Raw genomic sequence first — 576,716 nt, forward strand, 5'->3', positions numbered from 1 at the left:
CAAGCTATGTTCAGGGGTGGCCAAGGTTGTACCTCATGCTGGCAACCAAACCTGGCCATGTGTGGGAGTCTCCCAGGTAGTCACGGTTTTGATGGCGTGAAGGGGGTCATGGAGAGCAGCTAAGGCTTGGCACTGTGAGAGACCAGGAGAGGGCATTGGTGAAGGTACAGCTGGAATTGCAGTTGAAGGCCCAGGACTGAAGGGGTCATGTAGAGAAATTGAGGCTTGGCACCATGAAGAGAACCTATGAGAGGCTATTGGTGAAAATGCAGCCCAGTTGCAGCAGACCCCAGCATTTTGGAGATGCCAGTTCCATGGGATGACCACCAAGAATAGCAGCAGCAGTGGAGTGGAGCCAGCCGGAGCCTAAAAGACAAGCTGTGTGTGCTGCAGAGGGCAGTGACCCAAGAGAAGTGACCCAAGCCCCTTGGAGGAGTCTAGAAGAATGTGAGTGAGTCTCAGATATAGAATATTGAATTGTTTACATTGTTAGAGTACGGTTTTCCTTTGTTCAGATTGTGACTGTGCCCTGGTTCTCCCCTCTTGAAGTCAGAAAGTACTTGTTTTGTATTTTATAGGACCCCACAGTTGAGGGATTTTGAATTTTTAAAACAGATTTGGGATTTTAAGAGAGACTTTGGATTTTTGTGGAGACTGAACTTTTAAAGTGTTTGAATTGGTAAAGACTGTGGGACTTTAAAATTTGCAATATGTTTTATATTTATGATATTTATTTTTCTGAGATCTTGAAGATGAACCCCCCCCCCCCAAAAAAAGGGAAGGTTATGTCTTAAAATGTGTCCTGTGTCAAATTGACAAGGTTCAATTGTGCTGGCAAATTTTATGTCAACATGACACAGTGCTGGGCTACTGATCCTTTATCACCCACCCATCATGGTTGAGGTCTGTTTCCACAAGCGTGGACATTGCACTTCCCTCTTGCCTGGTATACAGGGCCTGCAGCAGGGAAAGAAAGTGCTCAGGCAGGCAGTGGCAGGAATTGGCAGTAGGCTGACTTTGGCCTACAGAGATGATGCCGGGTTTATGGACAGCGCAGCTATGCATTGTGGGTAGGAAGATAAAGGGGAACTGTGTCTGGGTGGAGAGAAAGGACCCTGAGAGGACTGCCTCAGCTAACAGCATGAGGTGGGCAAGTCCTTTCTCTTCCTCTACCTCTTCTCTCTTCCTCCTGTCCAACCCTCTCCTTCCTCCCCCTCCCCCCACCACAGACACAGGGGCTGCTGCGGTGTTCCTTGCTGTACCAACACAAATCGGGAAAAGATTTAAACCAAAGATCAATGGGCAACAGGTTTCTGTCAGAGTTAGAAGCCCCGGTTGTACTCTTGCATTGAGTGACTACGGATCTCCATATGTCTTAGTCAGGGTTATCTTTGCTATGAATGAAACACCGTGACCAAAAGCAACTCGGGAAGGAAAGGGCTTATTTGGCTTACAATTCCATATCGCTATTCATCACTGAAGCAAGTCAAAGTGGGAACTCAAACAGGGATGCAAACTGGAGGCAGGAGCTGATGCAGAGGCCATGGAGGGGTGCTGCCTACTGGCTTGCTCAGCCTGCTTTCTTATAGAACCCAGGACCACCAGCCCAGGGATGGCACCACCCATCATGGGCTGGGGCCTCCCCATTAATCCCTAAACAAGAAAATGCCCTACAGGCTTACCTGCATCCAGGTCTTCTGGAGGCATGTCCTCAATGGAGGCTCCCCTCCCTCAGATGACTCTAGCTTGTGGCAAGTTGACATAAAACAAGCCAGTCCACCACAGCAGTCTGTATCTCAACTACACTTTGAATGTTTTCACCATAAAGAGGTGATCAGTGCTTGAGAAGACAGATCTGTTTAGTTTGGTTACACAAAATGTATGTGTGTTCAAACATTCGTCTCTCAAAATGTTTGAGGTTTTTTTTTTTTGGATTTTCGAGACAGCATTTCTCTGTGTAGCTTTGCGCCTTTCCTGGAATTCATTCTGTACACCAGGCTGGCCTCGAACTCACAGAGATCCGCCTGCCTCTGCCTCCCGAGTGCTGGGATTAAAGGTGTGCACCACCGGCCAGCTTGAGTTTGTATTTATCAGCTAAACATAACCATCAAAATAAGAAACGGTGTAGTTTGTTGAAAAACAGAACTACAAGCAATTATTGAGTACTTATTCTGGGGACTGTAATATGGAATTCTGTTTATCTCTTAAGGACTTTTCCATTCAAGTAGGTAAGACAAAGCATTAAAAATTCTCAAGGTGCCAATGAGCTAACTGTTGGTTATAGTGGTAGATTTTAAGAACTAATGTTTTCTAAAGATTGCCAGAAAAGGGGTGAAGTGGGAAGAAAATTCTAGAAACAGCAAACAGATCAGTGTCTGCCGGGGGAAGGAAGTAGGAACTGGGGTGACTCTGAAGGAATGAGGTCCACAGAGTGATTTGTTTTGCACCTTGATCTTGTTTGTGGTGTTTACTTGGCTCGATGAATTTTTCAGAATTTATTCATCTGAACCTTAAAAGAGTTAATTTTCCTATAAGCGAATTACACCTCAATAAACTCGCTTTAATGAAAGATGGAGGTTTGTTGGGGGGGGCGGGCAGGAGTGGAGGATCAGACAGAGGCTCATTAAGGCAGAAAATGCCCTTCCGGACTCGCCTGCAGGCTAGTCTGGTAGAAGTCAGCTCCTAGCTGACCCTAACTTTGGTCCCCATCGACAAGAGCTAACTACACAAACATGGGCAGACATGCAGATTCGCCTCTTTGGGTTGCTCTGCACTGATTTTTGAACTGTTCCCTCCAAGTCGCTCATGTCACAGACAGAAAATAAGTGGGAGAGAAAGTCTTCTGAGTGAAGCAGAGAGTCCCAAGGGTCGTCAGATTGCTCCAGCCATTGCCATGAGTGGATATGTCCCTCAGTTCTGCCCTACCTCTGACCTAGACCTGAGGTAAGGGAGAAGTATAAAATTTTATGGCAGTCATTTCCAACAGAAGAAATGCCAAGATGAGAAAATAACACATGTAAACAGCAACCGTTTTCTCAGACTGCCATTTGGGAGAGTGTAGTGTGAATGAAAAAAAAAAAAGGAAGGAAGGAAGAAAAAGGAGACATGACAGCTCCTAGGTATGGTGGAGGAGGTTTATTGTATGTGGGAGCCCATTTTCAGGTTCCTCGTGGCTTTACCCAGCAGGTCCGCATAGAGAGGATGATTAGGACCACGGGCCTGAGTGCAGGTGTCTGAGATGGTCTGCACATGGCTGTGCTAGGGGAGGAGGTCTTTTGTTCCACCCCTTGGTGTCTCTATAAATATCCTGGGGCAGAGACATTCAGAGCCCGTTGGAATAGGTTCCAGGCCCTCTCGAGGGTATCCTGTATTTTCTGTTTATCTCCACAACCTAAATCCTTCTAACATTTCCTGATGCTCGAACTCAAGAAAACTCTGGGGAGCTGTGGGGTTGGTGGGTAAATGCCCTGCAATTGTAGACTTGAGGTAGAGCAGAGGCAGAGGCATCTGGGAGAGTCCAGAGTGAACATGGCCAGACTAAGCCGGGCCATGTGAGGAGAGAGGGGGAGGGAGAGCAAGAGAGGAGCCACCAACCAAAAGAAGTGGCCTGAGCCAAGAGACGGGTGAAAAGGGCAAGAGGCCAAAAGAGTCAAAAAAGGGCCAAGGTGGACAAAATGGCTGGATTTTATAGGGAGGGCAGCCCAGCCCCTCACCTGGAAAGGTCTGGGGTAGGGGTGGAGTATGCCAGTCTGGAGGACTTGGTAGGGACTGAGGGATGCTGGGAGAACTTGGCGGCCAGAGTCTAATTTGATATGTTAATAGGCATCTCAGCCATTTGTCCCAGGTTTGAGACCGAACATAGTGGAATTCCAGAAGGGTAATTGGATGTAGGTGTGTTTGTGACTCCGGAAGTCGCATTTCTCACCCACACTTTTGTGCTATCTTCCAGTGATAAGGAGAGATGAGGCCTGTGGCTTCCTGATGATGCACGACTCCCATGTTACTGTATCCTCTTAGTCGCTGCATCCTACCCAAGCTCAGCCTTGCTGACTCTATTGGTGGTACACTATCAATATACAGAGAGTCTTGGCCAGCTGTATAGCTGTGCATAATCACATTCTCCGTGACGTCATGGAAACCCATCTTGCATTCTATGGGATTGGAGTTGTGAACAGAAGGAACCAAGGAATTTTAAATGGGGCGTGCTGAAGATCTAAGATCACTACTCAGGCAGGAGCTCTGCCTGGCTCATTGTGTTTTCTCAGCTAACAATGACCTCACTTTGGATTAGAATGGGAACTGTATCCTTCTTAGTGAGTGACTCAGTGGAACTTCCACTAGTTCAGGAGATACAAAAGTGAGGGATTATAGCTCAGATAGAACCCTTGCCTAACATGCAAAGGTCATCAGTTCATTCCCAAGCACAGCACATAAACATACACTCCTCGTTGAGGACTGGGCTGAACCAAGGCTTCCCTGAGGCCCTGATGTTTAGGGGAAGGAACATAATCCTTCTCAAAATCAGGAATATGCTTGATAGAGCTGGTAATGGCCTGAGTCCAAGGCGTTGTAGGAGCTGTGGCTTCAGACCTTGAGAACCCACCTTGTCTCACAGTATGAGGCTATGGTTATCAGTCCCTAGGCCTCTGTGTACTCAGACTGTAATGTTCTTGAGATACCCTGTGTGTCCCTTGTGTGATATCGTTTGATTGGCTTCTTGTTGAGGTCATCCCATTGTAGGTGGCTTCTGCTGACTCTGTCCCATTTCTCCTGTGGAAATAGTGAATAAGAAATCGTGAATAAGATGCTGGACTTCTTAATGAGCTTGCCCAATATAAGACACATCTTGTGCAAGACCTCCCGATCCCAAACTTTCTCATCTTCTCTATCTTCTCTCCTCTTTATCTCTTGGTCCTCTCTCTCAGGACCCTGCCACTGAAAACAACCCACTGGTCAAGGTTAACTCCTAGCAGTGAAAGATAGAAGGGAAATGGCTCTTGTCATGGAAAAGACTTGTGACTCCTTAAATTACAATCAAGGCTCTCGACATGGAGAGGAAGAAAGAATCTAACAGAGACAGTCACTATGGGAGGGAGCATGACAGTTTATTCAAAAGTAAATTAGCAGGGCTGGAGGGGTGACAGAGGTTACGATCAGGGACTACTCTTCCAGAGGACCTGGGTTCAATTCCTAATATCCACATGTTGGTTCACAGCTTTCTGTAACTCAAGTCCCAGGGGATCCAGTGTTCTCTTCTGGCCTCTTTGAGCACAGCATGCACATGTTGCACAGGCTCAAAATACCCACACATGTAAAATAAAAGTAAAGGTTAAAGAGAAAATTAGCTACCATATGATATAGTAATTTCATTTATGGGTGCCTATTGAAAAGAATTAACTGGTCACAGAGAGACATCCGCACCCCCTGGTTCATTGCGTCGCTATTCACAAGAGCCTAGAAGTGGAAGAAATTCCCAAGTTCCTTGTAAGAAGAATGGTGGATAAAACATGTTAAATATACACAATGTACTGTTATTCTACCTTAAAAATAAACGAAGCTCTAGTATGTTGTATAACATGAGTGAACCTTGAGGGCATTATGCTAAGTGACATAAGCCAGCCGAGTATAGGCCAAAATTGTGATTCTGTTCATTTGGAATATAACAACTAAGTAAAACCATAGAGAGAATGTAAGGGAAGAAGGTGTGTGGTGATTTTTTTTTTATTTGTGCTCTAATAAACAAAGCTTTCACGGAGATCAGAGGAAAAAGCCAGGCACTATATTAAACACAGAGGCCAGGCAGTGGTAGCACATACCTTTTATCCTAGCATTCAGGAGGCAGAGATTCATCCGGATCTCTGTGAGTTCAAGGCTACACTGGAAACAGAGCCAGGTGTGGTGGCACACGCCTTTAATCCCAGCACTAGTTAACCATAGAGGTCTGGAGGTCTGTACAGACAGACAGGAAGTGATAGAGCTGAGCAGAAAGAAGAAAGTGATGTAACTAGGTGGTGAGAGGAAGTCAGATGGCAGGGCACAGAAAGGTATATATGTGTGAGTATACAGGAAGTAGCTCTCTCTTTGGCTGAGTATTCCCTAGAGGTAAGATATGGCTGTCTTGCTCTCTGATCTCTCAGTTTTCACCCCAATATCTCGCTCCCATGTTTTTAATTAACAAGACCATTTAGCAGTTTAGCAATTCATCTTACAAAGGTGTGATGGTTGGTGTTGTCAAGTTGACGGAATCACCTGGGAGAGGAGCCTCTGGGCATCTTGATTGCGGTTTAATTGAGGGAGGAAGCCCCACCCACTGTGGGTGGTACCGGCTGGAATTCTGGGCTGTATAAATGGAGAAAGGGGGCCTGAGCAAGAGCATGTGTTCAATTGTTTCTCGGCTTCCTGATTGTGGACACAGGTTGACCAGTTGCTTCAGGCTCCTGCCACAGTAATTTCCCATCAATTTCTTGAATATGAACACCCCCAAGTCCCCCCAAAATCTTTCTCCTTTACGCTGCTCTTGTCAGGGAACTTTTTATCTATAAATTGAGGTTTTTATATAATATATTTTGATCATGTTCGCCCCCACACCACTTCCCACTAACTCCTAAGATCTATCCCCCTACCAACTTTTAAAACCTTTTTAAAATTTTTTTATTTGTTTTATAACCTGTAAAGTCTAATCTGTGTCACTCTTACACTCCTGGACATGGAGTGGTCCACTGAAGCACAGTCAAGCCACCAGGTGTCACACCCCTGAGGAAAACTGACTCTTCCTCCTCCAGCCTCAAGCTGTCTATGGCTCCTCCATTAGGGGTGTGGGAGATCATGCACCTTTTTCTTCCTCCAGGCAACAATGTGCAGGTTTGGGGGCAGTCACAGGTGCTGGGCTCATGAGGACAGCTGTCGAGCCATGTCCAGAAAATAATGCTTCACTCTGGTCCTTCCTAGCCTCTGGGTCTTATAATCTTTCTGCCCCCTCATCCAAGTTGGTTCCTGAGGCTTTGAAGGACATTTTCTCACAGCAGCAGAAGTAACTGAGACAGAAGGAAATGGAGTGTGGCTCTGTAATGAGCGCAGAGATTCAACGTGGGAGACGAAATGTTATGGGTTTCTGTTTCATAGCACCATGAACATGATTACCACTTCTGAAAATAAGAATAAGATGGAAGTTTCTGTGTTTATGAGGGCTTTTAAATTGAAACTTAAAAAAAAATTAATAATGAAAGAAGAGAGGGACAAGGAGAGTGAAAGAGATGAGGTCCGTTCACAAAGAATATCCAGATAATCACATTTGAGTCCTCAGCTTTGGGGAGCGGCATTTTCTCTCTATTTTCTGCTTATGTTTTAGGACCACAGAATGACTTTTGAAATGTAGAGCTGAGATTGTAGCCCTGACTAAGGAGCATGACAGCTGGGGGATTGAAGATGAGTAATTTCCTAAAGCACGCAGTTGTTTGCTCTAATTTTTTCTTTTCTTTTCAACAGACATTGTTCTCTCACAAGACAATGAGCAATCTCAGAGAGGGGGAGAGTTTATAGTTTATGGTTCGCAGAGGTCACAGTCTGAGCACCTAACCTGGAGAGAATGTTCCAAGATGAAGCAGGGTTGCGCCGGTCAGAATGTAGGCATCTAACTTACAGGGACCGAGGATGATTTTATGGAACTCTTACAAGTAATGAAAGATATACAGAACAGGCTTGCCTTGCTCACACCACCCTTTGACTCCATGAAGGCTCTGCCTTATTTTTTGCTTATGTTTTGTTTCTACTTTCTGTTTATATTTATTTGCTAGGGTCAATTTCTTCCATGGAGGACAGACTCAGCATCCCAAGAGTTTCCTGGTCAGATTTACCTAATCCAAGTCTTCCCGTTACTCCAAATTTCAGTACATTCTTCATTCACAAATTACAAGTTCCATAGCCTGTAATAATGTAAACCATGGACTTGATTTAAAATTGAGGCATCTCCCCCCACAGAGATCCTGGGCATACTCCAAGCAGAAAGCAGAGAGAATTATGGTTGGTTTTCTCTCTTTCCCCACATCCCTTCACCCCACCTTGCCTCAACTGCTTAGTTCATCACGTGACCCGTGTTTGCTGTTGTGGATATAGAATATGAAAGCACTATTTGGTGAGGGGAAATCACTTGTTACGAGCAAGAGACTGATTTCTGGCCTGAAAAGGAGGCTGCTGTGGGATGTTCTATATGGCAAATGTGTTGCTGATTGGTCAATAAATAAAACACTGATTGGCCATTGACTAGGCAGGAAGTGTAGGCGGGACAAGGAGGAGAATAAAGGTGGGAAGTGGAAGGCTGAGTCAGAGAGACACTGCCAGCCGCCATGATGAGAAACAGCATGTGAAGATGCCAGTAAGCCACGAGCCATGTGGCAAGGTATAGATTAATGGAGATGGATTAATTTAAGCTGTAAGAAAAGTTAGCAAGAAGCCTGCCATGGCCATACAGTTTGTAACCAATATAAGTCTCTGTGTTTACTTAGTTGGGTCTGAGTGGTTGTAGGACTGGCAGGTGAGAGAGATTTGTCCTGACTGTGGGCCAGGCAGGAAAACTTAAGCTATAGGAGGCCGTAGATGAGAGTGGAGATTTGGAGCGAGGACATTTAGCTTTGGATTCTGACTCGGCGATTTAGTTGTAGGGCTCAGTCATACTGTCTGTACTTCCTCATGCCCTCTGTAAGATGAGGATGATTAGCACAGCACAGCATCTTTCAGAGCTGAGCGGGGATGGAGAACCTATAGGAGGCGTAGGTATTATGAAAGTTCTTTACCTGGAATTGGCTTATACTATCTGGTCAAGCAAGTAACATACCTATAGCTGCTGTTCTCGTGGGAGCTGCTTGCTCTCTCTCTCTCTCTCTCTCCTACCTCTTTAAACCCTTAGCCAGGCACTTAAGGCCCACCTGGAGTATCTGTTTTGGATTCTGTATGTAAATGAGATTGCATAGCTTTTCTCTTAATCTGATCACATGGCAGGCAGAGTCTCTGTGTGTTCTAGGACACAGCCAAGTGTGGTGACACATGCCTTTTATCCCAGTACCAACCACAGAGATCTGGAGGTCTGTGCAGACAGGCAGTGACAAGGAAGTGATGTGACTGGGCATAGAGCCAATGAGAAAGCAGAACAGGAAGGCAAAAAAAAATATCACATGTTAGACAGGAAGAAGCTCTCTTGGGAAGCTACTGCGAGGTGGTAAGCTAAGGCTAGTCGTGGCTCTTCGCTATTTCTCTGATCTCTTTGGCTATTACCCCTGTATTTGGCTCTGTGTTTCTTATTTAATAAGACTGTTTAGAAATTCGTCTACATCTGTCGGTCATTTATCTATTTGCTGCAAGCGCAGAAAAATGTATTGGAATCCAGCTACTATCATAAAAGCTACTACTTGGAAAGGTCAAGGACATTTCCAAAGGTCAAGCCATGGCTTAAGAAGTCTTGGTGATATTTTAGTTTTTGTATATATATTAGCCGATTCCTACAATGATTTTCTTGTATGCTATGTGTGGTTCCAAGAACTCCTAACAGTGTATTTATCTAAAATACCTATTAAGCATCCAAGGCCAAACAATCTCCTGAACTAAAGTAACACGTTGGAAACAACGCCTATCTCCTAGGTCAGGCAGATAGCTTTATTTCTTGGGCAATTTAAGCTGAGACTCTCCTTTCTTATACAACCTCACTAACATTATAGACTCCTAACTTCTTACCTAACCACTTCTAGGAATGTAGACTGAGCACATAAATCCCATTTTTTTTTTTATATACTAACCAATATTAGCTATCAATGGACCTCCTTCTTTAATCACTCCATTTTTGGATTGTAAAAGAAAGCCTGACGGTCACTGCCTGAGGAAAACTCTTATCTACCTTTGTGACCCTGTAAAAATTGAAGCCTGGTGACCTGGCTAGAGGGGGAGGATTGCTATTGCTTGGGTTTATAACTGAATACCCTAGAGAACTTGAGGACGCGATGGAAGATGAGCAAGAGCCAGATGGGGAAGAACTAGATGAGTAAGAATGAGATGAGAAGGACCTAGATGAGGCAGAACTAAGATGAGAGAATTAAGATAGAACTTAGAGGGAACAGCAGATAAAGGTAGAGAGAAATCAGACAAGAAAGGAGCTAGGCACGAGAACAGAACTGAAGCTGTGTAGATAGGATTTTATCCCAGAGGAATAGAGTAGATGGACAAAGAGCTTGGTGTACTTAGATTTATATCCTGAAAATAATTCTCGCCATTTGTAGCTTCTCTTCTGGGCCCCTGGGAAGAATATTATTAAGGCCAGTCCTTAATAATATTTGAGACCTATTATAGAAATGCCTTGCAATTTAAAAGACTAAAAGTGGCTAAATTAATTTTTTAAATCTTCTTTTCATGTTCTTTCCCCCGACTCCTAGCAGAACTTCCTCTCCCTACCCACCCAACTTTATTTTCTCTTCCTCTCTCTCTTTCAAAAGAACCCCACCAAAAAAAAGCACAGAAATAAAAATCAAAACAAGCAAGAGAGACTAATAAGGTGTAAAAAAGCTGAAACAAAAAGTCTGTAAACAAAATAAAGTATGGAGTTAATTTTGAGTTGGTGAATGACACCCAGGCATGGGGCCTGTCCTGGAGTGTGGTTGATACACCTAGTGACATTCCATTGGAGAAAACTGATTTTCCCTTTGACAGTGGGTGTCAGTTCCAAACAGCTTCTTAGATAAGGGTAAAGCCCCATGTCCACTTCCCCCCATCAGTGCTGGGGCCCTGCCTGACTTACACCTGTGTAGATCTTATGTTGTCATACTCTCTGGGAGTTCCTACGTGCATCAGTCCTGTTGTGTATGGAAGAGAGTTTCCTTGGAGTCATCCATCCCCTCTGGCTCTTAAAAATCTTTCCTTCCCCTCTTCCTCATAGCTCCCTGAACCTTTGGGGAAAGGGTTTGATAATCCATCTTCCTTAGGACTGAGTACTCCAAAATCTCTCACTCTTTGCATGTTGTCCTATTGTGGGTCTCTGTGTTAAAGATATATCTATATCTATATCTATATCTATATATTAAGAAGAAACTTCTTTGATGAGGAATGAGGGAGGCATCTATGGCTAAAGCCGTATATCCCAAGGAGTCATTTTATTGCCATGTTCTTTAGCAGAATAATAGTATAGGTTTCCCCCTAGCAACCATGACCTATCTAGTCTCAGGGTCTTGTCCACTCTAGCAGTATGGGTTTCATCTCAGGGACTGCACCTTATGTCCAATTTTAAAAGGTGGTTTTGTTTTTTTTTTTTTTTGCCCCCAGAACATTTGTGTGACTATTGCACCAATATATCTTGCAGGCAGGTCACTGGTGTAGGTCACAGGACTTGCAGCTGGGTTATATTGATGGTTACCTTCCAGCACTATGAGTGTTACTCAGTAGGTATCAAAATTCTAGTTAGGCACAAGTTTTGATGGCATAAGTAAGCGTTATCTTCTGTAGCAAAGTTGTTCTGTGTTCCAGCAGTGGCTCCCAAATAACCACAAGAGACTTAATATTAATTATTAGTTATAAATGCTCAGCTGATAGCTTAGGCTCATGTCCAGTCAGCTCTTACAACTTAATTTAACCCATTCTATTACTCTATATGCAGCACCAAGGCGTGTTTACCTCATCTATGAACTTTTCATGTTGCTTCTTCTGCCTCTGGCTGGTGACTCTTCTCACTCTGCCCTTCTTCCTAGCATTCTTTCTACCCTGAAAATCCTGCCTAGCTATTGGCCACTCAGCCTTTTATTAACAATGAGAGCAACACATTTTCACAGTGGTACAGCGGGATTATTCCACAGCATTTCCCCCTTTTTGCCTAAATAAAAAGGAAGGTTTTAACTTTAACATAGTAAAACTATATATAACAAAAACAATTATCAAATAAGAATTACAGTTACAGTATCCATTTGTATTTGGCAAAATTAGAGAAAATATTTTTATCTATCTTATCTTTGTGAGTCTAAAGTTTTATACCTAATTTACTTTTTACCATCAGCACAAGAGCCTTGCCACCAGGTTGTGGAAAGCAATGAGTAGTCTTGGCAATAGCTGTGATGTTTTGGTGGGAATGGGCGGGGGGGGGGGGGGAGATTACCACAGGACCCCCCTTTGACCAACAACTCTACAAGATGTAGTCCATTGCTGGCACTAAAGGTTTTACTTGGTGCCATAAGATGTCTAGTTGGGGCATTGTCTCCCTTATTAAGTGGTGACTCCATTTATATTCCTTTCACGTATTTATATATTTTAGGAAGCAGCTTCTACAATAGTAGGTTTCCCTAAGGTTTTTCAAATGCCTTTTAGTGTTAGTTTTTCCCTCCCTCTACTCCCTTCTTTACCATTCCCTCCTGTCCCCCCCCCCATTTAATCCCCTCTTCTAGTCTCCCCTTTGTCTCCACAGAACACGAAATTCTCTTTTCCCTTCCTTAGAAGACCCTCCCTGCCCCTCGCCTTAATGAATCATAAAAATGTGGTACATTTACACAATGTCATATTATTCAGCTGTTAAGAAGAGTGAAATTATGAAATTTGCAGGTAACTGGATGGAAATTCTAGGGGGAAAAATCCTGAGCGAGGTAGTCCAAACAGAGAGATAAATATGTTTTCTCTTATATGCAGATGTTAGCTTCAAAGCTTTTGATATGTGTGGTACAATCCGAATAACCACGGATGTCCCTTTGATGTATTGATTTTGTTTCCATTGAAAAAAAAAATATATGTGTGTGTGTGTGTGTGTGTGTGTGTGTGTGTGTGTGTGTGTGTATAATGTGATGTATATATATGTTCAGTAGTGGGATTGCTAGTTTATAAAGTGTGTTTTAAAGTCTTTTGAAGAGTGTCCGTGCTTTTTTCCATAGTGGCTATACCATTTCACATCCTGGCCTAAAGTGTACGAGGATTCACTTTTCTCCTCCCCAGCTGTCTACCCTGTTCTTGACAGTACCCATTTTAACACACGTGAGATGGGCTTGCTGGGATTTTACTTACCATTTCTTTAATGATGAGTGATGTTGAGGCATTTTTTCATACATTAAGTGATGAATTCTGAATTCTTATGAGAAATTTCTATGTCCTTTACCTAATTTTAAAAGTGAAGATGTCATGATTGGGGTGACGTGTCAATGGGTAAAATGCTTACTGTATAAATATGAGGACCCAAGTTTGGATCTCTGGCACCCATATTCAACAGCTTGGCATGGCAGCACATATCTGTAACCCCAGTACTGGTGGTGTGGAGGCAGGAGAATCCTTGTCTTCTTCTTCACTGACTGTCCAGGCTAGCCAAAACGGAGGGCTTCATATTCAGTAAGATAGTGTGCCTCAAAAAATAAAGTGGAGAGCAATAGAGAAAGACACCTAACATCTGCCACTGGCCTGCATATGCATAAGCAAGTGTCCTCTCATACCCACATGTATACTACACACACACACACACACACACACACACACACACACACACACACAAATCAGTATATTTCTACTTTCACAGTGGGTTGAGTTTCTTTACACTGAGTATTTACACTCATCAGACGTATGGTTTGTAACTGTTTTTATTTTTGTTTTTCAGTCTACCAGTTCTCTCCTTCATCCTTGTTTCCTTCACTGGGCAGACGTTTTTTACTTCATGTGATCCCTTTCATCTTTCTGCTTCTGTGCTTCTGGAGTCACAGGAGATGCATGTGTGGTTGACTCACAGCACAGCTTCCAAGGAGCACCCCTCTGCTTTCGTGCATACTTTGGGGCTTCAGGTCTTGTGGCTGAGACTGTATTTAGTGTTAACTACTACTGTGCCTAGCCTGAGACTGCGTCTAATTGCACTTGGTAATCCAGATTCCTCAAGATCATTGTTGATTAGACTGTCCTTTCCCTGTTGTGGATTCTTGGCATTGTTGAAAACCTATGGACTGTAAATGCATGGCTTAATTTCTGGGGTCTATATTCTGTTTCTTTAGCCTATGTACTTATTTTTATACCAGTACTATGCTGTTTGGATTGTTACAGGTTTTTAAAAAGTTTTGAAGTCAGACAATGGGTCACTGCCAGCTCTGTGTTTTTGGCTTAAGACTTATTTGGTTATTTGAATCTTTTTCTAGTTCCATATGAATTTTAGGATAACTTTTTATATTACTATGAGATACATTTCTGTAATTCTCATAGGGATTGCATTTATTCTATAGATCATAACATAAAAGGTCTACATACATTTTAGCAACATTAGTTTTTCTAATCTATGAACACTAGGTGTTTTAATCTTTTTATATTGTTTTAACAACACACCAGAGAATACCTACTTCATTAAAAAAAAATTTGTCTATTTAAAATTTTAAAAACTGAAAAGCCAAGACTGGTGACCCCATCTTTTCAGGCTCCACCCAGGGCCCTCTTGGCTGGGCCTCAACATGGTAGAAAAATGAAGAGAGAACTGAGCATTCACGGAAGAGTGGAAGTATGAGGGGCAGTTTTGCTGTGTAAGAATGCAGTGTTTCAAGGACTAGTCAATATCCCTCAACCTCTGCACCAATCCCTCTGCAGGAAATAGCTCTAATAATCTAATCCCTCCCACAGGGCCCTGCCCTTAAAGGACTTGCCACCTTCAACACTGCCAGACTGGGGACCAAATTTTCATCCTCTGAACCCCTTAAAAATGTACTCAAAGCACATTTAAGCTGTTCCAAGAATATATTCCCAATTACTTGTATCTTTTAAAATTCTCTTCATCAATACCTTAGTTTTCAGCCTAACACCTTGATTTTAATTACCTTGATTAAATCTGCCCCTTAGTGATTTGTTTATTTATTTATTTATTTAGTAGCTGTTGGGAGCAGATTACCTCTTTGACTTCTTTTTCAGGGAAGTTCACTGTTGCTGTGCAGAAAAGCTGTTGGTTTTTGTATGTTGACTTTGTACTCTACAATTTTACTGATCTTTTTTTTTTTATTTAGCTGTATCTTCAAGATTTCTGTATGATTATGTTATCTACAAACAAGGACAATTATTTTTTTTTCCTTTTTAATTTGAATGACTTTTTTCTCTTGTCTAATTTCTCTGGCTATGACTTCCAGTGTTTGGTGAGAAAGAAGGGACAAGTCCTTGTCTCATGCCTTGTTTTCTAATGGAAGCGTTCAACTCTTCCACTGTTGAGTATAATGTCAACCGTGGGTTGGTCACATGTGGCTGTTACCATATGACGTCAGTTCCTTCAATACCTAAATTCCTGAGTTTCTGTTTAAATCAGAGAAGTCTGAAGTTTGCCAAATGTTCCTTCCATACCATTGCTCTTTCTATGTCGTATCTTCCTTGATCTTCATTCTGCTAACTCTGCATACCACCTTTGCTGATTTGTGTCTCCAATTCCTGAATTACATCCTACCTAATACTGATGAGTGATTTTTTTTTTTTTTCTTTTGAGACAGGGTCCCTTCTGTGTAGCCCTGGCTGTCCTGGAACTCACTGTGTAGACTAGGCTGGCCTTGAACTCAGAGATCTGCCTGCCTCTGCCTCCCAAGCACTGGGACTGAATTCACACACCACCACACCCAGATGATTTTTTTTCCTTTTGTAACGTCCTGTTGAATTTGGTTTGCTAGTATTTTGCTGAGGAATTTTTTGTGTATGTTGATTGGGCCTATTAGCCTAACTTGTGTTTTCTTGTAAAGCTCCTTTTTCTTTCTTTCTTTCTTTCTTTCTTTCTTTCTTTCTTTCTTTCTTTCTTTCTTTCTTTCTTTCTTTCTTTTCTTTTTGGTTTTTTGAGACAGGGTTTCTCTGTATAGTTTTGGTACGTGTCCTGGATCTCGCTCTGTTCAACCAGGCTGGCCTCGAACTCACAGAGATCCGCCTGGCTCTGCCTTTCCAAGTGCTGGGATTAAAGGCGTGCGCCACCACCGCCCGGCTCCTGTAAAGCCCTTTTGCTGTCAGGGTGAATGCTGTCTAAATAAAATAAGTTTGAAAATATTTCCTACTGTTGAATTTTTGAGTTTGAGAATGGCGATGCTGGGTTTTACCTGTTTGGAAAAGCTTAGCTGTGAAGTCGCCAGGCCATGTTCTTTTCTTTCGAATGATGCCTCTTTCATTACTGACTTAATCCTGCTCATTATTGGCCTCTGCAGATTTTCTGCTTATTCAGAATTCTGTTTTGGAAGGTTTTTGTGTGTAGGGATTTTTGCCATTTGTTCCAGGTTACCCAATTGTTTGGTGTAGTATTTTTCACAGCAGTCAGTTACCTTCTTAGTTACATTGTACCTGCTACAATATTTCCTCCTTTATTTATGACTTTAGTTGACTCCCTTCTTTTTCCCTTAGCCTAAAGATTTTCTATTTTCTCCTTAAAACAAAACAAAAACCAATTTTTAAACTAGTTAAACATTGCAAAACTAATCAATGTTTATTGCTACCCCTAGGGTGTTAAAGCCCTTGCTTTAGAACAACTGGAGAATTGCTCCATTACAGATCTCTTCTTTTCTTCATGCTGCCTTATCTGCTTAGGTGCCGAGGTTGGATACATATCTATTAATAGTTGCTACATCTGCTTGGTGAATTGCCCTTTTATCATTGTACAATGACTGCTTTGTCTTCATGGACTTTCACCTAAAATCGATTTGTCAACATAAGTATAATCCTTTCCTGCTCTCTCTTTGTTTACATTCGCATGGAATGACTATTCCTTTTCTGTGTCTGTCTTTATGTGAAATGAACTCCTTATAGACAGCATGCATAATTGGGTTTGTGTGTGTGTGTGCATTTTAATCCATTCATCTACTCAGTGTTTAATAGAGAAGTGTATGTTTAAGGAAATCATTGGTAGAAGAACATATAACTGTCATTTTGCTAATTATTTGGTAGATCATTTTTCCTTGACTATTCTGTCTCTTTTTACACTTAAATGATTTTATTGAAAATATGGCTCAATTCCTTACTTTTTATTTGTTGTGTATCTATTTTAGGCTTTTGCCTTGTTATCACGAGGCTACATAAATAGTTGAGTGGGCTATTTTATGTTAACAACTTAACTTTGATTACACACAACTCTACATATCCACTTCATTCTCTCATACAGTCTATGTTTTGATACCACAGTTTACATATTTTTATACTGTATAATCCATGAAAACATATTCTTTTAGAAGATTTCTTAATTATTTGATATGTGTATGTCGCCTGCATGTGTGTATATGCACCACATGCATGCAGTACCCAAAGCAGTCAGAAGAGGGCATTGGATCTCCTGAAACTGGAGTTAGAGCTTGTTGTGAGCCACCATGTGGGTGCTGGTAATGGCACCTTGGTCTTCTGCAAAAGCAGCAAGTCCTCCTAACCACTGAGCCACCTCTCCAGCCCCCATAAAAAAATTATTGTATCAATCATCTTTTTGTTTTGTTTTGTTTTTCGAGACAGGGTTTCTCTGTGTAGTTTTGGTGCTTGTCCTGGATCTTGCTCTGTAGACCAGGCTGGCCTCAAACTCAGAGATCTGCCTGGCTCTACCTCCCAAGTGCTGGTATTAAAGGTGTGTGCCACCACCACCTGGCCTTATATCAATCATCTCTAATGGCTTTATGCTAAAGATGTGGGACTTGTACCATATTAGTGCTGAATTAGGGTATTCCAGCTTTGGCTGTGTACTCAGTACATGAAAGTATAAAATTCCCTTTATACATTTTCATTTTACTAATTAGTGTCCCTCTCTTTTAGCTTCTGGAATCCAAACAGCATTTCTTGAGAAACAACTTTGTTTGTTTGTCTTTAGCTGTCTGCCACTTCTGAAGGCCCAGCTTGCTGTGAGTTTCCATATTCAGCACTGTGTTAGTCACTTTCGTTGCTGTGACAAGCATAAAGGGAGAGAAGTTCATTTTTAGCTTGCTGTTTCAGTCTGTCCTTCTGGGAAGGTGTAGTGGAATGGCCTGGTCCACTAAGGTGCTGTGTGGCCGTAGCTGTTCATGTCACGATGGGACCCCCCTCACCCCGGTGATGTAATCTTCCCACCTGGCTCCCTCCTTTCCCAGATAGTGCACCTGCCTTGGAAACAAGCTTTCAAAATGCTTGCTTTGAAGGGGAACATTTCAGGTTCAAATCACAATGGACATTTCGACTATGGCATTCCGTTCTCCCCTCTAAGGACATTGCTGATATTAAGAACGTCGCGAAGCTTATGTGTCCTGCCGTACACAGGACTTAACTTTTCTCTCTTGCTTCTTTCTGGGTTTTTTCTTCGATTTTTCATAGTTTGATTACACTAAGCCTTGGTGTGGTCTCTTTTGGACTGAATCTATTTGAAGACCTTTAACCTTTTGCACATGGTTATTTATACCTTCTTACTCCCCCCCCCCCCCCCCCCCCGCCCACTCACCTATAACTTGGATATTTGTTTTTTTTGATTGGGTCCCGTAAATCTAATATGCTGATTCTCTTCACTTTTGTGTTTTATCCTATCTATGTGTATTTTCAAATAACCGTTTTGGAGTGCTCGAGTTCTATTGTGTGATGGTTAATATTGACTGTCAACTAATGAGATTTAGAGTCACCATAGAAAAGAGTTTCTGGACGAGTCCGTGAGGGATTGTTGTCTAGAGGAGTTTAACTGGGGTGGGAAGGCACCACCCCAAGTGTGGGCAGCGGCACTCTTGGGCTGCGGTCCTGGCTGAATGAAAAGGAGAACGCCCGCTGAACACCCACGTCCACTGCTCACTGCTTCCTGACTGTCGATGCAGTGTGAACAGCTGCCTCCCGCCCCTGCCGCCGTACCCCAGTGTCCAGTCGGGGTTTCTGTTGCAGCAGGGGAACAGCAGGGCCCAAAGCAAGTTGGGGAGGGAAGGGGTTTATTTGGCTCACACTTCCCTATCATTGTTCATCGTGGGAAGTCGGAACAGGAACTCAAACAGGGCAGGAACCTGGAGGCAGGAGCTAAGGCAGAGGCTATGGAGGGGTGGTGCTTACTGGCTTGCTCCCACGGCTTGCTCAGAGAACCCAGGGATGATACCACCCACAATGGGCTGGTCCCTTCCGCATCAAACACTAAGAAAATGCTCCACAGGTTTGCCTATAGCGCTCCCTTGTGGAGGCATTGTCTCAGCTGAGGGTCTCTCCTCTCGGGTGACTGTAGCTTGTGTCAATTTGTTATGACACAAGCAATTGACATCGCTTGTGCCCAATGTGTCAGCCGGCACACTCACCAAAGAGCACAGAAACATGAGTGTCACAATTTGTTTTCTGGCTGGTATGGCTGCAGAGATCTAAGTAGACAGATCTGGCGCTTGGGGCTTGCTATGCTAACTCCATGCTGGGCCAGACCTAAAGAGGAACCGTCGGGCTAAGCCGGTTGTCTTGTCGGTTGACTTGGAGCCTGGGGTCACAGGGACTTGCCTGCTGTGGGTTAGTGTGTAGTCCTTGTCCACGGAAGCAGCCTGGAGCCAGGGTGGGCAAGCGCGGGCATAATCAGGGCGCGGGGGTTTAGCCATGTGTCAGAGTGTGTCTGAAGCCTAAAGTCATTGCGCTGGGGAGAGATTGGGGTGGAAGACCACTGGATCCTGAGCTGAGTCAGAGTCTGAATTGCTGGCATTGGGGTGGCTGTGGAATAAACTCAGAGCCCAAGTCTTCCTGAGACTGTGGGGATCTAGCCAAAGAGCACAGCACCCATTGGGGTTCAGTCCTAAGCCAAGGACCTGGAACCTGGAATTGTGAGGATTAGTCTACAATCGCAGGGACTAGCCTGAAGCCTGAGTTTCTGGGCGCTGGTGTGATGCTCCCAGACAGGTTTGATGTTGTAGGCTTGGAGTCATCCTAGTTCACTAGGGATGAGCATGAGGCTGGAGAAGACCCAGGAACCAATGAGACAGATATGACTGGAGTCTGGAGAATAGTCCCGGAGCAGCAGCCTGGAGTCTGGTGTCATGGACTCCTGCCTGGTGCTGCATTTTCCTGGGGGCTGAGGAGAAGCTTGCATCAGCTTCTGCCTCCAGATTCCCAGGGATGCCCACTTCCCTCTTCCCTCCTCCCAGAAGTTCTCTCTCACAACGTGCTGCCTGGGTCTGGTTAAGGGAAGCTAGGAAACCGCCCCCTACTCTTTTCAGTGCATCTTTTCTTGTTTCTAGGTGACATGCTGCTCTCGAAATTCTCATCAAGTTCTCATTAAGGTATTTTTGTGAACCAATAGTTGTACAATTGGATGCTTTTGTGGATACATGCAAGAGAGTCCTGTTCCACCATCTTCTTGATGCCTTTATCCCACAAGGATATTTGATTGAATCATTATAGACAATGCTAGCAAGGTTGATGTAGTTAAAAAAAAAAGTTAGTACATCAGTCATTGTAAGGATTAATTGATAGGTCACTTTATCAGTATCTGGGACATAGTAAATAATGCATATTGATGTTTACAAGTATTATTTACCAATTCTGTGTGCTTGATCCAATCATGGATCTTGATTGATCTGCTTTCATTTTAATCTGTAAAATGGGGGCATTGGAGTTAGAAAGCTGCTAATTCCTCTTTGTTCTCTCAAAGCCTGTGACTTTAGTCAGGATTAGTGGAAAATTAGACTATGTGAGCAAGGCAAATTTCAGTGAAAAAACAAAACTGGAGACAGAGAAAATGAAAGAGGTCTATAAGAAGAATGCAACAATAAAAATTCCAGGCCCCCACCAAGCACCTTCCATGTCAATTGGCTGTTTCACGTATTACTGAATAGAGGAGCCTGTGTCCCTGACTTAAGTCTGGTCAGATTGTAGTAAGAGTGTATGTCACCTGCAGGTTAGAGTGACTCATGTAACAGCAGCTCTGGCCAAAGCCACACCCAGAAGCTGATCTCAATTCCTCCTTAGAAGGAAATGCTCCTCTCTGAATAGTTATCATATTTCCTCCGACTCATCTCCACGTCTTCTATACCTACCTGGGAACGGCAGACAACTAAGGACTTACATTCCCATTAAAGGTAGGGGGTGGTATCAGTCTTGAAAGACGATGTCAGTTCATATTTTAATACAAAACTTGATAGTCAGCCATGATGACAAGAGAGGAGGTATGATACCTGCCTTCTGAAGGAAGTCGCTAAAACACAGCTGAAGTGGTTAGGACTCGCCAGTTTGTTTCCTGAGCAAAGCCAAGATTACTGAGACCCCAGCAAGTCCTTGTCACAGTCCAAGATGGAGATTGTTACAGACGGCTCAGAGAAGGAAGGAACAGTCACAATCATATTTTCAACTGAAAAGTCAGTGCTCAGAAATGGAAGGAGAAGCATTTTTTTTTAAATAAAGACAACATATTCATGTATGTGTGGAAATACAACTTTGAAGCAATAGCAAACAAAACACTCTGGATTGCCTGGTCATTCTAGCAGATGTTCTGCATAGTTAGTGCTCATGACCCTGGGGCTGTAGACTGGGGCTCTTGTTCCCTCAAAGACAGACGCACTCTCCATTCAGTGAGGTACCGTCAGGAAGTTAGCCGCCACCCTCCTGCTGGCAAATGCCAGCTCCTACAGTTCCCTTTCTTGCCCCTTTATGACCTAGGGTGGTCCTAGCGTCCACTCTTGTGTCCTCTGGGGAACTGCTCCACCCACAACCCACACCTTTGTCAATAATCCTTGTCACACTGTTCCCAAAGTATCCCCGGAACATGCCAGCCATTTCTGATGGGTCTCTCTTCTAGATACCTCACGTGTCTAAATGGAAGTTTAAGTCTCAGGCAAGGATTTCCACTGGAAGGCTTACTGGAGTGTTTGGTGAAGATGATTCACATGACTGAGGAAGCTTAAATATCTGTAGACTTAATAACAGGAGTGTTAGCAACCTCGTGACATCTGAAAACCTCCAGCAGCATAGAGAGGCTGTCCATAGCCAATTCCCAGAGAAGCTGGGCCTTCACTCTGGACACAGCAGCCCCGCTGAAGTACTAGGGTCAGCAGCCAGCTGTTGCTGAAAGTTGACTCTAGGTGAGCTAACACCAAGGAGAACTTCTGGGTACAACCATGACAGGAGCTGTCAGCATCGGCTGTTGCTTGATGGGTGCCGATTCAAGGATTAGATTGTGCCTCCCCACTTTGACTGATCTCATCAAGTACCTAAAAACAGCCACATCGCCTGCACTGAGACTGTGGCCCGTGTCTGTGTGTGTGTGTGTGTGTGTGTGTGTGTGTGTGTGTGTGTGTGTGTGTGTGTGTGTTGGGGTTGGGGGGGTATATGTCTTAACATCCACTGGCCATGGAATGCTAGATTCGGTTTCTCTCGTAACATTTTATTTTGGTGTCTGAAGACACTTTTCTATTGTTCCCTGGCCTGTGTCTTCTGATAAGCAGCCAGCCAGTAATTGGGTTGTTGCTCCTCTAGATATAGCTGTCATTTTCCTCTTGACCATGTCAAGATTTGCTCTTTATCTTTGGCTTTCAACGCTTTGAAGATTTGCCTCCAGGAAGTAGCTAGACAATATAATCCCCAGCGTCGTAGTTAAGCACGAACTGCTGCTTCTTCCAGATAGGATAGACAAAAGGTCTGCCCGGCAAAGAAGTTCACAGAACACAACCATAAATCCTAGGCATATATAAAAAGGGAGCAGGTGTAGATAGCACAGGGAGTGGAAGCCGAGGGGCTCGGCAAAGGACCAGGAATCAGACAGTCTCACTATAAAAACTCAGATGAGAGTCAGTTACAGGAAGACACACAGCCCAGTGCTTAAAAATGGACGAAAGATCTGAATGGGAACCAAACTAAAGAGAATACTAAGATGGCCAATAGGTACACCAAGATGAACCACATCTCTAGTCACAGTTAGTGGCCACATCAACAGTAAAATGTCCACTTGTGGGCAGATATTAAAACCAAGTTGGTACTGTGATGTAACACATAGTTTAAATGGCGCTCAAGACATGGAACAATCCAGTTTGTATTTTTTTTGTCTGAGTTTAAAAGACAGTAAAAAGGCTACCAATACTAAATATTGGCTAGAGGGGCAACTAGTCCCCTCACAGCTGCCAGCAGGAGTGTGAATGGTGTGACTAGATCATGGCGGTATTTTACAAAGGTAAGTGAGCACTCCCCTTAGGACTCAGTAAGTCTGCCACAGTTCTCATCCAAGAGAAAGAATGTGCATCCTTTGAAGCCCTGTTTAAAAAAAATAAAAGTGTTGCTGTAGATAGCAAAAACTAGATAAAAATCTAAATAACTGTCATACAGTAAGCATATCCCTTGGCATATCCATGTTATGATATACTTCCAAGTCCTAAGAGATTAAAATATTAATACATATACTAGCTTTAATGTGTTTCGAAAGCTTGCTGAGTAAAGGAAGGCGAATATCAATTACAGACACGGGAGTCCATTTATATGAAGTCCTAGATATGGTAAAAGTGTAATGTCAGAATTAGGTCAGTGTTCGAGGTGACAGGGATAGGAGGAAGGTAATTGTCACTTGGGTGTTGGTGTACATGCGTACATACGCACAATGGGTGGAAGCCCCAGGTTGACATCTAGAATCTTCTAATTGCTTGTTTTGTCAGGCAGGGTCTCTTGAGAAACCCCAGAGCTTGCTGAGAAGACTACTTTGGTTAGCCAGTTTGTTCAAGGAGTCCCCCCCCCCCCCCCCCGCCTCCCCTTCTGCCTTATGGAACTGGAGTTACAGGGGTGCTACCCCAGCCTTTGGGCTCCGTGGATCTGAACTCCAGTTCTGCTGCTTGTATGGCAAGCCTGTTAGCCCCTGAGCCATCTCCACAACCCCCAAAGATCTTACTGGATTTCCATGGTCACCAACAAAACATTAGCTTGGCTTTAGGCTCCCCAGGCCCTGGTTTAGGTGTGGCCAGATGTGGGCACTGGCCTGCCTTGTGGCCTCTTTTAACCCATTTTTCCATCTATGAGTGAAGAGGACTTCATTGCTGAGAAGATTAAATGGGGTGATCAACAGGTGTGCTCTCTGCTTTCATTATCTCTAAGTCTTGTTTTTTCTAGGAGAAATGAATTCCAGGACCTACCTCTAGGACCCTCCCCTTGAGTGGCACCCTCTGCTTCGGCTGGATAGCTCTCTCCAAGAGTGCACTTGACTCTATCACAGGAAATTACAAGCCCTGTGAATAGCACTGAATAACTGAGCTTTGGGTCTCTGAAATATAGCCGGATAGGTGTCGATGTGGCCATCTGAAGGTTTTGTGTTTCAGCTCCTAGCCTGGGAAGCCCCAGGCACTACCATCAACATTTAGGGCAGTTCTTCTCAAAGCAGCACTACTGGCTTAGAAAAGTGGAGTCTGAAAGTCCTGTGCCTTATTCTTTGCCTATGTTCCCTTTTTATCCGTTACCTTTTATATCTACTTCCCCTTTATTATATAATACTTTCCCAGGAAGAAAATGGTCACCTAATTTTTTTTTGATGGATAACCTTTAAGGGTATGTTTATATTACTTTCAATTTGAAATGGGAATGCTAGGATGTTGTATCTGAATCCAGCTCTAACATAGTGTGCTAGTACAATAAAGGCTATAAATAAACTGAAATAAAGCCACAAAGCATTCACTATGCCAAAATAAGCCAAAGGTTGGGTCTCTGTGAGTCCACGTTTTTCGAGAGCATATTGTTTTGGGGGTTGGGCTCTTTTAGTACATCTTCCTGGATGACTTTCCTGAAGTCCAGGCAGGAATTCTGACAGTCTCTACCACCGCAGCATAACCTGTGAGGCATCTTATTTCTTATTTGCATGTGGATGTTCTTATTCCAGGCTGCAAGCCTAACGCAGCTACACACAATTTAAATTAACATCACATTCTCATATTCCCGTATACGTCACGAAATGTTGGACACACTTAATTTCTACTTAAAATTTCAGAATTGTTATTGCAAATGAATTAAATTACATTTTCTCCTTTTGCAAGGTTGAGGTGAAAACTAATGACCTAGATAACCGGTTTCCTCCCCTTTGGTAATTAGAAAGACTTCATTCTTTAATCTCTGGGGACAGGGTAAGTGATTGTGCTGTATGAGTGAATAGCAGTTTACAGGTCCATTTTAATTAAAAATTTTCACAGTCTGAATGATTTGTTAAGCAAATGTTAACAACATAAATGCTTGGGGACGAAGGAACTGTTTTCACCTTCGGCAAGATTAGTGCTGTGACACATGGAAACTCATCTTCTACCAAATCCTGACCAGGGGACATTGCTTTCTCTCTCCATGGTTATATTTTGGTGACACCTACGTTCTCATTTTACAACCCATGAGATCATTAATTGGATTTGTTAGCAAAACACCATCTGCTGGGAATCCCACTTCCGGTTTTGTCTCCAGAGAGTGAGAACTGGCAGGTAGGGGCTGATGGGGCAAATGTATGCCACTGTCGACCAAGAATTAGATGTTTAGGGGACAAGTTTATCATGGAATCCTCCAAGCACTTGGAGATGGGTGTGCACTTGAACTGCTCCACTGTTGACCTTTGTCCTGGACAATGCTCTCAGGTGTGGGACTCTTGTGACTTCTGAGGACCTTGTAGAGAGTAAGGAAATTCCATCTGGCATTGGTTTCAGCCAAGCATTTTAATCAAACCCAGGCAGATTAAATCTGTTCTGTGAGAGAGGAGGGTGCCAATTTAGCTGTTACCAGATCGATGAAGCAAGTCAGGTTTGGAAAGGTGGTGTGTCTCCGATTAGAGAGCCGGTAATTGGTAACTGTCTATGAGTAGGGACAAGCCAGAGATGTATTGATCAAGAAAGGAAAAAGTCCGATTTGATTAACCTTCGAGGTGTCAATAAACCAAGGGCTGGTTTTAAATGTAATTTCGCTTCTGCTCTTCAGCAAGAGGCCAGAAATAGCCCAGAGAGGGCCATGGTTGAAGCTATTTTTTGTAAACTTACCCTGATGCTCAGGAAAAGTATTTGGAAAAGGAGCAAGGTTTTCATCTCAGGCAAAAAGAGGTTTTCTTCTGGAAGCAAATGTGTGCAGACAGAGATGCTGGTCTCACACCAGGAAACACCTCACACAGCTCTGTCTAACTTTGCAGGGGCGGTCAGAACACTCCCTCAGCCCCAGGTCATCAGCCCCAGGCCTTCCCCCTTTGGGAAGCAGCTGAGGCTTTTACTCGGAGGTCCAGAATCAAAGTACACAGGGCCTAGCCCTGCTCTGGAGCATGCTGCCTGTCACAAAGGCCCCAGCTGGGTGCCTCTGGGTTAGAAATAACAAGTGTGCACTTTTATTTATTCGGCCTACATTTTTGTCTTTGCTATAGACTCTTTCTACATAGCTCTGGCTGTCCTGAAACTCACTCCATAGACCAGGCTAGCCTCCGACTCCCAGAGATCTGCTGCCTCTGCCTCCTGAGTGCTGGGATTAAAGGTGTGTGCACCACCACATTTGGGCCAATCTACATATTTCAACAAGAAAAGAAATTTTAACGTAGGGTTTCATATATACTTCACTTTGGTCCTTCTTACCCATGCATTCCTTCCCAGTCTTTTTACTCGCTCTTCCTTGCTGCAGGCTTGGTACCCCGACCCCTCATCCCCCTTATATTTTACTCTGTTATTTCCCCCACCTCCTCCCTTAAAAATCTTTTTTTTTTTTTCTAGCCTTGTGCTGGGAAACCGAAGTTCCCTTATGGGATTCTTAGTCTTGCTAATAAAATCAATTAGAAATGGACTCAGAAGGAAGCTTGAGTTCGTTTTACTAGAGTTTGAGAGAGAAATCATTGTACAGCTTTAGGTGAAAATCCCAGTAGGGGCCGGAAGAGATGGAGAAAACGTCACACCTTCTAAGTGAAGCATAGGAAAGAAACAGACGTCTTTATAAGAAGGAGAAAGCAGGTTACCCCAATCCATGGCCATGTGTAAACCCACAAACAAGCCTCCTTCCAGACCCGAGGCCCATGGGCCTGCTTTGTGGGCACGCCACCATTCCTGGGTGGGCCTAGCCTGTCTTCACAGCACACCGAGACCACCACAGCTAACCACAACAGGACACGATGCGGAGATCAGATCATGAGGAGCCTGGGCCGATAGAGCTGTGTGCCAGCTCTGCAGCTCTGCCTTAGGGAACACTGAGGGAGAGGGGGTGGGAAAACTGTCAGAGCCAGGATGCCAAGAAGTCTGCTGTGAAACAGTCTCTTGTGGAAATGGCCGCATGAACAAGACCGGAACAATGGCCATCTCAATGCACGTGCTGACGTGGAGGAGGAAACTACACCGGGTCTCACCCCAGATAAAGAAAGGACAGCAAAGGACCACTGGGAGAAGGAGAATTAGCCTCTCCCAGGGGTGAGCTCCCTCACTCGTCATCCCGTGCTGTGGTTAGCCTTGAAACCATATACACACAGACAACCCAAATGGACCCAGCATGCTGTCTGTCTGTCTCTCTCTCTCCATCTGTCTATCTGTGCATACATACACAAACATACATATACCTACCTGTGTGTGTATGTAACAGTAATAGTGAGAAAGAGGCTATCAACTTGAGAGTGGGGTGGGAAATGGAAGGGGTTGAGGTAGAGTGGCTGGTAGGGCCTAGAGGGAGGGGAAGGAGGGGGGAAGTGATGTAATTCCATTTCAATTGAAGACACTTGGTTGGTTTGTTGGTTTTTTAAGAAAAAGGAAGAAGTACTTCCAGGAATAGAAGTAGGTTAAGGAGCTGAGGAGACAGCCCCAGAAGCATCGGCCATACAATGTATGGTCTTTTGTGGCCTCTCACACCCTCTTCCTGTTCCTATTTGAAGGGCTTCAGGGGCATGCTCTATTTGTTAGATAGTGCCAGGGTAAGGAAACACTTCCAGTCTTCCCCTGCAAACTGGCATTGTTTGGGTTAATCTCGATGTAGCTTTCCTCAAATCTGCTGTCACAATCTCATGGGCCCCTCCAAGTCTCCTGCTCTGTACCCACATTTCACATTCACTCCTACCTAGGTACAGATATTTAACAGCTAGTGGCTAGGGACTGCACGTGAGAGGCAATACATGTATCTGTCTTTCCGAGCCTGGCTTACCTTGCTTAAGAGAATATCTTTCAGTTCGATTTTTTTTCCTGCAAATTTCATAATTCATTTTTCTTGATGGCTGAGTGGAATTCCATTGTGTATATGCATCATATTTCCATTATCTGTTCATTTGCTGGTGGACATCTTGGCTGATTCTATTTCCTTGCTGGTGTGAACATGACAGCATCTCTGACAAGCATGTGCTTTCAGATTCCTATTAAATAGCAGGGACGGTCTGTCCTTCACTGTGAGATGTAGGAGACAGAGCTGACCCTGGGCATCACCATGGACTTTTGAGACCCTCCTCCCTCTGCACGGAAACAGAGTCCATGAGATTTGCAGTGGGAAATGTGGGGATAACCTTCTGGGCCCTTCCTCACTCCTGCTCCTTTTGCAGCAGAAGCCTGGCTCTGAACTGATCAAGAATCCACCTCTTGGCAGGGAGGCAGGGGTATGGATGCTCTGTGGATGCCAGGTGCATCTGATGGGGGACACAGACCTCCAGAGCACTGTGGACACCACGCCCACACTGTGCTGCTTTCGATTGGGAATGCAGAGCACCGGAAGCCATCATGACTCTCCCTAGGTGTCTGGGACTCTTATCTCATCACAATAAAAACCAAATAGGTTTGAGAGCAGAGGCAGCTTCAAGTCTGATAAAAACCGAAAACAATAACATTTTAATCGAAAATTTCAGATAAAGGAAATGGGAAGTAAAGAGGTTAATGAGGAGCTTAACAAGGTTGTGTTTTTTTTGTGTTTTTTTTTTTAGTTTAATGCACCATAAGAAAACATGTTGCATGTTTAATATTTGGTTCTATAAATGCCCCCTTGCTTAAATGCAGCTGAGAGAGGGCAGGGATAGAGAACTTCTAGACTTGCCAAGTTGCCAGGTTATGGCTATTTATAAACCTTGAGTCGATAGTCCTACTGTTCTGTGTGAGTAAAGTAAGAGTATCTGATGCTAGGTAACTTTTGAAAGAAAATAGGTTTCTTTCCATTACAGTCCTGGAGACTCAAGGGCCTGTGCTTAACAGATGGCGTTCTTGTTGACCAAGGCTCCAAGTGGCACAGGAAATAGAGCCGTGTGCATCTCATTATACTCACTCACGAGGTTTCACCTTGGTAACTCTTCTATTCGTAAATACTTCCCAGAGGCCTTGCCTCTCAACACCATAGCGAAGCGTCCACTCTCACGGTGGGGATTAGCTTTCAATATCGGAACCCTTGGAGACTTACTAAGCCCGATGTGGACCACAGCAGCAGTTAACTGCTTTCCATCAGGCACCTTTGTTCACATTTTATTTTGACCCAAGACATAGAGACTTGGCCAGCACTTAGGGAAGGCATCTGCCTTTTGCCAGTGTACATGCTTGCACAGCTGTGTCCACAGAGACACCCTCTGGGATAGCAGCCATGCCCTTACCTCTGCTTACCATGGCCAGCCCCAAATTCACCTCAATCCCAGTGGAGAATACAGAAATAGAACTAAATGGTGACAGCCCGCACAGCACAGTCTCAAGTCCTGTGCCTTCAGAAGTGAGCCAGCTGTTCCCTGTGGATCTCCCCAGCACTGTGAGGAGCTTGGCCATAGCTCCCGACAGACACCGGTGTTAAGTGGTTTTCAGGGTTTTTTTCCTTGTGGATCTAGCCTGCGCAGCACAGAACAAGGATATTGTGTAGATGCAATTTTAAATAGTCTTATTAAATAATAAACACAGAGCCAAATAAAGAGTTAAAAGCCCAAGAGGTCAGAGCACTAGCAAATAGCCTTTAGCTTACCAGTCACTGCCGTCCTTCCCCTGAGAAAAGAGACCTACTTCCTGTGTGTCTGTCTTTTTATTGACTTTCTGTTCTGTCTTCTCATTGGTTCTAAACCCAACCACATGACCTCTTTGTCACTGACTGACTGTACAGACCTCCAGGTCTCTATGGTTGGTACTTGGATTAAAGGCATGTGTCACCAAACTGGCTGTGTCCTTGAACACACAGACTCTGCCTGCCATGTGATCGGATTAAGGGCGTGTGCTACCACTGCCAGACTTCTGCTAACTGGTTTGCTATTCGCTCTGACCCCCAGGCAACTTTATTTGTTAACATACAAATAAAATCACATTTCAGCACAAATAAAATATCACCATAATACTGAGTGTCCATACTGACACATCCTTTTGACTTATTATTTTTTCTAGAAAACCATTTTAAGTTTGTGTGTGTGCGCACATAAATTATGTAGAAAGTGACTGGATTAAAGCTAGCATGCACAACATTCTCCACTCCCTCTCCTGGATGATCCATTTCAGTTTCTGTTTATCAAACCCACTCCACACATAAGAAATGGCTCAGGAATTTCTGGTACCCATCATCATTAGGCAATGGGCTACATTAGTGCCTCTGAGACTGGGGACCTCTGACTCTCAGGAGGTCCAGCGTGCAGGAGAGGGCAGCCACAGGCAGAGGGTAGCTCCACTGACCATCTGTGCAGGGAAGGGGTGTTCAGCCCTCCCATATCTGACCAACTGTTAGGGCTCAAAACAGCACTTTCCAAGAGCCATCAGGAAGCTGGGTCTGGCTGCTGGAATATGAGGACATGGGTAAGCGACTGCTGGGGAAGGAAGGTAGCCATGGGTGCCTGTGAAGTTCACTGGGGCCCGGTTTGAGTCTGTTTAGGTGGTGGTGAATTCAGGCAAACACAATTTAGGACCAAGTCACCCACTGCCAGGGGGAGATGCTGGAGCCAGAGTTCTGTGCTCTTGGCTCAGCAATTACGGCCGAGCTGCCTAGCCAGGCCACCCCCAGCAAGATAGAGAACAGACTCCAAACCAGTTGTGTCCCCTCTTGTAGAGCAGTCCGATATGTTTGTCACCCAGCAAGGTGCTAGTACTAATGGAACTTGCAGGAAGGGCAGGGCTGACACACGTTTTATGTCGTCATCAACCAGGAAGCCGCAGCTTCCTCGGAGCCAGGTGCTCTCCCAGGTGGCGCTTACCTACAGGTGACACAGGGCACAGCAAGTGTCTCTGTGTCCTCCACTCCCCTAGCAAATGGCTTCAGCAGCCTTTGAGAGTACTGTCTCTGGTCATGCCCCCAAGGAGTTTTCCTTAGTGTGGGGGGATGACGTCTCCTGTATATGAAGAGGGGATGGCTTGCAGAAGAAGCATTTTTTTTTTTATTTTGCAATACAATTCAGTTCTACATATCAGCCACGGATTCCCTTGTTCTCCCCCCTCCCGTCCCCCTCACCTTCCCCCCAGCCCCCCCCCCATTCCCATATCCTCCAGGGCAAAGCCTTCCCCACAGACTGAGATCAACCTGGTAGACTCAGTCCAGGTAGGTCCAGTCCCCTCCTCCCAGGCCGAGCCAAGCGACCCTGCATAGGCCCCAGGTTTCAAACAGCCAACTCATGCAATGAGCACAGGACCCGGTCCCACTGCCTGGATGCCTCCCAAACAGATCAAGCCAATCAACTGTCTCACCTATTCAGAGGGCCTGATCCAGTTGGTGACCCCTCAGCCATTGGTTCATAGTTCATGTGTTTCCATTTGTTTGGCTATTTGTCCCTCTGCTTTATCCAACCTTGGTCTCAACAATTCTCGCTCATATAAACCCTCCTCTTTCTCGCTAATTGGACTCCCAGAGCTCCACCCGGGGCCTAGCCATGGATCTCTGCATCCAGATCCCTCAGTCGTTGGGTGGGGTTTCTAGCACGACAATTAGGGTGTTTGGCCATCCCATCACCAGAGTAGGTCAGTTCGGGCTGTCTCTCAACCATTGCCAGCAGTCTGTTGTGGGGTTATCTTTGTGGATTTCTGTGGGCCTCTCTAGCACTTTAGAAGAAGCATTTTTAAAGTATTTAGGAGGCAGAAAATTCTGGACGTTTTCTTACTGATGGTTATGATAAACGGCGCTGGTTACCGGCGGAAAAGTCCCGAGCCACGGCCACGACTGCCAGAGTTACAGAGAGCTTTATTAGAAAGAAGGAGGGGGATAGGAGGGAGGACAGCCAGGCCTGGAGAGAAAGAAAGATGGTGGGAACCGAGCAGAGAGCAGGGAGCAGAGAGGGAACAGAGAGAGAGCAGAGAGAGGGAGGGTGGGGTCCACATCTGGCTTTTTTAAGGGGCAGATTGCCTGACCACGTAGTCGCCAGCGCTTGCTGATGACATAAGACTCAAGACCCCGAGCTGTGCATGGACAGGATCCCAACACTTAGAGTTTCAGTAATGCAGGTTAAAGACCTTCTTAATGCCATAGGTCTCTGGAAAGGAGAGAGAAGAGCTTCGGGTTTTTCGTCAGCACGTGTCTATTCAAATCTGGCTGCGTCAGCTGCTGCTTGAGGATATACCTTAAAGACTTAACACTCTTAACTGTTCGAGCCTCAGTTTCTCCTACAGTAAAATGGGCAGAGCGAGCCCATCTATCGCGGGTTTCACCAACTACAGTTAAAGATGATGTCATATGTCACATGGCACTCACCAGGTGACAGGCACCCCGCATCTAACTCACTCAGTCTTCACATCAGTCCTAGGAAGTAGGTATCCTTGCACCCCTTCATTTACAGAATAAAAAAGCAGGGTGAAATGTAGGAAGCAGGTATTCCGTGTGTTTCTCAAATAGTTAATACACAAAGCACACAGAAGAAAATGCTGTCTTTCTTAGGATTAGAAGTTGGTCAATCTGATAACCACTGTGACTGCCACTCTCCCGGTTTTGTGAGGCAGGAGCCTGGTCCCTGCTCCCAGGTAACAATGCAGCAGGGCCAGGTCTGGAGTGGGTTGGGGTGGGAAAGGCAGGCAGGCAGCCTCGAGGTGTGGGTGTGGGTGTTTGAGCAGCTGCCTCGTGGCAAATAGGGTGCGCTCAGGCCTTGCAGTCCTTTGCTTCGGCTGGCTGGGGAGGAATCTTTCATTCTAACAGGCCATTGGCTCTGATTGATGGAGAGAGTCGCCTCCTCGAGGAGAAGCTGACAAAGGCAATTTACCAAAGGGCGCGCACAGGAGGAATTGAGCCATGCGCGCTGACAAGGCAGATGGCGGCGGGCCGCAGTCCCCGGGCCATTGCTGCGTGGCAGACACTCGTCAGCTCGTGGTGTAAATGTAGCAGCCACGTTGTTCCACTTTTCAGCTGGGCCCGAGATCGATGGTGAGCTCTGTGGAGGCCATCCATCACACAGGGAGCAGGCGATGAGTCGCTAGGCGGAAAGTCCCCCACTGATCCCTCCAACACGCACCTCCCTCGCAGAGTCAGGATGTGGGGTGTGCCTGTCAGCACTCAGACCCTGAGATGTCCTTGACTATAACCGAATGGATCTTTTCCCAGGATCCCCTGCTGTTTTTCTGAGCAGGAAATGCTAAAGAGACTGACTCACTCCTGCCAACAGGCCTTCTGGGAGCAGGGTCTGCCCTTTATTCCTTACATGGGTATGAATCTATATGATCCAACAAACTCTTAAAAGCTCACTGTCTCTCCTCCACCCCTGTGGGGTGGTTTCCATCCGTACTGCTGGGACTGTAGAAACCACAAGTCAGGGAGCCTGAGGTCTGTGGGCCACCAGGCCAGTTGAACCTTCTCGATCCTCATGTCCTCTCGGCCAGCAGACTCCAGGCTCGCTGGAAGTATCTTTCCTATAGGGAGCCAGAATTCCTCAAGCACACACCTGAACCGAATGTAGCATTAAAGCAATACCCTCCTGGTGCTGTGCCTCCAGATAGTTTTATCTAGTTCTGCTTCGTCAGAGAAATTCTAGCTATGACTCATAAAATAAAGGTTATTGTTTCTACATGATCAAGACTCATAGTTTGCAAAACGTTTTCCTAGCAACCTTTTGGATCTAGTCTACTGCCTCTGTCTCCAGTGCCACCTTGCTGACCAAGGAGCGGGTCATCTCCTACCTGGACAACCACACCACTCCCCCAGTCACTCTTTTCTCCTTCACTACATTCCCGGGGGTGACGGATGATGGTTTTTTGGGTTTTTTTGATAACCGTATACCACTAACTACACTGCTGAGATGCTCCGAACTCTCAAGTGGGTCACATGGTTTTCACAGCATCTCTAGGCCACACATGGAATGGCTTCCACTTCTCAAGCTTTGTCTCCAGCCATTTCTTTAATGTAGTCTCACTGAACTTCCATGTCCTTGAACATGTCTCACTCTGTGTTGGACCCAAGTTGCACCGCAGGTCATTCTTGCCTCTGTTTGAAGTCCCCCTTTCTTTCCTGTCCATTTAGCGAGATGTTCATGGTGAGGAGACATGAGGTATCAGAAATTCTTGGTGCCATGCGGGAAGACTTGTTGCTAATGTTTTTCTGCCTGGCCCACAGTCAGGATAAATCTCTGCCACCCGCCAGTCCCACAACCGCTCAGACCCGACCAAGTAAACACAGAGACTTATATTGGTTTCAAACTGTATGGCCGTGGCAGGCTTCTTGCTAACTGTTCTTACAGCTTAAATTAATCTATTTTTATTAATCTATACCTTGCCACGTGGCTTGTGGCTTACCGGTACTTTACATCTTCCTTGTCCTGATGGCGGCTGGCAGTGTCTCCTCCACCCAGCTTCTTGTTCTCTCAATTTTCCTCTCTGTTAGTCCCGCCTATACTTCCTGCCTGGCCACTGCCAATCAGTGATTTATTCATTGACCCATCAACAACACATTTGACATACAGACCATCCCACAGCAAAGACTCCCAAGGACTTAGTATGTAGGAAGGAATATTGGAGGGACATCTTCATGGGCTACTGACTCAAGTGCCCCACAGGCCGTAAGAGAGTTGAGAGCATCCTTCTTCACTGAAGCATGGATCTGGATGCAGATGCTTCTGCCCGGTATTAAGTCCATGACTTCATGAGGCCAGAACACCAAGCCCCTGGCCGCTGAATGCTAGCTTCGGCCATAGGACAGCCCATCACCAAGGTGGGGCATTTACCTGGAACATCCCAGCAGGTGACCACTCTCCTCAGCAGCCAGAGCCAGTGACTGACAGAGGACTTCGGATCCTGGTATCCTTGCTTCAGAGTGGGCCGTGCTGTAGGACAACCCATGCGTTAGCACGCTGGACACCAGACTCAGCCCAGGGCCCAGCCAACACCACCTTCCTCTTGGCTTTCTTCTGCTCTGTCCTCTTCCCGCATGGGGCCCTTCTCTTGCAAGCATTCCCCAGTGAGCTCGTTTCTCAAGTAAACCCACTTAGGCACTGCAGCTAGATCACTTGAACCCTGGCAGTTCACAGCTCTAAAAAGCGCAGAGGCGGCTGTCCCCTGAGGACAGGTATGTAGGTGGGAGTCCTGAACACTGAAGTGGCCTTCTTGGTATCAATGTGGATATTTACATTCCTGGATGATAGAGGACAAGGAGCTGTACTTACCCCAGGGCGGAAACCGGCATGGTTTTTTGTCATGGGCAGATAACAGATGGTCTAGCTTCATGTTAGACCGTTGGGTTCCTTGTTGGTGGCCGAGTGGTGGTAGTTTCCCAGTTCCCTGGTACTATAGTGGACAGTCAACCCACAGCAGCACTGTTTGAGTTAATTTGTTGAAAACACTCTCAACCGCCCAAACAGATGGCGGGTTTATATTATCAGATATGTGGTCAAGGACCCTCGCCGATTCCTGGATCTAAGATGGTTCATCCATCCAGGGCCTTCTAAATGAGCAGATGTGGCATCTACTGGAGCAAGGATATGATCATAAAATTAAGAGAATATCTTATACATCCAGATCCTATCCATCTCCTAAGAGCCCTGCAGCTATTCACAAGATTAACTACACTGGGAGAGGGACGTGCCCAGCCACTTAGTGAATTACTGGTCTTTGGCTCCCAGAGCGGCACTACAGTCTGTGAATCAGAATGCGGCCATCCGCAGAAAACGATGATTTGGCATAATTTCCTGTTTTGGTCCACATCCATCTCACAAAGTATATGATCACTCCATCCTGTTTGCCAGGGTCGAATCGTGTAGTTAGAATAGATGAAATTAGTCAGAATGACTACATTGGCTCTGTCTGGTCTAGCAAGCTTTATTTTTTCAGATGGGACCAGAAAAAAAAGCCCTCAGAGTGGTCCCCCATTTCACCAAAAATAAAAACGAACCAATCCGGGCATGGAGGGGCATGCCTATAACAGCACAGTGGAAGCATAAGCAGGAAGATTGTGAGTTTGAGACCACTCTGCCTGGAAACGTCAAAATGAAATAAACAAGAATAGCTAACGTGGTGATTACGAACCACCAGCCATTTATGACACCGCCTTATTCTATGTGATCACGGTTGTTTGCGTTAGCCTCATCTCGCAGACGAAAACCCCAAGTCGCAGAGAGGGTAGAGAGTGTGTTTCTGGAAAGCTCTCCAGTTCTCAGATCTATGCCTTCGTGGTCCTTCACAGATGTGCCTAGCAGTCAGGCTCGCTCTCTCTCTCTCTCTCTCCTCTCTCTCTCTCTCTCTCTCTCGTGTGTGTGTGTGTGTGTGTGTGTGTGTGTGTGTGTGTGTGTGTGTGTGTGTGTGGCCATGGAATAACTGTCTGTCAGCACCCAGCAGACAGGTTCGTCAAGTATTTCACCCCTGATTAGATCTCTAACAAGAGCGGTGCTGAGGACTCCTCCTCTTAATCGACATCATTATCGTGGGACATTCTGTTCTGCGCTTGCCTTCTGCTCGAAGACTGATTATGGAGCCTGCAATGAATTGTGGTATAATCTTCACTAATGCATAATTAATACATGCTGATTCAATTAGTCAGAACACCCCACACGCCGTTTTTTCTTGCTAAAAATTTACATTTATATTAGAAAATTTATAATACTGTGAGAAGGGAGTAAAAAGTCCCCCAGAGCTCTCGCGACCACTTGCCTTCCCTTTCCTTCCTTTTATCTGGTGTGTGTTTCTCTAGGTGCCTGGCGGGTTTGCAGCTCGAAAGTGCTGCAGGGATGGAGACAGGGAGGCACCTGCCTACCGTGGCTTGGCAAAGAGCTCTCCTCCCCCAGGTCAGAAACCAGCCTGTCCACCAGGACACACCCCTCGTTCACACCCGCACTCAAGCAACTCTCACATCATGGTTCTAATCCTTCCTGAGGGTCTCTTCGTCATAGTGTTTTCTTCTTGCACACACAGGCCACTCACCTCCTACTTACGAGTATGAGACTTTCCAATCATCTTTTAAAAATCTCTATTAGTCCCCCCCCCTCTCTCTCTCTCTCTCTCTCTCTCTCTCTCTCTCTCTCTGTGTTAAGTTCTTTGACGATTTCATACATGTATGTAACGCATTCTGTTACTCTCTCCCCATACCCTCTCATTCCCTTCCCACTGCCAACTTCTGCCTCCGAGTACCTCTTCCAGATTCATGACATTTGTTTTTATTCTGTGACTCATTTAGTTTAACCAGGTCCATCAGTGGTGACCTTTAGATTGGAGGTATCCATTGGAACCTGGTACGGTTGTTGTGCCCAGGTCGCAAGACCCCCAAGCAAGACAACCACAGGGCCAATATCTGATGCAAGCACACAGAGGTTTTTTTTAATAACAAAGCAAGCCCCGGGCTTGGTCCATATTCCAAACACTCGACATGGCAGGTGGAGGAGGATGGAAAGGCTTACATGCAGAGAGTTACATATCTTGGGATTGGATGAGGGGGTTGGGGTGAGGTAGTTCTTTGAAGTTACTGGCTGAACTATAAGCAAGAGGTTACTGATGGCTAACAGGATTCAGGGTATCTACAGAGACATAAATTTTTTACCCCCTATGTCCTGCTTTTGCTGAACCCAGGATATACACATTCAGATTTATTGTTCCAGTCCTATTTTCCCATAAGTTCAACTTCTGGTCAGTTGAGTCCATTACTCCCCAGATCCTGTTTTACCAAGTCCAGGATATATAGATTTATTGTTCCAGCCTTAGCTTCCCATGAGTTCAACTTCTGGTCAGTTCTAAAACTGCTGGGGGGGGGGGGGGCGAGGGGGGGAAGGGGGGCGGGGGGAGGGGAAGCGTCTCTCAAGATGGCTACTGATTTTTCCCTTTCAGGGTCACCAGTGGTAAACCTCTGAAGGAAACCCCTGCCCTTCTTTCCCTGCCTGGATCAGTAGCAAATAGTTCAGCACTGAGGAGTGGGACCCCAGAGACCTTTCTCCACCTTCGCCTGGCTTTCGATGGACCTATGATTGTGTGGACTCAGTATAGTCATCTGCAAATGTTGAAACTTCATGTTCGGAGCGTTTTTGTCTTGTCCAGAAGATGGGGTTCAGAGTCTGTCTCCCTGTCTTCCGGCTCTGGCATGCTTCCTGCCCTCTCTTTTACAGTGTTCTGGAGTGGCTGGTACTCATGACGAGCACTCAGCTATCACTTATTCTCAGGACCTTGTGCGACTATGAGTCTCTTCATTCAGTTCATTGGAAAGACAGGGTTCTCTGACTAACCCGGAGTGGTGACCGTCTGTGGGTATAAACGTATCTGCTCAGAAGGTGGTCTGGTGCTACATCCGTTTAGATAAGCAACAGAATTAAGTTCCCCCTTAGGGACTGTGACTTTCCACACTATGGGTTTTTTTGTTTGTTTTGTTTTGTTTTTTAGTGAGTTTACATCACCAGGTATGGATTTCCTCTTGTAGGCTCAGCCTCAAATCCCATCAGAAATCTGTCCACCCCGTCTTTCTTGTTTCTGTCTCCTTCTTCTCACTCATTTTCTCTGCTCTTGCCAGCACCCATTGTCAGTTACTAATACAGCTGTTAATAGAGAACTTGGGGTACCCCCTATCATGATAATCATAGACTCTTAACCCTTTGAAACTGTAAGCCCCTGGTAAACTTTTTCTTCTGTGAATCGCTGTGGTCGTTGCTGTCTTATCACAGCAATAGAAAAATAACAAATACAGAAATTGGGATCATGAGTGGGGGATTGTCACGACAGGCCTGACTAAGCTGTTTTTAGTGGCGGGGGGGGGGGGGACATGGAAGACTTTGGAACTTTGGTCTAGGAAAGTGGCTGAACTTTAAATGGGCTTAGTGGGCCAGCCTAGTAGGAGCTTGGAAGACAGTAGTGATGAGAGCAATATGGACTACGGAGGACCAGCTCAAGAGGTTTTAGATGGTATTAGCAACTGGGCTAGAGACTACGTTTGTGATATTTTTGGCAAATAATGTGGCTGCATTCCCCCTTTGTCCTAAAGATTTGCTTGGGGCAAAATTGAAAAACAACAGATTAATAGGTGGAATGGATTTTAAGACCGTCTAGTATTGGCTATGTTGCATGGTTACTAGTAATTAATTACCTTTTTGTAGATCTATAATGGAAAAGAGTACGTAGGGCACAAAGAAATACAAAGTGTATAGTTTGGAGCCAAAGAGAACCCTGGGAAATTTAATGTTGTAGTCAAGGCTCGTACTGAAAATATAGGAGAGACCCATGGGAAATGGAATAAAGGGAGGTGTGCCCTCAGGGTGAGACCCCACACAGCTGAACTTCTATCTTGTAAAAAGGAAGTGCCAAATGAGGAATTTGCTGGTCCTAAAAAGCAAAGGAAAGCTTATGCAGTGTGATTTGAGAACAGGGCAACTGCACTGGGCAGTTCTTTCTCGTTTTGGACTGATGAAGGATACATAAGTAAAGGGGCTGTGGAATCTTTCTCTGTGATTAAAAAGAGCTGCTGGGACCAGGGAGGTGGCAGCTGAGTCTCTACCTGCAGGCCCCGAGAGGCCATTGTGTGAAGCTGTCCAAGTGAAACCTGGCTTGCCTTGGAGACATCAGGATATTGGAGGGGCCAGAGCCGTGGACATCTGCCAAACAGAGCTGCAGATGGGGAGCGGAACCCAACCCAAGAGGGAGGAGTGTATTGTCAACAGAGCCAGAAGGTTGGAGCTATCGACATGATTGACATCAGACACGGAGCTGCGGAATTAGGAGTCCCCTGCTGGGTGTGGTCTTGGCTTTGGTCCAGTATTTTCTCACTGTGTCCCCATTCCTCCCCTTTGGGATAGTAATGTATATTCTGTGCCATTATATGTTGGAAGTACGTAATTTGTTTTTTTTTAATTTTGATTTTACAAGGGGTAACAATTAAGAGAGTGCCTTGAGTCTCAGAAGAGACTTTGGACTTTTAAATTATGTTGAGACTGAAAGACTTGTAGGACTTCTGAAGCTGGCCTAAACACATTTTGCATTATGTTATGTCCACGAGCCTTTGGGGGCCAGGGAGTGGAATGTGGTGGTTTGAATGATAATGTCCCTATAGGTTCATTTATTTGAATACTTGGTCCCTAGTTGGTGGAACTATTTGGGAAGGATTAGTAGGTGTGTCCTTGCTGGATGAGGAATGTGACTTGGAGCTTGACTTTCACCAATAGCCTCTCACAGGCTCTCTTCATGGTGCCAAGCCTCGACTTCTTTGCATGACCCCTTCAGTCCTGGGCCTTCAACTGCCACTGAGGCCTCTCCCGGCTTCTCACAGTGCCAAGCCTCAGCTGCTCTCCATGACTCCTTAATACCTTCAAAACCAGTACCAAGTTCAGTTGCCAGCACAAGGTACAGCCTTGGCTGCTTCTGGAACATAGCTTGTGTGTGCTGACCCTGAGAAGACACTTCCTAAAAGATTTCACCTCAATGCTGCTGGTCTCTTCTTAATCACTGCTAATTTCTTAGCTCCAGCTGACCAGTATCAAATGTCCCAGGAATGAAAAGATTTCACTTCAGTGTTGCTGGCCTTCTGCTAATTATGGCTGATTTTTCAGCCCCAGTGGACAGAAACAACAGACTCTTAGTTCAAAATAGCAAACAGCCCTGATAGAGTCTTTAAACTTCCCTCTGAACATCACAAGCCAGGCCTCCAACTTCTGCACTGCTCTCAACATTCTTATCTTCCAAGTTCCTACAGAATATCACTGAACTCTCAATACTTAATGGCTTTTCCAGCCCTAACTTCCAAAGCTGTTCCACAATCCATCTAAAAACATGCTCAGATCTGTCACAACAATAACCCCACTCCTGGTACAAACTTGTCTTAGTTAGGGTTTCTGTTGCTGTAACAAAACACCATAACCAAAAAACAAGTTGGGAGGAAAGAGTTGATTTGGCTTACACTTCAGCATTGCTGTTCATCTCTGAAGGAAGTCAGGACAGGAACTCAAACAGGGCAGGATCCCGGAGGCAGGAGCTGATGCAGAGGCCATGGAGGGGTGCTGCTTACTGGTTTGTTATCATGGCTTGCTCAGCCTGCTTTTTTATAGAACCAAGGACCACCAGCCAAGGGGTGTCCCCACCTACAATGGGCTGGGCCCTCCGCATCAATACTAATTAATAAAACGCCTTATAGCTGGATCTTCTGGAGGCATTTCCTCAATTGAGGTTCCTTCTTTTCAGATAACTGTAGCTTGTGTCAAGTTGACCTAAGACTAGCCAGCACAGTTATACTCTGAGGCATAAGTTACATATGATAGCATCCATGTACTAATTTTTCAGTAAGACTTTGGGTATGGTATACAGCTGGTTAGCCACCACACAGATTGAGATCTAGAACATCTCAGAAGTGCCTGGAGCATTCATTGGCCAATTCTTTCTTCTCCATGGGTAACCACTTCCTAATCTCTATCACCATAAATGGCAGTGCATGATGAAGAATAGTACTCCATCTTTGATGCATACTGTCTTTTTTTTTGAGACAGGGTTTCTCTGTGTTGCTTTGGAACCTTTCCTGGAACTCACTCTGTAGCCCAGGCTGGCCTCGAACTCACAGAGATCCGCCTGGTTCTGCCTCCAAAGGGCTGTGATTAAAGGCGTGCGCCACTACCACCCAGCATGCATACTGTCTTCTAACCAAGATATTCTGTATGCAGCATGTTGATACAAGTAGGGGGATTTCTTTGATTGTGGACCATATATTGATTTCCTATTGGAGTTACAACAATTACACATATACTCAATGGTGTGGGACAAGAAATCAGAAATATACAGTGAGTTCTAGGGCTTTGTTCCTTCCAAGAAGAATCTGTATCCTTTCCAGCTTCTAGGGTATGCTGTATGGCTTGACCCATAGCCCCTTCTGTCTTCAAGGCTTTCTGGGTCTGTGTTTTTGCCATATAACAGCTTCTATGTTTTAAGAACTCTGGGAATTATGTTGGAATCACTAGGTAATCCAAAATGATCTTTCTATCATAATGCCTTAATTCTCAATTAGAGTCCTTTTTTAATTTTTATTTTTTACTATACAAGGTAAATTCACAAGCTCTGTGAATTAAGTTGAAGACATCTTTGGAGAGCATTATTTAGCTGAACTTAGCCTTCCTCTATTCCCTGTCATAAAGCGGTCCTCCTCAACTGAGGGCAATTTTTTCCTGCAGGGGATATTTGACAATGTCTAGAGACACTTTCGATTGTCACAGTTGAAAAGGGTGTTCCTGGGGTTTGATAGGTTGAGGACAAGAATGCTGGTAAACAGTCCTCAATGGACAAGAAAGCATCACACCATGAAGGGTTATTGATCCCCAAATGCCAGTAAAGCTGAGACCAAGAAACTCTGTTAAGGGAAGGCCTGGGTCTCAAGGAGGTTTTGAATTGGCTGGTGTGGAACACAGCTTTTGGCCTTAGGTGGATGTGTTCACAAGGCTGTCTTTAGAGTCCTGAAGGGAAATGAATTTGGTCCTAGAGTTACTGCCAACTATACCAGTATGTGTGTGTGTGTGTGTGTGTGTGTGTGTGTGTGTGTGTGTGTGTGTGTGAATGCTGGGGGGTGAATGTGTGTGTGTGTGGGGGTGAATGTGGGGGGGATGAATGTGTGTATGTGTATGGATGTGGGTGTGTGTGTATGTGTGAGTGAATGTGTGTGTGGGGTGAATGTGTGTGGGTGTGGGTGGATGTGTGTGGGTGTGGGTGGATGTGAGAGGGGTGGATGTGTGTGTAGGAGTGAATGTGTATGGGTTGGATGTGGGGGGGGTGAATGTGTGTATGGGGTGAATGTGTGTGTGGGGTGAATGTGTGTATGGGGTGAATGTATGTGGGGGGTGAATGTGTGTGTAGAGTGAAGATGTGTGTGGGTGAATGTGGGGGAGTGAATGTCGGGGAGGTGAATGTGTGTGGGGGGGTAAGTGTAAGGTGGTGAATGTGTGTGGGGAGTGAATGTGGGGAGGGGTGAATGTCAGGGGGGATAAATGTATGTGTGTGGGGGGTGAATGTGTATGTGTGTGTGAGGGGGTAAATGTGTGTGTGAATATGTGTGTTTAGGGTGAATGTGTGGAGGGGATGAATGTGGGGGGGGGATAAATGGGGGGAGTGTGTGTGTCGGGAGGAAGGTGAGTGTGTGTGTGTGGTGGGGGGAGTGTGTGTGGTAGTGGTACGGGAACAATTTTGAACCTGAAAATACTTGACAAGTCTGCCTCTCCTCCTATACTCTTACTTAAAAATCCGATTTGGGGTGGGTGGAATCCAAAAGAGCATCAGGGCACCCTAAGAGCTGCATAGGATTTGGGGCATGTAAGTAAAGCTAGAGAAAGTCAATACAACAAAACCCCTAGACCTGGCCGCACAGATTCCTCACCCCACAACACAGGTCCAGGAATCATTAGCTAGAGCTGTAAATACTTGAAGCCATGTGAATATTAATTAAAGTTAGGTCAAAAGGTCACCAGAGCAATCAAAACAGCAACAGAACAAGAAAGAGAAAGCACTTCATGCCCTGGTGTGAGTCTTGTAGGTGCTTTTTATTTTGGACTGGTGAATGTATTATTTATATATTAAAATGATTTAAAACTTATTTAATATTTAAAAGATTCTGAATCCCTGTAATTGTCACGATCCAACACATCTTTATAAATGAGTTTCCTTTGCTTATAATCCTAGGAAGAGTTGGAGGCAGCCCACCCGTCCACAGAAGAGAACTTTAAGTACTTTATGCTATATCTGAGCCACAGCATAGTTATTAAAATAATGGCCTTATTGAAAACTAATGTAGAAATATGAAAAATGTTAGGAAATAATGTCAAATAAAATGTACGTAAGCTTCATAAAATTGCTGCTATTGAAAAAAAAGGCTCAAAAGGGTTGTCCCAGTGACAGTATTAGTTCAATGGGGATGTAGATGATACATCATAACTGTTTCTGTTCCCTTAGCCATCTTCCCTGAGTTCCACACATAAAGGTGCTCTTATGATCGGAAGGCAGTTTCTCTAAAAAAGAATGCCCGAGGAATGTGGAGGTGTGGAGGTGCGCAACCCTGGCTGCTCCTGTTTGGAGAGGCCTCTGCGGCTTCTGAAGCAGGAGATGAGAATTCACACAGACAGCAGCTTCTCAGCTTGTCTTACTTTCTTAATGGAAAGAAAGAGAAAAGAAAACGTAGATGCTCCTCAGTGAGTGTGTGTGTGTGTGTGTGTGTGTGTCTGTCTTTTATGTGAGTGCAGGTGTTATAAAGTAGAATGTTACCACAGATACTGAGAGAAACTTAAGACCGATGGATCTGAACAAAGACTGTGCTCTTTGACAGCCCATGGAATGGATTTGAGCTCTATAAAGATCAAAAATACTTTAAGATAAGAATGCAAAAATCTGAACGCTGACAAGAACGAACTGAAGGGCAAATAACGGACACTGATGAGCGTTCTGGAATAATCCATGCCTCCTGGAGTGTCTCTTGACTCCATCTTAGGCTCGCTTGTCTAGAGACAATGGTGAATGAGACTTGGCATCTGCCACTCTGCTTCCTGAGCACCTGGTTAAGTTATCAGTTAGGAAACCAACCTAGGTGCACAATCCAAGCTGCAAGATTTACCGAATGTAGAGTAGCCCTTGAGGAAGTCTTCAAGGGCATCACATCTTTTATCTTTGAATCTGTGCCCAAATCGTGGAGAATTCCCAAGAGGACAAGTGGACTCAGGGGCACGTATTCAAGTGGTTTCAAATGAGAGCACCCGGTGTCTCCCCTCCCGCAACAGTGGCCGTAAAGAGTGGACTGGGCCGGGCGGTGGTGGCGCACGCCTTTAATCCCAGCACTCGGGAGGCAGAGGCAGGTGGATCTCTGTGAGTTCGAGGCCAGCCTGGTTTACAGCGCGAGATCCAGGAAAGGCGCAAAGCTACACACAGAAACCCTGTCTCGAAAAACCAAAAAAAAAAAAGAGTGGACTGGATAGGGTCTGCCCTCCACTGGACAGCGGGCCTTGACTGGGACCCTCCACTTTGACAGGAGCCAAGTGGCACGGACTAGTTGTTCCACACAGTAGAGGCCCTTGGGTGCATGTGAGCTGCCTTGAAAATGTTATTTTTTCCTTCTTTTGGGCTTTGTTCAGGTTTATTCAGGGGAACTACAAAAGAAGTGGACCACAGAATTTAGTGGTAATTATATAGGCTAGAAGGTCAAGGTAAACAAACCAAAAAAAATTGTGGCAGCTGTGCACCTGGTAGAGAGAAGCTTTTCCCAACTGAGAGTCCTGTGCAGAATTCACAGAGGGACCTTAGACAGGACCCAGCAGGAAGCGTGCGTGTGCGTGTGTGTGTGTAAAAGCAGCCAACGGCAGGAGGATCCTGGGGGAATGGGGACAGTTTGGATGAAGGTGTTCTAGAGCTGGGAAGAAATTCAGCTGGAAAGCGCTGGAGAACAGCATACCCAGCTTTGCTTTGTACTGCCGAGATGCCAAGCCCCGCCTATGTGGACTGCATGTTGCTGGGTAAATTCTTTCAAAATATCACGGAATGATGCCATCCCATCCATCCTGTATTTCTTGTCATGTCTGCCCTTTCCTTCCACTCAGACAGTAACTGGACCACTTGGGAGTGTTTGTCTCAGATAGGGTTATTGCAGTAGGAAACAAAAAAAATATGGAAGAAATACGGTTCAAAAATGAAGTTTCAAACACTTGGGCCAATCAGGAACTAAAAACTAAAACTAAATGCTTGGAGAGTGAGGGCAAGACTTCTGATACCACCCCTGTATCATGAGTGGGGACAAAATACAGGTGGTCAGTGTAGGATGTTGGAGGGAGCCCTGGGCTGTTCCCCGACGCCTCTCCAAGAGTCCACATGATAGAAACCCGTATAACCTAGAACATTTGAGAAATCGGGGCCCTGCTGACCCCAGAGCAGCTACCGTGACTTGGTGTGACTCGGGAGACAAGCCAGGATAGTGAGGGGGAGCAGACCAAGAGGGAACATGGAGGTACCGTGTAATAACTGTTTCTGTTTGTTTTGTGTTGACACGTAATAGATCCCACATTTAACACCTTAAAACACCACAAGTTCACTAGCTCCCAGTTCTGTTGTTTTGAGGCCTGGCATGGCAGAGCTGGATTCCGGGCTCAGTGTCATGACGTGACAGAGAGCCAGATGGAGACTCTGGGGAGAGACATAGCCGGGTTCACTCTTGGCACATACTCATACATTGTAGCGCCTGTGGTTGTAGCAGTACGGTCCAGAATGTTCGTTCCTACTGGTGACCAGCCCGCTGCCCTCTCAGGTCAGCCTGAAGGTCATTCTTGTTCCTTACTGTGAGTTCTCTGCCCCTTTCATACTCTCAGTAGCTACTTCCTTGTCTGCGGGGGGGATGGGATTTGTCTCCGCTCTGAGGCTTCCGGTGATGAAGCTGGTGCCTGCTTGAAAGCCACCTTGTTTGGGGTGTCTGGTCCCCAGAGTGCCTTTACTGGCTTTGTTGTGAGACAGGATGTCATGTAGTCCAGGCTGTCCTTGGATTTGCCATGTATCCGAGGCTGGCCTTACCACCTGATCTTCCTGCCTCCAGCTGCCAAGTGCTGGGATTACAATCATGTGCCACTACACTGGGTTTATGAAGTGATGGGGATCAAACTCAGGGCCTAGAGATGTTAGGCAAGCACTCTACCCACTGAACTTCATCCCCTCAGCTCTTGGGGTGCCTTTACAGCAGCCCCAGGATGAGTATTTGCTTGACTAGCTAGGAGAAGGGGTGTGTGTGTGTGTGTCTGTCTGTGTCTGTGTGTTTCAGGGACTGGGTATCCTGGGGGTCCTCCTCTTTTAGAATGCTGCCTCTCAAACCTCTATCCTGTAAGACAGTGATGTCATAAGCCTAAGGACATTGCAGGACAAAGGAAGTATTCTGATCCCATTCCTTCTATGTTGTGGCCCTAGTAAGCAGGTGCAGGATATGCTAAGGTCATCTAGTCAACAGAAACTGCCCCATGAGGACCTAGAGTCTTTGGACTGTCCTCTCCGCCAGGTTCTGGGCACACTGTACCCAGTATGCAGACCCTCTCACAGTCCATCAGGGTCCTGGGGGACCTCAGGGCTGAGAGCAGTGAGAGTCGCAGCTCTCCTATGTGCATCTGAGCCCAGACCACAGGCAGAAGTCGGACGAGCTGGATATGAGTCTCCACTTCACCCAACAGGTGTACTTCAGCGCACCACGTTAAGGGAGTTCAGTTTTGCAAGGAGAGCCGTGCCAGCAGCTAAATCTTGAGTGATGCCAGTGGTGCTTATGTCTCCTCCGACTTCTACCCACTGCTCAGCTGGCAGCCGCACCAGGTCTTTCCGGGCACTGGCTGCTAGTGCCAGCGTAGGAACTTGTGGCACATCTGTGTCTTCTTACCACCTGCTGTAGGTACAGGTAGTTCAAGTACCTGCCACTCACCCTGGAGATGGCGCAGAGCTTGCTAGGGGGGAGGCGTCACTGAGACCAGAACAATGGTTTTGTACTTTATTGAGAAAACCTGTAAAGGTGTATGAAAGATTCTGAGGAGGGCCAGACTTCCGATCTAGCTTACTTTAAAAGTGAATAACAGTACACCAGGAAGCCCTGGGTCTCAGCGTCTGCTCCCCGCTTTCCACTGAGTGAGCAACACTTGGGGAGGACACTAAAGAGAGTCTCTGATCCCCAAGTATCTCTGGGTATGTGGGGATCCCTGAGCTGTGGAGGACAGCCAGGCAGTATCTATCATTATGTCTTGTCAGTTTTATCATGAGAACTGATCCCAGAGCCAGTGTCTTCCCTCCATGTTTAATGTGCCCCTCCAAAGCCAGGAGCTTCCGCAGTGTTCTGATGTGCTCCTTGCTTCCTTTCTGCTTCATATCTAATGATGCACCTCCTTGTAGCAGCTGTAAGATTCATAAAAGAGACCCAGCAGACCCGGCAGACCCCAGTAGACCCAATAGACCCAATAGACCTGATAGACCCTTGTAGCAGCTGTAAGATACATAAAACAGACCCGACAGACCCCAATAGACCCCAATAGAGGTCATTCTTGTTCCTTACTATGAGTTCACTTCCCCTTTCACACTCTCAGTAGCTACTTCCTCAGACCCGACCCTCTCCTGCCTTCTTTCCAGAGGACATAATCTGTCTCTACTGAGGAACTTTGAGCTGGGCTACACTGATTGTTCCAAACCATGGGCCTCATCTCTTTCTCACTTGCTCTGGTAGACCTTATTGTCTTTAGCCATGTTTTATGCGTGGTGGAGTGGAGTTTAACATGCAGTGAAATTATTTTCCCTTCTTAGATGGGTACTTAGATTAATTTTGACAAAGGCATAGTTACATAACCAATACTTCATGAAGTATAAAATACTCTCATTTCTTGCAAATTTCTCTCATGCCGTGCTCCTTCCTTCCTTCCTTCCTTCCTTCCTTCCTTCCTTCCTTCCTTCCTTTCTCCCTTCCTCCTTTTTTCCCTCTTTCCTTCCCTATAACAGCAAATACTTTAGCCTTAAGTGTTTTCTTTGCTTCTTTCACTTAGCACAATGCTCTAGAGAGTCATCTGTGCTTTATACGCACCCCTTTCCACTCCCTTTCAGTATGGAGTAGTATTCCCTTGCACAAGCGTCTCACCGCTCACCCATTCATCTTCAGAGGGATATTGCAGCTGCTTCTTGTTTTCATTTTTTATGAATATAAGTGTATGGCTTTTCAGTATGACTTTGAGGGAGTATACAATTTCATTTCTCTTGAGTAAAAATCTTCGGGGCGTCATTGCTGAAAATTATGATATGTGAAATTTTAACATATTTTCTTACGTGATGTGCTAATTTTCATTATTGCTAGCAATGTTCACAGTTTTCATTTGTTACAGATTCCTCCTAGTACTTTAAATTGCCTGCTGGAGTCTTAGATTTTTTTTTGTGTGTGTGTGTTTGTCTGTATGATGGGGTGGGGACATGCTGTGGCATACCTGGAGGCCAGAGGCTTTTAAGAATTGCTTATTTCCTGCTATATTTTTGTAGGTTTTATGCCAGGGTCTAGCCTCAGCTCGGGGGTTCGGGTCCTGAGGTGGGGAAGGGGCATTGGTGCAAGGAGAGCTTCTGACCACCAAGTGGGTTGCACTCAAGCAGCCCCGAATAGCTTGAGCTGTCTTTATTTATACTTAAACAGAGCTTTTCTTACTAGGGTTATGTGAACAGCTTTATTATTGGCTTCTATTTTTGACTTTAAGAAATATATCACAATGTAAGGAATACGTCGTTATGAAAGCCCATTCTGTTCCCCTTTATGCTTCCCCAAATACACCTTCCCGCCCCCTGCATAACCTTATTCTAGACATGGAGTTGAGCATTTTCCAGGCTGAACTAATTATTGAACCACACACATCCTGCTCTCACAGCGCTTAATGTCAGCTGGCGGCTACCTGTGGTTACAAAGTTTAAAAACTAATAGACATGGGCACAATGCTTTAAGGACAACAGTATTTGAACCCAGACAATTCTTTTATGTCTGCAAGATGCTCCTATACAGTTCTTTTCTACGAGAGGGTCCCATGTCTCAATCTCTCTGTAAAAGGCAGACCTTGATAAAGCACTCTTCCCCATCTCCCTGTACCATATTTCTTCCACCAATATAAGCTCCTGTGTATGGTAAAGATGGATCTCTCCATCCTGTACTTTGCATTGTGTTTTTTCCTCTTGGAGCATACCAGATCCTACCAATGAGTCTAGGCTTGGTGTCCAGGGAACTCACTCCCAACAGTTGGCACTATGTGTATTCCTGAGGCTTTTCCCCTATTCTGTATATGCATGCCTTACTCTCCTTTCCAGAACTTTGAGACAGGGTTACTGTTCCAAGTGTTGTTTTCTCAAATGTACCTAACTGTCTCTATTGAGTCAGAAAAGTTCCCAGGAATAGGAGTCGTAGTTAGTAATTCCAGATAAGAGATTTAAGAAACATTAGCCCTCTGTTGAATCTTAGGGGAAAATATTCAAGAAAGAACAGAATTTCCAGGGAAAATTACAGCTATTACATGTGTGACTGACAAAGTAACACTAAAAACCACCCAAAGAATCACCAATAAAATGAGAGAGAAAAGAGCCTGCAAGGTGCATGAATTTTGCAAATACTGGGCTATTCCATGGACTACTGGCCCTTGCCAAGTGGGAGTCCATTTCCACAGGTGTCTTGCCCTCAGGAAACTTGTTGAACAGGTAGTCACATGCTGATCTGAGATTATGCTGCACAGCTCCCAACAGTTTTAGGACTGGAATTCAGGTTGTCCTGCATTCTCAGGTTTACCTGCTGAGACATCTCATTGGCCCCAGAAGTTTTTAAATCATATTCTATAGGTGCTGTGCTAACTAGTTTTATGTCAACTTAACACAAACTAAAGTCATCTGAGAGGAGGGAACCTCAATTGAGAAAATGCCTCCAGATTGGGCTGTAGGCAGGTAATTTTCTTAATTAGAGTCATATAGGCATTTTCTTAATTAGTGATTGGAAGGGGGTGGTCCAGCCTATTGTGGGTGTGGGTACCCCTGGCCTGGTGGTCCTAGGTTCCATACAAAAAGCAGACTGAGCAAGCTATGAGGAGCAAGTCAGTAAGCAGCATTCCTCCATTGGCCTCTGCATCAGGTCCTGCTTCCAGCTTTCTTCCCTGATAAGGTTCCTGTCCTGACTTTCCTCAGTGATGGACTGTTACCTGGAAGTGTAAGCCAAATAAACCCTTTCCTCCCCAAGTTGTCTTTGGTCATATTGTTTCATCACAGCAGTAGAAACCCCAAGATGGGTGTATATTTTAATTAATTTCCTTAATGACTAAAAAAATCCATGTTTTGTGGATCTCCTCATTGGTAAATATCTCTTAAAATATTTTACTCATATTTTGTATGAGTATTGAATTGTAAGGGCTCTTTGTGTATTCTGGAATATGTCATTTATTTGGTGTTCATTTCCCGAGTATTTCTTCCTGTCTCCTATGCTATCTGCTAGGCATTTTACAGTTCAAATTTTTACATGTATATCTAGAATCCATTGTGAGTTGATCTGTATGAATGAGGTAAGAACTGCTGTTTGCAGGACTTTTATTTGTTTGCAAATGGGTGTTTAGTTGCGAGCATCATTTACTGGTAGGCTGTTGTTTCTGTAATGAGTTCATGACATCATCACTGAAAACTCAATTGAGCCCGTGCATGTGTGTGGACCTATTTCTGGCCTCTAATCAATCTGTCCCATCACATGATCATGATTAATGTGACTATGAAGCAGGACTTTGAAGCACACAATGAGGTTGGTGCAATTTGTTCTTCATTTAAAATTATTTTTACTGTTGTCAGTCCTCTGTTTTGCAGACAAATTTTATTCTCAATTTGTGAATATTTACCAAAAACATCCTGTTGAGACTGCAATTGAAGTTGTATTAAATCCATTAGGAAATGGAATCTGTAGTTAAAATCCTCCCACAAAGAAAGACTTTGGGTCTGAATGATGGTGAAGTTATCGAGCATTTAAAAAAGCTGTAACACCAATTGGAAGCAAGCTTTCTCAGAATGTAAAAGAGGAGGGAATAGGTTCAGACTCACTAGAGGAGGCCAACATGATGTTTAAAAGTGTTTAAAAACCACAATAGTATAGAAAAAAGGAGCTAGGGCTGATGGTCCTCAATCCAGGCCCAGAGATCCTAAGCAGATAGTAAATTTAATCTAGCTTTGAATCCTATTGTTTTCCCAAAGCATCCTGAAGTGGGTGCAAACACTAGGGAGGGTCATCCCAAGACAGTAGGACAGCAGGGGACCCTGGCCAGTCCCCCATGACTACAGTGGTCTCTATTCACTGCCTCCCACCTGTCAACTCTACCAAAGTCACTAGGTGCAGCGTTAGGAAACGTGACTTCAAAGGTCACAGTCTCCAGTGTTGGTGATATCCCTTCCCACCACACCCTACCTGACCTGTACCCTACCCCACCTGATTCTTTGCTTTTCATGTCAATGACCCCACAGTCCCTACCGCTTTACTTATCTTCCAACAGATCTGTTCAGCCTGCCACTTCCCATGGGGCTGCCTCTTTTAAGGTCATGGATACCAGCCTTCCTGGCTCATGTCTTAGATAACTAAAATGTACATGTGTGTGTGTATGTGTACATATATAATAATTATATTATTATATAGCCATTATATATAATGTTATAATATATAAAATAATACTTTTCTATGTTCAGTTGCCTTTTAACACTTCATCCAACACCCCTCTCAAGCGCCAGCCTCTTAGTGGTACTTGGTGCTTCCCTGAAAAGAAAAACCGAGGTTATGCTAATCTTATAAGGTCAGCTTGACACAAGCTAGAGTCACTTGAAAGGAGGGTACCTCAGTTGAGGAAATGTCTCCATAAGATGCAGCTATAAGGCATTTTATTAATTAGTGATTGATTGGGAGGAGGGCCCAGCCCACTGTGGGTGGTACCATCCCTGGGCTGGTGGTCCTGGGTTCTATAAGAAAGCAGGCTGAGCAAGCCAGGGGAAGCAAGCCAGTAAGCAGCTCCTCTCCATGGCTTCTGCATCAGCTCCTGCCTCCGGGATCCTGTCCTGTATGAGTTCCTGTCCTGACTTCCTTCAGTGATGAACAGCAATGCTGAAGTGTAAGCCAGATAAACCCTTTCCTCCCCAACTTGCTCTTTGGTCATGGCGTTTCATTGCAGCTATAGAAACCCAAACCAAGACAGAGGTTTGCTGTCATTCAGCAATCATGCTGGAGTGACTTCCTCAGCTGGCCACAAGTTCACTGATGTTGGGACACGTGATCTCTGGAGGCATTAGTTGTTGGAGCATCAATAGACATTCAGATTTGAACAATTTTCAACAGCAAAGATAGGAATCTCTCTTCCGTCATAGGCTGATAAAAACAGAGGCAAAGCAGACCGGTTTAGTTCCCCTGTGACAGAGGAAACACCTTTTCCTAGACAGGTGGGTTTTCCAGAAACGCTTCAGCGAGATCAGGGTTCCCCAATCTCAGGCCACCCTTCTCATCGTGCACTTGTCTGCATGTGCAGGCGAGATTTAGCCTTTGTTACCAGCTCTGTGGAAACAGAAGTTTGGAAAGCCTGAGCAACATCTCACTCTGCCTGCCGCTGTCGGGTATAATGAGCTAGTTCTCTTTGCTCTTGCCTCAGAAGCTTGCGTTTTCTGCCAGTGTTCAGGGAATATGAAAGCTGACTCATTAGCTCGTACACGGGGTGTGGGGAGCACAGGATGAGGCAAGTACTGCTCTCCCCTTCTCAGCCTGAGGGGGCTTCACGCTCTCTTCCCACCTCCCTTTATAGAGCTCAGCCCCACTTCCGTCCTTTTGTTCTGTGAACCCACCCTCCCTTCTTTGACGGAACCCTCATCCCTGTTCCTAGCAACACTGTAAAATCTCTCCTAGTTAAGGGGGCATTTCCCCTTTGTGGCTTCCCCCTCTCCTAACCGCACTAGCGTCTGGGAAGACAAGCCTCTCTTCCCTGTCCTAGCTTCCTTACCTCCCCCGGACCTTCAGGACCCTGTTCTTACTGACGTCACACTAATCCACTCTGGTGCTGTCCCTCAGTGCTTCCCGTTCTTCAGGTTTGGGTGATGTTCTGGTTAATTTAGTGCATTAACTGGAGCGGGCCATGGCATGCCAAGATCCCTGTTGTACGTCATTTCCGGGTGGGTAGAAGATAGAGTTTTTGGTTCCTGATGTGAGTGGGTGTCCAGTAAGCTACTGATGTCTGAATAAATAGAAGTCTAAGCAAGAAAGACATCTGCTCTAACATCATTGGGCTTGGACTCACTAGACCACACATCCCAGCTCTTCTGGGTTTCAGGGTTTGGACTCAAAGACTAACTAAGCCCATGGCTCTCCTTGATTTCCAGCTGGCTGCCTGCAGCCCTGGCACTGAGCCTTTACGTATGAGCCAGTTCTCTATTGCAAACCTCCTGCTTGCTTAATCTCTTGACTCTAGAGGGGGAGTCTCCTGTATTTCCTATGGCATACACCCAAACACAGATGTACTCAAATATACAGACAGCTATATATATATATATAAACACACACATGCACAAAACACGCATGCAGAGACACAGATACACACACATATACAGACAGGCACAAACACATACATGCAGAAAAGCACACATGCAGACAGACACACACATCACACACATACACAGACATACAGGCATATGCATATACAGACAGACACAAATGTACGTATACATACATACAAAAACATACATGTGGATAGATACACACAGCCAGACACAAACACATAGACCCCAAAACATACAAGCAGATAGACACAGACATACAAACACATACATATACAGACAGACACAACCATATACAAACACAAAAAAAACCACATGCATACAGTCACACGTAGACACACACACACACAGAATCTCTGAATTGTCCTGCTTCTCTGGAATATCTAAACTAATGTGGACAGGCTCCACATCCATCAGAGCCCTCTGTGGTTTCCCCAGGTCCTGGGGTCCCTCGGTCTCATTTTCCAGGTCCCCATCCAGATATAAGGGGTACTTTCAGCTACCGCGGTGATAAGTTTCTGTGTTATTGGACCTGATACTCTCTCCACGAAGCTGTTTCTCCATTCTTCCCTTACTCCCACAATCTGTCAAACCCCAGGTCACTGTCACTGGCAGAGGAAGGCTTCCCCAGCCTCCAGCTCAGCGGGGTTCCTTTGTTCCCCTAGTTACTGCTTCTCAGAGTCCTTGAGTATTGTTAGCTCTTTCTTGTCAGTCTCAGCATTAAAATTTTTTTAATGATGAGGATTTTTGCTGCAAGTTTTTCTATCCCTAGCATCTAGGGCAGACCTCAGCTCATGTTGGGGGGCTGCAGTTCTTGGTTTAGTGAAGGAATAGTTGGTGTTTTTTCTTAATTTCTCAATTTCAGCCATTGAGAGAATGTGGAAGCAATCTAATGCCCACATTATTATCTAATGTGGGAAGAGACTTCAAGCACCCCACATCCTCTGGCTTCCTTTTTCTAATCTACCTTTTAACCTGCCATGGGGCTGGTATTCTCAAAGAGAAAAATAGTCATCTAAATCTAAGCCCTTGAATGGGCTATATTCAGGAAAATTTGGCACCTGAAACCATTCTATCCCCTGTGCTGACTCAACTCCCTAGTCACCTAAGCCCCAGAGAGTTGTCACTTTAGCCCTGTATCTTCAGACATACCTGAATCTCCCAGAAACGCGATTCAGACTAGAGCTGATCCAACCCTCCTGGAGAAGCAGTTCAGATGCCAGCCACAGACAGATGAGATACTGGAGTTAGGAGGACCCAAGCACTTGCTTTAGCTTCCTCTCTGGGCCACCTTCTTCGTCATGCTCTGTAATATCTTTACCTGCTTTGCTACCTGCATTACCATGAAGAGTCACTGAACCGTAAGAGCAACCCATTCCCCTTATAACCGAGAATGGACAAAGCACCCAAGACGGCGGTCCTTGGGCTAACTAGATACTGGGAATCAATTCACAGGGAAATAGTTCTGTATTTCAGCAGTATTGCATTCATGGATGATGTTGCTAAGACCAATGAGCAATAATATTTTTCTTTCCCTTTCACATGGAATTTCTGGAACCCTCCCCTCTTCAATCCCAGTGGATTGCATGCAACCAACCAAGCAAATCCCTTTTGTCCTGAGCCCAACACTACACACTGAGGTGGACAGACTCAGAGGGGCACAGTGATGGTGGCAGTGGGTGTCCAGCAAGACTGTGACTTAGAATTGGTGACCACACCTCCTAGTCCTGCTGCCTCAGCTTGGTCATCCACAGTGCCTGTCTTCATTGTCTCCATCCCATAAGCTTTCATGCCCTTCTCCATTGTATTCCTGACCCTGCTTTGGTACCCACGAGTCTATGACCTGGAGGCATGGATTCATATGAAGGACATAGAAGCAGGCTGACTCTTGTAAATTGCCAGCCTTCTACCTTGAAAGCTCAAAAGCAAGGTATGTCCTTGGGTGTATCCTGTGCTGGAATTGCTTTGTTTAGACAGGATAGGGCCTTGCAATTTGCCTCAAGCTATATTGCTATAAATTATTCCAGTGATTGTTACTGGAAAGAGCATTTAAAAAATCTCAAACTCTAATCATTAAGTGAATTCATTAAAAAAACAAAACAGTGTTAGAAATTACAGCACAGGCTCCCAAGAAAAAGGTGAGACACACGCTTTCCCCCAGACTTCCTCTGTGTAAGGATTGTGTCCTTATTTACGTCACCAGCCTGTGACAGCGTCCCAGCTTAAAAAGCGGGCATGCCCTTTCTGTGCCCCTTCTTCCGTATTGCCTCTCCTTCTGTATTCTCTCTCTCTCTCTCTCTCTCTCTCTCTCTCTCTCTCTCTCTCTCTCTTTCTCTCTCCCTCCCTCCCTATCTCTCTCCCAATAAAGCTCTAAAAAGGTAACCATAGCTTGTGATTCTTCCGCCACTGTAATATCCAGTCTCTGCCATCAGCATGGCCAGCCACGAGAGCTGCCGCCTAACTAACACTCCATGCTCCTTCCTCCAGGACTCAAAGAACATTCCAGTTGTGAGCTGTGGGAGGCAGTTTTCCTCCACTTATTTCTGTTACAAGCTGCAGGATGGTAGTAGGAATTCAGCTGACTATGGTAAAGCTGTACCTGGAAAAAATCAAGGCATTCTTCCAGAGGATCCCAAATCTCAAGGAGTGTTTGGTGTTATCCGGCTTTTAATATATCAGCTGTGTCCTGCTATGAATTTCATGTGTGCTCATAACTTCCCCAAGAACTTATAACGGTGTATTTTACTTGAAATTCTCAAGCATCCTAGGCCCAAACAGCAAACAGTCGCCTGAATAGGTAAACACCTTTCCGGAGACACCGCCTAGGAGACAGGCAATGCTAGGTGCATAGCTTTGTTTCTTGTGCAAATGAAGCTGAGACCCTCCTTTCTCTTATGGCCCAAGTGGCGTTCCAGAGCACTTGACTCAGAACACAAGGCTTTTTGCATACCAGGTGCAGTGTAGCCATGAGGCAGGTTTCCTAGCTCCGAGAGAGTTATCCCTCCCTGCCAGTATATAGTGACATAGAAATAGAGAGGCAGTTACATTTTAGTGTAAGAATATATTTTGAGCACATAAATTCCCTTTCTGACTTATTCCAGGCCTTATCTGACCCCACCTCTTTTATTCACTCCTCCTTTGGGTTGTAAAAGAAAGCCTGACAGTCACTGCCTGAGGAAAACTCTTATCTGCCTTTATGTCCCTATAAGAATTCAAGCCGGGTGACCTTGCCTTAGTCACAGCATTGCTATTGCATGGGTATATAACTGTAAACCTCAGAGACTTGGGGAGGACTAGATTGGAGAACTGGATGGAGAACTAGAAGGACAAGATTGTAGATGAGGAAGAGCCTGATGGGGAAGAACTAGGTGGGTAAGAACAAGATGAGAAAGACCAAGATGGGGCAGAACTAAGATGAAGGAATTAAGATAGCATTTAGAGGGAACAGCATAAAGATGCAGAATCAGGCAAGAAAGGAGCTAAGCATGAGAGCAGAAAAGAAGCTGTGTAGAGAGAGAACTGACTCAGAAGAATAAAGTGTATGAACTAAAGAGTTTTGTGTACATAGATTTATTAGTGAACCCCTCAGATTAATCCGCCACCAGTAGCGTCTCTTCTGGAACTCTGGGTGGAGGCTATTGAAGGGCGGGACCCCAATAGCTTTCATCACATTTCCTTAGCTTCTGAGCACCCAAGAAGAGAAAAAGGGAGCCAGGAAGTTTCCAGCATATCTTCCACCACCAGAGGAGATAAAGGTCCTCACCATAGTTCAGAGCTCTAAGCTGCCTTTCCTACCACACTCTTTCCCCCTCTAACTTGGAGCATGTTTCCTTTGATACTTAAGCTAGTATTAGTTATCACAGCTTCATAAGCCATTGGCAGCCATTGAGCTATTCTGCTCAGTATCAATCTTATCTCCAGATGCTGTGCACTGAGAGCAGATTGGAGATGACAACCTTAAGCATCCCTCTCGCTCCTATTTACCTCATGCACACTTGTGTATGATGATGGTGTCACCAGACCTTTCTGGCTGTGTGAAACTATGGTTGTTTCCAAGCCTTGCACTCCTTCAGAGAAACACCGAGGTCAAAAGCAAGACCCAATGTTTTAACCTCATATTCTGAATTGCTAAAGTGTTTTCAAGTTGGGAGAAAGTATCCCATCTGTAACGGATGTAACAATACAAATTTTATCCCTTAAAATGTAAAAATAAATCAAGAGAGACATGGTTCTGTTCAGAGCCTGAGGACAGTGTTGAGTTGGCAAGAGGGACCCATGAGCATGTACAAGACATGGAGAAAGATTTGGTTTGTTGCCTGATAATGTCCAGTGTCAAGGCTCTAAGCTGACTTTGTGTTCCTTCCTACTGATTGTGTGTGTGTGTGTGTGTGTGTGTGTGTGTGTGTGTGTTGCATGTGCATGTAGCATATGGATGTGCATATGTAGAGGTCAGAGCAGAATTTTAAGGGTCTGCCCCCGCCTCCTGGCTTGTTGAGAGATAAGGTCCCTCATTGAGCTGGAGTGTCAGTTTGGCTAGGCTGTCTGGCCAACAAATCCTTGGGATCCACCTGTCTCTGCCTCCCAATGCTGGGGATACAGGCATGCTCAGCCATGGCCAGGTTTTTACATGGATGCTGGGGATTCAAGCTGAGGGTGTCTGAACCATCTTATACACGCAGCCATTTTTCAAGTCCTAAGCCTTTTAAGTTAAGTACAGTAATGTGTCATCGAATGGAGGGTCAGTTGTATCAAGGCAATATACTGTGGGTTCTTAATGTGCCTTTGAGTGACCTTGTGCTTGAGGGTTAGTGAGAAGAATATTTTTTGTTTTGTTTTGTTTTTGTTTTTCGGGACAGGGTTTCTCTGTGTAGCTTTGCGCCTTTCCTGGGACTCACTTGGTAGTCCAGGCTGGCCTCGAACTCACAGAGATCCGCCTGGCTCTGCCTCCCGAGTGCTGGGATTAAAGGCGTGCGCCACCACCGCCCGGCTGAGAAGAATATTTTTAAAAATTTAAAATTTAAACAATCTCAACATAAGGTACTCCCAGTCTTCATATTTTAATCCACAGTAGGGCTCTTGACTAAGGATGAGAAAACTAGAGCTTTTATGAAATAGCTGATCAGCAATGAAGCAGAAGGAGCAAGAATTTGGTTAAGGAGTTTGGTAGTTCTGAGAACTTTCTCCAAGTGTGTGGACTCTTCATTGTAGAAGCCAAGGTGATCTGAGGTGTGATATGTGCAGGCTGCCCCCAAAGACCAACTGCATTCATAGAGCATTCCAGAATGTGAGGATGAAAGGGAAAAGCAGGCCAGTGGTACCCAAATGACAACCATTTGCATGTGGTCCTGATGGTGTTGCCATAGTCACAGCCACTGGCTTAGTATTTATTTACCGTAAAATAGAAATTATTCTGTTAGTTTTATAGGCTAGTTGCATTTTTATTACTACATGGTAAAATAAATGCATACCTATAAGTATGATGTGCCACCTCAATGTCTATAAAGACACTAAGAGGCTCATACAGCACTGAGGGGAAATATGGAATATTCCTAGAAGGCAGCAAGAGAGCACTGGGTGGCAGCAGCTTTCAATATATATATGTATATAATATAGTATACAATATTATAAATATACTAATATATTAATACATCCTATAATTATATATTATATCATACAATATATTTATATACTATAAATATATTACTATATTATAATTAAATATTAGAATGTATTTAAATATATTTATATATTTATAATATTATATTGTACATTAACATATAAAATATTATATAAATATATTAATGTTTTATATATACAAATATAAAATATATATTATATGTCTTAGGATTTCTGTCGCTGTGAAGAGATGTTGTGCCTATGGCAACTCATAAATAAAAACATTTAACTGGGTGGCTTACAGTTTCAGAGGTTTAGTCCATTTTCATCATAGTGGGGAGCATGGCAGCAGGCAGGCAGACATGGTGCTGAAGAAGTAGCCGAGAGTCCCTACACCTTGCAGGCAACAGAAAATTGACTGAAACTTTGGGTGATATCCTGAGCATCGGAAACCTCAAAGCCCTTCCCTACAGTGGCACATTTCCTCCAACAAAATCACTCCAACAAAGCCACAGCTCCTAATAGTGCCACTCCCTGTGAGATTATGGGGCCAATTACATTCAAACTACTGCATTATACACACACACACACACACACACACACACACACACTGCATTCAATAGAATACTGTCTGGTTATCTGGGCTGTCTCAAATCATTAGCATTGCACCTGCTTGGAATGCTATCAGCTCAGGTATAATAACACCGCTGCCTTTGTGGGAAGACCAACTGAGGATTTTTTTTTTAACATATGCAGCTCATCATATGGATGATGATCTTTCAAAATATGTGTGTTCCAGACTAATGAAAGGCTGGGTTCATGTACTGGAAAGTTTAACAGTCACCTGTAGATTTTTAAAAAATGTTAGCTTTAGAGAGTTTGGTTCATGAACTCTGCCACACCCTTTCCTTGTCTGAGGACTCTGCCAGTTCCCAGTCTATTTCTCCACGGCAGGAGCACTTTTGTGTCCTGGATGGAGTCACAGGCTAGTGAATGGACTGAGTAGCCATCGCTTAATTCAAATGATGACATTTGCATCCACCGTGGGTCCTTGGGGAGTGGTGTGTATGAACCATAAGGAAGGATGTTCCTTATTCCTTGTCCCTATATGACAGAAATTGTTCAACGTGGTTTAATAAGTGAAGGGAGAATAAATGGGAAGGGGAGGTGTTTCAGATAGGCCACATGTCACTCTCCACAGGCTGATTTTCTCTATACAATAAAGCCAACAGGATAGCCCTGTCACCTTTTTCCTCAGAGCAACTGTCGTCTACGGGTGGTATAGAGGGCAGAGCTGGGAACTTGAATTTTGTCATAAAGGATACAGTGGATACCCTGAGCTTAGTCTAGAGAAGGGGATCTTAGAGGACATAGCAAATACAACCCAAGATGGCCACCACTGATCATCCCATTTTGTAATAACACCCTCTGTGATACAGCTATTGCTTGAATATGGATATGGGATGACACTCCCTTAATTAGCTTCCTATGGAAAATGCCACTCCTATTTACAATTTATCATGTAGAACTGTCCTTCCAGACTTGAGAGACACTGTCCCACTCACCAGCAGGATGCTGCCATGTGTGCCCGAGGCCCACAACCAGCAACAGAGTGGGACCTCAGCATTGGGACTCCAAGAAGATGAACTCTGCCCTCCATCTGGGGCTGCATCTTCTCCAACTGCCTCTGATCCCACAGTCCTGGCTGCCTGGATGGATTGTAACCAGACAGACATTGAGGCTCGGTCTCCTGACAGAACTTCGGGATGATCAATGTGTGCTCTGTAAAGTCTTTTAGTGTACAGTAACTTGTTAGGCAGTAATAAAAATGAATGCAAAGGCCTTTATGCCATGGCCAATGCCAGACAGTACAAATCTCATTTAATTTTCATAGGACCCATAATTGTCCCAGGTTTACAGATGTGGAAACGAATGGGAGACTTGAACCCAGTACATGTCAAATCACTAATTATGACCCGGTTGGAGGCTCTGAACTGTGTACTGTGGACCCCATGTGTCACAGAACACATATTTAGGGTTTCTTCATTTTTGAGAGACATGCTAGATATGGTGTGCACTGCTGGTGTGATGTAATTTATAGTTTCAGGTGGGATCATGCTGCAGTCTGCTTGGGGGCACATCTTTGGGAAGCTGGATGTTCAGTGGTCATTACCATGGAAGTAAATACTGAATAAGAACCTATCACTGCCATGAGGACCAGCCTCCAGCAGCTCAGGGACTGAGGGGGATCCAATGGGATTGTCCAACTAATCACTTGACTTTTCTATCTGAGGGAGTAAAAGTTAACTCTCTGAGGCCGGCAAAAAAGGGGAAAAAACATGCACACACTCTTAGGGTCCCTTCTCTGTTCTCTCTCTGTTCTTTTTCTTTTCTTACCTCTACACAGATGTATCCCTTCTGTCTCTCTTGATATCTTCCTTCTAACTTTAGTTTTTTCCTTACAGCTTATATACCCCAGCAAAATCTTTCCAGCATTATAAAAATTACGTGGTTACATTCTAATTTTCAAGTGAATGATTACAATGAATACAAATGGAAAACAGCATGTTTTCCATATCCCTTACATGATTTTATGTATTACAGGTGAAAAACATTATACATTTTATGTATTACAGGTGAAAAACAAGTTGTCCCAAGAACCCACATACATTCATGTCCAAGCAACTTGTTATAGATTAACAGAGTGTGAGCAAGCAAGGTGTTTTTCTCAGCCAGTTCTTTTGCTGGAAGGCTGCATTTTGCAGTTACAAAGAAAGGACCAATCACTATTACTTATTTCAAAAGGTAATCTTAAAAGAAATCTTAAAAGAATCACAAACCTAGACTTTTATGTATGAAAAAATAATCAGTCATCTCTACTCTAAATCTTCAGGGTGCATACCCATTCGTCAACAGTTTTTTTGTTTTGTTTTGTTTTTATATATATCAGGAAGCTAAAGGCAGAAATGGGTACAAGGAATTCATCATCATCTTTGATCATCAACCAATCCTAGCAAGAAAGGCATATCAGCTGATAATAACCAGGCCGCTTTGTTCTTGTTCCTTGACCTTGATGAGCCCCTCACTCAACTATGTGCCTTTCTAATTTAGATTGTTTCCTTGTTTTTTTCCTATCTCAAAGCTATTAACAGAAACATCGTAATCTAACACTAAGTCATTTTTAAAGCTTTGTTTTAGCTATGATGCACATCAAAACCCATGAGCACATCTCTCAACATTATGATGAAAAAAACTTGAGCTGGCTGGGCTTCTGGGACTTAATCGTTTCTCTTAATCATTAACCTAACCACAGTCTGTATGGCTCCCCAAGAGAAATTCATGTATTCCAGTTGTGTGACACTTTCTTGTTCTTGGTTTCTATCCTCTGCAGCCTCTGCTTTATCAAGGGCAGGGGCAGCATCACACCTTGCTTTGACCTATTTTAGTTTTCCCACTAAGAAACCTTTATCATAATACCTTCCGATGTTTATTAAAGACCTTCAGTCATCAATATCCTATTTAAACCAACACTATTATTGTATAAAATACAGCTGAGGAAGAAATGATCTTCATAATAATCCACAGGTAAAAATGCCCAGCAGAGCAGGGTATTTCCGTGAGATAATCACATCACATTACAGGCAGTGGGGATCTCCCCACACCTATTCACACACCATGCCAGATACCAGAGAAAAATAGCAGCGGCAAACATATAAAGACATAGCAGTAGCAAGAGACACTCTGGGGACCATGCCCTCGGGGCCTTGCCTGTCCTAGATTCACCCATCACTGCCTTGCATGCTAGTGAGCGGTCCCCTAAAGTCAGTTGCCATGTGCAGGTCCTCTGACGTGGCTATCAGTAAGAATCACTATGGACTAAGAAACGAGAATGGTCATCTTTAATTTCATTCCAAGGTTGGAGTGAATGTATCATGTCCCTCCCACTAGTTAGCAATGGTAGTGATTTAAGAACAAAATGCAAAAATCAATTGCTGTAGGATATCTTTATGTATGCTGTGAATATGTGTTGCTATGATTGGTTAATAAAGAAGCTGCTCTGGCCTATGGCAAGTCAGGTTATAGCCAGGCAGGAAAATCCAAGAGAGAGACAGGAAGAAGAAAGGCAGAGGTGGGAGAGATGCCAGCCTGCTGCCTAAGGAGCAACATGCCAGCAGACTGGTAAGCCATGGAACATGTGGCAAAACACAGATTAATAGAAATGGGTTAATTTAAAATATAAGAGCTAGCTAGCAAGAGGCCTGCAATGGACCATACAGTTTGTAAATAATATCAAGCCTCTGAGTGATTATTTTACAAGTGGCTATGGGACAGAGGAACTGGGTGGGACAGGAGAAAACTTCTGGCTACTATCAGTTGTTCTCAATAATGTGCAATGTTTCAAGTAGGCATCATGTTGTGAGGGCATAAGTACTTCTCCAGTTGGTGGACTGTAAGGACGTAACACATGGGGGTACCTGGTGCTTCTGATGGTCCCCAGGTTGCTGTGACACCAATGAGACAGATCGAAAACTCTTGGACACTGCTGTATCTGGTGCTTAAAAGGCTGACTAATTCATTTTGCTCTTAAGGGCTGGGGACAGAACCACAGGGCAGTGTTGTAGGAGGCTGACTTTAGGTCACTCAAGGACTGTCTGCTTGTTCTCCTGCCCCCATCTGTGACCACAGCCATGGAAAAATGGCCTCTCAAGTGGTGAGGTCTTTGTTGAGGGAGATGACCCAGCAGAGACTGGTCACTGTGGGCTACATGCCTTGAACAACTTCTGTGCTTGCATCAGGTGGGATCAGAAACGAAAGGGTCACCAGGACCCCTGCAGGCTCCTAGGATCCTGGGTCTCCATCTATGGTCTCTAAGAGCCTGTAGTTGAAGCTCAGAACTCTCTGTTCTTTCCACAGCACAGGTCTCTAGGGAACCTGAGAGCTGAAGACATTTTTAAAAACTTCCTTTTTATTTATTCTTTGTGTCTTTCACATCTTGCAGTTCCATCCCATTCATTTCCCTGTCCCTTCTTATCTGCCCTCTTCCCTTGCAACCTCCCCCCAAAATGAAATAAAATAAAAAAAACAAAAAGAAAAAAATCAATCTCATCATGGAAGCTGTAGTGAGTCACACAGTAAACCCTTTTGTCCATATATCTTTACTTGCAAGTGTTCATTGCAAAGAGTCATCGGTCTGATTTGAGGCCTCTGGTTTCGGCTACACCATCGATACTTGACCCTCACTGAACTCCTCTTGGATATCCTGCTGTTGCCCTGTCTCATGGAGATCCTGCAGCTTTGGGTCTGCAGAACCGGCCCCTTCACGTGCTCCAGCAGATCACAGATGGGGTGGATGCTGGGGTACGCCAACTCATAATCCTGGTTCTGGGCCTGAGTAGTGAGCTGCAGGCATTCTTTTTTTTTTTTTTTTTTTTTTTTTTTGGTTTTTTCGAGACAGGGTTTCTCTGTGTAGCTTTGCGCCTTTTCCTGGAACTCACTTGGTAGCCCAGGCTGGCCTCGAACTCACAGAGATCCGCCTGCCTCTGCCTCCCGAGTGCTGGGATTAAAGGCGTGCGCCACCACCGCCCGGCTTTTGCAGGCATTCTTAAGAGAATGGCCATGCTCACCCAAGTGCCGCCACCCCTGGGAGGACCCTACATCATGGCTTAGAGAAGGTGGAAATGCCTTTCTTCACATTATAGGACTTCATTCCTGGAACACAGAGGAAGGCCATCTGGGACTGGACAAAGGTGCAGCCATTTTCTTTCTTTGTTCTTTCAATCATTCTTTTTCTTTTCTTTTTTAGTGTGTGTGTGTGTGTGTGTGTGTGTGTGTGTGTGTGTCCCCTCACCCATGTAGGCTCATGTGGAGGCCAGAAGTTGACATGAGGTATCTTCCTCAAATCACGTTTCCACCTTACGTTTTTTAGGCAGGGTCTCTCACTGACCCTGGCTGGAACTTGCTGTTTGAGCGAGACTGGCCTTTCTCTGTCCTCCAGCGCTGGGGTTATAGATACATGTCTCCACACTCCACTTTCATGGAGGTGCTGGGGACCCACACTTAGCGCTCATGCTTGTGCAGCAAGCACGTCACCCACAGAACCATTCCTCAGCCATTTTCAGTGTCTTTCACCTCTGTCCAAGCAAGTTCTCTGTAGGCATCTCCCAGCCATAGATATGGCATCGCTCTGCTAGGGTCCCCTTAAGGAGGCTTACAGCAAGTTTGTTCTTACAGCTCTAGAAGTTCAAAATTTGGGACTAAGATGTCAGCAGGGGTTACTTTCTCCTGAGGCCATTCTTCCCCTGCAGCACTCCACCCATGACTCCTGTAGAGATATTAGTCATCGGATGAAGGCTCTCTTCCCACCTCATTTCAACTTAATTGCACTTTTAAAGCTGCTATCTCCCAAACCTCGCACATTCGAGATAATGATCACAGATCCAGTTAACACACCCCACTGTCTCCTTTTACATCCCACTCTCCCGAGGGGGCACAAGTCGCCGGCACATAGCAGATCCTGAAAAACTCTTCTTTGCCTAGGAGCCTCACATGGAGGGAAACTGAGGTAGGGCAAGACAGCGGAAGACGGAAGGTACTTCTGCCAGATGTTGGCAATCCTAAAGTCCCCCAGGTAGAGGTGCTTAAAGAAACCAGTGCTCCAGACCAGGAGGGGAGACCGGCCTGTGTTCCTCTAACTCAGAATGTAAAAACCATGTGGGCGCTGCAGAGTAGAGGCTTTCCTGAGAAGCACCCAGCACAGATCCTCGGTCTGCTGATCTCTGTGTGGCACTGCAGCATTTTGAAGGGCTGAGAACTCGCATCTCCCAGAGATGCCTGTTTATTGAACAGAAGTAAACGTATGGCATTGACTGTATTATACAGTGGAAACCGTGGGGACTTGAAGGAAATGGCTACGTTTCTAGAGTCTTGTGGGTGCTAAGTGCTCCCTCTGGGCATTTTTTACCACATCCAGTGGATCTTGCAAATGAAGGCTCCAGGACTGGAATGCTGCTGGGTTTTGTGTTCAGTGCTCCACAGAATGTGGCCGAGTTATGGTTTGAACTCAGATTCACTTGCTGTGAATGAGTAGGGACAGTGGCTGACAATTTCTGTGGTGATCTTACCCAGAGCTGCCTCTGGTGCATTAGTTGAGAGCAGAGGCCCTCACAGTACTGCTAAGTGGGGAGGCCAGGGCAGGAGGATGGATCCTTGGGCCATTGGGGAGGGCACAAACCAGAAGCTGCAGCATGCTGGCTTCTGTGGGGACAGGCTAAGCCCTGCAGTGGCTTCTGCCCCAAGGGACCTTGTGTGGTAACATGACAGCTCATGGCACACCTTATTTGCATTTGCATTTTCTTTTCCTTCCGGTGATTTCTCTCCCCGAGGAAGCAGACCCAGGACTGCAGTGTCAAGGCCTGCTGATTAATTTTAAACACCTGTTCTCCCAGGCTACCGGCTTCTAAACGCAGGCCCTCTCAACACCCCTTCTGTGTCTGAATTTTCCTCAGTTCTCTCCACGGAGATTCAGATTTCATTAGTGATGTGAGCCGATAAAGACAGACAGCCCAGCCATGATTTTAAACTCACTGCTCTAATTGAATCTCTCCTTTGATGTCTCTGGTTTCCAGGCAGGGGAATCAGCTGGGTTTTCTTGGCGGCTGTTCATAGCTCTCATTTTTAGCTCTGGGGTCAACGTCTTTGCCCTCTTCCCTAGCCTTTCCCCAGAGAAATCCATCATAACAACCATCCATCTACCTGAGACAAATGCTTCCTCCTTCTAGTCTAGATATTCTTATTTGGTAAATTCGTCAGCTTTCATTCCTGCTCTGAAACAGATCTTGCAGAGCCTGGGTGGAGGACGTGTGCAGGCTGTGAGGTGGAGGGTGTGTGTGCAGGCTGTGAGGTGGAGGGCGTGTGTGCAGGCTGTGAGGTGGAGGGCGTGTGTGCAGGCTGTGAGGTGGAGGGCGTGTGTGCAGGCTGTGAGGTGGAGGGCATGTGTGCAGGCTGTGAGGTGGAGGGTGTGTGTGCAGGCTGTGAGGTGGAGGGCGTGTGTGCAGGCTGTGAGGTGGAGGGCGTGTGTGCAGGCTGTGATGTTCCAGATGTGCACCTGCCCACCTCATACTCACTGTGTCCATGCCAGCTACAGAGCTGGGCAGCCTTTGAGGCTCTGGGTAGGTATTGGGGAAAGTTATCTGGACAAACTAGTGTTATGACATCACTTCCCCACATCACTTCCCTACATCCTGTCACTGCCTCAGTTCAGTCAAATTCTAGAAATTTTTTTTTTCTTCCCCTTGGTTTTTTGAGACAGGGTTTCTCTGTGTAACAGCCCTGGCTATCCAGGAACTTGCTCTGTAACCAGGCTACCCTCGAACTCACCGAGATCCACCTGCCTCTGCCTCCCAAGTGCTGGAGATAATGGTGTGTCAGGCATAAATTCTAGAAGTTTCTAAGCAAGGTGTTTCCTGGTAGGGCAGTCCTGGTGAGAGAAACCATTGGAGAGGTGAGGGTAGGGAGCTCCTACATGAAGGTGTGTGCACATCACCAAGCTTTTCGGTGAAGCTGCAATGATAAATGTGGAGCCTTAAATAAAAGAGGGCATGCTTGTAACACGAGCTCCTGGGAGGCTGACGCCTGAGGAGAAAGGGTTTGAAACCATGCTGGACTAGATAGCAAGACACTGTCTGAAAAATGAGAGACAGGAAGGGAGAGGAAGAGGAAATATGACGTAGGCAAAGTTCTACAGAGAGAACATGACACAGACAAAGTTCTGCGACATTTTAGAAAAGAATATTTATTACGAAAAATTCAAATGTAAAATATGAAAGCTGTTAGTAGAGGTTAGCTCTATTTCCCACTGTTTTCACTCCATTGCATTTTTTCTGTATTTGACTTATTAGATCCCAGCTCATTCTCCATCCCTCTCTCCTATCAGTTTTTTTTGGTAGGAAGTGTTTCAAAACGAATTACAGATGTCATCAGCCTTACCCCTCTGTAATTCCACATGCATGTCAGTAAAGTGCAGCTCAATATTTGTTTTTTTCTTTTGATATTGAATTTACAAATAATGAAGTATATGAAACTAAAATGTACATTCACCAGTGTGACAAGTGGATGCTGCTGAGAAACCTGTACCCTGTGGACACACAGACCATCTTTGTTTCCCTGATGGATTCACACATGCCTCTCTGTCAATCCCGAGTTCCATCTCAGAGCAGCCACTAACAACCTTTCCGACCACATGGTAGCTTTTGCTAACTCCAAAGAACAGATTCATATAGTACGGGCTTTCCATGACTTCTTTCATGTAATATAATGCTTTTGAGACTCATCTGTGTGGTCAATAATTCATCCCCTTTTATTGATGCATATACCCCCTTTTAATGTGGGGTTACCTTACCCTTCATTCATTCATTTTCATCTTGATAGACACCTGGCAGGCATCCAGTATTTGTTCAATATAACACTCTATAAACATTCGATTTTTTGGGATGGCATATATTTTCATTTGTCTTAAGCAGATACCTAGGGGTGGAATTGCTGGATTGTGCAGTTGGTGTGGTATTTACTCTTATTCAGTACAGTTCAGATGTTTTCTAAATTGGTAGCACTTTTTTACACGCCCACTGTCAAGGCCTGAGAGTTCCAGTTGCTTCACGTTCTTGCCAACATTTGATACTATCAAACAGCACTCTGGTGACTGTATGGTAGTATTTAATGATGGCTTTAATTTGTATGGCCTAATGAATAATGCTTAGGAGTATCTTTTCTCTGTTTTTGCCATTCACATTTATCATTCTATGGGAGATTTTTGGATCTTCCATTTGGATCTGACCATTTTAAAACTGGATTGTCTTGCATTGTTAGGTTATAGGGCTTTATTCCACATGTAAGTTTTTAGATGTGTGTTTTGTTGTTTTGTGGCTTTTCCTTCCACTTTAATGAGTGGGAATGGTTAACTTTGACAGAATCAAATACTCAGTTTGTTAATGTTGTATTTTCTGTCTTGAATGTTTTGACTACTCTCTGAATCACAACCTCGTGTTTTCTTTAAAAATGTCTCTGTTTTTAGCTATTGCATTAAAGTATGAATCATCTTAATTTTTGGAGCACCAAATGCAACAGCTGTCAGGTTCCCTTTGTCATCTGTGTCTCTGTTTCTCCGTCAGCAAGTCCTCCCATTTTATTATTTTGGTTCCTTGCTCTAAAATCAACTGAGTCTGTAAGCGGTGTCCATTTCTTGGCTCCATTGCTCCTGTCTGTCATTTGCCAACCTCTACTGCAGTCTGGCTTCCTGTCTTGTCTCCCACAGGGTTGCTTTGGATATTCCAGGACCTCGGAATTTTCATACATGTTTTATAATCTCCTTGTAAAAAAAATTTAAAAATGTAAAAAAGGCAGTTTTTGCACACCTTTCTCTTCTTAGGTGTCGTTTGGGCACTGAGCAGGCTTCCTGGTCTAATACTTCAGAAAAGTACAGTGAACTGAATGTAGTGGTTTGAATAAAAGTGGCCCCCATAGGCCCATAGGGAGTGGCACTATTAGGAAGCATGGCCTTATTGGAGTAGGTGTGGCTTTATTGGAGGAAGTGTGTCACTGGAGGGCAGGCTTTGAGATCTCAGATGCTCAAGCCAGGCCTAGTGTCTCACTCTTTCTTCATGCTGCCTGCAGACCCAGATGTAGAACTCTCAGCTACCTTTCCAGCACCATGTCTGCCTGCATGCTGCCATGCTTCCTGCCATGATGATAATGGACTGAACCTCTGAACTGCAAGCCAGCTGTAATTAAATGTTTCCTTTATAAAAGTTGCCATGGTCATGCTGTCTCTGCACAGCAATAGAAACCCTAACTAAGACAAGACATCAGGCCAACTCACAGGAGAAAAGTGTTCATAAAAGGTCCAGCCATTGTCTATCCACTGCTCAGCCACTGTCCAGCTGATTGAAATCAATTCAACCTTTTTTAAATTTAGCCCTAGTCAGATTCTTAGGACAGGGAAAGAGCAGCTACATTCTCTCCCCAAATATAAGAATGGTCTCTGGCTCAGTTGCTAATATTGTTCCCCTCTGAACCCTCTTGAGCTGGACCTCCACATTCCTCATTGCTCTTAACACTACCATCTTCCAGGCTCCCCGAGCTGATGGAAAACTGAGAACAGGGCTTATTTCACTTACACTTCCCCATCGTAATTCACCCCTGAGGGAAGGCAGGGCAGAAAGTCAAGGCAGGAACAGGAGGCAGGAGCAGATGCCGAGGCCATGGAGGGGTGCTGCTTACTGGTGTGCTGCTTACTGGCTTGCTCCTCATGGCCCACTCAGCCTGTCTTCTTAAAACAACTAGGACCCCCGCCCACAGTGAGCTGGGCTCTCCTGCATCTTCAATCAAGAAAGTGTGCCATAGTCCAGGCCACAGGCCAATCCAGAGGGGGACGTTGTTTCAGTTGTGACCCCCTCATCCCAAATGGCTCTAGCTTGTGTCACATTGACATCAACTAGCCAGCACAGTCCTGTTTAGGAAGTCCTCACAGATAACTGTCTTGAAGGGTGCTCCTTGCCTTGTCATCCAGCAGTTTCAGACTTGGAGGTTTTATGTTAAGGTCTCTGATCCAAATGGAGTTGAATTTTGTGCAAGGTGAGATCTTAGGACCTAGTTTAATTCTTTTAAGAATGGATATCAATGTTCCCATCTATGAAGATGCTGCTGTATTTTATTTTTATGCAGTGTATAATAAAGACCCAGGAGGCTGAAGTTGTGTGGACTTCTGTTTCTCTGGGTCTTCTATACCATTCCATTGATCCACATGCCTGTTTGTGTGCTAGTACAACACTGATTTGACAACTAGTAGAACTTGAATTCGTGTGTGACAATACGTCCAGTATTAGTCTTTTTTTGTCCCCCACCCCCTCAGGATTGTCTTGGGTATCTGGGCTTTGAACTTCAATATGCGCCTGAAAATACTATATAATGAATACGATTACAATTTATCAGGATGCTACACTTTTATCCATTTATCTGTTGGTGGAATCTTAGCTTGATTTTAAATTTTAGTTACTGTGATTGGTGCTCTAACAAACACAAGAATGCACTTACTTCTTTCACTTGCTGATTTAATTTCCTTTGCATATATATCTAGGAGTGTAGGGCGCTGAATCATACAACACAGGTGATTTTAGTTTTTGTAGACCCCCAACACTGCTCTCCATAACTGCTGTGCTTATTCACATCCTGTGAGTAATGTCAGGATCTGCTTCCCGCCACATCACCATCATCGTGTTGTGACAGTGCTACTCTAACCTGGGTGAGGTCCCATCATAGTTTTGATTTGCATTTCCCTGAGGACTAGTTACATCTTCAGATATTGGGCAATTATATGTCTTCTTTTGAAAAGTACCTACTCAAATTATTTGCCCGTTTTAAGTTGATTATTTTTTGTTGCTGCTTGAGTTTATGTGTTTGGGAATCGATCATTTGTCAGGGATTATTGCTTGGCGGCCCTGCTCATTGGTCAGGGATTATTGCTTGGTGGCCATGCCCACTCCCTGTGTGTTGTTTCTTTGTACCTCTGCCTGTTTCCTTTGTTGTTCAGAACCTTTTCAGTTCATGGTAGTCGCACTGTCTGTTTCTGCTTTTATTCCCCATGTTTTGGGGGGTTATACAAAAATCATCGACTATGCTGTTGTCTTGAAATGCTTCCCAAATTTTGTCTCCAGTAGTTTTATTGCTTCAGATCTCACTTAGGTCTTCGGTCTATTTTGAGTCAATTTTTGTACAGGGTGAGAGCTAAGTGCAACTCTGTCTTTTATATTAATGTCCCAGCATTTATTGCCAATACCAACCTCTCTCTACTGTATGCTTTGGGCACTTTAGTTTAAAAAAATTGTTTCTGGAATCTCAATTTTGTTCTATTAGTTAATGCGTCTGTTTTTATATGAGTACCATACTGTTTTGGTTACTGTGGCTCTGCAGTATGTTTTAAATCATGTATTATGATGCCTAAGGTTTTATTCATTGTCATTCTAGACTATTTCAACCATCTTGGGTGACTTGTAGATCTGTTTTAGAAATTGTTTTTCTAGTTTTGTAAAGAATTTCTTGGCATTTTACTGAGTGTGTGTTGACTCTCAAAATAACTGTTAATAGTGTGTGTATTTCATAAGATTATTCAGCAGTAATTCCTCCAATCCACTTTCCATTTTATGTATGTATGCAACATCAATCTAATTAATCATGGTTTTTTTTGTCTTTTTTTTGTAATTTTCATTGTAGATTACTTTCATTTCTTTAGTTATTTTCCTAGATTTTTTTTTTTGTAGCTACTGTAAATGGGATTGCTTTCATGATCTCTTCCTTAGAGAGTCTTTTATTCCTGTAAAGTATTTTGGTCATTTTGTATATTGATTTCAGTCTTGAAATGTGACCAAAATTGTTTGTTTATGCAGATTTTTGGTAGAGTCATTTGATTTTTCTTTATATAGAATCATGCTGTTTGTAAGCAGGGATAATTGGGATTTCTTTTATTTCTCTCTTGCCTACCTGCTCTGATTAAGACTTCCAGTAGAACGCTTAATCAAAGCAGTGAGGGCCATTCATGCCTTTGTCTTTCTTGTATTTGATTTTTGCTTTCAACTTTTCCCCATTCAGTATGATGTTGATAGAAGGACTATCACCACCAAATTTCTTCAGTTTTTTTTTTTAAGATCAAGAAAATGTTTGATTGTATCGAACATTTTTTCTGCATCTTTTGATTTTTTTCTACATGTTTTGATATGATTTTTATCCATTTTATTGGTGTCATATATTTATCTATTCATTTGAAACATCCCTGCATCCTTGGGATAGATAAAAGTTGATTATAGTGAGCATTCGGCTAGTACTTTGCTGAGGATCTTTTCATCTGTGTTCATCAAGGATATTTGTCTATGGTTTTTTTCTGTAGTTTTCCTTTGAGGGTTTTTTGTTGGAGTTGTTTGTTTGATAACTAATGACACTGGGCATTTTTGTGCTTTATTGGTAATTTGTAATTTTTTGATGCAGATTCTTTTGTTTTTAAAGAGGTCTTGTTGTTATGATTAAAGAGGTCTAAAAGTTCTCTAGATATTCTAGAATCAAGACCTATGCAAATAGGTGTTTTGTGAATGCTTCCATTTTATCACATGTATCCTTTGAAGAATAAATGTCATAAATTTCAAGAGAATCCAAATTATACTTTTCTTTATGGTTTGTAATTTTTGGTTCTAATTTTTTTTTGTCTAACAGGATTTTTTCCTATACTTTCTTTTAGAATTTTTGTGGTTTTTCTATATTATAATTCCATCTATAGTCCCATAGTCTATTTGCATTCATCTTTATTTGGTAAATTATAATGGCAAAAGTCTATGGCAAATGGCAAAGATTTTTGTATTGAGACATACACTTGTTCTGGCACAATTATCAGTTAGTTATAGTTGTACATGTTGGTCTATTTTGCTTTGTTTTTTTTTTTGAGACAGGATTTTTTTTGTGTGTAGTTTTTGGTGCCTGTCCTGGATCTCACTCTGTAGACCAGGCTAGCTTCAAACTCACAGTGATATGCCTGGCTCTGCCTCCCAAGTGCTGTGATTAAAGGTGTGCACCATCACCACCCGTCCCATGTTGGTCCATTTTGACATCAGAACTTAGGTACACTGACCTCTGTTTTTGTTTTTATGAAAATGCAGTAAAGATCAGCTGTTATCATAGGGTAAATATGTCCTTATTCCCTCTCAGAATTTTTGACTAGGCTGGGTCCGTTGACTTTACGCTGAAGATCTCAGCCTTTTATTGGAATTGCAACAATCTATAGATCATCTAAGTTGAGGTGACATCTAGATAATGAGATAGGCATCTACTTTTCTTCATCAATTTCTCTTACTGGTAGCCATAATTTTTTACTGCACCCTTTGAGTAAATTTTTTTGTTAAATCTAACTAAATAGTTCAACTTTGGGATACTATTTTAATTTAAAAAATTCTCTGTTTGTTGATAGTATACAGAATCTAGTTGATTTGTATATTGTTTTCTCATCCTGTAACCTTTTGACTGTGATGGGGGGGTTTCTTAGTGCATTTCATAGGGAAGATCAGTTGACAAGGTGATTTTACTTCATTCCCCTCTCTTTATGACATCACTGTAGGGCAATGATATATTAGAATAGTAAGGGCAGATGCCTTGTTCTTGATATTGGTTTGGGGAAAACAGTCACTTTTAGCATTAAACTGTGTAACAGTTGTTCACAGATGTGCTTTTTTAGTTGATGGCACCGCTTTCTATTACTTTTTGATGATTTTCTCATCAAGAGGTAGTAAGCTTTGCCAAATATACTTTCTGCATTAAATGAGAATATCAGATAGTCTTTATTACAATGTGATATGGAATAGTTCTAGCCTTTAAAAACTACACCTCTGTGCTTAGTGGTCTTTATTGTTTCTGAAGGCTCACTTGGTGAAGAGTTTGAACATGTGTCATGGTTTGTTTCTGGGTATCCTATGGTTTTGTTGCCATGTTTGAACATTACCACATCTTCATGCTTTGTAGTAGAAATGTGATAGTTTTATTTCATGCCAGCTTTGCATCTAAAAATTTAGCTGAATCTTCTCGTATACTAATGCGAGAAATCCACGGGAGTCTGCTTAAGGAGTATTAGGGAATTTATTAGGATATAAATTGAGGAAATACATGCATGAATACAGAACCGAGTAGACAGCTGAAGTCGTCCTCTGTTCTGACTGGGAGTGAATCCACCTGGCAGTTTGATCACACCAGGAACATTATCTGGTGCCCAGTGTGGGGCACGAACCCACAATGCTGAGATTAAGAGTCTCATGCTCTACTGACTGAGCTAGCCAGGCTAGAGGAGAGGGGTGGCTCAGTGGTTAAGAACACTGACATGTTTCAGAGGAACCAGGTTCAATTCCCAGGCTGTCAGGTGTTCAATCATACCAGGAAGCAGGAAAAAGGGAGAAGGGACCTGGTGACCCCTCTCCCTTTCCATATAAGAGGTCAAATACAATGGCAAGAAGCACTGCCTTCTTCGGGCCATATAGCCCAAGGTCATGGGCAGAGCAAATACCACTACAGTGTACTCTAATAATTTGTTACTAAGTTTGTTTGGGTTCCAAATGTGAGAATTTATCTGTGAATAGTAACTTTTACAATTAGCATTGTATATAGTTTTTCTGCCCATCTGCATTAGCTAGGACCTTCAATACAAAGGAGAACAGAGGTGGCCTTTCTTGTCCCTGGGGCAATAGGGAGTCATCTAAGGTTTACTGTTAAGTCTGAGGGTTCCTGTGGGTATCTGGAAGATTCCTTTATGGCTTTGAAGATATTGCACTTTTTCATCTTAGACTAAGTCTAATTCAAAGTTGATTATATATGGGTGTGTGTTATATATGTGAGATATATATATATATTAGGCTCAAACACATCTTTATTAATCAAAATAGGAACCATTGCAATAAACACATGTTTGTGAATGAGAAATAAATTTGTTTAGTCATGTAGTATAAAAAATCTATACTTCAAAATTTGAAAAACATTTTCTGCACCATATTGGTTGTGGGAGCATTTCTCCCCCCAAACAGTTGCTCAGACTTTTAAAGAGGTAGTGGTCTACTGGTGAGATGGCAGGAGAATGTGCTGGATGAGGCAAAGCTTCATCACCCACTTTGTCCAGCTTTGAAAGTGTTAGCTGTGTGGCTGCAGCCATTGTGGGGACCTGGGGCCTTTCTGTTGAGCAATGCAAAGTGTGGGCATTGCAGTTTATCTTACAGTTACTATTGACCATGATGAAACACCATAACCAAAGCAACTTGGGGAGGGACAGGTTTATTACGCTTACATATCCACATTACTGTTCATCACTGAGGGAAGTCAAGACAGGAACTCAAGCGGGCAGGAACCTGGAGGCAGGAGCTGATGCAGAGGCCATGGAGGGGTGATGCTTACTGGCTTGCTTTCTCTGGCTTGCTCAGCCTGCTTTCTCACAGAAGCCAGGACCATGATCCCAAGGATAGCACCACCTACTATGGGCTGGGCCCTCCCTACCAATCACTAATTAAGAAAATGCCCTATAGGCTTGCCTATAGTCCAATCTTATGGACTATTGTTCAATTAAGGCTCCCCCCTTTCCAGTGACTCTAGCTTGTGTAAAGTTGACATAAAACTAGCCAGCATAACTGACCTTTGTCAACTTGACACACAAACACATCACTATTAAGTCCCAACCTTCGCTTTCTTATTCATCCCCAAGATCTCACATTAATATGGACATTACAGTATAAAATATCCCAACATTTAAAAGTCCCACAGTATTTAAAAATTCAAACACTTAAAAGTTCAAAGCTCCTATTTCACTGGGCACAGTGGATTTTTTTTTTGTTTGTTTTTTTGAGATAGGATTTCTCTGTATACTGTCCTGGAACTCACTCTGTAGACCAGGCTGGCTTTGAACTCAAAGAGATCTGCCTGCCTCTGCCTCCCAAGTGCTGAGATTACAGTGTGCACTACCACTGCCTGGCCAGGGTGGATATTTTATATATTATCAGATTTTGTTTGTCTTTACTTTGGAAAAAGTTCATCTATATTCATTGTAAAGATGAACTTGTAATTTCTTACCATTTCCCTTCTCACTTTCATATTTTCTCATTAAATCGACTGGAGAGTCTTATATTTCTTCTCCCTGGAAGGCAAACACTGCCCCGGGAGAGCTTTGCTGTGTATTTCTGGTCTGGGAGTGTTTAGTGGAAATATGTTTACTTTCTTATATTTATCTTTTAAACTTTCTACTCTGAAAGAGATAAAGATGTACAAAAGCTTGTGAGGAGGAACTGGACAGGGCATCCTGGGTGTATTTTGGTCACTTCTCCCCAGATCGGGTGTGACACAGTCCTCAGGGTGGCTGATTCCATTACTTCCTTGTGTATTCGTATGTGTATTTTATCATGTATTCTAGTCTGCTAGAATACCGGTACAGCATTACCCGCCTCCCACACAGATCAGACCCCAGCTCCGTCATCTGTGTGACTTCAAGCAAGTGAAATCACAGTGTGCATCCATCTGACATTGGCCTTTTCACAGAACATAATTTCCTTGAGGTTTATCCCAGGTGTGTGTATCACTATTTCACTCTTTTTTGGAGGGAGGGGGTAAATGTACAATGGTTGTCTTGACTACTTATGTGTTGAACATTTACACGCTTCTAGTTTGGGGTTATGGGAGAAAAAACCTGCTTCAAAATTAGTGTAGAGTTCCTGCTTCCTGGAAAAATGCTCTAGGAAGATTGAACATTTTATTACACTTACTTCTCTCTCTGTGTGTGTGTGTGTGTGTGTGTGTGTGTGTGTGTGTGTGTGTGTGTGTGTGTGTGTGGTATCAGAGGACAACTCACAGGAGTCACAGGAATCATTTTTCTTCTTCCATCATGTGGGTCCCTGGGGTACTGGAGTTAGGCATCCATCCACCTTGCTGCCCCACCCCCCGGCCCCCATCCCACCCTGGAAGATTTTAAATGATTGGACTCAGCTCTACTCTCCTGAGGTCTACTTCTTGATTTTGCTTTGGTACATTAACATTTTTCTAGGACGCTGTCAATTCTGTTAGGTTTTCCATGTTTATCAGCATGAAGATTATAATCACTCATTTGTTCAATTGCTGCTATTTCTGTATTTGAATTGACCTTTTCATGCCTAATATGGTTCATTCTTTTTCCTTCTTAGGAAATTTCATCAGGGGATGATTTTACATGATGAGATTTTAAGTCTCATCAGGACTCGGCTTTCTTCATCCCGTAGATTGCTTCTTTGTGTAAGCTTTATGCCAATTTAAGGAAAATAGAACACATTTTTAAAACTTCTTGTCCTCCACTGTACCTTTAAAATCTGTGCAGTGAAGTCTCCCAGTGACCTTGCTCTGGGATGGATATTCAGACACAATGCAGGGCTCTCAGCAAGGGCACCACTGCCTTTTGAAGCCAGATGATTCTTTAATGGAAGGTTCTGGTATGTGCCCTGTAATCTGCTGAGCAGCATTCCTGGACTCTGTCTACTAAGATGCTAGCCAGTCATTCCCCAGTTGTGACACTGCCAAACGTCTTAGGGGAGGGAGACAAAACTCTTCACGACTCTGACATCCCGTCATAGGAGACAGTAAGCCTCAGAGTCACCGTTTTTCAAATGTGTTAATCTGAATGCTCAGCTCATGCAGTTTCAGATGTAAGCTTTTTGTTGTTGTTGTTTTATGTTTAGGATGTCAGGGGATTCGGTGAAATGTATTTCCTATATTAGCAAATTTCAGGCATCAGGTATTCTTCCCGCTGTCCTGTGCAAAGGACTCTCTCGTCTTCTTTACTTGCTGGTTGATCTTGTAAGTGATTTCTGGTCCTTCTAGCACAGAATCTGAAGAATGCACCTTTACAGCAGACACCTGAGATCATGCTCATCTTCCTGGAATGTCTGCTCTGGGTATGAAATCGTGGGGTGACTGAGGAAGGGCCACAAGAAAGGATGTGTAGGAGGGAGGGAAGGAGGGATGGGAAGAGAGCAAGGAAGAATGGGGGTCTACTGTTGTAAGTTTCAATGGCTATCAGAGCCACAGAGGGGTTTATTTTTAAAGCCCTTAGAGAGTGACCTGGCCGGGGTAGATGGCAGCCCCTTCTCTTTCTCTTGGTTGCCACTACAGTCAGTTTCAGCCTAACAATGAGTTATTCTGTGCAATTGGCATTCCTTGGGAGGCTAATGCTGTACATAGTTCTCAATTGGGGACTGCTGTGTCTCAGTCTGTTTGTCTTGTTCAAAGTCCCCAAGACTGCGACCTTCATGGGCATCATTGACCAAATGCCCTCCTGCCTACTTCCTTTCATGAGGCACCGATGTCCTAAGTGTCTTCCTCAGAGCCCACTTGGGCTACAGGACTGTCATAACCACTCTGACATTTGTTGGGGGGCACAAGGGGAAAGGTGGGCAGAGGCAACGCTATCAGGGGATGCTGAGGAGACACGTGTGCCGTGAAACCCTACAGCTGTAAAGCATTTATTGGCTTTTACTCAGTTCTGAAGGAAACATTTGGTAGGCTTCTGAGTGTGTTCAACAGGAAGGTGAAATCTTCTCTGGATGTGGGATAAGATGAGGCCCCACTGAAAGCTGGGACAGATGGGCTAGAAGAGTCACTTCTAAAGCCACTGGTGCCTCGGCTCCCTGTGACATTTATTTTTCTATTGATTCTGGTATTTATATTTCCATGGTAGATCAACTAGCCTTTGACAATGTCTAGTCTATTGACCTTATCACTTGACCACCCAATGGCACCACTAGTTACTAGAGAGAGACTACAAAAGAAACAATTACCTGAATTACCCTGAGCTGGGACCAGGGGTGGGGTGGTGGCGAAGGCTTAATGTGAGAATCAACAGCTCATGTCAAGGCATTTCTGTGTCTCATGACTCCTGAATGGCTCATGTGTGAAAGGCTGGCCTCTAGCTCTCTCACTACCCCAGGAGGTGATGCAGCTTTTGGGAAGCGAGGCTTAGTGGAAAGCAGTTAGGTCACCAGGGTGTGACTTGGAAGGAAAATGGGGACCCCAGATTATCATCTTTCTTGTTGCCATGATGTGAGCAAGCCTCCTCTGCCACACTCCTGCAATGATGTCCTGTGCCTCCACAAGGCCAAAGCACCTGAACCAAGTGACCACAGGAAAGGCCCTGAAACTGTGTGTACAATAAACCTTTTTTTAAACGTTGCAGATTCCCAGTGTTTTGTCACGGTAACGGGAAGCTGACACAGCAATAAGTGGAGGATTAGAACTCACTCTGTAGGGCAATGGCGGTGCAGGAACCCCCGCAATGACCTCAGACTTGAGAGATCATAGACTCAAAGCTAGAAGGGGCCTTTCAGATCAGTGTTGTCAGGAGGCAATAGAAATGGAATACTGTGGACTGAGGTGAAAGGAATTAGTTAGAAAGCCATGATGAGGCCATGTAGGGAGATGGGCACCCAAGTCAATGGAAGCTAGAGAACAAGGTTGTGGATGGTCCCAACCCAGGGCTGCAGGGAGCTCAGAAGTAGGAATCAGAGCAACTCTGCTCGAAGGAAGGATTCTGCTCCCAAGAATGTGCTCCGCTCCTCTTCCTGGCCTTCAAGACTCAGTCTTGGGAGAAAGGACCCAGCTTTGTACAGAAAGCTCGTGGGTGCCTGGGCTTTTGTAGTGGGCAGTGGGTGCTTGGAACTCCTTTCTGATCAGATCCGCACCAGTTACTGAAGTGGAAATTCCCAGGAGAATGAGGACGCTTTAAGGAAGCAGGCGTAGACGGTGTGAAAACACCTGCTGAGGTAGGTCCACAGAGACGTCACAGAGTTTCAGCGATGCTTGTGATAGCAACGAGTTCTCACTCCTGTATTTTCCACAAGCAACATCACACCATCTGCCTGAAAAGAAATCACCAGCCGGAGGGGGATCACAGCGATGTGTGGGGCTTCAAGTGCCACAAGAGCTCCAGGGATTTTTCAGAGACGCTGCTCTTTCATCATGGGGAATGGGATTCAGTCAGGGAGCCAGGCTTCCTGGCTGACAGATGCCCCTGGTCCTAATGGAGTCAGGAAAGGCAGGGGTTGTCCAGGATTCAGACAGATCTGCTGGGTAAGAAGCTAAACCCCCATGCAGGCAGTGAAGGGCTGTCAGAAGGTGCCCACCAATCCAGAAACACCCTGCAGGTACTAGGTGTTGTAAGATCAGTGAGGTCAGAGGACTGGATGGGTACTGGGCCTATCCTAGTATGCAGGCCTGGCTTTATGTCAACTTGACCCAAGTTAGAGTCATCTGAGAGGAGGGACCTCAACTGAGAAAACCCATCCGAAGATCAGGCTGCAGCTGGACCTGTAGGCATTTTCTTATTAGTGGTTGACGGGGGAGGGACCAGCTCATTATGGGTGGGGCCATCTCTGGGCTGGTGGTCCTAGGTTCTGTAAGAAAGCATGCTGAGCAAGTCATGGGGAACAAATCTCCATGGCCTCTGCGTCAGCTCCTGCCTCCAGGTTCCCGACTTATTTGAGTTCCTGTCCTGACTTCCTTCAATGATGAACAGCGATGCTGCAGTGTAAGCCAAACCAACCCTTTCCTCCCATGTTGCCTTTGGTCATGGTGTTTCATCCTGGGTGACAGTAACCCCGACTAAGACACCTAGGAAGCTGTGTGTGGCCCTGGGAACACAAAAGTAGTGGTTTGGGGTGACTCTTTGTTCAAGATCAGGACTTAAGAGAGAGACAGGGCTTGGCTTGACGCAGATGAAGTAAGTGATGGAGAAGATATGGGATCACCCCAAACCTAGGTAAACAACAGCATGCCGTTTCAGGATGGGCCCCTTGGCCGGGACCAGCTGAGCCCTGCACCAGAGCTAGCATGATGGACAGATACCTGAGCTCCTTCGTGTCAGTGTGTTTCCAAATATCGGCCCAAGCCACCTTTCTCCTCTAAATTCTAATGTTAAAGCTAAATAAATCATGCTGTGAAAAATCAAAACAAAAACCCCCAAATACATTCAAGAAAATCATGACAAACTCCCAAAGCACATAGAAAACTCAGACTTGAGCTACATTTCAATCTTGATATCTCAACAGAAAGAGACTCTTGGACTGGAGCAGCATAACCATCCTCATCACGACTTATGCGCTTAATTACAAAGAAACCCAAAGCTAATAATTTCATGCAGTGTTACAGCCAGAGGAGGCCGGTTACCATGGAAATCTCACTTTCATTTTCTTCTTTTTTTGAGCATATTTATGTGGTAGAGGAGGAGAAATGTAAACATGACAGAAAGATCAAACAAGACACGGCACAGTTTGCTGTAAATATTTTACATCATTACAAGAACAAGGTAAAAAGCGGCTCCGCAGACCAATGGATGGTAATTGGTCTCTGGCAAGAGAAAAGGCTGTCCAAAAAAACGGCCCAATTGTACAAAAATGATGAATTGTGTTTCTAAAAACGTAGAAGGCAATTTTCAGAACATTCGGTAATGTTAGCCATTCAAAATTCAAAGTGTATTTCATCGAATGTAAAATCTAACAAATAAATATGTGTTAAATACAGATCTGAGATACAAATGACCAAAGGTAGACAACTAACTGCTCCACACACGTAGCTGTCATCCATTTTTAGAATTGTTTACAAAGCCAGAAAAACCACCATGGACCTGGAACATATGTTTTACACTTGATATTTTCAGAAGCACCCCATTTCCAGTGTTTCTTTTATCCACTTCACAAATATATTATTTTAAAATAACAAAAGAAGATTAAAGGTGCTTTAACCTGATATTAACACGGCCATCCATTGGCACCGAAGGAAACCGTGAACCAAACACAGGGGTGCTTGTCTCACAATGCTGCTTGCAGATGGGACACTTAGACAGCAGGTGGCCGAGGGCAGCCCTGCTCCCTCAACACGAGTTCATCTCCATGTAACAAGCAGAGAAAGCAACTCAGGAAAGTGTATTTCTGTCCCTGCTCTCCGTGCTCCCGTGCCAGGAAAATGGCGGGGCTGACAGCCCACTGAAGTCACGTGGGCTGCGCACCAATTGAGTATTCTGTGTTTTTGTTTTTTGTGCTCAGTTTGCTTGGATTCCTGAAGAAGTCAGAGTAGTTTGTGGGTCTCTGATGCTAGCTTTCATTCCCTTGTATTTCTACGGATTTTTAAACCTGATGTGGTTGCATGGCTATGCTTTTGGAGAGTTCTGGAATTCTAGAGCGCTCACAAAAGCACCCAGAGCAGACTAAGAAACACAGACACCAACTATGACGCAAAGTGAACAGGATGTGCATCAGCATTCGTCCCCACTGTCCCCAGCTGCTCAATCACTCATTCACTGAAACACAAAGAAAACATAAAACCTATAGGCATTTAAACCTAGAATCTCCAGGGGTTTGTAAGGAAGCTGACTCAGCAGGCAGCCTGGGTAGCCTATGATCAAGGATGATGATGGAACTGTCCCACAAGAACTACATCCACGTGGGGACCTTGTGCATGAGATAAAGCTGGGGAGCAGACCTTGTGACAGTGAAGTGACATTCCAGCAGACAAAGGGCATCTTGTGTCTCTGGCCACTTTCGCCATGCATTTGGAACAAATGAGCTGCTTTTATGTTTGATTGGATGCTTAGAGCCACTTGACTGTGAAGAATACCCATAGTAACCTGCTGAAGCTGGAGGAAACCATCCCATTGACACTAAATAAAAAAGTGAGCTCTGCTGGGATGTGTCCACATCCTGTGCACTGTGTCTGTAAAGGACCAGGGCCTAAGGAGGGATAGGAAAGTCTCTTCTGTTGGAACCTTGCTTTTCTTAGTGTTGGTTTTCTGATTGCTGCTAAAGGAGAGCAGCTACAGCTAGCCTGGGATGGGCTAAGCACCCAGGGCTAAGTTAAACACAGCTGTCCTCTGGGTGAGGCTCAGGCTTGGTTCCTGCCACGGTGTTTGCATACACTAACTAGTCTGGCATTTCTTAGGAGTTGGCAGGCATATTTTCCCCACCAAATTCTTTGTAAGAGGAAAATCCTTAAAGAAAAGGCATGTTATGGTGAGCTACCACAGGGTATCAATGACAGCAGCTGTCTGAGTCTCTCTTGGCCCCTAAGGGTTTGAATATAGGTCACTTAGAGACCTCCCTGGGTCTCAGGGAAGACAGGGGCTCACTTTTTGTTCTATAATGATTGTCAGGCAACTCCAACACCTCAGTGATTTGACAAGTACTTCAGGAGGAACAGGAGTTTGGATTCCTATGTAGCTTCTTTTCACACTTGGGTTCTCGCTGTGCTCACAAGTGGCCATGGTGTGTCTCTTACAGGGCTCTGTTGTTTGTTCTGGTAGCTAGAGGAGGACACCTGGCTTCCTACTGGGCCAGTCTAGAATCTGCTGGGTGGCATTCGCAGCCTACTTATGTGATGCTACAGAAATTCCCAACAAACAGGGAAAGCGGTAATGTCTGGTTTTCCAGGGAGGTGCTTTGGGAAACTATGAGGAGAGCTGATGTCTTCATACAATGTTCTGGGGTGTCTATTCAGGCAGACTGGCTTACTTTGAACCCTCAGAGTGCCCTCTTAAAGTTTTAGAAGATCATTTAACATGATATAACTTGAAGAACTTAGCTATTGCTCTTAAGAAGGGTATAGAGGATACAAAGTGTATTAGCCTGCAGTAGTGTGTGGAAGAACTGGATGTCCAGGGCTTTACTGTGGAGTATTCTGTTCCACTATGTCTTTGGGGGTGGGAGGTCAGCTTACTAGCCCAAAACAATAAGGAAGCCTTCAACCTGGGCACGCCCACTCACAGTAGTCTTAATGTCCTTAGAAAAAGGTCCCCAAGCCTTTGGTGATAAGGCCGCTCACACAGCACCTAAGCATGCCATCTCCACACGTCATCTTTACTCTCAGGCTGACTGTATGCTTGGACTTCTCAGAATAGGTCTGCACATCCCTGTAAGGCAGGGAACCCCTGAGAAGAGACTCTTGGGTTAGAAGCCAATGAACACTGAAGGCTTTTCTCTTCGGGGAAAGAGAAGCACTGCAAAGCCAAAGATGAGAAAGGATGCTAGCCAGCAGTCAAAACCAAGTCTGAAGACCACACCTCTCAGCACTGCTGGACCTGGTATGGCACACTGGAGGGAAACACTCTGCGACAGGACTATTACTGTCACCCAGCACTCTGGTCCTCTGGAACACCTGCATGTTACTGGCTTAATGGATGTTAATGGGTACACAGTTCTGAAGTTCAAAAGGAGATGTTGGTGGGTATTCTTGTTTGAGAATTCTTACAAGTTTGCTAGTAAGGAAGCTAAACGTGCCGCGTTACAGTTTTCCATTAATGAAGTGAAACCCAGAGACATCCCAACAATTGCCTGTAGACCCTATGCTGAGTGTGCTGTAACTCAGTTTCCCAGTTTAGGGTGCATAGGAGATGGGCTCGACTCCCACCTCTGTAGCTTTGCAGAGAAAGAGGCTACATTCTGAAACAGTCTACTCAAGCCCTTCAAGAAACTGTTGCAGAAGCTGAAGGGGTGCTCTGTTTGGTACTGTTCAGAAGGAGGTGGGCTCCATGCTGCCAGAGCTTCAGGCTTTTCCATGGGTCTCACTGATATTCTGACTGCCCTCTGTTTTCCTGGACTCCTTTGCTGGAGGCCCACTTCCTTACCCGGCTGAACTGTGCTCTGCCTCAGAAGGTCTCTATTTTTCTCTTTCCCTTAAGCGTTACTAGTGGAAAGTCAAGAAACACAGCTACTTTCCCAACTTCCCTGATGCTTTGTTTCTCTTCATAAGAGTGTGGCACAGTAGGGCCCCTCAGCAGGAAACTCCAGGAACCATTTAGTTACTTACTAGTGGTCAAAGGTGTCACAAGATGATGCATGTTCTCATTTAGGAAACCTTAGCACAAGTTAGCTTCTACTGCATAAAAAGATTCCTAATGAGACGTGAAGAATCAGTGGCTTCAGCCTAACACGTACTGATAACTAGCGCAAATGTAAAGAGGCATTGGCTACTCTTTTAGGACTGAGCACATGGGACCAGTTTTACTGGGTGGGAAGATGGTGAGTGGAACATCTCACACAGTCAGCTCTGGATCGGGTGCCAAGTGAGCAGCTCCTGCTGCAGGGAGTGGCCCTGGCACTGGGGTGGGCTCTTTTGCAGCTTTGGGACTGATGATCTGTTCTAGGTTTTGTGGGAAGGGTTTGGCGCCTGGCAGTTTCCTTGGGCTTCCAGGCTGCGCTATCAGTCTTCTCCACTTTCTCCACCTGCTCCAGGGAACTCGTTCTTCTCCTGTTTTGCCTCCTTGCATGCTGCCTGAACAGCTCACTGGCAGTACCCACTGTGCCCCTGCTCTTGGGTACTGTAAAGGGATTAAGAATGTCACAGCACGGTGTTTTCCTACTGTCCTAGACTCTTCATGCCTGTCAGGATAGAGTGTGATTCTAAGGCTGGCCCTGAATTTAATCTTTGAATCAGTAGAGGACAGTAGGGTGGTTTGTGGGGGTGAGGGTACATTTCTTAAACTGACTTAGCGAGATGATAGTTGATTATCTGTATTAGAACGTGACTTTCAAAGGGACATTTAATGGGAGCTTAAGTCTGTATAAGTGACTCTTCTTGGGGTGATCTTGCTGGCTTTTAAATCAGGGTCTTTTTTCTTCTACAGAAATGAGTGGCATTCTGCATTCTCAGAAAAAGTACATAGTCAGACTTGACATCAAACTAATAAGCCCAGAAATATATAAAGTAAAAATCTAATTAAAATCAGTTAAAATGAGGTAATACTTTGATAGTAAACTCTCCTGCCAGTTTAATGACTGATCTCCATGTAAAATCTTTGATTCCATCTACTGAAGACAGTAACACATACAGGGAAATTTGTCTCTGCAGCTCCTTCTCGGTGGTGGTGTTTTTTTGTATGAGGGCTCTGATCTCCAAATAGAAAAGTCTGTCTTCCCATGACATTCACATCTATTGACAAGAGACATGGCGGATGTCAATGGTGTGACAAATGGAGTGTGCTGAAAGGGAGAGGGCTCAGGCAGACAGTCCCTTTCAGATGTCACTCTTGCTTCAAGGACAGAGCTGTAAGACAGTGTACACAGCATATCAGGATGATGTTCAGGTACACTTGTACAGCAACTGATAATCACAGGGATCATGAAGTGTGCCTGAGACGCCTCTGACCGTGACGCACAACACAGATCTGTGCCGCTGCAGCCGGGGTGCTCATTGGGCCCCCTCCCCCAAGTCCTGGCACGCAGCACATATTGCAACTAAAATGCTTGCTTATCAACAGTCTTGGTACCAGCACTGTGGAGTTGGTCAGTGAAGCTAGCTAACAGAAATAGTGACTAAAAAGGAAACTAATACAATCTCAGCTCTAAGAAATTCTGTTTTCTAAACAACCCTGCCTGTAGTGGATACCATCTGTGAGATACCCACAAATGGATCCAGGCTGTATGATGTCTGTGAGAAGGGGCCAGCTGTGACTGGGGAACTAACTCTACCATCCCTGCTGTCTTGGAAAAAGGAGAAAGAATCACGTGGGACATCTTCCTGTGGACCTCGGAGCAGGAGGGGGCTGAAAGGAAGCCTCATAATCCCCTTACGGTTTTCCTAAGAAAATGGCTTTGGGAAGAAAGCTTAGGTCACACGGGATACACAAGGATGCCGACTTGGCAGAGAAGTTTTCTCCCTCTGAAAAACAGTGAACTACCCATTTCTCATGAAGGCTTCTTGTGATTCAAGGTAGGAAAAGGCAGCTGTGAAGTCGGACTGCTCAGGTTTACCAGCCTCTCCTTCATGCCCAGATGGCGGAACTGAAGGAATGCCGAGTGTAGCTATGAGCAGGGCTACAGGTAACTCTCGGATAACCCATTAGGGAAATAAAGATGTGGGACCAGGCTCAAGTGCGGCCACACCAGCGGGAATTTTGGGCACCACCGTTTACTATTTATTACTTAACAAAACAAATCATAGAATTCTGTGCATTTCTGCAGCCTCTTTTCCCTAAATCAACTTGCAAATCAGAACTGTATTTATATGTGCACTTTTTGGGTATGGATTAGCCTCCTAAAGTACATAATTCCAATAATTATCAGTGACAGAAGGGATGAATAAATTATGCTTCAAGCATAACAAAATTAACAGTAAGAATGTTTTTGCATAAGCTTTTCTTAATACATGCGCCTATGTTAAATTTAATATTCTATACGACTGACATGATCCTGAAAGGCTCCCGATGAGTTAATCTTAAACTGTACCTCTGCCTGCTCTGGGACAAAGAATAAAATAGAATTTAAATGCTGCAGATGTCACGATGTTTTGAAAAGCCTTTTTAATTTAAGCAAAGAGTTTTGATGTGAATTGCAAATCCCAACAGCCGAGATGAGTGAAATTATCAATGCCATGTTCTCTTTAAAGCAGAATGCAAGGATTAAGCTTCGGGTCTTGTTCACAGAGTTAGAGCCAAGTCTCCTTTCCGTGGCCGGAGTATAGTTCTGAGAGGCTGTTCTTTCTTTCTCATGGACAAAAATTGTATTATAGACAGATTCACTTGGAAACCCTGAAAGGGAACGTCTTATCTCCTTCTGAGGGACGACAGATGCCTGGAGAGCAGCACAGCACCGAGTCTGAATTCTGGAGTCTGCACTTGGGTTTCCGTGGTGTGTGCCATGAAAAGGGAGCTAAGCTCATTTGTGGTGTCTGACCTGCGGGAGCGCCATGCCGATGACGGGGCTGCTCTGTGTGGGGCAGTGTACTGTTGTGGGCAGGCTCATAGGTCCTTTTCTTTAGTCTGCATGTATGATCATTACATGTGTATAAAATGAGCAAGGAGGCTGGAATGATAGATACCAGCCATTCTTCTCTTCAGCAGTCTCCTTTATACCCTTTAGAGTCTGGTCTATGCTCTACACAGCCCGGAAGGGAGGGACTTGCCATCGTGAGCTCTTCAACACAGACGTGAGTAGTCCCTAAAGCAATGTCTGTCTGGACACAGGTCTGAGGACTTAGTGAAGGCTTCCGGGCCACATCTTCCCCTTAGTGATACTATCCCCCAGACATACTGATCCTGAGACAACTGTGGATAGATCATGGGGAAGTTCCCTGCACACAGCTAAGATTCACTTCAACCAAATCTTAGATTGAACCGCCCTACACTTTATACACAGGAGATACCCTTTAATGATGTGTGTGCTTGCATACCCATGAGCTATCAGTAAGATTTCCGGGGACTGCCTTTAGATGAAAAGAGGAGATGGAAGTGTGGGTGCCCTAGGGTTTCTTCATTAATATTTACTTGATTTCTGGTCCATCTATTTCATTCACAGCAACTGTGCACTTCAGTAGATGTATGTGGATGTTTGTGGGTGTGAGTCATGGACTCTGAAGGTTCAGGAACTGGTATAAATGATGGTAATTCCATTCTGGGTTGTCCCCTAGGATGAAGGTACAGGATTAAAGTCATGCTGTTCCTTCTGCGGACTTCAGGATCTCTCAGAAAGTCTCCTCTGGACTCCAGGAGCTCCTGAGACATTTCCTAGGCTTCATTAGGGAATTCAGACCACAGATACAGTGTATTGTAAAGGTGCAAGTCTGGAAGGCAAGCAGGCTGCTGTTTTCTTCTCCCTGGCGAGCACCGGCTAGCCGCTACTTTCCCAGCCTGCCCTCCTGGTCACACACTGCTTGTCATCCCTGTCCTCTGCAGTGTCCTGCAGGAGCAGCTGCCTCCATACTGTGTGCTCTCTGGGAATTTTCCATGCACCCTTTTCTGCAGCCTGGACTGAGGAGGTAAAAGACAAAATAACAGGGGTGTAATGTTCTCACCGGGCTTGTTCTGACAGGAAAGAAAAGAAAAACCCTAGGAGGTCCAAGTAATTCCCAATATATGATTATATTTATAGATACAATCTCGCCTTGGCAGAGTAGAGAGCCAACTGTGGTGGGAACGCGTCCTGCGAGCATGCGCTACCAACGCTGTTTATAGCACCAACTGAGGAGGGCCTGTGGCAGAAGACAGTAGCCCACGGGCTGTGCCTCAAGTAGAAAACCTTGGCGGAGCATCAATGGTCCTAGGCATGAAAACATAGGCCTTTTATCTTCTCAGTTAGACCTGTGCTTTTCTCTTTACAGCGGCCTCACACGGTAGGGTTCTGTGGTTAGCTAATACGGCCCTGGGTAGGACTGTTTATTTCTTGAATAAATTTGCCTTTAACATATTTTTAAAGTGGAACAGACTTTAAAAAACCCGGTTAATAAAAAACATAACCTTCCAAGATGGCTGCAGTAAGGTGGTATAAGGTCGGGGTGGCTGAGGACAGAGTCCTGCAGGTGGAGTCTGGCCCTGGCCGGCACTATGTGATTTTCTTCTTGATGGCAGTGAGCTCTTTGTGAAGGTCACTGAACCGAGGGCGGTTCTCAGGCTTGTAATCCCAACACTTCATCATGATTTTAGAAATCTCTTCTGGACAGTTCTGTGGGGCGGACATCCGGTATCCTAAAGATTCAAGAGAAGAGTAGAGAGCTCAGAAGTGAGAGACACACTCACCCAGGGCATTCTGCTGCTTGTAAATGTTAGTGCCCTATGCTGGAAGTGGGATACACACTAAAGGTCTCTGTCGGTGTCAGGACCCCCCCCCCTCTCCCCCAGATGACAGCGTGCACCATTACAGAACCAGGCACGTGTTGGCAAGTCTGCAGAAAGCTGTAGCACATACAAATGCACGTTTGCGCTGCTCTGAGGACTGGCTTCCAGAAGGATCAGATGTAGAGTCTGGAGAAGGGGGTTTATACGCTCATTCAGCAGTGAGCTGAGAAAGAACAATTTCCATCCTTTACAGGCTGCTGCCTGGCTGCACTGGGGTCCTGTGCTAGGAGGTGTGTGTGCAAGGATAGAAGGCAGGCCACCCCCACACTCGGGCTACCCGAGGCAGGCAGGGGCAGTCATCTGAACAGAACACTCCTCTCATTGGAAGCTGTGTCCTACACAAGCATGTGCGGAGTATGACTGCCACCTAGTCCCTCCTGCCTCTATCAGGAGTACCACAGCATCTCTCCGGATCACAATATCTCTAAATTCCTTCTGGAAACTACAAGCATTTCCACTTGAAGTACTACAGGAACTTCTCTGGAATACAGCACCACTCTAAGGTGGTCTGCCTTCTTTCACCTCAGTGGGGCAGGATACAGTGGAGTTCTCTCTTTAAAGAGCTGAGAGCCATGCACAGGGATCCTATCTTCATGCACTGTGATACAGCAGGACTGGGATCTACACAGCTCACACTTAAGAACCGTGCGATTATGTTGCAAAAGAAGAGAGTAAGTTCACGATTGTGTTGGCCACGTTCACAGATATGCGTAGCTCCATGTCACCTATGGGCCACGGGCGGGACAGGCTTGCAAGAGTTTGCCTTTCTTCTGTAGGAGCCACAGCACCCATGGCACTGGGAAACAGACTCCTCTGACATTTTCCCTCTTTACCGCACTGTGACTCTTCCCTCCCAGTCCGGTGTGCAGACATGCCCCGGGCACCGCTGTGCTGGCGGACGTGACCATGACACACCCAGGCCTTGGCTCACCTCTTTCCACTTGCTCCCGGGCCTGCTGGTTCGTCATTCCAGGGTACGGACAGACTCCCAGGCTGAAGGTCTCCCAGAGGAGGATGCCAAAGCTCCACACGTCACTTTCAGAGCTGTATCTCCCTGAAAGGGAGAAAACAGTCATAACCAGTGAGTCAGTGGAACAAGGCTCTGGCTGAGTGTCAGCCGCATGCTAGCATGGCTGGGCCTCCAAAGGAATGCCAGAACTACATCCCGTTCTGGGTGCTTGTGTTAATTCCAGGCCTAGTAATGTTAAGAATTAAATGGAGTCTTCAGGAAGCTAGTTTAATCAAGTGAGCTATAAAATGACTCTCCCCTCTCCCAATAACAAACATTCAGCCAGCATGCAGGCTTACTTCCCTGTGGTATCTGAAGGAGACGGTTGGTTTTTATATAAAAACATAAATTTGCGCACATCAGTGCCTAGGAGATTAAATAAGCTGGATTCCTACAGTCGTCTTCTGCCTGCATCGCTTTCTTCCCAGTAAAATTACAAACAAACTCAAAGCAATAAGGAAAGTTTCTGAACTTTGATTTTTTTACTCATCACTGTTTACAGATATTCTTACATGCTTAAAGGTCTCATTTTCGCCACTGATAGAGAAATGTATTTTCTGCAAATGAAACTATATGGTTTGAATAGAGTGGAAATTAACAGAGCTGGCTGATAAAAACAACTTCTTCAAATTACATAGTGCCTTGCTTTGTCAAGATATCTCGGTGCACCTGTTTTACTGAGCCGCAGGAGCTGAACTCTTAGGGTTTTTTGTTTTGTTTTATGTTTGTTTGTTTTGGTAGCCTTTAGCAGAAGCACAGAGATAAAATTCTACCAAAGATGCCTTCTGGAGATGGATATGAAATCAGGGAGGAGCAGCAGAAACATCCCTCCCAGTCTCCAAGGCAATATGCACTTCTGAGACTTGTCCAGCACATGGCATATGCATCCTGTCACAACTAAACGCCACCTGCAGAAATGTTAAGGCCTTTTCTGTCTGCTTTTTGAGACAAGGTCACATGTAGCCTAGCTTGTCATGTAGCCCAGGCTGGCCTTCAACTACCGATCTCCTGCCTCTACCTCTCTGTGATGGGATTACAGGCATGTGTCACCATGCACAGCTTGAAGGTTTCTGAATCATAGCATTTTCTCTCCATCTGCTATCCCAGGATTTATAAATGCCACTCCTAGAAAATTGTCTTGTTCCTCTAAAAGAGAACGGCCTCTTCCCTTCTTGAAGAAAGGACAATGGCCAGAGAGTTTGCCTGTGTCTCTGGTCCTGTGTCAGTCTGGAGCACTCACTGATCACCAGCCCCAGCTGTGGAGATTAGCTTCCCACTACCGAGAAGGTCATTATGGATATTCCCTGTGCTGTTGGGTAGGAAAAGTACTTTGTTTCTCTACACAGCAAGTCTTTTCATGAAACTTGTTCAGTGGCTATAGGTTGAGGCTAATTTGTAAAGAAGTTCAGTTCTGTAGACACATCTCTTAGGCTGTAAAGCACTGTTTGGTGGAGATCAAGAAAACTGTTCTGTATGTAAACCGATTACACTTCAGAAAGCTACAAAACCTGCCCGACCTCTGAACCTGGTTTTGGTGGATCATTTTGACACCACGGAGTAAGTCAGGGCAGCATTTTGCTGCTCTTTTGCTGAGCTGACCCTCTGAGTACCCTTCTGGAGGAAAGGCACTACAATTTGCATAACCATAGAGCAGGGGCCCTCTTGCCCAGGTCCTGTGGCTGACAACATAACTCAGCAGAAAATGTTGTCTCCCTCTCATTCCAGAGGCTCAGGAGTCACAGCACACTGAGAGGAGTTTCTGCTTAGTTATGTTGTGAGCACCACCATCATCCCTAAACACTCAGGTGGGAAATGGTTAAGTTTTTAAATAATTTTTGAGATTATTACTACAGCATTTCTCCCTTCTGTTCCTCCACCCAAACCCTCTCATAAGCCCCTTCCCTTCAGACTCATGGCCTCTTTTTCTACTTAGTGTTATTGCATGCGTGTGTGCATATACATATATGTTCCTAAGTATGTTATTATGTTATGTGTATGTATGTTTTTAGGGCTGACCATTTCACACCGGACAATGAAGTGATGCGCTCTTCCTGGGGAGGACCTCCTCTCCCACTCTCTGCTGGGAAAACTTCCAATAACCGATAAATAGGTGACTTTATTTTTTAGTTGGATCAGTATACTACCTTTCTTTATAAACCGAGTACTTCCGTTGAAAACTGGACTGAAAGTGAAGGGATACAGTCTGAGTACGCTCTCATTTAGTCGCTGGGGAGTGTTACGGTTTAAGTGTGAGATGTCCCCGTAGGCTTGTGTGTGATCCATTAGTCCCTGAGTGGTGGGGCTGTTTGGGAAGGTAATGAAGTAATGAAGTCTTGCTGGAGGAAGTAGGTCATCACGGGCAGGTGTTGATGCTCTAGAGTCTGGCCCTACTTCCTGTTCATTCTGTTTCCTGACGCAATGTGACTAGCCAGCTGCCATGGCTTCCCTGACATGAGAGACTCTGTCCCTCTAGAAGAACGAGCCAGAAGGAAACGCCTTCCCCCATCAGCTGCTGTTGTCAGGGTATCTTAGCAGAGCAGTGAGGAAGACACTGAGCTGGATAATCCCAAATACAGGGCTGAGAAGTGTTCGAGGACAAGATGAGAGCGTGGCACGGGGGACAGGTGTGGGTGAGGGGCCCTTAACATTGCCTGATTCTTAAAAATGTTTTCCATCAAGTAACACTAATGACACAGCTTAATCCAACAGACCTAAGCCAGAGCTTTAAGGGGGTCCTTGGACAGTGGATCGTTTATCTATCTCCCTGACCTCTTCATGAGACATCTGGGCACTATTTCAGCAGCCTGAGGCAAGAGTAAAGGAAGGGATCAGTGGAGAAGAAAGGGCTCCTGGATAGGAAGTCAGTAAAAACTTGAAGTATAACAAGAAATAAGGACTTTCATGAGATAACACCCACCTCCCACCCCCTGGTGTTTCAAAAAGCAAAAAAAAAAAAAACAAAAAAAGCAAAAAACAAAAATTGCAGGGCTCTGGAGCCAGTGTAAGTCTGTGAGAGCTACCATGGCAATCTGGGTGCCCCTGAGGCTGTCTTTCTAGGCACTTCCTCCTGGACTGGACACTAACTACTGCACCGCACTGTCGTTTACCTGTACAGTAGTGTCCTCCTCCTCCTCCCTCGACTGCATCTTACAAAGTCTGTGTCAAAGGCAGCTAAAGAAATGTCCCTCAGTGTCAACCGGAAAGCTTCCTCCATGTCCTTTTCACTTAAAACACATCTGTCCGGTCCATGTATCTGGAGTTAGTCCTTAGGTTCCTAAATACTTTAGTGAGGTTAGTATTCACTGTGATTAAGAGGTAGATTTTTACTAGCTATGAGCACTTATACACAAGAAGAAAATCTAGTCACAAAGGTTTTTTACAAACGTTTTCATCTAAAGAAACACTCTGTACAAATTTAAGTGTTACAGTCTTATCTTTCATCCCGTGATTTTTCCTTTACTAACATAGCCCACGAGGAATAGCACCCAACTCAGAAGAATCTTGTGGGAATTGACAGGGATTCCACTCCACTGAACCCCAGGTTGGTCTACAATGACTGGAAAGCTCACAAAAGCCCCTCTTGCTGGCATGAGGCACTTGACTCAGCCTGACAAGTTTCCAAGCCAATTACACTCAAATCTTTACCTAGAAAGAAATTTGGTGGTTCCTCAAGAAGGTAAACTAGTGTATACTCACATAATGGGCTATCGGGTACAGAAAACACCATTGTATGAAGTTCAGTACCAACCACAACAGACACACAGACAACTCTGTGATAACATGGACCGACGCCCATGTGTTGTCCTCTGCCCTCCACATGTTCACCATGGCATGTGTGCACTTCTCACAAGAGAGATACGTAAAATTTACAGTGAACAAAAAATAAATAAAAACAAATCCTTGGTCTTATAAAAGATGACACCCACCTCTTTCTTTGCTCAAGATTGATCTAAGCTCCAGAGAAGAGGCTGAGAGCAGGCTCCTGAAGAGGGAGGAACTGAAGACTTGACTGACACTATTTACTTTAGATATGATGACTGGACCAATTATAAGACATTCAGACTAATGGTCCTGACCCCCAGCAACACCTGATGTATAGTCAAGTATCCATGTACAATATGAAGTATTCTCAAGAATGATGTCTGTGGTGATATATTGTGTACCCTAATAAAGCTTGTCTGAGGATCAGAGGACAGAGCCAGCCACTAGATTAGACATAGAGGCCAGACAGTGGTGGCACACACTCTTAATCCTATCACTCGGGAGGCAGAGATCCATCTGGATCTCTGAGTTCAAGGCCACACTGGAAATAGAGCCAGGTAGTGGTGGCACACACTTTTAATCCCAGTTCTGGGAAGCACACAGGCCTTTAATCCCAGGAAGTAACCGCAGGGCAGAGAATGGTATATAAGGCCTGAGGAAACAGGAACTAAAGCAGTTCAGCAGAGACCCTTGGGGTGAGGACTCAGAGGCTTTCAGTCTGAGTATTCTTGGAAACAGGACCGGCTGAGGAGTTGGTGAGGTGAAGCTGGCTGTGGCTTGCTCTGCTTCTGTGATCTTCCAGCTTTCACCCCAATATCTGGTAACAGGTTTTAAAAGACCCACTAAGATTCGAACAACAGATGTCTAATATGAAGGTAATCATTCTCTGGACACTAGGAATTCTCAGATGTCTAGTCACGCTCATTGACTATTTTAACTGAGCAGTCTCACATGTCTAAACACTTAGTCTGTGACTAAGAGCAAGGGAAGAACATTTACACTCGATTCGTGTTGCCCTTCAAGTAGTTCCAGTCTGGATTCTGCTCTACCCCAACCAAGCCTCTGAGTGCTTTGTGCTGATGTAGGCCACTTTTACTACCAAAAGGAAAAACAGGGTCCATTCATACCGTAATTAAGAGCTTCTGGTGCTGTCCATTTAATGGGAATCTGCTTTAACCCAGAGGATGAATATATTCCGCCGTCTTCTTGCCGAGACATTCCAAAATCACTGATTTTCAGCATATTATTTTCACCTACCAGGCAGTTTCTTGCAGCCAGGTCCCTGGGTTATAACAAGATACAGAGAACACCCATTAAAACCAGTTGAAAGTCGCTTTCACATTTATGACTTCCACACTTTGCATTTTCACATCTGCAGTGTATTTATAATGAGGTTAAGAATGTTTGTGATTTACCAGGCTTCCCATCAATTCTGTCATAGGTAAAAATCACCCAGGAGAACATTTGCATATGGAGCAGGCCACATGCTAGTTTTCTCAGCACCAGCTAGATTTCCATTTAAATAGAAAAATCCAGAGTCTCCGTTAAAAGAGAAAGTCACAGAGGAGAGGCTAAGAGAGTTTGACATTGTTTCTATGTTGACTAGCTCCCCCAGGGCAGCCCTGCCCAAGAGCTGCTGGGATAATGGACTGTTATCTGCACTCCACAAAAGTGACTTGGTCACGTGTGCTGCTGAATCCGTGCAGTGTGGCTATAGGAAAAGGCCGTCTCTAGAGCTTCCCAAAGAAGGAGAAAAGGCTGAGGTGATGAGGAAGTGGGCAAACTCTTCTGCTGCACCCGGGACAGACAAAAGTACATGGTGACTTGGGTGTCTCCCTCCTTCCCTGTTCTGCTCATGACTCATCATGGCCTGGATCGTAGTTAACAGAGCAGGGTGCCTTCCCTAAGTCCAGTGAGGAAGGAGTGCATGCAGCTACCAGATCCATATATATATATATAAAGTCATGAGTGCGGGTATCATCATATGATGGGAGCTATGCTGTACGGATATAAACATATGTAAAGGGACGGACTCACAAGAGGGAAACCAAGGCTAGATAGGCTTGTGGGAAGGCCTCTTAGATAACTGGTATTTAATCAAAGACCTGAAGGAAGGACATGTGTCAGTCATGTGTGGCAGAGCTGGTTTCCTCCTAACATCCCTTTTCCGCTTTAGTAAAAGAACCCGGAGTTTAGCTGAATGTTTTGCCATATGGTTTAAACATGAAGCAGTTAGGTGTGGCTGTGCTGTAAGTGCTGACCAATGAAATAGCAGCATAAGAATTAGCTATGGTGTCCAAGCAGTTGTTCTGAAAGCAAGGAGAGATGGACTGTAGCTCTCTTTCCCTCCCTTCTGCTAGCCTGAACACCGACATGAAGGAAGGCGTGAACAGAGAGGACCTTGCACAAAGAGGAACCATGGCAACCATTAGAATAGCAGGCAACCAGGAGCCTGGATACTTAGGAGTTCTGGGGAGTTGGTAGGCATGTTCTATGCTTGGATTTGTTATATATGAGAATTCTTATGCTATTTAAGTGGTTTTCACTTCTTAACTTTTCTGTGTATGTGGTAATAAGCAGTAAACACAGTGGTAAACTTGGATTTAGAGCGCTCAAACTCAAAGTATCTATCAGATGTCTCAGGCCAAGTCATAAGAGAGATCTAAGAGAGAGCTATAGCTTTTAGATGGCATTTGAAGGTACGGGATTGGAAAATGCACACACTGCCAGTGTGTAGAGGCGGAAGGTGGCATTCAAAGATGAGGCACCATGCCACACTGTGGTCTAGGGAAGGGGCAAAGAAAGACCACTGTGGCAGCACAGAGGGAGCCCTACCTCCGTGTTAAGTGAAGACAGCATGTCAAGGAGGACCACCGATCCATGAGCTACTGTGGAGAAGACAAGGTCAGATTGTGAGCTGGCCCCTGCCAGCATGGGCTAGGGCAACTTTAGAGAAGTGGTGGCCACAATAAAAGCATGACCACAGTGGACAAAGAGGGAGAGAGAGGAGCTGAGACCTCTGCTGAGCACATTTTCTGGAAAGAGACAGAAGGGCTTCAGCACTAAGGGATGCCCCCACCCTGGTCAATGCAGAAGCCGGGGTGTGTGTGTAGGCTGGGACATGATGGAAGGAAAAGTGACATCACGGATGTGAGCTCTTTAAAAGCACACATGACTCCTGCCACCTCTTGCAATCTTTAGATTCCTGATGTTCAGACACGCATGTGCTACACAGCAGGTGCTCAAAACCACTTCATGAATGGATACCATCTGATAGAAATGGTCCAGGCTGAAGGCATCCATTCTGGTTTTTCATTTTAAATGATTTTTCCTGAGTAAATAGTTGGTTTCCTTTTCAACTGGTTCTTATATATTTGTTTTTTGGAACACATGAATTAATTTTTGGAAGTTTTGAATCATATTTAAAGGTGTCTTTTGAAATGTGGTCTCACTGGGCCCTGGTTGGTTTTGAACTCATTTTGATCTCCTGTCCCAGTGGTTCCAGGCATCCACTATCATGCCAGGTAAGTCTAATTTGTATCTTTAGCAACAGACACAAACATCCTATTGGTGATGCTGTTTCCTAACAGTATTCTATTAACCTTACAATTATGATCAGAGAAATAATATTTTCCCTTTTTAGTAGGGAACTTGGCTGGTTGTCCCCACAGCCATTCACAAAGAAATGTGAAGCACTTTGCTTTGCTGATTGGCTGGGACTAGTTTTATTCATCGGATCAAGACTCACAATGGAGAGCCATGGAGGGAGCCCAAGTTAAAAACTGAATCTGACTCACTGCCCAGCTTTTCAATGTGGCAGCTCACCATGCACTCCCACGGGGGGAGTTGACTGCCAAAGTAGGTGACAGTGAATGGCTGCTTTATAATTCACTTCATCTGTAGGAAACTGCTACCCATGTTGTCTTGGGAACTCCAGGTCTTACCCATGGTTGGCCATAATACATCCCCGTTCCACTACCTATTTGTGTGGCCTTGTCATACTTGGCCACGTTTCCCTTATCTAACAAATATGACGTGGCAGGGTTAGGAGGGGTAATGCTTATAAAGTAGCAGCAATACAGGAAGCACAGCAGCAACTTCCAATAAGCTACCGTTGTTATTTTCCTTGTTTATGGGTTAGTAGTGTTGCTGTTACAAGAAGCCCTGGAACCACATACGGAGATCATTTTGCAAAGCAGGTCAATATCAGAGTATGTCATGATCACAGAGGCAAAGGGGCAGCCCCTGAAGCACGACTGTCTGGAAGACTGTAAGGCAGTCTTGCCGAGATCTAATCAATGATGTCTACACGCTTTCACATGGTTGACATTCTCTTGAATTATTGAAAGAATAAAAATGTTGACTCTCTCATCTGGTGCAGACCTGGTTCATCTGGTTTTGGGGTGACATTGCGGGTGCATCGTTTCTGCAACACTTCCTGGCTGTACTGTAACATGGCATACGAAGCAGGATCTAGAAAGGGGCTGGCACTTAGGTACTAACCAGGTTCAAATCAGGCCATGTGATATCACTGCATTAGATTTCACGACTCCCCTCCTTCCCCTTTACCTTCTGGGGACGAGCAGGACATTTTTCTAGTACCTTCCTAAGTGTCATCAGATACAAATCTGTTGTTAGTAACAGGAGATGGTCTGTTGGCGATTTCTGAAAGCTGTGGCTATATTTAGTTCAGAGGATCTACTTCTAATGTTACTCTTTTCTTGTTGTTGTTTTTTAGACAGTCTTCAATGAAAACCCACATCTTGTGGCTTTGGTTCTATCGTGGCAGTAAGCCCATAATGCATCTACCTGCTGATTATACTAAAGCGTCCAGGTGAGCTAGGCAAACAAACACAAAGATTTCTCAAGATTCATGCATATGGATTCCAGAGTGCGATAAAAACTCGGGAAGGCAACACAGGAGTTGCCTCTCCCTTCTGCTGCTCTCTGGTTCTTTGGCAGTTTCCCCCAAAGCAGGCACAGATAGTCACCTGAACTAGCAATGGAAATTCCAACAGAAGCTCCGTCCTTCTAACTCGAGAAACCTACAAGATGATACCTACAAGCCAGAGTGTCAGGAAAATGAGTGAAGAACCAGAGGAGAGGCTCACATGCTTCACATGAACCATGTGTGAGCGTGCATGCCTCAGTTGAAGCCCTGAGTTATTGTTTTGTGGGACATACCCACACTCACTTAAACTAAGGCTAATGGACCTGGCTGCCTTAACAGCAATCAAAGGCAGAATTTTAGACTGGACTAAACATTTTGTGGTAATAATTTTGTTCTGTAGCATGCTATATGGCAGAGACTTCCAGTGTACACACTCACAGTATCAAGACTCAATTCAGATTGCTTATTGGTCAATTTTTTTTTTTTTTTTAAGAGATGGGGTTTCTGTGTAGCCCTGGCTGTTCTGGCACTCACTCTGTAGACAGGCTGGCCTTGAACTCAGAGATCTACCGGCCTCTGCCTCCTGAATGCTGGGATTAAAGGTGTGCACCACCACCGACTGGCCAATAGTCAAAACTTCTAAGTGTGGGTAGGGTTGTAATTCACTTGGTGGCTTGTAAAAACTGCAAGCTATGAAGGTAGCACCCTACCCAAGGTCAAGTGACTGATTCTAGCTTCTAAAGGTAAAGGGGAAATAAATTCAACACATACCAATCCTGTGACAACCAGAAATTGCAATCAGACAGAAAAACACTTGTATGGAAAGGCAGGAATTCAGATCAGAAATTTAGAAATATTACAACTTGAACATACAATATCTGAAAACAAACAAACCCAAACCAAAGGCTTGACAGGTCAGGAGTGACCAGTCACAACATGCAATACGCTCCAGATAAACAAACACGGAGCAGCAGAATGGAGAAAACAGGAAAATGTGGACAAGGTTTCAGGGAATTGCAAGATAACAACCAAAACGTGTAAGTAGAGAGAGAGGAATGACAAAATAATATCCAACGGTCAAAAACATGTAAGTAGATAAACACAAGAATGAAGCAGAAATTTTGTTTGAAGAAATATGTGTACATATTCAACAATGTTTGTGATATCCTATGAGATGAACTCCATACCTGGCCCATTATTAGGCCAAGAACTTGGGGCTAGACAGGTCACAGGAGAGCCAAATCCTAACCATTTATCATCTTGCTCATAAATTAGTACATCTTTCAGTCCTCAGCAGAGTCGTCTTTTTGTAGCAGATGGCAATCAACACAAAGACCCACAACTGGCCAAGGTGCAGAGAAAAAGAGATTGTGGAATGCTCAGCCACAAATGGGACATCTTTATCACACCCCTACCCACAAACCTTGGGATCTTTGGAGAGAGGAGCAGAAAGAGTGTAAATCCAGAGGCAGTGACTGACTACAGGAAACAGTGCCCTCTGGACACAGGAGGACAGCTGCACACATGAGCTCACAGCAGTTATGACAATGCACAAGACCTCCACAAGTTACAGACATTGAGATGGCAGCAAATTTGATGGCATACATAAAATGAGTGTATTTCTTAAAAACACAACTTGCCATAATCAACGTATGAAAATCCCAATAACTTTATCCCTGCCAATAAAAATCAACTTGCTATCAAAACCTTCCCCAAATTATGCTCCAATGGTTCCATTAGTAATTTCTATTTCTTCCATGAGATAGAACATTAGCTTAACTTTGGAAAAACATAGAAGATCATTGCCTAAATCATTTTATGGGGTCAACAAAACTTGAAAATAAGATCCAATATTATAAAAAATTTCCCACCTGAACATACAAAGCCAGATATTATACATCCACAAATCTTACCACTCACAGACCCACACACAATATCATCCATAACCAAGTAGGGATTATCCTCACAATGCAAGGTTGGTTGAATATTTGAATGTAATCAAACGTTACTAGGTTAACAGAATCTAGCAGGGAAAGTGGTGATTCCGTCTGATACTGAAGCAGCAGTGAACCAAACTCTACATTCACTTAGGATAAAATGCTCAGCAAAATAAAAATATTATCAAAGCTAACAAGGGGCTGAAGAGAAAACTGGCCTAAGAGGAGACATCACAGTATGGTGATATTTTATTTGTATTAAAATGTTATTTGTATGTTAATAAATAAAGTTGCCTGGGGGTCAGAGCTATTACAAGCCATAGGAAAGCAGGGCAGTGGTGGCATACGCTTGTAATTCCAGCACTTGGTAGGCAGAGCTGGGTAAGTCTCTGTGTGTTCAGGGATACAGCCATTATTGGATACACATGCCTTTAATCTTAATACCAATCATGGAAAACCTGGAGGCCTATACAGACAGGCCGTGAGGAGGCGGTCATGTGGTTGGGTTTACAACCAATGAGAAGGCAGGACAGGAACTCTATATAAAGACTTTAACACAGGGGTAGCTCTGGTTCGGAGAGGTAGGACCACCGCAGGAGGAAGGGTAAGGTTTTAGCTCTTAGTTATGACCTCTTGGCTTTCTTCTTTGCATTGGTTCTGTGTTTCTTATTTAATAAGAAGGTTGGATACATCTACATCACAGCTGTTGGGAAATGTACCCAAGTCCCTTCCTTCCATAGGAAGGTGATGGAAAACCACGGCTGGACAGGAGGACTTCTAGTTGGACAAGCACAACTGTGAACTCCATGTATTCTTTTCTATTCTTAGAAAACCGTATTCTTGCTGGGTGGTGGTGGTGTGCACCTTTAATCCCAAAACTCAGGAGGCAGGTGGTCTCTGGGAGTTCGAGGCCAGTCTGCTCTACAAAACAAGTTCCAGGACAGCCAGAGCTGTTACACAGAGAAACAAAACAAGAAAACCACATTCTTTAGTAGTTAAGAAATGAAGATTGATTCTGATACTTTTTTAGCATCTAACACATCACTGCTAACTTATCCCACAAGGGCAGACCGGCCTGCCCTGGCATTGGCTACTGTCGTCAATCTGGGTGGCTCAAAGCTTTATGAAATGGGCTCTTTTTTTGTAGAGGCAGAGAAAACTCCCTGTCAGTGTGAGCTGTTTCCACCATCTGTGCACTGCACTGTGAAAGGAAATACTGACTCTAGAGGTTATCTCTGGCGTAAGGTTTAAACAAACCCTGATTTATGGTTAAACCCCTTAACAGTCTAGTCCAGATGAAGAGGGGAAGTATTAAAAGGCACTGGTGAGGAGAAAATGTTTAAATCCCTCTAGTTCACAGATTTGCCAGATTTCAAAGGATAATACCACAAAAGTATTTTAAACACATGTGCTAGAGGCCAGTGACTATGGGAGGCTCCAATGCACAGCCCTGTGAGGGCCATCTCCCCAGGTCACTCAGTACACACGGCTCCAATGCACAGCCCTGTGAGGGCCATCTCCCCAGGTCACTCAGTACACACGGCTCCAATGCACAGCCCTGTGAGGGCCATCTCCCCAGGTCACTCGGTACACACGGGAAGGACTGCTATTCCTAAAAGATGCCTGGGAAGGCCCCTTCTGAGAGGGTAGGGAGAAACAGAACTTACTTTCCTAGGCAACAAAACCACAAATATCAGAATCAAGTACACAGTGTTAATCATTCACTAACAACAGAATTTAAAATGCTACCCAGAGCAGCACTGAAAAAAGTGAACGGTGTCATGGCAGTCATTTATTTAGTGCTTTGTAACTTGCCAGGTACCTCTGTCAACATGCAACTTCATGCATACGATGCTACATGTTAAACTCATTTTACAGACTTTTCCCCAAAGCAATGATTTACTGGTAGGACTTCTGGACTAGGAACTTGGAGAGTGGACATTTCATCCAGTGTTTTCCTTAATAAGCTGTTTAAGCTTCTCTGTTACACATTATTTCCCTGGACTTTGTAGATGAAAGCACCATTCTTTTCTGAGCATGAAGACTGCTGTATAGTGCAAAATAATTTTATAATTCTTTTTCACAACATCCATGCAGGCCCAAGAGCCATGTATTTTATGATGGTTGATGGAAAGAACGTAACATGGTGATCCAACAGTATTTTAAAACTGGTGTGTAATCCAACAGTGACAGCAATAAAATAGAACTGCATTTAGATGTATGTAAGACATGCCATCTCAGCTGCTGCCTCATGTCCTCATGAAGATACGCAGTAACTGGAGAAATCGGGTGCTGACGGTCCATTAGCTTGGACCAGGTTAGAGGCACTGGGGTGGGTATCACCACCACAGAGAAGTAGCAAACAGAAATGAGGTTTTCTGGTGACCAGTGCAGTAAGTATCACAATCTAGTGAGTGCCAGTCACCCTGGAGAGGCTGAGTGGCAAGAATGTCAGTCCCCATGGCAAACAGCCGCACTCACCCAGGAGTCCAGCTGTCACAAAGCAAGCATCCTATTTCGTAACTGGGGTCTGAGATCAAGGAGACAGTCTGCTTCACTCTGTAACACTAGCAGCAAACACCTGCTACGTGTCAATCATGACACCAGGACATTGACCCATGATTCCTAATTCTATCTAACAATGCTCAGAAGCATAGATATCTCGTTACCCAGATAAAGAAACTGAGGGTCTGAGATGACATCTTTCCCCAACATCACATAACTGGTTGTTACTGTGTATGGAATCGTGTGCTCCAAAGCTTGCTCTTGTGGTTTTCCACGGTCCTACATGTCCTCTTGGTTTCTTCTGTTCATCTGCCTTCCTGTCACCCATTAGGATTTCTCCAGGCTCACCTTTAGCACTGTAGCAGCCTGCTGGCAGGTGCCCCTCCTTGCACACTGCCTCCATTCTTGCCTCTTGGTGTGGACCCAGCTTAGCTCTTCATACCCAACCCTCACAGCCTTCCCTCTGAGTCCATCGACATTCCTCGTGTCACTTCCTCCTGTCACTTCTGCTATGCAGAAACACCTTCCGCCAGAGTCCCGCAGTGGACAGCCGTGCTGGGACTCAGGGAGGTGACTGTTCACTTCCGCTATGCAGAAACACCTTCCGCCAGAGTCCTGCAGTGGACACACGGTGCTGGAACTCAGTGAGGTGATTTTTCACTATCTTTCCTGTCCCCCATTAAGCTCTGTCCAGACTTTAAGTCCTGCAGTTCCTCCTTTTACCCCAACTCCATTCACAGGAGGCTCCACTTCTTGGTACAGGCCCAGGGTCCTCCTACCCCTTTCATCTGTTTCTAGAGACTCATTCTTGGTCCTACTGCATCATCCACTCCCTAGGGACACTGAGTCCCTAGTTTTCCCCACAGCCTCTCTCAGCCTTTCCTCCATGCCCATGTCCATTCCTTTTCTGTCACCTGCCTACCTGACCTGCAACACCACCCTCTGCCAGGGGTTTACAACCTCTATACTTGCCTCGGCTCCAGAGGGAAAGAGCACCTAAGCAATGGGACATCCAGCCAACCTAGACAAGACCAGATAGCAAAATCCAAAAACATCTCAATCTTCATAACTACAGATGCCTAGACCATAGGGCCAAACCAAAACATGAACAGCCAAGACACCATGGTTCTACCAGAACCCAGTGACAAGGACTTCAAAATAACAATTATGAGTATGTTGAAGGAGCTTAGAGAGGATATGAACAAACCACTTAAGACCATGAAAACACAAAGAAATAGCTCAATGAAATAATGAAAACAGAAATGAAATCACTACAGAAAACCAAAACTGAAATAAAACTGAAAATGAGAAATTTAGAAAGTCAAACAAAAACCTCAGAGGTTAACCCGTCCAGGAGCAGAAGACATGGAAGAGAGAGGTTCAGTGCTGGAAACAAGTAGAAGAAAAGGATACCTCCATCATAGGAAACACTAAATCTAAAAAACACCAGGCCTAAAACAGCCAGCAAATCTAGGACAGCATGAAAAGACCAAATCTACTAAAAATGGGGATACAGGAAGGAGAAGAAACCCAGGCCAAAAGCACAGAAAACAGTTTTAACAAAACCATAAAGAACAAGATGCTTATCAAGGTTCAAGAAGCATACAGAACACCAAAAAGACAAGAGCAAAAAAATTCCCCATGATACATAATAACCAAAACACTAAATGTACACAATAAAGAAAAATATTAAAAGTCACAAGGGAAAAAGACCAAGTAACATATAAAGGCAGACCCACTAGGCTAATCTGACTCTTCAATGGAGACTCTGAAAGCCAAAAGGGCTTGGACAGAGGTTCTGTCAACTGTGAGAGAGCACAGACGCCAGTCCAGACTACTAGACCTAGCAAACCATTCCATGATAAAATCAAATCTAAGCAATTTGTATCCTTTGGTCTTTCAATGAAATTGACTTTTGCCAACTTGGAGGTGACAGTTATATAAAGTGTTGAAAAGGCTTAAGGTGGACAATGTGATTTTATGTTGCCTAAAGGATTTCCAAGAATTAGGAAGAGTAATGACATCCAAACTACAAAGTAAAATATGATGATTTCATGGTAGTATTCCACACAAGTGCAGGGCTACGGAGGGCAACTACACATCCACCACGGTGGCCAGGCAGATTTGGGAATAACTCCCTACGTGAGAACTCAGTAAGAATATAGAATACCAAATCATTTGAAACTATCAGCTAGCATTAGGTTATTATTTAAAGGTGATGATATTTTCAACAAAGCAATCAAGGTACATTTGCAAGGAGACTTCTATTCTTGTGAACTTATTTTGGAATATATGTTCACAAGTCTGACATCATAGATGCATGACACAAGACAACCTGTAACAGACTATGAAGCTAGATGCTAGATGATGATGAGAGAAAGAAGAAATCATTTCTGGCTATGTGGTTTGGGAATTCAAGAAGGAAACACTGGTTCATCTCTGTTAGTCTGTAGGCTCTAAGAATACTGAACACCATGGTTTATTTGATATACACTAGAACCAAAATGTACATATTTCCAGTTTACTTTGTACTATTTCTAATAACCGTATAATCTTAGAATTTAATCTCTATGTACACAACATGTGTGTGTGTGAACACATCAACAGATTCCCCCTCACTTGTGTGCTAGGGCCTTTGCTATACATTGCTCACAAAGATAACCTACTTCATTCTTTCAAGGAGTTTGCTTCTGTAAGAGAAAGCAACATGACTGCATACATTACAACCCTAGAAATCACACATTTGAAGGTAATGTTGACAGGTAGACCCTTAAAGAAAGGTACAGTATGGGAACTATGGCCAAAGTGATTTGTAAAGAATGTGACAAGAGCAGTATTTCAAAGTTCTGGAGTAGAAATGCCAGGGGACCTTGTAGCTTTCACTTTTGTCTTCCTGAACACACAGATACCACACAGTGAAGTCTGGGGCGTTGCATGCGTGCGTGCGTGCGTGCGATCCCTAACCTTCAGCCAGCATCAAGGCTCCAAGCAGCTGAATAAGCCTTTATTATACTCTCTAGTCCAAGGGAGCCATGTTGACCCTAAGGAGAACAGGAAAAAATATTCAGCTAGGCCGAGCTAAGTTGTTGTCCCCAGTTGGCAGAATAATAAGCAATGAAAAGTCACTGTGATGAACAGAAGTGTTCTGGGGTGACAGGTCACATGGTAATAAAGAATGAGAACATCTACTAGTTAATAGCAACAAGAACTACAGCTCACCAGTAACAGGTATGGCAGAGAGGGCAGTCAGAAATACCACCACTCAGGAGGGGCCTTACTTCTTTCTCAGCCTCACTAACAGCAAGGGGCTCAGACACCTTTCAATGGTGCTATACTTGTTTTCTTATCTGCTTTCAATATGGGGTACCAACCCAAACTGGCCCTCTCTCAAGGCTTTCTTTGAACTAAAATCTGCCAGCTCTTTAAGCGTAACGTTTTTTCTGGACATATTGGCAGGAGCAACTCGGTCCCAGCAAGCCTGCCTCACAATCCTCCAGCACCTCTTAAAGCATGGCATAAAGAAAAAGAGAATATGGTAAGTGTTTATACTTACCAGAGTGAAGCTAGTTAATTTAGAAGTAAACCCCTTAGAGGGAACTTTGGAGAACTTTGTTATCAGAGTAAAACATATCACAATAAGGGATATAAAAACAACCCAAGTCATCAATAAATGTTAACTATGGTGTGCATATAGTTGGTATCAAAACAGGAAAACAATTTATAATCATTTCATAAAGTGATTTAAAGTTTCCAGGGGGTAGCGACCGAGAAATAAATTGAGTGCATTCCTTCAAAAACTTGCATTTATTTGCTAGGCAAGGCAGGGAATGAAAACAGACTGGAGTTCTGTTCCTCATCTGTGAGTTGGTGAAAGAAGCACCATTACATAGTACACAAAGGAGGAGTTATTCAAGGACATGCTCCTTCCAGTGTGAGGAGGGCTCTGAAACAGGACAAGAGCAGCGAAGCAAGGACCAGGAGCAAACCAGTGGATAGACAGTCCTGCCCATACCATTTGCTGACTTAAGAAAATGGAGACAGTTCTGCGCTAGATGACCTCAACAGTAGGAATGTGCAAGGCGTTATGGACTACGATGAACATGTCAAGCTTGTTACCCTACTCACACAGAAGAGACAAAATTGGTACAGATTGTGGCAATACTGCTTTCAGACAACAGAATTTGAGGAAACAGAATCAATTGAAATAAAAGGTTTCTAAAACATGGAATTCACTACAAAGGATATGCTAATGAATTTAAGTACAAATGCAGCAAAGAGTGAGAGCAAGACCCAGACGCATTTGCAGGAAGGGAGACAGGGAAGCAGTGCAGTCGTCGCATGCATGCGATGCATATGGCTGCTTCTGGAGGGGGCACACACAGGCCATGGAATTGCTATGTCAGCAATAGCATACAGATGAAGACGGTCTCAGGAGCAGACAGCAGTGACCAGAGGCTTGCTTACAAGCAAACAGCAACTCAAATATCAGCAGTGACGAAGGCACATGGAGGCCGCCTTTGAGTACATTTACAATAAAATCACTAATGGAAGAGAGGGCCATTCAAATTCGGTCAGTGTTGAAACAATTATATAATTATAGAACCACACTACACCAGTGTGTCGTCTGATTATTCAACAACAGGCAGCAGCATCATTTTGAGTGGAAGTTCGGTCTACTTCAGTGCTCAACTTATGTGAAACAAGGGCCTTCTGGGAACGCTCTCGGGAGCAAATGTGTCTTCGTGAAAGAATGGGAGAGTTCTAGCCTTTTCAGCTATAATCTCAGAACCAATTATCTTTTTAAGGCTAACTTGTTTGGGTTTAATGCAGTGTAGATACACTGTGACTGACTTAATACAAGGACAAGCCAAGCAACTGGCATGCAGATAAGGCCCTGGCTTTATTGCAGAGTGCTCCTGTAACCCATTCTGTTAGCTATACAGCATATGCAAATATTACCACACTACCACAAAATTATTCTCTAATACCATATCAGGCATCTGGAACAGGATGCAGAGGTTTTCCTTAAATTCGGAGCCACATTTATGAAAGGATGTAAAAAAAATAAATACTAACTGCTGTGGGATGGTCTGTATGTCAAGTGTGTTGCTGATTGGTCAATAAATAAAACAGTGATTGGCCAGTGGCTAGGCAGGAAGCATAGGCGGGACAAGGAGGAGAATAGAGCTGGGAAGTGGAAGGCTGAGTCAGAGAGACACTGCCAGTCGCCACGATGACAAACAGCATGTGAAGATGCCGGTAAGCCACGAGCCACGTGGCAAGGTATAGATTAATAGAAATTGATTAATTTAAGCTGTAAGAACAGTTAGCAAGAAGCCTGCCACAGCCATACAGTTTGTAACCAATATAAGTCTCTGTGTTTACTTGGTTGGGTCTGAGCGGCTGTGGGACTGGCAGGTGAGAGAGATTTGCCCTGACCGTGGGCCAGGCAGGAAAACTCTAGCTACAACTAACTGAAGTTAACATTTGAAAATAATTCATTGGTTAAAATAAAAATTAATTATATACACCCAAACTTTATTCTTTCTTCTGATAATGAGAGTAGATGCTTATTTTTATCTAACATCTCTCTAAAAATCATCTTCCAAAAAAACAACAAAGACTTCCACCTATGGTAACTAGTAATAACTCTGGAAGAGGAGTAATGCTGGAAGAGAAGTAATGCTTTTGTTTTTCATGAAAATAAAAGACTTCCTATTCCTAAGGTACTGTGACAAAGAAAAACCCCATACTCCAAAGAATCACTCTTGCTAAAAAGTGAAAAGGAAGAACTGGGTGTATACATGCCCATAGTGTTGAAGAGTTCCAGCTGATAATTAAATATTTTAGTTAGTATGCTTATCACTGCTGTGGACTGATGTGTCTCCTACCCATGTATAAACGTTGACTTCCTAGTCCCTGACTGTGACAGAATTAGGAGGACAGTCTTTGAGACACAATTGGGTCACAACTGTGGAACCCTCATGAATAGAGTCAGTGCCCTTACAGACGGGAGCTAGTTTCTTCTTCTCTCTGCTCTCTACCTGAGAAGATGGCTACTTGGAAAACAGGAAGTGGGTCCTCTCAGAGAGCAGACTTGCTGGGCACCTTGATCTCTGAATACTCACCTTCTAAATGTGAGAAATTAATTTCTGTGGTTTGTAAACCACCCAAGTCCATGTTCTTTGTTTCTGGCAGCCCAAACTAAGTCAGTGATTACGAAAAACAAGACAATTCTGAAAAAAGTCACAAAATGAAGCAAGACGACATGAAAAGGGGGACAGGACATATATGGGAAGAGGAAGGGTTAAAAAAAATGCTGGGGTGTAGGCCGGGTAGGGGTGGCGCATGCCTTTAATCCCAGCACTCGGGAGGCAGAGCCAGGCAGATCTCTGTGAGTTCGAGGCTAGCCTGGGCTACAGAGTGAGATCCAGGACAGTCACCAAAACTACACAGAGAAACCCTGTCTCAAAAAAAAAAAAAAAAACAACCAATAAAATAAAATAAAAAAATGCTGGGGTGTAGTTCAGAGAGAGTGGGGTGATAATAATCAGAATGTATTATGTAAATGTGCTGTGGGATGTTCTGTATGGCAAATGTGTTGCTGATTAGTCAATAAATAAAACACTGATTGGCCATTGGCTAGGCAGGAAGTGTAGGCGGGACAAGGAGGAGAATAAAGCTGGGAAGTGGAAGGCTGAGTCAGAGAGACACTGCCAGCCACCACGATGACAAACAGCATGTGAAGATGCCGGTAAGCCACGAGCCATGTGGCAAGGTATAGATTAATGGAAATGGATTAATTTAAGCTGTAAGAACAGTTAGCAAGAAGCCTGCCATGGCCATACAGTTTGTAACCAATATAAGTCTGTGTTTACTTGGTCAGGTTTGAGCGGCTGTGGGACTGGCAAGTGAGAGAGATTTGTCCTGACTGTGGGCCAGGCAGGAAAACTCTAGCTACATAAATGTATAAAACCATCAAAGAATAAATTAATAAAAGCTTTAAAAACCCTGGGTCTAAGCTATACAGCAGACAAGGGCAGAATTCTCACCCATAGGACATGACAGTGAGGGTAAGATCCCAGACCCAGCAGGAGTCCCTGGGCTTGCAATATGCAGAGGAACACATCAGTTCGAACAGGGAAGCCCTTGAGTGGCTTACCCACTCCAGGGGAAAAAATCAGTCTTGCAGAAAAGATAACATGAGTCCACAGAGGGCCCAGCCAAGGGCGTGAGAGGAGGGGGCAAAAGACAGGGAAACTTCCTGCTTGAGAAGAACTTCCTGGCCTTAGTATTTCAAACAGTTAACCCCAGAAGCAGCCTACAGACATGAGTAGAAGGCTGCAACCAAGCAAACAGTTAATTCCTCATAAATAACAGCGCTGAAGCAGAACCCAGGCCCAGTCAGCATCATGAACACTAGGTAACTGCTCCTATTAGAAACTTACAAATTAGGTCACTTTTTATCTGTGCATTTGCTGTTTGGTGCTTATGAGTTACAGATACCCCAAAGTCTCTAGCAGACTCTAAAGAGACAGAAATTGAAAAGCATCAGTATGCACATAAGGCAAGGATAAGAGACCTCGATGGGGTTTGCCCAGCTTCCACACATGGTCTTTTATCAGTTTGAGCCCATGCCTAAAAAGAAGTTCAGGTACTGCAGGCTTATTTTTATTAGTAGTTTAAACTCAGTGCATTCAGAAAAATTTTCAGTGCTTTTACCACAACTGGTCTGCTCACAAACATTTCTCTCTGTTTTCCTCTATGGTACAGACAGGTGACAGTCTGGTTACAAAGACACTTTCAGAGGAGTGCGGTGTGATCAAGAGCAACCAACCTTTGTCTACACTGGCATTTTTTTTTTTTTTTTTTTGGTTTTTCGAGACAGGGTTTCTCTGTGTAGCTTTGCACCTTTCCTGGGACTCACTTGGTAGCCCAGGCTGGCCTCGAACTCATAGAGATCCGCCTGGCTCCGCCTCCCGAGTGCTGGGATTAAAGGCGTGCGCCACCACCACCCGGCTACACTGGCATTTTAAACTGAGATAAACAACAAAGATGAGTATAGACTGTCAAGACACAGAGATGGTGGGAAGGATAGCTTAAGCCAGGATTGTGTTGAATTCATTTCATACGGAGAAGCAAGACTGAGCAGCTCCGGTCACGACCAGCTGAATGAGAGAAGGATTTTGTACAGTGGCTGGGACTGTGCCTAGCAAGTTACGATTGCATATTTCCAGAAGAGCTCTCGTCTCTTGAAACATTTACAGAAAATGTTGGAAATTATGCACACGATGTTCCTTTAACTGGAGTTACTTAGATCCCAAAATGGAAAGGAGGGGAAAGGGGACTGAACCAGTTATGTTAATCCCCAGCGGGCTCACAAATTCCTTTTCTGTCATTTGATTCTCCTCCTCTTCCCATCGCGAAGCGGAACCTGAATGTCTGAGAGGCACTTTACAGCTCCACGGCTAACCTTTAATTTTAGGGGAAGAGTCTACCCAGGATGCCTTACTTCCAGTTTATCACATGTGACAGTAATAACTAGATTCCATCCCAACTAATCATTAAATGTTTGATTTGAGACAGAAAGATGTCATTCCTCCATTTCTTCCCGCTCGTGCTGGAATAAAGGAAAAATACTCACACCTTTTTGTCACATTAATAACCACCATGAGAAAACAGAAAGGCAGGGGAACTAAAAGAAGCCAATGGGCTGCTAAGGTGCAGATGGTCTGTTCTGTGGATTACTGTAACATGTACTTCTGTGCAGAGCCAATCAAGGGAATTGGGGGTGGGGGGAGAGGCCTGGGTTACTCATTGTAGCTACAATTTTGACCTTCAAATGCCACTGAAGTTTGTATCTAAGTAGAAGTGTTACTTTCAACAGCTCCCATTTCAGCCATAATCCTTGCATTGCAAGGATTTGGGAAAGAGGACACTATGGCCAGGTTTTAGAATCTCTCTAGTGTTGACTAGACTGCCAACTACGCACTCACTTCTTGACAATTATTCTCCATTTTTTCCTTGACATCCTGTCTCCCTAAGATGATGCTAAGCTCTTTAAAGAGAACAACTATGTACTCTGAGAATTACCAACTGCATTCACTCCTCCACTCACTCACCCCAAACCACTGCGATCTCTGTGTACACACGAGCTGGTCACTGTGGGGTTTGATGTATGTGACTCAAGAGTAAGGGAGAATGTGACAATGTGTTATAAAAGAAGCACACAAATGTCCTGGCAGCTGGGCACATTGAGATTAGTCCCGAAGCTTACTGTGGTTCACACCTGCAATCCCAACATTGGAGGCTGAAGCAAGAGGATCGTCAGGAGTTTAAGCCAGCCTGGGCTATGCAGTGGGTCCCAGGTCAGCTTGTGCTACAGTGTGCAGCTTTGTCTCAAACATACAAACACACAGCCCAGAATTATTTCTGGTTGGTGAGTTGCAAACAATGTATGAAGCAAGGAATAAGTTCACATCTTGAAGGAAGAATATAATTTAAAAAAATTACTTAAGAAGTTGAAAAATTTTAAAAAGGTTCAAAGTGATATCAACGACTTTTTTTTATGCCATAGAAGTACCACATGTCTACTGTGAGAAGACTTGTAAATACAACACAGGGCAAGAAGGAAGGACAGACGGCAGCGATCATGTGACCAGCTAGAAATAATGACCATCAATACCGAGATGGATATGCCTGAGTTGTTTTTTCTGTAGTTCATCTTTTAAATGCTTTTAAAACAAGCATTCAGCACTGTCTACTTGTTTACCCAGCGATATATTAACTCATATTTTCATAATAGCCACTCGCCCAATAGTTATTGCTAATGGCATTTTGGGGTTATCTTAATATCGTAACTAATCTATAGTGAGTATATTGGAATTCATGGACATATCCACGTTTATTACAGGTATTTCCATGGTAGCGTTAAAGAATCTGAATACAGCTAAAGGATTCTTTACCCTACAGAAATGCATTCATGTTTAATTCTACTATGTTCACAATATCAAAGAAATAGAATCAGCTTAGATATCTATCAATAGATGAATGGATAATGAAATTGTGGTACATACATACAATGAAATTTTATTTAGCTAAAAAGCAGTGTTCTCAACCTGTGTGTCTTACCTCTTGGGGGGGGGGGGTTGAACAACCCTTTCACAGGGGTCCCATATCAGATATTCTGCATATTAGATATTTACAGTATGATTCGTAACAGTAACAAGATTACAGTTCTGAAGTAGTAATGGAATAATTTTATGGTTGGGGGTCCCTGCAACATGAGGAGCTGCACTAGGAAAGTTGAGAACCACTGCTGAGTCATGAAACTTGCAGGAAATGGATGGAAGTGGGAGATACTATATTCAGTGAAGTAACTCAGGATCAGAGAGAAAAGTGCTATGTGTTCTCTCTCACAAGCAGATCGGATCCTCGGATTTTTATACACGTGTATTTATGGCGGAGTCAGCGTGGGTATAGGTCACAAACTAGAAAGGGGCCCATGAGAGGGGAACAGGGTTAAAGGAAGGAGAGCATGAAACACACATGGTATGAAGTGGAAGGAGGAATACTGAGTACAGCAAGGAGTGAGGCAGGGAGGCGGGAGAGGAGATCAGCAGGAGGAGCGACCGAGACCAAGTCTGCACGAAGCTGTCAGAGGAACACAGAGCAGGCAGGGAGGGGTTACCCAGGGAAGGAAGAGATGGACAGTGGGTTGTGAGCATCAGAAGCTGAGGATACATGTATACAGACAGAAAGTGGGGCCTCAGGCACAGCGGGAACTCCAGTTTTGAGGGGACCAGTGAATGCTCAAGCTGACTGGAGACGGTTGAATGCCAGCTGTTGTCAGAGGCAAGACAGTTGAGTATTATATTATGATAGAGGTATTAGAAACAGAGCTGAGACTGAAAAAATACTGAAATGCAAGAACACAGTAGATTGGAAGATGAACAGAGGGCATATTTCTACAAGTCTAGAGATCTTCAGTGAAGTATTCTCCCTGCCAACAATCTTGTTTTCCAGTCTGTTTCACAGATTCACCTGAGTCTTTCTGTAAAATAGACTATTTGCACAAAGAAGTCTTTTAACTTTACTTCCCTTCTTCATCTAGCTAAACTGTGCTTACTCTCCAAAGACTGGTTCAAGCATGACTGCTTTTGTGAGGCCTCCAAGCTGGATTACCACTACACACTGCAGCATTTTCTCTCAGCGGGAAGCATAGATTTTCCTGTCTGTCCCTATGTGTCATGATTCTTTTGAGTCTAGAACCCCAAGGCCTAAGCACATGCCACACAGTAGTTCTTAATTCATGCTTCATGAATAAATGCATGAGTTCCCAAATTCCCAGGTTCCAAATGCCATCCAAATCAGGAACTAAAGGGAAACTAACCTTCCAGGAGAAAAATTCTGGGTAGGCAAACTAAAACCCATAATTTTAGAAATAGTGAAATTCCACAGAAACAAAGCGTCACTAAGGAAAACAAGTCAATTATTTCTGAAGCCCCGTCTCACGGTGGAAATCTATCAAGTTAAGGGCACTGGGACTCGGTGGAGGCTCATTAGGGAGCTGTGTGAGATGCGCAGTATCAGAAAAAGAGTATCAGCACTCACTGCCTATGCAAATAAAACCACCCACATTGTCCACTGCAGCAGGAGATTCCAGCGAGAAGATAAATGGTTTGCAGAATTCCAGTACAGACACGACAGATCAGGGGAACAGAACTGAAAACAGTGGAAACCTTACAGCCTCCCGCTACTGCTGATCACAGCAGTAAACCACATTTTAAAGTGTTTTCACAGAAATGGTACTAAGAAAATCTATTTAATACTGAACTGGCAGTAGATTTAAAAACATAACAGAACATCTCAAATGATAATGAAGACCTGATTTAATATAACTGCGTATCTATTTTCAAATGATTGAGAAATAGGAGGTCTACCGTACTGACTGGCCTGCACATGGAGTCAGTCTACTCCATTATGACATAAACAGTGTGCATCTGCACAGCTTAGAAGTCCTATGGAAAAAAAAATAATGGGCTGCATCTCAGTTCAGTGTAATTTACTTATCTCATGTGCAGCCTAGTCTTTTCAACTGACATTTTCTATCATCAGCTAAGCTGAGAGCTGATTCCACCCCAGAGACCACTCTTTTCCCTCCTCTCCTGCTGTACTGTAATTTGATTTTGCCTGTCACTTTACCGAAGGATTCTTGCCTCCCCGTTACACACACTTGCTGGCCTTCAGGTAGCACTTGGCTCTGCTGACCACCACGGCCTCTCCGAAACCCTTTCTTTAGCTTCTAAGGCACCAGTCTGCGTTGACAATGCACTTTTGGTCTTTTTCTGCTCTCAGGTTTCTTGAACACTAATGTTCCATGAATCTTGGTCATGCTCTTTCCTCTGACTGTAGGGTCTCCTTGGGTGATCCTGTATAGCAGTGGTCCTCAACCTTCCTAATGCTGCGACCCTTTAATACAGCTTCTCCGATTGTGGTGACCCCCAACCATAAAATTATTTCATGCTACTTCCTAACTGTAATTCTGCTACTGTTGTGGATCATAATGTAAATTGTTTTTGCAGACAGAGATTTGCCAATGGGGTCATGACCCACAGGTCCAGAGCCACTGATGGACACCTTTATGGCTCTATCAGCAACATGCTCATGTCCCCTAACTCTCTCTAGCTCTCTGCATGTGTTTCTTTTATTCCATTCAACCTCACTCTGTGCCTTCTGGCTTAATCCTAAAGGGAGCTCCCTTCAGTCTGTGTCCATATTATAGGAAAAAGTGACACTTCTAAAATGTGAATAACTCGGTTATTTCTAACTATGTTTAATAGGTTCAGGGTGTCCTTAAAAATCTTAAATCCCTTAAAATGTTTACAGGAATTTTCATCATTTGGTTCAGTTTTTAATTATTTGTTTTTTTAAATGTTATTATTCTGTTTTGTGTGTGTGTGTGTGTGTGTGTGTGTGTGTGTGTGTGTGTGTGTGTGTATATGTACAGGCATGCACATGCCATGGAAGTCAGAGAATAACTGTCAGGAGTCACTCCTCCCATGGTTGGGCTCCAAGGTTGAACTCAGACCATCAGACTTGCCCATCTTTCCAGCTTACTGGCTCTAGTTTATTTCCCCATTTCATTCATTTTTTAAAACTTTCTTCTGCCCTCCACTCATTATAAATCCTATTAACTGGATTGTCAACTAGAGTCTCTTTCATTATCAGGGACAGAAGATTACAATGAGAAATGTCTTCAAACACTTAGGCAAATCTGGAACAGGCTCTCTCTAATCTAACCACACACATGTACTCCCTCTCAAAATAGCGCACCACCGAATTCACAAAGGCCTTCCTTGACAATCACTTTCCCTTCTGTGGATTCCCACTCTATGAACAGTCCTTTTGGTGTTTTCTAAGAATATCCTCAAGTCCAAGTTTTCAGGATCTATCTCCTCACTCTCGTGACAAATCAAGACGTTATTTGCAGACTCCCATCCTCCATAAGTCTTTTGATCTCTTCAGAAGTTACTTACAATACAGTACTATCTGAGTTTTTCATTCCACAGGACAGTGGCCGTCCTTCTGAGCCTCTGCAGTCAGGTGGCCGCAGGACAAGGGGTGTGACTGTGCGAAAGGCATCACTTTTGAGCAAGGAGTTGGAAAGCTCACCATTCTCTGAGCACATATGGAGATGGCAGACACATACGCTGAAACCACCCGCTCCCTGCCAGTCACTGTCTGCACTGATACAGATCTGTAGCTCACTCCTAAGAATTCCTGTTTTCTACACAAAGCCACTGAACTTCATCCTTGTGACCTCAGCCTTTCTGAGTCAAGGAAGATTTTTTAATCACTGTTTTATAATTTCACTTTTGAAGGGTTCCCCATCCAAATTTAGTCCTCTCCCCCCTCTGTGTGTGGTTTTTAAGATGCTGTGGTAGGCTGACTATTTATTTTCACCAAGTCACTTCCTATCTTTCCACCAAAGATGTTATGCTCTAATCCCTGAAACCAATGAAATGGTACTTTAAGTGACAAGAAGGACTCGGGGTTCGGGGATGGGAAGACCATCCTGATTATCTGGGCAGATCCAGTGTGACCAGAAGTGTCCTCATGTGACAGAGCAATGGGACTGATGTCATACAAAGGAAATCTGACAAGAAAGAGTTTGAACTGGTGTACCATGATGATGAGGGAGGAGCCGATGAAGGAAGAATGACGGCAGCATTAAGAGCAGAGGCTCTCAACCTTCCTGATGCTGTGACCCTCACGTTGTGGTGAGCCCCGACCATAAAATCATTTCATTGTTACTTCATAATTGTAATTCATAATTGCTACAGTTATGAATCATAATGTATATATTTTTGGAGATGAAGGTTTGTCAACAGTGTTGCTGCCCACAAGTTGAGAACCAATGCTCTAGAAGGATTATAGCACTCCTGACACCTGAGTCAGAGATCCCTGAGACCCATGTAGGTTCCTTGAACTTAAGAGAAAAAACAAAACAAAATTGTGTTGTTTTAAGTCACTATGTTTGTGGCAATTTGTTATGGCAGAAATGGAAAATACAGATATGAAAAAGTGTTTGTGTTCTTGGAACATTCTGCAGTCATTTTCTAAGGTATACGTATTTAAAAACACACTCCTCTCTCTCTTTTCATCTCTATCCCAGATATGTCAGTGGTTAAGGCTATTGGATGAATTCCTTGTCTCTGTATTCTTAGTCTTCTAGACTCTTAGCCCAGTCATCAGCTCCCAATGTGCCTTCTCTCCGTCTCTCATATCTGAATTATCTACTTCTTTCTTACCAATCAATCAGTCCACGAGGCTTCCCGTTTTACACCGTGAGAAGCAGCCTCCCTATAACACCTCAGGCAGAGCTGGAGATCTGCACTGTCAACAGGAGGAAGAAAAGCATGACCTCAGGAGTTTCCTCGTGTTCTTCAGTGTTCAACATTTGCGTTAGTTCACAAACATTATAGCTGCCCCTGATACCTGCTGTGAAGGATCATGACAAGCCATGTTTGTAGTTCCAACAGGGGACATCTCAGGAAACTCAACTCTGACACAGATGACCCATTCTTGCAGGAGTATGTCTTAATTCTGATCAAGAAGAACCCACTCTCATAGGGTGTTGGCATTTTCCCCAAATGTACATGTTTGTGTTCAACTGTGCTTGTCCGAGTGTCTCAGACAATTGTTTTGAGAAAACATTTGTCGAAGTCATCAAGAAAGATCCCAGAGAGGAATATTCACTGCTCCCCTGCCTCTTGATTCTAGTGTTTCCAGGTAAACCTTCCAAAACATTGAAAATGGGGGAGGGGAGCTGTGAGAGCAAAAGCAAGTGTCCCAAGCCAAGAGCAGCAGCTAACAGTTAAAGCAGACACTGATTGGGGGTGGATACGCTTTCTTACTCAGGGGGCCATCTTGAGCCTCACTTTCCTTGTCTGTAACATGGGGACAACAGTGATAACCTGCCGCAGAGGGAACACTAAGGGGCTGTAATTCAGAGCCACGCTGGTAGATGGTGATTCTGGAGTGTCTAAGGCTTTGCATGATGCAATGCACTGATGATGCAGTTAGGATTACATGGGAACCTGGTGCTCTCTCCACTACCAACCCTGGGTCTTCAAGCAGATATTGTATCCTTGACTGCCTAGCATATTTTATCACCATAAATCCAAACTTCTTTCTTATATTTGGAAAGGCATATTTGTTTTTATAAAAATAAGGCATATTTAAGATAAAAAAATCCCATGAAATCCTCTCCCATTCCAACTGGAATACTTCCCTACGTATATACACCCAGAAAATGTAACTAAATCAACAGATAATAAATAAATTAAAGTTTTCCTATAATGGGATGATTAATATTATTATTTTTGAGACAGTATCTCTCTGTATAGTCTTGACTGCCCTGGAACTCGCTCTGTAGACCAAGCTGGCCTCAAACTCACAGAGATCCACCTGCCTCTTCCCCCCAAGAGCTGGGATTAAAGAAGCATGCCATCATGACTAGTTAGGCAAATGTTTTCAATGAAATCTCAAATGGATGCCAGAATTTATGTTTTTACTATAAAAATCTGATTTAATAGTTTAGTTGAGAAAAACAGCAACACAGTTTAATGAAATTTTCTTTGCTTCAGAAGATCACAAGGAGTGCTGTATGTTCATCTTCATTTTGACTTATGGCTAGTTAATAACTTTTAATTCTGAAGAACAAACCATTTGAATCTACCATGTACCCATAGAAAGCTATGGTCCCTTCTTGTACTTTGGTATTTTTTCTGGTCTACAACCTGTTACTCCACTGTTACCTGTTTTTATGATATTCTTAAAACTGAAAATTATAAAATATAATTTTACCAGCTGTACATTATAATAACTTACTTTAGAATGTAAATTTTACTAAAATAGTGGTAACAAGGCAAGTGGTGCACAACGCTGCAGGCTCCATATGTCCTTGACACAGAGCTAAAAGGGCTTCAAATGCCTCGGGACAGCTGCAGTAGAAGACAGAGGACTAAGTATAGCATGTGCATACATATACAGATAGTACAACAGTGAGCGTAGACGCTTGAGTGCAGGATGTACTCAGTTACACTGGCATTTTCTTCTGACAGCGTTAATCATTTAATCCTTCTGTAGAGGGTTGCGTGAGTCGTGCATAGGATATCTGTATTTACTAATGACATGACTAATTCTAATGGGCTTGTGGTATTGGAAGAACCTCTAGCCTCATGTTTATTAACATTTGAAAGGGTGTTCCCTGTGGGTGGGTAAAAGGAATGTGGAGTACATTTATTTCTCATATTTATGGAACTAAAATGACTACAGTCCATTTGACTTTTGGCTTTTCAGTTAATCATGGGACAAGAGTCAGAAAACCTTCTTGAATGGCTGTAAACATGTCTGTTAGACCCAGGGGAAACCAAATACTACTGTTCTGCTAGAGGAAAGTAGCTATAACATGACTCCCAATGACACTCCGCTATAGTCACAGATCAGTTTTTACTCAGCCATCATTAGAGAGGATTCCCCCGCAGTTGATAGGAAAAGACAGAGACACATAGTGTGGTGATATTTTGTTGTAACCCAATAAAATTTGCCTGAAGATCAGAGAACAGAACAAGCCACTAGATAGATGTCAGGCAGTGGTGGCACACATCTTTAATCCTAGAACTCGGGAGGCAGAGATCCGTCTAGATCTCTGTGAGTTCAAAACCACCCTGGACTACAAGAGATTGATTCAGTCTAGGAGAGAAACAGAGTCAGGCAGTGGTGGCGTACACCTTTAATCCCAGCACTTGAGATCGCATGCCTTTGCTACCAGTATTTGGGAAGCACACAGGCCTTTAATCCCAGCACTGGGAAGGAAGTGGTATGGCTGGGCAGAGACAGACATATAAGGTGTAAAGGGGACAGGAACTAAGGCTTTTTGGCTGAAGCCCTTTTCATCTGGACCCCTTTTGGCTGAGGACTCAGAGACATTCAGTCAGAGGATTTGTGGAAGTGGTGAGGTTGTGGCTTGTTCCTTTGTCTCTCTGATTTTCTAGCATTTACCCCAGTATCTGGCTCCGGGTTTTTTTTTTTTTTTTTTTTTTTTTTATTATAAGACCATTTTAGAATTCGTGCAACACTGCAGTTGGACTCTGTGTAGAGAGTGAACTCTCAGTCCTAACGGGGATGTCTCATCAAATCCTCTCCTTAGGACTCAGGGAAACTGGCAGAAGAGGAGGCAGACAGAAGATCCAGAGGGATGGAGGACACCAAGGAAACAAGGTCTTCTATCCACAGCAGGACTGATGCACAGATGAGCTCTCAGAGACTGTGACAGCATGCATGTGAGTCTGCACCAGACGAGGTCCCTGCACTGAGAAGTGGCCATAAACCCCAACCCCTAATCCAGAAGCTATGTCCAACTGATAACCACTCGCAAAAGAAAAACAAAATCGGCTCTCTCCAATGGAGCCTCACTGGGGAAACAGACCACTCTTAAAGGCAGGCCCCGTGCCCAGCAGTAGATGGCAAAGTAATCTCAGTGGTGTCTTTGGAAGCTGCCTAGTAAGGCTGACAGGGCTTTTTTTTTTTTTTTTTAAACCTTACAGAGTGTATATAATATGGCTTCCAGTTTTGTGCTTTTAAGGGAATTCCTGTGTATAAGGAATGTAGCATGAATTGTTCGAAGATCTTATTAATAAAATCAAACCTGGAGCCAGGTATTGTGGTGAATGCTTGAAGATCAGAGAGGCAGAACAAGCCACAGCTACCTCACCTTGCCAATTCCTCAGGTGATCCTGTTTCTTCAGATTGGAAGCTTCTGAATCTTCATCCAAATGGATCTCAGCTGAACTGCTGCTCAAAAGCCTAAAAGTTTAACCAGGCTCTAGTTCCTGGTCCTCACGCCTTATATACCTTTCTACTTTCTGCCATCACTTCCTGGGATTAAAGGCTCACTTCCTGGGATTAAAGCCATGCCTGGCTGTTTCCAGTGTGGCTTTAAACTCACAGAGATCTGGATGGATCTCTGCCTCCCAAGTGATAGGATTAAAGGCGTGTGTGCCACCATTTTCTGGCCTCTCTATCTAGTGGCTGTTCTGTTCTCTGACCCCAGATAAATTTATTAGGGTGCACAATATTTTGGGGAACACAATACCACCACATATGAACATGTGTATCTATATGAACATGTGTGTATGAACATGTGTATCTACATCTACATGTGTATCTATATGAACATGTGTGTATGAACATGTGTATCTACATCTACATGTGTATCTATATGAACATGTGTGTATGAACATGTGTATCTACATCTACATGTGTATCTATATGAACGTGTGTGTATGAACATGTGTATCTACATCTACATGTGTGTCTATATGAACGTGTGTGTATGAACATGTGTATCTACATCTACATGTGTGTCTATATGAACGTGTGTGTATGAACATGTGTATCTACATCTACATGTGTGTCTATATGAACGTGTGTGTATGAACATGTGTATCTACATCTACATGTGTATCTATATGAACGTGTGTGTATGAACATGTGTATCTACATCTACATGTGTATCTATATGAACGTGTGTGTATGAACATGTGTATCTACATCTACATGTGTGTCTATATGAACGTGTGTGTATGAACATGTGTATCTACATCTACATGTGTGTCTATATGAACGTGTGTGTATGAACATGTGTATCTACATCTACATGTGTGTCTATATGAACGTGTGTGTATGAACATGTGTATCTACATCTACATGTGTATCTATATGAACGTGTGTGTATGAACATGTGTATCTACATCTACATGTGTGTCTATATGAACGTGTGTGTATGAACATGTGTATCTACATCTACATGTGTGTCTATATGAACGTGTGTGTATGAACATGTGTATCTACATCTACATGTGTATCTATATGAACATGTATGTATGAACATGTGTATCTACATCTACATGTGTGTCTATATGAACGTGTGTGTATGAACATGTGTATCTACATCTACATGTGTATCTATATGAACGTGTGTGTATGAACATGTGTATCTACATGTGTATCTATATGAACGTGTGTGTATGAACATGTGTATCTACATCTACATGTGTATCTATATGAACGTGTGTGTATGAACATGTGTATCTACATCTACATGTGTATCTATATGAACGTGTGTGTATGAACATGTGTATCTACATCTACATGTGTATCTATATGAACGTGTGTGTATGAACATGTGTATCTACATCTACATGTGTATCTATATGAACGTGTGTGTATGAACATGTGTATCTACATCTACATGTGTGTCTATATGAACGTGTGTGTATGAACATGTGTATCTACATCTACATGTGTGTCTATATGAACGTGTGTGTATGAACATGTGTATCTACATCTACATGTGTGTCTATATGAACGTGTGTGTATGAACATGTGTATCTACATCTACATGTGTGTCTATATGAACGTGTGTGTATGAACATGTGTATCTACATCTACATGTGTATCTATATGAACGTGTGTGTATGAACATGTGTATCTACATCTACATGTGTATCTATATGAACGTGTGTGTATGAACATGTGTATCTACATCTACATGTGTATCTATATGAACGTGTGTGTATGAACATGTGTATCTACATCTACATGTGTATCTATATGAACGTGTGTGTATGAACATGTGTATCTACATCTACATGTGTATCTATATGAACGTGTGTGTATGAACATGTGTATCTACATCTACATGTGTATCTATATGAACGTGTGTGTATGAACATGTGTATCTACATCTACATGTGTATCTATATGAACGTGTGTGTATGAACATGTGTATCTACATCTACATGTGTGTCTATATGAACGTGTGTGTATGAACATGTGTATCTACATCTACATGTGTGTCTATATGAACGTGTGTGTATGAACATGTGTATCTACATCTACATGTGTATCTATATGAACGTGTGTGTATGAACATGTGTATCTACATCTACATGTGTATCTATATGAACGTGTATGTATGAACATGTGTATCTACATCTACATGTGTGTCTATATGAACGTGTGTGTATGAACATGTGTATCTACATCTACATGTGTATCTATATGAACGTGTGTGTATGAACATGTGTATCTACATGTGTATCTATATGAACGTGTGTGTATGAACATGTGTATCTACATGTGTATCTATATGAACGTGTGTGTATGAACATGTGTATCTACATCTACATGTGTGTCTATATGAACGTGTGTGTATGAACATGTGTATCTACATCTACATGTGTATCTATATGAACGTGTGTGTATGAACATGTGTATCTACATCTACATGTGTATCTATATGAACGTGTGTGTATGAACATGTGTATCTACATCTACATGTGTATCTATATGAACGTGTGTGTATGAACATGTGTATCTACATCTACATGTGTATCTATATGAACGTGTGTGTATGAACATGTGTATCTACATCTACATGTGTGTCTATATGAACGTGTGTGTATGAACATGTGTATCTACATCTACATGTGTGTCTATATGAACGTGTGTGTATGAACATGTGTATCTACATCTACATGTGTGTCTATATGAACGTGTGTGTATGAACATGTGTATCTACATCTACATGTGTGTCTATATGAACGTGTGTGTATGAACATGTGTATCTACATCTACATGTGTGTCTATATGAACGTGTGTGTATGAACATGTGTATCTACATCTACATGTGTATCTATATGAACGTGTGTGTATGAACATGTGTATCTACATCTACATGTGTATCTATATGAACGTGTGTGTATGAACATGTGTATCTACATCTACATGTGTATCTACATCTACATGTGTATCTATATGAACGTGTGTGTATGAACATGTGTATCTACATCTACATGTGTATCTATATGAACGTGTGTGTATGAACATGTGTATCTACATCTACATGTGTATCTATATGAACGTGTGTGTATGAACATGTGTATCTACATCTACATGTGTATCTATATGAACGTGTGTGTATGAACATGTGTATCTACATCTACATGTGTATCTATATGAACGTGTGTGTATGAACATGTGTATCTACATCTACATGTGTGTCTATATGAACGTGTGTGTATGAACATGTGTATCTACATCTACATGTGTGTCTATATGAACGTGTGTGTATGAACATGTGTATCTACATCTACATGTGTGTCTATATGAACGTGTGTGTATGAACATGTGTATCTACATCTACATGTGTGTCTATATGAACGTGTGTGTATGAACATGTGTATCTACATCTACATGTGTGTCTATATGAACGTGTGTGTATGAACATGTGTATCTACATCTACATGTGTATCTATATGAACGTGTGTGTATGAACATGTGTATCTACATCTACATGTGTATCTATATGAACGTGTGTGTATGAACATGTGTATCTACATCTACATGTGTATCTATATGAACGTGTGTGTATGAACATGTGTATCTACATCTACATGTGTATCTATATGAACGTGTGTGTATGAACATGTGTATCTACATCTACATGTGTGTCTATATGAACGTGTGTGTATGAACATGTGTATCTACATCTACATGTGTGTCTATATGAACATGTATGTATGAACATGTGTATCTACATCTACATGTGTGTCTATATGAACGTGTGTGTATGAACATGTGTATCTACATCTACATGTGTATCTATATGAACGTGTGTGTATGAACATGTGTATCTACATCTACATGTGTATCTATATGAACGTGTGTGTATGAACATGTGTATCTACATCTACATGTGTGTCTATATGAACGTGTGTGTATGAACATGTGTATCTACATCTACATGTGTGTCTATATGAACGTGTGTGTATGAACATGTGTATCTACATCTACATGTGTGTCTATATGAACGTGTGTGTATGAACATGTGTATCTACATCTACATGTGTGTCTATATGAACGTGTGTGTATGAACATGTGTATCTACATCTACATGTGTATCTATATGAACGTGTGTGTATGAACATGTGTATCTACATCTACATGTGTATCTATATGAACGTGCGTGTATGAACATGTGTATCTACATCTACATGTGTGTCTATATGAACGTGCGTGTATGAACATGTGTATCTACATCTACATGTGTGTCTATATGAACATGCGTGTATGAACATGTGTATCTACATCTACATGTGTGTCTATATGAACGTGTGTGTATGAACATGTGTATCTACATCTACATGTGTGTCTATATGAACGTGTGTGTATGAACATGTGTATCTACATCTACATGTGTATCTATATGAACGTGTGTGTATGAACATGTGTATCTACATCTACATGTGTATCTATATGAACGTGTGTGTATGAACATGTGTATCTACATCTACATGTGTATCTATATGAACATGCGTGTATGAACATGTGTATCTACATCTACATGTGTATCTATATGAACGTGTGTGTATGAACATGTGTATCTACATCTACATGTGTGTCTATATGAACATGTGTGTATGAACATGTGTATCTACATCTACATGTGTGTCTATATGAACATGTGTGTATGAACATGTGTATCTACATCTACATGTGTATCTATATGAACGTGTGTGTATGAACATGTGTATCTACATCTACATGTGTGTCTATATGAACGTGTGTGTATGAACATGTGTATCTACATCTACATGTGTGTCTATATGAACATGTGTGTATGAACATGTGTATCTACATCTACATGTGTATCTATATGAACATGTGTGTATGAACATGTGTATCTACATCTACATGTGTGTCTATATGAACGTGTGTGTATGAACATGTGTATCCACATCTACATGTGTATCTATATGAACATGTGTATCCACATCTACATGTGTATCTATATGAACACGTGTGTATGGACATGTGTATCCACATCTACATGTGTGTCTCATGCTTTTTCTCTGGCTCTTTTCCTTCTGTGTTTTTGTTTTGTCCTATTCTAGTCTGTTTTGTTCAATTTCAGTTTTTTTAAAGATTCTTTTCGATGCCTGTTTGTTTTCTAATGAGAGAGACAGAAAGGGTGTGGATTCTGATGAGAGGGAAGGCGGAGGGGATCTCAGAGGAGTTGGAAGAGGGGAAACCATAATCAGAATACATTGTATGAGAACAATCAAATTTCAATAAGAGAAAGAAAGCAGCCATGCCTCCTGGCCCTTCTCTAAAGCATGAAGGAGGACCACGTGAGCAGGCATCAGGCTGCTGCGGATGACGCAGCAGCAGCTCTTGAGACCACAATCTAGTCCTACTTTCTTTACTGGAGCCATCTTTTCGGGAGTCAAGCTCCTCAGTGATCTCTGCCAAGGCAAATGTTGGAATTTGTCAATGAAGGGAAACAGGACCCATTAATAAAAGCAAGAGAGAAATCCTTCACCTGTCTACACTTGCTAACTTAAATTAACCCTTTTCTTATCTTTTACCTTGGGTGGGTATCTGTAGTTTTTGTAGCAGTTTCCAGATTTACTAATCTACGTATTTTCTTATTAAGCAGACATTTTTTCATGGTTTCTGGAGTGACAGAGTTCAGTATACCAATCTATAAAACAGATACCCAAACTTTACATTTGAATTTAGTTGTTTTGCAGCTGACTGAGTATAACCTTCTTCTATTTGACAGTAATATGAGAAAAATGTTACCTTGACACTGAAAACACACATGACAAATTCAGATACATGATTTTTAAAAAATATCTAAAACTTACATTGAAAAGTATCACACAGCAGAAAATAATTATTTGGCAAGTTACCATAATTTTCTGTTTGGCAAGACTATTTCAAACTATTTCGGACTATGTCCATCCTCAAAGAGACAAAGAACTGGTTGAAGATAAATTCTTCAAAATATTTATCTAGAATTCATCATTTTAGAATCCATTACTTTGCATATACAACTATAGTCTATAAAATGCCATTCTGGTTACTGAGTAACAATGCACACCGTGAGGCTGGAGAAAACTTACCTGTACCAGAGAAATTTTCAACGAGCTCTACTTTCAGTCATTTTAAAATAGCACACACAAATGACTACTCCAACACTAGTAAACCAGGACACTTCATTTTTAATAACTTCTCAGGTAATTTACACACCATGAGAATGCTGATGCTGAGTGTGTGGACTGGGGGAGCAATCACTTTCAGGACATACTGGCTTCTCGGACCTTAAAATATATACTTATTGTTTAAGAATTAGCCAGCAGACATTAAGAAAGTCTATGCATTTGTTTGCTTGTTTTCTACTTCACAAACCAGGGTTCATTTAGGTTAGTATTCATTCATATTCTACAGAGTGCTGTAAGTCTTTGGGGGGGGGGGAGGTCACCAAACAACCATAACTTAGTGTCATGAGGTGATAAGATAATGAGAGGGCTAATCAAGGTTAGCTCAGAGACAGGGTTCACAGAAGGAAACGTGACTGGAGGGTAGGCTGCAGCGAGGCCAGCACACGTGAAGATACACGTAAGGACAAAGGGATGAGGGAGAGAAACGTGACCCTGGGAGACAAAGGAGGGGCTGAGTCACTGAACACAGGGCCAAGCTGGTCAGTCTCTTAGGTTCAGGGACTGTCTCAGACACTCTGCCGCAGGGACAGACTTCAGGCATTTGTCTCATGCCCTAGATTTTTCATTATCGGAAATATTTCTAGTATTGTTTGCTACCGGGGGTAGAGGTGGGGGAGAAGAGTAGAGGGGCCACTGGCTGAGCCCTGACATTTGGGAAAGGCCTCAAATGTAGACACTTATTAATGAGGTTATACATATGGTTGCAGATAGCCTGCTGAGATTAAAGAATAAAAATGTCACAACACTTCTGCCCTTCCTTTCCTTTAAATACACCAGTAAAAAAGAGTGACCTACTTCCTTAACTGTGTTGATCTTGCTTAGGTGGCATTATTAACGATGGGTAAAACAGGCACCCCCAGGTATTGTCTTGTCTCCTAGGTCATATAACTTACTTGGTAAACTTGATCTTTCTCGTCTTTAGCATCTCAGGGCTGTCTCTCATGGCTGCTGCTTCTCTGGTGCTGACACTTCTGCCTACCAGAGCACAGGAAGCTGAGGCCTCACTCCATGACAAATTACAGAAGCAGCACAGATTCACTTTCACTGTTTTGGCCAAGATAAAGGTGTTGTACAAAGGAAATTACCCTAGTACCTCGTCACCCTAGTGAAAAGCTTGCTGAAACTGTCACCCTTTCTCATGCTGTGAAGCGCAGGGAAAGTGAGGTCCCATGTTCTCCATGATTTAAGGAAACAACAGTAGTGACAACAGGGTGGTGTAGGAGTGTGATGCCTGAGGGGCTGTCTCAGCAGATTCTGCTCACACTTATCTTTAGACTTGTGCCTCTTTCCTTTACTGCTGCATCGATTTCAAAGTCTCCCGTCTCCTCTCCTCGGTCTAGACCTTCACCTTCTTCTCATTTTCTAATTCAAATCTGAGAACCTAAAAACCCAACTTATGAGACTTAGGCTTGACGTCAAAATAAAAATGCCTAAATGTTTCTTTACCTAAAATGTCAGGGTTTCACTGAGTGGGTTTTACGGTATTTAGGTTTTAGAGATCTTTCATACATATTTCCTATTTGTGTGGGGTGTGTGTGTGTGTGTGTGTGTGTGTGTGTGTGTGTGAGAGAGAGAGAGAGAGAGAGAGAGAGAGAGAGAGAGAGAGGTTACGAGCACACGTGTAGAAGTCAGAGGACAAGCTCAGGTACCAGCCTTGTCTTCCACCCTGCCTGTGACAGGGCCTCCTTGTTATTGTTTGTTGCTGTGCATGTCAAGTCAGCTGAGCCCTGAGTTTCTGGAGCGTCTCCTGCCTCCAACTCCCATCTTGCTGAAGGAACACCGGAACTGTGGATGTGTTCAATTGCATCTGGCTTTATGTGGGTTCTAGGGTCTCTCCTCAGGTCCTCATGCTTGGGTGGCAAGCGCTTTACCCATTCACTGGGCCATATCCCCAGCCCTGATTTCTTCATTACTCTCTGGAGAGCTGGAGCTACTGGATTCTTCATTATTCTCCGGAGAGCTGGAGTTACTGGATAATTACATTCCAGGCAAATGAACTATATATATATAAATTCTAAAACCTAAGTGCACCTAGCTATGACAGATTTCTCTATCATGCATCTAACCATACATATGCACAACATGAAACCCTTCTGATACATGATTAAAGAAGGATGGCTTTGTAATTAAAGATTTTCTTTTCTTTTGTAGCACCAGAAATCAAACATCAGGTCCTGTGCATGCTAGGCAAGTATTCTATCACTGAGCTACATCTCTAGACAGCAAATAAATATATCTGAGTGTCAAAAAAATTAATTTTTTCTACTTAAGAAAATGATTGATTATAGAAAAATTGGAAATTTATGTAACTATTTACCTGGAATCTAAAAAAAGATATCACATTTAATATTTTAGAGTTTTAAAATTTTCTCTCTAAAATCACATAAATTCTCTATGTAGAATATATATCATTATGTGTACAAATTTATAGGATACAAATTTTTAAGAAAGTGGTATCTTATAAATTCTGAAAATTGGCTTGTCTTTTTCAGTTAAGATTAAAGTATGAACGTTTATCTTGCCAACAAATATTTTTACATTACAGGACTTCTAACAGTAGTATTTATACTTCATGACTGAACAGACCATAATTTAAATAAAAGACTTAATTTTAACGTATTTTTCTTTTATTTTTACTGTCTTTTTTCATGGCTGTAGTTATGAGTTTCATAAAATAGACCCTAGAAATGAAACAATTGCAACAGTGTGGACATGACTTGCATGGGTTCTGAGAATTCCAGTGTTCTTAAATCACTGCCAAAGGCTGTGTGCTACCACTGCCAATGCTGGCATGTATGTGTGGCGACTCTCCTTCTCATCCACATGGATTCACGGTATTCTTTTTAATTTTTACCATCTGCAGTTTAAAAAAAAAAGATACCCATTTTTTTTTTAATTCACATTTCTCTTATGGCTTTTGGACTTAGCATGTTTCAAATATGCTGTTATCTGTATTAAATTCAAGTTTAGAAAGTTATATAATTGTTTGTTCATGCACTAAGCTTACTGATTTAGAAGCAATCCTTATGAATGATAATTGTCACTTGCCATATACATTGTATAATTCTCCAATATTTTTCTGAATTTATTCATGGTGCTGGAAATCCTCTTTAATTCATCCTTTACCACATTGCTGAGTCTTCCAGCCAACTTCCTACAGGTGTCTTTTTCTTTTGAAATCTCGTTTGGCTCTCCCCCTGATTCACCCGCTCTGAGGTAATGATGCATACAGCATGGCAGAGCCTTCTTGCCACTGTCCCACCTGCTACATGGGCCAGCACTGCATATGCATGGCTCCCTCTGTCAATCCTGCATCTACCTCGTGTAGTCATTTAAATCAATGTGTCACTTTTGGGAAAGACTCTGTGGCTCTTGTTAGGCATAGGTAATTGTATGACACATATAATGTCTCACAAATCATAACTTCATATATGTACAATATCTGAGAAAATACATAAATTCAGACTTTAGAGATTGTGAAAGGCAATGAAATTTACTGTTTATATAAAGAAAGAACAAGGCAGCTAAAATGATTATCATCTAACAGAAATTCGTAGTCAACAATAAAAGATTAGTAGTCCACACTATTATAGAAGTCAGTGACCTGGAATTAAGGTACTTATTAGTTCTGATGGCAGCTGGATTAGATCAGCATTTCTCACTGTGCTCCTGTGTGAGAAAGGTCTACACTCCAGTCTTAACTCATTGCTAAGAAATGTTTGGAAACCATTAAAAGATATTGAATTGGAAACCAGTAAGAGATATTAAAAACAAAATTTATTTTGCTATAAAATTCCATCAACCTATCAGTTTTCTTCTGTTGTTTAAACTCAAATAAGGCAGAAAATTATGATTTACATTTTCATAATTTTATTAAAAAACTATTTTTAGTTCTGGTTAGCTAGTATGTCAACTGTGCATGGCCTAAAACACACACACACACACACACACACATATATATATATATATATAGGCAAACTTACATCTTGGTATATATATATATACCAAGATGTAAGTTTGCCTAAGTTTCACTGTTATTTATACCAAGTTCTGAGAGATAACTTTTTTTAAAATAATAATATGCAGTTTATAAAGTGCAGGGTCTATTTTCTAGCAACCAAATAGCTTTAATATTCAGCCCATTCAACTCCAGGCCTTAAAAAGCAAGTAGAAATATATTAGCATACATTTTCTGAGAAATGCAGCATCAATGTGACAATAATAAAGTCCAGTAATAACATTCTCTACGTACACAGTCTTCCCTCCACATGTCTCACCCTCCTGAGTAATCTCAGAAGATGTCTACCTCATTGAGTAGACATCCTAAGACATCCCCAGGGTCAATGTTAGAATCTCAGAAGATGTCTACCTCACTGAATAGACCTCCTAAGACATCCCCAGGGTCAATGTCAGAATCTCAGAAAATGGCTACCTCACTGAGTAGACCTCCTAAGACATCCCCAGGGTCAATATCAGAATCTCAGAAAATGTCTACCTTATTGAAGAGACCTAAGACATCCTCAGGGTCAATGTTAGATGCCGCTGCTGACTGGATGCCTCCTTTCTGCCTTCATGGAGAGAGAGGCAAAGTGCATAGGGGTGGCTTAATCAGGAGGCTGCCGTGTCAGGGGGGCCGGAGGGTGGGACAAGTTCCTTCCAACTGATGCAAGGAAAACTACTGAGAACACAAGGCACTAAAGCACACGACTGAAAGGTAAATTGAACTTCCAGAAACAAGGTCATGAAGTTCATTTAATCTTTTCTTTTTCATGCTACTGCTACAGAACTCTGCAAAGAGAAGGAGGTTTTCACAGTTTTTAAGCTTCGAGATTTCAGTTGGTTTCCTCTGGAACACACTGAATACTGAGTTACTTCATACATAGTCAACCCTGGAGTAGTTAGAAAGCTTGCACATAGGCAAAGGAGGGATGGAACTGTGTAATAGTTTCCTAGAGCTGAGTCTGTGACATATCTTTCCAATATGTATCTAGGGGCTGGAGAGATGGCAGTGGTTAAGAACATGTACCATTCCTGCACCCATGGCAGGTGGCTCACAACTGCTGAAACTGTAGCTCTAAGAGGGACCCAGTGCCTCTGGCCTCCATGGCCACCTGCACTTCTGTGCACATTTCCCTCCACAAAGATGGTACCCCACATCCTTTCTTACAACTGCTACTTCTGAAAAGATGATCTGAATCTAGAAGAGTGATCACTAGAGGCTGATCAGAGCATAGACAAGAGGGGGCGGAGGAGGTTAGCTCAGGAAGAACCAAGTACAGGCAGACGGAAGAGGAAGTTCTGGTGTTTTCCGGTGAGGAGAGGAAATCAGCTGCTCCACACAAAGGAGTGATGGGGACAGGAAATGCTCGTCACTCATCTGACCAATGCATGTTATATGCATGTACTGAATTACACTACTCCATAAATATGCATAACTATACATTTTAACAGGGCTTAAGGGAGTGACGATGCTAACCCTTGTTTCAATCTGGATGCACTGTGTACATTCACTGTACACTATGATGAAAACAAAACAGCTCTTGTTCTGGTTAGTGCTACAGGGAAGAACAGACAAACCCTCCAACTGGTGTTGTATTGGACACATTCTTACTTTAGGGGTCTGACCATGAGGGTCTATGTACATACTCAGAATGAGCATGGCACAGGAGCAAGCTCGCGGAGGACTCATCCACCTTCTGTATTTCCACGGGAAGACAAGGTCACAAGGAAGTCAGGATTCAGCCACTGCCACAGGGCATGTTTGCTAACCAACAGTGGCACCTGTACTTGTTACCGAGCCCCCCTCCACCAGCCTCTGACACATAAGAGCTACTTTGATATTCAGTGTATGAACTCATCAATTTTCGAAATGAGTTACTTTTTATAAAAGTAGTTATCAGAAAAAAGAAGGTGTTAGGACAAAAAAAAAGGAGAAAATATCTTCACCAGGAAAAAATACCTTCAATCCATGCCTATGTGCTGGATAATAGCTTTGATGTTTATTTTGGCAAATATTTACTCAACTACAGTAAACAGAATGAATTCCTTCCTCAGGGAGCCAAGAGGCACACACATTTAATAAACAAATAAACAATAGAGGCTCTGAAACTTAGAGGTATTGTTAGGAACAACAGAAGAGGTCCAAGTCTAGAGCAAGGCAGGCAGGATGGAGACTACCTGGATGATGGACAGATAGATAGGCTGTGGATGGAGTGAACTCTGGGCTGAGGAAAAGGTCTTTGAATGGACATGTAAATTACAGTTAGGAAGGCAGAAAGTTCTGGGATGAAATATAGGTCAAATTAAAAAGAAATGTTTTTATACTAGATATTTGTTAGGCTGATTTCAAGTGTTTTGTCTATCGTAACTTGATACTCATAGGTTCATTAGACAACCCATCTCCATCCCCTAGGTTGGCATAATAGAATTACATTTCTCTGTCTATACTGGGGTTTTTTGTTGCACAGGATAAACTTTATTATTTTTCCATGGCAGTGGGTGGTTTTAGCTATAGCAGCCCAACATCTCATTCTTTAATGTAACTCTTCCTGATGCCCTAAGATGGCTGCAAGTGCTGACTCTGGCTGTGGGAGTGATTTAGTGGAACGGCAGAGCTGCTAGCATTTGTCACTGACTGGGACCTCAGTCGTAATGAAAGGGAGCACATATCTCAACACAGGCAGATGGATTCCTGCCTAAAGCAGAGTGGTCAGAAGTAATGCAGTGTCACTGATTCAAAGCTATCACAATCACATTCCATCTTCAGTGACAGAACAACCCCACCCCCAAAACAAACAAATAACAAATAAACAAACAAAACACCTCAAAAATCCATTTCATTATCTGGCAATCAACTTACATAACATTAAAAAGGCAAAATTTTTAGGGTCTCTCAGTATCTGGTACTAGACTACAATCTACAATTCTAATATACTCTATTTTTTTGCTTAAAAACAAACAAACAAACCTGAAACCCAATACAAGATTTCACAACAGAGGCCAAGTAGAAAGCATAAAAGGAAGCCATGGCTGAAGAACACAGTTACAAAAGAAGCTTGCTTCCCCTCTCTTCTCCACCCCCTCCACTTTCACTAACTGAATCTGCCTTCTGCATTAGCCTGAATCTTCCTCAAGCTCCCCATGCCCCCAGCCCCCCAAATACCTGTAACATAGCATGTGTGCTCGTCTGAAGTATTCAGTGCAGTCTGCTGCATAGCATTAACTCAATAAACACTCATAAAGGCAAGCCATTCTTTTCAGAATCCTCAAGCATGGCTCTTTTAATTTCTTAAATACATTTATCCCTAAAACCAAATTTCTTCTATCAAAACATCCTAGATCAGAGCCTGCTTCTTTATGTAATTCCTACACATATTGCTCAGTGACTCACCAGTCAAGCAATATATTCATCCTTGCCATTCACTGATGTCATAAAGAGAAAAGAGCTGGGTCAGATTCTTAGGCAAGCAGATGTAAATGGGTCTTTCAAATGCTCTAACATTTGTGATGCTCTTAGCAGTGTTTAATCTGTTGGTAATGCCAGTGTAAAGCATGAATTCCAGGACCACTCAAAACCAAACCAAACCTGATTATGTAAATGACAGACTGCAAACAGACTTCATAGCCGCTGCTAGCATTCTATCTTCAATCTCCTGAAAGAGATCAAGAATGCTCTTTCTAAAATTATGTAAAATCCACGGAGGAGGTGATCATTTTTAGCAGTAACAAATCAAGAAAAAGAACCTTGGCATCCACCCACTGGTTGCTATACTGAAGAGACGGCCATGAAGTCCAAGTCTCTTCAGCTGATGTGCTTGGAGACATTTATGGTTTTAAAACCATTAGAAAAACTAAGGACGTAACTAAGAAAGCATCACACACATCATTGGAGTAGCACCTAAAGAGATCAGTGTGGTAGCTACACCACAGGTCTGCATACACGGCGCCTTTCCTTGCAGAAGATTCGTCCTTATCACCCTACACACTGTAGGCTGTGGGACTCGATTTGGTCAGTCAAATGAGAGCTGTCATGATTTTCACTTCTAGAAAGCAGTTTTTAAGAGCCAGCACGTAGAGTGGCAAGTTCTCTACCTCTGTTTATGGGAGAGATGGACAGCAGTTTTTCTGTGTTCCTAAATGAGTTCTGTGAAAGATGGGCTTGGGAACCACACCCATAACTCCAGCACCCAAGAGCTGGAGACGGATCCAGAGTTCAAGGCCATTTTTTCATATTGCAGCCCACTAGCGAGGAGCTGAGTGACATGAGACCCTGTTTCAACAAAGAAACAAGTACTACTGTGAGCAAAGCATCCTTGCCAGCACATGGAATAACAAGGGTCAACTCCAAAGGTTTTCAACTCTAAAGATTTGCATGCTGTTTACTAATGAGTAAAAAATTTATGTTATCCTGACACCAAAGTCGAAAATTTTCTACCCTCTGGTATGGCTGGAGAATGGTGACATTTCCTGTTAGTCTATAGTACCAATCATGGTTGTTCAGTTTTGTGACCATCAAGTGCAATACAAAGGAAAAAAAAACTTCAACTTTTGCATTACTTGAAACTCTTGTGAGATTTTCTCATTCCTAATAAACACTTCTAACACATGAAAAAGGGCATCACTAATATGGCTTATGAAAACTAAGAAAAGAAGATAAATTTGTATCATAAAAATATAAATCGCTTACTCCTCCCCGGTATTATGGAGAATTCTCCATGATTCCTCTACAAAGGCCATCACCCTTCTGTCCTTGGGAGACACTGTCCTAGTCAGGCTCCCTCCATCCGGTGTCATCTTTGAACAGACTTTTAGGCTGCTCATAGCAACCATCAGACCCTATAACTTTTCCAAGTCAGGAGAGGTGACATCACAGAACATGGGTCCAGGGGTCCACTTTGCTTTCTTTGCAAGCTGGAGGGCAAAGACGCGTTTTGAGAAGGCCGCTTTACCCTCAAGTCTCCACTTACTACAGCATACGGGACTTTTATGTTGGCTACATGAAAATGTCTTCCCCTCCCATTGATTCTGATGAAAGCACACTGTTCGATCAGCGGAGGACTCGGATTCAAAGAGGCACTGTTGGACTATTATCCAATGTCTTATGTTTTAAGATGCATCTGAACTAGAAGACTGCCAGAGGGACAGCACTCGACACAAAAATCATTTGAACAGGTTTTAGTATTTACAGTTTCTTTCTGCTTGCTCAAAAACCATTAGTAATTTTCTGATGAAAAATTAAAGGACTATGTTTGGTGTTTGGTAGTTGCATGTTTTTTTGTTTTGTTTTGTTTTTTGTTTTTTTGTTTTTGTTTTTACTTAAAAAACTGTCCAGGCTCTTAGTCTATACTTTTACAAAGTCTTTCCCATGTAATTTGAATAACACATTTGGCCAAATTAAGCACAAGAAGGGTGTCCTTCCTAGTGACAGCCTAGTTAGTTCTGCTCAAGATGCCACAATGTTGCTTCAGACAATATATTTTCTTTTCTATGTCTTTTTGTATTTGTGTAATTATTCAACATAATGGGAAGGCATACATAATTTTAGTTTATTACAAGTAAAAAGTCTGCTGTATTTCAGCCTATCCACTCTTTTCTGTCTAAAGCTTTACAGACAACATTAAGAGCCACTAAAATAATTCACTGCTTTTTAATGTAATGTGCATATGGTTCTTTTGTGTGCACGAAAGAAAATATAGGCTTAATATGTTCGGAACAAAGCCCAGGCACTTTCACTGTCTACCATAACATTTCACATTTATATACAGTAGAAAAGGCCTGCTTACTATGCACTTCAGGTATGTGCAACTTGAGCTTTTGCAGGGAGTAAGGGAAAAATGATTTGGCCTTTATTTCTGATGCAATTCGATTACACACTCACCAGCAAGCTAGTAACGGACAGCTCCTTTCTCTCTTTAATTCAGTTTGTGTACTGCAATCTGCCCAGCACCGTGGAGACCCTGTGCATGAACTGGCTGCCCATCATCCTAACTGATACTCACTCTAACCATTGTAAAATGGAGAAGTTTTCCATCGATTCCTATCCCCAGGTCAATTCATCAGAATACTAAGCTTCAGAACACGTCAGCAAAATGTGTGTTCCCATGACAACCCAGCACACCAGAAGAACACTGGAGGTCTGCTTTCATAACAGGGCATAGAGTTACTACAATTTTTATGCTGACTTACCAGAAAACCTCTAAATTGTAATAGGAGAAAAAAGTGAAATAAAAACCAGTTCTGACATCTGAAAATAAAGTAACAGTCAAACTATATTTTCTTAAAAATGCTACCTTGGTGATGTCCAATAGGACAGTTTCTCTCTCTTTTAGCAAGCTTTCTAACTATGAAGAATGAGAAGCTTCTGGAATGCAGGTTGTGGTGAGACCCTTCTGCAGGGTTGAGTGCAAGACAGAGACTCAGAAAATAACCCAAAAGGGCCTGAAAGAGGTTGTTATAGTCATGTTGAGGGAAAGCCTGGGCTCACCTGGCCCCTTTAAATCCAATCTTTCAATGGCTCACCCTTCTACTTCCTAGATGCTGCTCTGGCCTCAGTCCACATCCACTCACACCTATACATCTTATCCTTTCCAGTGGCTTCAATGACCACATAAGTACTGGTCCATTTCACCTTTATAGATTTCACACCAATATTTCAGCTGGATTCCACTAGGCTTCTTTTTCCTAGATGTTCTAGCAGGCACCCCAACTCAGTCCTGCTCCTGACCCTTTCTGAGCTCCTGTAACATCCTGGGTCCCTGAGTCATGTTAACAAGATCTCCCCGCCCCCCATGTCTGTGTGCACCCCTCCCTCTCCTTCACCCCATTTTCCTAGTAACCTGCATTCACTTCCATAAAGTCCTTGAGTTCAACCATTTAGTCCTTCCTGGAACTCACAATGTACCTGTCATAGTTCAGGCACTCCTACCTTTCCAGGACAACTCTAACGGCTGACTAACTGCTCAGAGAGGGCATATGATTCCACAGTTCCCAGTCTGAGAAACATCAGGTGGAGACTCCATAGGAAATACCAACCAGAGAAATGAGTCATTTTGAGGCAGCAATGTCACTTTAAACAAAAAGAATGAGGTTAAGAGAGAATAACTAAGTCTATGGCTTAGAGTCGACACCAAGGTCTTACATGAATGTTTCCTTTTCTTTCATTTAAAAACTAACTGACAGAACTGGCACATAGTGACATAATTTAACATGCAGTGTGTAAGGATTATCACACAGTCATTACATGTTCATCATCTTCCATGCCGCACCTTAGATACTCAGAGTTTTTATCTTGTAACTGAAGGTTGTGCACTCTGAACACACCTCCACTTCCCTAACATCTTTTTTATTCTCTTTGATAATGTTTACAGCAAGAAACATAAAACTAATAACAAATAATATGGATATAGAGGTCGTGAAGAGCTACAAGTGCCTCATAGTAACTCAGAGAGTATTTCCCTTCCTCACTGAACAGAAGTAGTCACTCCCCATCTCTCACTCCCTCCTTTTCCTGTGCAAGATTTGTGCTAGCTCCTTACCAGACACGCTTCCCTATACTCCCTCAGTTTCCAGGTGGCAGTGAGGACGTAGAGAATTAGTAAGGGTGAACATCAGTTAGGGTCTAGAGTTAAGGATACTCAGTTTGTCTTCGGAAGGATGCTAGGCCACATCCTTTCCAAGTTAAACAATTCATTGGCTACTAGAGCACAGCCAAGTCCACACAGGAAAGAAAACCATGCCTGGAGCAGCCTTGAGTCCCCTTAACTGCAGTGGGATTAAAAACGGGTTTTGCTTATCATCTTCTGGGGCACAGTCACAGAGCAGCTCTACACCCTGCCTTCTATGGGTCTCCACCCTCTCTACCACTCATCTTTCTATTTCTGTCTGTGGCTCTTTTCTATCAGATATGGGTTCTTCACTACACTTGTGATCCATGAGCTAGATTTCACCCCAGACAGTTTGGAGGTTCACCCAGAGCTCTATTCTTTCCTGTTAGAAGTCAGCCTTGTCTTACCTCTGACCCTTTCCCAAAAGCTAGGCCAAGGGTGACAACTTAGGCTTTAGACATGCACAGAGAAAGGCCTGACAGGTGGACTCATCAGGACAACTCCAGTATCCTAGGGAGAGCATCTACTGAGAGGTGCATGGGTGTGGAGCAGTATTTGTACACTGTGTGATGTGTAGTAGGTAGCCATTCCAGCTTTGACCTGGAAGTTCCAACCCCCATTGAGGCTTCGGTAACTGTCACGCCTACAAGGCGGGGCCAAGAGAGGACCATGAAGACCTGAGATCCAGATGCGCCGACTCTCTTGGTTCCTGGACCCTGGACGCTGGAGGTAGACCAAGCAGAGTTCTCCAGAGAACACCGCTGGACTGCGCCACCCCTTTCCCAGACTCTGTAAACTATCCATTCACTTGTAAGTTACCCCACAAAATAAACCTCCCTTTTAACTACGTGGAGTGGCCTTAATAATTTCACCAACAATGACGTGTTGCTGTGATTGGTGAAATAAAACCTGAATGGCCAACAGCTACATAGGGAGGATAGGCGGGATTTCTAGGGAGAGAGTAGAGGAGGAGGAGGAATCTAGGTGGATGAACTATGCCAGAAAGATGCCAACAGGACACAGAGCGAGTCGGACATACAAAATGAAAGAAAGGTAAAAAGCCACATGGTAAAACATAAATTAACAGAAACAGGCTAATTTAAATCATAAGAGCTAGTGGGACAAGCCTAAGCTAAGGCTTTCATAATTAATAATAAGTCTGTATTGTTATTTGTGAGCTGCTGGCCCAAAGTAAAATCTGACTACATACGGGCACACTGGTGCATAGCCACAGAATGAGAGATCAGCATTTGATGCATTTCCTTTCCTTCTTCCAGACCCCTCCCCCCCACATAAGTGTGCATGTACTTATGCACAAAAGACATATACACACACATGAGTGTGCATGGATTAACACACACACACACACACACACACACACACACACACTCATACGCACAAAAGTCTTAACATTAGCATGTACAATTCTGTGTAGAAAACATCTCTGCATGACATAGTCTGGGTTGGAGGCTTCATTCCCCGTGTTTCTGTCCTTTGCAAAGCCTCAAGAGAGGCCTAGTGAGCAGACTAGGCAATCTGGGTATAGAAGACACAATTAAAACAACCTAACAATTTACTTTCAAGGAAACGAAGACTTTGGAAACAGCAGTTTTAAATAGACAGCCTGCACTACCTAATATTATATTAGGATTCCTTTTTGCTTCATATTGATGTCAAAATTATTTTACAATGATGACAAGTTCTTGAGGATGTAACATCTATACAAGTACCACAGAGGTAACTGAGTTAAAGCTTGGACTAAAGACCTATGTGTTTCCAGTATTACCGAAATACAATTTGATATATGAAATGCATAAACACGATTGAAATGGGGAAAAGAAAGGATCAGACTTGAAGGTAGAAAACCAAGGCCAAAGCCCTGGCACACACGTATTCTCACTCAAATTGTATTCTTTCACTTATGAAACAGTGATAATTGATTCCCTTGACCGCTGTCAGAATCAGATGACAATCTACATATGAAAATAAACTGCAAGCTATAACCAGCTAAATTCAACTGTATCGTTATTCTCAACATTATTTTCCTAAAGAAAATGTCTCAGACAATAATGAAATGAAACATTCCTGCTTTACATGTGATATGCATGTGTTACTGTCTTGCCACACGTTTCCAAAACACAGGAGGAAAGAGAATTAGAATACCCTTAAAAATGTATATAACTTCTAAAACACTCTCTTATAAAGTTAGCCTGTTCCCAGTTTCACCTCAGCGTGGGTTGACAGGGATGGCCCAGGCCACACAGCAAAGCTTCAGAGTTTCGAATCCTTTTCCATGTTTGAGTTCAGTGGCAGAGAAAACCAGGAGGGAAAGGCAGGATCGGAAATCCAGGGGACACCTGAAGCCACCTGAAGCCAAAGGAATGAGTCCCAGTGGAGAAGAATCAGGCCCGTTTATAGACATGGGTTAAGCCAGGCTTGCAGCAGAACTGTCCTGAGTTAAGTCTGGAGAGCAGCTCTAGAGTGTCCTTCTCAGAGTTTTAAAGGAATTATGAAGATTCTGTAGCTCGTTGGCCCGGCAGTCTTTGTTTCCATCGCTCCGATCCCTTCCGAGATCCCACCTCCACAATGCCATCCATGAGCTCTCACATGCTGTAAGTCTGAGCACTGCAAATTACCAAGACCCAACCCTTTTGGACTTAGCCACTGTGATAACAATACAAACGACGCTGTCACTTGCTGTTGCTGTGGCTGAGGGCAACTTTCATAATTAAGATGGAAGCTCTGTGAACCACACTATCCAATCCCAAGCACTGTTTATATATGTGCCTAGTAATACTGTTCTACTCCAAGGGGAATATTCTGAAACGAAGACCAGGCAAGTATGGACTTCTCTTTTACTGTCAACTGTAAATGAACAATTTACTTGCAGGGTAAAGAACCCTTTCCCAATGACAGAGCTATTTCCTTTTCAGCAAAATCAGAAGTTACAGTAAAACTTACACACTGTCCATGTCCTATGCAACTGAGTTAGATTGAAGTCATTTTACAGATTATGTAATGAGCACGGAAAATCGATGGACAGCTCTCCCCTAGGCTGTGTTCCATGTCATTGTTCTTTTTCAGTCATGTCCCTTGGCACCATGTGCTACCTGAGGCTGCTGGACTACAATGTCACCTGAGTTGGACTTGAGGGACCCACCTCCTAAGAATTGGGCCAACAGGGTTTTGGCCTCATGCTCTTGTCTTGGGGTTTGGTGTTTTAACAGGTCTAAGGAGATCTGACTCTCTTTCGGGCTCCATGAGCTTCAGTAACTCTTCCAACCTGTCCTTGCCATCTGCTGGGGTTAAGGCCAAGAACGTGAATTCCACTGGAATAAAAAGAATGTAAGCAGGAATTTTGCTCTGTTAGTGTCCAATCTCCCACCTACTAGAAGAGCAACTGCTATGTGATGAGCATGCAGGAGCCGAAGCATGCATAGCTTAAGGAAATGAACCATAAATGTATTCCCATGGTAGCAACTTATTTATTTACTTTAGTTGTCTCCTTTACAAAAAGTTTTCCCACTTTGTTCTATCTTTTCTTTTGCAGCATTTGAGTTGGTATCAGTTGATAACTTTGATTTCTGGGTCTTTGCTATTTTTTATGTTTCTAAAGTGCACAGCCCTTGGTTCTCAATGTTGACGGCAGCATGCTGGGTTCATTCTTCAGAGAAGACTTTAATAATAGCAACGATAATGGCAACAACAACTCCACTAACTTCCATATGCTCACTGTGGACAAACACTTTAGTCACATTTGTTTCAAGTAATTCTTGAAACTATTTTATGACATTGGTAACACACTGAAATCTGAAGACGCCGGACAAGAAACAAACCCTGAATTCTAACTGGCTCTGTGGCTCTGTCTTTCAGCAAAGTTGTCTAGGTTTATACAACCGGTCACTTTACTATGCAGTACCCACAATGCTGTCAGCTCAACAAGTTCTTCAGCACTGACTAAAATCAAACTAAACAAAGAGAATATCAGTTGCTTTTAGCAACTAAGACTACACCATCACATGGCTGCTCATATATTACTAACAAACCAAAAGTACCCTTTACACTTGTTTATAACATTATATATGCAGGGGAACATCTCACAAGCCCAAAGAGCAAACACAGTACTGACCTCTTATTTTCTATTATAAAGAAACTTTAAATATCCCATGATGTAGAAGTGTAAATGTCATTATATAATTCAGTCAAAGAAAGTATAGGAAAAACTATAGTTAGTAATATTACTGCTAATGCACACGGTTTGATTAATGCTGACAACTGTTGTCTGTCTCCATTGAGGTCACAGAGGAGAACTCTTATGTTACAGCAAGGGATTATTAAGACTGGCAGGGAAGGAATCTGTAGCTGTGGGATTTATTCAGCACAGGACATGGTTGTGTTAAGTCAGGCTCCTGAATTCACAGCCCTCAGCGATCTTTAAAAAGCAAGCCAGCAGTCAGCCATTGCGGACAGCTGATCTAAGTACAGAGAGACATGAGGGTTTCCACTTAGATTCTAAATGCTATAGAAATACAAAGCCTGGTATTGTGAGATTTAACGGGTCATGTTTCAAGAAACTAATTTAGTTAAAAAAATGTTTTTTTTGTAACTTAGCTTCTTCTTTCCTAAGTTCCTCTCAATAAACCTGCATTGGTTATCTAATCACAAAGCAGAATAAACAGGCAGTGTTGTGGGCAGTGTGCCAGTGAAGGCAGGAGACAGATGTGCAGGTGGATAGGACGGCAGAGTAAGTGAGATAGTGTAAGAGAAACAGACTCCACTGGGGAGGCAGAGCCACATGCTCATTAAACCCACGCCACCGTACTGGGGGTGAGGGGGGTGAGAGTAAATAGGTCCCCTGGCCCTCCAAGAGCCTACATTCTAATATCCTCTGTGGTATGGCTGCCACTAGCCTCATTCATTGGAAAGATGGCCCATTCAAACTAAGATGTACCCCAATTTAGGAAATTGTATTATAAAAGAATACAAGACCAGAAAGTTCATACAAGTTGGAATCTAATAAAAGAATCATACACTGACAGTGAACTATTAAAATTATCTGCTTATTTGTCCATTTAAGGTGGCTTACTTGTAAAATTTTAAATTATGGACATGATTCATATTGTTTTAGCTACTGGATGTGGTTAATAGGAGTTACTGAGCGATTAGAGAGGGGGATGCGATGCTGTTTTGTTCTGCTTTGAGGAAGAATTCCTGCGGTGGTTTGGATAAGACGGCCCCCACAGGCTCATGTGTTTGAGTGCTTAGTCACAGGGAGGGGAACGTTTCCACAGGATGAGATGGATGAGGAGGTAGAGCCTTGTTGGAGAAGGTGTGTCACCGGGGGCAGGCTTTGAGGCTTCCAAAGCCCACACCAGGCCCACTCTCCTCTCTGCTTGCAGATCAGGATGTAGCTCTTAACTACTTCTCTGCCACCATGCTCCCACCACTGCGATAATGGACTACGCCTGAAACTGTAAGCAAACGCCCAATAAAATGCTTTCTTTTCTAAGAGTTACCATGGTCACGGTGTCCCTTCTCAGCAATAGAACAATGACTAAAACACCAAAAAGCCTTCTTGAGGGGAAAACATTTATCTTAACAATCAAAGTGTGTGAAAAAAATCAGTTAAAACCCATGAAGTAGAATGACGGCTCATTAAATACCAAACTCTATTAAGCTGCATTTCTCATCCACTTGACACAGAGTCCCACTAGGCTGTTCAAGCTGGACTTAGTCTCTGTTACTCCTGCATTAGCCTCCCAGGTCATGGAATTCCAGGCATGTGCCACCATGACCAGATAGCAGATACGTCTTAGCTGTGATTTTTACCATGGTGTCGTCTTTATCCATTTTCTCAATTATTTCTGATATATAAGCATTTTTATTATTATGTGCACTGAAGCTCTAATACGCAATTTTAATATTAGGAAGAATAAGAAAAGCTACATGTAGACATTTTTTAAAAATGAGAATATTAAAGAACATATTAGAGGCATTGAATTTTAAAATTTTTCACACTTTAATAATGTACTTTTTGCACTGAGTAGCATAGAAGCTACTGTTGAAAAAGACTGAACTGATGTTGTTAAGTGACCTTCTTTATTCTTCTGCCCTGACTCCAGCCCTACCACAAGCAGCTACCTGCTTAAACATCATATATCAGTTACGTTCCCACTTATTTAACCAACCACTTTTACTGTATCCTAAATCTTTATGTATATGCTTGTCTACTTTTTTACATTATATTCTATTTCCTATTATTTTTGCACATACATAATCTATATATTATTATCCTAATAATTATATTTTCATATATATAAATTTGAAAATTATTCTTTATATCTCTATTTTTGTTTATGTTGTGGCATATTTATTTTTTCATATACGTGTAAGATCATTTTGTGAAATGCTCAATCCAAATCTTTCTTTGAATTTTGATAGAAAGTTTATTAAGTATGTGATACATGTGCTAATACAAATAGTATAGATCATTTAAACTTGTATAATGTGAATTTATTTTAAGGACATTGGTATGTACATACTCTGGTAGTTTACACTTAATTAGCCTATGGAAACTGCTTAATATTAACATGGGCACCTCATCACTCACAGTCCCAACTCTGTAATACTCCGCTGGAGCCTGAACAGTGTAAAATGGATGCTAGACATATAGAAGGGCAGACACAGTGTGACAATGATTACACCTGCTTTTTTTTTCCTTGATTTTAATTCAGTAATTCTCAAATAGAAATTAGAAAAAAAAATCACATTATTAATGAAACAAGGAGGGTTTAAAGACAACAGATATGATTACTTCCAAGAGCATAAAGGCAGTTTTCCATAGAGAATCCACTAAAGGTCAAGGAGTATGACCTGAAGTATGGTTTTTGGAACCAACCCAATTACTGGAGGCAACAGGAAAGAAAAACCACAGAGGTATAAATTCAGAACCCTGAAAAGTCAAGAGCTCTCCCTGAGTGTAGTGGTTTCAGCCCTGACTGTTGTCGGTCCTTTCCGGTGAGTCAGGAGTCCTGGAGAAGCCAGGCAACACCTCAGAAAAGGGCCTGACTTAGGAGCAAAGCTATGATGCATTGAGAATGCCATTGCTCTGAAATTCCTACCCCTCAAGTAACAGAGCCATACAAGAGAAGATTTACATATGAAACATCAGAGCATTTGAGAAGGATTAGAGAAAAAAAGTCCAGTCTTCTGTTACTTACACATCTTAGAACCACTGTCATTGCTGCTGCTGTGACCGGCCTGAATTTACGGACAGAGGCTGGCTCGGTAAGTCAGTTGGTACAGTGCTTTCGAGCCAGACGTGAAGACCTGAACTTGATTCCCAAAACTCACTTGAGAAAGTGAGACAAGTGGTGTGCACCTCTAATCCAAGTGCTGGGGCAGTGGAGATGGCAGATCCGGGAACTCTCTGGCCGGCAGCACAGCCTAACCAGTAAGGCCCAGGTCCCAGTGGACACCCGTCTCAGAACAAGGCGGATGGTGCCCGGGGGGAAAAATGAGTCTGTCTTCTGGCCTCCACATGGATACACACACACTTTCATGTACATATTGACACCAACACGCCCCCCAACACACACACACACACACACACACACACACACACACACACACACACACACACACACAGTTTGTAGAGTGATTTTCAGAGAGGTTAACATGTTCTAGCCACTGTACCGAGCACTTTACTTTTAATTTTCACCAATATTCTCTTGTTATCCTAGTTACGCATTAGTTTGAGAAAGGGGAGGAAATGGGCTGAAATTATTACTAAAAGTACAACTACCATCGGACGGGAGTAAACTCAGTCCCTCAGGAAAATTTAGTAAACAGGGCTGGAGGGGAGGCTCGGGAACCAAGAGCATGTGATGCTCTCTCAGGAGATTCAGGTTCAGTTCCCAGCACCCATGTCAGGTGACTGATAACTCTAACTCCAGTCCAGGGGATCCAATGCCTCTGGCCTCAGTGAGCACATAACTCACGTGCACATGACCCGCTCCCCACCACGCACACATAATTAAAAATAAAAATACATCTTTAAGAGTTCTAGTAGACATACTTATGTCTATATGGATATAAGCTGACTTTTTAAAATCACAATTTTTACAGTGACTACATTATGACTGTATAATTATCCAGAAAATAGCTCTTAATACACTTGAGTCCACTCTCTTATGTAAAAAGCTCTAACAGTATGTAAGAGAAAAAGCACAGCTGACACAGATTTCCAATCCTCGAGTTCCTGGAGGCTGGGTCTTCAGGGTAAGAGAGGAATCAGTTGATATTGTGCAGGCCTGCTACAGGAACACTTGGGAGGAGGAGATAGGAGGATCAGGAGTTCAAGGTCCTCCTTGGATACCTAGCAGGCCTGGGTTACAGGAGAATTTTTATACAAACAACAGCAGCAGCAGCAGCAACAACAAAACTCAAAACACAATGCAGGCTTTTTATGATGATTAGCACTCAACCTCTAAAAAGAGGAAACATTCACATTTTCTTTCTCTTTTTATTATTCCTTTGTTTGAGACAGGATCTCACGTAGTTTGGACACACTATGCAGCTGAACTCCTGACTCTGCCAAGGGCTGGGATTACAGGATGTGTGACCACGCTCAGTGAAACACCTGTAGTTTCGGTATCACATTCCCTAATTAAGAGGTTTTCTTCTACGTGCCTTTGAATAATGGGTTTAAAGCATCAGGGTTTTTTTTTAAAAGACAATTTTAATGCTCTCCAATTTCTCATAGTGTATTTGTGTGCCTGAGAACACCTGAGTGTAGATGTGTGTGGAGCCAGAGGTCACCCTTAGGTGTCATTCCTCAGCAGCCATCCACCGAGTTTTTTGAAACAGGGTCTCTCCCTGGCCCCTGGACTTGCTGGTTAGCTTTGGGGACCTCCCTGACCCTGCCTCTCCAGCCCTGAGTTTTCTGTGTGGGTGCTGGTGAGTGAGCACAGACTTCCGTGCTTGTGTGGCTAGCATCTTCCTGAATGTCCTGTCCCTAGAATCAGAGTGTGAAATCCCAGGTTAAGGCTATTCTCCATCACTGAAAACAGCAAAGGAAACAAAAATAATATTCTTCCAAGAAATAACAAAGAGTTTGGAAGTTACATTTCTAAGAACAGCTAATATTTCCTGAGTATAGCTGGAGGGGTCCTCACAAGGAAATTTGGGGGTTTACACACAGGCTGAATGAAGAACTTCTCCCACCCCACCAGTGCACAAGGCTGTCCTTAACAAATGAATCACTGGCCCAAACTCCAGCCACTTTATGGGAAAATACTAATGATAACCACCCAGTGCATTCTGACTATCTAAACCTCCCAGCTGAGAACTGCAGCTAGCAGCTTTTTATCTTTCAAGGTTTTTAGAATTACTTTTTAACTATGTGCATGTGGATTTGTGCAGGTGACTATAGTGGTTACAGAGCATGTGGGTTTATTCATGGAAGTGTAGGGCCTACAGAGTGTGTGGGTTTGTGCATGAGAGTGTACTATCTACAGTGTGTAAGCTTGTGCATGAGAGTGTACTGTCTAACAGTGTGTGGATTTGTGCACGAGAGTGTACCGTCTACAGTGTGTGGGCTTGTGCATGAGAGTGTACTGTCTACAGTGTGTGGGTTTGTGCATGAGAGTCTACTGTCTACAGTGTGTGGGTTTGTGCATGCGAGTGCACTGTCTCCAAAGTATGTAGTTTTATTCATGGATGTGTAGTGCTTACAGTGTGTGGGTTTGTGCATGAGAGTGTACTGTCTACAGTGTGTGGGTTTGTGCATGAGAGTGTACTGTCTACAGTGTGTGGGTTTGTGCACGAGAGTGTACTGTCTACAGTGTGTGGGTTTCTGCACCAGAGTGTACTGTCTACAGTGTGCGGGTTTGTGCATGAGAGTGCACCGTCTCCAAAGTATGTAGTTTTATGCATGGATGTGTAGTGCTTACAGTGTGTGTGGGTTTGTGCATGTGAGTGCACCGTCTCCAAAGTATGTAGTTTTATGCATGGATGTGTAGTGCCTACAGTGTGTGTGGGTTTGTGCATACGAGTGTGGCGCCTCTAAGAAGCCGCAGTCATAAGATCCCCTGAAGCTGGAGTTACAGGCAGTGGTGAGTCGCCTGACATGGGTGCTGGGAACTGAATGCAAATCCTCTGGAAGAGCAGTGCTCATTAATAGCTACTGAATAAGGCATCTCTCCAGGCCCTTGTTTCTGTTCTTCTTGCTGTATCTTTGCTAACACTGGGTATCAAGGACCCACAGACACTGGGATGTTTAATAAACAGGTTAAAACGTCCAGCTCAAACCAGCAGCGATGAGAATGAGAATTCAGCTCTCCCCTCCAATCCTCAGGTATTAGAACTTTCGTCTCTACATGATGGAGCTCCACCGTGAGCTGGGAAGAATCAGTAATGCTCACAGTCCTTCAAATAAAGGTAAAAACCCCATCTGTTAAGATGAAATGAAAGCTGAACGCTAGGACAAATCATCTCACAATAGGTCCCCTTCCAAGAGCTCTGGTATTAATGACAGAAAGTAGCAAAACCTTTTATCATAAACCTCCAAATTCCACTCTTCTGTTCTTTGACCTTTGAAAAGAAAGCGTAACAACCCACAGGGGTTTTATTGTTATTCACTCTGCTTTAGTACTTTGACCTAATGAATAGTTTTCACACACATGAAGTAGAAAATGACATTATCCTTAAAAATTCCATTTGTCTGCATTCAAACTACGCATTTGTCTTTACTTACGAAGAGTGACATCTCAAAGGAAAATGCAGTGTAAGCGCTCTCCCCGTCTCCCCCTCTCCCCCTCTCCCTCTCAGCCACATGGGTAGCCATGATCACAAAAGGCTGGCAGCCTGCAGTCATGGCCATCAGCAGAGCAGGAGACACACAACTGCTTCTCCCAGTAAGGCAGGGCAGCAGCATTTAAACACAGGATGACGCTGATGGGCTTCATTCATCAGGAAGTCTTAGAACTACAAGTCCAACGCATCTATGAACCTTTAAATGACATACTGTCAAGCTCTGTTCACAGACAGAAGTAATGTCACCCATAGACGTCATGATTTTGTTTTGATATTCTCACAGCATTTCCCTTAAAAAGGGAAAACTGAAAACTCTGTGAAGCAACAGGAACAGTCAATCCGTCCACCAAGGCTGCAGATAAAACAATTCTGCTATGGCTGTAAGTGGACTCAGTAAGATGCTACTTATCAGCATCTATTAGTAAAGAAACTGGAAAAAATAATTACACAGGTTTCCATCTCCCTAGCGTGAAGACCTCCCCAGAATACAGCTGCAGTCAGATTGAAGGGTCAGGGGACGCCCTGTAACTTCTACAGGCCCAGACAGACTCTATTCTCATTTATTGGACCATCTCAAAGTCCTGTTTCCCTAACCTAAACCACTGCCTCTAACTTCTCTGGCTTCTCATTATGTTCCATGTCATATTCTGGTTGTCTAGGTGTGTCTCATACCTTCTTTTGTATGAAAACCCTCCTAATGGAATTTTTTTTAAAGCCAGAAATAAAATATGCTAAGCACAAAGATGCTTAACATGGCTTGAAAAAGGAAAGGTGTGGGTAAAATAAAGGAAAAGATTTCACAAAAAAAGTCTTAAAGTATCAGAAACCAGTCATCGGAAGCTGACAATTCTGATTTTCCAAAAAGAGCAGAGAATCTTTCCTGGAAGAAGAATCTTGTAAAATCTGTGTGGTCGAGCCCTGACATGAAACTTACGGATAGAAATGTCCAAAGGGCCAGTAGGACGGCTCACTAGGTAGAAGAGCTTGCTGCCAACACTGATAACTGAGTTCAATCCCTGGATTCCACAGTGGAAGAAGACGAGAAGACCGGCGCTTGACAGTTGTTCTGTGATCTCCAGACATTCTGTGTCACACATGTGCCATATCCATCACACAAGCACACAAATTATAATTAAAATTTTAAAAAGAAATTCCTTCAAATCAATGTAATCTGACAATTTTAAATAGAATAACCCAAGGATTAAAAAACAAACAAACATTCTAACAAGTCTCAAAGAGCTCACAGCCTTAGGAATATGTCACTCATTTTGTTAACTCACTTTGATTAACATATGTTAATCATATGTCACTCACTTTGCCATGTCCAGACAAGTCCTCTTCCACTCACAACTATTTCGCACAGTTCATTTTGAATCTCAGGAGCCCAGGAGTCACCCTCACTTACTTTGGACAACTGAGCTGATTCCACCAACCAACTTTTAACTTCCTCTTTGCCTCCCTGATCCATGTCTTCACAGAGATTTTCACAACAATGTGTTAGAAAAATGCAAAACCTTAATTAGCATTCATAATCTCTAATGGATGGATGCTGTGATAGAACCCAGAAAGGAAAATAATTTCCTTCATAGCAGATTTGATACTTACAGTTAAGACTTAAATCTATTTGAAATTTATACTTGAAATTATACCTCCTGGTTCCTCTATTAAGCATTAGAGTGAACGAAGAGAAGGGAAGAGGGAAGGAAGGAGTGAAGGAGGCCACTGAGCCTAATCTAATTACGTAGCTAGATGAGCATGACCCCCATTTGAGACAATGCTAGCTTACATATGGACTGCCTCACAACGGCCCACTGGTAAACAGAGGTTTGTTCCTTAGGGAGGCATTACTGGCACTGAACTTTAAGGGGTAGGGCCTATGGGGCTTTGAGACCACTGTGGTATGTCCTTACAAGAGGCAGTAGGATCCCACCACTTCCCCTCTTTTCACTGTGGAGCAGCCATGAAGTGAGCAGTTAGATCCCACACATGCCACCGGACATAAGGTGGCACCTGCCACAGGCCAAGTGCAACAGTGTCAACCAGTCACGGGCCAGAACCTCACACTGTGAGCTAGAAATACTTCCTTCTTTCTAGGCAGACTATGTCAGGTTCTTATTATGGTTATGAGAGCTGACTAATACCAGAGATACAGACCATAGAAGCAAAGGGAAATGGAGGCAGTGGAGTAGGACTTGAGCATGGTCTCAAAGAGAAATTAGACCCAGTGCTGGAGAAGGAGACGTAATGCTCTAGTTCTCTTTCAGAGCTTGTCATCTGAAGTGCTTCAGTATTTCAGACCATGGACCGCAAGCCATCGGCCCCCACTATTGCTCTGATGGGGCACTCTACAGGAATCCAGCCCACTTTTCTCCCATCTGTCAATCCGAGCCATTTTCCAGGCATCACAACAGCACGCTGAGCAGCAGGGTGAAGACCTGGTGCACCACAGACCTGGAACAGCTAAACTGTGGCCCTGAAGATAAAGTTCTAGAGGAGGGATTCGGATGCCCACCCATTCTCTCCAAAGGTTTCAAGGTAAGATCCATTGTCACTGCTGAGTATGTCCTCAGAAGCCATCAAGTCTTGACATTCCCACATGAAAAATGGGACGCCAGTATCTGCAGTGGGTGGCTGTTTGAGCCATGTCCTAGTAAGGCAGCAGGTAGCTGTTACACCTGCCCGTGACCTTGAGGTACATGCCCCTGGGGTGTGGCCACGCGGACTCTTAAGACCTGGGATGCACTTACAGGGCTCTCTCTTCACTTCATTACCTCCTGATTTTGGATGCGGGCAGAGCTCGCCAGAGGGCTGTGTTGGACTGTGCCTCACCCTTCCAGGATCCTCAGAGAAATTCCTTTATTCTGTCTTGTGAGATAATCCCCAAATACATTCCTTTGATCATTAAATAGACTCCATGGATTAATCCCAATATTTGGCGCTCACGTGGGGCAAACTCCAAAGGCCCGGTGGCCATGCCCCAGGGGCATGTGTTTATTAAATGTTGTCATTTTAATAAAGTTTATTTTTATATGCTGATGTATTTGCAGTGCCATAATGATTCAAACAGGATAAATGGAAACCAGTAAATGATAATACTGGGAAACCCAGAAAAATTACTCATATCAGTCTTAGTCTTCTGTATCCTAAGTGGCTTCTCAAAAATTTTTTAAGATGAGTGTTTTGCCTGTATGTGTGTCTATGCACCATGTGTGTGTCTGGAACCCGTGGAGTTCAGAAGAGGAATTCAGATACCCTGGAATTGGGTTCATAGATGATTGTGAGCTGCCATGTGTGTGCTGGGAACTGAACCAGGGTCTTCTGCAAAAGCAGCAACTGCTTTAACTGCTGAGCCACCTCTCCAAGCTGCCCACTGGCTTCTTCTCACTTGCATTCATGGTGAATTACACAAGACAAGGCTTGCAATGGTCCACTGCACAGCAAGCTTCTGAGTATCAGAGAGGGTGAGAGGTAACACGTGGAGAACGACACTCATGATCTATGCACATACAGATCACTGTGTGGAGAGTAACAGACCTTCATTCTAAGAATGTCACCTTCACTTAGACACCACAAGGTGCCATTCTTAGGACTCTGAACATATATATTATATATATATATATATATATATATTATATATATATATTCATTTTTATTTTGGTATCCTGTTTTCCTCTTGCATATTAAAACATCCATTGCTTTAATAGGAGATCTTTTTTGAGTACATTCCTGGAGCAAATCAGGGAGATTTATTTTTCTGACCATGTATCATAAAGCATAAATATTAAGATCAAGAATAATTTGTGCTGTAAAAAATCAAGACTCCTTTACACTTAACCTGTATTTAATTGTCTTATGCATGAATCACGTGGTCGTACTACATGCTTGGCTCTGTGCCTGGCAACATGGATGGGCTTCAACGTGAATATAGCATGGCTCCTCCTTAAGAGGCTCCCAGGACGGATACATAAAACCACAATTTGGATACCTTAAAAGCAGTCCAGAGACAAGAGTCTCAGTAACATTCTTGGGTACATCTGTGCTGCACCCAGAGGTGAGAACAGAATTTCCTTTAACACTATTGGGAAATAGTTAAGTTCTCAGACTCTTTTGTTACAGACTATAAGAGCTTCCTAAACTATCCAGAGTTTCTCTTGCCTTTTTATTGTTGTTGTTAGAAAATGAGACAAAGACATATTTTGATAGGTTTCTGTAATCCATACTTGCTGGGGATGCTGTGAATGTGTTGCTCTGATTGATTGATAAATAAAACGCTGATTGGCTAGTATCCAGGCAGGAAGTATAGTATAGGCAGGACAAGCAGAGAAGAGAATTCTAGGAACAGGAAGGCTGAGTCAGGAGTTAGCAGCCTGACACAGAGGAAGCGAGATGAAAAAGTACCAGTAAGCCACAAGCCATGTGGCAACTTATAGATGAATAGAAATGGGTTAATTTAAGATATAAGAATGAGATAGCAAGAAGCCAGCCACAGCCACACATACAGTTTATAAGTAATATAAGTCTCTGTGTGTTCATTTGGGTCTGAGCGGCTGTGGCTCGGGCAGGACTGGAGAAAACTCCAACTACACACACTTTTTCTATCTCCACTCTACCTGACTGAAGGTCTCCTGATATTCTCATATGATAATTCACAGCCAGGGAACTTAGAACTGATCAAGACAAACAGAAGACCAGGACTGACGCTAGCAGAGGACAAACAATCCTCCTCATCTGTGGATTCCGTAGCTGTTAACTATGGAAGATGTGTACTGGAGGTCTGGAGTGTTGGAGGTCTATTCACATCTCTCAGCAAAATATAGAAGGTTCTAGATCATGGCCATATTTTTTTACACTGGCAGAGACAGCAGGAAAGGCAGGTGAATCAAATGAGTGTGGGTATATGAAAATGTGAAATGCTTCATGCTGTGGTGAGGGGCGATGTATCAGAAACCTGGCTGTGTCCTCTTCTCAGTGAGATAGACAGCATCACTACAGAGCACTGCAGTGACCCTCTTCCCTCCCTAGATATCCTCCCATGCCTTTGAATGTTTGATCAGAGGACTTCAGGTTAGCTCTGAAACAGGCGTTTAACAAAAATGCTCTGGGGAAAAGTGAATTCTCCCTTCCTATAAAGAAATCTAGCAGGCACAGACATGTCTGAAAAGGCTTTCTCAGCATCATAGTCTGTTTCTTCTAAGTAAATAAAGCCCTGCAAATGGAGATACGGAAATGTAAAAGTGAAAGTACATGCAGCCAAAAAGCTCTGGCTCTGGTATACAATCGGTCTGTGTGGTGGGGGAGGCTGCAGCCAAGGAAGGCCCTGAGATGGCTGGTGTTGCTGCCAACCCAAGTTTCTTCCACAGGGACTGAGGGGTGGGTGTCTGGAGTGGATACAGTAGGGGCCACACTCTTGTTACTTAAGCATGGTTCTCATCTACATTTATGCTATTCAAGTTTTTTTTTTTTTTTAAACTGGAACATCTTTAGCCAATTTCTTTCTTGATCAAAATGCTTTCATTTTCCATCTTCTAGGATGCCCTGGCATCCAACTCCTTCCTCGAAACCTGGATAGTGACTGAATGTTAGAATCACTTAGATTTTGGAAAGGCTTTTATGCCTCTTATTCTGATTAAACCTCACAATGGACTACAAGGTAGGTATTAGTAAACCTCTTAACAGATCAGTGGAAAAGTCTATGGAAGTAAGAAATACACTTTTTTGTTTCCTGAGATGTTTGTTTTTAAATTTGTTCTGTTATTAGAAAAAAAGGGGAAAATGTTTCTACTTTAGACAAACCAATATATGTGTCTCAAGATGTGAAAAAAAACAACCAGATATTGCACTGTTTTCCAGCGCTTGGTGCTGGAGAGCAGAATCGAGCTGTTCACTTATTCAATGTCACCTCCTTTCAAATGTCACTGGGAGTTCTGATGAAGTACAACAAAAGGTTCAAGGAGAATGATGTGAGTCTCTAGATTTTTCTCTCCTAATTTCCCCCAATTCAATGGATTTCCGTGTCTGGAACTTTTACAAGTCTGTTTTTCTTATATAATTCACTGGAATGGAATCTGAGAAATTTCTGAAGGCCATAAAATACATTTCCCTTTTGTTATCTAGTTGTTGTTATTGTGGGACTGGAAATGTACCAATGCTGATATAATTTCTTTTCAGGCTTTAAAGGAAGCACTAAGTCATCCGAATGGTGATTTAAATAAGTTACATAAACATCATTATTTTGTTATCTGTAGACCAGCGGTACCCTTAAAAGTAATTTTTGATGTTGCTTATTTTTTTTTTTAAATCTAGAGGCAAAATTAGCAAAAGGTGAATTACAAAAAAGTCTGCTAGCTTCGTATGGATTATCCTAGCATGTGCTTTTCTTGTCTTTATATTTTTCTTTCATTGACTCACGGACGAACTCGAAGCTTTGCTGGCTCAGTCCGTCATGTTTCCCACTGTGTTGACATTGCTACATCTAAGTCAGACCTTTCCCCTGAGGTCTAGCTCTATACAGTCATTTGCCCAATTAATAGCTTCGAAAGTATTTTTGGGGCACTCCAGGTTCAACGTGTTACGAGCTAGACCTTAAACACGATGCCCTCTTGCCTGTAAACAAAACATTATTGTCTTCGAGAATTTCTAGTAGAGCCCCAGCTCCTCAGCTGTGCAAGTCAGGGTATTGATTCCACTGTCCCTGTGTCCGTAAAAGCTTCCCTCCCAGTCACATCTCCTTTCAGTGTGGTCTTGGTTCTTCCAGGCCACAGTGATTTACAATAAACATGAATTTGAACTCTTCTTCTTGGAACACTACAGTCACTTCCCCTAGCTCTAAGGGTCAAGACCAACCCCATGAGCCTGCTCCATTTCATAGTCTGATGCCTGCAAAACTGTCAGATCAAATCTCAAGTCAATATTCAATTCAGTTCAATCTGATCCCTTTCACTACCTTGAAGTATTTTTCTCGCCCACTCCCATGCCTGTATGTCTTCTTCCTTCTTTTCTCCTGATTGTCTTCCTCTCTTCCACTTTCCCTTAGTTACTTCTTAACCTTCAGTTGAAATGCCCCCTCTTTAAGGATGCTGTCCATGTTTTCATTATGGAATGGTATCTGTTTTACATCCTATCTTGTATGAATTAATGTGTCTGCTAGTAGATTTTATGCTTCAGAGAAACACATCCTAGCTGATGTGCTCAGCATCTCCCATCCGTCCCGCACATGAAGAGTGCTCAGCTGCATCCTGTGACGTCAGTAGACTAGGAAGCATCTGTCATGTGGCTGCTTTTCAACCTAACTGCTTGCAAAATAAGTAGATAAAGCATTCCTCAGTTCAGTGGGGCGGGGGGTGGAGGAGTGAAGACTTTAAAACGTTTTGCTAAGTACTGTAAAAGGTTACCTCAGAAATTCCTTACGAAGTTTTAATGAAGGTGATCATGTAAAATTTAATAAGTCATTGATGTCCACTGGCCATTCTTAGACCTTAGACGGCTGCATGTGACCTTTTCCTTCAGAAATCTTACCCCTTTTCTTCTTCCCTCCCCTCCCCACAGTGCACTGTGGACTAAGTTATCAGTACATTCAGAAGGGAGCATGTCTTTGACAAGTAAGGCATTCAAAACATGAGCAGGGCTAAAGAGATGGATCAGTGATTAAGAGGCCTTGCTGTTCTTGAAGACGACTTTGGAACCTGATGCTATTCTGACATGCAGGGGCAGCAAGTATAGATGTGGTGTGTACATACCTACGCGCAGGCAAAACACTCATATACATAAATTAGATAAATCTAAAAATTATAATTAAAAACACATGGGTTTTTACTAGTATCATATATGGGAAATTTTAGAAATGACAGAGAAGAGAAGAAAGAATTTTGTCAGTAAGAGTATATGATATCAAAAAAGAAGAAATACAGAAACTTCAACATTCTGTTTGCACTAGGATATGTATTTAAGTATATATTTTTCATGAAAATCTTAATTTTCTTTATTTCACATGGTGTACATTTGAGAAAACTCTATCTTATAATATGGGGGACTGGAGAGATGGCTCCCTCAGTAAACTATCTGCCATGAGGACCTGAGTTTGGATTGCCAGCACCCACTGAAAGCCAGGCACTGTGGTGCCCATCTGTACTCAGCAGAATGGGGATGGAGACTGGAGGATACCTGGGGAATCTGACCAGCCAGTCTAGCCAATCAGTGAGCTCTGGGTTCCCTGTCTCAAAAAGCAATAGAGGAAGATATTCAAACACTGACCTCTGGTCTCCACATGTATCTACACCTACAGGAAAACAACGCACGCACACCTACATCCCAACACCACACATTCCAAGTTTTTATAATTAAAAAAATCAAAAGATAGCACAAGGCCATTTTTAAAAAGGAGCAAGTCTTAACTTTCCCATGAAGTATGTTTCATTTAGTTATAAAGATGTTTATAGATTATTTATATATCACACCATATGTTAATGTGTTGCCTGTGATTTTTAATGGTCTTAAAAATCACAGGTACAATTATTTTATCCATTCATTAAATTATATAAGTAAGTAGAAGTCTAATTTTAAAGAGGCAAAATATAAAACTTAAAAACTTTACCCATTGTGGATTAACATTCCCTGAATGCTTTCTTTCATTGGTAAGGAACTAAGTTCTCTGTCAAAGCCATGGCTGCCTCTATAAGGAATAGACTGGGCTCACAGGGTCACAGAGGCTCAATGATGGTGCCTCCCATACCACTCTATACAACAATACCCCTCCTCCTTAATTCTTTCAAAACACATGTCAAACATGAATACTCTCTGGAAAGCTATGAGCTGCTGCTGCTTTTTTCAGTGTGCAGTGACCGTGGTCCCAGAGCACAGAGGCAACAGCACAAGCTGCCCACCGCTAGAGTCTACAGGCTGGTGTGCGCCTTCGGGATGACAGGATCCCGAGGAAAGCACAGACACTGTCGCCTTGTAGTAAAAACATTAAAAAAAAAACACGCCTTTAATCCCAGCACTCGGGAGGCAGAGCCAGGTGGATCTCTGTGAGTTCGAGGCCAGCCTGGGCTACCAAGTGAGTCCCAGGAAAGGCACAAAGCTACACAGAGAAACCCTGTCTCGAAAAGCCAAAAAAATAAAAAATAAAAAATAAAATAAATAAAAATTAAAAAAAACAAATGTCACAGGCATTCCATAAAGAACTTTGGACTGTGTATGTATAATCTATACAGGTTGCCACTGGATAAGGTTAATTCTTCCATCATCTACACAGTGTAAAGAATGAAAAAGTACAAATGGCAGATTAACATTTATGAGCTAAACAATTATTTTATAGAGTCCCCAGTCATCTGATATCAGTACTTTGGAACTTTCATTGACCAATTCATCCATCATATGTCAAAGTTCACTCCTATTCTGCTACATGAAAAGTGCTCATTTAAAATGTGCAGAGAACAAAAAATCTAATAACACAACATAATATATTTAAAATTGTCATCAAATGTCATAAGTAGATAAGATAGTCATAAATGCATAGTCAGCTAGTGTGTATCACACATCTCTTGTCAATCCTGTCTTTTAAGTTAACAGGAACAGCAGAAGAAGGCCTCTAAACAACAGAATGAAAAGATTCAAGTTCTAGCTACACAGAGCTGCAGGAACGAAGTCCCTGGTCCTGAGCATCTCTCTAAGATCCCACTGCACAGGCTCCTGCTGCTCCTGCTCTGACTTATGAAAATGAAACAACAGCATGTGTAAGTCAGATCATCCTACAAAGCACCATTCGGCCTTTGGCCTCACATCTCCTGTTGATCAAAGATCCCTTTACCAGGGAAGCCAGTAAAGTCTCACCCAGACCCTCTGTGTGACCTAGGACAGAACCAGAGCTGAGAGTTACTCTGAATCATTCTTTAACCTTTAAGTGCCAGATGCTGTTGCAGGGTTTTTTTTTTCCTTTTCAGTCAGCCAAGAACACAAGTATAAAACAAGGAAGTTTTCACCAATACCCTTATTACAGAGGCTGTTACTTAGCAGACACTCAATACATGTTTGTTGTTAGCACTATAGGCCAAACATTTCAAATTCCACACATGACCTCATGTGACAGGCTGCCATCAAAGCAAGGTGTGTTAAAAGCATTGTATGAAATACCTCAGGTGACACATTTAAGTGTATATGAGATGAGAAAATCCTGTGCTTAGTTAGACATGGGTCTTATCCTTAAGATATCTCAGCATGTACACGCACATATTACAAGGTCTGCGGTACTCAGAACATGTATGTGCACCTGGTACAAAGACTGCAGTACTCAGGACATGTATATGCACATACTACAAGGTCTGTAGTACTCAGAACATGTCTGGTGCCCAGCCTTCCAAAGGATATTCAACTTGTCCTAAATTCGGCGAAGAAACACAGGGACTGGAGTGATGGGGAGAGTGTCCAACGGAGTCTGTCTACATCTCTAACACTGACAGTGTAGACTGGGGCTTCTGACACTGTTTCCACACACTTAGGGCATGTTTAAATGATTCTGGTGATAAACATACTGTATATCAATATAATTAACATAATATATGTTACACATACATATATCAAATAATTACTGATAGTTCATACAGAAATTTCTTTTTAAACACTTAGTATATAAAATGTTATGATTTTTAAAAATTAAGTCAAAATTTTGTACTAATGAGATGAATATTCTTGTTTCTTTTTATTTTTAAGAATTAAATTTAATTAAGCTTTGTTAAGAATTGTATCTTTGCTGGGCAGCGGTGGCGCACGCCTTTAATCCTAGCACTCAGGAGGCAGAGGTAGGTGGAGCTCTATGAATTCAAGGCCAGCCTGGTCAACAGAGTGAGTTCTAGGACAGCCAGGAATACACACAGAGAAACCCTGCCTTGAAAACCAAACCAAACCAAAACAAAACAAAAAAGAATTGAATCTTGGTTGAAGGTTTGATACTACAGGACACACATTTTCAGTATTTTCCAGAGTTCATTGATGCTGTGATTTTTGCCAATGATGAAAATATTGTTTCAAATAGATATAAAACGGCAGAAATATGTTTAGAATCACTTCAAATATTCCTGGAAGTTCTAACTCCAAGCAAAAATTCACTTAATGAATTTAAAATGCTACTCAAGCCAGCAAATCAAATAGCAGTTTTTAAAAATCAAATATTCTAATTCAATACAATCCAAAGATGGACTAATTTGATCCTTCTGTACTGAGAATGATAGTAAGAAAAATCACCGTCTTTGTTTTCTGTAATTCAACCATTATGTCTCTATGTATATGTACAGTAAGTACAGGGTATCCACGACACAACAGTCTAGAATCTGAGTCAAGGTGCTTCACACTTTGTTGTTGGGGTGTGCTGTGGTGATGTGTGCAGTGCCAAGTGTGCACGTTGTGTGTTGAAGTCGCACTATGCACCACAGGCGAGAGGCAGCAGAGACGATGTTCCCTCGCACATCTGATTTTGAATGAAGTTTGGCTGGTCCCCACTCAGTGTCCCCCACTACTGTCACACCCTCACAGTCCCACCTCAGTCGCATCTGCGATGAGGTCAGGATGACCGTTAGCTACTCTTTCCTGGACTCAGTTACAGTCTTAGAGTACAGAGCAAAAAGGGGGCGTGAAGGGGCAGGCACAATGCTGTGTGTGCAGTGCTTATGGAAGCCAGAAGAGAGCATCCGATCCCCTGGAACTGGAGTTACAGAGTTGTGAGCTGGGTGCTGGGAACTCAACCCAGGCCCTCTGAAGAGCAGCAAGCAAGTCCTCGTAACCACTGAGCCATCTCCCCAGCCTCCGAGCTCTTCTTCAGGTAGAAAACTCTCCCTCTTTCTATCCAACAACAGACATCACACCTCAGTGAGGTAGGAGACTGTGCAAATCTTCCCTGGTTATTGCAGTACCATACGGCGCCCCGACTAACACCAGCATCCTATCCATTCTCCATATTCCTTTCAAAGAGCCTTGTTCCTGTCATCACAAAGTTGACTTTCTCTTCCCATCACTGTTTTGTTGCTACAGCCATCCAGTCAGGGACAACAACTGTCCCATTGGCACCACAGCACAGGTTAAGGGACTCCATTTGTGAAGTACATACTGCATCATCTTCCTCATTGAAAATTGGATCAGGGTATTTCAGATTTCAGATTTTTAGCATCTGTATATACATAGTGGGGTATCTTGGGGACAGAATCCAAATCTAAACACAGTATTTTTTGTTTCACATATACCTTAACGTTACAGCATGATGGTAATTTTATAAAATAGTTTCAATCACTTAATACATGAAACAATGTTTTTCCCACTGTGTCGTTATGATGGTGCTCAAAGTTGTCCTAATTTGGAGCATTTTAGATTTCAGGTCTCCAGAGTAAGAACATTTAGCCTGCACTGGAGATAAAGGATATGTGAAGCCCTTCAGGAGTCCCAAGCATGGCCTGTCAGATTTTAATTTATAAAATTGTTACTTCATAACAGAAACCTTATCTCAAAAAAACAAAAAGACTCATTCTTTTTTAATCACCTTTTTTGTTATTGATGATGATGAAATGTAATATTCTCATACCTCTATGTAGATTATGATTTTTAACTAAAGCATGTAACAATAAAGGTTTATACTTTTTAAATGTTCATAAATATCCAAGAATGGTAATGTTTAACCAACTTTTAGAAATAAATGGAAATAAAATCTTACAGTGAGATCCGTCGGAAATAAAATCATACAGTTCATTGCTTTTTATATCTATTATGTCTAACGACTTAACTTCTGAATTAGTCAGGTTTAATGCCCTTTATGGCATGCACAATGATCTGATAGCACATCACTATGAAAATTGCCACAGAACAACTTCTCAGGGTATTTCAGATAAAGTAGAAAAGAATTTCACATTGGCTTATGGAGTTATTATAAAGAGAGTTGAGAGATTAAAATTATGCCCAAACAAAAATATTCAAGTTCCTATCTAGGAGCAGAAACTGTTACAGCTAAAAACAGACATCAGGAGAACTGTAGAAGTTAATGGAAGCCAAAACAAACACATTCCAAAGGCAGGTCATTTCTGAATGCTTTCCTTACTTTTGCCATTGAACTTTCACACTTCTTCCTTCATGAAACATTGCTCGGGTTTTTATAGTAACACACACACACACACACACACACACACACACACACACACACACATACACACACACACACAAAGAAAGAAAGAAAACGTGTCACTCAAATGTTAAAGAGAATCATTTAGCAGAGAGACAAGTTCACGTTCTGAATCAGTGAACAGATAAACATTCACAAGTCATACAATTTGAAGCAGATTATAAATTGTTGCTTGGATTTTACAATCTTCAATATGCATTGATTTTAGTAATTTTGGGGATGTCAAAAATGGGGCTCAGTGATATACTCATTATCTGAATAATAATTATAAAATTTCACCATGGTTTATATTGTTTAAATTAATTTTTAAAATATTCCCATCAGATATTATTACAAAAAAAACGCTTCACTCAAGTAAGTACAACATATTTAGGGTATTTTTTGATAATATGCACTGACTGCATTTGTAACTATAAAGCAAGTTGATTCCACTGTAATTACTGCTTCTCCCAGAGAAATAGCTCCTCAGCCTGGTACACGAGAACAATCTCAACAGCACAATTCATGACTATTAAAAATGCAACACAAAGAATGATTTATTCTCTCAATATAATGCCATATATTCCTGTAGTAAAATGAAAAGAAAAAGGAATCCATCTACATTTAAAGAGGAACAGAAACCATCTGATGTAGACATGAAATTCATGTAGTTCTCATGATTAGCAAGGGAAATAAGAGATATATTAGAAGAATTCAATGGATGTGATCACAGAAAAATAGTACACTTACTATATTATGACTAGTAAAATCATATCAAAGACTAAGCATTAGAAATGCATTTATGAATAAAGACAGCAGGTTACTGAATGCCAAGAATGGCAAAATTGGGGTTTTTATGTTAGTGATTATCAGACATGACTAATCAATTACCAAATCTCTGTAGCAGATCCTGGATTTCTTTTTAACACATACCACAGAGAGCCAATACCAATCCCTGAAGGATGGCATTAACCCTGAGGCCTATTTATTACTCCTGCTCTCAGTGACATTGTTCAAGATGCTCAACTGTGAAATCTTGCCAGCTAGCAAATACACATTACTACTACTAGTCAAGCAAAGGATGGCTTTCAAAACCATGCAAAAATGTGAAACATATTACAAAGGAAAATGAAAAAATTACAATATATAACATTATTATTTAGAGGAACAAAATCAAATGCCATTGCTATCTGTAGTCTAGAATGGTTTTGATTCTGATCATTAACAGCTCATTCTCTTTCAGGGTAAGTCTTCACTGCAAAAAGTATGAAATTAAAGCAATTGTTCCCCCAAATACAGCACACCAAAAATTAAAGATCATTATAGGGCTGAGAGATTATAAATTTACTGCCTGCTTGAATAACATGGTTAACTCAAGGCTACCCTGGAAAACAGTCAGACCCTGTCTCAAAATAAAAACTAAAAAGAGGGCTTGGGATTTAACTCAGTGGTAGAGCACATGGGAGGCCTAAGTTTTAATCCCCAGGACCTGTGGTGGGAGAAGGAGGACACAGTATATTACAGATAACTCACAAATTATTAAAGTAATTTAATGATGTGCATTACTTAAGACTTACAGCCACAGATGCCTAACAGAAAAAGCCCTAAGAGCAGATACTATAGAGAATTTGATGAAATGTGCGATACATAAAATATCTTAAAATCTCAGAAGAAATTGTAAATTTTCTCAAAATATAAGAGCAAGACTTTTTATGTTTTTAGACTTATAGTTGGTTTAGCTGTAGCTTGTCTAAACAGAAATGTTCATTAAGGTTTACAAATTTCTACAGTATGACTTGGTACATATTTATACAAAGTTAGGCAGAAGTATAGTGGTATGGCTTAGTCATAGTCATCTTAATTTCTAGGAAAATAGTATCCATCCTGACATTTCTAAAAAGTAAATGCAATTGTTGAACAATATTAAAACAGTACTGCAGAGGTGAACTGGCTGTAATTCTGTATTTTACAACCTCCCCACAATTCGGAATCAATACTCTCAACACGGTATCACATCAAATGCCGAGTAATGAGAAACCTCAGTCAAAAGCGCAGAGCAATAATGAAACCAGCAGGTAAGGACTATGGCACCTAGGCGTGACAATGAACCCTCCTCTAGGATACGCAGTGTGACACACTGCTTCCAGCAAACGAAATCTGCACCAGCTTTCCACATCATTTCCTCATGCCCACTTAGCCACATCTGAGATATGGCACAAATTCTTCAACAGATCTCAAAGTGCACTACATTCCACATTCAACGTCACCCTCAGCTACGAACAATTAAAACCACAACCTAGGGGCAGGAGAGGTGGCTCAGGGGCTAAGGGCTCTTACTGCTTTTGTAGAGTTCCCAGCACACATGATGGCTCACAACATTGGTAATGCATTCATAGGGGACTGGACACCCTCTCCATTCATAGAAAATAAAAAAAGAAATCTTAAAGAAATACAATAAAACCATCATCTGTGGCGCAGGATGACCAGGCCCCTATGCAAAAACCAGAGAGACGTCTTCTAACATCTCCTTTGAAATAACAATTATAAATCTTTTACCCGTGGCCAACTTCACAGTTAAGAATTATTGCAATAGCTGGGTGTGGTGGCACACCCCTTAATCCAGCACTCAGGAGGCAGAAGCTGGTGGATCTCTGTGACTTGGAGCTTAACCTGGTCTACAAAGTGAGTTCCAGGACACCCAGGGTTACAGAGAGACCATGTCTCAAACAAACAAATAGGAACAGGAAAACAACAACAAGAAAGAGAGAATTACTCTCCTGGTATGATTTTAGAAAATGACAGCAACCCATGAAGCCATTTTCTGACTTCAGTGCAGGCCATGTCAGGCTATTCAGGATTACAATAAAGCAAATTCTAATCACAAGGTTAAACCAGCTTCTAATTCGGTACTTACCTCTAGTAAAGGATGAATCAAGTGTTTCTGGAAAACTATCAAAGAATGCTTTCACACAAAACATAAAAACCAATATACAAGCTTTAAGGAATCTACTGTAGTATTACAGAAAACATGTTAGTTTTCTAGGGTTGTAGCAATAAAGTGAAAATGTCTAACAACTTCTTACCTGTGTATACAGTTCTTGCTCTCGAGATACAACATGCCAGCTGCAACATCCAAGGAAAACCTGACTAGCTGCTTGAGCTTTAGTTCATCCTTCCTCTTCCTCAGAAAGGACAGGAAATCACCTCCTAGAGGAATTGATGAAGAGAAATGAGATGAATCCTGACAGGAGTCATATGTCACATTTCTAGCCCGTTAGGATGCCTGACAGAATGAGCAGCCTTTGCCCCAGTTTCTTATGCTGAGGACAAAAGAAACATGGAAACAGCACATCCTGGGAAGCAGGCGCCATCACTTTTCTAGACACGTCAAGTATGTTGAGTGTCTCAGCCATGAACTGCCAAACACTTAAACACAGTCAAAGACAAACTTGTCCCTTTGCTTCTGTGTGCACTGATTTATTTTATTGACATTTTCTAAGAAACTTTATTTTCTCTAATGACAAAATACAACTTAAACAAAAAAGTCAAATGATATTAATTTGTAAATTTAGTGACCGACTAAAAATTAAACTATTTAAACTAAACCATGTTGTGGAATATTCCTTTACATTGTGTGAATATATGTCGCTGTGACTGGTTTAATAAAGAAGCTGACTAACCAATAGCTGGACAGGATAAGGTCAGGCAGGAAAGCCAAACTGAGAATGATAGGAGGAAGAAGAATGGAGAGGAGTCACAAGCAGATGCAAAGAGAAGCAAGATGGGCATGCTGTAATGAAAACAGGTATCAAGCCACATGGCAAAGCACAGATAAGAAATATGGATTAATTTAAATGTAAGAGTTAGCAAGTAACAAGCCCGAGCTATCGGCCAAGCATTTATAATTAACATTAAGCCTCTGAGAGGTTACTTGGGAGTGACAAGAGGGACAGAAACTTCCGCCAACAAATGGCGTTCCAACGTGGAGCCAGAATTTCCACATAAGACCTGACAAAGATTAAAAAAGGACTCTAAACACACAAAAATGGAGTCAAACTCAGCTTCTTGCTAATGCCTTTTCTTGGGAAGACTGTTTGCTAGCAGCAAGCAGAGGCGCAGCTCCTGTAAGAGAGGGCTTCCTGTCTCAGTGCTAGCGGCGAAATCACACAGCTCTTTTCAGAGGCCCTGCTACCAAACACTTAAATGGGGTTTATGACTCAGTGACAACACAGACCCAAAAACTCTCCAGAGCTGGGACAGTAAACGTGGCTCTCGCAGGTACCTCTGTCATGAAGCCTGGCTCTCAGAGAACCAACTGGGGCAGAGCCAACCCCCAATACAGAGGTTCTAGCCATGCCTCTTACAGTTTAAAGGCTCATACAGTCAGAAAAAGATTACAGATATGCAGTAAAGACAGAATCAGACAAAACAAAAACAAAACAACAACAACAAAAAACACTTCTGAATGGGTTACAGTGTGTTTGAAAATATACATAGGCTTGGGAGAAAAAAGAGAAAGAGTGTATTCTTAGATTAAAAAATATAGTTTTAAAATAATAAAGTCCTTAAAAAAGGAATAGAGAAAAAAATATAATAAGCCATGTAATGATGAAAATACAGAGTCTGAATTCTGTATGTTACTGTGCTGTCTTTAGATTTTCTGACTGCTGATGAAGGAACAACAGCTGCTAAGACACATTGGATTAGACCAACCTATATATTTAAAAAATGTGTTGACTTTAAAATGGAACTCAAAAGATATGTTACTTTGGGGAAGAGGTTACGCTTTTATTTACACAGAAAATGGACAGAAACTTCCGCCAACACCATGTCTTTAAAGACAGGCAGATACACACACACACACACACACACACACACACACACACACGTACACATGCACATACACACACAGCAGGCTATGATTCTGATACAATTTTTTTATTCATCTACTATGCATGTTTGCATATCAAGCAGATCCCACTGATGTCTTTCTGGCTGTTGGCCCAGCCTCCAACAGCTGAGCCATCTCTGAGCTTTTTAACCACCACAGTCCAAGACAAACATACTATGATCCACACAGTAATTTAAAACTTACAATTAGTCTTATTTTATGAATTAAAAAAAAGTTAAAGTGATTTTCAGAATATATTTCTCTTATCTCAATAAATCTCAAATCTTAGAAATATGTTAGTTTATAAGCAAATTTTTATTTTAAATATTTAGTCGATATTTAGATTTAATAAAACTTAGAACTAAAAAATAGACGCATATGTTTAAGTTATCCCAAATATTCCCTTATTCATTTATTTATTTGTTTGTTTGTTTATATTTTATGTGTAAGTGTTCTACATGTATGCCTGCATGCCAGAAGAGGGCATTAGATCCTATTGTAGATGGTTGTGAGCCACCATGTGGTTGCTGGGAATTGAACTCAGGACCTCCCAGAAGAGCAGCCAGTGCTCTTAACTGCTGAACCATCTCTCTAGCCCCTATCCAAAAAATTCCTAAAAAGTTCCTGACAATTAAGTCAAGCATAAAAATGTAAACTTAAATCAATTAAAATTAAATGAAATGAAAGTTCAGTATTTAGAAGCACTGACTACATTTCAAGAGCTATATACGGGCAGGGTTAAGCGGAGCACTTAGAGCAGCCTCATTTACATCATGCACGCACTGTACTGCTTGGGAGCTTTTCTAGACATGCTGGGCCTCACACAACACTAAGTCAGAGCGGCAGCAACTGCATCTGCTGAAGCAGAGCCAGGCTAGTTTTCTTTCCTCTCCTCCTTCTGCTCCACCTAACAAGCCCTTTCCCTGCAGACAAACCTGGTGCCTTGCACACGCCAGGCAAACTCTCAGTCTCCATTCATTCTCAGAGACTGTTAGCATCTGTGGTTTTCTTTCTTTTCTTTTTTTTGAGGATCATTTATAGTTTATGGCATTAAAGAGAAAGAAAAATATGTTTGAACACATGACCTTAAAAACGACCATTCACTTTCTATCAGGCCTCCTCTGTATTAAACTACAAATCGTCAAGAAGGATTACCCGCTAGTCGCCATTCCCTGCACCCCTTTCACACTCTGCTAAAGACTCAGGTATTTAAACAAAAAACTCTAGAAGAGACGAGTTAATGGTTTTTTCCTTTGGTGAGAACAACTGGAAAATAAACACCCACCTAAATCTACTTAAAATTCCCCTTTTCTCACCTTAGTCACAAATTAAGTGTTACATATGTTTTGTGGGCCATTTAGAAAATCAATAGGATTTTACCTTTCTAAAAACAAACTTAAAAGGCAGGTCATTCACCTTTTCTGTTCATTTTAAAGATTTATTTGTATTAAGTATATATACATAATATATAATATTAAGTAAGATGCAGGTTTGGTGAGGCCGTGAGTTTGGGATCAGCAGTGGAGAGGAATCCCATGTTGTCACTCTGTTTGGGTTAAGGATAGGCTTAGGGCAGGAGCTTGGCACCATCTAGGGAGAACCTATTATTTCAAACTGAGCTGCTCTGGAGGCCTGGGAACTGGGAACCACCCCAAGACAGGAGTCTTAATTTTATCTGCAGCAGTGTCGGAGGAACCTGAGGAGCGTGGGAGGAGCAGACATTAGCTTTACAGCTGAGAAGTGCAGGCTACAGGAAGCAAGCTCTACTCAGGCCCGGAAACAAGGGGAGGGAGCCCCACTGGAGCTGCCAAGAGTGAATCTCAGCAACTGAGAACAGGCTTGGGCGAGGGGGTGGACGACTCTGAGGACACCTATCTGCCACCTACTGCTGCAGGGCCCTAAACTCTACTTCACACCCGCAGATGCATCCCTTCAGCAGGGCAGCTCATACTGGGGAGATCTTGAAATAACAGACCTCAGTGCTGTGGCTGCTTCTCACACACTCACCTACCTGGGAGAGACCCTAACCTACAAATGACCTACCGCAAAGATGCAAGCTGGCCACGCTGTTCTAACGGTCTGCTTTCCCCTGAGAGGGTAGTGAAGCTGGCCACGCTGTTCTAATGGTCTGGTTTCTCCTGAGAGGGTAGTGAAGCTGGCCACGCTGTTCTAATGGTCTGGTTTCCCATGAGAGGGTAGTGAAGCTGGCCACGCTGTTCTAACAGTCTGCTTTCCCCTAAGAGGGTAGTGAAGCTGGCCATGCTGTTCTAATGGTCTGGTTTCTCCTGAGAGGGTAGTGAAGCTGGCCACGCTGTTCTAACGGTCTGCTTTCCCTTGAGAGGGTAGTGAAGCTGGCCACGCTGTTCTAATGGTCTGGTTTCCCATGAGAGGGTAGTGAAGCTGGCCACGCTGTTCTAACAGTCTGCTTTCCCCTAAGAGGGTAGTGAAGCTGGCCACGCTGTTCTAATGGTCTGGTTTCTCCTGAGAGGGTAGTGAAGCTGGCCACACTGTTCTAATGGTCTGGTTTCTCCTGAGAGGGTAGTGAAGCTGGCCACACTGTTCTAATGGTCTGGTTTCTCCTGAGAGGGTAGTGAAGCTGGCCATGCTGTTCTAATGGTCTGGTTTCTCCTGAGAGGGTAGTACTACAGAACGGGCTCCCAAGAGAAGACTGACCACTAAGGAGATCCTCATTAAAACCCACTAGGAATGTCCAAACAGCAGATACGAGACAGTAAAAAGAACAATAACAACAACAAAAAAGCAAGGCAACATGTCTCCTCTGCTACTGATTCACAAATATGGAAATAGATATAAAGCCAAGTGAAGGTTTTGAAAGTTTACTAATAAAATTCATCAAAGACCCAAAAGAGGATACAAACAAACGAAAAATTAATCTAATTCAGTCATGACATGGTGAGGAACACTGGCAACATAGAGAAAAAAGTTAGAAAAAATGGCTAAGAAAATCAGCAATATTAATGAAAAAGGCAGCAACATAAAAGAAAAATTCAAGTAAGAAAATCCAGATTTGGAGAAAAAAAGCATAAAAAGACATGAACTGGGAGGACAATCTGTAATCAGGATGTATTGTATGAGAGAAGAACCGATTTTCAATAAAAACAAAACAAAACAAAAAAACTCAATAAACCAAATAAAAAACCCACAATATTATAAATAGACTTGACTAAGTAGAAGAGATATGAGGAATGGAAGATAATGGCGAGTGAATTCTGTACTTAGATATCAGCAACAGGGAGGGAAAACTCAACATTTCACCACCACCCATGAATTCTTGCCACATGATCAACCTAAAACAATCAACTAGCTAACAGAAGGAGCTGAGATAAAAACTAAAGACATAGAGGATCTAGCCAGTGAAATTACAGCAGAAAAATCCCCAAACTTAGAGAAAGAAATGATACCCCATAAACAAATACTACTTACAAGGCCATTTGGAAAGAACCTTAAATAGACATGACTAGAGGATCCCTCCATATGACAAATTATAGTTAAGATAGCAACACTACAAAGCAAAGAACCAACATCAGAAGCTGTAAGGGGGAAACACCAACTTATTCCCAAAGGTGACTGAGTCAAAATAACATCTCATCAGCACTCTAAAACTCCAGAGGAGCACAGTACAATGCATTTCAAGCCCTGAAAGTAACAGAGAGGGGTGAATACCACAAAGACTTCTTGCAAAAGTCACATGGAAACCTACTACTGTAAAAGCTTCCTAATATATACCTATATACATACATAGAGTTAAAATGGAGTTATCATATAACAATAACATCTGTACTAGATATCAGAAGTTAGTAAATAAAAAGGACATGTCTGTAGGTCATGAATACAGAAAGGTGACTAGGAGATGGGGGAAAGATCTCAGGGGATGGGAGAGGGAGGGGGAAAAGTAACGCAGTAATTGTAATAAAAGAGATGGGAATAATTAAGAGGTAGAGATGGGACCAACAAGAGAGAGGTAGGAAGGATGGGGACACGTGGAGAGGGTGATGGATTAAAACTAAGTAAAATGATGAGTACGCGTGAAAATGCCACAAGGAAACCCATTACTTGGTATGTTCTTAAGGAGAGAAAGAGGAGGGGGGTCGCAGAAATGGCACCAGCTGCTCTTCCAGAGGGCCTGGGTTCAGTTCCCAGAACCCAAATGAAGCTCACAACTCCAGTTCCAGAGGATCCAACACCTTCACACAGAAATAAACACAGGCAAAACACCAAGGCACAGGGGGAAGGAAGGAGAGGAGACAAGAAGGAAGGAAAGGAAAGGAAAGGAAAGGGAAGGGGAAAGGAAAAGGAAAAGGGAAAGGGAAAGGGAAAGGGAAAGGGAAAGGGAAAGGGAAAGGGAAAGGGAAAGGGAAAGGAAAGGAAAGGAAAGGAAAGGAAAGGAAAGGAAAGGAAAGGAAAGGAAAGGAAAGGAAAGGAAAGGAAAGGAAAGGGCACACAGGAAGAAAAAAAGAACCTTGAATTAGGAAGTAAACTCCCATGGAGCAGAGCATGGTATTGACGTTAGGATAACCAGAAAGCAATTCAGCCTTGGGCCAATAAAGTTCTTCTTACAGACTACTTACTTCTACTAGCAAGAAACTAGATACTTTTACAGTTTTTAGCTTTTACTGTGAGCTTAGTACAGTAGGTGGAGTTGCTTCCTCTCAACCTAATTTATTATCATTTTCATTGAGTATCAAGTTCCAAAAACCCTTAGACTTTGTGATGCATATATACAATATTCATATATATATCATGTGGCATACAGTATGTGACATGTGTGTACATGTATCTCTACATGTATACCTGCTTTCCCCATGCACATGGCACAGAGTAGCATACTTAATTGTTGCAGTAAACATCTGGTGCTCAAAGTGGGCAAAAGAAGGTAAGTAACTTCCGTTTTACACTTCTGTCACAGGAAGCCTTGTGACTGTACTGCACATTAAAGCAAGATAGGATGGTCTTCCTGAATTATACAGTGATAATGAACTTAGAAGAATATTTAATGAGTTTTCATTAGCAACTGTTGTTTTTTACTCTGGAGGTATCATGGCATGATGAAATGTATGGATACTTAAATCACACTGTCTAGGCTTCATTAACCCATACAGCCTTGAGCACTCCTATGATCTCTCTAAACGTCAACCAAGAGGCATCTAATACCATCTATTAATGAAAATGAACCTACAGCACCAAGCATGTCCTCGGATGCAGAACACACTTATTGTGGCTTAACATTATTTTGATAAAGGAGCACAGAGCCACAGCAGCCACACTGTCTGTTATGCATCACCTGCGTTCCCCATTCACTGACACTTCCTTCCGTGGACTGTGCCATCCTGGTTTTTTTTTTTTTGTTTTTTTTTTTAAGATTTATTTATTATGTATACAGTGTTCTGCCTGCATGTATCCCTGCAGGCCAGAAGAGGGCACCTGATCTCATTACAGATGGTTGTGAGCCACCATGTGGTTGCTGGGATTTGAACTCAGGACCTCTGGAAGACCAGTCAGTGCTTCTAACCTCTGAGCCATCTCTCCATCCTGTTTTAGATGGACTTAACCTCATCTTCAGCCACGATGGTAGTCTTGGATTGTAACCCAACCAATGATGTCCGTGTGTCTGCCCAAGTGACTGGTTCAGAGATTGGTGCACAGATTCATCCAGCCCACTGAGAATCCAGACTGCTTAGAAGACAGAAACTGGTTCTTGTTTATTTCTAAAGAACTATCAGAAAGAAGTTTCAATAAATACAGTAGTACATAAACCAAAATTTTAGGATGAATCATCTGGCATCTAAAACATGTCACAGGAGCCAGGTGTATCAGCACACACATGTGAATCTAGCATTCAGGAAACGAGGATAAGAAGCCCAAGTATGAGGCCCAACTTGGGACACACAGTGGCAGCCTGTCTCGAAAAGGAAAGGAAAGAAAAAAAGAAGGGAAGGGAGGGGGAAGGGGGGAGGGGGAATGAGAGAGGGAAGGAAGGGGGAAGGGAATGGGAAAGCTAACGAAAGAAAGAGGAAAAAGGAAAGAAGAGAAGGAAAGGAAAGACCCAACCCATCAACCACACAAACAATCACAACTCAGAGTTCAGCGAAGAGAGACTTCCTGACAAACTGGAGTCACTGGATCACACACTGCCTGAGACTCTCCCCCTGACCCCCCAGGTTTTACAATAAGGGGATCTAAAAGATAGAGTTCTATAGCTACATTCTGTACTATTAATTTAGAGTGTTTAATGGGTACAATGACTTCATATTAGAAGTGTAGCAAGAATCTTAAAAGTTCTTATTAATAAAAAGAAACCTGAGCCAGGTATTGGGGTGAACACTGGAAGATCAGAGAGACAGAACAAGCCACAGCTAACCTCACCTGGCCAACCTCTCAGCTGATCTTGTTTCCTCAGACTGGACATCTCTGTGTCCTCATATCCGAATGGCTCTCAGCTGAACTGCTGCTCCAAAGTCTGAAACCTTAACCAGCTAAAGGCTTCTAGTTTCTGGTCCTTACGCCTTATATACCTTTCTGCTTTCTCCCACCACTCCCTGGGATTAAAGGCGTGAGTCACCAAGCTTGGCTGTATCCTTGAACAGATGGATTTCTGCCTCTGGAATGCTAGGATTAAAGGCGTGTGCTACCACTACCTATTCTCTATGTTTAATATTGTGGCTGTTCTGTCTCTGACCCCAGATAAGTTTATTAGAGTGCACAATATTTTGGGGAACACAATACCACCATATAGAAGGGTAATTTGACGATTAATGACAGATAAAATCTTCGACACTTTGGACAAGTAGAGCGCTCAATCAAGAGAGCGGGTCAAACTTAGCAACTGCACACAGAGAATACAAGGCTAGCATTTTCAGCTTTATCCCCCAGTATTTCTAATACTCCCTGACACAAAACTTGGATCTTACTGTTTTTCTGTTTTGATGGAGCTCTGAGAAACTGACCATATTTAACCTAAACTCAGATCATATCAACAAGAATAACTTATTAGCCCGGCATAGTGGCATACAACTTTAATCTCAGCAGAGGCAAGGGGATCTCTGAGTTCAAGGCCAGTCTGGTCTACAAAGAGAGTGTCAGGATAGTCAGGGCTATACAGACAAACCCTGTCTCCAACTTCCCTCCGCAAATAATAACTTATTAATTTGTAATTGGAGAGAAAGGATTATCAAGGCAATACCACTAATGACTTGTCAGTGAATCACAGAGTGATCTTAAATTTTTTTTTTTCAGGACAGGGTTTCTCTGTGTAGCTTTGTGCCTTTCCTGGAATTCAATCTACAGCCCGGGCTGGCCTTGAACTCACAGCAATCTGCCTGCCTCTGCCTCTGCCTCTGCCTCTACTGGGATTAAAGGTGTGCACCACTACTGCCCAGCAGAGATCTTAATTTTTATCTGTACGTAACTTCAATGGCACTCAAGGCAAACATTAAATGACAGAAGTATTTTGGGGGCTCTATTTAAGTAATTGTTTAGAATTCCTACTTATGTGTGTATATTTGTATGTGTGTGTGTGTGTGTGTGTGTGTGTGTGTGTGTGTGTGCAGGTCAGAGGTTGACATGCAGTACTTTCCTCTACTGCTTCCCACCTGACTTTTGGAGAGAGTCTTTCCCTGACCCTGGAGTTTGCTGGTTCAGCTAGACTGCCTCTGAAGTGAGTTCCAGGCATCTGCCTGTCTCCATGTCCCCAGTGCCGGGATTACGGCATGCACAACCATGTCCAGCTTTTTATACGGGTATTAGGGATCTGTACTCAGATCCTCACGTGTGCCCAGGAAGTACTTCATCCACTGAGTCATCTCCCATCTCCTAGAACTTGCTTTTAACATTTTTTTCTTTAACCATCAATGATGAGAATCACGGATTTTATAAACAAAAAAAATAAGGCAAAGCTACATAAGCATACACTGTGAATGCTAACTCAAACCTGACTTCATGGATCATAGAATGAATACATGGAACAAGTGGACCATGAGGAAGGCACCAGTGAACACACTGAAGGACATAAAGGTGGTGGTTTGACAGAAAATGGTCCCCAAAGGGAGTGGCACTATTAGGAGGTGTGGCCTTGTTGGAGTAGGTGTGGTCTTGTTGGAGGAACTGTGTCACCATGGAGGTTGGCCTTGAGGTCTCATATATGCTCAAGCCACGCCCAGTACCTCAGATCACTTTTCTGGTGCCTGCAAGACATAGGACTCTCAGCTACTTCTCCGGCACCATGTCTACCTGCACAATGCTATGTCCCACCATGATGATAATGGACTGACCCTCTGAACTGCAAGCGAGCCACCCCAATTAAATGTTTTCCCTTTTTGAGAGTTGTTGTGGTCATGGTGTCTCTTCACAGCAATAGAAACCTAACTAAGACAGTGTGGTTCAGCAGGATGGTACCTGTGAGCACACTGAAGGATGTGCTCAGGAGAGGCAGCTTGCACTGAGAGAGGCTTAGCTGGAAGTGCGTGCTGGCTGTGAAGTGAGCTGATCACAGGTTATGCTATGAACTATCCATAGAAGTGGATTAAAATGCTACATCTGCAAAGGCTCAGTATAGAAAGAGGTCTGTTTGTGGAAAAGGAAGATTAAAAACTGAACAACCAAAAGACGAGTTCATGGATCTAGCAGATTTCCTGGTTGCACATTCTTCTGTTAAAAGGATTTACTGAACAGCTTGTTACAGACGACCGAAGTCAGCTCTGAAATGCAGATCTGAGTATGTGGCTTTCCCAGTTGGAGGCAGTCTTTTTAGAGGAAGTTCCTAAAGGGCTAAGTTGTACTAGGACTGCAGAAGAGCAGGACCCTTTTCATCCTCTAGTTTGCAGATTAGCTGGGAACACACTCTGACGGTACTTAGGAGGCCGAGGCTATGAAATAATAGACTAGTACATTTCCCAGTACTTTTGAGCTACTGATTCAAGGGGCAGCTACAGTTTTGACAGGCATGACATGTTGTTTGAATCTTAGATGGTCTTATAATTAAAAAAAACCCAAAAAACCCAGAGCCAGATATCAGGGTGAAAGCTGAAAGATCAGAGAAGCAGAGCAAACCACAGTCAACCTCACCTTGCCAACTCCTCAGCCAGTCCTGTTTCCACAAATCCTCAGACTGAAAGCCTCTGAATCCTCACCCTAACGGGTCTCAGCTGAACTACTTTAGTTCCTGCTTCCTCATGCCTTATATACTTTCTTTGCTCTGTGGTTACTTCCTGGGATTAAAGGCCTGTGTGCTTCCCAGTACTGGGATTAAAAGTGTGTGCCACCACTGCCTGGCTGTTTCCAGTGTGGCCTTGAACTCACAGAGATCCACATGGATCTCTGCCTCCTGAGTGATAGAATTAAGGGTGTGTGCCACCACTATCTAGCCTCTATGTCTAATCTAGTGGCTGGCTCTGTCCTCTGATCCTCAGACAAGCTTTATTAGGGTATACAATATATTTCCATAATGACATAAACAGCCAGGGGAGATACCTTAGTCAACTGTCACAAGCCCACAGAACAGTAGGTCTTTGGGGGCCTCTGGAGGTGATGCCCTGCAGCCTACACATGCTTCTGATGAAGCATTGAATTTACTTGCCTTATATCTTCAGGTAGTGATTTGATCATAGTACTGAAATTCTAAAAAAAAAAAAAAAATCTGGGGCCAAACCCAGTATTTTGACTGTTTTTGTCAGTAAAGGTTTCTAGAAGCCTGTCCCCTTTGTCCCTTTACTGTGTGTGGATCGAGGCTTCTCTGATCCGTGGCAGAGCTGCAACACAGACTGTGTGGCTCTGATGCCTCAAAACTGACTAGCTGGCTCTTTATGGAAGAGCTTGGCCACATGTGTTCTAAAGTTATCTACTTTTCTTTTGCACCAATATGCTACAATTAAAAACCACTGGCTGGGCGGTGGTGGTGCACGCCTTTAATCCTAACACTTGGGAGGCAAAGGCAGGCCGATCTCTTTCAGTTCAGGGCCAGCCTGGTCTACAAAGTGAGTTCCAGGACAGCCAGTACTGTTACACAGAGAAAACTTGTCTTGAAAGAAAAAAATCACTTACTGACTTTCGTCTACATACATGGGCACACTCATGCTATCATGAGCACTATCAAAAATCACTTACTTGTGCATATGTGCATGGGCACACTCATACTACTCAGTGTACTATAAAACTCACGGACTTGTGCATAGGCATATGGGCACATTCATACTACCATTTCCACTACTAAGATCACTTATTGACTGGTGCATGTGTGCACGGGCACACTCATGCTACCACGTGCACTTGGAAGTCAGAGAACAACTTGCAGGAGTAGGTTCTCTCCTGCCACCATGAGGTCCTCAGAGATCAAATCAGGCCTTCAGAACTGGCAGCAGACGCCTTTACCAGATGTGTATCTCTCTGTTCTGAAAAAGCTCTTATTTTTTTCAATCTCAAAAAGAAGCAGAGAAAGAGACTGACTGGTATTGTAAGTCCCAGTGAGCATACACCAAGCCCACACACTGCCCTGCCTCTCTGTGTCATACGAGTCTCTCCTTACTTTGATGCCAAACTGCTCGCTTTGGGGTCCTATGGCTTCCTATCTTCCTGCAAGTCTTCTTTTGATAATAAAAAAGAAAATGGTACAAATTTAAACTTTCATCAATTTTTAAAGAGATATGGGATGCAAAGATAGCCAAAATTACATTTAAAAGTATTAAGGGAAAAATTAATAAGATATTAAATTAGTAAAGCTAATGATATTTTCAGGGTATCGTCACTGAACTTGTTACTAGCTGGGTATTTTAGGGGCATTAAAGTTCTCAAGTGAGTGACATCAGTGGCCACTTTACAAAATATGTCACATAACCATAATTTTGAAACAATTAGGAAAATAGTTAAGATTTTTCCTCTATGCAATTTCACTAGTTACAATTTACATAATCAGAGATATATTCAATTATCAAACTGATTTATTATAAAAATATAAACAGTCTGCTAAAATATTATATTAATATACCTGCAAAGAATAAATACTTTTCAGCCAAGAGCTGGTAATATCTGTTTTAAATAAAATTCTAAACATAGATGTCTTTTCTTAGTTTCTACTGTTTTGTTTTCACTGGGGTAAAATTCACATAATGAATTTACTCTTTTAATTTTTTAGCATACAGTTCAATATCATGAGCCCCTTTTGTGTTCAATTCTACATTTATTTGCTGATAGCCCTGTTTCCCACTTCAAGGCAAGCCTGGTAACTCATCCAACATTCCCTAGCCTTTCTGGGACACTAATGACTTGCAACATCACCGTCCGATAAGTAGATCACACCTCCTTCCCATGATTGGCTTATTTCACTTGCTGTGATGCCCTCAAGCTTACCCCTGCTGTGGATCTTCTTTGCCAGGCTGAGTAATACCCCAATTGGATGCATATACCACATTTCCTTTATCCATTTATCTGTTCCTGGGTATTAGGTTTCTCCTATATCTTGACTATTCTGAACAATGCTGAAACATACTTGCAAAACTCTCTCCCAATTCCTGTTTTCAAGCTGTACTCAGAAGGGGATGACTGGGTCACATGATAGCTCTAGTTCTAAGTTTTTCAGTAGTTTGTTTTATATAACGGCTTCAGGGTTTTTTTTCTCACTTAAAAAAAATTTTTTTTAAACAATCCCATGAACAGGACACATGGTTCTCCTTCCCCAACATCCTCTCCGACACCTGCTGTCTCCTGACAGCAGCTATTCCAACAGGTGTGAAGAGAAGAGCGTGTCAACATGATTTGATTTGCATTTCCCAGGTGATTTGTTTCATTGAGTGGCACATGTGCATGTTCACTTGTTTATCTTCTTTGAAGAAATGATTATTCAAATTCTTTGCAAATTTCTAAAAATCTGTTGTCATTCTGGTTATTGAGGATGTCCTTCTTTAAGATTTAAATCCCTTATCTGGTATGTTTTTCAAACTCTTCCTCATTTCCTAGGATGCTCGCCCCCTCTGAATTGTGTTCTGTGCTGGGCAGAATGTTCAAGTCTGACGAAGTCTCACTTGTCTGTTTGCTTACGATGTTGGTGTCACATTGAGAAACCACTGTTTACTCAGATGCCATGAAACTTTTCTCTACATTTTCAATATGTTTTATAATTTCAGGAATAATTTCACATTTGCATTTACTCTGTGTGTGCTGCTCTAACAATACTGCTCCTGCTCTGGAGGCTGAAGTCTAGGATCAGTGCTCTCACTGGATCAATATCTAAAGAGGAGGGCATGGTCTCTGCTCCTAAGACAGAGCACACTGTCCCCTCAGAATGGGAACAACAGAAGGACAAGAGGGACAAAAGAAAAACAAAACAAAACAACCAAACAAACAAACAAAACCCCCCAAAACCCGACTAATACTGAGAGAGTTTCACCTTCTTGTCACCAAATTTTTAACTTGCTCCAGTTATCAGTCAGAAAATCTATGTCCCAAATCACATCTAAATATCATGTCAATCACATGAATTGAAATCAAGGTACAACTCATCACAAGGCAGAGTCTGTGCTCAGTGTGAGACTGAACTTAGAGAATGGTTTCTACACTATGCAGGTAGTCAAGCCTGTGGCAGACATTCCCATCCTGTTCTTGGTTGTTTTTATTCTTTTGGGGGCCCACGTCCTAGCTCTCAAATAAATACACACGGAGACTCATTACTTACAAATGCCCAGCCTTATCTTGGCCTATTTCTAGCCAGGTTTTTTTAAATTATCCTGGCTACCTTTTGCCTCTGGGCTTTTATCTTTATCCTGTATACCTTTCTTTACTTCTTACTCTGTGGCTGGCTGTGTAGCTGAGTGGCTGGCCCCTGGTGTCCTCCTCTCCTTCTTTTCTTGTTCCTTGATCCTCCTCCCAGATTTCTCCTCCTATTTATTCTCTCTACCTGCCGGCCCTGCCTATCCTTTCTCCTGCCTTGCTATTGGCCATCCAGCTCTTTATTAGACCAATCAGGTGTTTTAGACAGGAAAAGTAACACAGCTTCACAGAGTTAAAAGAATGCAACACATCTTTGCATCATTCAAAGAGATTTTCCACAGCATAAACAAATGTAACACATCTTAAAATAATATTCCAAACCACCATCCCAAAGGGAGAAAGAGCCAAGAAGAAAGGGAAACCATGTGCCTGCCCAGTAAGTTCGCAACTGAACAGGGCAAATCAAAGTTAGACCCTCAGGACTCAGAAACTTCTCTAACTCTGGACACAATGAGCTGTGTCTGGCTCCTAAGGCCCCAGCAGCCCTGTCCTATGTCAGTTCTCGCAGGGTACCTAAGGCTCTCCCAGGCAGGTTCAGCACGTCAGTGGTGCTACAATTTTGTGGGTGGCCATGGTCCCATGGCTCTTCTGGCACTGCTCTACTGTGGGTTTCTGTCATGGTTCTCTTCTTGGGACAGTTGTCTGAAGGCAGCCAGCCTCCCTCACATAGGTACTCTATCTGTGAAACAAGTGACATGTTTACCAAGGTTTATGGCCTAGACCTTCCATAGGACAGCTCTCAGAGACAACGTGACACTCTTGCCCGGTGAATGAATACAGGTCTCAGGGAGACTAGGCACACTGTGCAAAGATAGATTGATTTATTCTGATGTTTTTCTTAGGACAAGTACTTTCACAAAAGTGCTTTTCACAAAAAAAAAAAAAATGTGTTAACATAGTAACATTCTAGTTAAATGTTTTTATGATTAATTGAAATAGGATTTTACTATATAATTTTACTACATAAATCCTCACTCCAATTTCATCAGTAATGTGCAAGCTGTCCAATTTCTCTGGATTTCATTCATTACTAAGGAAATGACGCTGAATGACTGACCTCTCAGATCCACTCTCTATCAGTTCAACAGAAGGCAGGAATGTGGGGGTTGACCAGATGTCTGCATTCCCAGCTCTACTTTGAGCACTTTGCATAAAGTCCCATCTTGTTGCCAGTTAAGTCTTCCATCCTCGTGGCCAGCTCTGTCTCCCACTGGAACCACAGTGTGGTTGTGCCCATCTGAGAAACTTAAGCTGTTTTCTCTAATCATTCCAGCATCTGATACTTTATTGGTCACACATTTTATTCTGTACATTCAACTCTTTGCCTCTGTTACTGGGCCTTTTCTTACCCATATACTTCAAGATCAGTAAGAGCTATAGGTCTCAAACTCTGGCAGACAAATAGAATAATCTTGTTTGACAAATTGACAGTTAACTTATTCAGGTTTCCATTTTTTTCTTCAAAAACTTTCATTACATTTTTATTTACTTATTATGTGTGTATGTGGGGTTGGGTGTACATGTGTGATGACACACAGATAGAGGTCAGAGGACAATTTATGGGAGTTGGTCCTCTCTTTCCACTACACGGGTCCCAGGGATTGAATTCAGGACACCAGGTTTGGTGGGAAGCACCTTTACTTTCTGAGCCAATTCTCTGGCCTATCAGGCTTCCATTCTTTAAGCCTCACCTCATTCCTTATTCTGCACAAACTTACAACCAACTCCCCACTCTAAAATGAGTAATGTATAATTTACCCCTTCCTCACCTATATAACTCCGTTTTCACATAGTTCATTAATCCTTCACATAAACTTTATATTAATTTATCATCTATGTGACTTCTCCACATTCACACCCACAGGGTGTTCTATTCATCTTTCATCTCAGGAATTCAGAAAGCCCAGACTAGTGAGTCACTTTGTAAAATACCACATACAAATAAGCATCTAAAACTATTTTCATTAAAGTGATATGTTAAATGCCATAGCGAGGACATCAAAAGAGGTCAGCCTATACCTTTCAAGTTACTACAGGTTTTTTCTTACTGAGTATTGATTATTTTCAAACTATGACATGACTGTAAATAGAATTAGACATCATATAAAATAATGTATCAGTAGAACTTCCCTAATTTGTTAATTACGGAGAGGAAAATAACTCAATCTTTAAAAACTTACTTTATTCATCTACTAACCGACAACTCTGAACTCAGAGCATGGGGAGGCATGATACACTTGACTGTACAGACAGGCTGGCGAAAGCACATGTGCTCTGAGCAGTTCATGCGTTGTCAGAAATAGCTCCCAGAGCAATGAAGAGAAAGGGGTCAGGACTGAGAGAGACTATGGTTGGCAGGGGTTCTGCTATGGCGCCTGACAGTCACGCTGCAGGGCAGCTTCTGCAGGGGAAGGGCTGATCTAAAACTGGGCAGAATCTAATATGACACAATACCTTTGGCCCCCCAAAGATTTCTTTCAAATAACTAACTTTTCTTGGGTACCATGTTTCCCTGTCTGACTCCAACGACCTCAAGCTGGACTTGGGCTATGGCATCTGCACTGTATTCCCTCTACAACAGGCACATTTACACGACTTCCAATTATGCAGACAGTGGAAGATACTCTGTTACTACCAGGAAGAATTAGGGCAAGCTATAATTACTTGCTATGTTCTTCAATTCATTAAATAATTACAGTGCTGTTGGGGTCCAGATGGCCTGCAGTTCCTTTTTCAAGCATGAACTCTGACCCAGATGTGGCCCCAAGACTGCAGGAAGCCTGCACACAGCAGATAAAGCCAGGAAGACTGTCCTCTGAGGTGTAACAAGGCCACCAGGACAGGGAAGCAGGAAGAAAAAAATCAGGTAAGGAGGTCATAGATACAGTTTGCTCAGGCTCTGCTTGCAATACTATCTCTAGTCGCTAGCTAAACAACATATACACAGCAGTGGGAAAAACAACAATTTCATTCTTGAAGTGAACCCTGAAACTTGTGCCTCTGTCTACCATTGCATTCTGGTTTATTGTTGCTGCTTGTTTCTCCCTGCAAATGGCCATGATTTCATTTTTTTTTTTTTGTAACCCAATACTCTAGGGAATACCCAGATCACATTTTCTTTAGTCATTTATTGATTAATGAACAACATCTTAGCTGATTACATCTCTTGGCTTGTATGAACTTTGCTTCAATAAACAAAGGAGGGCAGACATCTCCCAGAAAACAGATAGTATTTTCTCTGGACACATGCCCAGTGGTAAGATGGTTGGGCCATATGGTAGTTTTGTTTTTTTTCAGTTTTGTGAAACTTTCATACTTAATAGCTAGTTCTAACTCATGGGGTGAGACAATATCTTACTGTGTGTTTGACTTGCATTTAGTAATATTGAACATTTTTCATGGATTTGTTGGCCATTTGTACATGATCTTTGAGAAATAACAATGTCGATCTCATGTGCCCATTCTAGAGGAGATGATTTGGTTTTGTGATACTGAGTTTCTTGAGTTCCTTATACAGTCTGGATATTATCTTTTGCTGATCAACAATTTGTCAATGTATCCTATTTGATATGTTATCACTCACTCTGCTTCCTTCGCTTACTGCTCATTCTCATCCTCAAAATACATTGGTAGGGACTCCAAAGCAGAAAGAAAGATGGAGAAACAATGAGAAGTACTTAAATGCTGAACTCACATGGTGCAATTTCTTAATTATTTGAAACACTTCAAAGTATCAAAGACCTAGCAGATATACTGACTCCTTTTGCTATTAATTTCCAGTGTAAATTAAAATATACACATCATTACAAATGATCATGAACTCATAGGTCAGTTAAACTACAGGTATCTACCAGGTTGAATACCATCCCTAGAATATATACCTGTCTCAGGTTTCAGAAAATGATCTTACTTGGGAACATTATCTCTGCAGATGTAACTGTCATATAGTCATGAGGGCTTAGGGTGACTCCTACAACCAATGACTATTTTGATTTACAGGAGAAAGATTAGACTTCAGAGACAAACAGAGATTCAGAGAAGAATTAATATGACCACACAGGCAAAGCTGTACATGAAAATGACGTGGCAGCTCATTAAGAAATGTCATGGCTGAGAAGAAAAGATAGGTAGAAGTCAGGAAGGGGTCCCCTGTGGAGCTCTTAGAATCCATGCTTGACGATATCACAAGTCTACTCCCAGAACTGAGAGGGTGCATTTGTGCTGACTTATGTCAGGTAGTCTTGGTGCCTTTTTATAGCAACCTAGAAAGGTAACCCAGGCATCTGCAGCCACCTTCTCCAAGATTCCCTTACATACTCTTCTCTGAGTCAGCAGGCAGAACAAAGCAGTACTGACTACCACTGTGAGCTGGAAGGCAACACCCTGGCTCGTCTACTCTTTCCATGCTCATTTAAGAAATAAAAGACTTCATTTATGTGAATTTGCAACAACAAACACCATAAAATATGAAGGTTCAAAGTCCTGGGAACAAATCCAGAAGTGATGTTTCTGAGTTACCACTTTAGACTGTCCTCTGAAACACAGGGCAACCTGCAAGGCATTGTACAGTTTCCTTTCTCCAGTGCAGGACAGAAAGGTTTTGTTAGCTACACCTGGGGAGCAGAATACAAAGCAAGCATCCCAGAAAGCAGAGGAGGCTGTATGCATAAACATGGTTCCCGCGATATGTAGTGAGATTTAAGTTGTTAACATCAAACATTAGTAAATCTTTATATAAACCTGGGTTTAACTATACAAAAGAAGTGTGACATGAACCACAAGAATCTTCATCATTAATGTCATTCATGAAGAATTTGGTTTGTGGCACATTCAAACCTGATACTTTAGATGCTAAAAGAAGGCCAAATGATACAAGCTCAGAAGGTACAAGCCTCTCATGTATATACACACGCACACGCACACGCACACGCACATGCATGCGACTTCTATAGTTATTTTGTGTCATTAGTGGAACATAATTTAAAAAATCCTCTAATTCTCTTTCTTACTGTGGTGATATTTTATTTGTGCTGAAATGTGATATTTTATTTGTATGTTAATATAACTATGTTAAGAGGTTCTGAAAAATCCATTAATACCCAGCATGTTACTTTCTGGGTTTTTGTTTTGTTTTGTTTGTTTTTGTTTTTGTTTTTGAGACAGGGTTTCTCTGTGTAGTGGGACTTGCATTATAGCCCAGGTTGGCCTCAAACTCAGAGATCCACCTGACTCTGCCTCTGGCCAACTGGGATTAAAAGCATGTATCACCACCATCTGGCTAATTTCTGGTTTTTAATTGGAAGGAATAAAAAAGAAATCCAAGTTTTAAAAAGGCTTTAAAAAGGTAAGTCTACATATTGTTACAGACTCTAAGAAGAGGCATGGTATATGTTAAATATTTTTTGATTTATTTTACTTTATGGATATGAATGTTTTGCCTGCATATATGTATGTGCCTGGTGCCTGGAGAGTTCAGAAGAGGGTGTTGGATCCCCCGAACTGGAGCTACATATGGTTGTGAATCATCATGTTGGTGCTGGAAACTGTACCCCTGTGGGTACAACAACTGTTCTTAACCACTGAGCCATCTCTCCACTGTGTATTTTAAAATAAGTCCTTTTCTAGGATCTTAATACATTCTCAAGGACAATAGGAGTAATAAGTGAAAAAATATGACTTGTATAGAGACAGTCAGACACAAATCTGACTCAAAGCAAGGGTTACTCAAGTGTAGAATCACCAGGGATATCATGTGGCTATCACCAACTACTGCTGCCAGATGTGATACGGTTTGAATTTAACCTCTGTGATACTTTTCCATCACCTATTATCAGTTGAATCATGGGAAGAAAAGAAAATTGAACAAACCCTAGCTAGGAAAACAGTTAAGGACACCCAGGTATGTACCTTTTCTTCAAACTGTACAGATCATGAAAAACAAAACTGAGGAATTCCACCTAGAGGAGAGTAAGAAAATGCAACTAAATGCAGTGCTTCCTGCATTATAACCTGCAACAGAGAAAAGACACCAATCCAAAGATCAGTGTCGAGTTTGAAAACCAGATTTACTGATATTAAATGTATTAATGCAATATAGCCACATGAATTTAATGCATTCTAACTTATAGAAAATATACTTTAGAATTTATGGTAAACATTACCTCAAAAATGAGCCATAAACTGACTATCTAATAGGTATTTGTATATCAATAGGTAAACTATAAACATTATATAAAAATTTCAATATAAATGCTGAGCCACACTAAAAGTACATGAAACAAACTACACTCTATTTAGCTTTTCTGTCTACAGGGTCTGCATCCAAGGAGTCAATTACCTGCGGACTGAAAATATATTTAACAATATACATTTGGACAAAGATGTGAAGACTTTTTTCCATTTTTAGCCTCTAAAAATACTATAGAACTATTAAGTCTTAACATTAATCTTAAGATTGAAATTAAATGTAATTAAATTAAATTAAATGTAACTAATCTCAAGATTGAAATTAAATTGAAGGACATGCACGATGCAAATATTGCACTTTTTTTAGCCTAACTGACTAGAGCATCTGTGGACATATGGTACATGGGGAACCTGGAACCAGCTATTCATGGGTACACAGGGGGAAGTGGGACCATACTTGTACTATAAAGGAACTCTTAACCAATCGCCAAAACATCTTCCTCCTGAAAATGCTTAAAATTCTAATATACTCCTCACATTTTCAACTTTGCTTTCTTTTGTCTAAACCATACAGAAAAGAGTATCTATACTTTTAAATAACTTATTTTTTCACTATTGCCTGTCTCTTTCCAAATCATGACTCTATTCTGGGCAGTGTAACGTTGGTGGTATAGTGGTGAGCAGAGCAGCTTTCCAAATCATGACTCTAAATCACAGTAACTAAATGCTAGATCAATTCTTTTTTTCTACAATTCACCTAAGGGTAATCTTGTTTCCGTAACAGCTGTGTTTATGGCCCTTATCAGTAAAACACCTGCCTCACATAGTGCTTTTCCTCAGGGAGAACCTTAAATTTCCTAAGTTTTCTGTCACTAGTAATACCAAAGCTAACTCTCTTCTAAGGGCAGATATACATGCTTAACTCCAAAAACAGTTGGTACAACTCCTCAGTGAACTACAGAAGAAGACGAAAGCTCACTGTTCAGTAGTAAAAATGCATCACTTGGCATTTACAAAACAAAAGATGTAGATTGATTGCAAAGGTTCTACCTCACACTCAACAAATGCTTTACTGTACCTAGCACCAGCTCTTCTAAAGAGCTACTGAGGTGCTATCTTAGAATTGTTCAATAGCCATATACATACCTATAGATTAGATAGATAAAACCACCTTTATGCCTGTTCTACATTCAAAATTACAGGTAGCTTAAAAAACGTAGACATCAAATCTTTCACAAATTACATTAAATTTTACATTTTACTTCTTTGGCTAGTAGAATAATATTCAAATAGACTGCCTGTGGTTAATCTTTCTCAAAAGGGTAACTTGCAGAGCTCCATCAACCTTGTCTTGGACAAGGACATTTTGTAAGATCACTGACATCAACATCGTGTCCCTCTTCGACAATATTGCCTGTCTCTGTAATACTGCCAGAATTCTCCTAAACCAAGACTCAAATACTAGTCTTCATAGCCATTCCCACCTCAACTATTAAAATTATTGATAAATTTATCTCCGGTAACAGAGGTTGAGAGAGTTTAGCCGAACACTTTATTGTTTAACGCTGTCCTGCATACTCTAGTTTGCTATAGTCCAAACACATCTCAGGAACTGCTACTCAATTCACTCCTACTTACTCTGAGAGCTTTGAGTTTGCTTCAAACCACCTGTAACTACCTACTGATCTTCTAAACTTGATTTGACCATTTCCTACTATCAACTGAGTGTATCACCTATGATTCTGATTGGACCATCTACCTCCCAATTTCCTTCCTCTTACACATATTTTTATATTGCATTTTAAAAACACATTATCTTATATATTTCTAGCTGAATTTGATGAAATATATAGTCCATGGAAAGCTGCTGTTTGTAATTCTACTGTGTTTATGTGTATGTAGCTTTTCCGAAAGAACCTAAAATGTTCACATTTGCAAAAAGAATGATCTACGAATTAGTAGTACCCACTCAATTAAATAAAAATTTAAATGCCACTAATTCTCTAACAGGAGTATCCAACGTTTTAACACTGTGATATGACATCATCACCTACAAAGTTCAGGCTAGGGAACTGTGAAAACAAGTGACAAAAAAAAGTCACAAAATTCTCATAGTATTTTAATCAAGGTTTCCACCTTTGTGTTGGCACTGCATTCAGAGAGATCTTTGACGTCATGCGGCAGGCCTGGGTTGGATATGCCAAAGTGAGAAGAAATAAAGAACTTCAGATCATTTATAGTATTTAACATTCTGCCTCAACAATCTAAGCTCAAATGCTTTGTAAACACTGACAGATTTCAAAAGAACATGCAACATCTATCACGAATTACCTGGGCACAGGAATCTAACAGCCCAGTGAACTGAAAACATAGTCTATATTTCAGTTTGTGTGCCTTAGTTACTTTTACACTGCTACGATGAAATACTATGACCAAAGCCAACTTGGGGAGGTGTCTTAGCTAGGGTTTTACTGCTGTGAGGAAACACCAGGATCATGGCAATTCTTATAAAGGAAAACATTTAACTGGGGCTGGCTTATAATACAGAGGTCTAGTCCATTATTGTCATGGCTGGAAGCATGGCAGCATGCAGGCAGATAGGGAGCTGGAGAAGTAGTTGAGAGTTCTACTTTGGCAGGCAGCAGGAAGTGAATGCCACAATAGCCCTAGCTTGAGCATCTGAGACCTCAAAGCCTGCCCCACAGTGACACACTCCAATAATGCCACACCTCCTAATAGTGGCACTCCCCACAGGCCAATCATTCAAACACATCAGTCCATGGGGCCATTCCTATTCAAACCACCACAGGAGGAAAGGGTTATTTGACTTACATATCCCAAATCATAGTCCCCAGAAGGAAGCCAAGGCAGGAACTCAAATAGGGCAGGAACCTGGAGGCAGGGGCTGATACAGAGGCCATGGAGGGGTGCTGCTTACTGGCTTGCTCCCCATGGCTTGCTCAGCCTGCTTTCTTATAGAACCCAGGACCACAAGTCCAGAGGTGGCACCACCAACAATGGGCTGAGTTCTTCCTCATTAATCACTAATTAAGAAAATGCCCTACAGGTTTGCCTACAGCCTCATCTTCTGGAGGCATTTTCTCAAGTGAGGATGTTGTTTCCTCTCAGATGTCTACAGCTTGTGCCAAGTTGAAACTAGCCAGCCTCAGGACAGATTATTTCAGCAACAGTAACTACTGTAATAAGAATCTAGAATGTCAAGCTGATGCCGCGTTGTTTGAACATTTAACTATAAGGCTGTAAAGCTGTGAGTCGTAAAATGGGAACTAAAGCTGACATGTGGCTCCCAAGTCACAGTGGTCATGTTTCCACTGGCAAAACTCAACCACAAGCAGGGCACTTTCTAAGTGATAATGTGAGTGCATCTGAAATGCACAGAGGATTCCAGAGTCATCAACGACAGCTGAGGATGCTGAAATGCTTCCGGATGGGATGGTTCCGCCACTGGACTGCGGTTTTCTAAAGAAACCTGACTTGATAATCATATAACCTAGGATGAAACACGCCTAATCAAAGAAAAAACTACCCAGAGATAAGAAAATAGAGTTTCTGATATTATTACTCATAAAGAGTAAAACGCCCTTGTCCACCACTGTACCACCCTGAATAAGCCTGGCCATCTTAACAAAGAGTGGGGCCACTGCTTAGCTCACGACTTCATAGGGGTTTACTTGGCTACCTATGAACTCATATCTTATAGATATCTATGCTCTCTCAAAATACTGTCAAGGCTTTGAGAAGCACAGCTCATAGGTTGCCATGATGATCTATTCTAGAAATCTCTAGAGTTAGGATGTGAGAGTATTGATACTTTTCTTCTAAAGGTAAAAAAAAATTAATTCACAAATCTTTCCTATATCATATCTATTTAGATATTCAAGAGTAGAATTTAGTCACAAATATGACAGGAAATATAAATATACAAAATTTTTACTGAAGCATTCTTCATTATCAAGTAGAGCATAAACAGATATTATGTACCTGTTGAGAATAAAAGCCAACTTTCTATCATATGTATGGTCTTTCAGAGAGAACTGTGTTGCAATCAGCAAGGCTGTCAGGGCAGTCATCCTAGCCCTTTGACATGAGACACAGAATTCTAGGATTTGGAGTCTTTCCTGCAGAGTTTGCTCTTGCTTTAGATCCAGTCCTTCCCCACTAAGCCCCCTGTGCTCCCTTTAGAACGGTAATGCATGTTCTATGCCATTGCATGGTAGAAGAATGTAATTTGCTTTTGATTTTACAGGTGGTTACAATTAAGAGACTGAGTTTCAGAAGACTCAGACTGTGAAAGACTATGGGGACTTTTCATGTTGGACTAAATGCACTTTGCATTGTGATATGGCTACAAGCCTCTGAGGGCCAGGGAGTGGAATGTGGTGGTTTGAATGAGAATGGCCCTCATAGACTCATTTGAATGCTTGGTTCTCAGTTAGTGGAACTGCTTGGGAAGGATTAGGAAGTTGGTCTTGTTAGAGAAGGTGAATTGCTGGATGAGGGCTTTGAGATTTCAAAACACTCACACCATTCCCAGTTAGTTCTCTCTGCCTCATGCTGTGGATCCGATCTAAGCTCTCCAGTACTGCTCTAGCATCATGCCTACTACCCTTTGGAAGTGTAAGTCCCAAAGTAAGTGCTTTCTTTCATTTAAAAATAAAATCTCTGTGATATTTTGGCAAGTACAAAAAAAAAAAAAATACCAAATGCAAAAAAAAAAGTATATGGTAAGTGGTCATTGGCATTAAAAAAGGAGAAAGATACATATAGTTCCCATTTATACAGAAAAACAACAACAGCGAGAACATACAATCCCTTGGAAACCTTTTGAGAGTATCAGTCTCCAGGAAGAGAGATCATGCCACGAGGGAATGGCATCAGTGACGGCCAACAGGCTTCACTGTGCCCGAGTACACTGTGAATGTCAAGGCAGTCATCACTCTATTACCGAAAGCACTGCAAAGGGAAGAAAAGCCAACTGCTTCCCCACTTCCTGTCTGCCCTTCCAACCCTCTCCCCAGCAGGTCTCTCCCACTTCCTGTCTGCCCTTCCAACCCTCTCCCCAGCAGGTCTCTCCCACTTCCTGTCTGCCCTTCCAACCCTCTCCCCAGCAGGTCTCTCCCACTTCCTGTCTGTCCTTCCAACCCTCTCCCCAGCAGGTCTCTCCCACTTCCTGTCTGTCCTTCCAACCTTCTCCCCAGCAGGTCTCTGCAGCCTTACTCTGCTCAGCCACTCTACTCTTCTTCCTCTTCGTCAACACAAAAGCCTTCCATGCTCTCACACATCTGCACATGGCAGCCATGTGCTGCCCTAGCTCTGTCAAAGCTAGAGAACCTGTACCCTCCAGGTCTTAAGGTAAATGCCATCTTCTCACAGAAGTGTCTGTGGCCCTGAAACAAGGTGCCAGCAACTTTTGGCCTTTTTTCCCCTTTTACGTAAAATTTAAGTGTGACTGTTAAAGATATGTCTCTCACCTCACTACAGTTCATCAACGGAAATAGTCATAGATGTATTTTGCATGGAATGTATATGCTACTCAGTCAGTGTTTACCATTTAAGTAACTAGCTCATATCTGAGAATAAGTTTATAAAGGGTACCAAGTCTTTTTAAAAAGAGTGCATTACTGAATATCAAAGTCATTCAAATATAAGGTAAAACAAGCATTTCAATTAAAAACTATCACTGTATTTCCTGGGTTATATTTAATTAAAACTAACTAGTTTTGATTAAGTATTATATGATAAATATAGAATGTTATAAAAAGAATAAGCCCCATTGTGTTATTTCCCCACTAGTTAAAAAGAGAAATATGGTTTTGACAGAAGTAAATAATTCCAATGATTATTTGAACTATTGTCATGTTGTATATAGTCTATACAAAAGGGTTTTAAAGCATTTTTAGAGATGTAAGAAAAGCTTCACAAAGCTAAGAATTAGGATGTTTTTTCCTATCATAAAATGGCATAAGAACATTAAAGTTATTAACTGTAGGGAGGTGGGAGGATTTCTGCTTTAATTTACAATACCCAACAGGAAAACAGCAATTCACATACTTGTTAATAGCAAGTAGCACTTTAAAGGTAAAGTCATTTAAAAGTCTGTATCAACAATCTAGAGAACACAACTATACAGACACATGTAGACAAGAGAAGTCTGCAGTAGTCACTAGGCCGGCCTGTCTTAGGCATGGACCTCTTGGATTACACAAATTTTTGTTTTCACTTGAAGGTACATTCTGCCGTTTTCCAAATTTAATCTCTCTAGTAAAGACTTCACTTTCTTTTTTTTTTTTTTTTTTTTTTTTTTTTTGGTTTTTCGAGACAGGGTTTCTCTGTGTAGCTTTGCGCCTGTCCTGGAACTCACTTGGTAGCCCAGGCTGGCCTCGAACTCACGGAGACTTCACTTTCTAAGGGGTTTACTAGACACTCAATCTCTAGCCCAGCTGTGTCAGGAGTTGCTGTGAACATCTATAAATAGTAGCAATGACAATCCACTTCAGTTCTACAGGAAGGGCAAATGAAGGTCAATAAAGGCAAAGATATCTCTACACATGCAAGTGTTATCATAGTGACAGTTTCCAGTATTATTTCCTCATTTCCAATAAGAACACGTCACGTAAAGTGCAAACCTCACAATGCATTTGTAGAGATAGAGGTTTCATGTTATACAGCGTCTAAAAATCTCTAAGAAGCAACCAAATGAGGAGAGAATAAATATGATCTGAGACCTCCTGAAGAAAAGAAAGAAGAAAACATGGAATTTTCAGAAGTAATTAATCTTGCTAGGGACAAGTTAAGCAGGAAGCAACTAGAATACCAATAACATCCGTTAAGTTTTCTCAAAGCTATGAAAAAGGACACAAGAATAAGAATATGCACATGCTGTCCACCTAATACAATCAAGGGGCCTGGGGGACCTTGAGAATCTTCCACAGTATTCATATGACATGGATGAAGGTTCTATTCACATTCTTTCCCTTGGCAGCTGAAAAGGAAAGTGGGAACCTGTGTTCATTTCAAAGTAGAGCTCACAAGTAGCTCAAACTCACATACATCCTCACTCTGACCGTCAAGGTTTTGTTTATGAACCCCATTCCTTCTGCACCTCATCTCCTGACACTTTGACTTCATCCCCTCTCCTCGTCCGGATGCTCCAGGAGCCAATGATGCTCAGCTGCTGAAACCCATCGGCTTAGGCCCCTCACTGTCACCAGCTTTTACTCAACTGTCTCACCCTTACTTAGGTCTCTGAAACCTTGACAATTCTACACTTCCTATCTACTTCCATGCACTGAATCGACTGCACACTTTATCATCTCCTGTCCCAGGAGAACGAGAAAAAAGAACAACTTTTCCTTTTTGTAAAAGTCTTTTTGGTCAGTTTTGTTCTGGCCGATGTGCCTTCCACATTTGCTATACCATAGACTATAGCAAATGTGGCTGAAAGATCAACAGAGCCCCTAGTTATAACAGCATTTCAACCACATTCAACTGAAAGAATACTGGTATTTCTGAGTTCAGCAACTGACCTCCACAAATATTAATACATAAGGTCCATGTCTTTGACAAAAATTGAGAAAATTTTTCTTTAATATAGTTACTGAATACAGGTACTATTTCACAAAGGGGATATAAATTACAGATAAAGGGAAGAGTTGATGCTCCCTCTGCTTGCCAGCCCAAGCCCAGCCCAAGGCCTCAGCTCCAAGAACATGCCAGCAAAAGCATCAGTACTGGATAGGATGTATGCTGACAACTTCATGCGCGGGGGCCTATTAGGAACAGCCATCCTGAGCTCTGAGACCCGCCTTTCTCTTAGGTCACCGCTCGGTCAGCATCACAGCAGGTGAGGCTAGTCATTTCTTCAAGAACAGACTAACATAGGGACCAGAATATTCACACTCCGCTCTTGGTTGCCAAGAGCATCCTTTCAATGTCACTGCCAGGAGGCCACTTCTGCTGACAGGCAAAATGCGTGTTCCCAGGAGAATGATCAAGAAAAAGTAATTGGCTTTCACATGCAGCCTGCTGAGTGCTGGCCTCATGTGACCCCCCCACCCCCACTTTCTAACTTTGGATGAGCTCTTTCCCATCTATATAACATACCATTATTATTTTGGAGGCTCATTACCCTATACTCTTGGGTAGTGTTTGAGGCTAGATGGACAGACATGTGCTTGTTTTTACTTTTAAATAAAATGACCATATTAAAATGTAAGGAAGAACAGGACTATGATAACTTTACTGATGAAGAGAGGCTTCTGTCTGGTGTCCACATAACAGCATCTGAGTGAGTACCTACAACATGTCAGTGAAAGCAAACAAAGAAACAGCATGCATACACATTCACGTTCACCTTTCCTTGAATGCAGTGTGTATTAAAAACAACTCCTGTTCAACTAAGTTTACAGATTCTAATAGGACCAGCAGGCATTCCCAGAAGAATATGCATTGCATAGATTACTGGAGAAAACTCTTTGTTGGCAAAATAAGCCAATAAAACTTCATTTTATATGAAGGTCTTTTTTTTTTTAATTTCAGCTATTTTCACCAAAATTTATCAGTTTTTATTTACATAAAAATAAGTGGACCGTCATTAATAAAGCGATTTTTCTTATTTAAAATATCATTTGAAGGCTTATTTATCTCTGACAAGTCTCAGACTTCTCCAAGTATAATTACGAGCACATAAAATGATAAAGCTCATTAGAACACTGAGGAATGCTTATTTGTGCAGAAGGACGCATATGTAGTCATAACTCCCACACTGTCTTTTCAATCAAGGATCTTCAAGTACCATTAAGTCATTCTGAAAACAGGAGCTCGGAGCAAGAGTAGCACAGAACACATCATGCCGCTCACCACGCCAGCTGCCTCCGCAAGGGCGCTGCCTACTCACAGGCACACCCGCCTTGACAGAGCACAAAGCACATGAGTAATGCAGATGCACACAATGCTCTGCTTCCATGTTCCCAAGGCTTGGTGCTCATGGCAACACCAGCATCTGCCTCTTTAGACCTTCCCAGACTCGCAATGCTTTTCTTCTCTTGACATCTTTGGCATTTTATGCATCCTCTGGAAAACACCACCCACTGAAGAAGGGCGTGGTCACTAGGAGGGAGTAGCAGGCTCAAGAACAAGACAGAGGCAGGGGTGGGATGCCAACAGGCTATTGATTATGTCAGCATGTGTGAGAGCTGCTGATCCCTGCAAGCTGGCCACTTTCAACTACTTCATTCGGGTTTGCGTTAGGCTGCTAGGCAGCAGGCAGAGCTGCAAAGGAGCCTGGGCTAAAAGATGCCATCTGTTGAAGATGACTGCAAACATCTCAAGTTCTATCGAAAGTATCAACTGTGATATTAATAACGGCAACTGGGCACACTCACACCTGGATTTTAAAAATCAGGCAAATATGTAATTTACAGTATCAGTTAGCAAGTGAAAGAGTCATTTAGTCTCTCAAATTGAAATCTTCAGTGTACCAGTTTATATTAATATAGATCATTATTAAATTTGCTCTACCATATACAAAAAAAAGTAAAATAAATTCCACAGAGTTCGGTTTTTTGTTTACTTGTAACATTAAAAACTTCAGACTGATAGGGTATAGGTCATGCCTATAATCCCAGCACTCTAGAGGCAGAGGCTGGCACATGTTAGTGAGTATGAGGCCAGCGTGGTCTACAGAGTGAGTTCTAGGCTTGCCAGGGCTACAAGGGGGGAAACTCTATCTCAAAACAACCAGAAACTTAATGTTTTGTCTAAACATTAATTTGAGAATTCCTTTCCTGTCCTTTTTCTTGTCTACTGAGGAGTGATAGTCAACTGGCATTAGGTAACTTTATGGGAGGAACGACGCCACTTCATACTTTAGGGCTCTCCTAGTGAGCCAGGAGCCACGCCCCTTTGTCCCTGTCAGCTGGGTTTGCCCTTTCTCTACAAAGAGAGGGAGAAACAAGTATCAATCAGGCCAGCACCCAGGGCCAAATGTCGGGACCTAGTTACCAAGTAACCAGCAGTTGGAGTGCCAGTGATTTCTCAGCTAAATTCATAGCTGGGAGGGCACATGACTAAAATTGATAATGTTCCAATCAAATGAAAATATTAAATTTCAACATGAAGAAGAGTAAAATTCTTACTTTTTAAAATAATTTACTCTTTTGGCAAAAAAATGTACTGAAACTTAACTGCAGAAATGACAAAGCAGAGTAATTCAAAGGAGGGACTGTGGAACTGAAAGGTTTCTCCGGAAGCTTGACAGTGCTTATGATGAGATGGATATTGTCTGGATGCCTAACCCAAATATTCAGACAATAGAAACCGAATGAACTCGCTTTTCTCTTTTAAATCATACTATTAAGTTGAGATATATTTTCATAATGTCCAAAACCTTCATAAAACTCTACAATAATCCCAAGAGTTTTAAAGCTATAAAGCTATAACTCATCTTTTTTTTTTTTTTTTTTTTGATTTTCGAGACAGGGTTTCTCTGTGTAGCTTTGTGCCTTTCCTGAATCTTGCTCTGTAGACCAGGTTGGCCTCAAACTCACAAAGATCCACTTGCCTCTGCCTCCCGAGTGCTGGGATTAAAAAAGGCGTGCGCCACCATTGCCCGGCAACTATAACTCATCTTTAAATTCAGTTAACTCTGTGGGTTTGTCCAGGGCCATGTGTCGGTGTGACCTGAGAAGCAATATTCAATCACTTCAGGAAGACATGAATTCAAGAGAAGGGCCAGTCGCCAAATCGAGTGAGGAGGCCTTCCAGCCTTCCTAAAGTGCTGTACTTGGTGGTTCAGACTCCAGCTGCTGCCTGCTGTGCTGTCTGCGGCAGTGCGGATCTGACCACAGACATTCCAACAAGCAACAGTGGCTGGACTCTAAGCATTCCTTACGTTCATCATTTGTCAAAAACCAAAACGAAACCCTCATCTGAATTTGAATTGCGAAACAAGGGTCATCTATCCTAAGGCTTCCTACTTCTGTGATTGCTGCTCCCAAGGCCATTTAGAACTGACTTCTGGTTTTACTTCCCCAGCAAGCACAAAACAAGCAGGTGAAGGATTCATAACTCAAGAGATGATGTAAATGAATACAGGGTCATCTTGGAATATTCACTGTAAACTGGAATTCTCAAATACTTACACTCTGAAGTGTTAGTTTGGTACAAGCTGTATTTGGGATTTATGATTCCAGAGGGCTTATTTATCTGACAAGGGCCCGGACATTTAAAATCTCTGCAGACACATTTTAGAAAGCGTGCACACTGGACACCTGCAAAGCAGTTACTAAGCTTGTTTGAAATGGAGACAACAATAACATGGGTAGAACAGACAACCATGTCAATCAAAATGTCAACTGTAAAATATTAGGCAAAAGTATCACACACACACGCACACACGCACGCACGCACGCACAAAGCACGAGAAGAACTATTTGGGGGAATGAAAGGGGAAAATGAAGATAGAGAAGTCAGGGGAGAGAAAGAGGGATGAATGTAAGTAAGGTACAACAGTATCTATGCATGCAAACATCACATTATTCTGGCCGGGCGGTGGTGGCGCATGCCTTTAATCCCAGCACTCGGGAGGCAAAGGCAGGTGGATCTTTGTGAGTTCGAGGCCAGCCTGGGCTACCAAGTGAGTTCCAGGAAAGGTGCAAAGCTACACAGAGAAACTCTGTCTTGAAAAAAACCAAAAAAAAAAAAAACCCAAAAAACAAAAAAACAAACAACAACAACAAAACCATTATTCTGTATGCTAAGTAAAAATAAAACATAAAAGTGGATTAATCTCACAAAATTACACTACCTATGAGACTTTAGAAAAAACAATAAATACACACAAAAGTTTAAGAAACAGTGACTGACAGGACAGGCAGTGGCGTAGCGGCTGACTGGGGTTGAAGAAAAGCCAAGGAGGAACCACAGACAGCCATGAAAGAATAGGAAGGTGACAGATGTGTTCACTGCCGTGCTGGGGTAAAGCTTTCAAAGGCTTATATAAATGTCAGTAAATACATATTTTATGCACACTAGTCTGTATTGTGCATCAAACACCTCCCATTAAGCCAGCTTTTAAAAAGAAAGGAAAGGGAAAAATTCATGGGTATAAGTGAAGATGTTTGGCAGTTACTTTCTCAAAAGTGAAGAGAGCTTCACTCTTTAAAGAAAAAGGCTGCAATAAAAAAAATCTCTTAAATTAAAATTAAAATTTGAGGAAACATGCTTTTGCTACCATGAGCATGAGTGTCCCCATTAGTTTCCTAGTAAGATTACGTGAGACATTAATGAATGTGCTCTTTGGATACTATATAATGATTGTGTCACTATTAGAAAGATCTGTATTCCCTAATGACCCAGTGTTTTCCAAATGACTCAATCATAATGCTGCAGAGTCATGCATGAGCAAAGGGTACATTTTAATTGCATATCAACCAATGGACTTAATATAACCTTGTATGAAAAAGCTCATTAATAGAGTTTTAGTTTCCACAATTCAACTAGTCTTTAAGAAAATGTAGTAAAATCTACTGTGGTAGGCAGAACTGAAAGATGGTGTCCCAACATGTCCCACTATAACCTCAGGATACTACAGACATTAGATACCACTCTCATAAATAAGTTCAGTCATATGGCAGAGCTGACCTTCATACAGGGAGATTATCTAAGTGGACCTGATCTCATTACATCAAGTCCCCAGCTGGTAAGTGTAAACCTGTAAATCTAATACCAGTGAAGTGTCAGGCATGGCAAACATGTGCTATTGAAGATGCACAGACCTGTGAGAAGGAGCTGAGATACAGAGCTGAGAACCACTGGTAGTACAGACAGGATTCTGCCAATACCTAAGCAATCCTGATAGTAGATTAGTCTCAAAAGTCCCCAGTAAGAGCTCAGCCTCACATTTTAACATAGTCCTGCGAAAATCCAGTCGAGGTTCACCTTCTAACGGACTCTACGGTGAGGTAATGAGTGAGGTGCGTTAAGCTCCTAGACTACAGAAGTGCGTTAGGAGCTCCACACTTGTCAAGGCAAGGCAGGCATCAAGTTGAATGAGTCACACGGCTGAGTTTATCTCCAAAGAAGGTCACAAGAGTGGAAAGTGCTTGAGTACTGTTTGCAAAAACAAAGAGAAAAAAGAAAAGACAAAGCAAACAGGCACAGAAAGTCAACTCCAGTACCGGCCAGATAAACCACAGCAACTTCACAAAAAAGAAAGCTTTACAGTGACGCCAAGAGACAGGTAGAAGGGACTGGCGATTATGAAACAGTAACATCCCCACAAGTTAAGCAGACAGAAAAAGTCAAGACACGAGCAAGTGCTGCGGCCCAGGAAGACCACTGGCCCGGTGACTAGAAGACGTTCACTTTCATGATGTGTCCAAAGCAGCACATTATACCTGTCACTGCATGTATATGTGCCTGGCTACGGTACACAACTCTCTTTGGTTTTATTCAGTTCCTGTCTGCCATCTGAACTGTGCACCCATGCTAACGAGAGTCACTTCAAGTTTGGCCCACCTCCCAAACCTAAGCTTTTTAGTAGCATTTCTTACTAACCAAGAACTTCCCCTGCGCCTACACAAATGTCAGCATGTACCTGTGTAAACATCTATTCTAATAATAACTATACACCATTCAACTGTTCCTAAGTTTTCAGACTGTGCTCATTCATGTACAGGTCATGCCAGCATTCGGTACACCTAACACAGACAGTGCCGTTTCGATGAAGTTAGTGGTAATCTATGTGTGCTGCAGCTACGTTGATAGCTGGAGTATTTCAGTAGCAAGCAGAGCAGTGAGATAAGACAGGATGCTCACCCGACAGTGGGAGCATTCTACCGGCCATATTCGCCAGGGAGTCTACAACACTGGGTTTACTCTAAGGATCTGAACTACAGTTACAAATAATTTTCATATTCGTTTAACCTTCTTTTAAAGTAAGCGAGGTAGACACGACAAGGGCAAAACAAACCCTTTTTGGTTACAAAGCACTGTAAACTGTATCAAGACCAAAGTTTATCTCTGCATTTGTGCACAACAGGGAGAAAGGCAGCGAGAAAAACTTAAACACACTATGTCAGTTTGAGGTTGCCCATGCGTGTTGCTACACGTTGTTAAAGAACTCAAGGCATGAAAGTGTCCCGAGAAGACTCCCAGGGAGCTCACCCTTGTATTAGCCACACAGAAAAGCAGCACAGAACCCACAAGTGACCGTGAAGCCCAGGAGATTTTGAAACAAAAAGAGAATGTGTGGAGGTGGACCCCGACTGACACCCAAGGATGAAATGTAAGACGGTTCTTACACTGCTGTCATGTGATACTAATACTCAGTGTCTCTAAGCAGCTTTTCACACACAACCATTCTATATAGCTGAACTCCATGTGTAACTACACTCAAATAAATCTGTCTCAAAAAGTGTTGGCTGACATTTTCTAGAAAACAGAAACATGTTAAGGCCTATAAAAATATTGAGTATATATACAGGCTTTGTTATCAGGAAATAGTTATGCAAAACTCCTTGGAAACTTTATAAGGAAACATCAAAGAGACTGAACATATAAATGCAATAAACCACTATATCAAAATGTCATCAAGTAAAGCTCTAAAATATAATTACCTGGGACCAGTTCCATAATGATGTAGACAGGTTGTCTTTGGGTGCACACGCCTATAAGTTTGACAATATTGGGGTGATCGTATTGCTTGAGAATTCTAGATGAGAAAAAAGTATAAACTTATCAGTTGAATAAAAAAAGCTTTAATTTGTGATCATTATCATAACAATGTGTGCAACTAGAATATACTTTAATCATAACTCAATATAAAAAATATCAGTATGACCTGAAATTCTGGTGAGATGCATATCAACAGGTATTGATAAATATGGGCGGCATAGCACAAATGCAAATGAGCTGATCATCCTTAAATATTTATTTAAAAATTGGAACCAACTCTGATGCTTAATCATCAGGCTAATTAGGAATGACACATGAAATTCACTTCAAAACATCTAGCCATCCTCAAATCATCCCACACTGGCAAATGTTAGACATTACTTCACAACATGGTAGGTTTCCGAGGGCAGAAACAAGAGTTTTTAAAAAATGGGCTAACAGAAGTTAGAAGTTAGATCAAATGAAGGAGTTTCAACCCAGGCTGAGGCTGAATTGTTGCGGAGTTAGTTTAGATAAACACAATATTTCAGTAGAGGTTATACAGTAAGAATCAATCCTTAGCAGAACATCAGGCATGAGCTAAAAATAGAATAAATCTCTTAGACCCCTTTTTACCCTGGCATTATAACTCACTCCTATGGGAAAACTGCCACTTTCTTTCCTATGAAAATGAAAAGAATAACTGGAGAAAAAATGTATTTGTGCATACACAAATAAAGAAGGACAAACTCTAAGAAAAACATTTACATTTTAGATTTAAAATAATGATTTATAAATGAAAATCAACTAGGAATAATTCTATAGATAAAGAAGATACTGTTAATGACTTACAAAATTTCTAACAGAAATTAAAATCAAGTTCCAACAATATTTGACTTTAATACAAAATATTGCTGGGCAGTGGTGGTGCACACCTTAAATCCCAGCACTCACAAAGAAGAGGCAGGTGGATCTCTGTGAGTTTGAAGCCAGCTTGGTCTACAAAGAGAGTTTCAGGATAGTCAGGGCTATACAGAGAAACCCTGTCTCGAAAAACCAACAAATCAAAACAAACAAACAAAAAAAACCCAAACCAAAATGGCATTTGTAAAGTTGGAAGACAGCAATGAGGAAACCGCACAGAACAGCCAGCTGCACGATGTAACGGGTGTGTAAGGAGGAACGCTCAGCAGCCTGAGTGCACAGCTCCATGATGTAACGGGTGTGTAAGGAGGAACGCTCAGCAGCCTGAGTGCACAGCTCCATGATGTAACGGGTGTGTAAGGAGGAACGCTCAGCAGCCTGAGTGCACAGCTCCATGATATAACAGGTGTGTAAGGAGGAACGCTCAGCAGCCTGAGTGCACAGCTCCATGATGTAACGGGTGTGTAAGGAGGAACGCTCAGCAGCCTGAGTGCACAGCTCCATGATATAATGGGTGTGTAAGGAGGAACGCTCAGCAGCCTGAGCGCACAGCTCCATGATGTAACGGGTGTGTAAGGAGGAATGCTCAGCAGCCTGAGCGCACAGCTCCATGATATAACAGGTGTGTAAGGAGGAACGCTCAGCAGCCTGAGTGCACAGCTCCATGATGTAACGGTGTGTAAGGAGGAACGCTCAGCAGCCTGAGCGCACAGCTCCATGATGTAACGGGTGTGTAAGGAGGAACGCTCAGCAGCTTGAGTGCACAGCTCCATGATGTAACGGGTGTGTAAGGAGGAACGCTCAGCAGCCTGAGTGCACAGCTCCATGATGTAATGTGTGCGTAAGGAGGAACGCTCAGCAGCCTGAGCACACAGCTCCATGATGTAACGGGTGTGTAAGGAGGAACGCTCAGCAGCCTGAGTGCACAGCTCCATGATGTAACGGGTGTGTAAGGAGGAACGCTCAGCAGCCTGAGTGCACAGCTCCATGATGTAATGGGTGTGTAAGGAGGAATGCTCAGCAGCCTGAGTGCACAGCTCCATGATGTAATGGGTGTGTAAGGAGGAACGCTCAGCAGCCTGAGCGCACAGCTCCATGATGTAATGGTTGTGTAAGGAGGAATGCTCAGCAGCCTGAGTGCACAGCTCCATGATGCAATGGGTGTGTAAGGAGGAACGCTCAGCAGCCTGAGTGCACAGCTCCATGATGTAATGGGTGTGTAAGGAGGAACGCTCAGCAGCCTGAGTGGACAGAATCTACATTTCTAATACCAAACTTGGTAATTCCAGTTAAAAAGAAATTAAACCTTTCAGTTTACAAAACAATCACAAGTTTGTAAGTAAGAAAAATGTTTTGAGGCAATGTGAACCATCACCTTCCACCCTAAGAATGACTGCTAACTGTCCATGGAATTTCCAATGATGGACATGAAAAGACTACAACTCCTCAGACAGTATTTAAGTACTTAAGATTTACCTTTACTCCATGGCCACAGACATTTAGATTCTGACTAGAGATGTACATGAAGACATCTGTGCCATGAGCTCAGCCCCTCTCATGTCGTCTCCTCTGACCTCACCACCCACCCAACATTCTATTCAACTCCCCCATATCTGTATGTTCAAATTATATTTTCAGTTCTTAAATATGAAATTGGTATACTTAACTATCTGCAGAATGGGGATAGGTAAGATGGATCATTCAATTTTAGTTAACAATATAATACAGAGAAGACATCTTAGAAAAGAAAGGGTTTTTAACAAATGCCAGACACAAAACAGAAATCTGAGATTCTTGGGAAAGGAATCAAATTTATAATACCCAGCAAGAGTACAAGATATGTAAATATAGCTAAAGGTATACAAGATGTGTATTTAACAATGTTTTATTACAAATATAACTACAGCATTGCATATAAAAACATGTGTGGAAGATAAAAAATGCTGCAGTATTTTCAGGATCTGGAGAATAGGTACACTGTTGATGCCCCATTGCTAGCATGCCTGCTTGACTGGTCTGCAGGCTAGCTCAAACCAGAGACTGTTCCTACACCATCAGAGGGCTCACTCCGGAAGGTTCCAGAAGTGTTGACTTCTACTTCAGCAAACCACAGCTTAGGAGATGTTTTGAAACTTACCTCACAGCAAATTTCATACAGCAGAATGACAATGCTAATGGATTATAAACACACATTTTTGTATTATTTTAAAGAACTCACTTGGCTTCCTGTAAAAACTTGATTTTTAGTTCCTGAGGAAGATCTTCTTTGCATGTTTTAACAGCAACAGCAGTTTTATCCTTTAGTGTACCCTTATATACTTCACCAAAATTCCCCTGGAAATAAGAATATAAGCATTGTTTGGCATGTTTGACAGCCCATAAATCTTTGCTAAAAATTCAAGAAAGCACCAAATGAAGTACTGTGAGTTAACCAAACTACTGTACTATCCATTACCAACTCTGGGTTGTCATGAGGATGGACGTCAGTCTTCCACATTACCACAAGTTAATCTTTGGCTTCAGCAAAAGGAGAACTCGACATTAACTTAACACGGCCTTAAGTATGTAGGCTTTCTTCCACCAACTACTTTATCCCTTAAACACTGTATTTTATTAAATTAAAGATCACCGTGACTATAGATAAAGCAAAGATTCTGAGAGGAAACTGCTGGCACTGATCCTAACAACCATGTCTTCTGTAGAAATAGGTTGTCCAACAGGGTGGAAAGCGGCTTACTCAAGCATCACTATCACCAATGGTGAACCAATATTCATCATATGTACGAACACTGCTAACTTCCCTCTATGGCTAACATCTACTTTGATATATATGCCTTATAGTAAACATACTTAGGAAGAGAAGAAATCCACACTCCAGAAAAGATCAGCACGACTATCACCTTCTCAAAGAGCTAGATTTTCAGTACTCCCCAGGTTATTACTGTCCCGTGTTCTTGTAATTCTCAGTGTTGAGACCTGGTCGTTCAGCTCTTTCCACTCTCCCTCATCATGGCTGTCACCTACTGAAAATACTTTCCTTTGCTCACTGGCACTTTGAACTCAAGTGTCACTGTCTCTCTACCTACTCAAACATGGCTAAAGACCTTAGCCCTGCTGCTGAATTCACTGCAAATTCACAAACAAAACCCTTTAAGAGCCCTTACTGTGGCTTGGCTACTTTTTCTAGATCATTTGAAATCCTAGTCTTTTGGACAACACCTTCTATGCTTTTTTGAATACTCCCTTCATTCTTAGCTGATGATGTCACTTCTGAAACAAAAACAAAAAAAAAAAACCTCAAAGTAATCTCCATGGAGTTATGGACTCTCAGTTGCATATTCACCTACCATCTTTGTTCCTGAGTTACACAGGCTATGTTGCGCTTATGTGTAAACACTGTGTGTTAATGTTCCACTGTGAACATCTCATGCTGTCCTTACCTAGCTGTAGCAACTCATAACACTCAAATCCTAAAGCCTCCAATGAGCTCTTTCCCAGCTACAGACCAAGATGCCATTCTTCTACAAAGTAACTGACCATACAGCCACCATGCCTTGGCTTCCTTTGCAGCAGAGTTAGACTTACAGCCTTGCCATCCCAGGCCTCTCTTAAACCACCCTGACTAGGTTGTAACAAGGTTGCCAGCCATTACCACTGGCATCTTGCAAACCCAGTGCTTCATTCTCAGCACCCCCTGCGCGCCCCCCCTTACACACACACACACACACACACACACACACACACACACACACACACACACACACACACGGCAGGAGTCTCCACTCCCTGGCTTAGCGTCTCTGATTCTCAGCCCCTGACTCCAGGCAGCAGCCTCTACTCCCTGGCTTAGCGTGTCTTAGTCTCTAAGGTATAATAACAGTTCCTGGTTTTCTGCCTTCCTAATTGGTTACTTTCTTCAACTCCCTCTGAGGACTGCTTTTTCTTCTCCTAGCCTCTTGGTGCTGGAATGACCAGGGCTCAGTTCTTACCCTCTTCTTTATGAAGGCCCACTCCCAACTACTATTCTAGAACAGTCATCTTGTTTAACCTCAGCGCTTGTTACTCAACTGGCTTTCCTCACTGTCCTGCAGAAATCTAACAGATAAAGTTGGTGTATCACACACTTTTAATCTTGTTTCCAGAAACCTGCTACACTTAGAGCTGAGTTCTGTCTTTCAACTGCTACAACATCCATTAAGAGATACAACTGGGGGCTGGAGAGATGGCTCAGAGGTTAAGAGCACTGGCTGCTCTTCCAGAGGTCCTGAGTTCAATTCCCAGCAACCACATGGTGGCTCACAACCATCTGTAATGAGATCTGGTGCCCTCTTCTGGCCTGCAGTCATACATGCAGGCAGAACACTGTATACATAATAAATAAATAAACCTTTAAAAAAAAAGAGATACAACTGGTTCAACTTCAACATATATCTGAATTTCTTACCTCCCAGTGGCAACCCCCCGTCCTGGCATCGGTTTTCATTTATCTAACTGCACTTCTCTCCTAAGCTTTCAACTCACCACGCCCAGAACCACCTTCCCAGAGTAACTATCCTGCTCTATGGAAAATCACCCAGCAGCTCCACGCTCCCTTCACAATGAAAGTTAGAGGTGTCATGAAATCCGGTCAGGCCCCTATGATGTGCATCCTCGTCATCTCGCTGACTTCCTCCTCCTAGAAATCCCTTTACTTGTTGGATCACAACCAAACTGTCTTTTGCTTGGCAGGTGAGTTCTGCACTGGCTAATCTCTTTGCCTTATGCTCACTGTCAGCTGTCCACATGGCTCAGTGGTGTTTCCAGCAAGTTTTAATTCAAAGGTAATCCGCAGTAAGATCTGCCTGGATTTCCTTTTAAGAAGGGCAACACCCACTACCAAGCAGCCCCAGGCCCGCTCCACTTCAGGACTCAGCACCCTCTAACATAAAAGGTGTTCATTTCAGTGCCTCATGGTCACCTGTCTTTCTGCTAGTCACAGCAGAGGAATTATGGGCATGAGGGATTCTCTCTGCTTCTTCACGGACACACACCCACATCCAGGGGTGTGTGACACACACAGGCACACAGTAATTGTTGGGTGACTCCAATGTCAACTGCAGTGGAAGGCTTTGGTACTGAATGAAGATGTTAGTTTCTGCCATTACTTAACAACTACTACTAAAAAGTTTGGCTCTCTTTGAACTATTCATGCATTCTCAGTGTACAATAAATATTCAGAAAAGGTAGTAAAATATTAATGACAAATTACTTTCCAGTATTGTGAAATACTAGATAAAGTTAAGCTAAATAATATCTCTTTAAAAACATTTCTTTAAAATATTTAAATTTATTGAAACTCTCATGTCTAGTCGTTAAAAAGTAATTATTCTATGAAATAGCCTTAGTAAGAAAAAAATTCTTGAATAATCATACTTAAAGTAAACATAAAAATTATTACACACACACACACACACACACACACACACACACACACACACACACTCGCATGCACGCATGAACCCAGTTACGGCTGTGCATGCCTTCAATCCCCACCCTTGGGAGGCTGGGGCATAAGGGACTCTGGGAGTTTGAGGCTAGTCTGGTTACATAGCAAGTCCCGGGACAGCCAGGGCTATACATGAGTCTCAAAACAAACAAATAAAAAATTAGAACATATTCTCTAATTAAAAATATTTTTCTTTGTATTGAAAAAAATCTGTCCTTGTAAACACAGTCTACTTCAGTATTTTAGTTTTGAATTAAATTTATCATTTAATTGTATTTTCAAGGAAATTAGTTTCTCTGTAGTAAGTTTGAACCCAACTGCTTCTATTGGGTTACTCAAGCATTATTATTATCGTATTTAGGACTATTTCCTTCTGAATTAGGAGAGCACTCAGAGTAAAGGGAACTGCCTCTTTTAGCTTAGGTTCTTTAGAATTAACTTATAGAAATGTATCAGCAAATAAAACCTGTTTTACCATAGCAACTAGACGCTTCCACTTGGAGAAGGCATGTAAATAAACAGCAGTTGCTGAAAATCCTGCAAAGGGGACTCCAACAAGGGCCTGTGGCCTTCATAAGCTGAATGTTTTTGAAAATTGCAAGAAATGGTCACGTTCACTTTGGAATAAAGATGGATCATTTATTCCTTTACTTAAAATGCCAGACCTCAGTTGAGTCCAGCACTGATCACTCATAAGTTATATATAAACTTTCCAATAACAGTATCTGAATTTTACCTACTTTTTTCACAGTGCATCATGAAGCTAAATTCAACTCAAATTTCACACAGAAACATCCACAATTGTCACTGGCAAACTACTATGCATTCACTAGAACCTGAATAATAATGATTGGCAGATCTGTGAAGAGTCTATTTGACTAGCCTGCCTTTATTGTTGGAAATAATGCATTTTAATACAGACTACGATTTGGAGGAGACTTCCAACTAGATTACAGGAAAAGAAACTTTCACTCTATAAGACTTGTCCTTACCCACAACTAACAGAGCCAGTTACAAAACAGGTACTTGAAATGAAACACATCTTGTCCACAATATTTAAATAAATTTGTGTTTCCTGTGGGGGAGTGTGTACGTTCCACAGCACATGTAGAGGTCAGAAGCTGGTTTTCTCCTACCATGTAGGTTCCTGGTAGTGAACTCAGGTAGCCAGGCTTGGTGGTAAGCACCTCTATCCCTATACCATCTCCCCAGCCCTTGCCCACATTATATTTACATTATGATAAAGTGGTGTTATGCACTTTCCTGATATTCCAAGAAGCAACACTTCACTTTTTCTGAATTACTGAATACCAGTGGAAGAAGACTGACTGGTGAAGGTCCATTCAAACTTCACTGCCTCACAGCTTCTTTCCTTCATTCAACAGTTTTTGGTTTTAATAAAACCATGATGGCTGTGACCTTCGAGGGAAAATACACACTATTTTTAAAGATAAAATCATCCTAAGCCTTTCTAAGACCATCACACATCAATTTCAGGGAAAGTCAGAAGATTTCTAGGAGATATGATACTGCCTTCTTCTAGATTAACTAATTAAAACACATGCACCTTGACATGTGACAGAATATTAAAAAATGCTTTGAACAGCAATATGAAGTGCTCATGGTTAATATGAAAATCTCTTATTTAGCTCGGCTGATTGCATACCTTGCCCAGTAATGCTCCCAATGTAACATCTTCATGATTGAGAATCCATTTCTTATCCTACAGCAAAAAGAAAGAAAAAGATGAACTGTTAATACATGCAAGAATACAGTTATTGTAAATTCCTTTGAGGAAGTAAGTGCAGCCAATAGCACATGAAGAAGCTGTAACTTCAACCTGATACAAAATAGATCCGGGAGAGGTTACTGTACTGTCAGATAGTAAAATCAATACTGCAGCAAAACTCTTTCAGAAACTGCAGCTTCAAAACGAAGCTATACCAACCTGAGAGCAACACACAAGGTATGCTTTGCACCTACCACAAAGCCACGACTATGTTAATGTCTTTTTGAAAAAGTTGTGTTATAGTTAGTACATCAGAGTTTCACTTTACCATGAAAAATTTCCAGTTCTCACCTATCTTCAAAAACATTCTCTTCCATGAACCACATTCCTAAGAGTTAATTTTTATGCACGCAAACATTATGACTTGCAGCTTTCTGTAACATTGCTCATAGTCCTCATATCTTTCCCAGCCTTTCCTGTAGCATAACAAAGCACCAAGCATCAAGCACAATACCACCAGGATGTGCAAGACCGTGATATGAACATGCCATTGTAAAATGGTGTCTCCTCGTCTGAGTGTAGGAACCAACTACCACGAAGGGAGCACACCATGCGAAACCATGTAGGTACAAAATCACATTATAGTACAATTTTTATATTAGATAGAAACATAATTATGACCTATAGTATGAGTCATAATAGGTAATCAAATATATTGAAGTAAAAATGCAAGTGGTTGGAAAATGTCCTCTGACAGTCATATGAAGTTCTCCATCTTTAGAAATGTCATGTGACAAACATTCACCTATCACTCTCTGACAGACAAGTTACCCACAGGCCACTTTGTTTTTATTATTATTTTTTTTATTTTTTTTAGGTTTTTCGAGACAGGGTTTCTCTGTGCAGCTTTGCGCCTTTCCTGGATCTCGCTCTCTAGACCAGGCTGGCCTCGAACTCACAAAGATCCACCTGCCTCTGCCTCCCAAGTGCTGGGATTAAAGGCGTGCGCCACCACTGCCCGGCCACTTTGTTTTTAAAGTGCAACTTACATAAATAATATTTCAATCTAAATGTTAAGCTAAAGCAATGGAGATTAAGAAACATAAGGAGAACTGTCAGTGGCCATGTGTGGGGACTAACAGGCAGAACTGGAACTCATGGAACATGGCTGGGTGGTTGGCAAAGCCATGCCTGAGTGAGTCTTGGAGAGGCAAAACCCCCAAGGATTCTGTGTCCTCATTATGTTATTGACCATAGCTCTGACAGCTGCCTTCGTGGTTCCAACACCCCTCATGATCTATGGGTTGTATGCCTTTTGTTGGAGGAGATGCGTCACTGAGGGTCAGTTTCAAAAACCCACGCTAGGTCCAGGCTTGCTCTCTCTCTGCCCCATCTTGCAGATAAGATGTAAGCTCTCAGCTACTGCTCCAGTCCCATGCCTACCTGCCTACTGCCATGATGATCATGGACTAACCATCTGAAACTGTAAGCAAGCCCCCAGTTAAATGTCTTAATTGCTAAGTTGTCTTTTCACAGCAATAGAACAATAACTAAGACAGAAGACATCTTCTAACAACTAAAACAAACGTAGAAATAATTTCCAAACACACTCGGTAACTAAGCAATATATGTCTTAATAATCCATAGTGTTTTTTAAGGTTTTGGAAAATTGGGTAAAAACTAAAACAATATGAAAATTTATCAGAAATTGTAGGATACAGCTAAACAGTATTTAAAGGGAAATCTATAATATATCATAGGTATATTGAAAAACAAAAGTTCTCAAGTCAATGACTAAGATATGTATCTTAAAGATATAGCTAAAAGGAAATCTAATGCTAGAGAAGGCAATACTAAACACAACAGAAATCAGCAATAATCTTTAAAGATTCAAAGCGATAGAGAACTGACTTAATGCTTGGCTCTGTCTCTGCTCATAGTTAGGACCGAATCTGACCCATGTACAAAGTTTCCATTAGAAACCAGGAGTGACTTCTTTCCAGACTGATTTCATGGCAAGATAATGTAGTCAACAATAATTTCCAAGTCACTTAAGGATGTATTTAAATAATGTTACTGCAAAAAAAAAAAAAAAAGGTTATCACTTTCTTTCTTGGCTAAATGCAAGAAATATCCTTGAGCCTCTTGGCAGATGTCAGAGATGCCAGAAGTGTTTGAGGCTCTGATTCCCTGAACTGGATCCTAAATGATTTCAGACGTACCTCTTCAGAGTAGAGGAATGTAAGAGTACCAGCAAAGATCCATCACAAATACAATCTCTGACCTGGGTGGATACCTACCGCTCCAGTTGGTAGGGTACATCACCCAGCTAATGGATTGATCACCCCTTGGAAGGTGAGTTCACCTTCATCTATGAAAGAGATTGCTGAGATAATTTTCCCTTTGTTGAGATGCTATGATTCTTTCTTGGAAACCCCACCTGAGTGGAGTCCCTGCAAGCCGAGCAGCCATGAAGTTTCAGCTGGACCAGCCTGCCTTTCTGAATCCTAAGAAAGGTGTAACTTTTCCTTTTTGTCTGGTTCCTTCAGATGCCGGCCAGAACCTACGTGTGGTCTCTGGGCTTCCTTGCTCTTCCTCTAAAGTTTCCCTCCCTTCTATGAGCTGCCTGTCTGCCATGTGGCTGACCTCCATGCTGCCTTAAACAGCATGCCTATTTTTCCTTTCTCTTCATCCTCCTTCTCCAGAAGGTTTCTGAGATCTGTAGCTTGCTTGTCTTGGGATGTTTTTATTTTAAACTCTACTGAGTTTGTCCTCCAGATTTTTTTAAGGTAATGTGTAAGATGATAACTACACTGGTCAGCCTGATACAAGCATCCACAGTGCACCTGCAGCAAAGCACCACAATGCTTACCTTCCTTGGTGATGACCTGCTTCTTCTAAATCAACCAAGACTTAAAAAGAGAAGAGTCTGTTTTTATCAGAATTTGGTAGCTACAGTTTTTGTTAAAGTGTGGGCTGAGAGGCAAACTCTCGGTCTGTTCAATTGGACGAAGAGAGGAGCACTGAACACATACCCCCCAAAAGGGGAATTACCTAGCATCTCCCTTAGACAGTGGATGGAATATTCTTACTGAGGCTGATGAGTGGATGAGAAAGGCAAGGAACCCTGGTTATACAAAGATATTAAAATTTCCCCAAACCTGTGGAGTTTACACAGGCATACAACCCATAGATTATGAAGGATGTGGTGAGTGCATTATGAAACTCAAAAGTAAAACTATGGAACAGGAGGCTAGGTAGCATGGATAGCGAATGGACTGTTTCTGGAGGGGCAGGAATTCCTGACTTTTCTTTATTTCTGCCACCCGCTTCTATTTCTTTTTCTAATCAAAGTCATACTCTGAAGTGGTGGTCCAAAAAAAAAAAAAAAAAAAATTCTAACACATGCTCCCAAATAAAGTGACTTCCCCCTACATTTCTGCTTTCTTCCTTTGTTGCTTTCTGAAAGGGTAAGAGGGCTCGTGTAGCTTTCTTCAATCTTGAAAGCACAGAACGAATAGAAGGAGTCTGCTTCTCATCCTTCCAGACACAGGCAAAGTGGCTTTCTCTCACACTTGACGTGTATCAGTAAGGAAGGAAAATAAAGCCTGTGAGGGGCGGCTTGGCAGCTGAGAACAAGTGTTCTTGCAGAGGACCCAGGGGTGGGTCCGACCACCCCCACGCAGCTCTCAAGCCATCTACAACTCCAGGCCCCGCGGATCCAACGCCTTCTGCTGGGCTCTGCAGCACGTGTCGTGCCATGCATAGACAGACATTTAGGCAAACACCGTTCATAGGAAATAACACAACTTTATAAAAGAGTGCAATAAAATATGCCATCGACAGAGACACAGCCGTGGAAGGTGCACAACAGTGATACACAAAGCCGACACAGTTTTATTTAATGGCCATCTGTTTGCTAGTGATTTGTGACCTTATTAAAAACCCACAGACCTACGTTCAAACTCTAATGATTACGCTTGTCTGATGTTGAGCTTCAAGAGATCTGGCTTAGATATTTAATGTGTTTCTAATATTAGGATCCCATCCCTTTGGTGCGTTCATGAATACTAATGTATCATTATCATGGCAAAAGAAATCAATATCCATTTCTCTATTTATTAATTCTATCTCAACACCCAAAACTATGTTATTTTGAAACATAAGATTCTTTTGGTTTCAACTGGAGATTTCATTTTTTTAAATATATTTTTTGCTATTCTTTGAGAAATTCTCTTAAAAACCACTGGAGGTTAACTCACTTCACAGTATCCACAAATCAAAGAAATTAAGAACTGCTAGAAGATTTAAGGTTGGCCTACATAGAGATACAGGCGATCTCTTTGATTTGTCTAAATGAAAGCTTATATAAAGTTCCCCTGGACATGTTTCCACATACACTTGCTGAATCTGGGAAGAATGCCCCGTTATGTTGGAACTGCCTAGAAAGGCATTGTTTCCACATTCTCTAGATGAGAAAACAGAGGCTTGAGAGGTTAATGTTGTCCAGGGTCCAAGGCACTCAGTGACAGAGCTAAGAAGCTTGTCCTTTGTCCCTTCTCCTGTACTGCAATATGGAAGCACCACCACCACCGTGCACACGAGTCCGTCAGGGAATTCAGCGCTTCGGACTGTGTTGAGTGCAAACCACATCCCTAAGAACACTACCACGGGCTGAACTGGAGGATCAAACAACTGCCTGCAGGTGTGGACTGAACAAATGCCATGCCATTTCTCCTATCCTGGTGCCCATCCACACACACCATAGATGAGTGTCCTTTACAGAAAGTCAATTCAGGCCAACAGGTCTGAAGTCTCACTTAGACCCATGACCATTATAGCAAATGTAAAATGAATTTCAAAATGGCTTTTCGTTTTGGTAAAGAACTGGAGGGTCAAGAGGCAGCCCTGAGAATCAAATTATCCCAAGCCAACAACAGAAGATCTTGAGTCAGGCCTGGCTGGGATACACAGACATTCTGCCTAGAGCACACCGGGATGATCTTCAGAACCCATTCAACAAGCTTGGTGTCAGCATGCATTATCCCCAGGTTCTCAGTGTGTCTCTCACTATACTGGGAGGAGCTGGTCTAGTCCCAAATAGAACAGTCTCTAAGGGGAGTGCAGATTATTATCATGGGCCATTTTAAGACAAGACATAGTTGTCATGGCAAAATTCCTCAGTATCAACTTTAAGATATATTGTTATTTTGTATTAAATCCCTCAAATTTTTGTGATATCTATAAGTATGTTAGGAAGAAACTGCAGACTCCATACTATCCATTTAATGTAGAGAGATAATAGTTTAAAGAGTAGGTAAAGCTAACCATACCTACTTCCATAAGGAAAAGAAGCAACAGGAATTTCAAACTCCAAAGTTACATCAAACAAACATTGAGCTATATTTAACACACTTGACAGATATGATTTAAATTGCTACACCAGTGGGTTTTTGGGGACCGACTCTGCAGCTCTCAGAATCATCTGGAAAGCCTGTTTACTCTAAGGTGTACTGGAGTCCTTTCACTCTTCTTCTGATTATGCAGGCATACTATCTGTCCTGACTTCCGGCGTCAGGACATTCTTGCTACTGAGGGTACCACTCTTACTCTACCAGAATAAAACAGCAAAGAAACTGGAAAGAGAAAAGACCACTCTCCCATTCTCTGTTTTACAAACCATTACTGAATACTGCTTCTCTCAACAGATGACAAGAGGATTTAAGAAAAAAAAAATCACTACAATACATAGTAACACTCTACCTTACCAACCATGCAAATGTAAAATGAACTGTCCCAAAGCTTACAAATGAATTGTTCCAAATCTTACAAGACTTATTACAGGGAGTGTTTATCAATGGATTCTAATACTGGAGACACAAAGTATGTGTCTCCTGTGTCTACCACAGAACAGTGTAGCACACGTTTGAAGACAACATGGGATTTCTGGGGATTGTTAAGCATTTCTTTTTTCAATTTTCAAATACAGGGTGTTCAAAACATTTTGGAAGGATATATAGTAAACATTAAGTGTATCTCTTTATGTGTGGATATATTATATGTAATATATATATAAATATATATGATCAAATTAAAACAAGTAACAGTATGTTGTGATATTCATAACTGGCTAAAATCCACATACCACACTGCAATTTTTTGATTATATGAAAAGTCTAGAAATAGAGTTTAATTCTAAATCTTTAAATTTTACTTCATTATTAGTAACATCCAAGTACATTCACTGAAATATTAATTATAATCATGGGAACATACAGGCTTTCCTAATATGCAACATTTTACTTGGTAACTGTTAATAGGAAAGCTGATTTTCTAGGAAGAAAATGGCAGGATACCGATATCTCAACCTAAGAAAAACTGTCTTTTTTTAGTTGCATCTTTAAACGGGAAGCCTTCAGTCTCCAAGAGACATTTCAGAGATTATGGTGTCTTACGTTTCACGTTTTGATGGTGGCTTTCCTGCACCCTGTCTTTTGATGAGCCTTGCCTATGGTATCACTGCAGTCACCAACAGTGGAGCTAACAGGAACACTTGGTACGTCTGTCCAAGTTAAAGAAGCATTCGGTGACAAACTGTTCCACCCTGTAGGTCAACCACAGCGTCCCCAGACAACAGAAGAATATACACATACTAGTCCTGAGAAGGAATCGGAGTCCTTCGATTTATCCAGACCCTGACAGAATGTAACCACGGTTAACTTCCATCTGTGGAGCTGAGCAGAATGATGGCCATTAGTGGCAGAGTTGACAATAAGCAGGGATCACGATTATTACTTTAACAGCATATGCTCAGTATTTATTGAAAATAAATCAGCAAATCATATTTTGAGTGGGTTTAAGAAACAAAATATAAATGTGACTTTTCAGGTTACTTTGCTGTATCACAATTATCACACTTTTACGATCAACTCTTTGATGAAAAAAATTGTATCAAACACTTAAGAATAAAAAAAAGTGTTCCTAAATTGGCTTGGTTAATTTTTCTATTGCTGTGTATTTAATGTTTCAGAAACTACTAATTTTTCTCATCCTTCAACAGAAGGTAACTACACTGACTAAAATTCTAAGTGACTGATGATGAAATAATCTGTGGCAGGATTAATAAAAGTGTCCAAGAATGTATTTATTGTGGAAATACTTGGGAACTAGAAATTATGTGCTTCAGTAATTCTTACTTGGAAGATGAAAGCTGAAGATTAAAGACTCCAGGGGCCATCTGAACACATGAATTTATAATGTCCCTTCTAATGGCCTGGTAGTAACCATATTTAGTTGTACAACTCACTGCGAGTGAGGTGGAGAACATAAGGATGAGTTTGGATACACTCTCTCTCCTCTGACAGGCTAAGACAATTGAACACAGTTCTGTTAACCTGGATCTGAAGGAGAGATGGTTCTGTCTTTGGATTCTTCCAGAAGCGAACTCAGACAAGGATCCAAATGTAAGCTATTAATTATTTTTATATATATATATATATATATATATATATATATATATATATATAAATTTAATAAATTTATATTTTATGTAATAGTTTCATTCTGTATTAACATATAATAATAATGGCTTAATATACAGAAGCACAAATGAACAATTAAAAGTAAAATGAATTTAAATAAACCATCTAAGTATAAATATATAATATACATAAAATAAAAAATAATACAAATAATTGAGTAGTAAGTCTTAGTGATTGTCTATTCCTATGAAGAGACACCATGATCAAGGCAACTCTTATAAAAGAAAGCACATAACTGGAGGCTTGTTTACAGTTCTAGAGGGCTAGTCTCCTATCACAGAAGGAAGCCGACAAGCATGGTGCTGAAGCAGTAGCTGAGAGCTTTACATCCTAATCCACAGGCAGCAGGCGAAGAGGGAGACACCAGGCCTGGCATGACCTTTTTGAAACTTCAAATCCTCACACCTCCTCCAACAAGGTCACACTTCCTAATCCTTCCCAGATAGTTCCAGCAACTGAGGACCAAGCATTCAAACGTATGAGCCTATGGGGGCCATTCTCATTCAAACCACGACCATCCAGCAACCTGCATGGAACATACTATGGAAAATGAGATGACCCACATGCCTCAGAATTAAGCTCACCTGATGAGCATTTACACAGAACCCCCGAGAATCAATGGAGGGTAGAGGGAGAGGAATGTTACTTCTTGGCAATGCCTGTGGTGGGTTTGAGCAGAGAATCCTAAAATGGGTACAGAGGTTTTCCTATAGTCAAAGATGAAGTTCAGTGTACCTGAACAGCCAAGATACAAAGCAGTGTGCTAAGCATGATCTAGTGTGTCCTTTGTCATTGATACAGGCAAATTTTCCTGAAACCTTCCAGTTCTAATGGAGCCCCTTCCCAGATTTTCTATCCCTCATCTTTATCAAATTCCATTTTTCCACAAGTGCAAGTTGCTTCCATTTTCTACCTTCACCCCAAGCCTTCCACAAACACAGTTTTTAATCCAGAGTCAAGTGACTCACTGAATGTATAAAGATTCTTATTTTAAGTTCAAAGGCAACATCATTTAGATATACTTTAATTAGGAGAAAACGCTAATAATATGGCAATTTGAATAATAAAATATGCTAATCAATACCTCTGAAGGCAGGTAAGCTAAACAAACATGCAATTCACAGGTTTAGCATCTGACTTTTAGAAATTCTTCACTCAACACTTAGGGTGAGGCTTCTTTCAGTGACCTCATGCTCCATTTCAAGTGTGGTATTTTATAGTGTACGATTATGCACCCACTGCATCCACTGCCTTTCCTATGACGGGTCTGGCACCAGGCATGAGCCTGGCAATTTGCCCTCATTTTCAGCAGACTCAGCACTGGAAGGTGCCAAGCACTCCAATGGGCTCTAGAAGAAAGACAAGCTTTACAGTTACCATTCAGATTCTTTACTTAAACAGACTTCTGAATAAACTGGCTCTTACTATTTTTAAATCCATTGAAATGTACCTGGTAATTTCCAAACAGATAGCTCAAATCTGAGTATATGTAAAATAAAAACTAAAATTGCAAATTATGATAGAAACTGTTTCACTGCTCCAAAAACCGTCCAAAGGCAGCTTTTCTCCTCTCCTCCTTCCTTCCCTCTCTCTCCCTCAAATTGATTGATTGATTGATTGGTTGGTTGGTTGGTTGGTTGGTTGGTTGGTTAGTTGGTTGGTTGGTTGATTGGTTGGTTTTTTGAGACAGGGTTTCTCTGTGTAGTCCTGGCTGTCCTGGAACTCACTCTGTGGACCAGGCTGGCCTCAAACTCACAGAGATCTGCCTGCCTCTGCCTCCCGAGTGCTGGGATTTAAGGTGTGTGTTACCATGTCTTCCCTGACATCATATTTTCCAACAATTAATTATTTGAATATTTATGATACTGAAAAGCTGCTAACAAAGTGAAATTTCCCAGATAAAATTCAATATTCTCATTTTCTTAGAATGTGATAAATCTTTATAAAACATGTTTTTAGGAAAAACAGTAATTGAATAAGAAAATAGGAATGATTTTTTTCCTCATATTTAAAGGCAGGAAGTGAAATCAACTAGTCATATTCATTTTTCTTGTTTCAGTTAAAAATTTCTCAGTTTCAAATAAAAAAGAAAACAACTTTAAGAAAGCAACAGAAAATTAGAAGTTAACAGGTAACCTAGCTTCATCAACACAGCCCAGAGCAAAACACCATGAACATGACACTTGTCACTCAAACCTTGGTTCTTAAAGCTTTGGCGTTTACAAATTCACTAGTTAGTACGGACAAAAGAGAAAGATGCTAAAAAATAAAGCACTAATAACTGAAAAGTTTGACAAAATAAAGGGAATGTTTCCAAAAACAACAATAGATTCTACAATGTGTATCTAAGACGTGAGGTTATTTCTGAATTAATTCTTTTGCCTATCAATCTTTCTTGTAGTTTAACACCTCTCTCTCTCTCTCTCTCTCTCTCTCTCTCTCTCTCTCTCTCTCTCACACACACACACACACACACACACACACACACACACACACACACACACACACACACACTCACAGAGAGAGATGAGACAGACAGAGACAGAGACAGAGAATTGGCTGTTAGGACTTGACTCACAGAAACTGGTTTAAAAGGAAACGCCCTACAGGCTTGCCTACATGCCCAATGGAGGCATGTTCTTGATTGGGGTTCCCACTCTCAGATGACTCTAGCCCATGTCACACTGACATAAAATCAGCTGGCGCAAATGCCATGTTGCTCTGGCAGGAGAAGTACTACTATAAAATGCAGCCCAGCCTAGGAAGGCTTTGTCTCCAAGGACCCATTGTGTGCTGGAGACAACAGAACAGAGAGAGGATCACAAAGGCTCAGGAGGAGCTCTGGGCCTGCCAAATAAGTCACAGGCCCAATGCTTTCCCACAGGGGTAACACCTGGCACCCCAGCCAGGGGCAACTCCAAGCCCTGAGGCTACACCACAAAGAACAAACTAGAAGCCAAGTGGCTCCAATAAATCAGCTAAACACAACAGGACCACAAAGGCTCAGAAAGTTAAAGGTCAGTGAAACCCAAGGCCACTCAAGGAGGCCAGAGGTGAGTGCTAACCCTAAACAAGGCTGATGTTTTATAAACAGATTTCTTCAAAGGACTCAGGTCCCCTAACATGATAGAGCAAGTGCCTAGCTGGAGATTTTGAGTCAAGGAACTCAAAACCCAAGAGAATAGAGACCTGACAGCAATACTGACATGGATCTGATACTGGGATTATCTGACAGGGACTCAAAAGCAACCATAAAAATGCAGTTATTTAAACAGACTATGGAAACAACTGAGGTTATATAGGCTATCTTAACAATAGAAAGGGAAGTTATTTGAAAAGGAAACAAACAGAACCTACATTATTACAAAAAAAAAAGACTACCCAAACTTTTGAAGTGAATTAAATTGGTTCAGGAGGGAACTGAAGACAACTGAGGACAGTATTACCGAATTGGAGGACAAACAGCCAGAACTTCCCCAACTGAACAACACAGCAAACAGCGTGGCATTCAGTGAAGAGCATCAGGAGCTGTAGGGCTACAGTAATGAGAGCCAGCACTGGAGTCACCAAACCTTTAACGGGTGAAGGAAGAGCCAAGCCTAAAGAGCAGCCAGACGTGATGGCTGAACCGCCTCAATGTGGTAAAGGACCCCAACAAACCAGAGAGCTGACAGAACGTCAGATAAGACAGATCCAACTGCAGCAAGACGGATAACCAGTCTGAAAACTGAAGCACCAAGTCTTAAGAGTAGCCACAGGTAAAGGATGCTCTATCTGCAAACAGAACATTGATCAAAGTTAGGATCTCCTTCTACAGCCAGCAGGCTGAGAAGGGACAGCACAATGTACTTCAGGTGCTAACACAACAAAGCCACTCTGTCCGTTACATTCGTTACTCGTGGTAACACCACTGGTCAAGAACAGAAGGACTGGAAGGGCACTCTCAGATGGAGAAAACCTCAAAGGATGTGAACAAAACAAATCTCAGCCTAGTTCCGGTATCTTCTTCCTATGCTCCAGTTAATTATTTCTGTACCAGAGACCCCAATGCAGCACACACTGAAGACAGTTAGAAGGTTGAATGGACAGAAAAGACACAACACAAGACATTCGTGGGGTAATCTGCCCCTTGACAATTTTAAAGAAGTTTATTATTTTATTACTATTATTATTATAATTTTAAAGAATTTTATTATTTTATTACTATTATTATTATGCACGTAGTTATGTTGATGACACCTGGTCACACTGAGAATGAAACTGCTGGAATGTTCACAAGTGATGACATAATGTCTGTCCAGACACATGTTTCCAGCAAACATACATGTAGACGAAATTCTAAACATTCTTATTAAATAAGAAACACAGAGCCAAACACAAAGGTACAGCCTAAGAGATCAGAGCAAGAGCCCCGACTCCCTTTAGCTCACCACTCGCTGTCGTCCTTCCCGAGAGAGAGACCTTCTTCCTGTCTGTCTTGAGTTTTATTGCTTTCCTGTTCTGCCTTCTCATTGGCTCTAAGCCCAGCCACATGACTTCCTTGGCATTGCCTGTCTATACCGACCTCCTAGTCTCTATGGCTGATTGTAGCTAGAGTTTTCCTGCCTGGCCCACCACAGTCAGGACAAATCTCTTTCACCTGCCAGTCCCACAGCCGCTCAGACCCGACCAAGTAAACACAGACTTATATTGCTTACAAACTGTATGGCCGTGGCAGGCTTCTTGCTAACTGTTCTTACAGCTTAAATTAATCCATTTCCACAAATCTATACCCTGCCACGTGGCTCGTGGCTTACCGGAGTCTTCACATGCTGCTTGTCCTGGCGGCGGCTGGCAGTGACTCCTTCTGCCTTCTTGTTCTTTCTTTTCCTATACTTCCTGCCTAGCCACTGGCCAATCAGTGTTTTATTTATTGACCAATCAGAGCAACACATTTGCCATACAGGACATCCCACAGCACCACACAGAGACTCTGCCTGCCATGTGATCGGATTAAGGGTGTGGGCTACCACTACCTGACTTCTATTCCTGGCTCTCCGCTAATGACCTCTGATACCCAGGCAAACTTTATTTATTAACATACAAATAAAATCACATTTCAGTATAATTAAAATATCACCATACACACAGACTCAGGCTTTAGTACCTAGTAACTCACTGGGAGCCCTTACCATGCTCAGTTACACAGAAGGAATATGGTCAGCTCTGTGTAACAACTCCAGTGGAGTTTCCTGAGCAATGACATCACACAAGGCTATGTACTTCAGACACAGGATGTCTCTACAGCTGTAATGGGCTGTTATACTCTAAGGGTGTGGAGAAACAAGATTTGAACCCTTGTCTGTCTAACTAAAGCCTGTGTCCTTTCTAAGGAATTCCACCACCTCCCCGCTAAGTGTAGTCTGTTGAACAGTGAACATGACTCCTAAAGACTCAGAGGTGGTCTTGCAACTCGATTTTAATGAACCGGAGCACAATGGATTCCTCATTTCAAGTTTCAGGGTTTTCATTCTAATGGTTCATAAACTTGGTTTCAAATGAGTGCTATGTAAAGTTACCATTTCTTCTTTAGTCACTGGGTTGACTAGATTAAACTCAATTAAAAGCTTCACATTTTGCATGCAGAGTTTGTACCAAAAATAAAACTACAATAAAACTTTCAAGTTGTAATAAAAAATGCTTTATAGTGGCTGGCAGAATTGAGTCAATTCTCTATAACCTTGACAGACTCTATGGACTAAGAGGAAGAGCTCATACCTTCCCTATGACCAATCAGCATGACTGCAGATGGAATCAAGAAAGACTCGTTTATTTCACTAGGTAACACACAATAACTGTTCTTTTACCCCACAGTAACAATGCCAATTTTTCCATCAAATATAGAAAATACTTAAAATCAGGCATCAACAAAATCAAGCCATTATCATCGCATTCTCTATTCTTGTGAAAACATTATTTTCTCATTATGACGTGCCACATGAATAGGTATAATAGCAGGTATAATAAGCTATAAAAATAATTGTAAATAAAGCCAAATTACAGCTTAAAAAGTTAAAACCCAAAGCATAGAATTAATTTTGTCTCACAAAGTAGCCATTTAAATAAAGTGACTGGAGTGTCAAATAAACAGCATCCTCTGCTAAAGATGGCCAGCCCCACTCCCCCAGGCTGCAGGGGACTCATCCTGCTTCTTGGTGGACTGCCACAAGGTGCAGATGGTCGTTATTTCTTATGCCCATCAACTGCTGCCAAGTCTCATTGGAATGGTGTGTGTTTCTCCTAAAGTTTTTCTTTACGGTGCTTTCATGAGCTGGAGGGTCCTATCTGACAGAGTGCAAGGGTCTAAATAAGAGGGTTTTAAGTCGCTACCTCACTCTGATTCAGACCCAGTTCCCCAGGAGGCAAGCCCTTCCAATGCTGAGGAATGAACTTAATCCATCCATATATATCTTCCCAAACACTGATATTCAGATAAAAGGGGGTTTTGCTTTTACACAGGTAAAGTGTTATTTTTAAGCAACATTTTCATCCTTGTTTTATTACCCAGCCTTAAATATAGAAAAATTTATGAATAGAATTATATAACCTATTTCTAAGCAAAAATCAATGCAATGTAAGTCTACCTTAAGACTGTGGCTATCCCTAATAATGAATATTAAAATTTGAATAAGTCATGCCACGATCAAATGTGTGCTAACAATCACCTAGTGTAGAATGTTGGGGAGGAGAGGAGAAAGGACGGGGTGGAGGGGAAGAGTGTTTAAATACAGGCTTAAATTTTGAAAAATTACCTCATCATGTTTAACATCGGAAGCAATGAAAATTTGCAAACATCAACAACATGGCATTTAAGAGATCTTCTTTGGAAGGGATATGGCTTAAAATTGGTGCAACTCTTAGGAGAAATAATTACAAAACACGACAATACACAACGTACGATGACCGTCAGGGGCTGTAATTTTTGTCCTTTTCATATGGAGAAATAATTGCTATCCTTAATTTTGTTCTACACAGCTTTGCAGCCCACTCGCCTCACTGCCTGCTTAGCACATTTGTTGCACTCAAAGCCTCAGCCACAGCATGTGTCAGAGGGCAGGGATTACTCAAGACTTGACCAGCTGGGTCATTAAGGTGACCAGGGCTGCTTTAAAGGGGAAGTCCTTCCTGACAAGTATACAAAGCTGCTCTTCTGGCATCCAGCTGAGAAGCTTTTAGCAATGGAGCACTTGTTTACATGATCTATAAATCAATTCTGAATAACCCACAAATTCTCTCCTTCCACAATGCTCTTATTAGGAAAGACAAAGCATAATTCTTGGATGTGTGTGACTTAGTTTTATCTAACCTTCTAGAATTTTAATTGTTCTTGATTTTTAATAATGACTACTGCAATTTCCTTATGATAAACGTCTGTTCCTATTAGCACAGGGGACTTGACAACTCATACTCTTTTTCACTCATCTTAACTTTAGAATAGAACTTACTTTTTCTTATCTAAAACTCTTAGAGCTACCACATAAAAACACCACGAGAGGACTACAGTTGATAAACATGAAAACATGCTGACACAGGCCCTTTCCAGATTGTAGCAATTGAGTAACTAAAAGAAACTTGCAAGGAAACTATGCAAGTTCAAGAAACATCTTACTTGTTCATAAATACCTCAGTGTTCGTCCTGCTGGTGAACTAAGTTTAAAAACATAAATCAAAGGGGCCAAGGAGTCAAGGGAGAAAAAAATACAGTTTCTACTTCAAGAGTCAAAATGCTTGGAATTTAGATATAGCTGTGATGTCCTAGAGGTACAGCTTTCAGCAACTTAGCCTCTTCAAGCCTTAGTTTCCAAATCTGCAAATTTATGAACATCAACCATTCTGTTACTCATATATCTGAGGTTACAGGAGCTTCATTAACACCATCTGTCCCAAAAATGTCTTTCCTTCCAAGCAAATATTAATCTGCTCATTGTTCATTCCAGTTTTTATTGAATAATAAGAGATAGGCATTGTGGTAGGCATTCACTAGATAGAGTACCTGAAGCTATACTATAAAAATACTGAATGTCATTTGTATAAAATCATTAAAACATTAAGTGAAATGTAAGTGATTAGTTTTCTTAGATTCGGTTGACATTTATGAAATGTGGTCTTATGAAATGTGTGATTTACTTTTCCCAAAAGTATATTTTCAAGTTCATTATAAAAATATATGCTGACAAGTATTTATTAAATGCATACTGTTTGCAAATATTGTAAGTCATATCCTTGTGAGTATCTTAACTTACAGAGGAGGAGGAGGTTAAATGAAAAGGACAGATCATGGCGGAAAGAAAGCAGAGAGAGATCTTGCATTATTCAGGTCAGAAGGAGAGGCTCCCTCTCCGGTTCCAATTTTGCACTCTGGCATTTGCAGCCTCCCTACATGGTAAGAGTTTGGACATGTGCCTATATGCAGCTTGTGCACTCCATGACAGGGTATCTAGGACCTCAAATCCCTTGCCAGCATGATGATAAGCCTACTCATGTGACCTTGCTCCAGGTTCATCCCCTCATGGGGGCCCACATGAAGGACCTTTAATAGGTCTGCGTGCTGTGAAATAACCCTTCTGTACACTGTAAATATGTATTGCTCTCATTGTTAATAAAAAGATGATTGACTGATAGCTAGGCAGGAAGAGATTGGGCAAGACAGTCTGAGACAGAAAGAATGCTGGGATGAGAAGGGCAGAGTCAGGAGTCACCAGCCAGACACAGAATAAGTCGGACACACAAATGGGATAGAGGTAAAAGCCATGAGCCTCGGAGCAGCACATAGATTAACAGAAATGGGGTAAGATAGAAGAGTAAGCTAGTAACAAGCCTGAGCTACTGCCCAAGCATTTACAATTATTATTAAGTTTCTGAGTAATTATTTGAGGGTGAGTGGCAGCACAGGAAAACTCCACCTATATCTGAGGGACATAAGAGTTCAGTTTAATTTAAAAAGAAGAGATATCAGTGACTATAACAAATACAATTTTTACAGCATGAAGAAACTATAAAATATGTCTTTCTAGTGCTATAGATCAAATCCACGGCCCTGTCACATGCTATATAAAGACTATACCCAATCACAGTTCCTAATAGAATAATTACAAAATGCCCAAACTACTAACACAGTGACAGCAAAGAGCTTCAGGATTAAATAACCAAACTAAAAGACTCCATCAGAAGAAGGCTTTTGGTTTAGCAGAGTGGCAAATACCAATTGCAAAGTTTCTTCAGGCTTCAGGAAAGCCAGGATGCAATTTGTACTTTTGAACTTCTGGCTGTAGAAACAAAGTTACCAAGAAGAACTAAGGGATAGAATCTGGGCCAAACACAAAGGGATATTATAAAACAATTAATCTTTCTCATATATCAAGTTCTCCCTAGGAAACATTTACAGCAAGCCAAAGTTACTAACTGAAAAAATCCTCCCTTTCATTAAAAACAACCAACAAAAAACCTAATCGAACAACACAAAACAATACTATTTTTCTCTCCTTTAGCAAATTATAAATTGGATAAAATATTTATTACGTAAGAAAGAAAATCAGCCAGATGTGGTGGTGCACACCTTTAATTCTGGCACTCAGGAGGCAGAGACAGGCAGATCTCTGTGAGTTTGAGGTTAGCCTGGTCTACAGAGAGAGTTCTAGGACAGCCAGCGCTATCAAGAGAGATGTTGCCTCAAAGGGGAAAAAAAAGATAATAATGGGTTTACCTGTTCACTCCTTTTTTAACTTTGTCTTCAGACAATTAATACAGAAACATTGGCTTTATTGATGGAGACTAAAACTATGGACAACTTAAAATTACTTTATTGTGTAAAGCACAAATTCAAAGCAAACTTATCTCTAAGTGACTATCAGGCTCAGAATAACTTTGAGGATCCACACCCTCTTCCCTACTTCCCTGTGAAGTTATGGACCCAGTGGGTTTTTTTCCCCTCTCTGAAAAATACCTGCTTAATAACTAATTACATATCCTATCATCATTGTGTTGATAGGTTAAAACACTAACTAAAACCAAGCAAGAACATGGTTTATGTAGCTTACATGTCCTGATCAGTCACTGAGGGAAGTCAGTAGAAACCCCAGGAGGAGGACAGGCAAGGGACAGAGAGAAAAGAAAGCTATTTACTAACTTGTTGTTTATTCCACCCAGGACCACCTGCTCAGGGTGGCACAGCCCACAGTGGGCGGGGCCCTCTCACGTCAATCATAATCAAGAAAATGCTCCAAAATTCTCACAGGGAATATAATCCAATCTTAAGTTTAGGCCCCATGCCAAGCCGTAGATGGCCAACACAAAATGAACTCAATGATAATTTTGTAAGTTTGTCTCAGAATTCTTCGTCTGGGCATTTTTTTAAAAAAACCTTATAGGTCTTTTGTTTATATATTATGGTTTACAATTTTTGTTGTTTTATGGGATTTCTGTGTGTGTGAGTGTGTGTGTCTCTGTGTTTATATATGTTTCTTGCCCTTTTTTTCCCATGTTTATTTTTTTATTTGCTTGTTTGTTTTCTAGTGAGAGAGAAAGAAAGGGTGTAGACTTGGGTGGGTGGGTAGGGAGGATATGAGAGGAGCTGAGGGAGGGGTAACCATGATCAGAATATACTGTATGGAAAAAGTATTTTCCACATGCCCAGATGCGTTCTGATGGAGGCATTCCTTCTATTGAGGGTCCCTGTTGGCTGGTGACTCCTTCGTGTCACACTGACAAGAACTAACCAGCACATAATCAAGTACACTTCAATTAAATGTACAGTGGGAACTACATTCTACACGTTAGCACTAGCACTGTGGACAAGGGTGCTTCTTCATCACTTTAGTGTACAAAATAACATTTCATTATGACATTTTCATGCGTGTTTATTGATGTACTTTGCTTGTACCCCTGACCCCTCCTGTCTTGTCTGCCCTGCTCCCTCAAGCTGGCCCCTTTCCCCTACAAGGTAGGAATCTAAATTTTTGGAAATGAAAATCATCTAGGGGTGGGGGGAGCTTTGCAAAACAAGGTTTTAAAGATCCCAAGTCCTGAATTTCTGACCCTATAGGTCTGACATAGGGCCCAAGAATTTGCGTTTCTTTTAAGGTCTCAGGTGCTATTGATGCGTCTAGTCTGGAGAGCTTACTTAGGCAATACAAATATTCTGACATTAGGTTAGGAGAAAAGCTAGTAGGCAGGATCTATTTATAAAATGTTCTCCATCGAGACATACAAACAACTGGTTGCCTTTTGTAAATAAACCTATAAATCAAGGCTTTGTGAAGGATGCCTACACAGAGAATGTGAGGTATTCACATAACATTTTTTTCTTGATGTGATACTAATGACATAATATTGGAAAGCTTCAAAATCCAAATAATACATTGTAGTTTTCGTATTAATCCAAACCCCAAACTTCTCCAAATACAGAGAAGAGGGACAGTTTTGAAGCCATGTAAGATGGCTGGTTCATGCCTGGTTTCTGCTAGTGTCTTCTGAATAATTAGAACAGCTCGGTCTTAGAGAATATCTATGACTCACATGAATCTGCTTTGACAATTCATCCTTCATAGTAGAGAAGTAAATGCCAAAGTCATATGATTCATCAGCAGTACTGCTCACAGAAATCCAAGGTTTCACGTTCTCTCTTGCACTTACCCATTATTCATCCAACCAAGCACTACAGGGAAATAAGGAAGGAGGAAGGGAGGGAGGGAGGGAGGGAGGGAGGGAGAGAGGGAGGGAGGGAGGAGGGAAGGAGTCACCAGCCAACAGGGACCCTCAATAGAAGGAATGCCTCCATCAGAACGGCATCTGGGCATGTGGAAAATAACACAAGGGAAAAACAACTATAACTTATTCTTTCTAAAGGGAGTTCACATTTTGCTCAATGAGCACGATTAATCCTTAACAATGTTGAAGATAGTTATAGCAATGACTTTTTAAAAGGTTATCAGATGCCAGTGACATATTTGCATGTATGAGTTATATGATTCCATGTGATTCCATTAAATTCTGGAGAGTTCTACTCTATAACCACCAATTCCAGTTTACAGACGGGAAATTAAAGCTACTATACTTTCAATGTGGAATGTTCACCACAGGCTCACATGATCTCTAATTGATGGTGCTATCTGGAGGGTTCTGGAATATTTAGGAGCTGAAGCTTTAGTGAAGAAACTGGGTCACTGGTGCTGAGCCATGCGGTAGGCCCGACCTCCTGTCTGTCAATGTAGGAGATGAGAAACACACACTGCACACTCCTGCCACCACAAGCCCCTGCTGCCCCGCCTTCCCTACTGACGGACTTCATCCCCTTCCTCCTGGAAGCGACAGCAACCAAAACTGTAGCTAATACAGAGACTAGGTTGTAACCAGCCTTTGCACACATAGGCACCACTGTATGGCAAGGCAGACATTAATGGCTTTACCACCAGTATACAATGAATTATATAAACCCAAGTCAAAAAGAAAAAGTGTAGAAACATGATTATCCAATGCTCTCCATGTATGTAATGTCAGGATCAGATTAACTCCATATTAAAATCATATTAAGTACTTATTTGTTTTCCATCTTAAACCTTTCTTTATATGATCAATTGTTAAAAGGCAATAGGCTTCTAAGTTCACAATACAAAGCAAAACTAACTTTAATGATGGTTCCTAGTGTTTTCTAGTGAACATGATATATAAATATATATAAAAGGGCAATTTGTTGAAGGAAAACTTCACAATTAGAAGCTCAGAGCTCCAAATATCAAGACAGTCACCCAACATAGAAATCATCACTATGAGGAATTAACCTTTTAGACAGGCCTTTCAAAACCAGTGGGTTTGTCCATGCAAGACACCCTCTTTCCCTGCTGTTATAAAGATGTCATTAGAAAAAATAGGACTCTTATTCAGGGCCAGAAAATGAAAGCAAAGGCACCTGGCAGCGGCTCGAAAGGCCTCCCTGCAGCGCCGGTGACCACAGCAGTCGCAAGTGGAGGTTGTAGGAAGAAAAGGAGAGTGATTTTCAACCTCACTTTTGGTATTTGAGGACAATCAGTTTCATGGAATTTCTGTATAATGGCCATTCAAATATTCAAACGTCCACACAATCAGAACTTTGGCATCAATAACAGGCCCATTTCTAGAATGCTCCCATTTACTTTGTAACATTCTTTGAGCAGAATGGCTCAATCATAAAAATCTGGACTGGGCTGCACATGCATGGAGGCATTTGTCAGGAAACTCTCAGCTGGGCCTGCTGGGAGAGATCTGCAATCCCAGCTATTCAAAAAGTTGAGGCTGGAGGATTAAAAGTTCAAGGCCTACCTAAGATACAAGGCGAGTCAGGGCCAGTTTGGGAAACTTAGTGACAAACTGTTCAGAAAGCAAAAAGACACCTTAGTGAAGAACATTTGCCTGGCATGTATGAGGTCTTATGTTCAGTTCCCAGGAAGTGGGAGTTTGGGGTAAAGAAATATTTTCTTCCTCACTTCCACTGTGACATGTCTTCCAGGATCTCCCTGGCTGTTACCATCTCACCTCTACTCATTTTAATACCTTGAAATGCCCCTGAACATATCCGGTAGTCTCTGCAACCCCTCCCTCCCACAGTAAATTAAAAGATGATCAAAAGCCATGGAAGCCATTATGTCAGGTTTTTCAACCTGGTCACCATATACTAGTCTAGAAAATTCTTGGGGGCAATGGGGAACTATGCTGTGCATTGTAAGACATTCAGCTATACGTTTCCAAGACAGGCCTTAAACTCACTATCCTTGGTATCTACCCATTAGATTTCAAAAGCTCTACTTTCTCAATTGTAATAATTAAAACTAACATTCTTGTCCCTCTGGAGCAAAGCACCACCATGTAAAAAAAAAACAATGTATTACATACATGTCCACAGATCCCACTTAAATAGACAGGTCGCTTCTGGATACACGTGTGGATAGGCTGCAAGACCCACTCACATGCATGATCACATGCATTCATACTTCATGTGTTACAGGCTCTGAGCCCTGGTGACTCCTCCAGCCTGGTTCTGTGACTTTAGAGATGGCCCCCTGGCTTTAATCTAAGCATAAAAGGAAATTATGGTGAGTGGATTACATTCTGAACAATTTTCCCACCTTGTTCCAGCCTACCTGCTTATTATTGTCTTTTCCAATTATGTTTTGACATTTGTAGTCCAAGTAGAAGCTACTCTCTCCACTTCAAAAACAATTAAACAAATTTTATAAAGACATAAAGATATCTTCTCGGTCCTCCTACTATTACATTGAATGTCTTAAGAATCTGTGGCTCCTTATCTCACTGATTGGTACAAACATTTTATGTCAGGGCCTGTCCCTTGTTCTGCCAGTACAAGTCTGTACCTTTCTTCTTTCAGCATTGGGTCCCACTGAGCCTTGCAACAAGACTATTTGTGAATTATCTTGAAGGCAGCCCTAGTTCAACAATCAATCCCCTCTATCTGGGGCTTCAGAATCTTAACTAACTTGGAATTCTGCTGAGCATAACTTGGGTTACTTTGTAGACCGAGAGGGAAGACAGACCAGCTATTGCCCTATCTATAATAGCCATGGAAGAGAGGAGTTGTTCAAAACAGGTCCATTTTGGCCTTCCTTTCTGCTATCAGATTAAAGAAACATGGACCAACACCACCAAGACTTCCCCTGGAATCTCATGCTGGGCGAAAGAAAGGGCTAATGCCCTGATGCCGGCTAGAGGAAGAATTTGGCTACAGGAAGAAATTTTACACAGTTCTCACAACTTAAATTAACATATGTACATTTCTTTGCTCCTGTTTCATCTCTTCTGTAACACTGGAACAGAAAAGGTGGAGATAATTTAGAACTCTTTCTCTATCTGCTTTGACCAAATTATAAATAAATCTAATTTTCTTTGCCAACACCATTTCCTAATCTTTTAAAATACATGAGGACTATGTGGGGGCTTCAGTAGTCTACACATGGTCATGTGACCTCCTACTTGCAGTCATATTCCCAAATCAGCCTGTATCCTGGTGCTGAGCAGTTACAGTGTGCTGGGATGCCACTGAAATGCTCCCCGAGCCCAGAGGACTTTGTGACCTTCAACATCCTTCCCATTCAGTAATGAAAGGTCAGGAGGAATGTAAACTCTAACTTGGGACCTACATCAGCATTTGAAGAGCTCCATCAGCTTCTTCAGATAAGACCAAGGGATGTTATTTTTTCTTTTTCTTTTCATCATAAATATTTATATAAAGAAGAAAATAATGGATAACTATACTGAATTTAAAGTCAATTATCTATCTTTTCCACAACTGGTCAACAAAATAAATTCTATTTGTATTTAGACTAAATTAAAAGAATTAAAGTTTTCTTCATATTAATATTATCTTTTCCTATGAAATATTACTGAACTGGAAGGGGTTGAGAAACAAGTAACAAAATCTTTGTGAATACAGACTACAAAGTATGGAAATCTCATAATGTCCTTTATGTGTTTCCTTGACAATCCTAAGCAACATAGGCAATATTTTCATCAACTGTTCTAAATAATTCTTAAGAAAATGTTCTGAATTCAGAATTTCCCAAACAAATAAGCAAACAAGCAATGACACATTAAATTCCATGACTACTTTAGCTTCAGCAACAATTTTTGGGGTGTAAAACACATGTAACATCTTTTTGACAAACCAAGTTGAGGAACAGTTGTCCTTCCAATCCTTACTGGCCCTGAAATCTCAGCTCACTCCAACAGCACCTCAAATGACCCATCCCATTTCAGTTCAACCGTTAGTGTCCCTAAGTTCTAGTGACTCACAGTAGCACATGCACTCCTGCGATGCTCCATGATAAAATACAACTGACAACACAAACTTGTTTCTCACAGTTTTGGAGGCCGGCAAGTCCAAGATCAATGCACCTGCCTCTGCCTCCAGAGCCTCTACTAGATTAGAAGCTTAGTCATACAAAGTGATTTTATACTATCTCCTAAAAGCCCTACCTCCTCATACATTAACAATGGGAACCAGGACAACAATGTATGAATGGAGGGGCATACCACTAACCAAAGTGCAATTCATTTTTTTTAATGAAAAATCAGAATAAATTTGAAAAACAGATCTTTTAAAATATTTTAACTCTTCATGTACATGATATGATGTGTACAATGTATGTATATGTGTGAGTCTGCATGGACACACATACTATGGTACACAGATGAGGGTCTGAGGGCAACCTTTGGGTCTTGGTCCTCACCTTCCACCTTGTTTGAATTGGGTCTCATCATTGTGTAGGCCAAGTAAGCTGCCTCCCAGGTTTCCTGGGAATCTCCTGCTTCTGCCTCCCAAATGTCACCATAGGAACACAGGAATTCTATGTGGGTTCTGGAGATTCAAGCATAGTTCCACATGCTTGTGCAGGAAGGCACCTTACTCATCGAGATGTGGTGATATTTTATTTGTGCTGAAATGTGGTGGTATTTTATTTGTGTGTTAATAAATAAAGCTTGTCTGAGGATCAAAGGAAAAAGCAAGCCACTTTAAGAAAACAAAAAAGTCAGGGAACGGTAGCACATGCCCTTAATGCTATCACTTGATAGGCAGGGATCTGTCTGGATCTCTGTGAGTTCAAGGCCACATTGGAAACAGAGCCAGGTGTGGTAGCACACGTCTTAAATTTCAAAACTAGTTAACCAATGAGGTCTAGAGGTCTGTACAGAAAGAGGAAGTGATGTAGCTGGGCGAATTGAGCAAATCAGATGGCAGAACACAAGGCATACAGACGTGGGTAGACAGGAAGTCGCGGCATTTGGAAGCTGCAGAGTTGCTGAGGTGAGGTTAGCTGGTGGCTTTCCCTATTTCCCTGATCTCTTTAAGGCTTTCACCCCTATATTTGGCTCCGTGTTTTTTATTTAATAAGATCATTTTAGAAATTCATCTACATCAAGATATCTGGCCTTCCAGATATTTCTCAAGTATGGAGGATTGAAGGCCTTGATAACTAAGTGTACAATTACATAGATTATAGATTTACAACAATAGCTTTTTCTCTGAAATGAGGTGACCAAGGACAAAGTCATTTAATTTATATCATCAATTTTATTAGTGATTTTTTAAAAAAAGCTATCTGATATAACCAGAGAGATGAAAAGAGGAGGTGTATGGCTCAAAGTTGCCCTTGGTAACTGTAAAAAACAGTTTTCTACACACTTTGCTTTGCTTCTAGCCAGTGCTCCACCATCTTGCTATTACTCAGTCTTAGCACAAGCCCGCAAGGGAGCAGCTGATGCACAGTGAAACCATGACCCGTTAGGACAATCCTGAGCTATTCACAAGGCATTCCTCCATCGCCTTCACGTTTATTATCAGCTCACAGCATCGAGATGGGAAAAGTGGACCAAAATACACAGTATATTATATGCTTCCCTACACTGGTCACCCTGGTGTGCACAATTATCTCAAAAGTTAAATACTGACTGAGACAGTATGTTCTTTCTCTGGCCACTGAAAAGGTGAACACTTCTTGCTAGGAATAGGAAAACAACAACAAAAACCCAAATAAAGACACCTCAGAGCAAAGCTCTTCTCAGTTTCTGATGCCTCTGTTCCCCTCCTTGCTCACTTAGGGACCCTTAAACCAAGTAAAATTCAGTCCTGCAGCGCTCTCAGGAGCACTAAGCCACAGACAGGAAGTCACAGCTAAAAGAGGACAAAGTGATTCAGACACTACAGACAGGTGCAGGTAGAGAGCGGCTCTCAAGGGTATGGAGGGGAACAGGTAGGAAAAGGCATGCAACATACACCATGGAGGAAAAGAGCAATTTCTAAACAACAATGTTACTCAAAATACAAATTACAGAGAAAACTATATTTCTGTTTAAAATGCATTTTTCATGACCTTTCCTCACTTTGAAGTACTGTTTTATATATGCAGTTCCCCCAAGGCATGATGTGCTCCTAGAGTCCTGTTTATAGGAGTATTACCTTGACTGTAATAATGCATTTACCTGGCAGGCTCTACTGACATATTAGGCACTCCTGGAGGGCAGACACATGTCTGTTTCAGTGACCTGACAGCCTAAGGCTTCACCAAACAGTCCCCTGAATAAAGGGGTGAACATGTGCGTCCTGCAACTGCAATTGATTCAGGTAAATTTTTGGCTTTCTCTCCTAACCACTTAAAATTCATCTAAAAGTCGATTTTAAAAGGTAAGGTTATTTGATACCAAGAACTGATACTCCAAGTTTTACTCCAAAAGCAACTTATACAGCACAGTTTAAAAAAGCACTGAATGGCAGAGACTTATACATGGAAATGATGATACCACTGTGATGACTGTGAGGGGCCAGCAGATGTTGTTTTGATAAAAATGCTGGATTGCTATGTTCCAGAATGAATGAGCTTAAGAATTCATACATAAAAGATTTAAGATCTATACAACTGTCAAATACACAAACAACTTTTCCTGTAACTAGATAGAGTCTGACATTAATTCTGCAGACAAGAATATGCTTTTGCATTAACATGGAATACTTTGGAATGAACACCCTTTAAAACGCAATGTGTAAAAAGGTAACTTCAAGAACAATGGTAGCACCGATGTCAGAAAATGCATGCACTACACCATCATTATTCCAATGGTGAGTAATTCCACTACACATGTTCAGCAAAGAAGTATGCAATAAGAATATATTCCTGGTATCTCCTGCTCTTGTCGTTGATACATGGGAAGATGTGGGTTTTCATTTTATTTCATTTTTCATCATACTCTCTTGGTTGTTTCCAGAATTTATGCTTACTAAAGTTTTTCTATTTTCAATTTTGGTAAAACCAAAAGAAAAAATAATTCATAATTGAAAGGAAACTGTACCTGGCATCTTTTTTCAGCTACAGTCTAAAGTCAAACACGTCTCTCTGACAGTCTCGCCAGTGTCCCATGTCACAGACAACACTGATATGCAGAGAGCACCACACAAGTCACCAGAATCATGGCATAAGGATAAAATTCACAGATTTAATAAAAAAAAGTTTCAGTTTGGGAAAAAAAAACATAATGAAAAGATGGATGAGGAAAGATAAGCACCTTCCAAAACTAACTTAGCTGTGGGTTTCAGAATTAGCCTAAAACTTGTCAGTCATTTGGAGCCAATGCTACCGTCTCTACTATGATACACAAATTGTGGGAAAAACTCACTGTTCTGTAACCACACTTTACATTTAATCACTGAGTTGTTTAGTGCTTATGAACCATTGGTTGAACGTTAGTCTTACTAATTTAACTTGCAAACCATTTTTAAAGCAAATCTACAGTCTTATGATTATAGCCATCTTCACGGTAACCAATAATAAACGTTATTATGAACATGTGGAGGAGAAAATGTGATGGCAGACTGGGGACCAAAGTTGGCTGCAGAGAAGAGGAGCAGGCTAGGGGAGGGATGAAAGGACAGTGTGCAGGTGAAGAAAAAAGCCAAGAGAGTACACTTGAGTGTGACTACTCATGGGGGCTGAAGAAAGCAGTGACGCCAGGTAGGGACACAGATAACCACATTCCGCAGCCCAAGGAAATTCTGTCACCTCCTTGTTGCCATGGAAGTTGAGAGACTGCTGTCCAAACGCACATAAAGACACAACAGCACCAAATCTAAGTGCGCACATAGGTTTATTTGGTTTGACCTAATTGGAAATGAGGGAAAAGGCTTGTTGGCCTTGACTGCATATAGACATGATTCTACTCAAAGAAATAAAACCCTGCTAAGAACAGGAAAGGAGAAAAGTGCTATGCAAGCGGGGGCGCGGGGGGTGGGGGGAGATTACTAAGGGAAACAGGACTCCCTCCTTAAGTGCACTAAGGTAAATGGAAAACCAACGGGAATCATAGGCCCCTAACAAAGCCCCTACCAAAAAGGGGGCACGTCCTAGAAATGATGCTCTCTTTCTCAGCAGCCATTAATAGCCTGTAGTTCTTCATCTAGAGTCGGGGTCTTGTGAAATCTGTCCCCCAATGGGACTGCAATGACATATCAACTGGTATTGTCACTGTGTAGGTCTTGATTAGACAACTATATTGTTCAGAGATCATGGATGCAATTCCCCTTTCATATATAGAAGGCAAATATCCTGGTCCTCTGGCTCGTAATCTTTTTACCTGCTCTTGACAATGTTCCATGAGCCTTAGGTATAGAGGTTGTGTTGCAAATGTATCAACAGTTTATCCACACTCAAGTGATCATCCCTAAGAGCAACACTAAAGAGACTCAGCAGGTTTTATTTATACATACAGGTGTGTGCATGTACATATGAGCATGCCTCTGTGTGTGCGCGTGTGTGCATGCATGTGTTAACAGTCAGAATTTAAAAAGAGGTCAGGAATTTGAGAGGGTAGAACACAGAGAGAGTTGGAGAAGGAAGAGGTAGATATGATGTAAATACAGTATTCATATATGAAATTCTCAAAAAATTAAATTAAAATTTTTTTGGAAAAAGCGAAGAAAGGTTATCTGGTGCAGGTGAACTATGGATTTAAGCTAATATGCTGAAAACAAAGACAACATCAAAGCTACCTAACCTTATTAATTCTTTCCTTCTTGAATTCCTGTTTTTCTTCGGACACTAACATTAGAGGTTAATCTATTTGGAGAGTCTGGAATTCTCATGCATTACTGGTCAGAAGGAAAGTGGGATCAACACACTGGAAAATAGTTTGACATTTCTTTTCTTTCTTTCTTTTTTTAAATAATATTCTTATTTATCTTAAAATTTCATGCTTGTATGTAATGTATTTTGATCTTATCCATCCCCTACTACTTACCTTCAGCTCTCCTAGTCTCCCTTCCAACTTCACGTCCTCTTTTTTATTGTTTTTAATAACTCCCTGGGTCCATATGTGCACAGTGTGGAGCCACCCACTGAGACAAGGGAAAGCTACCAGCTGCCATGTTCCCAAAGAAGAGTGACACCCCACACAGCCGCCTCGGTAGCTATCAAGTTGGCAGTGTGTAAAGATAGACCCACACTCACTAGACAAGCCGCTAGTCAGGTCCCTATGTGTACAGCAAGAAATGAAAATCAGTGTTTACAGAAGTCCTCTAAAGAATGTTTTAGTAGATTAATTAATGCTCAACAAAATTTTTAACTATCCTTCAGTTGAGTTTTAAAAACCATTAGCTACATCTATCCATACATTGAAATGCCACTCAGAATAAAAGGAAATTACTGATTTGTGCAACAATGTGGATGTATCATAACTCACTTGGTAAATAACCAAAAGGTTCAATATGCCACATACTGTATTATTTCTTTTCCAGGACTTGCTTGGTAAGTTCCAATGTCCCTACACAGGGCATGATGGAATTTGTTTGATTTAACTGTGTTGTGCCACACAATTATATCCATTTGCCTACATTCAGCAAAACTAAGCTACAAAGGTTTAATTTTAATTTCACCATAAAAAAAATCATTCCTCCTTCAGTCTGACTGATGCAAATTTTTCCTTTTCAAAATAAAGGAAAACTACAAAAGCTGATGTCTTCTGACATTTTTGACCAAACATGGCCTCTCTTCCCAGTAATGCTCCTAGCTCATGTATTTCAGAATGAGCTACTGCTAAAGGAGAGTACAGAACCAAGTAAAAAATTGTGTCATTAAAAACGCATTTCAGATCCTACAGAGCTCAGGGTTACCTAACTAATCTATACCTCTAAACTTGGTGTGTTCCCAAACTAACAACATAAGCTCAGCATGTCAGAATATGCAAGACAGACATTGTAGAGTATTTAGAGTTTACTCAATCCCAAAGTTAGAAATTTAGTAAGCCTTTCAATCAGAGAACTAAGCTTTGCCAATGTTCTTCCTCTACAATCTTACTTTAAGAATCACTATACTGCTTTAACAACCATTTTGTTTGTTTGTTTGTTTGTTTATCCAGACAGGTTTTCTCTGTATAACAGCCCTGGCTGTCCTGGAACTTGCTTTTGTGGCAGCAAGCTGGTCTTGAACTTACAGAGATCCACCTGCCTCTGCCTCCCAAGTGCTGGGATTAAAGGTGTGCCCCAACCACCTGGCTACTTTCACAATTTTAAGCAGAAGTACAGTAGGCAAGACTTTTTCAATATAAGTGCCATAATCACTTTACTGAGGTCAATTTTGAGGACATTTGTATTGGACAGTAAAAAAAAAAAGAATTTTTTTATAAAAAAAGAAACTTTGATTATGATTTTTAACTAATCATAAATCACATATAAGAATTCCCCTTCCCAATTTCCTATTTCAATAAGAGTTCTCCCAATGACAATGCAAAAAGAACTACCCCACATAGTTAGAAAGCCCCTGATCATCATTGGTGTACATCAAAAAAAGCCTTGCTTGCAGCTTAATGGAAACTGCACAGCTGTCTACATCCTGTGTCCTTATCACAGAGAAGCGCAAAGAGAAAGTGAATAGCGTTATCTCCCTAAGATATAAAGCTACCATTTACAAATCACCTACTCCCCTCTGCTTCATGAAGCTTTTATAATAGGCATATAAGTAGTTTGAAGTCCAGAAACAAAACCGTCAGTTGTTCTTAGAACACATCCTCACTAATAACAATCTTTAAAAAGAAGAATTTTGAAATTTTATCCTTGCTCCTTAAAAGCTGATAAATTACACTATAAATCCTTAGAGTTTTATATTAAATACTATGGTTGATACAAAGAGTACTGAGTTATAGGGAAATAAATGTGGTATGCCCTATCATGAGCGGACACCTCCTGAGCATGCACACAGCGTGAGAGGGGGCAGGGCACAGCCTTGCTCTTAAGGGTATCGACTTAAAGGGTGTTTGAATTCTGTGCCTGGTGTGCCTTCATTTATATACAAGACGTCTGTAACTTTAGAAAAGCATTTCCTAAGGATTTCCAGAGAAGCCTTCAATCTTCTAAGAATTCTTTCCAGTCCACATAGCTGTCTGTAATCACTAGAATTTAAGCACCTTGTCAATGTATATTTGCTTATGTATGAGTACATACAAATATTGGAATTGTTCATAAACACATGATATAGGCTTTACATATTTACAATATTACATACATATTGTGTTCCCCAAAATATTGTGTATCCTAATAAACTTATCTGGGGTCAGAGAACAGAAAAGCCACAATATTAAACATAGAGGTTAGGCAGTGGTAGCACACGCCTTTAATCCTAGCATTCCAGAGACAGAAATCCCTCTGGATCTCTGTGAGTTCAAGGCCGCATTGGAAACAGCCAGGCATGGTGACTCACGCCTTTAATCCCAGAAAGCAGCCTTTAATCCCAGGGAGTGGTGGTAGAAAGCACAAAGGTTTATAAGGTGTGAGGACCAGAAACTAGAAGCATTTGCCTGGTTAAGCATTTGGCTGGTTAAGCGTTCAGGACTTCAAGCAGCAGTTCAGCTGAGAGCCATTGGGATGAGGACACAGAAGTTTCCAGTCTGAGGAAACAGGACCAACTGAGGAATTGGCCAGGTGAGATAGCTGTGGCTTGTTCTGTCTCTCTGACCATCCAGCATTTCACCCCAACAACTGGCCCCGGGTTTGATTTTATTAATAAGACTCTCTAAGATTCATGCTACATTTACATGTCTTTGTCACATCATTTCTAAATATATTACCAACCAGAAGTACATTAGGTGAACACCCATACACACATACATGGGTCCACGAACTGGGTTCAGGCAAAGCTCTAGCACACTTAGGCCCTCCAGTCCTTTTTTCTAGCTCTAGGGCTGGCTAGTAATGACTTCCCAGTGTGGCTTTTGCAGGGCAAGTGAATCGTCTCACATGTCAACCTTCTGTCAGCAGTTCACTCAGTTCTCTTCATTCGAGTCACATGCACTGAATTCTGTCTGCCACCACTGTCACATATTCACATTGACAAAGACATGTCAGCCACACATGTGCAATGTGGTACTACATATATAAACGTGCCAACCACCTCTGAACGTCAAATGAAACAAAAACCTTAAAATGGACACCACTGTTTTATGAGATCAAAACCAAAGATATATTATTGACTTTTAATTTCTTACGACTAATACAAATACACACAGCAGAAAATACATGGACAGGATTTTAAAGATGAATTTCAAAATATTTTTAAAACAACATTGCAACTGTATGGTATATTAGTACCCATGCTGTTTTATGGCCCATCTATTCAATTAGCAGCATATTGTATGCATATTCCCACACCATTAGTCCAAAAGTTCTTGATTAACTATATCATCTGTTCACATATAAATTGACAAACATTTCCCTGCTACTTTTTTGGACATTTGGACTACTTCCATTCTCTCACTATTATTTTAAATGCTTTGAAAGTTCTCAAGTTTATAATATCTGTTCACAAAGTGCCCCAGAATTAGGGTTATTTAAAAAAGATATGACTAGGAAATAATAATGAGTGCTATTCAGTAAAGCGTCCTAGAAGGTCAGATGTAGCAGTATACACATGTAATCCCAGTACTCAGAAAGGAGGATGTGGAGTTTGGGCCAGCGTGGTCTACACTGTGATGCCCTGTTTCAAAAGACAAAACAAAACAAAATATCCCTGGTCACAGCAGGTAGCGTGCAGTATGTAGTCACTAGTAATATGTGGTAGTAATATTTATTCAGTTGCTACTGAGCAACTGAAATATGATTAAAGAAATGGAGAAAATAAATGTTTAAGTAGCCAATAGAGCTGTGGCTATTTACTGGTGTATAGTACAGCTCTGGATTCCAGCTCACAGTTATCTCCCAGAGTGGAATATTTACATGTTCATCAGCAGAGGATAAGTGTAATTCTTCATACTGTTATTAGCAATGACATTTGTGAGTTCCTAATGTAAAATATCAGCTGGACAGGGAAAAGTGAGGTATAACTGTCCATATTTATTTTATTTTATTTCATAGGTTAGCATTTAAAGAAATGGACTTTATCATGGCATCTCCAAAGGTGTCATCAGCAAAACTATCTTTTGTAAGATGTACTTATTTTTATTTTGTATGTATGTGTGTTAACCTGTATGTACATCTGGTGCCACAATATTCTTGCAGTACCCAGAAGGCACCAAATCCCCTGAAACTGAAGTTACAGACAGATGTGAGTTACCACGTGGAGCTGGGGTCTAAACTCAGGTCCTCTGTAAGAGTATCTCATGCTCTTAACTGCTGAATCATTTCTCCAGCCACATGATAATTGTTTTTAATTTATATTTCTTTGAATACTTGAAATACCATGTGTTTTCTATACATTGTTTTTCTTTCATGACTGTTTTTTCTTTGCCCATTTTTCTATTAGACAATAAGCTTGTTCATTTTAGAATAAATGTACTATATACATTATAGAAAGTAATGCTTACTGTTTCTATGGCAGATAATTTTGAAATGGTTTGTATTATTTATTTTATGTCTAGGAAGGTTTTATCTGCATGTACCATATCTATGTACCACTTATGTGCAGTGTCCATGGAAGCCAGGAGAGGGTACCGTATCTGCTGGGGTTGAGGTTATGTGCAGTGTCCATGGAAGTCAGGAGAGGGTACCATATCTGCTGGGGTTGAGGTTATTGACCGTTGTGAGCTGCCAGGTGCTGGAAAATGAACACTGGCCCCCTCCGGAAGAGAGTACTCTTAACCACTGAGCCATCTCTCCCGCCTCTGTTAAATAATATCCAATTCTGATGCTTTTTCTTCCTTTTTCAGTGCTGAAGTTTGAACTAAGGAGCTCAGGGCATACTGGGAAAGCACTCTACTATTGAGCATTATCTGAAATGTCTTTGTATTTTTGAGACAGTCTTACTAAACTGCCCGGGCAGACCTTGAACTTGAGATCTACCTACCTCTGCCTTCCAAATAGCTGGGATTACAAGCCTGTGTCACTCAGCCTGGCTTGATCTTGCTTTTTGATAAGGAACGCTTTATTTACTTAACATAAATTTATTGATCTTAATTTATGTTTAGATGCTTATCTCAATCCAATTCTCATGAAACCCTGAAATCAACTGATATATAATTTACTCATCACTTTTATGGAAATGAAGGGTCAAGATTAAATAGTGAATTGGCAATTCAAAAGACTACCCTCTCCCCAAACATAAGGCACTGGTAGGCGAAATAAAAAGAGGAAGGGCCAAAACAATTGTCCCAGATTCAGAAATAAAGAAAATAGTAGCAGGCTTGGAGGCAGTGTGGGTGGGTCAAGACAGTTATAGTAAAGAGATTCCTTCTCCTTTCCAAGACAGACTCCAGCTTGAACCAGCATATACACGATTCATAAAGGCATATATATATATATTCAACCTCTCTAGTAACCAGGGGGATATAAAAAACTGCTGCCCTGTCAGACAGGAGTAGGAACTGTATAACTGGCCTTGGTCAGACTGTATGAACTGACACACGGGGAAACAACTTGGCAGTCGCTCACAATATTAAGGATTTGTGGCCCTTTCTTCTGGCAACTCTACTTCCAGATAAATATAACAAAAGAAGCTGTCACACATGCCTCACAGACACAAAGGTGTTCTTTATGTACTGCTTGTGTTCTCAAAAATTAAAAGCAAAGCAAACAAATGCAAATATTCAAGGAAAAGGAAACCAGCATGTCCAAAACACGCACACATGCCTGTGTTTGTTTTAGCACTACTTGTAACAGACAAGATACAAAATCAAGCTAGTATTCATCAACCAATGAATGAATAAAAACGCTTTTTATATAGTCAGAATTATTGATTGAAGAATATTAATCACCCATAAAGACAAGGAAAATCCTGTCATGTATGGCAACACAGATGAACTTGGGGGGGATACTATATTAAAATAATGAAAAACATCATATTCACTCAAATACAAAGCTAAAAAGGTTGAATTCATAGAACTAGCATAATAATTAAGAGTAGCAAAGCAAAGCTGGGAAGAGTCATGGGAAGAGGGCACAGAATGCTTACTAAGTAGAAGCCAGTTGAAAACACACACACACAGGCACACATACATGCAGACACATACACACACACTTAAATTGTGATGACCTATTAATGTCAGCATTTAAACCTCCTATCACCAGTTTTTCCTACATGTTGCTCTACTAGTCATTTTCTTGCTCTCACTTTCTCGTTACAAAGAAGGGTACCATTATATAGATACATAGCTGAATACATATGTACATACTTACGTGTTTATGTACATAAATACAAAAGATATTAAATCATAGGTAGTTTTAAAATACACACAATGTAATTCTCAACAAAGCCTTATTATTTTAACACATAAGTTATATGGCTATGTTAGTATTAAAAATTTGAGATTATTATAATGTTTTATCATAATCCCTATGCTGAAATATTAATATATGAGTCAAGATGTTATACACAATGTTAGTGTAGAAAGATGTTAGTATAGAATCCTATTTCATCTCAGCAATTTACTACAGTAGAGAATTTCTGCAGAAAGATTTCAATTAAGCTTCATTTTCCAGATGCTAATGAAGATGACTCAGTTCTGTACGTAGGAGATAATTAGCCTCTTCATTTTCCCTCTGTTCTGGATTACAGAGAAGCATCTTCTACGTCAGTCCCTTGGGACTATGACTTACCTCATCTTTTTCAAGTCCTGTAAGTATATCTAAGATATGTATGTAGTATCAAGTCTCTTCAAGCATTTCCTTTAATGTCTTCATCTATCACTTTTATAGAAACACCTTTACCTTGCTATGTTCCTTTGACCTATCTGAAGTGGCTATAGTAAAGTGAAATACATGCGTGCACATGCATGTGCACGTATTTACCAACACTATTACACACTTCCATAATGGTTCTCTAAGCTGAAATATTGATACGCATGAGATATGAGCAAAGATGAGACAGGGGTCTCGCTACATAGTTCTGCTGTTCTGGAACTCACTACATAGTCCAGGCTGACCTCAAACTCATGGAGGTCCACCTGTCTCTGCCTCCTGGCTGCTGGGAATAAAGGCCATGCCACCATGCCCAGCTGAGCTTATATATTACACACAATACATTTTATTAACTTCTAAGCCTAGTTTTTAACATTTATTATTTAACAATCCCATTTTTTAAAAGTCTCATTACAAAAGGCACACACACACACACACACACACACACACACACACACACAAAATACAGTGAGAGCCAGGCGGTGGTGGTGCACGCCTTTAATCCCAGCACTTGGGAGGCAGAGCCAGGCGGATCTCTGTGAGTTCGAGGCCAGCCTGGTCTACAGAGCAAGATCTAGGACAAGCACCAAACAACACAGAGAAACCCTGTCTCGGAAAAACAAAACAAAACAGTGAGAACCATTAGGCTTAAACAAGTGAGTAAGAACATCGTTTTCCTTATAATCAAACCTAAGTGAAATAACTCCTGTGAAATACAATATTGGCTTACTTTCAGTTTTGGCAATGTTTTATGTCAATGAATGCCAAAGCTAATTTTAATAAAAAGTTTTACTTTTTACTTTTATTATTAAGCTATTGTTAAGCAATTTGCTTGTTTTTATATGTCTATGACAGAAGAACCCACTGAATCTATAGTATGATCCAAATCACCTGTTGAATTATTCAACCATTTATTTAAAATAAGGAAAAACAAAACACTATCAGGATACAAAAATTATGGCATATTCCTTGACCTTATACTAATTACAGGGACAGTGCAAACATCTACAAATGACTAATGCGGGCATGGGTAAACGGAGTACAAGTGATCTGCAAAGCAAACAGTAAATGCCTAGTAATACCATACTAAACTCTTTCATACTAGAGCTCCCGTCTTCTCATGTTCAATCTACATATAATCATTATGATGAAAATAAAACTATATTCACAAAATCGCCTTCTCAGGCACCTTACGTATCAACACCATTGTGTTGTTTTTCCAATTTTTCTACAATTTGACTTTAAAATGAACTCTACATAAGGGACGAGGACGAGCGAGCCTGTAATTGGAGCAATGGTGAGGGCTGAGGCGGCAAGGAGGATTGCTTGTGTCAACGAGTGCACAGCCAACAAGAACAAGCGAAGCCTTGTCTCAAAAGGACATAAAGGTGAAAACAGGAGGTAGGGTTGTATGCGGGGTGACTAGTGTGCCTAGCGTGCACACAACGTGGGATTCAATAGCCAGCACCATGAAGAAAAATAGGAGACATTTGCAGCTTTGTTTCCAAATGTCGCTACACTGGCTGGGGAACCATGTTTTATAATCAACTGTGCCCTTTGTTTGTGAGCTACCAAGCTGTGAGTTCCCATTTAAGAGTTGAATTTTTAGCAAGTTTATTCCCATTTTATATGAGTTATTTCTAGCAAGAGCAGATTCCCTATTTGTTGTTTATCATATTATCTTGGATGTTTTTCCTTTCAACATTTAGTGTATAATTAATCAAGTGATCAAAATTGCTAATATCATCTTTTAACTTTTTCTGTATGTTTCTTAACTTGGAAATCTTATCTCTTTGTCCAAGAGCTTATAATGATTACTTTACTGCATATGCATGTGAAATTCTAATCGATTTCTGATGTAACAGTTGAAGTAGCATCTCAACCATTGCAATTCCATATGGCTTTCCACTGTTAACTGAGAGAGAATTCCCCTTCCAACTGATTCTGAGACTTCCTCCACTGTAGTTTCCCCACATCCTCTCAGATGAACACTAAGCTGTCACAGTTGTATGGTTTTAAGTGTAATGAAAAGATCAAGCATTTACTTATGTCTTGGGATAAAAACATTTTCAGTTCCCAGTCTTCTATACTTTCAAATGGTCAGTCAATTCTCCACTGTTTTCATTTTTTAAATTTTAATCTCAAGCACACTTGCAATTGTACACACCACTGCCTAGTTACAGTAGGGAATTTTATCTCATTTTTATACTTCTATTTTCCTAGTTGTTACCAATTCGAACAGCTGAATAGCTTCTGTAATCTAGTGAGCATACCCTCCATTCTCCATCCCACATTCTCTACACTTCTCCCTCTACTAACTAACTTTTCACAAAGAGAAGATTAAGAAAGAGATACGGTAGGATAAAGGATGGAGGAAGCCCTTCAGGGATCCTTTACCTGTGGAAAAATATTCAGAAAGTAAGGCAAGCAAAGAATTCTGAGAGCTTCTGGTGGGACTGTTAGCTTAGGAGATTTTTCTTTTTAAGTTTAAGTACCTAGACTACATGCTTTAAAAAGAACAGGTACCATGCCTGCCTTGCACTGCATTGCTAGCAGCAAGTATACAAAAGGCTATCAACAAACACTTGTAGATCACAGCAAAGAAAACAAATGAAAGTAAGAAGAGAGGAGAAAAAGGAGAAAGGGGAGGGGAGAGGAAGGATGGCTGAGGAGATAAGAGAGACAGAGAAAGAAGAGAGCATAAGAGAACCATGGAATGAAGGTGGGTGTATGCATGTGCGTGTGTGCACACACATGTGTGTCTGTGTGTGTAGGTGCTCATGCATGCATGCATGTACATGTCTGTGTGTCCATGTGTGTCAGCTTGCCTAGAGTAGGCTTTTCAAACTATGTCAAAATTATAGTGTTTTTAGAAGGATGCATTTTAGCAGATGTAGAAAGACTTGAAAACAGATTTTTATACTACCATTTGTCTCTTGGTGCTCTGTGACCTTGATTCTGCTATTAAAATTCTGGATTGTCTAAAGTCACATTTTACTGACAGGCTCCAGATGGAGAACTCCAGTGTTTCCTCTGCTCTTAACTTGCGAGTCCCAGATGGCTTTGAAAGACTACTTACTCTACCTGATGTGCTCAAGTATCCTCTGAGAATGACTGTCATGTCAAAAAATTTTCTGTCACAAAGTGACAAGAGTTAATTTACTACCTTACACATATTTCATACCTAGAATTATATGAATCAACTGTCCAGATTTCAGTCAAAACTCAACTCAATTAAAAATTAATTAGATTTTAACTTGGGCTAGAGCAAAAGCTGAGAGGCATTTTAAGGAAACAGACAGTAAAGTGATGGTAGGACCGTGGAGAAAGCTGCAACGGTGTAAGACAATATTATGTTGCAGCTTAAGAACAAATCTCCATCAGAGGCATCATCAGTGTTGAGATTAATAATTCCTTACTCAGAAAGGTGCGTTGTAATGCTCAGTTACCTTTAGCATCACTCCACAGCATCTCATCATCAATTCAATGACCTCATTCAGGAAATACTGATTGAACGGTAAATTCCAAATAATACAACGGGACCAACAATGTGCCATCCTTGCCATCACTAGACATACGAGGACATATTAACAGCAGTAGTAAACAAGTAAAGGTGGGAGCCATTGACATCTGTTCTATGCAGGTGCTCCCTCACAAAGAGTCAATGAGACAAGATTGTCACTGTTTTGAGTGAGGAAATGAGCTTCGGGAATTCAGAAAATGTATTGTTGTAAAAAGAGAAATATGTTGGGCAGGGGAGCTACAGCATGCTCAAAGTATATGCTATATAGGAATACGGAGCATTTCAATGAAGAAATAATATTTGGCTTCCTTGATCAGTCAAAAATATAACATATCAAACACGGTTTCAATTTTCTAATTCTTAAATATGTAAGCTTCTATACTGTCTGTTCTAAAACCACCTCTGAATGACTACGGCAAATATACAACTCCCAAGATGAAAACCAAAACCCACCTATAATCTTCATGCAGAAGACTATTTTAAATATCTTTCTTTTAAATTCTGATGAGACTGTGAAAATCAATTTTGGAACATCAACTTCTCCAAAAAGCCATAAAATAGGTATTTCTGCTTCACTGATTCTTATCATTAGGATACTGTGAAATGATGAAAGTTTAAAGAGGTCATCGTTTATACTTCAAATAATTACCACCCTCCTCCCTGATAAATGTGATCTCCCTCCCCACCATGTCTTTCCAAGGTTAAACGCATGCAGTTTTACTATACTCCTGCTGTCAAAATCACAGGCCTCGGTAATGAAGAGATCGCACAGGTTGGAGAGGTTTTTCCCTTGCACAGAGGTAACGTCTGCGTGGATGGCCCTTCAACATTAGGGGCATGAGGACTACTCACGGAACCCCCTGAGACAGCTCAGCCCCATCCCAAGGTGCCTCAGTCTGCAGGCCTGAGCTGGGAGCGGAAACGTAAGGTAACTGCTGTAACTGCTAAGGCTTTCACAGGTAACGAGGCTAGGGGTCCACAAATTGACAGTGTTCACTTATCTCAGTGACATCCCATCGTTATCTAAGCTCCAAGCTGATCCTCCAACATCTTATTTTGTCATTTCAATCACTTGTCGTCAATACACTAACTAGTTCCCACAATGAAGCCACAATTTCCTTTATAAAATACAAATTTGATCATAATTCTTCCCAGAATAAAACCGTTCAAAGCTTCCTATCACCCCTTTAACATAAAATAATAATTACATGGCACTTCTAAGGACCAAAGTGTGATGGCCTAAAGCAGCACATAGCAGTTAGCTTACAATTCTGCAAGTCGGCGATCCAAAAGTCAGTCTCCCAAGGCAAAAGTGAAGGGTCTGGGAGACCTCTGTTCATTGTGAATGTCCTAGGGTTAAGTGAGAGGCTCTGTCTCAAGTGAATAAGGCAGAGTAATAGAGGATTGCACCCGACATCCTCCTCTGACCTCCCCATGAGGTACATGGGTGCACATATTGCACACTTGGGTGTATATACCACACACACACATATATGTATATACCACAGGCACACAGGAAAAAGAAATGATCTCAACTAATTTTCCAAATTTCCCAACTAATGTGACTCAATGATTTCAAAGGATTTATTTAAAAAGAGAAAACATCACTATACTAGAAGTATTTGAAAATTCTACCTATTTGAGATCACCAATTAGAAATGGCCCTAGCAGTGAGACCACAGATCAAAGAGGTCCATGGTTTGTATATGAACGTCTATTACTATAAGACATGATAGAAATAATAACTGACATCGGCTGATGTTGATTCTGCTTTTCATCAATACAGCTAGTCCCCACTCATGATTCAATAATGAAATTACAGTTCCTTTTTACAGTGTTAGGAACTTTTTGTTCCATCTTTAATAAATGCAATTTGTTACATAAATAACAGAAGGAAAAATTTAAAGTTTCATTTTTCCAAGGCTTATAAACATATATGAATGAAGCCTTCCATTAAAAAAATCATTTGCAGTTATCTTTCTAATGTCCATGGCCTTTCTAATTTAAACACTCTTATTTCAATATCATTAAAATTCTTAACATGCAAATTTATCAGTCTTTGTAAAAGATGATGTGGGACAAGTCTTTGTGGTATGATTTCATTGTTCTCTTCAAGGACTGGGTATAAGGTGAACATGAATTTAGCTAGCAAGCTAAAATATCAATGGCTCTTTTCCAGGGCCTGTTTTTTGCATATCATTATCATTTCACTTCTGAAATGGGTTAATACAGGATGATATTTACACATAAGGAACACTAAATATTATATAAGATTGGTTCCACACTTTACTATCAGAGAAAAATCTCAGTTAAAGTGACAAATAAATTTTATTAAGCCAATTAAATATAGTTTACAATAGTCTAAGGTAAGAGAAGATTAATAAGAATGCACCAAACACATTTCTATCTGTACTTTAAAATGTATAATTCTAAGAGGACTGTAACTATACTATTATGAAACAATAACCTGCTATGTGAAAAAAGTTTTTTTTCTGTTGTTTTCTGCAGTTCTAGGGGCTGAACTAGGGACTGTGGGCTTGCCAGGTAACCATTTACCACTGGGCTACATGCCTGGCTCCCAAAAACTTCTATTATAAAGCAAAAAAAGAAAATGATAATATAAGAATGAAATTATTATATAAATGAAACTGAAGCTAAGCATATGTTAATTCCAAAGGGACCTCATTCATAATCTAATCAGCCCAACTTTCTGACACTGTGAAGCAACATTATCATCTCAAAGTTCATACTCAAGAACAGAGCATCAAGTTAAAACAAAAAATCCGAAATGACATGCTTTATGTAAGTTTATGACACTGTGGGATAGCTGGCATTCAGCTCTCCTCAGCCACATGCTGCAGCATGTAGCCAGCAGTTCACATACCAGACACAAACAGGGATCCACTTCGGGGGGAGGGGGAGTGAAATTTCCATGTTATATAATAATGTATACAGAAAAGGTACCTATTTGTCATTTTATTTTTTCAAGTATATCAAAATTTATTACGTTTCTCCATTATCTCAGAAAATAACCACCTTCAACTATTTACTGTCTCCTGTGCATTAAGTTCTGTGAGGATACCTAGAAATAAGTAAAAATGCCCTACTGATCTTGCATACCTTACTATCAATGGGGATGTCTGGCATGTAAAAGTATAGGTGACTGGTAATGAAAAAAGGAACCACATCATCCTCAGAAGTTTTCCACCCAAGAAGTTTTGATGAGCTGCAGCTTGTGGGGCAGAGGGAGGAGAATCGGTCTAAGAAGGAGTGTAGATCCTGTGACTTAAGAAGCCGATCTAAGATGGACAGAAATGGCCCCTCTGCTCTGTTACACTCCCATTTCTTATCAACTCATAATCCCCCCAACTACTCATCCACTCCTCATAGTGACAGCTACACCTGTATCCCTACTATTCTTCTGTTCTTTCCTTCCTGGAGAACTTTCTTCCTTTAAAAATTATTTTTTTTATTTTATGCATATGAATGTTTTGCCTGCATGTATGTATGTGCACCACATGTATGTTGCACCTACTCAGACCTGAAGAGGGCGCTGGAACCCCCACAATTGGAGTAACAAATGGTTGTGAACAACCAAGTGGGTGCTGGGAAGGGAATTCAGGTCCTGTGTAAGAGCAGAGTGCTCTTAACCACTGAGCCATCTCTCCAGCTCTCAAAAAACTCTCTTGTCTTCTACATCTTTCTTAATCCATGACACTCTGGCTTTCTTAGAATTAGTATCAAATATTTTCTAGATGTCTGCATTCACAACTTGAAAAGTGGGATAGTACAGAGATTGTTAATCTCTGAGTAATTTAGAACTAATCACTTACATGTCACAAGTGTAACCCTTTGCTATTTAGGCATTTGCTTAATTTTTTAAAAATATTTAAAGCTAACTTCTTAATATTTTGATCATAAATCTGGAGTTTTCCAATTCTTTTATTCTGTTCTATAAAAGTAAAACACAGAAAAACCACCAAGGTAAAGTAGTCTTCATGATGCTGTATTTTATATTTTGCTGTTGCCTATACTTGTCTGAGCACTAAATGCAAGCGCCTAGGAAACTATCCCTATACTTCTGCAGAATGCCACTGAGACCATTAGCAATAAAACTTGATGAGAAAAAAATTAAAAGTCTTCCTTCCTTTCCAATCTCAAAATTGGTTCTTTCCCTAGCAGCTTAAGGGAAGGTTATAGCTAAATTTCAAGCTCAGTCTACAATTTACACAGACCATCAAGCGCGTATGCTTTATAGTTTAAACTATGAATTCCCACCATTGCTTATTTCTTCATTGCACTGGTAATTTGCTCCTGCTCCTATTTAAACTTCTTGTAACCTAAGTTCAGAGTTAGACATGGCAAATGAAAATTGGGTGTTTGTTGTCTAACACGCCAATGTATTGGTTAAATTCCTCAAGCAACTAAAAGGCTGTGCTGAGTTTCAATACTTTGGTGAGTTAGGCAGTATAGTGAGGCTATGTTTAGGTTTACTCACTCCTGTTCATCCACCTGCAGCAAAATAGCATTTTTCATGTTTAATCTTGGGTTCGAGGCTCTCCAAACCTGATCAACACAGAAACACTTCATGTTGTTCAGCTTCCAAACCACCCGCTTTGCCCAACTGCTCTTGCCACCCTTAAACAAGCCTTGGAGACCCCCCGTATTCCAGATGATTCTTCTACCAATGGCATCCCTCCTCCTCTGCATCTGACCCCTTCTGTGACCTGCTTCAAGTTCATCTTCAGTGAAGGATTCACAAGCCCCGCCCCTTCTCGTCTTGATTCCTGAAATTTTAAAAGTTGTTATTTTTAAAATACTAATTAAATCTCTTATAAGTGTATCTCAAGTTAAGGTTCACAAAAAATCACACTGAGACGTTTCAAAAAAAACCACAGTTTTGTACAATTTCTTTCAATCCAGTTATATAAATATACCCCAAGACTCCTCATTTTATGTGTCCAGGGTCTCACTTCAATTTCTCCCTAAAGAAACTGAGAGTAGTCACCACACAACACTTTATAGAGTGTTCTACTAAACACTGCCATAGAATGTAGTTATGGATAAGTTTTCAAGTGATGAAAATAACGTTTAACAGAAAGAAATTAAAAACTACACTTAACCTATTTCAACCATCCATAACCTTTCCAAACACAAAGTAACATAATTTATCTTGTAGAATACTTTTAAACTTTTCACATGTATGCATTTCATCTCATGGAAATAAGATAATACTAAAATATTGTTCTGCAGATTATCTTTCCCAACTTAAGACTGTATTTCATGAGCATCTGGTACTTCTGGGTGTATGTGTGTGCAGATGAGCATGCACTTGCATACACGTATGGGAAGGACAAGAGTCCATGTTAGCTGATGACCTTCAGCACTGTCTTTTTATTCCATCTGTATTTACTTTTTAAAGCAAGTCAGGCACTATATTTACACTTACAAGCCTTGCTGAATTAATTGTAAGACCTAAGGAAGTTTAGGGTTTTGTTCTGGGTGCTTTACTGTAGAAAACAGGACACATGGGGAATTCCCATCAAGTTGTTACAGCTCACATTCTTACTTCTAGGACTAGTACACACAGAATTAACTACAGGGTATGAAAATTTTAAAAGTAGATTCTAGAAGATGAGCCTCAAGGTATCTTAACAAAATTTCCCTTTTAAACTTAAAAATATCTCAGAATACTTCAATGACAAGTGGTTTGGCCTACTAAAGAGCCAGCATGACAGTCAAACCCCTCAGATGAGGTTAACAGCTGGTCATGTGACATCCTACAATACCTGCTCTAGACCTGCTAGACAAGCCTCGGTGAACTGGAAAGTGCATGACTTAGCTTCACCTCACTGTCTACATTATCACAAGTAAAAAGAAATCTTATTTTGTCCCCTTAGTTATCATGGCATATACATTCTTTTAACTGTTAACAAAAATAAATAAAATATCTTGGAAATTATTATCAAAAGGAATGAAGGTAATTATTGTACATGTGGCCAAGCATTCTCCCTCAATTACTCTCTTATTTTTTGAGGTAAGTCTCTCACTGTCCCTGAGCTCACTGGTCACACCAGAGGGGCTAGCCAGCATGCCCTAGACACCCTCAACCTCGCCACCTCGAGCCAAGCTCAGCACTTCGCATGGATGCTGGGGATCCAAACTCAGGTCCTCAGGCTCCATGTGCCAAGAACTCACCAAATGGTCTGCCTTCTCAGTCAGATTTTGTTCTTAATACTGTTCCAAGAAAACATCTTCCTGGAGAGTTAAAATTGCTTGATAGCAAATGCCACATCACAAAACTGTTTTAGGTATTTGAACACTGGGCAAGTAATACACCAGAGGTACCAAGAATGTTAAAGATGTCAACTATGAGGCAGTGAGATGAACCAGTGGGTAGAAGTGGTTATTACCAAGCCTGACGACCTGAGTGTGAGCCCTTGGACCCACAGTGTGCAAAGACAGAATTCACTCTGGCTAGTTGTCCACATATGTACACTGAAAATGCAATTATACATTACAAAATGTAACTAAGTTCTTTTACATCTTCCCCGCCCTTCACAAACATAAAAGTTCTATCATTAGTGTGTGTGTGTGTGTGTGTGTGTGTGTGTGTGTGTGTGTGTGTGTGTGTACACACACATATATATGTTGGAGATCAAATTCATGAATGTCAAGGAAAGCTTTATACCACTGAACTACAGCCCTACTCTGTGTCTATGATCAATGTTTTTTGATCACATAGAAAATTCAGGCACAGGATCTTACAGTCCTTAATCTTCATACACGAAGGCAATGCAACAAAAAGTCTGATTTGTAGTATTCTCTTTTTAATCGATGTACCATGGAACTTTCTTTATTCAGAGCGTAGAAAGTTCCTGAAGTAACAGAACTGCTTTGGATAGAGGACCGTGAATTATTTAGTTAGCCCCAATAGTAAAATTTCCATCTGCCGATGCTATGAACGATGCTGCAGTGACCAGCTAACACAATCCCACACATAAACAAATATGACAAAGAAATAAATTATGAGTTACTGCTGAGTCCAAGCTACATATTTTATACTTTTGACAGATTCTCCAAATTACTTTGTACAGAGTTTTTCTTCAACTCTCAAAAGCAAATGATCAAGGAGACCCTTTGCCATGTGTATCAAGAAAATTAGGTATTAAAGTTTGGATTTAGATTAATATTTTAGATAGAAATGGCATTTCATTATAGATTTAATTTTTCTTGGTCTACTGACAGTGGAGAATTCTCTCTAATGCCATTAAAAGGCACTGAAAGGTATTTCCAATTTTGAACTGTCTATTCACCTCTATGGCTAATTACTCTACTTGGCTGTTTGTCTGGTTTTCTCAATAACTAGCCGCTCTCTGTACACTGACAAGATCTATCATGTTGTGGAATGAGTTTTTCTTGATTAGCAAACATTTCATATACAGCTAGATTGTTTTTCAAAGCAGCACTTTTATTTTCTTTTCTCAGTTTAGTAATTTTAAGCTTTTATTTTATTCTTTTCTTCTGCTTTCCTTTGACTTAATTGTAGGTTTGAGTTTTCCTAATTTCTTAGTTGGATGCCTGACTCAATTACTTTAGTTGTTTATTTGGAGTTTTTTTTGAGTAAATATTTACAGCTCTGAATAACCTCTTAAAATATTATGTAAATTTGTATTTCCCCCACTCATTTCCCACATCCACTGATATGAGTGAGGAATACGGCCTTGAAATTTGGGGCAAATTCCTCACTTTCAGAGGCATTTTGCCAGAGCTTGGTGAAATACATAATAATTATAACCACTAATGAAGTAATATATGATATTTCAATACATGTATATATTATGCAATGTTTAAATCAAGTTCAACATAACTCTCTTCAAATTTATAATTTATATGGTGAAAAGATTCAAAACACTTTCTCCCAACTTTATGAAACGTACAGTATACTATTATTTTTTGTTTTGGTTTTTCAAAACAGGGTTTCTCTGTATAGCCCTGGTTGGCCTTGAACTCACAGAGATCTGCCTGCCTTTGCCTTCCAAGTGCTGGGACTGCAGGCGTGTGCCACCACCATACCAGTATATTATTGTTAACATGAGTGATACTGCGGCCTAACACCGCACCAGATTTCTCCTTCCTAACTGTAACTTAGTACTCACTGGTCAGTCTTCCACACCCGAGTCGCCCCTCTCTATCTGTAGTCCTGATAAACACCACTCCATTTGCATAAAGCCAGCTCTTTGAATTTCCACATCATGTGGTACTCATCTTAACAGTATCGTATTGCACGCAGTTTCATTCATTCCTTCATCAGTTAATGGACACTCAGGCCATTTCCATTCTTTGGCAAAGTTGATTCATGCAACAGTGAACACAGGGGCAGGTATCTCTTCCATGCGCTTACTGCACGTTTTTAGTTGGTAACTAGTGGAGGGACTAATGCGGCATATGCTAGTGTACTTCTGATCTTCTGAAGATCCTTGGTAGTATTTTCCAAAATGATTTTCCTAACTTACACTCTCACCTTAAGTGTGCTTTGCACAACAGCCCTTCTGAATGAGATAACAGGCTGCTGTTACTTTTAAGATGCATCTGAACCCTGTGCATTATATACGGAGTCTAATTTTAGGAAAACTACAGCTCATGCTTGTTTTTCTTGTTCTCTTTATTACTATAGTTTCCAAAAGAACAAAGAGAAAACATGTATCATATAGCTGTATTCATATAAAAAAAATCATATGAATCTGCTTTACATTTCAACATGCCCTCCTAAGTCTACTTGTATAGATGGTTTAAAATTACTTTATAGATGATACACTCAAGGCCATATTTGTGCTAGGAATAGAAAATCTTGCCTTTCAACTTGGATAAGAATTTCCAAATGACAATCTTTTAATCTCTCTCAGGCGTCTTCTGCCTCTTTCCATCATCCTCCAAATATTGGCAGGGTAATTAAGAAATAAATAAACTCACTACTGAAAAATCATGTCCTTTCATTTACACACACACACACACACCAACAACAACAACAACAACAACAACAATAACAACAACAACAACAAATATCAACATCATTTAAGAAAGTTTTAAATAAGATTACAAGTACAATACCACTAAGAAAAATATATTAGCCACTAAGACTTGCTTTAAATTGGGGGACTAACTGGTTTTTCTCTGAGACTCGGATAGTAAAGGATAGCACCCCCATCTAGTTCTGAAGATCAAACCTAGGGCTCCACAGCAAGACAGCTATAGCAAGCTGACTTGCCTACAGTGGTGGGGCTGACAGTGATGATAACTTGAATTTACCATAAGACTCTCTATTTTCTTTGTTCAAACCTAAGGTCCACATGGAGACTTATGTATTTCTGATGTATTCCTACAGATCAGTGTGTACTTTTTGTGTGTGTTTTTATACTCTCAATAGGCTTAATTGATTGATTTTCTTTTTTTAAGGAATGGAATTGATTTTAAAGGAGCTGAGAGATCACTTAGTGGTCAAGAGTGGTTCTATACTTCCTTACAGAGGACCTCAGTTTGGTTCCCAACACTCATGTGAGGTGGGTCACAGTCACCTTTAACTCTAGCTCCAAGTGATCAGACACCTTTGTGCTCCATGGGCATTTGCATTCACAGCTCCATGGGCATTTGCATTCACATGCACCTATTCCCACACAAAGACATACACATAATTAGGAATAATAAAAATCAAACTTTAAATTAGGTAGAAGTGCTGTGGATATCGTTATATATAAATAAAACACTGATTGTCCAGTGGCCAGCAGGAAGTAGGCGAGACAAGGAGAGAGGAGAATTCTGGGAAGTGGAAGGCTGAGTCAGAGGGACACTGCCAGCCCCTGCCATGACGAACAAGATGTAAAGTACCGGTAAGCCACGAGCCACATGGCAAAGTATAGATTAATAGAAATGGGCTAAATATAAGAGTAAGAGTTAGACAATGATAGGCCTGAGCTAATGGCCAAGCAGTTTAAATAATGTAAGAGTCTGTGTGTTTATTTTATAAGTGGGCTCCGGGACTGGCGGGACTTGGCGGGAGCTGGAGAGAAATTCTCCAGCTACATAGAAGTGTAAACAGTGTGTATTCTAGTTCAGAAATTTTCCCCAAACTGGATTTTAACAACTATAAATAAAATCTGACATATTTAATTATATCATTTTTCAAGAGTTAAAAAAAAAGCTGCTTTCCTTTCAAATTTTAAACACACACCACCTTTTAAAACTCCCATCTAAATGACAGCATAAAAGAATTAACTACAAACCTACAGATAGCTTCAAAACAACAGTAGACAAGCATGGAATTTACAACTATATATTTGGATGGCTACATCAATTTTTAAAAAGCCCCTTAAAATTCATTATTATTAAAATGAATTTTCTGTTTCAAGACACTCACTATGAAACCTGCTAAATTTGATGCTCTTTCTGCTCAAAGTGAATGTCTTAAGTTATTCAACAAACAATTGGCATTTAAAAAATATATGCTTAGTTATTAAGTTAATCCATCACTGTGCATTTCCCAGACTCCTCCTTGTACAGCTATTTCCAGTACCCTGGTCCCTACAGTTTACGCTGGAGTGAACAGCATTCTTTCCCAGAGAACATAAATATATATGTTCATCCCTACATACCTACATTCATACACACATGTGCACACACACACACACACATATATACATACTGAGGATAACCATCTACAAAACATACCTGCAGACCAACCAAACACTCTCATGGGTTGGTGTCCATGCTAAATTGTTAATCATTTTACTGCTACCCCTACATAACTACCTAGTTAGCTCTTTTATTTTCACACCTATACCTGAACTATACCAAGAAACCTTATTTGATCATAATATTTAAGCCAAGTCAGGTGTGGTATTGTTGTCTTTAATCTGACACTGGGGAGGTAGAGCTATAGGACCAGGAGTTTAAGTTCATTCTCAGTCACACAGTGAGTTCAAGGCCAACATGTCTCCAATCATCAAAAATTAAAATTTAAGTATTTTTTAAAATGAAAAGCAGTAGCTATTGCTTTCCATATAACACAGAGCCCCACAGCACCACATTAGCACAGACCCCGTTACCTATTTACTCTTTGATTTTTGGAGCATTTATTCATGACATTCAGAATGCTGCTAAACATAGAGTGCATAAGAAGTAAACATCTATTAAATGAATACTGAACCATGTGCATTTTCCAGTATTCTCATTATTTAAATGAAAAATTATCTCTAAAAGCTACCCAATGGATCTTAATAAATTAAGAAATAGGGGTATAGATTTAGGGAAAAGGAAGTCCCTCTGGTTTCACAAAAAAGCTAACCTAAGAAAACCTCAACATACTAAAACCTGTGTCATAACCACTATATAAGATAATCTTAGATAGCAACATTGGGAGAGGTGGCTACCCTAACAAATAAAGCTTGGCTGAAGCTGGACGGTGGTGGCGCACGCCTTCAGTCCCAGCACTTGGGAGGCAGAGCCAGGTGGATCTCTGTGAGTTCAAGGCCAGCCTGGTCTCCAAAGCGAGTTCCAGGAAAGGCGCAAAGCTACACAGAGAAACCCTGTCTCAAAAACAAACAAACACACAAACAAAAAAGCTTGGCTGAAGATCAGAGGGCAAAGCCAGCCACTAGTTAACTAGTCATTGAGATCAGGCAGTGGTGGCACACACCTTTAATCCCAGCACTCGGGAGGCAGAGGCAGATAGATCTCTGTGAGTTCAAGGCCACTCTGAGCTACATAAGACTGATCCAGTCTAAAAGAGAAACAGAGCCAGACAGTTGTGACACACACCCCTTTAATCCTGGCACTAGGGAGGTTGAGACAAGAAGTGATATGGCTGGGCAGAGAAAGGGATATAAGGTGTGAAAAGACAACAGTCAGAGCCCTTTGAGGGTGAGGATGTCCTAGAGGTAAGAACTAGTGGCTGCTGCTCTACTTCTCTGATCTTTCAGCATTTAACCTGATATCTGGCTCTGGGTTTTATTAAGACCAATTAGAATTCATGCTACAGGCTACCTTAGCAGAGCAGACAGAAAGCCATCTGAGTTATCTGAAACAACGCAAAGCCCCCACCTTCCAGCCTTCCTCTACCCTCAGGAATGGCTCTTTACAAAGCCCCCACCTTCCAGCCTTCCTCTACCCTCAGGAATGGCTCTTTACAAAGCCCCTACCTTCCAGCCTTCCTCTGCCCTCAGGAATAACTCTTTGCTTGCATTGACCCCTCATGCTGCTGCCATAGCCTCTCTTCTGGAGACGAGGTAGTACTTTCAGTCATGAGAAATTCATTACCTTCTCAACATAGCTGCCTATAAGATTTTGGCAATCCACACTAAAGTCTGGAAAACAGTCACAGTCACCTGACTCTGCCAGGAGGCAAGCATGTACCTAAGGCCCAAGAAGCAGCTCTCTGCCTGACTGACGTGCATTTATTCATGACACTTGAGTATTGAAGACCACTGGGAGAATTTCTCCCAGTGAAAGCTATATTGGAAGAAATACTAGCTTTACTCAATAAAATAACTTCTGAAGTGCCATTTAAAGGTCAAATTAGGTGAATTCTTACTTATAATTCTTATTTATATTTTCTCAAATTCTACATTGCATCACAAATTCCAGCTCTGCGAATACTAATTTCATGATTTGCCTTTTTACAGACTTAATAGGTTTGAATATGTGGACATCTCTTTCCAATTTAGCATTTTATCAAAGGAGAAGACTTACTTTTCTTGAATCCACATTCACATTCCTTGAAATAAACAGTTCTTCTAGCTTCTACTAAAGTCTGTGCTCTAATCTGTGTGGTTAACAACATGTATTCAATTCCCAGCATTCCCTCTATCAGTTATGTTCTCTTCAGCAGGTCCTTCACCATACAAAACAATAGCTCCTCATTCATCATCCTATATGATGTTAAAAGCAACAATACTGTAGAGAACTACTAACAAAACATATCCCATAGCAATATGGGAGGGTTACAGAAGATAATGCACATGAAAACGTCAGCCAAGGCTGGGGACATGGCTGAGTGTCTGCTAGGTTCTCAGGAGGCTCTGGACTCAATCCCCAGCACTGGAAAGGAAGAGGATGAAGGTATAAGTATTCCTTGAAACTCCTAGGGATTAAGTGATGGAGTCAATCTTTTAACATTTACTGATGCTTACTCTTGTCTAGCCCTCTTCCAGATACTAGGAAGACACAGATACTGAGTCAAATACAATGTTTGTAGCCAGAAGTTTTCCTGGTCCCACCCAGCTCGCAGCTACTCAGACTCAAATAAACACATAGACGCTTATATTAATTAAGACTGTTTGGCCTAATTGCTCAGGCTTCTTGCTAGCTAGATCTTACACTTAAATTAACCCATAATTCTTATTTATGTTTAGCCACATGGCTTGGTACCTTTTTCTAGTTCTGTCTTTACATCTTGCTTCTCATGGCAGCAGCAGCTGGCAGCGTCTCCTGATTCAGCAGCCTATACATATTTTTTTGTTTAAGTCTCTATCAGTTTTCTACAGGGAATCACAACCAGGCCTAACATTGAATTTGAAGACTCCAGAAAGATGGTGGGGCCCCACGACAACAGTTACACATGGAAAATAATAATACCACTAAGCTGACAAACATCACCCACAGATCAGCTTTGGACTACTGCTCAGAACAATTTTGAGATGGCTAGCTAAGGTGATCCAGTTTCACAGACTACTTGAACAAGGACTTGAGATAAGCCCTGAACTTTGGCATTAGGCAGAGACTGGACAACAAATGATATAGCTACCTTTCCTGGAACTTGACAATTAACCCAAAATTTTTCTTTTCAGAATCCTCTAAAGATGACTTTGCCTACAACCAGCAGGAAGCAATTTTAAGAACACAATACCCACATTCCCAAAAAGGTAGTGTGAGGTGGGTGGTTTTTGGTCTTTCAATGGGTTTTGGGTTTGGGATAATTTTCATTGCTTAGGAGGGTTGGTTACAAGTTGTTGTTGTTAATGGTTAGAAAAAGAGCTAAGCAAAGGAGATTAGATTTAAGGTTCTTGTTTGAAAAAAAGATATATAGAAATGATAGAATAGAGGGTAGATTCCTGAATCTACTCTGAAAAGAAAAGATATACATAGGATATAGATAAAAAGATAATTATTGAATCCACTTTTAAAAGACAATTACTAGTTTTAAATACTTTACATTGGATTGGATTTTCGTATGTTGTATACAAACTATATATATTGAGATTGAGATAGTTAGAAAATGCTAAATGTATATTTCTAATCTTCAAGATATTGTACTTATACAGTTCGCTTAATAATGTAATGCAATTTGCTAATCCTTGAATGTTATTATTACCAACTATTAGGATATGAAGAAATGAAAGTTAGTAGTTAGACATTACAATCCAACTTGTAGTCATATTAGGTATGTTTTCAAGGTCAAGCAGATGTATTTTAGAGAGACAGGTCATCTTCAAACCTTTCAGAGATCTACAGAATATGGCATTTAAAATGTTTCAATAACTTAGAATTTTTTTCTTTTTTTATGACTATGAGACATGTCAGCTCATGGCAGCACCAATCTACTTCAGAGAAGATATGGTATTGAAGAAACTGCAATTGGAGTTAACTTTCATTGTGGCAAAAGTTAACCACTGGACAACAAAGTGTCCTTGAATCGACTGCTGACAAACAGGACAAAATGGACAGACAGGACACAAAACAAAGGACAAGTGTGGTTGTGGCTTTAGCAACAGGCATCCTCTGAGGCCAGGACAATATGGCACCATTGCTGAAGTGGCCTTTGCAATCTGGAAAAGGTACAGTGACCCTTTCTTCGAAGGCAGCTGAACAGGCAATGAACTGATGGCTTCTGATGTGCAGTGGAAGAGTAGCTGAAACAGTTAATCTCGAAAGAGTAACTAGGTTGACGGAGTCTAACCTCTCAATGGTAGACTGATATTTAATAAAAGAGATGAAGCCACCCACAAGCTGAGAAGAATGGGATGTGGAGAAGAACAGGATGCCGAGATGAAGTCACCCACAAGCCAAGAAGAATGGACAGCTGAATTCCAAAAACATCAACAATTTCCAGAATTTAAAATCCTGAATCATGACAGGACACTACTGGAATTCGGGTTTATCTGGTACATAGACAACTTGCACCGAATATGAGGTTGAACTGTAGGCCTTGTGTACATTCTACTTCACAAATGAGTCTGTCAGATACACTAAGCCTACAGACTGAAGATGACGCCCCAATGTTGTGGAGAAACCTCAGGTGACTGTCCAGGCAGCTGGCTGTTTCTGTCAACTCACATTTTTTTGGAAGTCACTTGTTTACATTTCCTGTTTTATTAGGTGATATTATTTCCTTCTTGGGTCTCTGAGGGAGTTGAAGATTAGATAGTTATGGTTATAGTTATAGTGAGTTGAAGATTAGATAGTTATAGTTAGTTGAAGATTAGATAGTTATAGTTATAGTTTTTCCTTGTTAAGAATTTCAGAAAAGAAACTCACTAGAGAGGTGTAAGTGTATAAATTTGAAAGACAGTATAAAATAGTTCTCTGTTAGTAATATAAGTTAGGATAGAAAATGATTCAGGTACATTACTTACCAAGTAGAATAGATAATGGAATATTTTCTCTGAGTCTGTCAAATACAAATGGACTAGACTTTGTTGAGGTATTTATTGCTTGCATATATTGTATATAGTTATTGTAATTATTGTATATAGTTTTTCTTATATTAGTTATATACTTTTTTCTTTTTATTAGAATAAAAGGGGGAATGTGGGGATATTTAATTGTGCTGAAATGTGATTTTATCTGTATGTTATTAAATAAAGTTTGCCTGGAGATCAGAGGTCACATAGTGAGGTCACATATTGAGGTCACATAGTGAGGTCACATAGCAAGTCATAAGCAGAAGTCTGGCGGTGGTAGCACACGCCCTTAATCCGATCACATGGCAGGCAGAGTCTCAGTGTGGTCAAAGACACAGCCAAGCGTGGTGACACAAGCCTTTAATCCTAGTACCAACCATAGAGACCTGGAGGTCTGTATAGATAGGCAGTGATGAGGAAGTCATGTGGCTGGGCTAAGAGCCAATGAGAAAGCAGAACAGAAAGGCAATAAAAACACAGGTTACACAGGAAGAAGCTCTCTCTTTGGAAGTGACAGCAGCAATGTGGTAAGATAAGGTAGTTGTGGCTCTTCCCTAGTTCTCTGATCTCTTTGGCTATTACCCCTGTAATTGGCTCTGTGTTTCTTATTTAATAAGACTGTTTAGAAATCCCTCTACAAATGCTGGCCTTACAGAACTTGCACTGCGCTTGAGGTAGAGAAAACATTTAAACTAAGAAAGAACAGGCCATGGAAGCCCACTAGGTTTGCCGCTTTAAGATAACAATTACAGGTGATCAAACAGTCCTACTTAGAACAATACTTCCCCTGTCCTAAATTCCCACACAGGGTCTGGGAGGCAGTACAGGAAAAAACAGTCAGCAGGCAAGGAGCAGATGGTTAAGGCACCCATTCAGTAATAGCATTATTAAGCTGTAAAAATCAGGCAATTCCCCCATTCTGGTTGTCTAGTTTCCCTGAACTTGTGAGTAAATACAAAGAATAAAAATTGAAAACTATTTTAGTTACTGTAGGCATTAGAGTAATAAAATTATATTTTCATGAATAAGAGAATGGGAAACAAAAATTGCTCCTAAAGCAAAATAACATTCTCTATGTAGGCTAAAAATAAAGTCTAGAAAGATGAAACTTAGATATTTTATATCTAATTTTAGATGACATATTATATGGTCAAATATATTAACTTCTTACACAATTTAAATCAAGAAATAGATTCAGTAATAAGAGTACAAATAACTTTTCAAAGGAAGATATATGGTAATAATACCACCACAACAAAATCCATATCAATTTGTTCTCCACTCAGAATTGAAAATTGTCCTTCATAACCTCTGTATTACAATTATCTTTAAAATGAATAACATGATTTTTTGAACCAAGTGTGTAACAATGTTTACAATAAACAGATACTAATGTGCATATTTCAAATACTAGGACTTTATATCAGGTTAATGGGTGGATAAGCTTTAAGTTTTTACCTCATAAAACAATCATATATAGCTCTTTAACCTTCTACGGCTTCTAGCATTCACTTATTTGCACAGCTACTGCTATAAAATGATGGGATAATCAACCCCAAAGTATTAGAGATCTGACAGAAAAATAATAATTGACCATGTAATAGTCTAGAGAACCTAATCCATTACCTAAGTTCATTTCATGGAAATTTTTATATAGTGAAGGGTGTAATTTTATTTGAAATTATATATTTCTCCTCAAGTCCAGATCTGCAAGTTAATTTCTATCACGAATTTGATCTCTAATGTGGTTCTGACTAAGCCTACAGATTGTGCAAATATTCAGTTGGTTTGTGAAGTTAAGAATCAAGATATGTAAAAGAGGTTTATTTTGTGTTCACGTGACATGGGTAACTGTATGTTACTAAAGTGATTCATAATAGGATATACTGGGAATGAAGTTCACACTATCAAGTGTATAATTAAGAACACAAAACTTGTCATCTAACTGGAGAAGCTGGGGTATAGAGGAGACACTAAAGGTAACCTCAGGCTTGTGGGTTCTGGGAAGCTGGGTGTAGGGAGGGAAGAATAAACTGGAATTAGATGTTATGAGATGAGTTTGAAGTGAAAATTGGGGGGAGGGCGACACTGTAGGGACAACACTGGATTAGAACTACAATTCACTTTTTATTAACAAATTAATGGTAAAGTCATGAGATTGACCACTCTAAACAGACATTATTTTCTAGGCTAACAAGGAAAATCACCATAACTTTTAAATTTTTCAAATTATATCAGCATTCTTGGGACTGTCACTTCAATTAGAAGCTGCCCTTAAGATCTATAAAAATCAAATGATACATGTCACCTACCAATTGTAATGTCTTTCCCATTTCGACACCATTCTTCATGTTGCACAGCCCTCAAAGGAAAGGGCTCCTGCCATCCCCAACCCAAGTGTTAAAAGGCTCAACAAGACCACTGGTGCACTGTCGTTGAGGTCCCTCAGGTGCTACCTGAACCACACCAACATGCCCATTCCTACAACAGGCCCATTCCTAACCTCGCACGTCTCTTGGCACATGAAAGAATTGTTTCGTGATAGATCTTAGGAGTAAAAATGGCCTAAAGCGACCTTTGACCTGGCTGCCCAGAAAGTTATGCTTTCTGAGAGGAGCAGCATAGCTTTAAGCTGTTCCGAACTTGCACTGCACTGCACACCTCATACTCCTACCTAAAATTCTGACTTAACTCCTAATTGCTAGACATGTTCTTTGATGTGTTCATCTTCAAATCTTTTGCTAGACCCTTTCAAAGCATGAATCTCACATCTCTCAAGATGAAGTGGGAAAGGAAGAAATGAGACCATTTGTAGCCTAGCAAATCCTCAGAAGGAAGGCAATGGATCTTAGTAAAATTAAGGAGGTCTAGAGTTCAGCTCTGCCCGGAGTTACTGGTATTCACAGAAGTGATTTGTCTCTGGCATTAACACATAACTTAAAAACTTTCTTCACTGTGAGAAACGCTAACAAGCATTCTTTAAAAAAAACAAAAAACAGCAGTGCAGCATACCTTAGGAATAGGATTCAGCAGAACCACCCCAGACTTCTTGGTGATGACCTGTTTGGTTGAGAAGTGGTGATCTATAAGTTGAGGGATGTTTGAAAACCCAGTGCCCTCAAATCGATACAGATTCTGGAGGGAGAACAACAAAACAGAATTATTAGGAGTCACTGTTTCAGAAAAAGCATCTTCATCCATGAGTTAAGTTCTATTTAAGGAGGGCTGTCAGTGCACAGTGACACAAATACATTTAACAACCCTCAACTACATACTTGTTAGATAGTGAAAATTAAAAGTAGACGGGAAAACGAGACTCTAGTCTACTGCCAAATCTTTTGACAGAAAAAATTTCAAAATACGCAGGACACATCACTATTATAGTAAGAGAAGCTAACAGAACTGCACTGCACTGTACTAACGTGATGACCAAGCCAACAAGACAGGTGCCCACTCAAGTTTAGGCACAAGAAAGATGTTGCACGTATCTCCCTGTATGCTCCATTCAATAAACTTTCAGTACCAAAAACACTGTCAAAAGTTTGAGGAAGCCTAGTAAAACAATAAATATCTTAATGTCTAAAGTCATTTCGTATTTGCTAATCTAATGGGTTTTTCTACAGCAGGACTTCAAGGTAGTATTGACTATAAAAAAAATAAAGGTCCAAACATCATTCACACAAGAAATGAAGATAAAGAAATAAAGAGTATCGGTGCTAATGCCTTCGAAATCAGCAAGCTCAGAGCTTTAGTACCTTTTTAGAAGAATTATTTTGTTATTTTAAATGTATGTGCCATGTGAGTATACGCCATGTGTGTGGATGCCCACGGAGACCAGAGCTGGCTAGATTCACAGGCGGTTGTGAGACTAACTGAACTTTGTCCTCCACAAGAACAGCACATTCTCCTAATGGCTGAGCCTTCTCTTCAGTCTCCTATCTTCGCTCATTCACATTTCCTGTCACTGGGTAAGGAACATATTCTCACACTCTGTCATGTTCTTCCTGGCTTTCCTATTTAAACAGACCAGTAGTTAGGTGTAAGAATGGGCAGCAGGAAATAGAGAAGTAGCCCACTGACCACACTTCTCAATGCCAGAAGAACTGCAATGCAATGCATTAAAAACTTCGGTGTGGTTCTTCCTTAGGCTTAACTGTAGCACATAGGACGTGTGCAGATACAAATGTAAATATGCATTTTAATATAACTATTAAGAAATACAACTTTCCAACTTTATAAAACCAGGCAGAAAAAGCAGGAGTGACTGCTATAAGCTGAGAAGGAGAACATGAGAGAAACAGCAAGAAGTTGGATAAAACAAACTAAAACCCCACTGGAGAGGGGGAATATGTTCTGCTGTTCCACAGCACAGTGCAGTAGAGATGAAAATGTAAAATGTCACAGAAGTACAGCATGCACTAATAACACCAACCCCAAAAACATTTCAGACAAATATATGATTTCTACATTTTTTCTTCCAATTTACTCTTAACACAGCAATTAGGGTCTAGTGTCCCTAAGGATCACTCCTTTGTATGCTAATTTGAGCTCACTACTGTCTGCCTACCTCATCTCCCGCCACTCCTCCTCCTTGGCTCATTAGTCTCCAAGCACTGACATTACCTTCCTGTTCTAAAACATGATATGCACTCCTTCCTCAGAGAGGTGTGTTGGTTTGCTACATGAATTAATTCATAAGACAGACAGCCCCACAGGTAATATCTCCTTTCCTGACTTCTTTTCCCAGCTTTCATTAAATATCTTTTCTGTGAAGTTAACTCTGGCCACCTACACAATATACAATCTCCACTTTCACACCCCAATTTAACTTCTCACCTCCTTTTCCTTATTGACATAATTCTCCTTACAATATATGACTATTGCCTTTCTGACCCTATCATCACATATTCTTAAAGGTGTGTGTGTATGTGTGTATGTGTGTGTGTGTGTGTGTGTGTGTGTGTATGTGTGTGTGTGTGTGTGTGTACCCACAGAGATCAGAAAAGGGTGTTGGATTCCCTCAAGCTGGAGTTACAGGTTGTGAGACATTTAGCATGGATGCTGAGAGAATCCAACTCGGATATTCTGGAAGCCATCTCTCAGCCCCAATTTTCCCTTTCTTTTTTTCTTTTTTTTAAATTATCTATCTCCCTTCTAGAGTGCAGACATATTAGGCAACACATTTGTTCATTTCCTTCTCAGCATCATAGCCCTATGGTCTAGTACAATCTGTGGCATATACAGGCTGTAGAAATAGACATCTGCGAACAACACGAAATGCAGTTAAATGTTGTAAAGGAGACAAGACAGTCTACAAACGGACAAAGGAAAGTCCACACACTCATGAGCACGAGACATTCAAGTACAATGTTTAATAATAAGTAATAAGTAATGAAGCCCACACAGAATGAAACTTGAAATCAACCCTGCTATAAACCTCAGAGTAGTTACTGCCCTGTCCTAATGATGACTTCATGATTACTATATAATGGGAAAAAATTCCAGCTACACAAGGATGAGCCACAAATTCAGAACTGTTATACAAAAAATGTGTTGGCTTTTTATTGCACATTAAGACTCAGAGCATGAATTTAAAATGTGCTTTAAAGAGCCTAGAGACTACAGCAATAAAGCTAAGTAATTCAGAGATTTAATCACCTCAAAGTGAACTTGATACATGATCAATATCTTCTCTCTCCATTTCTTAATTTAAAAAGTATGTTATTGACCAAAACTTTGTGCATATATGAACTACAATGTGATGCTTTCATTCACGGCTGTGTCAGGAAACAAATTACTCAGGAAGTAGCATAGCCACCACTCTAAACTTTGCTCATTTTGTTACGGTGAGTACGTCAAAATTCTTCTAACTATTTTGACATACATAATGTATTATTGTTAATTATGTTCTAGTGACCATGCCATGAAAACCAGGACTTATAACACTGGACCACTGGACCTGTTGACGGGCCTCTCGAGCTTTCCCTCTCCCTACTCTTTCAGCTTCTGTAGTGATGACTCAACTCTGGGCTGCCACACAGCAAGCGTCTTCTACTTGAATTGTTTCACATAATAACACGATCCCAGCACATCCATGCTGCTGGCTACGGCAGGATTTCAAAGGGTTTTGTGGCTGAACAGTATGCCATGGTGCACACGCAACGCCATCTCTTCTTTATCCAGCTCCTGGACATTTAGGTTGATTTCACACTCTGACTACTCTGAATAGCGTAGGGTAAACAATGGAGATGTATCTTTTTTACAGGTCCATTTCAGTTACTCATATGATCCTAGGAATGGGGTTTCTGGATCACATCATTCTGTGCTCAGGTTTCTGAGGAAGCTCCACACTGATCTCCATAATGGCTATGCTAATTAACATTCCCCACAAAGATACAGACGTTTCTTCATTTCCTCACAGCCTTGGCTTCATGTGTCTTCTGAAAAAACAGACGTTCTCAAAGGAACAACGGGCTGCCTCGGTGGTTTTAATTTATATGGCTAGAGATGTTGAACATCTTTCGTGAATGTCTGTCGCCATTTGTATTTCTTCTAAGAAAAAAAATCTATTGAAGAAATGCTACTGTGAAAGGGTGAGACTCGTGGGGTCACACCCCAGGACAAGGAACTCCAGGCAATGAGTGACTGGTGAGAGGGAGATCAGCTGCTCCCAGGGATGAGCCCTCTAAAAGGCCGTTCATTAGAAAGTGGTCAGCCCTCAAACCATATACACACAGACACCAAGAAGACTTAGCAGGTTGTATTTACGTACCTGTGCATACACAAAGATATATACATGTAAAATAATAACAATGGGGAAAAAGAGGCTATCGATTTGAGAATGGAGGCAACATGGAAGGAGAAGACTTGGAAGGGTCTGGATGGAAGAAAGGGAAGGGGGAAAGTGATGTGATTTTATATATATATATATATTTGGTTTTTCGAGACAGGGTTTATATTCTTAATAAATTTTATAAAAAATAGAAAATTGCTCTAAAGTCTATTCGTCTATTCAGACCATCCTTCTTTTTAATTGGTTTATTTGGTTTCTGTGCTATTGAGCCACGTGAATTCCTATGTACTGTGGAAATAACCCCTTCGGCTGTACGGTTTGCAAATGCTTTCTTGACTCTGTTAAACTGCCTCTTTACTCTGCTGATGGCTTCCTTTCAACGCAGAGGCTTTCCTAGTTTGACGTGAATGCAGCAAACAAGGTTTTGTTGGCCATATTTGGAGACGTATCAAAAAACCACTTCCCAGGTCAGTATCTTAAAGCATTTCCCCTGGTTTCCTCTGGTAGTTTCATGAGTCATGATTTCATGTGTAAGCTTTACTAGATTTTTATTTGATATCTGTAATGATGAGAGAAAGTGGTTTCACTCTTACGCATACATACGGTCATCTAATTTCCCCAACACCACTTCCCTAACAGAGCCATTGTGAATTCTTGGCTCTAACAAAAATCAGCTGGTCACAATGAGTGGGCTGGTTTCTGCCTCTCTATTCTGCTCACTGAAATACAGTTCTGTTTTTAATGTCCTTTGATGACAACTTCCTTGTATATTTCTGGGTCTGGTTATGATGCCTCCAGCTTCTTGCTCAAGATTGTTTTGGTTATTCGGGTTTATCTATAGTCTCTTATGAACTTTGAGATTATTTATTGTAATTCTTTGTTGATGAGTCTGCATACCATACAGGGACATTCGAACTATATTGACTTTTCCATACATACAGGGTATCTTTGTATTTACTTGTATGTTTTTCAGTATTCTTCATCCATGTTTTATAGTTTTCATTTCCTTTCACTTCTCTGTTAAATTTGTGGCTAGTGTTTATAGCTGTTCAAAGTGGGATTGTTATTTTCTTCTTTTTTTTTTTTTTGGTCAGGTAGCTTTCTCAGCATACAGAAATATGATCACTTGGTCTCAGCCTTTCAGCTAAGACCAAGCACATGCAGAAATACAAATGTGTTTTGAGTGCTGATTTTGGATCCTTGATTTTATAGAATTTACTGGTTCCAACAGTTTTTTGTTCTTAAGTCTTTTTAGAATTCACTGTGCATGAGACCAGTTCACCTTTTAACAAGGGCAGTTTGCTTTTTTCTTCATTATTCTGGATTCCCTTGATTTTTTTTCTCCTACCAATTGGTCTGGCAAGGACTCACAGTACTATGTTGACAAAAGGCAATGACACTGGGCATCCTTGTCTTGTTCTAGACTTCAGAAGGATGCTTTCCACTATCTCTCCATTCTGTATGGCATTAGCTGTGGGTTTGTCATAAATGACTCTCCTGAGTTACAGTAGTCTTTCCACCCTGAATTGTGTAGGGTATTATACCATGAATGAATTTTGAATTTTGTAAAATGCTTTCTAAGTGCCTACTTAAATTTCCCTATGCTTTTTGTGTTTGACTCTGTTAATTCATCAGCTATTTTATACTGAAGCATTCTTGCATCTCAGGAATGAATCATTTGATCACAGTGAATGATCTTTTATAATGTGCCATGAAATGTAGTTTCCTAGCATTTTATTTAACATTTTATATCTATGTTCATAAGCAGTATTGGTCTACAAATTTCTTCTGAGATTGTTCCTTTTCTGTTATAGGTATGCATAAGTTTTTAAGGATTCCTTCTTTTTCAATTTTTTAAAATACTTTGAGAAAACTGGTACTAGTTCTTTAAATATTTGTAGATCTTATAAGGAATGCATCAAGTGTTAGGCTTTTCTTTGATTACTTTGAAAAAGTGATACAACAGTAATTTTACTAATAAAATTTTATTGTCATTTTAATAAAAGTAATCATTTATTACTGATTCAATCTCAGAGCTCTTTATTAGTCTCTTTATATTCTAGATTTCTAGGCCAGTATGGTAGGCCACAGCTCTAATTCCAGCACTATGGAGTCGAAGACAGAAAAATCCCAAGTTCATGGCTAGCCTGAGTTACATAGTAAGACTGTCTAAAACAACTGGGGGAAAAAAGGTTTTATATGTATTATTCAAATTTGGTAACCTGCATGCCACAGAATTTATCTGCTCTTCTAGACTTTCTTTTTATTCATGTTTGGAGAAGGGCACCGTTCCGGTGTGAGGCAGAGGGCAATTTCCAGGAGTCAGTTCTCTTTCCAGCATGTGAGTCCCAAGGCTTGGTGGCAAGTGCCTTGAGCAGCTGAGCGATCTCACCAGCCCTCTGGTACTTTCCACATGTTGTTAGACTTGTTCCCAGGCCTTTCGAATGATCCGTTGTTCTCTGGTGGTGTCAGCTGCAATGTCTTACCCTCATCTCTGATACTGAGTGTTGCTCTTCATTTAGTTAAAGGCTTATTAAGTTTATCCTTTCCAAAAGCCACCACACTACATTTGTCTTTTTGTATTTCTCAAGTATTTCACGTACCCCTGCTCTGACGTGTAACATTGCCTTCTACTGATTTGGTTCTTCTTTTTCTAGTTCCTTAGGAAGCACCCCAAGGTCTCCAGCTGAATTCTTGCTATTACTTTTTGAATGTTGGCTCTGGTTGCTAGGGTTTTCCTTTGAGAATGGTGTTTGTCATAGTCTATAAGTTTTAGTGTAATGTATTTCCATTTCTATTTACCTCATGAATCTTATATTTCTCATTTAATGTTTTCAGTGATTTGTTTCTTCAAGAGTATTTGATTTTCATGTATCTAATGCTGTTTCCAGGGTTTTACCTATTGTTGATTTCTAGATTTATTCCACAGTGGTCAGAAAAGACATTTTGATTTTTTTAGTTGCTATTTTTTTTGTAGCCCAACATATAGTTTGTTCTGGAAAATGCTCAGTGTGCAGCTGAGAAGAATGCTTAAAAGATTGCTGCTAGATGCAATGCTCTAAAAATGTCTTAGGTCCATTGCTGACTCCTTTGTTCCTTTTGTTGATTTTCTAGTTAGATTATCTGGTCACTAACAAATGCTGGGTACTGAATTCTGCTCTTATTATGTTACAGTCTATCTTTCCTTTACGATTTATTAGTATCTCTTTTATGTATTTATCTACCTACTAAATTTCCCATGCTAAGTATCACCTCTAATTTTTTGTTGTTGCTAACTCATATGTTTAGGCCTCACATAATACTGAATAAATATTTCCTGAATGAATGAATAAGAGAATAAACAATGCCATTATAGGAAAACTTTTCACCAAAGTTTTATTTTAAAATATGTATCATTTTATTTTGAATTTATCATTGCCTATTAATCTAAATGGCATGGTTCAGTCAACCCTAAGTTCAAACTGATATGTATACAAGTTACTAAATCCCTAAAATCCTATAGATTCTGCTTCTGATCATGGCTTAATCTTTCTGTAAGGTAATTAATATTACTCTTGTGCCTCAACAGAAACTTAAATCCTGTGGACAGGCATTTTCAAGTGAAAGCCATTTGAAATACTGGAGTGAAAATAAGAAAAGCAGGCAACAATTCTTCCATCTGCCAAAGAAATTGCCACTATAAATTTCTCAATCAGTAAAAGCAAAAATGTCAAAATTACTATTCAGCCCTTTAGTGCTTAATAAAGACAATATTAACAGGGAGTGGTTTGCAATACTTGGAGACCTGAGTTTGATTCCCCACAACCCATGCAGAGGGAGAAGGAGAGAAATAACATCTGAGAGTTGTCATCTGACCTTCATGCATGTGTGCCCTCCCCCCTCCACATCACACAATGATCATAAACAACGTTTTAAAAGAAAGCAGCTTAACAATTCCAAATCTCAAAAAATAAATTAGCCTTAGGATAAATAATGTGAATATGCTGTTCATATTTCTTTATCATTTTCTATTTATTGCTTATTAATACCAATAGGTATTATAGAAAAAAAAAGAAAAAGATCAATAATATTGAATCATAAATTCACCACACTGAATTGAAGAATTTCATTCACACTAGTCAATAAAATAGATGACAGTTTGAAACTAGTTAAAGAGGTGCCTTCAAAAGTACACATCTCATAATCTTAAGTTTTACTACAGGAAGAAAACACACAGCATTTACATTACTTTTGTTTTAATTTAAAATATGTTAATACTCAATTTCAACATTTTAGATATTTACATTTAAATGTAATGCTATTGATTTTTAAATATGATATTATTTTAATCCGTTTTGGAGCATCATATTTATGGAACTGAGGAAAAATTCAATTGTTTATTTTTTTGTTTGTTTGGTTTTTTGTTTTGTTTGGTTTTTTGTTTTTTGAGACAGGGTTTCTCTGTGTAGCTTTGGAGCCTTTCCTGGAACTCACTCTGTAGCCCAGGCTGGCCTCAAACTCACAGAGATCCTCCTGCCTCTGTCTCCTGAGTGCTGGGATTAAGATGTTTACTTCTTATGCACTCTATGTTTAGCAGCATTCTGAATGTCATGAATAAATGCACCACCACCACCCGGCTGAAAAATTCAACTGTTAAACTTATTGTGTGTCAAGCATTTCTTATCAACCATCCACCATTACACTTCAAGCATACCAAAATGGACTCCATCAATAATCACATATGAACTAGCCTGGGAACATACATCGACAAACTGTATGATGAAGTGTCTCCTCTGTCCATCTGAGTACACAGAAAGGACATATTCACCGGGTTTCCCATGGCTCTCTCGCACCAAGAAGTCTCCTTGCTGCCTCAGTAGCTCTTGGGCCTCTATCCTGGGGATTGCGCCATGGTACCAGTCATGCTCCGCCAGGGGCTTCTCACTCATAGAGGTCACGTCAGAGAGCTGCACAAAAGTTTTAAAAACCAAGTTAGAAAAATAAAATCTTATTTTGTCCTAATAAAATTCACTGCAAGTAAAAATACTTCTTACATATGCTCTGCCTTCATCGGCCAATTAAAAATCAAATGATGAATCTGATATTTTCACAATTATTAAAGAAAATATCCCCTGGAGTACTGGGGCTGAGGTTTAGCACAAATACATAGCTTTCAATACTTTCTATCATGCACAGGAACTTTACCATTTAAGGTTAACAGTCCTATTCTTATTGCCCTTATCATAAAATAAATCTATGTAATAATATTCATCAACCAGAGGGAATATAAAAAGCATTTTCAGAGAAATTTGTCACAAACACATTAAACATGTTTCATTCATTGAATTAATTAACTCTAGACCACTCAGACTGTGCACTGTACCTAACAGGAGGTAGGGATGGGTCTCGGCTTCCGCCTGGAGCTGCCTGGCTAAGCTCTTCTCACTCACTCCTCTACCTCACCTCTGCTAAGCCATTGCTCTGTCACAGGGCTGGGCTTGGTTTTGCAAAGCTATGGCCGACAGAGCCCCGGGTGAAAGAGCATCCAAAAAAAAACAAAAGAGCAGTGTGGGAAAGCAACACATGTGGGGATGACTACAAGCTATGAAACAGAAAGGAAAGCAAGTCGTCTACTGTTTTAGGAGAACACACGCTCAAACCAAAGAGTGGAAATAAGCAAGAGCTAGCCACACTGCCCTGAAAATCCTGAAATTAGGGGTAGATGAAATCAGACACGTTATGTTCACAAGGAAGTTCTGTTGTGTTCTATTCATCCACAAGAACTAAACTGCCCTGTACTGCTGGGGTATGGTAGCATGTATGTATTTTGGAGTATGGTAGCATGTCCTTGGAAAGAACCCCACACACACATTCCTTCATGGCTGGAAAGAGCTGAGTACGTACTTCCACCAAGGAGCCCAAATTAGCCTTTCCTCCTCATAGTCATTTATCTCATGCACTTTGTCCAAGAAAAGGAAAGCTGACTAAGAAGATAAATAAAAGGCAAACATACAAATATGAGGATTTATAGGCTAATATTATAGGCTAATAAGTAGGTAGTAAGTGAAAACTAATTCTGAAGATAGGCTTCATTAATCTGTCCCACTGAAGAGGTCTAAAACTCCAACATGCTATTACCCAAAACTCATCTTATTGCTATAAAAAGAAAATGTCCCAAATAGGCCTCAAGCATGCTGTACACTTTGATGATTGTTCTTCCATTTATGTCACCTAAATTTTAAAAATATGTATATGATACGACAATTTTTATGGCAATTTTTCATAAGTATAGCAAGCTTTTATTTCTTTTAGTGCTAGCAACAATGAAAATAATAATATATAACAAATCAACCACCAGTAATCAAGTAAAGGATACTACATTTAAAAGTGAGTGTGAAAGCTGCCCAAAGCTCTTCGTGAACTGATATCAAGAGCTGGTAATTTTTAAGGAAGGTAATCAGGAAAAGTGGATATTTGTTTCCCATATTTATCACAACATATAAAAATATGGCAAATCCAACTTTGTTTTTTGCTGTAGTAGGAACCTGTTGCTCAGTCTTTCCAACAGCAGAAGTACCCAAAGACGAGGAATCCACATTATGTCATTCTCTAAGGGTCTTCCTGACAGAACGGCGGCAGAAGCAAGGATACCCAAGTCTGTTCTCTCTCCCTAGTCAGCCAGCTGCCCATCAAAACTGGCATGCACTTAGAACTGGAAGAGTCTGAAGAACCTAGCAACTCTGAAAGGGGTTTGAAATACAAGGTTCAACTAACATGGAAGGAGTTATTGGTAGATTTGAAGATGAAATATGTTGGGGGGGTGATCATCTTGAGAGAATAACTGTTTTGTACTTTGTATTTTGTGTTTAGAAAACAAATATATTTTATTTATAAAATATGCCCCACTATCAATGACAGCAAGTTTTCACCAGTAGTCACTGGCAATTTCTTATCACACATTTCAACTGAAAATGTAAGAAGATCAGTGCAATAATCACCTTGTAGGCATACTTCAGTGTAGAATACAGGAAGTGTGACAAGATCTGTTTCTTTTTTTTTTTTTTTTTTTTTTTTTTTTTTTTTGGTTTTTCGAGACAGGGTTTCTCTGTGTAGCTTTGCGCCTTTCCTGGAACTCACTTGGTAGTCCAGGCTGGCCTCGAACTCACAGAGATCCGCCTGGCTCTTCCTCCCGAGTGCTGTGATTAAAGGCGTGCGCCACCACTGCCCGGCCTGTTTCTTATTTTAAACATTTGAACTTATACATGAAAGAACAGATTGGGTTTCAGACAATAAAAACTGTACAAAATTAACCCCAATAAGCCCTTCTTGAAAATTATGTATAATACAAGTAATTCAAAACTTGCAACTCAGAGAATAACTTTGATGTTCCCGAATGTGACCGTGTGGAAGAAATTAGCATATGGCTATAATAATAATAAAAAAGTTTATATTTCCTTGTTACTTTCTAACACTTTAAAACTGAAAAAAGGAAATTAAGACCTTAAGAATAATAGAAGACAACTGGTGTTTAGAATGTATAATATTTAATTTTGTCTTGTTATGGGAATAACAAGATTAGTCTTCTAGATACAAAGATGAACACTGAAAAGTACATGAGAGCAATTAACACTCCTCAATTTTGATGGTGGGAGGCACATATCATAATACTGATATCATAACTGATAAACCCCTGAAACAGCTATAATATAGCTTTCAAGAAAAATAAAAACAAATGATTGTATATAAAAATAAGCACATTTATTGTATGTTCAAATTCTAATTCAAAGGTTCCCTCTCACCCCCTCAAGACAGGGTTTCTCTGTGTAATAGTCCTGGCTGTCCTGACATTTGCTTTGTAGACCAGGCTGGCCTCAAACTCAAGAGATTCACCTGGCTCTGCCTCCCAAGTGCTGGAATCATGCCCAGCTCAAAGGTTCTTAAAATTAAAATAATACCCATGTCAATACAGTAAATGAGTTTTAAAGAAACAGGGTAGACTAATTTAAACCTTTTGCTCTTTAAACAACGTTTTGGATTAAGTAACAGTAATTGGAACCAACACGTGGAAGAATCTGATTTTAAATAATATTTTTTCAAAGAGTCCTATAATTAGAGGGACATTATATAGACCAAAAGAATAATACCAGTTCTCAAGTGGCTATAACATGGAACAAGGGGATTGCTCAGTCATGCATTTGACCAATTCTATATAAAAGAAGCCTCGGAGAAAGGGCAATATGCCTGATATGGTTGGAATAAGTCTCAGTAATTTCAGTATGATCTGAAAGCTTTCCAACTCAAATGAAGCATTATGATTGCCAGGAGGCTGGAGGAAATGCTGCTAACACTGCCCAACACCTCTGTCTTTGGCTTCAGAAGCAGGGTCTGACAAACAGTTCTCAGTGCAAAATGACAGCCTTGTGAAGATGGGGAAGATACTGGGTGTGGAGCTGGTCCCAGGCTCTGGGATATGAATGATGTGCTACTTGGCCCCCTTCATATGCTGAAAAAAGCACCTTCTGGGAGATGATATAAGATGTTAAAATGTTGGGGTTGGGGATTCAGCTCAGTAGCAAGTGCAAGGCCCTGGGTTCGGTCCTCAGCTCCAGGAGGAAAAAAAAAAAGATGTGATAATGTGACCCTCAGCACAACAGATAGTACTATCTGACATGTCAGACACAATATACAGTTAGATCCTAGTTCATCTCAGCTCATTTTCACCTCGTGTCTTTCCTTCCACCAAGACCCAAAAGTCCCACTGGACCCTCTTAAAGGCATATTCATAATTTAATCATTCAGTTAAAAACATGAAGACTAATAGCTATGACAGTTAAAAGCACTATTATGAGTAATTTAATCATTCCCTATATATATTTGCTTTATTTTATCTAAAATTAAATTTTTTAAATTTAAACTTTAAAATTAAACTTTAAAAACACCCAGGGCTATTACACAGAGAGATCCTATCTTGAAACCTATCCCCCACCTCCTCCCCCCCAAAAAAAAAACCTTTAAAATTTTTTTTTTTTTAAACTACTTCCCACTAAACCTAGGAGGGACTGACATTTGTAGCCTCTTATACCCATTTTTCAGAGCCTGAATATTGTTTAAGATCACAGCACCACCACCACGATTCCTAATGTTCTGTACATTTGTTTTGTTTTGTTTGAGACAGCTTCATTCAGCCCAGGCAGGCCTGGAACTCACTAAGTCAAGAATAGCCTCCACCTCCCAAGTGCTGTGGTTACAAGCATGCACACCACCCTTCCTCTTCTATGCAGTGCTAAAGACTGAGGACGGTGTTGGGCGGTGCATGCCAGCTTTACACTCTGACTGAGCCCATGGAGGCAGTGTGTGACTGAACTACATCCCTAGCCTCCTAAGTTTTCCTTTTTATATAATTTATTAAGACTTATCTGCATGTACACCTGCATGCCAGAAGAGGGCATCAGATCCCATTATAGGTGGCTGTGAGCCACCATGTGGTTGCTGGGAATTGACCTCAGGACCTTTGGAAGAGCTGCCAATGCTCTTAACCACTGAGCCATCTCTCCAGCCCCCAATTTTTTTTTTTTTTAGTTTTTTTTTTATTTTTGTGTGTGTTAGTGTTTTTGCCTGCATGTATGTCTATATGAGGGTGTCGGATCCCCTGGAATTAGAGTTACGGACAGCTGTGAGCTGTTATGTGGGTCCTGGGAATTGAACCTGGGTCCTCTGGGAAAGCAGTCAGTGCTCTTAACCACTGAGCCATCTCTCCAGCCCAACCTTTAAAATTTTTAAATAAAGAAACAGTGATTCATAATTGCTGATTTCTAAATATTTTAAACAAATATGCTTTCAAAAGGAGAAAAATGAATTCAGACCTCTACCCGACTCCACACAGAAAAGCAACTCCATGTCTTAAGGCATATGTGAGGGTCTGGGAAGGAGACAGAGGTGAGCATTTGCCAGCATCATCTCATATGGGCAGTGCTTTCCACGTATGACATCAACGTCACAAAAAGGAAAAAGTGTTCATCAAAATTAAAAACCGTGTGACGCTATCAAGAAAAAACGGCAAACTGATAGGCTAAGAAAAAACATTCGTATACTACATATATGATAAAGGAACCTGTTTCCCCAAAACAACTTAAAACTCATGCAACTCAACATCTAAAAAATCCAAGCTTACAGCTGAGGGTACAGTTCACTGATAGCGTGTTTAGCATGCATACATGCAAACCTGGGTTCAATCTGCAGACTGTCAAAAAAGCAGACAAAAAATTTTAAGCATGCAAAGACTGTTAAATATAATCATCTCTAAAGAATACATAAACAGCCAATTAGCACATGAAAAATACTAATTAGTCATTAGAAAAATTCAAGTGGCTGGAGAGATGGCTCAGAGGTTAAGAGCACTGGCTGCTCTTCCAGAGGACCCAGTTCAATTCCCAGCACCCACATGGCAGCTCACAACGGTCTGTCACTCCAGTTCCAGGGGATTTGACATGCTCACACAAACATAAATGAAGGCAAAACACCAATTCATATAAAATAAAAATAAATAAATTATTTAAAAAGCGAGAGGCTGGAGAGATGGCTCATCAGTTAAGAACACTCACTGCTTTTCCACAGGACCCAGGTTCAATTCCCACCACCCACATAGCAGCTATCTTTAACTCCAGTTCTAAGGGACCCCATACCCTCATACAGCTATACATGCAGGCTAAACACTAATGCACATTAAATAAAAATAAAAATAAAAATTTTTAAATAAAAAATATCAAATAAAAAGGACAATGACAAACCACAGTCACTAGATGCCTGCAATTAAAACAAAACAATAAAATATAACAAAACCAGGAAAACAGCAAGCATTGTTAATTTTGTGAGGAAACAGTAACTTTCAGACATACATTGTTATTAGAAATGCAAATATTGCCACCAATGTGGAAAACAGACTCTTAAAAAATTAAATTTAGAATTCCTATATGCCTCAGTAATTCTACTGTTAGGTATATAGCAAAGAAAAATTAACTCATATTCACAGAAAAATGAAAAATTTCCATGGTAACATTCTTCATACAAGCCCCAAAGTAGAGTTTATCATATGATGACAAAACTATGATTTTATCAGATGATGAAGAGACAAACTATATAAATCTAAGCAATGAAATAGTAATCAGTCTTAAAAAGAATTGAAGATTGCCACATGGTACAACATGAATGAACCTTAAAAATATTATAGTAATAGAATGAAACTAAACCTAAAAAGCCTATTGCTATGACTCTGTGCATGGGAAAGGCCCTGCAAGAGGCACAGTCACAAGGATGTGAGGTTTCAGGAGATGAGGCCAGTGGGGACTGAGGCTATCTTCTAATAGGTGTGGAGTACTGTTTCGGGGGACTAAACCATTCTGGCATCCTGTGGTAATTATGGTTGCACAACACAGTGAAAACTCTGAAACCTCTTGGTGTACATATAAAAACATGAATTTTATGTTCTATTCAGTCCACCACAAGAAAACAAACCATGTGCTAATGTGGCAAGGGCTTTCCTGTATAAGAAAAAACATTTAACATAATCAAAACATTTTAAATTCTGACTAAGTAGTCTCTAAATACCTATTCCCTTTAGACTCCCAGGCTTATGGTGCAACAACCACATTCACATTCAAACTCAAGAGCTGAGTCAGCCTCGTGCTTGAGCGGAGAGAGAGGGCAGACAGCAGGTAACACTAGAGCACACTCCAAGTGCTTGTTCAGGACAGTTCTTGCTCAAACAAACATGTTAAAGACAGAACTCTAATGCTCCACCAAGACACACCAAACTGAAATTTCAATGATTAATCTATCAAACAGATTACTTTTATTATCAAATGTTCTTCACAACTAACACATTTGAAGAACCCACACACAGTAACAGCGATTATAAAAGTGTCGTTGCCCTAGACATAGTGTTTATTCTATTCCTCTAGTGAGGTCTCAAACACAGGAAAAGCCCCATAATTATATACACGCAGCACAAGAAATCTCTACCATGCTGGTTCCTTTTACCCATGTTTACCACGGCAATTCAGTTAGTACATCCCAGCATGGCCTCACATCATCCCACATCTTCATTAGAAGTTAGAGGTATATTTTGAAAAAGCCTTCACACAGCCTTGATCACACTATGCTGTGGGAATTCTTCTGCCTTTACAAATATTTCCTATAGCTAGTATCTTACTATGCATAGTAAACTATGACAGTGGACTATGTATAGAAAATGCTTGTAGAAATGGTTCAACAGTACCCAATTTCCAGCATCCAGTGTCCACAGACAATAAGGAAGGTCCATTGCAAAAAAGCGATTTCCATCCTTGTAATAAAAATTGTACTTGGGGGTCTACTATATTCAAATGTAAACAGAGTCCAATGCACAGAGAAAGTTGAATCTGCTCTGATTTTGTTGTTTGTGAGCATAAACATACAACACCCTGAAAGAAGAGAGACAGTGATCACTGGAGGAGCACAAAGTTAATCCTACTTACTGTTGATGAGCCCAGGGCCGATTTTGGAGACCTAATTATTCCAGCAATTGAATGACGAATAGATTCAAATTTGGATAGTCTCTCCTTTCGCTCCTAGAAGGAATAAGAAGCAGCCATCACCAGCAGCAAACCATTGAGTGTTTACATTTTAATATTTAGGTATTTGTTCATAGCTCAGTTTTCTAACTGTCAAATATAAACTTCCTGGCATAACCAATGCATATAAATTTATAGCATTCTGCTCTTCTGGTCCCTCAATAAATGTCTTGATTTAGGAAAAGAGCCGTATGAATCACAAAATCATGAATCCTGTGTGAGCCAAGTCTCCCAAGGCCTCATTGATCATCATGGTCATGAAGGCGGTGACCAAAGGAAGGGAGGCCAGGGAACCAGCTGTAGGGGTGGGCAGGACACTCTCAGAAGCCAGTCGATCTGCACTTCTCTCTCCAGGTGTATTTCTGAATATCACACATCACAACAGAGTAAACACAACCTTGTCAATTTTCCAATCTTCAGGTCCACTTGACCACTGCAAATGAATGGAGAGTGAGTATAGAAAACAAGACTTCAAAGGAGAAGAAAATACAGAGAAGAAGGGTTGGGAAGAGTGCATGGGTCTGTGTGGAAGAGCTGGCCTGTAGTCCAGAACCGAGTCATGTTCCAGCTGCTGGCCAGTAGCAGGCAGAGAACAGAGGACTGGCTGTATCTCTACCATTTCCTCCCAGCAGGAAGCTCAGTGTTAGTTCTTCCTCCCTCCCTGTCTGTTCCAGAACCCACTATTAGTTTCTGAACCTCAGTGTGTCCCTCTCCCCTGCACACTAACACTGTTTTTACTTTTTCTAAGAGCAGCAGGGAAATAGTTCTAACTAGTCTATGAACATGAATATTAATCACTGGAAACAACTTAGTATAATCTTCTAATAGAACAGGTAATTTCTCCTTTTTCAACAGTACTCTGTAATAACTTAGGATTCCATGTAAATCACTATTTGTACAACAATTTGATGTATAAGACTGAAAAAAAAATACAAACCTTGCTTAGACCTACAAGGGAGCAGAAGTTGGTACTTTGAGCATACACATATTTAATATAATGTACTTTTAGAGAAACACATCACTCCTACAGCACAAATGATGATCCTCTTGGGAATGTGAGGAGTTGTTCTATAGCTTTAACCCAACCATGAGATAGAGATTTAAAAGACAAGAATAAAAATCATGCTAGAAGGCCTGAGCGAAAAAGCATTGAAACACAAGAATCTAGCGACCTTTGACAACGCATATCTGTCTTCCTCATCCTCAAATGGTCTGTATGCAAATGTTTTGTTGTTGGCTTTTAAATCTATTTCTGATGCTTCAGATGTCTGCAGAAGTAAATCAGATTTCAAAAAGGAACTATGGCCAGGACATAAGGCAGACAGACTACTGGGAAGTCCAGCAGGCATGTTGCGTGCAGGACAGCACAGAGCATACGTTCTGGGGAACCCTACGGCGGCTGGTCTGCTACTCTCCAGAGAAACTCGCCTTTTCTCCTCTTCCTTTCTGGAGCTGCTCTGAGCAGCTGGAGAAGGCACCTTGTTGCTGCAGCCACTGACAGAAAGATGTCATGGAAGTGCTAAGGTCACTGTATGGCGACGACAGCGTCACAGGAAGGCAGCAGGCACTTCTCCTGCGCCTGTGCGCTCTCCCTCTGGGCAGTGCTCTTCACTCGCATACCAGAGGAAGAGTTCTTGCCGTGTGAGAGTATTAGAAGACACAACTGAAAACTACACAGAGACAGCAGAACTCAAAACTCTAATTTTTCTCGAATAAAGTTAAAAAAAATCAGGGGAGAATTTTAAGTATAGAAAGAAGCATTCTCTATATGTGAAATAACTGTATGTATTCATGTGGTAAACTGGGATGCCCAGTTAGGCTTTGGGCATCCCACCCTAGAAAAGGAAACCCTTCATTAAAACTCTTGAACATTTCCTCAAGAGGGTAATATTAGAATCACATCACAGGTTAAAATTATCTGGTAAGTAAGTACAGCTGTGAGACGAAATGGACTTCAAGACCCACTTTCCTGACAAGGTACAAGGGACAATTGGTTAAAGGCACTATTTACATAGACTGATCTGAAAACACATCAATAGTCACAGGAACCCCACCTGACCATTTAAGGATGAGTAATCAAAATGCAAATAGGACTCACAAAATATCCCAGCCAGCTTCCGCTTACTTGGTGCCCAGATTTCTAGGAGCAAAACACCAAATTCATTTGCCAAGCCCTGTCTATGTAAGACTCAATATCAGCTTTAAATTACAGTCTACCTAATAACACTGCAGACTGTCCTGAATTTATTGACAGCTGATTTCTATAGGCAAGAATTAAATGGCTATTTAAAAGAAAATAAAGATGGAAAACTCTCTTCATTTCCAGTAGATACGGTGCAGGCATGCACCACGCTGCTGCAGGGGGTAGTGGTGTGTTCATTCATCCACCTCAAGTGAGGACAAGAAACAGAGTTTGCTCCACAGAAGACACAGGGAACAGATCATCTGGCAAAGTGACAGCTCCTCCCAGTGGAGGGAGGCAGTGGAGGAAAACAGGAGAGTACGAAAAAGCACCTCATCTTATGAAGATTCTGATGAGAAAAACAACCTGGACAGCCAAGTTCCACATGCACAATGAGTTTCCCATCCCATTTAAGATAGTTTTTAATAGTGTGAAATTAAATAAATAAATTAAATCAGATCTTGATAAGACACGCCCCACCCATCCATCCACACGTTTCACTGTGACTTTATGTCAAAGAATTGAATGGTTACTCTTAAAAATTAAAACTAGAGGTTACCTTCTAAATCAATCACCATCGACACCATGCCTAACTGCATCTATACATCTGCATTCACATACATATGAAACTAGACTACTTCATATTAATTCTAAATGTACCTGCTATCACCCATTACTGATATCTTCAGCCAGTACAGGAAACAATACCTAAACTTCCTAAAGCTTAGTCGTAACTTCCTGGGTTTCAACCAACTCTCCACCGTGACTCAAGCTCTGTAGCAGGAGTGCTGCCTGTGGCCGGAATGAGGATCTGCTGAGAGCAGAGGCGGCTCCAATGGACACCTTGCTGCTTCAGAGTGATGACAACCTCACTAAAAGCACCCAGCACTTCTCCAAGCAAGGCCCTCAAGGACATGCTATGGTGGGAAAGAAAAGGCTCCTCCACCGGAAGGGACTAAGACTGGACATCTGTCCACATGACTAGTCTGTTCTCAGCCTCCCCAGCAGTTGGAGGGAAGGCTCTGGACTAGAAAAGACCCTGCTACCAAGACTCCCTCCCTCCTGCACTGCACAGGTTCCGATAATGTGCAAGAACATCGGCAGCCACAGTTACTGCCCACAAAGGCCAGTCCTATTCCATGGCCAGAGGCCCTCACACAGGTACGGGGGAGGAGTCAACTTTCAAAATGGCTATGGGAACACATTTTTATCCATAATGAATCATTAAAACAATGTTTTAATAATCCAATGTTATTTCCTGCAGACGGACTTCTGTAAACAAGCTCAATCTCATGACATTCTTTGAAGAAACAGCCTGCCCTAGAGGAACAGTCAAACCTGGAGCCTGAAGAATGGAGAAAAAGATGAAGACAGCTATTCTCAGAACGACAGGCTGAGAGCCAAATATCTTATACACTTCTTAAGCAAAGCAGCCATGAAATTTGCAGAGATGTTGCAAGGAAGATTGCCTGAGAAAGTCAATGCTGACAATGACTATGTAATGTATAGGAAATACTGTTAATATCAGCGCATCACTTTTTAAAAGGACTGCACTTATACAAAACTCAATCTTTTGCAGATGTTGATTTTTCTTGGAAGAACGAAGAATAGATGATTTTTGTTTCAACAGAGTTTAGACCTTAAATATTAAGAGAGATTCAGGATGATTTGGTTCTAACTGAAGGTGCTGAGGACTCATGCCCAGTCACCAAGTTGAGAATGCTGTGTTCTCCTCCGATGTTTGCATATTAAGGACACTTATTAAAAGAAAACACAGCCCACTTGCTAAAGTCAAGTATCTTTATACCCTGAAAACTAAATTAAGCCACAAATGTATAAAGGGAAAGTCTGATGATTTTAAAAAGACACCATTGTAAAATAACAGTGCTCGGGGCGCTGAGAGCTAAGCTGTAAAATGTTACATCATTTTTCTTGCTTTCTTAAGTCTATGCCAGCTGCACAAGATGATGCCCCTGGGTAAATCAGAGCGAAGAAGGTGGCTGTAACAAGCTCCCCTCCTATTTAACACCCAGATACAGTTCAAGCGCTACAGCATTTCCCTAAATGTGTAGCCAAAATCCCCAATCATCATCATCATCATCATCATCATCATCATCATCATCATCACAGTAAGGTAGAAACAGATGACCATATTGCTCTTTTTCCACATGCGGACTCCCCACATCAACTGACTTAGCCCAGAGGGACACAGCACTGTCACTCAGAGTCCACAGTTGGGATGAGGGTTGCTCTTGCTCTGGTAGTATCACAGAAACTTCATCTGTGCTTGGCATAGTCACTCCTCCTTCCCCCAAGACACTATCTGGAAATGACCCAGAAGTGTGAGGTGCATTGCCACCCGCCTCTTGAGGAACACCTCCCTGGTGCCACAGCAGTGCTGAGGGACTTCGTTCTGTGTGGTTTTGCTTTTTGAAAAAAATGTAATTATTATGAATTAACTTGTCTAGACTCATATAACCAAGCTTTTGTTTTGAAAACAATGAAGGGGCATAATAAAGCAGTCAGTTCTTCTACTTTCCTTACAGAAACAATGAACTGAGGAACACAGAATACTCGAGTAGCCATGTTGTGTAAATCCCACATGTGCAATCAAGTACTTTATCAACTTCACCTACTCTCTAGCATTAGCCATTTAAGAAATTGTTCCCATCAGGTTAGAATAACCTCACCAAAAAGAATTAAAGAAAAAAAATGAAATAAGTTTAGGGGGGTGGTTCAAGACAGGTTTTCTCTGTGTAGCCTTGGCTGTCCTGGAATTCACTCTGTAGACCAGGCTGGTCTTGCACTCACAGAGATCCACCTGCCTCTGCCTCCTCAGTGCTGGGATTAAAGGTGTGCGCCACTACTGCCTGGTTGAAATAAAAGTTTTAAATTAAAGATCACCACATGGAAATTCCTGCAGATGTTGCACATGTGTTTTCCCAATAGCTTCCAACCTCTTGTCCTGCCAGTCTCCTCTTTGCCTGACCATAGTGAATGAGCATAGATATCAGTGGTTATTATTTTATCTTTACTACCAAGTAAAGAGGTGTATGGTCTGTTCACATCTTTTCACTTGTGAGTGTGAATGCTTGGAACATGTGTGCACATGTACTAGTTTCAATATCAGTGTTCAACTCTCTTAAGTATATACTTAGAAATGGAATTGCAATCCCATGTTTAACTTTCAAAACTATTTTTTTTTATGTGAATGTGTATACCTGCCTGAGTTTACCTGCACCACATGCATGCAGGACCTGGGAGAACTCAGCAGGGGGTATCAATTCTTCTTGAACTTGAGTTGGAAACAGCTGTGAACTGTCATGTGGATACTGGGAACAAAACCCAGGTCCTACTCAAGACCAGTGAATGTTCTTAACTACTAAGCTATCCCTCCAGCATCCTCATCCCTCCTGTTCAACTTTTTGAGCAACTACTTTCCATAGTGACTAAGGCTGGGAATATAGCTCATGCATGAGATTCTGGGTTCACTCACGGCCCAATAAACAAGTAAGCAAACAAAACAAAACCGCTGACCACTCTAGAGGAGGGGAGACAGAGTGTGTTAAGGTCTCATGACTCAACAGGAGACTAGTTTTTCCACCAACATTAACAAATCAAAATCCATCATTCCAGTGAGTGAGGAGTCAGAGAAATCTGCGAAGAAAAAGAACCAAGAAAAGGGTTGGGGCTGAGGACTGAGGCCGGGATCAGGAGGAAGTAATCCCTTTGGGGATCTGTGTATTCACTGTAATATTGCTCTGAGAATATCAAACTTCCAACGTCTCCATATCCCCATCAATGCTCATTCTGTTTCCTGATGACAGGAATGTGGTAGAGTATTATTTTAAAGGGTGTTACTTTTGTTTATATTGCATTTGTTTAACTCTATGAAGCTGTGTTACTGTGCCTGTTTAAAACAACTAATGGTCTAATAAAGATCTAAATGGCCAATAGCAAGGCAGGAGAAAGGATAGGCGGGGCTGGCAGGCAGAGAGGATATATAGAAGAAATCTGGGAGAAAAAAAGAAGGAATGAGAGAGGAAGGAGAAGGACTTCAGGGGCCAGCCACCCAGACACCCAGCTACATAACCAGCACTGGAGTAAGAGAAAAAAAGATATACAGAAGTAAGAAAAGGAAAGTCCAGAGGCAAAATTTAAAGTTAAGAAAAGGTGGCAAGAAACAAGCCAAGCTAAGGCTGGCATTTATAATTAAGAATAAGTCTCCATGTGTGATTTATTTGGGGGCTGGGTGGCAGGTGCCCCAAAAGACCAAAGACCAAAAAACAAACAACAACACAGGAATAAGATAAGTTCACTAAATAAACTGCAATGTTAAGATGGGTTTTTACAGCACACTCTCTTCTGACTTTCATTGTTTCCAGTGAGAGGTCAGCTATAACACATACAATTTCTCCCTTACACATAACGGTTGTCTTCCCTCTTATAATAGACTATGATATGAGTATAATCATATACTTACATACAGAGAGTGAAGAATGAGATGGAAGAAAGGTGAGATGGAGAGAGGAAGGGAGGGAGGGAAAGAAGGAGGAAGGGAGGAGGGGGAGGGGGAGGGAGAGAGAGAGAGAGAGAGAGAGAGAGAGAGAGAGAGAGAGAGAGAGCGAGAGGGAGGAAGTGAGGAACAGACACAGAGACAGAGGTGAAGCTGCAGCCTGAAGCTACTGGAACACACCAGCTCACAGCTGAGATGTCCTCTGGCCTCACTGCCCCTCTTTCCCTTCTTCACCTCCAGCATTAGACCATTTGGTCTAAACTGATGATGGCAAACACTGCTCTACTTTTCCACTCGCTCCTTCTGATCCAGTCTCTGTTCCAGGCCTCCGGCAGCAGGCCTTCCTCCCCCTCATCTTCCCTTCTGTGTCTGGTCTATTATTAACAGCTCATCTAATGAATCCCATCTAATGTACTTTTCCAGAAATGCTATTTTTATAGCAACATACTGCTGCTGAAATGCTCCATCTCTTTACACCATTGTCCATCCTTTGTATTGGATCCCTTGGTCTTTTTGTAACAGCTACACTGAACGCACCATCTGGTCATTTCACTATCTGGGTCATCTCTTGTCTGTCTATGTTATAAATAATGAGCTACAAGTCTTTTTAGCACGTCAGATATTCTTGCGTTATATGCCAGGAAACTTGCATAAAAGAAAATGAGTCTGAATTCAATATTTACCTAGAAAAAAGAACACATCTGTTTACTGTTCTTGCTGTCAAACTTCTAAAAAAATAGTAATAGTTACTAAGCAGGACCTGGATTAGTTGTGATTTTAGTTTGAATCAATGACCAGTCCCTTATTCCCATCACTAAGGAGACATCTTTTAAACTCAAGTACCCAGTGAGCGAGTGGTCACAGCCCCATTCGATACAAAGTCTTAAGAGTTCATTGCAGAGAAGCAACTTTGGGGAAGGTACTGAGGCTCCCCGTGTAGCAAATGCAAGCTGCTCAGTTCCACTGCTTGAGACCAGCAGCCTCAGAGAAACATAAAAACCAACAAAAAAACCACCCTCACTTGCCTGTACCACCTCACCTTCTTAGTGTTGGGAGAAATCCATTTGGGTTGTCTCTGTGTCCTTCTCTGGTCGCATTCGTCACACAGTGAAACAAATCCCTTAAATAGGAAGTGACAGCGTGGGTATGGTGGCTGATGCATGTAATCTCAGTACATGAGGCTGAGGCAAGAGTATCACCATGAGTTTGTGGCTTTACCTGCCTTACATAGTACAGCCAGTTAGCTAGCATTACCCTGTGTGGAGGTTAGAATGATAAATGTCTACCATAGTCTCTTAGGCATCTGAACACTTGGTCCCCAGCTGGTGGCGCAGTTTGCAGAGGCTGGGGAGGTGCAGCCCTGCTGGAGGAAGTATGTCACTAGAGGTGGGCTTGGAGAATATAGAAGACCTGGGCTGTTTCTAGTTCACTCTCTGCTTCACGTTTATGCTTCAAGACATGAGCCCTCAGCTTCCTGTCACTACTGTCACACCTGCTGTCAAGGTTCTCTGCTGTCTATTTACTGAGCACATCTATTCACTGCTCTTGCTGTCAAACTTCTAGAGATATAGGAATAGTTACTGAGCAGGACCTGGATTAGTTGCAATATTAGTTTGAATCAATGACCAGTCCCTTATTCACATCACTAAGGAGACATCTTTCAAACTCAAGTACCCACTGAGTGAGGGGTCACAGCCCCATGTGCTACAAGGCTCCCAAGTTCAAATAAGTCCTTCCTTCTATTGCCTTGGTGGTGGTGTTTTATCAAAGCAACAGAAAAACAACAAAGATAAAAAAGACAGAGAAGGAAAAGAAGAAAGGAAAGAGGAGGTGAGGAGAGGTAGGGAGGGAAAGAGGGGGCACTGAGTAGATACTGTTGCCCCACTCTGAGGGCTGGGCTCTTCTACTTCTAATCTGTCACATGAGCCTAAACACTGTCCTAACAAGTTTGTCAGAACCTCGTTGGGAGCCATCTGCTCATACAGCGCCACAAGGATGGCAGTAGTCAAAGACCTGCCTTCTCTTTTAAAGGACTCCCGCTTCCTGAACGGGCTCATAGAGGTTTCTTCATTTGCTCAGCTCTCCGAGGGACTGTTAAAAGCTGTTATTCCGTAGCCCATTGCCCAATTTTTGTTATTAAGAAGAATCACCAGCAATCTCAGTAGCTTTCCATATCCAATTATATTTGCATTTTTTAAAGAGAAGTCATCCATCAGTCACCAGTTCACTCCCATTATGTATGAAGCAAAACAAGAATTATACTCAGGGTCTTCATGAAGGCAGACACTAAAAAGCATTAACTTATCAAATACAGTCTTCATTTTGAGGATATCATTTGAGGACACATAGCCAAGGGTATAGACTATATTTCTCAACTGACAGTTTAAAGGACTAAAGGCCAAGCAGGGCACAGAGGCATACTCATGTAATCCCAGTACTAGGGACACCGGAGCAGGATGAAGAGGTGGAAGCCAGCATGGTTACTTAGTAAAACCTTCATTTATAGGAAAGCTAAAGGACCAAACATCTCATAAATTTTGGTCTCTGTTATTGTGTCTTTCCCCTTTTGTTAATTGCTTTTGGGGTAGGAAGGTTCTCCTTCTCAGTGTTGTGTTCACTGCAGAGGCTCCACAAGGACATTGGGAAGACTACTAAGCACATGTTTCATTTTTGAAAAGGTTTAAGGTTCCAGTTTTCTCACAATGTCTCCCAGGTGCATTTGCTGTTTAGTATTCTGCTAGAGCCCAGGCACCAATAATCCTCTTACCCACTCAGTGCCTCTCCTGCTGTGTAACACTGGTGACTGGGAACATTTGGAACTTCAAGGCCACGGTCAAGATTTTATTCATTAGAACAGAATCAGAAAGAGGAAGACATAAAAGAAAATCCTGAGACAATGAAAACAAAAATAGTAAGTTTTAAATAAGGAAAGGTAGTGGGTTGTTGGTGTTGTTTTGTTTTCTGCCATTGCCAGCTAATAACTTCCAACCAGGAGATGTAGTTTAGAAAGAACTCAAGCCAACTCCCATCCCCAACCAAGAAGCTATTTCCAACTGACAAGTGCTTGCAATGAAAAAAATAAGTTTTTTTCCAATGGAGTTTCACTGGGCATATAAACCATACTGAAGGGCAGGTCTCATGCTCAGCAGTAGACGGCCAACAGAAAATGAACTCACTGGTGTTTTTGTAGATTTTGTTGTGGTTGTTTCATAATGCTTTGTTTGGGCACTGTTTTTATCTTATTGGCCTTTGCTTGTACATTATGGCTTCCAGGTTTGTGTTTTTATGGGAAGTGTTTGTGTGTGCATACATACACACGTCTCTGTACATGTGTTTCTTATGCTTTTTCTTATTTTTTTTTTAAATTCTGGTTTGCTTGTTTGTTTTCTAAAGAAAGAGAAAGAAGGCATGGTGTTGGGTGGGTAGGAGGCGGGGAGGACGTGGGAGGGGAATGAAGGAGGGAAACTGAGCTGCAGCAGGGAGCTGCAGAGATGGCTTTAAGAAGCAAGAACCTGCTCAAGCTCTGAATGCTCATCTCCCTCCCAGCCACCGTAAGGAACCTGGTCACACTCTGGGACAGTGTTACCTTCTGCCTGAAAACCTAAGAATCAAATCAGCCCAACCGAAGGGAGAGCTCCCAAACCAAGTCACAACAACTCCTGATGGCACAGCTGGAACTTGTGCACACCTCAGATACAAAAGTAGATGAACTCTTTCGTAACTACCTGACTTAGGGGACTATTACATCCATACAAAACTAACTCAGCGTGCTTCCTTGGAACGTGCACTCGCAATTACAGAGTTCCAATTAGCAACTACAAAGGTGTACCCTCATGTTCACTGAAGCACTATTCAAAATACCAAGAGTCAATCAAAGTGTTCACAATGGACGAGTGGATAAGGAAAACGTGTATACCCACAATGTAATAAATACTATCCAGTCTAAAGAGGAAAGTCAGATCTGGACAGAGAGCTCACTGGGTACAGCGCTTGCTACACAAGCAGGAGGCCGTGACTCCAGCTGCCCAGAACTCACATGAGAGCCAGGTGTGACATTTGCGTCTGTACACTCTGAACTGGTGGAAGCAGAGACAGGAAGGGCGGGAGCCGTGCTGGCCAACCAGCCTAGCAAAACTGGCAAGGGGTTCAAAACCAACCAAGGTAGCAGGGAGGCAGGTGACAAGGAAGACACCCGGGGTCGGGTACAGATGTCTTCTTCCACACACAAGCCTCAATATTTTCTAAAACTTTTGTTGCAATTCCTTGAGTGATAACCTAAGACTTGTAGACAATCTAAAACTCAATTTAAAATGTCTTTTTCAAAAAAGAAATGTATTGCCCCCAAAGGAAAGTTTCCTCATTTGTTATAAGAGCAATGCAAAGACCAAATGACTAATGACCAGCAGCACTACTGAGTGAGCTGGCACACTCCCAGGAAGAGGAAGGATGCTCGGCTCAGGGAACATGTGCTGTCACAACTCCTTACTTCTGCAACTGAGTACCTGCCTCCTTAGCTGGCTTACTGAGCACCGCAGCACAGAGGTACCATATAAGCAAATAGAGATGGATGGGTTCCATTAAACTTTTAGGGACACAGAAACCTGAATGTTACATAATTTTTACATGTCACCATATGGTTTTCTTTTGATTTTTATAAACATACAAAATAGTAAAAACATTTCACAACTGGTAGCCATACCTATATGTCAGGTTTGGTCCATGGGCCATGATATTCTACACAGTTATCTATCATTTAAGTTATATAATCTAACACAGAGACTATATTAAGAATGACTAACAAAGAAGATTTAGAAGTCGGTAAGTCCAAATTCTCAGCCTACCACTTCCACTTCCAATCCACATAACTTTACCCATCCTCTCTCTGCACCGATTTTCTTGTGTGTAATCTGGGAATCATACTAGTAGTGACTATTAGGAAGGTAGAGTATTGCCAAACAAGACTGCAGTCGGGTTCGAATATGACACACAAAGGAACTAGTAATGCTCTGGGCATCCAATAATTGGCAAATCCTATCTGAATATGTGTAACTACCATTCTACTGATGCCATAATCAAAACACAGGAAAAATTTCATCAGTTGAAAATATCAATTATTGCATGCAAAAATGACCTATGTCCAACTCCCCATACGCAGGATTAGAAAAAAAATACATTAAACAAAATTGGTTTAATATAATACTTCAGGCCTGAAATTCTGATATGTTTACAGTCCGCCCCTGAATTACAGCCAAAGCCAGGACTAGGATTAATTTAGACACACACACTATGGGTCTAAAATCCCACTGTTTACTGTATTACCAGAGCAATGAAGTGGGCATTTATGAACCAAACTGCAAACACAATTTCTTTCCGAATAATGGAGGATAAAGAGTTCAGAAAACATGCCAGATGGTGGTGGCGCATGCCTTTAATCCCAGCACTCGGGAGGCAGAGCCAGGCAGATCTCTGTGAGTTTTAAGCCAGCCTGGTCTACAGAGCGAGATGCAGGATGCATCAAAACTACCCGGAGAAAGCCCGTCTCGAAAACCCAAGGTGGGGAAAAGAGTTCAGGAAACACAGAGGCTAGAGTTGTCAAAAAAAATACACAAAGCACACAAAAAACAAAATTAAGAGTGAAAATTTGGCATTGAGGCTGAGTTTAAAGGTAGGCTGCTAAGTGCCAGGCAGGTATGATGGTGCCAGGAGAGGTGCAGCACTCAGGAAGTTGAGGCAGGAGAGTGAGCTTGAGGTCATACGTGAGTATATAGAAAGTACTCATAGGAGCGTGAGAAACAAAAAAACTCTCTCTCAGAGAAAGAAAAGTAAGCTGTCTACACACATGACCTTTGGGGCTCCCGGGATAAATGATCATAAAGTATCTCAAAGACAAAGTAGAAGAACCAGTTTTAAGCAAAGTTGAGGATCTTTCTTCCAACAGCCCCACATTTTAAGTTCTTTCTTGATAGTAGAAGAATAGACACAAACAACGGTGGCTTGGATGGTGTGCCCCACAAAGATGTCCACCAGGAACTTTTGGATGGGACATTACGTTTTGAGGGTGGTGGGAGTTACAGATATTATGATGAGACTATTCTAGATGATGCGGGTTTAGTCCTAACCTAATGACAAGCATCCTCAGATGATGACAGACAGAGAAGCTGGTAAGGCAATAAGAAGAAACAAACTGGTGTGTTCTGTCCAGGAGCCAAAGAACTAAGGATTCCAGGAGCTATCAGAAGCTAGGAGAGAAGTACGGACAGATTCCCTGCGGACATGTCTCAACAGTGACAGGAATTTCTGTCCTCTGTCAAGTTTGTAGTAATCTGTTATGCTGTCATGAACATTAATATAAGGTGACAAAGAATAATCATTTCACATTTGTCTTATAAAGCAATCACTGGCATTCTAACTACACACGTACAAAAAAAATCACCCATTAAAACAAATCAGAAAAACTGGTCAAATATGACATTGTTATCACAAATTCTACACAACAAAATTAAAGTACAGGTGAGTATACGTGTGTGTGTGTGCGTGTGTAACTGTTTTTCATTTCTTATCCACATTTTAAACTTACTTTAACTGAAACAACAGCTTGCCTTAAAATGTACTGTCAACAGTATGTTGCAGTCCCAAAGACAGGTTTTCTCAGCAGGAGCCCCGATCATGCCAAGAAACCATGTAGCAATATTCCCAGTCAACCCGAAGGCCACTGGGTCTTCCTATGCCTACAGCACAGGAGTGAGAAAACCAGTTCTTCTCTCCGCCTTGCTCACATCATTTTCACACAGATCAGCACAGCTTGAGGCCTCCTGCATTTCAGGGCCCAGGACTACTTCTGACAGTCTGTCATCAGGAAAGAAAAAAGACCCTGAAGGAGACCAAAGGCTAAGAAGGTGACTCTGTTAGAGCACCTGCTTAAGGTGCAAGGCTGGGCTCACTTCCCAGCAACATGGGCATGAGTGAATGAATGAATGAATGAATGAATGAATGACAAAAGTAGTCCACTCCCAAGGCAAACATAAGTAGGGCAACATTTGCATATGCAGACAGAATATTATTAAAGAGATCAACATTGAAAATGAGTACAGAAATTCCTACACAATAATTTTTCTCTTACCTGCTTATGGTGATATTTTATTTGTATTAAAATGTTATTTGTATGTTAATAAATAAAGTTGCCCGGGGGTCAGAGCTATTAGCAAGCCATAGGAAAGCAGCGCAGTGGTAGCGTACGCTTGTAATTCCAGCACTTAGTAGGCAGAGCTGGGTAAGTCTCTGTGTGTTCAGGGATACAGCCATTATTGGATACACATGCCTTTAATCTTAATACCAATCATGGAAAACCTGGAGGCCTATACAGACAGGCTGTGAGGAGGCGGTCATGTGGTTGGGTTTACAACCAATGAGAAGGCAGGACAGGAACTCTATATAAAGACTTTAACACAGGGGTAGCTCTGGTTCGGAGAGGTAGGACCACTGCAGGAGGAAGGGTAAGGTTTTGGCTCTTGGCTCTGACCTCTTGGCTTTCTTCTTTGCATTGGTTCTGTGTTTATTGTTTGATGGGAAGGTTGGATACATCTACATTTGGCGTCCAACGTGGTGGCAAAAGTTTCCACCTAAAAACCTGAGAAAAGATTCTAAAACGGAGCTAAAAACAGTTCCTAATTGTCTCTCTCAAATGAGCGGCAGCTGCTGGTTTGAGCTACTGGTGGGTTCCTAGCGTGCGTGCTCGACCTGCCTATGGCGGGAATGAGGCCTTTGCAAGTGGCACTTTGAGCTGCATAGTGGATTTAGCCTTTGCTGGTGCAGAGCAAAAGGGGAGGTTTCTGGGCTACACGCTGCTTGGCTAAAAGCATAGACCCCCGATAGCTCCCAGAGCTGGCGGTAAACCATGGCCATGTTGGGAAGCTGAGGTGGGTGGATCCAGCAGCCACAGCTGCTGCAGTTTAAGGCAATAGATTCACAATAAGACAGATTCAGATGTAATAGCTTACAATGTGTGTAAAAGATACGTAGGCTTGAAAGAGACAAAAAAGATGATATATAGAGTTATAGAAATAAATACATAGTTTTAAAAAATAAAGTCTTTAAAGAGACAGGAAAGGTAGTATAAAAAATAAGCCACGTAAAAATGGATATTACACAGAGAATCTGCATTGTGTTGTCTTTGGGACTTTTAACTGCAGAAAAACATTTGATTGTAAAAGCTGTTGAGTTATGCCAATATGTATATTTTAAAGGTACCTTGACTTCAAAATTTGGATATAAGGATATGTTACTTTGGAAAGGAGACTCTGCTTTTGTTCCCACAGAAAGCCAGAGGCTATGGATTTGTTCCAGATTAAGATACATCAGGTTTGACCAGCCAAGACCCCCTGAAAAGTCTCCGATGACACCATGGCCCAGATGATCCAACATCCAGAATGGTTTGAAGGCAACTGGCTCAGACGATACACCCTCATGGACTTTTCCATGATCCTAAAATTTTCTTTGTATCCCCATAAGATACAGCGCCCCCCTCCAGCAGGAAGTAGTAAGAGAAGCTACGCCCAAATTCCCAAATTATATGTAATTTTACTTTGTTAAGGTTAAAACCTTCCTTTTTTTTTAAAAAAAAAAAGGGGGGAAGTGCTGTGGGATGTTCTGTATGTCAAATGTGTTGCTGATTAGTCAATAATTAAAACACTGATTGGCCATTGGCTAGGCAGGAAGTGTAGGCGGGGCAAGGAGGAGAATAAAGCTGGGAAGTGGAAGGCTGAGTCAGAGAGACACTGCCCAGCCGCCACGATGAGAAACAGCATGTGAAGATGCCGGTAAGCCACGAGCCATGTGGCAAGGTATAGATTAATGGAAATGGATTAATTTAAGCTGAAAGAACAGTTAGCAAGAAGCCTGCCATGGCCATACAGTTTGAAACCAATACAAGTCTCTGTGTTTACCTTGGTCGGGTCTGACGGCTGTGGGACTGGCAGGTGAGAGAGATTTGTCCTGACTGTGGGCCAGGCAGGAAAACTCTACCTACACCTGCTGCAATGTACTCATGCAATAAAACTCCATCAAATCAGCAGCAGAAAGGACCTCCACATTTAAGCTTCTCTTCTTCAATATTTAATTACATGAAACATGGGAAACTGAGGTGAAAGATTTCCCTCAAAATGCTTGTACAGATGACAGATCTAACCTACTCTCCTCTCTACTATCATAGTGTTCAGAGTATATCTTGAGTCAATCAAATGATCAACATCAATGAGACATTCAAAAATTTAAGTGGTAGGGGAGGTAGAAGTGCTTTATTCTTACATTTGAAACATTTAATCATAACTTATATTCTGTATAAAACTATGGTTCATTTATACCTAAAATAATCTTCAATACTATAATTCAAAAATATGAGGAAAACAGAAAGAGACCAGTGAGTTTCATGATTGTAAGAAGCGGAATGCTGCCACTCTAATGAAGACACATACACACAGGAAGGGCCATTTTGTCCTGGAATGGCAAAATAATGGCTTAGCAATGACTCTAAACCAACCAATCAAACAAAAACAAACACACAAAAAATGACACCATCAAGAATGGCAGCACACATCTGCAAGGCCAACATTTGGGGGCCACACAGCGAGAGGACTGCCTGTGCATGGCCATCCCTGGCTCCATATGGAGAATCTGTCTCAAAAAGAACAACCAAAAAAGATAAAACAGTAAGAAGGGAGGTCTTTGAATATGCACCTAAAAAAACTTGGATTCACAGTTCAGAAATTTTATTCAGTGCCTTTTAAATTATCAACTCTCAAAGAAGTTCAAAAAGTCGCCAAATGACTTTAAGTACTGCCAAATGAATAAAACTGGGAGTAGCATCAACACTGCTAATGATTTAAAGGTAATGTTAAAGAGGACAGCTGTAATGTGCCACTTGAAGTCTCTCTCAAGAAAAAACAAACAACAAAAGCATTGATCTGCTTAGAAAACAGCCGCAGTGCTGAAGGGGGTTAGCATTTCCCGAGTACTGACCATGCACCAAGTACAAGTACCTTTGCCTTGTGCGTGCACTGTGCTACACGACCATGCACCAAGTACAAGTACCTTTGCCTTGTGCATGCACTGTGTTACATGCTTCAGCCTTCTACATCACCATGTATCAGGTCCTGGTAACAGCCTCTTCTCAAAGATCAGAAAACCAAAGACTGCAGAGTGCTTAAAAACTTCCCCAAGAACACAGTAATGAGTTCTTATTCAGAATACTGGTTCTCACATTCAAATCTAAAGTGTACTGTAAATCCAAAATTCCTTCCTATACTGATAGGTTGACAAGATCATTTATAGAATTGAATCTACAATTTTAAATATCAACTTCACTGATTCAGAAGTATACAAAGACTATATAGATACATAGAATATTCTTTTGAGGCCTACAAAGATATAAAATAGCTAACAGATATTTTAAAACTTGAATAGAATTTAAAAATAACTTATCTTGGAACTAAACACAACAAATTAAATGCTTCATTTGGGCATATCTTTTAACAGATTGCCTTCATAAAACAAACTGTACATTCCTGTCTTCTAAAATACTTGTAAGCAAGCATTGTTTGGTTTTCTTTGAGCCAAGGTATTAGAGACTTTGCTATGCAATTTCTTCTGTGTGTATTTTGTGCCTTTCCTAACTGCCATGATTTGAAAGTATTCCTAACTTTGAGACAAGGTACATCCTGGAAATACTTTTAGTCGATAGGTTCTCTTACTATTTTACTATTCTCTCCATTCACAGAGAACTCGTCATTAATAGCTTTTCTATGTATCAATAACAAGCATGCTGAGAAAGAGACCATGGAAACACTCCCATTCACAATAGCCTCAAAAAAATATCTAGGAATAAGCCTAAACAGGGAGGTGAAAAAAGTCTATAATGAAATTTTTGTATCTCTGAATAAGAGATTGAAAAGATATCAGAAGATAAAAACACCTCCAATGGTCATGGACTGGTACAATTAATATTGTAAAAATGACCATCCTACCAAAAGCAATTTACAGATTCAATGAAATCCCCATCAAAATAACATTCTTTACAGAAAAAGAAAAAGACTCCATAAATTCATATAGATGCACAAAAGACCCCAGATAGCCAGAACAATCCTGAGCAAAAAGTTCTATTCTGGAGGAATTAACACACCAGATTTCAAGCTATATTGCAAGGTTATGGTAATAAAAACAACACGGTACTGCCACAAAAATAGACAAGTAGATTACTGTAAACCTAGCTAACTACCCATTGCTGGAGAGGTCATTAACCTGACAGCAGAATCTACTATTGCCATGTTCCTAAGCCAATATGATTTCCAACTGTATTCTAAATAACTACCCTTCTACCCACAGATAAATATATTTCTTACCCCTCATCAAAGAGGTTTCTTTTTGTAGATGGAGACTAGTACAGAGATCCACAACTGGTCAAAACACAGAGGGCAGGTGACTGTTGAGTACTCAACACCAACTAGCACTTCTACAAAGCACCACCTGCCACATGAGGCTCAGAGAACAGTTTGGAAGACAAGGTAGAAAAAACTGCAAGAGTCTGCTGCTGGACAGTGTCTTCTAGACATGACGAAAAACTGCACTCATGAATCTCAACAATATGGTTGCCTGAAGAAGGCCTGAATAATGACAACACCAGGATCCCATCATTAGATGAAGAGCTATGGGCAATCAATCACTGCTGAGAGACACAATTTTCCTCAGGAATGAACCCCTGATAGGTTATCTGATCCTAAGTTGTCAACACTAAACCCATAAACATAGGTACAACACTAAATGGAATCAGTATGTTGTACATATACATGCATGTGTGTGTAATAATAATAATTAGATAAGAAGTCATAGATTGCCAGGTGGTGGTGGCACACACCTTTAATCCCAGCACTCAGAAGGCAGAGCCAGGCAGATCTCTGTGAGTTCGAGGCCAGCCTGGTCTGCAGAGCAAGATCCAGAACAGGCACCAGAACTACATCAGAGAAACCCTGTCTCACAAAAACAAAAAACAAACAAACAAAAAGAAGTCATAGATTCAAGAAGTAGAGAAAAACACAAAAGGAGTTGGAAGGAGAAGAGGGAGGAGTGAAAAAGATGTAAATACAGAACTCATGTATGAAGTTCTAAAAAACCCGTTTATTCCTAAAAATTTAAACTTAGCTAAACAAGTTTGTCTCATTAAGTGAAATAGCCAAAGCATACAAACTAGGGTTGATGGCATTTACCAAAGAGGAACAAGAGCCTAAGCGCTTTTTTCCACCTCTTTAAAAAGTAAAGCAGGGCTAGAGATGGCTCAGCAGTTTAGACAGCTTACTGCTCTTGCAGAGAACCAAGTTTGGTCCCACCACCAACATGGCAGCTCACAATAGTCTACAACCAGTTCCAGAGCATTCAACGCCCTCTTCTGGCCACCAAAACAACCTGCTTACACATGATACACATAAACTCATATGGACATACACACATACATATCAATAAAAATGAACGGTGAAAGAAAGGGGGAAAAGACACAGTTTAAACTTGCTTACTAAGAACATCCCTTAGTGAAAACCCTTTTCAGATCAATGAGCATAGAAATTAACATTCTTCATGGACCTTCCACATGAGTGCTTATATACTCTTAAAGAGCTATGGTGGTGGTTTGCTAAGAATGTTTCCCATTGGCCGGGCGGTGGTGGGCGCACGCCTTTAATCCCAGCACTCGGGAGGCAGAGCCAGGTGGATCTCTGTGAGTTCGAGGCCAGCCTGGGCTACCAAGCGAGTCCCAGGAAAGGCGCAAAGCTACACAGAGAAACCTTGTCTCGAAAAACGAAAAAAAAAAAAAAGAATGTTTCCCATAGTGTCATTATTTAAATGCTTAGTCATCAGGGAATGGCACTAGCTGAGAAGAATTAGGAGGACTGGGAGATGTGGCCCTGTTGGAGTAGGTGTGGCCTCGTTGGAGGAAATGTGACACTGTGACTTTGAGGTTTTGAAAGCCCACACCAAGCACAGTATCTCTCTCTCTCTCTCTCTCTCTCTCTCTCTCTCTCTCTCTCTCTCTGCCTGGGGATGAAGATGCAGCACTCAGCTATTTCTCCAGCACCACACTGCCATGCCTGCTGCCATGCTTCCCACCACAGTAATGGACTAACCTCTGAAACTGTAAGCAAGCCCCTAATTAAATGTTTTCTTTTCTAAGAGTTGCCTTGGCCATAGTGTCTAGTCACAGCAGTAGGACAGTGACTAAGACAGTTACACATGATGGAGGAGGAGGAGGAGGAGGAGGAGGAGGAGGAGGAGGAGGAGGAGGAGGAGGTGGAGGAGGAGGAGGAGGTGGAGGAGGAGGAGGAGGAGGTGGAGGAGGAGGAGGAGGTGGAGGAGGAGGTGGAGGAGGAGGTGGAGGAGGAGGAGGAGGAGGAGGTGGAGGAGGAGGAGGAGGAGGAGGAGGAGGAGGAGGAGGAGGAGGAGAAATCACCAACAGCAGTCCATTGTTTAGTGAATGAAGATGAACTAACAGAAGTTTAAAACATTTCATCTATAAGGAGGAAGTTGATGGAATACAACCCATATCTACAATCATTGTGCCAGAGTAAGGAAGGAAGCATGAAGGACCACTGTCAATGTTAAGTTACACAGAATAGGGAAGAATGAGCATTCTTCTCTTAAAAAGGAAGTTTGCTTATCAAAATGAGATTTCAGAGATCATAATTTTAAAAATGCTGAAATGGAAAACTGTATAAAGATAAGTAGTGGAGCTAAAATCCCAATCAAAAATGGATCTCAAATATGTCCCTCAGTATCAATATATTACAGTAGAAAGAAAAAGTAGATGATGAACAACAACAGTGTAATGTTCTGCTTTATCAGAAAACAAAAACAAAAACTACAGACTACTCCCACGTCCCAGGGTATCTATATTTCTGATTAACAGAACTCCTACCTAAAATTGGCGCTTGTCATCTACTATGTGTTATATGGTAATTTAAAAAAAAAATAGCTGGACACATGATAAAAATAACACCAGAGAGTAAAAACCAAAACCACACATCTCTCTGAAAAGAAAGAGGTAAATGGTGACACTATGAAAACACAAACTGTATAATGGACCCGGGGGCAGAATCAGCACAGACACAGCTGGTGTCATTCTGGACGCACGTGTCTCAGCAAGAACGGACCATGGACTTAGAGGGAGACAATGGTAAATGTTCAGAAGGGAACTTTCGGGTTGATCAAAAGCCCGAACTCTCATTATATTCAGGTCAGGGTTAGCTAATAACCACAGATAAAGCACTGTGGTTATGGATGAAATTTCACAGAGATGAGAATTCAATATGTATTTACTTTGTTGAGCTGTTGGAACATTTCATTTCAGTGTGCACTTCTATGCTTAATATCTTTCTGAAGATGGTTGTCGAACACCATTAACATGAAAACCCCTATCCTACTTTCTCTAAAAAAACACATATAGTTGTAAAATACTAATTTTTTAGTATTTTTTTAAAAACCACCATTTTTAAATGTAGTAAAATTGATTCAAAGGAAAAAGAAAATAAAAAACAATTTTAAAAAAGACACAAAGTTATACTTTAAAACCAACATACAAATGACAAAATATAAGTATAAAACATCAAAGATAAAAGAATATACAAAAATGAGGAGTAAAAAGCAAAACTTATTTTTAAAGCTAAAGAGTGAGTTATACATGTCATCAGCTAGCTATTTAAGACATTAATACCTTGGAAGTCAGAGATATTATATAATGATAGATTATACAGGACAATCTCAAAGCATTTTATATCCTCTAATATTTTTATGAATACACAAATTGAGATACCAAAAAACTCATTTACACAAAATTGATCTTTAAATTTATGAATAGTATTACCTAATGACAAGACACTTAATTAGAATATGATAACCCAAATATAACATTAAGACAGAAATTGTGTATTTCCATTCCTTTCAAAGATAATTTTAAAAAATAGGCAACTACGTGGTCATTGAACATTCTTTTTTGGTATTTCCATCCTGATTTCAAAGTCAGAATTGTTTTTCCTAACATAGAAAACGTGGACAAAAAATAGCCTAAAATATCAGGGCCTTAATTAGCAAATTCAGGAAGTTTAAGTATGAATTAAAAACAAATAAACAAAATATTTATGAAACTCCTTACAAACACAGCAGATGTGGTATAGGTATAGAACACCATTCCTATTATCCACAGAAATTATATGCTATACAATAAAAGATTAACGGTTGGTGTATTTCAGATTACTAAATTGAACTGTAAGTTCTGGTTTATAAAAACAGCACTGAGCTACAGTCATGAACTGTGAGAAGCTTCTCCATTATTGTCCCTAATTATCTAATATATTTGTTCAAGAAAAAAAATATTACTCTCCTTTAGTCACAGAAATTGAAAATGAAGTTTCTATTGAGCTCGGTAGGCAATAAAGACTGAAACTTAGAAGAGAAGTCTGAATACCATTGCGCATTCTAAACTGAATTGTGTTTCTGTTTTCTGCACAGAGTGCACTTCTCACAAATTAGAAAGCCTGTTTTCCTCTCAAACCTCAGAGGTGAAGGAGAAACAAACATAGTGAAGACTAGCACCACCACCCCCATATCCTTGGCTGGGTGTCTGAATAAGAGTACTGTTAAAAAACAAAACAAAAGCTCAAGAAAACTATTGACATTATTAACAAAGCCAATGATCTCCAGGACTATCAGGCAATAACCAAGCCCTGGTATAGGCCGGAGCCCCTTCTTCCTTACCTGGTATCTCTGGATTTCTGATGCGGAAGGTTCAGAGCTCAACTTTATAGCACAATTTTTACAGTACTTGGAGTCACAATCAGGTTCCAGCTGACCCTCACAATGGGGACACTCCACTCTCTGCTCCATCTCAAATCTTAGCTACAACTACTAACAGTGTGCCCACTGAAGTCAATGTATCCACAGATCTTCCTGTCTGAGACAAAAGCAAGATAGAAAAGACACAGCCCTTGAGCTCCCATTGCACAGTGTCTCCCTCTTTTGGCAGGGAACTGGATCAGTCAGCCCTGGATCAAATAGATCATTAAGCCAACGAATGCTGGGGGTTTTGTTTGACTTCGTTGTGTGGCGTCCATGTGCACTAAAAAAAGACCCACTATCTAAGAAATAGATCCCATTCTTCATCAATCATTTGAATAAAATAACCTATTTTCTTCCTCCACAGCATGCCACTGAATAGCTGCCATTTCAAAATCCCCGGGAACTCAGCACACTTTCATGTATGTCCAGAAACAAAGCTTCAGAGAACTGAGCAAGGAAGCTTTGCTTTAAATTGCCTCCTTCCTTTTTATTTTATTTAAGTATAGCTTGTAATACTTTGTAATTCTTCTTCTCAGATGTAGAATAATCTAAATTATGTCCAGATGATCATCAATGTCTCATCAGATTCCAAATTTCCTTAGAGCAAGAATATAGTGAGCCTATTAATACCCAGTGAGCAGCAGGGCTGGAAGAGAGGAGTGCTCGGGATACCCAAAACCATGAACATGCAGACTGTACAGAAGACTCTCTTCTGATCACCTGTTCTAGAAAGTGTTACTTGCTGTGGGGAAGCACTCCATGCAACAGTTAGACACCACATAACTGTGCTTCCAAGTTCAGTCTAGGACATTCTTCTCGTGCCTGTGATGTCTCTTCAGTCTCCCTATGGAGCCCTGACTGGCTGCATGCTTGCAACCTTACTGCTTCTGACACCAGAGCACTAAGCTTCCCTGTATGCACCACCACCCTTGGCCAGAACGTGACTGGGGGTGGAAGAAAGTTCCTAAGACTTCATGGAAACTAAGCAGGAAAACCCTTTAAAGGCAACAGAGACCTACTAGACAGGTCTTAGCTTTAAAACTTCTTTGGATCACAAGTTTGACATAAACATTTCTTCTTTAAATCAACCTATTCTTTCCAATTTAGTGCACTTGAAAGAATTAAAGACAGGCCTGGTGGCACATGCTAGCAATCCCACCATTCAGTAGGGGGCAAAAGAAATGCAAGTTCAAGGCCAGCTTGTGTTACATTGTGAGATCCAACATTAATGAAAGTAGAAAGTCTCATCTCTGTCCAATTTCCACTGACTGTCTGTGTGTCCAGTTAACTTTGCCGTACATAAAAATCCACTCATGTTTATATCATGCCTATCAGAAACTTCTCATTTTACATTCAAATAACAATTTCATAAAGTTTTCCACTGATAAATAACAGTAAGCAATATGGGATAGAATATTTCTTAGGAGCTATTACTGGCTTGGCCATTTGATAAGGATCTTTCCATTGAATCCTTCACACTGGACCTATGCCAGATCCTATTGCACACCTGAGTTCACAGATGCTCAGGCTGAGGTGCATGGAGGTTAGATAACTTCCCAATGGCATACCCTCAGTAAACAGTCAATCAGGACTGAAACCCAAAGAACTCTAGGACAGAATTGTGCAGTTCTGTAACACTCTGCCTCTTGAGTTACTCCCTTCCCCAAAGCACTCTTCCCAGGAAGGAGTCTCCAGATACGCTTTAACAAGTCACTAATTCTCTTCTGCTTAAGTGGGGGTAGGTAACAGGGAACAACACTAATGCTTCTTAATATTCTTTGTGGGTCTCACATTTCTTAGCTCATTTTAAACAAGTAATTTTGACTTCTATATCTGAATAAATTTACTTACATTTTCCTATCTTTGGCGCTTACTTACAGCTTGGTTCTATTCATTTATTCTTTCAGTATTCAGTGAGGATTTACTGGGTGCCAGGCACTCACCCAGGCTCACAAAAATCACAAAATTTTATATCTGCAAGCAATCTTGGAGATAGAAATAAATGAAAATTAATATTTACAGCCAGAAAATAAAAATCTAAAGCAGCTATATTTGATTCTTAGTTTACCCCCAAGAAATAAGCTAAATCTGGTTATTTTCCTTTGCATCATATATACCATTGGTTTTGCTTTCTGTAACTAAAAGTATTTTAAATCACTTAATGTTGCTAAGCAGACCCTCTTTCAGATCACATATAAAGACAATAATAATATGGATGATGCATTAGTTCCCAGTTTCTGAAACAAAAAACATAGGTTTAGTGAGTCAGGAATTTATAATTTTATATTTCTGAAGGTTAAACATTCTTTTCTCTTTAAATCTAAACCTGTTTGGGGGCCATGCTAAAAGTATACTTCCCATTCCAAAAGGAACTTAACACATAAAAACCTTCAATAAACATTCTTGTCAATTTCTTGTCTAAAACCCAAGGAGATTGCTCTGTAGACACTATTCCTTCACAGAGACTCTGCAAATAGTCAGACATGATTCTGCTGGTTGAAAATGTCCTCCTCTCCCTAGAAAAGTATTTTGTATAAATATCCAATGACTCTTTGTTACCAGGAATTCTAACAGCCTGTCCTACAGTTGAAAAATATTTATTTGCTGAATCTATATAGCAAACACTATGCAAGACCGAGCAAGCAAAAGTAAATACAATCAAAGTGTCTGTCTTCACAGACTGAATTTGGACATAAATAGGTATTACTGGGGAGAAAACACACACACACACACACACACACACACACACACACACACACACACACCTCTAAACAAAGGAGTTAATACATATATCAATACACATATTAATATTTAATCCATGAAATGCTGAGCTGTTGACTATTTTGTTAGCAAAAATATAGTGGTTACCATCACTGTTGTAGTAATTAATGATAAAGATATTAGGACATGGTACCATATAAAAAAAGACCAAGGGCAACAGGTTAAATGATGAGGGTAGGGTGTGAAGGGCCATAAGTGGACTCATTATAGCAATGTAGCCAGAGAAATCTCTTGAAAGAATGGCCTTTGAAATGCAAATTAAAACTATTTCGAGATCCCAGTCGGATGGCTAAGAAAAGAAAAGAAAAAAAAATGAAGACAAATGGTGGTACAGAGGAACAGAATCATGCACTGTTGGTGGGATGGCAAACTGGTGCCAATGCTAAGAAAATCAGTGTGGTGGTTCATCCAAGAACGGGAACTAAATCTGCCCTGTAACCCAGCTATACATTCCTGGGCACACACTCAAAGGACTCTGTGCTGCTATAGAGACACTAGCTCATCCATGTTCATCACTGCTCTGTTCACAACAGCCAGGAACTGGAAAGAGCCTACAACTGCTGAACAGATAATGTAGATTCCTGTGTGCTGTAGCATTTTAGTCAACTGTAGAGGAGGAGGAGATTGCAGGTAAATGGATATACCTGGGAAAAATATATATTGAGTGAGGTAATCGAGGCTCAAAGAGACAAATATCACATGTTCTCACTCATCGAATCAGTCAAATTCAGTCAAATCCTTGAATTTTGTTGTTTTTAACTTGTGATATCTGTAGAATCCAGGAAACTAGAGAAGAGTAATTGGGGAAGGGAAAAAAGATCTTAGGAGAGGGAGAAGAGTAGAGCACATGTGAAGCAGGGGAAGAGGAGGAGGAAGTTTACGTGGGGAAATGAAGAGAAGGGCAGAAATAGGGGATAACTAACACTAAAGACATTTGGAAAAATCATGTGGGAAGCTATAAGCTTTTTCCATATTATTTTTCATATAAAAAAGTTCAGTGGGAATTACCAAGATTGTAATTGATCTTCCATTACAAATTCCAAAACCATTGATCATCCAATAGAAAGCCACTGCCAAGTGTCAGATACTTCCCTCACATTGTTGGTCAGCAGTGAACTAGAGACACTCCCAATAAATAGGTTCATTGTTCTTCAATGCTCATGAGAACATGATGGTAAGACACTATTCACTTTAGTCACAGGACATGGAGACATCAAGTCCATACTGACCATGAAGCTTCCTCCCCAATGGCTAGCCTTCACAATAACTCAACATGCTTTTCAAGGCAGCTGGAGGGGAAAGGCCACCAACAGTCCTACCCAGCTTTGAACCTTCAAGGTTACAATAACCAATGGCATGGCAAGATATGCCCACGGGTGCAACAGTGGCACAAATGCCATGGGAATAACCACCTCCTTTCTAATTGGATTTAAGGTCTGGAAACACTTGTCATATACTGTAACTCTGGCTGAGAACGGCTGGGAATGCTAGGGGTGAACCAACTACCATGACCTTGTTAAGTGGAACGAGTACCAAACTGCTCTCTGTATTTGTATCTCTATACACATATGGGATGACTCATCCCTAACAGGCTTGAGGGCCAGCCAGCCCAAACAAGTGAAAAAGAGACTTTCTGAGAGCCAACCTGGGTCTGACTAAGGGCCTTAGCAATAGCAGCTGAAACATGATCTGGAGATGACCTGGACCAATGAGAGGCAGCCATGTTACACCAGCAGATGCCTATGCATCAGACTTCCCCCCAGGGTGGGGTGGAGAGTATATAAGGCTTGCCTCTTCCTGAATAAACTGAGCTTGTTGTTTTGACATTCTCCCAGAGTCTGTGTCGTTGACTCTGTGCTGACCTGCCCCCCCCCCCCCCCCCCCCGCCACAAAGGGAACAACAGCACAGGATCCTGCTACATATAGATAGATTACTACAGCATCCAGACCTCATCAGAAAAGCTGCTATGTATAGTGAACAGCAATTAATGCAGAAATTCAGAGCTGGTGCAGGTGCAGAGAATAATGTCTATGGAATACTCAGCCCTAAATGGGACATCTATATCATACCCGCTCCTGCCAAAACTCAGAGGAGAAGAGGCAGAAAGATTCTAAGAGCCAGAGGTTGGGGAAGCCTGGAAAAAAAGTGTCTCCTGGAAATGGCAGGACCGCTGCTCTCATGACCTCATGGCAGCTGTGGCTGCCTATACAGACCTGCACAAGATCAAGCCAGTCCACACCTCAGCATGGAGGGTGGGAGAGGGGGGATCCTTAGTCCCAACCCAACCTGAGGGCCCATTAACAACAGCTGATGGCTACAGAGAGAGGGAGAGTCAGGGTTTTTGTTAAGAGTGTGTCCCCTGGGTTGTGGACTGTTCTCCAGTAGATCGCCTACATCCATGACCATGCATACATAAGCAGCACAAATTAAGAAAAAAAAAGAGGACGTGAAGTTGAGTGGAGCTGGGAGGTGGGGCTATGAGGAGTTAGTGGGAGGAGTAAGGAAAACATGATCAAAATGTATTGCATGAAGGTAGGAGATTCTCAAAGACTAAAAATATATATTTGAAAAGTACACACACACACACACACACACACACACACACACACACACACACACACACGAATATCCTAAGAACTAAAATAATGGATGGTAGTTAGTCCCTTGAAAAATCTAGGCGAGAATAGTGTAGAGAAAAGACACATCAAGGCAGAAAAGTGAGAAGCTCTGTGTTTTCAAAGCCCAATAGACTAGAGTGGCTACAGTGTGGCCAGTGAGGACGAGAGGGTAGCTGCTGATGGAAGTTGGTACTCAGAGACAAAATCATATAGTTCAAGATACCATAAGGAATGTGAATTTTATACTAGTGATGGAGGTGCCACTGGAGGATCACAGGCAGAAGAATAACAGCTCATTCACACAATGAGATCACTTTAAATGGGAAATAAAATGTAGGAAGGACAAAGGAGCACACAGGTAGACTGGTAAATGGTTCAGACCAAGTTCGTAGTGAGTTTTACCTAAGTCATCATAGTGGAGATACTGACAACAGGAATGTGCAGGAAATGTAATGGGAACATACTTATGTAGTGCATGTGAGACCTGTAGAAGACTGTACAGTAGGTGATTCTTCCATTTTGATTTTGGTGTGAATAGCTGATTGAGGTATCAGGTTATCCTATTTACACAGAAATGAAAGCTTGTCTGAGTTGCAAAATCCTTGTTTGGTAACTCACATGTAAGCCCATCAGTTCAATTACGGAATAAAACTGTTCAAGTTCTAAGCCAGTGTTTGTAAATTAAGTTTAATAAAAGTGTCTTAGTCATGAAACAAACAGCCATACCTTATATATTGGCATTGGGTGAAATAAAGAATTTAAAATCAGAGGAAAGCATTTCTCTTCATACTATAAAACTACACAGCAAGGTAGTGGCCTCTGGTAGGTATGATAAAAACAGAGCCTCCATATGTGCATTTGCTTATTTCTTAAAAGGTACCAGGCTATCTCAATTACAGGTGTTGGTTTTCTGACAGTGAGCTCCCTCTGCTGGTAATTCCCTACCTTGAGTTACTGTACCTTTAAAAAGAACTAAGGTATGTTAACACAGAATGTAGTCTCCAACATTAAATATTAAAAAAACTTAGGAGATGTTACGATAACATTTTCTCTTATTTATAGTTCCTATTTAGTGAACTTACCCATATGTAAGGCACTGAATTAAGCATTTTTACATATTACTTTATTCAACTTTCTAAATAATTGTGTGATTGTTCCAAAACTTGCCCCTTCTAACAAGGAACCTTATTTCAGAGAAGTTACATACCTACCCTGTGGCCATACAGTCATAGTTTAGATGGATTTTCAAACCCTCTGAATACAAAGTTGGTCTACTGGTTTAACCTCAAAGCCCGGATAAAATGTAACCTTAATTGATGGATTTCCACTCTCCTGAGATTTAGAAGTTCTTCTCTGAACTGTAACCGCTCAGGAAGACTGTTGGAATGAAATACTGCTATCTACTCAGCAAACTGGCCATCACATGGCAAAGAATAACTAAGGATGGAAGTCTTGTTCTTAGCACTTCACTTAAATGAGTCAATACAATCTACCACAGGAGACTTGGTATTTCTCTAAGCACTAATGAAGCAAACTGTCTATCAAATACTCTTGGGAAATTTCAATTTTGAACTGTGATAGATACCAAAAAAAAATTTTTTTGTGGAACTTTTAACAGTGGGAGTGGGGTTGTCTCTGACTCATTTCCTTCTACTGGGTTGCCTCATCCAGCTTTGATATGAGGGTTTGTACCTAGTCTTATTACACTTTATTATGTCCTGCTCAACTGATACCCCTGGGAGGCCTGCTCTTTTCTTAAGGGAAATGGAGTAGTGGGTCTGGGAGTGAGGGAGGTGGGTGATCAAAAGGAGTGGAGGCTGTGGTCAGGGTATACTGTCTGAGAGAAGAATAAATTTAAAAAAAGAAAAACTTTCCCTCCAAAATGAAACATGTCTTCATTAAATATCAAAATTTTCAGTACCCTGCAATTATTTATCTTTAAAATTCTTAAAATCTATAAAGATTGACTTTCTATAAAGGCAGCAAAGAAATTTATTAGGTAAAATTAATAATAACTAGGAATAATGAGATATTAATAAGCAAAATACATCATAAAACTATAGTCCAAAGTTGAAGAATAAGACTGAAATTTTCCAGTCAATCACCATCCGTAACAATATTTTTAATCCTAAAAAAGGGAAAATTAGAATTATAGAAAACGTTTCTACAAACGTAATTATTTTAATACAAAATATTCCCAACAATTTTAAAGATAACAGAGATGTTCATTTTTTAAAAAATAAGGAATTGACTAAATGCTTTAATGTTATATAGAGAGCTAGCCTCAAACAAGTATAGAATATCTATTATCCACTGCATATTCCAACTTCAGCTAAGAGGAGTGGTACTGAAACAAAACGTTGGGGTTTGGGTTGGTTCTTGTTTAGTTTTCTTCTGAGACAAGCTTGTGTCAAGCTGTGTAGCTGGTCTTGAATTTACAATATCACCATTTCAGTCTTCAGAGTAATTGGGATTATCAGCAAGTGTACTTAGCCCAACCTAAAAGGAAAAAACTTCCAGAACATCCATGCTGTCCACTTGAAGTGAAGTCAGTCGACAGTTGTATTCTTCACCCTACAGAACTGATTCTGGTGTCATGGTCTCCTCTTCTCCTGAGGGATTCTAGATTCTGTGTTGGATGCTTTTCTAAACCGCATCCCTACATTAGCTGCTATGATGTCATCAAGGGTTACATAGTATGTGTGTGACAGTGGTCACACCATGTCAGTGTGCAAGCGTCTGGTATATATCTTATTACATCTAAATACAATAAAAATTTTTCTTTCCTGCACCATGACATGCCTTCTTTTACTTAAGATTATATGACTTCATCTTATATTTATTTTTACCTTTGAGATGCTTACAAAGTAATGGCTTAAGAGTAGTAGCCACACCTACAGGGCATGGTCTACATAGTCTTGATATCTTATTACAATTCAACTTTTCCTGGTTGTAACTTTGCATTTTGCTGAATTTTACTGTCTTTAGCTACCTTAGATGGTCTATGGAATAAGTCAGGAGGCAAGTGTTAATTAACAACAGTTCCAGCAAGACAAAAGTCTTATGGTATGATGTTTCTTATGGTCAGAGCTAGTAGACATCTTGACTAACCATCTAAGGCAAAAATCCTGGGATCTTTCAACTCCTACACAGTCATTCCACTGGGCTGCCATCCTAAGGAATAATAAAGTTCTCTGATCATCAGCACTTTCACACCTCCAGTCAATCAGCTAATGGACTCTGCAAAATGAGATGGACACTGAAATGTCCCCATGTGTTCTGATCACAAATGAAATTGTATGGCTTGCTTGGCACAAAGTCACAGCTGTTTCTGGCTCAGAGAAGTGGGAAAGGGGCAGTATTCCCACAAATCAGCCAACAAGCCCATAAGAAATGACACAATTAAATTAGGCTTTCATATTCCTATGGCAAGCAAAAGGCCAGGTTTTTTTTCATAATATGGGTAGACCATGCTTGTTTTATTCTCCATCTACCAAAAACCTTAAGTACTTGCACTCATTATCCCATCACCATAAAAGCATAGTATGACTTCCAAAATAGAAACAATTATGACTTAATTCCATAGTACAACTTTCCAAATTATAATGAGCAACCACTAAATTAAAATGAGACCTCTAAATTGTACGCTGTCATCAAATGCTAGAAAGTGCGTAGGCATTAATTTCTGTTGGTAAGTTAAACTGCCAGTGAAAAATCTGAATCAACTTGTCTGTATAACTATATCTGTATAATCTTACATTTCTTTAAAATACAGAAATACCTCATGGCTTTCACTCCTAACTCAAGAATCTTCTGATTAAATACATTTTTATCATACTAACACAGCTATACAAGTGCAAGCTGACAGTAAATATTCACTGCATCATATAGGAAAAAAAATGATCAAAAAATCTAATCCTATGTTTACTTAATCTTTTTAGATATAATACAAGAATCAAATACTTCAAAAGATCAAATAATTCTTAAACTGATTACAATTAAATAAAGTCTATATAATTCTATTATACACAAAGCCAGAATAAAAATGTGTCTCAGTGTTTTTGTGATGATCTGAATTCATCTTAAGTCATTCAAGCATTGAGAGAACAAGATAAGAGTCAACAAGAAAAGAGTCTTCTCAGCTGCACTGGGGGCCCAATCAATGTCAAAAATATTGAATGTTTTATATCTCATAAACTTGGAAAAGGCTTTTAACATCAAAATATACAGACATCTGTAATAGTTAAATACATAAGCTGTCTCTAAATACCCATGACATAATTTACAACAAATGAAGTAACTACATACAAAGCACTCCTTCACCCCATAAATGCCACAATAAACAGTTCAGATGTCTTTTTTTCTTTCTACTTTCCTTCCTGTTGCTGCAATAATAACATTGACCAAAAGCAACTTAGGGGAGGAAAATCTGCATTTGGCTTATACTTCCAAGATAAAATCCGTCACTGAGGGAAATGAAGGCAGACAGTGAGGCAGTGATTGAAGCAGAGACCATGAAGGGATGGTGTTCGATGACGCACTCCCGGAATCACATGCTCAGGTAGACTCCTTATCTAGTCCAAGCTCCCTGCCCAGTGGGCTGGGTTCACCACCATCTATTAACAATCAAGACAATCCCCCCAGACAGGACCATAGTCCCGTGTCACATAGGCAAAGCCTAACTTCAGGCTTTCCTCTTAGATGGCCCTAGATTGTATAAAGTTGATAACTAAAGCTAAGACAGGTTCCTAAATTACTGTGGATATTTTCCATTTCATTTTATCATATTAAATACTCCCCAATAAAAACTTCTGGGAAACAGACTTTCTTAAAATAGTAATTTATCTCTTGACCTAAAACTTGAACCAAACAAGACTGAATTTTCTTAAATTCATAATTCCCAAATTGCTGCCATAGGGCAGATTTTATTGAACCATAAAACAAAATTCTGACACGTGTAAGTTAACCTTTCTGTAACTTTGAACAGTTGTCACTGAGACTGTTAACCTAGTCAGTGCCTGCTGCCTACAAACGCTTACCTTCCGCACTTCCAGTTTAACAGTGTAACAGAGTCCAGGTCACAGGAGGGCTTAGTAATAAAAACCTGAGAGCAGAGCAGGGCCGACAAATGGGTCACATCACAGCGCCCTGTGTCCAGCGGGACTTGTGGGAGGACGGTGTGAGAAGAGGAGATGAAGGCCAGCGCTGCAGTCACAGCTGTCCTTGTCCCTGTTCTTCATAGCGCTTTTGTGTTTCCTTCACCCACCTCCAGTCTTGGCATTCTCTGCTTCTCTCCTTCTTAACCATGTACCTTCCTCTCCTGACTCTAGCAACCTTCTTTCCCTCACCATTTCCTGTGCAGCTACTTAGGTCTATTTTTCCTTTGTCTTCTTCCCTAGTTTCCTTTAACGGCTAGGAGACAAAGGATTGGGCTGAAAGCAGTTTCCTCCAAAGCTGAATTTTAATCTGTACAACACAATTCATCTTCCACCAAGTTTGCTGTGGAATAAGAACAGTGTTCAGTTCCACAACAAGTGTGCCTATCTTTTGTGTCTGCTTCGCTTTTATTTTTGCTTCGTTGCTGCTGTTGTTCTGCGAGAAAGGGCCTCACTATGTACGCCTGCCTTCGACTCACGGTTTTCCTGACCTAGCCTCCTAGATGATGGCATTAACTGATGTTCACCACACCTGATTTATGCCTAATGTTCTAAGAGGAAAAATGAAACAATTAACTACCACTGTTTTGAAAACTGGCTATTGGAAAGATTAAGTCTGGTGACTCACAGTAACTAAACTTCTCAAAAAACAACTAAAGTTCTGCCTTGCTCATTGTCACTGGATCCAATCTCATTTGTCCCCTTTGCCCCCTCTGATCGCTGTACAGATGCTACTTTATCAGGAGAGTCTCCCTTGGCCTCTCTACACAAACACACATTATTCACATCCCTCTTCTGCCACTAGGTGCTGCATTTTCCCAAAGAAGTTCCCACCAAACATACTCTGTGTTTAATTACTTATATGCTGTCTCCACCAATGAGAAGGAAAGACCCTGGCAGAACTTAGGCGGTTTGAATGAGAAATGTCCCCCATAGCTCATATATTTAAACACTTGGCCCCCAGGTGGTGGCACTGTTTTGAAGGTTTATACCTGGCCTCACTTCCTGTTCACTCTGTGTGCGTCCTGTGTGATGATGAAAATGTGACCAGCCAGCTTCCTGCTCCTGTCCATGTCTTCTCATCTGTTGCCATGTATTCCCTGCCAAGAAGATCTACCTCTCTTGAACTACTAGCTAAAACAAACCTTTTCTCCCAAAGTTGCTTTTCATATGGGTATTCTCTCACAGCAATGGAAAAGTAGCCAATACAGGCACAAAGAATTATGTGTCTTGCTCATGGCTGTGTTGTAAGATTCTAAAATAGTATTGAATGGCTGCTCTAGTTTCTCTTCTGTTGCTGTGAAAAAAACACCCTCACAAAAAGCAACTTTGGAGAAAGGGGGTTTATCTTAACTCACCACTTCAGGTTTCAGTCCACTACTGCAGAACACAGCAGCAGAGCTTGAGCGAACTGGTCACGCCACAACCACGGTCAGCAGAGACATGAATGCACACATGTTCACTTGTTTGCTTTCTTGGCTCAATCTTTCCATTCATATAGTTCAGGAACCCCTTCCAAGGGAATGGTGCCACCCAAAATGGGACAGATCATCCCATAACAAATATCTAAGACAATCCCCCACAGACATGCTCATTGGCCAACCCAATGAAGACAATCCTTCATTGAGAGTCTCTTTCTCAGGATTTTCTAGATAACATCAAGTTGAAAACTAAAAGTAACCATCATAACACCTGACCATCAATAAATAACCTACTTATTGAATAAGTAGAAAAAGTCACTGTATATACACTATTATAAAATGAAATCTAAGGTTCAGTTCATAAAACAAGCAAAATGCATCAGATAATATTGTATGTTCTTCCATTTATGTAAAAAACAACAGGAGGCCTATAATTTACATGCATGCTTCTATTTGCAGATAATACTTCTGGAAAATTACCTCTTAGGAAGAGAATTGGGGAGTAAGCTAGGAACACTCAGACGCATGTATGTGCCCATGTACATACACTGCTATTCAAAGGCATTACATGAGGCTTTGCTTTATCAATTAGAAACATACAGCATAATCCTTCATAAATCTATTAACTCACTCTTACAGTGAGTATATGCTGGTTAACTTATACATGAACTAAGATGTAATTATCTAAAAAAAATGTAAAGTAGAACTATTTGTTTTACAGTGCTTTCAATATATAGAATAAACGTATACTTATTACCTCTCTTCGGTATCTGTGGAATGGAAAACTCACAAATGTTTAAAAAGCCTGACTAATTACAGCACAGACAGAAAAGCTGCTCCGGTCTTCTGACTCTTGGTCTGCTACTCTGCTCAGGACAGCATTTGGTGAGCAAGGCTCACAATGGAGATTTCATGTCAGTGATGAAAGAAAACGTACCTCACAATGATAAAGATAAAACTCAACAACACTGTCAATTTGCTTTCATTTTAGAGCAGGTTAGTGTTCTTAGCATAAGACTGAACAGGAGACACTACTGTGAAGAATACTATGAGCCATAATAACAGGCAATTCTTAAAAGGTCAGATATTTCACAGGTTGAAAATGTAGCCTAACAAGACTATTACTACGGCTGTTCAACCAAGAACAGCTACTCAATATATGCAGAGAAGATAAATATATGTTGTGTCTCAGTCTATCAAAGGGTTTCACACAAAATGCTAATTTTGGAAATATCAAAGTGAAGCCTGTTCTCTTATAGGAGAGTTAAACATGTCTTAGAAGTAGGAAGGCATTCTGTGGCTAACTTCAGCTCTAGACACATAGATCTGACATACAAGCAGGCCTTTCATCAAAATCACTGTATTTGGTCCAAAGTTGTCATAAAACAAACAAGTAATTCTGGGGTGAAAAGAAAGTCTAATTCCTCAATTAACAGATACTGAGATAAAGCTTATTGTGTTCTACTACTAGACAGTTAATAAACTAAAAAAAAAAGTGTTTAATAAACGAATAGTAAAGCCAGAGCTTATGTTTCCTTGGTTACCAGAAAACCCTGATGTTTGCAGAACTACACAAGGGGAGTCTACACAGAGCCCACACTCCTAACCTGACTCAGAGGGTTCAGTGTTCTAATCTCAGGAGCTATGTAACTGATGTCCAATACACGTAAGCCCTCAGTTCCCTGAGAGGCTGCCCTTTCCTCCCTGAACACTATCCTTCTGCTTTAATGTCTCCTACTCTACAGAAGGGAGGGAGATGGACACAGAGATACAGGTAGGTAGACAGACAGACAGATGACAGGTATACTGAAATCTGGAACACATGACACTGTCTCTTCTCCCAATGTCCCTTCTTGTACTCCTGTCCCTCAGGCCCTCCTGCCTCACACACAGTCTAACTTAGTTTACAATGCTATTCATTAAACGATGCTTAAATAGTCATTTTGGGGAAAACCGTTTAAGCCTTATACTTTTTATTTTCAATGAAACTGAAAATATATATTATAAACACTAGTTGAAAAAGTCAAAGAATGCAAAATTTTCACCAATACAGTGGAAGTATTAACAACAAGAACTGTGCATCAGATATATTCCTTCCTCATAAATATACTGCAAAGCATTTAATCGACATCAGTTTGTGGGAAATCTTAAGTAATTTGTAAAATATTAGCCTATTATTTTAAACTATATATAACATACAGTGTTACTTTTGAAAACTTGGTGAATTTTTCAATGAAAGCCTTACTAAATTTTCATTTTGGTTTGCTTTGATTTGAGATGGTGTTTTCTCATATTTCCTAGGATGTCTCCATCTTGCCTAAGCCTCTCAAGCATTGGAATTAGAAGTGCATACCACCACCACATGGCAAATTTTTAATTTTTAATTAAAAACTTACTAAAGGCATTGTTTCAATGAGTAGATAAGAGATACTTATAATCACTATTTCAATTACTGAAAATAAATTGAAGACAATAAAACAGGCAGCACTATTTAAAACTAGCAAGGTAGTATCATTGGTTATAAAAATCATATAAATCATCTAAGAAAAGAGATTGATGGTATGAAAGAGCAATTTGCTTTCTTAAACTTTATTGTCTATTCTCTATGAAAATATGTTTATTCAATTGAATTGATAAACATCTTTTCTTTGATAACTTAAGAATTAAACTCTAAAGGTTCAGAAATTCTTAAAAGCCATGCTTTTAAATTATAGCTATCCATTGGGAATAGCTATTATCTGGCAACTTGAATAACTACTTTTTATTCTACCACACTAATACTAGTATAAGTTATATGCACATTAAATTACTTAAAATAAACTATGAAGTATTATAATCTAAGACTGTCAAAACATCAAGTAATTAAGTAGCCAATTCCACACTCATATGCAGGCAAAGAAATATTACAAATAATAATCAAACAAAAAATAAAAGGTTTTCAAAAGCCAAGTGAAAGAAATGAATGTGAATTCTTCTGAAAGAGTATGTATGTCCAAAAGGTATCAAGAATCATAAAGGAGAAGAAAGAATCCCATGGACCTTTGCTCAGATCCTGACAGAAAGCATGATACTGGAGAACAGACCATAATTTGCAAAGTGATGTGTATATCAGCAAAATTCAATTGATAACAAAAGCAGCAATAATTATAATATTCAAGTACTTCATATTCATTTCTATGAATATGTTGTTGCAGTTTTAAGTATGGTCTGTGGAGACATTTGGATCTACTTAACACATTATATTATTTAAAATAACAAACTGCAAAGTTACTAAAATGCTGACTATAAATTCTTTAATCAAAATACTTCCATCTATGGAATACATCGAGCTGTCCAGAGAAAACAATAAACACTTACCTCAGAATTTTTCAAGCATTGCACTCCTGAAATTTTGGCCTGGATAGTTTTCGCTGGGCATATGAATAAAAGGACTATTCTATGCATAATAGGAGGTTTAACGGGTTCTATATAGTATCTACTGGTCACTGTAACATAAAAGTCTAGAAACTCTGCCACATGTCCCCAACATGTCCCCAGTGAGCAAAATTGCTCCAACATAGATGACCGATAGATGAGGTAGGTAGGTGGGTGGGTGGTTGGATGGATGTATAGATTAGATAGACAGATTGATATATACTAGGCATTAAGCAGGTAAAACTAAAATTAAAGTGAATTTTAAGTTTGTAAATCTGAACAAATAAAGAATGAAAATTTAAGCTAAATCATTTTTTATACTGTGAAAAAAAGTAAACACACTATCAATCTAAAGCAGACAGAGTTTCATGGTTCTGAACAAACAATAACTTTCTCCTCATTCTTACTTCTATCTTGAAATGAAACCCTACCTTCCTGCTGCCTCCCAGGAATAAAAACAACTGCAGTCTGTCCTTCCAGTTTTGAAGGAAGAGAAGCGCTTTCTGTCCTCTGACTCTATGGGTGGCTCCTGAAGTGCTCTCCAGGTGACCTGAGGTGACTGACAGGTAAGTCTATTCTGTACTTACAAATAAGTTTAATAGGACCTGCATGTTAACAAGAGTAATAATTTGTTACAGCAAACCAGAATGAGTTTCGTGTTCACTTATTACCCAGACACTCTGGTCGGTGCTGGATGCTCCAGAGCTTACCATTGATGTGACTGATCGTGCATCTTCTTCGTAATTCACCACGGGAGGCGGTTCTTTCCCATCATTTTCTTGTACTTTTTGCTCCAATAATTCTTTCTGTGCTGCACACTTTGCCTCAGTGCATCTCAACTGCTGGACTGACTGTTTCAACTCTTCAAGTGCCTGTTTTTGGCCCAGAAGCAGCACAATGCTACAACAAAATACAACAAACATATATTACTTCAACTCAACAAGAAGTAAAAGCAGCAATGGAAAAGTGTGTGTGTGTGTGTGTGTGTGTGTGTGTGTGTGTATGCATGTGTGCCTGTGGGTGTATTTGTGTCTCTGTATGTATATCTGTGTCTGTGTCTCTGTGTGTGTGTGTGTATGCATGTGTGCCTGTGTGTGTATTTGTGTCTCTGTATGTATATCTGTGTCTGTGTCTGTGTGTATATCTGTGCCCATGTGTATATGTGTATCTGTGTCTATGGCTATGTGTCTTTGTGTGTGTTTAAGTGTGTACGAGTGTCTATGTGTATGTGTGCCTGTGTGTGCCTATGTGTGTCTATGATGTGTATCTATGTGTGTCTATGTGTGTGTGCCTGTCTATGTGTGTATATGTGTCTGTGTGTTTGTGTGCAGATTACGCTTTTGTAAACTTTCATTTTCCTCCACAGCACTCCTTCACAATCATACAAAATATGAAAAGAGATTTTAATAACAATGGTTACTGGATGTCAGGATTAATAAAATGGAAATAAGTCATTCAAGACACTTTAAAATAAATTATGGTCTATGGCACTTACTTTCTTTTATACATAAACTGTCTACCTCACCAGGAGCTAGGTTTAGAAGTATAGGTCCTAAACAAATTGAAAAAAATGACAAAAATCAAAATATTAAGTTAACTTCAAATCTCAAGAATTAAATACTTAAAAAATATCACATGTTCCTGGGGTAAAATTAATAAAATTAAGGAGATAGCCTGTGCACTGAGCTGTATATTATGAGGTGTGTGTTTTGAGTCAGGGAACATTAACATGGCAGGGATTCAGACTTGACGATGACCGAGTGAGCTATGAAGTCTATGAATCTTTTTCCTATGAACAAAATGGAGATTTTCCCATCCCTCCTTTAGAGAGCTGGCCCTCAGGGCTCCCCACAGTGGGAACTGCAAGCTAATTTTCCCACATAAGGCCACCAGAAAGAAAGAAAAAGTGCTGGCAGGAATGTCTACCCCATAAGTATAAGATACTAATACCTTAAAAGTAAGTGCACCATGCACTGTGGTAAGTTATTAATAGATACAGATTGGACAACAGGAAATGCTTCTGAATTAGATAGTGAGGTAACTGTCTTACAAGATCACAACATACCCAGAACAAATACACAGAGCTAACCACACTCAACTATTTAGTTGTGTCTTCTGCTGTTTGGAGAACTCCGTCCCAATCTAACTGAGCAGGGCACAACCTCAGTGATCGTAAGGAAGAATGGTGGGACCCTCAGTAACAGTTCAAGGCATTTCAGAGAACAGTGTGAAGTTGGGGAAAACAGACTTATGATAAAGAACATTTGGAGAAGACCTAGAAATGTCCAGAGGACAGACTGCTCTAAACGGCAGAATTTAATAAATGATAATTACCATGTACATCATCATCATTCAGTAAATCTGTGACCTATTTTTAAAATCTGTACAGATTTCCTGGTAAATTCATGCTGGCTTGCGTATTAGTTGGTAATTGCTTTTCTGCAATTAATTGGCACTTCTGTTTCTCAGAAAATCCATTCAGAGAATGTTAATTTTTAAGACAATCATTTTTGTGAGAAAAAATACTAGGAGACCCTGGAAAAGATTACATTACTATACTTTTTAAACTTTGTGGGGGTTTCTTTCTGACACACATTCCAAAAGCAAAGTACCACAGAAATCATGACTACAACAACAGTACAAGAAATTATTCTAAATATATCAGGTAAAATGTCATAATACATTCTCATACATATCCAGAAGATTATTCAAAAATGATTTGTCACAGATAGGCAAAATTATTTGATAGGCTTAAAAGTAATACTCTAAGTGCACTGAATCAGGAGTCTTACATAAAGGTTAACAAAAAAATGCAAGAGAAAGTAACTAAGAAGGGGTAATTGCACAGGGCAAGAGGAAGGAAAATACACTTTGCAATAATGAAATGCAAAATTATATATAAGGAATAATAGTTGCAAAAAGTCAATGTTAACCAAATAACCAAACAAAGAAAATTAACTGTGCATTTATAGGAACAAACTCACACAGACTGTGGTAGCAGGCTCAGGACTACACAGATTCAAGCTGACAGGGTCCCAGAGAGGGGGAAATGGGCACGGGTTCACCGGTAACCAAGAAGCTACCTGTAATTGGAACCCATCTGCAAAGAAAAAATTACTTTTCTCCAATAAAATCTCACTGGGTATAGTAACCACACTCCAGGGTAAAGAACCCTTGGCCTGGGTCTCTGCATTACAGCTTATAACCACGTGCTACCTGGTTGCAAAAGTAAGAAATAAATGGAATGACATAGCACTACTGCTACCTCACAGTGCCAGTATACTGGGCACTTCTGGTTCCGACATAAGCTAGGGATAAATCTTTTAAACATCCCTTCAGAAGCTGTGAATACTGGGAGTTTAAAGCACATATTAAATTCAAAGATGTAATTTAAGACCCTACTATATGCTGATAGGACAAGTAATTCTATTAAGTAAAAATTTATTAGGATTCTATTATTTAGAAATAATTTAAGAATATGAACAATAATAGAAAAATTTTAGAATTTCTGAAGAAATGTAATTTTATTGTTTTATTACTTTCAAATAACAAAGTATCTGAAGATAATAAAGTATTATAAAAATAAAGATAATACTTTTTCTAAAATAGAGTCTCACTATATAGTCCAGATTGGACATTTATGACCATACCTAGCCTTAAAAAGAATCCTAAGTTCATGTTTTTAACTACAAAATTTATTCTCATTACGTATGTGTATTTATATATAGATAGATGTCTAGACTTATATGTGGATGGATAGGTAGGTAGGTAGGTAGGTAGGTAAGTAGGTAAGTAGGTAGGTAGGTAGGTAGGTAGGTAGATATGGATGGCACAAACTAAGGACTTGCCCAGGAAATATTAAGGGAAAAAATATAAATGTATCACTGTAGAGTCCTATTCAGAACATCTCTTTAGCAAAAGATTTTAACATATAAATATGGAGGCAAAGTTCAGTCCACCAATTTCTGAATCACTGAGAGTTAGCAGTAACTGTTTAGTGACATAAATATACTCCATATTTTAACACTGTACGCTGACGCTAACAATAAGTACTCAGGATAACAAAGGCTACATGACTGGGCTCATTAGCCCTCACCCCTGAAAACCCGGCCATGCTAACCCTTCTAACTCCTAAAAATTCTATTAGCCTGCAGGGCCTCCGTGGGAGGTTGGGTGAAGTCCGAGGCCAGCTCCACCCCTACCTGTGGGTACCTCTGTTCCAGGGTGACCTGCCTGGACGAGCCTCGGTACAGGACTGGCATGTACCATGTACGTCCCCTGGGCTGAGATGCTGGAGGCCGATGCCCGAGGAGGCTGAAGGTCTCAGCTCCACAGCATCCAGCGCCGTGGGGGCCATTAACGGCACACGCCCTCACGCACGTGTGAGGCAGCATCGCGAACTGGAGGTGGAGAAATTTTCGAAGAAAAAAACAGAATAGGAGGGTGCCAAGGAGGAAAGAAGAAACACAATGCGGAAAAACCTGATCCAGGCAAAAGAAGAGAAAACTCTCACGCTCCTCCACGGTGAATAAAGACTGCAAAAGAGAACAGCCAGCCCCGCCCAAACTTTGGCAAAACTGTTATCAGGAAAGATTCAGGAGAAAGCTTGTGGAGGCGGGTATTTTTGTACAAAAAAAAAAGCCAAAACTTGGTGGCTGGGGAGACAGGGAAACGGAGTATAGATGAAGAGGTAAGAAAACTATCCAAGGCTTCTTAAGTAGTGGGGAAAGGTTTAACTATTTGGAAGCAACTTTTCTACGGTATTTTAGAAACGAACGTGGCATCACATGTCCATTGTAGAACAAGATGAATGGTGTTGACATTCACTCAAGAAAGACTACTGACTAGGAAGTTGAGGCTGCACGGGGGAGGGGGGGCATTAAGATTGATTCAGCTGTGGGCAGGGGAGATAATGAACACTTCTATGACATTCAAACAGGCACACCAAGTAGGCCAATCGTAAGTGATAATAATCAACATAAGTCATCTTCAAGCCATCTAGAGAAGAGGCACACTGCCTAGCAACATGCCTTCAGAAACTCCAGACTGGGTTGGCTGAGTGACAGAGAGGGAGCTAGCAAGAGAGACACCAACAGGGGTCATCTTGACACAGGAAAGACATCAGCAAAGTCAGATGTGATGAAGAGGTCTGGAAAGACAGCGGCCCTATTCCAGGCCATGGGTAATCTCCGAGATCCTTATTTCTACAATAATGGGGCAAAAGCTAGGTATGTGTGGGTTGAAAACTAAGTAGTAATCGAGGGAATGGGTGAGAACTACTGCTAGAATGAGTTCACACTCAGAGACGAGAAGACAGGGTAAATGGGGGATATACTGAGAATAAAGAGGGCTTCAGCAGTTGCAGGTACAGCTGAGTGGTGGTACAGCATTGCCCATCAGGTGTTGGCCTAGCCATGTACCCAGCACCTCAGAGATGGGGGGTGGGAGGGCTTTAAAGACTGGTAGTTCTGGAGTCAATACTGAAAAAGTGAGTATAAGGACCCAGTTGGGAGGGAGGAAAGGGTAAATGTAATATATAAAATAATACAAAATTTCTGGGGAAACAAAAGATGACCCTACTTTATAAAATCACAAGATATGACTTAGAACAAGTCAATTCTACTGTAAAAAGATGGGCATTAAGGGTGGGTGCTAAGGGGAAATGTGTGTAAACTCAGGGATCTAGTTCCCCCAAAACAAGGACAAAGCAATTTAATGCTTTAGAGTTTTCTGCGATACAGAGGTTCATCTGCTGATTAAAATAAAGGAAGTGAGAAGATCAGAAATTTGATAGAAATAGAGAATATTTGAGAGTTATGCCAAAAAGTAAGAGCGGGTGTAGATGAGAGAGATCTAAGACATCACAAAACCCTTGAGAGCTTTGAAATCTGAAGGCACTAATGAGAGCCTGAGAGCAAGCAGCTCATCTATTGCGCTCCGGACTGGGGAGACCATGCCCACATGCACTGTTGGAGTTTCTAGCCATCACAACGGACTATCGGGAACAAGGATAAGGCCAGGCTAAGGAGAGGGGAAGCTGTTAAAGTGCCCTCCGTACAAGCATCAGAACAAGAGTTCCAATCCCAAGCACCCACGTGAAAGCCAGCTGTGTTCCTATTCACCTGTAACTTCAGTGCTAGGTGGGAGGCAGGGAGCCAGGAGGAGTCCTGGAGCTCACTGGTCAGCCAACATACCCAAATTAATGGGTTTAGGGGTTCAGTGGAAGAGCCTGACTCAAAAAACCCACAAATGAGATGATTCAGGATAATGAACATTAAGCTTTAGTTCCACATGCATATTCATATATGTATACAGAGAGAGAGAGAGAGAACAGGATTGGGGAGATGGCTCAATTGGTAAAGTTATTGCACACAATCATGAGGACCTGAGTTCAATCCCAGCACCCATAAAAACAGGTTACTGCCATTGCTCCAGGTTACCCCACTGAAACGTGACAATATGATCCTATGGCTAAAAACACCACCGTCTTTGATCACAGAACATGGAGAAATCAAGCTGGTACTGACCCACGAGCTTCCTTCCTGCTAGCTGGGTTTTATATGCAGACTGTTGGAGAAAACCCATCAACAGTCGGACGCAGCTATGAACCTTGCAAACAACAACGACCGACCTGATGAGAGACAGCCATGTGTGCAAGAGTGGCATGAGCGCTGGGGGGCGGGGAGGTGGTCCACAGCTCTCTAATCACACTGAAGCCCTGTCCTACACAGGAGACTCATCCCTGGAACTATTATCAAGACCACGACCCTGTGCTGATGAGATCACAGGCCAGACTACTATTAGTCTGCTGAGTAGGCACAGAATTAAAGTGCCTCCTAAGTATGTCCTTATAGGCAGTATAACTCCCAACTTCACCAGAGAAGCCCCTTCATGCAGTGCATAGTGATTAATAGAGAGATGAACAACCAGTCCAAGTACGGAGAATTATGTGCCCATAGAAGGCTCTGTCCAAAACAGGACATCCAGGTCACACACTTTCCTCCACAAGGCTGGGAGAACACTGTAGAAGAAGGAGTAGAAATACTCTTAAGTCAAATGTCAGGAAAGACTACTGCAAAGGTATGTCCTTTGGACACTCATGACCGCACCGCAGCTGTGGTTGACAACACAAGACCTGCACAAGATCAAGCCAATCAATATTGCCGAGTGGAGAGCAAGGCCTCGCCCTGAGTTAAGGAGTTACTGGCAATTGATTACTGCTAGAAAGGCAGACTCAGTCTTCTGCAGCAGTGTGGTAGGGTTGTCCCTGTTCCACTGGGTGGCGCCCTACACCTATGTGCACACCAGCAGCACAGACTGAGTGAATGGGTGGAGGGGTAGAAGAAGAGGTAGAAGAGGAAGAAGAGAAAGAACAAGAAGAAGGCAGGAAGGAGGAAGGGGATAAGGTAGTGTGGAAGGAATCAAAGAGTAGGCAATGAGTGTCCATACAATCTAAATACATTGAATTCATGCACACAATTACTAAAGAATAAATTAAAATGTAAAAAGCCTCTGAAGCCAAGAACACAAGCACATATCATCCCACTGCTAGGGAGTCAAGAGAATCCCTGGGGGTTTAGTCAGCCCATCTAGTTGAGTCATCAAGTTCCAGCCCAATGAGAGACCCTGCCTCTAAAAATAAGGTGGAGAGCAATTGAGGCAGACACCTGACATCGAACTCTGGTCTCCACACAGATAGATGCACACATTCTTGTACCTACACACACGACAGAGTACACACATCTAACACATTTTCTTGTACCTGCACACATGAAAGAGTACACATACCTAACACACATTCTTGTACTTGCACACATGATTGACTATACACATCTACCAAAAGACAGAGATGCACACATTCTTTTATCTGCACACATGAGAGAGCACACACATGAGAGAGCATATACATCTAACACATATTCTTGTACCTGCACCCATGAACAAGTACACACATCTAACACAAGTTCTTGTACCTGTGCCCATGAACAAGTACACACATCTAACACACCTAACACACATTCTTGTACCTGCATGCATGAGTGAGTACACACATCTACCAAAAGACAGAAATATACTAAGACACATAAAATCAAAACAGCCAGAAAGGTATTTTCAAATCAGAAATCAGCTAAACAAACACCAGGAAAGCCAAAATAAAGTAAATCTGGAACTGATTTCTATATGCAAAGGAGATCAGCGCATTCTAATTAATTTATTTGATTCCTTTTAAAACAACAGCAGTCAGTTTCTGGATAACACTTCTCTGAATACTTTTACAAAGGGATTTACAGTAAGTCTCATAAAAAAAATTGATGTTGAGCAGCAAAGACATCTTTTAACAAAGAATTCTTCATGAAGTAGTTCAAACTGTAAAAACATAGGCATCTGATCGGAGCCTTTACAAACACAACACCATTTTCTAGGACACAGCTGTCTTAGGGTTTCTAATGCTGTGATAAAACACTATGACCTAAATCATCTTGGAGAAGAAAGGGTTTATTTTGCTTACATTTCCAGGTAACCGTCCATCACTGAGGGAAGTCAGGGAAGAAACTCAAGCAGGGCAGGAACCTGGAGGCAGGAACTGAAGCAGAGGCCATGGAGGAACACTGCTTACGGGCTTGCTCTGCATGACTTCCTTCCTCAGTTTGCTTTCTTATTGCACCCAGGCCCAGTACCCACGGGTGGCACTGTCCTCAGCAAGCTAGACCATCCCACATCAATCAAATGCACCACAGGCTTGCCCATAGACCAGCCTGGTGGGGGCATTTTCTTAGCTGAGGTTCCCTCTTCTCAGATGACTCTAGTATGTGTCAAGTGGACATGAAACTAGTCATTGAACATCACATTTTATAGAAATACAAAAAGTTTTCCAGAGTCATATGATGTAACTACACGAAATTCCACCATTTTTGGAAATGCCATATCCACAACAGCATGTAACAAGTATTTCTGTAAAAAGACATCCATGAGCCTGTATTCTTTCAGATGGTATTTCTGTTACTCACTCAGACTTCTTTTCACAGGTCTCAGAAGATTCTTCAATCCTCTTCTCCAGCTCCAGGACAGCCTCCTCCTTGTTTAAGAGCATCTGCTGTGTCTGCATGAGTTCTTCTGCTAAAGTCTTCAACCTGGAAGGAGGAGCCACCATTACCAACAACACATTAAATGTGCTGATCTGCACATACATAAACTTATGAAGTCGCAAAGTCTGAAAGAGCAGCCACCTGGAATCTACTTTAAGGTAAAATTGCAGTTTCTTGGTTACATTAGCCATGTTCCAGATGCTAAACAGAAATGTGGCTACTTTACTTTCTACTGGATGACACAGAAAAATTTCAATACTCAAAGTGAGTATTCTGGAAACTAGATAAAACTGTATGTAATGTTAAGAGTCAATGGCGTATGAGTGAAACACACATCTATGAATAGTGTCTGTAAGCTTGGATGAGGAAACTAGTGCTCTTGAAAAGTGGTATCCACAGTCTTATTCCTTTGCTTGTTTGTTTGTTTGTTTGTTTGTTTGTATACAGGGCTTCTGTAGCCCTGGCTGTCCTGGAACTCGCTGTGTGGACCAAGTCTCAAACTCAGAGATCTGCCTGCCTCTCTGGGATTAAAGGTGTGCAAGAACACAACCAGTTAGTTCTTAAAATTGAAGAGACAAAAAAAGTCAGGAAAGATTAAAAAAAAAAAAGGACTAAATATCATGTCATATCACATCCTAGGAAAAGTATGCTTTTGTGAAAAGATCACACTTTTTTGTTTTCACATTAACATATATTTGCATTCTGGCTGTGCCCATCTATCTGAGACTCAGAAAATTCTTCAGCTCACAAACTCTTCTCATCTGTAATTCTGGCACTGAAATAACTGCTTCATTAGCATTGTTTTTAGAGACAACTGAAGTAATGCATTACATACATTATAAATTAACTACATTTTGGTAGGGTAAGTGGTAATCAGTATATTTTTCATATATTACCTTTTTTACTCTTTGTAACAATCTTCTATGAGAGATATTATTACATTTATTTTATTTTAAAGAAAAGAAGTGAGAATCAGTAGTTTGGCAGTTGAAACTGATGATAAACTACTTCTATGTTCACATATTATACTGACTTAGAAGTATCCTCTATTAGATTTAAAGATAATTTAATATACAAATTTAATATGTACTCATGGGTCAAATAACTTATGGCTGCATAAAATGTATTCAATCCTTAATGGAAATATTTCTACCATACACACACACACACACACACACACACACACACACACACACACCCCTATCATATCATATTAAAACTTATCTTCAGACTTTCAAAACAAGACATTCAGGGAGGTTTGAACTCTTGGGAAGATGTGTCTGTCCCTCTCCAGGAAGGTAACAATGATTAACTACCTCCTGTGGTAATTCGGGTCAGACACTAGAGGAGAGATAAGCAAAGACTTGGTACAAGTGTACAGCATCATTGAAGTGACCGACTGGGGAAAATCCCTATTTATCATCTCATGTGTATGCGTGACTGGAAGTATATATACTAAAATTATGGGATATATAGCCCGTGCACTTGTAGTTATATGACAGTACCTACCCATTTGTCAATCAGGGTAAAGATCTATCCCAATTGTTTCCCCCGAGGAACACTCTTTCTTCGACCTACACTTATAAAATCGAACTCCTAAAACAAACTCAGACTCTTGAGTTACACACTTGCTTGGGCTAGCTCCCATTGGATGGCATGTGCTCCATACTTTTACTCTCACTTTTAATAAATGTATGCATTCACTACTACTATTCCATGTCTTTTCCAATTCATTGCTCAAGACACAAAGAACCTAGACTTCATGTCATAGAACAAGAGGAAGTCAAAAATACACAAAGAATATCAAATTACCTCATTCTAAATTTGTTTAAAGTGAAAGAGTTCAAAGTAAAAACTCTAAAGTACGAGTTATAAGTAAAAGCCTTCTTACTACAGAAATCTCCTAGATAGAAGGGAATCTATTACAGAAATAGAAAAGAACACAAGTAGAGGTCCATCAAGAAAAATACTCAGATCTGCAAGGTTCAACTGTGGACGAGGACACTTCCTGTGACTCCATGACCAGCATCTGGGCAGCAATGGAGAAATCCTATTTCAAGGACTCTAGGAATCAAGAAGAGACAGGAAAACCAAGCAGCTGGAAGAAGCAGGAAGGAAGCTTAAGTTAAAGTATTCCCCAGCTCCAACCAGACTGCCCAGCAGAGAGAGTGAGGCCCCAACGCCCTCTGCACAAGACAGTGCAAAATGTGGAATGTGGACAAACCCAACAGTAACAACAGGCTGCTGTCCCAGGAGAGGGCAAACCCACTTTTCCCATGAGTCCTAAAGGTGGTGGAGGATTCAAAGTCTCAGAAGGACTCCTGTGTGACAGGCTGGCTTTGGAGAAGAAACCCATCTCTCAGAGTGTGGCAAAGAGGTACCATAGGGAGAAGGCTCCTATCCTTAGGAACCAAACTACTCATGGCATCACAAAACTTAAGACAATCACAAGTCAGGGATCCTAGGGCCACTCTGCTACGTGGCAGGGACAAGGTGGGGGATGCCATGAGTCACAGCTGTAAAATGAGGAGAGATTCTGTTATAAACCTAACAAAAAGTTTAAACAACAGAGTGAGAACCACAGAAGGAACAGTTGTCAGGGGGTCCTGCCTTCAAAAGAAGAGACAGCAAAGGCACATGTTCAGCTTGGCCATATTTCTAAACTCTCCCCATCCCCTGCATCAGCCCCCAGCACTCCCTCCCACACTCCTTCAGGCATTCAGAAACACTCTTCAGCTTGGACATTTACCATGCCCTCCGGGACACAAATTGGGGGTCTCTGGAGTGAGTGTGCCTGCCTAGCCCATGCACATCTGAAGATAATGGGGGCTGTGGTACAAATACGACAAGCCTATGGAGTGAGTGAACACAGACAACCCTGCTAGAAGAGCATGCCCTCAGACTGCCCAGCAGAACTCACTACAGCAGGCCGGCCTGCCCCCTCCCACACCACGCGCACTCGGTTCCAGTTAGTAGATAATCCAGAAGCTTCTCCAATCCAAGGATCTTGACAACAAGGACTTCTCCAACACTTTCATTTCGTTCAGTATTTTCTTGCTTCTATCTAATTGTATTTATTTTCCATTGGTTTTCCCTCTCTGACATACTTTCTCACAAGTCATTCTTTCATTCCTTTCCTTGCTTTACCATCTTTAACATTTCAGAACCTCTATCATTTTTGCCCTTCTTCTCCATTCTCATTGGTCTGTAGTGGTTGTTCTTAACTGGCTCACACAGCATTTCCAATCTGATGTGAGCCCATGTAGTCACTGTGTCTGGTTTTCCTCTCTGGACACCTCTGGGGACTGAGGCCAGCACCTCAAAGACTTTGGGAGGGGGCTTTGTTGCTGAGCTACACACCATCCCAGCTGAGAAAAACTGTACTTTACTCTCTACCCATGACCTAATCCCAGCCAAACCTTTCCAGATAAAGGACACAACAACCCCCAGCTGACAATTCAGTCCCAAGAAGCCACAAACAGAGGGAGTCTAGAGTCCTGCTCCCAGACATTCCCCACTTAGCAAGAGCAGGGTGACAAACGATTGGAGAAATAGCACGTACGGGGAACTGAGTACGGATGGTTCCCATTCCCTAGAACACACTGCTGACTAGTGGAGAACTAGCTACAGAGTGCCCTCTCTGTACACCACTCTATAACATCACACACATAAATGAAATACCATAATGAAACTCATCAATATTATAATATATGCTAATAAAAACATTACAAAGTGTAAGAGAGACATTCTTTACATTTATACATCCCTACAGATGTATAAATCTAAGTATAGAATCACAAGAAACATGAAAAACAAGTTAACACGAGTTCCCCAAAACTCCCTAATTTCCTAGTAAATGACGCCAAAAATACCCAAATGAATGATATGCTAGACAAAGAATTCAGAAGACCGATTTTAAAAATGATCAATGAATGTAAAGAGGATACAAAAAAACAGCTGACTAAATTAAGGAACACAGATAGACTATGAAAGAGCAATTAAATAATGAGATTCTCAAAAAGAACTAAACAGTAATGCTGAAAAGTAAAGGCTCAATGAATCAAATAAAAAATCTCAGTTTAAATCTTCATCCATAGACTGCTCAAGGAGTGGAAGACTACTTAGGTTTGAAAATATATCACTATATTCAGATAATAAAAAAGGAAACAAGTAAAATAACCCAGCAAGATGGTCAGAAGGGAAAGGCACCTGAGGACCTGATTTTATCTCTAGAATCTATACCACATATCTTAGGGTTTCTACTATTGCAAAACCAAAAAAAAAAAAAAAAAAAAAAAAAAAAAAAAAAAAAAAAAAAACCACCATGATCAAAAACCAAGTTGAGGAGGAAAAGGTTTATTAGGCTTACACTACAGCATTGCTGTTCATCACTGAAGGAAGTCAGGACAGGATCCAGGAAGCAGGAGCTGATACAGAGGCCGTGGAGGGGTGCTGCTTACTGGCTTGCTCAGCCTGCTTTCTTACAGAATTCAGGACCAGCAGCCCAGGGATGGCCCCACCCACCATGGGCCGGGCCCTTCACCACTGATCACTAAATGAGAAAATGCCTTACAGCTGGATCTCATGGAGGCATTTCCTCAACTGAGGCTCCTTCCTCTGATGACTCTAGCTTGTGTCAAGTTGACACACAAAACCAGCCAATGACCACCTGTCAACTTGACACACATACATCACTTTTAAGCTACATCCCTTCATTTCTTACTTATCCCCAAGATCTCACATTAAAATCATAAGTAATTTTAAAAGTCCCACAGTCTTTAAAAATTCAGTCTTTAAGTTTTTAGTCTTTTTAAAATATCCAATCTCTTTTAAAAGTCCACCGCTTCCATCTGTGGGCTCCTTTAAAATCAAAAGTAAATACCTTCTTCAAGAGGGAAGAACCAGGGCACTGTCACAGTCTGAACCAAGTAAAACCGAACATCAACAGTGTAAATAACTCAATATCCAATTATCTGGGATCCACTCACGATCTTCTGGACTCCTCCAAAGGGCTTGGGTCACTTCTCCAGCTCTGCCCTCTGCAGCACACACAGCTTGTCTTTTAGGCTCCGGCTGGCTCCACTCAACTGCTGCTGCTGTTCTTGGTGGTCATTGCATGGAGTTGGCATCTCCAAAATGCTGGGGTCTGCTGCTCAAACTGGGCTGCACTTTCACCAATAGCCTCTCATAGGTTCTCTTCATGGTGCCAAGCCTCAATTTCTCTGCATGACCCCTTCAGTCTTAGGCCTTCAACTGCTCCTGAGGCTGCACCTTCACCAATGGCCTCTCAAAGTGCCACAGCTCAGCTGCTCTCCACGACCCCTTCATGCCTCCAAAACTAGTACCACTTGAGTGACTCTTACACATTACCAGGTCCTGCTGCCAGCATGAGGTACAACCTTGGCCACCTCTGGAACACAGCTTCTCTGTGCTCTTAGGAAACACGTCCCAGAAGATTTCACCTCAGTGATGCTGGTCTCTTCTTAATCACCACTAATTCCTTAGCTCCAGCTGACCAACATCAATTATCCCAGCAAAGCAAAATTTTCCTTTAGTAGTTCTGGTATCTTATTAATCACAGCTGATTCTTCAGCCCCAGCTAACCAGAAACACAGGATCTTAATTCAAAATAACAAATAGCCCTGGTAGATACTTTAAATTTCCCTCTAAAATGTCACAAGCCAGGCCTCCACCCTCTGCCATACTCTCAACATTCTTATCTTCCAAGTTCACACGAACATCCCACTGAGCTCTAAACACTCTAGCCCAAAGTTCCAAAGTCCTTCCACAATCCTCCCCAAAACATGGTCAGGTCTGCCACCGCAATATCCCACTCCTGGTACCAATTTGTCTTAGAGTATCTACTGCTGCAAAACAAACAAACAAACAAATAAGCAAAAAACCCACCATGACCAAAAAGCAAGTTGGGGAGGAAAGGGTTTACACTTCAGCATTGCTATTCATCAATGAAGGAAGCCAGAACAGGAACTCAAACAGGACTGAAACCTGGAGGCAGGAGCTGATGCTGAGGACATGGAGGGGTGCTGCTTGCTGGCTTGCTTTCCATGGCTTGCTCAGCCTGCTTTCTTATTGAACCCAGGACCAGCAGTCCAGGGATGGCCCCACCCACCATGGCTGGGTTCTCCACACTGATCACTAAATGAGAAAATTCCTTACAGCTGGATCTCAAAGAGGCATTTCGTCAGCTGAGGCTCCTTTCTCTGATGACTCTTAACTTGTGTCAATTTGACACACAAAACCAGCCAGCCCACCACACAAATGTAGAAAGATTAACCCGACATCATAAAGCAGTGCTCTGACCTTATACATGCTGTGGCACACAAGAACCCATACCCACAGATCACACACAAAAAAATAATAAAAATAATAATTAAAACATAAAAAACTGGACATACAAGATACATGGGGTATCATTAAGAGACCTTGAGTCTTTGAGCAGTCATTAAAAACAGAGTATAACTACCAAAGTAAGTAACAGTAATAATATGATGGGTTGGTTCCTGGAGTGATTTAAAAGGAGGGTGAGGGGTTGATCAAGGCATGAGAAATAAAGTCTTTCAAACTCTGACAGAAAATAACAGCCATCCAAGATTATTATATCCAGAATTCCACAGGACAAAGGAGAAACGAAGATTTTCCAAGATAAACATAAAGCCAAAAGAATCCAACACCAGTAAAAAAGCATCATACTGTATCCTACATAATTCAGGAAACCATAAAAACTGTAAGATGCATAATGTAAAAACTAATGAACAAGGACTATTCCAAACAACTGGGAAGAAGTCCAAAGATGACAGGAACTAATATACTACCTTTCAATAATAATCCTAAATATAAATAGACCCAATTCTTTATGAAAAGACAGGGTGTGGCCGACTAGATTATAAAACAAGAACTGCAGTTAGTTGCCTGAAAGAAACTCACTCTATCAACAAAAACGTGCAGAGTGAAAGTGAGAATTTAGAAAATGATATGGCAAGCACACAAAAGCCTCATCAAACAGAAGAGTTACACTCACATGCAACAAAAATCAACTTTAAGCCCAAGCTGATCAGAAGAGACAAAGAATATTACTACATATTTATAAAGGGAACAATGCACAGGAAAATATATATGCACTGAAAATCTGAGCCCTCGATTTTATAAAGCAAACACCCCAGGGCATAAAGGAAAAACAAGGCTTCAACACAATAATAGTGGATCCTTTAATACCACATTCTCACCAATAGACAGATCCTCTAGACCAAAACAAACAAAAACAATTACATTATATTACATATCAAATGAACTGATCAGACATGTACAGAATATTCCATCCAACGGCTGCAGAATATACATCCTTCCCATTAGCACATGGACCTTTTCCACATGGAACTTTTCCAAAACAGTTCATATTTTAGGCCATAAAACAAAGCAATAAAATTACAATTCACCTCCACAGGATATTTCAAACTATGGCTACTATATAAAGTCGGCAATACTACATTAAATTAGAGATCATTCAGGGGGAAAAAACTGTATTTCAGAAGGGAGATAAGAGGGGAAGTAAAAGGTGAGTATAATCAAAATATTTTATATATTTATGAAATTGTCAAAGAATACACATTATCTTTTAAAAATTTTGTAATATAGAAAAAAGACACCTGTATTTCAATTGAAGGCCTCAAGTTACTTATTCTTCTTCCCTTGGTTTTGTTTTTTTCTTAAATCCTGGAGTGAATGGACACTAGAGAGCTTGGAAATTGAACCCGGATCCTCTGGAACACCAATCTGTGCTCTTAACTGCTGAGCTATCTCTCTCCTCTAGTTATTTGTTAAACAACTACCTAAGTTAAGTAAGTAAGTACTATGCGGTGCTTTGTTGTTTATAAAGCTCTGCCTTGCATGGTTTACGGAGCTGCAGAACATGGCGAGTCACCTCCAACCACCCCCTCTGTGTCACAGGGTCAAGAGCCAGCTCCTTGCCACTGTTCCGGCCATGCTGCATCAGAACAGGAAAGAGCAATCCAGTAATGAGAGTCTGAAAAAGAACCCAACAGTAATGCTGACGAGTAAAGGCTCAATGAATAAAAAAAACTACAAAATCTCAGTTTAAATCTTCATCTAGAGACTGATCAAGTAGTGAAAGACTACCCAGGCTTGAAAATAAATTACTACATTCAGATAATAAAAAGAAAACCATGAAGTAAACAGAATGGGCCAGCAAAACAAAGGTCATCAAGGTAGAAGCAAACGCAGGAAAGCGAGGAAGGAAGTGGGAAGCGGAGAGCTCTACCACTTCAATGTCCTCTTTCCTGCTGTTGACCTTTCACCTCCACGACCTTCTCATCATCTCCTCTACTTCCTTCTCCTCTCCTCCCAGTCACTCACTTAGCAGTTCTTTACTGACGACGGTTCTTGCCTCAACAATTCTCTTAAACACTAGGGAAATAACAAGAAATAAATGACTTCCGGAAACTGAAGTTTTCCTAGACAGATTTCAAAGCAAGAGAGACAATGACTGAGAAGAATGAAATTATTTGAAGAAATCCCTTTCCTTTTCTTACCACTAGTCTTTAGGAAAAAAACAAAACAAACAAACAAAAAAAAAAAAAACAGTCCAGAGTAAGTGAATTAAATGAAGGAGAAATACATTTTAGTAATTACAGTTTACGTATCAATGAGATAGCAAATGGAAGAGCTACTTGCTAATTTCAAAGAGCTCTTCACCACAATGCCATGATACAGGCTTCATGTGCAAACACAACAGCTTACTCTTTTTATTTTTAAATGATGCAATATTATAAAACAAAACCAGTTAAATACTATAAATGACTATCTGAAGAAAATATACTCAGCATTTGAGTGTTTTTAATATGCACTTAAATTCATATGATCCTTACAATGAATTATTACCTTCATTTATATATGGGAAATTAACACATGGAAAGGGTGAGGATTTTGGCAATAGTCATATAGCTGATAAGATACAAAGGCTGGTATTAGTGCCCAAGCAGCACAAATCCTGAATCCCTCCTCTTAACTACTACCCTCTGTCTTAAGAAATTCTACTTAATGGCAATTATTATGTATAAATACACAAGTACATAAAGACAACAATACAAACATGTTTACTGAGGTCCTACCCATAAACACAATAACCAAAGTGGACTATACTGTGGTGCTAATGTTTTTCTGATTTTATAAGCTTCAAGCCCCACAAAAACTGGATCCAAACAACTGAAAACAACCTAAACGTCCATCAGTAGAAAGCTGGGTCAGATAGGTTATGTAACCCAGGAGTATTAGAACACTGTACAAAATCAAGAGTGGTTCGTAGCTCCGTGTGCAAGCTACCTTTCCTGCATAAGGAGTTTCTGCCCTTCCCTGACAGTCCTCCAACCCCACCACCTGCAAACCCACAAGCCTAGGTTCAGACCTGGGGCCACGAACCCTCTTCATGTGTGAACCCCCTTTGCCTGGCTGAGCTCCAGACCCACCCTTTGGGTGCCACCTTTGTCTGGTCCAACTATACAGCTGGCCCCCCAGCTTTACTTGGCCTAGCTCCCCTAGCTTTACTTGGCCTAGCTCCCCTAGCTTTACTTGGCCTAGCTCCCCTAGCTTTACTTGGCCTAGCTCCCCTAGCTTTACTTGGCCTAGCTCCCCTAGCTTTACTTGGCCTAGCTCAGGCAGAGCATTTGCACTGACCTATCTAAGGGAGGCCAAACTATAACATCTGCTCCAACCAAAGAAAGACGTGCACAGGAACAGGTCAAATCACCAAAACAAAAACAACACGAATGGCCAGAAGAGCATGTCTCCCATCAAACCCACTCGTCCTACTGATGTATTCTCTAATGAGAACTACCTATACGAACCCCGGGACACAGAACTGAAAAGAACAGCCATAAACTTCATCAAAAAAATTGAAGAAATTTAAAAATGACATGAACAAACACTTCATTGAACTCTAAGAGGATAATAATAAACACCTAAGTGATTTCCAAGAAAATACAAATACACACCTGAATGAAATAAGGAAGATAAATCAGGATTTGAAAACTGAATTCAGTGAAGAGACTGAACCATTGAAGAAAACACAAGCCGAAATGAAGGTAGAATTGAAAAACTCATTATCCCAATTAGAAGCTCCAGGGAAAGCCTTTACAAGTAGAATGAATGGAGCAGAAGTTAAAAATACCAGGATCTAAAAGAAATAAGCAAAGAAAAGGAAGAGATTTTAAAGCACAGGAGAGGAGCATAAAGGAAATGTGAGACACCATCAAAAGAGCAGATCTTTGAATTCCAGTCACAGAAGAGGGAGAAGAATCCCACGACAATGGCTTTAACAAGATCAGAGAAAATTTCCCCAAACAAAGGAAAGACATACACAGACACAAGAAGCACACAGAACCCCAACTAGACAAGACCAAAAAGGAAACACTCCATAGCGTATCAAAACACTAAATACACAAAAGAAGAACAAGTATTGAAAGTTGCAGGAGAAAATAACACAGGTCAAATATGAAGGAAAAACCATCAGAATACCATGTGATTTCTCAGTGGACACTCTTGAGAGGCAGGAGAGCCTGGAACAGTGCACTCCAGTCCTACAAGACCACAGCTGTTCACATCAACTACTGTACCCAGCCATTCACATCAACTACTGTACCCAGCAAAACTATCTACCACGGTTCAGGAGAAAGAAAACCTTTTCATGACCCCAGCAGCCTAAAAACAACTCATTTAAAAACAAACAAAGAACGGATTACTAAGAGCAATATTCTTAACTGAAGGGAGATAAGTGCAGCCAGGAGACTCTAGAAAGAAAACAAAGCCATGCATTTAATGATAACCAAACCACAAACAAGAACACAAAACTGAGGGGGAAAAAACATTAAAATGACAGCAAACTGTACACACACTCTAAATATTAATGGCCTCACAAATGACACAGGTGAAGGGCTGGAGAGATGCCTTAGAGGTCAAGAGCACTTGCTGTTTCTTGCAGAGGATCCAGGTTCAGTTCCCAGCACCCACACAGCAGCTCACAACCACCTGTAGTTCCAGCTCCAGGAGCTTCAACTCCTCTTCCTACCTCTAGTGGCTCCTGCATGCATGACTGGTGCACAGACATGCCCTCAGGGGCACGCCACGTGTGTGTCCACACACAGAGACATAAAATATCAAAAAATAATAAATATAAAAAAGATACAAGCCAACTGAATGGATTAAGAAACAAAATTACCATCTGTGCAACTGAACTGGGACCAGTCCTTTCCTGCACTACACATGGCCATTTTGAGTGTGTCCTTTAATGTGTTAATTACTATGTGTACATCATAAAGACAAATAAATTCTACTGTGCCACACACCCCCAATAATCTTTTGTCTATAAGAAACTCAGCTTTAAAGCCATGGACACCTTCAAGTGGAAGGATGGGAAAAAGCACTTGAGATCAAAAGGCAAACAGGCATTTCCATGCTACTATCCGACAAAACAGACTTTCAACTCTAACTTCGACGAGGCCAGCCTGAACTGTGCATTCAAAAGCCAGCTGGTGGTGACACACAACTTTATTCCCAGCACTCAGGAGGCAGAGGCAGGCAGATCTCAGTGAGTTTGAGGCCAGCCTGGCCTACAGAGCGAGTTCCAGGACACAGGCAGGGCTACAAGAGAAACCTGTCTCAAAAAAAAAACAAAAAACAAAAAAGAAAAAAGAAAAAGAAAGAAAGAAAGGAAGGAAGGAAGGAAGACACTTCATTCTAATCAAGAGATCAATTAATCAGGAAAATACAACAGTACTAAACATATGCACAAACTTCGGCCCGCCCAATTTCATTTTTTTTAAAAAATCACACTAATGGAATTAAATACACAGACTAACACAAACCCAGTAATAACAATGTCAAAAAGTGGATCCTTTCTCCGATACAGTCATTTCTGGAAGAGACTGCTTCAGCACAGGCTTTCTGGTGTTCTGGCTCTTAGACTCTTCCCACCTCTCCTTTCCCAGTGTTCCCTGTACTGTGGTGTTCACAGTCGCTGTGGTGTAGCTGCAGGGGCTGGGCTCAACACGATCTGCCGAATTCTATGTGTCCAGGTGTGGTGTTCTGGAATGGCCCCCATGTGCTGTGAAGAGAGGCTTCTTGGATGAAAGGTGGTAGCTATTCTTATCTGGGGTTAAAAGGATAAGATTTGGGGTACATAAGGCATTACGCTGATCTGGCAAAGTGGCTGGTGAGTAGCTTCTTTCCTCAGGTTCAGGACCTCCCCACCTCTAGGAAGTCAGCTGGGTCTCTAACACCAGGCACGACTTTTCTCTTACTGAGTGGAACCTAACCCCAGTTGGGCAGCTTTGATTGCCACCCACCTGTGACTGCCCCCTTCTGCACCTTTGTGCATTTCTTGTCACACAGGGAATTGTCCTGGAAAATGGGTGCTGCAGCTCGATGAGACTAGTGGCTTCCTGCTCATGGCAGCTTGCATAGTGTTTTCTGGAACTGTGGAAGTTAGACAGCCGGAAAGCAGCTTCCAGGTGAGACCCAGCGGTAACTACCCGAGGCCCGTGTCCTTAGTGTCCAGTGTCTCCAGCAGTAGAGGTGCACCCTGAACACGAGAGGCAGCCAAGGACCACGGTGATGATCCAGATCATTTTAGGAGTCACTTGGACTACAATGACCAACCATGAGAGGGAGGTGTTTTGTTTTTTTGTTTTTCCTGACAGGTGGGGGAATGGGGGTTTTGTCAGCACCGGGTTACATAGAAATGTGAGCTCCAGCCATCACTGTCCGTCTGAGGAGGAGCAGGTAAGGTTTAACTTCCTGAGGATAGGTAGTGGAGTTTTTGTTAGTCTGTGGCTCTTGTGTAGATTACAGTCAACCCAAGTGTTAACTTCTTTTAAGATTAAGGTGTGTGTGTGTGTGTGTGTGTGTGTGTGTGTGTGTGTGTGTGTGTGTGTGCGCGCACATTTTATATATCGTGTATAATTTTAGGTAAATATAAAATACAATCGATTCTTTGAGGCTTTTATCAAACAAGCTTGGTGTTATCTGTCCCTCAGCCTTCCTTCTCTCTCTGTACTGACTTCTCTCACTTCTTCCCAGTTGGAGTCCTCTCCTTGTTACTCTGTTTCTGACTTTCTATCACTTATCTATGGTGATATTTTATTTGTGCTGGAATGTGATTTTATTTGTATGTTAATAAATAAAGTTGCCTGGGGATCAGAACTAAAAGCAAGCCATTTAGCAGAAGTCCGAGGTGGTGGCACACGCCCTTAATCCAATCACATGGCAGGCAGAGTCTCTGGTAGTCAAGGACACAGCCAAGCGGTGACCAGAACCTTTAATCCCAGTACCAATCACAGAGACCTGGAGGTCTGTATAGACAGGCAGTGACGAGGAAATCATGTGGTTGGGTTTAGAGCCAATGAGAAGGTAGAACAGAAAGGCAATAAAAAAGACAGGTCAGGCAGGAGAAGGTCTCTCTCTCAGGGGAAGAGATGGCAGCGACTGGTAAGCTAAAGGGAGTCTTGGGCTTCGCTAGTGCTCTGATCTCTTAGGCTTTAACTCTGTATTTGGCTCTATGTTTCTTATTTACTAAGACCGTTTAGAATTTCATCTACACTTATATCCTGCTGTCCCTCCGACTTCCCCCAGCCTAGGCTTTCTACTTCACTGGTTTCTATGGTTACTCCATGTTAGATACTCACATCTGAGGGTTTGGAGCTAGGAATTGCAGATGAATTCCTATCTGATTTTCGTGTATATCCTCTTGTAAGATTTTATAAATTTTAACATCTGTATGCACTAAAATTGCATTTTTCTAGCTATGCGGGGGTTATGAAAGGAGAAATACAATTATAGTATGGTCTCAAAAATAAAATACAAAAAAATTGTGTCATAATATAAAAAAGACTCCATAAAATCCTATGGTGCTACAATTACATTTTAAAGAGATATAAGAAAATGTTACTTAAGCCAATTCAACCCTTTTCCTGTTTGAAAAAAATCACAATTAAAATATTAGTATTGGAAATTAAATGTAAGAATAAAAAAAAAATGCGTGCAAGTTCTAAAATCTTGTTATCCACAACAGGAGTTTTGGAAGTGTTTATCTTTTCAAACAGGTAAATCTTTAAACACTGTCCGGTTGGACTAGGGTATAGTGAGGTGGTGGAGAGCTTGCTTAACATGAGCCTGCTTTAACATGCACTGTATAGACATGTATTTTCTAACTACAACCTGCTCGGTTATAGTTGATAACTATAATGTTATTCATAGGCACGTTTTCAGGGCTGCCCACTGGGCCCTGGCCCACCAATAGGTGTGCTCTTCCCTGGGGAGCCCCACCCCTCCTTCTCCCAGCTTCCCCTCAGTTGCTTGTAGTTCTTTTGTAGGGTTGAAGCCTCGGGCTTTTCTATGTCCACTTTGTCATGTCCATTGGTGTCTCCTCAAGATGAACAAAAGATGGTTCCTGATTAACCAAGCAGCCAGCAGCGTCTGTTGAATGCACTCAAATAAACCTCAACTTGCTCGACTTCTAAGCCAACGAATCCAACTATTTCTTTTACACAGTGTGTTTTCCTCAAACTATCCTAATGTCTGCCTTTAATTCTTTTACGTTTTTCCAAAGCTTTCAAGTCACTAACTTCAAAAGTATTCCTCCAATACAGCCTGACAAAATTTTAGCCCTGTCCAATTAGAGACCTAACTTAATATCCTGCCATCTAAGTCACTAACAAAATAGTCCAAAGTACCGGAAGGTCAGTTATCTGAAATCCATTTTCTCTTCTTATTTTGACACACTAGGCATCAACTGACAACACAAATAAATGAAATGCTGCCATACAGCAACATGTGCGGCACTCAGAATGGCACAGAGCCATTAACTCTGTCGCTGTGACTTGTACTGTGCCAACAGCAGAAGGCCACACAAGCTTGCTGTCACAACACAACTACCTGATTCTGCTGCTGCGAAATCACCCGCAGATAAAGAGTGAGTGGACGTGGCTGTGCACCAATATAACTTTACTTGTGTACTCCGATGGTCAAGTTTCACATGGTCTTCATGTGCCACAAAATACAACACTTTTGATATTTGCAACATTTTAAAATATTAATGTCATTCTTAGTTCATGGACTTTACAAAAACAAAATGAATTTGATTTTCAAGTTCTATAATACATTGCTAACTTGGGTTCTTCAAGATCCAAAAGAATTACTTTTCTACATAGTGAATTACTATTACTCAATGACAGGAATATGTTTATAGTCCATTATAAAAGTCAAACAAGTTCTGATTCTAATTTCTCATTAAAATTTACCGGAAAACACAAAGACTTAGGATTACATTTTGTGGTGATATTTTATTTGTGCTGAAATGTGGTGATATTTTATTTGTGCTTTAATAAATAAAGCTTGCCTGGATATCAAAGGAAAAACCAAGCCATTATAAGTAAACACAAAAGTCATGCAATGTTAGCACACACCTTTAATCCTATCATTTGGCAGACAGAGATCTGTCTGGATCTCTGTGAGTTCAAGGCCACACTGGAAACAGAGTCAGGAATGGTGGTACACATCTTAAATTCCAACACTAGTTAACCTATGTGGTAATATTTTATTTGTATGTTAATAAATAAGTTTGCATGGAGATCAGAGGACATAGCCAGCCATAAACAAAAGTAAGGCAGAGCACATGCCCTTAATCCAATCACATGGCAGGCTGAGTCTCTGTGTGTTCTAGGACACAGCCAAGCATGGTGACACATGCCTTTAATCCCAGTACCAACCATAGAGACCTGGAGGTCTGTACAGACAGGCAGTGATGAGGAAGTGAGGTGGCTGGGCTAAGAGCCAATGAGAAGGCAGAACAGCAAGGCACAGGTTAGACAGGAAGAAGCTAGTTCTCTTGGGAAGCTATGATTATGTGGTGAGCTAAGGTTGGATGGTGGCTATTCCTATTTCTCTGATCTCTAAGGCTTTCACCGCTGTATTTGGCTCTGTGTTTCTTATTTAATAAGACTGTTTAGAAATTCGTCTACATCCCTATATCTGACTCTGTTTTTTTTACTTAATAATACCGTTTAGAAATTCATCTACAAGGTTTTACTTTAGATCACAAGATTCAGCATTTTACAAAATCTTGTAGAATTTTAATATGTCATATTGATAGGTGGTATGCATACTAAAGAGACTTTACTAAAGATTAGAAAATACAACCACAAGAAATGTCTTAACTATACTGCTGACATTAATCACAAATATTCTTGGATGGGTATGTGGATACTCACATTTGTCTTAGTTAGGGTTACTATTGCTGTGATGAAACACCATGACCAAAAAGCAAGTTGGGGAGGAAAGGGTTTATTCGGCTTACCCTTCCACATTGCTATTCATCACTGAAATAAGTCAGGACAGGAACTCAAACAAGGCAGGAATCTGGAGGCAGGAACTGATGCAGAGGCCATGGAGGGGTGCTGCTCACTGGCTTGCTTTCACATGGCTTGCTCAGCCTGCTTTCTTATAGAATCCAGGACCAAGCCCAGGGATGGCACCACCCACAGTGCGCTAGATCCTCCCTCATAGATCACTAAATGAAAAAAAAATGCCTTACACCTGGATCTCATGGAGGCATTTACTCAACTGAGGCTCCTTCCTCTCTGATGACTCTAGCTTGTGTTAAGTTGACACACAAATCCAGACAATACAACATTGTTTGGAAATAAGCTCTGATCTTTAATTTCCCACAAACAACTGCTTCTTACTTCCCTGGTCAGAGATAATACTATTTGAAATGGTAAGCAGGACGGCCTTCAAGTTCCTGCCTTGACTTCCCTCAATGATGGATCAGAACCTGAACGCTAAACAAGCCCTCCCTCTCTCCCTCCCTCAAAGTGGCTTTCAGTCAGGGTTTGTCACAGCTACAGAAAGTAAACTAGAATAATGGTAGAATTCTTGCCTACCACACAGGAGCCCTCGAATTGACTCTTAGCACTGCAAAAAAACACATACATAAATAAACAAACATACATACTCATGTGTGTCTATCTTCAACTCATATCCTGAGTAGATCCTATTCAATGAAATGTAGATAAAGTTTTACCTAATAAAGATATAAGCAATTGAATTTACTACATTATCACAGATTTATTATCTTTAATTTATCGGGTGTGGGGGAGTCAATGTTTCATCATCAAATTAGTAAATAGTGATGTATTGAGATAACTAATTCTATTCTCACTATACTCTGAAAACCAATAAAACAAATCATTTGGCCATAAAATCTCTGCTCACAAGCTCTTAATAGGTAGTTATTTTTAATATTACCACATCACATTCCAGTATCTATATTTTCATTCTATTTGATGTCCATTAAAATAAATGATCAATTTTAGTACTAACTTCTTGAGAGTATTAATCATATACCTTTAAATATACCATAAAACACTTTGATGAATAAAGTTACTGGGGAGAAAGGTAGTGATAATAAAAACTCAGGAGCAATGGAAGCTATTCTTTAACATGAAGCACATGAATTAAGAAACGGGATGTGCTATGGCACCTGAAGTCCTACCAATCATCCTGTGCTGTAAGCATGCTCTATCATTCACAGGGGGGTTTCTCAGTCTCAACACTACTGAAATTACTGCCAGAAATTCTTTTTCCTAAGAGGCTGCCCTGTACATGACAGAAAGCTCAGGGCATCCCTGCCTAATGTTCCCAGCTGTCAAATGTCTCCCAGAGGACAAACTCAGCCCAGATAAGAACTACTACCTTACAGATGGCTTATACTGAAAACATCCATGGCCAAATCAAGTCAGAATCCCAGGTAGAGGGCATGAAAAACCTGTAGAACCGCTCCAAGCTGCTCTTAGGAAAACCTCTCCAATGTACATGATAACATGCCTTCAACTCCCTCATCACTCTGACAGGGAACACCATGGCTTCAACTCCCCCATCACTCTGACACAGGGGACACCATGCCTTCAACTCCCCCATCACTCTGATGCATGGGACACCAAGCCTTCAACTCCCTCATCACTCTGATGCAGGGGACACCATGCCTTCAATGCTCTCATCACTCTGATGCAGGGGACACCATGCCTTCAATGCTCTCATCACGCTGACGCAGGGGACACCATGCCTTCAATGCTCTCATCACTCTGACACAGGGGACACCAAGCCTTCAACTCCCCCATCACTCTGATGCAGGGGACACCAAGCCTTCAACTCCCCCATCACTCTGATGCAGGGACATCAAGCCTTCAACTCCCTCATCACTCTGACGCAGGGGACACCATGGCTTCAACTCCCCCATCACTCTGATGCAGGGGACACCATGGCTTTAACTCCCCCATCACTCTGATGCAGGGGACACCATGGCTTCAACTCCCCCATCACTCTGATGCAGGGGACACCAAGCCTTCAACTCCCCCATCACTCTGATGCAGGGGACACCAAGCCTTCAACTCCCCCATCACTCTGATGCAGGGACATCAAGCCTTCAACTCCCTCATCACTCTGACGCAGGGGACACCATGGCTTCAACTCCCCCATCACTCTGACAGGGGACACCAAGCCTTCAACTCCCCCATCACTCTGATGCAGGGGACACCAAGCCTTCAACTCCCCCATCACTCTGATGCAGGGGACACCATGGCTTCAACTCCCCCATCACTCTGATGCAGGGGACACCATGGCTTCAACTCCCCCATCACTCTGATGCAGGGGACACCATGGCTTCAACTCCCCCATCACTCTGATGCAGGGGACACCATGCCTTCAACTCCCCCATCACTCTGATGCAGGGGACACCATGGCTTCAACTCCCCCATCACTCTGATGCAGGGGACACCATGGCTTCAACTCCCCCATCACTCTGACGCAGGGGACACCAAGCCTTCAACTCCCCCATCACTCTGATGCAGGGGACACCAAGCCTTCAACTCCCCCATCACTCTGATGCAGGGGACACCAAGCCTTCAACTCCCCCATCACTCTGATGCAGGGACACCATGCCTTCAATGCTCTCATCACTCTGATGCAGGGACATCAAGCCTTCAACTCCCCCATCACTCTGATGCAGGGGACACCATGGCTTCAACTCCCCCATCACTCTGATGCAGGGGACACCATGGCTTCAACTCCCCCATCACTCTGATGCAGGGGACACCCACACACTCATTTCCTTCAACAGTAGTCAGTCCTCTATGATTATCAAGGCTCTATTATGAACTTGTGTTTGGTGGAAGAGCATGTGTTAGTTTCCTGAATTCTATACAGCCAGCTTTAACTATTTCAGCTCCCTTCCTAAGGACTAATCCTATAATCCTCCCCAATAGATTATCTGTACAACTGTAGTATTCTGAATAAGAGATAAATTATATTCACGAGAACTTTTGTCTGAGTCATTAGAGGGAAATTTTAACAAATAAATTAATATACTATGTCCAATACTGACAAGAAATGAATATTTACTACCTTTAAATCCAACACAAGGATAAACATATATAATGTTTAGCAATAAATGTTTCTTTCTAATCCCTGAACAAAATTATGAGATAGTTTAAATATTTAACAATATAGGGTCTTAATCATGTTTTCACAATTCACAAAGTCTTTTTAATTGCCTTAAATATTTGAAAAGTATTAAAAAACAATTAGGATCTCTCAAAACTCCCACAAAGTGTACACAAAAACAACAAGGCAAAGGAGCTGATTTAATCATTTATTATTGAATATACCTTTGCTTCAAAGAGAAAAGAATTCAATCAGGAGTAAAATCCTAGGCTAACGTGATTTCAGTGACTACCTCTCACATTTAGTGTCCATATTGCCAAAAGGGCTCTGACACTAGGTATTGAGAATAAAATACAGAATATATATAAAATTTTAAAAGAATAAAGCATCATTCTAGTATACTGGCAGCAACCAGTGGAATACTTAATGCAATATCATACAAAAATCCAGATTTTTAAAATTACTAAAATTGGTAATAAAAATGAGGAAAATTAGTATGTTGCCCAAAATATGTCATCTAGAGGTTGTGCTGGCTCACTGAGTAAAAGCGAGAACACTTGCTGTGTGGTACACATAAAGACCTGAGTTCCATCCCAAGCACCACCACAGAAAAGCCTGCATGATGGTACAACTATATTCCCAGCACTGAGAGGCAGAGACAGGTGAGTTCCAAATGCTGATGTCCAGCAAGCCGGGCTAATGAGTAAGCTTCCAGTTCAGTGAGAGACTCGAGGCAGTCAGGCAGAGAGCAATAAAGGAGTACATTCAATGTCCTGCTCTGGCCTCTGCATACGAATGCACACCACACATCACACATATACAACACACAGAACATACAAACATACACACACAAGAAATACATCATTCTAACCAAACTTACTTTTTACTACTTGCAAAACATTGAGGATTTAAAGCTGATGAAATACAATAACTATAAGGCAATATAGCACTCATTTTACACTGTTACAATTTTCTAAGTACTCACATTACTTGCAAACTGTCTGCTGTTAAATTATTCCACATGATCTCATTTGCCTGAAGGTTTTCATTTTCTTCTAATAAGGAAGTATCAAATTCGATTTCTTGTTCTTTAGCAGCTGTTGTTCTAGTAAAGTATGCCAAATAATTCTAATCAATATTAATATATGATCATAATCTATCTCAGTGCATACCAAAGGCAAAATATTTAATATTATTCTAAATTATGCTAACAAAGTAAACACAATCGTATAATTTAGAGAAAACCCTAGGCATTAAAGATCTAGTCATGTAACGTGAGTCTTGGTTTCTTCATTTATAGAATATATGTACACATTAAGTCAGTTTATCCCCATCACCATTTTTTAAAGTATAAAACAAGATGCATGCAAGGGAAAGCAATTGGTGCCTCAGAAAAATTAATACACATAGAAGCTCATAGTGTCATTTATTATGTAAATGTCAAGGAAGTACAATTTCATAGGTTAAATATGGATTTAAATAATGAAATGTCAATTGAAAGTCTTAAATATAATTTTATAGATTAGTTACCAACTTTAAGACACTCTTTTAAAAAATAAAAGATAAATTCATATAAAATAAACTGCTCTAATAAGATTATTCCTTAAGTTTGTTAAATATAAGAAACAGTATCTTCATAAAGAGCTTAAAAGGAATGAAAATGCCATACCTGTGAACATCTATGAAATTATTATATTCTGTGCTAGGGTCTATCTGTTCGACGGACATCTGAATCTCTTTATGGACATTCACTATCTCCTCTGTAACAAGGCTTGTTATCTGGCTGTATTCATCAAATATACCTTTTCTGAAAGCAAAAATAAAATTGTACATGTTAATGTTTTGGCAAAAGAAACACAGACCCAGAAAGGATTCAGAGCAATAAACATAAGAAATGCAGTATCGGTGTTTTAAGCATGGTGGATTTGTGCACCACCTTATTTCCTATACATGGAACATGAAGGGGTTATGTAACTGTGCAATAATTTAAACACACTATTACCAATTCAAGTACATATCCAAGAGGCAGGGACAGTCAGTACTAATAACTTTCTATTCTTCAATATTCTATTAGAAACACTGGATTTGGGGGCACAGGGCTTCTGACCAACCTGTTCCATTGTTTCTTTCTAGTGTAAGACACTCCTCAAATGTCCCACTCCCCTCTTAATCCTGGGGATGGATGGATATATATGAGATAGATAGATAGATAGATAGATAGAAAGATATATCTTAGTTCAACTTTGGTAGCATCTGTTTCTTCTCCTGACCTCCAATCTGCAGCAAAAATTTCATCAAGTTTATTAGCTTGTTCTAATTAAAGAGAAAGGAAAAGAATTCTGTCACACAGACCAGATCCTCGACTTTTACAGGTTGGGCTTTATAAATAATGATTATTACTGGTGTAAAGGCAAGTATGGGCAAATAAGCCTATTCTGCATATATTCAGATAAACATAAAACAGGGTTTGTTTGTTTTCTAAAATAATTACTTATGAATCAAAATTACTACTTACAAACTTCCCTTGTACATTACTTCAATTACTGTTAAGGTTTTTTGTTTGTTTGTTTGGTTGGTTGGTTGGTTGGTTGGTTGGTTGGTTGGTTGTTTGGTTGGTTGCTTGGTTGCTTGGTTGGCTGGTTGGTTTTTGAGACACAGGGTTTCACTATATAGCCCTGGCTAGACAGGAACTCACTATGTAGACCAGGCTGTCTTCAAACTCAGAGAGAGAGAGATCTGTGCCTGCCAATTTCTCTGAGTGCTGGGACTAAAAGTCTGTATGACCACATCCAACTACTTGCTTTGTTTTAATAGAAAAATAGTGTTAGGGACAAAAACTTAAATTCAATCAGGAAAAAAAAAATCCCACACACATTTTCAGTCAAAGAAAACTGAATCTAAAGATTTGCAAAATGATCATGCAGAAAATAAAGGAAGAGAAGTTCATCAAAATGGTTCATCATTTTTCTGTTCCTATATACAGGACAATGTGTATGTGCATGTAACTTACTAACTATAGCACACTATTAACTCCTTAAAAGGTAAGAAACTTGGCCCACATATACATTCACTGAACACACTATTTTTCATTTAAACACAAAGCTAACTGGAACAGCAAAGTAAATAACAAATACAATGTATAAAGGTCTATCCTTTGGGCATGCTAGGTCATGAGCACAAGTGAAAGTAACATCACAAGTAAAACACAAGAAAAAAGTTCAACAAGTCTAAGAGGCCCAGTGGTCTGGGTAATAATGCAGTTTCCAGAGCAGATGTGTAACTGGGAGAAACGCTGAATCGGATTTGGAAGGGATTTCGTGATAAACAGGAAGTGTATCTTACAGTGCTTTTATCATTTCTTCTTGCATCTTTTGCACAGAGTCCAGCAGCAGAGGAAGTGTGGTATCATAATACTGACTCTGATGGAGCTGTGCCCCCTTCAGTGCCAGTACATACTGATTATGCAGCATATGAAGCTTCATTGTAGCTTTGTCATAGCGCTCCTTGGCCTTTTCTGTTTCCTTCCCTGAAGAAAACATGAAGATAGCAAAGAGATAAGTTTGATCTTCACTGTATGCATCTAGACTGCTGTTATTTCCCACATTTAATGAGAAACCAACTCTGCTGACTGTGTACTGTGTGTAGAGTGCTATGCCAAGTACTGGTCGTCAGTACTCAGCACGGAGTTCCTGTGCAGCACATGCTTGGTCAAAGTCAGAACACACAAATACAGACATACCATCCTTCTCTTCAAAGGAGCTTACAGCATGTCGGGACAGCTGCTCACATGAGAACATGTAAGCAGGAAAGCACGCAAATGTTAAGTTTAAGGCATGTCTAAGATATCAGTAGACAAGAGTAATCTAAGGAGGCTTTGTAGAAAAAACAAACTTAAAGACGCGCATGTACAGAAAAGTGTAGCAAAGATAACAAACAATACAGCCTCCCTCATGTGACTATTACCAACAGGGCACTTCTGTGCTGGATTTCAGGGGCTCCGGGTTTCAAAGAGTCCTTGATGAAGAGCATGGCAAACTGGAATACTGAGGAAGACTTGGAAAGAAGAAGCAATGTTGCAGAGGTAGGTTGAGAGAAAGTAAAGTTCAAGAAAATGAAGAATGAGCTCTTCAGAGGTAGGACAATTCAGACTTGCCAATCAATCAGACAGATAATGTCATGAATCAAAAACCTTTCGAGGTTCTTTATAATAGAAATCATTTAAAAATATTCATACATTGTCAAAATAAGTACATGAATATATCAATTAATACAATTTTAAGCAAGTCATAGATTTTTGGTACAAACTGAGTAAATATGACTTTTACCAATTTAGACTAAAGAACATTTTTAAATATTTATTAATTTCTTCCCTTCTTTGAAGGAAGTTCCACAAGTGAAATTCTACCCCCAGAGAGAGACCTTACATTATTTTTTTAAGTTTTATTTGTGTGTATGTGTGTGTGTGTGACTGCCATGTTTGGGGAATGCCTCATGGAGGTCGGAGAAGGACATCAGATCCCCTGAAGGTGGTGGTGAGCCGCCTGCTATGGGTGCTGGGAATGGAGCCCTGGCCTCCAGAAGAGCAGTAAGTACCCTTGTACTAACCACTGAGCCATCTCTGAAGCCTTGGATTGAGAATTTGTGCTGCCAATCTGCTTAGGCTCTCGGTAACTACCTGCTATTATCATCTGTTTGAGAATCGCTCTAGTTCCAGTGACAAAAGCAAAGAAAGGGTGACATTTTTTGCAGAGATTTAGACACCATCCCCTACAACTATTCCCAGGAATAGAAAAACAAAGTGAGAAATGCAACTCCCTTGCATTTCTCACACCACCTCTAACTATGAGGCAGAGGGACATAAAACGAAAGAATGTCAGGGCCAAAGGACGGGCAGAAGAAGCACTGTGAAATGCTGCCTCCTAGACACAACATGGCTGTCCGCACAGGAACCCACAGCAGCTATGGTTTCCTACACAAGATCAAGACAAGTTAAACATCCAGTGTGGATGGGGTGGCAGTCCTAAGGCCCCACCCATAGTTGAAGACCCTTTGGCAGCTGACAGCTCCTGTGGGAAGGAGTCGCTTTTTCTTGGGCATGTGACCACTAATACCTTGTCCATGCCCCAGTGGTTAATCCCACATCTATGTGTATAAGGGCATCAGAATATAAGGACATCACGCTGTACTCAGCGGGTTGTGTTCTCAAAGAAAAAGAAAAATAGGAAAGACATGAAAATGGGGTAGAAATGTGTTGGTGGACCTAGGGCGAGCTGAATGTGATGGAGAGTAGATATGATTCATGATACTTCACATACATGTATTCATTATTCAAAGAGTATATTAAATATCTAAATATCTACTAAAAATATAAAAATAAAAAGGAAATCACCCTTCCTGTAAACTAGTATGTCTCTATGACCCCCATATCTGGAATTCCCCAAATATCAGACCCACCATGGACCTCTTCTAAGAAGATGAACAGAATTATTTTACAAAAGAAGTCCTACTCCACTAATAGCTAGTTCTGACACAGAAGAATTTTAATAACTGTATAAATTATTTTATAAAATGTTACCCCTGGTGCTATATCTCTCTGAGTCGGGGGGAGGAGGGGGTTGGAGGACCAGAAAAAAGCAATTCAGTTCTGACAGAAATTAAACTACAAAGAATAGGACTTTGATATTATTTGACTATAATAGGGTATGACATTTTCTGTCATGAATTGGTACAATAATCATACAGGTTAGTAATGGTATAATTTAATATGAAAGAACTCTTATTACTATCTGGTAGCCTTTGTTTTTTTGTTTTTGGTTTTTTAATTACATCCTACTCGAAATTCAGATTTGAAGAATATTTATCAAAATCCAATGAACATTTTACCTCAGTTATACTAAATCCTCAATAGTATGTCCTTGGAATAATTTTATTACTTAGTAATGAAGTCATTTCAATATTAATTATAAATGATTTTTAACATCCCAATGAATATATTCTTCCACGGAACAATGTATAATTTTTCTAAGAATAACATATATACAGCATTTCTACCCATGAATATCATTATCACCATCTTTCCTGCAGAACTACAGTTCATTGGAAGTCCTAGGGTCAATCAACCGACACATCTTATGACTACTTGTTCCTCCCACCCACAGGAGTAAACTCCTGTAGGAAGCTGACGTCCAAACCCAGACCTACACCGCCCGGTCTTGAGTAGAAGCTAAGTGGCATTCCACCTGAGTGAGACAGAACGTATAACTGGCCTACTGCTACCCTTCCTGTGACCACTTCAAATTTGTGTTCGTTTTCTCTTTTGTTTCAATTCACTGTTTTTAAAAGCTAGTTTGTTATTTGAAATTAAACAACTTAATTCTGACAACACAATTCACAAGACCATGCACAATTATCTAGAAATAGTTCAAGTCAAAAAGATCCTGTCCACAGTCTACATGTTCATAAGAAAACAAAACAGTTTCCGATTAAGAGTAGCTGACAATTGTGGTATAATCTGATGCTTTTTTTTTTTTTACTTTAAAAATCCTGATGACTGAACTCAACTAATTCCACATTTAATGTCCCCCTTTTTGAACTATTTGTATGTTTTTTTTTTTTCACTTTAACCGTAGAATTCCTTACTCATTCTTATTTTTTTTTCTAACTTCAAAAGTCATCTCTCCACACATACATTTTCATTGGGACATTTAAACCGCCCATCTGTTTCCTATTTTCACAGATTTTAAACTGCACACTACCCATCTGCCTTTGTATCGGGTGTAGAATGACACAGTAAGTTTACCACACTCAACTCACTACGGTGTTCATAATACAAAAGAGCAGCAACCTTAATCTCACAGCCGCTGCTTCTTTCTGAAATAGGTGGACTGTGTGATCAACAACCTAAATAGGAACATTCTAGCCAAAGTCTATTTACCAACTGCTTACTGACAGTCACGAAGAAAACTCAAAACAATGCCTTTGAAAACATCCAGTAAATAATCCATTACATTAAAATAGGAATTCTTCAATAACACCTTGAGGTCTAGAACTAGATGTGAAGTTATAGTTTAGAAGGGTTTGGGGGAGAAAGTGCACTACCACTCCCCACACATCTACCTTTGGCTGTAAAGCAAGCTTGTGGCAAATACTCTACCATCAGTCTATCTACTGTGCCCTCCCTTGAGAGTTTTGAAGACCTGCTTCACTGTCATAATTTGGAAAAGAACTCTACAGCACTTCTATAGATTTGTTTTACAAATAAATACTACAGTCACATGGAGGCTATATAAATAAACCCCAAAATATCAAAAATATATACAACAAAAGATGGACACAAGAAGGGGTAATAAGATTTATGTGACATGGAAGCAGAAGGAGGGTTATTAGGGGAAATGGACAGGAAAAGAGAGACAGAGGAGATGAACAGGAAAAGAGAGACAGAGGAGATGGAGGACAGGAAGAGGGAGACAGAGGAGATGGAGGACAGGAAGAGGGAGACAGAGGAGATGGAGGACAGGAAGAGGGAGACAGAGGGGATGGAGGACAGGAAGAGGGAGACAGAGGGGATGGAGGACAGGAAGAGGGAGACAGAGGAGATGGAGGACAGGAAGAGGGAGACAGAGGGGATGGAGGACAGGAAGAGGGAGACAGAGGAGATGGAGGACAGGAAGAGGGAGACAGAGGGGATGGAGGACAGGAAGAGGGAGACAGAGGAGATGGACAAGAAGAGGGAGACAGAGGAGATGGAGGACAGGAAGAGGGAGACAGAGGAGATGGAGGACAGGAAGAGGGAGACAGAGGGGATGGAGGACAGGAAGACGGAGACAGAGGAGATGGAGGACAGGAAGAGGGAGACAGAGGAGATGGAGGACAGGAAGAGGGAGACAGAGGGGATGGAGGACAGGAAGAGGGAGACAGAGGGGATGGAGGACAGGAAGAGGGAGACAGAGGAGATGGAGGACAGGAAGAGGGAGACAGAGGAGGTGGGGCCGAGTGGGAAGCGAGAGTAAGAACAAAGTACTGTAACAAATGCACATGAAAATGTCACAGTGAAGCCCATTATTTTCATGCTAACTAGAAGTGAATGAAATAAAGAAAAAATTAAAAACTGTTAATCTTTCACTTAACAAAATTATGGTTTAAAAAGAAACACCACCTAATGCAATTCTAGCTATGTATCTATATGGTTCTGAGTAACTTGGATCACTGGTATACTTTCTAATATACCTTAAAATTAATCACATATAAGATTCCGGGTAATCTGAAGCACACAGGGTGAACAAATTGCTTTTCCCAGATCTCTGTTGCTGTCTGTGTTTCCTTAAGCTGATGAGAGGCGCTGAGGCGACACATGGAGTTATTCTGTGTGTCAATTAACAGCGAGGAAAACATCCAATTTTTCCTCCTCCACATAATGAAATTCACAGAGAGATTGAATTCTAATTCTTTCACCACTACTTGTTGATAAATCTGTCTAATGTTTTGTAATAACAGAGTGTGTATACAACATGTCATGCCATAAACAGTATTATGAAGCTAGAAAAACTCAATTATGTAAGGCTGACATTTACAAGAGACAAGCTAGACTACTCATTAAGCTCATCTAGAAAGTCAAGCATCACTACTATAAACTTCTGAAGTGATTACCATTTCTTGAATCATGGTACAAAGTCCCTGATGATAAGTAAGAAGTGATTACTTTCCCAAACAAAGCAACTATTTGCTACTTTATCTACTTTGATTGGAGTAATTATAAGCATTTTATCATCTTATATTGAAAATGGCTGTGCTGTCCCCCAACCCCGGATGGCACTGCTCAGCATTTGAGTTAAAGAAGAGAGTCATATACCTCTCCCTTATCTAAGTGCTAACTGGACCTTGAATGGCCCGAGGGTCCATATGCTAAAGACTTGGTCCTCAGTGTGTCCTGACTAAGACAGTGGTACCTGCCCCTGTAGCATCCAGTCTTTTAGTCTTTCTCTCCTTCTGGACTCATAACCTGAGAGGTTCGTTCTAACACAAACCACCCAAAGCAATGGGGATACCTGGCATTGGGCAGAGACCTCTAGGACCATGAGCTCAATAAACTTTTTCTCTTTGTAGTTATTACAATTGCCATAAAGATTATGGTGGCATATGCTTTTTTCCCCTCAGTAAAGTTATGATTTTATTTCCCTTTGTAATCACCTAGTAGAGAAAACCTTGCCATGTTAATATGGTGTCACACATCCAATTTTTACCCCCTTGTTTTCACATCTGCCTCTCGGCTAGACCTATTATTAATAATCTTCTTCACATCACTGTGTAACATGCTATCTACTGTTCCTGTGCTCAAGGCTGTAATGTGTTTTATGGAGAAACACTCACATTGGATAAGCTTTGTTTAATCACAAGTTATAGTACTACTGTTTGTAATAATGAAAAATACACACTAAACAAGGTGTCACGCAAACACACATAATAAAGATATATATTTACAGGTTATGGGAAATGTGATCTTGCTTGTATGAATTAAACCTTTTCCTCCCCTAAGAGCAACAATTCATTCAACAGCCCAATGTTTTCAATGACTTTAAAGAATATAACTACCATAAATAGCGAGAGTGAATTGTCAGGGCCAAAGAGATGGTTCAACAGTGAAGAGCATTTGCTGCTCTCCGGAGGACCTGAATTTGTTTTCCAGCACTCACAACTACCTGGAACTCCAGTTCCAGAGGATCTGATGCTCTCTTCTGATCTCAGAGAACTACTGAATATGGCATACACACACACACACACACACACACACACATAAAATTAATATTTATTTTTTCAATTAAAAAAAATAAATTGTCCAGATTTGACCACTCTTATCACTCTTCATTCCATCTAGAGACAGTCCAGGATGACCCCTGACTGGATTGCAGCATCCTTACTCCCATGCTTTCTGCATCCCCTCAGACTGGTCCCCATAAGTCTACCAGAACTATCTCGTTAATAAGCTGGTTCTCATCACTTCTCTGCTCAAAGTCCTCCACCAGCATCGCCCCTCACTTAGAGGAAAAGCCGGTGTTTAGCTGTAACGACCTGAAATAACTCACACCTCTTATGCCGCCTGCTCCTCTCTCATCGATCCATACCTTTCCTCAGCAGTCAACGCAACTGGATGCACAGGTTATTCCCTCTACCCAGAGTGCTCTGTCTAGAACAACACTCGATCAACTCCCTTTACCTCTTACTAAACGGTTACTTTTCCTAAGACTTACCTAATGATCCCCTCAACACCATATCTACCTATCTGTTTCATCTTTCCCCACCACACTAATTATCATTTAATTTTTAAAACATTTTTATCACTTTCATTTAACATGTATGAGTGTTTTCCTACATGTATATGTGTGCACTGTGTGCATGCCTGGTGCCCAGAGGCCAGAAGAGGGTGTCAGGTCTCCTGAAAGTGGAGTTAACAGACAGTTGTAAGCGGTTATGTGGGTGCTGGAAACAGAACCCGGCTCCTCTATTGGAGGGAGCAGCAAGTTCTCCTCATCACTGAGACATTTCTCCAGCCCCTTTTAGCATGTTTCAGATACCTCTAATTACCTGTCTTCTGCTTGAAAATCTAAGTCTCACGAGGATAGGTAATTCACATTATACAATCTCTCTGCTTAAAAATCCAGTACCTAGTAAATAGGAAGAAAGAAGAAATAGTTCTACTGTGTGCATACACTAATTTGTACGTATGGTATATGCAGGTGTGCATGTGTGTGTTCTCATGTGAACTTGTGTGTGCACATGTGTGTGCGTACATGTGTGTGTGCACGTGTGTATGTGTGTGTGGAAGTCAAAGGAGACAGCTGCTGTTCCCCTTTATTATTCTCCATCGTCTTCTTTTGAAACAGGGTCTCTCATTACACCTGGAGCTCACTGTTCTCAGGTAGCCTGGTTGACCAGCAAGCCTCAGCAAGGCTCCTGCCTCTGCCCACCAGTGTTAGGTTATAAAAGTCAGTAGCAGATGTTGGGATCTGAACTTAGATTCTTAATTTCTTATGTCTGGAGCCATATCTCTAGACCAAAGAGGTTGTTTTTAATGTGTGAATTCAAAAGTTCTTTTTAAAAATTAAATGTAAACCTAAATGGATTTTTTTTACTTTTTGGTTTGTTTTGTTTTGTTTTTTGAGACAGGATTTCTCTGTGTAGTTTTGGTGCCTGTCCTGGATCTCGCTCTGTAGACCAGGCTGGCCTCAAACTCACAGAGATCTGCCTGGCTCTGCCTCCCGAGTGCTGGGATTAAAGGCATGTGCCACTGCCACCCGGTGATTTTTTTTTCACTTTATAATTAAAGGAAGATTACAATTTGCCACTGCTGTTTAGTGTATACTGTTCAATATTAGTTTCTGATGTTCTCTCTCTAGTAACTCAAGTCCAAAAACTAACATTTCTAAAGAGCTTCACAAATATAGACAAAAATGAGCCAAAGAAAATAACTTCTTGATGTAGAATATTATTGTAAGATATGCTACATTTGTTTATGCTGTGGAACATCTGCTTTAATGATGTAAAGTTGTATTGCACTCTTTTATGTTGTATTTGCTTAACTCTGTGAAGCTGTGTTACTGTACCTGTCTAAAACACCTGATGGTCTAATAAAGAGCTGAACGGCCAATAGCTAAGCAGGAGAAAGGATAGGTGGGGCTGCCAGGAAGCGAGAATAAACAGAAGGAGAAATCTGGAGAAAAAGAAGGAGCCAGCCACCCAGCCACCCCACCAGCCACAGAGTAAGAGTGAAAGTAAAATATACAGAAGTAAGAAAAGGTGAAAGCCCAGAGGCAAAAGGTAGATGGGATAAGTTAAGAAAAGCTGGCAAGAAACAAGCCAAGCTAAGGATGGGCATTCACAATTAAGAATAGGCCTCTGTGTGTGATTTATTTCAGAGCTGGGTGGCAGGCTCCCCAAAGAGCTAAAATAGCAAAGAGATAAAAAAAAAAAAAACAGCCCACAACAACTTATTTTACTATTTTTCTCTGTGCCATTTAGACATACAAAAAACAAGGTAGGAACAAATTATTGTGTTTTCACTTTTTATAAATAACATAAAACACACAACGTTCCATTTCAGCCTCTAAGGAGACTATCTTAGCAATGACTGCATTGCTGCACAGTGAAGAGTGCCTTTACTCTCACTGACCTTGGGAGAGTCCCATCATCTTAAACTCCCTGCACTGAAAAGCTCATGCCATGACTTAGCTGCTAATGTGTCATCTACTGATGAGGAGGATTTTAAAAGCTCCCACTTTCAGGCATTAATAAAAGTGGGGATCAGGAAGTGCTAGTCTGGCTTTCCTCTGTGATGAAATTCAACTTCATAGAGGAAAGGATGCTTTTGCCTCACAGTTTTGTTCTGTGTTTAGCTTGCCTCATTGTTTGTGGCCTTGGCAAAACAGGACACCATGCAAAGGGGAATGTGTTACCTCCTGATGACAGGAGAGGAGGTGGGTGTGGGGGCCTGGGGACAGTCCCATGTACACATTCCCATGTACCAACTTCAACTAGGTCCCACTTCCTCGGTGCCTATCACCTCCCAATGGGTACTGAACTAGGAATCCATCAGTGAATTACTGCACTGATGAGGTCACAGTCCTCAGGATCCAATAACTTCCCAAAGCCCACTGAATGGCAACCAACCCTGAAGATCTGGAGGACATTTTGGATGGAACCCATAGTTTGAACTATACTGTGGTTTTTAGCAACTACCATATCTAAGATGCATTTCAGATATCAGGTGGGTCAAGGTGATATAAATTTGAATTCTAGAATATTTTCTGGAAGATTTTCATTCACCACTCAAACATGACTCTAATATATAATATTGTATCAGAATGATGGCTGTCGATTTTGTGAATTCTTTGATGAAATCAAGGAAGAGACCTTACAAAGTCTTGCTCATTTTCTTAAAGTATAGATTTATTTAAACATAAATTTAACCATCTGTCTCAAGGCTGGACTCATTCCAAACTGATTTTCATGATTAAAGTATTCTAAAGAAATAACTCAAAGATCTAATCAATTTTAATTGGCTATAAAATATCACAGCACTATTCATAATGCATGAAGAGGCAATTTAAGAAAATCTACTTTCCAATTACAGAAAAATTTCCTTTTGAATGAGATCTGAAGCTATTGCCTACAGTTCCAGCAATAAGACCCTCTTACTCGGTCTGCATAGGATAAGGGATGATCGTGGACATGCCAACCCCTCAGCATTCTTTTTTATCCCTCAGAGAGAATGGATAATTAGGAAGAGGGGCTGTCTCCCCAATCCTATAATAAAAGACAGTGATGAGATCCTTCCAGCCTTTCTAACGTGGTGGTACTGGGCTTGTGTGACAAAATTCTGCATCCTTTCCTTGACAAGTATGGGACATAAGCAGAAGCATTCATGCTTACACTCATTCAGAGAAGGCTTCGTGAACACTAGCATGAATATTGTGAGGCTTGGGAGACATAAAACTCTGGAGTAATTCTAGCCACACAGTCAATTAGGTAGGCTGCAACTGAATACATAATTAGTAAGCAATTTGTTTAAACATCTTTTCTCATTCTTCAATATATCCTCAAGTAAAGTATAAAACTTCCAACAAAACCATATTTAAGTTCACTTTATTTAATACCATCTGTTTCAATATGGTGTTACTTAAATTTTGTGAAATTAGCATTCATGACATTTATTCTTAAAACTACTTTTTAGGGGCTGGAGAGATGGCTCAGGGGTTAAAAGATTTTTGTTGCTCTTTCAAAGGAACTCAGGTTGGGTTCCCAACACACACACACTGTGGCTCACAACCACCCCAACCCCAGTCACACGAAATCTGGGGCCCTCTTCTGAACCCTGTGAGTACCAGACACGCAGAAGGTACGCATACCTATACACAGGCAAAACACTCATATACATAATATAAAATCTTCTTTTTTTTTTTTTTTTTTTGGCTTTTCAAGACAGGGTTTCTCTGTGTAACAGTCTAGGCTGTCCTGGAACTCACTTTGTAGAACAGGCTGGCCTTGAACTCATTGAGATCCTACCTCTGCCTCCCAAGTGCTCGGATTAAAGGCACGCACCACCACTGCCTGGCTATAATATAAAATTTTAAAACCCCTTTTTAATTAGTTTTTTAAGGGTGCTACATCTAGAACTGTAAGTGCCTAAACATAAGAATATAGGTGAAACTGATGTATATTTCCATAGCATGAACATAAGGGGAAAACAGAGGGTTCAAAATACTTGAGAACAAATAGACAGCTCTCACTACAAACAGGAGAAGAGAAGCGCTAACCCTCTAACAGTTAGGGTAAAGTGCTTTCGTCTCCCATTTTCACTAATCAAGTTTTACTAACTCTTGATCTTCATTGGAAGGAGCAATACTAACCAGACTACGGACACTGAAATCACAGGGTCCTGGTTTCAACTAGTCTCCCATCATGAACTTAAACTGTGTAAACATGTGTCCAGGAGAGTTTTCCAGGGTTTAGGGGTACAGCTCGAGGAGTGGTAAAGCGCCTATCCTAGGTTCTATCTCCAGCACAAAGGGAGAAAGAAGGAAAAGAGAAAGATGGAGAAAAAGAGAGGGAGGGACAGAGAGAGAGATGGAGGGACAGATGGACAGAGGGTGGGAGTAATGAAGGAGGGTGATGGAGAGATGAAGAGAGGGAGGGAGGGAGGGAGGGAGGGAGGGAGGGAGGGAGGCAATTAAAGGCATTGTCTTCAGACATTCTCATTGCCTTGCTACTATAGTGTTCCGCCAGACTCAAAAAGAATCACCTGTGAGCAAATTTCTATAAGGTGAGCAAGCTTTAAGTACAAAAGCTGTTTAAAACACCGCAACACTGATTTTGTGGTTAAACAAAAATAATCGACATCATTAAAGCAGATGTTAAAGACTAGTGATGAACTGCTTTTCCTTACCAGTCACTCTCACAGCCATGAAAGCCACGTATACTCTTCATATATACGTGACTCTCATGTATACCTGAACTAAGGTGCAGTCAGTCACATCACCGCAGGCTCACACGGATGTTTATTATGGAATTAACAAATTGGAGAGGCCCAGCTAAGGATAAAGCAGTCAACTTTACAAAGGTAACTATGCAGACAGATTGAAAAATAAAGTGGTGCTGGGACAAGAGAGATGGCTAAACATTCAAAAGAACGCTTTTTGAGTCCCTAAAGCATTCTTTACAGTAACAAAGAAATCATGATGACGTATATGAAACATGAGAAAAAAAAAACCCTCCAAATTGATAAGGATATGCCGATCTCAAAATAGTTACAGTGTGTGGAAATACATAAAGATAAAATGTGAACATGGATCTCGTTTCTCTATAAAGAGCTACTGAAATTGAGTAAGAAACAAAATAAGAAGTGGTGGGAATGGGATGGGGAGGAAGAGTGAGGAACAGACATGAAAGGGAGGTAAAGGAAAGGAGGGAGAGATGAGTTCTCTGCTAGTGAGAACTAACCAGAATCCCTCTGAATCTCTAAAACACAAAGTGAATCCGGAGCAGTCCAACAGCCAGTCTCTTTTGATATACTTAGAGATTTAGAATGTAAATTGCTCTAAATTAGACAATTCTACTCTTACAAAGACATCTATGAGCGGACCAGAATAGAAACCATCACAGTACACACTTTTTCTAATGCTGTCATACCTTTGGCTAGGGCTTCTTTATATTTCTCTTTGGCAGAATTCATTTCTTTTATTAACTGTCGATAGCTGGATTTTAATTTCTCCAATTCTGTCTTTGTGACCTGTCAAAGAAACAAGAAAAAGTAAAAAAAATTAAAAATTTTTTCAGTGTTACATTTAAATTGGTCAACAGTTTACATTCTAAGGCATTAGTTGATTTATATTTCATGACCCATAGGTGACAACTAATCTTTACCAAAAAAATAAATAAGACAATAAACTAAAAATCAGCTTTAAAATCCATGACAAATCCAATATGATATAAAAATACATGAACTTCTTTTCAAAGACAAATCAAGAATAACACAACACTAAGAGACACATTCTTAGAGCACACCCCCGATCCTCTGGCTCTTACAATCGTTCCTCCCCATCTTCCGCAATGAACCTTGAGCCTTAGGTTTAGGAATGCTCTGTGGAAATGAGCTGGACGCCCGGACCCCGTTAGCTGGCTTTCATACAGGAAGGTGCTGTGCAAGCAGTTGAGAGGGAAAAGTTCCTGAGGGTGTTAAGCCAGCTGTGGACCTTCCATGCCTCAGTACTGACCACCAGGCAAATATCTCCACTGCTGTGCTAGTAACATGACTGTTATGGAGAAAACCCACTCCATTCTTACGGGACCTGAGACCTTCTCCAAAGGAGAGAGTTCATGCCTCGGACTACAGACCTGGTCAAAGGCGACTCGGCCAGAAAGGTCACAGACTCTAGGAGTGAGCTCTTATACAAATATGTGTGTTTACACCCAAGGACCAATGCTGCCCTAAGTATTCGTCAGGGAAGCTTTTTTTTTTTTTTTTTTGCAGTAGATGGTAGTGAAAGCACAGACTCAAGGTGGAGAAGTGACTGTTGAGTGCTCAGCCCTCTAAGGAACATCTCCATTACACTCTCCAAGGTTTAGGGAACATCTTAGAAGACAGTATAGAAAAAAAAATGTGGGAGCCAGATGACAGGAAGAAGGGGCATAAAAGACTGTCTTCTAGGCCAGACACGGCCATTGCACACACAACTCCCAGCAGCTGTTACTTGCACAGGGCCTACACAAGGCTGGACCCGTCAACATTCAGTCATGGATGGAGGGAAGGCTCTTGGAGCCCAGCTCCTCCCAGGACAGCTACTAGAAGTTGACAGATGCTGGGAAATAGGAAGTCATTGTCTTCAGTGGTATGGCCAAGGGTAACCCATCCTCTACCTCCACGCCCATGTTGGTGCCCAGATTAAATTCACACTCAGTGGTGCACAAGGAAAAGGGAACTGAGAGTGGGAGGTGGACTTCCTGGGAAGGGAGGAGAGCTGAGGTGTTGAGTGGGACCAGACTATATTATACACAAGCATGAAAGTCTCAAAAACTACATTAAAAAAAAAACCTGCAAAAAAAGGGCACCAGCAATTTTCAAGGAAATGTCAGAATCCTTTTAAAAGAAATCACGCTCAACAATGCTCTTGATGACATTTTGTGAATAAACAAAAACAAAAATTCAACAACTAAGAGGTAAATATAAATGAATTCCAATCACTATCCTCTGTTTAATTTTTGAGGCTGTTCAAGAACTGATTCATTATTTTGAGAACTAATAAACTGATTCAAAAAAATTATTTATTTGGATTTTCCTATACATACTGAATTTTAGGGTATCCAAATAGTTGCAAAAACATTCTTCTTTTTTTCTTTGAGACAGGGTTTCTCTGTGGTAGCCCTGGCTGCCCTGGAATTCACTCTGCAGACCAGGCTGGCCTCCAACTCACAGAGATCCGCCTGCCTCTGCCTCCAAAGTGCTAGGATTAAAGGTGTGCGCCACCATACCCCCTCCCCTCCAAAAATATTCTACTTGACTGAAAATTTTTGTTCAATTGCATTAGGAAATAAAAAATGCAAAAGCCTTTCCATTGAAGAAACACCAATAAAATAACAGCCCCTGGGATTGAAAGCATGAGGACCTGAGTTCAGATCCCAGCACCCATGTAAAAGCCAGGCACGGCATCATGTGACTGTAACTCCAGACCTGGGAGGAGGGGCAGAGACAAAAGGATGCCAGAAGTACACGGGACAACTAGTGTGTCTGAAATGGCAAGCCCCGGGCTCGTTGGGAAACCCTGTCTCAAAAGTCAAGGTGGAGAATGACTGAGACAACCGCTATCTATCTCTAGCCTACCCAAAACACACACACACACACACACACACACACACACACACACACACACACACACACACACGCGCGCGCACACACTTGCTCTAAGTACGAAACATCAATCAGTGGTTTCTAAAGCCACTAGACAGAAGTGGGAAATCTGACAGATGATGACGGTAACTGTGGAACTGATTAGTAAAGTTTAATATCATAAAAAGAAAAACAAGCTTTATGTACGCCCTGATATGAAACAACAGGAAATCTACACAACACTTACAATCTATAACTTCAAATTTATAGGAAAATAAGATGAAAGGATTGGTTTTCTAAGGTGCTTATCAAAACTTCATAATTGAGAGGACATGATGGTACACATCTTTATTCCCAGCACTTGGGGCAGAGGCAGGCAGAGCTCTGTGAGTTCAAGGCCAGCCTGGTCTACGGAGGGAGTTCCAAGCCTGCTAAGGTTACACAGTGAGACTCTATCTCAAACAAACAAAAACGAAAGAAAGAAAAATTCAAAATTGAAGGAATTCAATTACACATAGCAGATTATCTAGTTCCTTTAGTTAGTAAATGGTATTTTTCAAAAATAAACAGGAACACCAACCAGGGGACCAAAAGGCAATTATTCAAACACAACTCATGTTTCAGGTCAGAGACTGACTGAAATAAACCCATAGAAACCACTTAACCTGCAAGTATCTGAACACTGGATATTTAGTAACATTAACTGTCATTTTTAAGCGGATTAATCAAAATGTTCTTATTTTCAAAAAGAATCCTTTTATTACCAACATACACTAAAACATTTTTGGACAAAATAATATTTGGGGCTTCCTTTAAATGACCCAATACTGGGAGAAAGCGTGAGACTACATTAAAAAAAAAAAAAGGGTGACTGTGGGTGATGGCTAGAGGGGCCACATTGTTCTTCTGTCCTGATAGTCAGAGCTCTGCAATAAAGTATTAAGAAATTACCCAGAAGAGACAAACTCTGAATGCAAAGAAACTCAGGAGTACACTAAATTATCACTAATACAAGGAAATATATATATATATTTCATTTTTATATAGGCCAAGTGCTGTTTCTTTTTATTTTTTAAAGTTTATTTTATTTCACGTGTGTGATTTGCTCCCATGTCTGTGTACCATGTGCTTGCAGTGCTCATAGAGGCCAGAAGAGGGCATCAGATCCCCTGGGACTGGAGTTACTGACGGTTATGAGCTGCCCTGTGGGTGCTGGGAATTGAACCTGGGTCCTCTGGAAGAGAAGTAGCCAGTGGTTTAACCGCTGAACCATCTCTCCAGCCCTAAAAACTATTTCAGTAAACAAAAAACACATATTCCAATCTCTAAGGCACAGCTTAATGGTCGGTATGTTTTCTCTTTGTTGGGAGTGAAATGAGAGCTTATAATCAGTAATATTCTGTACACGATAAAGTATTACTACAGACACCAAACAGGTCTTGTCAGGAAATGACAATTGTAAGGTCAAACGGGACAAAATACTAACATAGATTTTAAAACCGACTCAAGAGATCGTAAGTGCAGCCAGACACACCTTGATCATCTCTGCCTCTATCTGCTGGTGGATGCTCACATAGCTCTTCTTCACCTGCTGTTTGTCCTTGATCATCATGGTGAGCCTGTGCAAGGGCCCCGAGTTCAGGTCCTCCGCATGCGTCTTCATTATCCTACTAAGCTGCTCTGTCTGCTGAATCATCAGTAGCCAAGACTTAAAACAAATAGGAATAATAAAGAAAATTAGCAACTGTATTAGAAGTTTCCACTTAACTGCGATGTAAATGTTCAAAAGTTATAAATGTTTAGTTTTATAACAATCTTTACATTATAAATAGCAGATTTCTGCAAAACTGTACAATGACCTATGGATGACTGGTATCTCCAGCATCTTCAGGTACAAATGCTTCAGATGTCAATGAGAGTCTATGCAGAACACTGCAATGTACATGGAGCATGGTATGTGGCCTATGACCCCATCATGTTTGCTGTCACATCTGAAAATATGGCAGCTAACCTGCTCGGGACACCACAACATAATTTAAATCTCAGGTATTGCTTCTTTTAAGATCTAAATGTAACAAGCTGAGCATGTTAGCTCCTGTCTCTAATCTCAGCACTCAGAGGGCGAGGCATGCCAACTGTCACAGGTTTGAGGCCAGCATGAACTACAGAGTGAGTTCCAGACCAGCTTGGACTATAGTGTGGGATCCTGTCTCAAAACTTAAAAAAAAAAAAAAAAAAAAAAAAAAAAAAGATGTAATCAAGTCATTAACATCCCTTTTACTTGATTAATAAACATTTAAAGCATTAAAATCCATACATCTAATCTTTCTGTCTCTATGAATTTGTATACTCTATATATTTTATATATTTCATGTAATACAATTCTACAGTATTTGTTCTTTTTTTTTTTTTTTTAGGTTTTTTTTTAGGTTTTTTGAGACAGGGTTTCTCTGTGTAGCTTTGCGCCTTTCCTGGATCTCGCGCTGTAGACCAGGATGGCCTCAAACTTACAGAGATCCGCCTGCCTCTGCCTCCCAAGTGCTAGGATTAAAGGCGTGTGCCACCACCGCCCGGCTCTTTTTTTTTTTTCTTTTTAAATGTAAAAACATTTTATGGGCGCTCAAGCAAGGTCAGACGCAGGAAATCTTGTTCCTTACTGCTTAAGACATGGCTTCACTTTCAGAATATGCACTGCGTGTGTCTTGTGTGAGTGCCTGGATCTTTGGTGAAGTGGCCAGGCCTACTGATTCAAAGTTCATGAAAGTAGTGAATATGTTCAGTAAACAGCCCTTGGCCAAAAAGAAAGAGACTTATGACTGGTATCCAAATCACAACAAGTATTTTGCGCTCACGGGCACACTCCGTTTCCTTGGCCTTTACAGAGATGAGCATCAGGATTTTAAGGATGAGAAAAGACATCTAAAGAAGCTCCGTGGAAAGGGATGTATCTCATTAACTTTTCACATATTAGTGGAAAGTGACCTTCCTCAGTAGAGATCAACCCATGTTTGCATGCACTTCAGTTAAGCGGTGACTGGCTTCTTGAAGATACTCTAATTCTTCAAAATTACATTTACATTGGTTTTGTAATCTGAAGTTCACCAACTTCTCTAATGGAATGAATAAACTGCTGTTTAACAATTTGTTTAAAAAAAACATTTTATGTACAACTGCAGGAGAAATAATACACAGATAGCTTGAACATAAGAACAGGTTATAATTTAAAAGTCCAGGGTTATTTTAAACAGTAAAATATTTTCTCTGTAGAAAATAGTATAAATGATAACATTTCCCAATAAGCCCTTTTAAGCCAAACAATAGCTGAATTATACATATAAATATTGATTAGTTTCTGGGATACAGAAGAAACCTATCTTCATCTGTTCAGAGAGCTATGTTTTACTTAAGTTGTGTAAGTGAGATTCCTATTCATCTTCCCCTTCATTGTTTGATTTACGGTAGACATTTTTCTATAGGATAATCCATAATCTAAAAAGATTTTAGCCTCCCCTCCTGAAAGTACGGCCAGCATTTTCTTTCATCAGCTTGATACAGTACAAATTCTTATCCTAATAGTGACATTATCTCAAGATGGAGAAGAAAGGAATATAGAGCAATGATTTACTAAGTACAGAATCTCTGTTTTGTGTGATGGAAAAGCCCCACAAATGGACAGTAGTATCAGAACATAATATCATGAATGTAATAAATCAATACAATTAATGTAATTAATGAATATCATAAATACAATTATTGAATGAATACTGTGAATGTAATTAATGAATACCACAAATGTAATTAATAGCATGAGTATAATTAATGAAATATGAGTGTAATTAAAAAAATAAAATTTAAAAAAAAGAAAAAAAATCCATACAACAACAAAACATAAATATTGTCTAAAATATAAATAGAAATAATAACTTGTATGATTGTCTTTTTATCTGGTATTTTCATCCTACAAATATATTGAAAAAAAAGTCATATGGCATACATAGACTATTAAAGCAACAGTAAATAAACAAACGAAGCAGAAGTCCACGTTCTTGGCCTGCCTCCTGAAAGCAAATATTCTCTAAAGCTCTGTAAACTTTTTTTTTAATTATTTTTGTGAGTCTACTAGGAGCGCTGGCAGCCTAGGGGAGAAGCCACCTTGGAAGCCACATTAAAGACCACACAACTAGGTCAGGTTGCCCTCCTTGCCCATGAAGGCATATCCTGTGCTGCCCAATACCCCACTGCACTGCCACCTCACACGGCCCTCAACACCTCCTAATCCCCACTGCACTGCCACCTCACACGGCCCTCAACACCTCCTAATCCCCACGGCACTGCCACCTCACACGACCCTCAACACCTCCTAATCCCCACGGCACTGCCACCTCACACGGCCCTCAACACCTCCTAATCCCCACGGCACTGCCACCTCACACGACCCTCAACACCTCCTAATCTGGCCTACGCCACCATCTTCTACAGGTACCCTGCATCTTCCAAATCTTGTATCTGCAAAATTTCTGCCCTAAATGAGGAGAAAACTCCTCATAAACTCCTAATGGAACTTTGCATTTATTTCCTACTTTTAACAAAAATCTGGCTGTATCCCACACCATGGCCAAAAACTCGACATTACTAATAACTTCTTCCTACAAAAGGGAAAAAAAGTTCCTGCTTCTTTAAACTGAAGCTCAGCTGCCTGCCAAGACTCCATCCGTCAGATCGCCAGATTCATCTCGTGTCTACCACCAATCCCCCTACTTCTCCCCATTCCACTGCATTCCTGTCATTGGAGCTGGAGTTACTGGTGGGGGTGAGCTACCTGAAGTGGACGCTGTTAGTCAAGCATGGGCCCTTGGAAGAGCAGTACATGAGCTTACCTGTTAGGCCATCTCCTTCCCCCTTTAAATTTTTTAAAAATATTTTTACGTATGTGTATTTATGCATATGTGCACGAGTGCAACTTCAACTTTATGAATTAGAAAACCTTGGTGCTAAAACTTTCCGAATCTTCAACATAAGATAAAAAGTTCACTAAACCACTATACCATTAAGAAAGTGAGGCATGGTCCATTGGAATTCCCAAGAGTAGAAGACAGACCTGAGAGTCTGTGTAGAATACACACACACACACACACACACACACACATATTAACATGCACACATAATTTGTTTAATATGATAAAATGGGGGGGTGTAAAAATCTTTTTTTTTAAGTCTAGCCTGGAAGAAATGGATAGGTGTGTCTTCAACTGATAAAATAACAAACATATATCTGAGCAGCACGCAGTGCAAATGAACTGCTAACCCAAAAGAACAGCTCAGAGTGTGAAGAGAACAAAGGTTTGGGAGCTACATTACTTGAATCAGGTAGGAAACCAACATTTTAGAAAAGGAAGGAGATGGAAAGGTTAAGACATGGTTCATAAAGAAGCAAAACATGAACTACATTCTGACATGACCAGCGTCAGGGACTCAGGCTCAGGGGACAGTAATGGGTCAACACAAGCAAAGCACATGAGGTTCCCACGTGCCAATGTCCTAACGAAGCCATCGGTGGTACCATGAGTCCATGCTAATTTTTACATGGCCCACGCTCCACATGCACATCTTTCATGAAGCTCAGCAGCAAGCACAGCATCAGCTTCTGTTTAAGGTGATGTTGGGATGGCGATCGTTTGGCGCTTTTGCTGAGAGTGCTACACTCCTATAGATGTGTGTCCTATATTCAGATAACCGTATAGAATTATTATCCTCCTGGTAATGTAAAGTGTTATACATACTAATCTGTGCTTTCTGAACCATTTTAAATGTAAATACATCCCTCTTGACCGTGGTATATAATCCTCTTAATGTGCTATTTAATTCAACTTGCTGGTATTACGTTGTGGAGTTTTACAGCTGTGTTCATTTACCATCAAGGTAATACTTTCCTTGTAGAATGAATTTGAATGTGTTTCTTCCTCTAATTTTTTTTTAACATGTGAAAGAAACTGACGCTAACTTTTCTGTGAAATTTTGTGCAATGTAATAGTGGAAGCCATGAGACCCTAGGTTTCACCTTCTTGAAAGGTGTTTGATCTTTGAATACGTTTTTCTGCTTGCTATTGTTACATTCAGAAATTTTTCTTTGTAACTCAATCTTGATAGGTTGTATATATATTATTCTACACATATGGCATTCAAGTTGTGTTGTTTTACACAGACTCTCAGATCTGTCTTCTAACCTTGAGAATTCTACTGGGCTCTGCCTCATTCTTTCAATGTTATATTGGTTTTATGAACTTGTTATTTTATGCTGAAATTTTGGAAACTTACCACCGAAGTTTTCAGATTCATAAAAGTTGAAGTTATACTGATGCATATACACAAATATACATAATTTAAAATAATTTTTTTTTTTTTTTTTTGGTTTTTCAAGACAGGGTTTCTCTGTGTAGCTTTGCGCCTTTCCTGGAACTCACTTGGTAGTCCAGGCTGGCCTCGAACTCACAGAGATCCACCTGGCTCTGCCTCCCGAGTGCTGGGATTAAAGGCGTGAGCCACCACCGCCCGGCTAAAATAATTTTTAAAAATTTAAAGGGGGTGCTGGAGAGATGGCACAACAGTTAAGAACATGTACTGCTCTTCCAGGAGTCCCAAGTTCAAGTACCAGAACCCACATCAGGTAGCTTACAACCACCAGTAACTCCAGCTCCAGGGGGATCCAATAGCCCTGGCCTCTGTAGGTACAGGCATTTATGTGCACAGACCAAAACACAGAGCCCCCCCCACACACACACACACACAATTAAAAATAACTTAAATGCTTTTATATAAAAAGCTTGAAGTTATTAAATAGTAAAGTATTTTGCACCCTGTACTTCACTGGAAGCACTGTGTTGATAACTGGTTTGTGACAACTGTGTACTCTGGTTATTAAGTTCTAAACTTCCTCTCTATAACTCAGGGTTAGTCAAGAAAATACAATCTACATTATGCAGTTGAAAAGACAGGGATTAATTTGGGGGAAATGTTCAAGTTTTGGAAGGCCAAAAGTAGACTGGAGGACCCAGGGAGCTAATGAGGAACGGGAGAAGGAGAGGAGGGAGGGAGAGAGAGACAGAGGGAAGGAAATACCCGAGTGCCATCAGTCACTCTTCACGTTAGCTTCAGGATCTGATGATCAAGGAAGAACAAATAACAGGAACACTATCTTAGGATGGACAACAGTGAGTCGGGGGTGAGGAAAACATCTGACAGGGAAGGGGAAGGAGGAAGAGGAGTGGAGGCAGGGGTCATGTGGTGGTTTGAATGGAATTGGCCCCCAGAAGCAAGCTCATAGGGAGTGGCACTGTTAGGAGGTGTGGCCATGTTAGAGGAAGTGTGTCACTGTGGGAGTGGGCTTTGAGGTCTCCTATGCTCAAGCGACGCCTAGTTTCAGTTCACTTCCTGTTGTCTGTGGATCAAGATGTAGAACTCTCAGCTCCTTCTCCAGCACCAGATCTACCTGCGTGCCGCCATGTCACACCATGATGATAATGGACTAAACCTCTGGAACTGTAAGCCAGCCCAATTAAATGCTTTTCTTTATAAGAGTTACCATGGTCATGGTGTCTCTTCACAGCAATAGAAACCCTAAGACAAAAGAGGGAAGGAGAGGGAAAGTGAAGAAAAGAAAAGAAGAAAGTTGTATCAAATGAATTCTGTTTTCTTCTCTCAAGTCCTGTGCAGCACAAAAACAGAAAAAGAAGAAGAAAAATGATGGTCTCCATTACATCTTTCTAATTTCACTCCTTTCAAAACCAGCCTCTGTTGTCCAAATCTCAGCCCCTCAAACTGTGGATCATGGCCCCATATAGAGTACTGTAACTGACTGTGGGGTCTGTGCATGTGCATGCACACGCGCACACGCACACACCAGCTACTTTGTAGCATATTACATCCAAGTGAGGAAGTCCTTCTAGGTAAAGATCTGTGTCATTCTTGACACGACATCTTTGTTACAAAGCTACAGAGATGAAAATAAAAGAGACTTCTCACTATAATTTTGTTTTTAACTAACTAAACATAATGGTAATCCTTTACAATCCCGATGAAAAGAGGAATTAAGAAACAAAACATCTTAGCTAACCAATCCAAATCCAACACTGAATAATTCAGAACAAGACCAAGTTAACACGGAGATACTGATAGCACACACTTTCCTGTGCCCCCGGAAAACAAAATACTAATCTGAGATTTTTTTGACATTATAACATTATTCAGAGTATGTAATAATATGGTTAAAAATACTCACATAGTACTACTTTTATCTGAAATCTGTGATTTTAAATATTTTTTGTAGTTTTCTTATTCTGTTGTTTTGTAGTCAAAAACAGGATTTACCTAAAAATAAATGCTCCACTTTTAAGTCACAGCTTAAAAAATGATTTAGAATATTTTCCTTTTTCCCAACTATCAAAAAGAAGTTAGTTGCATGTACTAAATACAACCCCCAGCTGTGTAAAATAATCAATATAAATGATAAAAATGACCATTTTGTCCTTTGGAAACCAATAGAGGTCAACAGTATGAGTTATCCTGAAATGACAATATGATATTTAAAAAGTAAACTGCATGCTCAGATTATTGAAAACAAAAACTACACACAGAGAGAAAATGAACACCATTTATGGCTAAAGCGAGGAGCACTAGCTGCTCTTCCAGAGGACAAGGTTCAATTCCCGGCACCCACATTGTGGCTCATAACCATTTGTAATTCCAGATCCAGGTAATCTCACACTATCTCCAGGGTATCTCTGCCCTCTTCTGGCCTCCATGGACACTGCAAACACATGGTGCAAAGATACACGCAGCTAGAATACTCATGCACATGAAAAAAAAATTTAATTTTTTTAAGAAAACGTACACCTGTTAGAAAAGCACCTGTCCTTTCTTGCCATCCACCTTTGAACTAGCAGACGTGGTGAGATGAATCAGTTTCCCAAAACAGGTAGTGATTTCAGTGTTCTGAGCTTATTATACCACGAAGTATGTATTCCAAGACACTGAGTAAAAAACAAAGTACTGCTGGGCCTATAATTACAGCAAGGCATTGAAAACAGTCAACAAGATGACTCAAGCTTGAAAAATACCTAAATAATAGCTGTCAGAAACAGCTTTCTGCTATAGATTACATCCTCCAAGTACTTGCTTACTTTCATCTCAAATTCAAAAATTCAACATTAAAATTCCATGAAGAATGCATAGTTTCTGCACTACACAATAACTCAAAATAAATGATTCTCTGAAGCAACAGTTTTTATTTAAGTTTGCCTGTTACATAAGGAAAAGGCTGGAGTCTCTAGGTCCTTAGGGGATACAGCAAGCCAGCAAACAACTCATTAAATTTCCCTAAAACAGAGTTTTCAAAGACTCAACTCCAAGTACAAAGGAACCTTTAGATGTGCCCCACTCATAAAACCTCTCTCCATTTTCTTTAAATCTTGGTTCCTTGCTCCAAATGGTCTCTAACTTGGCTGCCATCAAAAATAACCAAGTCTTTTAAAAACATCAGTCTGGGGATTCTATGACCTGGTGCAGCCTGCTTCTGAGACAGAGCATGGGGACAATACTTTAAACCTCCCTTAGTAACTCCACTGTACAAGTCCTGTTGAAAGAAAGTATTTGTGTCACTAACAATCTCTTCACTGTGTAAATGAGTCACTAAAAGTCACAGGGTTTATAGATGTGTTAGGAGAAGAACATTCAAAACCATAATCAGGGATGCATTTAAAAGTACAGCAACTTTCTACAACTTCACATACAGTGACTAAGAAGCACACTACAATAAACATGGCACCTTATCTTGAAAAGACTAGAAATATACCTGTGAAAGTAGGCTTTAGACGGGTCATACCCATGAGTTGTGGATGAGTTTGGCTCATAATAAAAGAGTAAGAAACAGCAGCCAGCAAAGGACTGCAGTGCCTGACAGAAACGCATGACTAAGCAACTTGGCTCAATGGGTACCACTCATGAATTAATGTGGTCCTTCCTCCACTTCCACACAGTCGGAGAACACACATAAGGCTCAACTTGTTCCTTAACATAGCACTTGGGTTATAACAAATCCACATCTCAAATCAAATGCCATATAAGAACTAACACTATCTCCTGAGAAGTAGCTAATATAAATTATATAGCATTACATATAGTTATTGTATATAATAAACATATTATATACACAGTGTTTGTATCATGTGGCTATTAAGTATTAACTCTAGATCATCAAAAACATTTTTCAGTGTAGTATATGAGTACTGCTAATATTTCTATCTACTTTGTGTTCAAAAGGTTATCAATATCTCCCTTCAAATAAATTGTATTATTGAGTATTACCTATATCACCATAATGTATAGGAACAGTGGACTTGGATAGCTGTAATTTTAATAACCAACAAAACACAAAGTAAAAATGATCTTCTATACAGAGTAAGACAAAAGAAGGAAAATGGCTACAGTAGCTGGAGAGATTGCTCAGTGGTCAAGACTCTTTGCTACTTTTGCAGAAGACCAAAGTTCGGCTCACAGACACCTGTAACGCCAGCTCCAAGGGACCTAACACCCTTTTCTGGACTCCGAGGGTACCTGCATACAATGGGTGCATGTACACACACACACACACACACACACACACACACACACACACACACACACACACCACATACATATGAATGTCAATAAAAATAAATCTGTTTCTAAACAGTAAAATAGCTGTTAAACACATGGAAAAAGAAGTTAATTATGCTCACTTTTAGAGAAATACATGATAAAACCATAGCGTATTTCATTTAGTATTATATATCCTGTTTATATTTTACAGTTCACTGAAAAGACAAAAACCAAATGAAATGACTGATTCCAGATTGAATTTGGGGTCAAGGTAAGAAAGGCCATTACTGGAACAGTGGACAAGAGCTGGAGGCTGAGCAGATAGACAGCTCAACAGACCCAGTGCTTACCTCACAGGCATGAAGACAACTGGAATTCAGATCCCCAGAACCCACCTAAACGCCAGGCCAGCAGCTGTGGAACCTGGCCTATAACGCCAGCACTGGGTAGAAACAGGACTTCTGGGGAAAGCTGGCTACCTAGACCAGGTCAGGGTGCCGTATTTGTCACTGAAGGGGCTATGGGGAGGGTCAGAGGACAACCGGTAAGAGCTGGTTCTCTCCTTCCCACCTCACTGAGGCAGGCTCTCCTCGCCTCTGCCATGCTGCATACTCCAGACTGCTTGCATCCTGGTGACTGTCATGCCTCTGCCTCCCATCTCACTGTAGCTCACAGATGCACACTACCACGTTCCGCTTTTCACATGGCTTCCTGGGATTGAATTCAGGGTGTCAGACTGCACAGTCAGTGCTTTTAGCCACTGAGCCATCTCACCAGACCAAGAAATGTATTTTTAACAATATTTTAACAGTAACATGTCCTATGACTAAACTATTATAATTTGACTCATTATATATCAGATATATTCTCAGAAAACACATGCAAAAATATTTTGGAATAAAGGGACATAATATATCTTTAACCACCTCATAAATTGTTACACTTCCTGCGACAGTGGAGAAATGGGTATTAATTTATCCACTTACCTAAAATGATAGCTAGATAAGAATATATAAAATTAACAGCACTCAAGAGACAGTGGACATCAGTAAATAAAACAACAATCCCTCAGAGACTATAAATCATGACCCAAGCCCTAACATAACTAAGGCTGACTTGGTAAAAATAAAAAATAAAAGTCTAGGTCACAATTAAGCAAAACCCCAGTAACGTCCAGTTGAGAAGAGTGATTTCAGCACACAAAGAGGCCAAAATACCTAAGGGACTAGCAGAACTCATGGTCCCCCTGGAGAAAAAACAGGGACAAAGCATTCATTGTAAAAGGGAGGTGGACACAGAGAAAATTCTGGAGACCTACAGAGAGACTTCCTCAATCGCAGAGGTGAGTCCTGGACAGCCTGCATGTGTGAGGAAACCACTAAAGCCTAGAGAGCCGAAACAAGATTGCAAGAAGCCACCTGAGAACTCATGACAGTGCCCCAAAGTCAAACTGTACGTTGTTATAATAACTAGGCACTCTTTGGAGCATTAAGATGATCTTGCTATGTAGAGAAGATAAAGTGATCAGACATGAAATCAATCCTAGTTGGACGTAACAAACGCAAAAGCAAGAAGCAGGAGGATTACACTGTCTGCAAGTGGTTCAGCTGCATCCCAAAGCAAAGCTCAAGAATATGTAGGACAACAAACACATCTAACAAGACACGAAGGAAAGTCCGTGGCACCTGGAAGCAAATCACGGGTTATCAGACAGAGAGTGCAGGAAAGTGCCACTGACTAAGAAGAAAAGCTAAGCCAGAAAAGGCTGGGGGACATACAGCTTGGTGGCAGCATGCTCGCCCAGCAGAGACAGAGCCCTGGGTCTGAGCCCCAGCACCACATGGGGGAGCGGAGAACAGGAAAGACACAAAAGCAGCACACACGATAGAACAGCAGGATAACTGAACAGTTACCATGACTACATCAAGGAAACTAGAAGAAAAAAACATATTGAGTAGAAACATGGAAAACATAAAAGATTGACTGAACAAGATGTTTACGATTTACTCATTATTAACATGGGACCTACACATAATCATCAGAGAAATTAAAGCTATAATGAGAAATCACATTTGTCCTTTTAATCCACTGTGAGTTGAATTTTGTAACTGGTGACTGACAGACGTTTACTTTCATTGTTCAGCACATGGCCATGCAGTTTTTCCATAACTTTAACTCAGGAGCCTGGTCTTTTTCTACGATGTGCTCTTAGTATCTTGGCTGAGAATCACTGGGTCATGTATCATCCTTTTATCTTTTTGGTTCTTGCCAAAACTACCTCTTGCTTTCACCTCATGATTCTATTCTATGTTTTGCCACCTGGTTGGAGAAACTGTAGAGAATAAACATAACTTATTAGCTTCCCAAGTACTGTCTACTACAGACTTCAAAAAGTTGAAAAAAAGGTCTTAGGACATTGAATGTTTTCATCAACAAGAAATACATGATCAGGGAAACAAGGTTTTTAATTATATTTTTATTAATTCTTTAAGAATGTCATACTGTGAACATTTTTAGCCCCCAAGTCTTCCCAATGACCCTTTCCAGTGTCACCTCACCTGCACACCCAACTTACTATTTTTAACCAAAGCCCAATTTGTGTTGCTCAACTACTCTTAAGGAGTGGGACCTGCCTGCAATGTGATCTATGACCTACCAGAGATCACACAATTAAAGAAAAGTGATTTGTTTAATCTATTTAAATCCTTTTAAACATTACACAATGTAAACATTTTCAAAACAAAGGGGGTAAATAAATGAAAAAATTAAAGGAAGACAGAACAAAGAGAAAGTTAAAATACTAAATTGAACTATATTTAATAATAATATCAAATAACCACATTAAAATTTGAACGGAAAGGATATTAAAGTAAGCACATAAACATCTACAGGATCAGGAACTGGGGAGACACCTCAGTGAGTAAACGCGATGGTTGTACAAGCTTGCACGTCTGAGTACAAATCCTTACACACCCACATAAAACAGCCAGACATCACCACGTGCACCTGTAATCCCAGTGTTTTAAGGTAGAAATTGGTGGATCCCAGGAGCTGGCTGCCCAGACAGTCCCTAGCCTAAACAAGTCCCTCACTCAAGGGACTAAAGTGGAGAGCCACAGCAGACAGCCAACGTCCTCCTCTGACCTCCACACACTGCGCTCAGGTGTGTGCATTGCACACACACACACGTATCTCCACATACGAGCATACATCATATCTGGAATAGTGACAGGAGGCAGATAAAATTTACAACACTGCAGTTGACCCAGGCAGGCTCATTCTACAGTATGATCTATCTGTTGTACGGACAACTATGATGCTATACAAACGAATGAAACCACTCTTACCTTGGACACATTACTGACGTAATTCACCTGCACAGTGCTTTCTTTATCAACTTGATTACAAAGATTCTGTAAATTGCATGCATATTCTTTATCGCTTTTTATTCTCAGGGCCATAAATTTCTTCACTGTTTCCAGGAACCGTAATTCCCAGTCCTGCAACTTTAACACAGCTTCCTGTGAGTTCCGCAGGTCACTCCCAAATCCCATTTTGTAAGGTACTGCTTGTCTTCTACACCGTACAAGTGAGCCTGCTAGTCAGCACATCTCTGTGGACAGAAACACAAGAAGTCTCAATTAGAAGGAAACTACTCCTCAAAGCAAAAGCATGGTCCACTGTTTTAACTTAATGACAACTAGATGTCTTCTCCCAAAGATCAGGAAGAAACTAAGGATGTGTACTGTATTGCTGCTACATTGAAGGCTCGAGGTACTATAATGACATCGTAAAATAAAAGGCATTTAGGAAAGGGAGTTGGAGAGATGGTACACTGCTCTTCCAGAAGACCCGAGTTCAGTTCTCAACACTCATGAGGGGTGGCTCACAACAGCCTGTACTCCAACTCAGGGGATCTGACACCTCTGTCTCCTGAGGTACCTGCACTCACATGCACACACCCACACATACAGACACACATGTACACACAACTAATATTAAAAATAATCAGATTAGACAAGGAAGAAGTGAAGTGATCTCCATTTGCAGATGACACCACTTAGCGTACAGAAGATCCAAGAAAAGACTTAAGTATCAGAATGAACCTGGTACATTACCAAGCATGACTGATAGAGAGGAAATGTCCTCTATGGACTTGTATGCCAAATGTCTCCTTCCCAGCTAAGGATGCTCTTCAAGAGGTGGCGGGAACTCTAGATGGGGAGCCTCACTAGACAGAGTAGGTCACTAGAATGTGCTTTTAGAGATCACTCCTAGTCCCGTCCTTTCCGATTCCTGGTTTCCAAGGTGAGCAGCTTCTACACACACACCTGCTACCATATATACTCTACACCAAAAGCTCAGAAACAGTCAAAGGCCCATGGAAGGAAACCAATAAAACTGTGAGCAAGAGTAAACCCTTCTTCCCTTATGTGGCATTTCTCATACGTTTGCTCATGCAACACAGCACTCACTAACATACGCAGTGCAAGGTCAGGGTTAAAAAAAAAATCAATCTAATGTCCACATATCAGCAACAATCAACCCAAAAAGTTAAATTAAAAACAAATTCCAAGCTGGGCTGTACTGGCATACGCCTTTAATCCCAGCACTCGGGAGGCAGAGCCAGGTGGATCTCTGTGAGTTCGAGGCCAGCCTGGTCTACAGATCGAGTTCCACGACAGGCACCAAAACTACAATGGGGAAACCCTGTCTCAAAAAAAAAAAAAAATCCAATGCTAGGCATGGTGGGGCACACCTTTAATCCCAGCACTCAGGAGGCAGAAGCAGGTAGATCTCTGAGTTGGAGCCCAGCCTGGTCTATAGAGTAAGTTCCAGGACAGCCAGGGATACACAGAGAAATTCTGTTTTGCAAAACCAGAGGAGGAAAAATCAATTCCATTTACAAAAACGTCAAAAAAAAGAATAGAATACTTGGGAACAAGTCTTGTTTTAAATGCAAACTTGTGTTCATCTAACTAAAAAGCTGAAATTATAAATGAGTTCCTGAAACATTCAAAGGAGAAAGAATTAATGTGTTAACAAAGCAAGAGATTCCAGTTTGATCTATACATTTGACATAATCTGTATTGAAAACATTTTGTAAGTTAAAGAAATCATGACACAAAAGACCACATACTGTATAATTCTACTTACAAGACGTGTAAAATAGGACAATTAGATATAAAATAAATTTGTGGTTGTCTAGGGCGAGTGAATTTGGAGAGAAACGGAGAATGATACCTGAGAGGTATTGGATTTCTCTCTGTGGTGATGAAAGTGTTCTAAGATTGACTGGGATGGCAGCACAACTCTGTGAGTTGGTTAAAAGCCAACTAAACTGCACAGTTCCATCAGATGAATTCCTAAGTATGTGAGTGTTATGTAGTGGGTAGCCATTCCAGCTTTGATCTGGAAGTTCCAACCCCCATTGAGGCTTCGGTAACGGTCATGCCTACAAGGCAGGGCAAGAGGGACCCCGAAGACCCGAGATCTGGATGGGCTGGCTCCCTTGATTCCTGGACCCTGGACGCTGAAGGTAGACCCAGCAGAGTTCTCCAGAGAACACCACTGGACTGTGCTACACCTTTCCCAGACCCTGTTACCTATCCCTTCATTTGTGAGTTACCCCATAAAATAAACCTCCCTTTTAACTACGCAGAGTTACCTTAATAATTTCACCAATAGTGTTATGTTTTAGATATGGTTTGATGCATCCCTCAAGGCAGTATGTTTTGGCATTTAATCCCAAGGGAGAGGTAATAAGAAGGTAGAAATTTATCCCACTGTGGTACTTAGCAGGAGGGCCTCTGGGAGATGATCAGGATGAACTAAGTAATTAGCATGGAGCCCCATGATTAAATCTTGGTAGCAATAGCTTTATAAGAGGGAGACAACCCAGAAATTACTCTGCCTGCCTGCCTTCTCCCTCTCCTTCTCTCATACATATCGTGCGTGCACGTGCACACATATACACACACACACACACACACACACACACACACACACACACACACACACACCCTGACTCCTTGAAATGGTCTGAACTTGGGTCTCTGGCAGTAAGGTCATGCCCAGATGTGGCTCGGTGACCTTGAACCTCCAACCCTGAGCCCCAATGAACCTGTCTTATTTACAAACTCACGCTGTCCACGTTACAATGTTATGGGTGACAGAAAGTGGACAAGAACTCAAACAGTAACTCAAAACAGTTATTTCAAAATCACTAAGACGTAACAAGATCAAATATAGGCCAGTTATTGTAAACTTCCCCAAGATATCCTCCTTGTTTACTATAAATCCTGAAAACTACTGCAAGATGTATTTTGTCCTCCTGTTTGTCTTTCCAGCAGTGACCTTCACAGCAGACAGAAGAGCTGTGAAACATGCCTTCCATTTCCAGTTCGGGACCATCCAGGCTAGAAGTCAAGTGTTTCACTGTTGTGGTAGTGGCTCTTTGCTTGTTCTTTTGTGGGGTGCTGGAAATTGAACCCCAGGTCTCCTCACACATGCTAGGCAAGTGTTCGCTACACTGAGCTACAGTCCGAACCCTAGAATTCTGTTTCCAGTTAAGGACACTGACACCATCTAATCTACACAGATACAAAAAGAGGTTTCTCTCTCTAACTTCATCTGAAGACTTGTCAAAAAATATTGTTCTCCAAGTAGAGAATAAATTACAATTGTTCCCCAAGTGAAAAATGTTCAATTGTATGAACTATAAAGTAATTAGAAAAAGATGTTTATGAGTTGGAAGAAACTCCTTGCTAAAATTTCCAAAGCAGCAACCAAGACTGAGTGAGTGGCCCCTAGCGGAGTCGTAACTAGAGGGACCAGCTTATTCACTGAGTGTCAGTGATTCTAGGCTTTGGGCCCCAGACCTCGGCTTTAAAACAATGACGTTGGGCCTGGGTGTAGCTCAGTGTAGAGCATTTTCAGTATGCAGAAGCCCATGGCTCAATCCCCAGGGCCACATGGAAAAGACAATCATTTGTGGGGCACAAAAACAGACAATGATATTTTGTTGTTGCTACTTTTACCTGCAGCTGGTAGAAACAAACTTCTTACCCCATGTTCGGCCAAAGAATAAGTATCTTTGAAGGAAGAAATGTTGAGAATATTTTAATTTCTAAAAAAACAACAACAGGGGAAAAAAAAACCTAAATCCTAAATCTAAGATTGTGGTTCATTTTAGTCCAAATGTGGCATAAGTACCATCTCTGCTTCTAAATACATCTTGATAAGCATTTTTTTAATTTCTGCTTCAAAAAATTGTGTAGAGCTCAGGGAAAAAAGGGAAAACAGACTCTAGCAAAATATGGGAAATGTTCCAGCTTCTAAGAGCTTATTTATGTTTATTAATATTTAGGTCAGAGCCGGGCGGTGGTGGCGCACGCCTTTAATCCCAGCACTCGGGAGGCAGAGCCAGGCGGATCTCTGTGAGTTCGAGGCCAGCCTGGGCTACCAAGTGAGTCCCAGGAAAGGCGCAAAGCTACACAGAGAAACCCTGTCTCGAAAAACCAAAAAAAAAAAAAAAATATTTAGGTCAGAATATACATGTACCTCTCTTTAGGAAAAAATGGAATATTTTTTTAAGTAAGACAATTCCATAATAAATTAACTGTCTAATTGTTAGACTGTATGACACAGCAAATGCTTAAGGATGTATCAGATCGATACACTACATAAAACAAAGGTAAGGCAACTCCATAATAGATTGTGTCTAATTGTTGGACTGTTCGATATGACAGATACTTAGGGAATGAACTAATGGACCGATACAATACATATAACTACCCTATTCGTGACAAATCAGATACATGTAAGACTAGTGTTTGCAGTAACACCAAACTACAGTATCCAAAATATTCACCTGCAGGCAGTGGTTAAGCAGAGTGCAAACCAACCCATGTTTCACCTTTTCTACCAGGAATAGCCAAGTCAAGCAGGAGGAATGGGCTAGACAGACCCAGTTATAGCAAGCAATTCATTCAGGAATGTGGGAGTACATTTTTATGAAAATGTCTCTTACATTATAAAGACTGGAACTTTTGCTGGGCCTCACAGCCAAGCTCATAATATTCACTGGGCTCACACAGACTTCACCTGATGTCCTACTGTGTATTCAGCCTGTTTGTTTAACCTGCCTTTGTGAGAATAATGTAACATTACTTGTCTTGGATTTCCTATGTAATCAGCTTTTACAACCTAAGCTAATGCATAGCTGTAATCTTAAATCATGTATTCTTCCATGTCCCTGACCCAGATCAACACATGTGTGTATGTGTGTGTTAAGGCAATCATTTGCTGAAAGTAGCCCATACGATCCACCATAAACATTGGGAGCAGCATATGGATAGCTTGATAACTGTGTGCTTACAATAACACTTGTTATCTGACTCAGCTGGGGTCAGTAACTTAATCCCTTGTAAAACTGTTAGGGACTTCTGTAAAGTATCCCTCCTTCCTTTCCCATGTGAGTTTCCTGTGCTGTTCAATAAACACAGAACGAAGCTCTTCTTAGGAACGGGTCAGAAACAAATATCAAACACAAACTACAAACAGATGAAGACACAGGCAGAGGAGTGGAGAATTCAAAGTCGGGTTCACTCCTGGGTCAAAATTAATATAAGGGGAATTACTGAGTTTTCTTCTTTCCATGACATCAACACATTTGGTGCCTCTGAGGATGTCATTAATATGTCTGACTGACACACAGGAATTTTCTGTACTCACAGATCTGAGGGACTCCTTCCTCATTCAGAGACACCAGAACAGGCAAGCAGGACAGGAAGGAAGAAGCCATCTCTTGCACAAAGTACAATCCAAGAACCCACATGTCTTCCTCACCCTGAAGACATCATGCAAGCAGAATGTGGTAAGAAAATCCCAGCACATCCTTCCCCTCCAATAGATATCTATGACTTGATCTAAGAAAGAATGCTCTACCTTCTCAGGTAGCCTAAGTAGGAACCACAGGGAGACCAAGAGTTATCAAATAAATCAAGGAAACTGAAACAACAGTGCAAAAAAATTAAAACTATCACTGGAACAGTATCCCATAAAAGCAGACCAAGATCTACATGCTAAAAACTAAATAAACGAGGTAACTACTTACAAAAATAAGAGATCCAAGTGGTCCCTAAGTCTAACATAACACATAAATTATATAGGGTTCAATCAGCAAATACATCAAGAAAATCATAATTTTAATGAGAAAACTTAATTAATGCTAGTACCAAAACAAATTGGGTACCAGCCTAACAAGGTAAGGGTTTTAGAGCGGCCATAGTGAAACACTTCAGCGATGAAATATAAACTCTCTTGAAACAACTGTAAAAATATAAAACTTAAGCAAGTAAGACAAGCTGTAAGAATAATCAGAAATTATAGAAGGAAGAAATGTAAATTGAAAACTTCCTTGCTCTGTTCCACAGTACACTGGAGATGACAGAAGCCACTACTGATGAGGATAAGGACAAAACAGAATCCAGCCAACCAGTCAACAGAGAGAGAGATAAGAAAAAAACAAAAAAACAAAAAAAACAGAGACCCATGTGACACTCACAAAAAATATAACTCTTGATTCATCAGAGGGCAAGGAGAAAATAAAGCCCAACCTGCTTAAACAAAACACATATACACACACATACACCACACACAAACACTACACACACACACACACACACACACACACACACACACTACACACACACACACACTACACACACACACACACACACACACACACACACACACACACACACACACACACACACACGGAGCAATGGAAGCCCAAACTGCATGGCATTGGTCACGGGTAGACAATCATGGAACAGAATACAAGACCTCACAATAGACTCAACTACATTGGCCTTCTCAACTCTAACCTAACACCTTATTAAAAACTAAAAGCAATCATGGACTTAAGTAACTAAATGCAAACAGATTTACTGATAAATTTCAGATTAAAAGGAAAAATGGGAAGAAATCTTCAGAATCTAAAGGAAGGGAGAATACTTAGGTACGAGATCAAATCCACAGTCCAGAAGAGGAAAGGGGACTGTTCAAAAATCCAGCATTTACTCTCTGAAAGCCTGAGTGACCAGAAGAAAACACAGCTGTGGAAGGAAAAAAGAGAAACTTGGAGTCAGTGGTCCACCCTAAAGAAAAAGGCTGACGAGAAAGCTAAAGACTCTTCTTAGATCAGTAAAAGAAATGAAGTCACCAGGCACACCACTTCCCCCAGACTGTGGAGACAGGTTAAAAAATGTCAACTCATCCAAGAGCAGAAATCCCACAAGGAAGGCTTATTATAGGGTGAGGACCTGCTGAAGCTCAGCATGGACAAGGAGGAGTTAGAGCCTAGTCAAAGTACACATGGAACCTCTCTGTACTGTTTCTCGTGACTTAGAAGTCATTCATAGGTGCATACATACATACAGATGCAGGCCACACAATGGGTGAAAAAGCAGCCATAAATTTGAAGGAAAGCAGGGAAGGGATATCAGAGGGTTTGGAGGGGAAAATGCTGTAATTAAATTATAAATCTCAAAAATTAAAAGGCAATTGATAATTATATCAATAAAAATTTCAATTTTTCAAAATGCCCTGCCTCTGACATCAGGTATGGAGGCACACCTCGATAATACTAGTACTCTAGGCAGAGTCAGTGGCAGGCCTGGGCTATGTATTAAGAGTCTGTCTTAGAAACAAAGCAAAAAACCCTCCAACTATAGTTTATAATATGGGAGGGGGGCTTCCAGAAGCATTGATATTATTCTAGAAGTAATAAGAGGCATGGGAGAAAACTGTATTATCAACTGTAGCCAAAAGTTACACAGTGGGGTGTATACAGTGCTGGTCTGTAATATAAATTACAGACAAGCAGGTAAACACTCTCTTCTGTACCACCAGCTCGATCCCTTAGAAAAATGACTTGTACACAGCAGACAAGAGAAATCTATAAAGTGGATCAGCCGGCTGAAGCTACACAGCACCGCACAGGCATCGCCAGCGCCCAGCAATCTATACTTCTTATGACTTACTTTCTCAACATCACAACCGAATGCCTGACAAAGGCAGTTTAAAGCCGGAAGGTTTACTTTGGCTCGCAGTTCGGAAGAATGTAGTCCATCCCGGTGGAAAGGCAGGAGGAGCAGCTCCGTATGTGGTGCCAACCGGGAAGCAGAGAAACGGGAACGCCAGTGCTCGGGTGGCTCCTTCCCTTCTCATCTTCTATCAGTTCAGGACCTCATCCCGTGCAGCAGAGCTGTTCACACTCATAATAGGTCTTCTCTAATTTAAACCTCACTGGAAACTCCCTCAAAGACATACCCAGAACTGTTTCTCCTAGGTGAGTCCAAATCCAGTTAAGATTACAATGAAGACTCACCACCACACCACACGGTAATAATTGGCTTTAATCTTATTAGCACTTATAATGTTAGGCATTTGGTATTAATTTTACAACCACACCCTACAGGTTAAAACTAAAAGTCCTTTTGCCTGGTAATCAGTACAGTTTCCATCTTCCATAACAGTCACACAATTTTAAAACTTACTTACGGTCCTCACTAGCTTTAAGTGTCAACTTGACACAGCCAAGAGTCACATAAAAAGGGAGTCTCAATTGAGGAACTGCCTGGGTCAGATTTGCTGTGAGCCTATCCCTGGGAGCTTTTCTTGGTTAACTGTTGTGTGAGGGCCCAGCCCACTGTGGGCAGCACCACTCCCCAGGCAGGTATAAGAAAGCTAGCTAAGCCTGAGCCTGACCTGCAAGCAATGTTTCTCCGTGGTTTCTGCTTGAGTTCCTGCCATGACTTCCCTCAATGGTGGACTGCCACCTGTAAGCCAAAACAAATCTTCCTCCTCCAAGTTCTTCTGCTCATGGTGTTTATGACAGCAACAAGAAGAAACCAGAATGTTTGGGGTTCCTAAAATCTCCCCTGATCTTTCACACCTCTGTGCCCTTGTAGAGGCCGTTCCCCCAATCTAAATGTCTTTCTATTCACATCTACCTGGAAAATCTTCAGCAAGCAAATCTGAAAGTTGTACTCCGTGGTGTCTACCCCACAACAAACAGTACCCAGGCTCCATTAAGCAGTCCCTTTCTTCAGATCAGGAACTGCATGCGGCTATCTCTAACAGAGCACATCAAACTGTCAGAGACCAAACATGGACCATGGAAAAGTACTAGCTAGGCCAGAGAACAAGCCCCTACCCTAAACCAGATGCCCCCAAAGATAAAGAACAGGTCAGGAAGGTCAGGTAGCATAGCAACAGAACAATGGGCCCTGACCAGTGACCTTACCACCTAGCAGCCTCACGACTTGCACGACTTGCACGTAGCCCCTCACCTGCACGTCCCCCTTCACCTGCACGTACGGCACGTCGTGCACCCCTTCCCTCCTCCCCTCCCCCTCCCATGCTATATAAGCCCTGCTGAGGAGAATAAAATTTGCAGCTTGATCAGAACACACTGTCTTGCTGTCTTCTCTCGTGTCTCCCCCATCCCTCTCATTCTCTCCCACAGGTGGGTCGCCCCCGTTGATACCCCGCTGGCCGGGGCATCAAACTTTTTAATTACTTATTCAGTCTATTTCTTCCATTAAGCTATGTGCTATCTGAAAAAGATACATAGTTTTTTTTTTTTTTCATTTTTATATCACTGGGGCTTAGGTTATTACAGAGAATAAAAATCTCTGTAATTTAGGGGCTGGAGCCCTAGCTCAGAAGTTAAGAGCATGCCCACTCACAGAATCCAAATTTGATTCCTTGCACCCACCAGGTGGCTTACAATCACATGGAACTCCAGCTTCAGGGAACCAGACACCTCTGCCCTCCAGGACACCTACACTGAAGTTCTCATATACATATGCACATAATTTAAATTTCCCTTAAAGAAAAAATTTATATAATTTAGTGGATATCAATTACAAACCGGGCAGTAACCGGATATTATACCAAAGTACATATATGCTGTTATCAAAATAATGTTTAAAAAAAAAACAAAACAGGTCCCATGTAGCCAGGACTGACCTTAATTCTGCTATGTAGCTGCGAAAGACCTTGGCCATCTGATCCTCCTACCTCTATTTGCATAACTGTTATCACATGCATGTAGTATTTATGATCAGTTATGCAGTGCTGGGGATTAAACCCAGGGCTTCATGCACATTAGGTAAGCATGCTACCAACTGAGCTCCATCCTTATCCCAACATTATCTCTTTGTAAGAAACAAGTTTATAAAACTAATATAAATCTTGGGGCTTATAATAAATAGCCAAATCTTTAAAAAAAAAAAACAAAAAAAAACAAAAACGGGCTGGAGAGATGGCTCAGCGGTTAAGAGCACTGACTGCTTTTCCAAAGGCCCTGAGTTCAATTCCCAGCAACCACATGGTGGCTCACAACCATCTATAATGAGATCTGGTGCCCTCTTCTGGCCTGCAGGCATACATGCAGGCAGAATACTGTATACATAATAAATAAATAAATCTAAAAAAAAAAATCTTACTAAACTGCTGGCTATTTGGATTTACTTAACCTATTTATTTATATCTATCTTATTGGATGATCTTCAACTTGAGATTGCATTTTCCCGTAAACAATGATTGAATTAAAAAATTTAAAGAACAAAAATGCTATGTTTTCTAAAATTAGAAGTTTAATTTTCATAGAATATATCCACATATACAGATTTCATAAACAGAATGAAAGTTATTAAATAGCCAAATGTAAAACAGACAGTTTCTTTGAGGGATAACAAAATTCCTATGATATTACCTTATAAACATACAGATATACACAAGCATCTGTTCTAAAATGCATCCTGTTTCCCAATTTTTGGCTCTATAACTGTCAACTTTTACATTCTGCCAATGTAAAGATAGAAATACTGGTTCTTCTGAGCATTATAGGATACACTGTAATAAACCTAGCACTTGGGAGTTTGAGGCAGGAGAATAAGAAGTTCAAGGTTATCCTTAACTACGTATCAAGTTTGTGATGCAGACAAAACCATCTCAAAAGAAGAAGAACTGAAGGAGGGGAGAAGAGGAGGAACTCACTCTGTAGACCAGGCTGGCCTCAAACTCACAGAGATCCACCTGTCTTTGACTCCCAAGTGATGGGGGAATGTCTTTCTGTATGCTGTGAATATGTGTTGATCTGATTGGTTGATAAATAAAGCTGTTTGGCCTATGACAAGGCAGCTTAGAGGCAGGCAGGGGATTCAAAGAGAGAGACAGGAAGAAGGAGAGAAGAGACACCAGGGAGCCACCCAAGGAGCAACATGTAATGGGACACAGGTAAAGCCATGGAACACGTGGAGATATATAGACTAATAGTTATGGGCTAATTTAAGATATAAGAGCTAACTAGCAAAAAGCTTAAGCCATGGCCATGCAGTTATAATTAATATAAGCCTCTGCGTGTTTACTTGAGGGACACATGTGAGAGAGATTTGTCCCAACTGACGGCAGACCAGGACACAGGAAATCTTCCGACTACACCCAAGTGCTGGGATTAAAGGTGTGCACCACTATGCCTAGTGAATATTTGGTTTTTAAAAGCATAAAGAAAGTCTAATCTATACTGAGTATTCTCTCTCAAATCAGGGACACTTATTTTAACACAGATGTTTTATTAATTTAAAAAAAAAGGATGTTTTCCTTTATCTAAAATTATTAAAGAGAGTCTATGAAGTACTTCATTGGAGGTTGGCAAATAAGCTAATGAAACTAGGTGATAAAAGCATGGGCAAGTGAGATAGCTCAGGGCAAGGGAACTTGCTGCTCAAGCCTGAAGAGCTGAATTCAGAGCCCAGAACCCACAGAAAACCTGGACACAGGAGCACGAGCATCTGTATTTCCTATGGGACATGGGAGGGGGACTCTCCAGAAGCTCTAACGCCAGCTAGCCTGGCACGGGCAGCAGTAACAAGAGAGACTCTATCCCAAGCAAGACTTAGAAGGTGAGGACTGGCACTTGGAGTCCTAGTAAGATTTATCCAAATCACTTTACAACTCACACTGCATCATCAGAATGTCTGTACAGTGATAATATGAAATAATCAAATGGCTAAAACAAAATGATCTCAATGTTTCTCACCTTCTACATGCTTCTAGCAGTGAGAACGAGACAAAGCCACACTGAGCAAGCAATAGCCATGGTTCCAAACCCAAAATTAACCTTGCATGAACAAAGTGAGTTTCCTTTTCCAAAGCACTCCAATAGACGGAAAGATATAACCACAAAGACAATGCCATTTACTACCAATTACTAGGCCACCCCCATGGTCAAAACACATGTGTCTCAAATTTCTGCTAAGCTCTTTCTGCTTGAAAATGTTGTCTCAAGCTCAATGCAAAGAGAGAGTCAAATTCAAGTGAAACAGCTCTGGCCTGGCCAGCCTATCTGAACTGCTTTAGTGGATGACAATCTCCCCCTGGGAAGTCTAAACAAATGGAGAACGTGTTTGCTCTTAATTTAACTGTTACATCATATGTCAATAAATCTACATGAAGTAGTAACATGTGCAACTGAGAAGGACAGAATTATTAGCAGAAATTTTAAAGGAATTGATATAAGTCAACAGGTATTTATTGGGTAACCAACAAGAAGTAATTATTAGGAACATAAAGGTAAATAAAATCTGGACTACAGCCTTCAAACAATTTACAGTGAAGTAAAACAAGTTCACAGGTAATGACAATCCAACTGATACATTCAAAAGTCACTCAGCAAACCTACATTGAGCACCTATTTGTCATATATATTTCTTAGTGACAAAACCACTGAGATGAATAAAGTTACCAAAACACAGAGACAAATGAATGACAAATAATTCAATGGGGTGTACAATGGGCTCCTGAGGAAGGACACACAACACTCCTCCAACCCACTCAGGAAGGTACGCATGACTGAATATAAAAATATGTGCTGTGAAAAGACATGAGGGAAAAGCAGCACAGCTAAGTATAAGGCACAAAAAAACTCAGGAAAGAACGGAGCTGGAGGCACAGATCAGTGGGAGAGCACGTGAGTGAGGTCCTGAGTCAATCCCTAGAGGGAGGGAGGAACGGAAGGAGAAAGGAAGAAATGGAGGTAGAAAAGACAGAGGAAGGAAGTCTTTTCAAACCTTAAGGGGTGTTAAAAGAGAAGTATGGAAGTAGAGTCTGTTTATCTCTTTAGTAGGAAGTGGCTTTGGAACAGGAAGTGCTAACTTCAACCCTAACACCTAGCAATGGTGCAAAATGTACTCTAATTATCCTCTTGAGAGCTCAACTTTCTTTTCTTTCAAAGAGATGGCAGAAACCTATTATGCAGAGCTTTGTGGGGGTTAAATGAGATTAATAAGGCATCTGGTAATTAAGGTACTTATTAAAAAGTGGCTTACTAAAAACCATGAGAGAGCGCAAAGACAAAAGATGGAAGAGTCCATGGAGGAGAGTTACTTTTAAGTACAAGTTCTAATTCAGTCAAAGGTACAAAGGCGGGAAGACAAGGAAGATACTTAAGCAGAAATGTAAAGAGCAAAAGAAAAGGCTCAAAAGATGAAGTATGGCACAGGACCTCATGCGCTCTAAATTCTAGATATATAGCTATCTAAATGCCCTTTAACCTTTTAGCCTGACATGATCAATTATTACAAAAGAATGAAGTTTTCAAGTCAAGGCCAAACAAATTTCTACTTTTCAAGAGATTAATTCCATGAGAGGAGTCAGAATGGCTTCCAAAGTCCCTCTCTGTACTTGGAACAGGCTCAGCAGAGGCACACCACTCTGTGGTGACTACTACAGGCACATCTGCCGGGGTGAAACAAACAGGCCACGGCAGCCCCCAGCCCCCAGAGAGCCAGACTCAGGAAAGCCAACATTATGCTAATGTTCAGAAAAATTCCTTCCATTCTTGACTTCTTCAGGTAATTTAGTCTTTTATCAAAAAGAAAAACCTAATCCCCAGATCCACCCTTTAATCAAAGTCTCATATTTCTACTTTAATTCAAAATTGTAAACATCTGCACAGATTCCCTAGGATTCCACTACAATTATAAACCAGCTTCCCCAAATCTCTAACCCACAACTCCAAGAGTCCATGGGTGGAAGCATCATCTTCTATGGTTAAATTTAACTGCCAGCATGACACAATCTGGAGTCATCTGGAGAGAGTCTCAGTGAGGGACTGTCGAGATTAGGTTCTCCTGCGGGAATATCTGTGAAGGATTATCAGGATTGCTTTAATTGAGTTAGGAAGACGTGCCCACTCAGGGTAGCAACAATCCCCACGCAGGAGGTCCTGAACTGTGTAAGACTAGAAAAGGAAGCTGAGCACTAACGTGTGCATTCATTGCTCTCTGTGATTCCAGATGTGACGTGACCAACTCCCTCAAGCTCCTGCCCCTCTTTGACCTTCCTGCTATGACCGACTGTAATTCTAACCTAGAATAAACTACAATTCTAACCTAAAATAAGCCCCGTTTTTCCTAAATTACTTTTGTCATGGTATTTTATCACAGAAGTAGGAAATGAAATTTGTATCTTCTCCATCCCCATATCCACGAGCCTAAGAAAAACAGAGGGAAACTGTCCAATTCCTTGGTGACATTTCCAAATCAAGGAGACTTGAGCCTACCTCAAGCAAAACTTTCTTCTTCTGAGAATAAAAGGTGAGAGAAGGATCAGAGAGGGTAACAAGGGCAAACAGGATCCAAGTATGTTATATTAATGTTTGGCACGGTCACAATGAAACTCACTCTTTGTACAATTAATATACACTAATTTAAATAAACAGGCTTATCGGTTGGGGCTTAATAAAAATGCTTTGTTGTGGGTCATTGTGGCTTTAACCACAGCACGTGGAAGGCAGAGGCAGGGAGATCTCTGAGTTCAAAGCCAGCCTGGTCTACAGAGTTATACAGTGAGACTAAAAATATTAAATAAAAAGACAAAAAAAATGAAGAAAAAGAAAGGTTTTGCTGTCTAGAACAAAAAGTTCCTTATCCTTTAAATTTTTATTTTGAAAATCTGAGATTTATACCATTTCACTGTATCAAGCCTTACCCTACTTTGCTGTTGACTGGCTCCATATCTGTCTCTTAATCTTCTACTTCATTCCAACTCCTAACCTTTTACATTTTTTTCTTTTTTAAGACCTTCAATTTGCCTCTATTTCAACTCTCCAATGATTCTAGCTATGGCCTAAGTCTAAAACTGTTTAACTTCTGGAATGTAAATTTTCAGTTTCTAGTTTTGAGCCATAACTTACTACCTTCCACCTCTCTGCACCCTTAACTCACCTACTCTTTGATCTCACCACCATCCACCATCCACCAACCAAACTCTTCCTGAAATTTTATTGTCACTCCGAGACTAAGTAAGCTTGACTCTCAGCAACCCAGCCTGGGATGCTTCTAAGACAAAAGTAGGATGTTGTTCTTATTATGCAAGGATTACGGTGTAAATCTGCACCATCCAAAGTAAACAAGGGTATGCATCCTTCCCTGCCTCTTTCCATACACATATTGAACTGATCAGCTGACTTCCCGTGATTACCATCTTTCTGCTGCACTTATCCTAATAAGTCCCAACTCTGAGTTCTTCTTTACCTTCTCCAGCTCTGTTGTTACAGTTGTTGTTAAAAGCCTGGGTTACCTCTGTGTTGAACGATGGAGAGATGGAGAGACAATCAGCACTCCCCTTAATGATGGAGAAGTTCTCTGGCCTAACACCATGTACATGGGTAACTCTTACTAGGATGTGGAGACTGGTCATGGCATCTACTTCAGGAGACTTTTCTGCACTTGCACTCTGTTATCATCAGGCTCAATAATAACAATAATCTACTCATGTTCACATCATGTTTCTCAAAGTCAGTCACACTGGTGTGCATTCACAGAGGTCTCAGTAAATCTCATAGTTCTACTTTATGATTCACTGTGTACTTATTACACAATGTATCAAATGAAAAAAGATTACACTTTTAATTCAAAATAGATTAAACGAACCAAAAGGAAATGCTTGTAAGGTAAAAGACAGCACTAATAAAAACTGGCATGTGTTCTCCTCAGCCTGAGCCTGTTCTGTTGCTGTTATTGTTGGGGGGCTGTTTTTGTTTTGTTTTATCATTCAATACTCTTAGACTGGAGAGATGGCTCGACAGTTAGAGCACTTGTTCTTGCACTGGACCTGGGTTTAGTTCCCAGCATCCACATGGCAGCTCACAACCATCTGTAACTCCAGGTCCAGGAAATCTGACACCCTCTTCTGACTTTATGGGCACCAGCACATACATGGTACACAGGCATGCATGCAGGCAAAATATTCAGAGACAAAACAAAAAACTAAATAAATTTTTGAAGATTCAATTACTCTTGTTTTCTTCTTGTTCGCTATGATTCTGTTCTCTTATATTTCTTTTTCTAAGATTTACTTTTATATTTAATTCTGGGTATATGTGTATGTCTAGGGGGCAGGTATTCATGAGTGTGGGTGCCTGCAAAGCCTAGAGACATTGGTTCCTCATGAACCTAGAGATACGGGTAGCTGTGAGCCGGCCAACATGGGTGCTGAAACCAAACCCAAGTCCTCTCAAAGAGCAGAATGCACTCTTAACCATTGATCCATCACCACGTTATATTTCAAATACAAGATTATGGCCAATAAATTCTGAAGTATACAGAGTAGAAATAGAAATGAAACAATAAACAGGAAAAGCAAGCTTTAGAACATATCAAATACTAAATTTAAAAAACGATACACACATAAAAGGTTTTTTTTTGGAAATACATGTTTTAAAAGTCCAAATTGATACATATCAACCTTTAATACTGATTGTCTTTTAAAATTTTTTAATGCATATGAGTATTCTGTCTCCATGGTGTCTGTACACAATGTGTGTGTAGTACCCACAGGGGCCTGAGAAGGGCATTGGATCACCTAGGACTTGAGCACAGACAATCGTGAGCCACCATATGGGTACTGGGAATTGAACCTCTGGGAGAGCAGCCAGTGCTCCTAACCACTGAGCCATCTCTGCAGCCCCAAAGAGTGTGCTTTATAAGACTGAATGATTGAGAAGATAAAAATGAGTGCTCAGTATAGCTCAGTGGTACAATGCTTGCCTAGCAGACATAAGGCCCTGTGTGCAATGCAAAATACCATAGGGAAGAAGGAAGAAGGAGAGAGAGGGGAGCTGGGGCCATCGATGGCTCAGGTAAAGGTGCTTATGTGCTAGCAAGCCTGACAACCTCAATTCAACCTCTGAAACCCACCTGGCACAATGAAAGAACTGATTCCTGCAACATGTCCCCTGGTCCCCACAGATGCACCACAGTGCACACATGCATGCACACACACACACAAACAAATAAAACTTAAATGGTGTGTTTAAAAGACGGAAAGAGAAAAACTTTGATGTTCTTATGGCTGTGGCAGGAGAGAATCTTGCTTGCTGCCCTATGACCTCCACATGCACATGGTGGCGTGTGTGCCCACCTCAAATATAAAATATAGATAAAAATGTAACATAAAAATGTTTTATAATGCATGGTTAATAAACACTTTTGTTATAATTCACTTTTGTGAATTACAGCAAAACCAACCAATTTCCGGGCAAATTATATGCTACTTGTTGTGATTTGAATATGAACTGTTCCTCGTGGGCTTACATGTTTGAACACTTGATTCATAGCTGGCCACGCAGGTTCTGAAGGCTGTGTAACTTTCAGAAGTGGAACCTTACTTGGAGAACTTATCACTGGAAGCAAGCCTGGAGGTTTTATAGCCTGGCCCTACCTCCTGTTCACTCTTCTAGTTCCTGACCGAAGTATGACCAGCTGCCTCCCATGCATGCTAATGATGGACTGTATCACTTCCAACTGTAAGTCAAAAGAAGCCCTGGCTTCTTGTCATATTTGGTCACAGCAAACAGAAAACTAACTAGGGGCTGGAGAGACATCTCATCAGTTAAGAGCACTGGCCACTCTTCCAGGGGACCCAGGTTCAATTCACAGTTCATAGCTCCCACATGGCAGCTCACTCATCTGTAACTTCCAGACCCATACCTGATTTCTTCCAGCCTCCATGGGCACTAGGCGTGCATGTGGTGCACATCCACACACATAGAATAAAATAATTTTTTTAATGTTAAGTAACACACCACTCACATTAAGATCATAGATGGGCTGGGCAGCAGTGGCACACGCCTTTAATCCCAGCACTCAGGAGGCAGAGGCAGGTGGATCTCTGTGAGTTCGAGGCCAGCCTAGGCTACAGAGTGAGTTCCAAGAAAAGGCACCAAAGCTACACAGAGAAACCTTGTCTTGAAAAAAAAAAAAAAAACAACAACAACAAAAAAAGATTATAGATGAGTGCAAATATGCAAACAGCTTAATATGAAATATTCTAACATCTAGAGTAAAGGGGGCTGTCCTAGAAGCTAAGAGCAAGCTCATTTTTGTGCTCACTCTCTTACAGAGAGAGAGAGAGAGAGAGAGAGAATAATAAAACCTGGAGAACATCAACAATATTAAGACTCTGAAAACACAAAATTGAATTTTAATTGTACTTAATAGTAAAAATTATTTCTCCCTCAGATTCCTTTTAACTAAGAGAATGCTAATGTTGCACATATCACAATAGCTACTTCTCTGAAAAATCTCCCATGTGTTCCCATAACAGACATTTTAATCCCTCTCATAGGATGTTTCTAGCTTGTGGTTACAGTATCTTTAACTCCTTAAACTTCACATAAACTAACCTTGAGAAGGACGGTGTTAAGACCAGGGTGCTAGACATAAATACAGCTGTCTGCACAGCCTCCTCTTTCAGTGTTGAAACCCTACCATCTTAATCATGCACAGAACTTTGTTGTGGGATATTCCATCACACTGTGAACCCCAAGACTGAATTAATTAAATAAAATCAACCTTGGGTCAGGAGGAAGAGCCAGCAACTAGTTGACAGAAAGTAGTCATATAGAGTCAGGGAGTATAGAAGACAGATAGATGCACAGGAAGTAGCAGGTAGTAGAGTGTGTAGGTCTTTTTTGGTGTGGTGGAACAGAAGGATGCTCTCTTGCTGGGTTGCCAGCTAAAAAGGAAGGTCAGTTGGTTGCTTCTCAGTCTCTTTGAGCTAGTAGGTTTTCACCCCAGAATCTGACTCCCAAGTCTCATTGATAAATAAAACCATAGATATTTAGGTAAAAACCACATTTGGCAGCAGTGACAAGAGGCAGTTCCAGCAGGGCATAAAAGTCCAGTCAGGCCTCAGAGGGGCAATGATTGCAGAGCCACAGAAGGTAGCTGAAACAGCAGTAGATTCAGGTGCAACCACAGTGCTGGTGATCAAACCACAGAACTTAGTACTCAGGTAAGCTCTGTTGCACGGCAATTTCCTCTGTCATAAAACCCTCCTCCATCCTGGAATGAAGGCCATTAAGACACAGGAGTTCTAAAGGAGAGTAAAATATTCCATCCTACAAGGAAGCTCCACAAGACACAAGGTGTTCTAAAGGAAGGTGAAACATTCCACTCTGCAAGAAAGCTCATTAAATTCAGAAAGTAAACAACTCAGAGGTTTCAGAAAGTCCCTGAAACTGATCAGATTCAATAGGCCCCTCTTACTGAACATACATGGACAGTAAGGGCTGCTGAGAGACACTGAAACAAGTTGATGTACCTAGAAAAGGTTCAGACCAGACAAGCAACCTAGAGGAAGCAGAGACCAGCCCAGATACCTGGAAGGGGATCAAACAACTGAGCTCCCTGGAATGGAAACTCTCTAACCTGTAGAACTGCCTGCAGCTATGCAGTGCACTCTAGGTTCCAGAGTTCATGAGATGTCACCCATGCTGGGGTGACGTCACTCACACTGGGGTGGGCTTTTGGTGATACAGCTAACTTTGAGTCATTTATGCTCTAGTAAACAACTCCAATAAACCCAAGTGGTTGACAAAGTAGACTTTGATGGTATCCATACTTTGGTTTGTCACTGGTTCTCTATCTGGGTGAGCAGATGTTCGTTCATATCTCCCCAGGAATAATGTCACACAACACTCTCTCACCTTTGGCTAGTGGTTCTTATTCAGTGATCAGTAAGCCAAGCCTGGCCCAAAATCTGATCCACCTGCTAGCCCCGCATAAAGATAGGCAGAATCTATCGTACGTGCTTCAATGGCTACAGCTTTTGGTCCTGGTTAAGTTGTAAGAAGTTTAATAAGCCTGAACTGCCTGGGCAGGAGGAGTGGGAGATCAAGAAACCAGAGACCTATATCCTTCAGATATATGACTCCAGTGTGGTGATATATTGTGTACCCTAATAAACTTGCCTGAGGATCAGAGGACAGAGCCAGCCACTAGATTAGACATAGAGGTCAGGCAGTGGTGGCACACACCTTTAATCCCAGCACTTGAGATCTTATGCCTTTGCTTGGGAAGCACACACGCCTTTAATCTCAGGAAATAATATAGCGGGGCAGAGAAAGGTAAATTAGGCGTGAGGAAACAGGAACTCACTCTCTCAGGCTGAGGATTTCCTAGAGGTAAGAACTAGTGGCTGGCTGTTCTGCTTCTCTGATCTTTCAGCTTTCACCCAAATATCTGGCTCTGGGTTTTTCATTAAAAGACCATCTAAGACTGGAACGACACTCCAGGTCTAAAGAATCAGGCCCTAGAGCTTCTTCTCCACAAATATGAGAAATTTAACCTGCAAGCACATACACATGTAAGTCTCAATTCCAGCCAAATAAAACAGGGGACAGGATACTGCTTAAAAGTCACCTGTAAATGCCTCCCAAAAAATACACTAATCATCCCTAAGGAAAATCAGTAAAATCTGTGAAATCCCAAGGCGTTATAAAGAGGAGTGCTCTCTAAATGACAGGGCCAGCCAGGGAGCAAAGGTCCATAAATCTTGTCAAATGCACCACGCTCTGGCTGTATCTATTGACTTGCCTGTATGAAATTTACATTTTAATCTATTTTACACTTCAAATAGTGCCTTTTTCCAAAGACATATGCCGAGCTCCCACGGCTTCCTGATACTCGGTTTCTAGACACACAGTCCTAGACAGAAGGGGTAAGCAACAATTAGAAGGTGGAGAATGAACAATGAGGGCAAACTCGAGCAGACTTCCAACTTAATTTCAAATGCTAGTGCAGTAAAGCAAATACAAATCTCTAGCTTTAACTTAATACAACCAAATGAAAAACGTAATTCAGCTAATATATATTTAAAATTTGAATGGTATTCTGAAAAGAAAAAATACTTAAGACCCTTTGATCACCTACAACCTCAGAGAATTAGAAGCAAAAAGCAAATTGCAAGTTTTAGGTAGATAACATTCCTAGAAACCAGATACTTCCCAAAAGAGACATCAAGTAATCTGTGTTTTCAAACTCTAACCCTTAAGTGAAAAACCAGGTCATCAACAACAAAGAAACAAACAACCCAGCAGGGGACTGTTTACCTCCTGTTCAAGAGTCGTGAGAACCAAATGGATGCATGAAACCTGACTGAATCCTGAATTAACACTACTGCAGGCAGGGCAGTGGTGGTGCACGCCTTTAATTCCAGCACTCGGGAGGCAGAGCCAGGCGGATCTCTGTGAGTTCGAGGCCAGCCTGGTCTGCAGAGCAAGATCCAGGACAGGTTCCAAAGCTACACAGAGAAACCCTGTCTTGAAAAACCAAAAAAAAAAGAAAGAAAGAAAGAAAGAAAGAAGGAAGGAAGGAAGGAAGGAAGGAAGGAAGGAAGGAAGGAAGGAAGGAAGGAAGAAAACAAAAAACAAAAAATCACTACTGCAAAGAAAAGTTCTCAGGGATAGCTGATGAGGCCTGAACACAGAACGCCACACAAAACACTGCTGTGGTTTGGATATACACGTCCCTCAAAATTTCCTGCACTGATCCGGAATGTAGAGGCTGGACAGTTGGGGGAGTACAGTAAAACACTGTCTTCTGGTCATGCCACAGCCGTGGCACTGAGGAACTCACAGCAACAGTGATTACCTACATAAGACCCGCACAAGGTGAGGCCAGCCAACAAACCAGCATAGAAAGCCAACGGACCTGGGAGGCAATTCATGGTTCCTGGGAAAGAGCATCATTATCTTCAATAGTACAGTCATTGCGCAGTTGCCAAAACTCCAGGAAATAAATCCTAACCCATGCAAGCAATACTAACTAAACTCAGCAGGTCACAGAAGCAGACATGAAAATGGGAAGGGTACTTGTCAGGAAAAAGGACATCGGGAGGAGTGAGAAAAAGAACATAATAACATGAAAATGACCAACACGTGAAATGCATGGAAGGAATTACCAAAAAATAATACATTTTTAAACTACTTGGGAGAAAGTGTGAGGTTTTAATCATTTTGTGTGCAAATGTAATTAAACTTGCTTGGCTTGACATATGCATAATAAAATGACCATATATAGTATAAGATACCATTCAGATGAAAAAAAATGAAATTATGAACTTTTATACAGGAAAAGATGACACTGAGTGAGGTAACCCAGGCCCAGAAAGACAAATGTCACACGTTCTCTCTCATCTGAGGCTTCTAGCTCCAGATCTTCAGATGTGAGTAAATATCCTGGAATAACTGAAGAAACCAGCAAGGTAAACAGGGACCATTGCTGGGCTGGGGTGGAGAAGCAACAGAGAACGAAACAGCAATGTATAAAGTGATCTGTTGGTGAAAACAGGAAAAATGGGGGGAGGATAAATAGATAAATACAAAAATAGGAGAGGACAGAAAAATAAGATGTCTAGATGTCATAAGGAGACTAATGATCCACCTAAATAAAACCTGCAATATACGTTAAGTGTGTGTATAAATATGCATATATAGCTTAAAGGAAATGTTGGCATCTGGGCTGACAATGCTCCCTCCAAGAGCCAAAGCCCATCTAACAAAAACCTCACTAACAGGTACGAGAAGTCCTCTTTTGAGCTGTTGGTCAGGACTGTCTAAGAGACTCCTTAAACCTACAGAATACTGCTACTGTCCTTGGTTGTCCCCCAGAAGTAGAAGGTAAATCCCTATTGCAGAAGACATCATGTGCTTTGACTCCCGAGCTAGAATTGACCTGAAAGTCTTCTACCTAAGGTCTAGTTTTCATGGTACCAGAAGGTGCCAGGTAAGCTTCTAAGGAGGAAAGCTGCCAACTGTTCTACCCAGGTATGGTGTCTATGAACCAAACAACAACCAGTATGGCATACTAACTCTAGGGGTAGAGTAGTGCCACACATGCCTTGGCCATAACCAACAGCTCTGTAATTGGACCTACAATCTGCTCAAGAAGAGGGAAACTGTGCCTGGCACTGGAAACCCAGCCAACTACCCGGGGCTAGTGAAGTCATAGATCTTGGCCTACAACTGCCGCTTTACTGAAACAGCACAATTCCTAACTACATTCTAAATATTTATCCTATACCCACAGGTAAGTATAGTCTTCGCCCCTCAACAAGGAAACTCATCTTTGCAACCGATGGAGACCACTACAGAAAACCACAACAAATTAAAATGCAGAGTTGTAGAGTCCAGTACCAGTGGATACATCTATAAACATTCCCCCAACTAAAGCTTAGAGAACACTATGGAAATGGGGCAGAAAGTCTGTAAGAGCCAGAGGATCAGGGAGCTTGCTGTGAGACAGTGTCTCCTAATAATGTCAGGAGCTCCACCCATACGGTCCCACCAACATGACTACCTAAACAAGAGGCGAACAAAGACAATAGACATTGACAGGCTGGATGGGGAAAAGTCCACAAGGCCTCAACCTTACTACACAAGGAACTACAGGCAACCAAAGATGCAGAGAGCAGAAGAAACAGTGCTGTGGAATAATGCTTTTGTACACTGGTTTAATAAAACGCTGATTGGCCAGTAGCCAGGCAGGAAGTATAGGTAGGATAAGCAGACAAAGGAAAAGGAAGGCTGAGTGAGGAGACGCCTGCCTGCCATCCAGGGAGCAGTATGTAATGGCACACAGGTAAAACCACGAAACATGCCGGGCGGTGGTGGCGCACGCCTTTAATCCCAGCACTCGGGAGGCAGAGGCAGGTGGATCTTTGTGAGTTCGAGGCCAGCCTGGTCTACAGAGCGAGATCCAGGAAAAGGCGCAAAGCTACACAGGGAAACCCTGTCTCAAAAAAAAAAAACAAAACAAAAAAAAAAAAAAAAAAAAAAAAAAAAAAAAAAAAACCACGAAACATGTGGTGACATATAGATTAATAGAAATTAGTTGCATTTAAGTGTTAGAGCTAGTCAGTTGTAAGCCTGAGCTAACAGCCAAGCAGTTTTAATTAATATAAGCCTCTGTGTGTTTACTGAGCAGCTGCGGACCAGGTGGGACACAGAAATGGCGCCCAACATGGGGCAAGAGTTTCCACCTAAAACCTGAGAAAGCTTTTAAAAAGGGTTCTAAAATGGAGCCAAGAGCAGCTTCCTAGTTGTGTCTCTCAGGAAAGCTGTGATACAGAGACAATGTGGTGTGCGGACTTCAGCTACAGTATGGCGGGTTTACGACACATGGGCTTGAGCCAAACAGCATGGCAGATTCCTGCAGTAGTATATATAGAGGTATCTCCAAGCCGCACATTATGCTGCATGGTAGATTTAGCCTTTGCTAACAAAGACAAAAAACAAAACAAAACAAAAAAAGGTTTCTGGGCTACACTCTGCTTTGATAAAAGCATAGACCCACTGCTTCCCAGAGCTGGCTGTGAGACTGGTTCCCAGAGCTGGCTGTAAATGTAGTTCCATCCTGCTGGAAAGCTGGGGTGAGTGGAGTCAGCAGCTAAGGCTGCTGCTTTAGTACTAACCACTGCAGTTTAGAGCAATAGATTCACAGACAGATTCAGATTGAATAAGACTTTAAATGGTTTACAATGTGTGGAAAAATGTATGTAGGCTTGGAAGAGAAAAATGAATAAATATAGACAGTTATATAAAAAAGTTTTAAAAAATAAAGTCTTTAAAGAGATAATGAAGGTAATATAAAAAAATAAGCCACATAAAGATGGAAATTACACAGAGATTCTGGATTGTGTTGTCTTTGGGATTTTTAACTGCAGAAAGATACTTGATTGTAAAGGCTACTCAGTTAAATCAATGTGTATATTTTAAAAGTATCTTGACTTAAAAATTTGGATCTAAGAATATGTTGTTTTGGAAAGGAGGCTCTGTTTTTGTTTCCACAGAAAGCAAAAGATTTGTTCCAGGTTAAGATGGATCAGATTTGATCAGGATAAACCTTAACAGATGGTACCTATCAACAAAAGTTATAGATGGTCTACCCAGGAAATGACCATTATCTCAAATTTTCTCAGGATCCCCATAAGAATACAGCGCCCTTTATCAACAGAAAGTAGCCTAAAAAACTATGACCACATTCCCAAAAAAATGGATTATGGATGTTTGTCTTTGTTTAGGTTGTTGGTTACAAATTGTTATTGGTCATAGTCAATAACTTTCTAAAAGAAGAAAGGGGGATATGATACAGAAATATAGGATATAGATATGATAGGATAAAAGGGTGAATTGTTGAACCTACTTTTAAAGAGCAACTTGTTTAAAATGTTTTACATTGGTATAGATTTTAGTTTATTGATACAAATTTAAAGTTAATTTTGTCATACTGAATGTACATTTCTACTCTTGTTTAAGATACTATGTTTATTTAGATTGTAACTCATTTAGATTGTAATGGATAATTAAGAAATACAGATTATTAGTCATCCATGATAATCAAACTTACAGTCATATTAGTTAAGTTTTCAAGGTATACATAGATATATTTCAGATACATAGGTAATCTTCAAATACTTCAAAGACCTACAAAATATGGCATTTAAAATGTTTTAAAAAACTTAGACTTTCCTGGACAATGAGACACATCTGCTCCTGGCAGCACCATTTACTTCAGAGAGGAGGATAGATGTCAGAGACACTCCATATGGAGTTTATCTTCTTCTTGACAAAAATAGCCATTTGGACAAGAAACTGTTCTTGCCTGGACTGTTTGACAAAATGTATCAACTGGACATGCAGGACCGATAGGAAGGTGACCACTGAACTTTGCAAGGTGAGATGGTCCTTCAGGTTCCTGCTTCGCAGAAGAAACTGCCAGACATTCTACAGGACACAGAGAAAAATGCCTGGGAGACTCTAGGCCTGTGGGCTAAAGATGGATGCCCCAACTTTACAGAGGAACTTTGGATGACTGTCCAGACAGCTGTCTCTGTCATTCTAGATTTCTGAAGTTGCTTACAATGCTCCTCCTGTTTACTTAGATAATATTGTATCTTTCTGAGGTCTTTGATGTAGTTAAAGACTAGATAGTTATAATTTTCCTTAGTTATGATAAGAGATCATTTAGAAATGAAACCTTAGACTCACAAATATAGGATAAATAAAATATTTTCTTTGAATTTGCCAAATATAAGTAGACTAGATGTTGTAACTACAACTCTTGCTTGATAACTGTTTTGTTATATATAATTTTACTATGTTAAAGTTAAAACTTTCCTTTTTAATTAAACAAAAAAGGGAAAATGCTGTGGAATAATGCTTTTGTACACTGGTTTAATAAAATGCTGATTGGCCAGTAGCCAGGCAGGAAGTATAGGCAGGATAAGCAGACAAGTCGTCTGGGAAGAGGAAGGCTGAATCAGGAGATACTAGCCTGACGGATAGGGAGCAGCATGTAATGGCACACAGGTAAAGCCACAGCACACATGGTGACATATAGATTAACAGAATGGGCTGAGTTTAAGTGTAAGAGCTAGTCAGTATAAAGTCTGAGCTAATGGCCATACAGTTTTTAATTAATATAAGCCTCTGTGTGTTTACTTGGGTCTAAGTAGCTTCAGACCAGGCGGGACACAGGAAAACTTCAGCTACGAAACAGTCTTCCCCAGGAAAGAGCACACTAATTGGTTATCCAAAACCAAATGATCGGCCCTGAAAATGTACATATTAGTATTATACAGTCTAAGTGGGTTGTATTTATGTATTTAACAATATATGCGTACATATATATGAATATAACAAGTCAATTAAAAGAGAGGCAATCAACTTGAAAGAGAGCAAGGAATGATATATGGAAAGATTTAGACGAAGGAAAGGGAAGGGAAAAATGATATATTATAATCTCAAAAAATATAATTATAAATAAATCTCCTTGGCTCTCAAACAAACAAACAAAAATCTGCATTGGTATTTAACCTCCACAATGATATAGGAAGAAATGAGTGCTCTCCTCATAAGGATATGCCTAATGCTCACTAAAAAGAGGCTTCAGGGAACAGCCTCCCCACCTTTCCATTCCCTCTTCAATGTGAAGACACTCATTGTCATATATGAGGAACAGGCCTTCATCAACCACCAAACCTGCCAGCATACCTTGATATAGCATTTCCAAACCTCCAGAGATGTGATTAACCAATTCCTGTTGTTTATATGTTAACTAGTATAGGTGTTATACTACAGCATCACAAATGGATTAAAACAAACATCAAACATACTTCTTAATGAATGCTAATTTTTTGTATTTGACCTCAATAGTATGAGTATATAGGAAATTATCCTTATTTGCCTTATTTGCAGAATCTGCATGCTAACAATTAGTTATGGTAATTTTTGTTTGTTTTTGTTTTTTGAGAAAGGCTTTCTCTGTGTATCCCTCACTGTCCTGGTACTCACTCTATAGACCAGCCCAGGCTACCTTCAAAGTTAGAGATCCCCCTGCCTCTTCCTCCCGAATGTTAGGATCAAAGGCATGCACCACCATGCCTAGCTTTAGTTGTGATGTCTTAATATGGTTTCAAACTACATAAATATGTAAAGAACGAAAACATGGGCAAATGTTAGAGTGAATCTAGATGACAAGAAATATACCCACATTCACTATCCTATATCTTCAGTTTTTCTGCAGCAAGACCAACTGTCAAAATGAAAGACTGAAACAGAAGACAGAATGAGAGGAACCCAGGGTGACTGGGGCATAAGGAGTAAGACCAGACCAGTCCTCAAAACCCTGAGGACCAGCTGCAAGACCCTGGGCAAGTCACAGAGCCCTTCAGGATCCCCTTACAGAGAGGCCTGGCTAAGCTCCAAAGGTACAAGGCAGCTCTTAAATCCCCAGTTTCTGCCCTGATCTCTCAGCCTTACAACTCAAAGATTAAAAAAAGCCAGAGAGATGGCTGCTCTTGCAAAGGACTTGAGTTTGGTCCCCAACACCCATGCTGGGCAGCTCACAACCAACTGCTACTCCAGGGGCAGAAGTCCAATCCCTGACGGCCATGGGCACCTGTGCTCAAATACACACACACACACACACACACACACACACACACGTACGCACGCTTGCAGTTTCTTGCAATTTCTTTTTTCTTTTCTCCTTAAATTAAATTTGAAGAAGATAACCACATGAAAATAGAAAAACATATAGGCCAATAGGACAAAAGGTAAGATTTAAAACATCTAACCAAATGTCTCTTACACAAAGGACAAACAATAAACATTAACTCTTCACTATGACAAAACACCTAAAACTCCCCTTCAGCAAGGGGCTAGAGAGTTGACTTGGCAGTTAAGAGCACCAGCTGCTCTTCCAGAGGACTGCAGTGACTCACAGCCATCTGGAACTCCAATTCCAGATGATCTGACACCCTCTCCTGACCTCTGTGGGTAGCAGGCATGTATGTGGTGCACATGCCTACATGCATGCAGGCAAAACATGCACACACATAAAATAAATTTTTTTAAAAAATGAATCCTTCAGAAAAGAAACAAAGATAAAGCTATTAATAAATTCAGAAGAAATGAATAACACAAAGTCTATTTATTTTAATAACTACTAAATTTCAGTTTTCACCTCGAATATCAGTCCTAAAAAAAATGAATTAAAAAGTGCTCTGAGGAGAGGACCCAGGTTCAATTCTCTTGCACTCACGTGACATCCCACAACTATCTGTAACTCCAGTCCCAGAGGATCCAATGGCCCCTTCCAGCCTCTGCACGCAGTGCACATATGTGGTGCAGACGTGCGCAGGCAAAACACCCATACACACAAAATAAAAAAAATTGTAAATGCTCTGATGAAATCATACAATCAAGTTTATAATAAATGAATCTTCTATGAGTCTACACATGCTAGATACATTAAAAGAAGCTTAATATTGTGTGTGTGTGAGTGTGTGTGTGTATGTGTGTGTGAGAGAGAGAGTGTGTGTGTGTGTGTGTGTGTGTGTGTGTGTGTGTGTGTGTGTGTGTTAACATGATAATGGAAAACCTTCAAACTAAAATAGTCTTAAAATTACCCACCAGAACACTGAGGGGTATACTAGAAAGACTTCCTACCGGTGACAAGGAAGATCTCACTTTTAAGAAAGAGCAAAGTAAAGCCACTTACAATATAAAAGTAAAGACCAGTTACTTTCCCTTCCATCAAGTCCCTGAAGTCATATGAAACTGTACCCATAATTACATGTCACACAGAGCTTTAGAGGCTCATGGAGAAGTTGGGGGCTCACTCTTAAATGATAACACGGGGTGAGGCTGGGCTAGCTCAGACAAAGAGAAAGCTGGCTGTTCTAAGGTAAGGAGTCATCTGAAGAGCTTGCCAATGACACGAAAGACAGGGTGCTAGGGGATTGTCCTTCTGTACGCCGCGAATATGTGTTGCTATGACTGGTAATTAAGAAGCTGCTCTGGCCTATGGTGAGTCAGGTTATAGCCAGGCAGAAAATCCAAGAGAGAGACAAGAAGAAGAAAGGCAGAGGCAGAGAGAGATGCCAGCCTACCCCTCAAGGAACAACATGCTAGCAAACTGGTAAGCCATGCAACACGTGGCAAAACATAGATTAATAGGAATGGGTTAATTTAAGATATAAGAGCTAGCTAGCAAGAGGCCTGCCATAGACCATACAGTTTATAAATATTAAGCCTCTGAGTAATTATTTTGTAAGTGGCTGTGGGGTCACGGGCCGGGCAGGACTAGAGAAAACCTTCTAACTACAACAGGGAATCCGAGGTGCTTTCCTTTTTCCTTCTCTTCTCTTCTCTTCCATCAAGATTTACATGACTTTGAATGTTTCTTGGGTGTAAAAGGGAAGAAAATACATTCAAGGATGAACAGTTTTTTGTTTGTTTGAATTTAAGTACCTGTTAAATGCTGGTATCACAAAGCAGAACACAGAAAAAAACTACCATAGGATTAGCTAGTATACAAAAATGGACTTAACAGGAAAGCTACAAATAATAGTTGGACATGCTAGAATAAAACACAGGTTCTCACTATGTAGCCCTGGCTGGCCTGAAAATTGCTATTGACCAAGCTGGCTTCAAACTCACAGAGATCCACCTGCCTCTGCCTCCTGAGTGCTTAGATTAAAGGTGTACACCACCAGGACCAGCGTATTTTTAATACATACGAGTTAAGGCTTTGTTAACAATGAATTTTATACACCTTTTAATTAATTATGAATTTCATTTCATATCACTTCAGAGTCTTTCTGGAAACACAGAAATACAGAACCCAGAACAAAGAATGAGGTTTTCAAGAAGAAAAGCATGTTGAGTTTGGTTGTCAGGCATTTGAAAATATAGGACTGGTGGGCACACAGGGTAAAGAGGCAATATGCGGACTGGGATTCTGCCAATCAAAAGTATTAGCTGAAAAAAACTAATCAGATCACAAGTGCCATATGCAAAATGTATTAAGATAAATGACAAGCAAAAATAAATTACACGCGAAGTGATAGTAGCCTTCTGAAGTATAATAATCTAATATAAAGAGCACTAACATGTTAATACAAACTACTACCGGTTAGGGGATACACCAAAAACCCAGGGTTTTAGCAGTTTACTAAGAACAGTAAAGTAGTCCTACCTTACTACTAGCATTGCTGGCCATGTCTTAGCTAAAGGAGCAGATCCATGGTGAGGAATTACACACTAGGGATGAGGAAGTCACTTGGGAAAGCGTGCACTGAAGTCTCACACAGTGGTCATAGGTCTAGCCAAAAGAACTGAGCTGTAAGAAGAAATGTAAGGAGTCAGAACGACTCACTATGGAGGAAAGAGATAAACGTGTGTGTGTGTGTGTGTGTGTGTGTGTGTGTGTGTGTGTGTGTGTGTGTGAAGTGGAGTAAAGCTCTTTCTAGAAACTGCCAGTTTTTCCCCTCGCCAAGGAATACCACCATACAGCCCGAATTTGCTCTCTCTCCTTCTCTCCTTCTCCAGTTGCCTCCATAGATCGATGCTTGCTCCTTTCTTTCCCGCCCAACCCACCCAGCTCCCAGTTTTGATGAGGCTACTCTCGTCTTTCTCCATTTTCAAAGCATAAACCTAACCTCAAGCTGGAAGCACAGCGGAAACGGTGAGGTACTACATTTATTCTAAAAATGTTATATGTGGTGGGGGAAATCTCAGGCGGCCCCACCCCTAGACAAAGAACTGCATGCGGATAACACCTGTTGAAAGGTAAACAGTCATCCTTAGTAAGTGTTCCCGAATTTACTATCCAATACCAAGTGGTCAGCCCGGAAATCATGTACATACATGCAACAGTAAACAGGCCCAGCAGATTGTGTTTATATATTTATGCACACTCGTGCACGCACACACATCAAATATAATCAAAGAAAAACAGGCCATGGATTTGAGAGGGAGTTAGGGGAGACTCAGGAAGGGTTGGGGGATAAAAGAGAAGGGCCAAAATGATATAATTATAACTACAAAAAAATTGGAGGGAAAATGTCACAATCTGAAGAAGTAATTAGGTACGCAAAAGATGACAAAGGGTTAAGGAAGATCTTCCCAACAAAGACATTATTTTTTGTCTCAAATGCTTCAGTTTGCCTAAGTATATTCCTTGATTGGCTGCTTTTCTCTCAATTCTCGAAAATGGAGGTTCTTTTAAGAGACCTCTTGGTCGTGGGTTCTTTTCTTCATCACTGATGTTCATATACAGTGGCCCCTTTGAACTCACAGGGATTAGTCCTGGGAGCCCTACAAACAGCACAGAGCAGGGGGCTTGGCTCCACCCGTAAAGGCCCATGCTGACACGCCAGCCTGAGTTCAGATTGCCAGGCCCCACATCAAGGGCGAGATAAAATGGGAGGCAGACCGCAGACTACAAAGAAGCTTGAGTCAGCTAACCTGGAGAACCCAGCACAGCCCGGCAGAAACAAGAGAGACCTTGCCTCAAAACCAAAAAATGCAAAACCCAAACTCCCCAAAGTTGTCCTCTGCCCTCCACATGCACCCCAACACACATACACATGAAAATAATTTTAAATAAAATAAAAAATAACAGAGGTGGCACAGTATTGCATAAAAACTGCCCACATCATCCTATATGCTTTAAACTGTCTCCAGGGTACCAATATGTTACAGTGTAAATGATATGTATCAGTTGTTATATACTATACAGTATTTTGGAGGAATAAGGACAAGAAAAGAAGAAATCTGTACATGTACAATACAACAAAATTTTTTTTTTTTTTTTTTTTTTTTGGTTTTTCGAGACAGGGTTTCTCTGTGTAGCTTTGCGCCTTTCCTGGAACTCACTTGGTAGTCCAGGCTGGCCTCGAACTCACAGAGATCCGCCTGCCTCTGCCTCCCGAGTGCTGGGATTAAAGGCGTGCGCCACCACCGCAGAATATTTTTGAGCAATGACTGAATCCACGAAAACATCTACACAAACACCAAGGGCCGTATGTATGCAGTCTGCAACCTTATGACTTTCTCATCTTCTGTTTCTAAGGCCTGGATTCCCTATCTACACTCCTCTATCCTCTCTTCTCCCCATTTCCACCCCACCCCCTCGTGTGAGTGTGAGTGTGTGTGTGTCAAGTGGGGAAGCCAGAGGACAACTCTGTGGAGTTGGTTCTCTCCTTCCACCTCCATGTGGGTTCTGGGATTGAACTCTGGTTCCGACTTGCCCAGCCAACACTTTACCCAATAAGCCATCTCTCTGGCCCCACCTGGTTTTTGTTTGTTTTATTTTGTTTTTGCCTGTTCTGTGTTCTGTCCTTCCCCTTTTCACACATATCAAAAGAAATACTTGCTTTCCTTCAGTCAGGAAAGTGACCAGCTTTCCCAGTCATATTCTCCAAGTCTTTGATTCTTCCAATGATCTACACGTTCCCAAAGGTACCTTCACTGCCTCCAAACATTTTATTTCTTCTAGATTTGGCATGGTTCTCAATGCTGACATGACTGTGAATCTAATCTCCGTATAATTTAAAGTGTCATTAAATCCCCTTCTTCCACTAAACTGTAATTGAGGGAAGGAACTTCTCTCCTGATATTGTTACTGTCCTCCACAACACACCTGAGACACAGTAGCCACCAAACAGTGTAACTGAGTGAGTTACATCATAAGGTAAAGTACAGTTCTGATTAGCACATAGTGGTATAAAGTAAGGCTTTGAATGAGTTCTTGTAGATGGTGAATGTATAACTTAAAATGATATTCAAATAAGAATTTAATCATCACTTCTTTTATACTCTTTCAGAAAAGCATACCAGTTATACTATAGTAATACAGTAATTGGGAGGTCAGAAGACAGCTTGTAGAGGCGGGGGATCTTCTTCCAGCACAGAGATTCCTGGGATTGAACTCAGGGCCTCAGGCTTGCTGGCAAGCACCTTGACCAGCTGAGCCATCTCACTGGCTCCCAGTTTTTAGGTTTCTTTCCTTTTTTTCTCTTAGATTTTTTTTTCTTTTTAGGCAGGGTCTCACTAGGTAGCCATGGTTGACCTGGAACACACTATGTAGACTAGGCTGGCCTCAAACTCACAGAGATCTGTCTGCCTCTGAGTTCTGCCTGCCTCTGCCTCCCGAGTGCTGAAATTAAAAATGAGTGCCACCATGCACTGTGTACATTTGTTTTTATTTATGTGTGTGGATCTATGTGTATGACACATATGTACTAGTCCCCATGGAGCCTAGAAAAGGGCATCAGATACCTGGAAGATGGAGTTACATGCAGTTATGAGTCACCTGACATTGGTACTGGGAACTGAACTCAAGTTCTCTGGAAGAACAGCAAGTGTTCCTAACCTTCAGTATTCCCATTTTTAAGATTTCTATGGAATAAAATACAGTAAGTGTGCACCAATGTATAATAGCACTGTGTAAATCATGCTCCTTTCCAAATACACCCCCAAATCAGAGCAGTCCACTCAATTCCTAAGATTTAAACTTTCGCTCTCTTGTCATGCTGTAACTGAGTTATTTAGAATCTCACATTTTTGTCTTTTGCTGTGGTATGGAAATGGTCATGCTCAACACACTACATGAAACAGAGAAAACTATTCAACTGGATCCCATGCTCAATAGCGAGCAGCCAAATGTTTCCTCAAGACAGCTAGTCAAAGCGCCAATGTGTTTTCTCTTCATCTCTAGGTCTTTTCTATAATGTTGTCTGTGAAAAGGCATTTTCATAATATTGAATGGATTCATTTAAAAATGGGTAACAACTTCACTGATGACATGTTCAAACAGAACTTTATTATACTATAAATTTGTGAGTAAATGGTATGTTCTTTGTATTACTTCATATGCATTACCATCCTTACCAGAACCTAGCGAAGATTCCCACACCACAACTGAAAATGTGTAAGTCCTTGTAGCACACCTTAATCTTCCCCCACTGACTCTGTAATGTCCCAGGTTCTCATCTCTAACACACTCAGACCAAATGGAATTCCATTTCTCAACTGTGTTTTTCTTCACAAATGGGGACTGGGTGGAAGCAGAGAAGCACTTGGGGTGAAGAGTGTTGGGAGAATGTCAGGGTCCTGGAAGTGTGCCCTGTAAACAACGGAGTCTGGACATCAGCACTGTCTCACTGGCCCTGGTACTTTCCCCAAGTTTTCTGCTCTTCTCCAGGAAACTTTCCTTTATTTTAAAATTGAATTCTGATCAGATATCTAAAAATATACAACAGATATAAATATAAATACTTAGTCATATTTTTAAAGAAAACTTCTTTCATGGTATGATTATTGGTTTTATAAAACAGATGAAAATATGCCTATATGATAATAATCTAGCATTTAAAAAATTAGCCTGAGTTGCATGTAAACAACAGACCTGTGTTTATTTGCTCCTGTGACTCTGACGCTTGTATCCCCTCCCTCTTTCTTGGGGAGCAGCATCCCACTGTATTCGGCTAAGCTCCCTTTCTCTCATCTCCCTTCTACATGCTTTGGGGGACACTGATCATGGATCTTCTCAAGTTCCTTCAGAGGCAGACGGCCTCAAGTAGTAGTTCAGGAATGTATGGGACCCCACCCGGACATCTCCCCAAACCCTCCTGGCTGAGGGACCCACAGCCTCAAGCTTACTGTTCAAACACTCTGCCACTGAGCTGTATCCCCAGCACCCCTCACCCAACACTTCTTCAGGAAGGAAAGTTCTCTTTCAGCTGAAGGTGCTGAACTGAAAGAGCTTCAGTTCCTACTTAGCAATGAACCAACCCAAAGAAAAAGGCAAGGGATGGAAAGGGAAGTGCATAAAATTCCGAAAATAAGTTGTCCTACATCTGCACTCAAGTGTGAACAGAAGAAGTTTCTGGAATTTGGAATTACTGCTAAGAAACAATTCTCCATGCATTACTCATATTCCTATAGAAAGGGCCTCTGAGCAAAACGCCCAACGATATTTACAGAGGGACAAAGTTGAAAACAGAGACGGTAGCTCCCTAAAGAGAAAGAGCAATTTAGAATATCTTCATTTCAGCCTTCTCTCCTGGAATGCAAATTCACTGACTATATATGTAACTCTCTGGCCTCTTCACATGACCAATCAAAAAGGACAGGACAAGAGGAAATCCTGCTCTGATAGTCCTCTGGCTACTACTTTTGCTGTAATTAACTATCTAGTTAGGTTTCTGACACAGAGCCTGGTTAGTATATAAACATAAAACTGTAGCAGGCTTGTGCTGGGGAGACAGCTCAGTGGGTAAGAACGCTTGTCTGCAAAGTATGAGGGCCTGAGGTGGAATCCCTAGTACCTGTGCAAAAAAGCTGGGCAGGCTGCCCATGCCTGTAGCTCCAGCACTGTGGGTGGAGATGGGCAGATCTGCAAAGCTTACTGCCTGACCAGCCTAAGCTAGACAGCCAGCCTTCAGTTCAGTGACAGACCCTGTCTCAAGGCAATGGGGCAGAGAGTCATACGGGAAGACACCCCATGTCCTCTGTGGCTTCCACATGTGCCTCACAAGTGTACACATAGGCACACTCACATGCAGGCACCACAAGGACACACGCAGAGACAGACACACAACTATAGAACACTAGCACTGGATGGCAAGCGAGGATAGACAGCAAAGTAGCATTCTTACTTCCTACAATGACACAAAAAACAAGTAACTCTTTAATTACTATTTCACTCAACAAATATTTGACGACAACTATTAGTCATGCCAAAAAAAAAAGAAAGAAAGAAAGAAATCCTGCCTCCATGGAGATTATACTTTAAAAGGAAAAATCAAAAATATTAAAAAAAAAAAAATGTGAAGGGCCAGCTGTGATAATCAGCACAGAGAAAAAAGCTTAGTAAGGAGCCTGGGGGAGGTAGACTAATGACCACATAACAAAGACCCGGGGAAGATAAAGCCTGGAATTACACTGAGATCTGAAGGAGGAGATTGCAGGCCAAGGGGGAAGAGATACAGAGTATCTGTTTAAGGCACAGCAAGGAGGCTGTGTGTAGCGAATGGTGGAGAGAATGAAGATCCTGAGGAAAGAGACCACAAACTACAGTTCATCTGAAGAGCATGTGCTTCACACAGAGCGACCTGGGAAGCCACTGAGGGCTGGGTGGATGGTCCCTAGTTCTTCAAACGGATGAAAGGCTACTCTTCAAGAGCAACATACCAGCAGAGAGCCGCACTAGGAGTTGTGCTAAAGAAAAATTATGTTGAACTAAGATGAAGGAAGTGGAGGTGTTAAGAATTAGTCAGATTTCGGAATTTCTGTGAAGCAAAAAGAACATGTTGAATGATTGCATGGGAGACATTAAAAAAATGAACTAAGGAAAGCTTCAAAGACTGAGATTGAAGCAAAAAAGGGATGTGCTGCCACTTTCAGAGATGGGAAGTACAGCTTTATAATATGACTTCTGTCATCAGAGTTCACAAATTACCTTGGCAAAGGCAAAACTTTATGTCAAAAATGAAGCAACAAGTCACAGCCCCTTACATGTGGAACCGAGTGACACAGAGTGAAGGAAACTTGGTATTTCTGTATTGCAGGATAAGAAATCAGCAATACTTAGTATGTAAACTAGCTGGTAAACCACTGCCCTTGTATACCAGACTGAGTCTAATAAGAACGAGAGTGTGAGGTACTTAGAAAAATGTCAGGATGTTGGTATGCTGGTGTTTTAGTCACTGTTCTAGTGCTGTGAAAAGATACCGTGAACAAGGCAACTCACAGAAGAAAGCGTTTAACTGGGGGCTTACTTCCAGTTTCAGCGGGTGATCCAGAACCATCACAGCTAGGAGCATGGCAGCAGACCAGCATGGTGCTGGAGAGCTCACATCTGATCCACAAGTAGGAGGCAGAGAAGGAAACACAGGGAATGGCATGGGCTTTTAAAACCTCACCCCCAGTGACACACCTCCTCCAACAGGGCCACACCTCCTAATCCTTCCCAGACAGTTTCAACTGGTGACCAGCCATTCAAACATAGGAGTCTAGGGGGTCACTCTCATTCAAACCACAACTAGCAATTAAGCCTGAATATCCAGGAGGCTGTTCCAAGGAAGGAGTACACTTTGAGTGAAGCGTCACTAAAAAGAAGACCCAGCTGGTAAAGTGCTTGCCACAAGAGCATGAGGACCAGAGTTATATCCCCAGCACCCACATAAAGGTAAATTTTACATGTAAAATGAACACCTGTAAATTCCAGCACTGGAAAATGGAGACAGGAGCATCCCTGAGGCTTGCTGCCCACCCAGTTCAGGCAGCTTCAGGTTCAATGAGAAATCCTGTCTCAAAAACCAAGTTAAGGAACTTGAGAGATGGCTAAGAAAAAATACTGCTTTTCCAGAGGACCCAAGTTCAATTCCCAGCACCCACATTTGGCAGTTCACAACTACCTCCAGCTCCAAGGGATCTGATACCTCTGTCCTCCAAGGGCATCTGCACTCATGTGCACACACACACACACACACACACACATACACACACACACACACACACACACACACACACAATCTTAAAACAAACAAAAACAAGGGGGAGGGACAACAACTCAGAGGGTAAAAGTATCACACAAGCCTGGTGACCTGAGTTCAATCCCAGAAACCTACGTGAAAAGCCAGATAAGGTGGTATGTACACATCAGTAATCCCAACACTCCTGTGGGAAGATGGGAGGCTCAGACAAGACCGTCAGAATCATCTGGACACTCAAGCGCCAGCTAGGCTAGACCACAAAACACAATGCTAGAAATGAGAAGACAGACCCTGCCTCAAAATAAGGTAGAAGAAAACTCAGCTTCAAAAAACTGTCCTCTGACCTCCACACTCCTGCTGCAGCACAAGGGCATGGACCAGGGGAGGGGAGGGGAGGGGAGGGGAGGGGAACCCAAAAGGTGGAGAGCAATAAAATATAAAACACTGACCTATGGCCTCCATGTGCACATGCAAGCATAAGTGTACAGGTATGTAGCACACATACAAGTATGTACTCACACACATTTTTAAAATAAAATGTTTCCTTTGCTTCTAGAAAAACAAAATTTACAAAATTCTAGTGAAACTTAAAATGATGGTTAACCTGAACACAGAAAACACCAGCTTCTGAAGGAAAAACAATTCAAGAGAAAAGACACCGATAAACATTTTCATGAGGCAAGAGGCACTGAGACCGCTGGAAGGCTGTGGCCCATTTCTAACAAGCGCACTGTGCTCTGTAGACAGTGTGATGCTAACAGAAGTCCCATCAGCTGAGTGTGGAGAATCCTCCCACGCTGCACAGAGAGAGCAGCAAGGACACAGACCAGACACATTCAGCTTCATGGAAAGAACACATCCATAAGACATCAGCAGTCCACAAGCTCCCAGTGCCAGAGAAATCAAGCACCAACCTTTAACTTTATGACAAGCAGGAGGTTTTGTAAGCCAGAAACGCTCTCTTGTCCTGCAGCCTCCCAGACACTAGCATATAAGAACCTTTACCTATGTATTAATTATATAATACAGAGTTCCCTAGCTCTCATTTTAGAAGGAAAAAATACTTAACAACATTAATGACTACAACTCTATTGAATCATCAAAAGTTTGAAGGAGATGCTTAAATTTTTAATTAAATTTGTTTCCTTTTACAGAAGCAGATCCTTGGTTTGCAAATATTTCAAGAAATGACTTTAGCAAATTCCAAAAGTCTACTGGACTTAAAACTTTCGTAAATGTTTGTTTCTAACTGTCCTTCTACATAAAATGACTAATTAAAAGCAATCTCAAAGGGCATAAAACACACCTTTAATCCCAGGACTGGGGAGACTGAGGCAGGCCAATCTCTGAGTTTGAGGCCAGCCTGGTCTACATGGTGAGACACCCATCTCAAAAACTTAAAACTAAATTTTAAAATAAGTAAGTGAACCCCCACTTGGGCAATGTAATTTTTTTTTTTTTTTTTTTTTTTTTTTTTTTTTTTTTTTTTTTTGGTTTTTCGAGACAGGGTTTCTCTGTGTAGCTTTGCACCTTTTCCTGGAACTCACTTGGTAGCCCAGGCTGGCCTCGAACTCACAGAGATCCGCCTGGCTCTGCCTCCCGAGTGCTGGGATTAAAGGTGTGCGCCACCACCGCCCAGCTGGGGCAATGTAATTTTAAAGACACCCTTTGACTGGGCCAATGTAAGGAGCATTTAAGGTACTATGTGCCTAGACTATAAAGATTCCTAAAACAGTTACACCGTGGAGACAATTTTCACCATAAACTAATGTCTATGTTTCTCTAATAATTGGTGTCATTTGTAACAGAGACTAGGGCTTTCATTCAAGTGCTTTTAACTGCTTGTTAACTAACATTTGCTTCAACTTTTAGATGTTACATTCTTCATTATCAATTACACAAAATCAGCACAATAGTATTTTCTATTATATTACAAGAATGACCTGAAAACTGGGGACAGACTTTCATTTGGGACAGAGGAATTCCCTTGATCTCAACAATAAAACGGCGCGGTATGTCTCAGGTATTTGTTACTAATAAGTCATAGACATTTCTGATGACTCTCTTCAATAAATCAGAGTAAATCCAAGCTTGTGCCTCTAGTGACATTACTGTCAATACCTTCATTCTGATATGCTTGAGTGGGAAAGGAAGACAGAATCACAGCTGGCACCTAGAAACTTCACCTTGTCACACATGTGATCATCCTGTACTCGGATGGGAGGAAACATTGAGAATCACTGACTTCAGTCAAAATGTGTGCTGCAGGCTGGGTCAGTAACTTCTGAATACCTCAACTAAGGCCTAGTGGAGGGCTTACTCCAGCGCACCCAACATCCATAAGCTGTGCATTTTAACTGTTTCCTTTTAAGAACTAGAATCCCACCGGGCGGTGGTGGCACACACCTTTAATTCCAGCACTCAGGAGGCAGAACCAGGCGGATCTCTGTGAGTTTGAGGCCAGTCTGTTCTACAGAGCCAGATCCAGGACAGGCACCAAAACTACAGAGAAACCCTGTCTAGAAAAAAATAAACAAACTGGAACCCTATAAGTAAACAGTTTAAACTTTAAACAGTGAGTGAATGTGATCCAAAGTGGGAGTGCTGATAAGAAATTTAAGAAAATAAAATTTACCTTCTCTCTACCAATTTTAAGTGAATACTTTTGGTTCAAATGAAAGGAATTTACAGCACATTAAACCAACAACAAATGGCATCAAGGTGAAATAAAAATACTTTAAGAATTGAACTACTGATCTGACCGGGGGGGGGGGGGGGGGGGGGGGGGGGCAGTGGGAAAAGACGGGGGGAGGTCCTTTAGGGAAGAGAGAGGAAGGTAAATACAAGTGGAGGGAAGGAGGTAAAACAATATGGATGGCTGAAAAAGCCACAAGGAGTCAAACTATTAACTATCAAAAAGCCTATAACGCACATAATTCAGTGTACAGATGTATACATATAGTTTTAATGAACTTTCCTCATGCCCCTCAACAGCCAAAGAGCACCTAACAAAAACCGAAATGCCCAACACCAGAAATGAGAAGCCATCTTTTGCATCGCTGGCCAGGGCTATCAGAGAGACTCCCAGAGCACAGAGCCTATTGATGTCGCTCTTGGTCACACCCCAGAGGTGGAAGAAGTTACCTCTACACACTTCAGATCAGCTGGAACTGATCTGAAGCCCCTCTCCCTGAGGACCAGCTTTGTTGGTGCCAGAAGGTGCTTGCCCACGCACTCTGTGCTCTCCTCCCTCCCTCTCCCTCTCTCCCTCTCTCCCTCTCTCCCTTCCCCCCTCCCCCTCTCTCTCTCTCTCTCTCTCTCTCTCTCTCTCTCTCCTCGGCCCTCCCATCACCTTCTGAAGCTGTAAAGTAAGGCCCCAATTAAATCCTTTCTTTTCTGAGAGTTGTCTTGGTCATGGTGTCTCTTCACAGCAAAAGAATTCGGACTAAGCCAGAATCACCCTAGTAACACCGGAACAGATAAAAATTGATGCAAAGAGCTGAATACAAAAGTCCAGCACTCCCTAACTTCAGGCATTTTTACTTACATTGTCTCAGTGCTTCTGCATAACTACTGTATGAGGTAATTTTATCTTACTCATTTAATAGAAGAGGAAACTATGATTTGATGATATTAAGTAATTTGTCCAAGATCCCACAAAAGAGAAACTGGAGCTCAAACCCAAGTTATATGGCTTCAAAATAAACCGTTCTTCTCTTCACTACACTTTCCCAACCTGGCAAGGAACTCTGTCATTAAAAATTCCAGACTTTTAATTAATACTTACTAAGGAACGAGATAATATCAAGCTTATAATGAATGGTAATAATGTAGACTGAATATTAGTCATAGTTTTATAACTACAGATGAAGATTTAAGAAATAATTACAAGTTATGCATGCCATTATATTCTTTAAAGCTGAATATGCAATACCCCTAAAATGGAGATATTTTTCTTAAAATTTATTTTCTTAGAAAGGTACTAAGTGAACTTCAGTTTACTTATATAACTTTGATTTTCAGAAACTCTTGAAGACCCCATAATGAGGCAGCCATACATCAGCTAACAACATGCCTGGTAAACTAGGACTGTACTTGTTCTGACAGAATGAGGAAAAAGTAGCTGTTTTATTCTGATTTCTTTGTTCCAGCTCTAATGTGTCCTCTATTCTGTTCTTCCTCACATCTGGAAGCAGCTGAGTTAGTGCAGCCAAGCCTCAAGCTCAGGCACTCTACAAAGGTCGGGGCAGATGTAGACACACTGGAACGTATCCACCAAACTGTGCTAACTGCTAGTGCTGTGTGATAAACGGCAACTCTTAGTTATTTTCTGAAACACTAGCTATGACAGAGTAACTCATGATCTCTTCTCTATATTCCCTCACTGATTTTGAAGAACTCACCTTGAATAACTAAATGAAAATGGGAAAAAGAGTGAAAAGGAGGGGAGAGTCAGGGAAAGTGGAGCTCTGGGGGAGAACTGGTGTGCAGCTCACCATCTCCAAGTTAGCTGATGTACTTACTACTCAAGTCCCCAAACTGCGACCTTAGTTCCTTTGATGTCTCAATGAAACACAGACCACAGTAAGTATGCCAAGACAATGAAAGTCTTATCCATCTGTAAATTCTGATTAAATCCCTCTTAAATATTTTAGAAGTTAGTGTATACAAAAATAGACATAAAATCTTCCTTTAAATTAAAAGAACGCAAATATTTAGGAAAAATTTTCCCAAGACTGAAAACATACAATTACTCTATGTGTGTGAACTAATGCCATTTCCACTTTAATCCTTTATTAGAAACTCAAGTTCTGTAGTAAGATATTCCTTTATTAACACTATGAAGATAGTTTTAAGTCCTGTTGAAATACTAGTAAACCTAGGAAACAAAGTTAGTCTCCATGAATTAGGTATAATTAGTTATTTTCTTAAGTCACATTTGCAAACTTTTTCCATCACAAAATATTCTTCCAAAACAACATGCGTAAGATTGATTCAATGTATTCAGTTACATGATCAAAACACTAAATAACTGATCATCCTTTTGTTTTCACCCCAAAAGACATACATCACGGTGCAAAACTACCACCTATTAACACAAATCCAAGCTTAAAACAAAACTCTGGTTTACATGACAAGCTTGCAGATTATCCTGAGACTACCAGAATCCTTAGATACAAAGATACTATCTTCCCACTCCCTCACCAAACCACACTGAAGTGCTTTGTGTAACTGAATTACTATGGTCTTTCTCCTGTTACTATGTAGTTTTACTATTGCCACTTATACACAAACAAGCACCTCGCACTATTCTGGTGTTCTATACAGTTACGTCAGCTTTTCAAATCTGATCATTTCAGCTCCTCTGTTGTTAATATTTACTATGGAACCGCTGTGTAAAAGGTACTGCTGCTGCCATATGTAAATAACAAGTACAACTCACTTTTTTTCTGTGTAACTTGAAATTTTTGACAGCAGAGGAAAAAAAAACTACGAATCTGAAGAGTTCACAGACAAGTTAGAGCTACATGGCAACTAGGAATGAAATTCAAGTATTTCGTCTACAAAAGCCTGGACTATTTCTCCCACATAAATGACATCTACCTCTGAAGCAGAGCAGAAGCTGCTTTAACAGGACACTACATAATCTTAGCTAGTGTATATTAACACTGTCAATGCAGAAAAGAAACAGATCTTCGACAAAGGTCTTTTATGGAAGAAAACCGAAAGTGTTTCCAAGAATGCCTATGCACTCTCTTAAAACATCCCCAGGACCTTTGAAAACCCTTCACTCGAGGGCTATCAGAAAATCTTTTCTTGGCTGTAAAAGAGACACTCAACCTTTTACATCCTGTGGCTCTTTCGCACACCACCACAAACCCTACGGAGCTAGGTCCACAAATAGTCCCTGCACCGAACAATGTATTTTTGCAATACTGTTTTCCTTTTAATCCTGTTCTCATTTCACATGTGGATCACAAAGTTTTCAGACATTAACCACTAAAATAGTGTTGGCCTTGTCTTCAGAGTTTTTCCCATCAAACTTTTATATACAGTGACTTCAGGTGAGAAGTTTTCCTTCAAATGCCTGGAAACTCCTGTACAAGTTAGAGTAGCATGTGTTAAGAGTGACAGTGAGACCACTGAATGCATACAGTTTCTTCAGAAGTAAAAATATTACAAGTTCCATTGTTCTCACATCATAAGGTGAATGAAAACGAAAGGCTGCCCTAACCTTAACAAATTTAGATTGCAATGGTATCCCCAACAAAATCACAAATGTACAGAGTACAAATGGACCACCTGATGGAAACTCTGTTGTTCAAAAGCGCCCTGGCTCTTGCCAAAACTAACCTCATGTCTCTGAGAGCTTATCCTAAGAGGTAGTCCAAGGAGGGAACAAGGGTGCCTCCAGACACCTCAGACCCCTAAATAGCCCTTAGGGCAAAAAAAAAAAATCGTCCCTGATTGCCGGCTTCACACCTGAAGTCTGTATCTAGTTGAGACTCCCTGAAGGACAACCCTGAGCAAGAGGGGCAGTGGGACGTGAAGCTGGAGAGGCGACCCACGGTGAGTGAGTGGGTCCTGATGAAAAGGAACAACAGGGGCTGGCTGGGTGCCCCCAAGAGAGGGCGGCCAGGGGTGAGGAGCCCAGAAGGGGTGTGGGCACCGTGAGACAGGGGCGATGAGCGCCAGGAGGGAAAGGGTGCGGGCTCGGAGCGCCGCAGCCCCCCACCCCGCCCCACGCCCCGCAGACCCGCGACCCGCGACGGGGCGGGGCCAGGCGCCCGCCACGGCCGGCACCGCCCCCTCAGCCTCCTCCGGGTCCGGGCGGGTGGGAGGGGCGGGCCTCGCGGGCCGGGTGAGCAGCCGGACCCAAGCCCAACCCGGAATGTTCCGTCGCGGGCAGGATGGGGCGAGTGACCCCCGCAACCCCGGGGCGGGGACGGAGCTGGCTGAGGGCGGAGGAAGAACCTCCGAGCAGCCCGCGCCCGCTGGGCCAAAGCCCGGCGCCCCGCTGCGGGCAGGGACGGTTGCCCCCGTGCAGAGCTCGCCTTCCGGCCTCCTTCCCACCTCCCGGGGCGTTGCCCCGGGCAACAGTGCCTACCGACGGCGGCGTGGAACGCACCTACCTAGAACCTGACAAGCAGGAGCCCCTCAGACCCGGGAGCCAGTCGCCACCCGGCGTCACGGGGGCTGCCCCAGCCAATAGGAGCCGCCGTCGCGAGTCGCTACAGCCAATCGCGCTACACTCCGGTCTCCGGGCACCCTGAGACCTCAGCCAATGAGCGAGAGCGAGGGGCGGGCGCTGCCGCCGGCCCCAACCCCCTCCTCGACTGCCTCCCAGGAGGCGGGCGCGGCCCATTGGCCCGGGCCCGGGAGGGGCGGGGCTTAGCGGGTGGGCGGGGACTGGGGTTGCGGGCGAGAGGAGGCGTGGGCCGCGGCCGCCGCCCTGGGCCGCTTCCCCGCGGGGCTGGTTCTCTTGGGTCTCTCTCTTCCATGAGGAGCCCGGATCTCCGAGCCCAGCTAGCGGACTGCGCGGCGGGATGGGCGCGGAGGCGGAGGGGGCCTGGCAGGAAACTCGGGGAGGCCCCGCAGGGCCGAAGCCGGGAAGTGGCCTGGCCGGGTGATAAGCTGGGGCCGCCGGAAGGGTCAGCCCCGCGGTCGGGCCGGCCGGAAAGGAGGCGTGACTAGATGTGGAGCGCCCGCGGGGTGCGGGCGGGTGCGGCGTCTCCTCCCTACCCCGGAGCAGGCTGCGCACCGGACGGTCCCCTCTACCTTCCCGCGTTTTGCTTGCGTGTGCTGTAACGTGGATTCCTTTAAAGCGCCTTTGCGTTTCTGCAGCGCGCTCAGCGCTGTCTTTGCAAATCACGCCTGGGCTCCCCAGTGCCTGCGACGCTAACGATCTGAGACTCTCTGGGAACGTGGATGCTGTGCAAGGTGTACCGCGGGACCTGGGAGCGGTCCCCTCGAAAGTACTTACCTCTAGGAAAGTCTGGAAAGCGAGAACTCAGCACTGGTTTGCTCTTCCAAAAAGGGCTGTTTTCTGAAGCGCTCTCCGCCAATTTGGCGCAAAATGAGTAATGTGGACGGAGCAAATCTTACTAGGTGATCTGGAGCTCTGTGATAGGTGTTACTCATCACTGAGCGTCACTCCCGTATTGCTGTAGCACGCTTTTTAAGGCATTGTATCTTGTACGTGAGCTCAACCACATTGGTTGCGTGCAACAAGTCTAGCAACTCCATTTCCACTCCCACCCTTAAAACCTGTGAGTTAGGCGAGAGCCAAAAGAAAGATGAATACTTTTTATTCTAAATGGTTATTCACTTAAGTCGGTTTCAGAGCCCAAGAAACCAACAACCTTGAATGTTGTATATATCATGTCAGTGTGAGTAAAATAAATAAAAGTGTGTGCATGTATTAAAGCCATATAACTTGACACTGCTTTACCAAGCGTACCTTTTCCAAAAACCTTAGGCTTCCTGGCTTTATAAAAAGATCCAAATACAGGATGATGTGGCTGGTGAGTTAGTAGCCTGCGCACCTACATATGAGAATTGAATCCACTTATCCAAAGGTAATAAGAGTCTTTTTGGTCCTATAATTATCTATTCTAATCCCAGCTATACACTCAAGAAGTATAAATTGTCCACCCTATGTCAGGCATTGTGTTAAGAAATGCAACTTTGCAATTAAAAAAATGGTCATCAAGTATACAAAGCACAGTTACATTTGGCCAGAGAGAGAGAGAGAGAAACTGGAGGGAAAATAGCACACCTAGTTTTATTGCTTTTCCCCTATAATAACTACCACTTTGCAATGCAACACATTGAACAAATACTTTTTTCCACTTCCAAAAATTCTGAACAAATTTCCTTGTACAATCTTGTAAATATAGGAAATGAGGAAAATAATTTCCTTTCTAGGTGATCCACGGCCTTCATAAAATGCTAGCCATCCTGCAGTTGAAGATACTAACATAGGATTTAGTAGATCCATTCTCTTCCATTAAAATGTGTATCTGGCTGGGGCCAGGCGGTGGTGGTGTGCTCCTTTAATCCCAGCACTCAGGAGAAAGAGCCAGGAGGGTCTCTGTGAGTTTGAGGCCAGCCTGGTCTACAAAGCAAGTTCCAGGACAGGCTCCAAAGCTACACAGAGAAACCCTGTCTCTAAAAAAAACAACAACAAAAAATAAGAAAGAAAAAAGAAAAAGAAAAATGTATATCTGTACCAGGAACTGCCACAGATTGTGAAATGCCACATGCCACAGTATTACCTAACTGTAAGCAAACAAGTCCTCGGTGTAGGATCTATACAAATTAAGTACCAACCAAATTTTATATTTTAATGAAGTGGCTTTCCACGGGGAAAATGTATATAATGTGGACATTAAAACTAGGTAATTGGTAAATGCAGTTTAATTCTCTACTCTTGATTACTATCATTCCTCACTCTGTCTCCCTCTCGTTTTCCTGTTTAAAGTTTTCGAATAGACGTGAGGAATCCTGGCTGTGTGCCCACTTAGTTCAGCAACTCCTACTTCTGTATTCCTTGCTCCTTCCTTCTTCCTTCTCTCGGCCGGTGCCTTTCACTTATGACTGTTCTCCTGGTCACTTTTTAGACCTAACCCCTTGCACAGACCACTCCTAAAATAGATGGAGTGATGTGGGGAACAGAAGAAAAACTGGCATTTATCATTTTTCTGTGCCTGCTACCCAGGCTGTTTTCACAGGACACAAACCTCACTGATTCTGGAGCTTGTTCACTTAAGTGAATACTTTCACTATTGATCATGTCTGGGTGGAGTTCAAGATGTTTGTTGTTTTGGCTTTCCAAACTTCAAAATGCCTATATATGGCTTCCTTTGCATTACAGATCTGTATGTGGAAATAAGGGGAACAGAGGGGAGAGAGGTGAAGTAGAGGAGAGAAGAAAGCTTCTCTAGTCTTCAAAGGAAATGCCAAATCCATGGAGAACACTTCCAAATGGCCCCTCCCAGACAGAGGCCGGCTGCTGCACAGCCTCGCGCTGTTTCCCTGGGTTCCTTGACTTTCTGTTCTCCACTGAGAAATAATACCAGCAACATTCCTCATCAAGACGTGTCCTCTCAAAATGCCCACAGATTATTCAAGGTCTGTCCCTTTAGTAAACCGTTCTTTTCTCAGAAATGACCTACCCTTTCCCTCATTCCCTTCTGCCTGGTCCCCTGAGCCTTCAAAGACAGAGCTTGAATGTGACAAAGCCTGCCAGTGCTGGAGTGCTGACTTTCCCATGTGGTCACCTGAGGGTCTTGCAAGAAATGCACACTACCAGACTCGCACTCAGAGATTCTGACCTGGGAAAATCTGTGATGAGTTTCTAAAAAGAAAATCATGTTTAGGAGTCCAGCCAATCTGGTCCACAAGGCTTGCTGAGCTGAGGCTACAACTCTAGCTGCTTGCAGCAGCACACAGAACTTGGGTCCAGGTCAGGGGGAATCCAGCTGTCAGGTATCCCTGAAGGCAGTAGTTAGAAGAGAAGCTGCAAATAGAATTAGTTGGAAGTCTGTGTAATCTAAGAAATGTGTAGAGCAGATCTGCAGATCACTTCCTCCACCCGGTTACTAAGGAACAAAAATGTTTGCTCCCAGGTGAGGTTGAGCTAGAAGACAAGTGAATCCAGAGGGGAGCACGGTGCTTTCCGGTGAACGGGAGGAAGGAAGTGCAGATCCACATACTTCTCTTGCTTAGCTCCTGCAATGGCAGGCTCCTGGTCTCAGGGGGCAGTGACTTATCTGAAGAGGAATATTTTTATCTTTACTTGGAGAGTCTTCTATCTGACATAACCAGATCCGTTGCCGAATCACGTCAAGAGTGATGTCCGCAATCCCTAAGTTCAGCTATAAAAAGACAAATGGGTACCATCCTTGTTTTAGACCCGCAATCATGGAAATCAGACACCAAATGGAAGAGGAGGGAGTGGTGCTGGTACAAAAGAAACCAAAGGAGAGAACAGGAAAAAAAAAAAAAGAACTGTGAGTGATTTCCTTAAACACGGGGCTGGACAGATGGCTCGGCCAGTAAGAACGCATACTGCTGTTCCAATGGACTGGAGTTCAGTTCCAAGCACCAATGTCAGGTGACTCACAACCACCTGTAGCTCCAGCTCCAGTGGGATCCAATGCATCTGTCTTCCTTACACACACACACACACACACACACACACACACACACACGCACCCCTAATTAAAAATAATAAAAATAAGTCTTAGAAAGGAAGATAATACATGCATGGAAACAAGGTACTTTTTCCCCAAGGAAATTTTTAGAGAAAGAAATGAGTATGGCCGTGTCCCCTGAGGAGACCAGTTCTTCCCTCAGCAGCCATCAAAGGCCAATAGTTCCTCCAACAGAGGTGAGGCCTCAGGGGCCCCTCCCCCATCCATGCTGGCCTTTTGAATGGCTTGATCTCGGCAGGTCTTGTGCAGGTAACCAGAGCTACTGTGAGCCATCCAAGGACCACGTCAGATTTGTCTTGTATCACATCTTGTTTTTAGTTTTGTTACGTGGTGTTGGATCAAACCCAGGAGCTAGCCGATTCTGGACAAGCAGTCAACCACTGAACTACATCCCCAGACCTGCCAAATGTTTGCAAGTGCCTGCCCCATTTTATGCTCACCCAGTGACATATGACAGCTCCAGCGGCTCCTTGTTATCTACCAGAACTATTGCAAAAGAATTGGAATTGGATTTGCTTCGACATTTTTTTCTTTTCTCTTTTCTCTTTTTTTTTTTTGTTTTTTTGTTTTTTTATTTTTTGGAGACAGGGTTTCTCTGTGTAGCTTTGTGCCTTTCCTGGAACTCACTCTGTAGCCCAGGCGGGCCTTGAACTCACAGAGATCCACCTGCCTCTGCCTCCAAGTGCTGGGATTAAAGGTGTGCGCCACCACCGCCCGGCACAACATTTTTTTTTATTTGCCTATTTTTGTTGTTTTTTTGAAACAGAGTCTACACGGTAGCTAGGGCTGGCCTAGAACTTACAATAGAGTCCAGGCTGGCCTAGAACTTACAGCAATTTACTACTCTGCCCCAACCCCCTAGTGCTGAGACTTCCACAGTCCAATTATTTGATCTTCTGTAAGGAACACATGTAAGGCCTAGGGTGAACAACCCTGGTCAGGAGTGATAAGCAATAGAATGATGTAAGTAAATCACAAATTGAGTAGTGATAAGCTATAAGCTGTGTGGAAGTAGGGATAAGACTAGAAACCTAGCCAGGAAAGAATATAAAAGATGAAGCCTCAGATCCGACCAACAGAGCTCGTCAGGCCCTCGCTCGAGACGACTCTCCTCTGCCAGAGACGTGAGATCCTGTCCCCAGTGCAGACGTGGCTGACCTGAGGAAGGCTGACCCAAGATCCAGAGGAACAGACGTGGCCTGTACACTCGGAGAGGTACTCCTGCTTCCATTTGGAAGACAGGATGAATATTGCTTGTAATCTTACTGTGTGAATAAATGAGTGTTATACCAAGTCTTAATCAAGAGTGATTATTCCTCCCCCGTAACTGGGGTATGTGCTCGCTACATCTTCTGATAGATCTCTATTGGTATGACGCCCTGACATTAACTTATATTTCCCCAATGACTAAAAATGTTGAGTACTTGTCACTGCTTACTTGAGATTCACATATCTTCTTTTTAGAGTATATTCAAAGAACTTTTGCCCATTTGTAAAAATGGGTTTTGCTTTAATTTGTTTTGGTTGTTTGTTGGTTGGTCGGCTGGTTGGTGGTGTTTTTTATTTGTTTGGTTTTGCAAATCCAGAGCCTCACATACGCCAGACAAGCATTCTGCCACTGAGCTACACTCACAGGGGCTGTTTCAGAAAGAGCAAGGCTGAAGAATTGAAGGCACACAAACACACAGCAGGCAGATATGGTCAAGTGATTATTGGCAACAGTATGAAGACAGAATAATGGAGAAAAGGTAGTGTTTTTTAATAAACAGTACTTACACAGTTGATCATCCACAAGGAAAATACCCTATACCTCTCACATTAGTCCAAATCAACCATAGACCTAATTGGAAAAAAATGGAAGATGAAAAAGCATTCAAAATACCACACTGAAGAAAATCTTCCTGACCTTCTTATTTGACATTCACAATTTACCTTGTTAGAGTCCAAAGATTGCTACTAAAAAAGAACTGAGTGATATAATTTCTTCTTACTTGAAACAGTTTATCATGTAAAGTCTCAAGATTGTTACTAAAAAGGAACTGAGTGATATAAATGAACATGTTCAATTAAAAAGTATCTTTTTTATCTAAAAAAATTCCCTAATTCATTAAAAAAAAAACAAAAACAAAAAACCTGTGAACCTGAAAGACTTGTTCCAAACAGAAGAACAATGGTGAAATGATGTTCCATCAGTCTCCCACAATTTTAATTTCATTGTTATTATCCAAGAATTGTTGTTTCATTTACATAATAAATCATTGTCTTCTAATTGGATTTAATGCAGGATTTCATTTTAGAATATATATTTCCTTGTATAGTCATTGATTTGTTTACCAACCATACTTTCTTAAGTATCAATTTTACCTGCAGTAAGCCTCCCATTTCAACAGGAGGGACTAGATGATTAAGTAGACATGGCATTCTAGGCAATGGACGGGTGCTAGGACAGGGTGTGCTGTCGATAGGGGCAGGGAGGAACTTCACTAACAAGGGAGACTGAAAAGATGAAACTTGAAATGAGACCTGGAGGTGAGGAAGGAGCCAGGTACAGGTAGATGCTGGAACAGAATGTTCTAGACAGCAGTTAGAAATTACAGTCGCAGCTGGGCTACGGTGGCACACGCCTTTAATCCCAGCACTTGTGAGGCAAAGACAGGCAGATTTCTGTGAGTTCGAGGCCAGCCTGGGCTACAGAGCGAGATTCAGGACAGGCACCAAAACTACATAGAGAAACCTTGTCTCAAAAAAACAGAAAGAAAGGAAGAAAGAAAGAAAGAAAGAAGGAAGGAAGGAGAGAGAGAGAAAGAGAGAGAGAGAGAGAGAGAGAGAGAGAGAGAGAGAGAGAGAGAGAGAGAGAGAGAAAGAAATTGCAGTCGCACACCCTGAGGGGGAAAAGATGAATGTCACAGGCACAGAATGCCCCGTGTGACGAGAGTGGAGTGAGTCAGTCCAGCAAATGGATCAAAACAGCATGAAGAGATAAGGCTTCTGGAAGTGGGGCTGTGTTTTATTCCAATTTCATTCTAACTGCAGTGAGAAGAGCCAACAGGGATTTTTGTGGGGTTTGTTTTGTTTATGAATTAATTGTTTTCTCCTCATCCTCCTCATCTTACTCCATCCCCTCCCCCATCTCACTCTCTAGCCTCAGACTAGCCTGGAACTCATGATGTAGCCCAGGCTGGCCTTGAACTTGTTGGTGATCCTTCTGCCTCGCTTCATGGGTGCTGAGGTGACCATTGTGAACCACCTCATCAGGCTGCCAGCATAGTTTGAAGAGAGTTGTATGATCAATTTCATTTTCCCTCTCAAGACTTACTTAACAAAATTCATTCCCTTGCAGTTATAGAAGTCATGATGAGTTATATCTTCTCCAAACCAAGGCAGGAAACTTCTCTTACTTTGAATCTGTAGCTTTATCTGTTTCCTCTAGACTCAATTTCATAGTATATGTATATGAATATATATACATATATGTGTATACATATATACATGTGTGTATGTATATGTGTGTGTGTGTGTGTGTATATATATATATATATATATATATATATATATATATATATATCAATCAATGGGAAGGCATCTTGGAGGCCAATTCTGCCCATTATACTGTGACAATAAAATATTAATTACAGTATAACATATAACAACATGTAATGTAGAAGAAACTCAAAGCAATAGAACTGATGTCATAAAGTATTTACTAGTAAATTTGCATAGAAGACATTAAATCACACAAAGTAGATTTAATTTAGCTAAGGGAGCACTGCCTCCAAAATACACCAACAATAAGTAGACTTGTTAGAGACAAGCAAAGTTTACAAGGCTAGGATGTGAATGTTTATTCACCAGCCATTAAATTGCGCATCCCCAAAGAACACGATTCTAACAGGCAGCTCAAGGGGACAACACAGGGTCACAACTACCATTAAGCCCCAGTCTAACATTAAATTCCTTGTGTTTTTATCAGGAAACATGTAATCTTGCAAGGTGGACAAGATGAACCTAGGTAACAAGTATTCATAAAGAACAGCACTGGTGTACTTAAGAAATAATTCTGGGAATGTCTTTGCTGTGTAAATCTCCCATCTGCCCACAAGGCCAGACTTGGAGTCTCCTGTCTCTGATCAAATTGTTCAAAGTGTAACCTGGGCCCGGGACCCAAAAGAGATTTAAGAATGAAAGAGTGTATAAAACACGTAACTCTAAGTTCTGTATAAGTCAGTAAATCTTTTATTTGAGGCCAGCTCTTCCTTGGGCATTAGCCCCAGCCAGACAAGCACTATTAAAGAGCCCTTCCTTCAACTCTAGTGTGCAGAGTGATTTCTCACCGGGAAGCCATGGTATTTCTAAAACACATATAACAGATACTTGGAATGTGACACATTTTAGAGGTGTCTGTAGAGAATTCTCTGGTGGCAAGAGTCAGAAACCCATCTCCAACATCCTTAGATAAGCAAGGGAAAGAGTTGAAAACTGCTGGACAGTGGAAAGAACTCTTGAATAATCATGGCACTGGAAGGAGGTCATTGGAGAAGCTGGAGTAGCTGTACCAGGGCCTAGGCTGCAGCCAGGATTCACTCATCTCCTTTCCCCTTTATGCTCATCCCTGTGTTTAATTTTTCTCATTCTCTCTCCATTTCACCTCACATAACCATAAAGAGACTGCATTGAATTCTCTATCTGATCAATTCTTCTCTCTGACACAGAAAGTATTCCACTTTTACCATCCACTGCTGTTGCTATCTTATCAATTCTAATTTGAAAAAAATCCGAGAGAGGGACTTAGCGACCCACAGAGTATGCACAGTACATCTGAATCTTGCAAGAGCAGCTTTTGGTGAGATCACATAGTGGAAGGGGGAGGAAGCACTTCTCAGGAAACGAGGTGCAGATCACTACCAAGCAGTTATGGAAGGACTGCTGCTTATGAATGACCAAGAGGGATTAGATCATATGGGATGGACTGGATGCTATTTTCTATTTCAAAACACGGAGCCTGTCTGCAATTGCTTTTCATAAAAGACTGCCTATGTTTTTGTAGTACTTAGGCGTTAAATACAGCAAAGATGCCTGTAGCAGGTTTTCATGGGGTTTCTACTTGAATTTCACAGAGTTTATGTGTCAAAATTGCATGGTAAATTACATAAAGTGGGTGCGTGCCTGAGACAGACTGCTCTAGTAGGGAGGGTTTAAGAGCCAAACCCTTGGCTCAGCAGCCAGGCCCCTCAGGTTCAACTGCAGCCCGGCTGTTTAAATGCTCTTAATCGGGTTACAGAGCCTGCACACTTCAGTTGCTTGTCTATGGAATGAGGAGAACAATGCAAATGACTTCAAGGGGGTCTTGCTAAGTTCACTGATGCACAGGAAGAGCTGAGAATAGTAAGAGAATTCAAGCGATGTCAGAGTCTCATTTTGTTTTGCAGTAATGGAGATGGAACTCAGGGCCTATCACAAACTAGCCAGGGACCCTTGGAAGAGCTGCTTCCACAACCCTAACATTAACTGTTCATTTTAATCCCAGTCTTTGTGTTTGTTTGGAGTTGGTGGTGGTAGTGGTGACTGAATCCAAAAGAGGTACAAAGAGTCAATTTAAAGAAACCCTTCCTGAGCTGGGAGGTGGCACATGCCTTTAATCCCAGCACTCGGGAGGCAGTGCCAGGCAGACCTCTGTGAGTTCAAGGCCAGCCTGGTCTACAGAGTGAGATCCAGGACAGGCACTAAAACTACACAGAGAAACCCTGTCTCGAAAAAACAAAAACAAAAAACAAAAAACAAAAAAAAAAAAAAAAAAAAAAGAAGGAGGAGGAGGAGGAGGAGAAACCCTTCCCGGAACTAGAGAGCTGGATCCGCCTCTATGAGCACTTACTGGCTCTTCCAGAATTCAGTCCCCAGCACCCATGTCCTGTGGCTCACAAGCAACCACTTGTAATTTGAACTTCTGCAAGCTCTGGCCTCAGAGGGCACTGGAACTCACACACACAAACCCACTCACAGGCACATAGGTGTAATTATTAATAATAATTATTATTTTAAAATAAATCCTTTCTGTTTTAATCCTTCAAAAAAAATAAATTACCTAATCACATCCACATGTCTCTGTTTGCTTACGGGATGTTTGTTCATCTACTGGTTAAACCACAATGCCATGATAATGACTGTCATTATTACTTCCAAAAGCTGGAAAAAGCAAGCTTTGATTGATAAGGAAAAACTCAGGCGTTCTTTATAGGTCATTTTCCTGGCAGGATGTCCTCAAACATTTGCTATGCAATGATAGTTATCAATGTCTAAATTTAGAAAGACATCTTCAGTACCCACTTAGTCCATCACTAGCGACTTTAAAAACACACAGACATTTCGGTAGTGGTTGTGGCTTGGGTTTAGCCGCTGTGGTGGTTTGAATGTGAAATGTCACCCATAGGATCAAGTATTTGAGCACCTGGGACCCTGTTGTTGGTGCGATTCCTGGAGGTGGCTCGGCCTTTGCTGGAGGAAGTACACCCTTGGGGGGCAATGCACTTTATGGCTTGCCCCACTTCAGGTTCTCTCTCTCTCTCTCTCTCTCTCTCTCTCTCTCTCTCTCTCTCTCTCTCTCTCTCTGTCTTTCTTTCTCTCTCTCTCTCTGTCTCTCTGTCTCTCTGTCTCTCTCTGTCTCTGTCTCTGTCTCTCTCTGTCTCTCTCTCTCTCTGTCTCTCTCTCTCTCTCTCTCTCTCTCTCTCTCTCTCTCTCTCTCTCTCTCTCTGCTTTGTGTTGGTGATTGAAGATGTGATCTCTCAGCTTCCTGCTCTGGCAGCCTGCTCCAATGCCTTCACCACCATTATGGATTCGCTCTCTGGAACCATAAACCAAAATAAATCCTCCTTTCTCTAAGTTACCTTGGTCCTGGTGTTTTGTAGCAGCAACAGAAGAGTACAATCAACTGTAGTCTTTGATTTCATTTCCTCTCTCCCAGCCCTGGAGCAGTGTGATAATCAGAATGTGAATTTTGCCCCTAGGCTCATGTTTTGGAACTTTGTCAGGGAAGGGTTGGGACTGCCTTGTGAGGCTGTGGAACTTTTAGGAGGTAGGACCTGGCTGTAGGTGCAGCAGGTCAGTAGGTGTGGGGACCTTTGAAGGTTACAGCCTGTACCCTATGCACTCTGGCCTGGGCCATGTGTACAACGGATGCCACACCATCGTGGACTGGATTGCTCTACCTCTTGGCTGTCATGATGGATGTACACAAGTCTGTTTGGCTGAGCCAAAAAATCTTTCCTCTGTTGCTCCTGCTAAATTTTGGTCACATCAGTAACAATGTACTCATGAGGCCTAAAGGGGACTATGGGTTGGTGCTTCGCTTCCTGGTCCTACAGTAAATGGCAGCAGGGGCTCTGCTTCTCCGTTGTCTGGTGTTGAAACTGGGTGTTCTTAGCTAAACTAAAGCTCACACCATCGTGTCTCAGTCTCTCCAGAGCAGGGATGACGAGCGTGCAGCACCATCCCTGGTACAGCCTTTTGATGCTACCATATGCACGATTGTGTCCTAATAAAAATACTAAATGCCTATGAACCCCTCACTCTGCTCAGATATATACCAAGTGTTTTGACTCAAAGTGATAGTTAATCGTGGTTGTCAACTTGATTGGATCTGGAACCAACTAAGAGACATACACACCCCTGGTAGGTCCAAGAAGAGGATTATTAGCTGAAGATACTCTCCCAGAGAGGAACTCTCAGAAGCAGCCCAAATATGAGGAGGTCTTAGAGGAAGACATTGCTACATGTGTCCACTGACCTCTGCTTCATGGCGGTGTGTGTATATGTACCATTACTTCCCGTGCTCAGGTGCTTTCTGATGTTAGAACTCGGCTTCTTAGCCTTCCAACATGAACTGAAAACCAGCGGTTCTCCAGGAATCCTCCAGGCCTTCAGCACCAGATTGAAACTGCTGAGGCATCCAGCCTCACACATCCAACAGCTACTGGATTTTTCAACCTCTCCAGTACACAGACAGTCATTGCTGGACTATCCAGCTGGTACTGTAAACTCCAACCTAATATATCACCTTTGTAATGTATATTCTCATTCTACTAATTCTGTTCCTCTAATACACACACACGCAAAACACAGTCTCATTTAAGCCTTATAAAAAACCCTGTGAGATAGACACTTACATTACCCCATTTATAGATATGATTTTAAGAAGAGGCGGAGAGAGTTCAAACGTAATTTACAGTTTCACAGCTTTGTTAGTATAGGCATTGCTATTTGAAACAGGATGGTCTAATACAAGAGCCATGATACTTCCCCATTCCCTAAGTCTCTTTGACAATTAGGAATCGATTCCTCTATGATTCAGAGGAATAAGAGCGATTCTGAATAAGAAAAACCAAACACCAATAGAAATTAACAGCACAGTAGGGCATTTCTATCTGCGCCAAATTGGCTTCAGACTCATGATACTCTTACCTTGCCCTTCTAGGTACAAGAATTATGTTGTGTATCACCATGCAGCTAAAATAACAATATTTCCAAGTAGAAAATAAGATGACTGATACTAAAAACGCTACATGTCAGACAAAGCTAAGTTTGAGAATCATTTCCCAGTTGGAGAAATATCTTGCTTTAATTTTCACACTTTCAAAATGAAGGTCTTGACAGTACCGACCTCATAGCTGCTGGGAAGAATAAACGGGAGACCTTAAACAGAATGCTTATTACGGCACCTGCCTTTTCATAAATGACCCAAACTGTTTTCTGTTATTCTCATTTTGGGTATTTTATTCTTTTCCAGCTTCTCATCCTTCACACCCTCCGTCTTTGTATTCCAGGCAATTTTCCCTCCAAAGCTGAGCCACTGCTGCTGGCACTGTCTTCAGGCACCCACCTCTTCACATGTGTCCTGTAATTCTATTTGCTACCCACTAAATCATTACCAACTTGGTGTCCCATTATAGATTCTCATCGACAAATTATAATTCAGAATCCCCTCCTGTCACCTGGCTTTCAAGTGCGCTGTGTTGAAATGCTCCCAAGTGATACTTGGAGAATTTGCTGCACAGCCTTTATCTTAGTTCTCCGGAAACTTAAAAGTTGTTCTTAGGGGAACAATCACTGCTTTGCATTTCACGATTGAACAGAAAATCTGAAAGAACAATATCAACTTTTAAATGAAATTATAGGCCTGGAAGGGAAGCATAAATGTGAAAAGGAGAACACCTCATTATCCCTCTTTCAAGCTGCTGGAGTGAAACTCGAATCGTCGCGTATTCCAACATCAAAACGTCTCTTGGATATATTAAAGAACATCATTATGCACACAGCCATAAAATGAGAAAGTTATTAGAGGAAGCCACTAAGAATAAAAGAACACCAAGACAGATTCTTAAAACAGATCATATAATAAGCTCATTAATAAGTATTCTGAGATAGCTCTAAGATTTTCCAATTGAAACTGAATTCCTTGGGGTTACCAACTAGTCAGGAACATCAACTTCATTATTGTTTCTTTTTTGTTTATTTAAATCAGCCTGGCTCTTTGCTAACTCGTACAAGATTGCTTCTACCTATATCTACCCAAACACAAGGAAGTATTTAATTTTAGTGTTGGTATTTATGAGTGAAATGAGGCTTCTTATTAAAGACCTAGGAAGCTGACAATAGGCTTTTGAACAAAGAATGAGCTTTTGAAGGAGTCATGCTTTACTATCTTGATATAATCCTCTAAATTGCCTTCATAATGCAGAAACTTCCCATTGCAGAACATTTAAGAATTATTGCATGTCACCTCAATAAGCCTAGACACTAAAGTTTCTTTTTTAGTTGATGGTAGTCCATGTAGAAATACACATACCTGTCATTTTTCCCTTGCCATTTCCATTTATTAATATAGAGTTAACTCCAGTTTCTAATGGGATCAATTACGTGTTTAGAGTTCCGTAAGGGGCCAGCAGAAATGAAGATGTCTGTGGTGGTTTGAATGAAAATGGTCCCCATTGGTTCATAGGGAGTGGCTGTAATAGGAGATGTGACCTTGTTGGAGGAAGTGTGTCACTGGGGGGTGGGGGTTGAGGTTTCAAATGCTCAAGCCAGGCCCAGTGTCTCTCTCTTCCTGCTGCCTCTGGATCTGGATGTAGAACTCTCAGCTCCTTCTCCAGCACCATGTCTGCCTGCATGTAGCCATTATTCTTGCCATGTTGATAACGGACTAAACCACTGAACTGTAAGCTAGCCCGAGTTAAATTCTTTCCTTTATAAGAGTTGCCACGGTTATGGTGTCTCTTCACAGCAATAGAAACCCTGACAATGTTCTAAAGAGCTAATTATGTCTTTCAATCTATCAGACTGTTGAGGCAATGGACCACACACACACACACACACACACACACACACACACACACACACACACACACACACGATGTTCCCTAGGAATCTCATGCTGGAAGAAGGGAAAGGCACCAGCAAGAGGGGAAATCCAGAGATTTTACATAGTTCTAACAACTTGTCCCTCTACCTTACAGGATAAGACTGGAGCCCAAGGACTGATGGATCAAGGAGACTACTGGAAGTCACGTGACTCGTGTAGCTTAGATGTGCATATCCTTGGCTATCTAAACTTTGATCTCACTTCAGGATCCCAGAGATGGACTCCGGTGAGTTTACTGGATTTCTTTGTCTCTTCCCAACATGGCCACATTCAATAAATCTCTTTTTTTCTGCTTTCCACTTTTAATTTGGCATATTGAGGCCGGTGACTGGACCACACTTGGGTCACAGGTGGTGACCCCTGAGGTCCAATAACACTGTCAGCCCCTAAGAATGCAATCTTTAATGTTTGTAATTCCAGCCCTCCCACCCCTGGTCTTTTTTGGTAGCAATGCAATTATAAAGCTACGAATTAACCGAGTACACTATCGGGCAGGCGATAGAGCTAATGTTTACCTCCCTCAAAGCCTGTTGGTTCTCTATAGAGGAAAAAAGGAAGCCCTCATCCCACACTCTGCCCACAGGTTAGGAAGCTGCGGTTAGGGGCTGTTTTCAGATCTCTCACCATGTGAAGGCGCCTACAGCAAGAATCTGAGCCAAAATTAAATCACACAAGAAATCAGTTGAAAATAATAAGAGGCAGTGCATATTTTTTCCCCTAGGCAGCAAAAAGCCGACTTTTAGGGAAACAATTGCTCCAGTTCTCTGAGATTTTTAGAAGTCGACACTTAGCAGGGGTAGCCAGTAACAGGGACAAGATCGCATCTAGAGTGGACTTTGGGCTCCACCAGATCAGGTCCCAGGACTACGACAGCCCCAGCCCGAAGCTCTGCGCAGACCCAGGCCAGGCCCCGCCCACGGAGCGGCGGCCCAGCCCTGACCAGCGAGAGCGGAGAGCGGAGACCCTCCGGCGTCCTAGAGCGGCGCCGAGTGGTGCTGCAATGGGCGGAGCCTCTCCCCCGACCCCTCCCCGCGCGCGCTCGCCCTTCGGCCACGCGAGCCCGGAGCTCTCTCTCCCTGGGCTGCTGGGCAGAGTGTCCCCACGCCCCGAGAGGGTGTCTTATGGGTGGCACAGCACTGCCCACGCCCGCCGCGCTGGGATAGCCGCCCGCCCGCCCGGAGATGCCTTTCCGCTGCAGACACCAGGTTCATTCTGCACTGGACTGAGCCTGAGTCCACGGGCAAGGGACAGGGCTGGCTCCCTGGCCCCGGGCAGTGCCACCAGGGCCATCAGACACTAGCCTTAATTTTCTAGTCTGCGGTATCGGTGATGAGTGTTTCTCAAAGTTTTGTCAGAGTTGAGAAAATGAAGAGAATACCAATAACTTCTTTAGGGGCCTGACATTGTTAAGCACTTAACTGGAACCCATCGACAATACAGGCAGGCCCTGGAGATAAACGCGCACCCCGGCATCAGCAAACTCCGAAGGCCACGGATTTCTTCAGGGGAAGATGAAATAAATGTTAGTTGGAGTTTGAAAGAGCAAATGGATTCTAAACAACTACCAAACACAATATTTAACCACAACTTTGAGTGCTTAAAACAGGGAGACCCCTAAAGAAAGAGGGTAGAGAGGGGGAAGAGGAAGAAAGGGGAGGTTTTATTTCATCTGCGACACGAAGATGAAAGATAGAGCCAAGTTGTATTCCATGCTCAAGAAATAGCGAGCCTGAGAACTCAAGCGGGAAGGCGTATTCGTAAACACCAATAATGGGACTCCTGTCTGTGGACAGTGGAGCTGATGGTAGCCAACTGTCCTTCGTTGTGAGGAGCACTATGTGGGAAATCCTTTACTGGATCATAACAGATGTCTGAAACCCTAAAGAAAATTGTCATCATCTGTGGTCTCTCATTGGTTCCAAAGTAAAATGCAAACAACTCATTTGCATGGACTATTCCCTATCAAACCAAGGTTCCACATACACTTCTACACTGATGCGTCCTTCGCTACGTTCTTTACTTGGTCTCCTCTCGGACCCCTTTTAATTTAATTTAACTAATTATTCATTTCGATCTACAAGCTGTTTAAATCATCGAACGTTATGAAGCCATTTTGTTTTTACTTAGCACATGGGTTCATGGTATCTTGATTATCTTCATACATGTAGAATGTGTTTGTTTATTCTTTAACACTTCCTGCTAGCACAGTGGAATAATACTGTTATTATAAACATTTGTAATGTCGCTACAAGAATCCCTTTCCTTTTATTTGGGGTGTATTTATCTCCCCAACCCTACATGCCTGCCAGGCATTTCAGAACCATCTCATAGGGAAAAGGTGGAAACTGAGTCACCGCTACCATCTGTTTTCCTGACTTAAAGGATATTTCATAAATATGTATATATTCTTCTAATTTTTTAAAAATTATTTTTATATTTTTGAGGCAGAGTCTCTTGTAGCTCAGGTTGGCCCTGAACTCCTGATGTTTCTGTCTCTACTTCCAAAGTGCTGGGATAATAGATGTGTGCCACCATGCTTGGCCATATTTTAATCTCAAATTTCCTTTACCCATGACTGTTCACATAACTGTAATTCTATTATTTGTGTATATTACTTTTCTTCTGCCATACTTATTATTAAAAAGCAGCATTTTCAAACTTTATTTCTGAACCAGAGAGAGAGAGAGAGAGAGAGAGAGAGAGAGAGAGGCAACCATGATGATAACATAATCATAGTAGTATAGAAAATGTGCCCAGAAGTTAGCTAGCAGTTTCTTCTTAAGAACATTGGGGGAGAGATTGCTCAGGAGATCTGAGCACTTACTGCTCTTGCAAAGGACCCAAGTTCAGTTCCTAGCACCTAGGCCAGGTGGCTCACCACCACCTGCAACCCCAGCAGCTCCCAGGAGGTCTGATGCCTCTGAACTCTACTGGGGCCTGCATTCATGTGCACATGCATACGCACGAATAGCGGTGGTGGCGCACGCCTTTAATCCCAGCACTCGGGAGGCAGAGCCAGGCGCATCTCTGTGAGTTCGAGGCCAGCCTGGGCTACCAAGTGAGTTCCAGGAAAGGCGCAAAGCTACACAGAGAAACCCTGTCTCGAAAAACCAAAAAAAAAAAAAAAAAAAAACCTCAGTGTTTCTTCTTGCTTGCTTATGGTGATGGGGGTGGAATCCTTATCACACACTAGTCAAGCCCCACCACCCAGCTACACCCACAGACCAGTTCCTCTTGGTTCACGTGTCCTTTGAACCTGTCTGTCGTTCCGTCTTACACACTGTGTTTCAATCAGTTGTTGGGTTCTGCTCTTCACAGATGTCTTTGAGGCTCGAGCCGGAGTCTGTGTTCCCTGCACTCCGCTCGTCCTGTTCGCTAGCGATGTTCATCACCCTGTCCTGTCTTCAGCCAGGATCCTGGGAGGTTGGCTGAGTCAGAATTCTGCTTCCTCCTGATGGTGTTCTCACAGTAATTTTCCATCTACAGTCCTGTGTATGTTTCTTGCTCACAAATCCCCATGTGTACATGCTGTCCCCTCTTCCATGTTCTCTTAGCCTTTGAACCTATTTTTCTAACAAAGCCACACAACTTACTCTTGGGATAGTGGTATTAATTCAGCCACAAGTACCCTATTGTGACCAAACATCCCTCCTTAGGCCCTGCTTCCCAATCCTTTGCAGTGGGGACTGCCTCCTAATGCATGAACTTTGGTAGGGGGTTACATTAAAATTGTACCTCCATTATCATTTTTCATATTCTGCCATCTAAAACCTGAGTTTAATTAACTCCACAATTTTTCTATATTCTTCTGTTTGCTTCTGTATCTTACAGTGTACCTATATGTTTATGACTTGATTTATCAGCTTGAAACCTAACCACACAGGCTTGGCTGTACACAGAAGAAATCGGCATCCTGTACCTCCCACCTGCTTGCTCCTTTCCTCTCTCCTTTTGTTCATTCTATTTCTTCTATGCTGTTATGATTTATAAGCTCTGATTTCCATCACGGAATCATAATTGTCATGGCTGTTTTAACCATATTTCAATTATATAGATTAGCTGCTTTCCACCAGAGCTATTGGAAATAGCACTGGTTTTCCAGGGCTGTTAAGAGGACTGAAAGGAAACATTGAAATAATAGTCATTAAACTTTTAATGATAATCTTGGAGCAGGTTCATGGTAATACAGCGGTCAACATGAGTCTACCTTTAGGAGCTCCCAAACTCACAGAAGAGGAAACCAATTGTGGTACGGTTTGATAAAATGAGTATGGCAATACAGAGGTCAACATGAGTCTACCTTTAGGAGCTCCCAAACTCACAGAAGAGGAAACCAATTGTGGTACGGTTTGATAAAATGAGTATCAGAGATAACTACAATGCGCCCCAGATTAAGAAGATATTCCTGACCCAGGCATGGGGACGGGTAAAGATAGGTTTCTGAGGGGAAGTAGCAACAGAGTGTATCTTGAAAGATGATAAGGTATGGCCATATAGAGACATTCCTGATCTAGACGTCAGGGAAGAGGCAAGAGAGAGAATCTGTGATCAGGGATTTATATTAACGTTGAATGTTTAGAATGAACCACAGGGTATGAGCGAGGGCAAAGCAAAGCGATGGGGCTGGAGAAATAGGCAAGAGGGAGTTCACAAGGAACTGGAGAGATTACTCAGTGGTTGAGAGTGTGCATGAGTTTGCTTTCTACTGGTGTCCCGCATTATGGCCAAAAGCTGCTTTCGAAGAGAAGGGTATTTCAGCTTACAGTTGTAGTCTGTCATGAAGGGCAGTCAGGACGTGAACTCAAGGCAGGAACCTGGAGGCAGGAACTGAGGCAGAAGCCATGAAGGAACACAACTTACTGGCTTTCTGGGCTTGCTTGTTTGCCTCCTTCCTTCCTTCCTCCCATCCTCCCTTCCTGCCTCCCTCCCCCTCCCTTTCTCTCTCTCTCTCTCTCTCTTTCTTTCTTCCTTTCTATTTCATTAAACAAACTTTTATATAACTTAAGGATCCTTCCTGAATCTAGTTAATTGGCTTTACAAAAGAGAACAAAAAGCAGGGTGGGAGATGGGGGACAACTCGCAGAAGAGAACAAATTCCCAGTGTTCCAAATCAACTTGTGAACTTGTCACATGTGACAGAAACCCCAGTGTTGTGAGCAATGCCTTCACTGCTTTCTCTAGAGTTCCTGACTTTTCTGCAGAGACTCTGCAGGCAACAGGACCATTTGTTGGCATCAAAACCCTCACTCACACCTTTGTGATACGTCAACAGTGGTTTTCATTTCTGGGTAAACTTACAAACCATACAATGTTGGAAGTATATTTACATGGGTGCTAGATTCAAGAGATTCAAGTGAAAGTAAAGAAGAAAAAAAAAAGACCCTGAGGAGAAGCAAGAGTATTCAAAGGAACCATAATTATGTTGGTTCGAAAGGAAATGGCCCCCAAAGGGAGTGGCACTATTAGGAGGTATGACTTTGTTTGAGTAGGTGTGACCTTGTCAGAAGAAGTATGTCACGGTGGGGGTGGGCTTAAAGGTCTCCTTTGTGCAAGCTTCACTCAGTGTGACACTTAGACCACTTCCTGTTGCCTGCATATCAAGATGTAGGACTCTCAGCTCCTTCTCCAGCACCATGTCTTCCTGCATGCGGCCTTGCTTCCCCACCATGATGATAATGGACTAACCCTCTGAACTGTAAGTGAACCACCACAATCAAATGTTTTCCTTTATAAAAGTTTCTGTGATCATGGCGTCTCTTCATAACAAAAGAAACCCTAACTAAGACAATAAAAATGACAACAATATTTAAATCCCCTTTTCTAAAGAAAGTGGTTATTGTGTGGAAGGATTGTTTTGCTGTTGTTGTTTCTTTTTTTGTTTTTTTTGTTGATGCTATTGTTGTTGTTTTGGTCAGCCTGCTTTCATATACAATCAAGGACCACTTGCCAAGGGATGGCCCTAGGATGGGCCCTCCCACATCAATCCACAATCAAGGAAATGCCCCCCACAAACTTGCCTACAGGTAATCTGATGGGGTGGTTCCTCTTCCTAAATAACTAACTTGTGTCAAGTTGACAAACAACAAAAACAAAACCTAACCAAGAGAGAGCACTTGCTGTTCCTCCAGAATACCGGAGTTTGAGTCTAGCACCCACATCAAATGACTCACAACTGCCTGTATCTCCAATTAGGGGGATCTGATGCCTCTTGACTGCCAAGGGCACCTACACTCACATGTACACACACACACACACACACACACACACACACACACACACACACACACACACACGCCTACTCATAGTTTAAAATAGAAAAAAGAGACCTCTTGAAAAAGAGGGAATTTGTGAAGGCTATTTGTGACTCTTGCCTGTAAAGCATTTAAATCCTCTTATTGGTCATTCTGAGAATGTAAACCCGCAGCTCTTACAATAGGCGCGAGGAAAATGTGTTCCTGTGTCTGCTGCCACTGTCAACAGCCCTGAGCCAAGGGCATAGACGTTTTGGAGTGTTACCACAGGAGCCAGCCCTGGGCAGCCAGCTAATGGCCAGGAATGAGATCATTGGGATCTCTGGGTGTGTCTAGGCCTGGGCAGGTAGTAATTGTCATGTTCTGCTTCCTTTAATTCCTAAATCTTCTGTGACATTCTATAGCCATGAAATAGACCCAGTCATGCTATGTGGGATTCTGGAAGAACTTGTTCAAGACTCCAGAAAGAGATGCAAAGGAGAGACCAACACCTCTCTCACAGCCTAGGGTAACAGTAACAGCATTTTCTGCGCACCTGAGCAGGCAGTGGGTTCTGGCAGGAAAACATGGCAGCCTTAGAGCTTCAGTGGACAGAAATGAAAACTGAGGTTACAGATATAGAGAACATTGCAGGGAAACAGTGTTAAGTGATCTGTACATAGTAGGCGGTTACCTAAATGTTAGCAGTTAATTTCACATGCTAGCATAAAGTAGTCTCATAATTTATAATTCATAGATGTACATACAGACTGAATATGTTTGTATAGACACACATATGTCAATGCATATGTGTTCATATTTTCTCTCTTCCTTTATAAACCTAAACCTTTACATACAAAACTGTGCATCAAGTCCTTTAAAGATATTAACATATATTTTTAGTCAGTGCTTGAGATGGATTTCGTTCTCAAAGGGAGAAGAGATTTCACAGTATTGATGGTTTTGGTTTGGTGTGGTTTGCTTGGGGATAACCTTTGCTGAGAAGGACTTTCCTGTGTTTTTGAAGTGGCTGAGTTGGGCTTTCATTTTGTTTTCTTGGCTTGCTCTATGACTCCATTGTCCAATATCACCCTATCGTGTGGTTATATAAGGGGACACACCTTTCTCACTGTTCAGGTTATGGCAGTGTCTAACTTGATTCCTAGATTAACCATCATCCATCTCTGGGAACTTGCAGCATTGTGCTTTGTGGTGTTTAAGAGGGTCCAAAGTCTTAGTGTCTTCCTGAGGCTATCATACTAGTTAAATGTTCCCCCTCTAGCCCTAACAAATTAATCACTCTACTGATACTGTCCAAAGTCCATCATCAACTCTGCCTGAGAATGACAAGAGGCCTGTATATTCCCTTTAAATGTAGTGCTAAGTAGATATGAAAATAATTTAAACAACAGACTCCTCAATGGGAGCACCCATTCATCATTGTTGTAATTATTTCTAATGGGGCTGAATTTCATACAGAACATATCAAAGACAGTATCAGTGGAACAATTCATTTCCACCTAACTGACTTGAAAATTTGTCAGTATTCCTATGGAAACCAAATTGAAGTATGCCAGTGTTCACAAAGTAAGCCTCTGCTCCCACCCAAGAGGTTGAGTTCAAACAGTAACAGAAGATTTCTTTTGTAGTTCTTTTAAAACATAATTTTAGAGTGTGGAGATGGTACAGTTATTCAGAGAACTGGCTGTTCTTCCCCAAGTTTGACTCCCAGCACCAACAATCTTTAACTCTAGTTCCAGGAGATCTGACACCCTCTTCTTGTCTCCTCAGGTACTATATACACATGGTACACACACATACATACAAGCAAAAACCCCATACACATAAAATAAAAATTTAAATTAAAAAATGTTTTAAAATCATTTTAAATTTATCTTTAAGCACTTTGAGCCACTGTTTGGATTTTTGTAAATGATGTACAAAGCAGAAAACATTACTTACAAGTCATTATAGTTGGATTTCAAAAGCAATTTCTAGAAATTGTACTTTTAGCTTGATTTAAATAAAATTCTGACTTGAGATTAAAATTGAGACACTTGGTTAAACATATTATATAATTTAGACTTTTCATAAATTTATTGTCTAAGTTAGGGTTACTGTTGCTGCAGTAAAACACTATGACCAAAAGCAACTTGGGGAGGAAAGGGTTTATTTCGCTCACAGTTCCATATAACAGTTCATCATCAAAAGCAGTGAGGGCAGGAACTCAAGCAGGGCAGGAACCTGGAGGCAGGAGCTGATGCAGAGGCCATGGAGGGGCGCTGCTTACTGGCTTGCTCCCCATGGCTTGCTCAGCTGCTTTCTTATAGAACCTAGGACCACCAGCCCAGGAATAGCCCCACCCACAATGGGCTGAGCCCTCCTCTATCAATTACTAATTAAGAAAATGATCTATAGGCTTGTCTACAGTCCAGTCTTATGAAGGCATTTTCTCAATTGGGGTTCCAACCTCTCAGATGACTCTAACCTGTGTCAAGTTGACAGAAAGTTAGCCAGCACATTTATCTTGAACTTCTTATAAGTTTAGCAAACTAATGGTGTTGAGAGTACTCGAGCAGACACCATAACAGGCTGCTCAGTCTTCTCTCAGAGAACTAAGCCTCAGACCCTGCTTTATGGAACCGAGCAGGCAGTTTCTGAGGAAGAGCCACAAGCAAAGGGCAATTAATCACTGGTGCCCCTGACAACAGGGACAAGGGAGATAGGATACACCAAGCCTGGGCCACTGAGCCAGCCCCCACAGTCAGTACATGCTAGGCCAGCCAGCCTCCACAGTCAGTATGTGTGTGCTGGGCCAGCCAGCCCTCACAGCAGCTCAAGGACAGAGCCTGGGACTTGTCCAAGCCTGCCCCCAAAATGGAAAACTGTACCCTGACCAGCCTCTAACAAGTCCTGGCCAATTAGAACGTACTGATATGATTGCCACATGCTTAAGCCAATTGTAAAAAAAAATAACCTAACTACCTTAGGACCTCCCCTTGACTATGTTTAAAAGGAGCTCAAACATCTCTCCCAGGGGCTATGCTTAAAAGGAGCTCAAACATCTCTCCCAGGGTCTTCGCCATCTTGCCTTTGTGTGGGATGGCAGGCCCCAGCATACTGGTATAATAAACACTCTTGTTGATTGCTTATGTGGATGGTGGTCTTTTGTGAAACTTCTCCCGGGGACCCTAACAGGTGCTAGCAAAAATAAACTTCTGCTGTGAGAAAGTGGCCTGTATGTGTGATTTTCTTTCAGCCTCACCTAGTTTCCAGTTATCTAATGTCCAGAAGAAGAACATAGTCTAGAGATAACTGGCAATTTTGTTCATATGGTTAAAAAGCACAGATTGTTAGTGCTTCAAAGAGCTACCAGTAGACCTGGCACATAAGAACCTGAGCTTTGGAATCAGTGACTAGCTCTTGGTGCCTAGATCATAAAGGTTCCTTGGATTACATATCAAGGCATTGTGCCAAAATACTGCAGAAGACCGGCGAGCAAAGCTGTGCTGTGATGTAAGGTAATGGTCAAAAGGAAGCAGAAGGAACTCAGGTTCAAGTGGCTCCATGGTGATGAGCTAGCCTTCTCTCTAGGTAGTTTAGAAAAGGAAGGTGTGGGTGGGGAGCTACAAATAAACAAATAGCATATATACATATATACATATTTAAATTTATTGTTATTGTTAGCAACAATAAATATAAATATGGGGTAGGGGGGTGAGACAAGATCATGCTGTAGCCCTGGCTGTCTTGAAACTTGCTATGTTGGTCAGCCTGGCCTGAAACTCAAGAGATATGCCTACATCTGTCCCAAGTGCTGGGATTAAAAAGTGTGCCTCAATGCCCTGCAGTGAATAGCAAATATTTAATATGCAAATAGAGACCACAGCAGAGCTGGAAAACAAATGGTAATGAAATTTAAATATTATGAATAAAACTATATATCCATATCAGGAGCGTCTTTGGGAGGTGTTGAGGATTAAACCCACCTGCATGCATTGTAAGCATTTGTCATATGACCCAGCTATGTGACCCAACCCTAGTGCATTTTAACGCAAATGTTTACAATTACATTGTATTTATTATGTGCTCACGTTTATGTGCACGTCTCTCTCTCTCTCTCTCTCTCTCTCTCTCTCTCTCTCTCTCTCTGCACGCACACATGGCAGTCAGAAGACAACTCTGGAAGTTGGTTCTCTCCTCCTACTGTGTGAATTCCAGGGATAGAATTCAGGTGATGAGGGCTGGGGCAAACATCTTTACTTGCTGAGTCATCCCGACAGCCCTATATTTAATTTTAATGTAACTGAACTTGCTGGTATTTTCATTTATGGATCATATACACATATTGTACATGTAAATTAAATGTGTTTATTTTCCTCTTCTGATTTTTTTAATTTCAAAAATAGTATATGTATGCGAGTGAGCTAATGGTATGTCATATATAAAATCAATTTAATAAAGGTTAAAAGTATTGTTTTCATACCATTTCATAATGTAATATCATTATGAAATATACAAATAAAGTATTGAATGTATCTAAATAATTTAAAGAGAAATAGAGAGAACATGATTATCTACAGTTTGGGTCACATTTTAATCAGCACAAAGGAAGAGAGAGAGCTCAGAATCCCACAGTTCCTTCAAAGGCACCTCTTCTGATGACCTCCGTTAAGGTCCTGCCTCCCAAAGTTCTGCTGCCTCCCAAAAGCACTTAGGCACTATTAACATCTAAAATTTTATAATACAATATTTCTGCACATTGTTAAATATTTTACCCGTATGCCTAAATAATAAAGATAGTGTTACATTTACTTCAAAACATTTCATTTTCCATCACATTGAGGTCTTTAATTCACATGAAATTGATTTTTATAGTCTATGAGGTAAAGAGTCAATATCTTTTCTCCATATGGAGAACCTGTTTTTTTCTGCATCATTTATTAAAATCCATCTTTAACTAATTCATTGATTAATAATGTGACTTCAATTATATGTCAATTATCTTGGGACTTCCTGTTTTGCCCCTGTAGTGATATCTCGATTAATACATGTCTGGAATAAGCCTCAAATATCTCATGCTGTGTTCTTCAAAATTGAACTGGAGTTGTCCATCTGTTTTGATACTCACATGCATTTTGGAATCGGCTTATAGAGAGTGCTGTGAAGTACTCTTAATATTTAAAAAAAATGTATTAAATTTATAATTTGTAGGACATTGTCCTTGGAAGATTGTTGAGTCAGCTTACCCATAAACATGGAACAAAAACTGTTAATGCTTTTTTCCATGACGGTCTTATACATGGCTATGAGCTGTATTTGTATTTTCTCCCTCTGCGCTTCATGTTTTAATGCCTAACCCTTAATATGATGGCCCTTGGAGGTAGAAACTTTGGGAGGTAATTTGGTCATGAAGGTGGAACCTTCATACATGGGACCTAGTTCCCTTTTTCTTCCTTTAATTATAATCTTATTTGGATGGGTGGTTTGCTTTATTTATTTATTTTTATTTTTATTTGTTTCCTTGAATATCTGTGCAGTGTGCAGTGCCTGTGGAGGTCAAAAGAGGGAGTCTGATCTCTTAGGACAGGAGTTAGAACAGCTGTGAAGCTGCCATGTGGGTGCTGGGAGTCAAATCTGGGTCCTCTGGAAAGAGCTGTAAGTGCTCTTAACTGCTGAACCATCACCCCAGCCTCTGGGACTAGTACTCTTATAATCAGAGATATCATAAGGATTATGTTTCTGGCAATGAAAGGTTACAATAAGATCAGCCCTCAAAACCATTAGCAAACATCCACCGTGTCTGTGTCCTGACTGTGGACTTCCCAGCCTTTAGGACCATGGAAAATAGGCCGGGCGGTGGTAGCGCACGCCTTTAATCCCAGCACTCGGGAGGCAGAGCCAGGCGGATCTCTGTGAGTTCGAGGCCAGCCTGGGCTACCAAGTGAGTTCCAGGAAAAGGCGCAAAACTACACAGAGAAAACCAAAAAAAAAAAAAAAAAAAAGAACCATGGAAAATAAACGTGTGTTCTTTAAGCTGAGTGGCCTTTTGGAGCCTTGCTGGCAGCCTGGGCTGTTAAGATGTACATGTGTGTCAGAAACCGTTCATGCCTTTCCACATCTGCTCTCCATTTCTTGCCACATTCCCTCTGCTCTGGAAGGTTGTTCTATGTGCTCTTTCCTAGGGCTCCTACTTCCTAGTCGTGTTCAGCCCATAGGAGGCTGCAGCGGTAGATTGGCCGGGATGACCCGTACAGCTAAGGCTGCCTAAACTGAGCATGGCTGCTTCTCTCCAAGTGGTTTGATGCTCATTCACTCTGAGTTCTTATCTTCACCCGTTCTTTTGGACAAGAGATAATAAGTTTTTAAAAAATATAGAATAAAGAATACCAGTCTGAGTATTGGACATTAAGGATTATTTAAGGGGTAGTCTTAGAGAAAATCCCAAGTGGGATTATTTTATTTTATTTTGGCGATGCTAGAACCCGAACCCATGCTGTTGGCATGCAGGCATCAGGAGCAAGAAAGACTGCAGCAGCCTTTAAAGCAATTATAACTATGAAATTATTGTGCATGAGCGATGTGCCTTGCTCTACGCTGGGTGGGTTATTTCAGTTCTTTTATGAGATAGATTTTATTAGAATTGCTTGCTTGTTTGGTGTGTGTGTGTGTGTGTGTGTGTGTGTGTGTGTGTGTGTGTGTGTGTGTATGTGTTGTTTTTTGACACTGGCTGGGAACTCATATAGATGTACTCACAGAGATCTATCTGCCTGCCTCTGCCTCCTGAATGATGTTATTGAAGATATATGCCTCCATGCCCAACCAAGATAGGTTTCGTTACCTGGATTTATTTCACAGCTAAGGTTAAAGATACTTTCTCAAGGTTGCAGAGATAGCTTGTAAGGAAGAACCAGAACTTTAATTCAGGCCCACCTCATTCCAGAGCCCCGTTCTGTTCATTTCCTTGATGCTCTGTATACATGTTATCATTCAACTAGTGCTTGGAGAATTGTGTCCTCTTAGGCTGTAGTCTCAGTTAAGTGATAAAGGTGACCTTTCAGAGGCTTTATCTGACTGGGTGACCTTAAGAGTTTAAGGAATAACATAGGAAAGAAACCAAGAGAGCAGTGGGGAAGGCTTTGTAGTGAAAAGTTGGGGATGGATATAGTATTAATTGCTAGAAAAGTCAAGTTTCATTTTTCGACAAACTTTATGCCACACAAAGCCTGACTTCTCATTGTGAGAAAATGCTCAGCTTATCCTCTCTGAGGAGTTCCATCATCTTCATAGGATGAAAGAGCTGGACAGCGAGCCTCTGGGGACAGGGCAGCTTGTATTCCACCCACAGGGCCTGGCATGCTTCCAGCCATTCATTGTGATCTGGGCTCTACTCCCTCGGTCTTGCCGAGGGGCTTGTTTATCCTCATTAACATTAATACAGCAACTGTCTTCCAGGTCACCTTGCTCCGGCAAACAGAGGAAAAGATATTTATGTCGCCATCCTCCTGGCTTTTCTTCCTAATAGCTCTCCTACCTAATATTTAAGTACAGGCAGGTGCCATTTAACAGAACACTTGCAAGGAGGTGAGGGGAACAATCAGCTTTCACCTTGAAACACAGCTCTCAAAAGAGAAATCATCGCTATCACAGCAAACAGGGAGCGCCTGCAAAGACAGCGGCTGACATGTGAAATGAAAGCGACTGTGCAGGTTCACGGCGAGCAGGCGACGGGCCAGGTAACTAAGAACCGTTTCCCCCGTCCTAGATGAGCACAGAGCAAGGAGAACTGAGGTCAACCCGCCTCACACTTAGGCACTGTCCTGTAAGAAAGTCGCGGACCCCTCCGCAAAGACTCGGAACCCCCTCCCAAAGAAAGGAGCTCAGGTTAGTTGCCAAATCCCACTGCTTTCTTCTTTTTGCTGAATTTTTTAACTTCCTTTAACTCATAGATTTTTACACCTTAAAAAAAAACCAAAACTTTCCTAACATCTTTTTAACAATTATTGGATCATAGGGCACAAAAATGTTATTCAAACAGTTGGGGAAAGTAAATATGAAAAGTAGAGCTGAAAAGACTGTAATACTAGACTTTTAGCGAAAAAAAAATGCTGTGTCACAGTCATCTGATAAGAGCAATAGACAGAATGCAAGTTGTATTTATGACTCGCTCGTATTAGTTACAGGAATGATAATTATAGATTAAAGCTCTTGAGAACTGAAATAAATGAGAAGTCATAGAAGATTGCTAAGTATAGAGCAAATATGTCTTACATCATATGGCTTGAGTTTTGGAAATTGGGATAGAAATTTAAAAACAGAGTGATATGCTACAATAACTACTTTTGTTTCATTTTAACCAAAATATCCGACAGAAATAGCTTAGGGGTGGAGGGCTTTCCTCCTCAAAGGACTGCGGTCCATGGCCACAGAGAGAGTCCAGAGGCATGGCAGGGCTCATACACTTTTCCTGGCACCCCAGGAAGTAGAGAGGGCAGGCTGGTCTCAGGGAACCAGTAAAGGCCGGCTCCTATGACCTACCTCTGCCAGCCAGATCCATCTCCTAAAGGCTCCGTACACTTCAAAATAGCTCTCCAAGCTCGGAAACCAAGTGCTCAAAAATGGGCTTGTTGGGGGCATCTTAGTTTACATGATAACAATTAGCTTGCTGTGGTAAGGCTGACAGAAAGTGACACTTGAGTGACGGCTCGCTTGCTCATTTCCATCTCTGTAGTCAGATGGCATGGTCCAATACCTCACTTAAAGGAAATATCTGATTTAATTGACATGAGAGAGGATTTTGTAAGATTCAGAAGACTGCGATAAAAAACGAGATGAAAGACAGTCAGGGTGAATTTGGATGTTTTATGTTCTTGACAACACATAGAATGAATGTGTGCTGTTCGAAGTGTAATTGAAAGTTTTCCAATGCTGAAAACTGCTCATACTTCATTTCTTAACCCAATTAGAGATTTCCACAAAGAAATGAAAAATTTGATACTTTGTGCTCTATTTCGTTTTTGTAATATAAGTATTTTTTTCTTTCTTTCTTTTTTTTTTTTTGAGACAGGGTCTCATATGCAGCCCCGGATAGCCTGAAACACTATGTATATCAGGCTGTCTTTGAACTCATAGAGATCCAGCCGCCTCTGCCTCCTGAGTGCTGAGATTAAAGGCATATGCCACCATGCCTGGCTTATAATTATTACTTTCTAAGGAAGGTAGACTATCAGGTTTAGAGGAAATCTTTTTTTTTTTAAAGAAAAAAAAGAAGAAAACTTAAAAGTTAATTCCATCTTATGAAAAGGGGGCTGGAGAAATAGCTCAGTAGTTAAGAATCCATCCTACTCTTGCAGAGGACATGGATTTGATTTCCAGCATTCAAGGAGGGTGGCTTGCTCCTACCTGTAACTGCAGTTCCAGAGAGATCCAACACTTCTGGCCTTTGAGGGCATCTGTACTCACATATACACACACACAGAGATGCACATAGACATAACTAAAAATAAAATAATTTTTTACAAGAAAACTATTAGTTGGTAAAATTTGCTTGTAAAGTTATTTAATTTAGTTAAATTAATTAAGGTTATGTAATTAATTTAACAATAAGTTGTTACTGTTGTGCCCAGATCGCGACCCCCAGAGAGACCACCAAAGACGAGCATGCTGGAATGCAAAAGCAAGGTTTAATTCTGGATATCCAAAAGCAATACAAGCCTAGGCAGGGACTTCGTCCAATACATCCAACGCAGTGGAGGCCGGAGGAAGCGCCCACCTGTCCGCAAGCTCAGTTTTTAAAGGGAAAAATCACAAGGTTACATCGTTTAGGGATGCTAGTACAGATTCTGATTGGCTCGCTTCTAGGTACTTCTAGAAATTACTTGCAAGGGAGTGGTTGCCTGCCACTATTTCTCATTGGCTGCCCTCAGGTGGGGGCATTTTTATGGTCAGTTACCCTGGAAACCAGGGAGAGGACATTCCATAGTCTGGCAGGCATTACTTCCTGACTATCTTGTGTCTCTGTACTTTTACACTTCCTGGTTTCTGGAATCTGAACTGACTGGTTTTAGTAACTCATGGCCTGTACCTAAAAGGAGATATCTCAGGCCTTAGTTTTAGGGTGAAAGCATTTTGGTCTTATTTCTAAGATGGCTCATTTTGGTCTCACAGTTACGAGGTCTGGTCTAAGTAAACTTTGATAGTACATTTTCCCTTAAAAGTCAATGGGTTCAACTAAAATGTTTGTCTCTTGACAATAGAATTTTGAATCATGATAATCGATCCCCCCAAATTAGCATTAAAAATGGTGAGGAAAGTGGGTTTACACTTTATAATACTCTGCATTGACTTCATCTGATCTGATTGGAAAGCTTGGTAAGGCAAAGCTGAAATAGATCTCTAGTCCAGGATGGACTAGAATAATATATCTAATTTGTTTAGCAGGTCATTACCCACCTGGAAATAAAAACATATCAGATCCACAGTGCCGCAATGAAAACCAATGGCTGTATTATTCCAAGCTCAATATCACGAAAATACTCCCATTTATACATTTATGTTCCCTTTCGCAGACATTGGAGCCTTTAGCATCTCATAAATCCTGGCTGATTACATGTCAAAAGAAAAGGTTAATGATAATTTTAATATGCCTCCCCTTTCTAGCTAATGAATCAACACCACACATGGAGGAGGCCAGAGGTGTGGAGCAGAAGTGATACACTGAGGACTCTAGCTTCAACAGGTGATGACTTCCTCAAACGACGACCCTGCCCCATGGTGGCCGAGGCGGCGGCCTTCAGAGGAAAACCATTGCTTGGCCTTCGGCTAGGTTCCTGAGCCACTGCAGCAGGTTCTGGGTTGTGTAGTGAACCAATACTCTGGAGACAACAAGGCTGCTTTCAAAGGGCTCATGTCCCTGAGGTAAGGAATTCCTCCCTTCAGATGTGCTGTCCCTGTATTTCTAGAAGATGCCCCTGGCATGTGACCCTTCAGCAGCTGTCAAAGCAGTCCCCTGCTTCTTGACTGCTTAAATTACTGATCCCAGGGCCCCATCTTGCAAAAAACAAACCAACCAACCAACAAACTTTTTTCTTAAAAAAAGACTATTTCTAAGAACTATAAGATTTTGTCAATATATGGTAAAACGTATATGCAAAAAACATATAGAAAAGTCTTTAATACAACAAGCTAATTCCATATTATAACTTGAAAGATATAATGTGTCTTCATTGATGTTCCCCAAATCAGCAAACTGTTTTGCTGTCAAAACTAGCAGCCCTGGGCTGCCTCAGTGGGTAACGGTGCTTGCGGCACAGGGCTGGCAACCTGAGTTCAATCCCTGAAACCATGTAGAAGTAGAAGGAGAGAACCAACTCCTCAAAGTTATTCTCTGACCTTCACAAACATGCCATGGTGTTGGCATCTGCACACACACACACACACACACACACACACACACACACTACAAAATTATCAGCACTACGGGCAGGTTCACTAATTCTGCCAATCATATTCTCTATTAAGCTATGCTACTGTAGAAACACCAATCTATTGTTCGTGTTCTTATTGGCTCCATTGAAAAGGTTCTAACATCATTTCCCAACTCTTCAATGTACTGTGCATTTTGCATTGTTCTTCTGACATGCACGGTATGGATCAACCCTCAGATATGAACTCTAACCTCTGTGTCTCACTCCAGGAAAATTTGTTTATAATGGGGAGAATACCGCACATCTGAGAGAATACATCTCTACTATTGGAGGCGACAGCATTTGCGGTCATTTATTCTAGTAGCTCAAAGAAACAACTACAATGTGCTACATAAACAAAGTAAGACAGCAAAAATATTTCCGCTATAATCTCAACTATATGAAAAACATGTGGAAATTTTTAAAAGAAACTTATCATGTTGGTAATGACTGCCTACAGGTGATAAGATTATAACAATCTTATTTGATTACTTCTCAGTTCTGCAGTATCCAAAGTTTTTAGGATGAGTATGATCTTTATATTAAAATGTATCCTTTGAGTGTAGAAAGCATATGTGTTAGTATGGTAACTATTGTACAGATTATGATTAAAAATGGAAACAATCTAGTTATGTAATCTTTGATAATGTTTAATTTTTTTCCTTCTGATGGAGTTAAGCTGCTATAATTATGAATATAGGGTCACAATGAAAGAAAGTCTTAGGACAATGAGGAGACAAGATAGTTGGGCCCTGGGACCAGACTAACTCCATTTAAAAGGACCTGCTTCTTACTAACTATACATCTTGATAATCCTATTGTTTTTCACCGGAGATGTAATAGAAGTGATTGAAAGGTTATTTGAGGATCAAAAGAATAGTACTGCATTTTCACATAGGCTCAGGACAATTGATTTTCACCTCTTAAGGACTCTGGCGTTGGGCTGTGACATGACTGGTGGCATTCGGCTGCTCTTTCACAGGTGCCGCTGTCTCTGCCCATACACTTGGTTGTCTTTCGAATTGAATCATCTGCATCGTGATGCCACATAATTTGAATTGAATTTCCATTTATAATCCTTTTAAAATTCCGTTGTGATTCAGCACAGAAACAGAAGTTCCACGTGTACAGAGACTCAGAAGGAGATCGGAAGAGCTTCATTGTAACCATTGATGAAAACCGTATTCAGGGGCTGCAGAGAAGGCTGGGTGGTTAAGAGCCCCTGCTGTTCTTGCTAAACACCAAGTGTGGTTCCCAGCACTCACACTGGACAGCTTAGTTACTACCTATAACTGCATTTCCAGGAGATCTGATTCGATCTTAAGGTCTCCAAGGGCACCTGCACTACACACACACACACACACACACACACACACACACACACACACACACACGCACACATAATTAAAAATTAAAATGTAAAACCCCACCAAGACTGCAGTTGCATAAACTCACGTAGAGCTACCCCAGATAGGATGCCAATTACACCGGGTGACTGAGAACGTCTGTCATTCACCAGCCAGCGCTAAGGAACCTGCAATGCCTTGGAAGCGTGAAAGGCATTCCTAAGTAATGACAGGCTGCTGTGACCAAGTCGTGCTTTGCGAAGAGCCATCATTAAGGTGTCAATCACCAACGCATCATAAATTTCCTGTTTAGGTAGAAGTCGCTCAACTTCCAGAGACACGTGACTCAACCCGAAAACAGAACAAAAGCCGCCCATAGTTTCTGTGTATTACATTTGGTGGGCAGGCTCTGGGTTTTACTTTTTCCTTAATACTATGTAATACTATGCCTTAGAGTAAACAGCACCTTCGTTCCAATGAAAGATGATTCGAAGAATTTCTAAGACTATGCCCGGTGTACTGTAAGTCAGAAGTAAAAAAGGTTATAATACTGGGCATGGTGGTGCACACATTTAATCTCAACACTCAGAAGGCAGAGGCAGGTAGACCTCTGAGTCCCAGGCCAGCTGGGGCTAAAGTTAAAATGTATAAAAAGATACATGATAAGGTGATGTTTTAATTAATGGAGTTTATTATTACGGTGTGTGTATGTGTGTAAGTCCGAGGACAATTTTTGGGAGTTCTTACCTACTGTGGTTTCTGAAAATCAAACTCAGGATGTTAGCTTTGCGTGCTGAGCACATTTATCTGCTGAGCCATCTCACCAACCCAGTTCAATATGTTGTTATGTGTTCAAATTATTAAAGAAATTTGTTATTTTTCTATAGTTAAAATTCTTAAATTGGAAAACATGTATTTTCTAAAAAACAAAAAAGAAGAAAGCATGTATTTCATGAAAATGATTTTTAAAAATCTAGTTTAAGAGATACATGCTTAAAATGTAAGTCTCTCTCTTAGACCCCACTTTGGCTTTCTAGAAATAAATATTGACTTTTTAAAAAAATATATAACCTTCTATGATTTCTCTGTGTATAAATAATCACAAGTTATTGTACACATTGTATTCTTTCCTACTTCCAAGTATTACTCTAGTGCTATAAACTTGAATGTTGCTCCAAAGCCCATACAGCTCTTAGTTATTCTCGATATCCATATAGAATCCAGTGCAGGAAAAAGACACCGTTAAGCATTAGATAGGAAGGATTTAAAGCAGGAAATCAGGTACTCACAAAACGATTGGCTGGATTCAAGGAACAGAAGACAAGGATCTGCCTGGTGGTGTGGATTTCAAGGACAGACACTGTAACACAGAGGTCAGAAAACTGCTGCTGTTCCCACAGGTGCCTGGCTTCTGCTGTGGCTGGCGACCAGACGCTGACACCGAATGCTCCACCTGGGCTACCAGGAAGCTGATAACTAGACAGTGGAATGCCAAGTCCATCTGCAAGCACCAGTGAGCCATCAGCTCACCAACAAGGAGGCCTCCATGAATTTCCAGTCCCTGGGGGAAGCAAGTTCTCATCCAGAACCCTAGACGTAAGCCATTTCACAAGAACACAGTAAGGTAGAAATGGGTACTGTGTGGGTAATTCACCATAAATACACACTGTTGTGTTCACAACATAAACCAGTTGTGAATTTATTTACTGGTTCTCAGTGGTAGGGCAGAGTATGTATGATATGAAGGCCTATTGCAGAATTTTATTATTACAATGTGCCCTTCAGTGTCCATGAGAGAATAACCCATTCTAGGAATTGACGCTATAAATTGTCTGTAAAAACTTTACATAAGTAGCCAGGCGGTGGTGGCGGATGCCTTTAATCCCAACACTCGGGAGGCAGAGGCAGGTAGATCTCAGTGAGTTCGAGGCCAGGCTGGTCTAAAAAGGGAGTTCCAGGATAGCCAGGGCTACACAAGGAAACCCTGTCTTGAAAAAAACAAGAGAGAGAGAGAGAGAGAGAGAGAGAGAGAGGAGAGAGAGAGAGAGAGAGAGAGAGAGAGAGAGAGAGAGAAAGGGAGGGAGGGAGGGAGGGAGGGAGGGAGAAAGAAAAAACCTTTACATAAGTAACAAAACAAAACTCATCCCACCCTGAATGAAACACAAAATGGTACTAATAGTGCAAACATGCCCCAGTGGATCTATTTAAAAGCCATTAAAATGTCGATCATGAATATTTTCATCATACAGAAGTGCTCCACACCCCCATTTACTTTCTTATCGCTGTGATATCTACAAAGGCTTGAGAAACACTTCATTCTGCTATCTTAAAACTTAAATTACTAACAGGTTCACAGTTTTATGTGTGCTGTCCAAATACCCAGCTCTTTGTGGTGTCATTGTTTACCCTGCCTTAAGGACCTAACAAGAAGGGGTGTGGCCAACAGTTCAGAGCAAAATTAACTGGGGCAACAAGAACAGAATGGATGAGCTCATGTTGAAACAAGCATTCTTACAAGCCCAAGTGGGAGTAACAATGATTAGCATTCTTAGAGTGCTTGCCAGAGGCCAGACATTTAATTCTCTGGTCTCAGGTTCACTCTGGGATGGAGCAGAGACCATTAGGAACCTCTGCTCAGAAGCAATCCTCAGAAGGGAGGAACTTACCAAGGTCACAGGCTTGTGTTATGTAAGTGCTGTGCCACAGAGCTAGGTCTCTGATCTTGTCTTTTTCTTTTGTGAAACAGGGTCTTTTCTGGGCTGACCCGGGTTCTGTTCCTTGAGTAGTTGTTGCCTTGCTGGCTGACCTTGATCAGATGTCCTCCCTATGCTAATTCCCTGCCAGTTTCCTTCCTCCTGAACAGCTTCCCAGAGGTTCCTTGTTTGTGTATCCTGCATATTCGGTGTAAACAGCTAGGAGGCAAGTATGTAAAACATCTGTAGCGAACTTCTGCCCTCCGGGGTTCTCCCACTGTGCTGTGAGCCTGTATTTAAGGCCTCTTCTCTCCTTTAATAAACAGCATTCTACTGAAATGAATGAGCTGCTGTCTTGTCTCTGTTTTTAATCCTCAGTCCCTCGCTCAGACATGGTGAATGGTGGTAGTGCAGGCGCTACAGCCTTGAACTTACTCTATACCCAAGCAGGGCTTGAACTTGCGACCTCTCTGCCTTAATCTTCCCAGTAGGTAGGAACACCCACCAGGTCCACCTCAGGAGGTTGGATCTAATTTTCAACCATCTATTGCTGGGGCTGCCTTTGCCATCCTCCTAGAGTGCGATTTTGCTCTATCTGTCACCACTAAGTTGGATTCATAGAATCTGAGATGGGTGAGCTCTGTATTTGGAAGAATCAAACAAGATGGTAACTCAACTCCAGTGAACAAGGACGTTCTAAAGCCACAGACCCCTCTTCGTGTCCGTGTTCGTGTAACAATGAAAGGGGATCGTAGATGCAAATAAGCAGCCACTAAGAAAGCAAAGCATAGTGCTTGTACATTCATTAGTCAACTGGCCAATGCTTTACTTATTGACTAGAACTCTGTGGAGACTAAGAAAGTAAATTACAGTCTCCCTGATGCCCCAAAGGAAATTTCAATCCCTTGGATACAATAAATATAAACCAATCATTTGAAAAACAACTATAAGAGTATATGATAGCACAATATCTTTGTAGTGTTCCTCGTGAATTTTAAAAGTTGTTCAGTTCAACCACATTTGTAACTCTATGACTTTATATATGTGGGTCATGTTATTGGAAAAAATTCTATAAAGAGGCACTGACCTACTATGTCAAGATTATAGAACTATCATAACTACCAATTTATCATGATGGCCCCATTCAATCTTCAACTCCACATAACTTAACTTGCTCTAATTTCTACTAAAGACAACAATTTCATAAAAATACTCTAGTATAAAGTTCCCTTTATTGAATAATAATAATAATAAGAAGAAGCCCCTGCCACACATGGTGGAAGCTCCTCTATGGCTAATATATGTGGAGTTGGGAGCAGGGGGAGATGTGTGGCTTAGTCTTGGCTAAGTAGATGGCCCTATGTGAGTGAGGGTCAGGGGATAGCCTAAGTTGGTTACCTCATTGTAGCCAATGTTCATCAATACAAGGTTCTGGTTGGGTGACAAGCAGCAAATGGTTACTGTGATGTCATTGGGACTATGGATTTGTCCATTGGTCCTGCCATCTGTTGGATAGTTCCTGTCTGTTTTTTAAGCCTAGATTCCAACTGCCCTTCTAGCTCACTGTGCTATCCAATAACCTAACAATCATTTTGTTGGACGTGCTCATCTAAATTAGCCACACTCGATGGCTTTCTTTTGAAAGAGTCTCCAGGACAAGAAGCCTTGGGGAACTTGAGAGCTCTGGGACAGAGGTATCTGTAGTGGGTAACAGTATCATCTGAAAACATTCTGGAGTCGCTGCTATGAACGAGGGACAAGAGGTCCCCATGATGGCTCTACGTGGGTCTTTAACTTCACCTGTTATACAGCAAGTGTTATGAGGAGGTATAGAAACACTGAAGGCCAAGAGGACCAGAGTGAAACAGTGTCTTCTGCACGTGACAGATCCACTGCACTCATGAACTCACAGCCGTTGTTGGCTGGACAAGATCTGCACAAGATCAAGCCAGTCAATGTTCTAGTATGAGTCCTGACTCCAAGTAGAGGGGCTATTGACAGTTGGTGGCTTTGGGGGGAAGTAGGGACATTTTTTAATGGTATGGCCTCTGGTAGGTCGACGTACTCTCATGGATGGTCTCTCATTCCTAGAAGTATATGGCCAGAATAAATTGGCCTTATGCTGTTATTAAAAACAAAACAGAAAACTAAGATGGAAGGGCTAGGGAGGTAAGGATAGATTAGCTTTCCTGATCCTGAAATATAGTTCAGAAGAAAAAATAATTTCTATATTGCTTTGTGAATTTAGTCTTATATACTTGTATTTGTGAAGTTAAAATAACTTCAACTATCAGTAAACATGTTCTTTTCAAAATATTTTCATGCTATGTGTATGGTTGGTTTACCTGCATATATGTCTGTGAACCATCTGTGTTCCTGGTGCCAGAGGAGTCAGAAGAGGACATTGAATCTTCTGGAACCGGAGTTACAGATGGCTGTGAGCCACCACATGGTACTGGGAATCAAACCTGAGTCCTCTGAAAGAGCAGAAAATACTCCTAAACATGAGCCATCTCTCTAGTTCAAATAAATGTGCTTTTAAATGCCATCCATAGATTATTTTTATTGTTCTTCTAGTCTTCTTCTATTATTTCTTTGTTTGTTTTTTGTTTTTGTTTTTTATTTTGTTTCTTTGTTTTGTTTTATGTAGCCCTGGCTGTCCTCACTCTGTAGACCAGGCTGCCCTTGAACTCAGAGATCTGACTGCCTCTGCCTTCCGAGTGCTGGGATTAAAGGCATGCACCACCACCGTCTGATTTATTGTTCCATTTCCTAACACTGAATTTTGGATACATGTATGCATATATATATATATATATATATATATATATATATATATATATGTGTGTGTGTGTGTGTGTGTGTGTGTGTGTGTGTGTGTGTGTGTGTGTGTATGTATATATATAATTTTATGATGATCTTACAAGTCATATTTCTGCTAAGAAAGAATCAATAGCATGTGTGTGTATGCATATATATGTGGAGATGGGAGAAAGAGATTTACAAAATGGACTTTTTAATTGTAGCGTAGCCTGGTGGACCGGAGGCCGGAGGAAAGCTGTAGTCCAAGTCCACAGGCAGCCTGACGGCAGAGTTCCTTCTCCTTCTAGGTAAAGTTGGTCTTTTTATTTTCAGTTAAGATCTTAGATAATTAGGTAAGGGTAAAACCTTTGTTCAAGGTCTGCCTATTTTTATGCTAATATCATAATTTTAAAAAATTCACCAAAATATCTAGAATACTACTTGACCATGTATCTGACTTTACCTGAGCCACCGCCAGGGTCTTGCATGGGGTCACGTGTTACAGAGAGTCCTGTGGCTGGACCACTGAAGGAAAAGAAAGCCCACGTAGCTTGAGTGGCCCCGGGGAGGCTTTGTGAGAATCCTGGGGCTTCTGCTGCACCTCTGGAAAGGTACCATGGAGCTGGTGAATGGCAAACATCAGAAAGTTGACAGTGACAGGAAGTTTCTTCTGTCTTTCTTTCTTTTTTTTTTTTTTTTTTTTTTTTTTTTTGTTTTTTCAAGACAGGGTTTCTCTGTGTAGCTTTGCGCCTTTTCCTGGAACTCACTTGGTAGCCCAGGCTGGCCTCGAACTCACAGAGATCCGCCTGCCTCTGCCTCCCGAGTGCTGGGATTAAAGGCGTGCACCACCACCGCCCGGCTCTTCTGTCTTTCTTGATCTATTGTTCTCAGTAACTGGCTGCTTACCCTCCCACCCCGTGAGCCTGTGTGAAGCCTAATTACGTTAGATGAATTTAGCAGCAGTAAAAGTCTTTTATAACAACAACAACAAAAAAGCCTTTTATAACCGAGAGCTATGAAACCACGTAACCGCAGCTGGCATTGTTTCCTATTAGACAATTGTCTCTAGTAAGAACAGGACACTGAATTGGGCAGTGTGTCGAGTGTATTATCTAACATACCAGACGCAACCTCAGTAGGTGGTGTTCCAACCCCTGCTTTATAGAGGACTGAAAGTCAGAGAAGTTAAATCACTCACTCCAAGTTCTCAGCTAATTAGCCAGGAAGCCAGGCATGAAATCCAGACCTGATTGGTGATTTTAACTTCCAGACTTGACATAAAACATAAAAAGGCCAAAACCAAACAAACAAAAAGCCCCCCCAAAACGAACAACCCCAAAACTCTACTAAGATAAGAAAAATTGCTAATGCTTTAAAGTATCTTAGTTTAGATCCTCCCCACCCCCCACCAAAAGCAATCTAGAGACAAGGTTTTTCATATATTTAAGCTCTTCCGGAAGCAGAACCTGGGAAAGCCAGTGGGACTGTGAGGCAGTAGACAGAAGGATTTGCTAATAAAGAGTGAATTAGTGAATTCATTACTGTGGAGTTCAGGTGTCTGGGATCTCTGTTAGTGACTGTGTAGGACACACCTCAGAACTAATCTGCCAGGAGCCAGGCAGCCATGGACTTACTTACCAATGCCTGCTGCCTGTTGTTCACAAGGATGCTCACATACTGGAACTTCCGGCTTGCAACACCCTTGGCCTGAGAAGGACATATGGGTGCTTCAGGAAGGAAGCCCTTGGTATGTTTGGGAATCATCCAGTCAAGTTACAGGTGCCCTACCAGTCGGTCCCGTGAGGTATGGATGGGCATTGACAGACTCAGTTATGAGATGTGAATTCATTCAAAGCCACGACTACAATCTGTATTAGATTAGGATAATTTATTTCTAATAAATAAATGAGTTCCTGTGAAATTGTGCCATAGAATAGTTTTTAGTCTTTAAATTCCCAGTCTGAGGAATGGTGGGAATATTAACAAAACAAACTGAAATATCCAATCCCAGTAAGACACTAGAATCAATTATAGATTATTGTATTAAGTGACATCCTTAGTGAGGCCAACCCAGCATCTTCTGGAGAGCCACCAGCTCTTGTCCAAGAGTCACTTCTGGTCACTGCCGTTCCTCATGCTGAGAACAACCTGTGTATGACATGAATGACATCCTGCAAATCTGAAAGGCTACAGCTCCACAAGAAAACACTTCCTTGTCCTTTTGCAGTGTCCCGGTGACTTTCTGAAATAAATTCTGTAAGCATTCTTGTGACCTAATTCACACACACACACACACACACACACACACACACACACACACACACATACCCCAAACACATTTTGCAAATGTGGCGCAAAAAAAAAAAAAAGCCATCTGTTCAGCTCTTTTTCATGATGTAGCATTGAATACATAGAGACTCCATTTTATTCACAGAGGACCCCATTTTATTTTGAAAGGTAGCAAGCTGTATTTCAGAAGTGGCATAACCCGATGTGGTGAACAGCCAAACTGCAATTTCCCCAAAGGAATGAGCGCAGGGTTATTTTAAGATTGCACACTTCTCTCCCTACCTAGTTTTCAATGGATTTAAATCCTGGTTTCTAGTAAATGTTTTCCACACACTCTTGATAGCCGAGGAAGGAGCGGGCTAAGTCCACTCCTTTTAATTTTTGAATGTCATGTATGATGAGCTTCTAAGTGGTGAGTTCTATAGAGGATTAAGGATTGCCAATTGAAGAGTAAAGCATTTGTTATGGGGCAAATGAGAAATTCCTTACAGAATTCTTAGAACCATCTTCCAGAAGTGTGGAGAGAGTCAGAAAAGAGGATATTGAGGGGAAGAGAGACAGAAGAGAGATGCCAGTTCATTATAATGGAGTTGACCTGAGGGTGCTCCTGGAGAGCTCAATTAAATTCATATCCTAGGCTAAAAGATCCTTTAGATTTTTAGCTTTGAGTTTATTTCCTATAAATACCCCAGCCACTAAGTTTATTTAGTAGAGGCTGTAGTTATTACCTCATAAAAGGAAAGCACCCCCATTTATCTCCTTAAGGAAAGAACTTGGTATGAAATCAGAGGTGAGACTTACGGGACTGAAACCCCCCCATGTGAAGAGTTGAAAACTGTGCCTGGGGATGGAAGCGCACATTCACGCTACAGAGTCGTTTTTTAACTGTCCAACGCAATCTCCATGTGGTGTGGATGTGATTTTTATCTCATAGGTAGTTGTCAGGACAGCATTTCCTTGGAGTCTGTGAAAGTGCCTCAGAAGACAGTGAGCATGAGGAACACACTGGGAACACAAAGTAAAGACCACAGTCTTTCTTTTTCAGAGTCACAGCCGCAATTCCCGTTTAACGTTCAGAATTTGAAACCACAGATGGACGCTTCTTTGGGAGCTTGCAGATTCTCTTCCAACTGCAAGTTAGTTATTTCAAAACCCAACCTCAAATGGCCAGACACTTGTTTTCCTTATCTTCTGTTGCGTCAGGGACCAAACCTGGGACTTTGCACGTGCTAAGCAAATCCCCAAGTACTGATCGACATTCCCACAGTCTTAGGTTTCTACCGCTGTCATGAAACACCACAACCTAAAGCAACTTGGAGAGGACAAGGGTTTATTTCACCTCTGCTCATCACTAAGGGAACTCAGGGCAGACACTCAGGTCAGAAACATGGGGAGGGGGGTTGGGGGGAACGGAAGCAGAAGCCATGAAGAGTGCTGCTTACTGGCTTGCTCCTCGTGACTTGCCCAGCCCATTTTCTTTTCCTTATACTATATTTTGATCATATTCTTTTTCCTCCCTCAGCATCTCCCATATCCTCCCCACCTCCTTACTCACCCAACTTCATATTCTTTCTCTCTCTCTCAAAAACAAAAATCAAAATAAACAACAACAAACAAACAAAAATCCATTAAGATAAAAAAAACCAAATAACAGATTCCATTTGTCTTGGCCAACTACTCTGGGCATGGGGCCTTCCCTAGAATGTGAGTGATATACCCAGTGATGATCCCTCGGAGAAAAATAAGTGTTCCTATCTGCACAGATACCAACTGCAAATAGCTTCTTTGTTAGGTGTGGGACATTGTATACACTTCCCCTTCTCTGTCCTCAGATTTTGTCTGGTCTAAATTGATGAAGGTCTTGCGCACATCATCAAGAGTCTCTGTAAGTTCATGTTTGTATCTGCCCCGTTGTGTCTGGAAGATGTTGTTTCCTTGGAGTCCCTCACCGCCTTTGGTCCTAGCAATCTTTTGCCTCCTCCTCTGCGTAGACAGAGTGCTGTGGATATCACTCTGTATAAATAAAATGCCGATTGGCCAGTAGCCAGGCAGCAAGTATAGGTGGAACAAGCAGAAAGGAGAATTCTGGGAAGTGGAAGGCTGAGGCAGAGATATGCTGCCAGCCGCCATGATGAGAAGCAGATGTTAAGATACCAGTAAGCCACGAGCCACGTGGCAACTTATAGATTAATAGAAATAGGTTGATTTAAGATATAAGAACAGTTAACAAGAAGCCTGCTGCAGCCATACAGTTTGTAAGCTCTATAAGTCTGTGTGTGTTTACTTGGTTGGGTCTAAGCGGCTGCAGGACAGGCGGGTGAGAGAGATTTGTCCTGACCATGGGCTAGGCAGGACTGGAGAAAACTCCAGCTATAACAGAGTTTGGCCTTGAGTTTGATAAAGGCATCCCACTTAGGACTGAGATCTCTGAAGTGTTTCACTCTCTGCACATTGTCCTGTAGTAGACCTCTGTGTTAAATACCACTGACTGCAAGAAGAAACTTTTCTGATGGGGTATAGCCGTATGTCATCAGGAGTAATTTTATTGCTATATATTTTTTAGCAGAGTAAGAGTAGTCATTTTCCTCTAGGGCCAATGACTTGTCTAGTCTCAGGTTCTTGGCCACTTTCAAAGTGTCAGATATGGGTTCTATGCTATGGAGTGAGTCTTAACTTCAACAACAACAACAACAACAACAGGTGGTTGGTTATTCCTATAACTTCTGTGCCACTAATGCACCAGCAAATCATGTAGGCAGGTCACTGTTGCAGATCACAGGGTTTATGGTTGGGTGACACTGATTACTTTTCTTCTCCTCTGATAGCATGCAGAGGACCTTCCAACACCATGAATGCCGGTCAGTGGGGTAGAGCTTCTGGTTGCATACCAGTTTTCAGTCTGTTTTCTTATACTGTCTAAGACCATGGATCCAGGGATGGCACCACCCCCAGCAGGCTGGGCCTACCCACACCAACTGTTAATAAAGAATACGCTCCACAAGCTTGTTTACAAGGGTAATCTGGTAGGGGCATTTCCTCAGTTGAGGTTCTCTCTTCCTACGTGACTCTAGCCTGTGTCAGGTGGACAGAAAAACTAACCAGGACATTATCTTAACACTGTCAGAATTTGTTCCTCAGGAATATGAGTTTTCTTTTGAGAATTTCTATTATTTTCCTCCTTTTGTCTATTTCCAGATTCCAGCTGCAATGTGTTTTAATAGTCAGCTCAAGGTAGGCAGTGGAAACACAGAATGAGTCCTTCCCATCCTGTGCAGCTGCCACTACCAATCTCATCACCGGACTTTAAACTTTTTCACTTTTATTACTATTTTTTTTTATGCTGGGATAGACCTGAACACCTTGTACATGTCTAGCATATGTTCTATCACTGAGCTAAACTTCTTGCTTCCTATAGGATTATTTTACAATTGTTTATATTTCCAGAGAAATCTAAATATTTGAGATAAAATGAAAAAAAAAGGAATGGAAACTTCAGTAGAAAGAATAAAATGTGATTATTCTTTTTTTTTTTTTTGGTTTTTTCTTTTTTTTTTTGGTTTTTTCGAGACAGGGTTTCACTGTGTAGCTTTGCGCCTTTCCTGGAACTCGCTTTCTAGACCAGGCTGGCCTCAAACTCACAGAGATCCACCTGCCTCTGCCTCCCAAGTGCAGGGATTAAAGGCGTGTACCACCACCGCCCGGCTTGTGATTATTCTTAAAGCTTGATATAAAGACATTAAATCCTGAGGTGTTAAAAGCAGCCTGTAAAAGGATGTAGTGGCACATGTTTTTAATCACAGTCCTTGGGAGGCAGAGGCAGGCAGATCTCTATGAACTGTAGAACAGCCAGGCTACACAGTAAAAGTGGAGTCTCTGTCACTCACTTTTGTTGTTAAAAAGCCAAACCATAACTGCTCTGGAATGGGCAGGAGTCAGGACAACATTTCTTATCACACCATCATATGAGTATTAATGGAAAAGTAAGTTCAGTCTGTAGACTGTAAGTATATTTCCCTTTCATTGTGTTGTATTTCATAAATGCCAGCACAAAGACACTTTACAGTCTCAATTACGAGCACTTATTTACAAATAACAAAGTGATGATATGTTGCCTTAGTTAGGGTTCCTATTGCTCTGAAGATACACCATGACCATGGCAACTCTTATAAAAGAAAACACTTTATTGAGGTGGCAGTGTACAGTTTCAGAGGTTCAGTCCATTATCATCATGGCAGGGAGCATGGCGGTGTGCAGGCAGACATGATGCTGGAGAAGGAGCTGCTACATGTTGATATGGAGGCAACAGGAAGTAGACTGTGACACTGGGTGGTGTCTTGAGCATAGGATACTTCAAAGCTCACCTCCACAGTGACACATTTCCTCCAAAAGGCCAAACCTACTCCAACAAGCCACACCTCCTAAAAGTGCTGTGGTGATATTTTATTTGTGCTTTAATAAATAAAGCTTGCCTAGAGATCAGAGGACAAAACAGCCATTTATAAGTAAACAAAGAAGTCAGGCAACGGTAGCACATGCCTTTAATCCTATTACTTGGCAGGCAGGGATCTGTCTGGATCTCTGTGAGTTCAAGGCCACACTGGAAATAGAGCCACGTGTGGTGGCACACGCCTTAATTCCAACATAGAGGTCTGGAGGTCTGTACAGACAGACAGAAAGTGACAGAGCTGGGCAGGAAGAGGAAGTGATGGAGCTGGACTGAGAGCAAATCAGATAACAGAACAGCAAGGCATATGTGCCTGGGTAGACAGGAAGTAAGTCACATTTGGAAGCTGCAGAGTTGGTGAGGTAAGTTTAGCTGTGACTGTTCCTATTCCTCTGATCTCTCTCAGGCTTTAACCCCTTTATCTGGCTCCGTGTTTTTTATTTAATAAGACCATTTAGAAATTCATCTACAAAGTGCCACTCCCTTTGTGGGCCATTTTCTTCAAACCACCACACACGTCTACCTGCATTTGTTACTTTTCTTGTTGCTGTGACCAATACCTGACAGGAAGCATGATGGGGGGGGAAGGGTTTATTTTGCCTCAGGGTTCCGTAGCTGGGGCCCTCATGGCAGGGAAGTGGCCTGAGGAAGATGGGCAGCAGGAGTGTGAGGCTGCTTGCTCACATCTTGGAGGACCAGGAAGCAGACACAGGACAGGAAACCTTTTGTGGATGTTAACCTCAAAGCCCCGCCTTCTCCATCCATTTCCTTCAGTGGGACTATATCTCACGACTGTTTCACAACCTTCCCAAACAGCATTATTGACGTAGAATAAGGTTAAAGAAAAAAGACCAATTATTGGATGCTGATTTATTGATTGATTTAGTGACTTCGAGCACTGCTTGGACTGCCTATTTGCCAAGTATGACTTCACTTGCTACCTGGAACAGAATGACCTGGAGAAATAGGTGGAACAATGGATTCTTGCCTTAACAACCTGCTGACTGCCACATAAATCTCGCTCGCCTGCCTGCCCCACCTTGTAGTTTTAGAGTATAAACTGGAGAATGCAGACTGGACCTGGAACTGAGGCCTCCCAGGAGCTGTCCTGGCTCTGTTCTACCAGTGACATCTCCTCTCTTCCATTCTCCCTTAGTTAGGTTTTCTATTGCTGTGACCAAATCCATGACCACAAAGCAAGTTAGGTAGGACAGGGTTTATTAGGCTTACGCTTCCATATTGCTGTTCACATTGAAGGAAGTCAGGGCAAGAACTCAAACAGGGGAGGATCCTGGAGGCAGGAGCTGATGCAGGGGTCATGAAGGGGTGTTGCTTACTGGCTTGCTCCCCATGGCTTGCTCAGCCTGCTTTCTTATAGAACCCAGGACCACCAGTCCAGGGATGGCCCCACCCACAATGGTCTGGACCCTCCTCCATGGATCACTGATTGAGAAAATGCCTTACAGCTGAATCTCATGGAGGCATTTCCTCAGCTGAGGCTCCTTCCTCTGATGACTCTAGCTTGTGTCAAGTTGACACAAAACTAGCCAGTCCACACTCTCACTGGTGTGGGTCAGTGCTTCTTCCAGAATGATTCCCTCAATATTTCTGGAGCACCCCTTTTCCCGCTCAACAAGATCCCCCTCACCAAGACTCCGGTGAGTCTGGAGAGACTGATGCTCCTGGGCCTCTCAGCCCACTGGGGGTTCCTGGAACCCAGGAAGCCTGTGCTCCTGCTGGAATTCTGGGGTTCCCTTCCAGTAGCCAAGGGGACTGTGAGACTCAGGACTGGAGTCTCCAAGTGGAAGAAGACGAGAATCGGCTAGACATCCAAACTAGGTAAGGACCCCTTATCTTACCTTACCCGAGCCTCAGTGAGACACGGAGGTGATACTGCTCTCCAAGGGAAAGCCTCCAAGGGACACTGAGGCACTGGTACCGGTCTCCAGAGAAATGGACTAGGAATTAGAAATGCAAATGTATAACTTCTGAAGGAGTGGTGAATGAGTGTGTGAATGCGTGCAATGGTCCCATGGCTCTGGGGATACAGGATCTGATAGGGCCCAACTCTCTGAGGGCTTTTCACCTGAATGAGCACTCGACTTTCATAATAGGAGGTGACAGAGCATGGGGTTATGCTTGTGACCCTAAGGTAAGACCTCCTAGATGTTTGTGAGGCTGCCAGCCAGCCAGGCCATCTGCTTGAGGGAGAAGTGATCTTCTCCACTCCACCCTACACACCACATGGCGTGAGGCACATATAAACTCTTCTCCTCATGGGGTCTGCACAGTCCTGATGTGCGTCCCCACATAGTCCGGTCAAGACTGTTAAGCCTGAAGACAACAAAGAAACATACCCATTAGTGTCCCAGGGAATAAAATTTTGTCCATGATTTAGCCCTCTACTGGATCCAATTGCCCTCACCACACTGTATGCCCAGGCAGTCACAGGACCACGTGCTGCTGTCGCTTCAAAGGCATCTGCCCTGTGCAGTGCTCACCAGCCTCCACAGGTGGCCAGCTCACCAGACTCTTTGGCTACATTCCAGGAATGAGCCCATTCCAATGTGTCCACTAAGGGAAATGCCAGGACCTCCCCTCATCCAAGAAGATGACAGATATGTTATTCAGCCACATACATGCCTGAAGAGGAGGGAAAACCCATTCATGATTGTGAATAAATTATAAAAGAGATTTTCTACTCATGGGTGGTCGGTCTTAAATGACAAGACCCAATTTAGGTACACAACCTTTCACTGATGGGAACAGAAGCCTACAAGAGGGGGGATAGCTCCTCATGTCAAGAGACTCCAAACAAAAATATGTCAAGAAAGAGAGTGCTTACCTTAGAGGACAAAGACATTAAAGTAGAAGCCAAATCCTCCAGCTCCTAGAAGCTGTCTGGGCTGCTGACTGTGGTTGTAGTACACTGCCAGACTCGCCCAAAGAGTCAAGGTCAAGTGAGTTGGGCAAACCAACTGGCAGACCAGACAGCCAAATGGGGTACCCTCTGTGAAGACACAGACCTGCAGTTCCCCCCATTACCCTCCAGAAGGTATGTTTACACTCAGGTGCTCCCAGATCTCTCCTCATATAAGCCAGGACAGAGACAGACAGACAGAGACAGAGAAAGGGGCTTCAGAAAATCAGGAGGACTGTCTGAATACTACATATAGGAAAATAATAAATTCAGAGATGACAGTTCCCAGGCTAGTCCAACAAGCTCATGAAGCAACCCATCTAGAAAAACTGCCCATCTAGAAAAACTGCCCTGTAAGAATTGCTGCAAAGATATTTTGGCAGTTCTGAGGTGCCAGCACTGATCCAACAAGCTAGCACAGCATGTCAACAATGTGTTTGGAACAATCCCAGGGAGGGACCCGAGGTTCCCACACTGACACAAAAAGAAGGGTCCTACCCATCAGAACATCTAGAAGTGAACTTTCCTGACACTCAACAGCAAAGGGTACCAATATGTGCTGTTTATGCTGTGAACTTTTCAGTGTGGGTAGAAGCTTCTCCTACCTGCACAGATGATTAGTGTGAACGTTGCACACAGGGTACCAACCCCCCCAACCCATCATCAGGCTGAGTTGTGAGAGTGAACAGAACCTTTACAACAACACTGGCCAAGTACTGCCAAGAAACGGTCTCCCTTGGCCAGAAAGTCTGCCTCTTGTACTGTTTAGGGTGCACTGCACACACTGTAAATGCAGTGACTCTCCTTTTATGGGCTGCCCACCTCCACTGCCCTCAAAGGACTCAGGACTTCCAAGAGTACGGACATACCTGCCTCCAGCAGTTCTTGAAAGACTTGGCTGACACTGCACAAAAAACAAAAAAAAAATTACTCAATCCTCACCACTCCCTCAGCTCTTAAAGCTGCAGGTGTCACCAGCAGTTGTAGGATACACTGCACCCACACCAAGGCTGCTGTGGACCCCAGCTGGGAGTCAACCATGAGAGTCCAGACCCAGGCTAGCCTCTGAAATTGACCATTTCAAAAATACCTCAGAATGGGAACAATGGCTCAGCTCCTACTCTGCCTCCCGATGTCCTCCCCAAGTGCATGGATGCACACTAGAGCTAGTACCCTGTCACAGAAACTAGTCTGGAGAGCAACTTTGTTCCAGGGGCAACTCCAATTCCTGGATACCCATCTATATAGCAAACTGCTCCCCATAGGGGTTCTGTCTTGTCTCCAGCTCATCCCTTGGATCCCATCAGGGTGTAACAGAACCACCCACAGAGGAAAACTGTCATTCTTCTCGGAGATGGCCCAAACTAGTGACAGCCTATGGGCAAGAAAGAGGTCAGAGGACAACAGAATGATTGTGGGGAAACCTATTGGTCTTACCTTAAATACTGGTCTACAAGGACTTCACCACAAAAGGGGCCTAGAAGGGAGCTGCCCCAGAGGAACAAGGAGTTTAGGCCATAATAGGTCTTAAAGGAGAAAATGTGGGAGGAATCGTAGGGGAACTGAAAAACCCTTCATGGGAAGAAGCCACGACCTTGTGATGGGCTGGTCTGGCATAGGGCAAGAGACCCCCAATGACCCTACAATTACTACCCTGGAATAACTGCACCAGTTGGCAGAGTTAACACCCCAAGCCCTTGGGCCCCAGCACCGGACACAGGTAAACAAGACAAAGCCATCCAGCTGGATCCTGATGTTCCCCTTCTAGAAAACGCTGGCTTTAGTAAATTTCTTCTATAAAGATTTTCAAATGAGGAAAAAAAAAATCATCTTTCGTTATTCATGAAGCTTTTAGATCAGGATTGATGGAGGCGATGTGGAAATAAAAAGAGAGCAGACAGGCATTTCTAGAAGCAGAACTGTTCTTTAATCAGCCACGAGCCCCTTAACCCAGGTCAGGACTGCGGGGTTTGCTTACCTGCAAGCTGGGTTACTTATACTGGAGTAGGAATGAATAACCAACACAAAAGGGGAATATTTAACTGGGCCACCCAGGTGTTCAGGTCACAGGAAAAGACCAATGTACAGAGAATTAAAGCCGGGCAGTGCTGGCACACACCTTTAATCCCAGCACTCGGGAGGCAGAGGCAGTTTGAGACCAGGATGACCTCAAACTCTCTGTAATCATCCTGGTCTACAGAGAGAGTTCCAGGACTGCCAGGGCTATACAGAGAGACCCTGTCTTAGGGAAAAAATTTTAAAAAGGGCTGTGCACAGAGAAACCTTGTCTCAAAAAACCAAATAAAATAAATAAATAATAAAAATTAAAAGGGCTGTACCAGACTAGTTAAAAAAGCAGTAGCTGCAAACTGGTATTCTTGGGCCCCAAGGTAGATGCGCTCCCAGGAAGTGAGGTCCAACAATACTTACATCCCTTAGAGTCAAGAAATAATAATTTCTTCTATAAAGATTTTCAAATGAGGAAAAAAAAATCATCTTTCGTTATTCATGAAGCTTTTAGATCAGGATTGATGGAGGCGATGTGGAAGTAAAAAGAGAGCAGACAGGCATTTCTAGAAGCAGAATTGTTCTTTAATCAGAACAAATGAAGGCCGCAGTCTCTCTGCAGAAATGAAACTGTGCACATGGCATGGAGGGGCTTGGGGCTTCATAGGATGGAAAAGGGGGAACCTTGGGGATGGAAGGGTCCATTTGCAGGTCAGTTCCCCTGCAGTCTGGAGATGGTAGATGCCATCGGGTTTGGTACATGGAGGTCCTTATCAGAGACTTGCACCATGTCATCAGTCAACTTTCCTGTCTGAGTTTCTCAGTCCCCCTGCGGCTTTTGTGCAAGTAACCCTCCAGCCACAATCCACCATTCTCTGCTACTCTTCCTTTCTCTGTCTAGATCCAGGGTTCCATCGGATGATGTGCACCCATTGGTGGGAGTAGGGTGGCTAGAATCGCTAGAGATGGGCCAGGTGCCTGTCCCTTTCTGTGCACTCGCTTCCTGTGGCTAGCCCGGCTTCCTCACAGCATGGCCTTGTGAGAACAGTCAGGTTGTCAGCTAGAAGATCCCGGGTGTTTTCTTTTTCTTATTGTCTAGCTCTGGAAGTATGCAGCTTCATCCAGTACATGCTGTAAGTGGAAAATGGAGCTGCACAGGCAGTCCAGCAAGAGCCACACAGAGGTCCGTGCGTCAGGAGTATGGTTTGTGGTTTATGTGGAAGAGGTGCATTTTTAAAGATAAGGCACAACATTCTCCAGGGGCAATAAGGACTGTAAGGACTCTCAGGGAAGACATTCCATGGGCAAGATGATGAACTACAAATAAGCTTTTGAAGATGGAGCCAGAGCCACCCCTAATGGAAGAAGAAGGCATTCCCAGCGAAATGAACATATCTTCTTGGTACCATCCAGAGGTGCAGGAACGGGCTTGTTTTCCTTGATGATTAAAGAATTTAAAGTCAGGAAAAGCTGGCGAGTCAAGCAAAACCAAAGTTTATTCAAAGGGAATGCTTTTATTAGTGATTAAAAGAAAAAACCCAAGGGCGGGCGAGCTGTAAATCTCAGCCGCTGCCTGATGGTGAAGAACTGAAAGGCAGGAAAAGCTATGCTGTTTTAGTTAAATCAGCATGGAGGTTGGTCGGCTGTATGACTGACAAGCAGCAGGGCAGGAAAGGAAGCTTCATAAAAAAGGGAAGAGAGCTCTAAGTACCCCCGAAAAAGCCCATGTCAGCCCTGGCCATCACCAGAAAGAAAGACACAAACTGGAAGAAATAAAGCGGGCCGGAGAGGTGGCTCAGTGGTTAACATCAAGTCCTGCTCTTCCGGAGGACTGGAGTTTGGGCACTAACACCCACAAAGGGTAACTAACAACCCCAGCTCTGGGTCTAGGAGGACATCGCACTTCTCTGGCCTCCACAGGTATCTGAATGCACATGCACATCCCTCCCTCCCATATACACATAATTAACAACAAAATTTAGGACCTGGAGAGATGGATCATGGGTTAAGAGCACTGGCTGCTCTTCCGGATAACATGGGTTTAATTCCTAGCACTCACAGGATGGCTCATAATTACTTATACCTCCGGTCCCAGAGACCTAACACCCTCTTCTGTCTTCTTTGGGCATGCGAAAGGTGCATAGACATACGGGCAGACAAAATACCCATTGAGATTTTTTTTTTTTGAAGGAGGAGGAGGAGGAGGAGGAGGAGGAGGAGGAGGAGGAGGAGGAGGAGAAGAAGAAGAAGAAGAAGAAGAAGAAGAAGAAGAAGAAGAAGAAGAAGAAGAAGAAGGACATAATTATGTCTTTCTGAGACAGGACTCAAAAAAACAGGTAGACCCAGCTGAACCTCATGGAGGCTTTTAGGAATGGTGCCAGGGAGCTGGAATTCTGGGGAGGAATAATTACCCCACCTATCTCTCTAGCATGGCTAAAGGTGAACCGACCTTCTTAAGGGTGGCCCTCCCTTTGTAAGAGGTAGTCCCCTAGCCAGGTGATCGATCAGCCCCATTGGATTAAATTGTTTAAATGTTGGCTAGCTTTGAATGCTAGACCTTCATCCAGGCCAGAGAGTTAATCTTTTCGACCCGAGGAATTAATTCTTGGTTATCAGGCCTTTAGTGTTGCTGTGTCATTCTCAAGAGGATCTGGGTGTCAATCCTACTTCCTCTATTTATTGGGTTGAAACTGCGTGGCTTTCATCACGCTCGAAACTTCTAGAAGGGCTCATACTGTATTATGGTGAGAGGAATGAGATACAAGGGATGGAGTAACTTAAGATGGTGCAGGCCTTCATTTCGGGGTGGGATGGATCCTGCACGGTGAAATGGGTCTCTCCGAGAATCAGAGCCAGTCATCAGCTTACAAGATGGGGTAGTTACAGGAGGAAGGGGGGTGAGAAAAGAAGTTTCCCATATTTGGCCATTGTTATGGGTAACTAAAGAGTGTGTGGGGGTAAAAAAGGAAGCCTCGAGTGAGTGAAGTCTTCAGCAAATGTATATTTTACCATGGGCACCGCCTGTTGAAGCCTCAGGGACCAACTAGCCCATGGGAAACTGGCAAAGCCTTTGCCTCGATGGGTGGGGCTCAAGAGAATTGGCAACGCTTTCCTTGGAAGTCTGAGTGTTTATGGATGATTGATCAGTGTTTGCAAAGACTAATGACTGCGGCGGCCTCCTCCTCCGGGATGTATGTCTACAGCCTGGGATTACTCACCTCCAGGGACCTAGCACCAAGGCTGGCTAACACTTTCTCCTGTGCTGTACCTAATTAACAGGTTGAGGTTACTGATAGCTGAGCACAGCTTTACTGTGTGTGTGTGTGTGTGTGTGTGTGTGTGTGTGTGTGTGTGTGTGTTATGTGTGTATGTGTGGTGTGGGGTGTGTGTGGGTGGGTGTGGGTGTGGTGTGGGTGTGATGTGTGTGTGTGGGATGTGGTGTGTGTGTGTGTTTGTGTGTGTGTGTATGTGGTGTGTGGTGTGTGTGATATGTGTGGGGGGGTGGGGGGGGGGGGTGTGTGTGTGTGTGTATGTGTGTGTGTGGTGTGTGTGTGTGTGTGTGTGTGTGGTGCGTGTGTGTGTGTGTGTGTGTGTGTGTGTGTGTGTGTGTGTGTGTGTGTGCGCGCGTGGGTGTCCCCTTTCTTCATTCCCTGTCCATCCCTAGTCGGGGTTCCAGAAGCTAAGCACAAAGAGCAGTCAGTTAAAGAATGGTAGGCAATCAATAAACATCTTTCCGGGCGGGCTACTGCCTGAGGTCCACCACTGTATCACTGATGAACTGTCATCAGCCGGAATGGAGAAGTCTACAAAATGGTGTGGCTCTGGCTAACAGAAAGGAGCTATTATTGTTAATACTCATAAAAGGATGACACTTTGAGCTGTGTAAAAGTGGGATGAGAAGTGAGTACAGACATTGTCAGGGGTCAAGATGGATTTGTTCTCCTGAGTGCAATGTATTCTGTCCCCAGTGACCTTCAGATTGGTTCTTCAGGATGTGGGTGGGGGTAAGGTTTTTTATCTTTTATTTTCATTGCTTTACCTACTGCAGTGGCTTAAGGAGAAGGTTTGGGTGTCCAGTAAACAAGAGATGGGCCTTTGATGGTTAAACTTGATTGTTGACTTGATTCACTGAGGAAAACACCCAGGAGATTAGTAAAAACAAGACTGTATATGGGTGAGTGTGCTTCCAGAGAGTATGGGTTAGGCTGGGGAGGGGATCATTCCTGAACGTGGGTGGCACCATCTATAGGTGAGGTGAGGAGCTGGGTGGTGGTGGTGGGGGATGGGAATGTAGGGGGTTGTCCACTTAGGATGAAGGTAAAAAGAAGAGCCTGTTAGCATAGGCATTCCCTTTCTGCTACATGAGGAGGCCAGGCAAATATCATGACAGGCTCCAAATAACTCAATTAAGAATTAGGCCTCAGTTCCTGCTTCTTGAAACTGGGCAGGCCATTTCTGAGGAAGCCATAAACAAAGGACAATCAATCTTTAATGCCCCTGACAGCAGCTCAAATTATACTATGCCTGAGCCAGCCCCCCTCCACAGCAGCTCAAGGTAATAACCAAATCAGGACAAAGCCTGGAACTTGTCCAGGCCTGCCCCCAAATGGAAAAGCTATAGCCTTAACCAGCCCCTGCCAGCCCTAGCCAATTAGGAATGTACTAACATAATTGCTACTCCCCTAAGCCAATCTTAGGTAAAATGACCTAACTGCCCTAGGAATTCCCTTTAGCTGTGCCTAAAAGGAGCCTGCACTTCCCTTTCAGGATCATCACCATTTTGTACAGGTGAATGACCCCACATGCATGCTGATATAATAAACGTTCTTGTAGATTGCATATGTGGATGGTGGTCTTTTGTGGGACTTCTCCAGGACCCTAAAACTGCCCTGCACCCGTGATGGGAATTGCTCTCCTCCCTCATGGCCTCCCTACCATGATGGGCTAAAAGAAACTACTGAAGGTCTGAAGTGGAGCACATCTTTAGCTTCAATTATTCATGTCAGGTCTTTTGTTCCAAAGATGAGAAAAGCCAACTCCATGTTTTATTTTGAGATTATAATGTAAATACGTTTCTCCTTTCCCTTTTCTCCCTCCAAACCCTCCCATATACCTCTACCTGCTCTCCATCAAATTCATGGCCTCTTTTCACATTAATTCTAACTGCACATTTTGACAGGTTTTATGTCTATAAGGGTAGAAGGTAAAATCCAGTCCTATCACTCTGTTATTGGCCAAATATTTCAGTGTTATTTAAAAATATTAAAAAAAACCCATGCATTTATTTAATAAAACAATGTGCAAGCACTTCACTATCACTTCCTTGGAGACCTCTTTTCCCTTCCTTTCATCCTTCCCTTCATCTACCCTTCCATTCCTTCCTTCTTTCTTTCTGTAGTACTAGGCATCGAACCCAGGCCTCATACGAACTAGACAAGTACTCTGTCACTGAGCTACACTCCCAACCTCAGGAGTATTTAATAGAGTAACCACGTCAGTGCAGACGTCTGCTGTCCTTAATTCTACAGTGCTCAGCTCCATAGACCAGTCTCAACATGGAGCAAACAGAACACGGACGGTTTCCACGCTGATGGGATTTAAAGTTTGTCTTACTAGGAAGCTCACAATAACCCCCACCCCCCACCCCCCCCACACTGCAATGCTGACTGTCTTAGCGTCCTAACAGCCAGATGCGATGGCTAATTTCATGTGTCAGTTTGGCTGGGCCGTAGGATGCCCAGGCAGCTGTTAACATTTCTGAGTGTGTCTGTGACGGTGTTTCTGGAAGAGATTAACATTTGAATCCGTGGATTAAATAAAGAAAATTGTCTTTCCCGGTGTGGATGGGCATCATCCCAGCCCAGCCAGGATAAAGAAAGGGACGGAAGAAGGCAGAAATCTCTCTCTGGCTGACTGTGTGACCTTCTTAATCTTCTTAAGCTTTCTGCACTGCTGCTTCTGAAACCTTCAGATGCTCGCTGGAATATACAGTGTGCATGGGGGGTGCCTGTGTTATGTGTGTGTGCGTGTGTGTGTGTGTGTGTGTATGTGTGTGTGTGTGTACACATATACATACACTTTTTTCACACTCATACCTTCACAGAGCAGGACATACCTACTGCCTACCTACACACATATATCCCAGTGCTTGTAACTCTCTATTGAGTCTGTTTCTCTGGAAAATTCTAACTAATATGCCAGGAGTATATTCCCATATGTTCCTTTCTGTTCGTTGGTGGCTCTGTCTGCCATGACTATACTACAGCGGGTCCAATTATCAAATAGAAATTGGGTGTAGGTATGTGGGGAAGTAGATAGATAAGGCAGTCAGACAGATACAGATATCAATTTTTTTTAAAATGAAGCTGATAAAAGGGACTCAGGAATACAGGAGTGGACTTTAGTTGCTAGAGGGCTTGCCTAGCATTTGTGAAACTCTGGTTCAATACTCAGCAGTGCATAAACTGGACAGGGCGCTACATATATGTCAGCCCAGCTAAGGGGGTGGAGGCAGGAGGTTCTGGAGTTCAAGGTCATCTATGGCCACATAATGAGTTTGAGGACAGTCTTAGATACATAGACTCTGGAGAGAGAGAGAGAGAGAGAGAGAGAGAGAGAGAGAGAGAGAGAGAGAGGGAGGGAGGGAGGGAGGGAGGGAGGGAGGGAGGGAGGGAGGGAGGGGGAGAAAAGAAGGAGGAGGAGGAGGTGGAGGAGGAGGGGAGGAGAATAAAAAATATACATAGCTAGACTACACCATACAAACTGTAGTGTAGTGTTCTGAGGACCGAGGTGACCACACCCACAAGCAGACAGAGAAGAATGTAGTGTATATACATATATATAGTGAAAAGCCACTGAACATGGCCTGCATTTTTTTCCTAACGCAAATTTTAATTTTAATTGATTTAAATAGTCACTTTCAGCTAGCAGCTACTGTATCAGCATGCTTTTCCAATTTCTAATTCAGGCCCCTTCCTGATCTCCTGACTTGATGACCTTTGATGACCCTCCTACCCTTCCCTTTTGCTAAGAGCAGCTTACAGAGATTTGCTGCTCTTAAATTGCCACTCAGAACCTGGAATTGGGTTCTCCAGGCAAACTGCTTCGTTTCCACATTGCTGATTATATTTCCTTCGCTGCCAACCAAACATGGCGGAGACCCACTGTTCCCCAGCATGGTACTCTCTCTATCACTGTGCACTTCGGTGTCTGCTTCTCTCTCTGAGCCTGGCACCTTGTCCAGTCCTTGTCCTCCTGTGCCACGACAGTCCTGTCCCTCAATCTGCAGTGACTGTAGCCTTTCTGCCTGGCCTGTGAGTTGATCGTTAGTGAAGTCCTTCTGACTCAAACACTGTGTTAGTACCCTGAGCTTCCTGTCCTTCTGCCTGTGGGGGACAGTGGAACACATCTCACAAACTGCCTCTATTGCTACACACAGGGCCAGACTCAAAGGTTATAAAGAATTTTTTTTTTTTTTTTGACATGAGGACTTTTGGGGACAAGCAAGCTGCTTGTCGCACCTCCAGTCACGTGAGGAGACTGGCATTGAGGATGTGAGCACTGTTCACATTACTTCTTTTTCTCTCAAGAGAGTTCTTCCCTAGTGCCTACCTATATTAAAACATGTAATTGAACACATTAATAATGGAGATTGAATTATACTGTTTTCCAGGACTGCAGGCCCACTGAAAACTGGCACTTTTGGGATTAAAAATGGACAAGTATTACCTCCTGTATCTTGAGTATGTATTATTACTATTGGAGTTCATTTGTAATTTTATACATGCACATTTATCTCCAGATGATTATAAATTTGCTAAGCATGACATAAACCAATTTTTTTAGTGAAAGGGTGTATGTGGGAAGTTATAGTGGGTCATTAAGGCTGTAGAGAGAAACCTAAATACAGCTGAGCAGGTCATAAAAGAAGCCTTAAAGTGAGCGGTTGGATAGCCTACAGTCCTGACTATTGATATTAAGGGGCACAAGGTTCCATGTGAGTTGAGACTGTAGCTACTAAAGTCTTCCATGAATTTTCCCAAACTCCATAGATAGGAATATCTTTAAGGAAGAGAGGTTTTTTGTGTGAGTTTTAGGTTCTGTTTTTGTTTTATTATTATTTTTTTTAACTAAAGCACCAACATCAACTTCTGTCCTGTAATACAGTCCATTTTTCATCTACATCAGGGTGACATTAAAATTAAAAATATAGTCAAGTTTTAAAATGACTATTTAGCTTTAAACATAGCCAAAACCGTGAACAGGCAGACAGGAATACTAGCTACAAGTGGTTAACAAATGCTATACAGAACACACTCAACTTCTTTAACAAAAATGTAAATTGATGTCACATCCCACAGAGCATCAGTGAAGAGTTAGGAGGATGATACTTGATGCTGAATAAGGCCTATTGAGACAATCACTCACTTGTCATTGAGTATTAATTGATGAATCCATGCTCAGAATAAGCTTGACAACAGATGAAAAAACACAAACACATTCACATCCTTTGATCCAGGATTTTCCTCTACGATTCTCTTGGGAAGTAGCCAGGGCGATGGATAAAGATTTATGAGCAAAGACTGTCATAAGAGCAAAAATGAATAAAGTATTTTATCAGAATAATTTTAGCTGCAAGTACTCAGAACCTGGGCACATCTGTCTTGTAGAGAACAGATTTAGTTTATATAACAGGAAGCACAGGGGAGGAGGTGGGCTTCAGGGGTGGGATTCAGTGATCTGTCAAGCATCATCAAAGGACTGCTCCATGCAGCTGTTGCTTCTAGAACAGTCAAGAAGTGGAAAGGTGATACATCCCAAGTTCACAATGTCTAGAGGAAAGAGAGACTATCTCTTATGGTTCTGTCTTAGACATGAGAGAACTTCCCAACAGCCTTCACTCAGAGCTTCCTTTCATGTCTTCTGATTGGCTTGAAATGGCCACATGTCATTTCTGAACCAGTCACCAGGGAAGATAGTCAAGTCCACTTCTGGAGCTTCCAGTGTCCTTTCTCTTTGAGACACATGATTCCACCGTGGCTACTTGTATGGAGGAAGAGGACATTGCTGAACAAAATCATAATTCTTCTTGGAAAATAAGACAATAAAATGTGTGACTTTGGGGGATTTCAGACAGTGATTTGGAAAACTAGATTATGGTAAATGCATGTTCTGTTGGATGGTTATTATACATGTGTTCAAAGAGTGTTTAACATAGGAAAGTATTCCCAAATGCTACCTTAGTCTGTTTAAGGCTGCCACAGCAAAATGCCACAGGGTGGTGAGTTGAACAGATGAAGTTGATTTTGTCTTTAGGAAGCTGGGAAATCTAAGATAAAGGGCTATTTTATTTACTTACTGGTGAGACTGTCTTTGGAGCTTATGATGACTGTCCTCTCATAGTACTTTCAATGGGATAGAGAGACAGAGCTCTGTAACCCTTTCTTAGAAGGACAATAGTTCCGTGATGAGGGTCCTCCCCTCTGATCTCATGTAAACCTGATTACCTCCCCAAGGCCCATCTCTACATACCATCATGTTGACTGGTAGAGCTTCAGCGTATACATTTGCAGGGATCAGAAAGTCAGGGAAAAATGAACATCCAGTCCATTAACAAATGTTTAAAAAAAAAACAGACTAGAAAACTAAAGTACTTTACTATTACGTATAACCTACATATGTGTTAGTATATATATCTATATATCTATATATCAAGTGAGGCACCAAGAAGAGGTGATAAGTGTTAACTATATACATCTATGTCGTTGGATGAGTTATGATTTTTATTATCTTCTTTATTTTCTATATTCTTCATGTGCACATACATTTAAATATAAGTTATAAAAATCACATTCCCTTTAAGATAAATGGTAGCTCTAAAATCGATTTTCCATTTTTAATTACTCACTGTATGGTCCATATTTAGAGTCAGGAGTACAAAGACAAAATAAGCTGCCTTATTGAGTCAAGTAGTCTCTCTTATTTGTGTATAAATTGCTTTGAGTCAGGGTGTCTCATCTATCTCAGGATGATGACCTTTAACTCCTAATCTTTCTGCCTCTACCTCTGGAGTCCTGGGATTGTAAATGTGTGCCATGTCCCCCAAGTCACCATGCTCAGTCAAGAAGACTTTAATGCAGCTGGGCAGTGGTGGCACACACCTTTGATCCCAGCACTCGGGTGGCAGAGCCAGGCAGATCTCTGTGAGTTCAAGGCCAGCCTGGTCTACAGAGCGAGACCCAGGACAGGCACCAAAACTACACAGAGAAACCCTGTCTCGAAAAAACAAAAAACAAAACAAAAAAGAAAAAGAGACTTTAACTCAACCTTTTGAACTGTTTTACACAGTACTCAGTTGAATAGCTGGTGTTTGACTTTGTAAAGATGCAGCCGCCTTTGACACTATGGCCAGTGATCCCTGTGATAAGCTTTTTTGAGTCCATGGTAGTAATACTGTTGGGAGTTAGGGATTTCTCTTTCTAAGAATACTGTTGGAGGATGTGCTGGGATGAACACTCCTTAACAAGGCTGTGTTCAGTGCTGCTGTTGGGGTTCAGGGATATCTCTTTCTAAGAATACTATTGGAGGATGTGCTGGGATGAACACTCCTTAACAAGGCTGTGTTCAGTGCTGCTGATGGACACACTAACTTATCTGAGTAAGTGACACTCTTAGTCTCCGGTTGGAATGGACTCCTTCAGTTCTGTTGCCCATGTTCTAAAGAATATTAGAAGAGTTGGATAAGAAAAAAAAAAAATCCCAGGGCCAGAGAAGAGGGCGTTTAGGATGTCCTCTCTAATAGACTGGTAGGGTGACCAACCATCCCAGTTTGCCTGGAACTAAGAATTAAAGTAAACATGTGGGTGCCTTCAAAGAGCTTAAAATCAAAGGCCCCAGGCGAGCTGGGGCGGGTGGGTCTCCTCGGTTGCAATTCCAAAAGAACAAGATCTGGAACCACTGAAGCGTGACTCAGGGGCCTGAAAACTACCCAACTGTTTTTTGTTTTCTTCGAGAACCTCTCTTGGAGCATCCACGCTGTTTCTGCTGCACTGCTAAGGAACTGAATTGTTTGCCGCTTTTCAGCCAGTAGTCAAGAAGCAGAGAGAGAGAGAGGCTCCTGGGGCTGGGTGGGGAGCTGCATCAGGAAACCCTTAGGAGGCGAAGAGACAGAAAAACCCAGAAGGTAGGGACTTCTGTTGTAGTCTAGAGGTATCTCCTGCAGAAACGTTGCCACTGGAGCAAAAAAATAAATAAAAATAAAAAATAAAAATAAAATAATAATGTAAAAAAAAACCCAAGAAGGATTAGACCCTTTCACAGTCTAAATTTTTGTTCATCTTTAGCCTCACTTTCTGTCTTAAAGAACTGTTGTCATGACAACACCATGAACTGAGGTGCAACCTCCTTAATGTTTGTTGGTCTCGAGATCTCATTTTAAACTGAGGGTTTCTTTCAAAAGTCCTGATATCTTATCTTTCAGTCTCTTTAGAAATCATTGCATGACTTTAGAGTGCTCATTTCTGATTTGTACACTGAAGCCATAGTCAACAAGAAAAGTTCTCTAAGAATTTTATCATATGCCTCATGTCTCAGGTGTGGAATTATACTATGTCTTTTCAGGAGTGCAACAACTGCGTTCTGTAGGTTTTTTTTTTTTTTTTTTTTTTTTTTTTACATGCTGTTTCTATCCTTTTTCACTGGCTATGATTATCAAAAAGGTCAAGAAAAAAAATAAAACATGAAAATCCTCATACAGCTAATGATAAGACACAATCAGAAGTGTTTAAGAATGCAGAGGCTAAACAGCATATTTTAAAAATGAAACATTAATGTAGTTTCTGATCCTGAGTGTTCCTGAGAAAAACTCATATTTAATATTCAAATTTTAGGCTCCAGTTCAGACAAACATATTGAATTCCTTACAACCTATACTGAATAGACAGCCCAACTCAGACTCCAAAGCTTGTAGGCTAATGAGATGCGTCTTTTATTTCCTTAATTAGCATGTGAATGCACAGACTCAAGTATCTTAATGCTTTTGTGCTTGTTGAATGAATCCGTTATTCTTTAGTAGTTGTTGCAGAGAATATGCTTGAGAAGTTAGCCGGTATTATTTTTTCTTTTCCTTTCTTGCATTCCTTTTCTTCCATTTAGGCCACATTTTGGTTTGGTCAGAGGAAGACTGTGCCAGAAAGAAAATTACCTGAGATATTTAGGCGGACTAGTTCATAGGCCACCTAGGAATCACTGCGTCTTTATGGTGATATTTTATTTGTGCTGAAATGTGATTTTATTTGTATGTTAATAAATAAAAGTGCCTGGGGGTCAGAGCTAATAGCAAGCCATAGCAGAAGTCGGGCAGTGGTAGCACACGCCCTTAATCCCGATCACATGACAGGCAGATCTCTGTGTGTTCAAGGACACCACCAGCATGGAGACACATGCCTTTAATCTCAATACCAACCACAGAAGACCTGGAGGTCTGTATAGGCAGGCAGTGATGAGGAGGTCATGTTGTTGGGTTTACAACCAACAGAACAGAAAGTCAATAAAAAGACAGATACACAGGAAGTAGGTCTCTTTCGGAGGGGAAGGACGGCAGCAGCAGTGAGGGGTAAGAAGGTGGTTTTAGTCTTAGCTCTTAGCGACTGCTCTGACCTCTTGGGCTTTTAATTCTGTATTTGGCTCTGTGTTTCTTATTTAATAAGACTGTTACATCTACATGTCTTAAATATGGCATTGGAATAGCCGAGAGCCATGCAGGGACAGCTGAGGGTACAATGGACGACTCTGCTGTTCTGAGGGACTATCCTCTGGGCAACCTGCAACTGCAGCTGCCTGACCTACATGAGGTAGTCAGGGACTGGAATGGGTCCTAGAGTCAGGAAGAAAACTCACCAAAAAGACTACATTCTAGTTTTCTGAAGGTCAAGGCAAATGGGGACTGATTTCGGCCAGTCTCAGCTCGACAAACTTCGAACACGTTCCTCGTCACCATAGGCTTTCACTGCTTTCTAAGTTATTTCATCCCAAAGTTCATAATTCTAATTTTTTAATGACTTTTTCAAACCTCCACAACTCAGGAGTGTCACTCTTAAGGACTGGGGAGACCTCCCTTTGAGGTGAAATCTTCTAGGACATCAGGGATTTCCTGTCTCAGCCTCTGTGGAAAGTAGGGACCAACTTGGTAAGTGACTTCCCCACCGACATCCTCCAGTGTTTTCCGTTAGTCTCTGCCAGTCCTTCTGTCTTTTGTTCCAGTGGAGTTGGGTTCCAAGCCTGTGCCTTACTGCTTCACTGTGTCTCTCTATTTCAATAGTCCGATGCTTTGGGTGTGAAGCGTCCTCCCTAAGACTCACACATTGAATTTTGGTTCCTGAGGCAGAGTAGGTCCTTGAGGGACAACTGGATAAATTGGGATTCACTGATTGACTTCACTGAGGACTTCACAGCTGCTGGGCTGTTAGGAGACGGGGCCTAGCTGGAGGAAGCAGTCACTGGAGACCACCTTTAGAGGAAGTGTTCTGTCCCTGTCTGGACCATTCTTTGTGTATTGCCCCCTTGACATCACATGCTCCTTGGCTTTAGAATCTCCCATAGGATTTATCATGGAAACAGGAGGTCAAGCAGACCACTGACTGCAGTCCTTGTAGCTCTGAGCTGTGACACACCTTCCCTACTCTAAGTGGGATTTTGGCACACTGATGGAAAGCTGATTGAAGGTTCTTGAGTACAGTTTTCTTTGCCAGTTGAAATAGTCTAGTACAATCCATTCCCCCATGGGGCTCAAAAAAAATTGCTGTATAAAATGAAACATCTTTTAGTTACCTCACAGCTCAGTCTGCAGCCTGAATTTTAACTTTTAAAGACAGAACTTTTTCTGCTCTGAAGGTGTCTCCTGGAATCCCAGATATTCCATACATCACAGTCAAGTTACAAAAGAATCTATCTCCTTATAAGCCATTTTCCTTTATAAAGTAATGTTTCTTGTACTGCTTATCACTATAGGTGGCTACTGGGTTTTATCTCAGATTGGTCATGTGCTTTAGCGTTGGATCTGTACACCCATGTACAGGTCAGTTTCTGTCTGCTCAGAGTTACTAGGGAAGAGGGAAGCTCAGATGAGAAATTGCTTCCTGTGGGCATTTTCTTAATTGCTAGTTGATGTGGGAGGGTCTAGTGCACTTGGAGTCAGTGCCCTGCTTAGGCAGATGGGCCTGGGCTGTGTAAGAAAAATAGCCCAGCAAGCCAGGAAGCATCCTCCTCCTCCTCCTCCAAGGTCTCTGCCTCAGGTTCCTACCTTGGCATCTGTTGTGGGATGTTCTGTATGGCAAATGTGTTGCTCTGATTGGTTAGTAAATAAAACACTGATTGGCCAGTAGTCGGGCAGGAGGAAGTATAGGCGGGACAAGGAGAAGAATAAAGCTGGGAAGTGGAAGGCTGAGTCAGAGACACTGCCAGCCGCCATGACAAACAGCATGTGAAGATGCCGGTAAGCCACGAGCCATGTGGCAAGGTATAGATTTATAGAAATGGATTAATTTAAGATATAAGAACAGTTAGCAAGAAGCCTGGTATGGCCATACAGTTTGTAAGCAATATAAGTCTCTGTGTTTACTTGGTTGGGTCTGAGCGACTGTGGGACTGGCAGGTGACAGAGATTTGTCCTGACTGTGGGCAAGGCAGGAAAACTCTAGCTACAAATGGCATCCAACGTGGTGGCAAGAGTTTCCACCTAAAAACTGAGAGAAAAGATTCTAAAATGGAGCTAAAAACAGCTTCCTAATTGTCTCTCTCAAATGAGCGGCAGCTGCCGGTTTGAGCTACTGGTGGGTTCCTACTGTGCGCTCGACCTGCAGTATGGCGGGAATGAGGCCTCTGCAAGTGGCACATTAAGCTGCGTGGTGGATTTAGCCTTTGCTAGTACAAAACCAAAAAAAGAGGTTTCTGGGCTACACGCTGCTTGGATAAAGGCATAGACCCAGGATAGCTCCCAGAGCTGGTGGAAGGCGTACCACCTCCATGTTGGGAAGCTGATTTGATTGTAAAAGCTGTTCAGTTATGCCAAAATGTATATTTTAAAGGTACCTTGACTTCAAAATTTGGATATAAGGATACGTTGCTTTGGAAAGGAGACTCTGCTTTTGTTCCCACAGAAAGCCAAAGGCTATGGATTTGTTCCAGATTAAGATACATCAGGTTTGACCAGCCAAGACCCCCTGAAAGGTCTCCAATGACACCATGGCCCAGATGATCCAACATCCAGAATGGTTTGAAGGCATCTGGCTCAGACGATACAGCCTCATGGACTATTCCATAATCCTAAAATTTTCTTTGTTTCCCCATAAGATACAGCGGCCCCCTCCAGCAGGAAGTAGTAAGAGAAGCTACGCCCAAATTCCCAAATTATATGTAATTTTACTTTGTTAAGGTTAAAACCTTCCTTTTTGAAAAAAAAGGGTGGGGGAAGTGCTGTGGGATGTTCTGTATGGCAAATGTGTTGCTCTGATTGGTTAGTAAATAAAACACTGATTGGCCAGTAGTCAGGCAGGAGGAAGTATAGGCGGGACAAGGAGGAGAAGAATTCTGGGAAGTGGAAGGCTGAGTCAGAGACACTGTCAGCCACCGCCATGACAAACAGCATGTGAAGATGCCGGTAAGCCACGAGCCATGTGGCAAGGTATAGATTTATAGAAATGGGTTAATTTAAGATATAAGAACAGTTAGCAAGAAGCCTGGTATGGCCATACAGTTTGTAACCAATATAAGTCTCTGTGTTTACTTGGTCGGGTCTGAGCGACTGTGGGACTGGCAGGTGACAGAGATTTGTCCTGACTGTGGGCAAGGCAGGAAAACTCTAGCTACAGGCGTCCCTTGATGATGGACTGCAACCTGTAAGCCAAAGAAATCCTTTCCTCCCCAAGCTGATTTTAGTCGGTATTTTATCACAGAAACCAAACTAGAACCGACTAGCATGGATCCTAACTCTGAACTGTCATTTGGTCTTTATTGGGAGAGAAACATTCTTCCATTGAAAGGCCAAATATCCAACATTTAGTCCGTAAGTAAAAAGAGGGGAAGTTCCAACTTTCAGACATTATTGTTAGTATCTGCTTTTTTTGAGTCAGGGCCTCACTATGGAGTCCTGGATGACCTGGAATTCTCTAAGTAGAACAAGCTGGCTTTGAACTCAGATCTGTCTGTCTCTGCTTCCCTAGTGCTGGGACTGAAGCAACACCATGCCCAGGCTTATTATTATCTATAGATTGAGGAGATAGAACTTTCTCTTTCAATTTTAAATAACAAAAGAAGGAGGAGGAGTAGGGGAAGGAGGAGGAGGAGGAGGAGGGGGGAGGAGGAGGAGGGGAAGGAGGAGGAGGAGGAGGGAAAGGAGGGAAAGGAGGAGGGGAAGGAGGAGGAAGGTGAGGAGGAGGAGGAGGAGGAGGGGAAGGAGGAGAAGGAGGAGGGGAAGGAGGAGGAGGAGGAGGAAGAGGAACAAGAACAACAAGAAGAAGAAGGCGCCAAGCAAAAGGAAATAGCCCAAACTGCGAAGGCTTTGAACTCTGTACATTAAGAATGGTGACCATGCTGTTTTTTGATGCTGCTGTAGATACTTAGCACAGCCTAGCTCCGTGGGTCAGAAGGAGCTAGGCCGACCTGGGTAATCCACTATCTCTTCCTACTTTAGGCTAGAGTTTATCGTGTCATATAAAAATTAATATATTCATAGGAGTAGCAGGAGGGTGGGGCAGGGTAGTAAGGACAGCTACAGGGGCCCCAATACTGGGGATCACAGGTGGGCTTGCACTATTTTAGAGGAAAATGGAAATATTTACTTCAAAAACAGTTTAACTTTGTAGCTTAGAACTTAAATATTTGTTCTATTACCTAGAAAACTCTTTTACAGACCATGGCTACGTTGCTTCCTGGAGTAGGATTTTGTGTTTTAGTAATGCACGTGTCTTACTTGAGGTCTTTGGGTATGCAGAAAGATGGGAGAGATGCCTGTCACTCAAGAAGTTCAATGAGAGGACTGAGCACTTCCGTCTGAGAAGCCAAGAAATGATGAATGAACCAAGCAGGAATTTGTGGGCACAGGGTGTGAACAGGATCAGAAAGAAGTGTGTGAAGACGCCTTGATCTGAGATTCGGGATTATGTGGACTACGGAATCTGAAAAATGAAGACTCATGAAACAAAGCAGAGAAAAATCCAGAAACCCCTTTCAGGAAGTGACAAGTAAGCACATAAGAGCACCAAGACCTCGAGACGTCCTTCACTAGCCAGTGTCTTAGCAATACATAACAGATAAGATAAAACTGAGACATGTCCACGTTGGACCGATACAACCACACTACCTAGAATCTACCCCATAATTTCCTTAGGATACTGAAAAATCACATGTAGATTTTTCTTCATGTATTTTTTTTGAGGTTTTTTTTCTTGAATAGGAGAAACCAACAAACAAAAACTCATGTGAAAACTGAGTAGACACTTGATAAACCCCAACCAGAAAAGTCTTTGAAACACGGGACATTTTGAGTGTGTTCTGTTTCTTCTCAAAGACCCAATGCTAAAAAAAAAAAAAAAAGACCCAATGCCTCCGCAGAAACTAGAAATCGCGCATTCTACTCTTCTGTTGCTTCCAGCAGACTGAGGACCAGTTGTAGCGAGGAACAAGCCTGAATTGATGATCTGAGTTAGAAAACCCGTAGGTCACCGTAAAAGAAACATATCGGGTTTGGGCTTGCCTTACTTTAGAGCAGCTGAAGCAACTGCGCCCTCTAGCCTCCGCAGCGGATACTGCAAGGCCATTTCCGCTGTCTGCTTCAGCTCTGCCCTCAACTTTGGTACGTGGAGTTCAAAGTCATTCACAACATCTCACACACTCAGAGATCCCTCCAGGTGTGAGTAAAGCAATTAATCTCATTTTTGGTGGTCAACATGCCTATTGGAGGCTCATTTTCTCTCTTAGTTATACCAGAAAAATTAATTAGGCTCATATTTTAAAAACTTTACATATTATAGAAAAAGTGGTCCCTAAGATATTGCAAAGAAGGTAGCTATCCATCATTTTCTAATAAAGGCACATGACTCAACTCATAATGATAAATTAAGGAAGCTGCCTGCCTGACCTTCATTAACCATCTGCTACTTAGGATACTGATTTTTAAAGAGCTCTATTTTATACCATCGGAGCCATTCCGGCATTTCAAAACGCATTGGTTTGATCTATTTCCCCTACTTCTTTGAGGAAACAAGTGGCGGCCTCTGAGGATGAGTTTGTTTGTTTGTTTGTTCCTTTCAGTCTCTTATGTCTTGTCAGAACACACCTGACCTTGAAGAGAACTCCTTAGTGAGAGTTTCAATGCCTGTGCAGGGGACTGCCTATAGCAGGGTTTGTTTTTCCCCCGGATGCTCAAATAGTGCATACTTTTGAACATGCTGACAGCATTCTGGACCAGTCTCCCTTACACTGTTGCTTCCGATTGGCTGCCAGGTTATTTAAGGCCCTTTCTCCTTGGATTGGATCATGGCTCATCAACTGTAGCACACAGCTAAAAGAGGAGAGGTACAGAAAAGAGATGTTAGTCGCTTTGAGTTTATTTCATGGACAAAACCAAATGGATGGTTTATTTTAGTGAGAGAGACCAAGGAAGGAAGAGGAAGCAACAATTAGGATTATATGTCTCCAGCAATCATTTTCTGGGTCTTTAAATGCAGACAGCTGATCTTATTTGATTAAAATTAAGGGCTATTTGGAAATAAAATGGGAACAGCTGGAGATATTGTCGCTGGTACACAGAGAGAGGATTTGGTTAATACTAACATCTATATGTGATTGAACCCCCCTGAGTCACAAATCTCCTGCATTTAATGTCACCACCAGAGAGAACACATGCCTCAGCAAAGTCACCTTGGAGTGCTCAAAAGCTCAGGCCATCTTGGGGCTTTGAAAGTCTCAAGAATTTTAGAATTGGAGCACTGGGTATGTTCTCAGTAGCAAGGGCAACTTAAAGGCTCCCCAAGGCCCAGACAACTACCTTCCAACGATACCATTGTTCTTACAAATTCTCCTTTCTCACATTGCCTAAATCCCTCTTCAATGAGAACTTCATTTGCCTCATGGACCTCAAAGCCTAATGAGGATTCCCAAAACCTCTGGGATATTAAAGTGATCACGTGTGTGTGTGTGTGTGTGTGTGTGTGTGTGTGTGTGTGTGTGTGTGTGTAACTGGGTGGATTAATATAATAAGTTTTTATGGTAAGAAGGGATTTATACATTTTAAAAAAGTCATGACATGATGGAAAATTCAGTAGCAGTTCAATTTTTTTTTCTTTCAGTTATAGGAATTGAATCCAAGGCTTTGCCCATGTTTCACACATATTTTAACTATTGTGGGAAATGTCAAATATGAGTCTTTTCCATCAAATACTGTCAAACTTGTGTTTGGGGCAAGTAATTCAAATCTTTCCATCAGCGCCCACATCTTGCAGCATTTTGATGTGGATGTTTTAACCACTCCCCCTCCCCCAAGTAGACAAAGATCTATTGCTGTATTCGGCCCGGGGCAGCGACCCCTTGACTCTTCTTTCTTTTCCTGTGTACCAGTTCTTCTCAGACTAGCCAATTAAATTGAGGCTATGAGGCCAGACCCTGGCCAATGGGGAAGAGATACAGTCACTACCTGAGGCACGATAAAACCAACTCTGTGTGCTCCTTCCTCTGAGAACACCCTCTAGGTCAAGAATAATAAGTTTGCCATGCATAGACACTGCAGTTGGGGGGTGCTCTCTTTCTTTGCGACACAAACTCATTTCTAACACTCCTGAGCTACACTCCAAACATAGTCATGCCTATTGGTACATAAAAATCATCTGAAATAGCTTGTACATTCAGACAGTTCTTGGCTAGGTTGCATTGACATCCTTATTATTCACACTTCCACGATAACTCTGGTGACTGTGGTACCTGCCTCCTCTACATTTGAGGAACCCACTGAGAACTTGAAGTACTCTGTTATAAAGTCCCAGGCACTCTGAGGTCGGCAACTGGAATCCTGTCCTGGTCCCACCAACAGTCTTTGTAAGGGCTTTGTAGCAGAGAGCACTACAAAAACACATTGCTCCCGTGCATTTTCTAGTCTCTGAGTGGACCCCACCCAAACTCAGAGAGTATGTGAAAGAGTGGGGACTATGAAAAAAAATCAACAATTTCCCCCTGAACTGCAGATCTGCAGGGTGATGGCCCCTGTGTGAAGGGAAAGATAAGAGCTTCTGGTAGGGGAAGGTGCCTCGTTGAGTTTATCCTACACAACTAACTTTTCCAAATTTTCACAAGATGACACTAGTTATTTATTTTTCATTGAAATATGGAAACTGACGGGATTCAGACAATTTTCACTTGAGGTCCCCATGTGTTGGGGTGAAAAGGTAGTTGGGCCTGGAGTCATCTCGAAGGCTCTGATACTCCTATGTAGCTGGTGCCTGCACTGGGATATTCTAACAGTGAGCTAGAGATTCTTCAGTGTGACTCCTCTGTGCCCTCTCTCCTCACAGTACCATCACTACCTTAGGAGGGATGAACATAAAGGATCTGAGAAGGAGAGGAGTGAGGACATCCTAAGGGCCTGCCTTTTCTTTTCTTCTCTCTCTCTCTCTCTCTCTCTCTCTCTCTCTCTCTCTCTCTCTCTCTCTCTCTCTCTCTCTCTCTTTTTGGATTTTTGAGACAGGGTTTCTCTGTGTAGCTTTGCACCTTTCCTGGAACTCACTTGGTAGCCCAGGCTGGCCTCGAACTCATAGAGATCCGCCTGGCTCTGCCTCCCGAGTGCTGGGATTAAAGGCGTGTGTCACCACCGCCCGGCAGGGCTGCCTTTTCTATCCTAGCCTCAGAAGTGACACACTGTCAGGGCCATGTTATTTTCTTGACTGAGGTTGTCACAGAGCTCTACTCAGTGTACAAGAGGATCAGTTGTCTTTATCCTCTTGTGCACCGTAAAGACTGTCACTCGAATTGGTTGAATTGGCCAGTAGCCAGGCAGGAAGTATAGGCAGGGCGACCAAGCTAAGAATGCTGGGAAGAGGAAGGGAGGAGTCAGGAGTCACCAGCCAGATGCAGAGAATGCCATATTGAGAAAAGATACCAAGCCTTATGGCTAAACATAGATAAGATTTATGGGTTAATCTAAGTGAAAGAACTAGTTAGTAATAAGCCTGAGCTGCTGGCTGAGCATTTATAATTAAAAAAACATCTACTGAGGTTTGAGGAGAGGGAGTGTGGGAGGAGAATTTGTGGACATTTTCCCAACCACCATAAGACATTACTCATCTCTCATCGAGTTATCTTTTGTCCTTGTGATGTGTTTAGAATGGCAAGGTTGCCACTGTTAGCTAGAGACTTCTCTGTCTCTTGCTCTCTCTTGTGGTTCCACTATTCCAAACCCTGATTATTCTTCCCTGCCTCACCCCTTCAGGTTGGGTTCTCTTTCCCTCTGCTTTCCCTTTGCAGTTCTGTGTGTCTGAATCCATGGAGAAATCACACTCTCTCTACCCTGGCCAGGCCACCAGGGGCCCTGGTCCTAGTCTGGGTAAAACTCGGCTCTGGTTTTCTGGAAGTAAGTTTGGGGAAGTGTTAGGGACCTCAAGGTTTGAAAAGAGGTGGTTCAAAGTGTATATTTGGAGATGACACTTTGTCAGCTGTTCTCTTGGACTTTCTGCTCTTTAAGTGATAGAAGGACAACTGTGCCTCTTATCTTGCCTTTTGGAACTGCTTGTGTGGTTCCCTTACAGAGTACTGATTACACTACTGTCCCATGTGGGCCACCACCGAGAAAACGGGCATCTTCAAGAGCTAGGTGCCAGTGATGGAGATGATGCTTTGTGGCAGGTGATTAGAGGCTAGATGTCTAAAGCTCCTACCACGTGATGGTTCTGGCCTGTCACATGACACTGCTGTTTTGTTTGATTGATTTTGAGGCAAGGTCGCTATGCAGCCCAGGCTGGCCTCAATCTCTTGATTTCCCTGCCTGAGCTTTCCAAGTTTTAGGCTTCTATGTATATGCCATCATATCCAAGTAGTATGTTTTTTGGTTTTCTTCTATTTATTTCTCTGTGTGTGTGTGTGTGTGTGTGTGTGTGTGTGTGTGTGTGTGTGTGTGTGTGTGTATACACATACCTGAGCAGGCCAGAAGATGGCGTCAGATCTCCTGGAACTGGAGCTATACATGGCTGTGAGCTCCTGACATGGGTGCCGGGGGCTAAACTCTAATCCTCTGGAAGAGCAGCAAGCATTCCTAACCACTGCAGCATCTCTAACAAGGTGTACCCTAAGTGCTGACCTACCCACTTATCGAATAAGTGGAGCCACAAACCCATTTAATTGTGTGTTGCTTAGTCGGGAGCTGGTCATACTGGTTGTGATCCAGGATCAGTTTATAGAGCAAATTCTTCCTGGCATTTCTACTGAGTTATTAGAAAAATTAGCAGTTCCCCAAATCTAGAAGGTATGATTCATTTTAAATTTTTAATATTATCTTAATAAAGTTCTTGCTCCAGCTAGAGCTTATTCATTACCAATAATTCAGTGAAATCTTTCATTTGGCTTCCATAGGAAAAACATCAGGAAAGTGATTGTAATAATAAAGTTCCATCCAGAATGAATCTCTCCACCTTTTTACTAGTTAACATATTAAAAAAATAAATAAAGTTGAACGCCAGCCTGAACTGGTTCTCAGATTTGCGTGTAATGCTGTGCGGCTAATTGTCGGGTCCCATATGTGCACGGGGCCAGCAGTTGAAGATAGCACCCTGGGAAATCTGCTATAATTTTAAGCCATGTGCGCAGTCACATATGTCCATAAACTAAGCTCACCAGGATGGGGATGGGGACAGAGCAGCATCAAAATGGAGTAGAAATTCTTTATTGTTGTCACTTGGAACCCCACCCTTTATTTGACTCCAATTATTTCTATCAGGATGATGGATGAGGGGCCCCAGAATGGTGACTGGATCCCTAAGAGCAATCCCATTTACACACCTTCTTAACATTCTTGTCAGTGTCCTTTGGTCACAGCCAAGGCAATCTTCTCGGGTCCTTTAAGAAAAACCTTCATGGCCAAGCCATCTGTGATATGTACCAGGTAACGTGTAATGAAAAAAAAAAAAGGTAAAAGCCACAAATTCATGTAATAAGAGCAGGTGAACAGTTTATGTTCCACACGGACGGACCCTCTTGCGTTACGTAGAGAAAGGCATGCTCAGTGTACAGGACCTTGCACAGTCCATAACTTCTTTTTAAACTTATACATAAAACATCCCCAGAGTTTGTTAAAAGACAGAAAAAAATGGAATTTACTCAAACACTTTTCATGATTTTCTAAAAAGTCAGTGCAGTTACTACTGATGAATTCCAAGATGAGGCCGTGTAAATCATAGCCTTCCTTCTTAAATATTCCTACGGGTGAGTATCAAATCTTCAGTGAATATGCATTCTTAAAAGTGAATATGGAGTAACACTCATATGGGATTTTTGCATTCACATGGTACCCTCTATCCCCATTCCAAACCTTAGCTGATCTCTTCCTCTCCCTGCTCCCATTCTCACATGTAGCCCAGGCTTTAACCTTCCCAAGTGCTTGAATTCCAGGCAGCAGTCACCACATCTACTGTCAGAAGAGTTATTAACACACAAAAGCTAAGAGGAGTCAGGTTCTTCAACCTCTTTTCAAATTCAGCAGGTGGGGTGTATGTGTATGTGGTATATGTATGTGTATGTGGGGTGTGTGTGTTGGTGGTATGTGTGTATGTGTTGTGTGCATATGTAGTTAGTGTGTGTATGTGGTATGTGTATGTGGAGTGTGTGTGTATGTGGTGTGTGCATATGTGGTGCCTCTGTATGTGGTGTATGTATGTGTATGTGGCATGTGTGTGTATGTGGTATATGTGAATATGGTATGTGTGTGGGGTGAGTGGTGTGTGTGTGTATATGGAGTGTGTATGCGGTGTGTGTGTAGGTGGTATGTGTGTATATGTGTAGGTGTTGTGTGTGTATATGGAATGTGTGTGTATGTAATATATGTGTGTGTAGGTGGTGTGTGTGTATGTGTATATGTGCTGTGTGTGTATTGTGTATATATGTGGAGTGTGTGTGCATGTGCTGTGTGTGTGTGTATGTGGTGTGTGTATATGTGTATGTGCTGTATATGAGTGTGTGTGTAGGTGGTGTGTGTGTATATGTATATGTGCTGTGTGTGTACTGTGTGTATATGTGGAGTGTGTGTGCATATGTTGTGTGTGTGTTAATCGTGGTAGTGGGGTGTGAAGGCTAGTCTTCACTGTCAGCTTCTCTAGGTTTGGCTTCACCTAGAAGACCACCTCTAGTCATGTCCCCGATGGCTGTTCCAGAGAAGTTTAACTGAGGAGGAGGACCCACTCTGGACGTGGGCGGCACCTTCCTATGAGCTAGAGTTCTGAACAGAATGAAAGACAAATAAAACACGCTAAGCAGAGCAACTGCATTTTTCTCTCTCTCCTGATGTGGACGCAATGTGACCAGTCACCTCCTGTTTCCACTTCTGTGCATTTCCTCCATAATGGATTGCAGGCCTTCAGGCTGTGACTTAGAACAAGCCCTCCTTTAAGCCGTGAATCCTAACAAGCCTCCTTCTTTAGGTTGCTTCCATCAGGGATTTTTGTCATAGCATCAAGAAAAGAACGCAGAGTATGTGAATAAAAACGGTAACATAACATTTTCTGGTTTTCTATGGGTATATCCAATGCCAAAATGTAACCTAAGTCCCAACAAGGTGTAGAATTATGTCAGACACAGTGAAGGAAAACATTCAATTGAAGTCATATTTTTTTTTTTTTGGTTTTTCGAGACAGGGTTTCTCTGTGTAGCTTTGCGCCTTTCCTGGAAATCACTTGGTAGTCCAGGCTGGCCTCGAACTCACAGAGATACGCCTGGCTCTGCCTCCCGAGTGCTGGGATTAAAGGCGTGTGCCACCACCGCCCGGCGAAGTCATATTTTTGTAATGAAGTTAGTTACGGTACCTTAAGCAAAACTTTAGTTTATATATACATATACTTTTTCTCTTTGGGAAAACGAAAAGCTAAGGATACTTTAACGTGTTTCTCAAAATTCTTGGCGCCTACAGGACTTCTTGGATAGAAGGATGTTTTCTTTTTCTTTTTTTTTTTTAAAGATTTATTTATTTATTTATTATGTATTCAGCATATGTGACTGCAGGCCAGAAGAGGGCACCAGATCTCATTACAGATGGTTGTGAGCCACCATGTGTTGCTGGGAATTGAACTCAGGACCTTTGGAAGAACAACCAGTGCTCTTAACCTCTGAGCCATCTCTCCAGCCCGGATGTCTTCATATTAGACTTCTGTGAGATGGAGGAGTACGGGCAGTCGGCTTCTTTCTCCTTCAGCTTGGAAGGTGAGACTTTCCACTCTAACTCCGACTATGGAAAATCACTGCTTCAGTGAGCTGCCAGCACCCTCCTTTCACGACTACTACACTGCCCTGGACCTTCCTTAGAGCCTGCCTTTTCCTCATTCTGAATCTCACCCCTGTCTAATGTTCCTAGTTCTTCCTGGAAACTCATGACGGATATTGAAGGAGAGCCCTTGCCTGGAATTCTAGGCATGTGGCTCCAGCCTCAGATGAGCCCCCTCCCTCCCTCAGCCTCACAGAGCAGAGGTATCCTTGTGTTGCTTACTCACACCAGGAGGGAGCTCACTCACTCCCCCCCACTCCCCCCACTTCCCCCACGCCCCCACTCCCCCTACCCCCCACCCCACTCCTCCTCTAAGCCTGTACTAGTCCTCTCTCCCCATTCTCTGTATCTCCCAGCAAATGAACTTGCCAACTATTAACACTAAGGGAGTGATGCCTGCAAGGTGAGGGCTCAGCTTTCCACTTCCAGCTCCTGCCCTTTCATCTCCTCATGTTTCATTGATTTAATCATCTTTCTAATTTGCCTCTGAGCCTTTTCTTACTTTAAACTTATTTTTTTTAAGTTAGTGTTAAAAGCAATGGGCTTAATTGTGGCATTTTGATACATACATGGCATTAAGATTTTCCTTTTTCATCCACTTTTACACAGCTTATATTATGACCAAACCTCTCCAGTCCAAAAATGGCTTTCTGTCCATTCTGTTTTTCTTCCAACTAACATTAATCTCAACCTCCTTACCTAGCTAATATTCCTGAAAAAGTATGCTTGACTCACCTCTATTCTTGTACAGTGTGGGTTTGACTCCTACCACATGACTGATGCTTCTATGAATAAGAGTAAGTGCACTGATCAGCCCATTTCCAATGGCTAATCAATTCTGCAATAGGTGCCCACTCTAGTAGCTGTTGGCATCTGACCAAAATTCCTGAAAGATATGCTCTTGGCAACCTAACCCTCCCCAGAATGGTGTGACTGCTGTGAAATGATTAGCTGCTTGCTCTGGCTTCTGTAAACTTGCTTATCACCTCATGTAGGGAAAGTGAGACAGTTCCTCACATAGCTGTAGGGGTAAGGCAGTTCCTCACATAGCTGCAAATTTTGGAGAAATGAAGTAATTGTGGTTTTTCACCTTTAAAAGCCCTTTTCTCACCTGCTTCTGGGCGCACATCTCAGATTTGGGTTAGAGACTGCAGCCTTGCTAGCAGTTTTAACATATTATAATCTGAATTGAGTCTGGTGGTATTTTTCTGGTGGTATTGAACTCCATAACACACTTAACTGGGAATGGTGCCAGGCACTGGAGGGAGGGGTGGACACTGGGCAGTAGACGAGGCAGGCAAGATCTCTGTTTGCATGGAACATAAAAGATAGAGTGGGGGTCTGTTCCAAACCCTGAGAAACAGTAATCAAGACAGGGTTAGATGTGAAAAAGGGAAGATCTAGGGGGATAAAGGACATGAAGGAAATAGAGCAAGGCAGGTATTTTACTTGTGAAAGGAGAAAAGGGTTAATGGGCTGTAGCACACAGCATAGATGTAAAATACCAGTTGACTGGACTGATGTGACCCCATGTAAAAACTGCCATTAGGGGAATCCAGTTGCTATATAGTGAAAGTTTGTGTTCCCCATAAATTCAGATATCAAAAGTCTAACTCCCAAGGTGACAGGGTTAGAAAAAGGAGCCTTTGGTATGTTGGTGTGTATATAATTACATGCACACAATGAGGAGATCATGAGGGCAGAGCCCTAATGAATGGGCGTAACGCTGTTATGAGACATCCGAGTGTCACCTCCTCAGAAGCCAACACCTTGGTCTGAGACTTCCAGCTTCCTCAACTGTGGGAGATAAACTCCCACTGCCGTAAGGTGAACCCTCTCAGATATTACGTTAGAGAAGCTCTCACAGAGACACAATGGGCACTGAGAAGTGGGCCTAAAACAGACAGAGCCTTGGGAATGGACTGGAAGTGCACGTTGGGAGAGGCAATGTTGTCGTGAACAGACCATTAAAGGCAATTCTAGCCAAGGCCCAGAGAAAAAAGAGATTTCTCAGAGTTAGAAGGCTCCTTCGCCTTCGAGAACACCTATGCAGTCATGAAGAGAGTTGGTATAGGTGTGGAGGGAGTTTGTGGAAGGCCATTCTGCTAAAAGAAGGAACAGGCCCCTGTACAACGGATGAAGAGGGTCCTTATTATAAAGTGGCAAAGACCCTGGCTGGTTCACATTGCATCTTTGCACTTTATGCTCCCTAGAAGGCACAATGATCACAAGGGTCCCCACATGTAGTCAAGTTTATCTAGGGGGAACGATTTGGATGCTACTATGGCGGACACCTGAGCTACCTGCTCATGCGGGTTATTTGCATTTTCTACTCTTGTTTCTGGGTATAGGTACTAAGCAGAACTATCCAATTTTGTCCTTTTTAATGCCTTGTTCTATTCATTTTCTCCAGAATTCCCTGGAGTCCAGCGTCCTTGGCAGTCTCTCGGTCTTTTCTGGTCATTGTGATAATTGTGGCTTTCTGGCTATTAGTGGCTAAGTACCACTTAAAAATAATTTTCTTTATGTATGTATGCCAACATATCTGTACATATGCTCCATGTGTGTATAGGTGCCTCCAGAGACCAGAAGAGGGTGCTGGATCCCCCAGAACTGGAGTTGGAAGAGGTCAAGAAGTGTTGATGGATGTGGGTGCTGGGAACTAAATCTAGTCAGTCCCTCTGCAAAAACAAAACAAAACCAAAAAAAAGTGCTCCTAACCACTGGGCTATTTCCTCAGCCCTAAGAACCACTCCTGGCTTCATTATTTCACTTCCCCATCATGAGTCCAGTGCTAAGACGACCTCGCCTCCCATTGTCCCTTGCCTACAGGGGAGGCCAGCTTAGAATACTGGAGAACTGTTGCTGCCTCTGCCCAGCCCATAGCCATGGTCAATGACGTCTTCCCTAGGAACTTGTGTGTAATATAATCCTATAGTCAACTTTCTGGTCTCCTATAATGCGCACACTTCAGCATCCCACCTCTGAAAGTCTCCCTCTTCCTTCCTTTACAGTGTGAAGAGAAATGCAGGCATTTCTTCTTTGCCTCATATAGGGCATTATTTTTTTTCTCATACTTCAAAGAGTGATCCTGGCTGGATGTTCATCCTGCGTCCTTGAGTCCTTGAGAGGGTGTTCAGTTCCATGATCTAAAGAAGTGTCACATGTTACTGAACTTTTTCTTATCTATTTTTATGTTTCAACATTGTTGATCAAGTGATCCAGCTCTGGGGCTATTCCCTTAGCTCATGTAGCTACACTGGCTCATGTTCAAAACTCCTTTGACACAAACTTGTTTTCTTTCTCAGGTCCAGCGTGTCCCTAGCTGTAAGACTTTAACTTCCATTATTATCGGTCTATCAGCCAAGAGGGAAAGGCAGGATTAGCTCCTGAGGGGGCTGCCTATTGTTTTATGGGAGAAATCCCTCCAGAGATTTCTCCCTCTTGGACTACTAGGTCTTCCTTTGGAGAGAGGAAATTCAAGGATGTGCAGAATTAGCACTCCCAGGACCATATGCCTAGATGTCCACATCTCCAGTTCCAGAGCTCTGTGTTTTCCCAAGCTCAGTCCTTACCTTAGCAAACAGAATTCCTTTGGCTAAGCCTTTTAGTATTTAGCAACCTCAACTCTCAGCTCTTGATTTTGTCCCTCAGATGAGATGTTCTTACTGCAGGAAGTAGGGCCTCTTTGTAAACTACCAGTTGCTTCTACACTTAGCCTTTAACAGTTCATAAATTAATTAATGGCTCTGGGTTTCTCATTATTCCTCTGTAGGGTTTTAACATAACAGGAACCATCAGCTAACTCCACTGTAAGCGTTAACTCCATGTTTTCAAATACTTGTATCATTTCACTGGCAAGAACACACCTTTTCATCAGTGACTTCCTATATCATCACCTGCTGTGGTGGTCTAAATGAGAAGGCTCCCATAGGTTCATATGCTTGAATGTTTGGTCCCCAGTTACTGGAACTGTTTGGGAAGGATTAGGAGGTGTGGCCTTGTTGGATGAGATATGTTACTAAGAATAGATTTTGAGGTTTCAGAAGCCCATGCCAGGCCCAGACATATACATACACACACACACACACACACACACACACACACACACACACACACACATATATATATATATATATATATATATATATATATATATATATATATATATATATATATCTGCAACTTGAAGATGAGATGTGAGATCTCAGCTACTGTTCCAGCACCATGCCAGCCTGCCACCATGCTCCCACCATGATGGTCATGGATTCATCCTCTGAAACTATAATCAAGCCCTCAATTAAATGCCTTTCTTTATAAGTTGCCTTGGTCATGAAGTCTCTTCACAGTGACAAAACAGTGACCAAGACACCTTCCTAACAGCATTCAAGGCTACCTTTCCAATCTTACCTCTGTTTTTTTCTCCCATAAGCACTTGAGGCTCACTCTCCTCCAAGCAATTTCTAGTGCATCCAGCCTACATTTCCCACCCCTCTAGTCCACTGTTCATGTGTTATCATCTCTTGGAAGACTAAGTACAGATTTGCAGTCCTGGGTCAGCCAGTTCTGGTTTGTAGTCCAGGCTTTATTGTTTATCTTGTAGGAGCCCAGAAGCTTTCTTGGCCTACAAAGCAAGGGTAGAATATAATGACTGATTAAAATGCACCCTCGGACTTCTCACAGTTAAACTCCATCCTCAGGAAGTCTCCGCCAGTCTGCAGAGTTGAGATGATGATTGCAGCAGTGGTGAGGTATGAAGCAGATGAACTGCTGGTTAATTCTTTTGGAGCCAGAATGGACATAGATTCAAACTCTGACTCTGCTACTCAGCTGAAGGACTGTGAGCATTTACCGAAACTTAGGTTTTCTCATGGAAAACTTAGAAGCAGTAAGCCTAGCTTACAGCATGATACTGAAGATTGACTGAAGCCAGGTGTAGAGGTGCATGCCTTTAATCCCAGCACCCAGGAGGCAGAGGAAGGTGGATCTCTATGAGTTTGAGGTCAGCCTGATCTACATAATGAGTCCTGGGACAGCCAGAGCTACATAATAAGACCCTGTCTCAGAAAAGGAAAGAAAGAGAGGGAAGGAGGGAGGGAGGAAGGGAGGAAGGAAGGAAGGAAGGAAGGAAAAAGGAAGGAAGGAAAAAGGAAGGAAGAAAGGAAATTTCCTGAGATTCCATTGTTATTCTGCTGAGGACATTTTAGGAACATTTCTGAATGAAATGTGAAAGTAACAATGTTCAAGTGACGACCTCTGGAGGACCAAGAATCTACCTACCATACACGGTAGACGGGATCTCCGGGTTCCAAGCCTAAGGAGTCCTGTTTGCTCCTTCATCTCTAATGGGCTTTCTCTCCCTTGTGTTTTTGGTGCTTGTCCCTCTGGGTGTCCAGTGCTCCAGTTCTGCCCAGTTCACAGCCCACAGTTCTCCGATGCTTCAGATCTCATTTCCCCCTCACATGGATCTGTCCTGCTTCTCTTTGATTAGTGCCTTGCTGGGGACCTACCTAATTAATCTGGCAGAGCCATTGAGGGCAGGGCGTTCATGGTTGTTAATGCTGCATTCCTCCTAGGGAACTTGCTATCCTTTCATAGGAGGCTCCTTAAGTGATGCAAAGGACTGACAACTTGCTCATTTCCGAACCCTGGCAAGGTTAACGTTGCTGGGATGACAACCTGCATGAACTCTACTTGGAGGAGCAGGACCCCATTCTGTTCCTTTTAAAACCTGCTCCCATTGTACAATGAACAGTTGCCCCAAGGAAAGCACCAAACTGAACTATGCAGGAAGGCGGCCCAGACAGGTGTGTTCACCAGACAGGTGACCCAAGACAAGAGCCAGTGTCTTGGTTCAGGTCTTAGCTTCTCTTGTGGAATGATGACGAGGTCTCCTCTCCACTCTGCCTCCCTGAATCAGTGCCTTTCTTACTTCCACACCAGCACTGGAATGCCGCTGCTCTAGTTGGCGCTGTGGACCTGGCGGAGCGGGCTTAAAAATGAGCCAACTTTATTCAGAACATCGGACAATTTATACTCTGAGTGTTAAGAAGAGTCACATGAGTAAGGTGGCTAATGACAAGGACAAGCTACACATGGCAAAAATATGTTCTTCCGCCGGGCGGTGGTGGCGCACGCCTTTAATCCCAGCACTCGGGAGGCAGAGGCAGGCGGATCTCTGTGAGTTCGAGGCCAGCCTGAGTTACGAAGTGAGTTCCAGGAAAGGCGCAAAGCTACACAGAGAAACCCTGTCTCGAAAAACCAAAAAAAAAAAAAAAAAAAAAGTTCTTCCATAGAGGCATATAAACAAATAACAATAGCCAGTTGTAATGAACAGTCTAAAGTCAACTCACTCCTAGCCACTACACCCAGGAGGGGCATGAAAGCACATTCCCAGAACAGCCATGTTACGGAGGAACAGAGATGACAAGACTCTTGTCTTACTTGGAGTTTTCTCACAAGGTCTCAGAAATCTCCTGACACAGCTTTGTTCCTGGACCGTGTTCCGACACTGGAAAACCTGTTTAAAGATACCATTCTGATGAGGTCACACCTTTGCTTTCAATGTTTCTTAGAATCCTGTTACTTTCATGGTATAATGTGGCCTCCTCAGCCTGACACCCCACCCCTCCTGCCTGGCCTGGGCTCCCTTCTCCAGGTTCCTACCACTCCACTCCACACACACCCCATCCTGGCTGATCGACTCACCCTCCCTTAACACCCTCCCTAACACTCTCAGTTGCCAACACTGGACACTCTTCCTCACTCCCACTGAACATCTCTCCATGGACTCCTCATTTTCCAGGATCCTGTAATCAGAGCTTGGTAATGTCCTCACGGTCCTTCTACCATCGCTTTACTCTGAAAAGCAACCCATCTCTTCTTTTGTTCTCTGCTATGACATTTCCACTTTAGAAAAGATTCTAAAGTGATCTTTTTTTTTTTTTATCTTTTTTGATCCCACATCAGGTGAAACCTTTGAGTATTAAGAGCATAGCCCACTTCAATCCTCAGCTTCAGAGAGTCAAGCTAATCAATAAATGTGTTCTGAGAGAAATAAGTAGGATCACAAATGTCCAGAATTTAATTAGCACACTATAGCTAACAATTTTATTGAACAATTGAATCAATTGTTCAATAAAGCTCAGTGGCTTCCATTTTGGCAAACGGGACTGAAGTATCTACCTATGTGCATTTAAGTGAGGTGTTATGGACATAAAGCATCCTACCCCAGGCTGGACACAGAAACACTTTCATACTGGACTGAACTGTTGACTTAGAAATACATCTCAAGAATCAAGGAGAAATCAAGAATCTTTGGGGAAAACAGTATTTGTGAGGGGTTGTCTGTGCCTCAAGCCTGTGACCGGCAATGTACATGTTATTTCCAAGGCCCTTTCTTGGGAGTTTGATTTCGATTATACGTAATTGTAGAGTAATAGTGATCAGTTACTCAATAAATATTTTAAGTGAAATGAATTGGATAGAATCCTTCCTGTATTAAGTCATAGTTGAGGACCACTTATCCTTCTGTGTTATCCCTGTCATTAAGTCAGATTTTTCTTGAAAAACTACTCACATGCTGGTAGATTTGTAGGCTGTTGTTGCTTGTTTGAGAGTAGTTTTCAGACCAGGGTAAGTGTATTTGACTCACATTTGGGGTGTGTGTGTGTGTGTGTGTGTGTGTGTGTGTGTGTGTGTGTGTGTATGTGTCCTAGTTAGGGTTACTATTGTTATGGGGAAACACCATGACCAAAGCAACTTGGAGAGGAAATGATTATTCAATTTATGCCTCAACATCACAGTTCAAAGGAAGTCAGGACAGGAACTCAAGCAGGGCAGGAACCTGGAGGTAGAAACTGATGCAGAGGCCATGGAGGATTGCTGCTTACTGGCTTGCTCCTCATGGCTTGTTCAGCCTGCTTTCTTATAGAATCCCAGACCACAAGCCTGGGGATGGCACCACCCACAATGGGCTGGACCCTCCTACATCAATTACTAAGAAAATGCCCTTCAGGCTTTCCCATGGCCAGATCTCCTGGAGGCATTTTCTCAGATGAGGCTCCCTCCTCTCTGATGACTCTAGCTTGTGTTAAGTTGGCATAACACGAGCCAGCAAAGGGGGGTTACGTCTGTGCACGTATGGGTGGATGTGCTCACCTATGCATGCATGCATGAAGGCCAACATTTGATGGTGGATGTCTTCCTCTATTGTTCTCCACTTTATTGTATTGAGACAGAGCCTCTCACGGAACCTGGAGATCACCCTTTTAGCCAGACTGCTGGACTGTGAGATTTGGGATCTGTCCATCTAGGACTTTCCAGTCTACCAGGCTAGAGGAGAGCGGATGGGGGAGGGGTAATTCAGATTCACAGGCGTGTTCTCTCTCTGCCTGTCATTTCCTCCCCAAGTTGCTTTGGTCATGATGTTTCACTATAACAATAGTAACCCTAACTAGGACACGGACACACACACACACACACACACACACACACACACACACACACACACCACCGCCAACAACAACAAATGTAAGTCAAACACACTTACCCTGGTCTGATGACCACACTCAAGCACTTTCTGCCATGTCCAGATTTTACATGTATTCTGGAGATGGAGCCTCAGGTCCTCACGCCTGCACTGACACATCCCTTTAGTCCTGGCTCTGGTTTTTGCCAGCCTGTGACTAGAATTCAGAGGAACCAATCTTGGTTTGTTTAGGTTTTTTGGACCATGAAAGAGTATTGTTTGAAAACAGTTCCTAGCTGCTGTTTCATTACACTCTTGGCTTGTGGCTGAAAATGTTACCTTTATCCTCAGTTTTATTCTTTCCAAACACGTCATCCTATAATAGGAAGGTGTGTGTGTGTGTGTGTGTGTGTGTGTGTGTGTGTGTGTGTGTGTGTGTCTACATATGTAGAAGTATGGCCTGTAGTATAGAAAGTATACAGAACATACAGCATGCTTTTCATTGGGTTGTACTTACCATGCCAGGCTGAACACCATTATGGTAAAGTAAATCCAAGAAAAGAGGCCGTGTGCATTGTTCAAGGGCTGCAGCACCAAGGAAAGCCCTGGACTCAGGCAGCTCTCTGAATCATGGTGGATGAACTACACACTGGAGCCCGGAAGGAGAGGAAGGGAAGGCAAACGCCCTGGAGTCTGCCAGGCTGGAGGAGAGCTGATGGGGAAGGGGCTGTACTTCAGGTTCACAGGAGTGTTCTCTCTCAGGAAGGAAAATGCGTAAATGTTGTGGGGAGGTGGGATCTTTGGAGCTGACCACCCCACGCCCAGTCCTCGGCCCAGTTTTTCCTTTAGCATTCCTGGTGCTAAGAGGCCAAGGCTCACTCTTCAGGTCTTGGCCTGAGGGGGATGGGACCAAGAGTTTGGGGGGTGAGATTACCATCCCTCCCTCCCAGCACTGGTGTCAGGAGAAGAGATCTGACCCAGAGACCAGTACAAGAGCTCAAAGTATCTTGACTCCAAACTGACGCTTTCTCCATCAGCAACAAGTGGAGGGGCTGAGGGAGAAGAGAGAGGAAAGAGAGGAAAAGCTGTGTTGAGAGAGGGAGGGAAAGTGAGCAGAGTTTGGGAAGGAGCGAGGGAGGAAGGGAGGTCAAGAGAAAGACACGCACACAGACACAGACACACACAGACACACAGACACACACAGACACACAGACACACAGACACACACACACACACACACACACACACACACACACACACACGAGAGAGAGAGAGAGAGAGAGAGAGAGAGAGACAGAGAGACAGAGAGACAGAGAGACAGAGGGAGGAAGAGACAGAGAAATCTATACATTTGTGGCCATATTGGCAGAACAATATCTGCCACCTAAAACATACTATCCTGGAAGAACATATTAGTTATGCCACAGCAATCAAGTGATTCTCACATATTCAAATTATGAATGAATACCAGTCCTTAAAATGTACTCAGGGCAGCTGTGGGATGTCCCAGAGGAGTTTTGGTGAGGATCCTGTAATGATGGTGTACCAGGAACCACAGGTCTTGAACTAGATCAATGACTCACTGTAATGAACGTTTGCTAGTTAAGCTGATTTGGACCAAAGGGTCTACTGTGTGACACACCCCGGCCCCCAAAGCCACCAGGATGAATGAAGAGGTGTTGGAGAGGCAGGAAAGATTGAGAATTGAAAAAGGGTTTTTTGTTTCTTGCTTTGTTTTGTTTTGATTTTTTTTTTAATTTTCTTTTGGGGGTGAGGAGAGGATGAGGGGCACTGGAAGGTGAGTGGAATTAGGGTGCATGATAGGAAACTCCCAAAGAATTAATAAAGAAATTATGTTTAAAAAATGTACTGTGTGCACAAATACAAGCAAATCTTTCACTATCCACCAGAAAATCTCTTAGACGAAAAAAATGAAAGAATCCAGGTGGTGATGGCACACTCCTTTAATCCCAGCCCTCGGGAGGCAGAGGCAGGTGGATCTCTGTGAATTTGAGGCCAGCCTGGTCTACAGAGTGAGTTCCAGGACAGCCAGGGCTACACAGAGAAACCCTGTCTTGAAAAGTCAAAGAGAGGGAGAGACAGAGAAAGGAAAAAAAAAGAAAAAACCTAGTGAAGGAAATTGACAAAACATTATTTGGCTTTCTAAAAATCCAGCCTGTTAATATATAGACAGGATTGTTCTAGTCTTCCATATTATTACTTATCCCTTAAAGATCACCATCTCTAAAGAACTGTACAGCCAACAGGTACACATAATTCTATTTTTCTGGTACTTGAATAGAATATGCTTGTTTACAGTTTGTCAGTTTATAGAATGCAAGACAGGCTTTAGGCACCGGAGACAGAGATCAAACAATGTCCTCGTGGCTTTTCCACTCTGAAAGCTGTAGCTGGGGTAGAGAGAGGATTCATTCCGCCACACTGATGAACAAGACCACTATCAGAGCGAAAGTTGCGGTGCACGGAAAACTGTCTTCACAGTGACCCTGGGTGGCTGTGCTGAGGGAACAGAAGGCAGGTGAGTGACTGGAATGGAGTGATGGGTACAGTGTGGTAGGGGATGAGGTAGCACGTTAGATCTGGAAAACCTATGTGCTGTATTTGAGTTTTATTGACAGTGCGATGGGGAGATCTTCGGAGAGAGTTTGGCCTAAGCAGTGACAGAATCTAAAGGACATTTAGAAATGCGGCTGCAGAATGGAAATGTGGCTGCAGAATGGTTTCAGTAGGTCAGGGGTAGAAGCCAGATGCCAGAAGGTGTGGGTCTGGGTCTGGAAATATAAGTCAGTGGCATAGGCCAGGGAGACAGTTGTGTAGGAGTTGGTTAAAGGCCACACATATGATTCTGCACATGATTATGTTCCCTGAAGGCCCATGAAGAATTCTAAATAATTTTAGACAAGAGAGGGAGAAGCAATTCCAGAGTTTCCAAAGATGTGTCAGGTGACCTAGAACGTCCTGGTCTTTTTGACAGTTAAATGTGCAAGTAAGCTAAGCACTGGGACATGCACTCGATCTCATTTGTCCTCATTGATACACACATTGTACACACACACACACACACACACACACACACACACACACACACACACGAGACAGGGTTTAACTGTCTAGCTGTGGCTGCCTAACTCACTATGTAGATCAAGCTGGCCTGGAACTCACAGAGATCCATGCGCCTCTGCCTCTCAAGTGCTGGGATTAGAGCTATGCGCCAACACTCCTGGCTCCTCCTTACACTCTTAAAAAGGAAAATACCACCATCCTTCCTATTTCATGAGACAAGGAAACAGGCTGAGAAGTCCATAATCACACAGCTAGTACAGGATGTAGTTAGAATTTGTAATTCAGATCTATTTTTACCAAAACCAGTGAATTGATCTACTAACCTAAAGTGTTTTCTAAGAATGAAATGTGTAAGGGATTTGTTGCATATATCTAGGCCACTTTCTTCCCCTAAACTGTAATTTTACTAAGGACCCTTGGTATGAATGATAGCAGGGTCAGGAGCACATGACTTGAATTTATAGCCATGACTTTGGAATCAGGCATAGGAAAGAGGATGGGGGGAGGAGGAGAGGGGAGCTGGAGAGATGGCTCAGTGGTTAAGAGCACTGGCTGCTCTTTAAGGGGACCTGGATTCAATCCCAGCACCCACATGGCAGCTCACAACTGTCTGTAACTCCACTTCCAGGGGATCTGACACCCACACACAGATGTACATGCAGGCAAAACACCAATGCACATAAAATAAAAATAAATTAAAAAATAAAAGAGAACTGAAGAATGATGGATGGATTGCAGCTTCCCCAGAAACTCTAGACTGGGAGCAGGCGCACATGGCTGGGCACTCTCATGCTGGTCTTCAAGGGTACAAAGAAATTGAACAATCGAAATTTGTGCTTTTATTTGTTTTGTTTTACTGGAGATGGAACCTGGGGCCTTGAATAAACGAGGCAGTGCTCCGTCACTGAGCTATATCCCCAGCCCCTGGGCTCCGACTTTGAAATATTGTAGATGCAATTTCTGTGTTTTGTAACCATACCTCTTCCAGTTCCCAGAATAGAACTACCGGTGGTGCTTTAAGTTTACAAAGCTCCTTTATTTTACATCCATCACTTCAGCTTTCTGTGCTGTGTGATCGATGTGACCGTATCTTACTGGTTTGCCAATGCGTGTTGCAGCCCACCATCTTCATCCATTTGAAGCCAGAATGTAAGCGCGCATGCTCTATTACAAGCTGAAGTTCCTATTAGCCCGGTGGCAGCTCTGCCACGTTCCTTCTGCTGCCATTCCTTTTTCTCTGGTGCCGTGAATGGAGCTGAGTCTTCTCAAGTGTCAGCTCTCCACTGGCAGAACATGAGTCCTGGAAAGTGCTTAAAAACCTTTCATTGAGCACCTTGGGTGTTTTTCCGTGACAAAATGTTTAGCCTACGTGGCACTAGGAAAAAAACAAACGAACCATAAAACCACGGAAAGTGGAACACTCTTTAAAAAAAAAATGGTACCCATGCATCTGGGGCATAGAGGCTGATGTTGTGTAGGTGAAACATGGATGTAGAGGACTCTGAATTAGTGATACAGAAGAACTGCCCATCAACTTGAAAAGGTTTTAGGACTGCTTTCATATAGAGATTCCCAAACTTCCTTGATTCTAGAGTTTTGGGGGGCTTGCTTCCTTTTTTTATATCCTTCCTAGGCCAAAAGAAATGCCTAACCATTTCATTTATCAAGACATTAGGCGCAGCAATGTTAGTCATTTGAAAAATATTCATCTCATTGTTAAACAATTGCAGTTACCTACCAATGGATGGCTGAGCACCAAACAACTTCCCAAACTTGGAATCACAACAGATGTTGCCATGCTTATATCTTCCTCCTTATTATTGTTGTTGTTGGTTTGATTTGATTTTTTGAGACAGGGTCCTCCTTTGTAGCTTTGGCTGGCCTGGAACTCACTATGTAGACCAAACCAGTCTCAAACTCACAGAGATCCACCTGCCTCTGCCTCCCAGTCCTGGGATTAAAGGCGTGCGCCACTATGCCTGGCATTACTTTTGATTGCAGCAAATGCTGATAAACTCACCAAAGATGACCCTATCGAGAACAATACAACCTACCTGACACTCTGTTGAAATTATGACTAACTTGGATCTAGGTATTTGTGCCATTACTCACACAAATCAAATACCAGGGCATTTAAAAATTCAAGCTATCCCATGGTACTCCAGTGGGTTTCCTGTGACTCTCTCAGGTGCTGTGGTATAGGACATGGGAATCATGGCTTTTGCCAATTCGTTTTTCTTATCGTCTACTTTTATGGATCCTCAAGAGTAATATGTAATAAAAAAGCAATGTCTACATAACTATAAAGGGGAAATGTAATAGCTACAGAAATTTCAAAGTGATAAAAAAAAAGTCACTTTCTATGGTTTTATTGACAGGAACTTTTCCTGGGGGCGGGGGGCAGGGGTAGTGTGGAGTGTATGTCAGTACATCTTATAAGAGAAGGCACCTTGGATTTGACCTCACGGATCTGAGTAAGGTAGTGGAATCTGGCCTGATTTCTCGGCTTCAGTCCATCACAGTGAAGGGGTGGCAGCGTTCCTGGCGGCGGCGGGAGCATGGGCTGGGGGATTTTCCTCACATCATCACAGATCAGGAAACAGAGGCTATAGGAAGAAGATGAGATGCCTTATTGCCCTCAAAGCCCACCCCTAGCATCCTATATTCCCCACCTAGGCTCTACCCCCAAAGGTTCTACAACTCCCCAAATCAAAGTCGCCAGCTGCTGTGGGATGGTCTGTATGTCAAATGTGTTGTTGATTGGTCAATAAATAAATCACTGATTGGCCTGTGGCCAGGCAGGAAGTATAGGCGGGACAAGGAGGAGAATAGAGCTGGGAAGTGGAAGGCTGAGTCAGAGAGACACTGCCAGCCGCCATGATGACAAACAGCATGTGAAGATGCCGGTAAGCCACGAGCCATGTGGCAAGGTATAGATTAATGGAAATGGATTAATTTAAGCTGTAAGAACAGTTAACAAAAAGCCTGCCACGGCCATACAGTTTGTAACCAATATAAGTGTCTGTGTTTACTTGATCGGGTTTGAGCGGCTTGGGACTGGCGGGTGAGAGAGATTTGTCCTGACTGTGGGCCAGGCAGGAAAACTCTAGCTACAAATGGCGCCCAACGTGGGGCAAGAGTTTCCATCTAAAACCTGAGAAAAAAGATTCTAAAACAGAGCTAAAAACAGCTTCCTAATTGTCTCTCTCAAATGAGCGGCAGCTGCCGGTTTGAGCTACTGGCGGGTTGCTGGCGTGCGCGCTCGACCTGCAGTATGGCGGGAATGAGGCCTCTGCAAGTGGCACATTAAACTATATTGTGGATTTAGCCTTTGCTAGTACAAAACAAAAAAAGAGGTTTCTGGGCTACATGCTGCTTGGATAAAAACATAGACCCACAATGGCTCCCAGAGCTGGCGGTAAGCATACTGCCGCCATGTTGGGAAGCTGAGGTGGGCAGAGCCAGCAGCCACAGCTGCTGCAGCTTAAAGCAATAGATTCACAATAAGACAGATTCAGACGTAATAGTTTAAAATGTGTGTAAAATATACGTAGGCTTAAAAGAGACAAAAAAAAGGTGATATATACAGTATAGAAACAAATACATGGTTTTAAAAAATAAAGTCTTTAAAGAGACAGTAAAATTAATATAAAAAATAAGCCACGTAGAGATGACTATTACACAGAGAGTCTGGATTATGTTGTCTTTGGGATTCTTAACTACAGAGAGATATTTGATTATAAAGGAAGCTGAGTTAAACCAGTATGTATATTTTAAAGATACTTTGACTTCAAAATTTAGATGTAAGGATATGTTGCTTTGGAAAAGAGTCTCTTTTGTTTCCACAGAAAGCAAGAGGCTATGGATTTGTTCCAGATTAAGACACATCAGGTTTGACCAGCCAAGACCACCTGAAAGGTCTCCGATGACACCATGGCCCAGATGATCCAACATCCAGAACCATTTCAAGGCAACTGGCTCAGATGATACAGCCTCACGGACTACTCCATGATCCTAAAATTTTCTTTGTTTCCCCAGAAGATACAGCGCCCCCCTCCAGCAAGAAGTAGTAAGAAAAGCTACGCCCAAATTCCCAAATATACCAAGCTGACGTTAGAGATGTGTAAAGGTTAAAACCTTCCATTTTTAGAAAAGAAAAGGGGAGGTGCTGTGGGATGGTCTGTATGTCAAATGTGTTGCTGATTGGTCAATAAATAAATCACTGATTGGCCCGTGGCCAGGCAGGAAGTATAGGCGGGACAAGGAGGAGAATAGAGCTGGGAAGTGGAAGGCTGAGTCAGAGAGACACTGCCAGCCGCCATGATGACAAGCCGCATGTGAAGTTGCCGGTAAGCCACGAGCCATGTGGCAAGGTATAGATTAATGGAAATGGATTAATTTAAGCTGTAAGAACAGTTAACAAAAAGCCTGCCACGGCCATACAGTTTGTAACCAATATAAGTGTCTGTGTTTACTTGATCGGGTTTGAGCGGCTTGGGACTGGCGGGTGAGAGAGATTTGCCCTGACTGTGGGCCAGGCAGGAAAACTCAAGCAACAGCCAGCTGGGGAAAGGCTTCAAACCCTGGAGGCTGTAGGACATTTCACAGTCAAACTCTAGCAGGGCATTAAAAAAAAATTTTTTTTTCCAGGCAAAAGTAATGGAACCCTGTGCTGGATAGTTTTATGTCAACTTGACACAGGATAAAGTCATCTGAGAGGCAGGAACCTTGATTAAGAAAATGCCTCCATAAGACCAGGCTGTGCACAAGCCTGAAGGGCATTTTTAAAGTTAGTGATTGGTGTGGGAGGGCCCAGACCATTGTGGGTGGGGCCATCCCTGGGTGGCCCTGGGTTCTATAAGAAAGCAGGCTGAGCAAGCCATGGAGAACAAGCCAGTAAGCAGCACCCCTCCATGGCCTCTGCATCAGCTTCTGCCTCCAGGTTCCTGCCCTGTGTGAGTTCCTGTCCTGACTCCCTTCATTGATGAGCAGTGATGTGGAAGTGTAAGCTGAACGAATCCTTTCCTCCCTCTCTTGCTTTTTGCTCACGGTGTTTCATCGCAGCAGTAGGAACTCTGAGACAAACCCAGAGCAAGTAAACGCGACTGAGGAGCAAGGCCAAGCATCCGGGTAACTTTAAACAAGCGTCAGTTGTTTCAAGCCCCACTTTTAGGGGAGAATATAGTTCCAGATAAGAACGACATGTTTAACTGAAGAGAGTCTGGAGGGAGAGGAACAAAGTATTAGAATTCCTCTGTGTTGTGCAAGAAAAAGGGAAGAGTGACTCAGCAGCGATCTCACTAATTCGGGCCCAAAGTTATAAACAGAAGGTCAGTACTGAAAAAACAGAACCAAAATATGAAACTTCCCAGGCAACATCAGCAACGGATTAAAACCATCCCAAGAAAGAGCAGGGGAGAACAAAAGAAGGGAATCAGTTTATATTTACTGTGTAAATAAATATTATAAACACCAGCTACAATGGCCAAAAAAATAAATCACCTCAGTATAGGACAAATAAAATGTATTAAAACATAAAAAATGGATTGTATTTCTTCTGCTAGGGATATTTAATGTCATCCATTAAAAAGGACGCAAACTACAGAAGATTTAGTGGAACGGGACATAAACACATGGAAGAACTCTTGTCTTCTAACCTAAAAGTCAACCAGAGATACAGTTCCTGATAGGGCAGCTGAGGAGCAGGCAAGGGTCTGGGATTGGCCTTCAGCACTACAAAACCAAACCAAACCAAAACAAAAACAAACCAAAAACCAAAAAACTCCAAATGATACATAAATACAACGTAAACCTGTTTCTTCACTTTTATTCATGTGTATTTGCACTGCGCCTGTCCGTACGTGTACCACTTTCATGCCGCGCCTGAGGAGGCTCTTCAGGATGGAGTGACAGGTGTCTGTGAGCTGCCGTGTGGATGCTGAGGAACAGACGTGGGCCCTTTGCAAGAGCAGCAAGTGCTCTTAACTACTATGGAGCCATTGTTCCAGCCCCATAAATAAGTTTAATGAATCCCCAGTGAGATATTTAAATGGAAATCCTTAGTGCTGAAGGGAATGTAATGATACAATAATTAAAAAGAATATATGTTGATTATAAAGTTAATTTGTGCAATTTTCTAGAATATAGTTTGGAAAACAGATCACAAGGGCTGGCAAGGTGGTACTTGCCACTAAGCCTGACGACCTGAATTTATGCATGGAGCCCACGTGCCAGAGAGAGAAACCACCCCCAGAAGTTTTCCCCTGGCCACCACACCCCAGAAATAAACCAATGTAAAAAATTAAGAAGAAAAAGAGATTATGAATCCTTAATATAGACACTCCCAGTAAATAGTGTATGAGAAAACCATGTGTTAAAAATGTGTCTATAAGATTTATCTATTAAATACAGGAATTATTTGTAACATAAAGACTTGACATCTAAATACCCAATTATTACAAAAACTACTAATTGTCTATTAAGCATACTATGCACTTAACACTGTCCTAAATGTTTTATAAGTCATCATATTTTAATCTCCTTTAGTACCATATTAGGTTGTATCATTATGCCCTTCATCTGAGTATGTAGAATTTGTAACTTGTCTGGACTTACATAGTGAGGAAATGTAAGAGCAAAGCGGCCTGTCTCAGGACCGCTGCAGTATGCGTCTGTTGGGTACACAGTCATCATAAGCATGTTCTGGGGAATACTGTCTGATCAGCACCAAATATATGAGACAGAATGTACTATAAGTCCTAATATCACAAGCACACACATATGATGTTAACATAAAAATCATGCTTGTACAATGGCTTATTTGGATATAAGGAAAAACTTTGAGACATTACTAAGGTCTCACTCCAGACCCCCACAGTGCCTAGTCCTTGACAAGGTGTATCACAGTGAATGGCATCAGGTCAGTTTTCAAGTTTTTAACATTGGTTACATCACTTTAATTAAAATATTGAAGACTTTGCTATCATCAATATAATCAAATTTGTGTCTCTTGGGTGATACATCATGCTCGCTTCTGTTCATCTAATGTACCTGCACCTGTGGTCACAGCTCATGCTCGACAAAGCCAGAGATTCTCAGCCACCTCACTAACCAGCAGATCATTTTGCCATGTCTTGGTTTCCCACTTACAAATTGAGTCATTGAGTAAGACCTATGGCTATTAAGCTATTTTAAAACTACTTTTATTTATTTGTGTGTTTGGCATTTGTGAAGGTCCCTGAGAAAGCAGCCTGAGCAAGCCAGTAAGCAGCACCCCTCCATGGTCTCTGTGTCAGCTCCTGCCTCCAGGTTCCTGCTCTGCTTGAGCTCCTGTCCTGACTCCCTTGGATGATGAACAGCGATGTGGAAGTGTAAGCCAAATAGACCCTTTCCTCCTCAAGATTCTTTTTTTTTTTCTTTTCTTTTTTTTTTTTTTTGGTTTTTCAAGACAGGGTTTCTCTGTGTAGCTTTGCGCCTTTCCTGGAACTCACTTGGCAGTCCAGGCTGGCCTCGAACTCACAGAGATCCACCTGCCTCTGCCTCCCGAGTGCTGGGATTAAAGGCGTGCGCCACCACCGCCCGGCTCAAGATTCTTTTTAGTCAGATGAAAACTTGTGACAGTTGATTCCTTCAACCATGGGGATCCCAGGGATCAATCTCAAGTTGTCAGTCTTGATGGCAAGCAACTTTACAGGCTGAGCATCCTGTGTGTGTGTGTGTGTGTGTGTGTGTGTGTGTGTGTGTGTGTAAGTGTTCCTACTTTAGTTGACTGTCCTTGTTCTCACTTACCTGGGCTCTTCTTAGCACTGTTTAGCATTGACTTCTAGGTCAGCCTTGGTGACAGCGGGCTAGAATGTGACTATTCAAGCTGCAGTCTTAGGTGTAGGGTGGTGCAGGGCGTCCCATCACCCAGCTTGTCGGAAATGTTGACTCTCAGGTCCTGTCTGGGCCAGTTCAATGTTACCATACATTGAAACACGATCCCTTCTGAAATGATTGGTGTCCATTCTGAAGTGTGAGAGGCCTTTGCCTAGATGCTACCAGGCACGGATGCTCTGTGCCCCGTGATCCCCTTGCACAGACTCTGCAGGGCCGCCTCACTGTGACCGTCAGTATGATTTCCATTGTGCTGATCCTGTTCTTTTCACCAGATCTCACCTGTTTGGCCACCTCCACTTGCCCTCACTGTACTCCAGTGGTTGGCTGAAGTTCCATCTCTCTTTCTGTATCCCCCAGCTCTATGTCACTGCAGGCAAATTGATTTTTCAGTGGAAATCAGTTTCCTCAACCATAAAATGGGGATCGTGCTATTCATTTTCTAGAGCTTTGGAACGGATTAAATGAGCTAGCAAATGCAAACTTCATGCCGTAGTGCTTGGCATAATAGGCCCTTCACAGTGGCTGCCATTGTCCCGGCTGATTTGTACATGGTATAGTTCTGTTCCTGTAGAGGGAGTGACCCAGGGCCTTGAGCATGGCAAGTGTCACATCACCGACTTAGTGTCTTCAGCCCCTTGTCCTTCTTGCCACCGTGACACAGCAGTATATTAATTTTCTCATCACTGTGGTCAAATACCTGACAGGAACAACTTCTGGGGAGGAAAGGTTTCTATTGGCTAATGGTTTCAAAGATGCTAGCCCATCATGGTGGAGAATGTGTGGGGGAGCACAACAGGTCACATGATGGAGAATGTGCGGGGGAGCACAGCAGGTCACATGATGGAGAATGTGCAGGGGAGCACAGCAGGTCATATCATGGTGAATGTGCGGGGGAGCACAGCAGGTCACATCATGGAGAATGTATGGTGGAGCACAGCAGGTCACATGATGGAGAATGTGCAGGGGGAGCACAGCAGGTCACATGATGGAGAACGTGTTGGGGGAGCACAGCAGGTCACATCATGGAGAATGTGCGGGGGAGCACAGCAGGTCATATCATGGTGGCCAGAAAGCAGAGAAAGATGAAACAGGAAGAGACCAGGGAAAGACGGACTCCCAAAGGATACACTCCCAGAGCCCTGTTCCCTCCAACTAGGCTATACCTCCTGCCCATTCACTAACTCACAACATACTGGCATATTATGAACACATCAAGGGGTCAGGTCACTCACTGTATCAGTATCCTCCCGATCTGGTGCTCTGTGGGAACCCCGTCACAGAACACTCCCTGAGGTTCTCTCTGCCAACCTCTTAGGCGTCTCTCAACTCAGTCAAATGACGATGAAGATTAACTGTCATAAACAGAATACCAAGCAGACTAAATTCCCTGTCCTACAGAGCTTCGGGGTGTGGGTGCTGCTAAACAAATGCTTGGTAAGTGCTCTGGACCTGCTGTGCAGTTACTCAGAAGTCAGGAGTTTGAATGGCTACTAGAAAATGTTCTGTAATTGTTTTATGCTTTGGTTACAGTATTTACCACATTGTGAATATGAGTATGCCATGTTTTCTTACTAATCAAATTCTAAGTGCAGTGCTTTTAGATGTAGACCCCTGGCACTTGGTATGAAGTGGTATGCTTGGTGAATGAAAGCATTTTTTTTCTTTCTTTTTTTTTTTTTTTTTTTTTTTTTTGGTTTTTCGAGACAGGGTTTCTCTGTGTAGCTTTGCGCCTTTCCTGGGACTCACTTGGTAGCCCAGGCTGGCCTCGAACTCACAGAGATCCGCCTGGCTCTGCCTCCTGAGTGCTGGGATTAAAGGCATGCACCACCACTGCCTGGCCTGAATGAAAGCATTTTTAAGAAGTCTGTCTGTCTTAGATACTTTTCTATTGCACTGAAGAGACACCATGACCAAGTCAACTTATAGGAAAACCTAGAGTTTATTGGAGGATTACAGTTCCAGAGGGTTAGTCCACAATCATCATGGTGGGGGAGCGCAGCAGCAGGCAGGCAGGTATGATGCTGGAGCAGTAGCTGAGAGATTACATCTTAAGACACAACCATGAGGTAGAGAGAGCCAGAGAGGATTAATTGGGAATCATGTAAGCATTTGAAGCTTCAAAGCCCCACCCCCAGTGACACACTTCCTTCAACAGAGCCACACCTCCTAATCCTTCCCAGAGTTCTACCAACTAGGGACCAAGCATTCAAATATATGAGCCTATGGGGGTCTTTCTTCAGCCACACTGTCTTTCAGATTTCTTTATCTTTCAGCAGGAGGCTGCTATAGTGAGCGCTGATTGGACATAACTGGGACCAGGACATGTGCGTGTAGGAAAGACTAGACCAGGACAATGTGTGTGTAGGAATGACTCTAATGGATTTTGTTCTCTAAGGAACCATTCAGCTGTCAAGCTGACCCCCAATAAATAACTGTCCCAGTCTGAAACCTTGAACAAAGCCTTTCCCTTTGGCACTCCAATTACAGCTGGAGCTGACATGCCCAAGAATATGGGGATTTGTGCAGCAAAGGTGGCTGGCTGCAGGGCAGCAGGAAGATTTTCTTCTGCAAGATTTTCGGTCATGGCCCTTCCCGACCCTTCACCCTGGTGATGGGAATTTAAAAGTAAAGCGGATACCCTTTCCATGAGTTACTGAGTTTTCCTAGCCCGTTCTTAGTGTAACTTGCTACTTGGGAAAACAAAAGGATTAAGGGTTCTATTCGGTCAAATGTCTGAATTAATCATCTCCCCAAGCATCCTAGTTAGGGTGTTAAGTTTGAGGATGGAGAGGAGAGGGCCGTCCTCAAGAATAGTTGCGCTTCATTGGGAATGCAAGAAGCAAAGACTAATACCTGAGCAGATGCTAAGACTCCGTCAGGAGGCACTGACCCCAGTTGAAGGTCATTTTAAACTGATCCAGAGAACCTGCAGTCATGGCTTTGAAGCTTCTCTGCTCATCTTTACATGGTCTCAGGAAACTGTTTCTCATGAACATATAGCTTTTTACCTTCCCTAAGGTTTGGTAAGAAGATGGCAATGTCCTTACCTGAATTTGCCAAACAAATCTTGTAATTAATTGAAAAATAATGAGTATCAAAAAAATTAAAAAAGAAAAATAGTGAGTATCTATTATACCATGGGACCGACAAGGCGAAATAGAACCATAAGGCAGTTTTGATTTCCCTGAAATTACTTTAGACACATCTTTTATATTCAAACTAAAAGTTGCCAAGATCTTTTTTCATGATAGTTGTTTTTGTTCACTTTCTTTCACTGTGATAAATACCATGATCAAAAGCAACTTGGGGAGGAAAGGGTTTATTTGGTTGACACTACCACATCACAGTCCCTCACTGAGGGAAGTCAGGGCAAGAACTCGGGGCAGGAACCTGAGGGCAGGAGCTGAGGCAGAACCATGGAGGGGTGCTGCTCACTGGTTTGCTCCCTATGGTTTGCTCAGCCTGCTTTCTTATAGAACCCAGAACCACCTGCCCAGGGATGGCACCACCCACAGTGAGCTGGGCCCTCCCCTCTCCATCATTAATCAATTAAATGTCCCACAGTCTTTCCTACAGAGCGCTGTGAGGATCCCTTTTCTCAGACAACTCCAGCTTGTGTCAAGTTGACAAAAAATTAAAAACAAAGGGCCTGGGCAGCCAAGAGCCAGAGACCTGGGACACAAGACTTTGCTTTTTACTGCTTCTGGTTTTACTGCAACCTGATGGCCAGACGGGTAGCTGGCTTCAGACAGGCAGGGGAAAACACCACATTTGGCTTTGGCAACCTTGGCCTGGAGTTAGCTTCCTCCAAGATGGCACCATTTTCTTTTCATCGTCTGCTTTCTCAGCTTACTCCCACATCTCTGCTTATAACTCCTTGATAGTTGGGGTATGAGGTGTCCCCACACCCCCAAAGACTTATGTGTTAGAGACTCGATTGCCAGATGATGGGCTTTGGGGAGTGATGGATCATGAGGCCTTTTCAGTGAACTAATCCTTTGCTGAGTTCATAATTTGATGGATTCGTCACTGGGACACAGTGGGTGGCCTACGAGAGGACAGGACTTAGTTGGAGGGAGTAGGTAACTGGAGATGCACCATGGAAGGGGATATCTTGTTCCAGGCCCCTTTCTCTTCCTGCTTTCTGGCTGCCATGAGGCAAGCAGCTTTGCTATGCTGGATGCTTCCCACAATGTTCTTTCCTCACATTGGACAAAAAGTAGTACAGCCAGGGAACCATGGACCGGAACTTCTGAAACTGAGCCAAAGTAACTCTAGAGCTTTCGAAGGAAGCCTCTCTGAGAGTTGATTCTTTCCACTGGAAAGCTGAGCAGAGCTTTTCCATATGACACTTACAGGGTGAGAATATATGCACTCACATTTTGTAAAATAAGTTGAGGACAAGGCATGGCCATATTTGGCTAGATATTCTCTATTCTCATAAGCATCATACCTCACAGGGTTCCTGTGACTGAGTCAGAATGAAGTTCACCTTATAGGACTTTTCTTTCCTTTTTTTTTAAAAACCCCTCTCCAACCATGTTTCACATTCCCATGGAACATTTTTGTCTTTGGCCACAAGCAGGCATCTGCTATGGGCATCCAGACCAGAGCCCTGCAGCTTGCCAAGACCTTAGTGATACAAGGACTGAAATTCTTTCTTCTTGGTTATAGCAACCACCCCCACAGAAACCTTTTGTTCAGATTAGTAATTCTGAAACTTAGGCACATAACAGAATCCACCTGGTACCAACTCTGTTGCTGGTACCAGCTCCCAAGGGGTGCTGATTCAAGACAGAGAAGGTAGAACCCAAGATGTGCACTGACTACAAGTTCAGCTAAGACTTAGAACACTGTTTGATGTCAGTCCAATGAGCTCATTATTCAGTGTTCTCTTAAACATTCTAGGTCTTTTGCCTTTCCATATAACTTTTTAATAATGCATTTTAAAAATTGCTACAGTAACTTTATAATGGAAAACACTGTGTGATGGTTAGTTTTAACGGAAGCTCACCCAGGCTTCTCTTGCTGTGACTTCCTCCATGATGAACTGTAACCAGGAGTGTATTGTGAGATAAAATAAACCAATGCTTCCCTGGACCGGCCACTTTTATGTCAACTTAACAGAAGCAAGAATCATTTTGGGAATGGCGGACTCAAAAGAAAATACCCCACCAGCCTGGCCCGTGAGCAAGCCTGTGGTAGATTTTCTTGACTGATGTGAGGGGACCTAGCTTACCTTGAATAATGCCACAGGCTGGTGGTCCTAGGTGTTTTAAGAAAGCAGGCCGAGCAATCCAGGAGGAGCAAGCCAGTAAGTAGCACACAGCCCCCAACTCCACCCCATCCCCCACCCCACAGTCTCTGCTTCAGTTCCTGCTTCCAGGTTCCTGCCTTGAGTTCCTGCCCTGACTTCCCTGGATGATGGACTCAAGCTGTAAGATGAAATAAGCCCTTTCCTCCCCAAGTTGCTTTTGGTCATGGTGTTTTATCACAGCAATAGAAACTCTAGCTAAGACAGTCCCTAAGTTCCTTGTAGTCAGGGTATTTTTGTCACAGCAACAAAAATACAACAGCGACAGAAACTGGTAACAGGGAAGTGAGGACACCAAGGTGATAAACCTGACCACGTGGCCTTTACGTCTTGGAACTGTGAGAGGAATGTAGAAGCACTCTATATATTAGGCTAGAAGAGCCACTGGATGCTGGAAACAGTTGAACGGACTGTTCTTGTGGGAGATCAGAGGACAAGAATGAGGTCTGGCTCAGGAGACTTTAGAGAGGAACCAAGATTCTGATCAGAACTCGGGCTAGAATCAATTCATGTGACACTCTGGCCAAGAATCTGGCTTCATTCTGCCCGTGTCCTGAGTGAGAACTGAAAGTGAAGTTTAACTTCAAGACAATGAACTGGTTCGTCTGGCAGAAGAAATTGTAGATGAACAGAGCATCCAGGCAGGAGCTGAGACAGCAGGGCGACACCACTGACATGAGATTTTTCTGTGCTACACCGAGACAAGAAGAATGATGTCCTGGGGGCAAGACCCCACTTCTTGGAGGCTTCATCTTCTGGATATCTGAATTCATTGAAAGGAATAAAGTCTGAATCGAGAGAGTTCCCTGTTCCTTGAAAGCAGCTGTCTTGGGAGGTGTTTCCTCACTGTTAGCACACTGGACTGGATACAGCCCTGGTCTAAGGGGGTCAAGCTTCATGGGGAACTGGCAGTAGAATTTGGCAATATCATAAGTGGCGTTCACGTAGTAATGATTTTTTTTTTTTTTTTCGAGACAGGGTTTCTTCGTGTAACTTTGGTGCCTGTCCTGGATCTCGCTCTGTAGACCGGGCTGGCCTCGAACTCACAGAGATCTGCCTGGCTCTGCCTCCCAAGTGCTGGGATTAAAGGCGTGCGCCACCGCTGCCCAGCGTAGTAATGGTTTTGAAGGCAGGGATGCAAGACTGGGAAGGCTGTGAAGAGCTGCTGAGGCCTGACACCACGTGACAGAGTGAGAGTCCCTGCAGAGAGTGTCTGACAGACCATTGCATGAAGCTGTGGTAGGGAAGCTACAGTTGCAATGGAGACTCTGGGATATTGGATATGCTAGGACTGCGGGATTTCTACAAGGATGACCTAAGCCTAGGAGAGAAGTCCTGTGTGCTGGAGGGGTGGGGCTACCCAAACCCTCGGAGTCCAGGAGATTATTCTGACCCTAGATGATGGACACTGGAGTAGTATTTGGTGTTTCCGATACTGCATTTTGGCTTTGCGTTGGTGTGACTGTTTCATGCCTGATGTTCTTCCATTATTACAAGTGTGCGAATTGTTTTTGTTTATATAGGGACCCACAGTTCAGAGACTTTGAACTGGTAAAGGGTTTGAACTTTTAAAGATTTTTTGGGGGGGTACTTTAACAAAAATTGAACTTTATTTGGTATTATGAGATAAACATGAGGTATTGGGGGCAAGACACGGAAGGTTATGGATTGAAGTGGTATCTCGTGTGTCAAGTTGTTAAGAAGTGAAACTGTGATTGTTAGTTTTAATTGTCAACTTGCTATAATCTAAAAGTACCTGAGAAGATAGCCTGATTGAGGGATGGTCTAGAACAGGTTGGCCTGTGAACACGCCTGTGGAGGCTGTGAACTGATGTGGGAAGACTCAGCCCACTGTGGGTGGCACCATTCCCTGCGTTCAGGTCTGGTTTTATATATGAGTTTAGGAAGTGAGTTGAGCCCTGGGCATACATTGATCCTCTCTCTGCTCCTTGTTGTGGATATGACCATCTCCTTCACACTTAGGCTGTGGTGAGTTCCCTATCATGGACAGTAACCAGCAAGTGTGAACTAAAATGAACCGGTTCTCCACTAAGTTGCTCTTTTTAGGGTATTTTATCACAGCGACAGAAAAGAAACCAGGGCACATTGTTTTGGGTGACTGTAGGGATTGTTGGTGTAGCAGTATTAGTGATCTGTCACTGTAGTTCTTAGGAAAGGGCTGCCTGGTAGAGACCAAGGAGTCTGATGCCAGCCTTGGTCATGAGGCTGACCTTTCCTGACCTTATGCTCACCTCAGATATTTTATCCTCCTCCTAAAAAATGGCAGTCAAACACGGGAGAAAAGTTGTGTGTTCCTGGATTCCTCTCCACCCCTACCCTTTCCTTTCAAAAGTCATTCCATCTGAAATACCTTAGGCAATAAATAATCTCAAAACTAGATTTACAAATAAAGCAATATGTTACCTCAGCAACAGATTTCAACCAAAAGCCAGGATGCTGGGGAGTTCAGTATGGAGGAGGGTTTTTTTATGGAATAAAAAAAAAAAAAATCAAGAAAAAAACACATAATCCTCAAAATCTGGGAAAAAAAACCCAACAATCATCTTTCATGTATCATTTTCTGTTTCACAGAATTTAGCCAACAGCCAAATTTAACACAGTTTCTGAAGTGTCCCTTGAACCCATCACCTTTCACTCTTACCCAGGGCCACAATTCCAGTGTGGAGTCTCATTTTCTTGTTCCCAAGGTATCCAGTGCTGGAATGAAACCCAGGGCCTCAACCATGCCAGTCAAGCACCCTATCACTGGGCCACAACCCTGCCTGAGACCCTCAGCTTCTTTTCAAACAATATTACTAGATTCTGTTCGTTCTTGCCTCATTTTCAGTTATTTCTAATTCTTATCCATTCTTCATTTTGGGACAACAACATCTTGGAATGCTCCAGTTACACTACCTTTCTGCATGAAAGCATTCACGGCCAGCCACTGGTTTTCTCTAAGAAAGCATTTTTTTTTTTTTTCAGATGTGCTTTAGAAACCCCAAAATTTGGCTCTGGAGAGGACCTGGTGTTTTTCCTACTCAGCAGACAGTTCTACTTTGGGTAGGTCTTTAAAATACTTTATGGAGTTCCATCACATCCTCGGATATCCATATGGTTGTCTGGCTCTGGTCCTTCTTGGATCTGGGAATGGACACATGATCCACTCTCCAGACACGGAAACAGGTTCAGGGACAGTCAGACATGACTGAAAGTGGGGCAAGAATGCCTCTTTTCTGGAGCTGTTGTCTGAACAGTTGAGAGGAAAAGCTCATTATCTGTTGAGACCACTGAAATAAACCGTGTGATACAAGACCAAAGCTGCCGACCAGGTATACCAAGATCAGGGGCAGGTGAGAGTCAAAGTGAGTGTGAGAATACTTGGATGCAGCTGTGTTACCAGGGCAATGGAGCCTCCTGCCCCACAGCCTCCAGTCAAGTGGGTGATGCATGCCTTTCTGACCTCAGCCCATGGTTTAGTGTCTTTTCTATTGTTGTGAAGAGTCACCATGACTAAGGTAGCTTCTAGAAGAAAGAGTTTATTGAGCCTTGCTTACAGTTTCAGAAGGTGAGTCCATGGACATCATGGCAGCAGGCAGGCAGGCACGGCGCTGGAGAAGTATCTGAGAGCTTACATCTGACCTGCAGGTTAGAGGCAGAGAGAGATGGGGAGGGGGAAGAGGAGACAGGGAGAGAGAGGGAAGAGGCAGAGAGAGTTGGGGAGGGGGAAGAGGAGACAGGGAGAGAGAGGGAGGTGGGGTGGTGACTGGGGCTGGCATGGGCTTTTGAAACCTCAAAGCCCACTCCCAGTGACATGCCTCCTCCAAAAAGGACACACTTCCTAACCTTCCCCAAATAGTTTCACAACTAGGGACCAAGCAGTCACATAAAGGAGCTCATGGGGGCCATTGTCATCCAAACCCACAGCCCACCTGTGGTCTTAGCTGCAGCCATCTCCAGCCTAAAGCGCTCTGCCACACACAACTGTCTTCTCCCAGCCTTGCACGCTTTGCTACACTGCCTACTCCTGTCTCACGTTCAGCCTCGTGTGTCTGATCCCCTGCTTGGGCTGTTCCACCCAAATCGTCCGCAGCCATCTCTCTCAGCCCCACCTTTTAAGGTCTTCTAGATACTAACCTCTCACTTGACGCCTTTTTCTCTCCTTCCTGTCCTCATTCAAAAACCCCTCTGAGTTACTGACATTCTTCTGGCTGTTAAATGGTTAACATTCTTCAGCTGGTTAACTGGAGGCCCATGGTAGTGTTCAATAAACTAGTATGAATCGGATCGAATAAGAGGGAGATGAAGCTAATGCTTGCTGGAGGCAATCAGTGTTAAACCCTGAGGAAAATAGCACAGAATAGCTTGTCATCCTTCCTGCGTCGTACCTGGCTTCTGTGTCCTCCTGAGGACAGGTTGGCATTTTCAGTGTTCCTTCCTTAATACACATGCCACTCATAAGCTACAATTTAACAGCACCGGAGCACTTTCCTTTGAACCTGTGGGAAATAGCCTTTCTGGTTACAGCAGGACACTTGGCTTTAATTCGGGCTGCTTCCTTCTGTGTATAAATTGTGTTAGTGTTGTTGTTTCAGTGTTTGCTATTTTTCCAAAGTCAATATTACAGACTTATTTGACTCGCAATTTCAGTATTTCTGAGCTTTTTTATATTGCATTCTTCTCTGGGGTACTGTAAATGCCTGGAGCCTTGTTGAAGTTTAATACGACACCGTTTGAAAGGAACGATCGGCTGTATGCAGTATTTGCGTAACACCTGTCAGTTTATCCTGTAAGTGATTTCCAGCTCCTGTATGGAAGAGCAAAGTAAGCACACAATAGTCTGGCAGGAGAGAGGCTTTTTCTCTAAATGTCAGCCTGGGTGGTTAAGCAGGAAAAATATAACTGAACACCTTGAGTCTGTATGACACCAAAGACCCACTTTCAACAGCTCCGTTAAACAGTCACTTTGTTGGCACATAAACACTACATATGGAATCTGATATTCAATTCAAAAGAAATCCTGGGCCTGCTATCCAGCCTGCTCTCCCTTCCTTTCATAGAATACTGTTGTGGGATATACGATCACACTGTGAACCCTGAGTTCGCATTTGCATTAATTAAATAAAACCAACCTTGAGTCATGAGGTGGGGCCAGCGACCAGTTGACAGAAAGTAACCATAGAGAGTCAGAGGGAGTCTGGAAGACAGATAGAGAGACTCACAGGAAGTAGTAGGGAGGGACTTTGAGGGTGGTGGTCCTTTTTGGTTTGGAGCAGTAGAAGAGATGCTCTCTTTCCAAGAAGCCTACGAAGAGGGAAGGCCAGCTAGTGACTCCTCAATGTCTCTGAGCTAGCAGGTTTTCACCCCAGCCTCTGACTCCCAAGTCTTTATTGATTAATAGAATGATAGAGATTTAAAGACTACATTTGGTGGCAGTACCTGTAGGCAGATCCAATGGGGACATAAAAGTCCCGCCAGGCTGCTGCCTGAGAAGTGGGCCAGTGACATCAGAGGCACAATTACTGGCTGAAACAACAGTAGATTCAGGTGCAGCCACTGTGCTAGAGATAAAACAATAGAGTACATTTACTTTCAAGCTGCTTTCTAGTGTGGTAGAAAACAAAGTCCAGAAGGTGATGTTTGTCTAAAGTCTCTTGAAAGATGGACCCTAGATGGTCTCAGCTTTTTCCATGATGAAATAATAAAATGATTTTTTTCATATGAATAAAAAAGAAAAGGCATGAGAAACATACAGACACACTCCCACCCCCAAACCCATAAAAACACAAAATCAGAGACCATAATATACAAGTAAAAGCCCAGTAAGGCAAAAAAATTCCTAAATAAAGCAATGAGACAAAAAGTAATAATCCCAAACTACCACTGAGTTCATTTTGTGTTGACCTTCTACTGCTGGGCATGGGCTTGCCCTTAAGTGTGATTGAATGAGATTTCACTGGAGAAATACAATTTTTGCTTTTTAAGAGTTTGTCAATTGGAGACAGCTTCTTAGTTAAGGATGGGAGCTCATGTTCACTTCCTCCTCTTAGCACTGGGACCCCATCTGGCTTGGACCTGTGCAGGCCTTGTGCATGCTACCAGGATTTCTGTGAATTCACATATGCATCAGTCTTGTTGAGTCTGGAAGGCCTTATTTTCTTGACGTCTTCCATCCCCTCTGGTGCTTACAATCTTTCAGTCTCTTTTGCATAGATCCCTGAGCCGCGAAGAAAGGGGTTGGATGAAAACCTCCCACTTTGGACTGAGCGTTCCAAGGTCTTTCTCAGCACACTGTCCAGTTGAAGATCTCTGTATTAGTTCATATTTATTGCAGGAGGAAGCTTCTCTGATGGCTGAGTAAGACACTGATCTGTGAGTAAAGCAGGAGTCATTTTATTACTGTGTTTCTTTAGCACAGTAGTATTTGGCTTTCTTCTAGGTCAATGCCCGATCTATTCTCAGGTGCTTGGCCACCCACACAGTGCCAGGTATGGGTTCCATCTCAAGGAGAGGGCGTTAAATCCAATCAGATAGTGGTTGGTCTCTCCCTCAATGTTTGTCCCACTATTGCACTAGTGTGTCATACAGACAGGTAGGTCACCATTGTAGATTGTAGTGCTTGTAGCTAGATTGGTGTTTATCTTTTTCCACTGGTACCATGCAAAGTGCCTTCCAATACTATGAACACTAGTCAGTAGGGCTGACGGCCTTAGTTAGGCACCAGCTTGACTTTGCTATGTTCAATGAGATCTATAAGTGTTGTCTTCAGCAATAGAACCTTACATTCAGTTTGTGAAGAGCAACCCATAGCCTTGGCAATAGCCTGAGTTATTTGGGGATGTCACTGGGGCCCCCTTGGCCAACAATTTAATTAGATGTAACCACCACTGGAGGTTTCACTTGGTGGCAAAAGATGTCTAGTTGGGGCTTTAGAGCCTTCATTATTTGGAGATTACATTTAGATTTCTTTCATATGTATATATTTTCAGAAGCCTTTACTGTTGTGTGTGACTCTTCAAATGATCCTCAGTGTTATATGTTGTGGGGCTCCTTCTTCCTTGGGGATCGTTGGCCACCAGTCCTCAAGGGAGGAGAGAGCAGAGGTGGTTAGTAGAGTTCAGACAGCTGTGGGTATGGCAGAAAAAGCTTTCTGGAGACAGTTTCAATGTTACAGCTCAGCTTTATTCCAGAGTAAGAGAGACATATATAGGATAGAGACAGTGGCTGAGGCATCATCTAATTTGCATTTGGCAGCACAGTCCTACCATACAGTGGGAGCACAATACCTAATTATCATATGGGCAGTAGGGGAAGAGCATCTACAGGATTTGTGTAAATGTCCTTAGTTGCAGTCATTGCTCACCAATAAATAGGCTTTTGATCAGAAGACTCAGGTGTTTGATTATGTTCAGGGGGAGGGAAGGGTTGAGATAGGCTCTCTCTTTGTAGCATAGGCTAGCCTGGAACTATGTAGACTAAGCTGGCATTGAACTCTTAATCCTCCTGCCTTGGCCTCCAACCACTGAACTGTTTTCATATCATCTAACTTTTAAAAATTCTTTATCATTTTCAACCTTTTATATCTTTGATCTATTTCTGAGTGATTTCCTTTACTTTATTCTCATGATTTTGCTATATATATTTATTTTATATTTAGCAATTATGTTTTATATTTTTCTTTTATTATCCTTTATTATAGCAGCTGTTTGTATTTTGTGGGTGAGATATACCATCTGACAAATGCAAACTAGAAACTCCTTCCCAGCTCTTCCTTGAACTGTTTAGCTATTACTTTTGATCGTTTTTTTTTTCATTCTATTTATTTTTCTCTCATGACTAATGGTATTGGTTGTCTATTCAGCTATGGGAATTGGCAGTCTACTTAATCAGTTAACAAGGAGAGCTGATATAGGTTTCTCTGCTGTGCTGTAGGGCTGTCCCTCACTTCAGCATTACACTGTAACTTCTGTGTGTGAGGCTGAGGCCCACACCCACTTCTAGGTGTGGGTCCAGCATGCAAGTAAGATGTCCCCTCACCTCTCTCTCTCCATGACAAAAATTTCACAGTTGCATGCTGGGGCCATCATTTCTTTAAGCTAGTCATAGAGCTAGTATGAGAGACAGAAATAAGCTTACCCATTCATTCTAAAGTGGAGAGCAGAGCTGAGGGGCCCACCCACAGAGGAGGGAACCACCCACAAGGCTCCTCTGAAGATGACGCTCCAGTGAGCTCAGCTGCTAGACTCACTTATCACCCTGCCTGGCTGTTGGGTGGGAGATCCTGCACATGAGCACATGCTCCACCTCTGCTCTGGCCTGCTTTGAGTACATTCCTTCTGGGCAATGGTTCTCTTAGCTTCAATATATTCATTAGTATCGTCTACAATTTCATCATTTAAAGTCTATCAAAAACTCTGGTTTGCTGAGGGCTGCTGTTTCCTGCTTACAGTATTACTATGGATCTACCAGCATCAGATCTCTTTCCTGTCTCTTCTGCGGAGGCATAAGTATAGGTTCTCAGCTAACTTAACTAGTAATTGTATGGTTGGTGGTCACCACAACATGAGGAACTATATTAAAGGGTCACAGCATTAGGAAGGTTGAGAACCACTGCTCTAAAGACTTAAGTTTAGTATGTGTGCCTGTGTGTGACACTATGCATTTGCAGCCATGTACACATAGTTACACACAAGCACACGTGTACACATAAGTAAAAACAAAATAAAGCTCTTCCCTCCCCCAAGATTGGGCCTATTACCATTTGACTGTGGATGGAAAGGAGCCTACGAAGACCCACCCCTCCTAGAGGGGCTATTGGTAATTAACAGTTGCTGAAGGATGTGATGGCATTTTCTGTAGTGGTATAGTCACAGATAAGTTGCATTTGCTCCACCAAATAAATGCTTGTTTATGTTCAGGCAAGAAACTTTTACTAAACTCAGTGGACCACATACATAAAGAGGGAGACTTGATGAGAAAAAGGGCTGGTGAGGAGATAAAGAAAGGGATGAGGAAGTGAAAACTACCAAAATTCTTCATATAAATGTATGAAATTGTCAAACAACCAAAAGTTTTAAAAAAGAGAATTCTAACCCTTTATTTAATTTTCAAAGCAATAACGGTTAATATTTGGGTTTAATTTGAATTTTAGAAATAATATGATTCCTTGGTTCACCGAGGAGTAAACTTGACAAGTAAAATATTCTCACACAAAGAAAATTAAGAAATGTGGCATAAAAATGAGAAAAAAAAGCCAAGGGCAGGCAATACAAATTTTGGTGAGGATTTGTCGCTGGTAGAATGTTAAATGGTAAAATGTTCCAGCCACTAAAGAAAGAATACTGTTACCATTCAACCCACCAAGCCTGTACCTTGATATTTATCTAAAGGAATGAAAAACCCTTGTTCATGCAAAAATCCTTCACACAGGTATTTAGCAGCTTTTTTTCACAATTGCCAAGACTTGGAAACAACCAGTCCCAATGGATACATCTACAAAACAACTCCCACACCTAAGGCTCAGGGAACATTGCAGAAGAGGTAACTGGAAGTTTGTAAAAGCCAGAGGATCATGCAGTTTGTTATGAGATATCATCTCTTAGTAATGTCAGAACTATACCCATAAAGTCCCATCAACATGGCTGCCTAAATATGAGCTGAACAAGGACAAGCCTAGGACATGCTGAAGCGGAAGGGGAAAGCCCAAGAGGCCTCAACCCTACACGAAGATCTGCAGCAACTAAGGAACACAGAGTGGGGAGGAATAGTCTTCCCCAAGGAAGAGCACACCAATTGGTTATTCAGTGCTAAATGGTCAGCCCTGAAAATACATGTACAAGTAACATTACACAGATTAAGCAGGTTGTGTGTGTGTGTGTGTGTGTGTGTGTGTGTGTGTGTGTGTGTGTCTGTATATGTGTGTGTGTGTGTATGCATGTACCAACAATTAATGGGAAAAAAGTGGCCATGAATTTGAGAGAGCACAAAGAGGGGTATGGGGTATATGTGAGGGTTTGGCAAGGGAAAGAGAAAATAATGTAATATACCCTAATCTTGAAAAATGAAGGAAGCAATAAAAAAGATGATTTTTCTGTGATTGACAAACATACATCTATACAATGGACTATCATTCCATGCCAGAAAAAGTGAACTACTAAACCAGAAAAAAAAACCATGGTGGAAATGTTGATGTACACTACAAAATCAAAGAAGCAATCCAAACAGCCACATGCTGTATCATTCCAACTGTATGACATTTTTGCAAAAGGGTAAGGCAAAATAAGGGAGTCCGTAAAAAGATCAATGGTTGTCATAGGTTACTGGGGGAGAAGTATGGACAGATGGAGTATAGAGGACTTTTGAGCAACAAAACAACTATGCATGTTGGCAACAGTTGTGGTTGAATGCAATTACACATGCAAACTGCATGAGTGAAGGCTGATGTGACAATGGCAGGCAATTATGTACTCACCCACTTTAGCAATGTTGATCTTGAGGAAGGCTGTCTGTCAGGAGAGGGAATACATGTGAAATCTCTGTACTTTGATTTTGTTGTGATCCTCAGATTGCTCGAAAGGAGACTTTAAAAATGAAGGGAAGGGGCGTACCAGGGTAAGGAGGAAGTAGAAGTTTAAACTGGAGGACCGGAGGTGCCAGCAACGGTTTCTGGAGCCAGAAACGACACAGTGAGAACAATGGTTTAAGAATGCCTTCGCCATGATGGGGAGAGGGAAGAGAGCAAGACATCCAGGACAAGTTGATGAGAGGGAGGATGCAGCTTTGGTGGAGAGCTGATGTAGTGGGTAGCCATTCCAGCTTTGATCTGGAAGTTCCAACCCCCATTGAGACTTTGGTAATTGTCACGCCTACAAGGCGGGGCTGAGAGAGGACGCTGAAGACCTGAGATCCGGAGGTGACAGCTCTCTTGGTTCCTGGACCCTGGACGCTGGAGCTAGATGGAACAGAGTTCTCCAGAGAACACCGCCGGACTGCGCCACACCTTTCCCAGACCCTGTAGCCTATCCTTTAAATTGTAAGTTATCCCACAAAATAAACCTCCCTTTTAACTATGTGGAGTGGCCTTAATAGTTTCACCAATAAGCTGAGATTGGCGGGTATGATGGAAACCTTGGTGATTGACAGACAGCTCAACATCTTCAGCCCCATGGCTTCCTTTTCATTATTCTGATAAGCCACAGGCAGTGGTGAAGGCATCTAAAAAGGAAAGTCAAAGTGTAAAAGAGCTGAATGTGCCTGGGGTTTTGAAAACCATTCTTCAGAATGAGGCTGTGCATGGGAAGCCTTTGGGTGCATAAAAAAAGCTGCCTGGAGAATTATTCTAGAAATCTAATTTGCAAAGGCCACTGGCATTGCTTGGGTGCATTTGTAAATCAGGCAGTTGCTTAAGTCATCTTGAACGGCTAAAGCTATAATTTCCATGGAAAGCCTCAAAATACGAAAACATTAATTGAAAAAGAGTACTTTGAAAATCTTGTTTGCAGAGTTCATTCGGCTGGGTAGGATAGGGTCAGGCCAGTTTCTCATCTGCAGGAAAAACTAAGGTTTTTTTTTTTTTTTTTTTTTCCTTTCTTTTGCATGATTGCCCTGGAAAACAAATCCTTCATATGGTAAATGAATGGTTCCTTGGTCGGTTGGCTTTATTAAAGGCTACTGCGGTCCTTTTTTTATTTATTATGCTCTCAGTTTCCACTCACCCTCAAACTTAAATATGAAATGTCCTGCATTATTTAATCTTCTAGCTATTGTTTATCCACTCTCATGGAGCCAGGATCGGCAGACTTAAGCTTTTACTATAATGGCTGTAAAGTGTCTGTGGCATTGTGAAAAGGGCCATCCTGGCAGGGCAGGGATCGGCTGATCACTGCTCTACTCCTGCAGGCTGGCAAATTGGGGTAGTGGGCACAGAGGATGCCCCCCAAGCCCTCCTGCTAAGCCTTAGATCACCGTTACAGAGCAGAAGGTAATTCAATATCAGCATTTCACACAAGCTAATCTTTCCTCTGAGGCAATTGACAGACGCTGCTGGGAACTGGAGATGCTGAGCAGAGAGATCTGTCTCTGAAGGTCTTTGCTGATTTCAAGGTCAAGTATGTAATTCACATGCTATCTTAAGGAGAGCGAACGCTACAGACTCTGGGAGGAAATAGAAGGCAGACAAGGGAGGACTCGGCTTCTGGTCCCGGTACTTGGCATATATTATCACATTTTATTCTCCTACCATCTTGTGATGAGGAACATTCATTATCCTCTCTCTCTCTCTCCCTCTCTCTCCCTCTCTCTCCCTCTCTCTCCCCTCTCTCTCCCTCTCTCTCCCTCTCTCCCTCTCTCTCTCTCTCTCTCTCTCTCTCTCTCTCTCTCTCTCTCTCTCTCTCTCCTTCTCTCTCTGTTTTTTACAAGGAGAAAGATGAACACAAAGGGAAATAAATTAAGCCACAGGTGGGCATGCAAATACGAAGTTATTAGCAGGCGCAGAACTGGGGGCAGGGCTAAACCAAACCTGCCCCAATTGAAGAGCTTGGCACTCTGTAGTCTGTGGATTCTTGCCTTAGTTCGCGTGCCAGGCCCAAGTGGGGCTCCTGAATCCTGTGTTCCCTTCCTGTGTGTTCCATTACTATATTAATTCTGATGTCCGTGTTTGAAGGGCAGAGCCAAATGGCTTTGCTGGAAAGTGACTTCTCCATCCCTCCCACAGACACTGCAGGTCAGCTAGGAAATCTTCATTCTTGTCACACACGCACGTGCATACACACACACACACACACACACACACACACACACACACACACACACGCACGTGCACACACACATGCACACACACTGAATTTTGTCAGTGTTAGGATTAATTTAGCTCATTAAGTACCTTCTCATTAGGCTTATGGCTTAACTGAGGTGTCAAAATTTGATGTCTAATGTTTTATGAATTACTCTGATAAGCTACATCTTTGATCCCTTTTCATAGTCCGTGTTATGACCATCTGGACACCTCTTTCTCTTGGAGTTTTTGGGACAGCAGCCAAAGCAAGTACAGAATACTGAACAGATCAATATAGTTAAGCACATTACCATAATCCACAGACATTAAAACGTCAATAACTCATTCCCCTGACAAAGCTTATATCAAACAGAAGGCTTCACGGCACAGGAGACAGATTCATTAGGTACTCACCTCTGGGAATGGGTTTCAACAGGCTGAGGTCACTAGCAAAGATGAGTTTCATAATCTTAACTATGCCAACTTTTGTTTATTGGCATTTGGGCTCCAATCACCATCCAAGCAGGCTAACGGCCCTTCCTTGAGAAGGACTGTCCTCCCCATTTGTCTTAGCAAGCACATCATGTTGACATAAAAAATAGTGCTCTGCATGACCAGTATCATGTTCTAGTAAAGAATTTACATTTGGATCAAAATAATTCACAATAAGCACATCGGTATGAAGAAGAATTGCAAAACTGGTGTTTCTCAGGCTCCTGCTGTGTGCCTGGCTCACTGGTGCAGGCTCTGGGGAGGCAGTGAGGTACTACTCAGCACGCTAGCACTCAGTCTCACAGAGCTGTGTTGTACTGGGAGGCAAAGACAAGAACGTATGAACCTAAGACGACAATTCCAAGCAGCCAGCGGCGTTATAAAGGTGACAATGAACACGGAGTAACACATTTACGACAGCTCGGAGGGGACTGCAGTGTAAGGTGAGGGGACGTGGGATAGACAGTGAGAGGCTTGCTGAGTGTCCGCTGTGCAAGAGAACAGCCACGCCGCACTTCAGAGAGAGGTGTTCTGCCTAGAGAGAAGCTGGCTTGAGCTGAGGACTACAAGTCAAGTCACCGGGGCTGATAAAAGAGAGATGACCCAACCTTCCTGACCCCATGGGAATGAATGCTTGAGGAATCACAAGGAAGCTTAAATTAGACAAGCATCAGTATTGCTGCTTTGTTATGTCACTTTTCTCTGTTATGTGCATATTATTATTAATTATGACTCAATTAAAATGTGATCGTGCATAAGTATATGAGTATGTGTGTGTTTGTGTATGTGTATGTGTTTCCTGTGTGTGTGTGTGTGGGCGCGCGCGCGCACGCGTGTGTCTATGTATAGGCATTTGTGCCAAGGTGCGTGTGTGGAGGCTAGGGAACAAGGACCTTCACTCATTGGTCCTTGTCTTCCTGCTTTTGCCTGACCAGGGTCTCTGGGCTGCTGTGTTAGCTGTCCCGTGAGCTTCTAGAGATTTTCATATTGCTGCTTCCCATTCCTGTAGGCACCTTAGGATTATGGACAATTTCACTACTGTGTGCAGCCTTTACATGCCTTCTGGGGGTTTGAACTCAGGCTGTCAGCTTTCACAGCAAGCACCCTTACCCCTTGAGCACCCTCCCATGCCCCTCATTCTAAAAAGCAAGACTTGCTCTGGCTGTGGCGGCGGCGATTCTCACTGGCTGGTGATTTTGCCTCTCAGGGATCGCCAGCCAACATCGGGAGGCATTTTTGTTTGAACCACTTTGGGAATGGGTGGTGCCCCTGGCGCCTAGTGGGTAGAAGCCAGAGATACTGTTAAGCACTCTACAGTGCTGAGACAAAAGCCCCCCACAACAAAGAAAGAATCAACCTAGAATGCCAGCGGTCCTGTTGTTGTTGAAAAGCCCCAAGTGATGGCGTGTACAGGGGGTGGTGGGGGAAGGAAGGGAGCAGGGGGCTGGGGCAGAAACTCTGGAGGAGGAGGGGTTGTTTGGAGTAGAACAGCCCCAGTGGTAGTGGAGAAGAGTGGAGACCTGGGGCTGAGTTGGGAGTGGGAAATGCAGGGAAAGGAGCCCAGGACAATTGTGAAGTCATTTACAGTGATGGGACAGAGAGGGTAAGGATGAGAGCACTAAGATCAAGGGCGACGTGGAACGGACCCTTCCTAATGCAGCTATCAGTGAGCTTCTGGGCATGGGAACCTGAAACTAAATACAGGGGCCCATTTCTGTCAGCATGTTGGCAATATTGGAGGCCACAGGCATATAAAAAGCTACCGGAAGAAGAGATGATGCCTAGGAGGAGCAGGGAGAGAGTGTGCCTTCTCTCCAATATGATTTTGGAGCCAAGATGAGGAGGAAGATCCACATGAGGGGAGACTGAGAAAGAGCAGTTCGGGAGCCAAGAAGATGGGTAAGGGCACCGTCCTGAAAGACACAAGGGTGGGGCAAATGGTGCCGTCCTCCATGGAGAATATTCTGAGGGGCCAGTAAGATCCCAGTAATAAGAGCCCCGGACGCAGCTGGCTCGCATGGCCATACATAGACATATGGAACCTTCGTTGGTGTGGTTAGCATCATGTTCTCACTGAAGTGGCTGAAGAAAGCAAGCATTTGGAGTAATCTGTAAGATGAATTGCTAAATGGTCTGATTAATTAAAAACCCAGAGCCAGAAATTGGGGTTAAAACTGAGAGATCAGAGGAATGGGACAACCACAGCCAACCTCACCTTACCGACTCCTCAGCCTCCACAGGGAGCTACTTCCTGTATACCCACACCTATATGCCTTTCTGTCCCTGCCATCTCACTTCCTCTCTCTGCCCAGCTATATCACTTCCTCTTTCTGCCCAGCTCTGTCACTTCCTGTCTGTCTGTACAGACCTCCAGGCTTTATGGTTAACTAGTGTTGGAATTCAAGGCATGTGCCACCACACCTGGCTCTGTTCCCAGTGTGGCCTTGAACTCACAGAGATGTGGATGGATCTCTACCTCCCAAATGCTAGAATTAATGGCGTGTGCTACCATTGCCTGACTTCTATGTTTAATATAGTGGCTGGCTTTTTCCTCTGATCCTCAGATAAGCTTTATTGGGGTACACAGATAAAATATCATCACAGTAATCATAACCAAAGAATATGAACTGTAAGCTGGGTATACTGATGTACATCTGTGGTTCTAGCTTTTTAAGAGGCTGAGGCAGGAGGATTATTTGAGCCCAGATGTTCAAGACCAGCCTGGGAAACACAGTTTCTGCTCCATTTCAAAGAAGATGCTTTATTATTTTTTAAAATAAATACTGTTTAACAGAGAAGCCAAGAAATGAGGCAAGAGCAGAATTCCAATACATCAAACAAACAAACAAACAAAATCTCCAGAACCACTGAAAATCCACCCCAACTTTTAGTGGTTTTTAAGTACTTGTAAAACCACTGTGCAAAATGGATTTGATGTTTTAACAGTAACACATCAGTCATTCAGGAGGGCAGTAAGATTTTACAGTCCACACGCCCTCTCTTGTGGCTTTTGAATTCTAGAAATCTCATCGCTGTCATTCATTTTCAGCTCTTTGGCTTTGGGCAAGTTACGCAGCCTCCTGACATCTAACAGTCACAGTGATACAACAGTTGAGGCTAGCGTCAAGACCAAATAAAGTAGCAGTCACAAACTGTGTACCGTGGGGTCCACCTCCTGCTTTCTAGACCTTTCACTGTGGACTTTTCTGAAGTAGCCATGCCATGGATTTGGGCTGGGACATTACATCCAGCAGTGCTTGTCCTGTGGGAAGGTCGTGCCTCTGTTTTTCTGTTTCATTTGTGAGGTCTGCTTGCCACGTATAGTACGCAGCCCAGAGTATGATGGATTCTCAAACCACGAAGCTGTTGAAATTAGGCTGTGTCCTGGCCTAGGTTAGTGCGTGTTGTATGATATAGTTTCCAGATGATGCCTTCCTTGGCTTGAAAGACTCCATTTATTTTTAGAGATTTATTTTTATTTTACAGACACATTGATCAATGGAATCAAATTGAAGACTCAGAGAGAAATTCACACACCTATGGACACCTGATTTTTTTTTTTTTATAAAGAAGCCAGAAATACACACTGTGGGGGCAGGGGGGGGGCAGCATCTTCAACAAATAGTGCAGGTCAAACTGGATGACAGACTGCATGTAGAAGAATGCAAAGAGACCCATATTTATCACCCTGTTCAAAACTCAACTCCAGATTGATCAAAGATCTCAACATAAAACCAGATGTACTGAATCTGATAGAAGAGAAAGTGGGGAACAGCCTTGAACTCATTGGCAGAGGAGAAGACTTTCTGAACAGAACACCAATAGTGCAGGTGCTAAATCAACAATTAATAAATGGGACCTCATGAAACTGAAAAGCTTCTGCAGGGCAGAGGACACCATCATTTGGACAAAGCAGCAACTTACAGAATGGGAAAAGAATTTTTTTTTTTTTTACCAACTCCATAGCTGATAGAGGACTAATATCCAAAATATATAAAAACCTCAAGAAACTAGATAACAATCCCCCAAATAATCTAATTAAAAAATAGAGTACAGATCTAAACAGAGAATTCTAAATAGAGGAAACTCAAATGGCTGAAAAACACTTAGAGAAATATTCAACATCCTTAGCCCGAGGGGGAAATGTAAATCAAAACTACTTTGAGATTCCATCTTACACCTGTCAGAATGGCTAAGATCAGTAACACAAGTGACAGCTCATGCTGGAAAGGATGTGGGGTCAGGGGAACACTCCTCCATTGCTGGTGGGAGTGCAAACTTGTACAGACACTATGGAAATCAGTATGGTAGTTCCTCAGAAAGATGGGAATCAATCTACCTCAAGATCCAGCTGTACCATTCTTGTGCATATATCCAAAGGATGCTTCATCCTACCACAAGGACATTTGCTCAACCATGCTCATTGCTCATTTATTAATAATAGCCAGAAATTGGAAAAATCCTAGATGTCCCTCAACAGAAGAATGGATGAAGACACTATGGTACATTTACACAACAGAATATTACTCAGCTTTTTAAAAAGTGACATCATGAAATTTGCAAGCCAATGGATGGGACTAGAAAAAAAAAATATCCTGAGTGAGATAACCAGACCCAGGAAGATAAATATGGTATGCATTTGCTTATAGGTGGACATGAGCCATTAAGTAAATGATAAACAAGTTAAATCTGTAGATCCAGAGAGGTTAAATATAGATGAAGAGTCTAGGAGGGACACATAGATCTCCCTGGGAAGGGGAAATAGAATAGATTTTATGGGTGGACAGGGGCAGGGAAGATGGGAACAAATTAATCAGGTGGAGAAGGCGAGGGGAGATGGGGTTGAAGGAGGGAGGAAGGAGAGAAAGCTAAAATTGAGGGTTATTTGAGGGTGGTATGGAAATCTAGTACAGTGGACACATCCTAAAATATATGAAGGTGATCCTAATAAAATCACCAAATGATGAGGGAAGACAGCCCCAATTGGCCATTTCTTGTCACCAAATGAAGTTTTTTAGTACTGGGACTGGGTTACATTCAATTGAGTTGTTGTTCAAAGGGGTCTTCATGGACACCCCCAACAACCTAGGCTGTTGCCAAGATAATAGGTTGCTCTCCCCAAACTGACAGCGAGTCCCCATTGCTGAAGGAAACACCCACACAATTCACTGAACATGGAGAAGTTGAACTGGTGCCTACATAGAACCTTCATGTCCTGGTCTCTTTGTTGCAGGAAGGTATGTACTCCTCAAGCTACCAAAAGAGAAACATAAACACCAACCCAGCCTCAGAACCTTTGACCTACAATCTGTTCTGTCTGCAGGATAAGCTAGGGCAATGGTGGCACAGAGCTTGTGGGTGTAACCAACCAATGTCTGAATTAAGGCCCACTTCACTAGATGAAACCCAGACCTGACACAGTCTGGGTGACCAAGAACCAGAGACTAAATAGCCCAGAGACCCAGGGTAAAACCAAATATGACTGGTCTAAAAATAAATAACAATAAGTGACTCCTAATGATAGTCTGCTATACTCATAGATCAGTGCCTTGTTCAGCCATCATTAGAGAAGCTTCCTCCTGGAGCAGATGGGAACAAATAGAGACCCACGGTCAGATAATTACATAGAGAGAAGGCGAGACCTTGGAACACACATCTCTAAATGGGATGTCTCCATCAGTTGCCTCCCCTTGGAGGCATGTCTCTCCTGTTACCAGAACGAAAACACAAGTAGGCAAGTACACCTCTTCGCTGCAGCATACTCGGTCTCGGGGGGGGGGGGGGGGGGGGGGGGGGGGGGGGGGCGCGGTAAGACTGGAAATACTTCCGCTCACTCGTATTTGGAGTAACATCTAAGACTTAATGTAATTGTTGGCCTCTTTCTTTTTTCTTAGTGAAACCTTCTATTTATGGTTGGAAGATTGGGGAACCCTTTATGATCCTGGCAATATGTAAGACCTAAACCAAAAATGTAGTTGAGTTCTATCTTCAAAGATATCCCAGCTTATATACTTGGTTTTCCATTATATCATACGCTAGAACCCAGAAGCCACAGAAACAAAACCTACCTTGATTCTGACATTATTTGGATGCTTCTGTCCTGAGCACACTGTGCCAGAACGTAAGCAGATGTGTTTCCATATTTTCACATTGTCAGAATCTATTTAATAACAAGAAATTGACACGACATGATAGTTTCATTGCCAGCACTTTACCAGATTATCCAAATTTCCTGGAAAACTCTGGTCCAGGCAACAACATGGTTTCCATTTGTTTGTTTGTTTGCTTGTCTGTCTGTCTGTTTGTTTGTTTATGGGTGTTCTACCTGAATCTGTATACGTGCATCACAAGCATGCATGGTGCCTACAGAGGCCAGAGACGGCGGGAAGAAGAAGAGGAAGGAGGAGGAGGAGGAAGAAGAAGAAGAAGAAGAAGAAATGAATGAATGAAATAAAAAAGGAAAAACGGGCTTCTAAGAGATAACAAAACATGACAAAATAAAATATAAGATAAAAAAAAATCACATCACAGTTGGACAAGGCAAACTGACAGAAGGAAAATAGCCCCAAGAGAAGTCACAAGAATCAGAGACCCACTCATTCTCACGGTCAGGAGTCCCATAAAAATACTAAGCTAATAGCTGTAATAAATATGCAGAGGACCTGGTGCAGTCCCCTGTAGTCCCTGTACTTGCTGCTTCAGTCTCTGTGAGCTCATATGAGGTTGCAGAAGGAAGTTGCAATACTCAAATCTGTGTATGTGTATGTGTGTGTGTGTGTGTGTGTGTGTGTGTGTGTGTGTGTGTGTGTGTGTATTTTTTTTTGAGACAGGGTTTCTCTGTGTAGCTTTGAGTCTTTCCTGGAACTAGCTCTGTAGCCCAGGCTGGCCTTGAACTCACAGAGATCTGCCTGCCTCTGCCTCTCAAGTGCTGGGATTAAAGGCGTGCACCACCACCGCCCGGCCAATCTTTGTATATTTTAAGCGAAGTCATCAGCCCTAGAGCATGAAACTGCAGACTTCCTGTGCTCAACAGTGTCGGAGAATGGGCATGCTCACAGTGCATTGTTAGGAGGGCCAGAGCTTTCTGACTTTGTTTTCAATTTCTGGACCTTTGTTGTGTTAACTTTTCCTGGGAGGGGTGAATAAATGTGTATTCAGTGCAATGACAGACTGGAGCAGTGGTTCTCAACCTGTGGGTAGTGTCACCTGTGAGGGTCAAATGAACTTTTCGGTGGGGTCACCTAAGACCATCAGAGAACACATATATTTACACTACAATCCATAATGGTAGCAAAATTATAGTTATGAAGTAGCAACAAGACTAATTTTACGGATAAGGAGGTTACCACAACATGAGGAACTGTAGTAAAGGGTCACAGTGTTAGGAAGGTTGAGAACCACTGGACAAGGGAAACGATTCAACCACAGTGAAATAGGTTTATCAGACTTACAAGCAAAGATGAGGGACTACTTAGAGGAGTGTGGATGACCCCCAAATAGTTGCATCACTTCAGGTTACCATCATGGATAATGCCTGCATGGCAGCCACATCACAAGTGTCTCTTCCAACCATCCTCCTACTTCCAAATATCCTAGCATCTCTGAAGATGACTTGGAGCTTGGGAAGGGTAAGGAGAAGATGCTGTGACCCCCTTCCGTCCCCTCCCACTTTTACTAAAGAGTGTCAGTAGTTCTGTTCCATTATCATCTATCTATGCAGCTCTATCTTGTCCTATCAATTGGTGGCCATGGCTACTGGGATAAGATCATTTCTGCTTCAAAATGCCTGCAGGATAATGGATCATGTTATGTCCTAAGGAGGCAAAGTTGCACGACAGCTTGGGTGGGAAACAGTCACAAAGCGAGGTCCATCTTTCTCCCCACAAAGGGATGCTGACAGTGCACTCCAGTTTCTGGATTTCTTCTGACTGCAGCGATGGGAAACAGATCTTATTTCTGAGTCACTGTCTCCCACTATCCATTTAGAGAATAAATTTAATATAAACTGAGTTTTTCTTCCTTTCTTTGGAGGCAGGATCGACTTGGAAGCAGCTGTATAAGACAGCCCTGGGTTTCTGATCCTCCTGCCTCCACCTCTGGAGCGTTGGGATTTATTGGCATGTGCCATCATATCTGGTTTATGTCATGTTGGGAGTCAGATCCAGGGCTTTGTGCCAGGCCAGCACTCTATGGACTGAGCTACACATCCTGTTAGAACCCTTAGTGCTTCTGGGAAAAGACGCATGACACCCTGTGTAGTTCCTCTCCACTCACAACAGCCGTGAGGAGCAGAAAGGACAGACACACCCCTGCAGCCTTTCTCCCCACATAACTTCCACAAAGAGCCAGTCCTCCACCTCTACCATTACCACTTAGGAACCAAAGGCTGAGGTCACACAGCACATGTGACATAGTAACTGCCTCCTTGGGTTTCAGATCTCCCTTCCCTTGGAAACCTCTGAGAGTAGACGCCTTACTTTGTGTGGAAGGTCTAAAGGTTCTTGACTTCAGAGCCCCCCAGCCCCTACATTGACTCCCCATTCCACTGCCTACTGAAGTAATGAATCTCTAGACTGGAGGACAATCTGAATCAATGCCTCTCATTCTCACATCTCCTCTCCACCTCCTTCTTCGAACTTAACATGTCCCAAAGCCCTCAATAATGATGTTTAACTTATTTCCACACAGTTCTCAAGTTCCCTCATGTTTTCAGCTGATTTAGAAGAACAAATGACCTCATTCGCTATGAGTTAGGAGGACGAGGCTTAGTGATGATGGGGTGTAGCAGAGAAACACGCCCCCCCCCCCCCCGTGAGAATTCACTCCACACACTCAGGACAATAAGGAAAAAGCTCTTTAATAATAGGGCAGTGTGTCCAGTTCTAGCTCATACCCAAAGATGAATGGGCCATAAATAGAAAAATGTCCTAACTTATATAGACCACAGACTTATACATTCCACATATGCTGTCATATTTAAATCTCTTTTAGGTCGTGGCCCCATGTGGCACTTTGAGCAAATTAGACAGAGGCAGGGGACTGCCAAGTCTGGCCACTTGGACAGATAGGAGATTTACACAGCAAAGATACCATCAAAATAATTTCTTAATTACACCAGTGCTCTTTTCAAAGAGTTGTTACTCAGGGCCATCCTGCTCACATGGTGGAACTATGTTTTTCTTTTGTTTCTTCTTCTTTGTTAAATTTTATTTTATTTTATTAACTTTTAAAAATTTATTTTACATACCGACTAAAATTTCCCCTCCCTCCTCTCCTCCCACTCCCCCCTCCACACTTCTGACTCCCATCTATCCCCCTCCCCATCCACTCCTCCTCCATCTCCATTCAGAAAGGGCAAGGCCTCCCATGGACTTGAACAAAGCATGGCGCATCCAGTGGAGGTAGGACCAAGCTCGTCCCCCTGCATCAAGGCTGGGCAAGGTAATCCAGCATGGGAAATGCCTGAACTGGCCATCTCCTGTAATCAGACTGGTGACTATCCTAATTGTCATCAGAGAGCCTTTGCCCAGTAACTGATGGAAGCAAAGCACTGGGCCGAGCTCTGAGAGTCCTCCTGAAGAAAGGCAGGAGGGATTGCATGAGTCAGGGAGGTCAAGGCCATGACAGGGGAACCCACAGAGACAGCTGACCTAAGCTTGTGGGAGCTCACTGACTCTGGATCAACAGCTAAGGAGCCTGCATGGCTAGGCCCTCTGCATGTGTGTGACAGCTGTGTAGCTTGGTCTATTTGTAATGCTCTTAGCAGTGAGATCAGGACCTGTCCCTGGTGCTTAGTCTTAAGACGAGAACTGGGGGCTTTATGGCAGACCAGGACTTAACATGGTTGTCATCCTGAGCTGCCTGTCCTCTGATAGAGAAGCGGACCTGATGGTTAGTTGTAAGTCAGAATTGTCTCCTTTGTTATGGGAATGGAGCCACATGGCTGTTCACTCCTGGGGAGCAAACATTTACAGAGACATTATTCTTGTTGGAACAAGCCTGCTTAGTGTGTTGCTTATCTTTGAGGTATTTTGGAGGCAGCACCCCCTTAGCTAAATTCTACCTTGTGCAAATTAGTGTCTCTTAAGCAGACTTAGTAGTAACTTTACAACGTCCATCCTATTACTTTGAGTTTCTTCTCCACCAACGGGACCGTCTTTTCCTCACCTCAGCAGCATTCACAGCCACTCGACACCCATGAAACGGCATCCTCAGCAGACCTTGCTGATCTCCATCCACCTGGATGGCTGTCATTCCATCCGACACCCATGAAACGTCATCCTCAGCAGACCTTGCTGATCTCCATCCACCTGGATGGCTGTCATTCCATCCAGGTATAAAAAGCCGAGCTAATGCCGACTTCTAGGCAGACACGACACAGTTTAGCTCTTCCTGGTAGATAGTGAGGGCTGGAGAAAGGTGGGGAGCATGAGAAGCTGTTCCTCCCAGCATGAGACGCCTAGGGAAATTCCCATTGTTTCAATAGTCTGAGAGCCAGATTGAAAGACACAAGTGTCTCTTTAGAATATATCCACTTCTGCCAGGTGGGTTACAACCAGGACTTTAGACATAGGAATGGTTCTCCCAATTATACTCAGTTAATGACAGCAATTAGCCAGGATCTGGCTAGAGTTTCCTTCTTGTGAACTTCCTTTAATTAAATAGCTTTAGAAAGGCTTTTCAAATACCTTTAGTCTCAAGTAGGACATGAAAGGTCTTCCACATTATCAGCCTTTGTCCCAAAGATTTCTTATCACAGAGAAACAAATTACCACAGTCCATTTCTAATACAAAAATGCCTTGTCTGGACCTCTTGGATACCCTTCGTTCAAATCAGCACGCTGTGTGATAAAGCGCACACACTGGAAGAGGGTGGGGGGAGATAATAAGATGTAGGTGACATTCCGAAAAGATAGTTCCTCTGGGAGCACCCAGCCAAGGGTGAAGTGGGATGGGAGTGGGAAGCTGCAGTTGGGGTTCTAACAGTGACTTTTTCACACCTAATTTGGCACATACACACCATTTTGTATGGGTTGATGCTTGGTTTTGCACCTCCTAAGGAGCTAGCCCCTTAATTCTATGTCTGCTCAGAAGTTCACATCACTCCTTTACATACTCCCCGTGCCCCACTCTGTAGCACTGACATCTTTTTGTCGACTCCTTCCCCACTGGTAACATTTGGTTTTTCCTCGAATGCAAGCTAAAGCTTCTGGTTTAACTCGATTAGATCCCAAGTTAAATCCACGGAGCTCTAGAGTGGAGAGGAAGACAGTTGCTGCCTAGTCTTATTCCCTCGGGTCCCAAACCGGAAACCTAAGGCCAAGGCATACGTGGTTACACCAGACCCGGGGGCTAGAACCACTGCCTTGTCGTTTTCTGGTCTGGTATGCCTGGCTACTGGGCTTGCATACTGAGCCCCAGTGTGACAGGTTGGGTCCTGCTTCTGGCACTTCATTCAGGAAACTCCCCTCACCCAGACTGTACCTACAGCCACCACCACAATTACGCTGCAGAAAGTGAGTTCACACTCATGATTTGGCTGGAGTAGTTCCTTCTACATCTTGAGACCCTTTCAAGTCAAGTAGGCACACTGTGTATCTTGTGCTCTCCTTGCTGAAACCGAAAATAATTTCAGTTACTCACAAATACTGAGTGCTTGCATTCCAATAGTGTTACCTATCACGTCTCACTTAATCCTTGCAATACACTCTGCCTGGGATCGGGTTGGCTCAGCTTTAAAAACAGGACAACGGAGGCTCAGAGATGAGTTGTTTGCAAGAAATTCTACAAGTAAAATAGATTCCCTCCCCATAGAGAGTCAAGAGCCACACATGCAAGCACTGTCCATGATGCTGCATGTCGTACCCTTGTACAGCACACGGCATCTCGGACATGTGTGTGCTCATATCTGCACTCGCCTTTTTCTTTCCCACTGGAAGACACACTCAAAGGGAGGGCTTGGGTGTTATCATCCTTTTTCCTTCATGCCTGTCTGGAAGCTTCTGTCCGATGATGTGCTCTCCCTGTTTGCTAACTAAATCAAGGAATGCATGAGATAATCACTTGGCTTAAATGGCTCTTAAGATGGAGTCTCAAATCAGCCCTTGCACAATGACCATTTATAAGTGAGAAGACAGGAACTGTGGTTTCTGTGAACAGAAGATGACTTCCTTTGATGGACAGTGCAGATCACTGACAAAAGAGTCCAAGAATAGAATATTAACCAAGCCAAACATTTCTGTCAGTTAGCATAGACACTTCAGATTTGCTCTCTCTCTCTTTCTGTCTCTCTCTCTCTCCATCTCGTTTCCTTTATTGCTAAGAAGAAATTAAGAACAAGAGAGGAAAGAGGAAACAGAAGACAGAACACTAGAGTCGTCTTCCATAAGTTGAACCCAGGGCCTGTTCTGTAATCACTCAGCTCCCCATGAGCCCCTGCCATGTGAGACAGTGTGTAAAAACAGCCCTTTCAGCTTCTATGCTGGGCTATGCTTCTGAATGCTCTCTAAGGTCTTTCAAACGCAACAGTCTGTGGTTTTAAACTTTACCAGGTGGTCTGTAGGCTGATATGAAATGAAGGTCATATGAAAAAGTGTCTGTTATTTTGGGCTTCTGAAAAGTATGCATGAATATGTGCATATATATGACTGGATACTAATGCACACATATGTTAGACCAGAAACTGGATTTAAAAAAATTTTTTTTTAAAGAAATCAAACCTATACTTCCTTTCCAGGGTCAAGTCTCTGAAGACCGTGCTGGCAATGGTGGGACTAGAGGAGTTCTTGTGTTCAACTGGTCTTTATCCAGAAAATGGGGAGATATTTTTAGCCTTTCTTGACCTCATCTGTCAAATGGAAGGGTGGGAGCTCATCAAGTTCCCTCCCAGACAAATATTCCGTGAGTTCATGAACTTCTGAAAGCAATTGCTCTCTGCCCACGTCTACACTGAGGGTGGCCCCAGAAGCCACACCTTCCTCCATTTCCTATTCAAGCTTTGGATCTGCTCACACTCGCCACCCTTCTGTGACTGAAGTCAGTTCAAAGCTTTCTTCCTCCTGTTATCTTTCTTTCTACACTTTTATTGATAATTGTAAGTGATCTCTGTAATTCGTTATCTTCCAGTTTAGGGGTAACAGGACTTATACCCATCTCTTACAATAATGGAAATACAGTATGTGTGCCTTTAAAACACAATTTCATTTGGAAAGGCTTTTTAAATTATCATTGGTGTGTGGGCTGTGTGTGTGTGTGTGTGTGTGTGTGTGTGTGTGTGTGTGTGTGTGTGTATGTACACGCCACAGTGTAAGTGTGGAGGTCAGAGAACAACTTGAGGGGACTGGTTCTCTTCCTCCACTAAATGGGTCCCAGGGAACAAGCTTGGGCTGTCAGACTTACTGGTAAGTGCCTTTATATGCTGAGCTATCTGGTCAGTCCAGAATATTCTAAATTGTATAAAGAAATTGTTTGCCGGGCGGTGGTGGCGCACGCCTTTAATCCCAGCACTCGGGAGGCAGAGCCAGGCGGATCTCTGTGAGTTCGAGGCCAGCCTGGGCTACCAAGTGAGTCCCAGGAAAGGTGCAAAGCTACACAGAGAAACCCTGTCTCGAAAAACCAAAAAAAAAAAAAAAAAAAAAAAAATTGTTTATCTGCTTAAATTTTAAATGACTATAATTTTTAATTTTTATGGCTTAAGGAAATATATTTTGCCTTAAAAACTGCGAGTAGCAAAAGTAATGAATTTTACCATAGTATGATCACTATTCAATAAGGGGCTATTTGTTTTGTATTTTATTTTATTTATTTTAGCATGTAACATGTAAGTTCCCCACAGATACCTTTTGACAATTCATGTCAGTCGCTTGGGGTGCCATGAGCTCCTTTTTTATTCTTTATCACTTTCTCCTTAAGTGTGTTATACATAGTTAAAAGCGGCAAAGCTCCCCACCAAGCTGTTCCGGTCTGCATTTTCCTCGATGACTATGCTGTGACACACCAGCTAGGAGAGCCTTGGATTTTCCCATCTCAGTAAATCCTAACCTAGTTTTTTGCTTTGTTTTTGTGAATTGAGAAGCCTTGCAATAACAGAAAAGAAGGATGTAATGTCGGCATGTCCTCTTTCTCAAGATGGCCACATTTCTGAGATTATCCATTTTGCAAAATGGCAGTTCATACCCACCCCAGTAACTTCGCTGTAATGGGAAGTCATGCAAGTGTGGCCAGAATCGGTATTTTAAATTCTCATATCTGTCTAAGATGGCAGGATTCACGGCGGTGATTCTGTGTGCTGTGAGCTCGCATTTGAAAAACTCTGAGTTTCTTATCTGTAGTAGGCTCCAAAATGGTGTGATTCTGAGTCTGCTTTTCTGCTGAAGTGATGCATAGCTTTTGCCTTGTTTCTTAAGAGAATGCATTTTCTTCCCAGAACGTTGAGAAATGATTCCGTGTCTCTGCATTTGTACCAACAAGAAAGAAGCAATTACTCAATTTCCATTTCTTCTCTGTCACACTAGTTGACAAGCTAATTTTCCATGGGCTTCAGTGGACATCCGTCTCTCAGTTATTTATAGCAAGTAATAATCATTCTTCAGGAACCTTTGACTGTATTCCACATGTTAGCTGGCAAGAAGTTTCACTGTAGAAACCACTCAGATACTAGATTTGGGATTCTCAACACGTAGTGGTGGTGGGAAACAGGATATAGGAAATATTAATTTTGTCTTTGTCACTAGCAACAGATTGGGGATTTAGAGTAAGTGGAGGTACTTCCATGTGAATGGTGGTCCAGGTTCCTACATGTAGACACTTGTTACCAACAACACACTGGGAATACTGGGAATAGAACCCAGGTTCTCTAGAAGAGCAGCCAGTGGTCTTAACCACTGAGTCATCTCTCCAGCACCATATCCCGTTATTAAAGGGTACTTTGCATTATGGAGGTTTTGCTCCATTAGACCATGAAGCCAATTTGTCACATCCTCTTGTCTTCAAATAGAAATCTTTTGCTCCTTAGACATGGATGTGTGAGGATGCATGGTTGTTACTAAAAACAGGAGGTGGGGTGCCATAAAAGACTGCATTATCATGCTATCTTTTTCTTTATTGCCTGCCATGGGTTAAATTTTGTATGCTACAAATTTGTATATTGAAGTGCTGACCCCCGTGTGGTGGTCCATAGAGACTATCTGGTGAGATCTTACTCGAGGTCAGAGAATCTGAGCTTGCTTTACCCAGGAGGGCTGCATAATGGGAAGATTTGGCCACAGGCATGGTTATCAGGTGTTTGGAAGGCTCTACACTTGTTAGTACTTTGTGCTGATTTGCAAGGGGGAGGTCTTTTGCCTCTCCCCTTGGCAAATTATAAAAAGCTCTTTTGAATAAACAATTGGGCAGCTGGGTATTGACTCAGGGCCCTCCCAAAGCTATCCTGTGTCTGTCTTTCTTATCATCTCTTTCTATCTTTCTATCTAATATTTCCTCATTCCTCTCTCCTCTACCCAAGAACCCTTGGAGCTGGACTCTATCAGACTCCAACAACCCCAGTATTTCATAATGTGACTGCCCTTGAAGAGGTAACTAATTTAAAATAAGTTTATTTCAGTGCACCAAATCCGATTGAGTGGTGTCCATGAGAGAAGAGAATAGGACACAGATGAGGAAAGAGGAGGAACATCTCCAGGCAGAAAGAATCTGCACAGGGAGAACAACCCTGCCATCTCGATTTTGCACATCTACAGTTGTAAGGAAACATTTTGTTGTTGTTGTTCTCTGATTGATTACAGCAGCTCTATCAAAGTGACCAATGGCCCTCTTCTTGATATAAAAGTTATCGATTTAAAACTTTAAAAAAAAAAGATTTACTTATTTTTATTTTATGTGTATGAGTATTTTCCCCACACAGGAAATAAGAGCCGGACGGGCATGTCCACAGAGGCCAGAAGAGGGTGGTGGATTCTCCAGGGACGGGAGTTACAGTTGTAATCTGCCATGGGTGTGTTAGGAACCGAATCCGTAAGAGCAGCCAGTACTCTTAACCACAGAGCCATCTCTCTAGCCCCAAATACATCAAGTTAAAGAAGAGCAAGTGTCCTTCAAGGGATGTTGGAATGAGTCGCCCCTATTCCCCCGGGACTGAAAGAGACACCCTGGAATTTAGAGACCTAGTTTTAGTGGGAATATCTGACTCTTCACTCCCTCCTACTTCTCTGTAGGTCCAGCGGAAACCACTTGGTAATGTCAGTCCTATTATACACTTAGATCTTGTTACTCTATTTCTTCTTGCTAGGGTATAGGGAAGCAGGCTATGGTTTTCTTGAATTCAAAACACACCCTTAAGAATGACTTTAAGTCTTGGAGGATTACATGCATAGATCTTGGTTGATTTAGAATGTTCAACACACATGTGCAGCTAAAAAGGAAACAAAACAGGCCATCGAGAAGATGAAGTTAGAGTGGTACCTAGCCTTCTTCCAGGTGGAGTTCTAACTCCATGTCTGTGAAATGTGCAGGCACATAAAAGATGGCCTGGGAAAGCCAGAAGAGGATACATCTTCCTTTTTAGAAGAAATTTTGAAGAAAAATTGAAGCAAAAAGAGCAGGAGGAGGGAGGTTTGGAAAATATAAGTAACTGAGATGTTGTAGCAAATGATGTTAGATTGGGTGGTTCACATTCACAACTCTCTCCCAAGAGAGTCTGGGACTTCACATGGAGTTCTGTTTCAAACAACCTTTGCCATCACAACGCCTTTGTGAATTGGACGTCGCAACTGAATAGGGTCCAGACCTGACAGCCCTTCGGCTGTGACAACAGATTAGGGACTGTCTTGTCTGCTGCTGCACTGACTGCAGATGTGGACCTGTGTAGTGGATACTAGTCCAACATGCATTTGGCTGCTGGTGCGAGCAGGACATGAGGGTGTCTCCAACAACTCGGTCTCACATAGCTCCCTGTTTGCCCAAGTAGCTGCCCTGCTTTCCAATCGGTTCAAGTGTCCAACAATCTGCCCATGGGATGAATACAAGTTTGAACATTTGGCTGTTCCTATCCTTCCTTGCTGTAAACACCGAGGGGGAGCCAACTTAGGAGCTCAAATAGCCAAAGAAAAGAATTGTTATTCTGTGAACATGGTGCACCAAAGCAGGCAGATGCAACTCCTCATCTTTTTCTTTGTTACTTCCTCCTTTCATCCAGACCTTCTTCCTTTCTCCATAACCTATTTTGTATTCTGCTGGCACACCAGAATCCTCCTCCTCAAAGGAAGAAAGCTAAATTGTTTTTGGATAAAAGTGTCATTTGCCTCCCTCAAAATGGGAAATTCAATCATACAAATGACTGTACAAATGACTGTGGAGGCTGATTCTCCATTTCCAAGATGATGTCACTTAGGATGAGATGGTCCTCAGCAGCTGCTGTGCGTTATTGAGAGGCTCGTAGCCCAGTGACAGCAGAGGACACCCAGAACTGCTCCCTCCCTGGACAAATCCCTCCGGGCTCTCAAGTCTTAATTGTCAACAGCAACCAAGACATCAGACAGGTTCATGGAGTCCAATGGTCCAGGTTCCACAGAGCCCAGAGACAGAAAGTGGGACCAGACAGACACCTGCTCTGTGAGTGGGGACCAACGGGAACCTCTCCAAACACCACTGCTCTACGTGATTAACACACGGAGGAGCCGAGAGCTGGAAGAGGGGAAGAGGGCTGCAGAGCTCAGCGCCATGTGAGCTAGACCAAACTTCACCCTCTTGCCAGCAGACTCTGGTCCTCAGACTACGGCTCTTGTCTGTTTAGAGCTGGCTGTTGAGGTAAATGCTGAGCGTGTTTTTGAGATGTACACATTTCGGTTGATACAGTTCAAGTGCTCTAGTCTGTGAACCACTCAGGTTCTTCAGCCACGACTGAAGGGGAAGGTGTTCACTGTGGAAGACACTTGGCACTCGGTGGGACTGGACAGAAGTCATTCTGGTGGGCTCAGATCGTCACTGCTATCCCCATAAGAAGTGAGGAGTAAATTCAAGAACATCGGAGTCTTCCTTTTTTAGCCGTAACGATGACAAAAAGAAGGGAAATATTCACTGAGTGCCTATCTGGGGCCAGGCCTTAGTGTAAGGGATTGCCGCATATCTTATCTCAAAAACCATGCTACATGGGAGTTATTATTTATATTTTTAAAAGTAAGGATGTTGAGGCTGGCAATATTTAAATTGTCCCAAGTTTCTATGCAGACAGAATCAACTATGATTTGATCTGTCTCACTGTATAGTATGATTTTTTCTTTTTCTTTTTTTTAATTTTAATTTTCACTTATTTTACATACTGACCACAGTTTCCCCTCTCTCCTCTCCTCCCATCACCTCCCCTTTCTTCCCTCCCCCACCCATCCACTCCTCCTCCTCCTCCATTCAGAAAGGGGCAGGCCTCCCATGGGAGTCAACAAAGCCTGGCACATCAAGTTGAGGCCGGACCAAGCTTCCCCTCCACATCAAGGTTGGATGAGGCAACCCAGCATGAGGAATGGGGTCCCAAAAGCCAGCTCAAGTGCCAGAGACAGGCCCTGATCCCACTGCTAGGAGCCCCACAAACAGACCAAGCTACACAACTGTCACACACATGCAAAGGGCCGAGGTCGGTCCCATGCAGGTTCCCTAGCTGTTGGTCCAGAGTCAGTGAGCTCCCACAAGCTCAGGTCAACTATCTCTGTGGGTTCCCCTATCATGACCTCGACCCCCTGGCTCATATAATCCTTCATCTCTCTCTTCAACAGGGCTCCCAGAGCTCAGCCCAGTGCTGGGCTGTGGATCTCTGCATCTGCTTCCATCAGTTACTGGATAGAGTATCTCTGATGACAATTAGGGTAGTCACCAATCTGATTACAGGAGAAGGCCAGTTCAGGTACCCTCTCCACGATTGCTAGAGGTCTTAGCTGGGGTCTTCCTTGTGGACTCCTGGAGGTTTTCCTGGTACCAGGTTTCTCCCTAACCCCAAAGTGCCCTCCACCCCATCACTATATTTCTTTCATTATTCTCCCCGTCCATCCCACCTCCAACCCTCTCAACCTGATCCTTTATGTTCCCATATCTCCATCTACCCACCCCCACCCCTACTTTGTCCAGAAGATCTCTTCTATTTCCCCTTCCCAGGGAATCCATGTGTCTCTCTTTGGGCCCTCCTTGTTACCCAGCCTCTTTGGGGCTGTGGATTGTAGCCTGGTTATTCTTTATTTTACAGTTATTATGTCATTGTTTTTTACTGCTGAGTAATACTCCATTGTTTAAATGTACCATTCTTCAGTTGAAGGCCATCTAGGTTATTTACAGGTTCTGGCTATTACGAATAACACTGCTATGAACATAGTTGAGCAAGTGAGCATATACCCAAAGGATGCTCAATAATATACCCATGTTGTGTTTGGTGGTATATGACTTTAAGAAAATGAATTGACGCTCCATCCTACCACAAGGATACTTACTCAACCATGTTCATAGCAGCTTTATTCATATTAGTCAGAAACTGGGAACAGTCTAGATGCCCCTCAACTGAAGAATAGATAAAGAAAATGTGGTACATTTACACAATGGACTATTACTCAGCAGTTAAAAAAAATGACATCATGAAATTTGCAGGCAAATGGATGGAACTAGAAATAAATCACCCCAAGTGAGGTAACCCAGACCTAGAAGGACAAACATGGTATGTACTCACTCATATGGTGGACATTAGCTGTTAAGTAAAGGATAATCATGCTACAATTCACCCCGAGAGGCTAGGTAACAAGGAGGGCTCAAGAGGGGATGCGTGGACTGGGGGTGGATGGGAACTGGAGGGATGGGGGCAATGAGAGAGACAGACAGACAACTGGAATTGGGGGTATTTGGGGGGCAGTGAGGAATCCTAGTGCAGTGGGAATTCCCTGAAGTCTACGAGGGTGACCCTAGTGAGGACTCGTAGTGATGGAGGATCCAGATGTCATTCTCTGTAACCAGGCAAGGCTTCCAGTGGTGGGACTGGGACACCAACCCAGCCACAAAACCTTCGACCTTCAATTTGTCCTGCCTACAAGTTGTGCTAGGGTAATGGTGGTGCAGAACTTATGGGAGTGGTCAACCAATGACCGGTCTATTTGAGGCCTATGCCACAAGATGGACCCCATGCCTGATACTGCCTGGATGGCCAGGAACTGGAGGCTGGATGGCTCAGAGACCTAGGATAGAACCAAATACAACTGGCCAAAAAAAAAAAATTAAGTGAAATGATTCCTACTGATATTGTTATACTCATAGATCAGTGCATAGCCCAATCATCATCAAAAAGGCATCCTCTGGCAGCCGATGAAGAGAACCACTGCCAAGCACTAGTCCACAGAAGTAGGGGAGGAAGGACTGTAGGAGTCAGAGGGATTGAGGACACCAGGGGAACCAGCCCACAGAATCAACTAAACAGGGCTCATAAGGGCTCACAGAGACTAAAGCAACAATCACAGAGCCTGCATGGTTCTGCGATAGGTCCTCTGCATGTACATTATGGTTTAGTAGCTTAGAGTTTTTCTTGGGCTCCTAAAGTGGGAGAGTGTGTGTGTGTGTATGTGTGTGTGTGTGTGTGTGTGTGTGTGTGTGTGTTGTATCTGACTCTTTTGCCTGCTCTTGGGACCCTTTTCCTCCTCCTGGGTTGCCTCGTCCAGCCTTGAGATGAGGGCTTGTACTAGTCTTGTTGTATCTTGTTATGCCATGTTCAGTTGATATCCCTGGGAGGCGTGCTCTTATCTAAAGGGAAATAAATGGAGGAGCAGTGGATGTGGGGAGAAGGGAGCTTCGGTGGAGGGGACTGGGAGGAGTGGAGGGAGGGGAAACTATAGTCAGGATGTATTGTATAAGAAAAGAATAAATGTAAAATATTTCATGAAAAGAAATAAAGAATACAAACATTAATGTTGAATATAAAAAAAAAAAAGAAAATGAGTTTTGAGGGCCGGTGATGGCTCATTTGGTAAAGTGTTCGCCATTCAAGCAAGCAGACTTGAGCTCAACACCCAACACCCGTGTACAAAGCCAGGCACAGCAGTGTCACGGTCCCAAGCATGGGGAGGTGGAGCCAGGGGGATCCCTTGTACAGAATTCTGGCCAGTCGGTTTAGGGACCTTTAAGTTCCATATCCAGTAAGAAATTGTCTCAAAGAAACAAAAAAAAAAAGGTGCAGAACAATTGAAGAGACCAGACATTGGCCTTTGTCTCCACATGCATATACACTCATTCACATTCACACACACACACACACACACACACACACACACACACACACACACACACACGGACCAGACATTGGCCTTGGTCTCCACATGCATATACACTCATTCACACACACACACACACACACACACACACACACACACACACACACACGGATGCGTACCGCAAAATGAAGTATGTTCCAACAAACCTTTAATACTTTCAGCCTGCTTGGTTCCTATAGTATGTAGTCTACAGGACAATCACGCCTTTAGAGGTAAATTACTCCTAACTCAACTAATAAGCGTTTCTCTTTGCCATTTCTTCTCCCATAACCCATTTTTCTTCCTTTTTTTCCTTTCGTAGGAATAAAACAATTTGTAATAGATGAAAATAGCAGCACCAGGGGGGAAAATTGTGACCATACTCCTCAGAATACAGAAGTGCCAGTCTGGAGGAATCTATATAATTCTTCTCTTATTGAAAGTAATTCTTCCCCAAACTGAATACTATACCCCCGAAAAGAACAACGGACGAGAAGATACCTGCACACATATCCACCTCAGAAGGAGTCTTGTGGCGCCTGCTTGAGCCAGAAAAATCGCTAGTCTCAGAGGTCATTGCCAGCTGAGGATTGCACGTGGGAAGCATGCTAGTTTGTCGCCACGGCTCTGGCTGCTGCTGTGGATTTGAGCCTTTGATTGGGACAGCCTGGGGTCTTAATAGCTCGGGGACAGGTCAAGGCAGCTTGCACTCTGCTGGAGAAGTTTGGGGAAAGCACAAAGAATCTAAGGCACGAACGACTGAGTCTGAAAGTCCAGCCGAGAGGTAGGAGTGCTGTAGGAGTGGAGATTCAGGTGAAAGACCCGGGACAGGGCGAAGATGGTTACCGCGACCAGCCTCGGGCATCTGTAACTGTGTCTTCCTTTGGAACGCCTCGGCTTTTGGGGAATAAATAGCGCAGGTGGAGTGGGTGACGTGGTCAACGGCAGGTGGAGACTCACGAAAATTTCTCACCGACTGTTTATGGGCTTCTTTTTCCTATTTTATTAGCCGATTATTTCAGGTTGTTTCTCCACAATCCCTAAAGCTCCATTCTTTCCCCAGAGAAAACATTTCACTTTTGCTTCCCTCAATCTTATCCTCCCGGGCCTCTTGCTGATATGTGGGCATTGTTGTATTTCCATTTTACATATCCTTTTACATCTCATTTCCTCGTGATTGTACCATTTCAACTGTGAACTGCATGCTTTTGCATTCTTTACTTAATTCTATAGGCATTTATCCGCCACCTTTCATGAAGTTTTCCCCCAAAAGTAAAGTCGACGGCGGCACTTGGCACACCAGTCTCCAGATGGTCCTGTGACTGTGGAGCCCAGTAGGACTCTGCCTTCTCATACAAACATGTCCCTTCAGTGTTACCCAGAGGCTCTGACACATGAAGAGTCCCCTAGAACACAAAATAAATACTACCCCAAGCATACTTTGTATAGCCATGGAAACCCCATCGTGATTCAACTTCAAATTATGAAACACTGAAGTACAAAATAATTGTTGGCTGGATGTTGTGCCTAAAAATCAAAAAGCAGTTGTTGCAACCCCACAGAGGGCTTGGGCTGTGCTGGGAATGCCAGGTGTTGCTCTTGATTCTCTACCAGCCCAGAAGAACGCCTCTTAGGGGTATAGATTTTGGCCAGTCTATACACATTTTGGCAAGAGGGAAAAAAGTTTTCAAATAAAATTTCCCTGAAAGGAATACCATGGAGGCAGAGGGCAGTCTGCCAACCCTGCTGTACCCCCTGGCCACACTTCAGAGAACCAGAGAGCGTGGAGACTTTGGTTCTGCAAGCAGGCTGGTTTCAGCAAAGTAAAGCCAGGGTTGTTATTTACTTTCTTCTCAGCCCTAGACTTGGCTGTCTTGGAATATTTCAAGTCATTACAAAGTCAGTCAAGCTACAAGGTTCCGTATGGTTCAAATGTGCCGCAGAACCGGTTCATGTGGGGAGTCTTTTTTTTTCCCTTTGGAATTATAAAAGCCCCTGCAGGGCTTTACTATACCATCCAAGTGGCTTAGCGGCTACGTGTTGGGCAGGTTAAGTGTGAGTCTGAACACTTGGTCCATACTGTGTCTGATGTCGGCTGAAGGAATCTAACCTGGTGTTTTTTGCGTCTCGTGTGGGCTGGAAATGGGAACATGCAGTTTCAATGTGTGGGGGAGGTGGTGATTGTGCTCATTTTCACACAGAGTCTCCCCAGTCAAGGTCACGTATAAATCAAATAGACGTCATTTCATAAACACCCCTCCACAACTGTATTTCATTATGAAAATGGGAAGCAGCACTATTAATGGGTGTCTAAGGACTAAAATCAATTTAACTTACAGGCACTCAGCTGCTGCGACAGTTGTGAACATGTCTGAATTTTAATAAACACTGATTAGTATTAATATTATACAAGATTTTAAATGGGGCTGGCAAGAAATTCTCAATCTACTGGACAGAGAAGTCTGCTTACAAAGACTTATTCCCTTCCTTCACTTGTCTGAGGAGATTTTCCTAGGTTTGAAGGTATTACCGTCAGGTACGCAAGGATGCAGTGGCACTTCTTGATTTCCAGAGACTATAACGATCTCATAAAGAGAAGAACGTTGATGCTCATGTGTCACTCGGAAACAACAGCAAAATGATGCGGAGCGAACCGGGGAGCAGCAGCAGAAGAACATTAAGAGGAAAGAGGGGATGAAGACTTGCTTGTCCAGAGCAGCCCTAGGGACAGCAGCCCGGGATCCAGGAAGAGCATGGATGCTGAGACAAAGCTTGGAGAGTGAAGTTGCCCCTCAACCCATGTGTAAAGGACCAAGACCGTGGGGGTCGGGGGTGGGGGGTGGGGGGGTGTGGAGGGTGGAGGGAGGTTAGGGAGGTGGGGGGAGGGGGGATGCTGTGGGATGGTCTGTATGTCAAATGTGTTGCTGATTGGTCAATAAATAAATCACTGATTGGCCAGTGGCCGGGCAGGAAGTATAGGCGGGACTAACAGAGAGGAGAATTGAGAGAACAGGAAGCTGGGTGGGGGAGACACTGTCAGTTGCCATGACGAGAAACAGCATGTGAAGATGCCGGTAAGCCACGACCCACGTGGCAAGGTATAGATTTATAGAAATGGATTAATTTAAGCTGTAAGAACAGTTAGCAAGAAGCCTGCCACGGCCATACAGTTTGTAACCAATATAAGTCTCTGTGTTTACTTGATCGGGTTTGAGCGGCTGTGGGACTGGCAGGTGAGAGAGATTTGTCCTGACTGTGGGCCAGGCAGGAAAACTCAAGCTACAGTGGGAAGGTGGGGGTGGGTGGGATGGGGTGGGGAGGGTGGGGAGGGTGAGAGGATGGGATGGGGAATGGAAAGGGGGGGTGGGATGGGGGGTGGGAAGGGTGGGGAGGGTGAGAGGATGGGATGGGGGATGGAAAGGGGGGTGGGATGGGGGTGGGTGGGATGGGGGTGGGAAGGTGGGCATGGGTGGAGTGGGTATAGATGGGATGGGGAGTGGGAAGGTGGGGGTGTGGTGGGCAGCAAACCCATAGAAGTTGCCGATGCTGACGAGCAAGCTACCCACAGACTGACTCGGTTTCCTCATCACTTGCCTTCACCAGCCTGTCTACGCAGTGACTGGATTCAGCTGAGGGCTAAGGTCAGAAAGACAAGCACCGCAGGATTCCACATCCTGTCTGGGCTCTTCAGCAGTGAGACTCGGGGAACAGAAAGGGTGGAGGTTGGCAGGGTCTGAAAACTGGGGAAACGGCAGATGTCGATCAAGTGAAACAAAATTTCAACTGTGCAAAATGAGTCGGTTTGGGATTTCCGATGTGTAGCCGAGCAACTGTGGGTAAGAAGAACGCATTGTAGTCTTGAAGAACTGGTTTTCAGTTCTCACCACAACACAAGCATGTGAAGCAAAGTGGTACTAACATGCTTGATTTAGCTATTCCTTAACGAATACATATTTCAAACCATCACATATGGGATAAATGCATATAACGTTATTTCCCAAATAAAACAGGAAATAGTGTGGGAGAGACGCATAGAAGGAAGAACATCCTGGTTTTGTAAAATATGAAATATTTGCCCCATTGTAGGATGACACTCTTTCTAACCTCCTACATCTTATAGAGAAGGTAAAACTCAACACTTTATTTTAAACTGGATGCCAATGAAGTGAGGTGCCTCAGAGAAGGAAAAGACGCTGGATCTGAGGCTGACAACCTGAGTTCAATCCCCCGGGCCTCCAGAATGGAAGGAGAAAACCAGCTCCCACAAGTTGTCCTCTGATGGCCAAACCTGTGCACTGATGTAGCACTTGTACACAGGCTCACACAAACACAAATAAATAAATAAATGTAATGAAAAGGTTAAGATGGATGTAGTCTCTGTGGGGAGTGGAGGAAGCCCTGAGTGAGTGCAATCTGAGTGATTGTATGCTTTGGACAGGGGCACAGCCAGGTCAAAGACCAGGAAACTTCAGACCCATGGAAAAATTACAGGGCCTCTGCCCCAGGGTAAGGCTCAGAGAGGTAGCAAAGCCTTCTTCTGGTCCATGTACAGATATCATTATAGTGTGCAGAAAACGTTCACCGCAGCTTTCTCCCACTGGGTATTCACTGCCTGAAGATTGCTCCGCTACAGAAACTGCTCCTGCGGACATCAGCTAAACCTGCCTCCTTGATTCAGCTGTATGGAGTAACCCCATCTCCCTGTTCAACTGTATGCGATAAACACGCTGAGCTTCTGGGTGCTGTGTTTTCTCCATCCGACAGCCTGGTTCACACAATATCCAATCCTAGCTTCTCTGTGTGTCTTTTCTTCATTCTTTCACTGCCCCAGTCACATTTGTCCCTGGAGCCATACAAAGACGGGGCTTTCCACAGTTAATATTCCTTCTGATGTGGGACTTGTCACAAAGCCTGCTGATGGACCCTTTTTACTTCCGGCAAGCTGCCTACCCTCTGTCCCCAAGTGCCTTCTTCCTAGCACAAGCTTTTTCAAGCTTGCTTTGTGTTTCTCCCTGTTTCCGAAATGGAATTGGTTCTCTCTCCAAGGGTTTTGGTTTCTCTCCTTATGGAGCAGTTAGAATGTGACCGAATGCTATGTGTGCTGATTATCACTATGGTGTCATTATTTCTGAGCCTTTAGTATACCTTTTAAAAACTACAAGTTCATAAAGTTATTATCTATTCCATTCACAATCATGTTTCCTCTCTGTTTTCAATTCATTATATTTCCCATCCTACAGTGAGAATTTTGGTACCTGGCTGTCTTGTATTAACAACTCTCAGCCAGGGAAACAGATGGACTATCATCACGCCAGCAAAGGCCGCTTTAAACACTCTATAGATGCCTCGAGGAAGCCACACCACAATGACAGCTCCTTGCTGCCCACAGCTCTCAACAGAGAAGGCCGTATCCCAGCTGTGACTACTTCAAAACACTGCATACCTTTTTGCCATCTCCCAAGGAGAGCTCTGCTCCTGGTGGCCCCGTGGAAATCCTGTAATTGGTATAAACAAGTATATTTATTTGCATGATGGATTGCGCCATGGTTTATGCAAGCATGGGCCTTCCTTTGCATAACAGACTTCTGCCACTGATACAAACACCCTGGGCACATCCCCTCTCTGGCTATGTGGGCAGCTTATCTCACTTTTCAGTGCTGTGGAGATACCCTGAGCTGGTGTCTGATGCTGCAGCATGAGGCTCAAGGAAAGGCTTGCCTGCTGTCACCTTTACTTACAAAAGTGGAAAGAAAAATTGTAATTCCCCCCCCCCTCCATGAAAATGGCGAATGACTTTAGAGCTAAAATGTTTCTTGAAACTAAAATCTTTAAGCAGAGAACTCCATCCTCTTGCATCATTTGCCAATTTTTGATTGTATAAAAGTTTAACAGTGTAAAAGTAAATATCATTGTTATATAAGAACTGAGCTAAACCTCGAGAGATTTCTGCCATGCTTTCTCCATTTTCTTTCTATCTCCCTCTTCCTTTCCTCTCTTCCCTACATAGATTCTGTGCAAATGCCTATGCATAACACAGATGGAATCCCTGCCTTGAACAAATCTCCCCTATTTTGGGAGATGGACAGTGACTGAATCAAATTAAGCCATGTGGAAAGAGAAGTCCTTTCCTCACCTTACTGATGGCTAACATTACCTGTTAGGGTCAAGGAATCGGCTCAATCATCTGAGTCATGTGAACATCTTCTATCCATCTCCTTGGCTCCTTTCCCAATTCCATGTGAGTTAGGAGCAAGGAGAGCACTTTCTTCCTTCCCTTAAAGTTGTTTAACTGATCAAAATTTACTTCCCTATGACAAGTTGGAGATCGGAACCCTGGCGATAAAGGCTGTCAGGCGGGAGCTACTTTGCAAATCAAGTTTCAATCGAGAGATCTGCTTGCTGGTGGAAGAGGGTCACCTCCGCCCCCTCCGCTGACAGATGGTGGTAGCAGGTGTGTGGTTATATTAGTCGCAGGCACAGTGCTGTTTGTTAGCCCCATGGCAATTTTGGCACATTTGTGCTTTGTTTCCAGATCTAACACAAAAGCATCAAAACCCCTAAGTTCAGAAGAATAGAATGAGCTGAGAAAAAGTCATCTGTGCCTGTGATGGAAGCCAAAATAATGCTAGCTTCACATAGACTTCGTCCTTCGCTCGTACATATTATATTGGATTTAGAATCTGACTTTAGACTACAACGCAAATACATAAATGCAGGATAATCTGAACTTGAGAATATAGACATCAATCCTTCATCTTTTAGCCTGTGCACCCAGTAACATTTGATTCTAAAGTCACTCTTGTATGCCAGATGTCCTCTGTAGTCACAATCTTTGGACATCCTTAAAACGATGTTATTTCCATATAGCAATTCCAGTTTGAGGATGACTGAGCCTCTTAAAAAAGAAACAAAATCAAATTTCTAATGAAGATGTCTTGGCATTCAACTCATCCACCCTTTAAGAAAACCATCAAATCTTAGACTGCACTAGAGTATGGATATGAATTCTATGCTGCTTTTGCTTAAGTTTGTGTTGACTTCGTGTTCTAAGGGCAGTGAACGCTTGAGTATTTGTGTTGTTTTGAGGAACTAATGGAATGTATACATCAAAATGCCTAGTCTAGGGATGTTCATAGTTGGTCCTCAAAATGTAAACATGAGTCAGGTTCAAGTCTGATACATGTTTAATCAGATCCATCTACCACTTGTCATGTGAAATATGTATTTCTTATAACTGTTTAATTGTTGTCACACTTATGGATTTGGAAATTGGTTTAGAGCTCCTCTCAGGTAGAGTTACACTGAAGGGACAGGTTTTTGTTATTTGTTTTTTTATTTAAATTATTATTATTATTATTATTATTATTATTATTATTATTATTATTTGGTTTTTCGAGACAGGGTTTCTCTGTGTAGCTTTGTGCCTTTCCTGGAACTCACTTGGTAGCCCAGGCTGGCCTCGGACTCACAGAGATCCACCTGGCTCTGCCTCCTGAGTGCTGGGATTAAAGGTGTGCGCCACCACCGGCCTGGCCTTAAATTATTTTTGATGTGTACGAATGTTAAATTATTTTTATGTGTATGAATGCTTTGCTTGTATGTGTTTCTATGCACCACAGCTGTGCCCTGTGCCCATGGAAGCCAGAGGAGGGTATTCAATACCATAGGACTGGAGTGGTAGGTGATTGTGAGCCACCATGTTGGTGCTGGGAATTGAACCTGGGTTCTCTGGAAGAGCAGCAAGTACTCTTAACTGTGGTGCCTTCTCTTCAGCCCTCAAGAGATAACTTTAAAAAAATAATAATAAATTTATTTATTTTACATCCCGGCTGCAGTTTCCCCTCCCTCCTCTCCTCCTAGTCCCTACCCCCACCCTCCCTCAATTCCCATCCCCCATCTACTCCTCCTCTGTTTCTGTTTAGGAAAAAGCAGGTTTCCCATGAGTATCAACAAAACATGGCATATCAAATTGAAGTAAAACTAAGCACCTCCCCATGTAGTAAGGCTGGGCAAGGTGGCCCAATACAAGGAGTAGGATCCCAAAAGCCAGTAATTTATTTAATTTTTTTTGTTTGTTTTAAAAACTTTCTTTGGTTTTGTTTTGTTTTTCCAGACAGGGTTTCTCTGTGTAGCCCTGGCTGTCCTGGAACTCACTCTGTAGACCTGGCTGGCCTCGAACTCACAGAAATCCACCCGCCTCTACCTGTGCTGGGATTAAAGATATGCGCCCCCATGACTGACCCAAGAGATGGTTTTTAAATCAATATGAAACGAAATGCATTTTGACAACATAACTAAGTTATGATGTCTTCTTGACTAATTCGTCTCCACCAGTCCCTAAATCTCTGCCCCCTTCCCATTCTTGTCTCACCCCCAGTCCCCAGAACCCAGGAGCTCTTGCTGTAAGCTCCTTTGCTCACGTCTCTAATATTTTCATCAGTAAGAATATGCATGACTGAAGGACCTTCTTGGTTTTTATTTTTATTATTTTAATTCTCAGTAATGACATAAAAACTTAACACCTTTGTAAGTTTTACTCACCTGAGTATTAGTCAATTTAACAGGTAATATATGTCTATTTCTGTACCCGTGTCAGGGGTTTAATTAAAATTAACCCCTAAGAGGAAATATAACGTATTTAGAGAAGGGCACTTCTTTAAATATTTTATTGTCCAAGTTTCTAAGTAAGTTTCAAGTGTGTCTTTCATTTTAAAACAACAACGGAGAAGACCAAAAAGGGAAATGAACAGTCTTCACAAGCACCCAGACTTCTAGGCTAGAGACAGGCCAACGCCGTTGCATGTATCCTTCCAAACCCTGATTGTTTCATCAAGATGTCTGCACTTACACAAAACTATGGAGCATTGATTTTTTTCACCTTAGTATGAAAACACTGTCCTGAGTGAACCAAGTATTGTCATTGCACTATTCACTTAACAACGTGTCCTAGCCGTGATTCCCCTTGACTCTCACAAAGCTCTTCCCTGCCATCTTTACAGTAAAGTGCATCTTGTGTAACCCATTCAGCATTCATTTAATGGTGGGTATTTCGTTTTTGTCAGTTTATCATCATTTTAAGTAATGTTTCAGAAGATGAATGTTTCTCTCTCTCTCTCTCTCTCTCTCTCTCTCTCTCTCTCTCTCTCTCTCTCTCTCTCTCTCGGTGTGTGTGTGTGCATTTTTAGGTTATCTGAGAATGAGTGTTCTAGGTAATAAATAAAAAAATAATAATTTTACTAGATACCGTAAGGCTTTGTTGTTAAATACTTGTGCCTTTCACAGATCTGGCCTTCACATTTTGCTAATATGATAGAAACCAATTTATATCCATCTTAATATGTATTGCTTTTTAGGTCTAATACAGGACATTTTGATCTGTGTTTATAAGCCATTTATATTTTTTTCTTTTGGGTAATGCTTTCATGCATTTTAAAGTTGAAATGTTTGTCCATTTCTTGTTTTATACGAAGTCATTATGTACCTTTTTTTTAAAAAAAAAATTGCAATAGGGTCTCATGCAGCACAGGTTGGCCTTGTCTTTCTATGTACCCCAGAATGGCCTTGAACTCCTGATCCTCCTGCCTCCTGAGTGCTTGAGTCACAGGTATGAGCCACCTCTCTTGGCCTCTAAGTTTCTTTTTAGACAGTCTCTTTATGTAGATCTAACTGTCTTGGAATTCGTTCTGTAGACCAGGCTGGCTTCAAACTCACAGAGATCCACCTGCCTCTGCCTCCTGAATGCTGAGATTAAAGGTGTGCGCCACTATATCCAGCTGGCCTATAATTTTTGATCTGTTGGTAACATATTTTAAAACTTGTTTTCTTGTGATGCTAAAGACTTATTACAACATATATTTTTTTAAAGGGATTTGAAGTGTGTGTATGTGACGGGGGAGTTATATGCACATGCTCAGCTCCTCATTTTGTTTTAATTCATAATTTTAGTTTTTAAAAAATCTGCATCAAGATTTTTGCAAAGCATGGTTCATTGTCACTGGTAGAAAATATAATCAACGTGCATATTGTGCTCCAGTCCTTACACTATTTTCCAGGAGTCCTCAGCCAAGGAAACGAAGAGATGGTGATGATCAAGATTATACATTATGTTCTCTTCTGTGTTCATCTACTGTGAGCGAAGGTGACTGTGGTAGAAATTCTGGCTAAAATGAAGCTCTGAGCTTCTTCTTGATTCCCCCATACCAGATTTAGCTTTGCCTCCATTGGCGCTTTTATGACCTTGAAATGACCACAGCACGTCAACGGGGATTATTATTATTGCACACACAGTGGAAACAAGTTAACAGATATTCTCAGGGAATGTATGGAAGCGCTGGGAAAGGAGCGCAACCTCACAGAGCTAAGGAAGTTTCCCAAGTGTATAAAGAGGTGCACAATGCCTTGAAAAGAGGGAGTATGGCACGAGCTAAGGTATGATTGGGGGCAGGGCCTGGTTTTTAAAGAATCACATATGAAAGGGTCACATATACATTTTAATCAATAGAGAAACTCATACATTTGACTAACAGAAACGGGTAGTCTAATTTGAATTAAATGTATAGAAGATTGGAGATATGTACATATTATATTCAGGGCATAAATTCAGATCCTGAGAGAATAATAATAACTGAGTACAGGACAAGGGAGAGCCATTCACATGCTCTTTCAGTAGAAATATAGCAAAAGGAACCAAAGAAAAAATGTTTCAGAGGAACCCGGGGCTTGCGAAATGGACCAGGTGCAATGAATATTAATTCTAATATACAAGGCAAGCATTCAAGAGTGAAGGACTAGAGACTATAATCCATCCTTTTCTATGCCAGATGAGTGTCATCCATACCATGCCAGAAATGTTTAACTTAGGGCCTTGAACTCAGTGGAAAATTGAGTAACACCTATAAATTCTATTCACTCCCCTTTCCAGATCATTAAAGACATTAAAACTAGACCAGACCCAACACAGACCCTTGCAACAGCCGGCTACACATTGCCCCAGAGTTAATCATACTGCTATCAATCACTGGCCCGTTGTTCACAGTCACCCAAGCATCCTAAATGTAACTATAAATAGATTCTTCCACAAGCCTGTTTTTATTGATGTTGCAAACATGATTGGGAAGTCCCAGAGTCAGAGATTATCTCCTGCATTCATTAATTACACAGCATCTTCCTTCTTGGGAATACTCCTGGTAGGACGTGCTCTTTCTACAGATGGATGTTATATGTTAGGCATGCCTCCCCTGTGTTCTGGTTGTTTACAATTTTTTAATAGCTGCATCATATCCTCTTAGTCTAGTGATGCAAGAACAAGTAGAATATAGTGTTCCCAACTCACACTTTGAAAAACAATGTAGTTTATTCCTTATTTACTGCTTTCTCCTGCCTTTACTCTTAGCAACATGCCCTTTTTCCACCCGAGGCAAGTGGACAAGTTTCTCCAACACCGTTTGAGACCTTCTGGGCTTTGTTGTATGCCATGTACACTGCCATTTGGATACAGTATATATTATTTTTAAGTTGCCTTAGACTAAATTTTAAAAGGAATTAGCTTTCTTATTTCTTTCTATAGATGGTATTTATTTCATAGACTTGAAAAGCATTCATGTCCTCCCTTTAGAGTTATATATCTCTGATTTTCCTGCTTATTTTATTTTCCTATATCATTCTCAACTCTTTATTTCTCCACCGTTTAGCAGTAAAACAGTGTGCACAGTTAAGGATCAACTAGTTCTCTAATCAAAATGAAAAAGAGTAGCCCCCCATCCCCACTCCCCATCTCCTACGCCAAGAGACACAGATTTAAACTCTTGATAAACATTCTGTTCTTACCTCGATGACTAAACTGACGTGGTTGGATTTCTGCCACTTGACATCTTGACACTTTTTGCTACCCCATATGAAAGACGAGGATTTTGCTCCTAACTCCATCTGTTCATGTCACACATGCATTCCTTCTTTTTCCTCGGCCAATGTGGTTGCATCATAATTGTTATTGGGCTACTTTGAGGGTTTATTTGGTTATAGTTATCTATAGTGCTATGTGTAGTTAGATACATGCATATATACCATTTCTTGCATTTTTGAAATTTTAAATGTTTCTTTTCTTGTTTGTTTTAAAATCATTCTTCTACAAGGCTATTAAAATTTTAGCCCATTTTCAATTTCTAATGGTTTT

At 41.9% G+C, this 576,716-nt stretch overlaps 2 protein-coding genes and 1 long non-coding RNA gene across 9 annotated transcripts; 2 read left to right on the forward strand and 1 right to left on the reverse strand.

The window, feature by feature from the left end:
- Window positions 1-82,327: 82,327 nt before the first annotated feature.
- Fer (FER tyrosine kinase) lies at window positions 82,328-429,153 on the reverse strand. 5 transcript variants are annotated; one of them, XM_052750228.1, is made up of 19 exons: window positions 429,078-429,153; window positions 384,081-384,346; window positions 371,636-371,809; window positions 367,908-368,007; window positions 355,572-355,755; window positions 353,899-354,036; window positions 353,215-353,334; window positions 332,628-332,750; window positions 324,330-324,519; window positions 285,568-285,660; window positions 277,819-278,022; window positions 269,296-269,418; window positions 211,816-211,872; window positions 206,883-206,998; window positions 203,704-203,798; window positions 168,297-168,420; window positions 96,820-96,974; window positions 91,853-91,975; window positions 82,328-90,771 (listed from the first exon to the last, which is right to left on the reverse strand). In XM_052750228.1, exons 2-19 carry the CDS (start codon window positions 384,285-384,287, stop codon window positions 90,629-90,631), a joined length of 2,469 nt encoding a protein of 822 aa, XP_052606188.1. In that variant the 5' UTR covers window positions 384,288-384,346; window positions 429,078-429,153; the 3' UTR covers window positions 82,328-90,628. The 5 variants fall into 5 exon arrangements, with proteins under 5 accessions (XP_052606188.1, XP_052606189.1, XP_052606190.1 ...); XM_052750229.1 differs by lacking the exon at window positions 429,078-429,153 and adding an exon at window positions 414,639-414,765; XM_052750230.1 differs by lacking the exons at window positions 324,330-324,519; window positions 332,628-332,750; window positions 353,215-353,334; ... (4 more) ...; window positions 384,081-384,346; window positions 429,078-429,153 and adding an exon at window positions 308,148-308,343.
- LOC128117828 (28S ribosomal protein S33, mitochondrial-like) lies at window positions 372,769-373,757 on the forward strand. Its single transcript, XM_052750234.1, has one exon. It carries the CDS (start codon window positions 372,769-372,771, stop codon window positions 373,093-373,095), a length of 327 nt encoding a protein of 108 aa, XP_052606194.1. The 3' UTR covers window positions 373,096-373,757.
- A 28,023-nt stretch (window positions 429,154-457,176) lies between the features above and the next one.
- On the forward strand, window positions 457,177-465,648 carry LOC128117829 (uncharacterized). 3 transcript variants are annotated; one of them, XR_008220918.1, is made up of 5 exons: window positions 457,177-457,685; window positions 460,461-460,718; window positions 461,497-461,627; window positions 464,013-464,208; window positions 465,206-465,648. It is a non-coding gene; the product is annotated as an uncharacterized LOC128117829 (long non-coding RNA). The 3 variants fall into 3 exon arrangements; XR_008220917.1 differs by having other exon boundaries at window positions 457,178-457,537; XR_008220916.1 differs by lacking the exon at window positions 461,497-461,627 and having other exon boundaries at window positions 457,182-457,537.
- The last annotated feature ends 111,068 nt before the right edge of the window (window positions 465,649-576,716 follow it).

Source organism: Peromyscus californicus, unplaced genomic scaffold (genome assembly GCF_007827085.1).
Source record: "Peromyscus californicus insignis strain IS unplaced genomic scaffold, ASM782708v3 Scaffold_21__1_contigs__length_65335640, whole genome shotgun sequence".
Lineage (NCBI taxonomy): Eukaryota > Metazoa > Chordata > Mammalia > Rodentia > Cricetidae > Peromyscus > Peromyscus californicus.

Coding starts and splice junctions, on each gene's coding strand:
- LOC128117828 (XM_052750234.1), top strand. CDS start 372,769: ATGGCTTCACTTTCAGAATATGCACTGCGTGTGTCTTGTGTGAGTGCC.
- Fer (XM_052750228.1), bottom strand. CDS start 384,287: ATGGGATTTGGGAGTGACCTGCGGAACTCACAGGAAGCTGTGTTAAAG. Junction 203,799..206,882: donor AAGTTTTTACAGGAAGCCAA/GTGAGTTCTTTA, acceptor TTTCTCATCTAG/AATTCTCAAGCAATACGATC. Junction 168,421..203,703: donor CATTATGGAACTGGTCCCAG/GTAATTATATTT, acceptor CAATTCCTCTAG/GAGGTGATTTCCTGTCCTTT.